General features: G+C 33.2%; 2 protein-coding genes and 1 long non-coding RNA gene across 5 annotated transcripts; 1 reads left to right on the top strand and 2 right to left on the bottom strand.

Annotated features, from left to right (window-relative positions):
• Positions 1–10579: 10579 nt before the first annotated feature.
• LOC146998511 (uncharacterized) lies at positions 10580–13920 on the bottom strand. The gene is made up of 2 exons (XR_015039487.1): positions 11822–13920; positions 10580–10800 (listed from the first exon to the last, which is right to left on the bottom strand). It is a non-coding gene; the product is annotated as an uncharacterized LOC146998511 (long non-coding RNA).
• A 113600-nt stretch (positions 13921–127520) lies between these two features.
• Positions 127521–549719, bottom strand: LOC118186200 (band 3 anion transport protein-like). 3 transcript variants are annotated; one of them, XM_035356272.2, is made up of 27 exons: positions 549406–549719; positions 477523–477593; positions 410046–410155; positions 278480–278568; positions 275537–275693; positions 270474–270697; positions 268699–268859; positions 266195–266355; positions 254521–254584; positions 245106–245233; positions 244359–244495; positions 244019–244202; positions 237202–237424; positions 236979–237096; positions 225785–225982; positions 220945–221049; positions 214658–214841; positions 208114–208311; positions 201409–201557; positions 182754–182948; positions 181821–182018; positions 181402–181491; positions 160447–160595; positions 155540–155787; positions 145308–145477; positions 145017–145184; positions 127521–136591 (listed from the first exon to the last, which is right to left on the bottom strand). In XM_035356272.2, the coding sequence occupies exons 4-27, from the start codon at positions 278549–278551 to the stop codon at positions 136514–136516; spliced, it is 3759 nt and encodes a 1252-aa protein (XP_035212163.1). In that variant the 5' UTR covers positions 278552–278568; positions 410046–410155; positions 477523–477593; positions 549406–549719; the 3' UTR covers positions 127521–136513. The 3 variants fall into 3 exon arrangements, with proteins under 3 accessions (XP_035212163.1, XP_085666993.1, XP_085666994.1); XM_085810867.1 differs by lacking the exon at positions 477523–477593; XM_085810868.1 differs by lacking the exons at positions 410046–410155; positions 477523–477593; positions 549406–549719 and adding an exon at positions 295695–295804.
• LOC146998510 (uncharacterized) lies at positions 349005–352344 on the top strand. Its single transcript, XM_085810195.1, has 3 exons — positions 349005–349340; positions 350040–350541; positions 351929–352344. The coding sequence occupies exons 1-3, from the start codon at positions 349185–349187 to the stop codon at positions 352342–352344; spliced, it is 1074 nt and encodes a 357-aa protein (XP_085666321.1). The 5' UTR covers positions 349005–349184.
• Positions 549720–551645: the final 1926 nt, after the last annotated feature.

Genomic DNA, 551645 nt, shown 5'->3' with positions numbered 1-551645 from the left:
TAAAAATACAGAGTAACTTAAAGATGACAACTATTAAAGTATGGCTAATGTCTAGTTTACAATAACAATGTTGAGTCGCCTACTACAAAATTAAGTGAATCAGACTGTATTTATTTTCCCCTTTACTTTTTTTGGCTGAAAAACAATTTATTATACACTCATGATTTTACTTAAATGTATTTCTTTTAATGGCAAACCCACTGAGGTAAGTATGCAGTAAGAAGTAAGAATGCTTAATTATGATATAAATCTAAATTCAGCAAACAATCTTTCCCTTACTTTAATGTTTTAAAATCTAGAATTAAAGGAAAAATGTATGTTGTTTAAATAATACAAGAGGATATGGAGGCATAAATTATAGGCTGTTTATTCTTTACATATTATGCTAATCAGGAATTGCAGCAAAACCCTGCTTAATTGAACAATACGCTCACAGGAATGGTGGAGGAAAATTGAACTGTCCAATATTTGTTTTGCCCACCACCAAGAAGTCTGGGTATACATAAACAGTATAGAGTGAAATAATGGTTTTTAGGAAATACATTTAAATATATTTGACAGAATATGTCAGTTTTAATTTGTACTATAATAAATAAGCATGAAGTTCTTATGCTATTAAATGTGTATTGTCACATGGAAATTTTCTATCTTGGCTCACGGAAGGGAAACATTTGACTTTTTGGAAGAAACTGAGTTTCGGTGCAGTAAATCTTATTGCTAAGTTTGAGATAAATTAAGTGCAATGCTAATTTATAGTGACTTACTATTGTAAATCATGACTGGCATACCAACACTGAAATATATATATATCGAGCCTATTAAGTTATTTCTGGTAGTCAAGAGTTTTTAAACATAAATGATGGAAACAAGGAATTCAGAGGGAAGAACAATAATGATAAAAGTTGTCAGTATGCATTTTAAACCAGGACAAATAAAATTATTTAGGATTATTATTATCAATTAAAACCATTTAGGGTTGTGAATTTAGTTACAGGTTTAAATATAAACCATGGCTTGTGGGTACCAAAGAATATATTATGAAAGTAATTTTTTCATAATATATTCTTTATTATCCATGAAGGGGGTTTCACCTTTGCCAGAGGTTCATTGTTGCCCACTTTGGGCTTTTATTATCGAGTTTCAAAATTTAAAATTAATTCATTGTGTAATGCAATTTCAACATGCACTGACTGAAAACTTTCTGAAAGTACCAACTCATCATCTTCAAACATATCAATCTCAGGATTTTCAACACAATACTGTAAGCATATATTATGTAAAATGGCCACCAGATATGACCATTTTACATATTTTGCTTTGTGAATACAATAGTGTTCCACCAGTAACGTACAGTACCCTAAATCTTGATTTGATCTCTATAGCTGCAGGAACTTTTCTGTGCTTCTCATTATCAAGATATTCCCGTGATAAAATGGGATTATAATCCACTATCTCCCAAAGATATGCAGGATGCGACAAAATACTATCTAGATTTTGTTCGAGTCCACTAAACTCCATATAAATGCATCATGAGTATTGCCTGGCCATTGTCCTACAGCATAGAGAACCCTCAGACCAGCATCCCATACCTAGAAAAACATAAATCCTAAGTCAAAAGAAAGTTTCATCTGAAATTTTAATACACAGATTTTTAACAATGAATATAGTTGATATATTAATCAGTCTTTTTAAAGAGTTTACTTTCCATTTTTAACAAAAATATGTCATTGTTTTTTCATTATTAAAAATATGCAATAAAATGTTAAAACAAACAAACAAAAAAAACATTATAGCTACCCTTTTTTCATTAAATTGTAGTAAATAGGTGATTCTAAAAGCTTTTGTATTATTTAATATCAATACTTCACTGTAATTATAGTATAGATAGCTTTTTGTTATTATTATTTGAATAATAATAATAAAACATTCTTGCAGTAATTTGAAATGACTATAATATTATACTTATTATCATATATTTCTTACCTTTTCACCATTAATGGAAAATTTATTTTTCCGGTTAATGAAGACAAAACAAAAATTAATATCACACCACACTCGCAACATCTGCGGTTTTCATTTGAATGTAACTCAAAATAATTCTTGGTAAGCTAGGTAGAACCACATTTGTGATTGCACTCCAGTTCTTTTACAGCTGGTCGAGAGAATTAACATCTACTGTATGTGGAAATAGCGAACAAAACAGTAAGAAATTGGAACAATTACCTGTGGACAACTTGTATTCATAGCATTTTAAAATGAGCTTTTGGTAAAATTTGACCACAAATAAAACAGTAGTAATGAACGAATGTTTTTTCAGGAAGTGGGTCCAATACTTTCACAGCAGGGTTATTTCATGTATTCTGCAGAGAGACTGTTGTATGGTTTGTTGTAACTGCTGGATACAAATGTCTGGCTCAGAATTCCACAGCAGTAATTAGCTCAACTTTCATGGTTGATGGTATAATATGGAGGTACCAAAAATTAGTATTATAACAGTAACTGCATATTTCTAAAACTCGGTTAACACATTTCATGCAGAAAGAAAATATTATCCAGGTTCATACTTAAATAAAGGTCACTGAAATGTGGTAAAAGCAATCTGCTTAAGAAAACAGATGCCTCTGTAGAGGACTTTCTATGGAAAACTGGCTTTCATTACTATTATACATGGGCAAAACCCATGTCATGTAATATAATAATCTATTAGTACAGTAAATACATTTAATTTCTTTGTATTTATTTATGTCATGCTGCTTTTCGTGTAATTTAGTATGATAACCTTATAAGTTTATTTAATTCTGCTCATGGTCTACGGAAGTAAGGTAAGTTACCTGTTGCGAGAATATCAAGTTATTAATATTTATATGAAAGTCTGCAATAACTTTTCATATCATAAGAGATTTACGAATGTGTATATAACTTACATGTGTAGTTATTATGCAAGATCTATAGAAAGTATCCAAAATTACCATGACAACATTAATCACACTGTACGAACAGACAAGACATTATAGATTAGGAGAAAATTAACTAATATTTTGGGGGATGAAGTACTATTTTACACATGGGAACTGTTTAAACAGCTGAGAAAAATTCATGCTTTTTTCCCTACAGTTACAGAATATATATATTATTTCATAAGAATAAAAATTAAAGTCAAATTTAAATAATTCTCATGCGCCATTGCTGCAAAGAATTAAATTTGAATTTAACAAATATTCTCTCTTCATATAAAGTTAATTTAAATTATGAAATTTTAATTGCATACATATCAAAGATTAATTATTGCTGCGAATTAATTTACTATATCATTGAAATTCTGAGAGCATATGTAAATTAAATGCACGTATCTAAAACCATGAAAAAATATAGAATATTCCAAAAAACTAATCCCTAATATATACGTATATATATATCTCAAAGACAGGCATATGCATAATTTGTTTAGAGAAACAGTTTCTCCGAGATTACGTTTTAGAGTAATTAAAACGATAAATTAATGGTGATATTATTACTGCATTCCGAAATTCGCAGTAATTAACGATTTCGATCATTACTACGAAAAAAAACGGGATGAAAAAGAAAGAATCCTGATACAATAACATTAAAAATTTGTGTGTTTACGTATAAAAATATATAATATTCTCAAATAGGTCATTTAAGCATAGTCTTTGATTCGGAAACATTTCCAGAAGTATTTCAGTTTTCATAATCTAAAGTAAAAACAAACCTGCTTTTGCAGAGAATATCCTTTGGCAGTTGCCTTCAGAAAAGGTTTCAATTCATTGAAGCAAACCCATTTTATCTGAATCAACTGATGAATTCACGCTCCGACATTTCAAAAGCATTACGACTGTCTCTTAAATGCCAAGGAATTTGATCAGCATTTCTCCAATACCTTAAACGTCTGAGCAAAATCACTTCAGCCATCTTGTTTACAGTCGCTGTTAAGAGTTTGCAGCAGGTCAGGAGCAGCCGCAAAATTCCTCTATGGTAGTGACGTATTTTCAGTAGGCGTGTCCGAAAAGCGTTGCACTTGAATCCGATTTTGCTATGCAAGTGCGATTACCATGACAAGCGTTGCACTTGAATTCGCCCCTTACTCCTGACCTGCCGCAAACTCTTAATAGCGACTGTAAACAAGATGGCTGAAGTGATTTTGCTCAGACGTTTAAGAAATCGGAGAAATGCTGATCGAATCCCTTGGCATTTAAGAGACAGTCGTAATGCTTTTGAAATGGTGGAGCGTGAATTCATCAGTTGATTCAGATTAAATCGGTTTGCTTCAATGAATTGAAACCTTTTCTGAAGGCAACTGCCAATGGATATTCTCTGCAAAAGCAGGTTTGTTTTTACTTCAGATTATGAAAACTGAAATACTTTTGGAAATATTTCCGAATCAAAGACTATGCTTAAATGACCTATTTGAGAATATTATATATTTTATACGTAAACACACAAATTTTTAATGTTATTGTATCAGGATTCTTTCTTTTTCATCCCGTTTTTTTTTCGTAGTAATGATCGAAATCGTTAATTACTGCGAATTTTGGAATGCAGTAATAATATCACCATTAATTTATTGTTTTAATTACTCTAAAACGTAATCTCGGAGAAATTGTTTTTCTAACAGAAATTATGCATATGCCTGTCTTTGAGATATATATATATATATGTATATATTTGGGATTAGTTTTTTGGAATATTATATATTTTTTCATGGTTTTAGATACGTGCATTTAATTTACATATGCTCTCAGAATTTCAGTGATATAGTAAATTAGTTTGCAGCAATAATTAATCTGATATGTATGCAATTAATTTAAATTAACTTTATATGAATAGAGAATATTTGTTAAATTCAAATTTCATTCTTTGCAGCAATGGCACATGAGAATTATTTAAATTTAACTTTACTTTTTATTCTTATGAAACAATATATATATATATATATATTCTGTAACTGTAGGGGGAAAAACCATGAATTTTTCTCAGCTGTTTAAACAGTTCCCATGTATAAAATAGTATTTCATCCCCCAAAATATTAGTTAATTTTCTCCTAATGTATAATGTCTTGCCTGTTCGTATAGTGTGATTAATGTCATGGTAATTTTGGATACTTTCTATAGATCTTGTATAATAACTACACATGTAAGTTATATACACATTCATAAATCTCTTATGATATGAAAAGTTATTGCAGACTTTCACATAACTATTAATAACTTGATATTCTCGATAACAGGTGACTTACCTTACTTCCGTAGACCATGATAAGAATTAAATAAACTTATAAGGTTATCATACTAAATTACACGAAAAGCAGCATGACATAAATAAATACAAAGAAATTAAATGTATTTACTGTACTAATAGATTATTATATTACATGACATGGGTTTTGCCCATGTATAATAGTAATGAAAGCCAGTTTTCCATAGAAAGTCCTCTACAGAGGCATCTGTTTTCTTAAGCAGATTGCTTTTACCACATTTCAGTGACCTTTATTTAAGTATGAACCTGGATAATATTTTCTTTCTGCATGAAATGTGTTAACCGAGTTTTAGAAATATGCAGTTACTGTGATAATACTAATTTTTGGTACCTCCATATTATACCATCAACCATGAAAGTTGAGCTAATTACTGCTGTGGAATTCTGAGCCAGACATTTGTATCCAGCAGTTACAACAAACCATACAACAGTCTCTCTGCAGAATACATGAAATAACCCTGCTGTGAAAGTATTGGACCCACTTCCTGAAAAAACATTCGTTCATTACTACTGTTTTATTTGTGGTCAAATTTTACCAAAAGCTCATTTTAAAATGCTATGAATACAAGTTGTCCACAGGTAATTGTTCCAATTTCTTACTGTTTTGTTCGCTATTTCCACATACAGTAGATGTTAATTCTTTCGACCAGCTGTAAAAAAACTGGAGTGCAATCACAAATGTGATTCTACCTAGCTTACCAAGAATTATTTTGGGTTACATACAAATGAAACCGCAGATGTTGCGAGTGTGGTGATATTAATTTTTGTTTTGTCTTCATTAACCGGAAAAATAAATTTTCCATTAATGGTGAAAAGGTAAGAAATATATAATAATAAGTATAGTATTATAGTCATTTCAAATTACTGCAAGAATGTTTCATTATTATTCAAATAATAATAACAAAAAGCTATCTATACTATAATTATAGTGAAGTATAGATATTAAATAATACAAAATATTAAATAAATTTTAGAATCACCTATTTACTATAATTACTACAATTTAATAAAAAAAAAAAGGTAGCTGTAATTTTTTTTTTGTGTGTGTGTGTGTGTGTGTGTTTGTTTTAACGTTTTATTGCATATTTTTTAATAATGAAAAAACAGTGACATATTTTTGTTAAAAATGGAAAGTAAACTCCTTAAAAAGACTGATTTATTAATATATCAACTATATTTAATGTTAAAAATCAGTATATTAAAATTTCAGATAAAACTTTCTTTTGACTTAGGATTTATGTTTTTCTAGGTATGGGATGCTGGTCTGAGGGTTCTCTATGCTATAGGACAATGGCCAGGCAATACTCATGATGCATTTATATGGAGTGGACTGAAACAAAATCTAGATAGTATTTTGTCGCATCGTGCATATCTTTGGGAGATAGTGGATTATATTCCCATTTTATCACGGGAATATCTGTATAATGAGAAGCACAGAAAAGTTCGTGCAGCTATAGAGATCAAATCAAGATTTAGGGTACTGCACGATACTGGTGGAACACTATTGTATTCACAAAGCAAAATATGTAAAATGGTCATATCTGGTGGCCATTTTACATAATATATGCTTAAGGTATTGTGTTGAAAATCCTGAGATTGATGTGTTTGAAGATGATGAGTTGGTACCTTCTGAAAGTTTTCAGTCAGTGCATGTTGAAATTGCATTGCACAATGAATTATCTTTAAATTTTGAAACTCGATAATAAAAACCCAAAGTGGGCAACAATGAACCTCTGGCAAAGGTGAAACCCCCTTCATGGATAATAAAGAATATAGGTACTATTCCGTTTTGAGGACCGTAAAAAAATTGCAGCGAAAATGTAAGCGCCAAATCTAGCAAACGCGCTCATTTAACAGCGTGCCAAATCTAGCGTACGCACTGATTTCAGATTGCGTAAGTTTATAAACTAGTTCTATATTTCTCAAGACGCCATTGAAATACTAGTTTAAGTTTTAAATCCTTTGTTGATATCCTATGGATTTAACAATTTGGGAATTGCCCATGACGAAAAGTCTGCAATAGAATTTTGGCTAAAGTGCAGAATCACCCACTGCTTCACGCGTTTTTTTAAGAATTGCACATACTCGGTATCCATGTACACATCGACCTATTTTCACTTTAAAAAAAATCCAAGAATTGCACAAAAATGACACTGCGCACACCCTTGACTTTATTTTCTTTCTTTATTTCTTGACTTAACCTATTTTCACTTAAAAAGTAAAAGAAAATTGACAAAAATCCAATTGTTTTTACCCTTGTAAAAAGCGGGAAACAAATAAGTGGGCGATTCTGCACTTTACCGATAATTTTTTTTCAAAGAAAAGACATCATTCATTATAGAAAATTATGTTTGAACAACCAACAAGATGAAATTATGCTTTAGCGATAACTCGGTAGCGAAATAGCGACGCAGGCATCCATTCAGTTATGTTTAGCAATTTTTATATAAATTAGAATCTGAAATAGTTATTTACTCTTATGCTTCTATTCAGTCATGTTTTTAGCCTTTTTTATATAAATTATAATAATAAAAAAGTATTATATGAAATTAACCTTTCATCTAAATTAAAACATCAATCTTAAATAGTTATTTACTATTATACTTCCTTTATTGCATTAGGGTTGCCGCATTTATTTTTGGCAGCACTGCCATCAACAACAGTTTGGCGATTTTTTACGGCCCTCAAAACCGAATAGTACCAGAATATATTATGAAAAAAATTACTTTCATAATATATTCTTGGGGACCCACAAGCCATGATTTATATTTAAACCTGTAACTAAATGCACAACCCTAAATGATTTTAATTTATAATAATAATCCTAAATAATTTTATTAGTCCTGGTTTCAAATGCATACTGACAACTTTTATCATTATTGTTCTTCCCTCTGAATTTCTTGTTTCCATCATTTATGTTTAAAAACTCTTGACTACCAGAAATAACTTAATAGGCTTGATATATACAGTCAAAAGTCGTTAATCCGGACTCGTCGGGACTTCGGCGATTCCGGATTATCGATTTTTCCGGATTATAGATCATCAGTTTAAATCTCATAAGATGGCATGCACAAATTCTAAAATTAAAAATATGAAACCGTATTTTAGGAAATAAAGAACAATTATGATCTAAAGGGTATCAAAATTTACAAAAAAAGAAACTTAATATTTATTTGTTTACTTTATTAAACATTTCTTTCAATGTAAGTTGTTTCGTTTTATGTGATAATACTTTCTCTTTAATTCTATAGACATAATTTCTTGTTTAGTTAAAAAGCTCCGCTGTTCAAGTCCCGTAATTGCTGTGCCGAGAATACCGACTAACTTGTCAATCGAAATTTTTTCGTTTTCACTAACCTCTCTGTCACCTTCTTCATGTCTTTATCCATTTTTTGCAGCAATTCCACTTTTTGTTGGACGGACATTGAGACATACTTTCGTTTTGTAGATCCTTTGAGAGCTCCAGAATCGGAAATTGACATAATCGAAAGACTTTTATAAAATTGCTCTTACAGTCTGCAAAAAATAATAAGCTGCATCCAATTCGAAGATTAAGGAATAACGCAAGCATCAACATTAACTGAAATAGATAATTGTATAATTTTAGCTTATACCGTCCGTTATGCGTTATACGTCCGTTAACGCGCACGTGAAAACGTATTCTGCACTTGCGCACACGCATATGCGCGCACTCATAAACGCCTATGCGCATGTGTCAACGCGGCGCATGCGCAGAAAGTTTTTAGCTTTGAGGTCCGGATTATAGATCATTCCGGATTATGGGTGTCCGAATTAACGACTTTTGACTGTATATATATTTTAGTGTTGAGTATGCCAGTCATGATTTACAATAGTAAGTCACTATAAATTAGCATTGCACTTAATTTATCTTAAACTTAGCAATAAGATTTACTGCACCAAATTCAGTTTCTTCCAAAAAGTCAAATGTTTCCCTTTCGTCCCCTTCCGTGGGACAAGATAGAAAATTTCCATGTGACAATACACATTTAATAGCATAAGAACTTCATGCTTATTTATTATAGTATAAATTAAAACTGACATATTCTGTCAAAGATATTTAAATGTATTTCCTAAAAACAATTATTTCACTCTATACTGTTTATGTCTTCTTGGGGGTGGGCAAAACAAATATTGGACAGTTCAATTTTCCTCCACCATTCCTGTGAGCGTATTCTTCGATTAAGCAGGGTTTTGCTCCAATTCCTGATTAGCATAATATGTAAAGAATAAACAGCCTATGATTTATGCCTCCATATCCTCTTGTATTATTTTGGAGAACATACATTTTTCTTTTAATTCTAGATTTTAAAACATTAAAGTAAGGGAAAGATTGTTTGCTGAATTTAGATTTATATCATCATTACGCATTCACTATAATAACTTACTGCATACTTACCTCAGTGGGTTTGCCATTAAAAGAAATACATTTAAGTAAGGTTTTTGGTTTATTAAATTACGGCAAAGCACTCGAGGGCTATCTGCCTTAAGAGAGGGATGCCTTCGTGGAGGACTCTTTAAGGGAAACAGGCTCGTATACACGTTACACATCGGGGAAACCACGAAAACACCCATGCAGCCAGCCCGTTCGCGGGATTTGAACCTCGGACCGAACTACCAGTGTTCAGCGACGTTACCGCTCGGCCGCTGGTGGGCCTACATTTAAGTAAAATCATGAGTGTATAATAAATTGTTTTTCAGCCAAAAAAAAAAGAGAAGGGGGAAAATAAATACAGTTTGATTCACTTAATTTTTAGTACGCGACTCAACATTGTTATTGTAAACTAGACATTAGCCATACTTTAATAGTTGTCATCTCTGTATTTTTAGAACTTCGACATTAGAATGTCAATTTTATCTGCCATTGTTATGGAGCTGTAGGATATCGAATGTTATTTCTTCAATGATAAAAAGAAATGAAATTTTTAATACCACATCTCATTCATATAACTTATTAACATAATTGAAAAACAATTTAATTCATTTCGTGTCATACCTGAAAATTAAAATTTGTAATACATTGACTAAAGATTCTTACAGGTCGTATTCTCATTTTCCTCCAGGAAAAAGATAATTGCTGTGTAAAATGCATAAATATTTTCACGAGACTTATAATAGTGGTATTAGAATTATTATAATGTTTATGTCATATAATGGATCTGTGAATTTCTTTTAAATAATTTTTATAATCACGAAATTTTATAAAATTAAGAAAGTAGTAAATTTTACAATTAAAATATGAATCTCACACTGCAGAAATACATACAAGAATGAAAACACTGTAATATTTGAAATGCATGATTTATTTTTTTAATAAATTAATAATTATATTTTGATTTTCTATGACAGCACACTGATTTGCAACTGATTGCTTATACAAGTCACATATTTCACACAGTACATTAATATATTCTTCTGCGTTTTAATTATTTCCTTTTCTGCAGCTGTAATATCATCTCTCTTCCTTTTTTCTCTTCGGTCTCCTGCTTCGAATAGTTGAGCTTCTATCTGAGAGAAAATTTTTAAATATTCATTCAAATTCAAATATTCTTAATTTTTATATTTCATAATGTAAAACACTTTTTATAATTAAATAAACAATGAAACTTCTCTAAAAAGGAACAATTCATAATATTGATTTCTTTAACTTTCAATTTTTTTCCCTTTATAATTTTTAAGACTGTTTATAGACCAAGAGGATTTAATGATTATTATTTTAAATTCTTAAAATCGTGTTGTTAATAAAAGACATACTCTGTATATAATGTTCGCAATAAAGAATTGAAATAACTCTTTTGTATGAGAAATATTAATTTACATCTGTTATAATTAATTTATACCAGCGGTTCTCAGCCAGTGGTATGCAAAGAAACAAAATATTTTTAACTATGAAATTCAAAAATCTCATAAAGAAAAGAATAGTTAATAGAAATTTCCGTTGATCGAAATTGACTTGAAGATTTGGAAAATGACACACTTGTTAACTTTTGGCTGAACCGAAAAAAAGAATTTAAAGGCATTTCAAATAAAGCTATCAAATTTGTATTGTCTTTTCGCACAACCTGTTTATGTGAAAAATGATTTTTTCCATGTTAAATTTGAAATATAAATACTCATCAAAATGAAAAGTGGATCCTAATTTACCATTAAATGAAATAAGAGCAGACATAAAGAAATTAAATATTAAAGTATTATAACTGAAATTTTGATAATCAAGTGAATAATTTAATTTTGATAATTAAGTAATCATCAGTTTTTAATCTAATAGTTTTTTATGTGTACATATTTAATACAAAGAGTGTGCAAATGGCAATATATATATATGTGTTTTTTATATTTCTATTGAGGAATTGAAAAACAATCATTGTAAAATTAGTGGTAGTCTTAATGTTTTTCAGTTTTTGCTTAGATGGTACACTACAGTCAAAAGGTTGAAAATCGCTGATTTATACCATTAAAGTTTTTCTGTTGGGAGGAAAAGGAAAAGAAGAATGCAGAAAACATTAGATTTTATGTAATAGATACAAACTTGTCATTCCTAAATGCCATTGCAGATTTCCTTGTGTTAAAGTTGTGGAATTTTCTAATGTAAAAAAGAAAAAAGCATAAAATAAGCACAATTTACTCAACAATCTTGACTGAAATATACATGCTTTCAGAGATAGCATAAAGCAAGAAAAGTTTACTCAACAATCTTGATTGAAATATACATGCTTTCAGAAATAATATACAAAGCATACTGCATAATCAAAGTTATGAGTTTATATACTATGAGATACTATACATGTTTATAATATACCACGTTCCTGTACACCTAACACCTCGTCCACAATTTTCTATACAATTCATTAAAGATAGTTCCTGAAACATAACTGACTTAAGAGAAACATGCATACTTCTAATTTATGCACAACAATTTGACAAACATTAATTTCAGGTAAAGAGCTACATGTATTATATCAAAGAAAGAATGAATAAGTGTAATTTGCTTTTATCCTACAAATACTTAAAAACATTTACATTAAAAAAATGAATTATACATAATGGTAGCAAATTTTTAATGAAAAACAAAACAAGAGTTGAAAACTTGATGCAGTTTTTGTTAATATTTTACTCTCTTAAAATTTATATAAATGTATAGAAACTTGAAATGCATACCGCATTTGGCTGGGAAACTTGTGGTATTGTACTGCACTTTAGGGAAAGGGAAAAAGTATACAATGAAGCAATCATAAGAATAAAAGATATTTGCATATTATTGAAACCAGCTTAATAAAAGTTACCAAATTTTCAAAAATGTGCCAAACTCTGACAACGATTATGTATCAAAATTTTTCAGGTAACATGCTCATGACAATTTTTCATTCAAGCAATGTCACCATTTTCATATGTGTTTCTTATGTTGTATTTCAAGTTCCAATGGATTTTAGATATGAATAGTTGTTTTAGATTAATTTCAGATTTAAAATACTGCTTGTGGAGCTTACCATCAAAAGACGAAGCTGTGTTAAAAGTTCTGCAGGAATAGAACATTTTAGTACAAAAATTTCTAATGGAAACAACTATGAGATGAATTTGGTACATAGACAAGGCATGCAGTATCAACTTTATGTAATTCTCTGATTTTTTTTTTTTTTTTTTTTTTTTTTTTTTTTTTTTTGTTTTTGTGAAAACTGATCACTTGGCACAAGCAGTGAAGAACAGTGCTAAAAATTTGTGGAAAATGTATTTTTTTTAAACTATCATATAATTTTTATTTAATAATTCAAATTAGTATTTTAAAATTTGTTAAATGTTTTTTTCTTTGATATGTTATAACGTTTTGCCAACTTAGATAAATATTGATAGTTTGGTTATGCTAAAAGCAAGCTGCAAAAACAATGTACTCCTCCAGATAAGTATTTTTCTCTTTTCATTTATAAAGACCACCAAACTGATCCAGGTATTTGTGTTAATACGTTAACTACCAAAAAATATTGAAGAATGCACAATGAAAGATGGCAAACAGTATGGTAAAAGATATAATTAATATATGAAATGAAAGAAATCTTATTAAAAGACGACTTTCATTATCAGCAGAGAAGCATGACACACTTACAGTAAAGAAATTAAGCTTTTGTTTCTGCACTTGTAGCTTTTAATAGCCAAAAATTGTTTTTTGAAATTTTATGAAATAAATAAATCTGAACATAACTGATATTAAATGAGAATGGGTCCAAACTTTCACTTAAGAAGCAGAAAGTGTACTGTAAATGCACAATATAATGAGCAGAACACAAAGCATAATTTATAAATTAACCTTTACTCTGGATGTATATATTACATTAATATCACATTAGAATTATCAGGGTTTCATATAATTTTTTATTTATTGTATTACATTGAAATACCTTTAATTTCATTTTTATATTTTCCCAACGATGTAAAATATAAATCTAAAAATTGCTCTTAACTGTTTCATCACATAATGAATGTCTAAGGGAAGGAATGCCTGCGTGGAAGACTAAGGAAAACTTAGTATTCATGTTATACATTGAAAAAATGAAGAAAACACTCATGCAGCCAGCTTTTTCACCTGGATTTAAAGAGAGACTGGGATAGCGGTGTTCAGCAGGCTTATCTGCTTGTAGATAGATGAGCTTGTTAATTACTATATAATTCAAGAACTAGTTACTTTTCATATGGTAAACATGCCTACTGTCACTGAAGAATCATGCATCTGCATTAAACAATAAAAATATAACACAAATTTGAAATTTAAATTAAACTTACTATTAGAAGAATTAAAACCAAATGCTGTAATTTGAAAATGGGAAAAAAATGTGGTTTATATTTGAAAAAGCAAGGATTTTTGTCTGAAAAGTAAAATATATTTTACACACACCTGTTGCTGTAGATTACTTTCGAGGGAATTTTCTATAGGATAAAGTAAATAAAGTTGTACACATTAAACACATGCTGTACACATTAAAAGAAATATATTTCTTTCGTTTTCAGGACTGGAACAATTCGTTACACCACACTACAACGCAGTTAACACTTGACCATAAGATCGGAGAAATCATGGAAACTGATGTTTTTTGTTTACATCGACACGCAGTCTCATTGGATATTGATGTAGTTTATCGGACAAGCTCTCCTGGCACGAGAGCAAACCAGCTCCCCATTGCAATTTTGACGTCATCAGTTACCAGAGCGGTAAAGCGTTGCACTTGAAATCAACTTTAGCAGACGATAGCAGGAACGCCTCTTGCGAGCTAACATTTGCAATTTATCAGAGCGTTGCACTTGAATTCGCCCCTTAATAGTGTAATAAAGTTAACCTTAAATCCTTTGTGAAGAAGTTCTTGAGTGATGGTTTGGGGATCTGTGGTAATGGGTAAGCCTCTTATTATGACTTTTAAAACTTTATCTTCGGGCAATAAGTATTGATGTTGAACTGCGGTGCTTAACCACCAGGGTGCCTGGACGCCATAGCCCAAACCCTCATCGAATAACATGATAAAAGTTTCGAATTAGTAGGTGTGGGCTTTAAGCTTTGTTTCTTCGACTATTTTGCGAATGAATCGATGTGAGTCAGAGTCTGCAGGCTGTATTTCAATGCGGCGTCCTTTTAAGGTGCCAGTTATTTCTTTTCCGGTTTGCTTGTTTAAGTTTTTTAAGAATTCATCCGCTTTTGGTACGTCATCTACGACAATAATTGGCACTTTATCAATTCTGCTTCTTTTGACGCTGGAGTTTGGTTTTCTATTTGCGGCAATGGTGTCACTTTTGTTTGGTTGGTCTTTTGGGGTGGTAGTGAGCTGAGTGACTGATTCATCTTCGTTGTCCAAATGCATGTCGTCTATTTGGTTCTCTAATTGTTTATATCGATTGCTGGTTTTGAGGGAAGGCTCCTCATCGGAGTCAGAATCCGTTTGCCTATGGCGCAATTTTCTTTTTCTTTGTTCTTTGAAACCACTAGTGGATTGAAGTATGTCGCAGAAGTTTTTGATCTCTTCAAATTGTTTAGCGAGCTTTTCGTTAGAGGTTTGTAATTCGTTTATTTTTGCATTGGCCATCTCGTTTTCCTGCATACGCAGTTGATTGATGGCTTTTACAAGGAGAAAGTTTAGTTCTTTTTGATCACTAGCGGACATAATCACATTTGGGTCGTTACGGATATCTTGGATATCTTCCACCAAGGATCTGGTAGTTTCGACGTCATTGGATAAACTAATTTTGTGACTTAATATTTGGAGAACGTTGGGTTCATCATTGAGATGTCTCATGTGAGGATTTTCTGAGTTTGGAGGTGAATTTTCCATGTTTATGTTATTATTAGTTACAGTTATGTTTGTTGTGTCACATTGATTAACCATGTGAGGCAAATAAGTTGGAAAAAGGCCTTACTAAAGGCCGTACCCGAAGGTACCCTTATTAGCACGGTGAATAAAGAAAATCAGAAGAAAGAATAAAATACGACCTGTTTTATCCAGCGAAGGGTGCAGCAGTGCAGTTAAGGCGACGCTTTTGCGAGGCGAAAGCCAAAGAAGAAACAACCCAGAGCCCGTGAGGCGAGGTTGATGAACTCGGTACAGTAGCGGGGCCAGTAGCAACGCAAGGAAACGGAGAGGGAAGCGATAAGATGTCTCGAACGCTATGTCTATCTCGAACGCTGTCCCACCTCGGAATGTGTCGGCTGATAGTATGGAGATAGAAATAGATGATGATGGTGGAGTTAGTCGTAATTATGACGCAATGATTCATATATAAAATTAATATTTTATACTACAAATCTATTATAAATTAGTTATAATATCATCAATCAGGTCCACTAAATTTCAATTTAGAAGCACATACCTAAACGTTAGTCAGACTTTCAATTGCAGAACACTGTTGAAACTTCAGTCATTCAAGACGTATAATTGAAACGCTAATGACTTGCAGATGATTAATCCAATTGTATCCGCACTCGTACCATTCAATTTCTCTCACTTTAGGCTTTGTAATGATATAAAATATATTCCTGAGATGATACCTTTTTACTCACTTAAAGTTGCACACTTTGAGAGCTCAAACTAATGCGCAGGACTACAAATAGTCCAAAACAGTGTATGAATATAGCGAACAGTTGATTGAATACGTAGAAAAAAATCGATTCACTATTTAAACAAGCTCTATTAATAAATCTAGTAGGGGGTATTCGCCATAAGTTAGAAGACTCGGAATTTGCGTTTGGTTTAAAGTGTTTCACAATATTATGCCCCATATTGTTGTGTAATACGGCCAGCTTCAGAAAATACTTAACTTACCCAGCATTCATTAGAAAACGAGTAAATGTTTTCCAACAGTTATTAAAGAAAGAATGGAAGAGAATGGACATAGTGAGAAAGAAGATATTGGAATCATATGAAACTTCAAGAGGAAAACAAAGAGAGAAAATATTCATACTGTAGAGTCATTAGGCGTTTTTTGAAGCAAGAGACATGAAAAATGAGCAATGCTCTCGCCAGGATTCGAACCTGGTCTCTCGAATACGAGGCGAGTGTGGTACAGTTACACCACGAAAATATGCAAAAAGGAGGGAGAAAATACATTATAATACAAATAGCACATCGATTCATTCGCAAAATAGTTGAAGAAACAAAACTTAAAGCCCACACCTACTTATTGCCCGAAGATAAAGTTTTAAAAGTCATAATAAGAGGCTTACTCATCACCCCAGATCCCCAAACCATCACTCAAGAACTTCTTGACAAAGGATTCAAGGTTAACTTTATTACACTATGAAGAAACAGAAAAGAAAATAAACTAATGCCGCTTTTCTTAGTGCATATACCAAAATCAGAAGAAAATAATGAAGTATTCAAAATCAAACGCATAGATTATATGAACGTATCAATAGAATCATTACGCAAGAAACCTGGCCCTCCACAATGCTATAGATGCCAGGGATTTTTTCACAGTTCCCTGCTCTGCACCAGAGACTGGGTATGCGTCCGTTGCGGAGGCAATCATAAACCTATAAAATGCACCCGTAGTCGCGACCAGCCAGCTATATGTTATCACTGCAAAGGTCCTCACCCAGCCAACTTCTCAATTTGCCCGGCCAGACCAAAAAACAAACAAGTTCAGTTCCAACCCAGTCCTCCACCAGCAACCAATCACTGGACTAACAGAAGACAAGACTTTCCTCCGCTGACATCAAACAGTAACGAAAATCTCGCTCAAACCTCCATTCAAAACGAAAATCCAACAGAAGAAACTAACTGCACCGCAGAAACCTCCCTGTCAGACCTTTTTGATTTCTCTTCGCTAAAAACAATCTGGACAATAGTGATACAAGGACTCAAAAACATTAAAACCAAGAAATCACCTCTTGATAAAATAATCGAGTAGTCGAAATCATTGAAAAAATAGGAAATCATCTTTAATTCTAATAAATTTAAGAATAGGTGCAACATAAAAATCCTCTCTTGGAACGCAAACGGTCTTTACCATACGAAAGATGAACTATCCAACCTCATTATAGAAATTGAACCTGACGTAATACTCATACAAGAGATTCACCTTAATTAAACCAGCACTCAAAGTACTTTATGCTAATTATAACACCTACCGTACGGATCGTGAGACAGGAAGAGGCGGTGGCATCATCACATTTGTTAAAAGGAGCATAAAACACTCTCAAATTCCTAATCCCAGCTTCACTTTCGAAAGTAACACAATAGAAATTGTAATAGAACATAAAAAATTCAAAATTTCGAATATATACATACCACCAAATAATAATCCCAGCGCACAAGAATTGAATCACCTTCTTAATTCTAATACTTCTACCATTGTCGGAGGGGACTTCAACGCCAAACACTCCTGCTGGAACCGAGGACCTGCTAACAAAAAAGGAAATGACATATTTAAACTCATTCAATCAAATAATTATAACATTCATGCTCCAGACGAGCCTACCCATTACGGGTACAATAGCGCCACCACAATTGACTTCTTCATCTCAAATAACATCACTAACAGATGCAATATCTCTGTAATTTCAGCCCTGCCTTCCGACCACAACCCCATTGTATTTGAAATCCCCATTAATAAATACCTCCCCTCACTTGACAGAAGTATAGGAGTTACAAATTGGATCAAATACTCTGAAATTCTGAATAACTCTATACAAGGTAACCCATGCATCAACAACAAAGAAGATTTAGGACACGAAGTCTCAAAATTTACCAACAGCATCAATTCTGCTTTAAAGAAAGCCACCAATACTTTTTATGTGAACAAGCCTTTCCTCCCCCTACCTCCCGACATAATAAATAGTATTAAAGAGAAAAACCGGATCCGTAAAAGATGGCAAACCACCAGGGATCCACAACTCAAACACGAACTAAACTCTATGCAAAAAGAAATCAACAGAAGAATCAAGAACTTCAAAAACCAAAAATGGACCAATTTCCTAAATAACCTAGCTATAGAGGACAATTCCCTATTTGACATTTCCCGCAAATTCAAGAAACCTTATAAACCTATTCCACCTATCCATGGACCTAGTGGAATTTCATATACAGAAGAAGATAAAGCTAAATCTTTTACGGACTATATGGAAGATACATTCACTCTTAATCCCACTCCGTAAGACAATAACCGTATTGAACGGGTCAACCAGGTGGTCAATAACTTCCTTAATACCCCGTACAACTTCGCTTTCTGACTACCCCAACAATCGTTGCCAACACCATCACTGCCTTACAAACGAAGAAAGCCCCAGGGCACGATGGTATCTCGACCAAAGCACTGAAGCATCTTCCGATCAACGCTCTTACCTGCCTAACTAAGATAATCAACAACATTATCAAATTCGCTCATTTTCCTAACTCATGGAAGCAAGCTATAATAATTGTTTTTGCTAAACCGCAACAAAATCCAACTCTCCCACAGAAGTATCGCCCTATCAGTTTACTTAGCCATCTGTCTAAAGTTACTGAGAAAATCTTACTTTTCCACATCCAAAAAATTCACCCTTCCATGAATTTTCTCCCAGAAAAACAATTTGGTTTTCGTAATCATCATAGCACTTGCCACCAACTTCTTAGAGTTATCAACATTATCACTGAAGGCTACAACTGCAAGCTTCCGACCGGTGCTATATTCCTCGATATCGCGAAAGCTTTTGACAGGGTATGGCATCGAGGCCTTATTTACAAACTAATCACTCTCAATTTTCCAGCTCATTTTATTCGCTTAATAGCCTCTTTTCTCATTCAGAATCAAAATCGGTACTACTTACTCTTCCACCAGAGTAATCAATGCTTGTGTCCCACAGGGGTCGGCAATTTCGCCGTACCATTTCAATCAGCGTTTATATTGCAAGCAATAATGGCCGACTAGCGGCCGAGTGGTAAAGTAGGTCACAGGTAGTTCTGTCCGGGATTTGAATCCCGGCGAAAGATGATCAGGTGCTTGGACCTTTTTTTTATCAGGTGCTTGGACCCATTTTAATATTTATACACAAGACATCCCTAAAGACCCTTCTGTTCATCTTGCACTCTTTGCCGATGACACCGCCATACTTACTAAAGCCTGCACAGTTATCGCCGTAAGAAACCAACTCCAAAGCTATCTCATAAAACTGGGAAAATGGCTTACCCTTTGGAGGATTAAAATTAACACTGATAAAACTAAGACAATAATTTTCCGTAAAGGAAACATGAAATACTATCCTCCACCCCCTGGAATATTTGACGAAGAAATAGACTGGATTAATGAAATCAAATACCTTGGAGTCACCCTTGACCAAAAACTTACCTTCAGAACCCACTTCTGGTCCGTAGTACAAAAATTTAAAATCACCACAGCTACTATGCGACCTCTTCTTGGTAGAAAAAGCAACTTATCTACTATAAACAAATTAATTCTATGTCGCTCCATACTGCGCCCAGCCCTCCTTTATGCAGCAGCGATCTGGGGACATGCAGCTAAAACCAATATTAAACAATTACAAATTCTACAAAATAAAATTCTACGAGAAATTATCAATGCTCCTTGGTATATTCCAAACATCTATATTCCCAGAGACCTTCGAATCGAACTTATTCAAGAGTATATTAAACGATTAGCGGTCAACTTCTTTTATTTAGTACAAACCCACAGTAAAAGCCTTATTAGCACTCTCAGACACTCCCCGCATTCGAGAGGAAAACATCGTTACCCATGTGACATCCTTCCCACATAAAAATCACAACCTTAATTGACTCATTCACGCTAAACTGACTCTGCGGTTTACCACCCGCGGCTACATCTTATAACGACACTGAACTTGCCACCCCCCTTTTTCGCCGCCGCTAGTGCGGAGCTCACTCTCTTTTTTCCGCCTCCCACACTCCTTTCACCCTACTCTTTCTCCCCCCACCCGATCCTTATCAGAAGTCGAGTAAAAAGATGTTTCTATATCTTGACACTCGAGAATAAAATACGATCTGTGTGTGTGTGTGTGTGTGTAATATAAATAGAACTGTACCAGGTAAAGATGTTATGTGATGTTATCACGAATCAAGTAAAAGAGAAATTTTGCTTTATTTCTCACTATTTTGCTGTTTCTCTCTTCGAAGCTACAAAATTCTGGGAGTACGGGAAAAAGTTTCCAACTCAGATGGTTGATCTAACAACTGATGCTTATGTTATGTTACAAAAGGATAGTCTGAAAGCTGAACTAGGAGTAATTTACAGAACATCAAATTTCAGAAATATGACTGGTGGCATTAGTCTCTACAATTTATTATAGAAAACAACTTACAGACTACGTTTTCGGAGTCCTACCAACTGTTGCTAATAATTTTTACTAATCATTTGCCAATGACCACTGCTCTCGCTGAAAGACGCTTCTCTTAAAGATATTTTTAAGAAGCGCAATGAGCAAGGACAGATTAAGAGGTCTACCCATGCTCTCAATTGAAAAAAAATATGCTAAATGACATACCTAAATTCAGTGAAAGCATTACTGATTTGTTTGCCTCAGAAAAAAAGGGGGACTGGTGAGTGGGTTTAATTTACAAAAATTTCACTTGTATTGTATTCTGTCTATTATTTTGTAATCAGCGTTTATATTGCAAGCAATATTGGCCAACTAGCGGCCGAGTGGTAAAGTCGGTCACAGGTAGTTCTGTCCGGGATTTGAATCCCGGCGAAAGATGATCAGGTGCTTGGACCTTTTCGTTGTTTTCTCCATGTATAATGTGTATACGAGCCAGTTCCTTTTAGAAAGTCCTCCATGAAAACATCTCTACTCTTAGACAGGTAGCCCTCGTGTGCTTTGCCGTAATCAACCAAACCAACCAAGCAATATTATGGTTTTATTAAATTCCATTGTAAAATAAAATGTTGCAATTTTTTACATGTGAGAACTTGTTTACGTCGTATTTGCATATTTAATGTCTGAAATTTGTTCTGTGAACCTCCATTAAAATAACCCACGAGCCGCCACTGCATGAACGCATCCTTTCTCTTAGGCAGATAGCCGCCGCATGCTTTGCTGTAATCAAATCAACCAAAATCTAACCATTAACCTCTTCACTCCCAATGTACCACATAAGACACGGCTCAGTTTTCTTCCTTGAGCCCGCTGTATCAAATATGATACTGGAGCGGAGCGGCATCGAGGCCCACCATTATCATATTAAATGCGATGATACGTAATGTTTTGTTTCAAATATCAAACGCACATAAATTACGTCAGAATGCTTCAGAAACTTATTGAATAAAATCTCTAGAATGTGTGCATTATAGCGATGATTATCATTTATTATTTTGTTCTACGAATGTAAAATGCGGCATGCTCACAACGCGAATTCACAATTTAGAAACGTTTCACACAATGCAAGTTGCTTGAAATTTTTGCAAGTAATTTGGCTATAGCACTGAAATTTAAGTTCTTTTGTTTCATTATAGTGCAGAAATAATTTAAATTTTGAATACAATCATTATTACTAATATTGCATTTTAACTTGTTAAGAATTCTTATTTTATTTTAAGTATTAAGAATTTCTGTTTATACTGTGAGAACAACATACGCAAGAGTCCTAATATTTAAATAAAAAGCAGCTTTTAAAATAATTATTTTTGCATGTTAGGCTTAACTGTAACATAGCGTTCAGTGCTCCAAGATCACGGCACTTCATTTGCTCGACGTTGCGAGTGACGAGGTTAATGAAATTCCACTCTGTTCTTTCTGTGCATTTTAAATTTGTTTATTTAGATTCTGACAAAGAGTTTAAGGATTATATGTCCAAGAGGAATGATAACTTCGTGGAAGATTAGAGTGCGTTTCTTTGCAATTTCTCTTGAAGAACTGCAGTTCCAGGATGTCAGTTATTGCCAGGAAACTGGTATAAAAGGGAAGTACAGTATAGAAAATGCAAGATTTCCCACTTACCTCAGTATTCTGATTCCGTCGGTGGATAAAGCTTTATAATGTCATACAAGAACGAGCAAAATGCTTCGTATACCGTTGAACGGTTGTGTGAGCTTCTTCACATATATTGTCACATATAGAAATCGTATTCCTCTTCCACATGTAGTTTTCCAGATAGGAATCAACTTCACCCTTTGAACTATTTCGGAGGGCACGTTTCACAGCTGAGCAAGTTGCTCCAGCTAAATTTGTATATGCCCCGTATCAAAATGTTTAGCTGCCAAACTGTAACTCACGCACATATCCTTCTTCCGAGACATTATTACCTGGTGTAAGAAAGGATAAGTCACTGGGCGTTGGTCTATGCAGGAATTCCAAAACCTCCTCATTACTCTTCGCTAGATTATTCCTTCCTGAAAAAGAAAATTAAACATTATTCCATTTAGCATTTCCTTTGCTATTTAGTGCACATATCTCGCAAACACCTATGCATTACTACCTTTCCTACGTAATACAGTGTGTGCATCTATGAAAGACTGAAGATATCGGATTTTATCCTAGATTACTCTTCAACTTAACTCTACAACAAGCCACCTCCATTCTACAATACCTGAGGAGCATCTCTTAAAGTTCTGTCGCAGCAAGCTTCCCTGCCACAATGTTCGTTCACTTTAACTGCAATGGACTCAACTGTCGCCTTACTGCCATGCGAAATAGCAACCTTTTCACAAATGCGCATGCTATTTTTCTTAGCGAATCTAGACTGGGAAAGAAAAAAAATCTCCCAGTCTAAACAAATTCATCTTCTATCGCAGAGACAGAGATACCTGTGCAGGCGGAGTCGCCATCCTTGTTCATCGAGATCTCCCTCAATGCGAAGTCTCCCTAGACCATCTTCTGCATGACTCCCGCACGGAAGCTATCGCTGTTAAAATCACCTTCAAAGAAAAACCCCTTCTCCTAATTGAAGTTTACAATTCCCCTCAGCATGCGCTCTCTGAAAACTTCCTTTGGTCTCTGAACACCATTTCCAGTGGCGTAACTAGAACTCTTGGACCCCTATGCAAAAATTTTTCCTGGACCCCCCTCAATAAATTTAATATGCTTAAAAATAAAAATTAAAATTAAAATTTTTAAAAAGTTAAAAAAAATCAAGGATTTCACGAGCCAGTGTTTTTATGATGAATTTTATTACATCTGGATTATTCGTTAAAAAAATAAAAGCACATCCTTAAGGAACCAGTTGAAAGGTACGTAACATGAAGAAAGAATAAAAAGGAAAATATTTTCCCTTGATCAACTGTGAAATTTGCTTTAGTCTGGGTATTTGATATCAGATGATTTTAATCAGTTATTTAAGACTTTTTGTGTGCGTGCGAGAGACAGACTTTTCTCTCCTTTCACTGAGATGCATACTGATAATAAATGAATAAGTCTATATAAAAAAAGGAACATGTCACGTAAAGTATAGCATTAAGGAAAGTAAGAAAGCTTAGTTTTATGGAGATTTTTATATAAAATCCAAGAGGTTTTACATACAAATATGTTTTGAATTTTTATATAAAATCTGCACCAATCTCAGTTTTTTTCGCTTAATTTAGCAAACTTAAATAACTGGTTATATTATAAAACATTAAAAACAATATATTCTGTGAAAATAGAAGAGAAACACGCAGAGTGAAACAAAATTAATAACACAATAACCTTAAGTTTGGTGTAGATTTATGTTAAGATCTCAAACAATTTCTGGGCAAGCAGGTTTAGGTCCCTCTTCGTCAGAAGTAAAGAAATCTACAGGACTGAAGAATAGTCATATTTTTCAATTGCGCCAAAATATGTGTAAATATTTATTTTTGAATGATTTTTTTTTACCAGGGTAACAGCTTCTATTTTATAATATTAGCTATAATTTTATAAAAGCTCCTTGCTTTCATTTCCGAAAACTCTCGAACATAGTCAGAAAGATCAATTTCTTTAGGTGTGTCTTGCTCTATAGAAATTAGAGCAAGATTTGTCAGCCCAGTCTCCGTCATAGAAGATCTTAACAAGTTTGTATGTATTTTAATTTTGAAAAATATCTCTCTCCACTTGCAACTGTTATAGGAAAGGACAGCAAAATTCGAAGTTCCACTCCAGTATATTTGGAAAACATTCAAGATTTTATACATATTCTAAAATGACAAGGGGCTCCGCTCCAGGAACGATGTATTTTGACAGATCTTCCAGTTCATCACAAAATTCCGAAGCGTTCAGATTACTCGAATGTTTATTTGTGAGTTTCAATTTCTAGTCTTTGCGTCTATTCAAAAGTTCTCTGAAAGATGTTTGAGGGTTCCTGCGTCGTACAGGAAACTGTACCGTAGTATGCTCCGTATTCCCGAGTAAGTTCAAATCTTTCTTCTACAGAACGAATAGCAATGTCTAAAGTGTAGAAATACAGTTCTACTTTAAATTCCTCTTCGAACACTTAGTTTGTTTTCATATGAAGCCTCGTACCCAAACAATCTACGTCGCCTTAGGGTATGATGGACTGGCTAAAGGAAGGGTAGATTTCTAACGTTTCTGCCATTTAATTTTCTTCGGAGATGAAATCTATTAAATTATTATTTAAATTATTATTATTACTTCTACAACTTTTTAAATATGTTTTCTCATTCTGCAGAGCTACGACAGCTGACTGCAAATTCGTCTTTATACTTTGCAGAATTTACTCGCGTGGTTTACATGAATGAGTATATCATGCCAAATAGCAACTGAGACGAGAAATTTTAAATTTTGTCTGCCAAGGATGACGCCGAATGCCATAAAAAACTAGAATAAATATTTTTAGCAAGCTATAATAGTACAGAATAAATTTCCTCCACAAATAAAAAAAATTAAAATGTAAACAATGATTTGTGTTAATTTTTATTTACTTTTTGTTTAAACCTTTAAAAAATTTTGCAGAATTTGTAAAAAAATAGCTCTTTCTGTAACGTTATTTTATTGGCAATAAAGCATTGAATAAGATGAAAATAAAAGAATAAGAGCAATTAACTTAAAAAATTTCCACTTAATTAACCAAACAGACAAAATATTCTGCTTCTGTGTTATGATTCGGGGAAGGGTGCGCCATATAAGTTATCCACGAAGTAAATAAATAATGAAAAGAAAATGATTATTAAGTCAGAAACGAGACAAGGGTAAAGCCAGTGAGAAACTTACTGCAAGTAAACGTCTACAGGGGCAAAATTAGTTCATACGAAATTTACAAAAAATTTTGAAAGCTTTCAGTTTTTACGTTACTCCCAAAGCGGCATTTTTTTAAAGTTTCGTGTGCTACTTATTAAATATCATGTTCTTCCCGCTTAAACCATTAAATTAAATTCAACAGCAATATCGCATGAGCATATTTTTAGAATTTCCGATACACAGTCTCGCGCACTAGCGATAATTTTTTTTTTTTTTTTTTTCGTACAAAATTTCCATTGCTCGCTTTGAAATCGTTGAGTTTCTTAATCAAAAACACGTTAAAGAGTTATAAAATATGAAATCGATAATAAAACAAATTTCAAATACCAAATTCGGGCTTCCAGATGCCCATATTTGATGCAAGATTACATGATTCAAAATTGGATGGCGCTAGGTACCGTTGTTTTACCCCAATGCGAGAAATATAGATACGTTTATGCAGATTTTTCATTATTTAATTTCTTTAAATATAACTCAGGGCTGTAATATTTAGTGGCAACAATTTGAAAAGTGAAACGATATTTATAGTGAACCAACGCAAAATGCCAAAACGAAATTAATAGCCTTTTTGGGCTAAAAATTTAGAACTTTTAGTGTGAAAAATCTAGCGCAAATGAAGCTAAGATTGATCAAATTTAAATTTTTAAAATTTATTGTTATACTATCAGGAGAGAGTAATATGCTTGTGAAAAAGATTATTGCAACCAGTATAAATATTTAACGAATAAAAATTAAGCAAAATAAATTAATTTTTTTAGTCCAAAAAAGGTGCAATTTGCTCTGTCGGACTATTATTTTCGTTTTCGTATTTTGCGTTGGTTCACTATAAATGTCCGATTAACTTTTCAAATTGTTGCCACCCAATATTATCGCCCTGTGTTATATTTAATGAAATTTAATAAGGAAGAATCTGCATAAACGTATCTATATTTCTTGTATTGGGATAAAACAACTGTACCTAGAGCCATCCAATTTTGAATAACGTACGTTTCCACCCGAATATGGGCATCTGAAAGCCCAAATTTGGAATTTGTTTTATTATCTATTTCATATTGTGTAAAACTTTAACGAATTTTTGATTAACAAACTCACCGATTTAAAAGTGAGCAGTGACAACACTCAAAGAGGAAAAAAAAAATCGCGCGGAACTGTGTATCGGAAATTCTAAAGATATGCTGATTTTAAAATTATTTTGCGACATTGCTGTTAAACTGAATTTTATGGTTTAAGTGTAAAAAACATGATATTTAATAAATAAAGGTAACACACAAAACGTTAAAAAAACGCACCTTTAAACGTAATTTAAAATCTGAAACCTTTCAGATTTTTTTCTGAATTAATGCTATATTAATTTTTTAACTCATTTTAATTTTTAAATGTTTTTATTATATTGATTTCCTGAACTAAAATCTGGAAGGATTAATGTAAAAATTCATTACAATAAGTTTCTGATTAACTAGCTTCTGTAATGTATGTAGTTTCTGTGTGATTAATCTTTGTCGGGATAATCCGAAAAAGCATACAAGTCTTCAGAGGTTAAAATTATGCACATTGATATTGTTACGAATTTGGCATTTAAAAAGCTAATGTTAGTTCAATTATAAATTAAATTGTTTTATTTCTCGCGCAGTTCAGCGCGTGACGAATATTAAAAGAAAGCTAAGCCAGAAAATTGAAAATACAAGAGCACGTGCATTAAATAAATAAATATCTCTTTTTGATTTCGAGAAAGTACTGGAAAATTCTAGCGCGTGATTTTAAAATCTTATAAAAGGAGGAAAACATCTCAGTTTGTAGTAGTTGCTTAGTTTGTTGTTGTTTAGAAAACTGCTCTTGTTGATTGTAGCGAATTCGCGGATTAGCGTTCTTTAGCTGTTTTGAATTACGTTCTATTGGACATTTGAGTAGTTAAAAGATAACTACTGTGAGATATTGTAATACTGCATGATAATTTGAGAAGATTTAAGCATTTTTGTTGTGATAATAATAAATTTTTGTTCATTTTTCATTGGACTTGTGCATTCATTTTATAACGAACCCGTACGCGCGCAACAATTTTTGGTGTCAGGAGTGGGGTTTGAATACCAATAACAAGAGCGATGGAAGAGCAATTAAGGCAGTTAATATCAGCCTTTGCCTCATTTAAAGAAGAAATTAAGGAAGAAATGAAATTGGGCCAAGATTCCGTTAAAGGAGAGATGAGATCCGTTAAAAAGGAAATGGAAGCTGGTCAAGTAACTTTTAAAGAAGATATAAAAGCTGTACAAGAAAAGATTGAAGCAGGTCAAGACGAAATGAAAAGAGAAATAACCTGCGTAATAGAAAGTAAATTTGAGGCTATTGAAGACAGAATAAGAGCTGTCGAAAATAAAGTCGGGCAAATTGAAGAAAAGGTTTCTTCTGTCAAAGATGAAATAGAAGATAGAGTGTCGGCTGTGGAGCGACGAGTCGAAGGAAGAGTTTCGGCCTTCCAACAACAAATTGAAGAAAGAGTTTCTGCCGTCCAAGGACATATTGAACAACAAATCGAAGACAGAGTTTTTGCCGTCCAAGGATATATTGAACAACAAATCGAAGACAGAATTTCTGCTGTGGTCGCCAAAGAAGTTGACACTTTAAAGAAATTCGTAGCGACGGCAGAAAGCACTTCCGATGGTTTAAAATTTCTACCCATGCCTGCTCGTCCCTCTCTGAAGCTATCGACATATGATGGGAAGACCTCCTGGCAGGTGTATAAGAAACAATTTTCTATCGTGGCAGATGCGAATGGATGGGATTCCCAAGCTAAGACCTGTCATCTCGCTGCTTCTTTAAGAGCCGACGTAGTGGATATCCTTCAGACTCTTCTCGAAAACAAAAGGTTAGATTTCGAAGCTCTGTCCGGCGCCTTGGAGCTGCGCTTTGGTGAAAAGTGTTTGAAAGTCTACAGCAGGCTTCAACTAAAATCCCGTCAGCAGAAGCCCACCGAAACACTTCAGGAGCTCGCCACGGATGTTGAAAGGCTGTCACATCACGCCTTTTCGGAGTGCCCGACAGAAACAAGAGAAATTCTGTCGCTGCAATATTTCATCGACGGCATCCGGGATACTGAAATACAGAAAGCTCTTCGAATGGCAGATGTAAAGGACATAAAAAGCGTTCTGTTGTACGCCATGAAGTTCGAAGCAGCCCAGCAAGCAACTAGTAGAGATCGCTACCCAGTTAGAGCTGTGCGAGTCCATGAGCCAGTGGATCAACTGATGGCTCGTTTAGAGGATTTAGCCAGACAAGTCGACGCTTTGATACGGAGTAGGAGCGATAAGAAAGTGGCTCTAAGGTGTTGGAGATGTGGTAGTGAAGGTCACCTAAGACGGAATTGCAGAACACCCCAGGGTACGGAATATAAAGCTGATGATTATATCAGACAAGTCAGTGGCTTTAGACGGAACAGAAGTGAAAAGAAACTAATTCTAAAGTGCTGGAACTGCGGAGTTGAAGGCCACATACGAAGAAACTGCAGAACACCCCGAGGTACGGAAAATAAGACCATTTCCCAGCAACGACGCAGTAAACAAATTAGTGACGATATCGAGGAACGGGGGTTGCCAGATAATGAAAAACCTTGTTTTAAAGCGCTTAAAATTTATACAGTCAGGGGCAACAGTAACGGAATGTCCATTAATGGGAATATCGATGGAGTTCCTTGCAATATGATCATTGACACAGGAGCTAATGTGACCATCATCAGGAAAGATTTAGCTGACTACCAGCTATTAGCTGACCACCAGACTACCAGCTATTCTCCATTTCAGATGCTCTTCGGTCGAGACCTTCGTCTGCCTTGTGACCGCCTGTTTCATCGCCGTATGGATGCGCCTTCATCGCCTGAGAAACACATCCAAGATGTCAAGGCCCGTTTTGAAGTGATGCACCGTTCCGCACAAAAGCGAGTGAACTTGGCGACGGAGAAAGTGAAGTCCAGATACAACACGAGAGCTACTGGACATAGATTCAAACAAGGAGACAAGGTGTGGTTCTGGAACCCGATTAAACGAAGAGAACTTGTAAGGATCTTAAGTTTTACTAACGTTTATTTTATTTTAAATCTTTAGTATCACTTCTTATTTTCTACTTCCGGCCAGAATTAAAAGCTTTAACTTATTTATGCAAATTTGTCTTGCGAACGCCAAGTACTTAAGTTGTGGCTTTTTGCAAAGCGAGAGAGAGGAAGGTGTTAGTAGAAGCAGGCCGCTTGCCTTAGCAGTTTTACTCGGTTGCTGGTTGCCTTCAAGGCCAGAGGTTTAATCCTCTTGATAATTTCAAACATATCGTAGTGTTAACAGTTCTCTGTACTACATACGGCCTTTCTGTTAATATACGGCCAATCTTCAAGTAGACCCTTGTTTATTAATCCAAAGTTAGTTTAGTTAGAATTTAGTTAATATTTTTATATTCTTACGTTCAGACCACAAGTGGTTGGTCTCTGTATTCCGAAGTCCGGAAGTCATTGTAAAGAGAGAAAAATAAAGGGTTTCGTATCCCCTTCCTGTGTACTTGTCTACTTCCCACATTTATTGAACATAGCTTTAGTAAGCTCCCTGTTCCGAGTCAGGTCATTGAATGTTCCCCAAGCAAGTAAGGAGGAACACTGAACCTGATAGTGGCACCTGACGAAGAAGAATAACCATGGCAGAGTTTCAAGAAGAACCTGTGCTGCCTGCAGAAGCGGCTTAGAATCCAGAAATGCCAGCTGCCGCCCTGGAAGGATTTGGTTACATCGTCCAGACCATGCGCGCTTCGATGAAACCAGAAGCAACATTTAATGGAAACTCACCGGTAACCAGTTTTTTGGAAAAATTGGAGGACCACTTCATGATGTATCCCGTGCACGAGTTCCAGAAAGTCACCTTAGCTACCAGCGCTTTGAGGGGTCAAGCGCTTAATTGGTTCAAATGTATAGGCAGAAGTCTCTTGGGTCAAGCGGGAAGTCCCACCTATACTTACGAAAATTTCAAGACTGCCCTAGTAAAAGCCTTCCCTGTCGTAAGGGATCGTGCAAAATTAGAAACGGAACTTTTCAGCATATACCAGAAACGAATTGAAAATCTCTCAAGCTTTATTTTAAGAAAAATTCACGTCTTCAAACTCTTGTATGGAAACCGTCCGGATCCTGAGATAATTCAAGTGATTTTGGCGAGGTTACTTCCCCAAGTAAAAGACTTTATTAAATTAAGGAATCCGACTACACTGGAAAAGTTATTTGAGCTAGCAATCCAGTTTGAAAGTAGAAGATCGGCGGACATTGAAAGAAGACGCCAATATGAGCAACGAAACCAATTTGGTGCGCCAAGACCACAGCAAAGTCCAGCACACGGCTACGGAAGCAAAGCGAATCAGTGGGCAAGGAAACCCGAGTATCCAAAAACAGCCAGCAAACGTCGACAGTTCAATAGCAATCCAGGAAAAAAGTCTGAAGGCCAGTAGAAAAAGAAGGAAAGCATGGAAAGGAAAAAACAAGATTTAAACTAAAACGGATTTCTGCTGACGGGAGGGTGCGGAAATCCGAAAGCCAAGAAAACCCCTCTTCCTTCAAGTTAAATACAGTAATGGTGAAAAATTTGACTCTTCCAAAGATTGAAGTGTTCGTGAATAACATCCCAGCCACCGCACTCCTGGATACAGGCGCGCAGTGTTCCTGTGTAGCAGAAGATTTTTTAGGAAGTATTTTCGGAAATACCGCATATATAATTCGGATAATACGACAGTGTTAGCTGCGCAGGGAGAAAGATGCAAGTGTATAGGTAAATTACCGCTATACGTTCGTATCAAGGACGAACAAGTGAAGATTATGTTTTTTATAGTAAAGAATCTGCAAGCACATATCATCTTAAGAATAGATTTTCTTTCAGAGGCAGAAGCAACACTGGATTTTAACGAAGCGTCCCTTAAGCTGACGATGAAACCAGTTCGAGAAGAGAAAACAGAACCACCAATGTTAAACCTTGACCACCTGCCTAAGGAAGAGCAACAAAAAATCCGACAAGTGGTAAGTGAATTTGCTTCGTTATTTAGTGATATTCCAGGATTTACTCAAGTTACTAACCATAGTATCGACACCGGAGATTCACTGCCAGTTCGCCACAATCCAAACCGGTATGATAAGAATAAAGAAAAAATTATAGAGTGGCACATTAGAGATATGTTACGTAAAAAGATCATAACGCCCATCTCAAGTAGTTATGCTAGCCCGGTGGTTTTATGTAAGAAAAACAATGACTATCCAGTAACACATCCAAAAAGGTGGCGTTTTGCGATTGACTATCGTAAATTAAACTCCATGACTAAATATCCGGTATATCCGTTACCTATTATTGAAGAAATTCTAAGGAACATAACGTCTACCAATACATGACGACTTTAGACTTAACGACTGGTTGTTTTCAAATAGGGGTAAGACCGGAAGACGTGCCTAAGACTGCTTTTATAACCAAGTCTGGCACTTATGCATTCCTGCGTATGCCGTTTGGCCTTTCAGGGGCACCGGCAACATTTCAGAGATGTATGGACATTGTGCTAAGGCCTGTTCTTGGAAAGTCCACATTTATCTATTTAGACGATATCATTATTACTAGTGATAATCTGCACAAACATGTACAGGATTTAAGACAGGTGTTTTCATTATTAAATGAGGCCGGTCTAAAAGTTAATGTCGAAAAGTGCAAATTTGCAGCCCCTGAATTAAAATAGTTATGTTACAAAATATCTCAAAAAGGAATCGAGACAGACGAATCAAAAATAATCGCTGTGCAAAAGTATCCGCCGCCAAATACGGCGAAGATGCTCTCTTATTTTCTAGGACTTTGTTCATATTATAGGTCCTTTATAAAAGATTTTGCAGCCCTTGCTGAACCATTGTTAAAATTAAAAAGGAAAAAGGCAAGATTCTCGGGGACGGCCGAAGCCAATAGTGCTTTCGAAAAATTAAAGCAAGCATTAACGCAAGCCCCGGTTTTGAAATTTCCTGAAAAGGATGAAAATTTAGAAATTTCAGCGGATGCTTCGGATTATGCGGTAGGAGCGGTACTTTCGCAAAATCAGCAGCCAGTGGCATTTTTTAGTCGAACTTTAAATCAAACACAAAGAAAGTATTCCGCGACCGAGAGAGAGGCACTTGCAGTTCTGTTAGCAGTGAAAAAAGTTCCGAGTCTATTTTGGAAGGGCGCCAATAACAGTGTATTCTGATCATGCGCGGTAACTAGATTGTACTCAGGGAAAAACTTATCCCCAAGGTTAATAAGATGGGCACTCAAATTACAAGAGTATAATCTGGTAATCAAGCACACCCCCGGAAAGGAAAATATCGTAACAGATGACCTATCCAGAATAAAAATAGATGAATGAGGTAATACTGTAAAGGTGGCAATGCTCACAGCATGTACAATAAATTCCCGAGAAACTGTAATAACCGAACTGGGTAAGCATCCTGAGTTTAGAAACATTTATGAGTATTTAAAGGATCCTGAAAATTTTAGCCTCCAAGATATTGTGGCGATAAGAAGCAGGGCGGCCCATTACGAACTAATAGATGGTCTATTATTTTATACAAAAACTACAAATTCCAACAACGAATTTCGACCTGTTATCCCAGCTAGTCTTAGATTAAATATCCTGCAGGAGTTACACGACATCCCATTAGCTTCTCATGCTGGTATTCGAAAAACTATCCGACGCGTACGCGAGGCAGTCTATTTTCCTGAACTGCAAAAGTTAACAAGGGCGTATGTCCAGTCCTGCCCAACATGTCAAGCAGTTAATTATATTAATTTCCGCCCGGCCGGGTTTCTAAATAGTATTAAATCCGAATTTCCAAATGAAATAATTGGCATCGATTTATTGGGCCCTTTCCCAAAAAGTCAGTTAAATAAAAGTCGGTATCTCCTTGTTATGGTTGATCATTTTAGTAAGTGGACCCAAATTGTTCCGTTAAAACGAGCCTCCGCGAAATTAGTTACTGATTCTATTTTAAATAAATATATTTTAAAATACGGGGCGCCCCTAAAAGTTATATCGGATAATGGTCCTCTAATTCAGAAGTCAAACAACAGAAATCAGCGTTAATTTACAAAATTTTCACAGGACTAGTTTCGATGGTTTTACCGAACCATCATCTTCAGCTGCAAAACCGCAAATGAACAAGATAGGAAATAATGTTTAGATAAGATAAGAAAGCCTGGACAAGAATAAGCAAGTGGCGCCATCTGTTGGCGAAACCAGAACTAAAACATAATTTCTCTAAAAGCCGAAGGCAAATTTGGATTGGAATTAGGATCGTTAACTAGAACAGAAAGATTTTTATGAATGTGAAATGCCTCTAGAAAATCCAGTTCTCCAATGGAAGATGTTTTTTGAATAATTTTGGCAGCAGAAAAATTGAAAGTGTGATTTTCGGACCAACAATGTTGAGCAACAGAAGACTTCTGTGTTTCCTTTTTTCTAACATATGCCTCATGTTCTTTGACGCGAAATTTCAAGGCTCTCTTAGTTTGGCCAATGTAAATTAAACCGCACTGGCAAGGAATCCTATAAATACCCCATGAATTCATATCCGGAATGGGGTCCTTGAGTATAGAATTTGGAATTTTATTGATGGGAGAGTAAACAAGCCGAAAGTTAAATTTCTGCAAAATATGTGCAACTTTATAGCTAATTGATGGAAAGAAGGGAATGACAACAGAATTTTTATAATCTCCTAAAATAAGAGTGTGGCTTTTAGTGTGTTGAGATGAGAATTTTTTAACTGCTTGATTAATAATGTTGGGTGAAAAGCCCCTGTCAATAGCTATTGCTTTTAAATAATTTAGTTCTTCATCAAGGGCTAGTTTGGAGGAGCAAACTTGAAGAGCACGGAAAACATAGGAATAAAATGAAGCTAACTTTTGTTTAGTCGGATGACATGATTTAAAGTGTGGTGGAAGGCAAACCGATGAAGGTTTACGGTAAACTGTAGTACTGAAGTTGGATGTGTTACGTGTGACCCGAATGTCGAGAAACGGAAGAGAATTGCAAGTCTCAAGTTCAAAAGTGAATTGAATAGCAGGATCAATAGAATTCATTGTTGAAAGAACTTTATTTAAATCATCTTTATTACCTTCAAACAGGGTAAAAGTATCGTCTACGTAGCGGAACCATGCCGGGAAGTTTAAAGTTTCAAACAATTTTGATTCATAATAATGCATGTAGATATCAGCCAGGATGGGACTGAGGGGGCTTCCCATGGCTAATCCCTCAGTTTGCTTGTAATATTTATTTTGGAAAACAAAATGTGTTTGTTTCAAACAGAGTTGAGTGAGAGAAATTAGCTCATCAATTTCGATGCAAGAGAAATGAAATTCGCGAAGTCTGGTTTCTAGACATCTTTATGCACCCTCCACTGGGACATTGGTGAATAATGATTTTACATCAAAAGAAACCATGAGTAAATTACGAGGAGAAATGTTTTTAACCTTTTTTACAAACTCTATTGAATTTTTTATGGTGTAAATGTTATTGTCTAATAGAGTGGAAAATCTAGAAACTAAATATTTAGCTAATGGATACGAGGCAGTACCTAAATTTGATACAATAGGGCGGAAAGGAATACCACTTTTATGAATTTTGGGAAGAGCAAATAATCTGGCACAATTCGCAACAGATGGGATAAGCGAATGTTTTAAGTTGCTTGAAATGATTTGCGAAGATTTGATCGAAGTTTTTATTTTGGATAAGTCCGAAGGTGAAGGATCTTTAGGGATCGGATTATATGGTCCTTCGTTTAAGAGTTTAGTGACACCATCGATGTAAGTGTTCTTATCCATGACGACTATCTGGCCACCTTTGTCGGCCTTTCAAATGACAATATCCGGGTTAGAATGAATCTCGCGCATTGTAGCTCTTTCTCTCGCAGTTAGATTTGGTTTCAAAGGTTTATTATTGAATTTCACATTATGAGCGATAAGATGCCTAATCATTTCTTTCTGTGAATCTGAAACTTTACTGAACTTGAAAGCTTTTTCGATAGGAGCCAAAATGTTTGGAATCGAGGGTTTACAGGTTTGTGAGAAGTTAAAATTATATTTTAGAATTCTCTCTTGTTCTTCTGAAAGACTAACATTAGAAATATTAACTATTGGCTTGATGTTTACAATGGGAAGATTTTTTGAACTACTTGAACTGGAAGACTGTAAAAGAAGTTTTTCGAATTTAACTGCAAGGGTGTTTTTATGACGGTTAACTGCATTCTCCGTTCTAGACCAAGACTTTTGTTCAAGGGCAGTGAATTTTGGATATGTTTTAGCGAGTTCCAGATGAAGCTTATAGAGTTCATGTTCAATTTTGGACAATTGTTGACGTGTATCCCTTATCACGGACCGAAGTAAGGCAAGTTTGCAATTTAACAGAATTCTTGAAACGCGACTCGAAGGTTTTTGATTAGATTTGATTTGAATAAAATTGGGGATCAATTTTTTACATTTACATTTAAGTAAAAAGTCAAGATGATTCAGGAATTTTTGCCGTTTCAGGCGTAATTTAGTGAAACGATTAACGGATGAAGGCATGATAAACAATGCAGAAAATCAAACTAAATTAACTGAGCAATAATAAAGTACACACAAAATAGCAGAAAAATCCCTCACTGAAATGAATAGAAAACAAAATGTTTGTAAGCAAAATGCATGAAATCAGACAAGCAAAGCACAATATCCAAATGTACAAAACATAAACATAACTTGAAAATTGCAAAAATGTACTCACCGAAACTCCTACAATCACAAAATGGCGGCCACACCACGTGCAAAAAAGAAAGCAAAATGTAAGCCTGTTTGGAGCTTCTATAATTAAGACACAATAACACGCCGAATAAATACTAATTCAGAAGTCAAACAACAAAAATCAGCGTTAATTTACAAAATTACCCACATTATTAATCAAGCAGTTAAAAAATTCTCATCTCAACACACTAAAAGCCACACTCTTATTTTAGGAGATTATAAAAATTCTGTTGTCATTCCCTTCTTTCCATCAATTAGCTATAAAGTTGCACATATTTTGCAGAAATTTAACTTTCGGGTTGTTTACTCTCCCATCAATAAAATTCCAACTTCTATACTCAAGGACCCCATTCCGGATATGAATTCATGGGGTATTTATAGGATTCCTTTGCCAGTGCGGTTTAATTTACATTGGCCAAAACTAAGAGAGCCTTGAAATTTCGCGTCAAAGAACATGAGGCATATGTTTAGAAAAAAGGAAACACAGAAGTCTTCTGTTGCTCAACATTGTTGGTCCGAAAATCACACTTTCAATTTTTCTGCTGCCAAAATTATTCAAAAAACATCTTCCATTGGAGAACTGGATTTTCTAGAGGCATTTCACATTCATAAAAATCTTTCTGTTCTAGTTAACGATCCTAATTCCAATCCAAATTTGCCTTCGGCTTTTAGAGAAATTATGTTTTTAGTTCTGGTTTCGCCAACAGATGGCGCCACTTGCTATATTCTTGTCAAGGCTTTCTTATCTTATCTAAACATTATTTCCTATCTTGTTCATTTGCGGTTTTGCAGCTGAAGATGATGGTTCGGTAAAACCATCGAAACTAGTCCTGTGAAAATTTTGTAAATTAACGCTGATTTTTTGTTGTTTGACTTCTGAATTAGTATTTATTCGGCGTGTTATTGTGTCTTAATTAATGGTCCTCTATTTGTAAGTAATATATTTGAAGACATGTGCCAAAAACTGGGCATACGTCATTTAAAAATAGTCCCGTATCGGCCGCAATCAAATATAGCGGAACGGGTCAATAGAAATATAGTGAAATTTATCCGTAGTTATGTTAAAAATTTTCATAAAAGGTGGGATAACTATATCAATGAATTAGCTTTCGCCCTTAGGACGCGCAAAACATGATACAACGGGCAAATCTCCTGCTGAGTTATTTTTAGGCAGAAAGATTATAACGCCGTTAGATAAATTATTTTATGTTCAACAAAGAGCCCCAGAATTTAAAATGGGTGATATAGAAAAATTAATTAAAGAAGCAAAAAAGAACACTGAAGTAGCACAGAGAAAGCAGAAACTTTATTACGATATGAAACGACGGGGAGTAACTTATAAAGTAGGAGATGAAGTATTAAAAATTAAGCATTCACTTTCTTCAGCACCAGAAGATAAAACCGCCAAATTTTTTCCACGATTTGAAGGACCATATGTCATAGAAAAAATAACTCAGGCTGTAGTGGTGTTAAAAGCCAGGAATGGTGAAACATGCTCCACAAACATTGACCAGATAAAACCATATTATGACCGTAATAAAATGCAAATATTTAAAGATCTTTTGCAGTATCCGGCACGGCAGGCACAAGCTCCAGAGGTGGAACAACGACAAGCACAAGGGCAAGCCATTAGGGGGCAGGAGCAATTGAAAAGAAAGTTTCCCCGTTGGAAAATTGAAGGGTAACAAGAAAAAGAAGCCGTTCCACCGACCAGAAAAGAGAGCGCACTACCACCCCCAGAATGAAGAAGGGAGAAGTACGACGAATGCAAAGAGAGCCAGGAGAAATAACGGCAACTATAACCCGGCTCCCAAACGGAAGATCTACCCATCGGACAGGACTCTACGCAGCAAATGTCGACGAATTGCGGAAGGAACACCAGCGGCGGAGGCAAAGATACAAGGAAAATTTGAACGGCCAGCAACGAGATCCAAGCAGGAACGAGAGAGAAGTGTCCCGGTTCCGCCAAGACCAGCTGCCATCAAACGGCCAAGACCACAGGCAGAGGCGAAAAAGAAGGTCTTCAAGGGTGACCGAACTGGAGGGAAAAGAAAGCTCATAGAGGAAGGTACTGAAGGGCGAGCCCGCACAAGAAGGAAGATAAACCAAACGCTAATCTTTGCTACCTTCCAGGACTGGGCAGAAAAAAGAATGTCCGAATATCACAAAGATAAGTAAAATTTTATGTTACTTTGCAACCTTAAGTTAATCTTTCATTCTTACTGCAAGTGGCAGGTTTCAAGACGTTTTACCTCATGTGAGGTCTACCTTTATCGCCAAAAAGGCGAGAAATGAGTTGTTACCTATTTTGGTATTGTGTTTTTCAATTACTCGCGAGTAAAACTAAAGTTAATGTATAATAGGAATGTGTAAATACTTGAATATTGTAAAAGTTATTGTATAAAATTCTATTTAAAAGATTCTGGCAAGAAAGAAGTTTTAGTCTGAAAGACTTTTGAAATGTAGTATTTCAATGTAGAAGAATTGGCACTTGCTTGGAAAAGAACAGAAGTTAACAATGTACTACTAATGTATGTTTTAAAATGCGTAAAATTAAAGGCATGTTAATATGTTCTTATATAAAATGTGAACTGTTATTTTAAACGTTAAGAAATACTGTGATATGTTAAAAGTGAAAGTAATGCCAAAAATTTTAAACTTATTCGTGTGACTGTAAAAAGAGAAAATTATTGTGAATATGTGTTAAAGGTTGAATGAATGTAGTTAGGCTCTCTGACGCTACACTTCAGAGTTAGCCACTTTCAGAATAGTACCTCAGGGTTTAGAGATGAATATAAGGTGTGTTATGAGGTCTTGTTATGTTGAATTTTAACACGTTAGTGTTTTGATTGCAGGCGATAGTGTTGAACACTTTACATAAACACATTCGTGTTTGGTGTTTTCTTTTACAACACATGTCAGAGAGCACGGGGAGAGATAATTAAATAAAGTCATGAATGAAATAAGAATGTTAAGAGAAATATAAATATTCATGTTACTTGCCATTTAATTGTGTAACATTTCATTAAACTAGTTTCCCTTCCAGATCTCTGGAAGGAACCACATTTCAACTAGAAACTCCTGTTTAGATGCAGTACAGATGAAAAGTAATTGTCCATGGAATTGATAATGTAAAAACGAATTTTTTTTTTTAAATTTCTAGTTTCTAGTGAGAAATGTTTGTAAAAGATTGGCCTCGCGTTAGATTCTAGAGCTAAAAGTTTTCAACAAGGTCGTTTTAGACCTCAGTTTCAAACTAATTAACTCTGGCGGGAAGTATGTAAGGATCTTAAGTTTTACTAACGTTTATTTTATTTTAAATCTTTACTATCACTTCTTATTTTCTACTTCCGGCCAGAATTAAAAGCTTTAACTTATTTATGCAAATTTGTCTTGCGAACGCCAAGTACTTAAGTTGTGGCTTTTTGCCAAGCGAGAGAGAGGAAGGAGTTAGTAGAAGCAGGCTGCTTGCCTTAGCAGTTTTACTCGGTTGCTGGTTGCCTTCAAGTCCAGAGGTTTAATCCTCTTGATAATTTTAAACACATCGTAGTGTTAACAGTTCTCTGTACTACATACGGCCTTTCTGTTAATATACGGCCAATCTTCAAGTAGACCCTTGTTTATTAATCGAAAGTTAGTTTAGTTAGAATTTAGTTAATATTTTTATATTCTTACGTTCAGACCACAAGTGGTTAGTCTCTGTATTCCGAAGTCCGGAAATCATTGTAAAGAGAGAAAAATAAAGGGTTTCGTATACCCTTCCTGTGTATCTTGTCTACTTCCCACATTTATTGAACATAGCTTTAGTAAGCTCCCTGTTCCGAGTCAGGTCATTGAATGTTCCCCAAGCAAGTAAGGAGGAACACTGAACCTGATAAACTCAGTTCTAAATTACAGTCACCTTCGGATGGTCCACATACAGTCCTGAAGAGACTGAATGACGTCATGATCCGTAAGTCTTCGAACTCTAAACCTAAAGTCGTTCATTACGACATGTTAGCTCACTACAATGGCCGTTGTACATAATGTAAATAATTGTAAATAGTGTAAGACCATGGTCCATTTTGTTTTTAAATGTGTCTTTGATTTGATTTGTATTTAGTATTTGATTTGCATTTAGAATTTGATTTGTATTTGATAGCATTTCATTTGTTTTATGTATTGCATTTATTGTTCATGTTGTTTATTGTTGTAATGTAATGCTTATGAATGCATTTATGCCACAGTTGCAAGTTTAGCTTCCTGTCCAGGGATTGTACTGCCCGGGACGTGCAGTCCTTGGGAAGGGGGCAGTGTTACGAATTTGGTATTTAAACAGCTAATGTTAGTTCAATTATAAATTAAATGGTTTTATTTCTCGCGCAGTGCAGCGCGTGACGAATATTAAAATAAAGCTAAGCCAGAAATTTGAAAATACAAGAGCGCGTGCATTAAATAAATAAATATCTCTTTTTGATTTCGAGAAAGTACTGGAAAATTCTAGCGCGTGATTTTAAAATCTTATAAAAGGAGGAAAACATCTCAGTTTGTAGTAGTTGCTTAGTTTGTTGTTGTTTAGAAAACTGCTCTTGTTGATTGTAGCGAATTCGCGGATTAGCGTTCTTTAGCTGTTTTGAATTACGTTCTATTGGACATTTGAGTAGTTAAAAGATAACTACTGTGAGATATTGTAATACTGCATGATAATTTGAGAAGATTTAAGCATTTTTGTTGTGATAATAATAAATTTTTGTTCATTTTTCATCGGACTTGTGCATTCATTTCATAACGAACCCGTACGCACGCAACAATATTTATTAAACCTGGGCGTAATTTAGGAACTAAAGGTGTCAGAGTCCTACTGTGAGCCATCAAGAACAGTGAATGAAAAATGATTATAAATTAAACAAATAAAACAAGGAATAATTAAAATCAAATAAAATGTAAAATTAAAAGGTATGCTTTAATTTTAAAACTAATGGTATATAAAAAAATAATATGCAAATCGTAAAACTTATATGAATATTGAAACAAATGAAAAGTAAGAAAATTAGTAAGATAGGATACGAAAGACAAAAGAAAGGAAGATATTGAATACACACATTTACATAATATACACACATATACAAGCAAAAACATATCTCGGGCAATTTGGAATTTATATTTTGTTGACTTTTACCCCTGTTATCGAATTTAATATTGCTTAATATTTAGAGTTTAGTTTTTCGCATCATTTTAAAAATCAAGGATAACGCAAATTTAGAGTATACAGAAATAAACACTTTAATTTAATGATAAAAGAATGGATTGGATTGGATTATTTAAATCAACCCGCAAACAGCACGTTTGCGGGATTCGAACCTTGGACCGAACTACCAGTGTTCAGCGTCTTTACCGCTCGGTCGTTGGTGGGAAATAAAAAGAATGAAAGGACATAAGAAAAATTTGTATTTTAAGCAGAATAATAGCTATAAAAACCGAAGATAATGGAATTACAGATATTTAAACATACATAAGCAACATATACATAAGCAAAAAAATTGACAATTAAAACTTTTATATAATAATCTTAATATTAATGTATTGCATTACTTTCCTGTCAATTACAATTTAAGCTGAAGTATAGTTTTCCTTTTTTCTAAGCAGTATAATTAAATTCTCAAATAAGAATGTTTCAAAAATATTTTAAATGTATGCAATAAAACACGAAAAGCATTAATATAATTAAAGTTTTCAATAATTTTAGACACTTATTTCGTTTGTTAAACGAATTGTTTATGTTTTGAATTATTGCAGTTCAGATTTGCCGATGAATTTGCAGTTCGAAGACATTAAACATTAGAAATGCATATCAAAAACTTAAAAAAAAAAAAAAAAAAAATCATGTTTGCATCATCTCTTAGACAATATACTCAGAATATGTGAACTATTTCATCTACAAACTTTTCTCCTGAAAAACAACTTCTGTTTCGAATTCATACATATCCTTACCAGAATATCTTTATTCAAGCCAAGAGTAATTCGTTTAACAGATGTTTTCTAAAATTAAGCCACAGGACAATAAATGATATTAATGCATATCAATCGACATAATGGACCTACTTTAACACTATTTAGTTTCTACGAATTATCATGAAAGACCTCAGATTTCCTGTTTTTACATTGATTATAAATTAAACCTTATTAATTTTCTTTTTATCTTCATAATTAATTTATTAATGACAAAAATATGAAAAATAAAATAGAAATCTCTATGAAAAGGTTTTCGTTTTCTTGTTATTAGAAGTTTAGTTTAGCATAATCGGAGATCACCCAATTTTTGAGTGTTGTTTAAATGGCAATTTGGTTTAAAGTACATTTGCTTTGCTCTTTATTTGTAATTGCTTTTGAATTTCGGATTTGCATATAATGGCTTTAAACCAATTTTTTTTAAGGTCAATTTGCATAATGAAAAGTTTTATGATTTTTTTTGAGTAGTCAATTTGGCACAATGTTATGTTTTATTCTTTTTTCCAAGTGTTTCGAAAGCGTGTAGAGAAAATTCTCGTACATTTCAGATTCTATTTTTCGGTTTTATATGAATTTTAATGTCTTAAATGAAAATTTAATTGATTCTTTTTACGGTTTTAGATCTCAAGTGAACTAGGACAACAAAATATGTTTTCAAAACGTATTAATCGACTATTATGAAGCTTTAAATTTTATTTTCTCCTGATGAGTTCTGAATTGGAGTTTCAGTAAAAGGAGAATAATTTTTATAATTTTGTATATTTTCCCTTTTGCATTTTTATTTTTCGAGTTTGTGCTACTATGAATTCTTATTTTAAATTTGTTTAGATATTGTGTTAAACCTCTTATACACGGTTACAGTTATTTATAGAGTCAAGGAATTGCCTTCCTTTGATTCCAATTTAATTTTAACTTTAGATGCTTTAAGTTTATTTTACTTCAATTCTGCAGCTATAGCGCAGGACAAGTTAAAAAAATTTGTTTTTTATTTTTGGCCTGTCATTATGTTTCTTAGTGTATGGAAACATATTTATTATTATATATTTCATATTTATCATAAAAATATTTCATGTTAATATAACAATACGTTATTAATATTAGAAGACATTTGCATTGTTAATGGTGATAAGTTTGGATTTTTAGATAAATGGATTTAAAGTTTAGTTAAATTGAATTTTTAGTAAGTTTGAAATTATAAGAATTTAGTTTATGTAATATTACAAATCAATAACTTACCTTTATAATGAAGAATTATATTTGAGATCCCTTTCAAATTTAATTTTAAAGAAAAACTACTTTATCCTCTCGATGTAGTGATGTAGGCTAGAGAAATGTCATTAGAATACGAGCAAGTTCAGTTTGCTGTTCTGAGTCATCAGCCAATTACAAGTATACTGATGATAGCATTTCACACTTCAACGCAGCTGTTTAGCAAAAAAAGGGACCCCACCTCCACCATAAATTTCCAGTGTCTTCCCAAGTTAAGTCACAGTAAAACTTTCATCTAAGATTTTACTGTAAAGATGTCCACTTTCCTTTCTAAAAAGCTGAAACATCTATTTTTTTTTTTTTTTTTTTACAGTCAAATTCTACTATTATTATTGTCATATTCCAATGACACATAATACATGACCTGCAATATCTTTTAGCATTTCCTCTGTACTATAAATGTATTTCAGTTAATGTATAACTATTAAATATTTAACAGTAAAAATTATGAATATTAGAATAATTTTAGGAAATTCTTCCACATGTTTAGGATGGAATAATAAACAAATTTTATTGACCTGTATCCAAAGAGCTTTGAAGATCACTGTGTAATATGTGAAATGGAAATTTTAAAATTAAACCTTCCAAGTTTCAAGTTCCCAGAAATGTTTCATAATTTGTAGTTAAATTTATTGACACTAACGTATATTTGAAGATGAGTACTCTGTCGCATAGATTCTAAAATTAGCATAAATAAATACTTGTTTAGGAAACAAGTACAGTAGTACCTCGCGATACGATGGGTTCACGATACGATGTGTTCAAGATACGAAGTGGAATATCGCAAATATTCGTGCTCGCGAAACGATACGTTTTTCGCGATGCGATCCCAATATCTCTTGCCGCTTGAAATTGTTTTGAAGTTGGGGCGCTACGGGCAAACCTCACGCGTCACTAAGCAAGCCTCAGCAAGCCTCAATACGTCACTATTCAAGCTGTTCTGGTATTGGTCGACGTGACGTCATCTCCCTTTCTCTATAAATCCTGTTCTCCTATTGGTCGGCATCACAGCATCGTAGGGGCTAGATATGAGCACACTGATAACCACGTGAGTAACTACTTCTCGTTCCTTAACCCCCCCGCCTCTAAAGTTCTTTAATGCACACGGCATTAACTCGAGGAACCTCCTTAGCGTTTCTTTAACAAGAAACATCACAGTCAGATAGGACTGATTTAACTTACTCTAATCTTTCAACTAAAATAAAACTGAAAAAGTTCTCTCTAAAACTGATAAAGATTCTTTAAACTTTAACTTCTCTCTTCCTCTAAGAAGGAACTTTCTTAGGCGCTTAACAGCGTCCTTTTTGGCTTTTAAAAACCGCAATGAATAGCGGTCAAAAAATGAAACTTCTCCCTCCCAGCTGATCACTGACAGAACCACTTTTTCGACCTGTAAACAGGTTCCCCCCTCCCCCCCACCTCGAAGAGCGCGCATCGGAATCCCCATGCGTGTCCTTCACCCGACGTATGCTAAGAAAACGATTATCAAGGTTCAAGGAAACTTCACCTTTTATTTTTCTAGTCAAAATTTTCTGGCTGCCCCTATCTAAATTATTCTGGCCCTTGTTCGGCGCAAAATTAAGACCTTCTGAGTTTTTTGCCTTTTTTTGACTCAGTGTGAAGGCACTTACTCCAGGTCATTCGGCTTGTCAAAATTTTTACCTTATTTGACAATACCCTCTTTCGGACGATTAAATTTCCTTTGAAGATGTGGAGGTAAAGGCGTAATTGCCTATGAACTCCGTAAATTGCACTTCCTTGATCCTTGACAGCATCGTAGGATACCTAGTCCACACAAAGCGTCGATGTGATATCGTTCTCTCCTTCTCGAGACCGCGTGGCGTTCGTACAGTTCATACGATATTCTTGTGATTGTGTGATCGTAATATTATTTTGTGATAAACTTTATTCGCCATGGGTCCTAAATGTGCTTCTAGTGCTGGTGGTGATAAGGGGAAAAGAAAGTCATCGATAACCATGGAAGTGAAGTTGGAAATTATAAAAAAATATGAAAGTGGTATGCGCATCATGGCTATTGCTAATGCATATGGACGAAACCAATCGACGATTAGTACCATTATAAAGAATAAAGAAGCCATTAAAGCCAGCAAGTCTGCAAAGGGCGTTACCACCTTCTCATACAATAGAACTGCCCTTAATGACGAGATGGAGACTATTCTTCTTATTTGGATAAAAGAGAAGGAAATTGCTGGTGATACGATAACGCAAGCTGCTATATGCCATAAAGCCACTGCGATCTTTGAAGACCTCGCAAAAGCCCAGAGAGACGAAGGAGGCGAAGGGACATCAACACAAGAGGCCCCAACGTTCAAAGCATCTCATGGGTGGTTTGAACGATTCAAGAAGAAATCGGGGATACATAACGTGGTCAGGCATGGGGAAGCTGCCAGCGCCGATGAAAAAGCAGCGCAAGAATTTATCGAGGCCTGCAAAAAGTTAATCCTCGATGAAGGCTACATCCCTCAACAAGTCTTCAACTGTGATGAAACGGGGCTTTTCTGGAAGAAAATGCCCCGTCGTACATACATCACAGAAGAAGAAAAGAAACTTCCTGGACACAAACCCATGAAAAATAGGCTTACTCTTGCCATATGTGCGAATTCCAGTGGGGATTTAAAAATAAAACCCCTACTGGTATACCACTCAGAAAATCCTCGTGCCTTCAAGGCACATAATGTGTCGAAGGATAAGCTCGCCGTCATTTGGAGGTCCAACGCCAAAGCCTGGGTCACGAGGCTTTTATTTGTTGAGTGGGTTAATTGCTGCTTCGGACCTGCAGTGAAAAAATATTTAGAGGAGAACGATCTTCCTCTAAAATGCCTCCTTGTGCTCGATAATGCCCCTGCTCATCCTCCTGGCCTGGAAGAACAGATACATCCCGACTTAGACTTCATCAAAGTGCTCTATCTACCACCGAACACCACTTCCATCCTCCAGCCTATGGACCAGCAAGTCATTGCTAATTTTAAGAAGCTTTACACGAAGCACCTTTTCAAACGATGCTTCGAAGTGACAGAGAGCACGCAACTCACACTCCGTGAGTTTTGGAATAGTCACTACGACATTGTCCATTGCTTAAAAATCATAGAAAAGGCATGGGGTGAGGTCTCAAGGCGCACCTTGAACTCAGCGTGGAGGAGCTCTGGGCAGCTGTGGTTGCAGAACGAGACTTTGAGGGTTTCGAAATCCCTACTGAAGAAGAAGCTGTGGATGATCCTGCTCCATTGGAGAAGATTATTTCTTTGTCAAAGTCTTTGGGGCCAGCAAAGACTTTGACAGATGTGTTTCTTTTCTTCTTCTGTGATGTATGTACGACGGGGCATTTTCTTCCAGAAAAGCCCCGTTTCATCACAGTTGAAGACTTGTTGAGGGATGTAGCCTTCATCGAGGATTAACTTTTTGAAGGCCTCGATAAATTCTTGCGCTGCTTTTTCATCGGCGCTGGCAGCTTCCCCATGCCTGACCACGTTATGTATCCCCGATTTCTTCTTGAATCGTTCAAACCACCCATGAGATGCTTTGAACGTTGGGGCCTCTTGTGTTGATGTCCCTTCGCCTCCTTCGTCTCTCTGGGCTTTTGCGAGGTCTTCAAAGATCGCAGTGGCTTTATGGCATATAGCAGCTTGCGTTATCGTATCACCAGCAATTTCCTTCTCTTTTATCCAAATAAGAAGAATAGTCTCCATCTCGTCATTAAGGGCAGTTCTATTGTATGAGAAGGTGGTAACGCCCTTTGCAGACTTGCTGGCTTTAATGGCTTCTTTATTCTTTATAATGGTACTAATCGTCGATTGTCAAAGTCTTTGTTGTCGATGAGGCTGACATTGACAACCTACTCGACGAGCACAAGGAGGAGCTCAACACTGACGACTTGAAGGCATTGGAGACGATGCAAATCAGCGATCTTCAAGAGGAACATCATTCGAGTGTTGAGGAGGAGGTGGAGGTGGCACTGGCATCTACGGAAATACGGGAAGCCATCGGTTGGTTTGAAAACTTAAACAGTTTTATTGAAACAAAGCACCCAGAAAAAATGCGTACAGCTCGCGCAATGGAAAATGTGAATGACATTTGTATGAGTCATTTTCGAAACATTTTGAGGAGTCGTCAGAAACAGGCTTCTTTAGATAGATATTTCTCGAAGATAAGTGCCCCAGAAAGTGAAGAAGCGAGTGTTTCTAGTAAGAAAACTAGAAAGGAAAGTGAAGACGATGATGTAGACGATGGTGTATCACCTCAAATTTAAGTTCAGTTAGTTAAAAAAAAAAAGGAAAGCAAAAAAAAAAAAAAAAAAAATTACAAAAGATAAAAAATTATAAAAAAAAATTGATTTTAAGTTTTCATTACTGTGTCTGTAATTTTACATAAGAAATTTAATTTTAAAAGAAATTTAATTTAATTTTAAGTTTTCATTACTGTGTCTAAGTTTTATAAACGCTGTGCGCAATTTATCAGTGTCGTAATAAAAACTATCCCTCGTTGACTGTACAGTACTTTACGGTAAGTGAAATTAATTTTTATTTTTATTTTTTATTTATTTATAAGGTTATTTTAATTTATAAATGTGGTATAAATGTTTATTGTGTGTATGTGGTACTTAATATACTATTTTGTGACTAATTATTATTACGTATAGACGATTTTGGTGTTTATATATGGGGCGTTGCGCGAACTAATTAAATTACATAAGATTACATTGTTCATTATACGATTTTTTTACGATACGATCCCGGTCCAGGAACGGATTAAGATCGTATCACGAGGTACCACTGTATAAAGTTTCTTCATAAATATTAAAAATAAAGTTGTATGAAACAAGTTTTGCCGCCCTTCTTAGAGAAATGCGAAAAACATCATTTAATGAATATATATATATATATATATATATATATATATATATTTTTTACCCCAGGTGGGTCAAAAAGCAAAAATCAGTTAGAAAAGCAAAAATCACGATATATTTTAGGAGCATTAATATTTTTGATTATTGTTATCTTTTTTATTTACGCCTTAAAACAATTATTTCTGGCTCAGAAATTAATTATCTCAGATTTCCAGTTTTTACATTGCTTATAAATTAAGCCGTATCATTTTTATCTTAAACATTAATTTATTAATGATAAAAATATGAAAAATACATATAATGTATGGGAACATATATTAACGGAACCTATTTATGTCTTAGAAAAGCTACGCAGTGGTGCCAAAATGAAAAAAGAATAATGCGAAAGGGGATTTTATGAGTGAAAATCGCATCATTTTCCACTAAAACGTTTTAACTAATTTTTTTAATTGCGAAAATTGTTGAAATATTGCAATAAAAGTGGGAGAATTCTTTTCCATTCGTCTGTGTAGTGAAAATTGTAATGTAATTCGTGTTCTTTCAGATGTTGAAATGCAACTTAAAACTATTAGGCCCAACGCTGCCATTGATATGCTTAATATTTTCAGTAATTAATTTATCGAAATTTACGAAGTAGTATATACTTTTAGTTGTATGATATCATTTTTATTATCATTATTATATTATTACTGATGATTTCACGAACTGCTCTGTGCAAAGTAAAAATAGAATAAAAATTAAAATAAATAAAAAGCAAAAGTGTAAATTTTAAAGTTTCATTTCAAATAACGGCCCACTAGCGGCCGAGCGGTAAAGTCGCTGAATACTGGTAGTTCGGTCCGAGGTTCGAATCCCGCAAACGGACTGGCTGCATGAGCGTTTTCGTGGTTTTCCCAATTTGTAATGTGTGTACGAGCCAGTTTCCCTTAGAAAGTCCTCCACAGAGGCATACCTTCCCTTAGGCAGATAGCCCTCGAGACTTTGCTACAATCAGACACACACACACTCTTTCATGTCAAATAACGATTAGAAAGTACTCCACGAAGGCGTTCTTCCCCTTGGGCAAATATTCCTCGAGTGCTTTATTATTATATAATAATTCAATTCAGTGCCGTTTAAATAACACACAAATTATTGCGCATTACTGAATTCTAGGCTTAAACCTTTCACGTTGTTAAAATGAATTGTAATTTATTATATTGTTGCGTGTGTACGGGTTCGTTATGAAATGAATGCACAAGTCCGATGAAAAATGAACAAAAATTTATTATTATCACAACAAAAATGCTTAAATTTTCTCAAATTATCATGCAGTATTACAATATCTCACAGTAGTTATCTTTTAACTACTCAAATGTCCAATAGAACGTAATTAAAAACAGCTAAAGAACGCTAATCCGCGAATTCGCTACAATCAACAAGAGCTGTTTTCTAAACAACAACAAACTAAGCAACTACTGAGATGTTTTCCTCCTTTTATAAGATTTTAAAATCACGCGCTAGAATTTTCCAGTACTTTCTCGAAATCAAAAAGAGATATTTATTTATTTAATGCACGCGCTCTTGTATTTTCCATTTTCCTGCTTATCTTTCTTTTAATATTCGTCACGCGCTGCACTGCGCGAGAAATAAAACCATTTAATTTATAATTGAACTAACATTAGCTTTTTAAATACCAAATTCGTAACACTGCCCCCTTCCCAAGGACTGCACGTCCCGGGCAGTACAATCCCTGGACAGGAAGCTAAACTTACAACTGTGGCATACATGCATTAATAAGCATTACATTACAATAATGAACAACATGAACAATAAATGCAATAAATAAAACAAATCAAATGCTATCAAATACAAATCAAATACTAAATGCAAATCAAATACTAAATACAAATCAAATCAAATACACATTTAAAAACAAAAAGGACCATGGTCTTACACTATTTACAATTATTTACATTACGTACTATGGCCATAGTAATGAGCTAACCTGTCGTAAGAGTTCGAAGACTCACGGATCCGAACCACGACGTCATTCGTGTTCAGCACTGTATATGGACCATCCGAAGGTGACTGTAATTTACGACTCAGTCCTTTTCGTTGAATCGGGTTCCACAACCACACCTTGTCTCCTTTGTTGGATCTATGTCTAGTAGCTCTTGTGTGGTATCTGGTCTTCATTTTCTCCGTCGCCAAGTTGACTCGCTTTCGTGCAGAACGGTGCACCCCCTCAAACCGTGCCTGGGCATCTTGGATGTGTTCCTCAGGCGTTGAAGGCGCATCCGTAGGGCGACTAAGCAGGCGGTCACAAGGCAGACGAAGGTCTCGACCGAAGAGCTTCTGGGATGGAGAATAGCTGGTAGTCTTGCGTTTCTTTTCGACCCTGGTATGATTTCGGCAGCTTCCCGAGCTCGATCTTTCGGACAAGGCGTCGACATTTCCAGGCGAGGATCCCTTTTGAGGATGGATAGTCATGCCATCAGTTGCTGAAAGCAGCTTATTGTTTTTGAAATCTAAGGGAAAATTGTATTTCCTTAAAAAGTCCAATCCGATTATGCATGGATCTGTAATATGCGCCACATATGCCGTGTGATGGTAGGCGGCACTTCCAAACGTGATGTTTACGTTTAACTTCCCAGTTATGTCGATCTTGTCACCAGACGCAGTCTGAAGGGTAACACAGGATGGCGTCCAAATAAGTTTATCTTTAAACTGTTCAGCTAAATCTTTCCTAATGATGGTAACATTAGCTCCTGTGTCAATGATCATATTGCAAGGAACTCCATCGATATTCCCATTGATGGACAGTCCGTTATTGTTGCCACTCACTATAGAGATCTTAAGCGCTTTAAAACAGGGTTTTTCATTATCTGGCAACCTCCGTTCCTTGATATGGTCATTAATTTGTTTCCTGCGTCGTTGCTCAGAAATTGTCTCAATTTTCGTACCCTGGGGTGTTCTGCAATTCTTTCGTACGTGGCCTTCAGCTCCACAGTTCCAGCACTTTGGTTTCTTGTCAGTCCTTTTCCTTCCCGTGGCATTTAATTGTCTGTTTAAATCGTATGCATTATTTTCCGTGCTCTGGGGAGTTCTGCAGTTCCTTCGTAGGTGGCCTTCAACACCGCAATTCCAGCACTTTAGGGACGGTTTCGTTTCACCACTATTCCGTCTTAAAGCATTCACTGGTCTTGTCAACTCATCCGTTTTATTATCCGTGCCCTGGGGTGTTCTGCAATGCCGTCGTAGGTGACCTTCAGAACCACATTTCCAACATCTTACAGCCACTTTGTTCTCACTGATACTCCGTATCAAAGCATCGACTTGTCTGGATAAATCATCTAAACGAGCCATCAATTGGTCCCCTGGGTCGTGGACTCGCACAGCTCTGACTGGGTAGCGATCTCTAAGAGTTGCATGCTGGGCTGCCTCCAATTTCACGGCGTACAACAGAGCACTTTTTACATCCTTTACATCTGCCATTCGTAGAGCCTTCTGTATTTCGGGATCCCGGATGCCATCGATGAAATATTGCAGGGACAGGATTTCCCTTGTTTCCTTGTTTGTTGGCACTCCGAAAAGGCGTGATGTGACAGCCTTTCAACATCCGTGGCGAGCTCCTGAAGTGATTCGGTGGGCTTCTGTTGACGGGATTTTAATTGAAATCTGCTGTAGTCTTTTAAACATTTCTCGCAATAGCGCAGCTCCAATGCGCCGGATAAAGCTTCGAAGTCAAGTCTTTGGTTTTCTGGAAGCGTCTGCAGGATATCCGCTGCGTCTGCTCTCAGAGAAGCGGCGAGATGACAGGCCTTAGTTTGGGAATCCCATCCATTCGCATCCGAAACGATACAAAATTGTGTTTTATACACTTGCCAGGATGTCTTCCCATCATATGTGGATAGCTTCAGAGATGGACGAGCAGGCATCGGTAAGAATTTAAAACCCTCAGAATTGCTTCTTTCGTTCGCTATGCTCTTCTTTAAAGTGTCAACTTCTTTCGCAACGGCTGAAACCCTATTATCAATTTGTTGCTCGACGGCAGAAACTCGCTCTTCTATATGGTCTTTTACAGAAGAAACTCTTTCTTCTATTTCTTCTTTCATCGAAGAAACTCTTTCTTCAATTTGAACTTTTACGGAAGAAACTTTTTCTTCAATTTGCCCAACTTTATTTTCAACCACATCTGTTCTGCCTTCCATAGCATCGAATTTGGTTTCTATTATGCAGGAAATTTCTCTTTTCATTTCGCATTGACTTTCTTCAATCTTTACTTGTACGGCTTTTATTTCGTCTTTAAAAGTTAATTGACTAGCTTGAATGGCCTTCATCTCTTCCTTAACCTATTCTTGTCCCGCTTCAATCCTTTCCTGATTAGATTTCATATCTTCTTTCAACGAGGCAAAGGTTGAGATCAACTGCCTTAATTGCTCTTCCATCGCTCTTGTTATTGGCATTCAAACATCACTCCTGACACCAAAAATTGTTGCGTGTGTACGGGTTCGTTATGAAATGAATGCACAAGTCCGATGAAAAATGAACAAAAATGTATTATTATCACAACAAAAATGCTTAAATTTTCTCAAATTATCATGTAGTATTACAATATCTCACAGTAGTTATCTTTTAACTACTCAAATGTCCAATAGAACGTAATTCAAAACAGCTAAAGAACGCTAATCCGCGAATTCGCTACAATCAACAAGAGCAGTTTTCTAAACAACAACAAAAACTAAGCAACTACTGCAAACTGAGATGTTTTCCTCCTTTTATAAGATTTTAAAATCACGTACTAGAATTTTCCAGTACTTTCTCGAAATCAAAAAGAGATATTTATTTATTTAATGCACGCGCTCTTGTATTTTCAATTTTCCTGCTTAGCTTTCTTTTAATATTCGTCACGCGCTGCACTGCGCGAGAAATAAAACCATTTAATTTATAATTGAACTAACATTAGCTTTTTAAATACCAAATTCGTAACAATATTTTTTCAAACGAAGGGAAATTAAAACATTTCTTTCAAAACAAATTTAATATCTTCAGAATTATCTTTTACAGATTAGTGTGAATTTTTGGTAGATGAGTAATTTACACGATAAGAAACACCACAGCTATTCTCTTTCCTAAAGCAAATCAATTTACGTGTTCTATGCCTTCAGATTTAATTCTCGTTTAGGAATTTTAAAGAATTCTTAACCTGCACTTTATCTGCAATGTGAGAACATTTTGTAAATTTTGATATGAAAAATAGGATAATATTGATTTACTCATTATTTCAAGTAAAAATATTCATCCATTCCATTTCCTCTCCCCATAAGTGAAAAAGAGGTCATGAAGTTCGATAAATTTAAGGAAAAAAAATTCACTGGAATATTTGCTGCTTAATGTTTAATCAACCAGAGTGAAACTTTGTGTTCTTTGTTGAAACACAACAAAACCCGTTGAATTGGGATCGCAAAGGGAGTTGTTAGCTTGTCGCATAAAACATGCCCCTTTTTTCCTTCACCTTGAATTCATTCAAAGATCCCTAAGAAACGGGAAATCTCTCTTTTCTAAATGTGGTGTCATAAATTCTTTGCTTTTCCTGGACGAGGACCAGGGCTAAAGGACTAGTTCATCAGCTTCTCGCGGCTGAAACCGAAAGAAGAAACTGATGACGTAGTTGGGTTCGCTTGGTCAGTTCTGTTCAGTTTCTTAAGCATTTGCTTGAGAATCAAAACGCTTTGAAAAATAGTTTAAAAACCAATATGAGCCGAGATTTTAACGCATGAAATTGCAATATACATGCATTTATATATGAACTAGAAATGTATTTACGTCATACCAAATTAAACTCTTAATATGCGTAAAACGTAAGTAAAACATGCATAAACATAACTATTTTTTAATTAACACAGATGCGTAAACATAACTAATCTTTTTAGGTCGACTGTACCCTAAATGTAGTAATTCTTTTTCATAATCATCTTTCTAAATATATGTTAATAGTAACCCACCGATAACACGTAAATTTCTACATTTACGAAGAATTCTTTTGGCGTTAAAATATAAGTTAGTCGCAAAGTAATTTGCATTATAGAAATATTAAATAAAAATATGCAAATACATTTTGAGAATACATGATGAAGACATTACACATCTATCTAATTAAACATTAGTTAATGCTAATAATAGATTTCATAACACATTAAAACGAAACAAATTTCACTTCTTCCATTTTTGTTTTTCAATTAGCGTTGATAATGAGTAGTAGAATTTTGTAAGCTTTTGCAATGTCTATTATGAAAGCATTATTATGGAATATCAGTATCAGTATTATTATTTAACGTCAGTTACTCAAAAAATAATGAAAATATTTTTAAATAGTATTTATATATTTTGGAATAATAGCATGTATTCTTACATTTTAAAAGTATATGCTCTGATACTAATTTATGTTTATGCAGAATTTCATGGTTTATTTTATATAGTAAAATTTAGCAGTCTAAATTAGTATATAATAATATATAATATTTTATATAGTAGTCCAAATAATTAACTGAAACGTGCATAAATTAGGTCACAAATTAAGTGAATAATAAACAAAGTAATGATTCAAATTATTATTTTTGGAAGGAATAATATGAATCAACTTACATGATTTTTTTTCTATATAGTTTGGTTCGATAATCCTCTATTACTCTTCATCCATTTATTTGCTTTCTGGTCAGCTTTTCTTGCCGATACAAGGGTTGCATTCCTATTCAAGTGCCTAAACCTTATAAATGTTCGTAAACGGCAAAATACACGAGTTGCACTCTTATTAACGGAGGGAAAACGTTTCTCAAGTTCAGAAATGAGATTCTGAATTACACCTCTACCTTTTCGAAAAGAACTGCTATGAAAAGAACGGAAAACATTTTCCATTTTCATCATCGTTTCCATCCAAACTGGTGATGGTACAGTTAATCCTCCTTTAGATAATAAAAATACCCAATTTGTGTCGTTAGGAATATCTACGAATGTGTTTGATATTTCACCCAAAGTAGGATCTTTATCTTTCACACGATATTCAGTATAACCTGCCACATAAGCGAGCGATTCTTGTTCATATGCAGATATATCTTTCGTTGAATCATAAATTTCGGTTTCCCAAGGAAGTGATGTACATTCATCACAGATGTCTTCGTAATTAATTAAATCATCTTCGTATAAGGAAGACTCAAACATTTGTGCTTTTTCATTTGAAGAAAAAGCTGTTTCTAACAGCTCTTTTGTCAAATATGCTTCGGCCCACCAGCGGCCGAGCGGTAAAGTCGCTGAACACTGGTAGTTCGGTCAGAGGTTCGAATCCCGCGAACGGGCTGGCTGCATGGGCGTTTTCGTGGTTTTCCCCGTGTGTAACGTGTATACGAGCCAGTTTCCCTTAGAAAGTCCTCCACGAAAGGCATCCCTACCCTTAGGCAGATAGCCCTAGTGTGCTTTGCCATAATTAAATACAACAGCACCACCACACCAAATATGCTTCAACTTTCTTCACATCTTCACAGTCATTAGCATTTGTCTTTAACGACAGTTTAGGCAATTTGTTTGCCAATAGCAAACTTTTCAGGCGAATTATTACGTCTGATGGAGACGGATTGTCATTAAAACGCCCTAGACCCCGAATCTGGCTGAACAAGCTTTCTAATACATCTTGAGTCAGTCTGGATGTTAAAATATAGTTCAGATTTATAGATTTTACGTCGTCAAATAAACCGAAAAGCGAATTTATCGATATGATAATACCTTTCTGAAAAGTAGCATTGTCTTCTTTCCGCATACTCTGAGATCAAAAATCATTTGCTTAATCTCATTTAATTTTTCTTTTTGTACTTCATAATAGCTTTCTAGGCCGAAAGCAGCTTTTAAAGGCTTATTGCTAGAGGGTAATGGTACACTACTATTCATAATGTCAAAAAAATCATCAACCATTGAAAAAAAATTACTTGTTGCAGCATTACCAGTCAAATGCATAATTGCGTTAGCCGTTGTGGAGGAAAATAATGCTTTTGCTGGTGCTACTTTCTGTCTCTCCTTCTCTTTTACAGATAAAAATTGAGGTTTCAGTTTATAGCACAGTTTAATTTCTCCGATATCTTTATTGAGTACTTCACATATAACGTCTTTGTTTATAATTTTACCATTTCCGAGCATAAAACCTTTATCAAGAAAATGGTTTCTCAAAAGCTTTATGCAATGCGGCATATCAGCGAAAACCCATATTTTGGTGCTGAACTTGGGAATGTAAAAGAAAGATTTATCTGTTGAAATTTGTAATTCTTTCCAAAGGGTCTCACTACCTCCCATGTCAGATACAATTGCTTTGACTCGAAGCCCAAACGATTCAAGTGCAATTAAAATGGAAGACAGAAGATTTTCCTTCATTTGACGATCAAAATCAAAATAAATGGGCTGTTTCCATTGCGAAATGAGTCCTCGAACCAATACAAATTGAGTCTTTTTAAAAGGAGCTAATATCTGATCTAATTTTGAATCATAACAGAGTCTTGAATCTATATGAATTTCATCGAAACTTAATACGCATAATCTTTCTTCGTCAGTTGCATTTTGGCAAGTTTTTTTATCAATAACAGTACATGATTTAAAATGCCAGGAATGCAACTGAATCTTGAGCACCATCTTTTCAGTGTAGTTGCACTTGGAAGCGGAATACTTGGAAGCGGTAATGGTACACTACTATTCATAATGTCAAAAAAATCATCAACCATTGAAAAAAAATTACTTGTTGCAGCATTACCAGTCAAATGCATAATTGCGTTAGCCGTTGTGGAGGAATACACATTTTTTCTTTCCAGAAGTCGTATGACTTGACGGATAACGATCTCATTACTATGCTTTTTGAAATGTCGTCTGGGGACCATTTTATTCGCTTTTTTTTTTTTTTTTTTTTTTTCATTAATGCATTTATTTGAGTTTCGGTAAATATGTTTTGAATATAAGTTTTCATTTTTCTTAGTTTTTCATTTTCTTGATTCACTTTTTTAATGTCTTTCCTCAGTTTCTGAACTTCTTCTAATATTAGTTTTCTATTCCTTTTAAATCTTTTTCTTTGCTGGGAGATAGTTTTTAAATGCTGCTTTCTCTCAGTCTGTAAAACAGAAACCTTATTCTCAAGAGCTGATAATTTTGTGATTAAATCATTCACATTTTTCAGGAAGTTGGAACAGTTACAACATTGCTAAGTAATATTATTTTCAGTGAGCTCCTCATAGCTATTATTGTTATCGTTTTGAAGTTCCAGACATGCCTTTTTAGGGCTTAAATACTGAATTTTTTCAAATGCACTTTGTAAATTTTTTCTTTTTTGTTGCCTTTGCTGCCTTGGTGTATTCTGATAAATAATTAATTCAGGAATACAAGCAGTTGGAATAGCAGTTGACTTCAGTATCTTTTTTGTCGGTAATCCTAGCAACCTATTTTTCATATCATCCTCATAATCAGATTCAGTGAAGTGATTGCTGCATATTCGAGCACTCTTTGTGTTAACAATATCCCCTCTCCGACACCTATGCAACCATTCTTTCGTTAAGTGAATATTTTTGTACGGAAATCTATGAAGTACCACGCTAGTTTCTTTCGTATTATGATTATGATACGTATTGCTACAGGTAGCAACGGCACACGATACCATTTTTTCAGTTATTTCTCATTACAAGAATTTCTAAATACAAAATCTCTTTAAAAGTATCATCACTTATAACTTTCAAGTATGAAAAAAAAAAAAAAAAAAAAAAAAACCCACCTTTTTCTGAAATAAACAGAGCTAAAGAAAGAGAATCCAAGAACTAAAGATTCAATCTTTCGCACTGATGCTCTGGTCAGTCGACGACGGGACGAACCCAGTGACGTCACATAACACCCGGTATACTCCGCAAGAGGGTTTCGTGTCGGCATCGTTCTTCTCAAAGGGATGACCCAGCCCTTCTCTTTTTTTAGCCCTGGGCGAGGACACCATTTCGACATGTGGGTGGGGCAAAGTCCTTTCATGCCACGACTACTCAACTAACGTCAATGATTTTGTGAGAAAGGAAAGTATACATTCTGGAATTAGCAATTGATACTTACGAATGATTTCCCCCTCCAGATTTTTAGTCTAAAAGATCTGATGTGGACACCACATGTACTTGTGTGTACACATTTGTACGGAATATTAAATTATACGCATTTTTTTCTTGAATTTCATTTAAATTGATTGGATTGAATTAAATCTACTTCGTCGACAGCGCATAAACAACAATAGAATAAATGCACTCTTTAAAATTCCCTATATTTTTTTACTATAACGACACTCTGAATGCACAAAATTTATATCATTTTGAATATTATCTTATCGTTGCCACATGTTCTATTCAAATACTATAATAAAGCTAGAACGATGTATGAAAGAAATTAAGCAAACAAAAGAGAAAAGAAACACATTTTCACAGACGATTTAGTATTTCTCATTCAATTAATTCAGTTCTCACTTCATGACAAGGCAAAAATACATAAAAACTCAAAATATCCGTATTAAAAATTACGAAGTAAATCTTAAACACTTATTTCCTCGAAAAAATTCCAGAAAGGATTAAGCATGATTTATTTCGCAATAATAAATGAAGGTGTTAGTTTTGTTGTTGCGAAGCTTAGTCTCTCTAGATTGGCAACAAATCTACAATTCTGCTGTTTCAAATGTAAACAAATATGTCCGCCATGTTATTTAAAACTTAAACCGCACTTAAACAGCTTTTAAATTGTTGATAATTGTACAAATATTGCTTCCAGAATTACGAAAGGCATAAAAACCTTAACCGGAAGATAAAAACAACATAATTCAAACATTTTTAAATCAAAAAATGTACAATTTACAAACATATAAGAGTAAAGAAACTGAGATCACTGTGCCGAGTAACAGAGTGGATATATATATAAATAAAGTATTTATATACGTTTGGTGCGGCCGATTGCAACCAAAATACGAGGTGCACATCTACATGTTATAACAGTCCTATATACAAAATTTCAACGTTCTGAGGCTACTCGTTTTCGAGTTATGTGAGATACGTACGCACGTACGTACATACGTTCGTACAGACGCCACGAAAAATTCTCTTCAGAATTAATTTTAAAGCAGTTTTATCATTTTTTTTGGAGGAAACGAGTATTTTATTCTGTCCTTACGTACAGATATCACGCAAAAACATCGTTAAATTGCATTCGATAGCGGTCAAAATGGATATTTTCGTTGAAATATGCTGCCTGAAACTTTTCGCGATTACAATACTTCCTTTTTACTTCGTACAAGGAAGTAAAAAGAAAAAAAATCGATCCGCCTTTAACTTTGCCATTTTGGAATGTTTCATATTTCTAAAACCAAAATTTTCCCGTCCCTATACCCTGCCTTCTGGTGCGACTGCACCGTCGTTTTTTACATTGTGAGAACCATGCATTCAAACATTCTAGGTAACGTTGTTTCGTCATAATGCGAGAAACATACATACATTTATGCAGATTCTTCCTTATTTAATTTTTTAAAAAATAGTACAGGGTGAAATTATTTGGTGGCAACAATTTGAAAAGTGATACGCCGTTTATAGTGAACCAACGCAATACATGTTATATTAAATTGTAAAAATCATTCACATTAATAAATTCAATTTCAAGCGTAATATTAGTCCTGATTTTTGACTTGGTTTTAATGGAAGTGCTAGTAACAGATTCAATATATGAACAAAATTAAACGCTTCGGAATGACATATTATGAAAATTTCGAACTGCAAATAATATACCACGTTTCCTCTTAATTTGCAAAGGTCATTCGAAATTAAGTACCAGAATCCTGTTTAGCTACTTCTTTATTTATACTTAGAAAATGTGTCTATTAATTATTCGATCATAATAACGAAGTATATAGAAATAAATTAATATACAAAATAATTACATTATAATAAATAGTTACAATTAATTTCCACTTCCACCCCCTGTTGAATTAGGATTGCAAAGGGAGAAACCTTTCCTTCAGAGAGTCGCCTATAAAAATTTTCAGGTAAGAAACTAAGAAATACAAAGGAACTTTTCCTATTTTCTGCTGACTCCTATGCCTGAACTAAGGTAGGTCACGAAGTTACTATTTCATAGTCGAATGATGGAATATTAACTTTTGCAAACACTGAATTTAACTGTTTCATGTGCTTCCAAGGGCCCCTTTTCTGCGTCTTACACGAAACTGCGTCACTGCACCATATAGGAAGAGGGCCCTTAAAAACTTAAAAGAAGACGAATTCTATTATATTAAAATAAGAATTCATAGTAGTACAAACTCTAATAATAAAAATGAAAAGCGAAAGGAAAAAAATAAAAAAATAAAAAAAAAAATACTTTTAAGTTTAAACATGTAAATGTAGTTCAGCAGGACATTTAAGGGCACCCTAAACCTTCTAAAACTTGTTAAGAATAGACTCTCTTGGGCCTTCGAAAACTTCAATATTTATAATCCTCATCTGTATGGCTTCAGATCAAATAGATCTGCTATCGACATCGTTCTACTCCTTACCCTCGACATCCAAGATGCCTTTCATCACAAAAAAGAGACTTCTGTTGTCTTCTTCGACCTCAAAAGTGCATTCGACTCTGTAAATCCAAAAGCACTCCTCTGCAAATTTCTTAAATTTGGATTTGGTACAATTATCAACGAATATATCAAATTCTTTCTTTCTCCCCGTGACTCCAGTATTAAACTCGGCTCCCGTCTTCCCAGCCCCTGCTCCATGGATCACAGCACCCCACAAGCAGGCGTACTCTCTCCTCTTCTCTTCAACCTCATGCTCAATGACCTCCCCTCCCTCATCAACAGCAACATCCGCATCGCCATATTTGCCGATGATATTGAGATTTGGTCCATCCTGGACAAGGATACTAACCTACAATACGCAATTGACCAAGTCTGTGACTATTGTACAGAATGGGGTTTCTCCCTAGCCCCAGAGAAATGCCGCCATCTATTCTTCTCCAAAAAACGATGTCCATGCCCCCTCACCCTCTTGATCTATGACCTCCCCATTTCTCTCACCTCTTCTCACAAATTCTTGGGAGTCACTCTTGACAACTCACTATCCTTTATACCACACATCAAACAACTAACCTCTAAAACTAAGTCTACATCTAACATTCTCAAATCCTGCACTGGCACTTCTATCGGCCCTAACCCACACTCGCAGCTCCTCCTTTATATCTCTGCTGTCCGCTCTATCTCCATTTACAACCTCCCCGTGCTATGTAATCTATCCACAAATAAGATCAAACCCCTGGAGATTGCCCACAAAATGACCATTAAGACAGCTCTCGGACTTCTCCGCTTCACCCCGTCCTCTGAGGTGTACATCGAATCTCAACAAAACCCCATATTCCTTGAAGCCCAACACCAACTCCTCCATCTTCTTCACAGAGTGTGCATCTGAGCCAACAATCATCCCTTAGCTCCTCTGCTACTTTCACCTACGCGTTCAGGCAATATAAGGGAATTCCTCAAAATTAAAACTCCAAATCTTTCTTTTCTTATAACCCTCTGCTTCTCCTACCAACCCCCAGCCCCCTGGGATTTCTCTCCAGTACCCACTCGATGCTATATTCCCTACCTTCCCTTAAAATCCTCCCTTCCTTCATCAGCTATTCAGTCCCTTTGCCTGGACACTCTAGCTAATCTTCCCCCTAATTCTATTTTCATTTTACCGATGGCTCCCTTTCACCAACCCAGAATGGTGCAGCATATGTTATCCCAAAATTGGGCATTCAGCAAAACTTCACCCTTCCGGACAAATGTACCATTATGGAGCTGGAACTCTTTGCCATACGTGAGGCACTCTCCTGGTTCTCTTCTTCTAATCATCCCCATAGTTTTATTCTCGCTGATAGCAAATCTGGCCTACTGGCCCTTCAAAACCTCCCTTCCACTTCCCTTCATACGCTTCTATCAGAAATTTACTCCCTTTATCAGACTTGCATCTCCTTAAATAAATCAGTTAAATTCAATGGATCCCCTCCCACATTGGCCTTGTCGGCAATGAAGAGGCGGATCGACTTGCTAAACTTCCCACAGGTACTCCTATTTCTCTTCCACCTTCCGCCCTCAAAACAAAAAAATCTCTTATCCTCTCTCTCAATACTGACTTCACCTCCTATGTACAAGACCATTCTGCCAACCCTTGACAAAAATACCATTCGACAAACGTTCTTCAACCGAGAAACTCTTCTCCTCGCTACCTCCAACACCCTACAACCAGCACCGACAAACCTCTGAAACAAGTAAGTACCCAAATTTATGCCTCTCTTCCTATTCTAAATTATATCTTCACTTCACCACGTCAGCTCATCACCTGCTCTACCTTCCTACTCTGAAATTGGTCATGCACATCTTCATTTCCGGTTCTTCTGCTCCTTCATTCTACTTCATTATTACCTCCATCTCTAAATCCTGCTCTCAAAATATTCCTCCTCAAGGCGCACTTATCTCTACATTCTTTCACATATACCTGACCTTACTCTTAGAAATCTCATCAATCACCTTACATGGGTAAGTATGCACGAATTATATGGATGAATGCTACATTCTCTGAATTTTCCTGACCTTACCTTCCTTCGCTTTCCTTTTACTCTATGGATATTTCAAGCTTTCCCGGTTTCTCTCTCCTCTGTTATAATAATTTACATTTTATATTTCTCTTCTCTCTAATGCCTCGAAAGGGGCCCCTCTATCTCCCCCTTTCCCTACTAAACAAAATCCTCTGTCCATTCCTTTCATCCATTTGGATTTAGACTCTTTCCCAAAGATTTCTGAAAATCCATGCATTAACTGTTATATATGTAACTGCAGCTGTATCTATTATTACCTTTAATACAGTCAAAAGTCGTTAATTCGGACACCCATAATCCGGAATGATCTATAATCCGGACCTCAAAGCTACAAACTTTCTGCGCATGCGTCGCGTTCACGCATGCGCACAGGCGTATACGAGAGCGCGTAAGACCCTTACGGCTGCGAATATGTTTGTGCGCGTGCGCGTTTAAATTGTAACGGAATTATACGCTAAGCTAAAGTTATCTAATTCAGTTAATGTTGCCGATTGCGTTGTTCCTTAATCTTCGCATTGGATCCGGCTTATTATTTTTTGCAGACTGTTAGAGCAATTTTATAAAAGTAAGCTTGAATTTTCGATTATGTCAAATAGAATTTCCGATATATATTTACTACAAAGCGAAAGTATGTTTTGAAATCCGAAATCTGTTTATCAATTTCACGCTGCTCTGCGGCAGAGGGGGGGGCAGAAACGTCATTATTAGATTATGATAGATTAGAAAGATTATGTCAAATAGAATTTCCGATATATATTTACTAATATGTAATTTGTATCTACAAAGCGAAAGTATGTTTTGAGATCCGAAATCTGTTTATCAATTTCACGCGGCGGATTGGAAGTTGATCTGTCAGCACTATCCTTGTCTTCAGGGCAGATGTTTTTATTTTATTTGGTTTATAATTCCATACTTAGTATTTCATTCTGTCTTTGATATGATTTAAATCAAGTTCCTCGTCATTATAATTCGCTTCCGATAGTGAAGAAAGTGACCCAGAGGTTATTGAAAACGAAAACATTTCGATTGACAAATTAGTCGGTATTCTCAACACAGCAATTATAGGACTTGAGCAGCGGAACTTTGTAACTAAACAAGAAATTATGTCTGTTTAATAGAATTAAAGAGAAAGTATTATCACATGAAGCGAAGCAACTTACATTGAAGGAAATGTTTAATAAAGTAAACAAATAAATATTAAGCTTTTTCTTTTTGTAAATTTTGATACCCTTTAGATCATAATTGTTCTTTATTTCATAAATTACGGTTTCATATTTTTAATTTTGTAATTTCTGCATGCCATCTTACCAGATTTAAACTGATGATCTATAATCCGGAAAAATCGATAATCCGGAATCGCCGAAGTCCCGACGAGTCCGGATTAACGACTTTTGACTGTAATAACTAAAATATAGAATAGTGGATGAGCAATGTAGAATAAACGATGTTTGTGTACATCTTGTTATCATCACTGAGCACATACCCAACATATATAAAATACAACACATGGCGCAGCCCATCGTTGATTAAAAAAGAAAATCTTTTTTGAAGAACCATGCAGCGTCGGTAAAGATATTCTAAACAAAAACATGATGGGAAGTTGTTTACAGTGAAATCGAAACTTATATCGCTGGTAAGTGCGTTGTTTATTTTTATTGGAAGTGGCTAAAAATACGTATATTAAAGTCCTAAATTAAATATGGAAACTATTTAAAGACCTAAATTAAATATGGATGGATTAAAGCCAACAAGTAATCTAATTTTCGAAGGTAATTTAAGAGAAAATTGGAAGAAATGGAAACAAAAATTCCAAATTTATATGTTAGCCTCTGGTGGTATTACTAAATCACCTGAAATTAAAGTAGCTATTTTATTGCACATTATTGGTGAAGAAGCACTTGAAAAGTTTAATACTTTTAATTTAAGTGAAGAAGATAAGAAGGATGTTGACAAAGTAATTGAAGCTTATAATGTTTGCGCGCTTCCAACCTGCACGCAACAATAGTGGTGACTGCTAAGAACTGGAAAGTAGACCAAAGTCTTGAGAAGGGTTTAAATCCCTTTTTATTCAACTTTAGAAATTAAAATGCGTGCTCTTGAGGCTCACAAACTACGCCGACCCGGCGGTAAAATAAAAATAAGAAACTAAGAAAAGAATAGTAACAAGTGACTACGAGGCTCTCTAAACGTAACTAACCTCACCGCGTTCTAAGATACCGCTGATAATTCAGCAAACTTCTGAATATTACGTTGAACGATTAACAAACTGCCGAGGCAAGCACACAGGCCGAAACGCGTGGTTCTTCAATTTGTAACTAGCCACCTCCACGCTCGTGAAGCAAGAAAGCACACCTTCGAACTCGTTTCCCTTCTATTTAACTCAGAATACTTCCGCTGACAATTTGAATCCTTGCGCGTTCTACTAAAATTTACATACACTGGCATTGGCAATTCCAGGGGAAAGTAAGGCTTAACAGGAAAGATAATTTAAACTTAAAATAAATGTTAGTTAAAATAAATATAAACCAACCCTACATTTGCCGCTGCCAGAATTTGGTAAACTTGGAAGCAGGTCCTAGAAACGATCTGTTGAAAAGTTTCCACAATTCTAAACTAAATTTTAAGAGCCTCGTTTACATAAAAAAAAATCTGTTATCTTACAAAAAGTAGAATAAATTTCTGTATATACTTATTTAACTCTCTCTTCTTACAGCAACCTTTCCTGGACTTCAGCAATCAATCTGTTCTATTCCTTCCTGCATCTGGAAGGAATAAGTATCAGTATCTTTCTAAATACATTATAATTTACACTTTCTTGACTCTGAATAAGTTTTGTTTTTGAACGATTTATTTTCCTTAGTTACTGCCTAATTCACATTCATTCAAGTATTCAAACATGAATTTAACTTTACCCTGGCTCTCCACCATGTGTGGTGTCAAACGGGAATATTCGTTTTTAGTATTGCAACACTTCCCCTAACCACAATGATTTGTTAGAATTCAACGACCAAATAGACACACCTTACTCGACATTCTACAACTCGATGAGCTACTTTAACATTCTTAAAATTCAAGTGTAGGTGGAGAACCCTACAAAACACATTCATTCTAACTTCCCCCTCATTCATCTTTAGACATGCAGGCTTTCGCTCTAAAGCATGATTTTATCTACAGTTTAATACTTAATTTGAATTCATTGCTTTTGAGCATTTACTTTTAGCATCTAAAATTTTATGCTTCTAGACTAAATTCTACTTTTACATAACTTTCAAGTATTTACGTATATTTACAAAATTCTAATACATATGATATTTTACAATTTACCATAAAATGAATAAGAGAAAAATAAATTTTTACTTTATTCATTCTTCGCCAAGCTGGCGGCACTGAAACTAAAGTTCTTATTAATACAAGAATACGAAGTTATTTTTATCTTCGGCCAAATTTTGGCTTTAACATAACAGAATTAGTCTTTCGACCAACAGAAACTGCTTGTTCTTAGATTTTATACTTAAAGAAAATAATACTTTTGCCTTAGCTAAATAAAGTAAAACAAAACTAAGTCTCAACCGAGACACATTGACTTCCGTCAAAACACAGAACTTCGTATTTACGCATAACATTTCGGAACATAAGAAAAAAAAAATTATAGAAGATTTTAACTTATCTTTGAGTTTTCGATGATTGGAACTCCGACATCCTCTTGTGGCAGAACTGCTCCCACGTTATAGGTTTCATCGACGTCAGTCTTCTCCTTAGTGTCCTCCGAGTGTCGTCCACGTTCGTCGTTCTTTTTCGTCCTCTGCATGCTGGCCTCTTGGAGTGGTAGTCGTGGGGTTGCTGTCCTTTCCGTTTTTCCCCTGGACGGCTGGTCTTGGCGTCCTCCGGTCTGGAGTCATGCTTGAATTTCTTCTGTTGGTGGTGGTCTTTTCGTTCCTTCTGCTGTCTTTTCGGTCTTGGGAACGGCGGCCTTGTTTGCACCTGACTCTCTGGCCCTGGAAGCGTTCTCCTCGATGTAGAATTTCTACTGCGATACGTTGTACGTGGAGTTTTCCTCTTTACCAAGGTTTCTTTACGCGGCCGCTTTGCTTTCTTGTATTTCTTAAATGCTGGAGTCTGAAAGTTTTCGTTTCTTCTTTTCGGTACCGTCGCATGGGTTGTAGATGGGCTAGGTTTCTCTTCAGTTCTCTGCTTCTTGGGTGGTGGAACGGGTGACGTTACTTCTGGACCGCCTACTTCTTTTACGCTTGAGTCCTGCTAGAAACTTTTAAGGATTTCAAAATCATTTTGATTATAATATTTTTTCACCTGGTCGGGACTTGCTTTACAGATTTCCCCTCTCTCGTTCTTAAGGTACAATACGACTCCCTTGATTTCCTGAATTACATAGGGGCCTTCAAATTTTGGAGCTAACTTTGCAGTAAAATTGTCTGGGGCACTTGATAAAGAAAATTTCTGCTTCAACACTTTATCCCCAACTTTAAAATCTGCTTCACGGCGTTTTCTATCATAATATAACTTTTGTCTATTTCTTGCCGTATCCGAGCTTTTAAACGCCTGGTCAATAAGTGTTTGCACGTCTTTCTGTTTAAACTCTTGCTCTCTTTGTTGCACAAAGAATAATAATTTATCTAATGGATTAATTAACTTTCGTCCTAAAAATAATTCTGCTGGGGTTTTTCCCGTAGTATCGTGATTTGCCAATCTTAAAGCATAAGCTAACTCATTTATGTAGCCATCCCAGCGCTTGTGATGTGTGCTAACATAACTTCGAATTATTTTTACAATGTTTTTATTAACTCTTTCTGCTATGTTTGCCTGTGGTCTATACGGAACCATTTTGATATGGCGTGTGCCAAGTCCAGTGCATATGTTTTCAAATATTTGACTAATGAATTGTTTACCGTTATCGCGAATGACTTTTATCGGTGCACCGTATTTTAAAATGTATCTGTGTAAGAATGCATCTGCGACTGTTTTGGCTGACGCGCGTTTAAGTGGAACAATTTCTGTCCATTTTGAAAAATGATCTACATTACTAAAAGAAAACGATTTTTATTTAACTCACTCTGGGGGAAATGACCAAGAAGATCTATGCCTAAAATTTCATTCGGAAATGTAGCGCGAATGCTATTTAAGTACCCGGCCGTGCTGTAATTAATATCATTTATTAACTGACATTGATTGCAGGACCTGACATACGCAGTTACTATTTTGTATATTTGCGGGAAATATACCGCCTCGCGTACCCTTTTTAAAGTCTTTCTGACCCCTAAATGACCCGCTGTTTTCGCGTCGTGTAATTCCTTCGAAATGCTTAATCGAAGCGAGGTTGGGATGACTGGTTTGTACTCGAGATTTTCGTTTGTTGTTTTCGTATAAAATAATAAATTATCTATTATTTCATAGTTTTCTGCTCTATTTCTTATCGCATCGATATCTGTGTGCTCAAAGCTGTCGGGGTCTTTCAAATATGCATAGATACTTCCAAACTCAGGATCAGCTTTCAATTCAGCAATAATTGTATCTCTAGAATCTAAAATTTTTGAAGTCAACACAGCGCATTTAAGTTCATTGCCTTCATCGTCCAGTTTTATACGAGAAATTGCGTCAGCTACATTGTTTTCCTTACCCGGTTTATATTTGATTATTAGATTATATTCTTGGAGTTTTAAAGCCCATCTTATTAACCTGGGGGTTAGGTTTTGCCCCGAGTAAAGTCTATCAACAGCCGCATGATCCGAAAAGACTGTTACTGGCGCTTTGCCGAAATAAACTCGAAATTTGTGTACAGCCATTAATACGGCTAATGTTTCTCTCTCTGTAGCTGTATAATTCCTTTGTGTATGATTCAACGTTTTACTAAAAAATGCCAAAGGATGGCCATTTTGCATAAGAACCGCACCCACAGCATAGTTCAACGCATCTGCTGCAATTTCCAGGTTTTCGTCCCCCTCCGGGAATTTCAAAACAGGGGCATTGATAAGCGCTTCGTTTAACCTTTCGAATGCGGTATTTGCTTCTGCTGTCCACGTGAATTTACTTTTCTTTCTTTTAATTACTAACAAGAGTTCAACAATATTAGCAAAATCTTTTATGAATGACCGATAATAAGAACATAACCCAAGGAAAGAAGAAAGTTTCTTGGCGGTGTTGGGAGGTGGGAAATTCTTGATTGCTTTTATTTTTTAATCTTGAATTTCTATACCCTTTTGCGAAATTTTATAACCCAGATATTTAAGTTCTTTAGTAGCGAAATTGCATTTTGAGGCGTTAATTGTAAGACCGGCCTCTTTTAATAATTTAAAAACTTCTTCTAGATCTTTAATAAGTTGTTCCAACGTACTACTCGTTATAATTATATCGTCTAGATAGATTAAAGTCGATTTTCCTAGGACAGGCTTTAGAACAATGTCCATAGCTCTCTGGAATGTTGATGGGGCCCCACACAACCCAAATGGCATGCGTAAAAATGCGTAAGTGCCCGATTTTGTTATAAACGCGGTTTTATGTATGTCTTCGGGTCTCATAGCTATTTGATAGTAGAAGACGTTAAGTCCAAAGTAGTCATGTATCTTGTAGATTTAATCTTTCTAATAATTTCCTCTATAACCGGCAAAGGGTAAACTGGGAATTTAGTAATACTATTCAGTTTTCTGTAATCGATAGCAAACCTCCAAGCCCTTTTATCCGAAGGAGGAAACTCGTTCTTTTTTCTATATAGTACGACTGGACTCGCGTACTCACTATTTATGGGCGTTATTATTTTGTTCTTTTAACATTTCCTGAATATGTTCTTCTATGATTAGCTCTTTCTGTTTATCATAGCGATAAAGTTTAGTCCTACAGGGTTTGTCGGCAGTTAACTGTATCTCATGCGTAACTATTTGACAGCTACCAGGCCGACTTTGCCGCCCAAGCGGTATAGTGGTTAGCGTTGCTGACTACCGTGCGGAAGGGTCCGGGTTCGAATCCCGGAGAAGGCATGGATGTTTGTATATGTTTAATAAAAATTTGTAAAAACGTTTGTTGTTAATTTCAATATTAACCCTCACGGATTGGAGGAAACGGCGTTCGCCAAAGTCCTCATCATCTTTCTTCTTGTCTAAAAAGCAAGATTGATACTGATACTGATACCAGGCCGACTCACGACTTGCTGGATGGCTTGACTTTCAAGGTCATTCAAATGGCTATGGTCGACTTGCGGTTGTTCCACTGGTTCCACCACCCTCCGGTCCGCGTATTTCCAAACCCTACCCCACTTTTCGAATTTTTGACGTCACGGAAATATCGACTAGTTTCACCTGGCAAGACGCCTACCCAACTTTTGACTACTACGCGCTTTCGAAAGAATTGTGCTGTTGAATGGTGTGTTTGGGTGCTAATTGTGAATGGTTATTGTTTATCGCCGTAGTGTATTTGAGGAAAGAGGAGAATAATTCGAAAAATCTGGAAAGTGATACTCAGCAATAAATGTGCTGCATTTCATCGCAAAATTTAGCGACGCCAGTAAAACAAACGAAAGTGTTCGAAAAACTTATCCACATCTGAAGCTACTATACAAAAATTGTATGTGTGCCAATACAGCAATTTAAATTTAAAAAAAAAAAAAAAACTGCAGAAAACTTCAGATCAAGGAATAAGAAAGAATTGCAGTGCCTCTATGTGCTTAAAAACTACGAAGCGTTCTGCAGACTTTCGTGCCAAAATGAAGGTTGACAAATAGATTAATACATTTTATTGTTTCTTTTAGTGTATATATTTCAAAATTATTAAAATAACTTGAACAGTTGTTTAATTGCTTAAAACAGCAATAAAGTTCATTTATAAAGATATACAAGGAACTTCATAATTCTTTGGTGAACAACTGAAATTTACTAAATTACCTAACTTTATAACATTAAATATCTTCGTAACTGTGTTATTATGCTCTGTTTTATAAAAGCTTAACTATTTCTAAAAGCTAACTACTAACTAAAAGCTTAGCTACTTACTATTCATGTGTTATACATTAAAATATTTTCTGATTTACTTACTAAATGCGTAATCAATTATCAGGATTACTAAATGTATTAAGAATTTCCATACATGCTTGTGCAGTGTGAATGCATGTTTGTGTAATGAACTTTGATTTTTATGAACGAAAAAGAAATACAATCTCCGAATAAGTACATTTTTGTTTTCCAGTTCCTGTGTTTAACTGTAAAAGTAAATTCACTTCAAGTATGTGTCTGTGCAATTTTGACGATGTAAATGCTGAAATGTATGTATAGTAAAAACTCAACAAAAAAATATCCGGAAAGCTCTTGAAATTTTGGATAGCCAAGCATATAAAAAATGAAATATTGTAATAAGTGAATGGAAGAATAAACTACTAGTCTAAAATCATAAAAACAGTTCATCTTATTTGTATCAACTTGACTATCAAAAGCCAATATTTAATATTATGCACGATTTTGAAAAAAATGTATGCTGCTGATCTTTGGAATATGATAACGGGTGATTTTTACAATGGTTGTTATGTGGATTAAGACTGCAAGTTGAGACTTTAAATATGAACAATAGTAATCTGAAAATTTGAAGTAGTAATTTCATATCCAACAATCTCTGCCAAATAACTTCTATGTTTTAAGTAATTAAAAAATTTATTTTTTTAACCACTTATTATTAATTTTATAAAGTACATTCTATAATTTAAATTTTATTTACTTTCATCTATTTTTAATGTTTGCCTTTATAAATTTCATACTATGTACTTTTTAAGGATTTCATAGTTGCTATTTAAACGTCCTTTACAATTTATTTAGTTATTCTATACATACATTTATATTTTATGTAAGAAAGGGATTTATGTGCAACAGATATACAGTGAAAATCATTTAACACAAAACTGCGGGGACTGAAATATTTTTCATGTTAAAGAATATTGAAAGGAAAAAAAAAAAAAAGCATATATGCAACAAAATTAAGCTTGTTAAAGTACATTTTATTTACATAGATATATATATATGCATGTATTTAATAAAAACCAATGAAACAAAAACATCCACAACAACTTAATGGAATTTAATACAAATTTTTCAAGTTTTTAAAAACAAAACATTTATTGAGTTTTGGGAAAATAATCTGATATTTTTCTTTGCATTGTCTTTTTTAGCATCAAATTGTTCAATGTCAAACATTTTGTTATTCATTTCACCATTGGAATGTGCCTCTAAATAACTGTCCATACTTTTTATGATATTCCTCATTTCGAATGACGTGGGAACAGGAACTGCATTAATTTTATTTTCGTCATCAGAATCTGCATCAATGATATCTTTTTAGCTTTGAACAAATTCCAAAATAACTTTGCCATAATTGGGGCTTACACACATTATCATAAACTACTGCAACGAATTCTTCTGATAGTACAGTAAGACAATTCATTAATACAGAAATATTCTCAAACATTTCATTAAGTGTTTGAGAAAACAGTGTCAGCTCAGTTTTAATAGCCTACTTCTTCATTTCTTTCGGCGCCGAAGAATCTGATACTTTTCAGAATTGTGTGTAATGAAAATAATTTTCGGTTGATCTTTACATTATGGTAACTTGGCATTTTTTTGGCGACCAACTCTCCTACAGCAACCCTCTATTTTTTTTTTCCCGCCGCCATTTTGTCTTCACGAAGTAAAGACATGTTTCTTTTCTTTTTATCTACTGAACACTTCTTCCAACAATCTACTAGCCGAATTACACTTATGCTAGAAATTTTATCTAACAAAACTGCTTAATCATGACAAATATTCACTGCAAAATTGGGAAAAAGTGCACAATACCATACTCCTTACGCGTTTTTCAAAATAACACATACACATAAACCATGTACACGCCGACTTATTTTTACTTAAAAAAACATCCCAGAATTGACAAAAATGGCATTGCGCACACTCTTCACTATATCCATTTACACTGCTTTTTTCTCATAAATTAGAAAAATTTCACGAAAATACATGACAATTTTCTCAATCTTTAAATCCGGTAAAAAGAACATATATGAAATTACCTGATCGCGAAAAAGTATTTACCCTTTCCAAATATGAACATTTCCACATATGAAATAAATAAAATATCCAAAAACTTTTACCTCTAAATCATCTATTACATTATACACGTCACCAACGAATTCATACTGCAAGCATTACAAATACTTAGTACAGTCAAAAGTCGTTAATTCGGACACCCATAATCCGGAATGATCTATAATCCGGACCTCAAAGCTACAAACTTTCTGCGCATGCGTCGCGTTCACGCATGCGCACAGGCGTTTACGAGAGCTCGTAAGACCCTTACGGCTGCGAATATGTTTGTGCGCATGCGCGTTTAAATTGTAACGGAGTTATACGCTAAGCTAAAGTTATCTAATTCAGTTAATGTTGCCGATTGCGTTGTTCCTTAATCTTCGCATTGGATCCGGCTAATTATTTTTTGCAGACTGTTAGAGCAGTTTTATAAAAGTAAGCTTGAATTTTCGATTATGTCAAATAGAATTTCCGATATATATTTACTACAAAGCGAAAGTATGTTTTGAAATCCGAAATCTGTTTATCAATTTCACGCTGCTCTGCGGCAGAGGGGGGGGCAGAAACGTCATTATTAGATTATGATAGATTAGAAAGATTATGTCAAATAGAATTTCCGATATATATTTACTAATATGTAATTTGTATCTACAAAGCGAAAGTATGTTTTGAGATCCGAAATCTGTTTATCAATTTCACGCGGCGGATTGGAAGTTGATCTGTCAGCACTATCCTTATCTTCAGGGCAGATGTTTTTATTTTATTTGGTTTATAATTCCATACTTAGTATTTCATTCTGTCTTTGATATGATTTAAATCAAGTTCCTCGTCATTATAATTCGCATCCGATAGTGAAGAAAGTGACCCAGAGGTTATTGAAAACGAAAACATTTCGATTGACAAATTAGTCGGTATTCTCAACACAGCAATTATAGGACTTTAGCAGCGAAACTTTGTAACTAAACAAGAAATTGTGTATGTTTAATAGAATTAAAGAGAAAGTATTATCACATGAAGCGAAGCAACTTACATTGAAGGAAATGTTTAATAAAGTAAACAAATATATATTAAGCTTTTTCTTTTTGTAAATTTTGATACCCTTTAGATCATAATTGTTCTTTATTTCATAAATTACGGTTTCATATTTTTAATTTTGTAATTTCTGCATGCCATCTTACCAGATTTAAACTGATGATCTATAATCCGGAAAAATCGATAATCCGGAATCGCCGAAATCCCGACGAGTCCGGATTAACGACTTTTGACTGTATCAAATATTTAAATTATTTCCATGCACGTTTACTTCAACTTAAACGTATACCAAATTCCTACAAACATAAAATTCACAAAATAACTATCATTTAATTAAAATATCACTAAACCATGTACACGCCGACTTATTTTTACTTAGAAAAACATTCCAGAATTGCACAAAAATGGCATTGCGCACACTCTTCACTATATCCATGTACACTGCTTTTTTCTCATAAATTAGAAAAATTTCACGAAAATACATGACAATTTTCTCAATCTTTAAACCCGGTAAAAAGAACATATATGAAATTACCTGATCGTGAAAAAGTAATGAACATTTCCACATATAAAATAAATAAAATATCCAAAAACTTTTACCTCTAAATCATCTATTAAATTATACACGTCACCAACGAATTCATACCGCAACCATTACAAATACTTAGTGTCAGATATTTAAATTATTTCCATGCATGTTTACTTCAACTAAAACGTATACGAAATTCCTACAAACATAAAATTCACAAAATAACTATCATTTAATTAAAATATAATTAAATTCAAAAACACTACTTAAAATATAAATGAGCACATACATTAAATTAATACATACATAAATACCCATTTCGAATTCACTTTAGTTACGGCCATGGGATCCAAAAATTCACGAACACTGTTTCACACAACACAGAATAAAGCCAAATACAAAATTTCCAGATTTTTTCCCGATTTCCCCCCTTTTCCGATTAAAGAACCATAATTTGTCCATTAATATCACATGACATATCCCATGATCTCTCATTTCCCTCACACAAAATAATGCGTAATCGGAACTGAGTACTGCTCACATTATTACCAAAGTGCCAGGTAGTAACCTTTATCGCCTCCAAAATGTCGCCAAACTACCAGTTACCATATTGTAAAGATCAACCTAATTTTCATTTATCCTTGGAGTCGCTGAATTCTATGCAGTGCAACATATGAGCCAAACTCACTAATTTTTACTCACACTGCCATGTACTCATCACTGAATTCCAATGCTAACTGATGAGAGATGAGATGTTTGTGTGGCGCTTGTAGACGTGGAAGGCGAAAGTACCGTAGATAAACAAAACTGGCTTGTGTCACAGACTGTTCCAAGGGTATTTCAAAGCCAAATTAGCCTCTTTTCTACGAAACATGTGAAACCACCTCTCTTTTATTTCACACCCCGCTTAAATCTCGCCAGCGATGCCAGTGTTTTCTGTATTTTGTTCATTTCCAGAAAGGATACCTTTCGTGTCAAGAGAAACAAAATGCATGAAAATACATAATAGTTTGTCGGGACCGTTGCATTATTTCGTGTTAACCGATATTTCGCGTTAAACGTATTCCACTGTATACAGATATGTTTGGACTATGTATATACAAATAATTTTTTAAAAGGAAAATTTATAATCCTTCCAAAAATTTTTGTGCATTATGCTGCTAAAAATTGATCAGGAAATATATAAAGAAAGAAATTTAGAACCAATTTTTCAGAAAGAATAAAAATTGAAATTCAAATTTGATAAAATCCTGTTTAGACTAGTAAAATCTTTTTAAATTGGAAGATATTTTTAATGATTTTACTTCCCCCCTCCCATTTTCCTTTGCTACTGCTGTTTGATAAGAGGTTCTAGAAAAGTTTTGTGTTTAAATTTTGAACTTTCAAAGATTTTCCACTGCAGGATTTTAATTTTTTCTACATTTTTAAGGGTATGTTTTCTTTCTTTCTTTTTAGATTAGAAAAATATTTTTAAATCGGAAGATATTTTCAATGATTTTCCTTCGCTTTGAGGAGGATTAGAATTTTTTGGTGAACTATTAAGATAAAAAATATATTGAAATGGTTCATCAGCTGATTCTGGATACAGAAAAGCAAGGATTTTGTTTTAGAAGGGGAAATGTAATTAAATTTGACATACCTCCTCTTGATGATATTATGTTAAAGTTGGTTGGATTCCTCACCTTTCTTGTTCTTTTATACTACTTTTTTGGTTTTTTTTGTGATGGTTTATTTTAACATGTTGACTGCCGTGGGGTCACCGGTGACCTGCACTCGACTTGGCTACAGCGCCGTGGGTGCCACTGGCAACGCGACCAATAGTAAAATACATAACTAGAATAAATATTGATACTGATAAATTTTTAAATAGTACCATTGTTACTATAATGGTTTGAAGAATAATAAATCGTAAAAATTAAATTATAAATCACAAAAATGGTCTACAGATGTTTGGAGGTCCCTGGTGACCCCCAGCATGAAGCACAATTACATAACATTATTTTCTGTAGATAATATTTCGACATAATATATATCGCATAATAAAAATTTCAAGTAGCCGTCATGGGCAAATCACGTAAAATGCACGCGACAGTCAACATGTTAATTTTTACATTTTAAAGTATTCTTGTTCTACATTTATAAGATTTTATGAAGATCATTTGAACTTCAATTTTTAAGTCTTTGTGAAAAGTTGGTTCCAAATTTCTTTATATACTATATATAAGAACTTCTACACTCCTAGAAAAAACTAATTTAGAAATTTATTTATTCCACATTTTCATTTTGAAACATTTTAGTACATGCTTTTCCTCAATATTTTAAAAGTTGATTTTTTGTTGAACTGAAATATGTAATATGGAAAAATTCTATCAGAAAACATAACTCAGAATCAAAACAGGAGATAAATAGAGATAATAATAATGTGGGGTATTCGATTCTCTTCCCCTAATAGTCATTTGAAACATGAAACATTTTAGCGTGTTTTTCCATTCAGCTGAAACAGTAAAAATATAGAAAAATTCCCATAGAAACATAATTCGGCTGAGAAACAAAACAGGCAAAATATTGGGTTGGCGTCAGGAAACTGATTGGTCTAAAACAGAGCTTCTTAAACGTTTTTTCAGTCGTGAGCCTTTTTTATCATAGATTTTTTTTCACGACCCCAAAATATTTATAAAAATTTTGTGGGACTCCATAAGCATTGCGAAAATCTGACACACGTGCGAGTGAAACTGTCAATTTTTTCACTTGTATTGTAAGATAGTATTGCAGTTTTAGGTCATATCTTTAATTTCTCATTTTAAGAAATAGAACAATGTGAAAATTTTAATTAATTAACTGACGAAATGACGTGCAAAGCAAGTAAAGCAAGCATCACGCATCAAAGCTTGCATCAAAGCAAGTAAAGCAAGCAAATTAATGACGTGCAAAGCAAGCATCACGTGCAAAGCAAGTAAAATGAACATTTATATTATAAACAGAATGCGTTGAAACATTTTTGTTTTTCTCTTTGTCTGTATTGTCTTATCTTTATCTATTTTCAGATACATTGTGTAAAAATATTGGGTAATTGTAAAATTATTATATTAAGTTTAAGAAATACCAAAACTACTAAAATTTTTTGCGACCCCCTGCTGTAGATGGGGGTTGCGATCTACAGTTTAAGAAAGTCTGGTCTAAAATAACATTACAATATTTGATTTTGTTGGAACATTGGATAACTGAGGCCACAGCCAGTGCAGGTATGCAAATTTTGGAATTTACAGAAATATCAAGTAGCAAAATTTTTTGAATTTAGGAGTGGATAAGTTTTTAGAATTTAGGACCCACAGAGATTGCATAGCACAACAAAATGTATTTGCTGAAGCTAGGACTCCAGTGCATGGTTATATTCTTATAAAGAGTTTATGCCCGAATGCAAAGATGCATTTTGAGTCATCATCGCTAGGTCACCAGCCTACACAGCATTGTGTGATACATCATTCAGGTAAATAAGAAATAAAATTGACTGCACTTTATTTTAAAAACCTAACTCATTTCTTGTAAGTATTGTGCAAGAGTATTGTAATTGTTGAATAAGAATAAAACACTTGCTTTCTGTTCATCTGAAATGGGATAGATATTCTAGCAGTTATTCCAGCAGAAGTTTGCAAGAACGGATCATTCTGTATTTAGTTAGATAATCAAAATATACAAGCTATGAACATAACATATTAAACCGTACTTCACTTTTCACATTGGACAGTCTATGTTTATCAATTTTCACATAAGTCGTACTTTCCCGTAAATTTGAAAATACTCTATTGTATGCTGTTCTGTTAAAGACAAGCCTGAAATCATTTTTTTTTTTTTTTTTTTTTTTTTTTTTTTTTTTTTTTTTCCAAAATGCAATTGATAACTTGTTTTTTTACAAAATTTTAACCTGGGAGTCATGAACATATTTGCGGGGGGGGGGGTCACCAAATTCAAAGAAATTTATTTGACAATAAAAGATATACGGAATTTGAAGAGAATTTTGGATGTTTTTTAACATTTGCCAGGAATTTTAAATTAAACATTTCCATATTTTAATTCTGATTTTATTGCTTTCCACTTGATTTATGTGTTATGTTTGATGATTTCCAAACAGCTCGAATCAAATTTCAAAGCAACTGCATACGCACAGCTAAGATTTAGTTTTTCTCGGCTATCTTAGTAGTGTCTTGCATGCAATTTGTAATTGTAATATGCATCATTTATTAACCATGTTTCTTATTTCTAATCAAATTTGTTGTCAAGTAAGCACATAACAATTCCTAACCATTGGAAAATTCAGTAGTGTCTCAAACGATAATAAAAGCAATTTTGTTTTCGTTGCAATTTTGTTCATGATGGTTAAATGGCCCAAAATCTCTTGTAAGAGAAATGAGATGGATGCACCAACATCAAATAAACTTCGAGAAAAACTATTAATGTAAATGCAAACAAAAATGTAACCATTGGCTCTCTTTCTACTTCTAAAAAAAAAAAAAAAAAAAAAAAAAAAAAAAAATTTGAGTAAATATCAAGTAGAGTTTATTTTATACTGTTTTACATGTTGCATTATCAATGGAAAAAGAATATCCATTGTGTGTTAAATGCAGTGAAAACTTGGCACATGGAAAGCATGAAACCTGCGAAATTAAAAATATATTTAGATAGAAACGGTACGTTTCCCGTTTTGCCGTCGCAAACAATAAAATCGCCAACAACGGTACTACTGATGCCAAACGGAATATCTCCGCTGCCAACATTTTACGCCTCATATTCAAAACAAGTCGCAGCCATTTCTTATCAGATTGTTTCTTTCAATATTGGCATACAACTACATAGAATTTTTACAAGATAATTAAAATTTATGCCCCAAGACCATTTGCGGTAATTAAGACAATTAGACTGCAATCACACCATTCACCCGAAGGCAAAAATATAGAAAAGGCAAAATCAAGTATTAAATTCATCAATTCTAATGAGAATGCAGTAGCGAAGTAAAGCACTGCGGTTTTACATAATTTTCTCAGTAAGCTATTTGTACGAATTGAAATAATTCTTGCATTTAAACTTTAAAAGATATTAAAATACTATAATAGTACCGTGTGCCTTCAAAATAAAAAATTCTTAGAACTAACGTTTGTTAACATTTTTTATGTGTATATTGTATGTTGTTGGCAACAAAGTCTGCTTGGCGAGATTTGCGCCAGTGAAACGGAAAAGTACCTCAGAAACTAACCATAAAGATTAAGTAAATAAATCTGAAGAATTTTTTTAAGGAATGAGCTAAGAGCATGAAAAATTAAAATGTATTTTTGAAAAAATATACAACAGTTCCTGAGAAGGATTTACAGGCATCTTAAAAGTTTCATATTTAATTGCAAAAAATTTAAAAACCTCATAGAATTGGAAAATCGCTCATTCTTCCTTCAGCAATTAAAATGTCATCATTTATGCATGCAGAAAAATATAGTAATGATTTAAAAAGAATAGCATTAAAAAAAGATACTGTTTCTCACCAAATTTTTGTCATATCAGACACTATATAATACAAAATCCAGTCTTTACTATAAAACTTGGTGAAACTACCGAAATTACTAAAATGTTTCAATTCATCGTTTATGTGAGATATGTTTTTGAAAACGACGCAGTAGAAAATTTTTTATGTTGTAACATTTGGGAAGGAAAAGCAACTGGAGAGAAAATATTTGAAATTATTAACAGACATTTTGAAACAAATAATCTTACCTAGACACACTGTGTCACAGTTTGTACTAATGTAAGCTTTTAAAACTAAGCCAATACTTTGGCAAGCAGAATTGAATTTAAGAATTAAAAAAAAAAAAAAAAAAAAAAAAAAAAAAAAAAACATGCTTTTTGACAATTTACTAAAGAAAATAATACAGATTTCTTGTTTAAAACAACATATGATAAAATTGACAGAAGTGTTTTTGAAAAATTTCCAAATAAGGAATTAGGTTGGATCTGTGATCAAATAAGGAATTAGGTTGGATTTTGCCTTTGGTATTTTTAATTCCAATGTATCTCTAAATGAAAATGAACAAATAATTGATATTTTAAGTGACGGAATACTGTGTGTTAAGTCTCTAACTTGCCAAAAATTTTAGTTGATTGGAAACTAATATGCTGATTTAAAAGGAATGAAAGTAAATTATTACGTTTCTTACATAAAATTGTACAATAAACCTTTAGCTTATATTTAAAACTTCTAAAATGCTTATGTTACATTTTTCTGTTATATAAGTATTGAAAGTGGATTTCTCACTGAAATAGAAATAATTTTGCTATTGAATTAACATGGAGAACTTTTTTATTGAAATATTTTTTCTCTGTGACATTAGTTGCATCTACTACAAAATAAAGATTACAGAACTGTTTTTAAAACATTTTGAATTCGTTGTCATATTGATCTATGAAGCATTAGATTAGTGAGTTTTTATTATATTATTGACAAATATAGTTTTTAAACAATCAAAAAATTTTCAGCAGAGATAATTATTTGTCAAATATGAATGTGTTTTCAAAGAGGAAATAAATAATAAGTGATAAAAAGGAAATTCAATTAGAACATTCACATCTCTAACAAAGTAATTTGCTTTGATTTAATCTTTATAATACAATTTATTTTAAAATGATAAGGCAAAATCCAGTGTGAAAGGTTATGCGAAGATTACGATGTACCTAGAGTATTCAGCATTTCGTATAATCCTATAGCCAGATAATAATAATATTAAAATAAATTTTATCTGAATGAAGTTTTCTTATTACAGAAACAGTAAAATTATGCAATTACATAAACGAATACACTCTCAAACAATATGCTTAATACTGTTTACAAGCGCAAGCCAAAGTTCTGTTTATGTTACTTCTCGCCCTTCAGCGCATGCTCAAGAATTACCATCCAGGCGAAAATTCAGTTTGGCCCTCGCGGCCCTTAAAAACTCCATACCTAAAATAAGTGGAATTTGCTGATTTTTTACTACAAAAATTAATACTTTAAGGCTTTCATTCTGTACCTGTCCCATATAGCACAAAAACATGCTCGCGGGATATGCGCACATCCTCAGGACATCCAGCGAACCTCCTCCCGAGTGCTTAATGTCACATCCCGGGATATCCTCAGGACATCCTAACCAAGTCCCATCGACGTTATTAGGATATGAACTCCTACTTACTACATCCTCAGGACATCCCACAAACCTCCTAAGCACATGCCATTATATCCTAAAAACATCTTATCTATGTCCCATCGACGGCATATGGGATGTTATTAGGATTTAAAGTCCTACTTACTACATCCTCAGGACATCCCGTAATATCCCAATTTCCTCCTAAACTCATCCTCCTGAGCGCTTAATGTCACATCCCAGTATATCCTTAGGACATCCTATCTACGTCCCACCGACAGCGTATGGGCTGTTATCAGGATTTGAAACACTAGTTACAATATCCCTTTAACCTCTTATATACATACTCTCAACTGCTTAGTGTCACATCCCAGTATATATACAGAGGAAAATTCCAGTGAAAGTATGTGAAAGTGTGATGATCTAAAAACCTTTTTTTTTTACACAGATAGTCTCAAATCGTTCTCCTATGGTTACTATGGAAAAATCAGAAATGTTGAAAATATTTATACAACTTATTTTGTTTTTAAATCTGAATTTGTGAATATATTAAAACTGAGCAAGGAAATTAAAATGAATTATTAATACAAAATATTAAAACTGAAAATTTTGCTTTTATTTTTAAGATATTAAAAATCTTTTGATCATTTTTAAACATCCAATAGCCCCCAAATTGAATTATTCATAATTAAATTATTTTACAAAATCAGTTTATAATTTCAGTTAATTTGTATTAAAAATTGAATAATAAAATTACCCATTTAATAATCTTTACATAAATGAATCATCTTTCTTTAAAATATGTAAGGAATTTATAGTGTTTTGATGACACTGTTGGGAAATTGTTAAAAGGAATAAATTGTATTTTTAAAACTAAATCAATTCCTAGCCTCAGAATAAATTAATGTTTTCATAACATGAAAATGCTGCAGGCTTTTTTATATATTTAATATTTAGTTGTTAAAAATTTGACATTATGTTAACAATTCTTTATATCATTCAAAAGGTAACTCAAGAAGCTCTTCTAAAATTCTATCTTTCTGCTCACACAATTAAAAAAAAAAAATCTGAAAGGCCTGATTTTAGCAGTCAAAGAGGCTAAAAGTTTATGAATGCATAGATTATCAATACAGATGGGGCAGTGGAAATAGCAAAACATTTTATAAGATACTGACACCAGAAAGTTATACATCTTCTATATATTTGAAAAATGTAGAAATATTAAAATGTTTTCAATTAGATATATCATGAATTAAATGCATTTTAAATCAATCAGATTAAAAATTAAAAAAAAAAGCATTGTTAAGAACTGTGTGTAATGCTTTTAAATAGCTTGGCTTCTTAGTCAATAATATATTAGATTTTAAAGGTAAATATGTTCAATTTTGCCAAATGGCAAGACTTGAATGAAAAGCGAAACAAGTTTACGACTGACGATATGAAGTCACATTTCAAAACTAATAGCCCTTTTAGATTAAAAAAAAAAAAGTTCTGAAAATAATTTGCAATGGTTCATTGGTATTATTTTACGCAAAATTCAGTAAAATGAAATTTACCCGTTGAAATCAGCACCAAATTAAACTGTAAATTCTAGCGCATGTTAAAGGTTGTCTCATCCAGAATTTTAATACTAACCATTCATTCCAGGGCAAAATAAAACAGTCATTGCCATTTATATGACAATCAATATCAAAAATTTAAATCTGCATTTTACGCAACATAGAAAAACTTCAAAAGATCTACTGTTTACCATGCAATTAAGGCATTTTATTCTGCTATCAACTCTACCAATTATTAATTCCATTAAGTATATTCAGTTTACTCTTTCTGCTCAATATATGCAATGTAAAATTTCCCATAAATTTATTAATTCATTTTATTTTGAGGTGAGCTTTTATTCAACTCTCAATGTCAACAAGAATGTTTAGTTCATTTTTTATTCGGTCTCAAAAGAAAAATCAAAATACGTGGATTTATGTACGTGTATTTATGAATCAAAATACATGAGAAATCACAGTGAGAAAAGCACTGCTACCTTAAACTGTGATTATATATAACAAATGCAGTGAATTATAGTTAAAAAATAGTGAAAATATTTATATTTCTGAACTATTTCATATATAACATTTTCAGTTTCGCATATGTGGCAATTTAAGAACTTTTTTGCGTATACCAATTTTTTGAAATATCTGCAAATTTTTGTATCTTCAAGGAAAGCTTATTCTTTCACCTTTAGTATATAAGTAATGGTAATTTACCAGATAAAATTACTTAATGGGGAATACAGAAAAATATCTAACCACTTACCTTTGTGACTTCATCTGCAAAGAGACTAAAAAAGTAGTTCAGCTAAATCTGCTATAATAAATATTTATAATAATGCTAAATTATGCAATATCTATTAATATGACAAATTTTTGTAAAGCTATTTATTTGGATGAAAAATAAACACATTCAGAAATTTATGGCACTATATTATGATTAACAGAGGAAAAACACTTTTCAAAATTCAAAATAGTTTTTATTAATCCAATTTATCACATTTTATTTGAATTCATGAAAAACAATCTTATATCCATGTATTCTTATGTATATAAGAACTCTTGATAAATTGGATCTCTGTCATTGCCTTTCACAGCACCTAAAATGAAAAAAACACTCACAATTACTATATGTGAATATAATTCATAATTAAATTTAAACAAATGACTATTAGAATGCAAATTAAAGGAAGCATTTAAAATATTTTAACATTTAGTACCTATAAACAGAGTAGCAATTATTTGATTTTTTGATTATAGTAAAATAAACATGGGGAATGGCTTTTAAAATTTTTTATGTCAGAAAATAAACTTAAACCACCAGCTGAACATATGAGCAGTTTTATCAATCAGCCACTGGTAGGTAACCTGGATACTGAATCAACATATAAAGTTGCCAAGATAAAGAGAGAAACAAAATTATGATAATCACATCTTACCTATTCATAAAACTATTTTAAATTTAATGTGTAGGCAAGTCCAAAAAGAGTGAGAATGAATTTATTTTGCAACACAAAGTCTTACAGGAGCAAAAAAAAACTTGTCTCATGAGATTGGCAAGTAAAAAATAATTAACTGCATCTGGTAACATTTATCTGACAACACATAAGTAAGTGTTAGCTACGTGCAGAAAATAAAATCTGATCAGGGGCGTAGCTAGAGGGGGGCAAGGAAGGGCATCTGTCCCTGGGTGTAGAATCCAAGGGGTGCCAAACTGATGTTAGAACATTTTAGAATTAAATGTTTTCCATCCTTGGTAAGCAGTAGGAGGCGCGAAATCTTCAGTTGTCCCTGAGCACTGAAAACCCTAGCTATGACCCTGAATCTGATCATGTTAATGCAATTTTAAACTTTTGAATTTAACAGCAGAAATTTACCAAAGAAGTACTTGTAACAGTAGTAAATGAAGATGTGGCTAATCTTTACTGTATGGTACACCTTGGTTCTGTCTGAAAAAAAAATCGCAAAGTGGTATTGGTTGTTTGAAATGTGGAAGCCCATTGCGTCAAATAAGCTTTTTGGTAACCCTAATGTTGATAATGTTGGCGAAAGTAGCCTTTGGGTTTTGTCAATAAAAAGGAGTTATTTCTGCAAATATTGCCAACGTGCTGTGATAAATTTAGTTTTGGGCTACTTTTTTTAATAGTAAACCTTTTGTACGGTCCCAGGTTTTTGGTTCTTACCATTCTTTTCAATTGCTGTGTTTGGTTGCACGGAAGTGGTATGGTCTTGTATTTTGAACATGCTATTTATTATTTTGGTGTGGGTACCATCGTTTGAGTATGTCTGAGGTGACTAAGAGACAAAAAATTTAATTGAATTGCTTACCTGGAGGATGGTGGTGGGAAGCCTAAACATATGCATGTGAAAAAAAAGGTACGTTAAAAAAATGACGTTTCATTTATTTTTTTTTGTCTTTGTGTGTTAATTTTTGTTAGAAGATTTGTTGTTTAATGTTAGGAAATATGTATTTTTGGTAACTTATTCCTCTCTGTTTGTGTATTTTTGGTTGTTTGTGTGTTAAGACAGTGGCAAATTTTTTCTGGTAACTATGATATTTTCTGATTTTCTTAAAGTGAAAATAGATCAATGTGTACATAGACAAAGTTAAGGCAGTGCACAATGCCCAGTTTGTGCAGTTCTCTGTTTTAATAGGTCGATGTGTACATGGACACAGAGTTTGTGTATGTCTTTGACTTCTTATTTTGGTTTTGTGTAGCGGCCACCTTGAAATTGGTGCCGATCCTCTCAGGTGATGATCTTGATATAAAAAAAAAGAAACGATTCGCCAAGGGTTACAGTAGAGTAAATTTTTACCAAAGACGTTCTACCATAATCACCATTTCAGTGGTTTAAACACTAGTGGAGCAGTATGCAGAGATGAAGATTTGAGTTTTGTTTACACAGCATGATGGTTTAGGCACTCCAGCCATTACAGTGAACAAAATTGTAATAAATATAGCCACAATAATTGTCTATAAATATTGATGTATAACACTGCATTAACTAATATATTTCTTATGCTAGTATATACAGAATCCTTAATCAAAGGGAAAATCAGAAGACTGTGCATGCATTTTCCTTTAACTGAAACATGGATTTGACCATACAAATCTCAGTCTTATGGGACATGCCACACTATGCAGATAGACAGTAAAAAGTGCTTGTGTTGTTTTTATTTGTTAGAGGTATGAAATAAATATACTTCTAGATTTTAATTTTTTCTTTTCTTGTTTTACATTTGGATTACCTATCAAAAAGTAAGGAATTTTGATATTATTACAATATCGGAGTTAAAATAACAATTATTGGACATGTTAAAGTAATGAAAATTTTAAATTAGGTTAAAAAGTAACCCTTAATGTGGCATATTTTTGAATTAAACTCTATCGACATTAAAAACAACAAAATGTCCCTCTTTATTAACTAATTTTAAATACGGAGCTATGAATGAATTTTTTCCCTTGCATGTTATAATAACTGAAACAAAATTACTCTGATACAGTCAAAATTCCTAAATGCAAGTACATAAAATTTACTTTAGCAATTTAAAGAGATGAGACACACTGAACACATGAATAAATTTCTATCAAAGAATAATTTATTAAATTTGGCCTGTTCCATAGTAAACTTTAACCATTAGATTACATTATTACACCATGTTATCAGTTTAAAAAGCAAATCATATGCCAGATCTTGGATGTAAAAGAAATGCACAAAATAATATACAGATTATTGAAAAATGGTGTATACCAATGTTTATAGATATGATTAAATGTAACAGAAAATTTACTGTCACAACCACATTTTTAAGTGAAATGTATTATTTTAACATTTTACAATATTTAAGGTATGGCATTAAATGCAACCTTATGTGCCTGGATATAAGTTAGTAAATTAAAAAAAAAATAATAATAATAATCAAAGAATGAATGTCATGAAAAATTTCAAAAACAAGCAGAATTTAATTTAGAAGACCTTTAGACACTTATGATAAATAAATTTGAGAATTCTTCACCCAAAATTAAATTATAATTAACTAAAACCGGTTTGACTGACCTTCTACAAAATCCTTCAGCTGCAATTTTTTCTAGCTTGAAAACCAAATTCTTCTCCACATGGTAATAACATCTTAACCAGTTGAAATTCCTGCAGAAAGTTTGATAACACAGTAATAGAATTAATACAAAAGTATAGAACATCATTTAAACTTAACATTATTACAAATTTTGGCGCTTTCTGACTAGCTGCAAAGCTGTGAAAATTGGCAAAATGGTTAGTTTATGGTTCATATCTACTGCTTTGTTCACAAGTAGTAATTCAAATAAGCACTTCATAAGAAACAAGAAATTTTAGGATGCACACACACAAAAATATATACATTGGGTCAATATTCACATATTTTTCATCCAATGGAATACTATTCAGAAATAAAGATTAAATATAAAGCACGTAAATACATGTGTGTGGTATGCATATTCATAGTTTGCTATTATCGTGTGCATACTCTTGCTGTTTTAGCATAAGTTGAAGCTGTGAGGGCAGATGATACGAAAGTATCAGAATTTTTCATGTATAAGAAAAGATTGCCCTGAAAATAGTATCTCAATTGTTTAGCACTGACATTTACATAGCGCATTAGAAATATATAGTAATATACGTATAATAAAAAGATAATTGCATATTATTAATTCATTTTTGGTTGATCTTTACAATATGGTAACTGGTAGTTTGGCGACATTTTGGAGGCGATAAAGGTTACTACCTGGGACTTTGGTAATAATGTGAGCAGTACTCAGTTCCGATTACGCATTATTTTGTGTGAGGGAAATGAGAGATCATGGGATATGTCATGTGATATTAATGGACGAATTACGGTTCTTTAATCGGAAAAGGGGGGAAATCTGGAAAAAATCTGGAAGTTTTGTATTTGGCTTTATTCTGTGTTGTGTGAAACAGTGTTCGTGAATTTTTGGATCCCATGGCGGTAACTAAAGTGAATTTGAAATGGGTATTTATGTATGTATTAATTTAATGTATGTGCTCATTTATATTTTAAGTAGTGTTTTTGAATTTAATTATATTTTAATTAAATGATAGTTATTTTGTGAATTTTATGTTTGTAGGAATTTGGTATACGTTTTAGTTGAAGTAAACGTGCATGGAAATAATTTAAATATCTGACACTAAGTATTTGTAATGGTTGCGGTATGAATTCGTTGGTGATGTGTATAATGTAATAGATGATTTAGAGGTAAAAGTTTTTGGATATTTTATTTATTTTATATGTGGAAATGTTCATATTTGGAAAGGGTAAATACTTTTTACCGATCAGGTAATTTCATATATGTTCTTTTTACCGGATTTAAAGATTGAGAAAATTGTCATGTATTTTCGTGAAATTTTTCTAATTTATGAGAAAAAAGCAGTGTACATGGATATAGTGAAGAGTGTGCGCAATGCCATTTTTGTGCAATTCTGGAATGTTTTTTTAAGTAAAAATAAGTCGGCGTGTACATGGTTTATGTGTATGTGTTATTTTGAAAAACGCGTAAGGAGTATGGTATTGTGCACTTTTTCCCAATTTTGCAATGAATATTTGTCATGATTAAACAGTTTTGTTAGATAAAATTTCTAGCATAAGTGTAATTCGGCTAGTAGATTGTTGGAAGAAGTGTTCAGTAGATAAAAAGAAAAGAAACATGTCTTTACTTCATGAAGACAAAATGGCGGCGGGAAAAAAAAATAGAGGGTTGCTGTAGGAGAGTTGGTCGCCAAATTTTCACCAAAAAAACGTAAAGTTACCATAATGTAAAGATCAACCTCATTTTTTTAAATGCCAAACTTTAACAATTCTTTCACATATAATTAAACAGAATTCTTTCACATGAACATCTAAAATCCATTCTTAACTAAAGAATAAATAATAAAACCATGTAAATTTCTTATCAAGCCCATCATTTCCGAAATATCTACTTCTGAAAGTTCCCAGCATTTCTCAATATATTATTAAATTACTAAATTAAGCATCAATGATCGTCATGTTCGCTAATGTGGCAATATCTTTCACACTTCTTTGTTACCACAAGTAACAAGTAGGCTTCAATAAATCTTTAACTGTTACATGCTACTTTTGTCTAAAATTTGTACAAATAATAAAATTAAATGAGCTCTTTATAATATGCTCAAAGAAATAATTTTGTATGAAAATTTGTATGTTATATATTGGCCTGATTAATGATTCAGGAAATAATTCGGGTTTTCAAAGTGCTTCCAATAATTCAAATTTCAGCTTGTGTCAAAATAAAATCTATAACACAAAGATAAGTAAATTTCCTTATGAACAATGCATTTTAACATTATTCAATCACTGGCAATCACACAGTACTGATTGCTTCAATAAACATTACTGTAACTGTGTTATTTAAAAGACTGTAATGTTTTAATTATTTCCTTAATTAAAACATTACAGTCTTTTCCTCCTTCTAACACCAAAAGAAAACCCAGATAAGAAATATAAAAATATCAGTAAAAATAAATTATATTATTGAATGACACTTTACATTAATTACACTTATGCATATATTATTTTATTATAAATTATTTCAAAATCAAAGAAGAGAAGGGGGAGAAACTTTAATATTGACATTTCTAAAATGATATAAACATTAATCATTTAGTACAGTTTGTTATTTCAGGCAAGAAGAATTCACTTTTCTGGATAGCATTTATTATTTCCATCTCACTTTCAATGAAACATTAAGAGAAATGCATATAATTTAAACACCAGTTTATTTTATTTATCAGACAGATTATGTCAACTCGAAAAAACCTATCAGTAAAATTCGGTAGTAATAATTCTGAATGTTAGGCAACTTGCAAGATTCAACAAAAATTATCAATACTTTTATTATAATGACAATACTACAGTAACATGAACATAAAATTAAACTGCATATAACTATAAAATAAGCCAGCATATAATAATGGTGCATTGGTTTCTAAAACAATGGGCTCAATGAAAAAATACATGTATTATGGTAGCTATTCATATTCGGTTGATCTTTACATTATGGTAACTTGGCGTTTTTTTTTTGGCGACCAACTCTCCTACAGCAACCCTCTATTTTTTTTTCCCGCCGCCATTTTGTCTTCACGAAGTAAAGACATGTTTCTTTTCTTTTTATCTACTGAACACTTCTTCCAACAATCTACTAGCTAAATTACACTTATGCTAGAAATTTTATCTAACAAAACTGCTTAATCATGACAAATATTCACTGCAAAATTGGGAAAAAGTGCACAATACCATACTCCTTACGCGTTTTTCAAAATAACACATACACATAAACCATGTACACGCCGACTTATTTTTACTTAAAAAAACATCCCAGAACTGCACAAAAATGGCATTGCGCACACTCTTCACTATATCCATGTACACTGCTTTTTTCTCATAAATTAGAAAAATTTCACGAAAATACATGACAATTTTCTCAATCTTTAAACCCGGTAAAAAGAACATATATGAAATTACCTGATCGCGAAAAAGTAATGAACATTTCCACATATAAAATAAATAAAATATCCAAAAACTTTTACCTCTAAATCATCTATTACATTATACACGTCACCAACGAATTCATACCGCAACCATTACAAATACTTATTGTCAGATATTTAAATTATTTCCATGCACGTTTACTTCAACTAAAACGTATACCAAATTCCTACAAACATAAAATTCACAAAATAACTATCATTTAATTAAAATATAATTAAATTCAAAAACACTACTTAAAATATAAATGAGCACATACATTAAATTAATACATACATAAATACCCATTTCGAATTCACTTTAGTTACGGCCATGGGATCCAAAAATTCACGAACACTGTTTCACACAACACAGAATAAAGCCAAATACAAAATTTCCAGATTTTTTCCCGATTTCCCCCCTTTTCCGATTAAAGAACCGTAATTCGTCCATTAATATCACATGACATATCCCATGATCTCTCATTTCCCTCACACAAAATAATGCGTAATCGGAACTGAGTACTGCTCACATTATTACCAAAGCGCCAGGTAGTAACCTTTATCGCCTCCAAAATGTCGCCAAAGTATCAGTTACCATATTGTAAAGATCAACCTCATAGGGTTGTCATAGTCTTCAGCTTTCCTAATATTCTCATGTTCACTTTACATAACTAAAGTATCTAAAATACAATAAAAATGCAAACAATATTTATGAGAAAATGTTAAAAGCAATCATAAACATTTGATTGAATGACCATATTTTGTCTTCCTGCAAGTCGAATCTTAAAATGATATGCAATTTGAAAAATGCTTAATCCTTTTATAAAATATTCAAAAAAGATTAAAAAAAGGTACTGTTCTGTTATCAGGACCGGGTTCAGAATTGTATTTATGTATGCTTGTATATTTGTGTGTCTACATATACACATCTATGCACATACTTACGAACACAGGTTCATACATTTCCGATTCTAGTCCCAATAACAGAACAGTACCCCCCAAAAAAAACTTGAATTACAAACTAGATTAAGATAATGTTTGAACCATACATATTTTGGACAAAACAATGCAAACTCTTATTTTTATACAATTGTTCAAACTATTTAACATAAATTTATTGCTGCAATAAAATAATAAGCAATCTGATCACACATTTATTTTGAAACTGAATGCATAAACTAGACTAAAAAAAATTCAGTCATAAACATTTGGATAGCAGGGCAAATTAGATATTTGAAAAGACAGCCAGCCATTGAGATACACGTAATTCACGACAGAATGGTAACAATTCATAAAGCTGTGAAACATTTAACTGTCAAAATGATCAGGGTTTTCATCCGCAGAGAACCCGTTGGCGCTTCGGGAAAGAACCAATTGGCGCCGTTGCATTTTTACTCGCCAAGCTCTCGTTTCATCGGCGATGAACCGAGCCGCAAACGTGATTTTTAGTGCATGTAAATTCCAAGGAGGTTAGAATAGAAGGAGGGAGGGTTCGCAGTTTCCTCCACTATCCGGGAATGAAACTCCCCCGAACAAGCGGCGTCCATGTTTGTGACTTCAAAACATTGCATTACGGCATTGACATGTACGTGTTTCTAAGCTGTTCCGTGCATTTATTTACCAGTAAAAATATGTTAAATTTATAATGAAATCCCTCGCTATTGTTGAATTTTTGTTTTAAAGTAATAAAGATGATATCCATAATTTACTATGTACAGCAAATTATTAAGAAATAGTTCGAAATCTAAATGCATGCGCATAACATTAAAGCCTTTAAAAAATGATGTTTCTGCATATTTCACGAATTTGCTTAGGTTAGAAAATAAATCTTAATAAAATAAAACAGATTTATGTGAATTCATTGATTTCAGTTTATGCGCATTTCATATTTATTAATCTCAAAGAAACTGCCTTTAATTAAGTTGAATTACAGAAATACACCTATATAAGTTTTTGGATACATCTTTCCACATGTTCAGTTGTGTAAATATTTTACTTAATTTTATCACTATACTGCCCAGAAATTTGTAAGTTTATACAAAAAATTTTTAACAACAGAACAGTTTATCTTAACTTAAAAAAATGAATAATAATTAATACATAAAGAAAATCATTGCTTTATTTAACACCTTTACAATTAATAAAAATAGTAACAACTGATTTCTTACTTTTCATGAAAGTTATAAAACGAATTAACTAAAACGTTCAAATTATACAATTTAAATCCTACCATATAGTGTAAGGATCTTAAGTTTTACTAACGTTAATTTTATTTTAAATCTTTACTATCACTTCTTATTTTCTACTTCCGGCCAGAATTAAAAGCTTTAACTTATTTATGCAAATTTGTCTGGCAAACGCCAAGTATTTAAGTTGTGGCTTTTTGCCAAGCGAGAGAGAGGAAGCAGTTAGTCGAAGCAGGCTGCTTACCTTAGAAGTTTTACTCAGTTGCTGGTTGCCTTCCAGGCCAGAGGTTTAATCCTCTTGATAATTTTAAAACGTATTGTAGTGTGAACAGTTCTCTGTACTACATACGGCTTCCTGTTAATATAAGGCCAATCTTCCACGTTTATTATTTTAAAGTTAAAGTAGAGTTTAGTTATATTTTTATATTCTTACGTTTAGACCACAAGTAGTGGGTCTTTGTATTCCGAAGTACGGAAATTATTGTAAATAGAGAAAAATAAAGGGTTTTGTATACCCTTCTTGTGTATCCTGTCTACTTCCCACAGTTATTGAACATAGCTTCAGTAAGCTCTCTGTTCCGAGTCAGGTCCTTGCATGTTCCCGAAGAAAGTAAGACGGAACATTGAACCTGATAATAGCATTGTGTCTTAAGGAACGAAGATACCAGCTATAAACAGAAACATTAAAATGTATTTAATATATTTTGATTATAGTTATATTAAATAACCTATTTTAAGTCCTTTTTTTTCACATCTGGAAAGAAAACTACATGACATTGTGATATTTTTGACATAGTTGTCATATTACATAAAAAAAAGAAAATTAATACTTACGTGTGAAAAATAATGCCCGGAATTTTTTTCGAGAATCTATTTGTGCATTAATATGCAATACAAGCTGACATGCTTCAAAAAGAGAAAAGAAAAAAATGTTGCAATGACAGACTTCCTTGCTCAAGTCATGGTGATAACAGGAAGATGGCCGCCAAGCTTCACCGTTTGAGCTGAACCTTCCCTCCTTCTATTCTAACCTCCTTGGTAAATTCAAGTTAGCAGACAAAACATTATATTAAGCATCAAGGTCCGTACAGTGAAAAGGTTCGCGCATAAGAGGAAAAACGCGTTGAATGGTCAACCACATCGTGACGTCACAGGGAGACCTCTGTTGCTTTCTCTTATACTACGAGGGTAGAAACTACGGTAGGCGCTTGAAACGAATTTGCGCTTATTTGACTATTCTTATTTGCTAGGTGTTTACATTAAAATGTTAAAGAAGGATATTAACTAAATCATAATTTAACATGTATAAATATCTAATAAACATTTTTTATCGACATACATACGACTTTTGAAATATATATTTAAAACTAAACGTATCGAATAAATACGCAAATCAATGAATGAACACTAACCTGAAAAATAAATTTGCATTGTACATACCCTTATTTCTTTGACATATTTTATACTTGAGCGTATAATTTTTAAGACAGCATATAAAGATATCTTATAAAAATAAACTTTGAATAATTTAAACTGAGGGCAAATTAAGTTCAGAACCCAAATTATGTGCTGTAAATTGCATAAGTTTAGTGGCTATATTTATTAAATTCTAAACATAATCTAAGCTAATTCAAATATCATACTGAATAAGGAACTGGCACATGAATTCGCAAATGCTATTGTAAAAAAACAAAATAGATTTTTGTAGTTGCAGATTTTTTTATGTCACAATTCGCTTTTTCAGAATCAAAAATATTTTTATTTATTTATTTTACATTATGAAGATGTATTATATATATACATATAATATTTTACACTAAGATATATGCATTTATATATATATATATATATATATATATACAAATATTATGAGATGAATGTTTAAAAAAATATATATATCAGATAATACGTAATACAAAATATATTTTTCTTTCCAAAAGTAACCAGGTATTTGCATCTAAAATTTAGTCTAGTTACGTAATTTGGATCAGTTCTGTTTAATAAAAAATATTTCTTTCAACAGATATGCTGGATACACCATTTTTTCCGCAGCTAAGCTTTGCTTGAAGAAAAATTTTAAGTATTCCTTACAATGGTTAGGCTAAAAAAATAGCGCACCTAAGATAACAAAACAAAAGATAGCTCGATTTATATTCAGTTAAAGAAATAATTTTTTGATATTACGAAATTATTTTCTTCAATTTATTTTTTCTTTTCCGCGTTATGTCACAGTTTTCGTCGACTGAATTTAGTCTTCTTTTTTGTGCTTTCGAATATTTTTTATTAACTAATTTTTGATTTAAAGTCCTTAATCGTATGAAAGTTCGAATTCTAGCAAAGGACTTAAGTAAGTTTTCATCTGTGTCGGAAAACTGCTGTTTAAGGGTTTTGACAAAGTCCTTTATAATATTTTCTCCCTTTCTTAAAGTGGAACCGTTGAAAATTAAAAATTGTTCTTCCATTTTATGGACCTGCGTTTTCCACTCTTCAGAGGGTTGAATTAGTCCTCCATGAGACAGATGTTGTATCCACGACGAAATACAATTTGGATCTTCTTTCAGTTTATACGCAGTAAAATGGGCAGAACATATCCTAGAAGAGTTTGCATTCCATTTATCTTCTCGACGGCAAAGATTTATCCACTTCCTTCTTAATGTAGGATCACTTGGAAATTTATGATAAACTATGCGCTCAGATAAATTTTTAGTTTTTTCTAAACTGTTGTTGCAAAGAGCAACGGCACATCGCATTCCAGGCATCTAGTAAAATTGAACAAAAGAAAGAATTTCAGAATCGTTTTTCTGCACTGTAAGCATTCCATAATATAATATAAAAATATTCAGTAAATATTTTAACCTTTTGATATAGAAAACTATGTTATATTACATTAATATATATATATGTAACTTTTTAAACATTTTTTAAATACTTTTTTATAAACTTTTTAAAATTCTTTTTTGCATTTAAAGAATTATTTGAAATTTATTAATTACGAATTTCACCTTTTGGTCTTTGTGAAAAGTAAATTTCTTACTTTATGTCTTTACTGATTTTTGAACAACTAATGCGCAGAAATACTAGACATGTGTATATATATATATTTTAAATTTGTAATTTCACATATATACACATTTTTGTAATCTTTATTCTGTAATTTAAGCTGTTTTGGCACAAATAGATATACAAAATTCGTCTATAAACAAGCTCTGAACTTAAGCTTGTTATTTTACAATTAGTACTGAAGATAAAATATTTGATAGTATAAAACAGAAGTGAATATTACGTAACATTAAAATAAAACAAAAGTACTGAAATTTTACTAACCTTGAAGAAAATATTCTCACTGACAGAGGACTTCACAGGAGTTCAGCATTCGAAAGCAATGACGGCGTTTCCCTTAGACTCGTATATCACGTAGGCCTCGTCTGGTCGCCCTGTGACGTCATACGTTGAGACTTGACGCATGCGCTCTATGCCTCAGTTTCCGAATGCGCGAACCTTTTCACTGTACGGACCTTGATTAAGCATATGGTAGTAAAAATTTACAGATAATAAGCATGTAGATGTAAAACTAATTGGTTAAACGTGATATACTAAATAAATTTGTATTAAATTCAAGTTAGCACAGAAAAGAATATATTAAGTATAAGACAATATATAAGCATTTATAACGGAAATAAAAATTCATTTGAAAAATATAAATTAGTATTAATGTACTGAAATTAACCGGTTAAACGTGATAAACGAAAAAAATTTGTCTTAAATTCCAGTAAATATAAAAAACAATACATTTCTTACACCAGCAGTGTTTGCTAATTTTGATGACCATGGTGATGCATCAAACTATTCTGTCATCTTAGATAATCGATGATATTTTTTATTTCAATTTAATCATCTATTTATGTCACACCAGCAATCCTCTGAAAGGTTATTGTTAAAATTTAAGCCAGAAAATTTATTTATTCTCATTTTAGATGACAATAACCAATAATAAAAATAAAAGCATTACTTAGTTATTTAAATTGCTGGTTTATAGAGCTGTTAATAATTAAGAACACAACGTGAACAGCCGTGTTACAAATTAGCATTCACCCCTCACGCCGTATTTTCTTCCTTTCATTCCGAACCGAGAACCGGCATCTATCTACGAAAATATTTCTATCCATTCATTATTAAAAAATTCAGAAAAAATAATAATATAAATCTGCAAATGCGAACAACGACAGTGATAATTCAACAAAATGAACCCAAGAGGAATGGTTGCAAACTTCGAACAAGCGAATATGATAAATGCGCTGGGTTACCAGGTTTGAACTATTATCGCCAAAGTTGGCGATGTTTACATTTACCGGGTTCTCTGCGGAAGTGCTTCCTAAATTCGAAAAGCAAAAATAGTAAACATACAAGTATTGCAACTGAACTTACCTTTCATGCAACAAAAAATATCCATACAAGTTAACCTCATGGCGCAGCCATTTTGGATTTCGTTTCAAATCAGACAGATGCTTACCGCATGTATTCGTTACTGAGTAACGGGTACATCGGTTGACTCGAAGTACCGATTCGGTACTCACAAATTCATTTCGTTATTCGTATCTGTTCGTTACTCGCATTTGTCGTACGATGCGGTTTCGTACGATGCGGTACGAATGATGCGGTTTCTGTTCGAATAGGAATGATACGGTTGCGTCACAATGCGCTCATATTTTTCATAGATAATTTTGAATTTTTTTGGGCATCGGGCAAACTCTTGTTTACATTATGTGTTTTAGTTGAAATACTATTTAGTTGTTGATATTTAAGAAAATGAGCAATTTTGATAGCGCGAAGCGTTATTTTGTATTTGCTTTTTACTATTGCTATTTATGTTTGTAATTTGAAAATTTAGATAATTCTTCTTTTTTTTTTTTTTTTTTTTTTTTTTTTCCTTGAGCGTGCCATAGTCAGATTTTATTGATTTGAAATATTTATATACTGCACTTAGGTATTGTTTATATAAGAATATGTAGGTTAATATAGGTTCTTTACTTCCTTGTATCAAATAAAATGGTAGTAATTATTGTAATTGAGAAAACTTTTGGGTATCATATTTTAACGGAAATATCCGTTTTTGACGATTACGGAATCCATGTGAATTATTTTTTGGGCTGACGCCTGTACGTACGAACACAATGAAAGACTCTCTCTCTCTTATCTTTTTTTTTTTTTTTTTTTTTTTTAAACTTATTGTTAAATGTAATCCCATTTACTAAGCTGATACTTATGACTAATGATTATGACTCTAAGTTGACACTTGAAAGGGATTTTTTTCGTGATGTGTAAGTACGTATGTATGCATTTTGCATAACTCAAAAACGGTTAATTATAGAACGTTGAAATTTTGTATATGGGTCCGTTATAACATCTAGATGTGCACCTCCCTTTTTATTGCAATCGGTAATACTACCAAACGTAAATATGTATATATATATATATATCAAATAAATTATAATTAAATGTAAAGTACATATATATATGTCCTTATAATTAAATGTAAAGTACACACACACACACACATATATATATATATAATAAAAGCCAAGTAAGGAGAAAATAAAAGCCTTGGCTTTTATTTTATTTAATTATCACTAAATAAGTTACTTGACTTATATTTTCGCAATCATTGGTTGTAGTCAGGACTTAATTTTTAAAATTAGAAGTGCTGGAGCTCTATGGAAGGCCATCAGGAAAGATGAATAAATAAATAAATAAATAAATAAAATAACTATTACAATAATAAAATAATTAGCAACTAGAATATTAAATGATTATTATTATAATTCAATAAAAATTTAAAGACAAATGAAAATTTAATTAATTCTTAAATTAATGATGAATAACTAAGTAATGAAATAAAATACCAGACATTGTCTTGTTTGGGGGCTGTGGCTAAAATTGCAATTTAAGAACTAAGCCGAGCATTAGCTAAATTTAGGCTTTTGATGAGCAAATAATGTACTGTTTACCAGAGTATAGATAGAAATTTGGTTATGTAGCCCATTCTTCTAAAACGACGTTTCGTAGCTGCCTTCCACCACCAATTCCCCCCCTTTTTTTTTTTTTTTTTTTTTTTTCAGTTTCGGTTAATTTGGTTACAGCAAAGCACACTAAGGCTATTGCCTACTGGGAGGGAGGCCTTCGTGTAGGATTTGTTAAAGGGAACTGACTCATATGCAAGTTACACACGGGAATAACAATGAAAACGCCCGTGCAGCTAGCCGTTAGCCGGGAATTGAACCCCGGACCGAACTATTAGTGCTCATCGACTTTACCGCTCGAGCTATGGTGGGCTCTTTTTTTCTTTTCATTCGCTGTTTGAAAAACGGGTGTTCACTTTACGATAAAGTAAGCACCTGTTTACTTCAATTAAAATGGGTTAGACGATATGACTCTTCCTACTTTAATCTCACTTAGCTTTTGATTTCTAATATTGATTCAATGTTTCCTGTAGACAAAGTATACTGATTAGAATAATAGATTTCAAACATGTTCAAAAGGTGTGTATCTGAATATAATTAGGTTTTTATAACATAGGGCACATTTTATTAGTTTCACATAGTTCTAAAGCAATTGAACCACAGCATCGCTGTTTTGAAAGAAAGTAAAAATGTGAGAAATGTATAATGAACATTAATATATACAGGCTTTATTAAAAGTAGTCAGCCTTTTAAAACGTGACCGTCTATGCTTTTAGAAGATTTTTGGAGCTCTGTGCATTTGCTCTGGCATCTTAAAAAAGTGATGTTCAATATCAACGTATGTTTATGTTCTCAAAAATACAGGTCTCTTTCAGAAAGCGACCTCTTAGAAGTCGTCAATAAATGATTCAGTATAGTTATTTTCTAATAGACCATACAATAAATTTATTTTAACGTCAATTTAAAAATGGCTGCTTGTACTAAGAGTTAAGAGCAATAAGACTCTAATTTTTCTTTCGCAATTAGCTGTCATGCCAGCTGAATTGTTTTCTGCATAACCTTTATTGTGTATAATTGAAATATTTAGCTATGCATTCAACAAATATACAACAAATGTAAGACATTATTAAAAAAATTAAAATTTGGAACATTAATGATAATTTTTTGTTATACATAAAATATTATTAATGAATGATGAATTTATATCATATTATATATAAATCAAAATTTAAACTCCTATTCCTTTATAATAAATTGAAGAAAAGCTATAAAGTGAATTAATTTTTAAAAACTAAACAAAAATTTAAAAAAAAATTTTTTTCGTACACCTAGAATCTAAAAATGACGAATACTGAATTTTACAACTCATGTGTGTATGGGTGTATTTAATTATGGCAAGGCACACTATGGCTATCTGCCTAAGGGGAGATGTCTTCGTGGAGGACTTTCTAAGGGAAACTGGCTCGTATACACGTTGCACATGAGGAAAACCACGAAAACACTCATGTAGCCGGACCGTTCGCGGGATTCGAACCTCGGACCGAACTACCAGTGTTCAGCGACTTTACCGCTCGGCCGCTGGTGGGCCGTTTTACGACTCATATAATAATAAATGCATATTCATATTGTAACAGAAATTTTGTTAGAAGTCTAGCATATGTATAGTTATTTGTGATCTTTTAAAACTGTCGTAACATGATGCACATTTATCATTATCGTGAACCAAAACAGTATGCTTTACATCCTTACAAATATACGTGATAGATTTTAATATTTATTTCTGCATATACTTACGTTTCCCAAAGACACGAAAGCAAGTCAAGCAGATTTTTGTTGTATTAAGCAGACTTAAGTTCTCTGTTAGCTAGTGTAACATAATTTCGGATGTTAGTGTAACATAATTTCGGATTCTATGAGCCTTCCAGAACTATTAGCAAAATAGTGGAAACGTCTTTAAATTATGTTTTTATAAGCAAACAAAAAATTATGTTTTTATAAGCAAACAGCAGATGTACACTGAGCAGTGATCAACTGATATATTTCTTAAATGATTTGGTTTAGTTGATTATGACAAAACACACTGGGGCTATGTGCCTAAAAGGAAAAATGCCTTCGTAGAGCACTTTCTTAGGAAAGCTGGCTCGTATGGTACGTGGTAAGCTGGCTTGTAAGCTGGTACGGGAAAAAAACCACGAAACGGTTATGAAGCCAACTCGTTTGCCTGAGATCGAACTCAGGTCGGAACTACCAGCGTTCAGCGATTTTACCGCTCGACCGCCGGTGGGCCATTTCTTAAATGAATAAAGGTTATACATTATGAAATAACACTGATTGAAATATTTAGTGCTTCACTATTATCTGTAATAAAGTAACATAAAACTTTCCTTACCTTTTATAGATTTCTAAATTTCTTTCAAGTTCTTATTCGTACTTAACCTATACATTTGCGAATGTTTTTATCGATTTTATTGTTAAGTGTAAAAAGCAAGTTGACATTTATAATATAGCATTCCTTGTCTCAACAAATAACAGTCTCAACAAGGAGTTTTTGGAGAGGGGATGAATCGGGGAAATTTCACCCTTTCGTCATTAGCGGTTCTGATGAAGGGAATGGGGGAAGCAGCAAACGAAATAACGAATAACAAACAAATAACGAAAGCTAATCTTTAATGCGGTCTCCCAGTTTCTGTATTTGTATTTGGGAAAGTTTTATGGTCATTATGAAAAAGTGAAAATTTGATATGGATTCCGCATGACTTCCTTCTATGACTATTTAAATTATGCTTATTTTTTCTGCACTTCATTTAAACTTATTTCCTCGAATTATTCTAACTCAATTAAGCAATACCTAAAGGCAAGTTACAAATGGCATCAAACATTGCAAATTTTGAAACTAAATTTCCCGGTCAATCTTTGTCCTACGGGACTCAAACTTCTTGTATTTTTATTTTTTCATAACAAGTATAAAACTTTGCCAGATATAAATATAGAAACCAAAAGACGACATTAAAAGTTAGATTTCATAATTTGTCCAAAATTAATTCTTTTTTAAATTTGACATTGACAAAATATGAATATTTTCGTCATTTAAAATATTTCTGTATTTTTTTTGCACCGTATTTAAACTTGCTTCCTCGAGTTATTGACATTAAATTACATTAATTCCATTATCTATCGGAAAATAATTATAGCAAATCATCTATTTACGACATCTCTATAAGAGGTCACCTTTTAAGAGATCTCTATTTTTGGGAACATAAACAAACATTGGTAGTGAACATCATCTTTTTAAGACCACCACATGTAAAATCCTCTAAAAGCATGAATGGTTGCATTTAATGAGGACCTATTACTTTTAATAAGGAATGTAACATTAATCTTAATTATACATGTTTTTGATGTGTGTGCCAAAATAGTGATAACGTACTTCTGTTGCTTTAGAAATGTGTGAAATTTAAAAAATGGATACTATACAACAAAAATGTTATTATATTCAGATACACACCTTTTGAACACGTCTGAAATTCATTATTCTGCTCAACATAATTTGTTTGCATAAAATATTAAATAATATTAAAAAATCAAAAGCTAAGTCGAAGTAGAAACAGTCATCTCTTCTAAACCATTTTAATTGAAGTAAACAGACGTTCGCCTTATCGTAAAGTAAACACCTATTTTTCAAACAGCGGATGAAACGGGAAAGAGGGAATTGGTGGGGGAAGGCAGCGAACGAAATAACACTTTTTCGAGCTGGGGATAAAATGAGATAGGACGAAACGATACTAAGCCAATAAGACAAGATCTGGTATTTTACTTTATTATTTAATTAGTCATCATAAATTAAAAAATTATTTTAATTTTTATTTGTTTTTACATTTTTATTAAATTGTACTTATAAGTATTTTATACAGTTGCTAATTATTATGTTACTTTAATTATTCATTATTTTAATCACTATTTTTTATTATTTTAATTATTAAGTTTTTAATAAGTAATTTTTTGTTATTTTAATTACTAATTAATGTTATTATTGTAATATTTATTTCCTTTCTTTCTTTATTTTTTATTTTATTTTTTCCTGTTTTCCTGACGGCCTTCTGACTTTAGAAACTAAGCCCTGACAGCAATAGAAAAATTAATAATGAATCCAGTGCACCAAAAAATAATAGCCAAAATAAAGTGAATTATTTGTACCCAAAAATGCGACGCAAAACTCCCTATCGCAGCACTACCCAGTTCCCGCGGGGTAGAATAGCTCACGTGATTCAATGCAATGCGACGTTTCAAAGCCCTTTTTAGGGCCGTAGACCGATAAAATAGGCTCAAGATACGGATACCGATCGATTTTACCGAAAGTAACGAGTAACGATACGATAGTAACGAGTACTGGTTCACCGAGTAACGAATACATACGGGTACACAATTTCTCGTTACTTCTACAGCACTATTACGGATTTGCGGAAGAATACGAGGAACTAGTAGTTTGCCGGATACAATGTGCAATGACGCGAAAGAATATAGTTCTGTAGAACTTCCTACATTATTCCGTAATAAACAGTACTATTTCCTAATTTTTTCTTTATCTAATTAATTAATTAATAGGGAAATAGTTAAATAATGCCGAATTCATTTTTAATGAAATGTAAAATTTTGCATGTATGGGACGACCACCTTCCATCCAATATTTCTGAGAATATAAACAAATTTTGGAATCTGAGAGTATCAGTAAATATATATATAGAATATCGCCTCTCAAACGACCACTTCTGAAAGTGACCAATAGTTCTGAGATTATAAATAAATATTGATATTAAGCATTATTTCTATAAGACGACCATCTCTTTATAAGACCAAAGTTTCTAGAATCTTGGATAGTCATCAGAGATGTATCTTTACTGCGAAATTATCGCACGACTGTAATTCAATATCATTAACAGATCGCGCGATTGAAAAACATTTTATGTCCTGTAATTAGAGGAAAAAATTTTCCTTATGAGGTATTTCTCCCGCTTTCCTAGCGTGCCTTCGTGGTGTAATAGTTCTGCACGCTGGGCCGGTATTTCAGACGTCCGTGGTTCGATTCACGGCAAAGGCGGTTGCTAATTTTTCATCTCTACGGCTTCCCAAAAAATCCTAATGTCTCTACAGTGGCGCCCGAACTAAAAAGGTGTTGGATGAGGTATATCCACACCCAGGATTTAGTGATTGGATCCCCTTAAAAAAAAGTCGGCCTTTAAAAAGAGAAGTAATATAAGGTATTTCTCCCGCTTTCCTAGCGTGTCTTCGGCCCACCAGCGGTCGAGCGGTAAAGTCGCTGAACCCCGGTAGTGCGATCCGAGGTTCGAATCCCGCGAACGGGCTGGCTGCATGGGTGTTTTCGTGGTTTTCCCCACGTGTAACGTGTATACGAGCCAGTTTCCCTTAGAAAGTCCTCCACGAAGACATCCCTCCCCTTAGGCAGATAGCCCTAGTGTGCTTTGCCATAATTAAATACACCACCACCACACCTAGCGTGTGTCTTCGTGGTGTAGTGGTTCTGCACACTGGGCCGGTATTCCAGATGTCCGTCCTTCGATTCCCGGCGAAGGCAGTTGCTAATTTTTCATGTTTCCTGCTTCCAAAAAAAATACCTAATATCTCTATACCCAAATTTAAAAAAAAAATTCGTTTCCGTAATTAAATATATCTATATCTAATTTTACCTATATTTGTAGTAGGGTTTGTAATCTGTAAGTAATTATACATGTAATTTATACATTTTTTATAAAAAAAATATATGTTATTTAGAATTTTGCAAATATTCTAGAAAATGCTAATCCATTGAAAAAAATCTTTTCCATGACTAAATAAATTTTTAAAAACGTCAGAAAAAATAGCAGTTAAAATTAATAACAAAATAACAAGAATAAATCATCAATCATATCAATATTTTTAATGTACAGCATTTAGAAACAACTTAGTAAAATACATATGAAAAATAAAATAATGTGCAAGTTTCAGATGTGCAATGTCAAAAAATTAAAACTGGTAAATTTGAGAACAAATATCCTCAAAATGTTTGACAACGAAAGTCCTCCGGACAATGCAGAATGAATGTCCTCAGGATGTGAAATTGGTGAACTCCTCAGGACATCTGAGAATCAACATCTTCAGGACATCCTGTCATATCCCGGGACATAGCGACTTAAATAAGACATCCTCAGGATGTTAAATTCCGATCTCCTCAGGACATCTGAGAATCAACATCCTTAGGACATCCTAAGTATGTCCCGGGATATTGCGACTTAAATAGGACATCCTGAGAATGTTTTGTGCTATGGGGGGTATCTTTAAAGATAGTTTTCCGGTACATTCACAAGTTTGTCCTTGTGCTGCTATGATTTCTGTGTTTTTATTTTTAAATAATCGTAACCTATTAAAGTTCTTAAAAAAAATATCACTCATAAAATTACCTTCCGCTCCTGTATCGGTGAGGGCTTCTACTGGTACATCGCCAACCAGGACTTGTATAATTGGTAACTGTGAATTCTTTACGATGACCGTATTTAAGTGTCTTCTTGAGGGTATTTTTAAAACTTCCGGGGTCTGGACCCTCGCTTTTACAGGCCCCTCTATTCTTTTAAAGCTTTCCTTTCAACTTCTGCCTCCTGTGTACGTCGACGTTTGTTTTCAAATTTCCTTTTTGGGCCTTGACCTTCGAGGTTCGATGAGTTAGCTTGATAGATCTTTTCCCCGCAAGAGCGGTTTGCATTTCTGGTCTGCTCATTTGAAGATTGCCTTCGGATACTTTGAGAATACGATGCCCCTCTAGCTTTTTCCGCTATTCTGCGATTTTGAAACTTCACCGCCAATTCGAAGAGCTCCTGCAATGTGCTTGGGTTTCTAATTTCGAAGTAGTCTTGAACAGCATGTAACAATCTTGGTAAGATTATTTCAATAATCTCCGCGTCGGGTTTCTTCTCATACAGCATATCCGTCAGCTTAATTTTTCGCAGAATAAAGTCCGTCGACTCTTCTATATCCCGTTGATAAAAACTATATAGTTCGGCTTCTAGCCTTGCTCGATCTTTCACTATGGGGAAGGCCTTTAATAACGATTTTTTGAAATTTTCAAATGTATATATATATGTCTGGCCTCCGAATTCCCCTAATAAAAATTTGCCTGTATTCTTCCACCATAGCGCGGCCTGTCCTCTTAGTGCAGATGTGGCGATGGCAACTTTTTGTCTTTCAGGCACAGGGTAGAGGTAGAAATGATTTTCTAGGCCTTCTAGAAATATCGCCACCTAATTTTTTCCGTCGAAATTTGCGTTTGACTTAATTGACGCTCTCATCGTCTGTACCAGGTATCCAAATCCTTCCAATTGGCTTGCCACTTCTTGTTGTTGTCCCGCAGCTTCCATCCAATTTTCGGCCATTTCAGTTCGACAAGTGTTCGGGTGCCAATATAATGTTGCGCGCTTCCAACCTGCACGCAACAATAGTGGTGACTGCTAAGAACTGGAAAGTAGACCAAAGTCTTGAGAAGGGTTTAAATCCCTTTTTATTCAACTTTAGAAATTACAAATGCGTGCTCTTGACACTCACAAACTATGCCGACCCGGCGGTAAAATAAAAATAAGAAACTAAGAAAAGAATAGTAACAAGTGACTACCTACGAGGCTCTCTAAACGTAACTAACCTCACCGCGTTCTAAGATACCGCTAATAATTCAGCAAACTTCTGAATATTACGTTGAACGATTAACAAACTGCCGAGGCAAGCACACAGGCCGAAACTCGGGGTTCTTCAATTTCTAACTAGCCACCTCCACGGTCGTGAAGCAAGAAAGCACACCTTCGAACTCGTTTCCCTTCTAGTTAACTCAGAATACTTCCGCTGACAATTTGAATCCTTGCACGTTCTACTAAAATTTACATACTCTGGCATTGGCAATTCCAGGGGAAAGTAAGGCTTGACAGGAAAGATAATTTAAACTTAAAATAAATGTTAGTTAAAATAAATACAAACCCTAGAAGCTTTCAAAAATTTTTGCATACCGAAAGCAAACGAAAGTGTTGATAGACATATATTTTTCTGTCGAACACAACATGTAGGTGAATCGTTTGATGATTTTTTAACCGATTTAAAGAAATTAAGTAGCAACTGTGGATTTGGAGAATTAAAAGATAGTTTAATAAGGGGTAGAATAGTAAGTGGAATTCTAAATAAAAATCTCAAAGATAGATTATTAAGGGAAGGTCAGTTAACATTGGAGAAATGTATTAAAATGTGTAAAGCTTCTGAATTGGCAGAACTTCAGCTGAAAACTTTAACTGAAGAAAATAAAATAGAAGCGATCAAAGGTAATAAATTTCCACCTTCCAGAGGAAAAAAGTCAGCCTTGTAAGAAAGACTATCATGTAAAACAGAAGCAACAAAGTACTAAATCTTCTTCAAACTATCAAGGAAATAAGTACAATAATCCAAAACCACGTAGAAAATGTGGAACTTTTCATAAGTTATACAATTGTCCTGCTTATAATAAGATTTGCTTGTACTGTAAAAAGAAAAATCACTTTTCTAAAATGTGCACTTATAAAAATGTTAATGTTGTATAGAATAATTTAGAGCATGAGTTACATAATAATCGTAATGAATATATTTTAGGATCAGTAGAAGATACAAATCCATTTTTTAAAAATAAAACCGAATGGTTTGAAAAACTAAAAGTAAACATATCTAAATATTTATTTGTTAAGTTGGATACTGGAGCTCAGTGTAATGTGCTACCATTGCTTAAATTTAAACAATTAAATTTAAAAGATAAATGTTTGACTAAATCAAAAGTCACTTTAAGTAATTACAATGGTACTACAATTGATGTAGTCGGAAAATGTAAATTATTATGTGAAACATCGAAAGGGAACAAGGATGAAATAGAATTTCAAGTCGTAGCATGTGATAAAACTGTTCCAGCTTTTTTAGGTTTACCTACATTGCAAAATTTAAACCTAATACAAAGGATTTATACAGTAAATCCTGATTCCAATGAAAAGTTACCGGAATCTTTAAAAGGATATCAAGATTTGTTTAAAGGAACTGGGAATTTAACTGGATATACATATCATATTAAATTAAAACCACGAGCTGTTGGTAAAATAGAACCCTGTAGGAAAATTCCACTTAGCTTATTAAATCAATTAAAAAGGGAATTAGCAAGAATGGAAAAAGATGGTATTATAAAGAAAGTTAACCAACCAACAGAATTTGTGAATTCATTAGTGGTAATAAGGAAAAATGATGGTAATTTAAGAGTGTGTTTAGATCCTCAGCACCTTAACCAAAATATGCTGAGAGAACATTATCACATACCAAGCTTTGAAGAAATTTCATCTCAAATGACAAATGCAAAGGTCTTTAGTATTTTAGATGCAAACAAAGCATTTTGCCAAATTAAACTGTCAGATTCAAGTTGTGAATTTACTACATTTAACACTCCGTTTGGTAGATATTGTTTTTTAAGGTTGCCATATGGACTGAGTTCATCACCAGAAGTTTTCCACAGAAGTTTTTCTGAAATTTTTAGTGATTTAGAAGGAATTCAAATATATATAAATGACTTATTAGTTTGGGGTAAAGATAAAAAAGAACATGATTTAAGATTAAAGAAGTTGTTGAACAGAGCCAGAGAAAAGAATGTTAAATTTAATTTAAATAAATGTAAATTTGGGCTGAATGAAGTGAAATATATGGGACATATATTTTCTAAAGATGGTTTAAAACCAGATGAAGACAAAATTAAGGCTATTCTAGATATAAAACCACCAAAAAATGTGAAAGAATTAGAAACTTTCCTAGGAATGACTACATATGTTTCTAGATTTATACCTAATGTATCAGAATTGACATCATGTTTAAGAGATTTGTTGAAAAAACACGTTATCTGGACCTTTATCCGTAGATGCATCTTAAGAAGGACTAGGAGCAGTCTTACTACAGAATAATTTACCAGTGGCATATGCATCTAAGGCATTAACAGATACACAGAAGAATTATGCTCAAATTGAAAAGGAAACTTTAGCTATTATTGTATTTGCGTTTGAGAAATTTCACCACTATATATTTGGAAAAATATTACTGTGGAAGAATTATGCTCAAATTGAAAAGGAAACTTTAGCTATTGTATTTGCGTGTGAGAAATTTCACCACTATATATTTGGAAAAATATTACTGTGGAAAGTGACCATAAACCACTGGAATCAATTTTCAAAAAGCCATTAAATAAATGCCCTGTAAGACTACAAAGAATGCGTATAAGATTACAACCATATCAGTTTGAGATAAAATATAAACCAGGAAAAGAACTTTTTATAGCGGATGCATTATCAAGATCATTCACTGATAAAGGATCTGATTTCTTTGAAGGAGACATAGAAGCTCACGTTGGATTAGTTGTGGAATGTATACCAATGTCTAATGGTAAAATGGAAGTTTTTCAATTGGAAACAGAAAAAGATGAAGAACTACAAGTTTTAAGAAAATTAATTAAAACTGGATGGCCAGATGAAAAATGTATGGTTCCAGAACTGGCAAAACCATATTTTAACTTCAGAGAAGAACTATCAGAAGCAAATGGATTAATATTTAAAAATTCCTGTGTTGTTGTCATGGTAATCGCACTTGCATTGCAAAATCGGATTCAAGTGCAACGCTTTTCGGACACGCCTACTGAAAATACGTCACTACCATAGAGGAATTTTGCGGCTGCTCCTGACCTGCTGCAAACTCTTAACAGCGACTGTAAACAAGATGGCTGAAGTGATTTTGCTCAGACGTTTAAGGTATTGGAGAAATGCTGATCAAATTCCTTGGCATTTAAGAGACAGTCGTAATGCTTTTGAAATGTCGGAGCGTGAATTCATCAGTTGATTCAGATTAAATCGGTTTGCTTCAATGAATTGAAACCTTTTCTGAAGGCAACTGCCAATGGATATTCTCTGCAAAAGCAGGTTTGTTTTTACTTTAGATTATGAAAACTGAAATAGTTCTGGAAATGTTTCCGAATCAAAGACTATGCTTAAATGACCTATTTGAGAATATTATATATTTTTATACGTAAACACACAAATTTTTAATGTTATTGTATCAGGATTCTTTCTTTTTCATCCCGTTTTTTTTTTCGTAGTAACGATCGAAATCGTTAATTACTGCGAATTTTGGAATGCAGTAATAATATCACCATTAATTTATTGTTTTAATTACTCTAAAACGTAATCTCGGAGAAACTGTTTCTCTAAACAAATTATGCATATGCCTGTCTTTGAGATATATATATACGTATATATTAGGGATTAGTTTTTTGGAATATTCTATATTTTTTCATGGTTTTAGATACGTGCATTTAATTTACATATGCTCTCAGAATTTCAATGATATAGTAAATTAATTCGCAGCGATAATTAATCTTTGATATTTATGCAATTAAAATTTCATAATTTAAATTAACTTTATATGAAGAGAGAATATTTGTTAAATTCAAATTTAATTCTTTGCAGCAATGGCGCATGAGAATTATTTAAATTTAACTTTACTTTTTATTCTTATGAAACAATATATATATATATATTCTGTAACTGTAGGGAAAAAAGCATGAATTTTTCTCAGCTGTTTCAACAGTTCCCATGTGTAAAATAGTATTTCATCCCCCAAAATATTAGCTAATTTTCTCCTAATGTATAATGTCTTGCCTGTTCGTACAGTGTGATTAATGTCATGGTAATTTTGGAAATGGTAATTTTCAAAAATGTGCCAAACTCTGGCAATGATTATGCATCAAAATTTTTCAGATAACATGCTCATGACAATTTTTCATTCAAGCAATGTCACCATTTTCATATGTGTTCCTTATGTTGTATTTCAAGTTCCAATGGTTTTAAAATACGAATAGTTGTTTTAGATTAATTTCAGATTTAAAATACTGCTTGTGGAGCTTACCATCAAAAGAAGAAGCTGTGTTAAAAGTTCTGCAGGAATAGAATATTTTAGTACAAAAATTTCTAATGGAAACAACTATGAGATGAATTTGGTACATAGACAAGGCATGCAGTATCAAGTTTATGTAATTCTCTGATTTTTTTTTTTTTTTTTTTAAGTGAAGAGATCACTTGGCTCAAGCCGTGAAGAACAGTGCTAAAAAATTAGATAAAAAATTTGTGGAAAATGTATTTTTTTAAACTATCATATAATTTTTATTTAATAATTCAAATTAGTATTTTAAAATTTGTTAAATGTTTTTTCCTTTGATATGTTATAACGTTTTGCCAACTTAGATAAATATTGATAGTTTGGTTATGCTAAAAGCAAGCTGCAAAAACAACGTACTTCTCCTGATAAGTATTTTTCTCTTTTCATTTATAAAGACCACCAAACTGATCCAGGTATTTGTGTTATTATGTAAGTACCAAAAAATATTGAAGAATGCACAATGAAAGATGGCAACCAGTATGATAAAAGATATAATTAATATATGAAATGAAAGAAATCTTATTAAAAGACGACTTTCATTATCAGCAGAGAAGCATGACACAGTTACAGTAAAGAAATTAAGCTTTTATTTCTGCACTTGTAGCTTTTAATAGCAAAAAATTATTTTTTGAAATTTTATGAAATAAATAAATCTGAACATAACTGATATCAAACGAGAATGGGTCCAAACTTTCACTTAAGAAGCAGAAGTGTACTGTAAATGCACAATATAATGAGCAGAACACAAAGCATAATTTATAAATTAACCTTTACTCTGGATGTATATATTACATTAATATCACATTAGAATTATCAGGGTTTCATATAATTTTTTATTTATTGTATTACATTGAAATACCTTTAATTTCATTTTTATATTTTCCCAACGATGTAAAATATAAATCTAAAAATTGCTCTTAACTGTTTCATCACATAATGAATGTCTAAGGGAAGGAATGCCTGCGTGGAAGACTAAGGAAAACTTAGTATTCATGTTATACATTGAAAAAATGAAGAGAACACTCATGCAGCTAGCTTTTTCACCTGGATTTTAAGAGAGACTGGGATAGCGGTGTTCAGCAGGCTTATCTGCTTGCACATAGATGGGCTTATTAATTACTATATAATTCAAGAACTAGTTAAATTTCATATGGTAAAACATGCCTACTGTCACTGAAGAATCATGCATCTGCATTGAACAATAAAAATATAACACAAATTTGAATTTTAAACTAAACTTACTATTAGAAGAATAAAAACCAAACGCTGTAATTTGAAAATGGAAAAAAATTGTGGTTTATATTTAAAAAAGCAAGTATTTTTGTCTGAAAATAAAATATATTTTACACACACCTGTTGCTCTAGATTACTTTGGAGGGAATCTATAGAATAAAGTAAATAAAGTTGTACACATTACATTACATGTCTGTATATTTCCTTCGTTTTCAGGACTGAAACACTTCGTTACACCACACTACAACGCAGTAAACACTTGACCATAAGCTCAGAGGAATCATGGGAACTGATGTTTTTTGTTTACATCGACACGCAGTCTCATTGGATATTGATGTAGTTTATCGGACAAGCTCTCCTGGCACGAGAGCAAACCAGCTCCCCATTGCAATTTTGACGTCATCAATTACCAGAGCGGTAAAGCGTTGCACTTGAATTCGACTTTAGCAGCCGATAGCAGGAACGCCTCTTGCGAGCTAACATTTGCAATTTATCAGAGCGTTGCACTTGAATTCGCCCCTAAACGTGTTTCAGAAGCAGTATTTAAGCTGCGTTTCAAAAGTTCGAAAAGAATAGTAGCGAAATCAGCTCCGAGTTTATGCTGCGTTTTTGAAATTAGCTCTCTAGTCCCTCTAGACACCTTTCAGGCTCGGCTTTGCAAATTGATATTTCTAGGCTCGGCTTTGCTGTGTGCAACCGATTTAGCTTTTAGTTAAGCTAAGGAGCCAGTTGTTAGATATCTCAATTTATTAGCGATTTGTTACATTCTTATTTTCTGTTAAATTTACGTTCGCCACAAGTGGTAGTGATCCGTGAGCACCAAGTTTTAATTTTAGTTGATATAAAAAGGTTGTTTAAAACCTTCTTTCGCAGTATTTATTCGTTACTTCGTCTACAATGTATGCTACCACCCATAGACTCCATATTAAAATTACTATATTTTACCTTCTGTATTTCATTTTTTGTATTAGGTAATGGCGATGTGTTGAGGGTGTAATTTTACAATACATCTTAATACCTGTACCTGATCAACTGCCTGGCAAACTGGATTGCGGATATCAGAACTTAAATCTTCTATAACTAACTTCAAGGTTCAACACGCATACAATCTAAGAGAAAAGACATTTTTATTAGGAATTCAATAACAGTTTCTAGCATTAGCAGACAACTCATCATGCGACATATCAATTACGTATGATACCGTTTTTTTATTCAGAGGGTATCCCTGAACAAAATCCACATCATCTATAGCAGCGATTCTGAACAGGTGGTACTCAAGAGAAAAATAGGATGGTACGCAAAGAAACAAAATAATTTTACCTATTAAATCTAAAAATTAAATACTCCAAAATCCTGTTTAGGTTTTTTATTTAACACTCGTAAATTTATGCAATCTGAGCTTTGTTCAAGATCCATAGCCGCTCATAAACTTTAGCAAACTTTCGAAAATAATCCGCTTTTATCTCCACAAATTTTCTTTTAGCCATTTGCATAACAAAATTTTGTCATAAATGATGCTTTTAAAAGGAGTAATAGAAATGGATGTTTTATTTAATAGGAAATAAAATTAAGTTCCTACGAAAGGATAATACTATTTCTTTAATTCTTTTAGGGTTTATCGGTTTAGCATGTCACCACTTTACGTTGGCAAAATTTCTGGCCTCATATTGCTTCTATTTTTAATTAGAGTCCCTTTTTTACGTCGATTTGCCGTTTCTAATAGCAGGCATTTGGTCTTCTTGCTGCTTTGTATACCTTACTTGTATTCTTTACTTAGAATGTCGTCGTTTCTTTTGAAGAACTCGTAATATGTTGTGCATTTAAATATTTGTAAAAAAATAACAAAACAAATCTAGATTTTCAAAATGGAATAATGGCTAGGATTGACTAAGCAGAAAAGTGATGATTCACAGGTGATGGATCCAGGATAATCTCTAGCCCTAAGAATATTGAAAAGAAAAGAAAAATTGTTTATAAGAAATATAATGAACGTTATTTATCATTTGAGTTCACCTGGAATGGTGATGAAATGGACCCTCAATATCAATGTGTTGTTTGCGATGAACAATTACCTAATTAAAGTATAAAACCGTCGTTTTTTAAAAGACATCTTGAATCTAAGCATGCCAGTTTAAAGGGTAAATCTGAAGAATATTTTAAGAGGAAATTATCGGAGTTCAAAAATAGTAAGTAATGAAAGTTTTTATTACTTCAAATGAAAAAGCTTTGGAAGCTAATTACCTAGTAAGCCTGAAGCTGTTCATTACGATAGCTTACTACAGCCATAGTACTTAGTCCCCATAGTACATGCCCTTTAAAGCTTTAAGTGCGCGATCTCTAGAAAGACATAACTCCGTATACAAATATTTATTATTATAACGCAGAAGTATGATGAATGTTAAGAGGACAAAGTTGAAGATTGTTGTTATTAAAAGAACTTATTACACTTTTAACCAAAATAAATTGTGTATATAATATAAATTGTGTACTAAGACCATTGTGCTATATGTATATAAATTTGTAAATTCTTGCATCTATTGATTTGGTATTTTATTAGTTATATATTATTTATTGAAATTTTATTTTAGAACAGCATTTAGAATTCTGTTTTTGATTTTTCCTGGTTATAAATATGGCTTCCTGTCCAAGGCGTGCAGTCCTTTCGAAGGGAATTAATGTTACGAATTTTGAATACACGTAAATAATTCTAGCCTAAAGTGTAAGCTTAAGAAAATTTATTAGTTACTTAAAGAAAGCCCGAAATGTACGATTCAGTTGGACGAATCAACTGATATTTACTGACTTATTTTGATATTACAAAAATAGTTCACTTATTAATATGCATCAGATACATTTGTAAAGTAAACACCGATGAACAGCTATTATTTTATCGACCTTTGGAAAAACATACATCAGTAGATGAGCTATATAGTAACATTGACAAATGTTTAAAAACTGAAGGTCTAGGGGGGAATGCATTGGAGTTTTCACACGCAGTGCAAAAGCATTGATGGGCGAGCGATAATAGTGGCTTTAAATCATTTGTTGAAGGTGTTGATAATGATCATGTAACTTTTACACACTGCCTGATTCATCGAAAGGTTTTTTGCAGGGAGAAAAAAAGTAGCATTTTTATTTGACGATGTGCTTCAGGATGCAGACAAAATAAACTTTATTAAAAAGTGTGCCCTTTAAGGCTTTAAGTGCGCGATTTCTAGAAAGACATAACTCCGTATACAAAAATTTATTATTATAACGCAGAAGTATGATTAATGTTAAGAGGACAAAGTTGAAGATTGTTGTTGTTAAAAGAACTTATTACACTTTTAACCAAACAAAATCTGATCTTGCGTTAAGACTTTAAGACCCTCAGTGGAAAAGAACAAATATTGTTAGAAAGCTGACAAAACATATTGCTTCGAAGTTACAAAGGCCAGACAAATTAATAAAAACTCAGCAACATTACAGACTGATCCTTGGGACGATAAGGACATGGGAAAAGCTCAAACGAAAGATCCTGAATCCTAATTTGATGTCATTAACGGGAAGCATCATCACCAAGAAATTCTGCTGACAAGAAATGGCAACATTATGTGCGACAGCAAAGAGGCAGTAGGCTTTGTAGAATTTATTATACTTGCAGGATAGAGTTCTCTATAGCCAATAGAGAGCCGAAAGTAGACACTTTCAGATGGTAACTAATATTATCAAGATACCGAGTCTCACAATTTCGCAGTAGGCCTACGGTCATTTTAAGCATTCAAAGAACATTACATGTGCGAATGCAGATGAGGGGAAAAGTAACGCAAATTCTGAGGTGCCTTTGAAGCTGAAAAAGGAATTTAACCTATCTATATAAGAAATGTTACAGCGCTTTTAAAATAGGAGAATTAATTGAGATCGCTTTGAACATTCTCACACCATCATTAGTTCAAATAACGGCCGTTAAGTCCTGTGTAATGGTTAGCAGTGCCGACTGCCATATCATTGTTGGGTTGAATTTCGGAGAAGGCATGAAGTCTATTCTTCTCATGCATTTCATGTCGGTATGAATCTTAAGCAATGTTCTACATAATGAGGCGGCTGTTATAAATTAGGCCTTTCCTAATCAATGCTTAATGAACAAGTGTTCCGGCGACTGGAAAAAATGAAAATAGACACAATAAGTGCATTCTATTGTCAATGGTTTATTATTTTAGTATGTGGCCTAAGCTTATGCCTTCCTGACCAAGAAGCTTTGAACAACCACAAAAGATCTCGTATAGGGCTCGATTGCCGGATTTAGAATGCTTCTTCTAATCATTCTGCTGAAGAAACGATTTTAATTTCCACCATATTTAAAACGTCGATTAAAATTCTTTGCATGTAAGACTCAGCTTACATCCTTGCACCCACATATGGACACATCACGGAGTATAATTTTTATACTCCGTGGGACATATGGTAGAGAGAGTGTGTGGCCCCCCTATTTCTTCGGCGCTTCGAGTTCTCCTCTTCACGCATGCGCGATAAGAATATCATCTCTGCGCGACTGGAAAAGAGAACTTTCGCGTGTACGCGTTTTACTCATCGCTGAGATTCCTGTTATTTATTGCCATGTACGTATTTTGATTAATTAAAGAATTTATTTTTCTAAATTGGGTTTTAGCCATTAATCAGACCCCAAATTGGTGACTACGTCATTAAGAAGAACACGTTTTTAATCGTTCGAACATGTCTCTTAACGACAGTACAATGGTTTCAACGCAAGCACCTGAAATCAAAGAATCTCAGTTAAAGTACCGCCGTTTTGGAAAGATAATCCAAGTATTTGGTTTCGCCAGATTGAAAGCCAATTCTTTAACAGTGGGATAACTATCGATATCACAAAATACCATATAGTGGTAGGCCACATCGAGACTGACATCTTAAGTCAGGTAAGTGATATAATTGATCCTCCTCCAGTTATTGATGCTTATGAAACTCTTAAAAAAAGATTAATGAAGTATTTTCTGATTCTGAAGAACAAAAATTAAAAAACTTCTGAGAAATATTGATTTCAGCGACAAACGCCCATCTGTTTTACTTCGAGAAATGCAAGAACTGGCGGGACCTCTCCTAGGAACTGAATTACTAAAATCATTGTGGCTTCAACGCCTTCCAGCCCAGATGCAAGCCATATTGGCCTCTTCTGATATCGAACTTAAAAAATTAGCAGCTATGGCTGACAAAATCTCTGACATCACAAGTCCTACTCAGCTTCATGCAATGCACGTGAAATCGAAAGTAACTAATTCTACTGATACAAGTGATGCTTTTGATAATTTACAGAAACAAATATCTGATTTAAATAAAAAAAAAGTAGATAAACTTTTTACATTGTATTCTCGTGTTTGATCTCATTTCCGTGGTCGTTCTAATTTTAGATCTAGATCCTTGTCCACGAATAAACAAACCGAAAACACATCCATGTGTTGGTACCACACCGAGTTTGGCGAAAACGTCGTTAAATGCAACAAACCTTGCACTTTTAAATCGGAAAATTAGACGGCCAAGCGTGTGTGGCAACGAATGCCATAGGCCAAAATAATTTTTGCCTCTCTGTATATGAAAAGTCTTTAAGAACACATATTTTGGTTGACACAGGAGCTGAATTGTCTGTTTTGCCTCCTACTCCACAAGATCGATGTAAACCAACATCATTGCTCAGTTTAATTGCAGCAAATGGTACCAAAATCGATGTATATGGAAAACGTTTAGTCAAGTTAGACATAGGTCTACGCCGAATTTTTCCATGGACTTTTACTATTGCTAATGTTTCGCGACCAATTTTGGGCGCAGACTTTTTAAGTAATTATGGTCTTATTGTTAATTTGAAATCCAAAAAAAATTAATTGAGAGCGTGACTAACGTTGAGTCAGATGGCAAGATATCACGGGATACTGTACCCAAAATTACAGTTTTACAACCGTTACATGTGTTTAATGATTTACTTAAAAATATGATTCTTTGTTTCAAGATGTTTTAAAACAGCCTTTGGATAACAATACTCTTGGAATTACGCACGTAATCGAAACTAAAGGTTCTCCAGTAGCAGCTAAGGCTAAGCGCCTAGCGCCTGACAAATTGGCTGCCTCAAAAACATAATTCACTTATTTAGTGCAAGAAGGCATTTGTAGCCCTTCTAAAAGCTCCTGGAGTAGTCCTCTCCACATGGTAAAAAAGTCGGATGGGTCTTGGCGGCCTTGTGGGGACTACCGTAAATCAAATTCAATCACTGTTTTAGATAATTATTCAATTAGACATCTACATGATTTTACATCTAAGCTGAGCAATAAAACTATTTTTTCAACATAGACCTCAAGAAGGCATACCACCAGGTACCAATGAATAAAGAGGACATACAAAAAACGCCAATAGTTACTCCTTTCGGATTATTTGAGTACTGCATGACATTTGGTTTACGTAATGCTGCGCAAACCATGCAAAGATTACTCGATCAAATTTTGTCATTTGAATTTCTGTTTCGTCTATATAGATGATATTTTGATTGCTTCATCATCCCTCGATGAACATATACTTCATATCGAAGAAGTTTTTAAGAGATTAAAAAGTCATAATTTGATTGTCAACCTAAATGCACATTTGCTGCAGAAAATGTTTTTGCATTTGCACATTTGCTGCAGAAAAAACGCGTAAAATTTTTAGGTCACATTATCGACAAAAATGGAATCATTCCTTTACCAGAAAAAATTAAAGTTATCCAAGATTTTCCCAAACCCAAAACTGTTAATGAACTCAGACGTTTTTTGGGAATTCTTAATTTCTATAAGAGATTTTTAAATCATGCTGTGAAGTTCAGCTTCCTTTAAATGGTATGCTCGGACGTTGTAAGAAAAATGACAAAACACCTTTAAATTGGTCAATAGACACTGAAACAGCCTTTGCGTCATGTAAACAGCTTCTGACATAGGCTACAAACTTAGATCACCCAGACTCAAAAAGAAAATTCCTCTCATGTGCGATGCATCAGACAAGCCATAGGCGCTTGCGTCCAACAACTCAATGCTCAAACATGGGAACGAACCATTTGGATTTTTCTCCAGAAAATTGAGCGATACGGAGCAAAAGTACAGTACGTACGACCAAGAGCTGTTAGCAATATTTGCCGCTATGAAATACTTTAGATATCTGCTTGAAGGTACGAACTTTCAAGTATTTACAGATCATAAGCCACTCACAAAAGCATTTTTTCAAAAGTATGCCAAGCTCTCACTTCGACAAATTAATCAACTTAATTTCATCGGCCAATTCACTACTGATATTCAACATGTGATTGGTGCAGAAAATGGACCAGCGATGCTCTTTCTCGCATCGAAATGGTTGCTAATGTCATTCTTATTAACTATGAATCTATGTCGAAAGCACAACAGAGTGACACTGTACTCCAATCCAGTGGCGTAGCGACAGGGGGGCAAGAGTATGATGCCCCGGGCGCCGCTCTCAGAGGGGCGCCAAATGGTCTCCAAACAATATTTTCTGGAAAATTTCAGTTTTTATTTTGATCGATGTCTGGAAAATATATTTAAAATTAATAATTATTGTAATCTAATTAATTATTTATTTTCTCGATTTGTCTGATAAAATGTTTTTAGTACATCAACCAAATATCTCCGCATACAAAATGTTCCTTCTGACCACTTTATTTCTCTAAAATAAAAGATACAGTTAAAAAAAAAAAAAAAAAAAACTTAATGCTCGTATAGCTCTCGCTTTTTGTTTTAAAACGATAACACGACATTGTTCCGAATTTCTCAAACATACCCAGTTTCCGAAAAACGATTCCATAATCTGGAAATGACGTTTTGGGAAACTCCTAAAGATTCCGCTAGAATGGATTGTGTTTGACTCTTCTGTAAACGACTGATGGCCTTCCTGGCTACCGATTAGTCATCTTGCTGAGACATCGTATATTCACTGCTCCAAAGCGTGTCAATTGTCTCCTTCTACAAAAGAAATGCTGCACGTCGCTATTTACTCCTTATCTAAAACGCACAGTTTTCATCGTCACAGACTAAGTTTGCACATTCCCAACTTCGTAAACGTTATAATTTTCCTTTATAATCTCTTCTATTTCCTTTTGTTAAAAAGGTTATCTATTATATGGTTATTTTATACCATATAATAATATCCCCTAATTGTTTTGAGCAGGGAATGTGACTGCAAAATGTTACTCCGCAGTAGAGAAGAAACTAAATCTAAAACGCTATTACAGATCTATGGAGAAAATGTTTTTCCAAACCTAAGAGACGAATTTCAAATATTCCTTACTATTTCATTATCAAATTCTAGCTATGAACGTTCGTTCAGAAAATTAAAATAAATTTTGACATATTTATAATCAACGATGGGACAAGATCCCCTAAGTCATCTAGCATTTTTAAATGTAGAAAGAGAAAAATTTGAAATGATCGACTATGATGAAGTAATTGATAAATTTGCTTCATCCAATGGCAAGAAAAATGCATACATAGTAATTAATTGTATTAATGTATTATTATATTATTATTAATAAATATATCTACTTATCTATAATATATATTAAACTTTTAATTATTTAAAATTGTACTTTTTTAAAAACAATTATAAAATAATGTAAAACAGATAATACCTTTTTAACTAATTCTAGATCATAGTATGTCTGATTTTTCCGCTGACACAGATATATTTCCGAATCCAATGCTAGTGTAGTTAGGTAGTGACTAGTCTTAATAATATTGCTACGAAATGGTGTGTGTATTTAATTATGGCAAAGCACACGAGGGCTGTCTGCCTAAGGGGAGGGATGCTTTCGTGGAGGACTTTCTAAGGGAAACTGGCTCGTATATACATTACACATGGGGAAAACCACGAAAACACCCATGCAGCCAGCCCGTTCGTGGGATTCGAACCTCGGACCGAACTACCAGTGTTCAGCGACTTTACCGCTCGGCCGCTGGTGGGCGCTACGAAATGAACAGGCGCGGTAAGATGGCTTCCCCGCAAAGAAGTTTAGGGTTGCCATAAAATAGCAAGGAAGACAGGGATGCCACATTTCTACGAAATGTATAGTTTAGGGTTGCCATTTGGCAACATTTGATGACAAAATCGGCGCTATGCCATGGACGGATGGAGAACCTTCTAGAACGAATTCTTACCGGTTTAGCTCAGAATGTTCTCGAACACAAGCCGAAACCTATATAAACCCTGGTGGTCCTCAGTCAGTTAGTTAGTGTGTCTCGTCAGTATCGAGTCAGTTAGTCCATGTGGAGTCCATCCAGTTGACAGTCGGTCAACGAGTGCCGAGTGGGTGGTCGAGTGCACCGAAAGAATCTTTAGTGTATCGCGGTTAGTGCATCGTCGAGAGTATTGTGCTCCGGGAACGTCTGAACCGAAGAGTCGGCAGCTGTGCCCTGTGTGTTGTCGAGTGCATCGCGAGCTGTAGCGTGGAGAGTCTCGAGAGTACGTGGAGTTCCGAGAACGACCGAGCAGAGTCGGGAGTTGAACTCTGGTGCTTTGCAGTGAAGCTGTCTTCAACGTTATTTCCTGACATTGTGAAAGCTATGTCGCTGATAGTTCCAGCGTGTTTACAGTAGATCTTCGACGACTCTAAAAGCGTTTTGGAGCTGTCCTTATTAATATTGTTAAATAAAGTGTGTTTCGATATTCCATCAGGTGCTGTCGTCGTTATTCACTCCAAATCCACACGAACCTCGTACGAACGTAAAGGACAACTGGTGTCAGAAGTAGTATTTGAGGGTGAATGCCAGTGACAAGACCAATGGAAGATCTATTAAGACAGCTCGTGACTACCTTTGCTGAATTCGGGGAAAAGATGGAAGCCGGACAGGAGGAGTTGAAAGCCGGATATGCTGAGATAAAAAGCTGGCTATGAAGAGATGACAACTAATATGAAAGCCGGTCGAGAAAAGTTGCGAGAGCAACTCCAACAGCTGAAAGTGGAGCTTACAGAAGAAACTGGAGCCATGAAAGACAATGTGGAAATGAGAGGAGAAGTGGCATCTGAAGAATCAAAGGATGAATAAATGAAGGAAGTAGGTAATGAACTGTCTGAGAAAGATCCAGAAATGAAGGAAGAAATATGTAATGAGATAAAAGACAGAGATCGAAAAGAATGAGAAATGAAAGACGGGAAAGAAGATTTTGATTCTCACTTGCCTGAAGTAGAGATAAAAGAAAGTGAAAATGCGACTCTCATGTTCGTAGAGACTGATAGTGAAGTTATAAAAACGCAGTCAGCAAGTGTTGAACCATCTTAAAGTGCATGTGATGAAGAGATTGGAGAAGCTGATGTGGAGCTTAAGGAGTGCGCTCAAGTATTGCAAGAAAATTCACCCATTTTCGCAAACTATGTGTACGTCTCATAATACAGATTGTGCAGACAAGGACTTGATTTTAAACCAGGATGCTTCAGTTTGTAAAGAACAGGGTTCCGTTCAATGACTGATGCAGAATTTGGAGCTGGTTCCCCGGAAATGGGGGAAAACGAGTATGTACCAGCTGCTAAAAATACCGAGGTGAACTGTATGCATGCTGCGAATGAACTACAGAGTAGCTAACAAACTGTTTCACATCTTCCTGTGGATGAAAAGTTTGAAAGGACTATATCTTCAGATTGTGATATGCAAAATGGAAATGCATCTGAGAACTGCAGGGAAAAAGGATTTGACCCGGGTATAACTTAATGAAAAGAGTGAGACTGAAATTCATTCTTAACTTTAAATTGTATAATTTAAAATTGTGATGTGTTTAATTTGGGTATGTAACTTGCACATAGTGTAAATATCTGGTTCTTTGATTATATTATTTATTTATACCTTATGTTTGTTTCATTACGTTTTGTTTGTATCGAATTAGGCTTCTGACCAAGGGTTGTATTGCTCGGGACGTACAGTTCTTGGGAGAGGGCAGTGTTACGAAATGTACAGGTGCGGTAAGATGGCTTCCCCGCAAAGCAGTTTAGGGTTGCCATAATATAGAAAGGAAGGCAGGGATGCCACATTTGGCGAAAAATCGGCGATATGCCATGGACAAATGGAGAACCTTCTGGAACGAATTCTTACCGGTTTAGCCCAGAATGTTCTCGAACACAGGCCGAAAGCTATATAAACCCTGGTAGTCTTCAGTCATTTAGTTAGTTTGTCTTGTCAGTATCGAGTCAGTTAGTCCGTGGAGTCAATCGAGTTGACAGTCGTTCAGTGAGTGCCGACTGGATGGTCGAATGCACCGAAAGAATCTTTTAGTGTATCACGGTTAGCGCATCGTCGAGAGAGTGTGTTGTGCTCCGGGAACGACTGAACCGTAGAGTCGGGAGCTGTAATCTGTGTGTCGTCAAGTGCATCGCGAGCTGTAGCGTAGAGAGTCTCGAGAGTACTACGTGGAGTTCCGAGAATGACAAAGCAAAGTCGGGAGCTGAACTCTAGTGCTTTGCAGTGAAGCTGTCTCCACCGTTATTGCCCGATATTGTGAAGGCTGTGTTTCTGATTGTTCCAGCGTGTTTATAGATCTTCGACAACTCTAAAAGTGTTTTGGAGCTGTCCTGATTAATACTAGTAAATAAAGTGTGTTTCGATATTCCATCAAGTGCTGTCGTCATTATTCAGTCCAAATCCACACGAACCTCGTACGAACATAAAGGAAGAAAATAACGAAACAATATATTTTAGAGTATTTTATGGCAGATTCAGCATTTTATTATTATTTGCATTATTTTCTGATTATGAATATACAGTCAAAAGTCGTTAATCCGGACTCGTCAGGACTTTGGCGATTCCGGATTATAGATCATCAGTTTAAATCTGGTAAGATGGCATGCAGAAATTACAAAATTAAAAATATGAAACCGTAATTTATGAAATAAAGAACAATTATGATCTAAAGGGTATCAAAATTTACAAAAAGAAAAAGCTTAATATTTATTTGTTTACTTTATTAAACATTTCCTTCAATGTAAGTTGCTTCGCTTCATGTGATAATACTTTCTCTTTAATTCTATTAAACAGACATAATTTCTTGTTTAGTTACAAAGTTCCGCTGCTCAAGTCCTATAATTGCTGTGTTGAGAATACCGACTAATTTGTCAATCGAAATGTTTTCGTTTTCAATAACCTCTGGGTCACTTTCTTCACTATCGGAAGCGAATTATAATGACGAGGAACTTGATTTAAATCATATCAAAGACAGAATGAAATACTAAGTATGGAATTATAAACCAAATAAAATAAAAACATCTGCCCTGAAGACAAGGATAGTGCTGACAGATCAACTTCCAATCCGCCGCGTGAAATTGATAAACAGATTTCGGATCTCAAAACATACTTTCGCTTTGTAGATACAAATTACATATTAGTAAATATATATCGGAAATTCTATTTGACATAATCTTTCTAATCTATCATAATCTAATAATGACGTTTCTGCCCCCCCCTCTGCCGCAGAGCAGCGTGAAATTGATAAACAGATTTCGGATTTCAAAACATACTTTCGCTTTGTAGTAAATATATATCGGAAATTCTATTTGACATAATCGAAAATTCAAGCTTACTTTTATAAAATTGCTCTAACAGTCTGCAAAAAATAATAAGCCGGATCCAATTCGAAGATTAAGGAACAACGCAATCGGCAACATTAACTGAATTAGATAAGTTTAGCTTAGCGTATAACTCCGTTACAATTTAAACGCGCATGCGCACAAACATATTCGCAGCCGTAAGGGTCTTACGCGCTCTGGTAAACGCCTGTGCGCATGCGTGAACGCGACGCATGCGCAGAAAGTTTGTAGCTTTGAGGTCCGGATTATAGATCATTCCGGATTATGGGTGTCCGAATTAACGACTTTTGACTGTATTTACATATATTACTGTGTTTTATTTGGGGGGCGCTAAAAAGGTATTTTGCCCCGGGCCCAGTTATGCTCGCTACGCCACTGCTCCAATCCTTTTTAGACAAAGAAAATCCAGTTCTGCAATAAAAGAAGTTAAAAATGCCTGAGAGTTCTATTGAACTGTATTGCAACATTTCACACGGTAAAATCCGTCCTTTTGTACCAGACAGTCATAGAAAACTTGTCTTTTCAGCTCTGCATAATCATTCCCATCCTGGACCTAAAGCAACACTGAAGTTAATTAGTGACCAATTTGTCTGGCCCGGAATGAAAAAGGATGTCACGAACTTCGATAAAACTTGCCTACAATGTCAAAAGGCTAAAGTGTCTCGTCATGTACACTCTCCTTTAATTACTTTTATAGTTCCAGATGAACGTTTTTCTCATATCAATATAGATTTGATTGGACCTCTTCCATAATCTCAAGGAATGTCTTACTGTCTGACATGCATCGACAGGTATACTCGCTGGCCTGAAGCGTATCCATTGAAAGATACACGGGCAGAGACCGTCGCCACTGCTCTTTATGTTGGCTGGATCTCAAGATTCGGTGTGCCTGCTCAGATCACCACTGATCGTGGTAGTCAATTTCGCAGTGAACTCTTTCGAGAACTAGCCAAGAACTTTGGTATTCGCCTTCTCACACCACCGCGTATCACCCACAAGCCAATGGCATCATTGAAATATGGCACAGATCACTCAAACAATCCATAATGTGTCACACATCCGTACATGACTATCGCATTGCCTTCAGTTCTTTTGGGACTTCGGACTGCTTTCAAAGAGGAACTTAACTGCTCTCCAGCCGAACTGGTGTATGGCCAAACTTTGCGTCTTCCGGGACAATTCTTTATGCCTCCTGACAGCAACATTCCGAGGAGTGACTTACTAAAAAAATTGAATGATAATCTAGAATATCTTCGCCCTACTGCTACTACCAATCACTCTAAAAAACAGATCTTTGTGTACAAATAGTTAGATAAATGTTCTCATGTTTTTCTACGTGTAGATACGGTAAAGCGCTCCTTGCATACATCTTACACGGGTCCGTACAATGTACTTCGACGTGGTGATAAAACTTTTACCATATCTAAACAAGGACATGATATTACTGTGTCTATCAACAAAGTAAAACCTGCTTATTTAGTCCCAGATGATGTATCTGAACCTCCTAGTTTACCTGATGTGGATAAGGCCTCATCACAGCAACCAACCCATCCAGTAAACAAACAGCCATATGAAACAAGTACTCCTGCGAAAGCAAATTATCAGACTCGTTCAGGATGTCATGTCCACTTCCCCAAACAATTTGTGGAAGACTAATTTTTTCCCTCTTTTTTTTCAGATTTTTAGCGGATTTTTTTTTTTTTACAGGAAGGGAGATGGTGTAGGGTACCCCTCCCCCACATTTCTTCGGAGCTTCGAGTTCTCCTCTTCCCGCATGCGCAATAAGAATATCATCTCTGCCTGACTGCAAAAGAGAACTTCCGTCTTCTGTTGTTACAAGTTCATGTACACGTTTTACTCATCGCTGAGATTCCTGTTATTTATAGCCATGTACGTATTTTGATTAATTAAAGAATTTATTTTTCTAAATTGGGTGTCTAGCCATTAATCAGACCCCAAAAGTGATTTAATTGAATCATCTCTCATTCCAGAGTCATTAAAAATGGTATCTAATTCTATCTTTGTTGCTATTTACTGCATTCATTCATAACTTCTCTCTGAATAATCTTCGTCAATTTACTATGCATACAGCATTAAAAGACATGTAACATAACATGAGTATAAAATGTAGTATATGAGAATAGAAAGATTTCATGATGCATAATGGATACTATATTCACAGTGAATTTACTAAAATAATGACAAACACCACAAATTAATTGTAATAATATATCACAGGTTTATTCATAGTCATATGAAAATCATACTTATTTTCACAAAAATATGTATACAACTTATTCAAAAAATGGGTATCTGAATTTACAACTTATTATACTTGTTGTAGTACCAACTTTCTCGAAACTTAGGAAAAAGGGGGAGGTACAGCATATTTTTAAATCTACAAATAAATGACATCTGTTTTGATTTTTTTTTTTTTTTAACTTTCAACATTAGGTAACAACAAGCATTTTACAGCTTCAATTCCATTACAGATGCAAAACACACTAGCACTCAAAATAGCCACTCCATTTTTTAATAACAAACTAGGTGGAGTTTTATACAAAATTTGTGGCAAGACCCTTATTTTTAAGCCAGCATGCCGTGCAATGAAAAAAATACCACATTAAAATGTCAAAATGTGTTGATATTAAAAAATCAAATTTCTTAACACATTCAAAAATTCATATTTTTTATTTACATTAAAATTTACTATAATACTTTATCAGATTTGACTTGATAATTTGACTTAAATAAAGATTTTTTAAACCTATATTTTAAAAAAATATAATCTTTTTTAATACAGCAAATTAATATGCCTTTACTTCCAAAGCAGATATTACATTATTACAGTAATAAATTTGAAAGCATTGTGGTTTGCTTCTTAAAATGAATAGTTCAAAATGTTAAATCTGATTCAGTATGATTCTGATAATCCTAAAAATAACACAATACTAAAACAAAATGCAAGTGAAACCGGCTATTATTTTCACTGCATGATATTTTAAAATAAAAGATCATAGATATAATATACACATAATACAAACTTACACACACACACACTATGGCTAATTTTACATCAAAATTATCAGCTGGACTACTATAATACTTTTCTCGTTTACATATAACTAAAATGAATATTATTTATAAAAAAAAAATTAACAATTAATTTGAAGATTAAATGAAAATATACAATTAATAAAATTAAATAATCCATTCTAAAAAAATAATGTGCATTATGACACTTAAGAAATAACATATACGAAATTTTAAAAAATGTGTCCAAATGCAATAAATAATACATAGTGAGATTGGAATATATGCATAATTTTTTATGCATTTAAAAGCTGTTATTTTTTTATATATCCAAGTTTTTTTTTAATATAAAAAGTTAAGTTCACTTAGATATTTACTATTATGAATAAAATAGATACATATATTTTCGAAATTTTACACACAATAATGAAATAACTTAAAGAAGATGAAAGTCAAATGCTTCATGGAATGTTTTGCATGAATATGAAGAAATTCGTAAGAAAACATGCTGTCCAAAATATTCACTAATGATTAAAGCATTTTTCATTTGGTGAGATCAGAAGATTCACATAACAGTATACAAGAAAATGATCAAATGTAATACCTACATTCTTTTCTTGTTCTATGCAAGCAAACAACATAAACATTTGAACAAGGAAAATAATAATGAAAATATTGAAATAAAAAATCCATAAACTCAATAATATTAATAATTCAGCACCTTTCAGATTTGAAAGTTTTCATGCATATTTTTCATGTAAAATTCATTAGATAATTTATATATGCATGGCACATAACAATGTAGCATTTTTGGTTCTTAAGGGCCAAAATTTACCGAAAAAGCTCAATATTTACTTGTTTGTTTTATTAAATATTGCTTTCAGTATAACTCTTATTTTGTGTTAATGCCACATAATAATATTTTTGTGTTTCTGTTCAATTTTATAGACATTTTTTGTATTAATTTTTTTCTTTAATTTTATAGATAGACATAATTTTTTGTTCAGTTACAAAATCCTGCAACAGCCGTGCTGAGAATTCCCACTAAACTGTCATCGAAATCTTTTTATTATCATAAACCTCTTTGTCACTTTCTTCACTATTGGTAGTGATACATTCTAGACATGGAGTATAAAACACATAATAAATTTCATTGTCCATTCACTGATTACTAATTGAGGCATTTTCATCACAATGGAAAACTTCATTTATTATCACTTCTCCACATTTCCCATTAACTGGAAAATTTCCGCTTCTATAATGATCAAAATAAATGTCAAAATAAGGCTATTGTTTTGCCTAATTTTGAAATCACATTTTCTTAAGCCAAAATTGCCCCAAGGACACTATAGAAGGCAAGTACCAAATAGGCTTTCACTTTACAGATGTTGATTCAATTCCAAAATTGGAAACGTTTTTCAACATTAAAGAAAATTTAAACTTTAATTTTGATAAAATAGCTGCAATACTAATAGCCTGCAAAAAATATTAAGCTGATTTGAATTAGAAAGTTAAGGAAAGGAGTAAAGTGCTATGATAAGTTCTCCAAAATTTAATTCTTTCTCTTCCCTGTTAGTATGCCAATAAAAGAAAACCTGCATGAGCAATAGCCCACTTAAAAAAATATGGCTTCATTTATTCTTTAGGTCAGACAGAAAGGTGTTCACTGGTACCTCCAAAACCATTCAAAAGCCAAATGTGTGGTCGTGGCTGACGTCAATGAATATCGGAATCTCTTAGGAAATGGAAGCAAAATGCAAAGTTACTAAACAACTGGTATCATCTGATGATCTCTCATATGTTGAAAGTAAATGAGCTAATTATTTTAATAGCTGGACTTTATTTACAATATTGAACTGATTGCCTTACTGACTTGCACATTTTCCTCAATTTTATGCTGCTGCTTACTAAACAATACAAAGTTCTTGACTGCTTCTTGAGATCACATGCCCACGACTCTCTCCAGAAGTTACACCCTCTGAACAATGATGCCTGCCTCCCTCTCCAGCCAAACTCCCTCTTGTGCTAACGAGATCACCTTTTGCACAATGTTGAGACTTTTCAGAGGCAAAATTGCCTCCCTTTTTCTTTTTGAGGTACTCAGAACCACCTACTTGGGGAACTTCAACCAGTCTGGCCCCTTCATGGGATCAATTAAGACAACCAAAATGAGCTTCTAAGAATTAGTAGCTGAATGCCAATTTTAATACAAGTATCCATCAATCAATGTATTGCCATTAAAGTGGCATACAAGAATTTGAACAAAATGGGAGAAAAATTATTTTAAGACACACCTATTTTTTTAAACTATAATATTCTCATTTCCTAGATTTTTTTTTTTAAAAAAAAAAAAAAAAAAAAAAAAAACTGCTGTTGGACTGAAGGTCCAAATATTAGATTGTTCCGAATATTGAATATCTGGATTTCGGGCTTTGTACAGAATAAAATATAAAATTATAGGAAAAAATTTGGACTATCTTGCAAACTTCAAGTTTTAATTTAGAAGAACACAAATCAGCATTATATTTTCAAAGTTTCACAGGACTAGTTTCCATAGTTTTACTGAACCATCATCCTCAGCTGCAAAATTGCAAATGAACTAGATAAGATAAGAAAGATTGGACAGGAGTTAAGCTACTGACAACATCTGTTGATGAAATGAGAACTAAAACATAATTTCCTTAAAGGCTGAAGGCAAAGATGGATTGGAATTAAAGTTAACTAGAACAGAAAGATTTTTTTAAATGTGAAATGCCTCTAGAAAATCTAACTAATGGAAGATGTTTTTTGAATAATTTTGGTTGCAGAAAACTTCAAGTTGCTAGAAAAAATTGATTTACAAGGATTAAGAAATGTAAATTTAGAAAACAAATATGTTTCTGAAGAAGTAAGGATCAACAAAATATTTTATTATGACATAGTGCAAGGGAAACCAATATTCATAAAACAAGAATTCTGAAATTAAAAACCCTTAGTGATTTTTAAATAGAAAATATCAAGAAGTATTGATCTGTAATACTTTACAGGCAAAATAAACAATGAGAAAACAGAGAAAATGAGATAGATTCTTGACAGTAAATTACAAATGAGAAGCAGTTTCTGAATAAATACCAAAACTGAATGTAGGTGCTATTCTTTTAATTAACATTAAACTTAATGTCAGTTGTTTTACTATACAGTCATGATTAGCACTGACAGTTTTTAAGAAACATCAATCAATCAACATCAATGTGTCCTATTTTGAGAAGACATCAATTTTTAAGAAATATCAATGTGACTTATTCAGGGAAGACAATACCTATTGTATTTTTTTCACAAAATTAGCATTATTCTACATGACAGTTTACAGTGAATTTGTTTACATGATTCAACTACAAATAACAAATAAAAAAGCTACATTTTGATACATAATAAATTGTCAATCCAAAAGCTGCCTCCAATATATATGAATCAAAGATTTAAAAGAGATTTGCTTACAGATTATATGATCTTAAATATTATAATAAATAAACTAAACTTATCACAAGATCAGGGCTAGCTCGAGTTTCTGTGAATATCAGTACTGAAAACCACTGACAACTCTAAGGCAACAATGTATATATCAGAGTAAAATCTTCTGGAATTATGATGCAACACTAAAAAATTCACCAATTTTAAAGTTTTCCTTCTGCAATTATGGATATTACCTTAGGGAAGTTTCAATGCAAGTAGTATATACAAAGACAATACAGGAGCAAAGTAATTTTTTTAGTGCTGCAATTAGACAACACATTTATAACTGCTTAACAAACTAATTGATTTAAAACCTTTAAATATCCTTCTTAATAATCCAAATCTTTTAATTTTTAATAATCAAGCTAATTAATATATCTTAAAATATATTTAATTTACATTATATCTTATTTAAATATTTGCACTATTACTGTAACTGATAAAGGATGTTCCTAAGACACATTGCATACTTGGGACTCAATTATTTATATTTTTAAACCTATATTTCCGGATATAATTTTTAAAATATTATTTTTGCATGGTATGAATTTAATGAAATTTTTTTAGATGTAGCATATTTAGTTAATTATGAAAATATATAAATGGTCTTATGATTATCTACCTTAAACCAGTCATAGTCAGATAATGGAATTAACTTCAGTTATTTATTTCAAGTTATGTTAATTCTGAGTGCTATGGAAAACTAATAATAATTAAACAACTCTCATATATTAAGCTCCATATTAAACTGAATTGATTTTCAATAAAAGATACAAAAGATGTTTTATATTTTAATTTAAAAAATAAAAGATTCAAATTTAAATAACTTGTGTAATTCAAAAGTAATATTCTTCCCCAAAAGATAACCAAAATAACACCAAACAAATTTCATTTATAATACAGTGCATAATGAAATATGAGAACATTACTAAAAGACAGTTTCTCTAATCTTCATTTCCTAATTATCAGTTTTTTATGAAGCTCTGATTATGAGAGCAAATAATACAGGAATTATATTCATGCATTTAAAAGAAAGAGAAAACTACAGTACTTTTTAACCTTTGTTAAGCAATTCTTATTAAAATAAATGAATTATACTTCTAGCCAACTAATAATTATTTCATGCTGTTACTACCTCATTTTGATCTATAAAGCAGCTGATATTAATGACTAGTTTTATTATTATTATTATTATTAATATTTCGCATTTTTGCATCATAAAATTGCTTAGCAAAATAAAAATTTGTTTGTTTCATAAAATTATAAAGACAAAAATTGCATAAATTTAATAGTACATGTTTTAAAATTATGGTTTATGTTAATATATTTTAAAGTGAAACATACATTTAGTTTTCCATAATTTTGCTAAAATAAATTTTACAATATTTTTTACAAATTTAAAGATTCTAGTTTTGAGGCTTCAAAGCTGACACATGCTGTTCATATTTTAAAATGTTATTGAATTTAACTTTAGTATGTTGGCAATTACTTCTGGAGTGTAAAAATTTAAAATGTGAAATATAAATTTCTTGATTAAACTGAATCAATAACACAGAGAATTTAGACTGATGCTGGCAAACAATACCTTTAAGGAAATACAGATTCCTTATTTATGTTAATATAATGACATTTAAAAAAGGAAAAAAAAAATTAAAATAATGCAGTTTAAGATTATGGAAAAGGAAATCAATTTCTGGAATTAAATAGTTTGCATAAAAATGCTAATAATACTTTATTTTTAAACAAAACTAAACATTGTTCTTAAAATGTTAACAAAATACAGCCCCCCTTTTTAAAAATAAAAATACACATTGCAAAAGCTTAGAAATCTGTTTTAGGATAATTAAAATATGCAGAGTTAAAAAAGAGGAAATATAATTCATGTAATTTTAATAAATATCTTAATTTGCCATTGCATTTTTCCCCCTCTTGAAAAAAAAAAAAAAATAAATAAATAAATAAAAAATAAAAATAAAAATAAAAAAAAAAAATAAACATATTTTTATACCAAACTTTCTATAAAATATTTAGAGAAATTTACAATAAGTCTTTCATACTTGGGAGCAACAATTCATTTATTCTTCTTCTCCCCCCTTTTTTTTAAAAAGAAAAATTTGCCATGAACTTCAAATGATAAACTTCACATAAAAATCAAATAATTGTAATTTCATGTATTTAACACTGCATAATTAATTAAATTTGAACTAGTATAAAATTGAATTATCACTTAAAACATTTAATAATAAAATGGGATTGAAATTGAGTGAAGATTTTATGAAAACATTTAGGCAATGTTGACACAATGCTCACAGAAAAGTGTTATAAAATAAAATAATATATATATATGAAAGAAAGTATATTATTATAGGTAGAAAGTACACAGAAATACATTATTTTGAGATAAGGCCGATAGACTTTAATTGTAATATAGCAATCTTATTTAATTGTGTTTAGTTTAATTTTTCACTCATTCTGTAAAACCAGAATTCAAAGCTAAAATGTTTGTTAACTTAATAACAATATTTACACAGTGCATTAGTTTGTTTTTAAAGCATGTGTATATATTTTTTATTTTCCTTAACTATCTAGAAATGATTTTCATGATCTTGAGATTGTGAAAATACTAAATTTCAAAGATCATAAAAATGATTTTTATATGATTAGAAAAAATATTGTTCCATTAGGTTGCCTATTAATTCATGAAATCTTATAAATGCCATACACTTGTGTTTTATACCTTTCAGGGGCGCAATGTTATGATTTTTTAAGTTATGAAAAAGTAAGCATAATGACATGCAATGGTCCTATAGACAACATAAATGAAATTTAAAAAAATTTTTTTCGTCCCCCTTTCTTTGCCTTGAAACCAGCGCCCATCTAGAGCATTTAAGACTAAACATTTGCTTATTTACTTTACTTTGCTGAAAAGTATCTGAACGTAATCTAAATTGCAGATTATACTAGTAAATTACTGAACAACTAATGAAGTAGGTAATATTTACATAAACACGCATTTTTAATTATAAATAAAAATTTTAAAACAGGAAACAAAAAAGTATGAGAGAAAAAGTAACTAATAATGCACTAAATTACTTTCATAAATATTTTTAAAAATTATGTTAAAAACTAAGAAAATTATATGTAAAAATAAAATAAATTAAGATGCACACAATTATTTTACTATGAACTAGAAGTATGAGAAAAACGACTGCTAAGAGAAGCATAATAAAGATGCAACTGTGAATGTTTTTCAGTGTGCTCTGTGTCTCTGTAAAAAATAAGAAATGTTTTTCTTCTCTCAAAAGCTCCATAAATCCTCATCTTTGAAGCCACTCAAATGAAGATATGGTGCAACTGTTTACAGCAGTGATCCGAAAGCAATAAACACAACTGCAAAAAATCTCGGGACTGCATCATCTGATCCTTTCTTCAATGTCTCAGAGGGGTGGTGGTTTCATACTGAAACCGCAATGAAAACATTTAAAATTAAAGGGGTTCCATTACGTTTTTTTTTGTGAACAAAGGACATTTCATTACTCATTGATGCCTGCTTATAAAATATATTGTGGAAAAATTAAAAATTTTTGGGTTTTTGTTTTTAAAATGGGTCAAAAAGAGTAGTGTGGAAAAGAAGCTATTTTTGAATGATTCGTATTAATTAATGGATGCCCAGAAAGGTTTGGTGCTGCCGTCTGTTATCAGCCTTAAGAAATAATTTAATTTTAGCAGCGGTTTTGAGAAAAAAAACCAAATTTTCTAAATTAAAAAAAAATGTTGAAAATGCGGTTTCAAGGCGAAACCACCGCCCCTGAAAGGGTTAAGATGGGTTTGTTAAGATGGCTGCTTGTTAAAAGGTGAATAACCTTAAAGACAGTTTCAAAAATGTAAAGACAAATGTGTGTTACATTAATATAACTCAAACTTTTTTGACATTAATTGCATTTCAATTTTATTTAAAAATAAAATATTAGGAAATGAGGAGTAAAAGTTTTCACAATATATTTACTTTAATACACTGACCCTCAGAGAAATATATGCCATTAATATTTTATTATTAAACAAATACTAGAAACTAATTACTGCATACATACTGATAATTAAAGCTAAAATAAAGCACAAAAAGTATTTATGCAAATCCTTTCTTAGAATAACCCAATCAAAATAATAACTATTTGAGTTTTGTAAATATTAATGTAAGTTAGAAATTACAATACTTTTTAATTCAATTACAAGATTTAGTCATGATTTTCAAGCTGTCTACTGTCTTATACAAAAGTTGCTTTGCATATGCTAATCGCTAACACAGTATAATGAATATAAAATACAGTACATATTCAATAATTATAAGAAATTATCAAGGCAAAACAATATCACAGAAGCTGTAAAAAGTATTTTTACATACTTTTATAGTTATATATTCTGAGATTCAAATATTCATGCTAAAGATACACTTAAATAAATATACTCCTTCTGGATTAAAAAATGCTTAAAAATTATTCATATTTCTTTCATGCATTTATATTTTACTTTTCATCAAATTCCCTATGTACTGTTGAAAAATTGGTACAGTCATATTAATAATGCGAAAATATACTGCTACATGTATAAAATAATAGAGCCATTCACAAAGATTAAAATAGGAAACTTTTTGTATTAATAATCACAGTTTGTAATACTAATTAATTAGGCTACAATTTGTTCATAAAAATCAGGTTCATCCTCAGTGTCTTGTGTATCATCTTCTGCACCTCCTTCGTCTAACTGTAAGGCCAAGAAAAAAAGAAAATATTATACATATACAATATATGTGACCTTTTAAAAATTCAGGTATGTGTGTATATATATATATCATAAATACAAAACAATTTTCTAAAATAATATAATCATGCCTTGTATTTTCGTGCATTAAGCTGCTAAAAAATTATCAGTAAAGACATAAAGCACGAAATTTAGAACCAATTTCACACAAAGACCAAAAATTGAAATTCGTAAGTAATAAATTGGAAAAAATCCTATAAATATATAAAAGAATTTAATAAATGTTAAAACTAAAATACTTCAAACATGCAAAACCCTAATTAAAAAAAATAATGAATTTTAAAGAATAGAAAAGAAGAGGAATTCAATCAACTTCAGTGCTACTTTGTCAGGAGGAAGAACATTGAAATGAATTAAAATCTCTCTTCCATAAAAAATCCTAGCTTTTCTGTATCCAGAATTAGCTGATGAATCATTCCAATGTATTTTAATTATGATAGTTCACCCCAAAATTCTAGCCCCTCCCCAAACCAAGGGAAAAAGTAAATTCATACCAAAATTTTACCTTGAAACAAAGATAACTCTATCCAAAGAATTGTAAACATAAAAATAATTTCATTATATATATAATATAATGAAAAATGCTATATTACAACATATTTAATGAGAATATAGCATCTTTCATTCAATTTTGGTAAGAACATAGCATTTTTCATAAGCCTAAATGAATATTTTTGTAGCATAGTAAACATATACGTAAAAACTAATTCAGAAGTCAAACAACAAAAATCAGCGTAATATTTGCAAAATTCTTAAATATACGTAATAATATGTCTTAAATATACATAAAACTTTAAAAATGTAAGTTCATGTAATATCTAATTTTGAAAGAAAATAATTAAATATTTGAGCAAGATGTTACTTACACTATTATACATATAAGAAGCCAATGTAGGCTTTATGCAGATTCTGACACTCGAAAGCTTATATCATCCCCCACAATATGCACAGGTTAACCTACCCCAACTAATTCCTTTTAGTGAGTGCTGATTAAAAGTTTCACTTAGGGGCTCAATATTACCTCTAGTGAAAGGTTACATTGCAGCACCTTTAAAAAAGCATCCCTGTTTTTATAGAGATAGTGTGACGTATACACGCCAGAGTATGCAAACAAAGCAAACGTAAACCACTGAATTTTTCTGTGGGGGCTGCATCTTTTCCTTCCTCTTTGATTAACCAGAATATTTTTCCTCCTCCTGTTATGAAACATTGTTGAGCTCCAGTAATTAATGAAATTACAGAAAACCAAACAAGAGGATCAATAAATTTCATTTGCCAGTCATTACCATGTTACTTTATTCAATCCATGCAGAAACAAGGCTCTTTACTCCTTTTTTCCTCTGCATCTCGCATGCTTCTGCAATTAAGGCTAAGAAGACAAGAAGAATTCTTGAGACTTCAGACTTTGTAATTATTAGTTGTTCCAGTTGGTTGTGTTAAAAGACACTCCTCAACTTAACCCAAAACGTTTTACTAAGAAAATCACTTACTTTAAGCCAATTATAAAATTGCTGCAAAACACAAGATTCAAAAGGCAATTTTCTGATTTGATTCAATTTATCTGTTTAAAATTATTTAATGTATCACCTGCGATGTAAAAATACTGCAAATGAAGAGAAGCAGAAGAAATCAGAAAATCTAATATACCACAAACAAGCAAAGAATACTAAATCTCACAAATCACAATCTGAGCAAACTACCTTGGCATGTACCTTCATTTCTGGGGCAGAAAGACAGCAGTTATTCAATGAGTTAAATGTAGATCTAGCATCAGAGAAACTAGATGATATTGATGTTTGTGAAGGACAGTCCAGATGGATTTGCCAAACTGAAGAATTAAGTGTAAGAAAATCCAGATGCAGAAAACTCTGCAACCTCAACTGTTTCTGTGCTCTTGCAAGATGTTTTCAATGGTTAGTTCTCAGCAAATTTTTCAAATTTAAGGATTTCCTAGTCTTAAAAGTGCCAAAAAAAAAAAGAAAAAGTGAGTGTTTTCAAATGGAACAGGCTTCTAAACAGTAAGTGGCATGCCTACTTCCTATAGATGGCCCCATATTTATTGCGGAGTGTTATAACTGCTTATTCAAAGAATAAATAAAGAATGCTACTTTAGAAATGAATAAAGTATTATAGTACTAGTAGTACTTTTTCACTCCTTTTTATATAAATTTTCAGTATTTTTCTTCCCTATTTTGACAGCCCCTTAATATTCTGTCCCTAACTATCACTTAATTAGCATAATATGTTTGCTTTTACCATATGAGACTTTCCAGTGTTTGGGGAAATTAACGGCTCTTAAAAAAGAAATTATAAAAATTTTGTAGGACTCGTAAAAAATTATATATCCAGTATACAGTCCAAAATCCAGAAGTCTAATATCCAGAACGATCTAAAATCGGACATCACAATCACCAACAACTCATTTTCTCTCTTTTTTTAATGTTTTACACTTGCACATTTGATATCTTTCCATAATAAAACATATGAAGAGTCTCAACTCTTAATTTCACTTTGGCTCTGACACCATCCTGGCCAATCATTGTTCATTACTCTTTGCTTTCATCAGAGCATGACTATCAACAACCATGCAGTTTTTTTTTTTTTTTTTTTTTTGAGAAATGACTCAGGCAGATTACATTAGCATTTAAAAAATTTATTATTAATAATTGAATACCAAAAAGCATGGAAACCTTTTAATTTGACATTATGCTTGGTGATGTTTATAGACTTCAACTAACTCTTTCTGGGAAATGTTGTACTGGCAAATTTTTCTCTGTATATAAAAAAAGGGGGGGTTGGGAAAGAGATTATGTAAATGACAATAATAGGCCAAGAAAGATTACATTTAGTGCTGTTTGAATCGAGAGTAACTGATTTGTTATTTAGATGAGCCCAAGACTAATGCCAGAGCTGGTGCAGCAGAATTTAGGGTACACAATATTAGAATTAGAGAAGCACTGAACAACAAAATTAAAGGATGGCAAAATCTTTGTGGATAAGCCTTAAGGATATGTAGGAATTTATTTATTCAATACTTAGATAATCCTTAAGCATGTGCAGGAAATAGTCGTAAGTATAATTAATAATTAATATAATTCAGGCTACATTGCAAATAGTGTATAACGGATGCTAGCTAATCTTTATGATGCTAGCCATAAATTTGAAGGTTTTTGAACTATTGCAAACAAAAAGCGAAATTTTCCACTAAATGGAATTTGTGAAGAAGTAATAATAAATGAAGATTATACAACAGAAGATTTTGATTGCAATGATAATGCCCTAATCCAAGGAGGTTAGACTAGAAGGAGGGAAGGTTCAACTCAAACCGTGAATCTTGGCGGCCACGTTACTACTGTCGTTGTGACTTGTGCAAGGAAGTCTGTCATTGCAACATTTTTTTTTTCTTTCTTTTTGAAGCATGTCATCTTGTGTTGCATATAGATGCACAAATCGATTTTCAAAAAAAGAAAAAAAGATTCCTAGGATTACTTTTCACGTGTCAGTATTGATTATTTTTTAATGTAATTTGATATGTTGAAAAATATCACAATATCTTGTTATTTTCCTTTCAGATGTTAAAAAAAGGACTTAATAATAATCAAAATATGTTAAATTAATTTTAATGTTTCTGCTTATAGCTGGTATCTTTATTCCTTAACATACAATGATATATGCTAGGATTTAAAATGTATAATTTGAACATTTTAGGTAATTTGTTTTATAATTTTAATGAACAGTAAGAAATCAATTGTTACTAATTTTATGAATCTTAAAGGTATTAAATAAAGTAATGCTTTTCTTTATTTATTATTACAGTCAAAAGTCGTTAATTTGGACACCTCTGGAATGATCTATAATCCGGAGCTCAAAGCTACAAACTTTCTGCCGGAGCTCAAAGCTACAAACTTTCTGCGCATGCATTGCGTTGACACATGCGCATAAGACCTTTATGGCTGCGAATATGTGTGTGCATATGCACATAATACATTAAATGCATGCACGTTTAATGTATAACGGACAGTATAAGCTAAGCTAAAATTATCTAATTCAGTTAATGTTGCAGATTGCGTTGTTCCTTAACCTTCGAATTGGATCTGGCTTATTATATTTTGCAGACTGTTAGAGCAATTTTATAAAAGTAAGCTTGAACTTTCGATTACGTCAAATAGAATTTCCGATGCTGGAGCTGCCAAAGGATCTATAAAGCGAGAGTATGTTTCAATGTCAATCAAACAAAACGTGGAATTGCTGCAAAAAATGGATAAAGGCATATCCTTTGATTCTCTAACCATTCCGAAATCTGTTTATCAATTTCACGCTGCTCTGCGCAGGGGAAGGGGGGACGTTGCGGCGCGCAATGAATTGGAAGTTGATTTGTCAGCACTATCCTTATCTTCAGGGCAGATGTTGTTATTTTATTTGGCTTATAATTCCTTACTAAATGTAGTATTTCATCTCGATGTACTCCGTCTTTGATATGATTTAAATCAAATTCCTCGTCATTATAATTCACTTTCGATAGCTAAGAAAGTGACACAGAGGTTATCGAAAACGAAAAAATTTCGATTGACAAATTAGTCGGTATTCTCGATACAGCAATTATAGGACTTGAACAGCGGAACTTCGTAACTGAAGAATAAATTATGTCTGTTTATAGAATTAAAGAGAAAGTATTAGCACATAAAACAAAGCAACTTAAACAACTTACATTGAAAGAAATGTTTAATAAAGAAAACAAATAAATATTAAGCTTTTTTTTTATTCTGATACCCTTTAGATCATAACTGTTCTTTATTTCATAAATTACGGTTTCATATTTTTAATTTTATAATTTCTGCATGCCATCTTACCAGATGTAAACTGATGATCTATATTCCAGAAAAATCGATAATCTGGAATCGCCGAAGTCCCAACGAATCCGGATTAACGACTTTTGACTGTATTCATTTTTAAGTTTTGTGAACTGTTATGAATATAATTTGTGCATTTGATCAAGATAAACTGTTCTGTTTTTAAAAATTGTTTGCATAAACTTACAAATTTCAAAAGCGATAAAAGTAAGTAAAATATTTACATAACTGAATATTGGAAAAGAAGTATCCAACAATTTATATAGGTATATTTTTGTAATTTAAGGCAATTTCTTTGAAATTCATAAATATGAAACATGCATAAACTGAAATTATTAAATTCACATAAATCTGTTTACTTTATTAATATTTATTTTCTTGTTGTTATAAGGTTGTTGGTTTTGAAAAGAATCTATTTAAAACTTTAATTTAAAAAAATGCAACCTGTGACGTGACTATTTTTTTAGATAATTATCTGTTATTAATTTGAGCTAATAATTGTAATCTATTAAAAACAGCTGTACTGCGGTATTGTGTGGACTGTTGTAATTTTAATAAAAATGGGCAAGATTTTTTTTGCTGTTGCATTTTTTATTCAATATCAGACAAAGACATTTTCCGTACAAAGACACGTAGAAATTTTCTGACCTGGAAAGCATTAGAAATAAGTTAGAATATAATTTAAATAAGATCTTTAATGGAACTTCTCCAAGTTCCATTAAAGTACTTGACTTGTACTTGGTTTAAATAAGATTTTTTTAATGGAACTTGGAGATGCAGTGCGCTAAGCAACCATCTCAATCCACCATATCTTAATTAGCTGTTGCTTTTAACATGCATCATGCAAATCTATTTGCTATTTATTTTTATCCTTATTAGTTTAGCATTTTAGATTTTCGGATTCCATGAAGTTATTTCATTTAATGTAGCTGAATCAAAATTCACAATTTTTTCAAATTTCCACAAAAACAATCTCCCCCCCCCCCAAAATAATTCTAAAATTGATAAATGTATAAAAGTTGCTATGTGTTTTTTAATTGAAATTAAGAATTATTAAAATTTTTAAAGTATGCCAATAAATGCTTTTAAAAAAAAAAAGAAATACTATTTGCATCAAGTACCAGTCTCCTGAAATTAGCTATTTCAACAACTGCTATAGCCAATAAAAATATGTGAATTTCTGTTTTAGTGTATTACAACTTAAATCTGAAGTTATTTAAGCATAATAAAATGTAATAAATTTCTTTTCTATTTCTTAAACTTTGTATATGAAATGATTCTTTAATAAATTATGATATTATTATGAATAAATCAAAAATATCACTTATTGAAGGAAACAATACACCCAAGAGGTTGCTAATAAAACTGAAAGAAATTCTTGAACTATGCAGAAACATCATTTTTAAAGGCTTTAATGTTATACACATGTATTTGGATTTCGAACTAATTCTTAATAATTTTTTATACATAGTAAAATATGAATATCATCTGTATTACTTTAAAACAAAAATTTAACAATAGCGAAGCATTTCATTAGAAATTTAACATACTTTTACTGGAAAATACATGCACGGAACAGCTTAGAAACACATACGTTTCACTGGCACATAATGCAATGTTTTGACAGAACAAAAATAAACGCTGCTTATCAGAAACTGCGAACTCTCCCTCCTTCTATTCTAACCGCCTTGCCCCAATAATCCAATCAACAAATGGACAGACAATGAAATCTGTAACATGGTTTCAAGTCCAGAAGATACTGATAGCAAAGAAAGTGACAGAAAGGTTGTTGAGAATGAAAAAATTTGACAGACAACTCAGTGGGAATTCTCAATGCAGCAATTACAGGCCTTGAAAAATGGAACTTTGTAACTGAACAAGAAATTCTATATGTTAATTGATTAAAGCAAAGCAGTTTGAGGGCTATATGCCAATATTAAGGCAAAGCAACTCGAGGGCTATCTGCATCTATGTATAGAATTAAAGAGAAAGTATTATAACAAAAATATTATGCAAATTAAACAACTTAAATTGAAAGAAATGTTTGATAAAACAAACAAATAAATATTGAGCTATTTTCTAAATTTTGATTCCCTTAAAGTTATAAATTCTTCATTATTTCATACTTTTAATTTTATAATTTCTACATGTCATCTTACTGGATTTAAATTGATCATCTAATATCCCAAAAGTTCCCAAATCTGAAATCGTTGAAGTCCCGATGAGTCTGGATCACAGACTTTGAACTGTATGTATGTGTGTATGTGTGTTGTGTGCATATTTTTTTAAATTTTGATATTATGAATATTTACAGATTATTTCCATCCATTTTTAGCTAAGACATCAATTGATTTTATACAACCTCTCAATCCTACATATTTTAACCCCCTTCCTGGTAAGTTATATCCATTTCCTATGAACTGTCATATTCTATTTACTTTTAAATGATCAATGAATATATTTATGTAGTTCTTATGCTTATTTTTTGAAAATTACTTTCTAAAAATTCACGTACTTTCACAACACTATATTCATATTCATCACATATCCATGCAGCTAATCATAACATAACTGGAATAGAAAACAGAATAAACTTCCAGAGTTCCTTGGGTTTAGCCACTTGGTCAAATTTTGCATAACAGTTTGCCTTTACTTCAAAAGCATGCAGAAAAATTTGCATTCTAGGTGTAGAAAACTAGCATTTTGTTGAAGCAAAATAATTAATACATTAACATATTTTATTGCCCTTTCTTTTTCACCTTTCTTTTCTCCTATTGAAATAACCTTCCTTATTTCCAGTTCAGATAAAAAAGTCAAGTACTTTTAAGATTTACTGGCAATTTTTAGAGACATATAAAGATATAAAAAAACAGGCATATGAGACAGAAAAATATCTTTCATTGGTATATAAGGCATATAAATGTCTTGCAATACTCTAAATTACTAACGGAGAAATGGAGAAAATTTACATTTTTGTCAGTCAGAAATAATAAAAAAAGCTTTCATTTACTACTTATAATCAAGACACAAAGAAATAATTTCTTAACTACTAGGTGCAAACATACTTTCTAATCAAAAACCAAAAAATGGATAAAAATGTGTGGGATGTTTTTAGTAGTTTACAGAAAAACTCAAGAAACCATTATTAAAATAATAATAATAAAAAATGAATTAAGGGGGTAAATGCATACACATTTTCATAACAAATTCTAACACAGTTTCACATATAAAATTTTACATTTACTTAAAATAAAAACACAGTATTTTACAAATGAACAAGTAAAACATCATAGCTAAAACTTTTAATGTATATACTGAATTACTACAGAGGTAGGTACAAAAACATTTCCAGGAATTTTCAAATTATCTTGAGAACTTTATGTTAGCATAAGAATTTCATTTTGTACAAAAGCTACAATGAACTTTACACATTTTAATAAAACTTAAAAAAGTCAGGTAAATCATGAAGTTAAGTACTTAAACATGACTAACTTCTTATTAATTAAAAATTAACTTACAGCTTTTATTTCTTCCTTAGTAAAAAGGCGTTTGATCTGTGAATGAACAAATACCATGGATAGCAAGCCAAATGGAAATGCAGGAGCAATATACGTTTTGATTATCCATAATACAGCAATGCAAAGTACCTGAACTGCTGTGTACAGATGCATTTTGCTTGTTCGTACCTAGTAGTAGTAAAAAATAAAATTTTAAGAAATTAAGGTAAGATCATAAGACTGAAAAACGTAACAAGTAACTTCTTATTAATTTTATTTTTCCAATTAATGTCACCAATTATAGATTTTTACCTTACGAACAAAAGCCAAATCTGGATGGTGTTTTGTAGGCATAAATATGAGAAGAAATCTCTCATAAAGTTGAATTCCACTAAGAGCTGAAATTCCCATGTATAAAAATACTCCAAAGAGCACAGCAACAGGCACTTGCCGAAGAACTGGAGCCATTAGAACGGAAAGTCCTTTATTAAAAAATGAAAATGTATATTAAAAAAATTAAACAATCTGAAAAATAAAACAGAAATATGAATAATGGCAACAATTTAGTTACAAAGAAGTAAAGTGTGCATCTGCAGAATGTCTGAAAACTAAAAGAAAGAATTTCTATTATCATACAACACAGAAGCAAAATACAGAATTATACAGACAAACAAAAGCAGTTAACAGAAAAGGTGGAAAAAGATATTTGTCACAAATTATCGCAAAATTAGCCATTATTAACTTTACACAAATAATTTATACAGCAAAATAATTTATACAGCAACATAAATACCCAAATACAATAAAACTCCCGAATTCTTCAATTTAACATAGATTAACTTATTGTTGCTTTATGCATATCAGTGATATACCTAGAATTTAATTTTTTCAGGAAGCAATCACCATTATAAAGTCAAAATTACCACTATAAACAAAAGCAGTTAACAGGAAAGGTGGAAAGAAATATATGTTACAAATTAACGCAAAATTTATGATTACGATTTAGAAATAATTTACATAACTACATAAAGAAACAGCCAAATATAACAAAAACCCTGAATTCTTCCGTTTCACATAGATTACCATATTCTTGATTTATGTACCTAGAATTTAATATTATAATGTCATTATAATGTCAAAATTATCACTGTGCAATACTTTAAATTCACAATTTTGCCATTTAAAAACTAAAGTTAAAAATCATATATTTATAGTTATACCAGGTTATTTAAGTACAATATACAACATCCATTTAATTGCATTTATATTACAATGTTATTGAGATGAAAGTTTAATAAAACACAAATCAACAATACATCAGGTCAAAAATATTTCTAGAAGCATATATGACAACCATTTAATTCCAATTATATTACAATGTTATTAAGACTTACATTCATTACCAGGTCAAAGATATTCCTAGAAGCATATTTTTAATTCAACCAAATCACATGTTATTACTAATTCCATTTATCTTTTTTTTTTTTTTTTTTTTTTTAAATTTTTCCCTCTTTTACAGGCACATTTATATATATATATGTAAAATATAAAAATATGATGGCTTTGCTCTACGCAAACAGGCAACCTCTAATTAACTTTCGCTAATTTCCGGATCTTTCCCCTACACCAGTACTTTCGAGAACATTCTGGCATGTTATGTAACTGCTAGTATAAATACAGAGTTCAAGCCATTTTTCATCAGACTGCTTTCTCCTCCTGATGCTACTCTTCCCATCCTTTCTCTTTCTTCGAGTAGTATGACGCAATCATTATTAAATATGTAATTTGGAGAATTTCGTCTAAAAGAATAATGATCTGCCATTTGCATTGAATAAAGATATGGAGCTATAAAAAATTTAATAAATTCTTAAATAAATTTAATTTAAATCCTTCTGTTTCATTTCTGCTGTACCCATTCTGCCAAACAATGCACAGACTAAAATGCCAAGCTTCATCATTCCTGTGCCTACCACAATATTATATGTATATAAATAAAACAAAACTGAACCATTTAAATGCATTTCATATGTATTATTCCATGAATACTTTTTAAGGTGCTTTAACATGGGAAATGATCTTTCCTCAGCACATGTTGTAACTATTAAGATTACTTAAAATTTTCGAAGCCTTGTAAATATTCAGAAAAATCTCTTTTCTGCAGGCCTCTAAAGATTCTACTACCGGATGTATTATTTTGCTTTTGATCGATTTTTTTTTTTTTTTTGCCGAAGTTGATTTTCAGCATTTAAAATTCTAATATTACAATCCCACATATCAAAAAAGTATGTATTAAAAAGTATTTTGAGTTTTCTTTCATATTCATTGCGGGAACACAATTTACTCTTAAGCAGAATTAAAATATTGAAATGAATTAATACAGTACAAAGTCCGAAATCCGGATTCGTCAGGACTTCGGCGATTCTGGATAATAGATCATCAGTTTAAATCTAGTAAGATGGCATGTAGAAATTATAAAATTAAAAATATGAAATTGCAATTTATGAAATAATGAAGCATTTCTGATCTAAAGAGTATCAAAATTTACAAAAAAAAAAAAAAAAAAAAAAAAAAAAAAAAAAAAGCTTAATATTTATTTGTTTTCTTTTTTAAACATTTCTTTCAATGTAAGCTGTTCAGTGTTTTAAGTTTTTTGTGCTTCATTTTTTGTGCTAATACTTTTTCTTTAATTCTGTAGACAGACTCCTTGTTCAGTTACATTGACGAAGTCCTGTAACTGCTATTTCGAGAATTCTGACTAACTTGTTAATTGAAATTTTCTCGTTTTCAGTAACTTCTCTGTCATTTTCGTCACTATCGGTTGCGATATTTTCAGGATCTAGAACCATACTACAGATTTCTCCATTTATTAATTGATTGATGATTGAGAAGCATTGTCATCACAATGAAAAACTTCTTTTATATCATCTTCATTTATTACCGCTTCGCCACACTTCTTTACAAAATCTGTTAACTGGAAAATTTCACCTTTGTTTTGCGATATTAGAAAACCTTTAAAATTAGCGGCTGTCATCATTAAATTTAGCTATCCTTCACTATACGTATTTGGCTATGCATCATGAGCTCGGCAACTAACAACAAGTTGTTCCGTTAAATTTTATCTTGCTTCTATCGCACACTGAGACAATTAAGCCTGAATTGTACAAGTTTAGTTATTTATTATACTTATGCCTATTTCTTGCACATGCCTAAAGCTTATCAGAGTTTTGAATAAATAAATTCCCACATATACTTAAGCTTTATTGAGGGCTGGCGATAGATATCTTACCACCTGATGCAGTCTCTGTGGGTCCTAAATTCTGTGACTCGGCACGGTAACATGAGCCCTGGTACTGGTTCTGGGTTTATGGGAATAACAAATCAGTTATTCTTAATTCAAACAGACCTAAATGTAACCTTTGGGTCTATGAGTATCAACAAAATCTATTTTTAGCATATGAAAAGAAAGTTTTGGTAAATTTTTCTTCGTCAACATTTTTTAGCGCATTTATGAAATGAAATCTGTAATCATCGCCAAGCGTACTGTCAACATAAAAGGTTACCACACTCCTTTATTATTCAAATACTAGCATAAAAAATTGTTTAGGCATCGCTACATGAGTCATTATTCAAGTTGTCATGTTTTGATAAACACGTGGTAATGAAAGGAAAAGTATAATAAATAATGATTCAGCAGGTTGGCGTCAGATCAATGATGTAGATATGTGGAATGTTTCAATCTGAGGATATGTGCCAAGCAAATATGCAGCAACAAAGCCAATTTACTGATCACACAAATTTTATGCTAAAATGATTGTTTCTTCAGTAACAAGGTATTTTATTTAGTATTAAAGTGAAATTAAGAATCGGGACTTTCCAGATGTTTTATTATGCGCGAAGGGGAAATTAAATATGCATGCGTAAAGCCTATGAGAAAAAATCTGTTGGTGGTTTTGAGGTCTGGATTTTAGATCATTCCTGATAATGGACGTCCGGATTTCAAACTTTGTACTGTATTTCTTTATATTTAATTAATTTTTTTTCAATCGAAGAACTTATTAAATGTTGATATTCAAAATAGGATTTGGTGTATTGAGTTACAATATTAAAATGATATATTTGCTTGCTTGCCAAATGCAGAAAAGAAATTTCAAATTCCTCATTTATTTGCTCTAGCACTGTGGCCAACCCTGAAAACCTTTTTTGAATTGTCAGAAATATTTGTAGTTTTCTTAGAAACATTGTCACATAACTGAATTTCTGCAATGAAAGCTTCTGAATTTCACTACAAAATCCTATTTAATGGCAACATACAATACAATGCCCAAGATCCAGACTCGTTGAAACTTCTATGATTATGAATTTGAGATTTTTTCAGACATTAGATCAACAGTTTAAATCTAGTAAGAGGATATGTAGAAATTATAAAATTAAAAGTATGAAGTAGTTAGTTATGAAGCAGTGAAACATTAACACATTTATGACCTTAAAAGAATCAAAATAAATAAATAAAATAAATAATAAAATAAAAAAAAATAAAAGGAGGAGGCTCAGTATTTATTTGTTTGCTTTATTAAATATTTTTTTCAATGTAAGTTGTTTAATTTGTTTTGCTTTTTATGCTAACACTTTTACTTTAATTCTATACATAGACATAACTTGTTAAAAAGTTTAAATTGTTCATGCCCTGTAATTGCCACCTTGGGAATCCCCACTAAATTATTCTCAGCAAACTCTCTATCACTTCTTCATTATCAATACTTTCTGGAACACAGATTTCGCCACCTGTTTGTTGATTGAAGACTGGGGCATTGCCATCGGAATGAAAAACTTCTGTTACATCATTTTCATTCAGGTTTTCACATTTCTTCACAAATTCCATTCATTGAAAAATTTCATTTTTAGTTTGTGATATTTGAAAAACCTTCAAATTCATGGCAAACATCATCATAAAGCTTGGCTAGTATTTACTATACACTATTGGTGATGTGTCATGAAATGGTAACTAAAAATATTTTGCTCCACTAAATTTTGTTTGTTTCTATTGCACACTGATGAAATTAAGTCTGAATTATATTAGTTTAGTTACTTATTATACCTACGACTATTTCCTGCACAGCTTAAGTGAGTTTCAAATAAATAAATTACCACATATATTTAAAGACTTATCCAAGGACGGTATTCAAAATTTACCACCTGGTGCAATCCTTATATTCTGTGTGCCAGGCACCTCCCTAAATTCTAAACATTTTACCACCCTAAATTTTGCATTCCAGTGCTTTCTCTAAATTCTAAAGATTTTACTATCCCTTAATTTTATCACTTGGTGCTTCTCTAAATTCTAAAAATTTTGCCTCCCCTCAATTCTTTCGATGAGAGCAGCCGCACCAGCTTTGGCAATGGTCCAGTACTTATCTGAATAACAAATCAATTATTCTCAATTCAAACAGCACTAAATATTATCTTTTTGCCTATAATTATCATTTACAAAATCTACTTCTTGTCTACGCAGAAATTTATGTTAAATTTCTCCTCTTCAACACTTTCCAGCATAGAAGTCTGCAATCATCTCCAACACTTTTCAGCATAGACAGAAGTCAGTAATTATCTCCAAGTGTTATGTCCACATAAAAGGTTACCATGCTCTTTGGCATTCAGTTACTAATATTGAAAATAAAGATAAAAAATAGACATTGCTGTGTGAGTCATTTCTCAAGCTGCAGTGTGTTGATAGTCACATCGTGATCAAACCAAAAATAAATAATGATTCAGGAATCGGGACTCTCCACATATTTTATTAAGAAAAAGTATCAATGTGTTAGCATAAAGCATCAAAAAGGGGGAGGAAAGAATGCTAGTAATCTGAAGGTCTGGATTTTAGATCATGCCAGATATTGGATGTCTGGAACTGGACTTTGTATTGTATATGAAAGTATTTTTCCATTGAGAATAATGCATAATACATACACACACACACACAACAACAACAACAACAACAACAACAAAAAACACCATTTGAATGAACTCAAGACTGCATTAGCCCCATAATTAGATTCTTTATCATGATAATTCTCTATTATTTCTGGTGCATAAATTAAAGGTTTTAGTAATTCCACCAAAATAATAACAGCTTCAGGTCTCTGTATCCAAAGATGAGGACAAAGTTTTTTCAGAGATTTTCTTTTTGTGCACAAATTTGATTTTCTTTCCCAAAAAATAGAATTACCTTTTTGGAGTGCTCATAAAAGAAAAACATTTTTCTCTCCCTCCCATGCAGCTGTGAATATCTTTAATGTGACATGCATCAGAAATTGAAAAATTAAGGTAATGGGAAGCAAAATTAACATACAGTGTTAAAGAAAATCTCTCTCTCAATTTTAGCTTGTATGACTTTGAATATTCCAGATATGGCTGCACCAGCATTATAGCTCTGATTTCTCATGTACTTCAAATTAAAATTTATTAATGTTCAAATTACCAGCTCTACTCTTATATGAGCCCTAATATCACCAAATGTGGCGATCTGTGTCCTGCACTGGTTTTTGGCGCGATTGCGTGTTTTATGGCAACTCTGTTGACGTTGAAAAATCTTTTGCTGGAGTAGTTTAATTGCTCGTTGGTTCATGTCGTGCGTGTTTTGAAATGGCACATGTTGCAATGATAGATGTGAAGGCAAAATTTCAGTCGAATATTTTAGACTGCGTGGAAAGTAAATTTAGTATTAAAAGGTATGATGTTGGAGTTGATAACAAGTCTTTTGTTCATGGGTGTGTTTATGAGGATTGAAGTGTAATTTTGGAATTTCTGTGGGAGTTTTAAAACGGAATCCGAAATGCGGAGCTGCTATGAGAACTCGGACGAAGAAGGGCATTTCTGATAGTTCTTGTGTGGATTTGCAATCAAATGGTTGCTGGTAAAACATGTGGCTGTCAGCGGAGTTTAAGATTTGGATTGTGGTTTTCGTGTAGTATGTTAACTTTGGAGGAAATTTTTATCGTTACTTTCGAAATTTTCAATCTCAGAAAGACATGTGATATAGCAAAATCATGGGACTTTTGTTCAGAGACATTGTGTAACTGGCAAAATTTTATTCAGGAATGTATTATGGTAAGTGCATTTTATTTTACTGTTTTTATTTTGTGGAATGTTATGTTCATTGCTTTTTTACTATGAATTTCAGTTGTTATTTTTTTTTTAATTGTTTGTAATTTAGTTTAGTTTATTTGGTTGATTTGTGTACGATGACTAGATTGTGCAATTCGTAGATTTTTTTTTAAGTTTAAACAGAATGCTGTGTACATGGTATTTTTTAAAATTTATTGTTATGTTAATTTATTGAAGCAAGGTGAGCGTAGTTCGTATATTCCTTCACTGCCTAGAATGTGCAATTCCTAGATGTTTTTTAAGTTAAAATGTATCGCTGTATACATGGATTCTTGTCAAATATTTTTGGTTAGAAACTTTACGTTTTTGCTATCTCAATTTTTTGTTTTTGTTTCGGATTTTTAGCTTAAATTGTGTGTTAAAAACGCGATTTTTGCATTTGCAAAAACCGCGTTTTTTGAGATATTTTAGGCTTAAAATTTAAAATGTAGACAAAAAATTTAGGTAGTAATATGGCAGCATGGAGTTTCTCGCCAAAAATGTTTGGTGAGAAATTTGGCGACCTTAGGGCGCATATAAGAATAGTTCCAAATTACCTATAATATTATTAGCCAAATCGTTTTTGAATGCCAATACAAGTTCTGAATTGTAAGGCATTTTCAGTTTTAACAGTTTTTCTTTCAAGTTTTTCCACATATCATACACAAATGGATATGAAGAAATGTTTGTAGCTTCATCAGTGTAACTGAAAAATATTTGTTCGTATTTGCTTTTCAATTGTTTTTTCCAAAGTAATTTGATTCCAAGCATTTATGATTTGGTCTTAATTGGTTTTATTTGATTATGGCAGAGCACTCAATGGCTATTGCTGGAGGGGGAAGGAATGCCTCCATGAAGGATTTTCTAAGGGAACTGTTTCATATTATACAAGGGGAAGGCCACAAAAAATGCCCATGCAACCAGCCTGTTCAAAGAGATTCGAACTCTGGACCAAACTGCCAGCATTCAGCGACTTTACTGCTCAGCTGCTGGTAGGCTGCAAGCATTCATGTTTTATTTTGTATTATTATTATTTTCATTTTGTACTTTTGTATGTATATATATGTTGCATTATTGCTGCAAGATATTAAGCGATTTTCAATATATCACCTGCATTTATTCAAAATCTGAGGAGATGTTAAAAGTTTTCTTCAATCCGATAGGATTCAAAACAATCACCATTTGTAATCATTTGCCCAGAATCAAAATGATCTATCTTTCAATGGAAATACAATTATACTACAGAAGAACACTGTTTTTATTACAGGAATAAGATTTTGATTTTCTTTAGTTTAATGAGTGCTGGTGATATCAATTGCATAAACTATGGACTGTCTGTGTCCAAGAACAATATTTTTTAAAATATCAGCAGACAATAAGGAATACTTTTGATATTTTTTTCTTTGTGGTCCTGAAATGTTTCATTAAATTTCCTCAAGTTGTGAAAATTGCTCCCTTATTGTCCTAATAGATGTCTTAAAGCTTGTCCTAAAGCTTGGTCTCAATATACCTTACTGAATACTATGCAATATTTTACAATACACTCTGTCTTTAATTTTAGAACAAGCCAACCAAGAGCATTCAGATAATAACATATACAGAAATTTTACACTTACAAACTGCCATTACTTGGAACCATTTGCTTTGCTATTAGAGCCCAAATATTTTCAAGAAATCAGTTTCCCCCCCCATAAGATTTACAAAATTTGATGCATCATATTTTTCATCTTAGAGAAGGATTTTTAAGTTTTGCTAAAAAGTTCCTAGAGAAATCTCAAGTATTTATAGAAACAGAGCAGTATGAATAATTTTCACTTTCAGCTTTCAATTGAGTTTTACATTCTCAAGTTGTCACTCGTCATTGCTTAGCATGTGATACTTCTTTGCTTGTATTTCATTTTTCAATTCTGCTTCATGACAGTTTTTTAATTAATTTAAGAGAGAATCCAGTCGTTTCTTACTCATTTTGAAATTAGTGGATCAATCTTAATTTCCTGCATATTCCACTGTGTTGAAGTTCATCAATTATAAATCTAATAACGATTAAAATTACTGAATCATGTTACTACAAGCTACAAGTTGAGAACACTTTGAGACTGGAGTCTGAAGAAAAACAAAATGAAATAAATGCATCTGTTTTAGAAAACTATACTATGACATTCATAAATATTATAAAATGAATGGAAGGGAAGAAAGGTAAGAAAACAGACAACATAATTTAGGATAGTATAGTGTCAGGGTTATTTTGGCAAGTAATACCTCATATGGGGCTTGAAACTCAATTCATACATTAGAAATGGGACTCCAGCTGTCTCTGCATGATTCCCCAATATACTTTAAATTTGGATCATTTCATCAACACATCTCACCACTTCCTGCAGCGTGCTTTTAACAAATGTGAACAGCAATTTCCTCAGCTGCATTTAATCATTTTGCAACATTCAACAGCTTGACCATAACAATATATGTTCATTCACAGTTTAATGCATAACAGGACTCAGCATTAAAAAAATAGACAAATGTGATCTTTCCCACTAAGAAAAAAGTAGGATATGGCAATCTAAAAAGATCTCTCTTTGAGTAAAGAAATGCCATCTTTAATTTTTTAAGAATTTCTGATGCAAGAAAAGTTTTTAGGGATGTATATAGCCATTTGCCTACCCCTGCATACAGCACTGATGTGTGTTAAGTAGTAGTTAAGTTAATAATTTTTTTCATAATTTGCTTTGTCTATTTATTTATCTGTTTATGTGCATGTCTCAAATATCAGAAAAGATAGTTTCTAACACATAAATTTATGAAAAATAGTTGTTTTCAGACAATTTCAATAATTATTAAAACTGATGTTTGATATGATTCATATAAAAAATTTCACTAATTATTAAACCTTATGTTTGATATGATTTATATCAAAGTTGCAGGTACTGACAAGTAAGTTAAACATCGAATTTCACACAATTATAAAAGAGAGTTAAAAGAAAATTCAGAATGACTTTTTCATTTAATGTTATTTATTCATTCATAATAGTATTTAGTAATTAAACATTTCTATAAACAAAGATGTTACATGAACTAAGTTTTAGAGGATAACAAGGCATACAACTCTATCAAAAGATTCCAGAAATGCATTTATTGTTTTTATGGGTTCTGGCAATACTGTTGAAAGCCATTACTTTGAAGTAATTTATACATTAATGAAAGAGGGCATACAGCAGCACTTTGGATGCTCGTATGCCCCCTCCCCAAAAAATCTGAAGAATAAACATGTGGAATCTTAGTATCTGATAAAGCAATCTGAAAGAATAATGAAACTAGATTTTTAGTTATTAACTTAAACCATAGTTTTTTTCTAAACTAAAACTGATAGTTTTATGTTAATGACAAACAACTTAAGAAAAACTTACCAACAAGTACCGAGACCAAAAAATTGGTTAACCTCTGCTCTTTAACTTCAATGATATGAGGTGTTTCACCAGGAGCATGTGTCTTGCTCCAGACTATTAAACTTGAAACATGAGAAATTGATCTCACAGTGGCAGCGCATTGCCAAGGACCTCCAATAAAGGCACTTATCATTTCCATGTAGCCAATTAGAAACATATCAAGATGGAAACCTGAACCTTTCTTTAATTTCTTTTTGCCGATAATTAATCTATGAATATAAAAAAATCAATTTCAGGATTAAACGATCATGAAAACTACTTAATTCCATTAAAAAATACCATTGCTGTTATGATAATATTTTTCAAAGTTTCATTTCATTGTTTCACTTGAATTACATTTCAAACTTTTGTATCGGTGACAAATAGACAGCATTTCATGAAATCACTGAATATTAAAAAGAATACATACATTTCATGTATTATTTTTTGCTAACATATTTATTTGATATATGACAAAGAGACATGCTCAGTTCAGATATGTACAGATTAGTGGACAAAACAGCCTTAAAAAATAATTGTGTCAACATTGCCATGTATATCAAAATGATGGCAATAATGTTTGTTATTACTGTAAGACATTATTAATTTGGATCTAAAAGACATTTGAATTCCTTTTTTGAATGTTCAATTGTATTTTAGAAGATTTCAAAGAATTTAAAAAAAAAAAAAAAATCCAATATGGTTTTTAGATTACACGTTGCTTCCAAAAATTAAAATATAAAAATTACTGAATACTTTTTCCTCAACAAACAACAACTATGGGGGCATCTGGAAGTTCTGTAGTTTTTCAAATCAAACTGTATTTTCTTCTACTTATTTTGTTACTGCTAATATGGAGTGCTAATATGAAGCAAATATTTAAATAAATCTTTTCTGCTCATCTTGTGCAATTCTGGATGAATTGCAGCTAATTTTTGTTTCAGTGCAGTGTTAAGAACAGGGAATCCAGAAGACCATTTTCATAATATTATGCTTTTTTATTTAAAAAAAAAAAAAAAAAAAAAAAACCTGATGTGTACACCGCATGACTTCCTTGTATGGAATATTAAATTATACACATTTTTTCTTGCATTTCATTTAAACTTATTGGATTGGATTAAATCTACTTCGTCAACAGCACATAAACCACAATAGAATAAATGCATTCTTTAAAATTCACTCTAGAATTTGTTTACCATAGCAACACTCTGGCGCTAGATTCACTTAACGGTATTATATTTCGTTCATATTATAACTCATAATGCACAAAATTTATATCACTTAAAGAATACAATTATCTAATCGTTGCCACATGTTCTATTCAAATACTATAATAAAGCTAAAATGATGTATAAAAGAAATTAAGCAAACAAAACAAAAAAGGAACAGTTTTTCACAGATGATTGAATATTTCTCATTCAATTAATTCAGTTCTCACTTCTCAAGAAGCAAAAAATACATAAAAACTCAAAATATCTATATTAAAAATTACAAAGTAAATCTTAAACACTTATTTCCTCGAAAAAATTCCACAAAGGATTAAGCATGATTTAATTGGCAATAATAAATGAAGGCATTATTTTTGTTGTTGTGAAGCTTAGTCTCTCTAGATTAGCAACAAATCTACAATTCTGCTGTTTCAAATGTAAACAAATATGTCCGCCATGTTATTTAAAACTTAAACCGCACATAAACAGCTTTTAAATTGTTGATAATTGTACAAATATTGCTTCCAGAATTACGAAAGGCATAAAAACCTTAACCACAAGATAAAAACAACATAATTCAATCATTTTTAAAGCAAAAAATGTACAATTTACAAACACATAAGAGTAAAGAAACTGAGATCACTGAGCCAGGTAACAAAGTGGATATATATATAAATGGTATATTTATATACGTTTGTTGCGGCCGATTGCAATTAAAATACGAGGTGCACATCTACATGTTATAGCAGTTCTATATGCAAAATAACAACGTTCTGAGGCTACTCGTTTTTGAGTTATGCGAGATACTTACGTACATACGTTTGTACAGATGCCACGAAAAATTCTCTTCAGAATTCATTTTAAAACAGTTTTATAATTTTTTTTGAGGAAACGAGGCCTAATCTTTGGAATATGGTAACAGGCAGTTTGGCGACATTTTGGTACGCGATAAAGTTTACTACCTAGGACTTTGGCAATAATGTGTGAAGTACCCAATTCCAATTACGGATTATTTTGTCTGAGAGAAATGAGAGGTCATGAGATATGTCATGTGACATTTATGGACGAATCACAGTTCTTTAATCGGAAAAGGGGAGGGGGGAAATTTGCAAAAATATCTGCAGTACTTTATAGCATTTTGTATTTAGCTTCATTCTATGTTGTGTGAAACAGTGTTGCTTAATATTTGGATCCCATGGCCCTATGTAAAGTAAATTCGAAATTTTTATTGCGTTTATGTGATAATTTAAAAGAATTGCTTGAATAGTGTATGAGTGTAGGATTAATTGCTGATAAGTATGAATGTCCAACATGTGGGAATGAAATGAGATTGTGTGAAAGGAAGGATATTACAGATAAGTTTGAATGGCGGTGCAAGAAATCTGGTGAAAATGAACATTTTGTGATCCGCCATGCACTCAAGATTCTGTAGAAGATTAGGTAAGTTAGTATTTTTAATCATTTGATGATATTATTTTTATGCATTGTTCTAAATATAAGGAATAAATAAATTAATATGTTATTATTGGAAAATTTTTATTAGCAATAAATTAGTTTAAAGTAATTAAGATTTTAAACTAATTTTTATTAATTTAATGTATGTGTTTATTTATATTTTAACTAGTGTTTTTTAATTTTATTATATTTTAATTAAATGATAGTGATTTTTGTGAATTATGTGTTTGTAGCATTTTGGAATACATCTCAGTAGAAGTAAACGTGCATGGAAATAAGTTAAATATTTGACACTAAGTATTTGCAATTATTTTTAATGTTTGCCTTATAAAATCGGAGGTGACGTTTATAATGGATAATTTAGAGGGAAAAGTTTTTGGATATTTTATTTATTTTATACGTGCAAATGTTCATCCTTGGAAAGGGTATATACTTTTTTGTGATCAGGTAATTTCATATATGTCCTTTTTACCGACTTTAAAGATTCACAAAATTTTCCTGCATTTTCGTGCAAATTTTTCTAATTTATGAGAAAAAAGCAGAAAAAAGCAAGTCAAGAGTGTGTGCAATGCCATTTTTGTGCAATTTTGGGATGTTTTTTCAAGTGAAAATAGGTCGTCGTGTACATGGTTACCGTGTATGTGCAATTCTTAAAAATGCGGCAAGGAGTTTGCGATTTTGCACTTAATATTCGTCATGATTAAGCACTTTTGTTCCATAAAATTTCTAGCATAAGCGTAATTCAGCTAGCAGATTGTTCAAAAAAATGTTGAGTAAATAAAAAAAAAGAAACATGTCTTTACTTTGTGAAGACAAAATGACGCCGGGGAAAAAAAAAAAAAAAAAAAAAAAACCAAAAAACTAGGAGGTTGCCAAATTTTTGCCAAAAATCGCTAAGTTACCATAATCCAAAGATTAACCAAAACAAGTCTTTTATTCTGTCCTTACGTACAGATATCATTCAAAAACATCGTTAAATTGCATTCCATAGCGGTCAAAAATGGATATTTTCATTGAAATATGCTGTCTGAAACTTTTCACGATTACAATACTTCCTTTTTACTTCGTACAAGGAAGTAAAAAGGAAAAAAATGCTCATCAGACTACTCATAAAATTTATGCTGTGTATGGTAAAAGTGCTCTACCTGATGATGCACTGGGTATATAAACTGCCATGATATATCAATACTACATACTCTAACAAAGCCAAAAAAAACTTGCTCAAGTTTTGGCATATGATTATTTGCTGAAAAAAATAAAGCTCCTATATGGAAACAGATCATTACTGGAGATGAGAAGTGGCAATTATGCAATAAGATTACAAGAAAAAGATCATGAGATAAGAAAAAGGAACCTCGATTAGTAGCATTGAGGGGACATCCATGGATTTTAATCTCTTCGGGTCACTTCAGTATTCTTTGAATGGCCTAGAGTTAATTTTTTGGAAGACTGTCTAACAGCACGAAAATACTGTTTTATTAATAAATACAATTTTTTATAAATATTTTAAAAAGGAAATTTTCATGCTGCTGGCAAGATGAAAAAAAAGTAAAAGAACAAAATGGTGCTTAAGCGATAGTGCTTCATTTGTATTTATCATAGGGGGAAAAAAAAGAGAACTTTCTGGATAACCCAATACAAACAGTGCATTCTGAGTCCTATACAATTTAAATGGTCTCAGATTTGGATCTACAGAGTATGAAAGTTTCAAATTCAATACCAGATAATCACGGAAATTTTTTTATTTTGAAAAGACTTAAATTTGTAATACTGAGACCACATATATATATCCACATTTGTATGCAAATACAAGATTTGAGCAATAAAGCTTACTAAATTTTCATGAAAGGACCACTGCGATTAAATATAAAATCCTCATTACTGATAATACTTATATATGAATATGCAAGATTATCCTAATTTAATCTATTGCTTTTCCATTTTCATTTTTAATAATTCATCTATCACATCTTTAGTAAATAAAGATCACAAGCAAATCCAGTTTCTTAACATTATCATTAAATTCATTAATACTTTACTATAATGTATGAAGGTATTTGGGCATAAAAAATAGGAAGCAGCATTATATAATTTTGAAAGAAATAAGTTATTCACAAAGTTATATATCTCAGGAATATTGCAGTCCTGCTTTTTTTGACATATTTTATATTAAAAATTAATATATGAATATAAAACTACTTTAACAAACAACAGATGTCTACTTACTCGCATATCTGGGTTTCTATAAATAACAGAATAAATATCAAAAGACCACCAACAGAAGCAACTGCTGCTTCTCCAACAGAAACAGGCACTGGATAAACAAACCAACTCCTTTCTGTACTAGGTGATAAGCCTTCTGGGACACTCAGTTTCTAAGAAAGAAATGGAGAATTTTATTTACATGATGAATATAATTAACCCCTCACATGCCAAGGCACAGAAATTTAAAGAATAAACAGGAAAAGCTGATAGGTTAAAACCATCACCTCAAGTTACACTTGATTACACTTGATCTGGTAATGCCAAATTAGTCCTATAAAAGAGGTGAAGCGAATAGTCACTATATCTCAGAACAGAGACAGAGAATTAAACTAACCTTTTTATTTAAACAGGATTTCAAACATAAGGGCTCACTCTTGTGCTACGATTTCCCCAACTTATGGTGATGCAACATAAAAAAGGAACAGTTTAAATTAAATCAAATGCTGGAAAGTTGTCAAAGAAGACTACGCAATTAAATACTAGTATTAGAAGCTGGCTCACTAACTCTATTGCAGGCCCAGAATTAAAGTGTTGGCAGTTAGAAGATGCAAAGATGAGTAATTACAAATACCAAAGCTGGCAGGAAACTAATAACACAGCCAGAAACACTCTCTGTCTTAAAATCTCAAAACCTCAATTTAATTATACTGGCTACTCATTTACATTCTAGTGAGGAATGTGGTGTGGTGTATTTAATGATGGCAAAGCACACTAGGGCTATCTGCCTAAAGAGAGGGATGCCTTCGTGGAGGACTTTCTAAGGGAAACTGGCTCGTATACACGTTACACATGAGGAAAACCATGAAAACACATATGCAGCCAGCCTGTTCGTGGGATTCGAATCTCGGACCGAACTACCAGTGTTCAGCTACTTTACCGCTAGGCCGCTGGTGGGCTTGAGGAATGTGGAAAGGAGAAGTTATAGTAAAAACTGAATTGTAAATAACTGATTAATTAAAACATTATTCCCTACAAGTTAGACATGACTTTGAAAGAGGTCATTATCTTTTTACAATAATTTGTAATTTTCAGAATGTGATATCCCCATGTAAATTTTGACATTGTCTTCTTTTTGTAAGTAAAATTGACAAAAATACATACTGCAAATATACAATGCTGTATAAAACAATAAATAACTACTGCTAAAGTGTCTAGTAAGCATGTTTTGAAGTCAAGCATTTCTTGCTCACTTCAGGGAAAAAAAAATTATTAATCGTACCCACAAAATATCCTCCAATAGAAATTTTTCTTGAAATTTAATGAGAATAAATTATTATACATTAAAAAACTTCAGAGAAAATATTTACAAAAACAGTTTTTTTAAAAACATAATTTGTTAAATGATGCAACCTTTTAAATGTAAATAGTATATGTAGGTAATCTTTCCGAATAAATTATTTCATATTTTAGTATTTTTTTTTTTTAAATAATGAGAAAATTTAGAAAATTTGCAAGAAACTGAAGTGGTTTATTAACTGAAGAAACTGAAGTGGTTTTCACCATAAGTAGACTATTATAAATCACCCAATGAAAAAAATCAGTAAAATTTAATGTTAACTCATGTAAATAATTTAGAGGACAGATAAAATAGAAGATAATTAGAAAGAATCAACTGATTTCTAATTTGCATAATTTTCAAAATTAACAACAGAGTATGATAAGTAATACATAAATGAAAAAAAGTCCAATTTATAAATGGCTTCTTTTATACATATAATGAAAAGGCAATAGTATGAAAATTCCTGCCAAACTCATTATAGCATGCCAGTGGTAACTGTTTTCTAGAGCAGTGGAAATGCCTACTTTAAATTTGTTACAGCTTTTAATATTAGGTGACACATATATACATATCATTCACATAGCCTCAAAAGAAGTCACAGAGTGTGGTTAAGCAACAAATAAACACAAATGGCAAAAATCTTTCTACTGTTTAAATGAATTTGTCATTCTTTATCAAAAGGAACATTTTAAACAACAAACCAGTTCCCTCTTTCAGTATTAAAACTTAAGGCATTTGACATTTACCTTAATATCACGCTTACCATTTATTTCATTAAATTTTAAAGATATAAAAGTTTGAAATTGGATAATTCTTTCAGAATTACTCTGTACATTAATGATTACTAAGATACATGGATAAGTTAAAATGATACAAAATATAAAATATATTTGATAACATTAACCTTAAAGATAGTTTAAATTTTGTGAAATCTATTGTAAAAATATCTATTTCACTTTTTTATTAAATTTAATAATTCCATTTGTAAGTGAAATACATGATTAAAATCAAACACAAGTTATATCTGCTGTCAAATGGAATTCTGCATAAAATATTTGAGTTCAGAACAAAACTTCACTGAGCTTGAAAGTATCACAGGCATGAGAAATGGAGAGAAATATTTCAGCAGATTATTGCTTTAATTATATTAAATAAGATACACTATAATTAATATGTAGTAATTTACAAGCATTTAAAACAAAATTTCAATGAATGTTTTTCCTTTTTTCTTCTACTAAAGTACCTTTAATTGCTATAGATAATTTGTAACAGATTATATCTATTTAATTTTAGGGAAAAAATTAAGTATAAAATTCTTAATATAATCAGAGATGTAAGAAATTACTATTACAGAAATAGGTAAGAATACAGACCCCTCTTTTTTGGTAAGTACTAGTGATACAGTTTGCTCTATATACCATGTGATACAGCTATGATAATAACCTTCTGAAGCAATAGCAGATACAACTGAATTACCTTTTTCTCAAAGCATATTACTCACAATATCGTGTGGGCATGAGTATATCACAGAATTTCTAGAAAATTAAGAGGCAGCAAGACTTTATTTGCAGGTTCATAATGCTTCATACATAAACTGGTGATATTATGAGGCAGTTAGATTGTCATAAACATTAAAAAAAGGAATTAATTGCTGCAAAAATTACTTTTCCAAATCATTCTATTTTTGGTTTATAAGATGAACTGCATTTAGATAGTACCTCTCACCTACGTACTGTTGAACAGCATTTGAAGTTAAATATCTGATTGACAATAATTCATTATTCATCAAAAATCATTAGATGCCATTACAATGAAAAACAAATTTCTTTGATGATAAATAAGTGACATGAAATATCAAAAGTGGTATTACAGTCAAAAGTCGTTAATCCGGACTCGTCGGGACTTCGGCGATTCCGGATTATCGATTTTTCCGGATTATAGATCATCAGTTTAAATCTCGTAAGATGGCATGCACAAATTCTAAAATTAAAAATATGAAACCGTATTTTAGGAAATAAAGAACAATTATGATCTAAAGGGTATCAAAATTTACAAAAAAAGAACCTTAATATTTATTTGTTTACTTTATTAAACATTTCTTTCAATGTAAGTTGTTTCGTTTTATGTGATAATACTTTCTCTTTAATTCTATAGACATAATTTCTTGTTTAGTTAAAAAGCTCCGCTGTTCAAGTCCCGTAATTGCTGTGCCGAGAATACCGACTAACTTGTCAATCGAAATTTTTTCGTTTTCACTAACCTCTCTGTCACCTTCTTCATGTCTTTATCCATTTTTTGCAGCAATTCCACTTTTTGTTGGACGGACATTGAGGCATACTTTCGTTTTGTAGATCCTTTGGGAGCTCCAGAATCGGAAATTGACATAATCGAAAGACTTTTATAAAATTGCTCTTACAGTCTGCAAAAAATAATAAGCTGCATCCAATTCGAAGATTAAGGAATAACGCAAGCATCAACATTAACTGAAATAGATAATTGTATAATTTTAGCTTATACCGTCCGTTATGCGTTATACGTCCGTTAACGCGCACGCGAAAACGTATTCTGCACTTGCGCACACGCACATGCGCGCGCACGTAAAGGTCTTACGCACACGCGTAAACGCCTATGCGCATGTGTCAACGCGGCGCATGCGCAGAAAGTTTTTAGCTTTGAGGTCCGGATTATAGATCATTCCGGATTATGGGTGTCCGAATTAACGACTTTTGACTGTATTACAAGCAATTTTATGATCCTTAATTATTTTTAGTTCAACACTTGAATTTTCCAACTGAAGATAATACAAAGGAACTGATCTGAAATTACTTCCACTATACCATTACATATGAATAGACAGTAATATCTATTTTCAATGGAGCCCATTCCATGTGGATCTTTATGGCAATGAAATTGCAGACAAACTAGCAAAGGAGGGCTGTGGCCTTTTAACTCCATCCTCTTCCACCCTTACTTATCTGGAATTATATCCCTGAAAACATCACAAATCATGGTGGAGTGGTTGATGCCCCCCACTTATCTTTGGTACCTGGGCAACAAGCCTTGGTTGGACTCTAAGTCTTGGGTGTGGCAAGAGCTCCTGAACTGCGCTCTTACGTATTGCCAGTGGTAATATTATGAGCCTCTCTTTCAAGGAGGGCACGAAAATCTTTGCCACATGCATCAAGTGCCAAAAACATCAGGCATCTGCCAAGCATATATTAATTAACTTGGGCCTCTCTAGGGAGGATATTTACTCCAATCCCCTCCTTGTGTTTGACTTTCATAGAGTCAATGGTCTTTTGGACCTTGTCTCATTTCACCAGAAATCGAAGAAAAAACAACAGCAACAACAACAGACAATATAGGATGCAGTACTAATATGATTCATGTCAATTAAAACTCCAGACTTACACCAAGTACCTGCTGTATATCATCATCCTTTGTTCTAACTTACAAAATCTAATGACTAAAAATAATTTAAACTTAAATGACTGCATAAAGAATAATACATATCCTTATGCCATACAAATCACTGACTTGGCTGTATATAAATGTTTTAAAATATTTCATGTTTCTTTAATATACTTGGATTTAAATGAAAAATCAAAGAAATACTTGCTGCAATAAGTAAAAACCAGCCTTTATAGAATGAAACTTTGAGTATCATGAGATATTAACATTTTTTAATTTTATGCTGCATGAATTTTCCATGCATTCAATTCAGATAAGTCCATATTTATATAGACACAAACTCCAATCTACAAAAAAATTTGTCAGTAGTCAATGCTTGAATGACATTTTCGCAACGTTATAAATGTGCATATATGCACATGTAAAGCATATTTTTTTTTTTTAATTTACTGTTAAATTTAACTTAAAGTTCTTAAACATAAAAAATAATCAAAAATACTTTTTGTAAATTACATGCATATTTAACCAAAATTTTCTTTTTAGAGCAGAAATATCATTAAATTTACTAACATATTACAGAAACCAATATTTAAATCATAAATAATTGTAGAGGAAATTAGACTTTACACACCATACACATCCAAAGTAGATATTTTATATAAATTATTAAGTTAACTTTTGATAGTACTATTAATTTTAACTTTATTATTTATTTGTCCATCTCAACTGATAGTAATAAGAATGGTTTTAGTAACTTTGTTTTATTCAATAATGGTGTATTTTGTAATAGGGTCTTACACATCTTTGTTTTGTATACATATACATCATAAAGTTTTGGGGATTCTGATTTTTATAGAGAAATTTAAAAATAAATAAATTTCTGATAGATAAGAAATATAAATATAATAATCAACAAAAATACTTATAATTCAGGTAAAACTTATGAATGTACAGATTTATAAGTAGCTCAAGTTTGCAAGCTTAAGTTTTGAATTAGATTTATCTTTTTCTGTAACACGATTCTTCATTTGTGTGCATGTTTACCATTTTAATAAGAATGGCTTCAAGAGTTTTGTTACCAAAATTTGATTGAAATTCAAACCATATTTTTAAAATTTAATAAAAAATTCTTTTACATGCTGCATTTAAATGAGGTGTTTTTTCTATGCCAGAACCTAAAAACATTGCATTTAAAACTTCTTCAAATGGTCCAAAATTGATATTGAAAGACTGGTCAGTTAAAAATAAAAATTAAATTAAATAGCACTTGGCTTTTATAGCATCCATTTCATCATCTTTTATGAAGAAATTTCATATTTTTCTCAATTTTACAGCACCAATTTTCTTCATGCCTTTAAAAAAATAAATGTCATTTGCAATCACTTTTCATGATGTTAGCAACTGAAAATTCTTTGTTCTTGGGCAAAATGCATGATTTAAAGAAACTTTGGATGTTTAATGCATTGAAACTCTCGATAACGATACTCGTTCTTAAATTTCTGGCTACACATTCAATTTGATAATCTCAGCCTCTTATTCGGAGGCAAGCTCAACTTAAAGAACTTCCAAATTAATTGCAACTCACATGTATGCTACTGATACACTGATACATTTGTATATGCTAGTTTCAGCAAGCTAATCTCAGTCGCTATCACTAGCACCTTAAAGATACCCCGATTTAAGGAGACCTCATGTGCAAAACTACATTGCTGGTCACTTTACATTCACGTGTCACCATTTTTATATCGGTTGATTACTAAACTTAATTTATGTTATCCCCATAGCATCCTTTCCAAATACCTGCAGAATCTTACGAATTGTTTCGCTTTGAGAATCATTAGGCCTTAGACAAAATTTTATGCAGTACCTTTGCTCAACTCATTTGATAATCTTGAGAGAAATAAAAAAATTCGATGAACAGGTATAACAGCACCTTACTTTTGGCAGTGCAGGCAGTGGCTAGCCCACTTAACATGGAGAAAAAAAATTTAAGCATGCATACAAAGCTGCCTTCTCTCTTCTCATGCAGAGGCATCATCCTAGCATTCCTACCCTGTGCAGGAAAATTCAAGGCCAGATACTCTTTAGACAAACCTCATTATGAAACATTTTGCAATACTGAAGACAGATATTGAGGCATAAAGAAAGAGCTTGAAGTCATATCTGAAGTTTAACACTCATTTCTATTCTCGCTGACAAACTTTTTTAAGCCAACACAGATAATGTAGCACACCAACATGCTTGTTCTTGAAGAAAAACGTTGATACAGTTACAAATTTGAAATATAGTTTTGCAGAGAGACAAAATAGTAGGCTATGTAGCAAGAGAAGCAACGAAAGTTGGGCTCAACACAATTTGAGTTTCAATTACAATAAATTAGCATTGGTTTCCTTTATCCTGTTGGTTAAGACAAACTAGCTAGAAAAAGAAGCAGAAAGAAAAATGTGGTGTTCCAAGATTGTAAAAAGGTTAGCTTTAAATAAGTTCTTGGCCCATAGATGGCGCCACTGTTTTTATATTCTATAACTGTGCACTCCAATAAAACTTCACTTGTGTTCCAAACTCCCAACAGGTATGTTGTGTATTATTTATTCTCATGCATGCAAATAACCACTCTCTGCTATATTGAGTTTCTAATAGGTTATGGGCCCAGACCAGATTAAGAAATGAGGATAAATAATCTAATGACTAGTTAAGTTAGTTTGTTTATTTAATTCTATTTGTAAATTTTTTAGAATTACTTTTAACCCACGAGCACACGCACCGATCCGACGAACACGAGAACATGCGCCGGGTATGTCATATCCGAATAAAAAGTTTGTAATTACAAAATTTGCCGAATAAAATTAATCGGTTTTTAAAAGAAATTAAAATGTAAAACCAAGTTAATACTTCATTTTAGACAAAATATGAAAGAATAAGGAGAGGTAAAATTATTTACTTACAATTTTTTGAACATTGTTTACAAAATGAGGTCATATGTTCCATACATATACTTTTGCTACAATTTTCACAAATGAATCTGGTCTTTCTATCTTTTTTCTTGGGGCACTCTGTACACCTCTTGTAATTTTAAGTTTTTTTTTTTTGGAGGGGGGAGGGTTCATTGTTAACATGTTCATCGATGGTCAGTGTTTGTCTAGAATCAGGAACTATAGATGCTCGTCGTCGTTCATTTTGAACACTTTCTATTAGCTGCATCCCTAAGGCTTTGAGAAAAGTACGCCTGGTACGGTATTCCGTTGGTGGTTCCTTCTTTGTTAGCAAAATTATTCTTGCATTAATGGCAGCCACGTTTAACACTGAAAAGAAAATCACCATAGGCCATCGACATGCTACTCTTGCTGTAGAATATGCAGCTGCCATCTCATCTACAACATCAACTGCTCTTTTTGTCATGTTATAGAATGTAATGATTTCAGGCTTTTTAGATTCCCCAGTAGATTCATCGATTTGATAGCCGGAATGCATTGTGGATAACAGGATCACACTCTTATTTTTTTTTGGCACATAAGATACAAGTGTTGCTTCTTTCTGAAAACCGAAAATTGAAGAATATACCTCTATTTTCTTTGCCAAAAACTCAGGTGGCATTTCTCTCTTATTTTTACGCATTGTACCTACTATCGTAATCTTCTTCTTTAGGAGATTTTGAGATAATTCATATCCCATATACCAATTATAAACTGTTAAATTTCGACCAGACTTGTATAAGGACCTTATTAAACATTTGACAACTTCGCTTGCACCATTTTCAACTTGAATGGCCCATATGGTTGTTTACCAGCATAAACTTCCATACTCCAGGTATAAAATACCATTGCGTCAACAAGAGCAAATATTTTTATGCCATACATTGCTGGCTTGTTGGGCATATATTGTTTGAAGGAACAACAACCTCTGAATGATTCCAACTTCTCATCAATGGTCACATACTCTCCTACAGTATAAGCCTTTTGGCAATTTGTGACAAAATTTCCAAAAAATTCTCTGATCGGAGCTAATTTATCAACGTTTCTTCTAATGGGACGATCTCTAATGTCATCAAAACAGAGGCATTGTAAAAGAAAGAGGAATCGGTTCACTGACATTGTTTCCCGAAATATGTCCATTCCTGTTCCGTCTGTTGCCCACAAATCTCTTACGTTCACATGGGATGATTTATAAACTCCACATAAATACAGCAATCCAATTAAAGATTTCCAACTAATTTGTTACTTCGCATCCCAAGTTTCACGAGTGAAATTTCCACGTACTGAATCAATAAAAATATTTGTATTGTCGACTACATGTTTTAACATATCTTCATCGATAAGCAGTGACCAGAAATCTAAAGGTGTTGAGACGTCTTTAGAATACTTCATATTTCCAGGGAGTTAAGTTATAATATTTTTGGCGCCAATTATAACATTAGTCTGGAATTTATTTTTGTTCCATTTTACCCCATTTTTTCCAACATAAAACTCATTGCTACATTCCAAAGTTTCATTTTCTGTTTCTGTATCTGAATCACTACTCTCTATGGATGAATCATGATTACTATTATATTCTTCATAATCAACATCTTCATTGTCTTCACTAAATGAATCCTCATCAGAAGAAACGGTTTCAAGAAGATTTCTCAATCTTTTCATCTCTTCATCGTAAGGAATATACGGCGCCATGCTTACAACTCAAGAAAAACCTGTAGTAAAAGCTTGAAAACGAGAAGTGCGAAGTGACTCGCTGAGAAATGCGAGTACACGCGCAGGTATGACATGCCCGAACAATGGTGTTCCTAAAAAACTGTTGCACCTGTCACCTCAGGAATTTTCCCCATTTAAGTATGTGACCTTGAACTCAGCTACACCAAGTTTCGTCCTTTTATGAAAGAATGGGTGAGAAATATACAAAAAGAAAAATGCACATGGGTATGACATACCCGTTGCGTGTGCTCGCGGGTTAACCAAAATTGGCCACATGGTTATGTTAGGGTTAGCGAAAGCACATGGTTGCAGAAGCTTAACTAGTACAAATAATTTTGACTGTTAATTATTTGGGCAAATGTTTCATTGAGAATAAAATTAATTCAATAGAAAATTTATTTGAATTTATCTCAAATTATAATTTTTTGCCTCTTGTTGATTAAAGTTAAAAAAAAAAAGAAAAATGCCAGGGAGAGAAAGTTAATTTAGTCACAAACAAGGGGATGTTTCCATAACCGGCACTTGGCGAAATTGCGGATTTGTTTACATCGGAAGTGAGCGTACGTGCGCCAGAATATGGTAACCCTGATAATTGTTGCAACCCACACAGGGAATTTTCCTGAAGGAGGAAAAGGGAAATTTTCTGTTTACTTTTCGAACATTACGGTAAGAGAAAATAAAGTTTGAAAATCGCAAATCATTATTAGTTCATATTTTCGCAAAACGTTTATGGGGTTTTGGGAGTTAAAAAATAAAGTTTGGAAGGAGGAAAAGGGAAATTTTCTGTTTTTATTTTTCGAACATTACGAAATTTCCCACAAACAATTGAGTGGAAGGAAAAATTACATGGATTGGAAATTTTCCATGAAAATGCATCTTATTAAATTAGATTTATGGGCTTATGTAGAGGGTACAAAAGAAGATCCAGTAAAGGATACCAAAGCTCTGTCATATATAGTTGAAGGGGTAAGTGAAATTATTTTCAATGATATAAGGGATTTAACAAGTGCAAAGGAAGCTTGGAAAGTATTAGCTGAAACATATGAGGATAAGGGAATCACAAGAAAGGTTTCAATAATTAAAACATTAGTGAATACCCGTTATACTGATTGTAAAGATATGTCTGACTATTTACATAGGGCCATTTCAGCTTATCAGCAATTAAAATCTACTGGTGTTAAACCTGATGAAGAATTAATTGCAGGAATAATTTAGCTAATTTACCTGATAGGTTTGAACCTCTTATAATGGCTTTGAAAAATTGTGGTGAGGCAATAACAGTTGACAATGTTAAAAATCGCTTGTTAGCCGAAGATTCAAAACTCCTAGTCAATGAAAGTAAGGAATATGCATTTGTTAATAAAAATATTGGAGGCAAAAGGTACTTTAAAGGAAAATGTTTTAAATGCAATTTGTTTGGCCACAAAAGCTCTGATTGTCAGAAGTCACCTCTCAAAAAGGGGTAGATATAATGAAAACAAGTTTAACAAAAAGTCCAATGTTGGATTAAAACATAAAAAACGGGAAGAAGCTTATGTAGTGGAAATTAGTGTAGCTAATTCTAATCCAGATCCCAATATTTGGTACATGGATTCTTGTGCTTCTTACCACATGACTCCACATAAAGAATTATTAGATGATTATCAGGATGCTAGTATTCATCAAATAAAAACAGGTAGTTCAGTAATAGAAGTAGAGGTAAAATAACTTTCCTCTTATCTAGAAATAAAAAAAAAGGGAGTCTGTAACTTTTAGTAATGTTTTACACGTTCCAAAGTTAACAGCTAATTTGCTGTCCATTAAGTATTTAAATAAAATATTTGGAATGGTTAGTACTATTACAAGTGAAAGATGTTTTGTGTATGATGGTAAACATTTAGTTGCTACTGGAACAGGTATGGGAGATAATTTGTATTCTCTTGATTTATGTAATGAGTGGGCTTTAATTACTGCTAAAAATATTTCAAATGAATTATTACATAAAAGAGTGGGCCATTTAAGTGAAGGAGGAATGAACAGATTAAAAGATATGGTTGAAGGTTTTACATTTAACGGAAAATTGTTAAATTGTGTGTCATGCATTAAAGGCAAAATGCATAGACAACCATTTCTCAAGGGAAAAGCTAAGCGTGCAAAAGAGTTATTAGGCACAGTGACCTATGTGGGCCTATGAATGTTACATCAATTGGTGGTTCTCGCTACTTTATTAGTTTTATTGATGATTTATCGCGAATGACTTTTGTTTATTTTTTGAAAAATTAATCTGAAGTTTTTGAAAAATTCAAAATATTTCAAACATTTGTTGAAAGGCAAACTGGCAAATCAATCAAAATCTTACACTCAGATAATGGTACTGAGTATGTAAACAATGAGATGGATAACTATTTAGCATTAAATGGAATTCAGCATCAAAAATCTATTCCAGTTACACCAGAGCAAATGGGTGTAGCTGAACGTAGTAACAGAACTCTTGTAGAGCGAGCACGATCAATGTTGGTGGATGCTCACCTTGATCAAAATTATTGGACTGAAGCAAATTATTTGACTGCAAATCACTGTAAAAATATATCTCCAACTATTGCAATTGCAGGTATGACCCCTTATGAAAAATGGTATGGGGATAAGCCAGATTTAGAATACTTGAGAGTATTTGGATGTCGTGCATTTGCTCACATTCCAAAACAAAAACGTAAAAAGTGGGATATAAAAGCAAAGGAATTAATGCTTGTTGGGTACTGTCAGGACATAAAAGGCTATCGATTAATAGATCCCAAAACTTATGAAATAATAAATGCACGAGATGTACAATTTTTGGAAAATGAAATGTACTACAAAAAGGCAAGTAATATGCCAAAATTCTCATGATGAATCCTCATTCAGTGGGAGCGTGATTACGACATTTTCAGATACTGAGAATGCAATAGCTGATGATCAGAACGGTGAATTGGAAAGGGTGGTTAATGATAATACTCAGTCTGATCATGAATTAGTTAATGCTAGTATTAAATCTAATCACGATGTACATAATACTGCTCAAAATGATAGCCATGATAACAGTAGTGTAGTTGATGAGCTACGTATGTTGACTAGAAACGTAAAACTTAGATTCCCAAATAGTTATCAGGACTTTGACACACACGGGATGCCATAAATGCCAATGCCAAATTTAGATCGAATGTGCTTTGTTAAAGCTTTGGCAGCAGCAACAAATGGTGTGTATTCTGAACCGAAAATCATTGATGAAGCATTAAGGGGCAATGATGCAAACCATTGGAAGGATTCTATATGTGAGACTATATAGGCCATATTAAAAATAAAACATGGGAAATAACAGATAAACCTTATGACAATGTTCTTATGATAAGAACATTGTAGATTGTAAATGGGTTTTCAAAATTAAATGTAATTCAGTAGGCAAGACTGAAAGATATAAAACACGTTTAGTTGCTAAGGGCTATTCTCAGATTGAGGGAATAGATTATACTGAAACATTTGCACCAGTTGTCCGATACGTAACATTAAGAGTTTCATTAGCTTACGCAGCTATATATGATTGGGAAATTGACCAAATGGATGCTGTAATGGCTTTTGTACAGGGAACTCTAAATGAAGATATTTATATGAAAATTCCAGAAGGTTTCAGTGAATTTTACAAGCAAAACTTAAAGGGAAAGGTCCTAAAATTAAACAAAGCATTAGATGGTTTAAAGCAGAGTGGTAGACTATGGTACGAACTGTTAGAAAAGGGTTTAATAGAAATGGGACTGAGGCAAAGTTCTTTTGATAGTTGTGTCTATATTAAAATAAATGAAAATAAAGATCTTGTTATTGTTACTATTTATGTTGATGACTTACTCATTTTTAGTAATAACATAGAACTTAAAAATTGGGTAAAACAACAACTTAAAGAAAAATTTGAAACGAAAGACTTGGGACCAGCAAATTATTGCTTAGGAATTAAAATTGAACGAGATAGAACTAAAGGGTCCATTAGCCTTAGTCAAACTCAGTATGTAGAGAGTATGCTTTGCAAATATAATATGCATGAATCTCATAGTGTAAAAACACCCTTAGACCAAAATCAAGTGTTATCTAAACTGTAGATACCAACTAGTAAGGAACAAAAGCTACCTGTTCCTTATCAGGCTGCCATTGGGAGTCTTCTTTATGCAGCTCAAGCAACAGGGCCAGATATAACTTATGCTGTGAATTTCCTTAGCCAGTTCTCCAATAATCCAGCAAGGGTTCACTGGAATGCTGTCAAGCGCATCATGCGGTATCTTCGAGCCACTACAGATGCTACATTGTCTTTTTCAAAGGACTGCAGTGCTGATGTCCTTGGTTACAGCGACTCAAATTATGGAGGTGATGCTGGGGATTGACGATCAACCACTGGATATGTTTTCCTCATCGGAGGTGGTGCAGCGTCATGGTGTAGTAAGCGTCAACCTACCATTGCAACTAGTACAACAGAAGCCGAATATATGGCTCTTTCTGCAGCTACTAAAGAAGCCATATGGCTCAACAAAATTGTTAAAGAACTTGGGATTATTACTGAAAAGCCAATATTATTATACTACGATAACAACAGTGCTATTAATCTCAGCAAAAATAGTGTGTATCATGGTATATCAAAGCATATTGATATACAACATCATTTCGTGCGAGAAGCTGTGAAACTTCAGCACATTGACATACAATATAAGACTACTAATGATATGATTGCAGACTTTTTGACAAAAAATGTAAACAGTGCAAAACATGAAATGTGTGCAAAAATGATGGGTTTAAAATGAAAACCAATGTAATTTAATGTTTTATTATATGTATGTGTGCTGATGTAATTTCTCATTGTATTTAATTAGCATGATATTTAAACCTAAAGTGGGAGTGTAAAAAGGTTAGCTTTAAATATGTTCTTGGCCCATAGATGGCGCCACTGTTTTTTAATTCTTCTATAACTATGCACTCCAATAAAACTTCACTTGTGTTCCAAACTCCCAACAGGTATGTTGTGTATTATTTATTCTCATGCATGCAAGTAACCACTCTCTGCTATATTGAGTTTCTAATAAAGATGAAAGTTGGATTCAAAGTAATTCAAGTCTCACTAAAATGAGTTAACTTCAGTTTGTTTTATGCTGTATGGTTAATACTCAAGCTTCTAAAATTATAATTCCCTGAAGCCTTATTTAAGTTATCTACATTATGAGCTCGATATACGAATTGTATGACAACTATTGATTTTGGAATGTCACAGTTTATACAGATTATTATAAGCAGTTACTATTTTTAGGATAGAAAAAAGGATATCCTCAATTAAAGTGGAGAGTTAAGAGAAAATTAGGACTTTGATTTTACACGAATTAAAAGAGAGAGTTAAGGGATTAGTTAAGTATTACGTTAGGATTAATTAAGTATGAAATTACCATATTTGATGGCATATAAGATGCACCCTTATTTAGAAGGCCACACACAAGGAAAACAAGTTTCAATAGTCCACGCGACAGCGCGGTACCACAATAACTTCAAATGTGGTTTCTTTTAGTTCTCACGTTTTGTAAAAGCCAAATAAACAATCACTGAATGCAATTACCAAACATATTATTATTAAGGAAAATTGACAAACGGCAAGCTATTTTGAACATGATATGTAAATTTCAATAATGAAAACGGCAAGCAATCAAACATAAATTCAAGGAAACAACAAAAACACAAATTCAAGGAAAACGTTGCCTATCATGAAATTAGACTTTAATCATTTTCAAAACCATAAAAATCCTTTTCACTATCATCATCATCGAAAACGAGAATATCGTCATCACTACTGCTTCCGTCATCGCTAGTTTCACCTTCTTCGTATAATGTTTCGTCTTCTGTTCCGTCAAGAGTATTACTGATTCCGCACTTCTTAAAGGACTTAACAATTACTTCAGCCTTTATGTCCTCCCAAGATCTGTTTACCCACTCGCACACTTGTGAAACAGAGAGCCACTTCATTCTAGCTGAGGGTGTGAGGGCATGATGTGGCTCTCCTATCCGCTTGTTCCATCGTTCTCGCACTTTTTCCTTAAATGGCTTATTCACCGATACATCTAAAGGCTGCAATTGGCTAGTCAGTCCACCAGGAATGACAGCTACCTGGGTTTTTAATTCTCTCGCTTTATTCTTTATGGTTTTAGTTCTATGGGTGCTAAACTGATCCAAAACCAAAAGAGAGGGTTTTCTTAAGAGTCCACCAGGTTGCCTTGCCCATATGTTCTGTAACCACAGTTTCTTTCCAGCTTCGTCCATCCAGCTTTTCAGATGAACATAAATACACCCATTGGAAGTTTTTCTTTTGAATATGAAAAATGGCAGTAGTTTTGTGCCATCAGCACAACATGTTAGAACTGCCGTATATCGGGTTTTTTCATTACCTGTGGTTTTTATGGTTATTAATTTTAAACCTTTAATACTCACAGTCTTGTTGGATGGTACATCAAATGTGAGTGGAATTTCATCCATATTTCCTATTTGACCGAGCTCAAAAGAAGTTTTCTTGCATGCATTTATAACAAACGTATGAAATCCTAGTATTTTTTCTTCATAATTTGCTGACATTTTCTGTGCAATAGTTGTTTTTGTGTGCATTGATAAGCCTTGTCTTTTCATGAACCTGTAGCACCAGCCTTCAGACCCTGAAAAGTTCTAATTCCCATGTTTTTCTGCAAATCCTTTGGCCTCATTGATTATCATTTTAGTTTAAACACTTATCCCAGATTTCCTCTTATCTATCACCCACATTTTTACGGCATTTTTCAAGTTCAGGGCCAAGATGGAGCTGGGCATCGAAGGTTACGTTTTTGTTTTTTAGCAGTCTTCAGTTGATCTTCCTGCAGTCGCCAAGTACGTATCATTTTTTTGGTAGGTGGTGGACTGAAATGCCTTGCTGCTGCTCTGTTTTCATGCATGTTGGCGTAGTTTAACACTCCTATTTTATACTGAATTGTATAGCTTAATCTCTTGTTTCCTGTAGTCATATTTTCCAGGGTATTTTTTTTTTTTTAAGCAAACAGTTTTAAGCACCGATACTGACACATTTATACAGAGTAGCACCGATACTGACACGTGTGTTGGCTGAGTCAAAGAAAGTCTATGTAAAGAAGGAAGGGCTCCACAGAAGTAATGTGACCGTCAAATCTGTTCGAACTTTGGCCCTTTTTGGCAACAGATATTTCAGGCATGCGCAAAATAATTATGGCAGATGTAGAAAATGTTATGTGTAGCTAGACCTATATCCGGGCTAAAAATAGCATTCAGTATTGAAAGTTAACCTGCGTCCTTCACATATAAGACGCAGGTAACTTTTTTGAGACCAAATTTAGGAAAAAAAGTGCGTCTTATATTCCATCAAATATGGTACATTCTTCTTCTTCTACTTCTTCAATGGCCAGACAGCCCAGGATGGGCCCTTGCCTTCCTCAGAATCGAATTCCAAGCTCTTCTTCCTTGGTCATGGACGTCCAAGCTCTTCTTCCTTGGTCATGGACGTCCAATTAGTTATTTTTAAAATTCTTACGTCTGTTTCCAAACAGACTTAAACTTAGAGCCACCTAAGTTTAGGTCTGCCTCTTTTTCGGCTGCCAAATAGTCTGGCCAAGAAGATCTTTTTAGTTACACGAATTTCATCCATTCTGCATAGGTGTCCTGCCCATTTAATTCTCTGAATCCTTATATATTTTACTATATCTAGTTCTTTAAAAGATTTATAGAGATCAGAGTTAGTTCTCAAGATATTGTTACATTTTATGCCACCAAAAATACTTCTCAAAATTTTTCTTTCAAAGACAGAAATGATACTTTTAGCCTTTTCTGCCATTGTCCAGGTCTCAGCAGAGTGTGCAAGAATGGATCTGATTAAGCTTTTGTAAATTAGATTCTTCATTTTTCTGCTAGTGAAGATAGACTTTAAGTATTTTTTTAGACCAAAAAAACATTGGTTAGCATCTGTAACTCTACTACGGATCTCATTCATTGAGAGTATTAACTTCTGTTCCTAAATGTTTAAATTTGCTAACAGTTTCAAATTTGTAATTCCCAATTTCAAAATAGGGGCTGCTGTTATTACCACATGGCATGTACTTAGTTTTATTTTGGTTGATTGCCGGATGCATTTTACTGGTTGCAGCCTCTAGAGATGTAAAAGCCTCTCTAAATAACTCGGGAGTGCATGCGACTATGTTTAAATTACATCCTCCCCTTCAAAAAGAGGAAGAATTAGCAATAGCAAAGCCTTTTTACAGAACAGCATTTACAGCAGTAAAAATAAAGAGAAATATAGTAGGGAAAATACAAATCATGAAATTTTGAAGTAATAATTATAAAATAATTTAGAACATAAATTTCAAATATTATATTTTTGAAAATAAGAAAATTTTTTAAAAGTCCTATTGATATTACAGTTCTCAGTGCAACTTGAAAAAATTTGTTTTTGCAAAGTTTAATGATTATGGTTCCTCATGGAAGATGCTTAACATTTTTCACAGAGTATTGAAGATAAAGCGTTTTTACATATCTCTTACTACGAGAATATAATTAATCAAAATTTGTTACGTAATCTTGATATATTAAAATAAATCACAAATTATTAAAACAAATCACAAAGATTTACAATATTCTAGTTATTTATATTTATAATTTATCTTTCAATATTATAAATATTTTTATATTTTACTGATATTATTATAGTTACACTATTATTACATTTCACTTTCAACTCCTAATTTTATACCAACTAAAGGTTCTATAATTCTCTAGAAACAAGTACAGTACAAAGTCCGAAATCCAAACGTCCTAAATCCAAAAATATAAAATCCGGACCTCAAAACCACTAACAAAATTTTTCTTGTAGGCTTTACACATGCACATTTGATTTCCCCCTCCGCGCATAATAAAAAATCTGGAGAGTCCCGATTCTTAATTTCACTTTGACACTAAATAAAATACCTTGTTATTGAAGAAACAATCATTTTAGCATAAATTTGTACAATCAGTAATTTGGCTCTGTTGCTGCATATTTGCTTGGCGGCATCTGAAACCGAAAATTTCTATATAGATACATTGTTGATCTGACGCCAACCTGGTGAATAATTTTTTTATTATACTTTCTTTTCATCATTGCATGTTTATCAAAACATGACAACTTGAGTAATGACTCATGCCTTGAGTCATGCCTAAACAATTTTTTTTATGTTAGTAATTGAATAATAACATAACCTTTTATGTTGACATTATGCTTGGTGATGATTACAGATTTAAGTTAAATGGGTTAAAAAATGATTACGAGGAAAAATTTACCAAAAATTTCTTTCCATATGCTGAAAATAGATTTTGTTGATGGTACTCATAGACCCAAAGATTACATTTAGGGTTATTTGAATTAATAACTGATTTGTTATTCACATAAACCCAGAACCCGCACCAGGGCTCGTATGGCCAAGCCGAGTCCCAGAATTTCGAACCAACAGAAACTGCATAAAAAATTTAGCGCCGTCCCTCAATAAGGAATTTATTTATCTGATAAGCCTTAAGCACATGCAAGAAATAGACATAAGTATTTATTTATCTGATAAGCCTTAAGCATGTGCAAGAAATAGACATAAGTATAATAAATAACTAATACAATTCAGGTTTTATTGTCTCAGTGCGTGATAAAAGCAAGATAAAATTTAACGGAACAACTTGTCGCCAAGCTCATGATGCAAGGATAGCTAAATTTGATGATGACAGCCTCTAATTTTAAAGGTTTTTTGGACATGTCAATCGAGAAATCTGTAGTATGGTTCTAGATCCAGAAAATACCGCTACCGATAGTTAAGAAACTGACAGAGAAGTTACTGAAAACAAGAAAATTTGGATTGAAAAGTTAGTCGAAATTCTCGAAACAGCAGTTACAGGACTTCAACAATGTAACTAAACAAGAGATTATCTCTGCCTACAGAATTAAAGAGAAAGTATTAGCACAAAAAACGAAGTAACTTAAAACAGCTTACATTGAAAGGAATGTTTAATAATGTAAGCAAATAAATATTAAGCTTTTTTTTTTTTTTTTTGTAAATTTTGATACCCTTTAGATCATAAATACTTCATTATTTCATAAATCGTGATTTCATATTTTTAATTTTATAATTTCTACATGCCATCTTACTAGATTTAAACTGATGATCCATTATTGGGAAAAATACCAAATCCTGAATTGGCAAAGTCCCGATGAGTCCGGATTTCGGACTTTGTACTGTATTTCCGTTTCAGTCTGGGTAAATCCCCACTGACCGATTGTTGCAATACTTCGCTGGTAGTTAAAGGGATGCTAAAGACTTACATAAAAAGGGTCCCGTTCTTTGTAAAAAGTAACTGGCCCTTCAAGAACTGCATAAAACATTCCATGATAAGTATAACAAAAAAATTCTACAAAATTTACATTTATCCTTAAAAAAGTTAGCCTTCAACTTTTCTTGCACGAGAGGGTAAATGAACAATTAATCAGAGATAGATAGTACTCCTCCGATTCTGAACTAGTACTCTCAAGAACATACTTCAACAATTCCTTAAATAAATTTTAACTTCATAAATCAAGTATATTTTGTAATTCAATGTAACAAAATACATTACCACAATACTTAATAGTTTCTATATTAATACTCAAAATGTTTTTATAACATCTTCCTTTACTAACACCAAAAATTATTTCATTCAAGTTTCATATTTATCTCATTCTCAAAATAATTCCAAATTCTTAACAATAATTCAGAATTATAATAAACATTACATTTAATCTTAATAAACTTTCCTAACTAAAATATTTGAAATTTTTTAAAATTCATTACTAAATTTACTCAACATAATTTTTTTAATTAAATTTCTGATATCATAAAATTTTTATTTTATGAAACAGTGCTTGCTATATTTATAAAATCCAATATAGTAAGAAAAATTATCAATTTGAAATTCATCTGCAATGCAAAACATTTTTAACTCGGCATCTGAATTGAAGACACAGAAGAATTAAAATTTTTAAAACTCCATAGCTTTATTCACTCAAAATGGCAGATCATTAGTCTTTCAGTTTCTCCAAAAACTACATATCCAATAATGATTTAAATTAAAACAAGGTTAAGCTTTTGACATCACAACTATTCTAACAAAGGAAAGAAGGAGGAACAGAGCAGCACAAGGTCTTATTGCGACGATGGCAGAGAGCAGTCTCATGAAAAATGACGCGAATTCTCCATTTATAGCAGCGATTACTTAACACACCAGAATGTTCTTGAAAGTGCTGGTCTACGGGCAAGATCCCGAAATTGCGGAAAGTTAATTAAAGTTTGCCTGTTAACGTAGAGCAAAGCCATCGTACTTTTTATATTATACATATGGATGATTTATTAATTTATAAAATTATTTTGCATACCTCACACATATTTAATACAGCAATATTAAAGCACGAATAAGTAATAGATGAATACCATGTGAATAAAGTTACAAAAATAAACTGAAATATACCTGCGTGTAAGTATTTGGGACCAAATAGTCAACAAGAACCATTATCACAATTCCTATGGGAACACCAAAATCCCCAAGAGCTCGCCTTGCCTACAAAAATAGAATTTATGCTTAAAAATTTATCAAGAATCTTAAAAAGTAATTACATATATAAGCTTACATACTAATTGAAACATAATTATGTCTATTTATAAAAATTATAACTTGATTATCTATATTACATAAGGAGTCAGAATATGTATGTTTAACACATACATCATATCAATACTCAGCAATTAAAATTTTTTACAAAATGCCGATAATTCCATTTCAATTTGATAAATATTTCTTTCCATTAACAATATTTTAATTACCATATACTTTTTTATTCCCTGATTACATTTACATAGAAAAAGTGAGAGTTAACATAAGGTACTTACACTTCTGCCAAGAAATTTGCTATTTCGGAAATGACGAAGAAATAATGCTATATAAAAAGTACCAATCATCAGTATGGCTGACAGTAATGCAGTATTAGGCTGTGGTGTATCTGGCACCAACACAGATGTTTCATTATCTGTTACATTAACTGAACTTACATTACAGTAGTACTGTTGCAGAGGGTTCTCTAGAAAAATCTGCAAATATAAAATACGCACACAAATTGGAAAACTGCTAGAGATTAGAAAACTAGATTACAAATATTTCTATTGCTCAAATTTTTAAAGTATCTTTATGCAGCACTATTTTCTGTTCACAGACTTATCACAATTCCTACAACTCAAATAATGGTTACTTTAATTTTAAATGTTTGATAAAAAATTAATTAGATAAACTATTTTACACAAAAATAATAAATTTTTCATGAATTTTTTTATGAGCATTGATATTAAATTTTGTTCAACCATGTATCTTAATAATTTATAGCATCCCTTCAAAACTGGTTTTTTTCCAACAATTATTTAAATTTAAATTCTTCCTTTCCCTCTAGGTTTAAGATACATATAATTTCATATAATACTGATATAAAAATTTGTTATAAATATTTTTTTGTGTTATGTGCATTGCTTTGACTGATTCATTTATATTTTCTAAATATCAGAGTAAAAAATATAGAATTTGTAGCATTCATTTAATTGATATGAATTCTTATTATTTCAAATTCAATAACATCCTAAAAAATTTTATATGTCTTTCATTCTGCATAGCATAACATAATTTATTTAATATTATTTTAGAGCTTGATAAAATATCATTCAGAAAGAAATTCAGTATTTCCAATTTAAATGCTCAATCTTTTATTCAAAATTAACTGAACTTAAAACATAATTTAATTCAAACTTAAAGAAATCTAAAAATCTAAAAATTCTTACTTTATACAATTTTGTAAAACTTTCCACAATAAATAATAAAGATATGATTGTAGCAAAAATTTCCTGTACAAATCTGGAGAAAAATTTCACTAATGCTGATCCTTCAGCTGCAACTACAATTGTTGCAATTACAGCAGTCCATATACCAATCCAAGTTCGCATTACAAGGAAGTCACATGTATAATGCTCTCGTAACTGAAATTAAGGTATAAAAGATATAAAAATCGCACTACTGTTAATCTTTTATTAATCACAATATGTTATAATATGTTATAATACTATATAAAATATGTTATAATACTATGCATGATACTTATCAATTTTAGCAAAACTTTAATTATTCAATCAACTGAATTTCTAGTCACTGATGATTATAACACAAATGAATTACACAATAATTGTCTGCATCAGTTATTACCAAATTAATTTATAAATATTTATAAAAACAAAAAGTTTAGTTAAAAAATTCCAATCTAAATTTAAGAGAATATAGCTACTTTTTTACTTTTTCACTGCAATAATGTTTGCAACAAATGATAGTTTTTCTCCGTAGAGAAACATAAAAGTTTTTGTAAGTAATGATGGAATTCCTCTTCAAAACAATTTTTGTTTTATCAAAAACGTCAATTAAAAACTGTACCCACGGGATTGACCAAACACAAAAATTTCTAAAATTTTTAATTTTGAAACCTCTATTTAAAGATGCTGCCTTTCAATGTACTTGATCACACCAAAGAATACATTTCACAATTATTCCTACATTTTACAATTATAATATATATCAGCTATGTTAAAAATGCCCTAATTAAAAAATTTACAGTTGCCAATTAAAAAAAAATTGAATTATACTATAGCATAACTATACGGGGTATTTCAAAACTTATCGCTCAGATTTTATAATTAATTAAAAACTGTACTCACGGGATTGACCAAACACAAAAATTACTAACATTTTTAATTTTGAAACCTCTATTTAAAGATGCTGCCTTTCAATGTACTTGATCACACCAAAGAATACATTTCACAATTATAATATATATCAGCTATGTTAAAAATGCCTTAATTAAAAAATTTACAGTCGCCAATTAAAAAAAAATTGAATTATACTATAGCATAGCTATATGGGGTATTTCAAAACTTATCGCTCAGATTTCGTGGGAAGGTAGGGAAGACATCAGGAAATCGATTTCACATAGGAAAGTATATTCACAAACATCATCTACATGAACAAAATGGACAAGTAAAGTTAACACAAGGAAACAGTACAGTTAGTGGTAACAATGTGACCTTTATTCTAACAAAGTAAAGGTTCACACAGTAGGTGCTCGAAATTGTGACCATTTATATGAGCACAGGATTCATAGCACCACTGCACTGACTGCAGAACTATTTAAAAAACACCTGGCATAGCATGGACAGTTCCTGGAGCGGCCACTATTCGTGCAACAAGGTCCATTTTACTGTCGAGGGGAATCTCGTACACATGTTCTTTCATCCCCCCACACAAAAAGAAATCCATCGATGATAAATCAGGTGACCTGGGTGGCCAAGTGGTCAGTCCTCTGCCGATCCATCGAATGTTTGGTTCAGGTAATCACGCACATCAGTTGCGCTATGGGCTGAAGGGCAGATATACACAGAAACAGCACCCAGAAAAGTCAGTAACACTGCCTCAAAAAAGACTAGGTATTTCCTGCCATCCAATTGGGGTGGTAGCAAGTAAGGTCCCAACAAACAATCACCAATGATTCCAGTCTACAAATTTATGGCAAAACAATGTTGCGCAGAGTGATTTCTCGTACCATGCGAGTCGTCGCAAGCCCACACATGTGAATTGTACTTATTGAACACACCTTTCACGCATGAATGAAACTTTCTCTGTAAAAAGGACAGAAGCTGGAAAACTGGGGTCCATGGCACCTTTCTGCATAAACCATTGTGAAAATTCCACATGCTCTGGATAATCGTTAGGATGCAGTAACTGCACCCTTTGCCGATGGTAAGGATGCACATATTCCTCATACAGTATCCACCACACTGCTGAGTGAGAGACCCCCAAGCTGCAGAGCAATAGCTCATGTTGTGGTACTTGGATCATCTTTGATGGAGTATAGGACCTTGCTCTGTGGCACTAACAGTCCGTGTCAGTCGTCTTCTCCCCGTATTCTGCCTGTTGCTGTGCAGTGAATTATATTTGTACAGATTGCGATGCACACATGCAAATATTTGACGCTGCAGTATTCTTCTGTTGAGGTATTGGTCTTTGTAAACTTGACTAGCTCAGCGATCGCTTTCACTAGCTGCCCCATATGCAAAATGTATATCCACAAGCTCTTGATGTGTAAAATGATTCATCTTATCACTAGAAAGCCAGCTCGTACATTGATGACAGTGGGAGTGGTTGGGCGAGATGTACACCAGTTAGGTACAAACAGTGCCCTCGCTTACATTTGCGGACACACTTTCTGATGTAAAATCAGTTCCCTGATGCCTTCCCTACCTCCCCACAAAATTTGAACAATAAGTTTTGAAACACCCTGTATAATATAAATGAATTACAAATGATGGGACTATAGATGGAATGGAATAGAATGCAAGAGATACTTTCAAAAATATGAAACTGTTTTATTTAATATTCTCTGAAATAAATGGATGGGAGAGGAGACTTATACAGATGTTAAATGAAAGATTATGATGAGAAATTTTATAGGTAAACAGTAAGCCAAAAATAAAAAGGAAAAATTTATAAAGATGGTGCTAATTACATTATTCATAGCTGAAATAAGATGCAGGCTCCTTTACATGCATAGCAAAACAGTCTTACTTCAGAAGACAGGTGTTATGTATGCATGTTTCAGTTTGGAATGCTAGTATCAATACTGGTAGATATTTCTTGTCTACTGTATATAAGGTAAATTATTTTATAAGTTCTTGATTTTCAAAATATGAATTATTTATTTCAAATTTACTATTTATTTTACATACTATTTATTTATTGCTACTTATTTAACATGCACACACACAGGCACACATATATATACATTTGCTATTTTAATTTCCTTTTTTCTTTTTAAAAAGAAGTAGGAGCATATATTTCTAAAACTTAAAAAAAAAAAAAAAAAAAAAAACTGCTCTTCTCCCTGTAAAGCACAGACTTCCCCTTTAAGGCAAATGTTACTTTTCCTAGTCTATTTTATTATTCTATAGCTGCCCCATATTTTTTTTTTTTTCTTTTCTGAAGGGGTATTTTGGTGGCTGTAGTACAATACTAGACAGAATATACATTGTATATTGTAGAGGTATTGAAATCCCCATTTATTAAACTCAGCCGCTTAAAAAACTCAAATTTGGTTGAAATAGAAGAAATTTTAATAAGAGGCGGGTGCTGTACATTATAATGAACACTAGTGTATGCAGAAGGGAGGCCATATGCACCCTTCAAAATTTTATCTTGCTTCAAAGATAGGTAAAAATTAAAGGTGGCATTATTTCGTTAATTTTCTAATTAAAGGAGATGTTTTTTGGACTGTCTTATCCTCTAGTTTCTGTTTTATCAGAAGAGAGCATATAAGCTAGTTTTGTTGATTATTCACTAAACAGCGGTTAACATGCTCTGTAGTCGTAAAGTTACTGAATGTTAGAAGATGGTTGAATGTTGTTAAAGAAGCTATTATCCACATTTGTTAAAAACATGTTTCTAGAAGTGATGAGATGTGTCAATCAAATAATCCAAATTTATGGCATGTAGGAGGACCATGGACAGCCTACTAACCTGTGAATCGAGCCTGAATCCCCATGATTCTCATTTGCTGAAATGCCTCATAAAAACAAAAAATAAATAGGTAACTGAAATCCTTTAGGACTCTAGGCCCAGTTGCTTCAGTAGTGTTTCAACTTCTCTCCTCCCAGATACTGTTGAAGAGTAAATGTCACTATACTATACATTATATAAATTGTATTAGCTATTTCCTGATATTAATTTTTCAACATTTCTGAATATTAGGTGGTAATTGGCTAAAATGAGCAAATTTGTTTCATCTTCTCTTCAGATTTTGACTCCAAACTCGAGCTATTTTTTAAGTATAGCATTAGTGAAAATTAACACAATTCAATAATAATCATTATTAATAGTAGGATGGATTTTCCTGACACAGTAATATAGTAATAGGAAATCTGTGCCAATCCACTAATTTCAAAATGAATAAGAAGATACAGTATTCTCTCTTAAATTATTTAAAGAATTGTAATGAATGTGAACTGAAAGATGAAGTGCAAGCAAAAAAGCATTGCATCTTAGGCGAAGAAGAGCAACAGCTCAAGAATTTCAGGACTCAACCAAAAAATAAAAGTGGCACTCATCTGTGAAGTTCGACTTCTGCAAGTACATAAGTAACCTAATACAGTTGCAGACATATAATTTTTAAAATTTAAATTCAATTTTTAAATTGCAAAACTGTAAACAAGGTTTTAACATTATGATGTCATTATGACATTATGATTATTTATGAACATTATTATTTATTAAAGAAAGTAAAGGTTTAAAAAATCTACGTCATCTATTTGTCATAAGAATATGTTTCAATTTGTTTTAAGCAACAGTCAGAGAGTAACAGAAATGCAAAAGATTGTGAAACTTCATAGATTTATCTCTGAATAAAATGGTGAAGTTGGCTTCACAATGAGAGCCAAAGAGTTCTGAAAGTGTAAAAGATTGTGAAATTCATTGGTTTATCTCGTAATTAAATGATGAATTTGGCTCCACAGCTCAGAAATATCTTCAACAGATAAGACACGTATGTGAAGCATTCAATTAGTTTTAAACGTAACCCATTGGGTAAGTTAAACCTCTCACACTACTTTCTCATTTTTCTATATAGTACAACTTAACTTCAGTGCATACTAACCCATTAAGCACCGTATTCAAACAGGAAAACAAATTCCTGTTATAGTTTTTAAACTATTCCTGAATAACATTTTTCATATCATTGTCACTATAACATGAACCACACTAATTCTGTTTCAGGCCTTGAACACTTTATTGTGTTTATTATAATATTTTACCTTTATGCCCTTTTTCCCCAGGCCGTTTATTGTAGTGGCTGAGATTTGCATTCTGACCACCTCAACTCTTGGGGCATAATATACATATACTGAGTCCTCAATTGCCATCCTTCTGAATGGGTAGCTTATGTTAACATAGTTTCACTATAGCTTATGCAGTTTGTTGAGATAGCTAAAAGTTTCCCCTCATGATATGGGTTGAGGTCAGTTGGGCTTTGGGCCTTAATAGTATCTATGTCTTTGTGGAATCCACTTCTGGGCACTCCCCACTTCCCCTGCCTTATGAGGGCAGTATATAGTGTCATAGTTAGGATGGTGGGATGGAAATAATATATTATTATGTATTTTCTGATTATCTGCATCCTTGCTGAAAAGTATTCACAAGGCACAGCAGTATGTCACCAATAAAGTCACTTAACACAGCTATGTGGGTAGCACGTAAACGGTTTGTCCAGTGTGCAGTGTTGATGTTGCGTGATGCTATGTTTGTTCATTTTTTTAAAACAAAAACAGATTGTCGTGTATGTGGAGAAAAATATAGTCCAAAAATGGAGAATTTTCTGAAAAAAGCAAATGTTTTGTTGCCAACGTTTCTTGCCTTCTAAAATTTTTTGCTTGATACTTTTGTATGAAATTCCTAGTGTACTGCCATTTTAAGAAATAGCTGTTGCCTTTCGTGCATTAGCTTGGTAAAAACTTAGCAACAAATGATATAACAAATGCTCTCCAAGGTTGATAATGAGTTCATGACTTTTTGGTAGGTGTTCAGATAATCAGAAGTATTATTATTATTACCTTCACGCTTGTTGAAACTAAATCAACATTTTAGCATAATCCAAAAGAAGTGGTCCCTCTTTATCTCAAACAAAAATTTCTATGGAAGATTTCTGGATTCTAAAATCTTTAGATCAAAGTTTCTATACTATGTGCTCTTACTTAATTTCTGGATCTCTCAGTATTGATGCCCTGTTTCATCTCCTATCACTAGCGCTGAATAAAAACTTTTACTTGTGTTTATCATGAAGAACAGTTCTCGAGAACATTCAACACAGTACTTCTTCATTTCTACCATAAACCTTCTGGGTAGACATCTAACACAGACTTCCAACATCTCCGGCTTTATATTAGGATTTTTTTTATTCCTACAGTGATGCTCACTTCCACAGCAATCTGAGAAACTGTTACTTATCTATTTTTTATCCCATATTCCTTTACGTTAACATCCATTCTTCAGCGGTCACATCCACACTGCAGTCTGCTCTGGAATCATCTTTGAATGATGTTATTCCCAATCTAAACATGGCAGCCACGTTTTGACTATGATATAAGAAGATGTCTTATTGCTATAGCCTGCAATTATATATTCACTAATATTCATAGCTGTTATGCTTTCTTTTGCTAAAAACTAAACCACTGAATGATACTGGATATTTTCAAACAATCTCTCAAAAATTAGACAACAACACCTGCTCTGTATGTTTTCCTTTTTACACTTTTATCTCAATTAACCACATTTCATTACCCCAGAAGTATTACATAATGTTTAGGTTTAGAAGTTATTGAACAGCCCTTAACTTATGAAAGTCGATTGCACATCAATATCTTTCATCATCCCTTTCTTGGAGCTTATGGATAAATTCTGATAAAAGAACAACTGAGTTAGATTTTACATACTATGCAACAAAATACATTTAATATCTTAAAAGCAGTATTATATTCAAATTTAGTGGTAAGAAAATACTTATACCAAGGTTAATGAATAAATTTATTAAACTCTAAACAAAGTAAATAATAATTACTTAGCATTTCATAACAATAGTTTATTATTAGCTTTCTATAAATTAGGCTTATTGATAAAATTATGCCATATTTTAACAAAAACATTTGTTGGCAGTCTCTAACCCCATAGTTATACAAGCAAGATTCCTTTCCCTCTGTTAGTTTGGTACATTTATATTTACCGTATTGGCAACACCAAGTTCTCTCTTCTCTGTGTGCGACCTATGGATGGCGATGTAATGTTGTGCACGTGTTGTTAAGTTTCAATAAAAAATGTGAAAAGATACGTTTCTTATTTTTCGACTTGCTTCTTCATATGACATCGATTTATTTAACATGGTAGCAGTTCTCGTGGTTTGTGAATATGAATGAAGAATTTAGTAGTTATAATTTGTTTTAAAAATTACCAGTACTAGCGTAAAAATGGCATGTACAAGAAGCAGCGATATCGGCATACCACTATTTGATGGTTTGGACTATTTTAATTGGAAAGTGCGTATGATGAAATTTCTTCAATTTAAAAAGTGTAAAGATGTGGTTCAGCGAAAAGTCAGTGAAAATGATGACGTGGAAAAATGAGAAGAAAAGGATATCCAAGCTACAAATTACATTTACGGCGCCATAACAAACAAGCAATTGGAATATATTCACGAGTGTGAGACTGCATTTGATATAATTACGAAATTTGATGCAATGTATTTAAAAACTTTAACATCTCTACAAATTGTTTGTCAAAATAACTTAGAATGTGTTAAACTGAAAAATTATCCTGATGTAAATATATTTTTCGATGATTTTGAGAAGTATGTGAACGAACTGAAACATGCCGGTGCCACTGTGACGGAACAAGAAAAATTGAACTATATGCTAAGAGCATTACCTTCAAATTACAGTCACATTGGTGACTTAGTAGATGTATTACCAGAGAAGGACAGAACAGTCGATTACCTAAAGAGCAAAATCAAATCAAAATTACTTGAAGAGAAAAATGATTATGAAGATTGTGCACCAGCAGAAAAATCAAATGCGTTCAAAATTGAAACAAACAAATCGGGCCCACAAGGGAATGTCTGTTATAATTGTGGAAAACCTGGTCACATTAAAAAGAATTGTTGGCATGTCCATCAAAGGAACTATCGTTGTAATGGCTCCACTAATTATCGCGGTCGAAGTTCTTCAAACAATCGAGGACGTAGTCATGCTTTTAGTGGACATCGTGAACGTGGAGCATACTCTAACAAGAGAATAAACACTCATCAAGGCAATAGTTTTCACACCACTGTTATTGAAAGTAACATGACAAGTTCCAGTGCAAATACTGTGACGAATAAAAATGAAATCGATTGGTTACTGGATAGCGGATGCACAGACCACATTATAAACAGTGATGAATATTTCAGAGAGCAAGTCACTTTGAAGGATCCTATTCAAGTGAAAGTCGGTGACGGAAGGATTTTGAAAGTACAAAGGTTGGCAATATAATAGTTTCTTTTCCTGTATATAACTCTGAATCTATTGTAACATTGAAGAATGTATTTTATGTAAAAGAAATGAAAGCAAATTTATTAAGTTATTCGAAGATTACTGATAATCATAAAATAGTTTCAAAAGAAAAGTTTTCTAAAATATATGATGTCAATGGTTCATTAGTAGCAGTAGCAAAGAAAGAAGAAAGATTATATAAAGTAAAGAGTTATGTTAAAAATAGTAAAATATTTGCAAATTTGACCAACAATAAGTTAACGTTAAAAGAAAAATTGCACCGTTCATTTGGACATGTAAATTTTAAATATCTGGATATTATGTGCAAAGATCAGCTAATCAGAAGATCAGAAGGAATCCCTAAAGAAATAGAAACCGAACATATGAAGTGTGCCATATGTATTGAAAATAAAATGCACAATTTACCATTCAAGAATAATAGAAGAAAAGCAGAAGATATTCTGGAGATTATACATACAGATGTAAATGGACCTCACAGAACAATTGGGTGTAATGGTGAGAAATACTTTGTGAGTTTTATTGATGATTATAGCAAGTTGGCAAAAATTTATTGTATCAAATCTAAGGATCAAGTCTCTGATTGCTTAATTGAATATGTAAATGAAATTCAAAATTTAATAGGGAAGACTATCAAAGAACTAAGATGTGATAATGGTAGTGAATATATGAATAGCAAGATATACAAATTTGCAAGAGAAAAAGGTTTCAAGATAAAGTCATGCCCACCATATGTACACGAATTAAATGGTACTGCTGAGCGTTACAACAGAACTATAATGGATGTGGCAAGATGTCTTTTAGCCGAAGCAAAAGTTGACAGACATTACTGGCCTGAAGTAATTAAAGCTGCTGCTTATTTGAAAAACAGGACATTAACAAATACTGTTGTAAAGAAGACACCATATGAAATATTTTTCAATAGGAAACCATCTGCTAATGAATTGAAATTATATGGAAGTAGAGGGTATGTAAGAATACCAGAAAAAAAGAGAAAGTCTAAGTGGGATAAAAAGGCTGAATTTGGAATTTTACTTGGGTATACAGAAGTTGGATATAGAGTTTTGATCAATAACAGAATAATAGTTGCCAGACATGTTGATATTATTGAAGAAGACATAATGTGTGTAGGTTGTGATGATGAAGATAAGAATGATGATACAAATAAGAAGAATGAACCTCAAGAAGTGTCATGTGAATCGAGTAATGATAACTCCAAGGACAGTGTGATAAATGAAGATGAAACAAAAACTGGAATGAGACCAAGAAGGCAAATCAAACCACCAGTTCGATTTCATGAAGAATTCGGGTACTACTGTGTTAATGCAAATTTTTGTGATGCTACAGTTCCAGGTAACTTTGAGGAGGCGACAACATGCAGTGAGGCTGGACATTGGAAAGAGGCAATGGACAGTGAAATGAACAGTCTTGTTAAAAATAACACTTGGACACTAGTGACTAAACCAGAGGATAAAGCAATTCTAGATGTGAAGTGGGTATTCAAAAGAAAACCAGGTAATGTTTTTAAAGCTAGATTAGTGGTTCGAGGTTTTCAGCAAAAAGATAGTATTGAGGACACTTACTCCCCTGTCATCAAGATGCAAACCTTAAAATTGTTACTTTCATATTCCTGTCAGTATAATTCAAATATTCATCAAATGGATGTTGAGACTGCCTTTTTAAATGGTTATGTTGTGTCTGAGGTTTATGTTAAACAGCCACAAGGCTATAATGATAATTCGAATAGAGTGTATAAATTAAAGAAAACACTATATGGGTTGAAAGAAAGCCCTCGTGCTTGGTATGAGTGCTTTAACAAGTATATTGAGAGTCTAGGATTTCATAGAAGTAAATATGATTATTGTCTTTATGTAAAATCTGAAAATGATGTATTTGTATATATTCTTTTATTTGTTGATGATTTGTTGATATGTTGCAGAGATACTCGGGTAATTAATGATATTAAGGAACAACTTCATAAAAAATTTAAAATGAAGGATTTAAATAAAGTAAAAAGCTACATTGGAATTGATATTGAATATGATAATTAGAAAATTAATATCTTAACACTGAGTCAGGAAAATTATATTGAATATTTAGCTAAACTGTATGGTATTAAAAATTCAAAGCTTTATGATACACCAATGGAGACTAATCTTAAACTAAAATCAAAATGTCAAATATAGAAATCTAATAGGAGCATTCTTGTATATTAGTCATGGTACTAGACCAGACATATCTTTCAGCGTAAATTATTTAAGTAGATTTCAAAATTGTTATGATGAGACACATTTCAAATATGCTTTGAGAGTTTTAAAGTATTTGTACTTAACAAAACATCTAAAATTAACCTATAGTAAAAATCTTAAAACTGATATTATGAATTGTTATGTTGATGCTGATTGGGCAGGTGATATTGTTGACAGAAAGTCAACTACTGGGTTTGTTATTGAATTATTTGGTAATCCAATTTACTGGAAATCCAAAAAGCAAAATTGTGTGATAAAATCTTCCACTTTTGCCGAATATATTGCTCTATCTGAGGCTGTGACAGAAATTAATTTCTTGAAAAATGTTGTGAATGATGTTTTTGCTGATATAACTCACCCCATTAAAATTTATGAAGATAATTCAGGAGCTTTGGCCATTGCTAATTATGGGAACTTCACTAAAAATTCAAAACACATAGAAGTTCAATATCACTATGTTCACAAAAATGTTCAAAATGGAGTAATTGAAATTGTAAAGATTGATTCAGAATCAAATATTGCAGATATCTTTACCAAGTCTTTAGGAAAGATTAAATTTATGAAATTTAGGGAAGGTTTGAAATTGAAATAAATTTTGTGTACTGTTTATTTAAGTGATGTTTATTTAAATATATTTGCTTGAAATGAAATAGATTTTGGTAATGTCCTTATGTAAACTAAATTGTGTTTTTTTAACATTTAAGTTAATGAAAGAAACTTTTTTAAAAATAATTTGTGTTAAGTGTTGAATGTTATTGTTTATATCTATGCTTAATTGTAAATGGTAAAGATGAAAAGATTGCTTATATCTATGTTTGTTTGTAATTAGTAAATATAAATGTAAGGAGGCGTGTTAGTTTGGTACATTTATATTTACTGTATTGTGTGCGACCTATGGATGGCGATGTAATGTTGTGCACGTGTTGTTAAGTTTCAATAAAAAATGTGAAAAGATACGTTTCTTATTTTTCGACTTGCTTCTTCATATGACATCGATTTATTTAACACCCTCAAAGGGTTAAAGGTACATAAAATGCAACAGAAGTTTGGCACTAACGTCAAATGAAAAGGCTCAGTGCAATGCATGAACAATGTATTTAAGCATAAACATGTCCTCTTTCTAAGGATAATTACTCTATAAAACAATTTTGAACTAATGTATGAACAAATAAACAAAATGAAACAAATGCTTAGCCAATTAATGAAAAAAGATACTCAATTTATATAATAACAGTAAACAATGCTGACAAAAGCTCCATCTTTTTTAAAGCTTTTTCAGTGAACTGCATAGTTTTTTATAAGTAGCAAATTTAGATATAAAATCTCTAAAGTTAGACTGTTTATAAGCTACTAAATTTATTCATTACTTTAATTATAATTGCTGGAATTGCAGTTAAAATGTTTTCCTTTAACAGTTTACTTTATATGTTAAAAATGGTTAACTTTACTTTATTAAGGCACAAAAAATTGGATCTCATAAAGCACTGTTTTCTGAAATATAATAATAAAGTATTTTGTTTTTAATGCAAGTACTATTAAAGCACAAAAGATTATTGCAAACCGAAGCATTTGCATTTTTGCCTGTAACCAATAAAAAGGAAAAAAGAAGATTAGAAAACCTTTTTTAAGGAACTAAGTAAGTTTTGACCCCGCCCAGCTCCAAATCTATCTTGATAAGATTACTTCTAATGAAAATAAAATTGGCCTGGTGTCCATGGCCTTTTGTTATGGGTGTGGCGTTCCGACAGATACTTCAACTTCTATTCATGAGATGGCGCCACGTGTAAGATCCAGTTCTTAATCGGAGCAGCAAAGCGACATCTTTACTCACTCAGACTTCTCGTCGGACAACGGTACGTGAAGGTAGCATGAACTGTGTTCTGAGCTCTGCGTTGATTTCTTCAATGTAATTTAAATTGTAATTTAGTATTTAATATATTCTTTTGTTATAGGAGATTGTCTACTCTTATTTTCTTTAATTATATCATGCATTAAGCACACACGACCACCAAAAGTGGTGACCTTTTGACTGAGCACGCTACTGAGAATGGATTTTCAACGACCCTAAGCCACGTGCATCCAAGGCATTCTGAAGAACTGACTAAAAATAACAACGAATATGGACATTAAACGTATGCTACAACGTACCCCTTCAATTATTTCTAGAAGTATTGATATATATTGCTTGTGTTTTTTCAAAGTCGTGCATATCATCACAAGGAGCTTCAGCAAATCATCAATGTGATCTGTTCTGTTCCGCTGACTTCGCCAGTCGTGCAATAATTCTTCGATCATTCAACTTTTGTGACAAATGTGATACAATAGTGATTTTCGCTAAATGTGCTACATCAGTAATTTTTCTGCAACGTGCTACGGCAAAATTCTTCCCTCAGTGTTCGAAAGTAGCGAATTTTTTTCCCATGCGCTACAGGAGTGATTTCATTTTTCCTTCGAAAGTGCCTTTCATTGTGAAGTGGTGATATCGTGCGTGCGCAATACAAAATGAACGCATCATTTTTTTTTTTTCTCAAATAAGGGTTTCTTTTCAAATGCATTTCGGTAAAATATTATTTGTGTGTGTAATTGCTGACCCTGTATTATTTGTGTGTGTATCGTTACGTAAATTTTTTATACATGGTTAAAATATTTATTGTTATCATGGTAAAATATCAATAGTGTATCTTCATGCTACAATATTTGTGCTGTTAAGTGTTTATTAATTAAAGTGAAAATTATCTATCAGTATGCCCGACGATATTCCACCAGAGCCACAAATGACACGCGTTGCGGTGAAGCCACCGCCTTTCTGGAAAAATAATCCTTCATTGTGGTTCGCTCAGATCGAAGCACAATTTTCTATCGCTCGCATTAGTGAGGATTCTACAAAATTCAACCACGTAGTTGCAGCAATTGAGTCTGATATTCTGAATTCAGTGCATGACTTAATTCTCAAACCACCTGATTGTGATAAATACTCCAAACTGAAACAGCGGCTTATTGAAATCTATTCAGAAAGTGAATCTTCAAAAATACGTACTTTACTACAAGGACTTGAACTTGGAGATCAGCGACCTTCATACTTGCTGTCACGAATGTGTGATCTGGCAGGAAGCCATTTTAGTGACGACTTGTTGAAGTCACTATGGCTTTCGCGTCTCCCTAATAACATACAAATAATTCTTGCTGCTTCCAATGAAGATCTAACCTGTTTAGCAGCAATGGCTGACAAAATTAATGAACTTGTTACTCCAGCTTATGTCAGTGCTGCTAATGCTGCACCTTCCAGTTCATCCCTCGAACAACAAGTGGCTGAATTGACCAAACAAGTATCTGAACTCTCTACAAGTCTTCATGCTTCACGGAGATACAATCAATCAAATCAGGGCCCACGTAATAAATTTCATGCCCGAAGCAGGAGTCAATCTCGTCATAATACTCGAACGCAGTACAAAGAACCCACAAGTGGCATATGTTTTTATCATATGAATTTCGGCTCTCAAGCTCGCAAGTGTGCCCCTCCATGCACTTTTGTACAAGCGGGAAACTAAATGGGCGGTCTTCTGCTGGCCAACAGAATGTCCGCCACATCGACAGAATAGTACTGGCTGATCGTTCAACTCAGTTATGTTTCCTAGTAGATACTGGAGCTGACATATCAGTGCTCCCGAGAACTAAAACAAATGCTCACCAACTTAATAAACTTGTACTGTATGCAGCCAATGGTACCCAAATTGCAACCTACGGCACCAAACTATTGACACTTGATTTAAACTTGCGCCGGACTTTCAACTGGCCTTTTATTATTGCGGATGTAACTCAAGCAATTATTGGTGTCGACTTCTTGACACATTTCCACCTTCTAGTAGATGTCAAGAATAATTGCTACAACTCAGCTGACATCACAGGGCCAAGCTTCTCACGTATCAAACGTACCTACCAACATTAGTGTTTTATCGGGCAGCACACGGTTTCATCGGTTATTAGCAGAATTCCCTGACATTTTAAACCCATCCAAATCAGGGCAGCATACTCATCAGCCAGAAGTGTATCATCACATTGAAACACATGGCCCACCTGTATTTTCCAAGCCTCGTCGTCTTTCTCCAGAGATGCTAAAAGCTGCTCGCAAAGAATTTGAATTCATGCTAGCACAGGGAACCATTTGCCCATCTAAAAGTCCATGGGCCAGTCCACTTCACATGGTTAAAAAGTCTAATGGTGACTGGCGGCCGTGTGGAGATTATCGTCGACTTAATGCCGTCACAGTCCCTGACAGATATCCAGTCCCACATATCCAAGACTGTACCCATCTTTTTCATGGAACAAACATATTTTCTACCCTCGATCTTGCCAGAGCATATCATCAGATCCCAGTGCATGCTGAAGATGTGCCCAAGACCGCAGTGACTACACCATTTGGTCTCTTTGAGTACTTATATATGCCATTTGGCCTTCGCAATGCTGGCCAAACATTTCAGCGTTTCATACACCAAGTACTGTCTGGCCTCGATTTCTGCATTCCATATTTTGATGATATCCTGGTTGCATCTACAGATGCGGAAGAACATTTTCAACATCTGCGTCAGATTTTCACTCGCCTTAAAGATCATGGACTAAAACTAAATCCATCCAAATGTGTACTTGGTCAACCCTTAGTTTCCTTTCTTGGATGTCTTATCACCCAGAACAGAGTCAAACCTTTACCGGAAAGAGTCAAAGCAATTAACGACCTACCAGCCTAAAACCATCTCTGAACTGAAGCGTTTTCTAGCAATGTTAAATTTCTACCGACGCTTTCTGCCAAATGCCGCAAAAATACAAGCCTGCCTACATGAGTTTCTGAAGAGTAGCAAAAAAAACGATCAACGAGCTGTCCCTTGGACTGAATCTGCATCTGCAGCATTCGTGCAATGCAAACACGATCTGGCAAATGCAGCCACACTTTCTTATCACTCACCTAGTGATCAGCTCTCTATAATGGTAGATGCATCTGACACGGCCATAGGAGCAGTGCTTCAAGCCCATACCACTAAAGGACTTTCCCCAATGGCATTCTTTTCCAGAAAACTTACTACTGCAGAAAGGAAATACAGCACATATGACAGAGAACCACTTGTTGTGTACTGTGCTGTTAAATACTTCCGGCACAACTTGGAAGGACACGACTTCATCATTTTCACCGATCATCGACCATTAACCTTCGCTTTTAGAAAAAACTCTGACTCATGTTCTCCTCGTCAGCTTCGACATCTGGATTTCATCGCCCAGTTTAGTACAGATATCAGATATGTCTCTGGTACTGATAATTGTGTCGCTGATGCCTTGTCTCGGGTAAACAATATCAACCTCACTACCCCAGATTTCTCTGAAATTACAAAAGCTCAATTGCATGATGAGGAACTCAAAAACCTAATCTCAAATCCACAAACCTCCCTTCAGTTACAACCACTGCACATTGACCCAACGCTTAAAATTTACTGTGACATAGAGAACAATAGAATACCTCCCTATATTCCTATCAATTTTAGACGTGAAGTGTTTAATGCCTTGCACAATTTGGCACATCCTGGAATCCGTGCCACCAAAAAGCTGATCGCAGACAGATTTGTCTGGCCAGCAATGAATCAAGACATCACAGAATGGACTCGTTCATGTATTAGATGTCAACGGTGTAAAGTATCCCGTCACACTCACAGCCCCATTCAACAATTTAACCTTCCAGCAAGACGCTTTGATCATGTGCACTTGGACTTGGTTGGCCCATTGCCTCCTTCAAATGGTTACACTTACCTCCTCACTTGTATTGATCGGTACACAAGATGGCCTGAAGCCATTCCTATTGAAAATATATCCGCTGAAACTGTAGCTCGAGCATTCATCTCCCAGTGGCTTTCAAGATTTGGCATGCCTACCACCATCACTACTGACCAAGGCCGACAATTTCAATGTCACTTGTTCGCATCCCTCACCTCTCTTCTTGGCATTCGCCATATTCGCACAACACCATACCATCCATCTGGAAATGGGATGGTGGAACGCTTTCACTGATCTCTCAAACAAGGTCTGAAGTGCCACAGTAGCACACACTGGACAGAAGCCTTAGCCCTAGTCTTGCTTGGTCTTCGCACAGCATTCAAAGAAGACATTAGTAGCACTTGTGCTGAAATGTTATATGGTGCAACCCTCCGTCTGCCAGGTGAATTCTTTCACCCAGAATCTACTCCAGTAATCGACCCTCCAACATTCCTTCAACGTTTACGTGAGACCATGAGCAATATCTCACCAACCCCAGCATCTTCGCATAACCAGCCAAGCTATTTTGTACATGCTGCGCTTGAGACATCTTCGCACGTATTCGTGCGCAACGATGCAATTAAGCCAACTTTAACACCTTCATATGATGGTCCATTCAAAGTTGTCAAACGAACACCGAAACATTTCACCATCATCTGCAATGGTAAACAATCAGTGATTGGAATCGATCCTCTCAAACCAGCATTTCTAATGCAAGATCCAACAACTTCCTCATCAACATCACTCCCGGAAGAAAGCTTACATCCCGTTAAAGAGCAACCTAAAACTACCAGATCTGGAAGAAAGGTTAAATTTAACCCAAAGTACTTATAACGTACCGATGGTACTTGGGGGGGGGGGGAGTACTGTGGCGTTCCGACAGATACTTCAACTTCTATTCATGAGATGGTGCCACGTGTAAGATCCAGTTCTTAATCGGAGCAGCAAAGCGACATCTTTACTCACTCAGACTTCTCGTCGGACAACGGTACGCGAAGGTAGCATGAACTGTGTTCCGAGCTCTGCGTTGATCTCTTCAATGTAATTTAAATTGTAATTTAGTATTTAATATATTCTTTTGTTATAGGAGATTGTCTACTCTTATTTTCTTTAATTATATCATGCATTAAGCACACACGACCACCAAATGGGACAACAAGCAAGATGACCACCATGGGTGCAGAAGACTCTAGTCTACTGTGGAAACAGTCAAAGAAAGAAATTTAGTCATATTCTGTATTGTTACTTAAATAAAGAAAACATGAATATTAGCCATGTTCAGTATTGATTTAAACTATGTTCCCAGAAATACTGATTATTTTCAAAGTTAGTAATTGAAGAGGTTTCATTATTTTAAAAGTTACCACGCTTTAATATTTAATAATCTTGCATGAAAACAACAGGTTAAAAAAAACCACTAATTTTACTTATTCTCTCTTAACCACTTTAATGACCGAATTTATATTAAAACTTATGCGAAAAATCCCTGAATTTTTTATAACATTTTTATTATCTACAGATATAGCTCACTAGATGTAGCTTTGTGTGGGGAAAATTTTTGAGGGAAAAAACAAGATATTTATTATGGTTAATAAAAGTACCCGAGTTAACTCGGGCTTCAATGAAGCAGCAGGGGGGGGGAATCCTGCCAAAAATAAAACAAAACTGTAGTCAACGTAATAATAGGTAATAAGAGCTAAAGTAAAAATTAAGTAAATACATTTTATGATCCATAAATGTCATTGGTTATACAGTCTGAAATATGGTGTAACATATAGCGGCACAGTCTGCAACAGCATGATAATCTGGTAATCAAACAAACTGAATTTAATAACAAACAAACTGATTTTACGGTTCATTTATAATGCGACCATGTCGCCAACTGCAGCTCAGGGTTGTGATTGGAGGGGGAAAAAATCACAAAAGCCGCTTGGGCTTGGACCTTTCCCACAGCTAAGAAAACATGTGTATGGCAGAGTGTAGATGAACCATACACAAAAGCCAGTTGGACCCCTCCCACAGCTAAGAAAACATGTGCAAGGCAGAGTGTCGATTGCCATGCGATATAATGGGCGATGGCATCTCAGCACCCTAGTTAACTCCTTCATAGGAAAATCGAAACGGCATCTATCTTGGCCGCAGTCCTTAAGCAGTTAAATTCTATATAACAATTTGTAGATAGATCCTTTACAATATATTTTAAAATAAAATTAACTTTCTTTACAGAAACTAATTTAGCATAATTGTTAAAAAATGAAATTGAATGTCTTAACCTGGAATAGCACTTCATCAAACAATAATAAAGGACCCGTAGTTCCAATGATGATCAGAGGCTGCCCAGCCAGAAGAGAAAATAAAATGCCACAAATAGCTGTTCCTATCAATGTTTCAGGAACTCCTATTTTCAAATCTGTTTTGTCAGCTGTAAATGTAATAAAAATATGAATTTAAATTAGAATGATCATATTAAAAATGCTTGATAAAAAAATTACAATGTAGTTAAAGGGAGTAACCTCTTTTTTCAATAATTCAGTAATTAGTTATATGGACACAGCCATATTAAAAATCAGCAGACAAGAGCTGAAATGTATCTTTTTTAAAATTTAAATAAATACCAAATTTTGAATCTACAGCAGCTTAGTTTGCCATTAGTATACCATAAAGGTGCATCATAAAAATTCAAGAAAGGTTTCTAGATGAAGTATTTATTTATTTATTTATTATTGTTTTCCCTTGTTCTTCAAATACTAGTTGATTGCAAGCATCAGGTAAAAATAAGAACCTTTGCTATTTTAAATATGTAAAACTGTAGTTCCTTCATAACAAAGATGATGCCCAGCAATGCATCATAGCTATAACCCCAGTTATGTGGTTTTAAGTGTGTGCATTGATACAGTAGCAACATAATTTTCCAGCCAAACAAATGAAAGTATCAATTTAGTTTTCACAGTACGCTCAGTTTAGCACCTCAGCAGTAAATGTAATCTATCATGTTTTAGAGGCATTGGAATATAACACACTGAATGATCAGATGGCCAAATATTGATTTGCAACTTTCGAAATACTGAATCTTATTAGAAGATGAACAGTACACTGTCAGATTAGTGAGAATAAAAAAGCATTTAAGGACACAGTAGAATGAACTGAGCTGCACCAAAATTACACTTATTTCTTGCATACAGCTAACCCAGCAGCTGTGGAGGGGTAAAGTCACTGAACACTGGTACTTGGATTCAATTCCAGGTGAACGCACTGGCTCAGTGAACATTTCCATGGCTTTTCCCATGTGTAATATGGGTATGAAACAATTTCTTTTTCTGAAGTTTCAAGAAGTTGACAAAGTTTTTCAGGCTTTTCAAAAAGTCAGCAAGAATCAGTGTATAGAAAAGTGTGTTACTTTTTCCAGAATAATGCTCCCTCATTTGTGGTAAGAGCTACCAAAGACACCATTATAAAAGTGATGAGTTCTTCTTTCCAAGGTGAGAAGGCATAGGTTGAACCCCCATGCCTGATTCGACAGGGTGAGGAAACTCTTAGTGTTATTAAGTTGACGGAAAGAGGAAGCCTGTTGGCTTAAATGAGAAAAATTTATTAATCTGACTCTATATCTCTCACCTATGGATTGAAGATTTTATTTCTGAAGGTGTGTTGGTGAATAGGAACAAACAGCAGATTGGGCTTTATGTGACAGCAGTCTAATTTCCAGACTTTGATCATGCTGCTAATTATAAAACTACATTTCCAAAAAATATTTGACTGAATATACATTTTATTTTGTAATATTAACGAAGTATAAACAGAAGTTCGGACATAATTGTAACAAAAAGATACAAGAAAAGGTGATCAAGAAATATTTTAACCACTACATATGAAAACAAAAACACCTACTGCTGAATACTCATTAAAATACCAGTTACTCATACTATTTTAAGTAAATTAGGATTCTAAATGATAAAATGATATGGGTGACTTCTATTGATGAAAAACGCAGTATAAATTTTATTTATAAAGAGTTATTTATTAATACAGATGCATATCTCTTGCCTTAACCTTTGCTTTCTACATTTTAGATAATGTTAAAGGTATATTATAAAACACTGATTATAATATATAATAAAACAAAAATGAAATGGAAATACTGAAGCTTTTTCAGTATGCTTAAATAAAGGTATAAAACAAATTACACATAGCATATTATAAATTAAATAACAAATAAAACTTCATTATTAATATCTAATTTTTTACAACGCTCTCTTACTTGGTTAGCTTATTCATTATGCCATAACTTTCTATAATGTTCAGTAAATCTAGTTCATAAATTATCAACATTAATGACAAATTATACTACATATATTTATCATAGCTAATCTGCCATAGGAGTTTAGAGCCGAGCTGATATTTTTTTTATTAAAAATAACACATTAATAGCATAATTAAAAAGATAACACATTAATGGCAAAAAGTATGGTACAATTAATGAATGAAATAGTCTAAAAAATGCTTTTCTTAAAAGAAAAATAATTAATTTGTAGTATTTTTTTATAGTTATCATATGAGTTTTATGGTTATCATATGTGAATTTGGTTATCATACAAGTTCAAATAATGTTATATAAATTGTATAAACTTATTCAATGCTTAACTCCATGTTTTAGTTTCATTTAGTTTAATTATTCTGTTTTAAAGTCTATGTAAAATGTATGCCTTTATTTTGTATCTAAAATGTAAATACTCATTGTCATCTTGCATGGAGGCCGTTTTGGTTTTAGAAATCTTTCCGACTTCTGCGAATAAAGGTAATTTGTATGCCACTGATAAGGCCACACCCAATCTGCATAAACAATAATTCATGATCTCTAGCTCACATATGGCACAAACTAGCTCACATCCTAGTGCCATCTATTCACATACTCGAGGGCAAGAGACTGCTGTGTAATGGTGACCTGTTATAAATGTTCTAGGACCTTTATGCCAAGTATTCCAATTTGTTAAGATTTACAAAGACGCCCCATTATAAAAGTGCCAGCAGCACAGTCAATTTAATTCAGCTTTTCATGAATGAACTTATGAAGTTCAGTATTTAATTTGAAAAAAGCAGCCTTTATAACAATATTTTTATGCCAGAGCATCCTTGTGAAGATTTCTGTGTTGTTGAAGTGTCCCTTCAAAAAGGTGTCAGCAACTTTTTAAATAAGTGCCATTTTTAAGAGCTCTCCATGATTAGACACGAAAATTCGGCACAATTATTCTACAGAATGAACCGAAATGTATGATGATGAATTTGTAACAAGTTGATGACAAATTTTGTTACAAGGATGAGTTTAACATGTTTACTCCTTAAATTAATTATACTTTTTGATTTTTAATATTATTAAATCTCTTCCCCCCATGTCTCTACTGTATACAGTCTCGTATTCTTAGGTAACAGCAAATGTATGAGAACTTTTAGACTGAAGGTGAATTATCGCTATGTCTTGTAAGTACAGTCAAAAGTCGTTAATCCGGACTCATCAGGACTTCGGCAATTCCGGATTATTGATTTTTCCAGATTATAGATCATCAGTTTAAATCTGGTAAGATGGCATGCAGAAATATTAAAATTAAAAATATGAAACCGTTATTTATGAAATAAAGAACAATTATGATTTAAAGGGTATCAAAATTTACAAAAAAAAAAAAAAAAAAAAAAAGCTTAATATTTATTTGTTTACTTTATTAAACATTTCTTTCAATGTAAGTTGTTTAAGTTGCTTCGTTTTCTATGTGATAATACTTTTTCTTTAATTCTATAAACAGACATAATTTCTTGTTCAGTTACAAAGTTCCACTGTTCAAGTCCTATAATTGCTGTGTCGAGAATACCGACTAATTTGTCAATTGAAATTTTTTCACTTTTAATAACCTCTGTGTCACTTTCTTCGCTATCGGAAGCGAATTATAATGACAAGGAATTTGATTTAAATCATATTAAAGACGGAGTACATCTAGATGAAATACTACATTTAGTAAGGAATTATAAGCCAAATAAAATAACAACATCTGCCTGAAGATAAGGATAGTGCTGACAGATCAACTTCCAATTCATTGTGTGCCGCGGCATCGCCACCCCGCTGAGCAGCGTGAAATTGATAAACAGATTTCGGAATGGTTAGATAAGCAAAGGATATGCCTTTATACACTTTTTGTTTAATGGACTTCGAAACATACTTTCACTTTGTAGATCCTTTACATATTAGTAAATATATATCAGAAATTCTATTTGACATAACTGAAAGTTCAAGCTTACTTTTACAAAATTGCTCTAACAATCTGCAAAAAATAATAAGCCGGATCCAATTCGAAGATTAAGGAACAACGCAATCTGCAACATTAACTGAATTAGATAATTTTAGCTTAGCTTATACCGTCCGTTATACATTAAACATGCATTCGTAAACATATTTTGCGCATGCGCACACACCTATTCGCAACCGTAAAGGTCTTACGTGCATGCATCAATGCGACGCATGTGCAGAAAGTTTGTAGCTTTGAGGTCCGGATTATGGGTGTCCGAATTAACGACTTTTGACTGTATCACAGAGATAGGGAAAGGGTGTTAAAGGACCCTTGCATTTGACTCAATAGATGTTAACAGATGGCATCAGGGATGATCACAGAAGCCAACAATTATGGCTTAAATCAAAGATAACGATTAACTAAAATTAAGAAAAGTAAGTTAGCCTATGGCTGCACAATTAGAATAATGCACAAGCTGGTTCTGACCTAAGGTCGACATAACAAGCGTAATGGTGAGAATAATGCAATGCCATAGAATACTACTCACAAGAAAATCAAACTAGCAATGTGGACTTCAGCAGGCAGAATATATTCTGATTCTACCCTCTAAAACTTTTCTTTAAATATTCTCTTCTTTTTATCTCATTTGAATATCATGCAAGCTAGAAATTTACTTTTTGGCAGGAAAATGGAAATGAGAGAGATAGGAAAGCAGCTTTAACATGAAATAACTGGTTAAGAAATTAAATGAGACCTTACAACTATTTTGTAATGCATAGATTCTAAGGTTATGATTAATGTTCTATTGTCTTCCAAATAGTTTGAACAGCAGGTAACAGGGCAACACCATGGCTACCTTTGCTTCAGGATTTTCCAAAATTTCCAATTTCCCCACCTGTCTTTGGCTTGTATTTCCTGATTTCCTAAGTCAAGTTAGAAGGATAGCAATTTTTATCGCAAAACTGTTTATATGATCTTAGATCATATGATGAGTAAAGGTCATTTATGTAAATAGTGATTATTTCTCTAAACAAGTAACTTAATTAGTGCTTCACATAGCCAGTGGCCTTTTATTTACTAAGGTTCATAACTGCAAAGAATTCTGCAGTTAAATGGTAATATGTATTTAGCTGATATTATTTTTAATGACACATTTTTACATACTGGAATACACTTTATGTTATTTTTAAGAACTGGTTCCAATGATTCATTTTGCCTTTCACATATCAAATGGATATAATATGTAAGATTAAAAAAATTTCAATTTAGCAAAATTATTTTTAATTATTAGTTGGTTGCATAAAACAATTTCAGTTAATAATACTGTAGAAGTAAAGAAATCCACGAAGCTTGGGACCAGAGGTTGTGCGGATTTTAGGATTTCGCAGATTTCAGGACAGAGATAAATCATAATATTCGAACTAAAAGTGCAAAATAAATAAGGTGTATTAGATACATTTAATTAAATTATTATATACATTATTGTAATAATTTATTATATGCATTAAATTATTATTATTATATATAAATTGATTATATTATTCATTGCATTATATGTACACATCATCGAGGTTTGCCGATTTCGCCTCATGCAAAGATTTCCAGTTTCAGATTCCGGTGTTGGAATCCCCGTTGCTGTAAAATTCAACAGCTTTTCTTTATTTTTCCGTATATCATACACAATCGTGTTGCAATTCCATACCATTCTGCTATAAATCTAAGAGTAGCACCTGCTTCCATCTTTTGCAGAATTTGCACTTTTGCGTTACTGTCAATGCAACGTGTTTACGTTTTTCAATGTTGCAAGCAGTAAAATCATGAGTGCATTTCTTATCTGTCATTGTATTAAAAAGGGCTGAAATTTAAAATATTTTTAATTTATCCACAAAATATCAGGATAAAAAAAAAAGGCAGCACTAAACAATCTCGTGAAATAACAAAGCTCGGAAAATACAACAACGTGAATCGTGAACTTGAACGAAGAGTTGAGTGAATCATCCGCTTATTTACCTTGATGCAGAGATTAGAAGGAAAAAACTTTTATCTTATTTTTTTAAACTTTTTTATGTCAATAATTTGGTATTTACATTATGACTCATTATTATTTAGTAATTATGAGGTATTTATTTGGTAAGTATTTTTTCTTTGATATTTTGTACTCAATGTTGCTGTTTCTGGAACCTATAAAATGAATGTTTATATTTTGAGAGGCAACGTCGATTTTCGGTATTTGACTGTAGTTGCAGCTTACATATAATTTTATTCATTTTTCAACATTTTTTTTTTTTTTTTTTTTTATTTTATTTAGTTAGCAGTAGTGTAAGTGGTATGATAATTTTAGCTGCTGATTATTATTTCAATTTTATTTATCAGGTTATTTAAAACAGGAACCAAACAACAAGTCTCTTACTAAAGAACTAAATGCTACACCTTTGTTGTGCTATGAGTTGTGCAACTATATAATTTTGTCTCATTTTACAGCTGTAAAAATATTTTTTCACAGCTGTTTTTCTCATTTACTTATGTTTACTCATCTTCTACTTTGAATTATATATTTTTCTGGTTTTAATGCCACTTTAACTTTTTAAAATTTTATATAATCTTTCAATACTTCCTTTATTAAATGCATAACATCAACATATTTCAATGTTTTTAGTTAATGTTTAATCAATAATTAAAGAAAAAAAGAACAAAAATACTTACCCAATAAACCTCCAAAGGCTATGGCACCAGATATTGCAGCAAAGTATATGAAAATCACAGATGCAACACTTTGCATATTCAACCCATCGATAATATCACTTTTAAACCATATAAAACGATGCCGAATGTCTTTAATAAATCCACCAAATATTCTTCCTGTCCGCCTTAAGGGATCATAAATAGGCTTTTCAGGTAGTTCTGTTATAAATAAAAGGAATATAACATTCATTAAAAAATGCACATATAAATCATTACAAAGTTGCCAAATACAAAATGTTAAAGAAAGAAGAGTCTTAATGCTCTAGAAACTAATAAAAATTATAAAAAGTTCCCATAAGAAAATACTCAGTTAAAAATGTTACCTTTGATTACTATTTATTTTAGCTGAATTTATTATACTGAAAGGATTTGAATGACACTTATTTAAAGAAACTAAACACAGACTGAGTTAAAACTTCTCTTGGTACAGTTCAGAGCATTGAATTTAGTTCAATCAACCAGAATTTTACTGGGATAACACAAAACACAAAATCAGCACAGGTTTTGTTTGAGATTTATTATACAATTGGTAAAATGCAATTAGAAAGATTTTTATGTCTAAAATTTCTGTTATGAAAATGAAGAAAATTTTGCAAATTTATAAAGCATAATGAAAAGAAATTTTATCTGGAGGAGTTTTGGTTGAATACATAGATTTATTTATTGTATGCAATTTATTATTAAAATAAAATCAGTTTGAATATATCAGACATACTTATTTATTATAAGCAATTTATTATCAGAATATAAGTAAACTTCATGCTAAAAATCTCAAAAATATAGAATGCATTTTTAAAAGACTTCTTGCTACAAATATTGTTATTATGTTCTTATGTTTCATGGAGCATTCACATTCTTCAACTCCCACTTTAAAATTTTGCCAATCACTATAGCCTTTAGTAAAAAATATCTTAACAGAAGTAAAAAGTTTACATGCATAACGATAAACTAATTTAATATCCTTACTATTTATCAAACATTCTCTCGAATCTTTCTCACCATTTGCTTTTGAAGAATAATTTTTGTAACAATATTGTAATTTTCACCCCAGCTTCAGATGAAGTTATTTTAGATATATTTACTAAATAGTAGTATATGTTTGAAAGGCAGCTTGTTTTTTAATTATGAAATCCTGGACAATGAAATTAAAATGTGTTGACCATATATTACAATTCAAGAAGTTTTTAATATATATGTATTAATTTTATAAAATTTATATGGGGAACCAGAAAGTGCTGTATTTTTCATTTCACCCAGCCGGCTTAGTGATTAATCATGCTGACTGCCCTATCAATGGGTCTGGGCTCAAATATGAGAGAAAGCACGGACTGTTTGTAAGCATATACTGTCTGTGTAGTAAGTGAGCATTCAGAAGCAAACGGCATGCCGAAAGTCCCCTCCAGAAGTTGGTGGTAAAGAAAGAGGGTAAGGGGCCTTCTGTTCTCCCCTTCTCCTCCCTCAATTTTGGGGAGGAAGCTTTACAGCTAGCAAGGCTTGGAGATGCTTAATATGCACATATGAGAATACTCAGGTGCCAACCAGTAACCAGAGCTGGTGCAACTACTGCAGCTCCACAGGGCAGTAGAATTTAGGGGTGACAAAATTTTTAGAATTTTGGGAAGCAGCAAAATACAGGGGCAGCAAAATTTTTAGAATTTAGAAAGGCAGCAGATGTAGTTTTTAGCACCTGGAGCAGCAGGTGGCAGAATGAATAGTGCTGGCTTAGCCAATACCTGTAGTTTTTTTTATCTAATAATAATATATTTTTTAATTTGGAGTCAATGATGTAATCACCTTCACTATTAATACTTTTTTGTAGCCCAGAGGACAAATACATTGTCTTCTACATTTCTTTCTTTCTTTTTTTTTTTCTGCTCAAGAAATGTTGCAATGATCAAAATAAATAGTAATCAGTAGGTCAGGTATATTAAGTACATGAAGTAACATCTCCCACCCAAATCTTTCATTTTATCTAGTGTCTTTCTTAGATCATCATGTTGCAAAACGATACTTTATCTGTGAACAAAGGCTGGATACTTTTCAGTCAAAGCCTGATTTATCAATCTAGTTATTCACAACAAAGTCTACAATTATGTTTTGGTCTGGTTTTGGCACTCGCAAAATTGGTTATGCCCAGAGTATTCCACCAAACAAGCAAATGTACCTTTCTACAGCATAAGCCTGTCTTTGGGGTAGCTAAAATAGGGTTTGACTAAGAGAGAACCATAATTCCTATGTTTGGGATTGCCATAAAGGACCGATTTCACATTTCTAATCACTACATGATTGAGAAATATGTACAGCAATAAATTTACCAGGTGATTAAATGCTTAGCTTTGCTCTCTTCTGATAATGTGTGTGGAACATAAACACCTTAACCTGTCTGTTTCAAGTGTTATCAACCACTCAAATATTCTTAAATGGTTGACTAAGATGTGATAAGCTTATCCAGTAAGTTTTTGATCATTTGATAAGCATTTGCAAAGCGTTTTTGAATGGCTGACAAATGGGTGATAAGCTTATCCAATAAGTCTCTGACTGTTTGACAAGAATTTGCTTCCATTTCTACCTGCAAAGCATCATTCATTAAAAAGAGGCATTGTCTTTCTTGAACAAGGCAGTCACAAATATCAAAATCAACTGAGCTGACCCTAGCAGACGACCTTAGGCATTTATAAACATTTAAAAGATCTATCAGAAATAATTTTTGTAGCTTTTATTACATTACTACTTTTCTGAAGCTCAAATAACACACAATGCTATGCAATTATTTTGGTTTTTATCTTCGACATTTCAAACAGAGAATTTATAAAAATGAAATTGATCTGTAAAACAAAAGAAAAGTTGCACTCATTTTCAAAAATATCTTGAACAGCTTCAGCAAATGCAATAAACATATTAATATTAAACAAATGTTTTTATGTAAAAATATGGCATTACTTTCCGGTTCCCTTACATTATTTTTCCAGCACTGAAATCAGGCTACTCTGAAATGTGCGTTATTTGTCCACTGATTAATCTAGTACTGCAGATGGGCATACCTTGCTGAAATATGGCTCCCAAAAGATGTAACAGCTCTGGCAATAAAACATATTACAGGATATCATCCAAGTATTTCAAAGGATTACAAAAGATAACTAAGAGTTACCCTATATTATAAACAATGGCTTGTTTCTCAAAGCAAGAAGTATGGTAAATAAATATAGGCCAGTCTACAATGAAATGAGGGGTATAGACCAGGCCTATTTTATATATGAATTTTCTACTTCTGAGCCAAACAAAAAAACTCAGATTTATCATTGAATCTAGCATAGCTTCAAGCCAATACATTCTAAGCTTTGTGGCTCCAACACCAAAGCAAATACTGATGTGCATGATCAGAAGTTAGTAAAATTGCAGGAAGTGCTAACAATATCTGATTTTTGCAGCTTGTCACAGCCATATTTTGTGACACCACATGTCCAGAACATATGGGAAAGTGGATCCAAATGGAAGATAGCAAAGCAAATTTCTAAGACTGCATGATTCTCCTGAAAACTCTTACTCCAGAATCAATCACTGTTTTTATGATGATTATGGATACCAGCTAGAATTACCAGTAATATTATCTTTAAAATTATATCAAAGCTCTGACCCTTGTGCTAGGCAATTAATTCATTGGTATGAGCAACTCATTTCTCTGAAGCATTTATGACACCTCTGTTACGTTTGCTCAAGGGTTTAACTCTCCCTAGGTGGATCTTAAGGGTATTTTTGTTTTCCAACACAAACCTTACCAAATAAGCAGATTGAATGACCCATTGAGTAGATGTAAGTACTATTACCCCAATGCTATATACAGTAAGAATGTTAAGTCTTTAAATACAAAAGTTAGATAAGATATCTCTTACACTATAAAGATATTAGTTTAGATGCACTGGTTTAAAATTAACATTAGCAGATATGCTAAAACTCAAAATTTTGCATTTAAAGAAATGTAAAATTATATGACCCTTAAAGCTCCTTTTTCTACAAATGAAAATATTTTACAACATATAATTTTATAATTTTTGTCAGGGTCATATTTTTCATATTAAGCATTATATGCTTTATTCATAAACTTTGATTCAAGATAAGGAACAACTTACTAATTTGAAGTTTCTGATAAAATGCTGGTATAAAAATGAAAATTTCATAAGTTTTTTAAACAAAAGGTGTAACATGATTGAAATCCAGCTTCATTTTATTTATTTCTTACACTGGAAACACGAGTCTACAGCAAACCACTCAACAGAAATTTAGACATGCAATCTCTTCAAATACGCAGTATGATGAGCAAAATCCTCCCAGCATAAGCAAAATTTTATTTCATCAAAAAATAAAGGTATATATAAGATCAAATTTAAAAAGAAAATTCAGATAATAATTTATAGAAGTCTAATGACAATCAGTATTCGTGTATTATCTGGATCATGAATAATAACCCAATAATCAGTGCATTGACAGAAAAATAGAGCAGTGTTTGGTGGAATACAAATAAATGGTATGTGACAGGAAAGTCAGTTCTGAAACTTTAGCAAACCTATAGTAAACAGACACAGTTACGTTTGCAAAAATTCAAAGAATAAAATGGGCCAGCCACTTAATATGATTGAAAGATTATCAAAATTTAAAGTTGTTTTCAGTCTAACTCAAAAGTTGGGAAAATTACTTGAGAAAATGTTGGGAAAATTACTTGAGAAAATATTTAATGTCATGAAAATAATAATAATAAACTGGAGGCGAGTTCAAAGAACACATATGGAATAGACTTTTAGAAAAATCCTAGGTTTTATGTCAATAAAGAGAAAAACTTAAAAATAGACTATTGTACATAATAATTCCAAATTTTGGCTAGAAAAACATTCTATATGATTAAAATAACAAAAAATTTAAAACAAATAAATATAAATTATATAAAGATTTTCCGTTAGGCATTTATTTAGAAAGGGAAGAAAAAAGCAGAATAAGGGCAATATTTTCCTTACACCAATACATACTACATACACAAGACATGCCACTTATTAAACTCGTTAATAAACTCAGTAGCTTATTACATTTTAAATAACTGCCACTTATTAAACTCAGACTTGCAAAAGACTGATTCTTCAGTACCAGAATATCCTGTATGTACCTACCAAAGTTTTCATAATTCCTTCACTGTATTCTTACTATTGTGTACCATGTCATTATTGTTCAGGTATGCAGTCTTTCAATAAAATGGGTTTGACAAAAATATTCCTGCCTTCCAGGCCCTGTATCTGCAAGACACTATTTTAAGAATTCTTTATCGACACTGGACTTCAGAGGGGCAGGATTTCCATTACCTTAAAGTTAACAAAAACAGTCCTATAGAGAAACTGCAAATGAGTGAAGGTTCCTTCTTGAATATTAGTTGATAGCAAGAGAAAGTGCCACTTCTGAATCGCTTTTATTGTTTCTGTATTTAAAATCGACCCTTTAGGACACACAAACAGAGAGTCAAAAAAGCTCATAAAAGATTTCTAAACATTACTGTTCATTAACAGCCAAGGAAAATGGAAAGGAACTATGCTTCACTTGTTGAAATGCTAAGTGAAAAGACTTAAGCCACAAATTCTAACATTTATCCTTTGAATTTAAAGTATTATTCAATCTTTCAATGTCATTACAGAAGAAAACGTTCAGTAAATGATGAACAAAATTGAATTTTGTGAAAATGCAAGCACTTTGAAAGAGGTAAGTAAGTTGATATATCTCCTAGAAGCCATTCAAAGTATAGTCAATACAGGTTAATCTTTTAAAATCAGCTGAAAATCTGTTTTAGAAAACATGGCTTTTATGTAGAAGAAGCTTCAAAGAAATTGCAAACTATAGCTAATGTTTCAGATACTAATGAGGGAAGTTATGAGGCTTCTATTTTAGAATTTGTGTCAATTTACAACAATACTGAGACAATGTGTATAAAAATTGACTATGAGAGTGTTAACAGAACTGCAGAAAATGATAGAAAAAATGATGAGACGTTATCAACCATTAATTCTAGAAAAGCACTGCAAATTTCTTGAATTGAAATGTGCTGATCACACAAAAGCTACTAGCAGTTTTACAAAACTGAGAATATAATCAAAAAAATTGTTACTGAACAATATGAAACAAAAACACCTAGTATAGTTGTTTGAAAGACAAAAAATTTCATCAGTAATTATAGAAACATTTTTAGAATGAAAATAGTTGAATTTTAATGTTAATTTTTAACTATTATTTTAAAATTATTTAAAAAATTAATTGTTAGTTATTATTTTACTTGAAAAATGTAAAACTAATATCACAGCTTGCAATACATAAAGCACCATTTACTAAATTCAGTCACTTAATAATGAACTCAAATGTATTTGGAACAGAAGTGATTTTAATAAATGACAGGTACTGTACACACACACACACATGTGCCAGCAAGCAGGCAGGCAGGCAGCTACAGACATTATATTTTACAAACAGAAATTACCTTTTTTTACATCTTCAATTTTACGGACTTTCACTAAACTTTTTCTTCGAATCTCATCAATTGGTAAAAGTGATTGTCTTTCCCATTTTCCAGGAGGTACCACAGTACTCAGGTCTAGAAAGCTATTGATTGCATGAATCAAGTCTTTCTTATTAGCAGCTTTGTAGGCCGAAACATGGAAATCCTGTTAATTAATTACTCATCAATGAAATGCAATGATGAAAATATTAATGATTGGCATAGTTTATTAAATAAATAATTACCATCTGCAATAACATAAAGCTGCTAAAATGAATTTTATTAGATCTATAATCACTGAATTTAAACTAGTAGATATTTGCCCTATTCATTTTGAGGCAGTGTGTTTGCATGTTTGACATTTACATGCAGTGTCCATGTCCGCTGCATTGTACCCATATGCACTCGCTAGAGTGCACTGAACTTTTCACCAAGAGATTATCTTGCACTTTCCTGCTTGCTCATGGTCGACATTTGGCGTCAACTTATCACTATTAATTAAATTTTGTATTTTATCGTCTTTTAATTTTAAATAAAGTTAATATTATGTTCTATCAAAGTTTACAACCTTCCTTTAATGAACCTTCTGACAAGTTTGGAGTCTTGCGGCATAAACCATCGCTACATATGGTGACCCAGGAAGAATGCTGCAGTTATGAGTGCCCGGAGTGAAGTGCTCGAGGAAGCTGAGTACTGAGATTCCATGGCAGTGATATCTGTGCAAACGATGCTTTTGTGGAGCTCCAAATCAGGAATATTTCAGGGAAAGTACCTATTACTTACTATATCAGTTCAGATATTGGATAATTTTTTCACAGCTTTATGTTGTGTTTTGAGGTGTAGGTAAGACTGGTTCACAGAAGTTGATTTTTTCTTACATATTAATGTGTCAGTATTTTTTTAAGTAGTGAATATTTTATATTTTTGCTGATATGCATTTTTATTTCAGTGTGTATCTTTAATAAGTATGGATGTATGATAATTTTTCTATTTTTTTAAAATTATGTTTTAGTATTTATATTAAAAATACTTAGTTGTAAGGAGTTGGCAATGTCATGTAATGAAAATTCCACTGATGAAATTGCAGCTGAAGGTCCAGTGGTTACACATATGTTGTAGTTTCGGTAAAATTATTGCCTTTTTGGAAAAAAAAATCCTGCTGTAGGGTTTGTCAGATTGAATCACAGTTCTTCTTTCCTGATACGTAAATCCTGCACTGATTCTGAGTGTGAAGCATCAAGAATTCATACTTCGTTGCAAGGTTTAGAGCCTGGTGACCAATGCCTTTCTCAGTTATTGACTTAATGTGCACGTTGGCAGGTGATACCGTAGGTGAACCTTTACAAAATCTTTGTGGCTTGCAAGGCTTCCTAACAGTGAAGAGTCTATTTTAACTGCTTTTGGTGAAGATGATTTGAGTAAATTGGCTATGGTTGCTGATAAGTTTACTGAGCTTGTATCTCATTCTTATGTCGAAACAACTATTGTGAGAGCTAAGCCAAGTGAATTTGCTACTGTTTGTTTGGAATTCCAGGTAACAGAGCTGACTAAACAATTTACTGAGTTAACCTCTACCTTGAGATGTCCTTCTTGCAGTGCTTAGGGCAGCGTAAGCTTTGCAAGTCATACAAACATATAAATCATTATAAAGAGCAAACAAATTAGCTTTGCTTTTATCATGTAAATTTTAGGGCAAAGAAGTGTCAATCTCCATGTTTCTTTCACGAAAAGGGAAACAAATAAGGGGATTGTCTTTTGGCCAAAATAGCAATACTTTTGGCCAACCCTTCTTCAAAATATTCAATTGCCCCCTCAATATATAATTGATACTGGTATGGATGTGTTGGTATTAACAAAAAACTATGCTCGCTCTGTGTTCTAAGCCTTCCCAGAATTTAGTTTCATTTGCCATCAATGGAACTAAAATTCCAACATTAACTGGCACTAAATGCCTTACTTTGAATTTAAACTTACGTTGTACTCTTAGTTGGTTATTTGTGACAGATGTAAATCAGTCAATTATAGGTGCAGATTACCTTAAGAATTACAGATTACTTATTGATGTTGGTAGTAATTGCCTTATTGAGTCTAAAACTAATTTGTCATCACATGATAAATTGTTTGGGGATTTTTTTTTTGATTCGGGCATATCTGTAATTCATGGCGATTCTAAACTTGATAGATTACTAGCTGAGTATCTTGAATTCACTAAGCCTTCTAATGTAACCACAAAAATCCAAATTCAACAGTTTTCCATTGCATTTAGACTAAAGGTCCTTCTGTGTTCTCTAAGTCTCCTCATTTCTTGCTGGATTTATTCCAAGTGGCAAGACAAGAGTTTGAACTCCTTATATCACAAGGAATCATTTGGCCGTTCAAAATGCGCCAGCCCTCTTCAGATGATCCGTAAAGCTAATGGTGACTGGCACCCTTGCAGTGTTTATCGTTGCCTGAATGCTATGACTATTACTGACCAGTACCCTGTATTGCATATTCAGGATTGTACACAGATATTTTTTAGAAAAATTATTTTCTCCTCACTCGATTTGGCTAGGCATACTATCAAATTCCAGTTAATCCAGAGGACATGCCTAAAATAGCTGTGTCCACCCCATTTGGATTACTTGAGTTTCTTAAAATGCCATTTGGTTTATGAAATGTAGGACACACATTCCAAAGATTTATTCATCAAGTACTTTCTGGTATAGATTTTTGCATTCCTTACTTCAATGATCTACTTCTGGCTTCAGCGGATGAAAACGAGCATGAAAACGACCTTTCTAATTCTTGATACACTGAAGAAATATGGGTCAAAACTGAATGCTGTTAAATGTGTTCTTGAAAAGTCAGTATCATTTCTTGTTATTTAATTACCCCTTCTGGTATTCAGCCACTTCCTAAAAAACTGCAATAATTTCTAACTTTCCTAAACTTATATGTAACAATATCTGAACTAAAAAGATTTTTGGTAATGTTGAATTTTTATCGATGATTTTTGCCTAAGGCCGCAACTACTCAAGCACTGAAAGATTCTAAGAAAAACGATAAACCTCTTATTCTCTGGATAGCGGAAACAACTATAGCCTTTGAAAAATGTAAAACTGATCTAAGAAATGCAGTGACGCTTGGTTACCATATCCCTGGTCAGCGGTTGTCATTAATGGTTGACACTTCAAATGGGGCTATTGAAGCTGTTTTGCATTCACTATGTGATAAACATCTTCAACCACTACCTTTTTCCTTTCAAAAACTAACTCCAGCTGAAACTAAGTACAGCCCATATGACACAAAATTACTCACTATCTATCGAGAGACAACATTTTACAGTATACGGATATCATTGCCCTCTCATATTTTTATTTAGGAAAAATTCAAATTTTGCATCTCCCAGGCAGATAAGACACATGAATTATAATGCCCAATTCAGAACTGACATACAAAACAAACATTCCTGGATCAGAAAATATTGTGGGAGATGCATTGTCACGAATTACTGCTATCAGTAAGGTGGATATAACAAGTTTTTCAAAGACTGATGACTCTCAACAGAATGATTCCAAACTGAGTCAATTGCTGTCTATAGAAAGTAGCTCATTAAAATTGCAATAAAATAAAATTAAAATTGCAATCGAAGCTTTTCCCCGATTTAAATATATACTGCAACTTTAATGGTGACAGGAATCGTCCAGTTGTTCCTAACCAATTGTGAAAGATAGTATCTGATTCTCTTCATAGACTTCCTCCTCCAGGATCGACAAACTTGTTTTGTATGGCCTTCTGTGTCAAGGGATTGTGTTGCTTGGAACCGTACTTGAATCAACTGCCAGAGGTCAAAAGTCATACGGCATGCTCACAACTCATTGCAGTCCTTTGCTGTAGCTAGTCAATGTTTCAAACATCTGCATTTGGATACAGTTGGGCCCTCACAATCTTCAGAAGGATACACTTACCTTTTGACTCTTATCGACCGATTTTCCCAATGGTCAGAAGCAATACCTATGAAGGATATTTCTGCAGGAACTATCACTCAAGTGTTTTTTACCCATTAGATTGTTAGGTTTGAAGCTCCTCCTACCATAAGTACCAATCAAGACTGACAATTTGAGTTACAAATGTTCTCTACTCTCAATAAAATTCTTGGTGTTTACCGAATTTAGAGGTCTCCATACAACCTTGCAGCTAATGGACTAATTGAGAGATTCCATAGTTCATTAAAACAAATGTTAATGTGCCATAATAATGTCCAATGGACAATGAGCCTTCCAACTGCACTTGGTTTGAGCAACATACAAAGAAGATCTGGGAGAAAACATCCTCAGAAATGATTTATGGAATGAATATTCATCTCCCTCCACTATTTTTGCAACCTATCCAAGTTTCTAAAGACAATTAGAGAGACAGCATCAGCCCAAGTTAATAGTAAGTATTTCATGCACCTAGCTTTAGAATTGTGCACTCACACATATGTGAGTCACGATGCAGTAAAACCACAGACTCACCTGTATGATGGACTATTTAAAGTAATAAAAAGAACTAATGAAAATTTTGTCCTTCTTATTAAAGGTAAAGAATCTGTGATTAGCACTGATCACTTTAAACCAGCATTTTAGTTTCAGATACTGTAGCATCCGTTCCTGTTCCTGAGCAGACTCCTACAGTAAAACCGAATGACACTATAATTCCAGTGCAGAATACTCATTCCAGTAGAAGAGTCACATTTCCTAGGTATCTCTGAGCCCTCATGCCTTTGGCATGTATTGGAGGGAGTACTGTGGTGGAGTATTTGCATTGACATTTGCATGCAGTATCCATGTTTGCTGTACTGTACCAGCACACACTCTCTATATAGCAAGTATAAAGACTTAAACTTTTCACTGAGAGGTTCTCTTTCACCTGTACTTCACTGTTCCTGCTTGTTCTTGGTCGACATTTGTCATCAGCTTACAACCAAGTACTAGTTTCATATTTTACCTTTTAATTTTAAAGAAATTTCATAGTCTACCAAAGTTTTTGACCTTCCTTTAATGAACCTTCTGACAAGTGTGGAGTCTTGTGGCATAAACCATCGCCACAATCTTTTATAACATCAATCTTCAGTATAATTAAGGAAAAAAACAACAAAATAGAAGCATAAAGACAACATAAGTTAAGCTAATAAAATCTGAGAAAATTTTAATGTCATTTACACTAAAAATATAATAAAAATGAAGAATTCAAATACTTTGTTGAATACTTTACTGAATAATAACTAAATATTTTAGAAATATTCTGTTCAGGGATGAGGAATCTGCAGTGCTATTTCTAATGTACTTGTCTTAAATGTACAATATACTATTTATTTCATAACAAACTGAATATTTTGAGGCAAATTTAATCATTCATTTTTCATAAACTACTATTAGTCTTGCATTAAAGAACTTTTTAAAGTATATAATTCTTGTAAAACTATAACATTTTTAAATATATAATTTTATTAAATAGAGTATTATTTGAAGAAAACATTTTTTTTAAAGAGAAAGTAAATCTCCACTGCTTTCTACAATAATTTTTGAGCATTTTGTAACAACAGAATTTACATGATACAGAACTTGGAATATGAAATATTAATTTTTAATGCAATACATGAATGCAACAGCAGCAATAATAAAAATCTATTACAACAAAAGTAAAGTGAGTTTGACTCATTGTTTGTTTATTTAACTGAATATGGCAAAGCATATGAGAACTACTTGACTAGGGAAAGGGAATGCTTTTGCGGAGGTCTTGACAAAGGAAACTAATTAACATTATACAGAGGAAAAATAAAAAATATATCTATGCAGTCAGCTTGATCACCAGGATTTTACAATAGAGCAAACTATCAGTGTCAGAAGTTTGCCTTATTATTAAAGAACATGCGTTGTTATCAAAGTTACACAATGAATGTTGTGCACCATGGCTTTCAGAGTTTAGTAATAGAAGACATATTTCAGCCTTAATATTTTTAGATGTAATACTATCATTAAAATATAAAAATTTGTAGAAGGAGCTTAATTTGAGGTGACAAAAATAAAACAATTCTTACATCGAACATTGTGTTATCATTTTTATACAATTTTCATGTAACAAAAAAATCTGAATCAACAACTACTTAACACACACAATACACTACAATAACTAAATCAATTCTGATTAAAAAATTAAAAATAAAATTAGAATATTTTATCATCATCTCTCTCAACAATTTTCCTCACCATAAAGTGAAAGACAAAAATATAATAAAAATTTACCTGATTATTCATAAGAGAACCAAGAGCTCGACCAACTTCATGATAATCTAGAGATGAAGTTGGGGGTCCCAAGAGCACAAAAATAAAACGAACATTGATCGGAACCTGAAAATTACAAAGAATATTACCATATATGAAATGGAATAGAAAAAAAAAAAAAAAAACTAATTAAACATGGCAGTTAGCATGTTAACAAAACCATCCTAAATGATGGTCAAATTATGAGATTTTATTTAAATTAATTAGTTACTTTACATTTCTATCATTCATGGAAAATGATTACTAATAATATAGGTTACTAATAAAAATATTAAATTCATTACAGGTATAAATTTCATTAGGAGACATTCAAATTTTAACTGCTATCTTCAGATGAGTGGCAGAATACTTTTAAATGCGATGCAATACGTAGTGTTTGAAAACGTATTAGAATTTTATATAGAAGTGTACCAAGATTTCACTTTAGGAAGGCCAAAGCACTGAAAGGCTCACAGATGATGACATAAAATTTTGGGTAAAATTATGTAACTATGCATTGGATAGAGAAATATATTTATAAAAAATAAAAACTTTGCACATATCAATTCATATAATAATTATACTTGTATTATTGTAATATTTAAAGACATAAACTTTTGAAGTATTTGTATTAAATAAACTGTTTGGGTATGAAGTAAATAATATAAATTACTTAACTAAAACTAATTGTGATAATGGTTTTCAATGATTAAACATGTGGCACCTTGAATGATGGTCAAATGCTATGAAGGGTGAGACCAGGGATAAATAGAAGGGCTAGGTCATTCCTTTGCTCGACTCCTTGCCGACGCGAACCTGATGGAGAGGGTTAACTGAAAGTAATCTGACGTGTCTGTGTTGCACCTGCTTTGATTCCGCATGTTTAAAACTGTAGTTTCATTCAGTTGCGAGACGAGTTTCTGGAGGTCACATATCCCAAATTAATTTTAATCATAAATATTTGTTTTCTAATAATGCAAATATTTAATAATTTGTGTATATATATATAGTTTTAGTCAGTTTTCCTTTTAAATTCTATATTGAAAGTATCCTTTATGTAATATGGCTTCTTGTGCTGTAGCAACCTGCCGTAACACTTATAGAAATATGAAAGGAAGAGATATTGTATTTCATGCTTTCCCAAAGGACAATTTGCTTTTTACGAAAGAATGGATACATAAATGTCGAAGACAGGATTCTATTAATGTGAAAAACGCAAGAATTTGCAGCTAACATTTTCTGTGTAGTGATTATGAAGATGACATGAGAAATCACTTGCTTGGATTGCCGCAACAGAACTGTTGAAATGCAATACTGTGCCGAAAGTAAATTTATCCTGTGCAGTAAACAAAATAACACCAAGAAATTGGAGACATTTTAAAGGAAAACTAATGCAGAGTGCTTTTGAAAGACTACACAAATTAAGCCCAAAGAAAATTTATTTTGAGGCCGATAACGAAATTGAAGCTGACAACAATAAATCAAATGTGAATGATTTTGAAATAAAACTCACAAGCGGCAATGCATTAAGTGACAATATCCCTGAATGACCTAAGTGTAAAGATAAAGAAGAATGTATTGATAATTTGAAGAACAAAATAATATATTTAGAAAATTGTAATAAAATATTGAAAAATAGAGAAAACAAAAACTTTAGAATGTTTGCTCAGTGACAAAGAAGGTGAACGACATCTAGAAAGAAATTTGTATTGGAAATTCAAAAATTAAAATCCCAAACAGCGAAATTTATAAAAAACAGCACATATCCGAGAATTTGGATAAACGTCTAAAGCATAGTTTTACAAAGATGCAGATTAATGCATTGCTAGAAAAGAAGGAAAAAAATCAGGTGGACTAGTGAAGATATTTCACGTTGCATTGTCATAACAGCTCTGTAGAATACGTTTCTAAAATAGAAATGCATACGTTTTTTCCCAAAGAAAAGCAACCCAAAAGACAAAAAAGTAGATTGCTTTGAATGTGGTAACCAATAAATAATATTTCAACAACTTGTAGTTGCATTGTGACTGTACAAGTAAGCTTATATACAGTCAAAAGTCGTTAATTCAGACACCCATAATCCGGAATGATCAATAATCTGGACCTCAAAGCTACAAACTTTCTACGCATGCGTCACATTGACGCAAGACCTTTACAGCTGCGAATATGCGTGTGCGCATGCACATAATATGTTTACACATGTGCGTTTAATGTATAACGGACGGTATAATCTAAGCTAAAATTATCTAATTCAGTTAATGTTGCAGATTGCGTTGTTCCTTAATCTTCGAATTGGATCCAGCTTATTATTTTTTGAAGACTGTTAGAGCAATTTTATAAAAGTAAGCTTGAACTTTCGATTATGTCAAATAGAATTTACGATATATATTTACTAGTATGTAAAGGATCTACAAAGCGAAAGTATGTTTCGAAGTCAATTAAACAAAAAGTGGAATTGCTGCAAAAAATGGATAAAGGCATATCCTTCGTTTCTCTAACCATTCCAAAATCTGTTTATCAATTTCACGTCGCAGCGTGCAATGAATTAGAAGTTGATCTGTCAGCACTATTCTTATCTTCAGGGCAGATGTTTTTATTTTATTTGGCTCATAATTCCTTACTAAATGTAGTATTTCATCTCGATGTACTCCATCTTTGATATGATTTAAATCAAATTCCTCGTCATTATAATTCACTTCCGATAGTGAGGAAAGTGACACAGAGGTTATTGAAAACGAAAAAGTTTCGATTGACAAATTAGTCGGTATTCTCGACACAGCAATTATAGGACTTGAACAGCAGAACTTTGTAACTGAAGAAGAAATTATGTCTGTTTATAGAATTAAAGAGAAAGTATTATCACATAAAACGAAGCAACTTAAACAACTTACATTGAAAGAAATGTTTAATAAAGTAAACAAATAAATATTAATTTTTTTTTTGTAAATTTTGATACTCTTTAGATCATAATTGTTCTTTATTTCATAAATTACGGTTTCATATTTTTAATTTTATAATTTCTGTATTCCATCTTACCAGATTTAAACTGATGATCTATAATCTGGAAAAATCGATAATCCGGAATCGTCAAAGTCCCGACGAGTCTGGATTAACGACTTTTGACTGTAATATGTTTTGATTTGAAATATTTCTAGATGACATTTTAGAAGTTAATAGTGTTAAGCATATTTCAAATGAGAACTAATTTTGTTAAGTTTTTGTTAAAGTTATTTTTATTTTATCCTGTGTTATTATTGATTCGATTTTGTGCTACCTTAGCATTCTAGATAAAATATAATAATATAACATTAAAGTAATTGACATAAGAAAACCTGCCTCCTTAACCCCCACTTTTAAAAAATTAAATATTTTTTTTTAGGTACTGTGAGTAAAGTTGTTTTGTCTAAATTAAGACAACAATTTTAATGCATTTATTTAAATGTAATATTGATGTAAGCCTAAGTTACAAAATTATTAAAAAATATGTTATTATATTGAATCGGGAGAAAAGTATGCCAATGTAAAATTTACAATCAGGCTGAAACTCAAACTTAGATTAGTAGAAATTTTGAAAACTATGCCAAATTTAAGGTTGTTTTTTGATTAATTTTAAATAGCCGTTATTATAGTTATCTCAAAAGCAGTAGTACAGTTCTCTTAGTTAACATGCAGATAAAGAAATGATTAGAAATAAACAGGCATTTATAGGAAAAAAAAATCCCTGCAAATTAAAAAAAAGGAACTTTATGCTAAGAATAGCGCATTTTATCTGCTATTTTAAAAATGAGTAAGCACTATTAAATTTTTTAATGTTTAGTGTAAAATGCATACTGCAGTAATATTGTCTCTTCTAAATTATAGCTATCTTTCACACACAGTTCATTTTAAACGCTGGTTCTTCAGATTTAAAACGCTAATTTCTATGTTGTCAGTTGCATCTCCGCGCTCAGTGTCATCATGGCTACGTCATCACTTCCCACTGCCTGTTTCAGGGGGAAAAGCTCTATGAGCTAGCCCTTCTCTTTTAAGTCCTCGGTGAAACTATTATTATTTATGTTCAAAAAGTATTATAGTTCATGCACATTTTACTGCATTTACTCTAACATCCTTCTTTGACATCAGAAATAAATAGTCTTTGATTGCTTTAATAAATGCCTCACTGTTTCTCAAGCTACTAAAATACTTTAGGTTTTAAAACTGACTACTATGGAATAACATTAAAATTCAATCATTACTTTAAAATGCAGCTTTGTTTAATCTTTCCTTTCTACCAAGTAATTAGTTTCTAGAATCGTAATATAATATAATGACAGAAGTCATGAAATTTCTAAATATTTGAAAGGAATTATAAAAGTGCTGAAAGTAAGTTTATGAAAACTAATAACTTTATTCTTGTTTCAAGCAGCAAGAGGGCGGGGGGAACATTTTTGCTGCTAGCATAAATACGTGCTACAATGGCAGCCAAGAACTATTCAGTTGAACCCAAAATTTTTTTTATAGTTGAAATGTAAATACTATAAAAAGCTATAACAAACTGGGAAATCAAAATCTGAGAATGCATCTGTGTTTCTACAAATCTGGACTTTGCCTTGATTTCACATCTTCAATCACATCACAATTTAATTCAAAAAAAAGTTTCTAAATAATGCATTACATAAATTTATAATTCTGTTTTACTAATATGAAACAATACTGACTATCAGACTAATACTACAAGATCTTTAACCGTCACTGTATGCCACAGAAAATGATTCCATATGAATAATTAATTATTAAATCACATTTACTTAGAAGCTAGATGCAAATTAATTTTCATACATACTTCTAGAAAATATGGTATTTGTTGCCCTTCTGCTAAACGCATAAATACACTTGCAGGTTCATTAAGCTCATCCAGTTTTCCAACCAAAACTGCAACACCTTCAGCCTTTTCTGGTATTCTACGAAGAATCCCTTGGTCCACAAATTTATCATATGAAACACTTTTCCTTTTAGAAGAGGGTGTTATTTCCACATTATTCTGTTAACAAAAAGAAAAGGATTTTTGACACATTTATTTACATGTATAACATTAACAATTATAATCAAACTTTAGCACTTCAATAAGCACCTCAGTAAGAACTTAAATACTGTATAATATGAATCCATAATTTTAAAATTAAGTAAGATAATCAGTAAATATATATATTTAAATGGTGCTTAATGTAAACTACTGTGCATATGAAAACTTTTTAATATCAATAAAATAATTATCACTATTAATTAAAATTGAATACAGGCTATGTATAAAATAAAGTTGCTTACAATGGTTAGGAAATTCTTACAATCTGATAGGAAATTCTCCCACTATTAATTTTTCAGCAAAAACAAAGCCTAAAAATACCAATCAAAGAAATTTGTGAAAAGTTATTCATTTAAAAAAGATGGGCATTATAAATTGCAAAATATTAATTTATAAGCTATTTAAGACTTTTTGAATGCGTGCACGTGAGTGCGAGAGAACAGATTTTTCTACCCTTTCACTGAGATACATACTGATAATAAATGAATAGGTTCATATCAAAAAAAAAAAAAGAAGAAGAAGAACATGTCGATGTAAAGTATAGCTCTAAGAAAAAAGGAAGAAGGCCTAGATTTATGGAGATTTTTATATAAAATCCAATAGGTTTACATACAAATATGTTTTGAGTTTTTATATAAAATCTGTGCCAATAAGTTTTTTCGCTTAATTTAGCAAACTGATTAATAACTGGTTATGCTATAAACTGACAGACAAAATAATATTCATTATTCAATTCATTATTTCAAGTAAAAATATTCATCCATTCCATTTCCTCCCCCCATGAGTGAAGAAGTAATGAATTTTGATCAACTTAATTAAAAATAAATTACGCTAGAAATTAAGTGAAATATTTGGCCACTTGCAATCTTAGCCTCTCACATAAAACTTCTCCCTTTTTTCTGACCTTGAATTCATTCAAACACACTTAAAGCCAAACAGGAAATTGCTCCTTTCTAAATCTGGTGTCATAAATATTTTGTGCTTCCTGGATGAGGATGGCATTTTGACATGTGGGTGGAGCAATGTCCTTTCATGCCTCAACTGCTCGACTTTCGTCAATGATTTTGTGTCCTTAAAAATGGTAAGCATAAATTCTGGAGTTAGCAAATGATACTTACTTGAGAGTTTCATCACAAAACTTGGAAAGACGCAAAGGCTTTAAATTATTTACTGTAAAACAGAGAATGTTTGAAAAGGTCTCTGCAGGCTGATTTTATTACATATTTATTCCTCAAAGAAGAATGGTCCAAGGATGAATGTCAACGTGAATAAACACCAGACAGTGACCTTTGGAGACTGAGGGGAAATTTCAGTGTGGATCCACATATTTTACTTAGCCCAAATACGGCAATTCTGTATGTTAACTGTCCCATTGAGGTAGAAATGAGCCTCATCGCTCCACAGAATATTCCAAGGCCATGACAGATCAACAGTCATTCTGTTGAGAAAAGTGATTGCGGATGAGAGACGTTGTGGCTTGTCCCTATCAAGCAGCTCCTGGATATGGCAGATCTTGCATGGAAAATAGTGCATTATGTTTCTGAGTACTTTTCAGATGGTGCTGTCTCTCTGTCGAGAAAATGCGCACATATTACTGCCCCCAAACTCTGATGTCTGTGAATCTGCCTCAACAGCTGTCTTGATGGCATCAACAAGTACCGGTATAACATGTTTACGACCTCTTCCAGCTTGAACTCCTAATTTCCTCGTCTCTTCAGATCTCTTAGTCGTGGCCCAGATACTTTTAGTAGACATTAGTCCACGCCGTAGATTCTTTCTATGACGAAATTCACGAGCTGCAGCAGAAGCATTTCTCTTATTTTCATAAAACAGCTTCACCACTAACACACGTTCAGCTAAAAAGACTGTCATTAGTACAGCAGGAAACATCGACTCAAACATGACAATGTCTGCAAACATTTTATGCTCTAATTTGTTTTGCATAAAGCTTCCTCTTCTTCCCAAGCATTACAAATCTCAACATTTTTCTTCTGCAACTGACAGCTTTTTGCGGTTTTGCATTTTATTACTCTTAATTCTTGTTCTGCATAGTTAATATTGTTTCTATATTCAGTTTTGGCCGTTTATTGTGTTAAATTTCATGTTTTCCCGAAAAGGTGCCCTGGAACAAAAAAATTTTTTTTCGAAATTCCATGAGCACATCTTGTGTATAGCCCATATACAAAATTTCGTTGCATTCTGTTCACATGTTTGCACTATAGGATGCCTTATATAGAATAAGTTTAATTATAACCAGCCGGTATATATATATATGCATAAAACAAATCTTTTGAAAACAAAATATAAACATGCCTAGTATTTTCACACATTAAGCTGCAGAAAAATTATCATTAAAGACATAAATTAAGAAATTTAGAACTAATATTTCACAAAGACCAGAAATTGAAATTCATAATTAATAAATTTCAAATAATTACCTAAATGCATATATATAAGATAAAAAATATGAAAGCAAACTTCTAAATTTAATTCACTATAACCTCTTTTATTTTCTATTTCATTTGGGAACTTCATCTATTTGTCCTGAAAATAGCACTGTAAATCTAAACTGCGTCATTCAAATTAATCATGCGATCTTACATAACCCCTAATGCAGATGCCTCTTGACCAATCACCAAATTGCAAACCAAAACTTTTCATGTGCTTCCATCTTGTATAACTACAAACGTCAGCTTTGCTCTTTACTGCGCTAAGATGTAATTTCGCTGGCTTGCTTTCTATCTCAACAATATCAAAAAAGTAAATCTTCTGTGGAAAGGCATAACTAGAGTGCCAAGTGAATGTGGTCACAAATATCAATTGCAAATAAAAATGGAATTAAAATCGCCTCGACTGCCAAGTGTTATTTACGAAGCATACTATGCAATAAAAATTCATCTTCAATATGGATCTATGCATGCATCGACACTGCTCCGGGTTTTCCTTGTGCTCTTATTATTTGATATATATATAAAACAGAACCATATTTCAAGTTTAAACACGTAAGTGTAATTCAGGAGCACATTCAAGGGCCCCATAAGCCTTCAGGCGCCTATGCAACGACATTCTTTGCATGTTGCACACCCTTATTTACGCCACTGGTATGCTGCATGACCACATTAGTCCACATAGTCCTCTTTAATGACTGGTTTGAAAATTCAGTTATTAAAGAAGTCTGACATTATTTAGAATAGGAAAATCTGAGCTTAACCATTCGCATAATTCTTGTTAATGTTCCAGGACATGGTACTAAAGTACTCACAACATTGTATCCAAATCTACAGGTTTTATTCCTTTCACCAAGCATCACTTTCTTAATCCAACCAATGGATCAATAAATCATAAAACATTCAAAGCCTATTATGTAAGGCAAGTTCACACCTCTGCAAATAAAATGCTACATGAAGAAAAGACACTAATGGCATTTGGGAAGCAATTTAACACAATGATTAAACTCGCATAGGAATAAGTGAATTCATCAACAATGAGCGAATGCTGGCATTAGCAATAGCCAGAAACTGTCAAAAATTTTGAAAGATTTTTGATTAATTGAAAATGAAGCCAACAAAATTATACACATTAGAAAAGCAGCAGGCGGCAACGACAACAATAATAAAGGATTTTATTTTATAATATGGATTGATCCAAAATGAAGGAAAAAGAGCACACTTTATGAGAGGCATTGAAAAAATTTGCACTCCTTACCAGAAAATGGTTAATGAGTTGCATCAGACATTGTCTCAAGCAAAAATCACCCGCTATTTAAAAAAAAAGAAGTGTATGACGAGTCTACATATTAACCAGTAATATAAATTTTCTCAATTAAAATTTGTTGCTTTTTTAAATTACAATAATATTTAGGTTTGTAGCCGGGCAGATGGTATGGTGGTTGGGGAGGCTGGACTGCAATACCAAGGGGCCTGGGTCTGGGTCCCGGAGAAGGCATGGTTGTAACTGTCTGTCCCCTTAATAGGAGGCGATGGTGACCCACCTATTAGGTGCCTCCGTAATAAAGAGACCACCACATCTGGCCTTGTATAGATTAATAGACTGGGTTACACTGTAACTGTTCACAATCTGCCATTAGAAAAAAAAATATTTAGGTTTGTATTGTATAAATTATACATACTTTTTTAACTTGCACTGTATCTAACTCATTTTTTCCACAGACAGTCAACTTTGCAGAATGCAATTTTTCCGTACATGCAATGAGTTAATGACCAATAAACTCTCATATTTAGCAAGAGTTTACTATAGTCCCAAATAGATTTTCCTCTTCCTGATCCCAGTACCAGCAATGGCACATAAAATCCAAAAAGTAGGGATAAAAAATTTCATCTGATGGTCTTGTTTGCAAAACTCCCACTTAATCTATCTCCACAAACCCTTGATAGTGTTGGTATGAGCATGCTCAAAGCTTTGATTGGCAATCATAGGCTTTCCAACGATAGGAGAAAACCATGGTTAAAGACAAGATTTTCTGAGAAATGACCTCCAATAAAGACTCTTTTGTGTGACCTTCCCCAACCACAAAACCACTCACTATTTTAATGACACCTAACAGACACTTTTCATTCCTCTTTCTACTCCCATTATACTTCCTTTTACCAGATTTTCTCTCATCAGTCTTCTCAACCATAGCAGGAATGTCAGTCATTTCATTCTTTTTCACACATGTCCATAGATACATCTCTACAAAAATTTCTCCAATCAGCTACAGTTTTAACTCACCTCATTCATAAGCAGATTCATTATATACCCACAAACAGAAAAAAATAAAATATCAGTTATACTCTTCTTGCTTTTTTCTAACCAAGTACTTCTTAAAATGGTTAAGTATAGGCACTTTTCTCATGACAAACCCGGTCATAGCTATCTAATCAATCCTTACGCTTGACCAGATGCATATTTTTTGTACAAACTGGCTAGTCATGACAAATACTAATTAATTCTTCATTCATACACCAATCAATAACAACTTTTTCATCCTTTCACTTTAAAAATCATGGGGAAAAATGAGTATTTATTTCACTAGACTTGAGAACCTATGCTCTGAACCAACAGTCTGTAGTAACCTTGAGGAACTTCTCTCTCTCTTTACTAGCCGCATCCAAATCGCAGCAAAACATCACATCCCTAAAGGAAAGCGTAAGGACGATTGGATTCCATTTTGGAAGGATTATAACATCGAGGCACTTATAAAGGAAAGAGACCAAACCAGTAAAGAACTCCAAAGCAACAACAGTGAGAAGATAAGATGTAAACTTATAGAAGTAAGTCAAAAGGTGGAAAAAGCCATCTTGGCTAGCAAACAAGAGAAGTGGGCAGAGATGTGCGAAAAACTTGACCCAAGAAAAGGAACGTCCCAATATTGGAACTTGATTAGGGCTCTAAACAACTCAAGCAGTCCAGCAGCCAATATACAGGTGGAACCTCAGTCGAATGTGATCTCCACAAACAGCTCGAATGCCAGAACAAACAAAGAAATAGCAAACTTATTTGCTAAGCACTATGAAGCTTCTAGCAAACTGCAGTATACGATACGAGACAAAAAAAGTTAATATAAAATACCTATCTGTCATTAAAAGAAGCAGGAAAGCGACCGACAACAACATCTTCACATCTGACTTTGATCCTGAGGAACTGGAATCTGCAATAAATAGCCTGGATCAAAAGAAATTCCCCCGGACCAGACCTCATTTTCGGACAAATGATCACACATTTTGGTGAAAATGCCAAAAGAGACTTGCTGAATAACTTTAATATCTCATGGCGCTCTGGTAAGTTACCCAAATCCTGGAAGAACTCTGTAATTATTCCCATCCTAAAACCTGGAAAATCTGCTAGTAACTGCGCTAATTAATTAGAGACCTATCTCGCTCACCTGCATTCCGTGCCAACTTATGGAGCGCATTATTCACTCTAGGCTGATGAATTGGATTACAGAGAACAACATTTTGTACTCATATCAGACTGCATATAGAGGCAATCACAGCACCGTCAATCACCTTTTCTACCTTTGCCAATCGATTATTGATGGCTTTCAAAACAAACCCCATAAGAAAACCACCATGGTTCTTCTTGATCTTTCTGCTGCTTTCGACAGAGTCTGGAGGCAGAAACTGATCAACCTTTTACATGATACAGGCATTACATCTAATGCTTTAATCTGGATTAATGGTTTTCTAAGGAAAACAAGCTTTAAAGTCAGGGTTAATAGCAGTTTCTCCACCACTAACGATACCCGAGTGGGAGTTCCTCAGGGCTCCGTACTTAGCCCTCTTCTTTTTCTTCTATACATGAATACGATTGACCCCCACATCAGTAAAGAAATCAAAGTTGCCTGTCATGCCAATGATGTTGCAGTCTGGCACACCCACTCAAATCTCACAAAAGTCTCACAAAAGGCTCTAAATACCTGTATGAAAGGCATTGAAATCTGGTCAAAAGATCTTAAAATTAATCCACATAAAACAAACTTTTGTGCCTTCTCAACAGATAGAAAAAATAGAAGCTCGTTTCGTCCTATTATAAAGCTATTAGGTTCTGAAATTAAACAAATTTCTAACCCCAAGTATCTGGGACTGATTCTAGATGCATAGTTGAGATTCTCTAAACACCTTGATCATGTTTCAATAAAGGCAATGAAAAAGCTAAACATCTTAAAAGACTTTGTGGTGCTTCTTGGGGATCAAGACCAAAAACCCTCAAGAATACTTACACTTCCATAGTCAGGCCTGTTCTCGAATACGCAGCACCCATATGGGCATCGGCAAGGCCTACTGCTAAAGGAAAGATCAACGCTGTTCAACATATGGCCTCTAAAATCATCAGAGCTGTTTTATCAACGAATAACATCAAAATTGAAAAGGAATGTGGCCTCGCCGCCTTAAAGAGCAGAAGAAAATTAACAACAATTAAATTTACCAATAAAATATAAACTCTTGCTGAACATCATATCTCAAGTAGAACCATCAGGGCATAGAGTGACAATTGCAGGCTTAAGAGATCCTCCAACATGACCAAGATATCAGAAATGACATCAACCTCAAATACGAGATTCTCAAAATTTCCAAAGAGCCTTACAACATTCTGTGCCCTCTCCCCCATACAAAAATTTATTTAAATTTCTTACAGCCTTGTACCAAGAAAGATCCCACTGCAATAATAAAAGAAAAGCGTGACCATACCATTGAGGAACTCATGATCTTAACTCAAGATCTGACGATCGCCTACACAGACGGCTCTTCCGACTCCAATCTGAACAGAGGAGGAGCAGGAGTCTTTTTCATTGAACCAGACGGAGTGCAGAAATGCCACACTATTCCTGTTGGGAAAATCGCCTCCAACTATACATGTGAGCTCATCGCCATCAAAAGTGCTCTGGAGATCCATCTCTCTAAAGAAGACCAGAGTTCCAAGGGTATCATCATCATCTCTGACTGCAGATCAGCATTGCAAGCGATCCAGAAGGGCAAATGTCAACTCAGTCATCAGATCAGCATTGCAAGCGATCCAGAAGGGCAAATGTCAACTCAGTCATCAGATCATTGAGCTCACAAACAAAATCATTGCTGCCCAAAGATCCTGCATCTTACAATGGATACCGACTCATGTAAACATTTTTGGTAATGAGAAGGCCGATGAGCTTGCAAAGGCATCCTGTAACCCTCGTTGATGCCAATGCAGTTGCCAGCCAAAGACTAATCGGTCAAGTTAAAGGAAACTCCATCCCGGAATTGAACTGTGACAGAGCCATATAGACTATCATAACCAGACTTAGGACAAATCACTTAAAAGGGATGAGGATTTCTGCAGGCGGACAGAGGCATAGTTACACCAACATTTGTCCTCATTGCCCAGATGACATCCCACTGTCTCGCCATCACATCTTCAGCTGCCCAGCAATCCAGGTCAGACTGTTTAACATCGGCATTGAAGACCCAGTGGACCTACTTTATACTGATAGAGCTGCCGAGGTTGTAAAAGCTGTCTTTGACAGCTTTGAAGCTATATAATTGCACTTTGTCATAGACACGACATCATCTCACTAGACACTTCTTGTGGAAGTGATGAGATAATTCTCATTTCAGAGCAAGCCATAGTCAGCTAACAAAACCCAATGGTTGTTAATTAACAGTTGTTAAATTTCAAATAATTCAAAATAGTCACATAAACCACTGCTAAACTAAGAAGATCCAATAAGATTAAACTTGAAAAATATTGAGTTTTCATGAAAGTTTCCTGACACTGCAAATACCGTCTGCCCAAACAGTTCATGCTCGTATCTTGAATCATATTTTGCCAAAAGTTTTTGGCATTTAAAAGAAAGAAACTTACTTTAGAACACTTTATTGTGAAATTTGTAAAAAAAGTATCATTAGATGTCTGAAATGGAATTATCACACTACCAGATTAGAACGATCATTAACTTCCAGTTCTGTTACAAAAAGCTAACTACAGAATGTCACCAAATCATGTGTACAGCTTTAGGTGCTAAAGTTGTATCATATGACACTGGGAAGGTTTGGCACCGATAAGTTCAAAAACAAGGACTGTGACATTCATAAAGCAGAGTGCTCTGGCTGTCCTGCTGATGTTGATGCTAAAGACTTACATTTTAGTGCCATATCCATTAGTTGTGCTATACATCACAAAAACTTGACATAGAAGTTCAGTCACTTGGGGCCGCATGAGCTGACTCAAGTAGATAAGGACAGACATGTTCGGGCCTGCCCTAATCTGCTCGAATATCAATGCAAGGTAAAAATTCTGGACTGGATCATCGCTCATAATGATAAGCAAGTTTACTTCAACAACACAGGCAGAAAAGAGGGTTTGTCTGTGCCTGGTGAGTCTGTCGACAGTGTCACAAAGCACAATTTGACTAACAAAAAGATCATGCTTTGTATCTGGTGGGATATCCATGATATTATCCACAAAGAGTATCTGGAAAAGGGTAAAATCCTTGACAGTAAGGTGTACAGCAAGGAGCTAGTCTATGCTGATACTGCTATCAAGGAAAAGTGTCGAACTGAGTTCCGGCGCAAAAAGGTAATCTTCCATCAAGATAATGAAAGATCATATGTGTCTGTATTCACTGGCTGGACTCTGTATGAACTCGAATGTGATCTTTCACCACACTCACCACATCACTCCTTCGGACTTCTACCTTTTTTTTTACACCTGCAGCTACAGATGGAGGACAAAATAATGCGAACACCTGTGAAAAAATATGTCACATTTCCCACCTGTAGTACAGCCACGCCACCTGCAACAGAAGTCTGCCACCTGGTGAGCGTAAAGAGGAAGGTATCAGTCTCTCAACAGCAGTCACCTGCGGTGCATGTTTCGATCGATCTGTCTGTGAGAAGTTGAAATGTCAGACCTGTCAGAGTTCCAAAGGGGAAAGATAGTTGGAATGCGCTTAAGTGGAGCATCAATTACGGAAAAAACAAACCTTGTGGGGTGTGCAAGGAGTAAGGTATCAGCCGTTATGACAGAGTACACGAAAGAGGGTAAGACGACATCTTCAAAGCACAGCAGTGGTCAAAAGTCAAAGCTGGATGATAGGGTTAAATGGGTCTTGAAGCGCATAATAGCCCGAAAGCACAAGCAATTATCATCCGAGATAATATCCGAAATGAAAAGTCATCTCCAAGACCCCCAGTCATCTCCAGGACCCCATTTCAACAAAAACTGTCAATTTATGGCAGAGTGGCAATTTGTAAACCCTTGGTGACAGCAACTAATGCTTTCAAGCAATGCCAATGGTGCGGAGATCACAAAGGCTCGTCCCCACATTAGTGACAACAGGTAATATGGTCAGGAATTGTCATTCACCCTATTTCAGACGAACGGACACGTTTATGTCTGGAGAACAAACACCCAAAGAAGCATTCCATCCTGACTGCCTCTTACTGACTGTGAAGCATGGGGGGGGCGCCATTATGGTATGGGGTGCGATATCTTTGGCCACTTGTTATTCTGCATGGGAGGATCACATCCAACCACTATCTAAGCATTCTAGAGGATCATGTCCATACTTTTGTCCAGACTGTATTCCCTGGGGAGTGACCGTTATTTCAAAATGACAACGCCCAACGCCCTCATCCACACTGGCTAGGTGTATTCAAGAATGGTTCAAAGAGCATGTCGATGCAATTGAACATCTTGCTTGGCAACCTCAGTCTCCGGACTTGAATATTATTGAACATTTATGGCCATACTTGGAGTCCAAACTTCGTTCCCGATTTCCACCTCCATCTGACTTTCCGAATTAGAGACCGCTCTGCAGGAGGAATGGCTTAATATTCCTTCAAATATTGTCCATGACCTTTATATATCTATCTCACGTCGCATTCAATCTGTACCTCAGTCAAAGGGTGGTCCAACGTCCTGTTAATAAAGATTTTCCATTATTTCACAGGTGTTTGTATTATTTTGTCCTCCATCTGTATATCTTGCTGGTACTATCTTCCATTTTGCACGGGACATCCGAAATGAAGTTGATCTGTTTTTAGACGCGTGGCCACCAAGTTTCTGGGTCAAAGACTTTGAAAAACTACCAAAACATTCGCAGAAAATCATAGATATGGGTGGTGATTACTACCCGCACTAAAGGTACTGCTTTCATGTTTTCTCCCCTAACTTTTTTAAGAACGTATTTTGGAAGAAAACTTTTGTTACAATCAGATATATTAGTCACATAACAACAACAACAACAAAAAAGTTTGCCATAACACTGAGGTACCAATCCAAGGGATACCTTTTTTACACGAGGACTAACCAAATAAGAAAGAGTAAAATATTTTGAGTTTTAGGTTTAAACTAATTTTAAAGAAAATTATAATAGATTTAAATGTTAAATATTTGATAAGTAACACATATTGCCCAGATTCTGCTCAGCACAGCACTATAATATGTGCAATATAAGGTGAATAATAATACTTACAATATTGTTACTGTTGGGCATAAGTATTGTTGTTTCTAATGGAGTCCTATCTTGGTTATTTAAAGCATTTGTTACACTTTCTTGCTTACTTCTTATAGATTTTAAAAATGATGGGGACCTATTCAGACAAAGAAGAATGTTGAACTATTAATTATTTATTAAATAAACTTAGCAAAAAATTGTTAAAAGAAGACTAAAAAATAACAGAAAACTATTATTATACCTGCTCTTATCATGACCAAGCAAATTTAGATTTCCATAACCAGAACTATTTCGCCGCAAGTAAGGTACTGCTTTTTCATTTACATGTCTGTGTCTCATCATTAGTGTCCTTAGTACAACATCCTTCTGCTCAGGCTTTATTTGGTCTGTTTGCACCATGCAATCTGCAATTCGCTTAGCTATGCCAACCATGTCTTTTTCTTCTACATCAACTAATACAGCACCTAAATAATGAAATACAAGAAACTTGGATTCCAACATTCCTGCCATTTAAAGATGAGTTTTAAAATTCTCTCTAAAAGAATTGTAGGCTGCTGTGAGAGTGACACCTGGTCATCTTCATGCTCTTGGAGTTTCAAAGGTATGGGTAGGCCATTTTTATCAAATATTAACAAATTAATTGTAGCAATGCTAGATATCATGCATTTGCTGCAAGGGTGACCTTGTGCTTACTTACAGCATTAAAATTATATCCTATAATACAGTGCAAAGTCTTTAATCCACACTCGTTGGGACTTCGGCGATTTCCGGATTAGGGGTTTCATCAATTTAAATCTGGTAAGATGGCATGCAGAAATTATAAAATTAAAAATATGAAACCGTAATTTATGAAATAATTATGATCTAAAGGGTATCAAAATTTACAAAACAAAAAAAAACAAAAAACAAAAAAAAAACAAAAAGGTTAATATTTACTTGTTTACTTTATTAAACATTTCTTTCAATGTAAGTTGTTTAAGTTGCTTCGTTTTATGTGCTAATACTTTCTCTTTAATTCTATAAACAAACATAATTTCTTGTTCAGTTACAAAGTTCTGCTGTTCAAGTTCTGTAATTGTTGTGCCGAGAATACCGACTAACTTGTCAATCGAAATTTTTTCATTTTCACTAACCTCTTGGTCACTTTCTTCATGCCTTTATCCAATTTCTGCAGCAATTCCACTTTTTGTTTGATAGACATCTAAAAATGCTTTCGCTTTGTAGATCCTTTGGAAGCTCCAGAATTGGAAACTCGTTTTGACATAATCGAAAGTTCAAGCTTACTTTTTATAACATTGCTCTAACAGTCTGCAAAAAATAATAAGCCGGATCCAATTAGAAGATTAAGGAACAATGCAATCTGCAACATTAACTGAAATAGATAATTAGATAATTTTAGCCTAGCTTATACCTTTCGTTATACATTAAACGCATATGCGCAGAAAGTTTGTAGCTTTGAGGTCCGGATTATAGATCATTCCAGATTATGGACGTCTGGATTAAAGACTTTGTACTGTATAATATCAAGTATCAGGTATCTACAGACTACAACTGCCATCGAGTTAGGGCATGGTTCCTTGATCTTCCTTAATCTGCTTTCATTTTATTTTTGTAGCAGTTAAATATGGGTTTTTTCTCCGCAATGTATTGGAAGCTCTTTCAAACGAGTGAGACAGACTTCTTCAACAGACAAGTATTCTTTCTGTACCTGTAGTGTAAACCAACAGCACATTGGCTGAGCACTCTAGAAAAGGAACAATAGATGAATTTCCATTTCCATTTTTTTCTTAAAATTAACTTTGTACAGTATAGTTCTTCTATAGGTCGTGAAATCAAAGCAACAGTGGACATGGAAACAGAAATACTAGAACGTTTAAAAGTTACTAACTGAACTTGTTGATAGATATGCAAGTATGTTTACAAGTTATTATCTGAGTTATTGAGTGAGTTAAAAGTTACTAATTATATCAGTTTGTTTAAAAGTTATTCAATGACTTTGCACATGGCTAGATTCCTGCTCCATAAGAAGATTACAAACCTTAGTAAGAAAATTGTTGAATTCCTCTGTCTCAAAAGAACTGAGCTGGCATGTCCCACTGCTACTGACAAGGTCCAAAATAATATCACAGCATAAAAAATTTCAACTACCCTGTTAATACAGGTTGCTGGTTCATATTAGTTTGGAATTATCAGGGAATGTATGGACAACTATTGCAGATATGAATGGCTCTTGGGAAATATTTTAGAACTTGTCACAATAAAACATAAATACAGGTAATTACCCTAATGTTAAATGCTAAATTAAAATTCTGAGAGAAAAAATACACTACAAAGCAGAAATAACTAGCAGTAACAGAAATTAAAACACCATTGAAGGAAGTTGAGTGTTACTCAAAGTCTAAACACCCACTAAAAATAAAAATAGTAATTAAAAATATTAATTCTTTATTATCTACTTTAATTATTTTATTACTACAGCTATTAAAATAATTAAAGTAGAAAAGAAATAAAATAAAATCGTATACAATAAGTACATAGATATGAAACTTACAGTACAGTTATTGCGAGATAGAAAAAATAAAAGAGTTTTCTCGGAAATATGTCTTATCTTGAGTTGGGGTTCTTACCAAGTTATATAAGTTAATTCACAAAGTACAATTAAAGGTATCTCCCCGGCCGTCTGCTCCCCCCACACACCCTAGTACATGCAGGTTATGGTGGTTATCGATCATTTTTTGTCCAAAGAATCAATATAATGAAGGAAGAAATGTAGAAAAGCACTGTGCTATTCCTAAATTTTCAGTCAGATGTTTTGGGACTGATATGGGGCAAATATTCAAACACATTTCAATATCAAAGCCTTAAACACAAGTCAATATCAAAGCCTTAAAATTTTACAAGACAGGAAAAGCAACAACGACAACAACAACAATAACAAATATTATTTCACTCTTTAATCATATTTATGCCCCCATGGAAAATTAACCAAAAGTTTATAAAATCTTCTATCTTAAATGTCCGATCAGGAAATTTTTTTAATCCTGCACCTCGCCAATCCTGTAGCTGAACATCCTACTGCTGTTGTAGCAATTAAAGTGAAATCTCAGAAAGTTTGAAGCAATCCAATAACATCCACTGTCCTACTAATTCAACTATGGACTGCCGAACCTATCAAGGGCACAGATGGTCTTTTAGCAGCCACTGTCAATCACTTTCCCTGCTTTAATGGAGAGAAATGAATCATTTCTGTCAATGGGGATCATATACTTTCTGCTGAGACAAACTTTCAAGAAGTTAAGAATTAATATTATTTAATTAAATTTCAGAGATCAGACTGCATCAAAACCTCATTAGCTTAATCTTCATTTATTGCTACATATTTGAAAGCAGATTTCAAATTATGTTCAATTAAGCAAATGCTAGACACTTCTCCAGTTTCACAATCAGGGGTCCTCTATTCGCAAAGTCCTTCTTTAGCACATGGAAGCCAGTTTAATATAAATAATTGATTATTGATTATTATGATACACAAAATCTTAATTAGTATCACTTTGATCGCAATGACAACAGTATGTTGATATAAAAATCCTTGAACAAAACTAAGCCCAAATGTGAATTATTAGCCAAAATATGGGATAAGTACAAAGATTTGATCTATTAAAAGAGGGCTGCTTAAAAAAAAAAAAAAAAAAAAAAAGGCAGCTTTCCTTTACTCAATCTTTGGAATCTTCGGGACAAACTGCTTCTAAAGTTTGTCCCGATTTTCAAAAATGCATTTTCTTAAAATTTCCAGAAATTAGCTATGTTAGCTAACTTGCCAAATGTCACTATCAGGAATGATTTTGCTCATATCTCGTGTTCTAGTTAAGCTATTTTAACAATTTAAATGTTCTTAGCTTCAGAACTAAAAACACAGAAAGTTTTACAATTCCATACAACAGATAAAACTTATATACAAAACATGTGGCCACAAATTCAATTGCATTCAGAATAAACCTAAAACTGTCACCTTAAATGGATAAATTAAACAAATAAATATATAAAAATAGCAAGCGGGTCAAATGTTTTAAAATATTTGCCAGAATTTACAAGAATACACACATACATATTCACATTGTTACGAAATGTACAGACATGGTGAGATAGCTTCTCCAGCAGTGCAGTTTTAGTGTTGCCATAAAATGGCAAGGGAAGGCAGGGTTGCCACATTTGGCAAAAAATCACCCATTTGGCGACAAAATCGGTGATATGCCATGGATGGATGGAGAACCTTCTGGAACAAATTCTTACCGGTTTAATCCAGAATGTTCTCGAACACAAGCCGAAAGATATATAAACCCTGCTGGTGCGCAGTCAGTTAGTGAGTGCCTCGTTTATCAAGCTGATAGTCAGTCATTGAGCAAGTGCCTCGTAGAGTGCGAGCTAGTCGGTCTCATCTAGTTAGTATGTGTTAAGACAATCGAGTTGACCACCGGGCAGCGAGTGCCGAGTGGGTCGCCAAGTGCACCAAAGGAGTCTCTTAGTGCATCATTGAGAGAGCGTGTTGAGCTCCAGTAATGACTGAACCGAAGTGTCGGGAGCTGTGCTCTGTGTGTCATCGAGTGCATCATGAGTTGTAGCGTGGAGAATCTCGAGAGTACATGGAGTTCCGAGAACGACCGAGCTCAGTCAGGAACTGTACTCTGGTGCTTTCCAGTAAAGCTGTCTCCACCGTGATAGCCTGATAATCTGAAGGCTGTGTCGCTGATTGTTCCAGCGTGTTTATAGCAGATCTTCGACTGCAAAAGTGTTTTGGAGCTGTCCTGATTAATATTGTTAAATAAAGTATGTTTCGATATTCTATCAAGTGCTGTCATCGTTATTCACTCCAAATCCAGACAAACTCTGTATGAATGTGAAGGAAGAAAATAACGTAACAACTGGTGTCAGAGAAAAGAAAAACATAACAATATGTACACATTGCACATCTACATTACATAAAAATTATATTTAATAAACAAGGAAACTTTCTGTTCATCTCACTAAATTTTTATAATACCTAAATTTAACTTTTGTTTTTTAGTATTTTGGCTCATGTAATTTCAAATAGTTTCCAGTGTATTATTTGGCATGACCTTTTTTGTTACAGATTGAATCTACTAATCTGAAGTTGAATATTCCTCCCTTCCAGGACATTGAAATTTCTGCTTTAGGAATAAATTCTTCAGTAGTTTAGAATACAGTCAAAAGCCTTTAATCTGGACTCATCGGGGCTTCAGCTATTCCGGGTTATCGATTTTTCTGGATTATAGATCATCAGTTTAAATCTGGTAAGATGGCATGCAGAAATTATAAAATTAAAAATATGAAACCGTAATTTATGAAATAAAAACAATTATGAGCTAAAGGGTATCAAAATTTACAAAAAAAGAGCTTATTATTTATTTGTTTACTTTATTAAACATTTCTTTCAATGTAAGTTGTTTAAGTTGCTTCGTTTTATGTGATAATACTTTCTCTTTAATTCTATAAACAGACATAATTTCTTTTCAGTTACAAAGTTCCGCCGTTCAAGTGCTATAATTGCTGTGTCGAGAATACCGACTAATTTGTCAATCGAAATTTTTTCGTTTTCAATAACCTCTGTGTCACTTTCTTCACTATTGGAAGCGAATTATAATGAAGACGAATTTGATTTAAATCATATCAAAGACAGATGAAATACTACATTTAATAAGGAATTATAAGCTAAATAAAATAAAAACATCTGCCCTGAACATAAAGATAGTGCTGACAGATCAAATTCCAATTCATTGCGCGCCACGACGTGCCCCCCCTCACCGCAGAGCAGCCTGAAATTGATAAACAGATTTCGGAATGGTTAGAGAAACAAAGGATATGCCTTTATCCACTCTTTGCAGCAATTCCACTTTTTGTTTGATGGACATCGAAACATACTTTCGCTTTATAGATCCTTTGGCAGCTCCAGCATCGGAAATTCTATTTGACTTAATCGAAAGTTCAAGCTTACTTTTATAAAATTGCTCTAACAGTCTGCAAAATATAATAAGCCTGATCCAATTCGAAGGTTAAGGAACAACGCAATCTGTAACATTAACTGAAATAGATAATTAGATAATTTTAGCTTAGCTTATACCGTCCATTATACATTAAACGTGCATGCATAAACGTATTATGTGCATGTGCACACGCATATGTGCATGCATAAAAGTATTACGCGCATGCGTAAACGCCTATGCGCATGAACGCATGCGCAGAAAGTTTGTAGCTTTGAGGTCCGGATTATGGGTGTCCGGATTAACGACTTTTGACTGTATTTATTAATTGAATTTCACTGTAATAATGCTAAAGTGCTTATTTGAGCTGAGTTCTTTAAAACTTCATGGATAGAGTTGCCAAAATTGCTAGCAGAATTTATGTTGCACTCGAGTATTTTTTTATATATCAAAAGTAAATATTTGAATCAAATACATATTTTTTTTATTTGAAGTGAACAGCAGGAATAATTCTTCCACATAATTTTTTTTTATATATCTAGAGAACATTTATAATGATGCAGCTTACGTTTAGGATTAATGAAAGTTAACAGCCTCTCATATTTAATTTCAACAGAATTTCTATTGTATACCCCTGGAAAAGTGATCTATTAATAAACAAAATTTGAGATGAAAATTTGTTTAATCTACTTTCTTGAAAAAAATTCTAAAAAAAATTCTATCTGCTAATCTGCATAACTCGGGAAAAAATTGTATAACTTTATTTAATGCCATTTTATGACAATCTTTCTGGATTTCAAAAATAATATTTATTATAACAGAATGCTCACATTTAGATTTATCATATAAGATCTTTAATTTTTAATATCAATACAATGATACTTTCATGTATTTCAGACTCAGCAATCATATGCTGAAAACTGTAGCATAATACTTTGGCAAGTTATTCTGTACTAAACACATCAACACAATAGTGTTTATCATTAGAACAACCAATCTATTATAAAGACTGATTTTACCTTTTAGGAGAAACAATATGCATTAATTTCGAATTTCACTTACCAGCCTCTAAATATTTGCGAAGATTCAACAAACTACGAAAGACCAAAGGAGGAACATGAGGCTTGCCCCATCGGTCAGAGCCTAATTCAACATCTTCTTCATATTTAATCCATCTAGCAGTTTGTCTCCATTCTAAATCATCACTGTACTCATGCTCTTGCAATTCTTGAAGCTCTACAAAAAGCTGTAGAGAAATGTTGCATAAAATATTAGTAGCTAATCGTTTCTAAAATGCAACAATGTGAAAAGTATTAAAAATATTTTAGATTATTTTCATGCATATTTCACTACAAAATTTCATAAGATACAATTAAAATAAGACAGCAGAAAAGATACGAACCTCATGAGGTTCATGGTCATACTCTTTTTTGTATGGTGAAACTAAATCATCTTTCTTTGTTTTAAAAAATGATGCCACAGAATTTTTATCTTGAATTTTGTGGCGTCGAATTCCTTTTGGATCTTCAAATCGATGACCTAGATAATAAATTGAAATAATAAATACTTTGTTTTTCACTTAGATGCTAACATATCTTTTCTTTAAAAAACACAATTCAAATACCTTTGTGAGCTATCAAACCCCCCCCCTCCCAAAAAAAAATTACATTTACTAATAGAAACTGTATAATACAAAATAGAAAGGGGTGGGTATATATTTATATAAAAACAACCAGTAAAAAAGAAATATGAACTGAAAACTTCAGCTTACAGTCTAACATTTTGAAGGCAATGTTTCAATCAGTTAATATATATAAAACATATGATTAACCCCTTCCAGTGTCATCTGATCCCAGTTTGGGCAACCCAATCATGCCAAATTAGGAGTGTTTTTATTTTGTGAAGACTAAAATGAGTTCGTTTTCTTTTATCAAATGCTTAAGTACCATAAATATCAGCTGCACACATACACATGGATTATAGTTAAAACACATGTATATGTAAAGTAATTTAATAATAATTTCAATCTTCTATTTCTTTCTCATGAATATTAACAAACACTGTAAATAAGCAAAAGAAGTGGAGTAATAATTTTCAAACAATTTCAATAAATTTATTAAAGTTAAGATTTATGAATAAATTTCCTTACTAGCCATGCAATCAATATCAGCAGAATGGAGAGTTTCTGCTTCTTCTGGTTCTAAGACAGTGTTGTAACATTTTGCATCGATGTTAAAACCATGATGCTTTCTTTTCACAGAATGCCTCCTAGGGTGTCTGTAAATCACAAAAATTTTAATAAAATCTCTTGAAAAAGAATACTGTGCAAAATGAAAATTCCTAATATTCCTTAATATAATACATTAAAAATGTTATTAGAGGTTAACATTTAGAATAAAGAGGTTAACATTTAGAATAATGAACGTTCCGATAAAAGAAATCCTAGAAACATTTAGGAATAAAAATTAAAAACTTACTATCTTGATGCCTAGTAAATAGCAGCATGACCCAATAAAAAAGTATGACAATGAGTTCTCAGGAGATGTGATTTTAAAAAAAATAAAAAATCAACATATGATTTTGATGCAACAGAAATTTATTAAATTCTACACCAATAAGCATATGTTTTTCATCCAAATAATTTCATCTTAACAATTTATCATGTTTCTCTACCATATAAACATTTATATCTTCCATTACATTAAAATAAAAACTATAACAAAATGTATTCTTTCACTTAGATCATTGCATAAAGTAAATTTTGTGAAAAATTATTTTAATTTCCTGTGTCATGATAATGCATTGTGATACTTTCTATTCTTCTATTTCTGTGGTATTTTTTTTTTTTTTTTCCTTAGGAGAGTTAATAAGAATTTTTATCACATCGCATTAATCATTAAATTACAATGCATTTATTGGATGAGAATTAAATAAAATCTAGTAAATCCAGAGAATATAATCTCTTAATGTGGCACCGATGTTGTGAGCAAACGAAAAATATAAATAAGCATAGCCAAAAATGTGTCATAAAATGATGGAAAACAGAAAAGCAGCCAGAGTTGGATGGATTAATGTGTATAAAGCAACATATGAGAGATAAATATAGAAAAAAAAATTGACAAACTTTACAATTAAACAGAATGATGGGGATGAATTTGATATTTCAAGAATTAAAGAATCATGCAGCACATTAAAAATAAAAATTAAATGAGTGAAACATCAGAACATTTTGGTAATCACAAGTCAATCTCTTTATGCTGAGACATCAACTCTATTAAATGTTGCCAGAGCTTCAGGCCATTGTCTGACATAATGTTGTCATCAATTATCCTAGATATCCATCTGGATCCCTGAATATGATATTTCAACTCAGATCCATAAATCTAGATGCATTTCAGACCCACTTTAACAACATTTCAAAAAGAATCCTCATTCAAGAACAGCATCATTAATAATAGTAATAATACACAGAAAAATTACAGAATAAAAAGATTTCAGTGTATCTTACTCATTATTTTACTACTTCCTTTCATGCTAAAAATACACTTGACTTCTGATAATCTGAGATGCCTTAATCTGCAAATGTCTGTAATCCGTATTTAATTTTGAATCCAAACAAATATAATTTTCAGAAAATTCAGCATGATAAACTTTAAGACAATTTTTTATAAGTACCTAAAAATAAATTTTTGAATAAAAATACACTATATTTATAATCTATTTGGATTGAAATGAGAATTTGTTTTATCACTGAAATTATTTAACATTTTCTATGCATATGTCAGCACTCTCTTGTTATAACAGACATGGTTCATGAACTGTATCACAGCAAATTTTTAGCTTCAGATAAATCCCTATTATTAGGCACATATTTTGCTCTCTGGGTGTTCCATAAGCTCTCAACAGAGAAAAGATTGAATAACCTTTGAACAGAGAAGGATTCCCAATTTAGATTTTCAGGATTTACACATAAGAATAAAGGAAGTTAAAACACCAATTTGTCAAAATGTTTGCCATTTGAAAAGACTGAAGAATGATGTCTCAGTTAAAAGTTCTTAAAGACTCATTTGACTAGATCTACTGAAGCTGACCCTAGCATATTTAACCCTTAGCATTTTTGTACTTATTTTATTTACATTGGCATATTTTTGCAGCGAGAGTACAAGAAGAAGAAGTCTTATTTTGTGTGGAAGGAATTACATGTTATCTTTGGTTTTATTTATTTTATAAATAAGTATTTCTCTTTTGCAAACAAAATATAAATTTTGCAATTCACCATTGTGTGATATCTTCAAAAACAATACCCCACATGTGCATTCTGGGTTTACTTGGGCAAGTGCTACAGTACTCATTAGCCACACAATGCAGTCTCTCTTTCTACCTTTCCTGATTATATCTTGTCTTAGAGCTGATGTAGAAACTCTTGCTCTATCTTGACAAAAATCTCCTATGAGCCAATCGACTAAAATTTTACGATATCATAAATGCAGTGCTTTCTCATTTTTATTGTACTGTACAGTTTTATAGAATATGTATGAATTTATTATTGACTAATTTATTATTAGCCCAAAGGGGTAATTTGCCCAAAAGAACTATTAATTTTGTTTTGGCATTTTGTGTTGGTTCACTATAAATGGAAAAACACTTTAATGCTTCCCACCAAATATGATTGCCCTGTATTATATTTAAAGAAATTAAATAACAAAGAATCTGCATAAATGTATGTATGTTTCTCGCACTGTGATAAAACAATGCTACCTAGAGCCATCAAATTTTGAACAATGAACATCTCCACCCGAATATAGGCATCTGAAAGCCCAAATTTGTTTTATTATCTATTTCATCTTTTGTCAAACATTAAAGAATTTTTGATTAAAAACTCAACGATTTCAAAGCAACACTGTACAAAAAAAACATTTTTATCTCCAGAGTGCGACGCTGCGTATCAGAAATTCTAAAGATATGCTCTTTTAAATATTTTGTGATATTGTTGTTGAATTTAATTTTATGGGTTTAGTGCGAAGAACATGATATTTAATAAGTAAAGGTAACACACAAAACGTTAAGAAATGCCCCTTTGGGCATAATATAAAATTTGAAAGCTTTCAGAATTTTTTCTTTTTTGTTTCTTCAAAAAATGTTTACATGTGGATTTGACAAGTCATTGAAAGACAAAATCAGATCTTTAAGGGGTGAGGTGGGATGACTTTAGCTAAACAGCGTGCATTTTTGCCTACCTCTCATGTGACAAATTCAAGATTTACCCACAAAACGTTAAATAAGTCCCTTTGGGCATAATATAAAATCTGAAAGCCTTCCAATTTTTTTTAATTTATTATTCTCCAGAAAAAGTTTCCACCTCAGTGATTTCCTCAAAAAGCAATAATTACAGGCACATTGATAAGTCCAATCAGCACTATCCACTGACATTGTGTATCCAACAACTATACTTGGCTTCTTCTGTACCACATCGTATAAATCTTATAGTGGTTATCATTCCAGCATTATAGCAACTGCTCAATAATGACACTATTCTTTCATCTCTCCAAGGTAAGACCATTTTATGCCCTGTGTTGTACTCGACAGCCCTTTTTTCATTGAATTCAGTTTTCTTCAGAGGTACTGGAACATCTTTCCTGTTTGTTTTGATGGTACAGGTCATGTGGCATTTAATTTTTTAAATTCTTCAGCTAGTGTTATACTACTGTAATACCTGTCAATGTACATTTGATATCCTTCTGCAGTAAGTACTTGATTTAATAATTGCTGGCACAGATGTAGGGTAATTCTGGTGCAGATCAGAAAATCTGGCCTTGGCAGATTTCCAGAAGTGATGTTACCATAATATGGAAGGACGCTATACAGATATCCCATTTCTGAATCTGTCAAAATGTATAAGCAAATATCTGATTTGGTCGGTTCATTGGGATTATAAGTAAAAAAAACATATTTTTCCCTTAAATTTTTATGGACTTGTTAATGCACATTTTTTTTGTTCAGGTACAAAATGTTCTGAAAATTTTGAATTTATATCTTCCAAAAATTACTTGCACATTGTATATGAGTTCTAATATCATTTTTCACTGGATCAGATGCTTTCAAATGCAGCATCCAGAATACTTGGTTGAATCTTTTCCTTGTAAATATGTTGCTAAAGAAAAAGATCCCCTTATTCTCCTCAACTGAACAGTATCATTTCTCCTATTACATTTATCGCAGATTCACGTGTTCTCAAATGCAACATCCAGAATACCTAGTTGATCCTTTTCCTCAGAAACATGTTGCTAAAGAAAGAGATCCTTTTATCTCCTTAATCAAGCAGTATTCTTGCATATTTGCCAAGAGGTACTGTACCCATACTGATGATAGCTCTGATTAAAAGCCTAAAATTCATCCTTTTCCACATCATGCCATGTTTGCCAAATGAAGTTACTAGATACTTCTTTCAAGTTTAGGACATTTTCTGCATAATTGTTGGCTACTTTTATAATTTCATTTACTAATTAATCCATTAAAAAACAATTTAAACATTGTATCAGCTGTACAATATTTGAAGGAACTTACAGTCCAGTGACTTTTGATGATATATTAATATATATTATTTTTGGAATAACTAATTCTTCTGCAACATCATGCCATTCATTTAAGTTTCTAAAGAATCTTCGACTTTCAGTATTCCCATTCTTTGTCTGTTTGGTGGTATAATTTTGCTACCACTACATGAAATATCAGAATCATTATCAATATTATCTTCTAAATTATCTTTTAACCTTCCAGCACGCACGCTATGCACAAAGTTTATGACAAATTCGATTTTTAATGCACACTTTTCGCATATCACAGCTGAGACATCTGAATGTCATTTCTATTCCTCCTTTCAACCCTTCCCCACATCATGGAATGTGCCAACAGGAAGCCATACAATTTCTTTTGTTTTTTTTACTGGGCTTTTGCACTACGTGGCAGCTTCATTGTAAAAGTTATGGCGTGCACATGGTCACGAGTAAAAATTCGGAAAATTTTTTTGTCAAATATTTTGTAATTTTGTGTTAGTAACTGAAGTGTATTATTTTAATTTGTATAAATTCGACTCTATAATTCTTATATTCGTGGCAAAGGATTATGCGCAACCAGCTGATTTTACTCGCATTCTTCAAGAATTATCTGATGAAGAAAAAGAAGACAATGAAACCTTTGGATGTGAGAATAATAGCAATCTGAGTGAGAAAAATATAGAGATAAATAATATCAGCACTGAATCTGAACAATAAATTTTGGATGATGGTAGTAATAATGATATAGAAAAAAGAAATGATTATGATATATTTTTTGTTAGTAAGGATAAATCTTCTAAGAGGCAAAAACAGAAGTATGCAAACTGCTCAAAGACGAATAAGATGAATATCGTAAGCGTTACCTGGCCTAAAACACCATGCCAAGGATATAAAGGATGAAATGGGAACATTTTTGAAAATAGTTGATATAAATATGCTTGATGAAATTTTGGAATGAACAAATAAATATATAAGTTTACTAAAAGGCAAAATACTCAAGAGATAGAGACTGCACTGTTACTCGAATGGAAATGATGGCCTTCTTTGGATGGCTATATATGACAGGAATAAAAAAAGGACATCATGTAAATGCAAAAGACTTGTTCTCAAGTGATGGCATTGGAATTGAAATAACAAGAGCTGTGATGAGCTGTAAGAGATTTTTATTTTTGACAAGTCGTCTTCGATTCGATGATAAATCGACAGGACAGATGAATATTAAAACTAGCTTCGGTTTTAAAATATAATTATTAAAAAATAAATTTTTTAATTTCTATAATAAAATACATCATTGCTTTTCCACCTGACTAATATAAGCATTTAAAAATAATTTACTATCATTTGAACTTGACATCATCTGCATTTTTCAATAATAAGGTTAATATTTTATGTTTTAACAAATTTATTATCAATATTCACTCATTTCTGTCATTTTTCGGGCCAAAACCAGTAAAATAACAGATGTCATAAAAAATACAATGCGCACATGCTCATGTAAAACTGCTAAGCGCGCACGCTGGAAGGGTAATACTTGAATATCAAGTACATCTTCACCATCATTCAGCTCTGAATTTTCATCATAACATTGGTTGCCTCCATGTTTTTAACCATAAAAAAGGTCATTATTTAACCTTGGCCTTGATTTATTTAACCTTGATTTATTTAACCTTAATAGTAACATAGCATCTTAAGCATTACGAAGCCACTGGAGTTCCTGAAAAATATCTTTATACTGCAGCCAACGGAGCACTAAGGATTAACCTTCTAAGTAGCATGACGGCTTTTATCTGGTCATGAAATCTTTTGTCACTTGGTATACATTATAATTTAAAGTATTTATCTTATTGCCTTTAATCATGTAAATATCATCTCAATGAATGGAAGTTTATGAAAGACTCTGACTCGACTCCCTCATATATATATATATATATATATATAATGTAGACATTACACATGGATTACAGCTTATTTTTTAATATAAAAGAAGTAATAGATGCTACAGAAAAAAATGCATAGCAAATTATTTATATTAATTAGCATTTATTATGAAATGGAAAAACTGGCATTAGTTATTTCTAAGAAACAGTATAGCTTCGGCAAGAGCTTCTTTGTTGGAGGGCCATAGATCCAATTTGATAAACTTCAGAGATGAAAAAAGTCTTTCCATACTAACTTGAGTAGGAGGAAGACCTGTTACTGTTAGAGCTATTTCTTTTGACTTTTCAGGATAGATTTTTATAAGTTCTAAAAGAGGTGTCTTGCAAGCGCAATCATTTTTCTCTATTTCTTCAAAGGCCGTGTAGAAATCTTGTTTGTATTTTTTCATTTTTATATCTAAAGGCACTTGGTTCTTTATTTTCATTCGCTTTACCTTAGCCTTTTCTATATTATCCAAAAATATTTCTCAAAATCTAATTCATCACTGGAAGAGGATGTTAGAGACTCAATTGCAATGTCTGCAGTTTGACTGTCCTGATTCAAATTCTCCATTTGTTCTGAGAATAATTTCATTCTTAATGAAAGTTCATAGATGGCTTTCTTTGCCTTTTTAATTTGTTCGTCATCAAGAAAATTCGGTGTTTCAGATCTACATATATTGAATTCAGCAAGATCTCATTGTCTAGCGAACTAGTTTCTCTTTTCTTCATTGAAGAAATGATTCCTTCCGCAATAAACCCTCCACTTCAGAAAGAACAAAGATCCCATTCTTCCATTCTCACCTCCTGTCAGTTCTTCAGTTTGCAGCTTTTTTGTGGCTATATACAGTGTAGAAAAAAAGAGTTTCCAATTCTGCAAGATCATTTCTGTTATTGAAACATCAGGGTTATCTACATCTTCTATAAAATTTCTTAATTCTAAAAACCTCTTTATCACCAACTATGTACTTCTTTATCATGTTGCTTGATCAATAATTGCTCTTTTTCCTGCTCGCTTCCTAAGAATGGCATCAATTTTGGGAGCTCTTGCTGTTTACCTAAATTTACCAAGGAGATTTGTAACTAAATGAAGTAACTAAATGAGTAAGTTTAATCACTAATAGCAAATATCACATCCATCCTCCTCCCTTATATTTATCTATTAATGTATACAGTCCATAAATAAAAATAATAACTCAGCTTGTCATTAACTTTTTCAATTCATTTTAATTTCATTTCAAATTCAAACTGTCCTACAAAAACTGGAGTTGGAGTTCGCCTGCTTTTAGAGACTCCAGCTCTGACTTCTTTTACCCTAAAATCTGCCCGACTCTGATTCCATGACTCCGACTCCACAGCCCTGCAAACAACTCTGAGTGGCGTGGCTTATCGAGCAGCTTTGAAAAGCAATGCCACTTAGAATTTTTTTTTTTTTTTGGGGGGGGGGGTCGACATCTCTAACCTTTATTTTAAATGATATGAGAATCTCAAGTAAATAAAATGACAAGTAAAGCAATAATTTTTACAGATATGAACTTTTTAAAGTTCATTCTAGCATATTGGTATAATGAATCAGTTACAACTAATTCTTCATTTGATTCACTTATTATTAATTAAGTTACTGAACAGGATAACGCAGAAGAGAAGGTACAAATTCATGGATGAAATGAAAAGTAAGTACCTATGTTTTTATCATCGTCGTGTAGAATGAGAAACAGAATACATGATTTGTGTTCTATGGATATATGTACTTCCACTATTCAATAAAGGAAATAGAAATTCAAAATTTATAGAGATATTTTAAGCTCAGGAAATTTCTATTATGAAAATGATTAATTTTAAGTGAACTTGTTGGAAACATATACTAACCAAATAAAACAGCAGATGCCCTTCATTGAAACATATTTTTAAATTTGCCTTAAATAAACATTTGCAGGTAAAGAGCTTTAAAAAAATTTTAAAAAAATGTTTTTCTAAATTTGGAAAAGAAAAAAAGGGAAAACTGCTACTTTTCTTATATATTTTATAGCAGTCTTAGCTAAAAAGAAGAATTGCTACATTTCCACCTAGGCAAGAAACAAACAGTTTTTGAACTGAACATGTACACACAGTTTGCATTTCTTCAGCTAGTGAAAATTTTCTTTTTCAAAACATAAAAAAAAAGTTTTTGTTTTTAAATATTTAGTATGCTATTTGCAATCTTCCATCAATGGAAAAGTATGCTGCAGTCCTTTTTTTACATTTTACTCTCCCAAAGTAGTGGTAAATGTATGTTGAAAAGAAAAAAAAAAAAAAATTAGATACATAATGTCAACAGTTGCAAAAGGAACACATCTTCAAATGGCAAATTAATTTACTTGATCAAAAATTTCTCACAGTATTGTGGTTTACTGTGAATACACTGCCTGAGACTCTACATCTTCTGTCTTTTAGTTGATAGTCTAAATAATGGTCATCCTTTCCTAGTGTACACATTGAAAGACCCTGGAAAAGTCACTCTGACCCTTTAAAATTCTAAATAAATTGTGACCAAACTCATGACATCTCTCTAGTTGAAAGAGCAAATTCCTTAGCTTGGATAGTTCAGTTTCATGGTTACTTACTGTTCTTCAGTGAACTGAATCAGAAACATGTAAATGAGATGCACAATGCAACAGTTTCTTCCATTCATTGACAATGAGGGGAAAAAAAAAAAAAAAAAAAAAAAAGGTTACATTTTGAACAGATTACATAGACTTCATTACAGGTGTTAAGGAAATAAAAATCAGGATAACATTTGTTTATGCAAATTCGTAAATTTTCAAATATTACGCTAATTCTTGCTGCCTTAACTTCCAATAAATGTTATATACCATATTTTTTAAACTCACATTATGTAGGCCATTTAATTTGCATATATTTCAGTTATTGAAACAATATGTAAATATTTTTACCTGAATACTTCTAACAATATTAATGTGAATCATGCAATTATTAAACTATTTTATATACTAGTTTTTATGAAATAGCCGAACATATAAGTCAGATTTTCAATTTTGGTTGGAAAAAAAAAAAAAAAGCGAATAGTTTGAAAAACATCATCACACATACTTACTTGACATGATTAATTTTTGAATTTTCAGTTGAAGCCTTCCTAATTTCTTCACGAGATTCTTCCCCTAAAAGGCATGAATAAAGAAGGGAAAAAATGATAAATGTCTGAATTAAAAATATGTCTGTATGCTCTTTATTGAAAACTTGTAAAAAGATTGCATTTTCCCAAATGCCATACAAGTTCCAACATTGTGTTAAACTACTGTTAAACTTACATCTGCAATGCTTTCAATTCAAGTAGCTTTTGATACAAAAATAGCTTAGCCTTTACCAAATCCTTTAAAAAAGTGCTTTATTAAGGTAATGATAAAATAAAAATATTCCATAGATCAAAGGATGAAATGTAATTTTTACATAGGTAGCAGACAATTTTTTTACAGGAATAAACATTCCGTTTAAATGCTCCAAGTTAATTAAATACATATGATGGAGTCATGATTTACATGCTAATATTTATATCTTAACAAATTTAATGTCTTTCGTTTTTGCAGCTGTAATTTCCAAGTGATGCACAGCTATTTGCAGTGCAATATGCAAAGATATACAGTGCACAGCAAAAGTTATCAATTCAAATTGAGTTCTTACTTACATGCATGCTCAGCCTAACATTTCAAACAACAAAATATGTTATAATAAAATGAATCATAGACATATTAGTTAAATGCGTAAACTCCGATTAAAGATTATGCACTATCAGTTTGAAACATGTTCACCATTTGCATCTTTATGTCTCCAAAATAAATTATATGCAAGACTTATGGTCTATGCATATAGGACAAATCAGTCTTTGAGCTTAACAGGAATTCAAGGATTGCATAATAAAAAGGAGGTAAAAACAGAAAATCCAAAAGAAAGATTTTACTGTTACACTAGAGAGCTTGTTAAGGCTTTTTATGCTCTCGTTAAGCTCACATTTTATTTGCCTGCTCTTGGACTCATTCCTGTTGACACAACATTTTTTGTCAACATCACTTTGTTCACACTTACACCAGATAATATTCAGCAACAAAATCCCAAAAATTTTTAAAAACTATATATCTTTAGAATTCCTTATATAATGTTAAGTGTTGGCATAAACTTTTCACCTGAAATGAGCTATTACTCATGAGCCTCACTTTCGCATCAAATTACTTTTGTTGTCCGTTACACTTTTCAAACATCTAAATTCTGACATAGCCAATCACCCTGTAAAATATTTTCTCTCTCTTTCCAGCATGCCTTCATGGTGTAACAATAACATGTTTAGTGCATATTTGAGAGGTCAGCTTCGAGTACCGGCAAGGGCAATGTTCATTTTTCACATCTCCTATTTTAAAATAGCCTAATGAGTCTACAGTGGCGTCTGAACTAAAAGGTAGTGGACAATAATTCATCACCACCAGGATTTGGCAATTGGGGGCCCTCTAATCCCCAATTGCCATTTAAACGGAGGAATATGTAAGGTATTTTCTCCCTTCTTCCAGCATGCCTTTGTGATGTAATGGCAACACACTCAGCCCATATTCGGGAGGTCCAAGTTCGAGTCCAGGCGAGGGCATTACTAATTTTAACGTCTCCCACAAAACAAACAAACAAACAAACAAACAAAAAACTAATGACTCTAGAACCCCAAATACTAGTTATTATATGAAAGAATACATCCATTATGCTTTTAATAAATATAGCTAATGTCATTTCGCGGGCCTATCCGGTGGTTAATAAAACAGATAAAGATCTGTGTTTACAGCTTTTAAATTGCTTAGTTTGTTAATTAGGCAATATTAAGTAGTTTAAATCTAAAGGAAAACTGAAATATGCTTCACTTGGAAACAAAATGCCTAGTGGGAGTTATAATAAATATTTTATACCATATATCTTTATCATTTTTGAAAGCATTAAATGTTGCCATACTTTTTTATATTTGTTACAATATTTCTTTAAAAAAACTACATGGTAACAGCACATAATCACAGCATCCTTACTTTGCTACCATACTTTGTTTTTATATTCGCTACATTGTTTCTTTAAAAATGATAGATAACATTTGGTGGCAACATCCTTTTATTTGTGCTGTCATATTTTTTATATTTGCTATATTTTTCTTTAAAATTAATACACAGCAATAACATTTGAAGGCAGCATTTGAAAAATGATTGCTAAAAAATTTTACACCTTCACTGTAGAGAAGAAGGAAGCTGACACATTTGTAAGATTTGAAAATTGACAAAAACCAATGGTTGAAGTAATTAATTTCCTAACTTTAGAAACAAATAAAAAATGCAGAATAAATACCCTGACACAAGGCAAGAAGGCATAATTTTTATTTATTACTTTATTAATTTATTTATTAATTACGTTTTTAGACCGTAACATGTGGTTTTCAGAATTCAGGACCAAACATTAATACTAAAAGCTACAAAATCTGGAATATGTAACTTGAACAATATAAAAAATTAGGAACAATAGCTTGAAAGAAACAGAACTATTAAAATGGTGTGGAAAAAAGACAGAAAACTGCAACACTTAGTTTAGTCAAGAATGCAACTTGAAACCCACACAAAATTATAATATACAATCATGAATTTAGGAAAATGTTATTCACAATAGCAGATTTTTTATAAATATTACATGTATTTCCTTTTTACTTTAAACATAGGATTAAGAACTCGTTTTATAGTTTATATACTTTCTTAGGTCTAAGTAATTTTCATAAAATCTTACCAAGTAGCCAACCATTTGAGAACTTTGTAATAACTTTCTTTATAATTTACATTTTACTTCTTTACTTTTATTTGTTATGTTTTACTTCTTTTTATAAATTAAATACAAAATTTATATAACATACGGGGAAATTAAAAAATGTTCAGATACTCACAAATGACAAGAAAATATAAAACAATCATTGCAATTTTCTGAAGTCTGCATTATTCTCTTACACTACTGCCATATGCTGAAATGATTTTTAAGGCAATGAGAACAGTAACCTTGCCTAATATAATACTTGTTATGTAATGCCGTCAATAAACTTCGGAAGATATCCACAAGACTGTGTTATGAATAACTTTATTGAATGAACACAAGACTTTGAATGTATTAATGTTTTAATGACGTGAGTTTTATGTATCCTTTTTTTTGTGGATGGCATCAGTTTTCGGTGTTGCCACGCACGTTCTGATCCATGTTTGCTTAGTGATAGAAGTGTTCTATGAATTTAATGCTGATATGAATTGAATTATTATATTGTATTTTTGTGTTCTGTTTATTGAATAATATCCTAGTTCCTGCTTTACTTCAAAGAAAACTATGAAAATGCTGATGTCGAGTATTAATAAAAGTGTTTATTCGTCAAGAAGCATGTGCAGAATTCAAGTAGATAAGATTTATTTCTTTTTCTATAAATATTGAAATTGCAAACAGATATTCTAATAGTTGACTAACTGCGTCTAATTATTATTAAGGTTTATATATGTATATTAAGAACCTGTGCAGAACAACCGTTGACGGGTAGTCTCGGCGTAGTTCTGATTTTATGATATTTTCGTTACAAGTGGCGTCCGCGACAGGACGCAGTGAGGTTTTTGTTAGAATTATTTTGTTGAATGGTATTTTGTGAAGTAAAGCTGGTTTCATTCATCGTTTTATTATGAATCCTTTAACTGCAAAACGCGGAGGATTGCGTTCTTTCTTTACCAAGACTGTTAATGTTTTGAAAAGCGAAATTGGTAAGGATGATTTTTCAGCAGGTATAATTAAAGATAAATTTACAAAGTTGCAAATGTTACAAAAAGATATCGAGGAAATTAATGAGCAGATTTTGAATTCTATAATTTCGACTGATGTAACGCCTGAAAAAGTTAACGATGAAATGGAAAGCTGGGATATTTACAAGGATGAATTTATTACCATTTCTCGCTTAGTTAGTGAGAAGTTAGGTGTCTTAGAACAGATAAATTTAGAAACTAGGTCACAAGGTAGTGTTTCTAGTAATTTACCTTGTAATACTAGATCATTAAAGCTCCCGAAAATAGAGCTTAAGAAGTTCGATGGAGAATTATTCAACTGGCTGCCGTTTTGGTCTCAGTTCGAAAAAATACACGAGGACCCTGATTTGCACGAAAGTGACAAATTTCAGTATCTTGTGCAAAGCATGAAACAAGGTGCGTGCGCTAGATTTTATTGACAGTTACCCAATGTCTGCGAAAAATTATTCAAAAGCTATTAGTGCTCTTAAGGAACATTTTGGGAATCATAATTTATTAATTGAGGTATACGTGAGAGAGCTTGTAAAGTTGATTGTAACGAATGTTAAGACAGGCAGTAGTAAAAAATTACCATTGCTGCAATTATTTGATAAGATTGAAGCACAACTAAGAGCTCTTGAATCCTTAGATATTAAAACGGAAAACAATGCTTGTTGGTTATATCCCATGGTAGAATCATGCCTCTCAGAGGAAGTCCTCAGAGCCTGGCAAAGAAGCCATCTTTTTGGAGAAGTAAAGGAAAGTCAGAATATTTCTCGCCTAACTAATTTGATGAAATTTTTAAGATGCGAAGTGGAAAGGGAGGAAAGACTTAAGTTAGCGCGGAGTGTATTTGAAATTTTTGGGCAAAAAGACAAGTATTGCAAAAAATCGAAAAGCAAATTTAAATCGAAACAGTTAACGAATGTCCCTACGGCGGCAGGTTTCCTTATGACGAAAGATAATAACTGTATTTGTTGCGATAAACTACATGATAGTAAGGACTGTTTTGAAGCACGCTCTCTGTCATTAGATGAAAAAAAGAATAAAATTAGGCTTAGAAGGTGTTGCTTAAAGTGCCTTTTGCCTGGACATGTTGCTAAGTCCTGTAAACAGTTTGTACGTTGTTATGCGTGTGGTAAGGCTCACAAAATTTCTCTCTGCCCAGATCTGTAGATACAGGAAAGGCAGGAAAAGGCAACAGAGCCAGACACCATTCAGGCAACTAGGGCAGGAAAGATGTGTTCTATGGAGGTAGCTCTTATGACAATTATAGTCAATGTGTTAGGAAAATCAGGCACAAGAGAAGTACGAGCACTTCTCAATTGCGGATCACAAAAATCATACATTTTGAAGTCTACGGTACAGAAATTAGGACTAATTCCCATTGCCGAGGAAACTGTAGCTCACACACTTTTTGGAGGGGTTAAAATTGAACCGAACATACATAAAAAGTATCGGATCAAGCTACGCTCTCTCAATCCTTATATGAGAAAAGAAATGGAATTTGTGTTTTTGAATCAGAAAGCTATATGTGGAAATATAGCACGCATACCTAAGGGCCTTATTTTAAAAGAACTTAAGTGTAAAAAGATATGGCTTTCAGACATAGGAACAGGTTGCCCGAAGATAGAGATGCTAATTGGCAGTGACATTTACGGTTCAATTCTTACAGGGAAAGTAAAACAGCTTGAGGTTTGACTGCAATTGACACTACCTTAGGATGGACTGTTTGTGGTCGACTTAAGGAGCATTCCGAACCACAAAGTAGTGGTATATCTACTTTGAATGTAAGTCTGACGTTTCGGGACCTAAACGTATCCGATCTTTGGAACTTAAGAGACTATAGGAATTTCAGATTCCAGCAGTAATTCTACAAAGAACGCAGAAGAAGATATTGCTTGGGAACAGTTTTTAGGCTCCTTAGGTAAAAATGAAGAGGGGAGATACTGTGTTGGTCTACCCTGGTTAGAACATAGCATAGATTTACCATCCAACTGCGATATTGCGGGAAAAAAGGCTTCTCAGCACAACACAAAGACTTAAATCTTTGAATATATTTGAAGAGTACGATAAGGTTTTTAGAGAATGGCTTGGTGAAAGCGTGATAGAGGAAGTTCCGGTGTGCGATCTTAAGTCTAAGGAACATTATCTGCTGCATCATCCTGTTATTAAACCGGATAGTCTTACCACCTAGGTACAGCCAGTATTTGATGCATCACGTAAATCTAAATGAGCACCTTCTCTTAATGACTGTTTGGTAAAGGGACCAAATTTGATCGAAGAAATACCTGCCTTGTTATTAAGATTCAGAGAGAAATGCATAGGAGTTACGGCTGATATAAGACACGCATTCTTACAAATTGAACTTAAAAAAGAGGATAGAGATTTTTTAAGATTCCTTTGGTGGAAAAAGGATGGTCTCATAAAGGTGTATCGTCACACAAGGGTAGTTTTTGGTGTTAGATCCAGCCCATATCTTTTAGGTGCTGTCATTTCTTTCCATTTGTCTCGAGTGTCTACGGAGCGAAATCATGTAGCAGAAAAGTTTCGAAATTCTTTTTATGTTGATAATTGTGTCACGTCTCTTGACACAGAGGAAGAGTTGATGGATTTTATGGATAAATCAATTGACATTTTGGCAGAAGCTAAGATGGACCTACGGATGTGGACATTTGGTCCTATAAACGACGTTAATAAAATTTCGAGGAATGATAATTTGGAATCTCTTTCTAAGAATCAGATTTCAGTCTTGGGTATTCTATGGGATAGAACGGATGATAGCCTTTCTATTCATATTAAGCCTGTGCAAAATCTAGACAACCTGTCAGAAAGAGAGATTTTGTCATTAACACAGGGGATTTTTGATCCGCTAGGGTTCTTAGCTCCTGTATTATTACCGGCTAAGTTATTGATTCAAGAAGTTTGGTCTATTAAAGGAGATTGGGATTCTCCACTGTCAGAAGAGGTCAAACAAAAATTTTTGAAATGGTACTGTGAATTACAGATCTTATCAGATTCGAAAATATCCTGCAGAGCAGGATATGGAAACAAACACACTTGGACTTTGCATGTTTTTTGTGACTCGAGCTAGAGAGCTTACGCGACCGTGATTTTCTTATGTTGCAAAAACAATGGTGACACATGCGTAAATTTTCTGATCACAAAATCTCGTGTTGCACCTTTAAAAAAGATGACAATACCACGTCTTGAGCTTTTAGTCTGTGTTTTAGGAGTACGTCTAGCAAAGTGTGTTGTAGAGGCATTATCCTTAGACGAAATTGAAAAACATTACTGGTCTGATTCCACCACAGCTCTGTCATGGATCAAGCGCAACGATCAATGGGGAACATTTGTAGGAAATCGTGTCAGAGAGATTTGTGCACTTTCAGAGGAAAATCAGTGGTCTTACGTGCCAAGCCAGTTAAATCCAGCTGATATACCATCTCGTGGTTGTACCCCTCATCAAATTCTAAAGAATTCATGGTGGGAGGGTCCCAACTGGTTAAAGAATCCGAAGGATAGTTGGCCACGACTTGAAATTAAACCCAATGAGGCATTAATTTCTTCCGAAATCAGAAAGAAAACTGAAGTATTAAACGTTAGTGTGAGTACTGATACATGTAAGTGGTATGAAAAATATTCTAAATTTTGAGCAACTGTAAGAATTTTAGCATGGGTTCTAAGATTTATTAGACACTGTCAGGCAAAATCTGTAAATAGAGCAAAATTCTTGTCTGCAGCCGAGTTAAAAGATTAAAAAAACACTTTGAGTCTACTAGTTCAGCGCAAAAGTTTTTCTCAGACTGGAGATGTAATAAATGGTCTTTCAGTCATCAGAGATGAAATAGCACTGATAAGAGTGAAAACAAAGATTCTCGCAAGAGATGATGAATTTGGATTTAAATATCCAATGCTACTTCAGTCAAAGCATCATATTGTGCAAAGTCTAGTGCTCGAATACCATAAAAAGAATTCTCATGCCGGTGTTCAAATGCTCGTGTCAATGATTAGAGAAGAATATTGGATTATTTCAGCTAGACAAACAATTAGATCAATAATCAAGAAATGCATTATCTGCAAGAGATTCACAACAAAGTCACCTTCAACCATACCTATTCATTTACCTTTAGACAGAGTACGAGATGCTCAAACTTTCGAAGTCACAGGAATTGACTTGTGTGGTCCCCTTATTCTTAGGAAAAGGACTAAAGCCTGGGTGGTGCTGTTTACATGCACAGTCTACAGAACAATAAATTTGAAGATCGTGACATCCTTAAGTGCAGATTGCTGTGCACTCGTGTTGAGAAGATTGTTCGCTCAACGAGGCCGTCCGACAGTTATCTATAGTGACAACAGCACGAACTTTATCGGTGTCTCTTGTGCATTGAGCCAAACTGAGTGGCAAAAGATAGCTGCTTTTGAAACTCTAAATCCAATTAACTGGAAATTCATTCCCCCAACCACAGCATGGTGGGGCGGTTGGTGGGAGAGACTAATTTGCATAGTGAAAAATCTACTTGTTCGAGTTTTTGGTAAGTCATCTGTTACATATGAGGAACTGCTCACAGTTCTTTGTGACGCAGAAGCCACCGTTAACAACCGCCTGCTAACATACATCTCCAACGATGCACATGAGTTAAGGCCTCTAACACCATCCAACTTTCTCCAAGATGTAAAAGAGATTAGAACAGCTGATCTTGATCATTTGGATAGGAACAAACTGGTAAAGAGAGAACATTATTGCCAAGAGCTGCATGAACAATTCAGACGACGATTCCAGAAAGAATACTTAGGTCAGTTGGTGCAAAAAGCTGGCACATCTGACAAAATTTTCAAAGTTGGAGAAGTGGTCCTTGTTGGTTCTGAAAACCAGAAGAGACTTAATTGGCCACTTGCAGTGATTGAAGAACTGTATCCAGGCAGAGACGGCCATGTGAGAGTCATCAGAACTCCACTTAATCATCTCGTTCGTCCAGTCCAAAAGATTTACCCTCTAGAAGTTAATTCTTCTGGGGATCCCATTATACCAGATCAACATCCAACTAATGACCCACCAGCAACATCACAGAATGACATTCCAATTCAGAAGGATGTTTCAGCAACTCCTCGGACGTCAAGAAGCGGCAGAGTAATCAAGACACCTAAGAGACTGGGCTATTGAACTTTCAAACTTTGTTGATTTACCTCGAATGTGGCAAATCAAGGTAGGAGGATGTTACGTAATGCCGTCAATAAACTTCGGAAGATATCCATAAGACTGTTTTATGAATAACTTTATTCAATGAACACGAGACTTTTAATGTATTAATGTTTTAATGATGCGAGTTTTATGTAGCCTTTTTTTGTGGATGGCATCAGTTTTCGGCGTTGCCATGCACGTTCTGATACGTGTTTGCTTAGTGATAGAAGTGTTCTGTGAATTTAATGCTGATATTAATTGAATTATTATATTGTATTTTTGTGTTCTGTTTATTGAATAATGTCCTAGTTCCTGTTTTACTTCAAAGAAAACTATGAAAATGCTTATATTGAGTATTAATAAAAGTGTTTATTCGTCAAGAAGCATGTGCAGAATTCAAGTAGATAAGATTTATTTCTTTTTCTATAAATATTGAAATTGTAAACAGATATTCTAATAGTAGACTCACTGTGTCTAATTATTATTAAGGTTTATATACGTATATTAAGAACCTGTGCAGAACAACCTTTGACGGGTAGTCTCGGCGTACTTCTGATTTTTTGGTATTTTCGTTACAATACTGCTTTTAATGGGTAGAAACTGTTAAGATTGCATCCAATGATAAAAAGCCATGAAAGAAAACAAAAACAAAATATTTCTTAATTAAGTGAATACAATGGGAAAGGTAAAATTGCTACTATTTTCTCTCTCTCACTCTCTTTTTTCTATTATTATTCAGAAACTGTAATTTCACAGTTTTTGTAGTTATGTGAGCAAGTACATTTTTACTACTCTAAAAATATCAGATTTTGGGTGTCGCTTTAAAGCAGTTTTCAAGCACTATAAATACTTGCATGTTTGGGCACTTCATGGCTTCAGTTTCACAAATGAAATTTGACCACTTTTAGACACAAAAGACATAATCGGTGCTTATTCAGCTTTTTCCTTCCATTATTGATATTTCAGTAAGCAAGCAAACTATTGATTGTTGTTTCATCAATGGTTCAAAGCATACTCCCATTTGGCCATCTATAATGATTTCTGAAACAGTTTGACTTTTGACAATGTTATTATTTTTAGCACAAATTTACATCATAGATTGACTCCTTCCTATTTATCAGTCAGACCATGGTGCATCCACACAGAAAATTACTTTCTGAAACTCAACAAATCATAAAAAATTAAATTCCTAAATTTGATCTAATCTATCAGATATCCTATACACACACATAGTTGATTTAGCATTCATGATACTTTTTGAAAACTAATGGCCTTCATGAAAACTCCCTTCTGGGAATAATTCTCCGATTTAAAATAAATACGTCATCTAAATAATATAGCATATGAAAAGATTTTATCTTCTGAACATGATGCTACATTTTTATAGTATTCCTCTGCATTTAAACGACCAAAAATAGGTAAATGTAAAGCATCGAAATCTTTCCCATTCAGGGAGATGACGTTTATGGGATTATGAATGCCTTTGACACTTCTCATGGACATTGGGTTACAAACAAGTTTTTATACATAAAACAATCCACTTAAGGTGTAAGCTTAAAGGATATGATAATGTTAAGCATTTAATTTTTATACAGGGCCGTTCCTAGCAGGGGTGCAGCGCATAAAAGTACACGGGCGGCCAGACTCTCGCGATACCCTGCCTATATTTTATTCATTGTAAGTACTTGTCATATATAAGTATGTTTTATACAATTTGTCATACGCAAGTATTTAGTGAGTATGAAATAAAAAATTTATTAATCATTGAGCTTTTTTTAAATTTTGGGGTGGCAATCTTAGGAAAGTACACAGGCAGCCAATGGTCTAGAAACGACCCTGTTCTTATAAAATTTAAGTATCTCAAAGCCATTCCCTTATTAAAGAAATTATGTAAGTGAAAATACTTATATGGGAGTTCAGCTTATTACTCAAAAATTCATTATTTATAAAAGATTTACAATGAAAAGCTGATTTCATTTAAACTCAATAAAAAACGCTGGCTCACACTAAATTTCCCAATATGAATAAACTATTTAAATCTTAATTTCAAAGAGATTTAAAAGAACTTCATTATGAAAATGTATGGTTAATTAATTTATGAAATAAAAGAATATTGAAATGTGAGTTAGAATATGGAATATTAAAAAAATTCAGAAAAATGATAAAATGAAAATAAATGTAATTTAGTAAAAATACAGTCAAATGTGAAATAATACATTTAAAAGTAATTAAAAGGAAAAATACATATTGTATTATACTAAACATGAAAATACACACTTAAGAAGTTTTTTAATTTATGCTAGCATGAGCTAATATGATTATACATTCATGAATTTACTCATATTTTTGAAGTTTAAACAACTAAAGAGAAAAGAGTCGCATGAAGAAAATCCATTTTCATAAAAAGTATCAAATTTTTTACAAGCCTTTTTATTCACCAGTTTGTATTACTAAAAGAATACAAATAAAAGTTTTATAATATAATAAATAACAATTATAATATAATAAATAATAATCTTATAATATAATAAAAGGGATTTTAATTCACCTTTTATGTCTTTTAAATACACTTGGCATACATATATCAAAATATTACATTTGCAAGTAATTATAAATTCAAAATATGTGAGGCAGAGTATTAGCAAATTATCAGAAATTAAACAGTAGCCAATAATTCGACTAATAATAATAGCAATAAAAATAACTACTATTTAAATCCATTGAAAAAATAAAAATTTTGAGAGAATAAAAAAAAATTCCCAAAATATATTTACCAAGCATGAATTTCACTTTTGGTTTCATAACATCAAGGGAAACAGGCACAGGTAGGGGTGATTCACCAACAGGCTTATCCAGAGCCGTATCTGTGAAACTAGTGGGCAAGACATTTTCTTCTATAGATGTCTTCGAGCTGCTGGGCAAATTAATAGATGGGCTGGAAGGTAAGATGTTTGTCTTCACTGACAGACGCTGCATAACAAAAGAGAAAATCTAACGCTTGTGTGAACTTAAGATAAATTCTGAACACTCAATATTTATTAGTTTGCTTAAATTTAAGCATAAATGATGTGCAACTTAAATTTTTATAAGCCATGTTTCATTTGTAAAGACAGCACAGAAGTAGTATGTGATGACACTGCAGAAAGATCAAAGATTAATGGTTTATTTATGAATGAATGCAAGCATGTATCATCTGATGAAACATGAATAATGAAAAGATTATTTATTTAATTACTCTAGTATGTATGAAGAATTAAAAATTAGTGACAACATTTTAATCTTGCTAGTTATATTTTAAATATTCTTAGAATTTCTTAGATGTTAGATTAAAAATTATTACTATAAAATGTATATTATACATACATATAGTATATATGTACATACACACACATGTACTACATATATTTTGTCATACACTGCATAAAGACAGGTAAAGAAAGGAATTTTAAATTAATGTTTTCTGAGTAAAAACATGAGATTTGAAAAGTTAGGTCTGGGACAGAAAAATTTTTCAGCTAATTTAAATACCTTAAAGTTCCAAAATATATAGTGACAATATACAGGTCTTAGTTATATAATAAATCTAGGCTTAGTCAAGTAAACATAAAAAAATCCGACATGTAAAATATGCCATTTTTAAATATAAAAAATTAGAACGTTCAAAACTCCCACACTTATATTTAAAACAATTTCATAAAAAGAGATTCTTAAAGAGAAAAGACCACACATTTTTAGCAAGAAAATTTAGAGTTTGATTTAAACTGATTTTATGCCATACACAACAGAATATTCATTATATATGATAAAGCATAATCTTGAGACAACTAAAAAATTTTATATTTCACCCTTTTATAAATTTATGAAACAATTTTCCCCCATATGTTGTTTTCTTCCTTTCAAAATATTTTAACACCAGCCATTTTTTTAACTACTTTTTTCTAAACTTCTTTGGAAAATAACTTAGATTTCTGACTTCTGTAGAATAAATTTCTCTTTTTTTTTTCAAAGACTTTTTAATGTTTTATTATTATCATTATTATTTTCTTTAGAATGCAAAACACTAAAAAAGTCTTTTTAGCAGTAACAGATGTATATAGGGTTACTTTCTGAAATTAATTAAAGTTCTTAAATCTTATTAAAGACTGTCAAGTAAGTTACTACTCCACATGTGAAATTAACTGCTTCAACCCAAGAGAATTTAAACATCTCTTTTTTTTTTTTTTTTTTTTTTTTACTAAAAGTTTTAAACTGAAGAAAATGCATGACTTATAATTTAATTCTCTGCAATCCTTGGTTATTTGTTACCAAAAAGGTGAATTTGCAATAGAGACTACAAAGCAAACAGCCTAACATACATTGGCTCAATTAGTAAGTGCATGATTTGACTGTGACTAGCAAAATGGCTGAAGCCAGACAACTAATTCACAGAGTTGGGAAGAAAAGATTACTACATTCTATATAGAGCATCGTGGCCAAAGCTCTCTGTCTAAAACTTTCAAGAACTACATCATAACACAGTTTACGTCTTGGTGAAAGCTAATGAAAAGCTAAAGAGATAATTAAATTCCAAATTGTAAGAAAATGGTTTAATTAACTTAAAATGATATTTTAGAAGACTTCAAAAGTTTAAAAATCCATAAAATGTTTAGAAAATATTTTAGCAGATTTCAGAAACTCTCTGGCTGTTAGAATAATTTATCCATAATTACTGTTTCATAGAATAATTTTATAATACACCAATTTAGTGTGATACCATATATGAAATTATACACTTGTTGATAGTTAATATAGTAAACTAATACTGACAATGAGGTGAGATTACTAATTAACATACACTTAACTAATTAACTTAACAGCATAAAGGGATGGAGGGGCTAATATTTTCTAAAGTAGAATAATGTTAAATTGCACATACTTATGGCCATTCTTTAAAAAACTTAAGGCCTACCTTCGCTTAAAATTATGAATAACTTTTAATTACCGATTATTCTTTTAAAATTTCTTTTCTGGAAATATTCCATTTAATATATTCTTTCTCGTTCTTTATAACAATACTTTTTCTTTTAAGAGAGAAAGATTATGTGAGTAAGTAACTAGTTCCATAGCTACAAAATTTATCAGCATCTTTTTCAAAATCACACCATGTTGTAAGAAATGAATATGTACACTTAATACATGATGCACAATTTAGAATAAAAGGAATTTACTGAAAGACTTTTATGGCATATATCCCTTAATAATTAGCAATAGTATTACACATAGATAAACTAAACCACACCTTAAACCATCAGATGTTCTGCCTTGCTTTAAAAATCCTCGAAGAACTGATTTCAAAGGGACTTTCTCAGAAGTTCTACTCTTTGAAGGATCTATTGTATTTTCCAAAGATGAAGAACTGCCAACATAAAATTGGACTTTTTCATCTCCATCTGAATGTATCTACAGAAATTGATAAAGGAAATTTCTAAATTGTCTTAAGTTTCTAAAACAATTTGAATGAAATGTATACTGACCACAGATTATGAGAAACTGGATAATTCAGTCAGTTTATATCTTAATGCAGAAAGTAAAACTAAAAAATATAATAATAATTACAGATAAAAACTGGTTTAATTAATTCAAGCAACTTTTTTAAGTTAATACCTTTTTTCCATATTTCTAACAAAAAAAAAAAAAAAAAACCTTCGTTTAGTAAAATTTTTATTATTATTGAATAGATTTTCAAAATTTTCCATATTTTAGTTTTGAAAGGAAAATCAGTCAATTAAATTCAAGATTTCGCAAAAATCAATAAATTTTTCTTGAAAATCAGTAATCTAATTTGAATTTGCATTAAGTCTTCTTTAAACACAAGTGAATGTTATTATTTTCAATGATCCATGCCCCTCTTATCTGATAAATTATGATTTTCCATACATGAAAAAGCTATCCCTCCCTCAAAGTATGAAACTAAAATTCAGTATTTGAATATGAAAATTTCATTCTTTAAATTTATTGTTTTAAATACAGTACAGTAAATTAGTCATAAATATATGTAATGATTTGTGCATGGTACCGAAGGCCTTTTTATTCACATTCAACACATTTACACATTTTTTTCATCATGAAAATCTTTACAAAATTTTTTCAGTGGATTTTCATATAGGATATTAACATGATAAATGTTTTTCTAAGGAAGAATAACAAACTAAAAAGGTGCAATGTCTCACAGCCACTACCTTCCACAAACTACCACCTTTGAAAGTGATAAGCACTTTAGATAGTAAAAATAAGCATTAGTACTGAACAACACTTCGCTTAGGAAACCATTTTCAGAAAGTCACTTGGAATCATGCTGATCTTATCAGAGAGGCTTCAGTGTATTTTATTTATTTAGAATTTGCTGGTTTTATATATTTAGAATTTAGAAGTTTGCTGGGTCGACGTAAAGAATTCAGTGAAGCTACTGGCTAGGATCTGTACCTAGACAGTCTCGGCCATGGGGTATAAAATTTATAAACTTGGTGGTTCTGAAGGCCCTGGGAAAGGTCACTTATTGGCCGGCCTCAGGGTCTGGCATGTCCTGAGTGGTGTAGAACCATAGCCAGAGGGCTAGTTCTTCTCCGTTTGCTGGGTAACGGCCCACTGCAACAGGCTTGCCCATACGACTGGCAGGAGCAATTGACAACCAGTGCTGCCTGGTGTCATATCCAGGTGGTGCGCTGCTCCCCTGGAAGGGTAATAGTGAAGGCTGAAGCTCCACGAAGTGCCCAAATGGGGAGTAGACCCGTAGTGTGATTTAGTTAATGGGGCGGGGAAGCCAATAACCTTGTTGTTCTACATCAGTAATTACTCTTAAGTTCTTCAAAACACTGTAAGAAGTTAATAAAACCTAATACGAATTCAAAAAAAGGATTCCTAAACCAGTTTCCAGAAGAATCTATGTGCATTATTTCTAAATATTTCTGCAGATGTTTTTTAATTATCAGTAATATAAATAATTACACATCAAATTTTTTAAAACAAACATTAGGTACCTTATAAAATGATGTAATTAAAAAAAAAAAGCTTTACTTGTGCAGGCCTGGATATTTCTGCATTTTGAATATTAGAACCTGGAATAAGAGGTTCATTTTCAGAAGCTGCTTCTTTATCTTGTGAAGGAGTGGAAACAGGTTGCTCACTGATACTTGACCTTGGCTGTATTTCTACAGATTCATTTCTGTGAGGTGTTTTCTTATGTTTATGGTATAATTTACGAAGTGGCTGATGATACTGAAAACTCTCTCTGCGATGCACTAAACAATTAGAGAATCCCAGATAATAAAAGTGTGATTATTTTATGATTAGAATAAAAAATACACATCAAGAATATAAAGACAATGTAACTTCAGCAAATACACATTTATATATTTTATTGAAATATGTGTACATGATACATAACTAAAGGTTTGTTAATGAAATACTTATTATCCATTCCTTACAGAACTGTGAAAAATAAGCTATTAAACAATTTACAGGTTAGGTGAAAATCAAAACTCTAGATAGACACAGCTGTCCATTAAAATTGCTACACCAAGAAAGAAAGCAAACACTGCATCTTGTTTATTGTATATATATATATATTATAATGGGAGGAAGAACAGATTAAATTTATAGGTGGTTTGGGGTAAACTGCTTGGATTACAGACACCTTATGCCATGCGGCTTCAATTCTGTGCCAAAGTTCATCAATCATAATAGCTGGCGCGAATGATGCCATGTCAGTTTCTTGGCAACCTATGACCAGATTTTCTCAATGAGTGAGGGATCTAGAGAGCATCAAACACCATTTGTATTAATTAAGGTCAAGACAGCATGGCAACATGCAGTCATACGTTACCTTGTTGAAAGATGGTGACATACAGGCCACGAAGATAGGACACAGCCTTATACAATTTAAAACATCAGATGTAACAGCAGCTGCTCATATTACCTGCTATACAAACAAGAGGTGACTGGGATGTGCTATCAATGGCACTGCAGACCAGTATGTCAGGTCTGGGCCCATATGACAATGACAAATGCAAGCAAATAGCGTACATTCTTGTTGGTGCCTCCTCACACGGATATATAAATCATGATTCTATATGCAAAACTGGGATCATGATGCTATATGCAGAATTGGGATTATGATATGGTGCTAGTCTTGTGTCAGGATTATCATTCATCAAAACCACTGTAGGCATGCCTGCTTCTGCAGCATCAAGGAAAGACACAACAAAGGTTTCTGTGCTGACAATTTATGGTGCTCATTTGTCACTGCACTGTCTATCCAGACACTTGCTGGCCTGCAAATGAGCCAAGTCCTTGACTCAGGGTATGTGATGTGGCTGCAAAAACATGTCTGTTCTCTCAGGTGTTAGTGATACAGGGCTACTGAGATCCTGCATGGCATTCAGTATGGCCTTCCTAAACATATCAGTTTTATATTTCCTTAACCATGCTGGGATCCTGAACAACACAAATAGCAATGTCACAGAACAATAACCCAGAGTACCAATGGGCCAAATCTTCAGCAGTCAAATTCTGATATGTGCTAGTAGGAGTTTCTACATGGCTTTGCTCATACAAGGGTTGGACAAAAATACGGAAATACCTCGTAAAATGTATACCTGAATTGAAATGTTTATTCTTGCAAAAGCTATTGGTGGTGCTGATGTGTTTGCTCCCTAATGCCACCTGTACAACATCCTCAATACTTTGCAAATATCATTCGTAATCGAGACATTGTTCTGTGCAGTTGTGAGTGCATCATGTCAGAGCTAAATCAATTTCAACGCAGGCAAATTGCTGGGGCTTGTATGGTGGGTTCTTCTGTAACCAAGGTAGTTGAAGTGTTTGGTGTTTCAAGAGGCACAGTATCTAAGATTTGTAACTCGTACAGGAAAACCAGAAAAACTGCAGAGCTAAATTACAGAGCAGATGAAAATATGTTTTGAGTGATCATTGAGATGGAAAATCAGCCACAAAAGTGACTGCTGAACTGAAAGTCACACAAGCAAACTTTGTTGGCACCAAAACAATATGAAGGGAGGTTCACAAGCAAGGCATTTTTGGTTTGGGGGCAATTCAAAAACCACTCATCATTGATTACAATGCCTGCAAGAGGAGAAAGTGATGCCAAAGCCATAAAACCTATACTGTAGAGCAATTGAAGACTATCATTTGATCGGATGAGTCTTGCTTCAAACTGTTTCTCACTTTTGGGTGAGTTTATGTCTGACAAATGCCTTCCAAAGTATATCATAGAGACTGTCTGTGCCAAGAGTGAAACATGGCAGGTGTTCGATCATGATTTGGGCACCCATATCATGGTATTCCATGGGATCCATCATTACTGTGCAAGGTCACACTATTGCCAAATACACTCATGTCCATAAATTAAGGATAATTCGGAGTCACGCGGAAATCAAACTCTAAAATAAATATATCACCTGTAAAATCACTACACACATCTTTGAGAATCATATGCAAATTTCCGGAAGTAACCAGATAACACCGATGGTACGTCACAATGACGAGAGTGTAAGAGAGTGATATATAAGGAATACAGGCAAAGAAGTAAAATTGTTCGCAGGCGCTTTATAAGCATTTCAGTGCAATAACCGAATAGTTATGACACAAAGGACGCATTTGGAAGATTTTTTACATGGTAGAATTATCGGCCGTCTGGAATGTGGGCGTACCCAACTGGAAGTATCAGACGAACTTGGAATTGCCCAGAGTGTCATCTCCAGGCTTTGGCAACGATTCCAAGATGATGGTAATGTGAGTAGACATCACAGCACAGGTCACCCCAGAATTACAACGCCGAATGAGGACCGGTATTTGGCAGTTACTGCCAAAGAAACAGGCGGAGCACAGCCTCAGACCTGTCTCGTCAGCTTTCTTCAGCCACTGGTACGACAATTTCAAGGCAGACCGTGTACAGACGCTTGGGGCAGATTGGTCTATATGCTCGTAGAGCTGTCAGATGCGTTCCACTTACTGCAACTCACTGTCGCCTGCGGTTAGCCTGAAGTAGAGAGCATGCATTGTGAATACCGCAACAGTGGGCTTGTGTAATGTTTTCCGACGAGTGCAGGTTTAGCTTGCACTCTGATTCTCGCCGGACTTTCGTATGGAGAGCTCCAGGTACCCGTTGCCACCAAGAAAACATCATTGAACGACGCCGTTACGGTGGTGCAGGAGTGCTCGTTTGAGGTGGAATTATTCTGGGTTCCAGAACTGACTTGCATGTTCAAATTGGAACTATGACAAGCCAAATCTATCGGGACGTCATTCTGGAACAACATGTATGTTTGTTTCGGGGCGCCATGGGCACACAATTTGTGTTTATGGATGACAACGCCCGTCCTCACCGTGCAAACATCGTAAGCGATTGCCTTCAATCGGAGGATATCACCCGTATGGGCTGGCCAGCATTCTCACCGGACTTGAATCCAGTAGAGCACATGTGGGATATGCTTGGCCGACGAGTTACAGCCCGTCAACCTCCTCCTACATGTCTACCGAAACTTCGGAGAGCATTGCTTTTTGAGTGGTGTAATATCTACCAAGATCAGATCGATAATTTGATACTCAGCAAGCCTAGGCATTGTACGGGCTGTATTGCATCATCTGGGAGACATACAATGTATTAACAATCATACCAACCATCTAATATTGGTTTTTTGTAAATAGATTTTTTTTTTTTTTTTTTTTTTTTTTTTTTTTTTTTTTTTTTGTAATTCGCTCCAGGGTGAAAAAAATCGCTAATTTTTTTAATTGTATCAAACATATAGCATCTTTTTTTGCTCTTTACCTTTTGTTCTTTACTAATAAGTCAAATTTGTGTTGCTTCTAACTCTTCCTTTGCCTGATTTTGCATTATCCTTAATTTATGGACATGAGTGTATTTGTGACCAATTTGGATGATCATGTCATTTGTGTAGCGATCATGTTATTCCTTATGTAAGAAGCAGAAACTTCTACTAGCACATATCAGAATTTGATAACATAGCTCCTGCTCACTCAGCTCACATCTTCTAGGCCTGATTTACTGAGCATGAGGGTTAACTTTTACATCTACCATGGTCACCACAATCACCAGATATCAATATCATTTAGCTTTTGAGGGCTATTTTGGAGAGAAATCTGCATAAGCATTATCCACTGCCATCATCGTTAACTGAACTTGCCAATGTTTTACAGGAAGAATGGTAAAAGATTCCCTTGTAAAGCATAAAAAGATGTCTATTTATCCATTTCGATATGACTGCAAGCTGTTTCGAATGCCAACAGTTTTCCTACACTGTATTAGTAACAGCAATACGTTTTTATTCAGTGTTTCCATATTTTGTCCAACCCCTGAACTTGCCTAGAGAACATGCACTGGAATGCATGTTCACTAGGCAGGTTCAGTGGTTTATGCTGTGTATTTGCACTTAAGGTTATCTTTCTAAAATAATTTATAAAGATAACCTTTTTTTAAATTTATGCCATGTGTAGCAAACACACAAACTAGTGCATGTAGTACCTTTCATGCAAATTCATGGTATTTTTAAACAAATTTTAATGGTCAACAGTATGAAATATGATTTATTTGCCATACATTATGAATGTTGCACAGAATGCCTTATTCACCTCAATACTTGATACAATGCAAAGAATTTAATGAATTTTGTAGAAAAATTAAATCTGCATATGAAATGAGCCCCAAATTCTATTTCGAGGAGCATAAACATTATTCTGAGTCTCTGTTGCTATGAATGATGACCACATTCCATATTAAGGTACTTCATTTGATTTTGAGAGTCTCTTTCTCATCAATATTTTGCACGCTTTTATAACAAATTTATTCTGAAAAAAAAAAATAATTGACATACACTGGGTTTGAGAATGTCAGCTTATTAAAGGTTTTTACCATATTTCATTTAAATTAAATACACATTTTTTCCAGAAATTACTGCTATTCTTTCTTGTGAAAAAACTTAATGCATGAAAATTAATGTATATTATTACTTATTTGTTGCACGTCCTTATTTTATAAAGATAACCTTAAGAGCATTCAAATACTTTATAAATAATATGAAAGTAAAATTAATAATACAAACATTCATAATCATTTTCATCAAACCGCCGCTTTTCTTCAACTTCTGTTGTGCCTATTAAGTCAGCCAAAGAGAAATGATCTTTTGCAGGATGGAAAATCTCTTCCATTTCCTCATCCAAATCTTCATCTTTCCACTCATATTTTTCTTTCTGACTTTTCTAAAATGATATATATATATAGAGAGAGTCCCTATTTTTTTCCAAAGTTAAATTGGTTGAACAATACCAGATACAAATATCATAACTATTTAGAAATTATACATGATTCATATTTTTAAGAATGCAGCAATGGCTTCATATTTAGAAGCAAATAAATAAGTTGTAAGGAAAGATTGATACAATGCTGAAATTAGGGTCTGTATGTGTTTACTTAATTTCAAATTAAGATGATACATATCATTAAAATCGAGCAGTATGCTGCAAAAACAACTAATTAACGAAGATATAATAATAAATCAAAAGTAAATAATGAAAGATAGGCTATATGTAATATATTGTAGAGTCTAATTTGTTTAGGGAGCATAAAATGTAGACCCTACTGAAGACAAGATATGTCTTGAAAACATATAACTACCGATAAAGGTTACAACCTTTTTATTTGAACTTTACTGAACAAAACATGCACATACTAAGTGCTCCCAAGCTAATCACCATTTATGGCAAAGTAACTTAAGAATGAATCAAATTTCAAATACCACCATTTATGGCAAAGTAACTTAAACACAAAACAGTATGTACTATCAGAACGAATCAAATTTCAAATACAAGGCTTTCTCCTACTTCAGTCTAAACCAGATTTATCGGCTGTACACAGCAAAGCCAAGTCTAAAATATCAAATAATCTAAGAAAAAGTGGCTACCACAAATATTCAACTACAGAGCTACTTGCAAGCACGCGGCATAAACTCGTTCTCAGCATAAACCTGCTTTCCTTGTAGCTAACTTTTCTACTACTAACTCTTCAATTCTATAACTTTTTCTGAACTCACTGAGATTTTGTATATACCTCATTTAAATTTGCCTTCTGGTAGGAAATTGAAATCAAAAAAGGAAAGGAAAGTTTCTTAAAAAAATTATTGGTTAGTACAAAATAAGGTATTTACAATATGTATATATGTGAAAAATGTAAAATTACTAGTAAATTCAAAATCCATATTCAGATACAGAAAAGCAGAACAAACACGAAATTAGTTAAAATAGTGTAAAGAATCATTGAATAAAACTGATATAGCTCATAAATTTGTTAAAATTACATAATTGTGCGATAAAATTAAAAACGCGAGTAGTTTCAAAAAACATACTCGGGTATAGCAAAGCAGGGGGTGGTGGAAAAAATTCAATCAAATCAGTGGAAATAACCACTTCAAAAATTTGCAAAATGCGCGAAAATTTTCTTTTTTTTAAAAAAAATTGAAAACTAAATGATTTTACATTTTCTGTCACATCTGCATCACAGGATTGTTCTCTCGAAAAATGTAAAAGGAAAAAAAATAAGCCCGCTTCTGAGATAACTAATGAACAATTCATAAAATTTATTAATGTTTAGAAAAATTTTTACTAGGAAAAATAAATTAAATTGCATATCTAATATTTAACCCAGACACGCAAAAAAATACTACTTGACTGAAATTTAAAAAAAGGTACAGTCAAAACTGAAAATGGTCAGGGATTATAAAGCGCAAAAAGAATGTACCAGGGGAAAAAATGGGTGAAATTTATTTTAACCCTTACCCTTGTTGATACTTTAAGTAATACAGCATATGTGGATGAATATGGTGTGAACCTTAGTGCGATTTTAAAAATCGCACCAAAAGTGTGAGTTATAGTACACTTTCATAGAAAAAAAAATTAATACTTTGACAAAATAATTGTAAAGAAAAACCTTTTTACTAACAAGGCACCAGCTTACTACTTCGTTACTTACAAGGTTTTTATCCGAATTACTATTTTGTTTCCTTGTCGTTTCAGATCCCAAATGTCCACGTTTTATAATGATGTCAACTAAACCTAGGCACCTGAAGCAAGGCCGGTATTACGCGTACCGATGTGTTGCGACGACAGCTTCCAATGATCATGCTATATTCCAAATCCCTCAACTCTACCAATGTCTTCACTATTTAAAGCAAATGCATGACTTCCGATCACTCCTTTATTAAACAGGAAAGCCCCAGACAGTTACTCTCTTAATAAAGTGATGTCGGAGAAGACAGTTAAATTTAAGGGTCTATGAGATAAATTCCCTATGTACAAGCCAAGCAAAGAAGAATGACCTTTTAATTGTTACTACAATTTGATGGCATCTTGGACAGTGATAACAACCCCATCCACTTCTGTGGAGATGCTGTAAGATCTCACTCTTTTTAATATCATAAATACCACTAGAACTTACTAAGAAACCTGGCGACTTCTCGCAAAGGTGTAAAAGAATACCAGCACAAAAGAAGGGTAAAATATCCCTTTATTATTCGTCAAACTGTTAACATAAAATGCACGCACTCCATGCTTACAGAAACACCGACGACTTGCGGTGGAACTTAAAAATAGTTCACAATAAATTCAAAGATAAAGAGTAGTGCTAGACTAACAATTTAATGTAAGGCTAACGAGGCTGACTCACAACCTACCTGGTGATGTACTTATTAAATGGTCAAAAAGGCTTATCAGAAACTCAGCATAACAACAGCAAAGACAAACTAGTAATGTGCACTGGCTAGTGAAATTACGCTCTAAATAAACTACAAAATTCATCGGTTTAAATACTCACTTCACTTAACTTTAAATTTGCATCCTGGCGAGGAACTGCAAACGGAAAATGAGAGGTTCAGGAAAGATACCAAACTTAAAATAATTCGTTATGCAAACTAAAACACTACATCGTGTCCGGATACTTTTGGTCATATTGTAAATTCTTAAATTATAAAAATAATTTACAAAACACAACTTACTTTCGATTTTTCTGCAGTGCTTGATTTTCGCCGGTTTTTGCTTTTATCATAGCTGGATTTCCTCCTATCCATTGTACTGAGCTTTCAATCTAATAAAAATAAATAAACATAAAAATTTTATTATTTTTGTGAAATTTACACATAAAAGGATCTAGTAAATCTGAATTCAAAAACGATCTCTACTTTTTAAATTAAGTTTCTCTATGAATTCCATATAGCTGTTAGATTCCAAAACTTATTTCTATTAAGAAAATAAGAGTTTTTAAAATGCAATTTGTTATTAATATCTGACAGCTTCTTGATGATTATCTTCTAGGTTAATGCTATTTAAAGAGTTTCTCTTAAATTTTCATGATATATTACACTTTTGAGGAAGAGTCATTATAGTAGCTTAGCGTCCAGGTGGCAGCCATGTGTTAAATCTACAAAAATAATTCCTCTAAAGACAAAAAGATAAATTACCATTCTCTACATTTTGTACAAGCATGTAGTACGACTACATTAACTAAAAAAAAATTAAGTAAGTACACGTTTACACGAGGGTCACTCTAAAATTGAGATAGAGCTAAATGATTCAAGTTAAACTTACAAAATTTTATTGTGTTCAAAGTACTTTCCTCCGACATTAACGCCCTTTTGGAGGGAAATTATTCAAAGATTCTATTTCAATTTTTCAACGATTTCAAACTATTCACCTCTTGGAACCGATGAAAAATGCGTTTTTATAGTTTCATCATTATCATTTTCTGAATGAAAACGACGGCCATGTAAATTTTGTTTTAGATTGGATGTTTTATCATACTGATGTGCTTTTGTTCATGGTGAAACAAGAGTTCCTTTATTTTCGTTGTAGTCATATTATGTAAACTTGATGTCTTTGATCAGCCTTGTACTGAAGTAGAAAATGGCGTCCAGTACTTTTTTCATTGTTTGTTGTCGTCTCATCATAGCTGATTAGGGGAAATCTTTAGTCTTTATTTTCCTGGCGTCTCGCGCGTTCTCGGTGTTTTTATGACGTTCTGACTTGCCCCACATTTTCGTATTCTATTAATTTATGGAGAACCCATCGACAAACTAATTTTTTTCACATGAAGTTCTTCATCAATAATTTTCCGTATCCCTGCGAATCCATGTTAATTTCCCTCTGTATCATTTGGTATGTACAGCGACTATCATTCATTAAACTTTCCGTGTGGCCGAGACATTTTCTAGGACTGCAGCCGACAAAGGTTTTCCAGTGCGTTCTTCATCTAGGAGAGAATTTCGACCTTTACGAAATTTTGTAAACCACCCGAATACAGTGCCATTTGACGGAGCTTGATTTCCATATGCTAATTTTAAAAGTATAGTTCTTGGTTTAGTCCCACCTTATAACCATAAAAAATTATAAAGAGATAATTATTGCCACAAAGTATCGTCCGTGTACACAAAGGGTTCAAATTTACATATCTAACAAATAACGATTTTTAGGGCATATTGTTAGCCACTGTCTCAAAAGGTTCAGAGTTACCTACGTATAGCAACAAAAAGAATCGGGGTATCAAAGTTAAAGGATGGCATTCATTAGACAAATCATAATGCCCGTACGAAAGATCTGACTTTCCTTAATTTTTAAGTCATTTTACTGATTATTTAGTTACTGACAATTTTATTTTGGTTAAAAAATCTTGAGTTTTCGAAATTTTAATCTCTTATTTTGATATACATATAGATATGTATATATATATATTTTTAAATTAGGTTCTTTGCCATCTGTCGTCTTCGTTAAATATTCAGTTATTGGTTCAATCACCTTCACTTATTTCAACTCAAGCTTAGGAAAAGATTGTTTGAATTTTCTTCTTATGATTTACGCAAAGATTTAATTAAGAAATTTACTATGGTTTTTTTGCTTTTCAATTCCTTGCATTAATTCTTCAACTGATTTTTTAAGTGCTATGACAGCCAGATCTCTTTAGGTTGAGATTCCTATTTCTTTATTTTTTCTTACTGTTCTTATTTACTGTATGCGTGTATAAATATTCACATTTTTTAGGTATTGACCCCTAAAATCCTTTCTCTGACTACTTTGATAGGAGAATTCAGTACCGCGTGGCCCACGGAAAAGTAGCCCGCCTTCAATACCACAGCCACTTTCTTTGGAGGACGCCGTAGTCCTCTGTCTGCTGAATGCAAGGCTAAAGATAAAGCAGCATTTCAGCTTGAGTTTTTATTTCTGTGCAGTTCGCGTCAAGAAAATATGTTGACTATCTTCTCATATTGTCGCCGGAAGCGAGCTGCTTTTCTATGGCCACAGATTATAAGCATTCTATAGAATACGGTAATAAATTTTCTACCAAAGTTGGTAAAAACTATTCATACACGAGGATAATTAAGGAAAGAAATCTACATTCTGTAAAGAATACATTAAATGAAGCCTTTAATTTGCGACTTATCAACATGTATAATTTTCACACAGTATTTTAAATTTACAGTACACAGTATTTTAAATTTCGGATGGACACGAGGATCACACACGCGTGATTGGGAATCTGCAAAGCAAAGTTTAATGGAAACAATTTACTTACAAGGCTTATTTATTATAAATACACAGAACCTCATAAAAAAGCATAAATCTGTTAAGTAATAACAAGCATAATAGTTATGAAATTAAGATTCCAGTTATTATTCTAATTTGAAACAATTCTAGCATCAAAATCGAAAATGTTTTTATGCGATATACAATGCGTTTCATGAAACAATGTTGGAAATAATCAATGATTTCCAAAGAATAACTAAATAAACGAAAATTAAAATTGCAAAAAATTCCTCTTGCGAAATTTGATAGATCTGTCAGTTAACTATGCATAAAAACCTTTCACAGAACAACACAATGCATATAGATACGTTCCCTGTAAGCTAGCTTTCGCTGCATGCTTGATTCACACAACGGAAAACTCATTATACAGGTTCCTAGAAAGCTTTCGAAAGTTCACCGAGTTTTATTTTCAAATTTGGAAATCGAAATTTATGCCAGAATGCTTTTCACACCGGAATCATAAAATCGTCGGTACAATCTTAGACATATAATTGTCAACTAAATTAAGCTTATTTATAACGTTAAATAAATCTTATTTAAAAGAACCACTCATTTCATATCAGCGATTTTTTTAGCTCTTCATTTCTGAAAATATCCAACACATCTCAGGCCAAGCTATCAACCGATACATGAGACTTTAATGCAAATTGTTCACTTTGCATATGTTTACTAGTTCACACATTTCGCATTAAGTAAACATTAAAATTTTGGGTTTTATGAGGGGAAAAAACACCTGTCTATAACGACATAATAATTCAGTTATCATTTTCGAACTAATGAACCAGATGGAATTAGAAAAATACATAATACGAAAATTAATAAGACTGCATTTTAAATACAGTTTCTCTTACAAAAATGCAACTCATAAAAAACCAGAATATTTCGTAAACGACCATTTCTAGTTTTGAGAACTATGAATACCACACTCTATAGTTATATCTTTTCATCTAATTTTTACATACATACGCCAACAGCACATCTCTCTAAGTAAACATTAAACACATTGCTTTATAAAATGAAGTAAAGGGGAAAATTTGAACTCTCCAGTATTCAAGAAAAGAACATGATCTGAGCAGTTTCAAAAACACTTTTTTGGAATACCGTTATCAGCAGGAGTACACCATACGCAGATTTCATTATATAAGGATAAATTTTACTAAAGTTTTTAATTTTTTGTAACTTTTCAAAAACTTCTGCTAACGAAAGTTCATACATTTTCAAGAAGCATTTAAAAATACATCAAATTTTGAAATAGCTTAATCCGTCAACGATCGAGTTTAGTTAAGCGAAGTTCGGTTAAACAGGGTTTTGCTATCAATACACAGTGGTATGCAATGCGTTTAACAACGAATTCATTATTGATGTTCATTGATGACTAAAGAACTGAACATTCGGTTATTTATATTCTTCTGTTTAACTGAAATTTACAATGGAAATCATTTTACAGCAAGGATGTTTGGCGTTGGTGAAAGCTCCATACGTGAGTGGAAGAAAAATGTAGCCACAATAATTGAAATGGCAAAGAATAGATAGGTTTTGCTTAAAGAAGTGAAGAAATGGCCTATCCTAGAAGAAAATGTTGCGAACTGGGCCTTAAAAAACCGGCAGAACGGATTAACTGTTACACGAATAAGTTAACCCATTCCATACATGAGTGATAGAAAAATGAAGCCACAGGTAACTGAAATGGCAAAGAATAGATAAGTTTTGCGTAAAGAAGTGAAGAAATAGCCTAGCCTAGAAGAAAATGTTGCGAACTGGGTCCTAAGAAACCGGCAAAACGGATTAACTGTTACAAGAAACAATTAATCCATTCCATACGTGAGTGGAAGAAAGTTAATCGATTCCATACGTGAGTGAAAGCTCCATACGTGAGTGATAGAAAAATGATGCCACAAATAATTGAAATGGCAAAAAACAAATAAGTTTTGCGTAAAGAAGTGAAGAAATGGCCTAGCCTAGAAGAAAATTTTGCGAACTGGGTTCTAAAAAATCGGCAGAATGGATTAACTGTTACAAAAAACAGCGTACTTTTATTTGCTTTAAAGCAACTTTGAGTTGGTGTAGTCGATTTATGTTACAGAATAATTTAGTTCTACAAGAAAAAAACAAAAGTTTCGCAAAGGCTTCCGAAAGATTTGGACGACGAATTGATACGTTTTCAGTAAATATGTTACTGAACTACGAAGGGCAAAAAATTATTTACTCTAACGTACTAAAAATGTGGATGAAACTCTAGTAATGTTTAATATGATAGGAAATAAAACCATTGATGCAAAGGGGGAGGGGAAAGTTCAACTAAAAAAAAAAAAAAAAAAAAAAAAACTCTCACCTCACTTAGTGTTGTTTTCCTTAGCGGACGATGTAAAATTAAAACCCACAGTTATTTTTAAAACAAAGACGAAGCCGAAATGTAATAATTCCCTAAATGGTGTTTTCATTCATCTTCACGAGAAAGGATGGATGCACAAAAAGATGTAAAATTTTGGATAAAAAAAGTTTGGCCAGAAAGCCTTATTTTTCAAAAACTTCTGCGTATGAGAGTTCACGCGTTTTCAAGAAGCATTTAAAAATACTTCAAATTTTTAAATAGCTTAATCCGTCAACGATCAAGTTTAGGTTAAGCGAAGTTCGGTTAAATGGGGTTTTACTATATATAAACATTGGTATGCATGATGGTTAACAATGAATATTTGTTCATTAAAAACTAATGAACTAAACGTTTAGTCATTGCTATTCTTCCATTTAACTGAAATCTATATCAAATCTTAGAAAACATTCACTTTCCATAAGTAAGATTACTACAGTGAAGGTAGTTATGCTCTCACAAATCATAAATGCAGTTAGTTATTAACACAGAATTTTAATTCAGAAGTCAAACAACCAGTGTTATATTTTCGAAATTCGAAATACATTTCGAAAATATAACGCTGATTTTTGTTGTTTGACTTCTGAATTAGTATTTGTTCAGCGTGTTATTGTATTTTAATTACAGAATTTTAATTTCCTACGTTTCACAACAACTATACGTTTATGTAGTTGAGTATAATTTGAAAAATATGCTATAAAATACAAATTCAATGCAGCATAACAATCCTTTTTCCTCATTAATATCATATACTTGTATTCTGTTTCCAAGCAAAAGGTTTATGCAACGTAAGACCTAGGAAACAATAAGTTCCTAAATTCAAATAATTCTTCTCCAAGATTAATTAGAAGATTTTGCAAATTGAATTATTTAACCTAATAAAGTAAGCAAATTCAATAATTTAACCTAATAAAGTAAACTGCTCAGAATTCTCTGAAATTTTCTGTATATTCGGGATGATAACAGACCAAACGAAAAAGTTAAAACTATACTTTTCTAATCGCTGGTACTTTGCAATTTTTCTCAAAATAAATTCCGAGAAGAATTAATCTGAGATACAGAATAATAAAGAAATTGTCATGAATAAGTGCTTCTAAAATTACTCACTTTAAAGAAAGATATCTTTAACTGCCTATCGCTTTTGACTTCAGGAAAAAAATAAATGTGAAAGTCAACATTATTCGCAAGTTAATGAGTGACAACATTTCCGAACCATGAATCACATATGCAGATCGGATGCTGAAGTGTGAGATAATACGTGCTCTCTCACACGCAGCAATGTCAGAATTTTTGGAATGGTAATAAGGGAAAGATGAATCATCACTCAATTGATGGGAGTTTTATTATCACAACAATTGAGTTGAAAATTTAAACGCAAGGATGATAAAGATAGTTCTAAAAGAATCGCGAGTTATTAATAACTATAATATTGATGAATCCAGAAAGTACTTTCTTTTAGCATTTCTAGAAACACAGTATCATTGATGTAAAACACTTTTTCGTTAGAAATGCAATACAGATAATTAATTGATCAGTTTAAGCATTCTATAGTCTAAGAGTAGAAATGGTTTCGAGGAGAACTTTCTAAGGAAAATTGAGTCGTATTTACATTACACATACGGAAAACTACACAAACACATATGTAGTCGGATTTAAGTTTCGGATGAAATCCCAGTTCAGCAGGCTAATAACTTACCTGCGGACCATTAATGCTTAATTGAAGTTCTAATTCTCGGTCGAAGTCGTATGATACTACTCTTTATAAGAAATCCGCATAACAGAGCATCTAACCAATTTTGAAAATTACGAGTTCAAGCCGACGTTATTATTTATTATTACCTACTTTTTTTTAAATAAGAGAGAAAAAGTTTCAAATTTATTTTAACTGAAAAAGCTAGTACTCAATAAATTCATCCGAGTCTAGTATCTCCAATATATATGAATGTTAGCATTAGAAGATTGAGGTTTATTCGTTTGTTTTTTAAATTTTGCTTAAAGATCTCGATATTTGTAAATGCGAGATACTTAAATACGATGACACAATAAGAGTTGCCGATTAGAAGGTGGTTTCATCTCGATAAACCGAAGCAGATGGACTTGAGTTAGTAAACGTTATATGCCATAAACAAAGTTTCGGAACCAATCAAGATAAAATCGCTGGGTAGCCTACGATCCTACAATTTTAATTCACACAGATTTCTGGTATGCGACTTCCAAGATTAGCTTTCATTAAGCTATGACTTACTCGGCAAGATTAGAATTTAAAACACAAAGTTATATAAAATCACAACATTTAGCGGACAGGGCAATATCATTGATTCGCGTATCAAAGGCAAAAACATTCAAAATGCACTCCACATATATATTCGAAAATACAAATTTTATAATTGCTTCAAAGGACAAGTTACGAAATTTAGCAACGTACATGCACAAAGGGATTAAAGACGTAAAAAGCTGAAACAGAAAGTTATTTTTTCTCTCAAAAAATACATTTATTTTCAAAAACTAATTCCCTGAAAAGAAAAGAAAAATATTTACCAGTGGATTGCCCTGAATAAAAGTTATTGACAGAATGCTGTACCACAGCATAAGCGATGATATATATATTTAAAAACTTACTTGATTTATTCGAAAACTTCATAGATTTTGTAAAATTACATAAGAAAATATCATTCAGACATTACAGCCGTAATTTAGGGGAAGTTATCGAATTAAATTCCCACAGTGAAATACGCCCAGTGAGATTTTATTATTGTGTATAAACAATAATAAAAATAAAAGCTGAAAGAATATGTATAATTGAAAGTTAAAAGAAATCATTTGCTACCAAACAAATGGAAACATTTACGCATATACGAGCTTGTGATGTAAATCATGGCAACAAAACAGTTACTCAAAATATACACATTAAAATAGTTTTGACAGCTAAAATTGTTTTCTTATTTATCATGCGTATGCGCGCGTTAATGTAACTGTAAGCATCAGTTCAGCTTTTAAATGTAAGAATCACAAATAATGGTGAATACAACAAGATTTATTGAAACAACGTCTCACAGTGTAGGAATCATGTCATATCTTGAATCTAATTCAAAGCCGAAGAGTTTTTATCTTTCGTGTACGCAAAAGGCAGCTGTCACATATGTATCTCTAACATAATATATGTAACCGTAATTGTAGTATAGAATACTAATGTTCAACGTATCTCATACAATCCTTACAATCCACTTAATAACATGTCAATGCTAGGGTAAACTTCTTCGGTGTAAGAACTCGAATAAACTTCTGCAATGTTTACTCGCGCAGTGTAATGTTATTTCTATGTTATTAATTGGATAATAAGGATTATACGAGATCAGGTTAACATACAACAGTTATGGTTACATATATTATGTTACAGATACATATGGGGTGACACCTTCCTTTTTAACAATAATAAAAGATAATACATACTCTTTCATATAATAAAGGTTTTTTAACAATCCTACGAAATCGAGTAAAATAGTTATATCCATTTGCAGAATTTGACGACACACCTCTTTCAAAATTTGGTGACATATCACTTCTGTTACGTCGTAGAATTATTAGGCTTATTATTTCAGAACAGGAGATGTGGAAAATGTGCAAGACCCTCGCCGGATCTTTTGATTACTAGCCGGGCGTGTTTTCCAATTATACCACAAAAGCATGCAGTAAAGAGGAGGTACACCTTAGATACCTCAATCTTAAAAGAAAACTGGTCAGGAGGGAACTCAGTCGCCAAATCCTGAGAGTGACAAATAATCGTCAGCCACCTTTCAGTTCGGGTGCCACCTGTAGAATTATTATGTTTATTATTTCGGAGAAGGAGACACGGGGAATGTAACATGCTCTCTTCGGGATTCCAACTTAACGTCTCAACAGCTAGCTGGACGTGCTTTCCAATTACACCAGGAGGGCACACGGTATAGGAGGGAGAAAATCGTTACAACGTGCAGGAAAATTTATAGGGACATCTAAATTTGGAGTTCTCCTATAATCTTAGGTTCATTCCCATCTTCACATTCGTTGCGTTCATTCTAATCATTTTGCACTGTGAAATCCTTCTGACTAGAATTCCTCAGAAAATGTCTCTTCTATTCCTTTCTGCTTCTTCATTCTGTTTTTATAATCCTGTGGTCTTTCTGCTTCTCCTATATTTTTTTTCATTTTCTTTTAGCGCTTCCCTTTTCTCATTTATATACATATGATATCCTACCTTCTGCGGTTTTAATGGTCTTGCATTCCTATCATAAACACTTTTTTCTAATGCTTGTCTTTCCAGTAAATGTTGCTTTTCTTCTTCATGTTGATTAGTTTGGATGAAATTCTCTTTAAATCAAACAATAATTCTTAGGGTGACTTAATTTCAACTGAAATAGGAAATTGAGGATATTCCAGTAATACTAAATATGGATCTTTGTTTCTAACATTCGCTTGACTATTCGATTATGTGTTTCAACCATTTCATTTGACTGTTGATAACTTAAATTTGATGTTCTGATTTCAAAATTCCATTTCTTGAAAATTCTTTAAAATAAAGCTGTAGACCATTTATCTGTACATATTTCCTTTGGAATAACCCCGTCTCGCAAACAAATAATTTAAACTGTTTAATCACCCTTACATTTGATAAATCTTCGAAGTCCAATGTGAACATATTTGCTGAAATAGTCTATAATTTTTAGATAAGCTCAGCCTTGAAAATAAAAGAGATTAGTTTACAGTATTTATCCAATTTTCCTTCCACATTTCTGGGCAATAAAATATTTTTATAATACCTCAGTTGCAAGTCTTAAAGAATATTAATAATTCTTTGTTGCTGTCCACTCCCTTAACTCTCATAATATGTAAACTACATGGAAATTCGAAATCAACAGTTGTCTGACTTCATCAAAACAAGCCCATGAAATTCATCGTGAGAAGGAGTACAAGATTATGTCCGTCGTTAACAAGAGCCTCGAGCACCATATAGGTGATAGTACGATTTTCCCAGTTCCACCCCAATTTTAAGAGCGAGCATCCCGGGGAATGGGCACGAGGGTCTTTCACCCCTTTTCCCCTACCACAAATCACACGAGAGGACTTTCGGCTCGCCATATAATTAGAGTGCCCCCACTATACATTTACAAATATCCCTGTCTTCCCCGGGATTCGAACTCGGGCCCTTTGATATGGTAGTCAAGAGTCACTAACCACTATCACTTTGGGAGCAGAAATTAAGAGTAATATTTAACCATTACAATAAATGGTGTTTTAATTTGAAGACAGCGTTAACTGTAGTGAGAATATCATTTTTGATTTAACCGATACTTCAGAAAAGCTAAAAGTCATCTCATATTTGAGAAAATATTTCGGAAACAAAATTTCTTTCTAATGTAATTAATTAACAAAAAAGTGTGAAAATATTTCACTCAAGTTAAAACTATTCTGAAAACAGGAACATTAACAGAAGTTAATTCCGTTTAGAATCAAATAATGTTTATGGTTAGAACTCGGAAATATCGCAGAAAAAGAAAATATATAACATTTATACTCACATTTATGATGTAATTGTAGAATGCTTGCCGTCGAACGTGTTAAAACCCATAGGTTCTAATCTGAGTGTTTTGATAAACAAGGGGGTGTTAACTGCGTCAAACCAGTTGAGTGGGAAGAACCGGTCAGGGGCTCTCCTTCCATGTTTGAGCTCTCTTTTAAACATTTTTGAGGGGGAATCAATTTAAGCGCAGTAAAAATGTTACTTTACAAATAATAATTGCCCAAACTACCTCCCCCTCAATCAGTAGCGATTTTCCTATCTGAAGAATTTCTATTCTTAACATTTTTGAAAATTTATAACGTAATTCTGATTTAAATAATGATCAGTAAGAATGTGAATGTGATACTGGAAGATAAAGCCTTATTCAATTTGAACTCAACAGTTCAATAAGAGATTTGGGTTATCTAAAGATTCTGCTAAAATCTAACTCTATATTGAAAGGAAAATGGGTATTACCACAAAGGACATCGATTTTTTTTTCATATATATGTACAGAGAAAAGGAGTTGAATCGCTACCTTTCCAAAGATGGCGATTTTGTTTATTGATGATTCAATACAAAAATTTCCCATTTAATACAAAGTAGATGACTAGACATGTTTCTCCGACTCTTCTAAAAGGCATTTAAGGGGTCTACTTTTGCAGCATGGGAGTAAGTTATCTGAACCTACTTGTTAATCGACATCGCTAAAATATTAGGCGATATCTGCACTAATTCCCACACAGGTAAATGAAAATGAAGACTATAAGACTTGATTAGGACAATTATGCATGCTTCTGAGATTACAGGGAGAGAATATTATATTACATCATGCTTTCTTTGTGAATAGGATTAAAAAGCAAAAAAGGCAATAATGGGCGAAAATACAAAGGCCGAAAACAAGATATCTAAAAATAGGCAGTAGTAATATTTTTTTAACATTATCGACCGATTGGCCAACCAGTTCTCACCCCCCCCAGGGGAAAAAAAAACTTTTGCTACCACATTACATAAAACTGAACCTTTATTTAAAGTACAATGTGTAGAGTCATTATTATTATTATTATTATTATTATTATTATTATTGAAGCGGCAGACAAGAAAAATGTGCAATGCCCTCGCCGGGACTCGAACCTGGACCTCTCGAATACGCGCCGAGTATGCAACCGTTACACGACAAAGGCATGCTAGAAGGAGGAAGAAGGAAGTGGTTGTCTTGAAGGCTACAATAATCAATGATGTTCGGTACAGTTATTTAATTGCGCTGTCAAAAATACTGAAAATTAACAGAGATGATCGGCTTGTAATAACGTTTCATTAAATTATGAAAATATGAAGAGTACTAAAATCCCTGCAGGAAGTTTTCTAAGCTAACAGAACCAACCTAACAGAATCCAAATTAAAAGAAGGTATTTTTGTCTGTCCATTACGCATATGTAAGACGACTGCTGTGAAATAAAGTGTGTATGGTGACTAAGGGTGAAGGAAGTACAGAATTTCTCTTCAAAAAAGTGAGACTACTACGTTTCGGGAGAAGTAGCAGGGCTTTGCACATCCACTTGGACTTACTCCCAGGATATCGAAGAGCAACAAGGAGAAAAAGGAAAGAATGTTTACATCAGAAACATTAACAAGATGGAAAAGAGTCATCAAGGCCATGCAGCATTAATCCTATAGGATTACTGGCGGATGCAGTATCATGAAAATTTGGAAACAGCGACAAAGCAAGATGCACAGCTTAGATGGTTCCAAAAAGGGAACTATTAAACCAATTAATATAACCTCAATAATAACAAAATTTATAGAAAGAAGATAATTTCATACACATAAAAGTAAAAATATGTATGTATATATGATAGATAAAGGGTTCTATACCGTTTAGCGTATTTATACCAAATTTCGATGGAACATTCTAAGAAACTCTCTCATAATAAAAACTATGTTTTTCAGATTTCTTATTAAGAGCAGCTAATGTGAAGAGTTTTTAAAGTAATTGATGAATAACAACAAAGGATTAAAAAAAAACATATTTTGATTTTATTACAAAAAAGCGGGGAGGGGGATAAAATAAAAAATAAAGAAAGACGGTTGCCAAAAAGGGTTTGCTAAGGTTTTATGGCTTTGCAAAACTTTTTTAGTCTTTTTATTATTAAAATTTTTTGTGTTTATTTTATTTATTAAATATCATGTTCTTGGCGCTACATAAAATTAGATTCAACAGCAAAATCACAAAATATTTAAAAACTGCATATCTTTTCCGAGCTGGAGATAAAAATATTTTATTCCGTACAGTGTTGTCACTGACTGATTTGAAATCGTTTAGTTTGTTAATCAAAAATTCGTTAAATTTTACAAAATATGAAACAGATAATACAAAAAATTCGAAATTCGAAAACATGGGCCCAGGTGCCCATGTTTGGATGGAGGGCTAAGTTATTCAAAGCTTGGATGGCTCAGGGTATCGTCTTTTTTTCCACAAAGCAAGAAATATACATACATTCATGCAGATTTTTCATTATTTCATTTCTTTAAATATTATAAATTTTTTATAATTACGCTTGATATTAATACGAAGGCATTTATATATATAGAAATTCGCAGAACATTCTAGGAATTTTTAGAATATTTCAAACCGGTGGATAGCATTATATTTAGTTTGGTGTTTCTCTAGTAAATTTGGTGGATATTGTCGTAATTTCTTTTTTTTTTTTTATTTAGTGGACGGCTGTTTTTCAACTACTTAAAAAATACTATACAATCCTATAAACCAAGCATAACTGGGAGAAGTCGGATAGCACAGTTATTTTATAATTGATAGTAAAACAAGTTTCATACAGTAATTTCACCATTATTGTATTCTCCAACAAAACTAAGGTTTTATTTTATTTATTTATTTACAATTATTTTTTTTTAAAAAAAGCACTTTAAAATTCCATAGAATCTATAAATTTTAAAGGATTTTAAAAATTGATAGCGGTTTAGCATGAAAAATTAGCAATAATAAAACGACTTTATTTTGAAGCGTATAACATTAAAAATTAAAGAAAAAATTCTTACTTTATTAATCCTTTACAACAATTACTTTCACAAAGTTTATAGTTTAAAATCCAACGAAAAATATTTCTCACTAAAATGAAGCAATTAAGAGCCCCAAAATCACTTTTAAAGTTAGATTAGTTAGGTTCAAAAGACTGAAGGGAATTTCTTCAGACAGGAAGCACGTGAATTTTAATGTTTTAAGTTATAGATGAGTGTTTGTATTCAACGGGAAACTTTTGGCATACATTCTGACGGAGAAAAATCCCACATGCCCACTTCGGCCTCTTTTGACACTCAATTTTGTTGTTAGGGTTCCAAGATGAACTAGCATAAGGATCTCTACTAAGCCACTGCCACTATAACTTCACGAAAAAACTGTTTAGGTTTAATATTTATCCAGCTATTATCCATTTCGCGATTATATGCACACAATTTAGAAACTGCTAATGAATCCTTTCTCGAATAGAAAAATTTACATTGCATAAATCAATTAGGCTCCTTAGGAGTGAAATTAACTATACCTTCGCCCAGAATCGAACCAAAGATTTTCTAGTCGCTATCTGGATTACGCTACTAGTGCACCATGACGGCACTAACTAGAGGAACGACATTAATCGTTAAAACATGAACATTTTGAACAGCATATACTTTTCCTAGAAGAAGCAGAACACCACATTTTCATAATTTGAACTACTCACCCAGATAACTGACGTCAGTTATTAATCAATGCCTCCACCACGCTTAAAGTTTTTCTCAGCGAAAAGACGAAACAGCGCAAAAATGACACAAACTGTAAAAAATGCCAGACATTTCGAGCGTTAAACTCCTCATAATGCAGCCACATATAAATACTATATATAAATGGATATAAAATCTCTGCGATAATATTTTATGTGCTCGAATCATAATTTTATGAATATACTCAGCAAACTTCAGTTGTAAAATAGAATGTTAAAAAGATTTCATTCCTAACAGATATACACTAAATGATCCAAGCACAGTTTACCCAGCCAAAACAATAGTTTTCATTTGAAATTTTTTTATGGCTAAACGCCTTTCTCAAAAATAATAATTCAGAATACGTAAGCATTTATACAGACAGCCAAAGCGTTTTAAAGGCGTTGTGTTCAACAAAGAAAACATCTTTACTTATTTAAATAGAAGTAATTCAAGAAATAATGAATATGGAAGTGAATAATCGTCCCATCAGCCTAAACTGGATACGGAGACATACAGGTATAATAGGGAATGAAGCTGCTAATACAACAGCTAAGGCATCCTCATTAAAAAGTGTGATTGATGTCCATCTTCCTTACTGTATATTTAACAATCATGAATAAAATTTCTTAATAACTTTAGTAAAATGCCATAGGAGACAGGAAGAGATAAATGCAAAACGATTAACTCACGAATCTATCACTAAAACGAATAAAAACAAGTTTAATGCAAATAGCAACAAATCAGGGAAAGTTTCCAGCGATTCTTAAGAAGATATGTAAAGTGTGGACGCGGAACGTCAGCATATCTATCAACTGCCAGCCATTATGTTTGGCAACATCCATTACTTTCAATTATTAAAACAAAGTGCCTACCAGGATTTGCAACAAAAATTCCAGCGAAAGATTTATTCTAAGGCCCATATCACACGGCGTTTGTTTCACACGAACAACTGTTTGGGACAATTTTTCTGCCTGGTTTACTATTGAAAGAAAGACGTGCGACTTTTTTCTTCCTTTCGAAAAAAGTTGCAAGTTGTTCGTTTTCAACCAATCAGCTATCAGCGCCGAATGCTGTTAGCTTGTTTGTAATGGAGAACCAGTTTTCCCTGTGTTAACCCCAAAGCGACCTGTGGTGATTGGCTGTTGTGACAAAGCAGAAAAATTGTTCCAAACAGTTGTTCTTTCGAAACAAACCGACGTGTGATAGCAGCCTAAAATACAAAGCGTGTGTTTGCACTTCAACAAATTATGAAATATGTTATTGAAAACGAACCACGGTGCTTATAAATAATTAATCATTAAAAAGTATTTAAGAGCACGTAAAATGTCCTGTTTACATATATATAGACTATAGAGGAAGAGAAAATCATATTAAGTCTTCTTTTCATCTTTATATCTTGCATATGTTTTTGTTCCTTACTCTATTTGTAACATGTCTTGTTTAAGGGCAAGAGAGTAAGAGAAAATTATATCATCTTTCCACCTGTATATCTTGCATATGTTTTTCTTCCTTATTCTATCATTGTATTATATTGCATATTTAGCAAAGGACCAGTGGGTCCCGTTAGGAGGTTAAACAAATTTCAGTCGAGGGTAGATAGTTCGTTTGCCCTACTGAGCGGATGGCTGATCAATTGTTTCGGCGATTTCGGCATGAAATTCAAAATTGTCTCCCCGTTTCGCTCATAGAACGAGACGGGAGTTCAAAAATATAGATATATAAATCCCTAACAGATTCTTCGTCCAAAAAGATAAAGCGGCAAAGAACGACTAATTACAATGAGTTTCCCTCCGCTTTAAAGAGCAAATATTTATCTTATTTGAGAAAATGGTGAAAGGGACAGCCACTAATTTGAAGATCGAATAAATGCGATGATTTCCAGATGGCCCACCCTACTATTCACGCCTATATGAAAACTCCAGACGACATGAAATGTTTACGAAGATGTTGGTTGCAACAAGCTTAGCGTTCTTAAATTCTAATGTTACAAGCGTGAAAGGAGCTTAACAATTATAATGTTTGTTTAATGCATAGAAGACCTTAATGTTATTTAACACAGTATATTGCGAAATGTTGCATTTGCAACGTAGTGTGTTAAACACGCCTAAGTTCATACAGAATCCATCGTAAGGAGTATACAATCACTACGAAATACTTTTTATATATACGGTATTCATGGCTGCTATGTAAGCCTGCCCCCAAAAAGAAAACAATGAGTAAGTTAAAGATGCTACGTATAATTTATAGTTATCAAACTTGAATAATAATAGAAGATTTAGAACATGAAGAATTTTTTTATATCAGAACTCAAATGAAATATTCCACCCGTTGCTTCTACTATGAATTATTTTTGAGTTTGTGATCTTAACTTTAGCGTCCGGAATGCACCCATCCGCGTAATTACGAACACCCACCCACAACTTTTGACTTCCTTCTGAAAACTTCTTTCAGTAACTACCTCCACATACTTGCAGACTTCGTGTTTTGTTAGCGAATTTTTCAAACAGTCGCAAATCTTTTTCTCAAAAGAAGGAGAACGAACGAGGAGGGGGGAATATATCTTCTTCATATAACTTCTGCATGTAAGTGAAGCGAGGTAATATTTACATTGCATTACTAAAACACTTTTTCATGAAGGTAAAAAATATAAGAAAATTAGGTAACCACCATGGAGAAACTGAAAATAATTCGATTTGAAATTAAATAAAATACGTGACAAAAAAATAGTTTTGCTTTACGGATATGATGAAATTTACTTCACTAGGCTCAGACGGTAACCTATGAATACTAAAATTTACACTGATCATCAGATGAAATAACATAAACACGTACCGAGAATAGATTGCAAAGCACAAACCTTACAAATACACGCTAAAAAGAGAAAAAGAATTTAATAAGAACATTTAATACAACACACAATCCGTCTCTCACGCAAATAAATAAATAAAAAGAAGAAAAAGAGATCAGAACTTACTATGCTTCCGTGTAAATACTGCCTGGGGAAAATAATGATTCGGGAATTCAAACGTATAATTTCATTCGCATTTCCAAGTAACCACAAAACACAGCCGCACTCCACGAAAAGGTAACCGAAAACGCGTAAAATGAAGGTCGCTGAGGCAGCGCGTATGTAAAATCCCGCGATCATCGTCATTGGCTGAGAGAAAACACGTGTTGGAAGAAAATAAACAAAAAGGGAAAATGAGAGGAATTGAAAGAGAATGCTAAACAAAAAGACATGCGTTAATTTCTCATCTGGATTATATCGTGAACGCCGTAACACACATTTCACTAACAGAATTTCAAGGTTTCATTAATCTGAATTTGCCTTTTATTCCTTCGCTTTTGTACTTCCTTCAACAAGTTTCATTAACTTCTTGATGTATAAACAAAAAGAATTCTTGCTTGCAAATGTATAACTTGACATACATTGATGCAAATAAATGTTAAACACTGTCAAATTTGATTCAATACTTTTTAAAATGAAATTTGAATATCTATTAGTGTACACGAGAACTTCGAAAGCACACTTTTAAAAAATATGACATTTTATATAGAAGTTCATTATCGTAACGTTAAAAAAAAAAGCTTAAAATAAATGGTTCACTTATACACAAGCAAAGGTCGACTTAAGGGGAATTGGAACCCCAAAATTTTCAAAAAATTGTGATTTCGGATTTTTGCATTTTCAAACTCTCTACACTTTTATCTTTCTAAAAATACCATTCTTTAATCTCTATGAAAATTAGAACTGTAAAAAAATCTAGTTTTAATTTGACATCTACTGCTTTGATGAATGAGGATTTTTACATAAAAACGCGTTTTTCTCGAAACGTGATTTTTTTTTATACTCAATGTACCTTTTCTCAGGAACTACTGCTCACAGGTATCTAAACTTTTTATGGCATATTTATTAGGTTCCCGAATATTTACTGAAATGAGCTTTTTGTAATAAACTTAGAAAAAAAATGCCTAACAAAATATCATGTAATTTACTCTAAAATTCAAAATGTTTCAAAAGCCCATTTCAGTATAATCAGATAGGTAGGTATACTACTTTAATTACAGAAAAAAATTTCAAGCTTGTATCTACAGCAGATTTTGAGAAAAGGTATATCGAAAATGGCCAATTTAACATTGTCGGTATAGGGTTTTCTGATACCCCTTAAGAGTTTATCTGAATATTATAGAACATGCCCATGACTTTTTTACTTTAATGCCTTTTTTACTTTAATTTACACGATTAATTAACATTGCATTACAATTATTAATTTTCATGATATTTTAATTCACTATTTACTCTGCAGTGTTATTAGGTCTTTCTAATGCTGGACATGTGAAAAATGTGCAATGTCTTCGCCGAGATTCGAACTCTGGACCTCCCAAACACGCGTCGAGTGTGCTTCCAGTTACACCACGAAGGCATGAGGAAAGGAGGGAGAAAATACCTTATATACTCTCTCTTTTAAAGGGCAACTGGGGATTAGGGGACCCATACGCCATATCCTGGTGGTGATGAATTATCGTTGACCACCTTTTAGTTCGGGCGTCACTGCAGAGTCATTAGGATTTTTTTGATGCTGGAGACGTGAAAAATGTGCAATGCGCTCACCGTTGTTCGAACTCCTGGATCTCTCGAATATACGTCGAGTCCCAGTTACATCACGAAGGCATGCCGAAAGGAGGGAGAAAATACCTTATAATTTACCTATCAATGACTTAACTTATTAATATTTCATTTAATTATTCATGATCTATTCCTTTATCTATTACTTTACTTATGTTTTGTTCGTGACGGCATTCTACAGAGCCTGAGCACTTCTAATTCTAGAAATGCTCTACAGCGGCGCCCGAAATAAAAGGGTGATGGATGATGATTCTCCATCTCAGGGATTTGGCGATTGGGTCCCCTATCCCAGTTGTTCTTTAAAAGGGGGAGTATATAAGGTATTTCTCCCGCCTTCTTAGAGTGCCTTTATGGTGTAGTGGTCCCGGCGAAGGCGTTGCTTATTCTTCATCGCTCCTGCTTCGAAATAACCTAATGTCTCTACAACCTTACCTGAAAACATTTCGAATTCAGGCCTAAATCTAGTGAAATAAAAATTTTTACTATGTGCATTGCATTATTTTATATGGTGTGCAAAATATATAATACACAGGGTTGGGGCTACGCTTTTGTATCCCGGTGCAAACTCTGCGACACATAAATTCTGCCGATTGGTATGGCCGCTTTGATACACCGACTCTGGTGCCGTATTAATAATATATATGTATACCGTAACCAATTTTAGAATACACGTAATTCTTTCCCTCCTTAATATAATTTTTTAAAACTTTGGGTTTAGCAGCATGAATTTTATGAAAATTCAAGGCATACCGCTGGAGGAAGAACGTAAGAACAGCTACATGTAACGCTATTGTTTACGTACCTCGTATTAGAATGGCGCCGACATGGATGACGCAGTTTCGACTTTAAACATACTTAATAAATTCAGTCGACTCTTGGAGTATTTATATCAAACTGAAGATATTTATTGATATAATATTCACACGTAAACATTTAGTAATAATTCAGGAGTACAGATAAGCATAAAATAAGAATTACAACAGTTACAGGTCAGCTACGCTTTTAGCGACCGAATTCTACGAACGACAAATCTCAAAAGCATGTTGCCAACGCAGGGCAACGAAAAGGTAGAAATTAATTCGACAGGCGTGGAAGTGAACATACTCCCACCCTATCGGGTTTAGTCCTGATACACAGGCAACGGTGAAAGTTTATTAATTCCTCTTTTGAAAACACCAGTTTTAGTTTTGACAGTGGCTACGCAAGCTAAGCCGTCCTTGCCCGGATGGACATCGATGATCCGTCCTATAGGCCAAGCTAGCGGTGGAGATCCATCTTCGATGATAAGAACCACCGTGTCGATTTTTAGATTGGGTCTGTTGTACTGCCACTTGGATCTCTGCTGAAGCGAAGTCAAGTATTCCTTTTTCCATCGCTTCCAGAATCCCAGACGTAGATTCTGTACAAGTTCCCACCTAGAACTCCTTGTGCGTAAAGTCTGATGGGTCTCTGGAAAGTATCACCTGTAAGTTAAAGTATCACCTGTAATGAAATGAGAAGGGGTTAAAACATTAATACAGTCAATATCAGTATCGTTCACGTAAGTAAGTGGACGTGAGTTCAAAATAGCCTCGATCTGGGTAAGTAGCGTTGACAACTCTTCGTAGGTTAAAAGAGTCTCTTTCAATACTCTTCTCAGATGAAATTTCGCTGAGCGAATGCCGGCTTCCCATATTCATCCGAAGTGGGGCGAAGCAGGCGGTATAAAATGCTATTCAATAGATGACTTAGTTAAAATTTTTACTATGTGCATTGCATTATTTTATATGGTGTTCTTAGTTCTCGGGAAACCGATTCCGTTGCATACAAGGAAGACCAAATCTGATTTAGTTCTTGTAGTTTTCGGCATGCTCCCACAAAATTGGTACCGTTGTCACTGTAAATGTGCCGTGGTGCACCGCGACGTGAAATGAAACGTCTAAGTGCAGCGATAAACGAGCCTGCCGTCAGGTCACTGACTGTTTCCATATGCACAGCTTTAGTCGACAAGCAAACAAACAGAGCTATATAGCCTTTCGTTGTTTTAGAGCCACGACCCTTATATGGTATATCATTGAATTCTCTTTTAGGGGTAGGTCCGAAATTACAAAGAGATATTTTTGAGATTTTGATTAATTTTCGATTTCCTAAAATTGTTTTCACTGCCGATGTGGAGAAGATGTATCGTCAGGTGATGGTAGCCCCTGAAGATCAGAATTATCAATTGATACTTTGGCGATACAATTCCAGTGATAAAATGCGCACGTACAAGTTGACAACAGTTACAGGTCAGCTACGCTTTTAGCGACCGAATTCTACGAACGACAAATCTCATATGAGTGTTGCCAACGCAGGGCAACGAAAAGGTAGAAATTAATTCGACAGGCGTGGAAGTGAACAGCTATATATGTAATTTTTCCCATGCAGAAATATAAGAGAGCCCCTAAATAATCTATAATTTTTATAATAAACATAAATCAGTAAGCAGGAAGAACCCTGGTGATTTCTAAAATACTACAGAATAAAAGGAAAATAACTGTATTTGGTAGTAACAGAATTAGATTTCTGCAGAGATATTAAAAAAAAGGTGCTAGCCTCAATTTAATTTAAATACGCGGTATTAATTCTAGATGTTGATTTTTCGCGTTTTCAAATTAATGCCATTAAACACAGCTCTTTCTTATTCACATTATCTTGTTTCTGATAGCTGCACTGAATAGAAGAACCGTGAACACAGGTTCCATATTCTGACAAATTTATCGTTACTGAAAGAATGGGTGTAAGAGTACTAGAATACTCCACAAGTTCACGGGCCTCTGACCTTGGATGCCAAACAAACAACAAATGTCCCTATGATGTAACTAATTTCGCTTCCTGAAAATTTATCTCATTTTGCTCACAAGATTATTAAAATTATTATATAAAATTACGTAAACGAGATTAGTATTAAGATTTAGGTTAAAACTTTAAGTTCTCTCAGCAGCAAAAATTTCAAAATTCGGGGAGGGGAAAATCCTAAACACTTGTAGTTTTCATGTTTTTATTCAAGCTATTAAACTCTTATAATAATTTAGGAGTTCTTAAATTTTTTTTCAATTATTTAAGTTTTATTTTTCAATTAGCCACACATAGGCCGAGCTGACTCTCAATCACTAGCACTTTAATCCGGATTAAGTTTTAAGACCTCTAGCAATTAGGATAAACGTCAGGATGAGCTTGAAAAATGAGGAACTGAATCAAGTTACGACAAAACCCTTCATCAGTTCATGAAAACAATATGTAGGACGCCCAAGTTCAGTTTTTAGAATGAAATTAATAAGCATTAAAGAGAGTTTTAATTTGCAGTCCAGTACCGGAAAACAATGGCGTTGGCTAATCGACTGTGTAGAACACAAATATTTAAAAGCTTTCCAAATTTAATTTTAATATTTTTAACAGAATAGATGAATTCAAATGTTCTCAAAGAGCATAGATCTTCAACAATCTTAGTCTTACGCGGTCCTCGATCCCCAGAATGACTCCAAATCAGAGAAATATAAAAATACACTATCTTATAAAAATAGGTCGACTTCAACTAATAAATAATATATAAACAGTGCTTTCATGGAATAAAAGAAATTAAATTTAAAACGCAAAGCCTCCAATACTATTTCAGGACAATCAGCAATAAAGTAAATATCTATAAATTTCTTACAACGGCATCACTTAATACGATACTGCGTGAATTATGAAACATCACGCCAGACTATTTTCCTGTTGCGGCATGAAAAGCAACGTATTTGCAAAACTCCCCAGAGCTTTGATTTTGCTTGCAAAAGTTTCCTCGAGGAGCTTTTTGTTTACGTCTAATTTAGCTTTCCATTCGTCATTACATTACCGGAAATTTTACGCTCGAGAACATCACTGAGATTTAATAACATTTTATTGCAACATCGCGGAGAAAAATAATTAAACATATCAAACAACACGTTTTTGAGCTTCCGCCGGCATGAACACTATTTATGCCACGGGATAAATAGAGTCCTGATTTATGCCACCAAGCATCAATGCATGAAATAGCAATTAGAGTAATCGTTTGGGATTTATCACGTAAATTTATTTCAGGTGAGCATGTAATGTTTAGGCATATATTTTTTCTTTAATTAAGTGTGCAAACTTTGAAAAATGAAGATAATAAAATGCAATATAAATTTTATGATTAATAAATGTTTCATTTTATAGTAATACACACTTTATGCATTTTACCTTTATTGTTTTTATTTATTAAATCAATTTTATAGCATTACATTTGCATTATATTTATGCATAATAATGTTTTTATAACATCTTCAAATGAATCCTCATAAAGTTATCCTCAATATCTTAATGCTAGAAGTTTAAAAAAATAAATTCAGAAGGAATTAAATACACAATCAAATTGGAGAAAATTATTGGTCTTATTATAAGCACTGAAAACTAAAGCGCATTACTGCAGTCTTAATTTGAAAACCTATACTCTGTAGCTGTTACTGTGGGCTAAATCGAAAATTGACTAAAATTCATTACAGACTGTCACCAGTTTTGAGACATGAAAAAATTCATGATGGCCAATGCTTACAGTCGGCTGAAAAAATCCAATCGATTATCTGCAGATGGCTACAGAATCAGAAAACGGATTATGGCGAACAAAAAAACACTAAAATTGGTGTCACGAATGGTCTCCAGAGTTATAAATTCTTATATTTTAGCTATCTGTTTAATTTTGTTAATCTATGGAATTTTTTGAGGAAAATATTAGTATGAATTACTTTTCGACCTTATAGCTGTAGTGAACAAAAAAAAAAAAAAAAAAAAAAAAAGAGAGAGAGAGAGTGGTTTTTTTTTTTTTTTTTTTTTTTTTTTTTTTTTCCCTCTCTCTCTCTCTATACAGATCAAGTGATAACACCTCATAAAATAACGGCAGAAAGTGAGTTCTGAAAACATTCTAATAGCAAAATCGGTTAACATTAGCTGAACATTTAATAGTGATCAGAATGGCATAGATCATCATAGGAAAAGCGTAACACCGATTTACTACAGCAGTAGTCTCTCTATATATAGCTACTAGCAAAGTCCATGACTCACATTTGATGCTCCATAAAGCTACGAGAAGTCCCAGATTTGTTGATGCCAAAGATGTGGGTGAACTGCACACATAGTGTCGGAAACCGTAGGAAAACTATGTAGTTGTAAATGTTTTTTAATATTAAAGTCACAAGGAATAATATCTAAAAAAGAGAACGGCATACGCTTTTTAACATTATTTTGCAGCTGGTACGAAAGACCACCAGCAAAAGGTATTATAGAAGGTAATGTGGGTTGAGCAGAGAGAAAAAGACGTCGTTTTCCTTAGGCAGCTTCAGACCACCAGCAAAAGGTATTATAGAAGGTAATGTGGGTTGAGCAGAGAGAAAAAGACGTCGTTTTCCTTAGGCAGCTTCACTCAAGTTCCGTCACACGAAATGTCCATACTACGCAGCATTTACATTTGGCTACGAAGCCGCTTCATGGAGGTGTGCCCCATGTTTATGCAAGTCGATAGCAGCCCCTCCACACCACATACACACACAAAATAAAAATTTCATTTTTACAACGGCCAAACGAAATATATATATATACATATGTATAAAAAAACACCCCGAAAGCTTTCTCATTTTATATTACGCTCAAATGGGTGTTTCATTTACAGACATGTACACGTTTCGAGAACATGTGGGCTAACTCTACACTAAACTAAAATTATTTAAAAACAGCATATCTTTATTTTTTCCGATAGACAGTCTCTCGGGCTGGAGATAAGAATGTTTTATTCCCTACATTGTTGCCACTGCTCGCTTTGAATTCGTTCAGTTTTTTTAAATCTAAAATTTGTTAAAGTTTTACAAAATATGAAATAGATAATAAAAGAAATTCCAAATTTGGACTTCCAGGTGCCCATTTCCGGGTGTAGGACTATGTTATTAAAAATTTGATGACTCTAGGCACCGTTGTTTTTTCACAATGCGAGAAACATATAGATTCATGTAGATACTTCATTATTTAGTTTCTTTAAATACGTATAGGGGATAATATTTGGTGGCAACAATTTGAAAAGTGATTCAAAGCAAAATGCCGTTTCGAGACTAACAGCCCTTTTGGGCTAAAAAAACTATTCATAGCGGTTCCGCGGCATAAGGGAGCGTGCACAAACTGTAGATCATCTACTCGTTTGAAATTGATGCCCCTTATGCCTATTTGGTACGCGCGCATTTTTAAGCTAGTTCGATTTTCGTTTCAATTCCTGATAACTTAACCGAGCAGTAAGAGATGAAATAAATCTTCGGCACCTTTATGGAAACAAAGGTTTTGAAACCGGTGCTTGTACCCTTATGAAAAACGCTGAATTGTTCGGGTATTTAAAAAAATTCAAAATGACAAATTGCTATACATATATGTGGACATTCGATCTTACAACGTATCCACCTTTCTCCTTCCTGCACCTGGCAACCGCATCAGCAGCTAGATGATTCTCGAAGCTGTGTGATAAGTTGACTACTCCACATCTGCGCGTGAGAGATGCTGCGACAGCAACGTGGTGAACGGATCCTAAATCAATTACGTAGTAGCTAGAGACTTTGAAATTTCCCCATTTGGTGTGAGGATTACCACTATTGTGATGCCACCCTCTGCTATGGAGCTAAATTTTTATCTTACTTCTTTTCATCTTTCTATGTTTCTTTTTTTTTTTTTCATTAAAATACTAAATCTTAACATTGGTGCCATTCTTAAAGTAAAGTAGAAAGACACCCCCATAGGGGCTCGGCCCCGCGAACTCTTTCGACCCCTTGTGATGGACTACTGTGGAATAATATCGCAAGATTCCAGTTGTTGTGATTCGTCAGCACGTAAGTACATCTAATTTTATTTGATGAAGTAATACTAATGAGGAAGTAATATTCTTTCAAGTAATTATGAATATTTCATGACGCCTTTTTATGAAGTTTAGGTAAAATCCTAGTATACGGTGCAGCCTTGGCGCGACTTAGAAAATTATCGCCAACACCAAAAATGTTCCAAAGAACGTCTATATATATATATACTATACACTATATGCTATGTGTGTATATACATAGTATATATACTGTATAAATAGTATATACTATGTTTAACTATATATTTTCTTTGAATGACCCGTTAACTACTCATCGTATATGTCCCGTTTTTACTGCTCAACATAAAGTCGCCAAAAGTAGCCAAATCCCGTGTGCACCGGATATTAGGATTAAACCGAAGTTTATTTGAAGAAGCGAAAATCATTTGATTTTGATGAAAATTCATTTTATTTTTGAATGATTATTACCTTGAAGAATTAACACTTCCGTTTTCGAATTTGATGTTGATGATAATTAATTAAACAGTGTTGATGAAGTTTAATTGAGATTTTGATGGAAATACATTACTGACTATTTACAGAATTGTGATGTATTAAAAAAGTTATATTAAAGAATTACTTTCGTTTTTGAATTTGATGCATAAATTTCTTATTTCTTGTGATGCCTATATTTTTTTTCCAAGAACTGTACAATATTATTTGAAGCTATTAATTTTTATATCATATCTGAACGTGAAATTCTATTTTCCATTCTTAACATTGTCTTATATGAAGATTTGTTTGACGATATATTTTACCATTTGTTTGAATCATATGTTCACAATTTCATTTATGATTTTTGAGTGTTTTAACATCATAGTTATTGTGTAATATACTAAGAAGAATTAATATTATTTTGAAGAATATGAAAAATTAAGAGTATATTTTGGTATACTAATTTCTGAAACCAGATAAATAATATTTGATGAAATCGAAACATACATATTTTGTGGAATTTCATATTTGGTTACAACAAAACTGATAACTAATGGCTATACTTAACGATTATCCCAACATTGCACAGTCATTAAAAACCTCCAGTACCAAGCATATCAAGCTTTTACATCGTTTAGTTTTTGGCTCAGATGGTGATCGGCAGAATCGTGCTAGGTTACGCAATTTTTCTGGTTTTCCCAAACCATTTAACTTTGAAGATACGAAACAAAAAATTATCACAGAATTTTCTCTCGCGGAATTAATTGCTATATGTAGCGTACTGCATTTAGAATTTTCCATCGATATTGAAAACTGTGCTAACAATATTCTTACGAACCTAGCTGATCTCTCATTATTAAAATCAGATTCCCCGACCACAGCGACCTTGAAGAAGAAGTTTTGGTGCAAAGTTCACCCTCGACGCGTAGCGTCGCCCAAACAGCCATTAATGACACTCCAGATGAATCTTTATGTAAACAAATGGAGGCAAAAATCTCTCTTGAAAGTGCGCCTGCAAATTTATTGGTATCAACTAACCCGCAAACAGACTGTTCCGTTTCAATGTTTTGGCTTAAAGGACATTGTTGATTTGATCAAACCTTTTTCCTCTCGGAATAATTACAGCGTTGAAACTTTTATTTCTGACATAGAAGATATTTTTAATCTCTATGAGATCACGAGTCCTGTACACCAAGTAATTTTTGTTAAAAAATGTCTTGCAGGTCCAGCTTTAATAAGATCAATTCGTGGAATTACTAATTGGGAACAATTAAAACACCATTTATTAGATGAATTTTCGGAAAAAATTAATAGACAATAAATAATGGACATAAAATAATGGAATCTCGTCACATGAAAATATCTGAAACCTTACAAGAATATTTTTTAGCTATGAGAGACCTCGCACACAAAGGTTCTATGGATGATTTTTCTTTGATTGATTATGTTATCAATGGTATTCCTGATTCATCAAACAACAAAATAATTTTATACGGTTGTAAATCCATTCCTGAATTTAAAGAAAAACTGAAGATTTATGAAAAACTCTTTAACAATTCAAAACAGTTGAAGCAAAATACTCCAAAGAAATTTACAAATTTCTTTTCCCAGTGCTAAAATTCATGCTAAACATACCTCAGACACTCAACCAGTATGTTATTCTTGTGGTTTAAAAGGCTACAAAAGCAATTCTTGTCCTAATAAATCTAATGGCAAATTATGTTATGGCTGACAAAATTGTGGTCACGTTCATTCCAACTGTCCCAAACGTTTTAGTAGTTCCATCACGGAATCTGCTCCTAATTCTTCTACATCTGATAGTACTGTAAATGCTCTTTCTACTCAAAATTTTTCTAAAAATCCTATGTGTTTACGTACCTCGTATTAGAATGACGCCGACATGGATGACGCAGTTTCGACTTTAAACATACTTAATAAATTCAATCACTCACGTCTATTTAAACCAAACTGAATACATTTAATAATAAAACATTCACACGTAAACATATAGTAATAATTCAGGAGTACAGATAAGCATAAAATAAGAATTACAACAGTTACAGGCCAACTACGCTTTTAGCGACCGAATCCTACGAACGACAAATCTCCAAAACGTGTTGCCAACGCAGGGTAACGAAAAGGTAGAAATTAATTCGACAGGCGTGGAAGTGAACATACTCCCACCGTATCAGGTTTAGTCCTTGAAAACACCAGTTTTAGTTTTGACAGTGGCTACGCGAGCTAAGCCGTCCTTGCCCGGATGGACATCGATGATCCGTCCTATAGGCCAAGCTACCGGTGGAGATCCATCTTCGATGATCTGGGTCTCTGGAAAGGAAGTTAAAGTATCACCTGTAATGAAATGAGAAGGGGTTAAAACATTAATACAGTCAATATCAGTATCGTTCACGTAAGTAAGTGGACGTGAATTCAAAATAGCCTCGATCTGGGTAAGTAGCGTTGACAACTCTTCGTAGGTTAAAAGAGTCTCTTTCAATACTTTTCTCAGATGAAATTTCGCTGAGCGAATGCCGGCTTCCCATATTCCTCCGAAATGGGGCGAAGCAGGTGGTATAAAATGCCATTCAATAGATGACTTAGTTAGTTCTCGGGAAACCAATTACGTTGCATACAAGGAAGAAGACCAAATCTGATTTAGTTCTTGTAGTTTTCGGCATGCTCCCACAAAATTGGTACCGTTGTCACTGTAAATGTGGCGTGGTGCACCGCGACGTGAAATGAAACGTCTAAGTGCAGTGATAAACGAGTCTGCCGTCAGGTCACTGACTGCTTCTATATGCACAGCTTTAGTCGACAAGCAAACAGAGCTATATAGCCTTTCGTTGTTTTAGAGCCACGACCCTTATTAAATTTCATGGTAATAGGACCAGCGTAATCCACACCAGATGCGGAAAAAGGTCGTTGCAAAGTCACACGATGTTCAGGTAAGTCACCCATCAATTGCGGATTTGAAGCAGCTTTAAATCGATGACATATTAAGCAATGCTTGACACAACTGCGTATCAGTTTCTTTCCTCCAATTATCCAGTAAGATTGTCTGATGATGTGTGATAATAAAGGACCAGCATGAAGGTTAGTAATATGAAGTTCTTTCACTAGTAATTCGCTAAATTTATGTCGAGAAGGAAGTATGACAGGATGTTTGATGTTAAATGCTAAAGATGAATTTCGAAGACGTCCTCCCACTCGTAAGAGACCATCTGGATACAAAGAACGTAGTTGGCTCTTCTTGGGTAAAGGTTTCTCTTCTTAATACATTGCAAATCATCTTTGAAATAATGATTCTGAATCCAACGAATAATGAAATTTTCTGCTACTCGAATCTCTAGCAATGTTAGCGACATAAGGCAGCTGGAGTCAATGACAGTACGTGAAATGTTCTGAGTAACATGATGCTTCTTGCAATTAGTAATAAATCTTTGGCAGTAAGCCAGAATACCAACAATTTTACAACGCGAAGAGTAATGCTCGAACAAATTAGCTAATAAATCATTCGATTCATTTATATGAGAAATAAAAATAGGATCAGATGTTTGTTCGGCCTTTACTTCAGCATCATCTTCAGATTTTAATTCATATTTAGGCCATTTTTCCTCTTCCTGACGCAACCACGGTGGACCATTCCACGACAAAGTACAATTTGGTAGGAGTTGAGGTTCAATACCACGAGAAGCAATGTCTGCAGGATTCATTTTAGAGGAAACATGATTCCAATGTTTAATAGGTATCACTTTTATGATTTGAGATGTTCTGTTTGCCACAAAAGTTTTCCACTTACGTGGATGAGCTGATAGCCAAGACAGAACTACCTTGGAATCCGTCCACGCAAAGATTTCAAAATCAAACTTCTTTAAAATGTTCAATAGAGATCGCATTAATCTGGTCAACAAATACGCAGCACAGAGTTCTAATCGAGGAATGGATACTTGCTTTATAGGCGCGACTTTAGTCTTTGATACCAAAAGATTAACCTTAACCGTACCATTGCACTTTTGGCGACAGTAAATGGCTGCTGCATAAGCCTGCGAAGATGCATCAGAAAATCCATGTAGTTGGATAACACTGTCCGTTGTAAGTATGACACATCTCGGAATTTCACAATTATTGATTTGACTGAATGTCTCTTGAAATTTAAACCAATCATCTGAGATATGCTGGGGAACAACTGAATCCCAGTCGCCTTTAACTAACCATAGTTTTTGATAGAATATTTTAATCAATATAGTGCAAGGAGATAAGAGACCTAAAGGATCGAAAATGCGAGCAGATTCTGCTAATATGCGTCTTTTTGTTATAGGTGCGTTGATGTGCAGTGTAGCTTTAAAACTGAAGGTATCAGTAGTTGAATTCCAAAACAGGTCCTAAGACTTTCGATCTCGAATTAGGAGATATCTCAAAATCAGAATTCAATGAACGATGTTCCTTAAATTCAGTTAAGAATTCTACAGAATTTGAATTCCACTTCCTCAAATCAAAACCACTTGCATGTAAAATTGAAGATATTTTCTTGCAGACAAATACTGCATCATCAACTGTATTTGCACCCGACAATAAGTCGTCTATATACATATCCTCTTGCAATATACGAGATACATGTGATTCCTCTTTAGACTCCAAAGCTACCTGCTTCAGACATCGAGTTGCTAAAAATGAAACAGAGGAAAGACTATAAGTAACTGTTTTCAACTTGCACGTGCGTATTTTATCACTGGAATTGTATCGCCAAAGTATCAATTGATAATTCTGATCTTCAGGGGCTACCATCACCTGACGATACATCTTCTCCACATCGGCTGTGAAAACAATTTTAGGAAATCGAAAATTAATCAAAATCTCAAAAATATCTCTTTGTAATTTCGGACCTACCCCTAAAATAGAATTCAACGATATACCATTTTCAGATTTACAGGATGCATCAAAAATTACTCTTAATTTTGTCGTTGTGCTAGAAGGTTTAATTACCGCATGATGAGGAAGATAAAACTTTTCTATATCCGATCTGTTAGATAAATCATCATTAATCACAGTCATATGTCCTAACTGTTCATATTCACGTATGAAATCTTTATACTGTCTTTCAAATTCCGGATTATCTTTGAATTTTCATTCCATGGAACGCAACCTAGAAATTGCTGCCGGTTTTGAATCACCCAACTTCAAATGCGATTTATAAAAGGGAAGTTTTACAACAAATCGCCCATCTGAATTAACAGTATGAGTGTTTTGAAAATGTGATTCACAAAATTGTTCCTCAGGTGTCAGAAATTCCTTCTTCCCAACATCGACAATATCCTCCATTTCCCAGAAACGCTTAAGTTCGTAATCAATATTTATATTATCTTCTAACTTTATGAAGTGTGCATTTGCTGTTTTGGGGCCTTCCATATTATTTCCGACCTTCCCAGCAATCACCCAACCGAAAATTGTATTTTGAGCTACAGGCTCATTTTTCGAACCATATATTTGGCCACATCTTAAAACGGGGAAAAAATAATCAGTTCCTAAAATAAAATCAATTTCTTTGGGTTGAGCAAAATTCGGATCCGCTAACGGAATAGATTTAATGTATTCTATATGCTTTACATTAATAACTTGTTCCGACAATGGCAAAGTTAACCTATCCAAAATGTATGCGTTAACATCAATTACTTGATTATTTAACTAAAATTTGACCGAACTTTAAAATCAACAGAACCACGAGTTTTGGAAGCTGGCACTTCGCCAATTCCACGCAAAAGTAATCTTTGATTTGTTCTTTTTAATCCTAATCTTCGAACAGCTCGTTCAGAAATAAACGAACTTTCACTTCCGGAATCCAATAATAATTTAATTTCGATAGTTTCGCCACTGGATGAAAATGCGAGTGCGAGAACTGTAGGCAAAATCGCCGAGTTACAATTTTGAATCGTATCACTCACAACTACCTGACCTTGACCCTCGCATGATTCATTCGAAATTCTCTCTGGAGTGCTTTCGTTTTCATTTGGCGCTTTTAAAAGCTGTACATTGTTAGCTTTAATATCTTCATGCAACAAACTATTATGCGTTTTTGAATTACACAAATTACACTTTAACTGTGAATTACAGTTTTTGATTAGATGTGAATTTAAACATAAAAAACACAATCCTCGTTTTTTCACAAAGTTCTTTCTAGCAGTAACATCCAAATTTTTAAATTTAACGCATTTATATAACGCATGAAGTCCGTTACATTTCGAACATTTAGTATTACTAAATTTAGAATTCTGTAATGTTTTAGAACTAACATTACTACTTTTATCAACAACTTTAGCTTCCGCTTCTTTATTTATGATAATTTCGAGAAAAGAACACCTTAAATTTAAAAATTCAAAAAATGATTTCAATGTAGGAAAATCATCTTCCGCTGTTTTCTGCGCCCATAGCTTTCGAGTTTCTGAATCTACCTTTTGAAGCAACATAAATATTAACCATGGATCCCTAGAAGTTGCTTCATCACCAAGAGCTTTTAAACCTCTGATAACTTCATCGGAAGTATCAGCTAATTGCCGTAAGTTAACATTATAAACCTGCGAAATACATTTTTGATCCATAAATGTTTTAATTAACGATTGTACAATTTGTTCTTTTTATCGTACCTAGCGAGCAATTTTGCCCATGCTCCTTCATAAGAATTATTTGATAACGGAATATGTTTAATTATAGAAGCTGGTTCATCAGCAAGTGATCCGATTAAATACTGAAATTTCTGTATATTCGATAAAGAAGTATTATGCACTGTTGCAACAAACAAATCTTTAAAATTCATCCAGTCATTAAAGTTACCCGAAAAAATAGGAATATTCAACTTAGGTAACTTAAAGTTACTAATATTAGAATTTCCTGTAACATTTGGCACATTAGCCACATTTAATACATCTAATAAATTTTGATACTGAAGTTTCAAACTAAAATACTTCGATTCAAAATCTTCAATTTCTGACTGTTCTTCTGGTAATTGGGAATCAAATTTATCAAAATCTGAATAAATCCTTTCTAAGCGCTCCAGATGCAAAATTACTTCATTTTTAGATAAATCGGAAGAAATAGTATTCTGAAGCCTTGTGAAGGCTGCTTTTGCCCTACCACGCAATCTAATGACAGTAGCTTGATCCATAATAAGTAATCGAAGTATTCAAGTTCAAAATCAAAATCAATACAAAATAGATATAAAACTTCAAGAATCAAATTTAGATGTAAATCGAACTAAAAAATAATCACTTATCTGTATTTGAACTGCTGACGAATTCTTGATCTGATCTCGTCAGCGTGCCTCCAAAATGATGTTTACGTACCTCGTATTAGAATGGCGCCGACATGGATGACGCGGTTTCGACTTTAAACATACTTAATAAATTCAGTCACTCACGTCTATTTAAACCAAACTGAATACATTTAATAATAAAACATTCACACATAAACATATAGTAATAATTCAGGAGTACAGATAAGCATAAAATAAGAATTACAACAGTTACAGGCCAGCTATGCTTTTAGCGACCGAATCCTACGAACGACAAATCTCCAAAGCGTGTTGCCAATGCAGGGCAACGAAAAGGTAGAAATTAATTCGACAGGCGTGGAAGTGAACACTATGCATGTTGATATTCAACTTAAAGGAACTCAGTTAACTGCTATGACACTAGATCACAATCAACGCTAATTATCGAGCAATCATACCGCAAAATTCTCCACCATTACATCCTTCCAGAATTACATTTTCAGGCATTGGCCGAGACACAGTTCAAAGTATTGGATTCTTTCAGGACTACATTCAAATTGAAAACACTATTTTACCTGCTAAAATCCATGTAGTAAAAAACTATATGATTCCTCTTGATGCCATTATTGGAATAGACTTTTTGCAACAAACTCGATTTACATTTGATAAAGATGGTATTCATTTATGCAACAATAATAATGATCAAATTTTTGTTAATGTTGCTAATGTTACTCATGATCACACATTTCCACCTGATCTTTCACACATCTCAAAATCGGAAATTCTCGAAGAAGTTCAACATATCATTATTCCTCACAAACCAAACGAAGTTAACACTGCTATGGAAGATTTTCAGAAAATAACAGAAAATGAAATTCAGTTGAAGAAAACAGTTAAGGAAAATGATAATGATGATGCACATGACGATGACGACACTTTGGATTTGGATGATTACGATGACAAAGATGATGCTGATACCAATCATGGAGCTCATGACGATGATGTTGATGAAGATGGTGATGACGCAGACGACGACATGGATCAATATCATGATATTGATGATGACGACAATCATAACGCTAATGGTGCTGCTGATGATGATGATGGCACTCCTGAAGCTGATGAAGATGGTGATAATGATGTTGATCAAGATGACGTTGCTGTTGTTGATGAAGATCATGTCAATGAAGATGATGTTGATGACAACGAAGATGTTGATGACAGTCATGAAGCTAATAATGAAGATGATGCCGATAATGATCCAAACGTTCAGAATACTGAAGAAACTGTGAAAAATAAACTGAATCAATTTGAACAAGCATGTGCTGATCAAGCAAACGAGAAAACACTTGCTAAAAGTGCAGAAATTCCCAAAGAACAGAAAAATAATCTAAGGAAACACCTTGTCTCTGGCATTCTACTTGAAGTTTTTGAGGCAATAAAGAATGCTGAAATACTTGGACGAAAAATTACTGTTTCATACACTTTATTCGCTTCACACCCAAAGATACGCAAGAAGAGAGCCTGGAAGTAAACGAAGAAAATTTAAACGAACTTCAAAGAAAATGAAATTGATGCCACAGCATGATGATGAAAAGGCTGCATTATGCATTGAAGCTCAACAGAACCTCCTCCGTTTACAGCAAGCACATATACAGCAGTATAAGAAACGTCGCAAACCTGCCTGCAAATATAAACTTGGACACCAAATGCCAATCCAGCCTGAACTGAATCTTCGACTTGAACTGACACTTGGACTTAAACTTCGTCCCAAATTCTTCGGTCCTTATGAGATCACGAAAAGGTAAAGGGCAAAAGTGGCAGTAAAATGACAGATTCGAGGAAAGAAAACATAAATGGAGGTCGCCCTGGATCTGAATATGCTTCGAAGAGTAATATCAAGGACTTGGAGTTGCTATTTAAATAGTGAATCAATTAGTAGGTGCTCTGCTCCAAGGCTTATTTTTAATTCTTGGCCATGCTGATAGGGCGATTAATAAACAATTGCATCTGAAGACCTTATTTCTGTTACTGGTTGCTCGAAAATACCGGGAAACGACTACCGATGAGTTGGTTTTAAACCTTCAAGGCTGCTACAGGAACTTAATCAGCCGTTCTACTGCTGCGCGAAAGCTTTAATCAGCTGGTCTTTATGCGAGAAAACTGATGATTCGTGTCCCACTCATTTCATCTTCCAAAGACGACCGCTTAAAATGGTGTTTTCATCATGTCCAATTAAGGAGACCATATACTGTTTACTGATCAGTCCAGAGAGCCTGAGATGTGATTCTAGAAGCGGTTAGATCTGGAGGGTGTGAAGAACACGCAGCTTGCCCGCCCTTATTTTTTTGGAAAAAAAAAAAAAAAACGTTTTTATGGCTTGAGGTGGAATTACCAAATACGGTCACATCGAGGTGCGTATATTCGACGAAGGATCTGTAATCGGTCACAAATAGGTGGGTGAGGGTCTTCGAATCTCATGGCAGGCTGTTTGAAGATGCCACTGGAAAATACGTTTTGATAATGAATGCCAATATTCAAAGCCGTCAGAACTGTCTACAGCTCTTACTCTTGATTAAGTTGTCACTTCCTTGGTGATAGCTGAAGCTCTCCGGTCGATTTGCTGTTAGACAGAAGAAACTCTTTCTCCGATTTGTTATTCAGCACCATAGATTCTTTTTTCAATTTCTCCAACTTTATTTTTCAATTGTGTCTATTCTGCTTTTTACAGGCTCGAATTTGATTTCCATCATGGCAGTAATTTCTCTACATTTCCTCTACACCTGCTTCAATCTTTTTTTAAACTGACTTTACAGCCTCTTCCATCTTTTCGTAAGAAGCTTTCTTCTCTCCTTTTGACAGACTTGGCAGCCTTTTCACCTTTTCCTGAACTGATTTGACGGCAACTTTCATCTCCTCTTGGCCCACCCTCATCTCTTCTTCAATAGACTTGGCGGCCGCTTCCATCTTTTTCCTGAACTGACTTGATGGCGATTTTCATCTCCTTTAGGCTCGCTTTCATCTCTTCTTGGCCCACTTTTATCTCTTTTTTAACGGATTTGGCAGCTTCTTCCATCCTTTTCCTGAACTGACTTGACGGCGTTTTTTGTCTCTTCTTTTCCTTGAACTGACTTGACGGTAATTTTCATCTCTTCTCGGCTGCTTTCATCTCATCTTTGCCAGCTTTTATCTTTCTTTAACGGACTTGGCAACTCCTTCCAACTTTTCCTGAACTGACTTGACGGCGACTTCTATCTCTTTTTAAAGGACTTGACGGCTGCTTCTATCTTTTTCCTAAATTGACTTGAGGGAGGTTTTCATCTCTTCTTGGCTGCATTCATCTGTTCTCAGCATTTTTCATCTCTCTTTTAACAGATTTGACAGCCCCTTCAATTTTTTCTTGGAATGCAGCAAAGGCTCTTAACAGCTCTTCTTGTTGTTCCTCTATGGCTTTTGTCACAGCCATTCAACCCCACGCCTGACACCAAAACTTTTTATGTGCGTATAGACTCGTAATGGATTCAATGCATACAGAACCAATGTTAGCATGATAAAATTTATTTCTCCAAAACCACTTTAAAGTTCTGGAATGTATTACACAAAAGTACTCTTACAGCTCTTCTAAGTACGACAGAGCATAATCAGTCGTTACCACTTCAAAGTCCTAAGAACACTGAACTCAAGACAATACGCAAAGCATGCATTAGCTCGCACTCTGATCTTTCAATTCTCCGAGCTACAGTCTGAAGTAAACTAAGCTGGAAATTGATGCTCAGTGCGGTCGAACTCAGTTTCCACTGTCCGCCAAGAAACCTTCAACTCCTCGGACCACCTTAAACCGCGAGAAGGCGCACACATCTGCAGCCACAGAAGGGTCAAGCATAGCTAGCCCAGCGCCACCCTGCCAATCTCGCCAGATTAGCGTGATAGCCACTTACCTCAATGGTAAATAGACCCCCTGCAAACCTACACCCCGCGACGCCTCGCTCTCCTATGTCATGTTACACTACACAAGAGACACAACAACTCAAACATAATTTCAAACACTAAATCAACAGCATAAATACAAAATTCGTAAAAATATGATGAAAGAGAAACAAACTTAATAACTGCACATATAAATAACAATAATCAACCCTTACTATGATTTAAAAACTAGAATTATTATTCAGTTCCTTTGATACACCTGAAAATTTCGTGACTTACTTATTTTTTATTGCATTGCATTATAATATAGCAAGCCACCTGATATACTTTACCTAATATGATTAGAAAAGTTTTTGGTTTTTTGAAGTTCGTGACACAGGAGTTTGACTGCATTACTAAATGAACGCAACACTCAAAAATTTGTTTTAAAATAATAATTAGCAGTTATTAACGCTTAAAAACGATTATAACTTAAATAGCTTTTCGAAAGAGACAATGGGGGGCACATTAATCATTTCTTTAGAAACGAAGAAGAGAAATTAGATAAATCTTGAAAGTAAAAGCTTTATGCATTTACGCAAGTAATTTACGAATGTAATGAAAAAAAAACTGAAGTTGAAGAGTTTAGCAATATAAATAGGAAAGAAAGAATTCATGATACAAATGAAATAGCTCAATATATATGCTGAAATTAAGCTTAATTATTATTTCAGTAGCTACATCAGAAAATGTTTCACAATAACTTTGGAAACTTTATTAGAAAAACTAACAGATGAAAAAAAAAGTAGCATATTTATCTGAAGTGGACAAACCGTATTGCGAGTCTAAACGCATGCTCACGAAAACTCTCAACTATGAAAAATAGCAAACATACTTATTTTAACCAATGTGAGGGAAAAAGTTAAAATAAATGAAAGGGCTGAAAAAAGCAGCGCTATTAAATTAAATCTACATAACACATTTAAAAACAATTTCTCAATATAAGCAGACTAAATAAAGTCACCAATATCTATATTCAATAGGATTTCTCATCCTACACAACCACGTGTCGGAAAAACAAAAAGAAAACATCAATCTCTTCAGTTCTTCCATTACGCTTCTGTCGTATTATAAATTCATGTTTTTCCATTTTCTTTGCATTTTTTACCTTAATGCAGTCAAGTCATACAGCTAAACTAATGCTTTAGACAGCTTATAAAAACAGTTTTCCTTCGCATATCGTTCTAAGAGATAAATCATGTACCATCTGCTTAATGCCTGCAGTAGGACTAGGTGTAAGAGATTCTACAAAATACATCTGTATTCAGAGTTTTAAAAATGCTAATGATGAGAAAGATGATGAAAAGAGAGCCACAGAAGCAGATGAAGTAAATGTGCGTTATTTATTATTTCTGTTTTATACTTAAGTTATTATAAATAAAACGCATTTTAGAACTATGCCTTTGATTTTATGCGTGTTGCATGCAGAAATTAGAAACGAAATACACTTTACATCAGTTCTGGAAAATAAAACTTTTTCATTTTAAAAGGGAAAAGGGAATAAGATTGTTCCCTCCTTCTCTTCAGCACGTTGATTTTGTGCTAAGGTTCTTAAAACATTTACAGTCTTCTGACTTCTTTATCCATTACTCTAGGAGCGTCGTAACAACTGCGATATGTCTTTTTAATTGGTTATGAAACAGTGGCGTAGGTATAGGTAGACAAAATTAAGGAATGTCTAAGAAGAGCCCACGCGTTTTATGGGCCTATAATTAATAATTTGTTGCTAAATCCATCTTCGATATTTTATATGTTCAGATTTAATTTTCAATTTCGTGAATAAATTATGTTATTAATTATAAAAGAATTTTATATCTTCTTTTCGAATAATATAAAAATTAGAATTAAAATGAATGCTACAGCCGCTTCTCTTATTTCTTGCTAATTCCAGTGCCTACGTAATGAATTCTTTTGTTTAGACGTACTGGCCCTTGCAGTATAGTAGCACTGTTATCAAATGCGCAATCTATCCCAAACTATAGTAGCTAGCCTCTTTCGTTTTTGATAATCACTTCGATTTTACTGTCTTTATGTGAGCATAAGAATGCATTAAAAGGCATAGAAAATTGCTATCACAAATCAAATAATCTAGATTTTGGTTACATCGCACATGTGCATTTGATGAAAAGGACAACCAGAACAGCTAAGCTCCTGCGTCCTAGAGTAGTACGCAAACTCTTATGAACTGCTTTATTAGTTATTGGTTGAAAAACATTTGAGGGTAAAAAATATTAAAATAACATAACAATTGATAGAATATTATATACATAATTAGTTAAATAAATTTAAAAAAAACGCTGATGTGTACACCACATGACTTCTTTGTATGGAATATTAAATTATACTCACTTTCTCCTGCAATTCATTTAAACATATAGAATTAAATTAAATCTACTTCCTTGGTAGCGCATAAACTACAATAGAATAAATGCACTCTTTTCGAAATTCACTATATTTATTTACCATAGCGACATTCTGGCGCTAGGTTCACTTAACAGTTTTACATTTCATTAATTTTATAACTCAGAATGCACAAAAATTATATCATCTGAAGAATCGTTACCATTTGTTCTATTCAAATACCATCATGAATCTAAAACGATGCATAAAAGAAATTAAACAAATAAAAAAGAAACTTTTCACAGATGATTCAGCGTCGCTTACTTAATGAGCATGCGCTACTCGTAAACATTCTCCTCTGTGGAGACAGACTGGCGACAAAATTTGCTGCTAATACAAAACACGTATTTCATCGAATTTCTCATACAATAGATATATTTCTCATAGAATTAATTCAGTTCTCACTTCGCGGCAAGGCAAAAATACATAAAATCTCAAAATATTTCCATTAAATATAGAAAGAAATAGAAAAACATAAAAGAGCAATTCCAGAATGAATTAAGCAATATGCAATAATAAAAGAAGACATTACTTTGTAGTTGCGAAGCTCAATTTCTCTAGATTGGCAAAAAATCCACTATTCTGCTAAGTTTCAAATGTAAACAAATATGGCTGCTATGCTAAACAAAAATTATGCTAGCCGCACTTAAAAAACTTTTTAAATCGTTGATAACTCCGCAATTATTGCATGCAAGTTAATTAAAGGCATAAAAACCTTAACAGAACCTTAACATAAGAACAACATAATTCAATCATTTTTTTAAAGCAAAACATGCACAATTTACAAACATATAAGAATAACGAAACTGAGCTCACTGAGCCGAGTAATAGAATGGATATATATATATTCATACACTTTTGGTGCGGCTGATTGCAACCAAAATGAGAGGTGCACATCTTCATGTTATAGCAGTCCCATATACAAAATTTCATCGTTCTGAGGCTACTCGTTTTTGAGTTATTCGAGATACGTACATACATACGTACGTACAGACGCCACGAAAAAATCTCTTCAGATCTGATTTTAAATCAGTTTTATAAGTTTTTTGGGAGAAAAGGACTTCTTTATTCTGTCCTTACGTATAAATGTGACGCAAAAGCATCGTTAAATTGCATTCGGTAATGGTCATGATGGATATTTTGGTTGAAATATGATATCCAAAATTATTCGCGATTACAATACTTCCTTTTTACTTCGCAGAAGGAAGTGAAAAGTGTAAAGCGATAGGATTTGTTAGCAAATTGCATAGCCGAATCAGAAATATCTTTAAATAAATGAAACCCGAGTCATTGGTCTGGTGGGATTACCTCGCTAAATGCAGTAAAAGTACATTTATGGTGATAATTTTGAAAGTTCTAACTGAAATCCAATCTAAATGCATTAATAAGGAGGAACGGGAAAAATCGCTGCAGAAAAAAACAAAATGAGATATTTTGATTTTATTATTATATGTATATTTATGCATAACTGAAATAAATTAGGTTTAAAAATATTACAGAAAACTAATATACATCTAGATAAAGCTACGCAATGTACAAATAAATACAAAGAAACTACGAAATTAAATTGAACTTATTTTAGTAGAACCGAAACAAATGATCGAAAAATTGGAGATTACTTTAAAATTTTCATATAAAATAAAATGTCATTTTTATGAGTTTTCGACACATCGTAAATTTCAATCCCGTGAAGAATATTTTAAAGCGTTTTAAATATACTTTACTGCGTTTTAAACATTATTTTAATGCAAATAAATTATCAATTTTGTTAGTATGACAAATGCGAGAGATCAATTTGGTTTGTTGGAAACTCGTTATACAATCCATGCTAATGAAATTGAATTAATACAGAAATGTGACAATTTAATAGATATTTATTCGGAAATATTGTCACCATAATTTAGTTTACAATTTGTAAATATATTACATCGTGTAAAGATAACTTTAATGAAAATATGATCATTCAAGAATTTACGAACTTAATGTTAAAAAAATACCGCTCATTGGAAAACGACTTCTGTCAAAATGTATACAGTTTTCTTACTTTTTAACTACCCCTGCAAGTGTCGCTACAGTAGAAAGATCGTTTTCAGAGTTAAAAGTCATTAAAGATTACAGAAGAAATATTACTGGACAAACACGTTTACACTATACTTCGCTTCTTAACATCGAGTATGAAGGGGCCAGTTAAATGGACCTGAAAATTATAACAGATTATTTTGCCTCAACAAAAGGACGCCAACGACCATTTTGATTACTCATTTCATGCATTCATTTATTATTGCGAATGTAACTTGATATTTTTCTTTTTATTTAGTTATGTTTATTAAAATTGTTTCTAGGTTATTTTTGTCAATACATTTTGCTTATTACTAAAATAATATTGAATTGCTTAAATACACTAAACATAATTGAATTACTCGACTAAAATGGATTTTCAGTTCATTTTGCCTGTTCATTCTGTTTCATCTATGCTAATACAACATTTAATATGTAAGTACAGAGTGTTTCCGAATTCGATCGACAAATTCAGAGGGGTGATAGTAGGCATCAAAAAGATGAAAAATTACCATAGAACACGCGGTCGCAAACCACATTTAGGGGGTCAATCGCAAAAATAGACCTCGAGACAACAGTCAGCCTGACGAAAAGAGTGGCCAAACAAATGCAAGGATTAGGAGCACTGCGGCCGAGAAGAAAAAACTTTTTCGAATGCAAATTTTCAATGCGTATGGGAAATGTAAAAACAGCAGTTGAGGGAAATAAACCTTCTCTTATGCAAATTTCCTATGCCTATTGGAAAAATAAAAGCAAACCTTCTCTTATGCAAATTTCCTACGCGTATAGGAAAAATAAAAGCAAACCTTCTCTTATGCAAATTTTCTATGCGTATTGGAAAAATAAAAGCAAACCCGTGAATGCAAATTTCCTATGCGTATGAGGAAAATAAAAGCAGCGAGAATGTTTTCATTAACGGGCATTGCAGAATCCGCAGGTGTTAAACTTCATTCGGAAACATGTCAAATTACACGAACAAGGAATATGTGGATATGCGTTTGATTTATAGCCAAATACCGATTTACAGGTGGCAGAGGACGTTTACAGTGCAGAGGATGTACCAAGAGCAATATCCGAGAAGGCGTTGTCTGCACCATACCACCTTCACGAACATCGATCGATGGCTGAAGAAGATGGGGTCTTTCCAAATAACGAGGTGTAATGTAGGGCACAAACGCAGTGTACGCACACCTGAAACAGAAAACAGAGTACTGCAAGAGTTTGCCATTTTCCCGTCGACCAGTACACAATCGGTTGCAGCTGAACTGGGTGTTCGTCATAAAATTGTGTAGAAGGTTTCTGCGTGCAGAAAGCATGCACCCCTCCTATGTGCAGAAGGTACAACTCCCAGGCGACACTGACTACTCCCTTAGGGTAGAGTTACAATGCTGGACACTTAATTGCTACACAAAATGATACACAGTTTCCCGCCACTAATTTTATTCTCAGATGAAGTCTGCTTTACGAAAGATAGATAGCGTGTGGTCAACATGCACAATGCGCATTATACGGTCGTCCGAAAATCCCCACAGCATTGTCTCGTCGGAAATTCAACACATGTTTGGGATTAACATCTGGGCGGTATTCTCGAAAATCATCTATTGGGACCGTACCTTCTACCTGAACGTCTCAATGTCGCAAATTATCTTGTTTTCCTAAAGCACAGAATACCGGCCACTGTGCGCCAAAACATGTGGTTCACGCATGATGGTGCACCGGCACATTTTGCGATTGCGATGCGTAACCATCTCGTTGCTACATATCCAAGCTCCCTAGACCTCAATTCCTTGGATTTCTTCTTCTGAGACCCCTTGAAAAATCGGTTGTTTATCAGACGTCTGCGGATACTGTGGAGCATCTGACAGCAGAGACCATCGCTCTTCAGCAGACATCGCCAACACACCGGCTATGTTAGAACTAACCCGGCAATCCTTCGCCCGTTAGTGTCAGCTGTGCAATGACCTTCACGGCTGCAGCTTCGAATATTCCTATACAACTGTCTCGTCATCTTCTTTCTGACGCTGAACTGTGATGCATAGTACTCCTGATTCACGTCAAATAAATGTTTTCCTACTTATTACTGGTCCCTTTTTTTCCCATTCGACGTCACACACTTCATAGCTATCTGTGTGATTTCGTCTCACTAAACGTGGATTACGATCCCCTGTTCTATAGCAATTTTTCATCCTCTTGATTGATTTCATACTCTTGATCTACTATCATTCTTCTGAATCCTCAGTCGATTTCGGAAACAAACATACATATATATATTCAATCAATCAGTCAATTTATTTATGTATGTATGTATATATAGAGGGAGAGAGAGATACTTATTTTAAGTTTTGCCTAAGGGCTAAAAATTTCTAGTTATGCCACTGTCCTGAAGTATACTGACTCTGAAAAAAAAAATTAAGCTCAAAAATTCCATCACTGTAAAATTCAGAAATATACTGAAACTTTAAAAAATAAATAAATAAAATAAAATAAAAAACTGACAGATAAGAATTCGATGATTTTTTAGGTAGTGTTTCATTCTACGCAGGAACACATTCCTCGTGTTTATATAAAGTAAAAACCATCACACTGGAAAATGTAAACAGCAATACTTTGTGCGAAAGTATGAAAAGTTACGGTTAGTACAGGATTTTTATTATAGGTAATAAAATTAATTATTAACGTATTAAAGTTAATTATTCATATAGTACATGCTTAAATAAATACTACTTTTAACAGAAAATGTAAATAAATACCGATTGATTATAAGTTTTACTCTTATATGGCATTTAAGGTCATGTAAATTAATGGGATGAGTAATATTTCATTATTCCACTACACTGCAACACCACAAAATTTCAGTGCCATACAAATATTAATATCAAACCAAAATTGATCAAGGGCAACTGTACTTTAGTAATTTAGTACTTTAATGCTCTCTCTTGTTAGTAAATTTTGTTCCCATGAATTCATTTCAATAGCCATAAATGAAGCGTTAAATCCTAAATATTAAGTTATAATTGAACAAGAGAATTAAGACTGATTTATTTCTATTCCTCCTGATTCGAGTATCTTATCTTCGTAGCTGTAAAATAATACCACACTCTGAGGGAAGACTTCGTTTTCCCTTCCTCTGGACGGAAAATCCTTTTATCAAAGGAGCACGAAATAGGAAACTCATTTTTACTGTTTTCTTTTCTCGTATCACTCTGAAAAATATTAGATTCATGAGGATACTGATGATAAAACATTTTTAAACGCGCAGAAACAAAAGAGAACATGCAAATAAAATATTCCACAAGCCTTTAAATGAAAAAACGCTGCGGAAAAAAGCACAACAAAAAAGACGAAGTGCACAACAAAATGCTTGACAGCAATTCACAATATTCTTTAAATGAAATAATAAATATATAACTATGGTTATATAAAAAACAAAAAGTAATTTGCTTGAAGAAATAAAACAGTTCTGCAATGCATTAAAATATATTACTGCATTGAAGCGTCGCACTGTGTTTTGGCTCAGAGATAATCTATTTCCATATTTACACAAAGAACTGTCTTCATAAACGTGCGCACAATGAAAAGACTACCAGACAGCAAAACTAAGGGTCGTAAATTCCATCTTTTTTTAATGTGTGTTGGTTTTATAGAAATTAGAGACCCTAAAAGCCAAAACTACACCAGATTTTCTCCATCTTGTACAAATTCTTCTCAACCTGCCTTGGGTTTTATATGCTATGCATGCTGAATGAAATTAATGGTGAAAATGAACTTTATGAAACATATTATACTGCCTTTAAATATGTTTATTCATAAAAACTACAAATTTATGTAACTTACTTCTTAATTTTAGGTTAGGTTATTTCAATATGGCAAAGTCACGAGGGATACCTGCGTAAAAGAAGGCATGCCTTCGTAGACGACTTTCTGAGAGAAATCAGCTCATATTCACGTTAAATATTTTTAACTTTGCTTGGCCTTTCCCAAATGTAAGATACCTTTGCATGGTATCTTACATTTTTCACAACAAGTTCGATCCTTCAGTAATCCACAATCCATTAAAAAATCCTCTAAAACGTTCATACTCTCTTGTTAATTCATACATAAAATATCTGTTTGGAATGCCTTGCTTTCCATGTTTGAAAACTTCCACCTTAAATTTTCCTTTACAATCTCTCGATACTTAATTACAACATCACTAACAGCAGGTTTAGAGCAATCCATAACTAAATGCAAAAATCTGATCTCCAAAACAGTATTCTCCACGATATCTGAGCGTTAAACAATCGCCGAAAATATTGTTACGAATTTTGTGTAGAATAGTTAATTTTAGTACAATTCTAATTAAAAAAACGTTGTATATCCCAGTGCAATGCAGCGCGAGATAAATTTTAAGAGAAGCTATGCCGGAAAAGTAAGAATACATTGGCACGTGCATTTAACTACACTGGTCATCATAAATTAAGGAAAAATCACAAAAATCACGATTACTAAAAAAGTTACATGTAGAATTTTATGAAACTTACCCACAACATACAACACATAGTAAGATATCAAATAACATAAAAATAAATTACCAGACAATTATGGTAGTATAGAAATTAGCGCATGTATGAAATGAACAAATCGAAAGTGCCAGTTTGCTATAGGAAAAGTACCTTCAATATGGAATATGGTTGCCTCTAGAAGCAATACAGCACATACAGCGATGCGTGATGCTTTCAATTATGCGGTCTATCAGTTCCACAGGAAGCGAGAGCCATTGCTCTTGCAAAGCAGTTGCAAGCCTCCAGGGTCTGAGGGGCGGATTGAGAGTAGTTAGACGTCTCTCTAAAGCATCCCAAAAGTGCTCGATAGGATTCAAGCCCGGGGATCGAGTTGGCCACTCCATGCGCATAATTGTTTCCTGTTGAAGACAATCATTTATGATGCGAGCCCTATGTGATCTTGCGTTATCGTCCTGTAAGTGGAAAGCATCACCTATTGCCCCGGCACATGGGCGCACATAAGCATCAAGGATGTCATCTCTATAAACCAAAGCATTCACAATTTCCGTTGGAAAGACACCCAAAGAGATGCCACCCCAAACGCAGACACTGCTTCTTCCATATGCATCTCTTTAACGGATGTTTGACGGATGATAACGGGTTCCAGGTTCTCTCGATATCAAATAACGCCTACTATTGCTTTCTAGACTAAGCCTAGACTCATCCGTAAAGAGAACAGCCCTCCACTGATCAGGCGTCCAGTAGACATGTTGCCGTGCCTACTGCAAACGGTCCGTCCTATGGCGTGACGTGAGCGGCACGCAAATGGCTGGTCGCCTTGCATACAGACCACCTTCCTGAAGCCTTCTACGCACAGTTGAAGTTGACGCGAACATTCCGGTGGTTGCAGCAAGGGAGGATCTAAGAAGAGTCGGAGTAGTGGTTACACATAATGTCAAATATCGGTCATCGGCGCTCGTGGTAGCAGTTGGCCGTCCTTGGCTGAACTTCCTAGATGCCGAATCTATGGTTTCAAATCGCCTCCAAACTCTATGAACCACAGAAGGATTAACATTTAGCCATTTGGCCACTTCTGTTTGACTTTATCCTGCCTCTAGTCTCCCAATGGCTCTCCATCGTAGTTCTGCAGGCAAATGATGCCTGGAGATCATTGTTACGAATTGGCAATCTCAGATTTCTGATGTCACTATCACAGTGAAATATGTGGCCTTGCTCTCAAATATGGACTTTTATTCTCCTCGCAGATGACGTATTCCGAGTGCAGCGCCACTAATTTTCATATTGCAGTTTTATTCAGCTACTCTTACTTGGCAACATATTCAAATTTTACACGGTTTGGCTTATTTTTGAGGGACTTATCCCTATTTTGTGATTTTTCCTTCAGTGTAGGAAAAACAGGAAAACTAACCATGTAGCCAGCCCATTCATCTGGGACAGAACCCCAGATCATTACTTTACATTATTAGGTATCATACTTTATATGTCTATATAAATCCCCTCTCTTTTCTCGTCACTAATGCAGTGAAATTGGAAAAAGTAGTATTCAAAAATGGTTGAATTTTATGAATTACTGACATAAAATTAATCTTAATTAGACATATTAATTAGATTGCAGAAAAAATTAGTATTTAATAATTAAGATTTGAAAAATAGATATAAAAAATAGCTTTTATTTTCTCTAAGTTTTCTGGAGTGCTAAGAGCGAAGTCCCCTCTACACCGTACGACGTGAAAAGTTTATGTTTTATTTCATCAGTCGAGTGCTGGGAATTGCAAATCAAAGACAGCAGTGACAGCTGGTCAAAAAGTGCCCCGAAGTATTTCAAATCAAAATCAGTTACTGTGCTTTGCAAATAGGTAGATGATGAAGAAAGAATGCAGATGAAGGTGAAAGTTATAAAAGAGTAAACAGCAAGCGGCATATCAAGGTAAGAAACAGGGGACAAAGCCGTATTCGTTGTTGTGACGACGAGTTAATAGCAATTACCTAATCAAAATCATATTTGCAGGATACGAGTATGTTTCTGCAGGATGAAGAGAATGATGTTGCAGTGCAATAATGCGGCTCTGATGATGCTGGACAGACATGTTGCGGATATAGTGGTTGATTTGCTCCAGTTTAAGGTCACAATGACTCACAAAATTTCTCATGTACCACAGTGCTTCACTATTCCGCGCACAATCTTATTTTGTAGAGCCTGAAGTTTACGAAGGTGCATTTTTGCCACATAACCAATGCCATATGAGAAGTACAGGACGTAAAATGGATTTGTAGAGGATGAATTTATTTTTTATAGAAGGACTGCTATTTCTTCCGAGCAGAGACGCATATTACCGAGGGTATGGTTGAATTTGTCAGCAATTCTTCTGAAGTGGTATTTGAACATAAGATGGCAGTCAAGACTTATTCCGAAGTATATGATGACAATGCTCCATTCAATAATTTGTTAAACAGGGGCTGTGACTGTCCTGAAGAGAACAACTTTAGTCTTCTGAATATTAACTTTAGTCTTCTGAATATTAAGTTGCCATTTTCTTATCCAAATTTTAAGTTGTCGAGATGATTCTGAACGTGAATGCAGATAAATCTGATATTTGCTGTTTGGTTGAACACTGCTGTTTCATCATCAAAAATAATGATTTGAATTTTGGGATCATGCGGCAAATCATGAGAAATAAAATGGGGCTCAACAGACTGCCCTGAGGAACACCCAAATTGATATCTCAGGTAGTGCAGAAAGTGATTTTAATTTTGACTTTGAATTTCCAATTATGCAGAAAGGAGAGATTTTCAGATGAATACGTTTATAAATTATTTTATAAATTTCATATAGTTTGTACAGTACAACGCGCAATTTTTTTTTTTCAGAAACTCTAATATCTTTTGGTATTTCCTTTTTGTATTTTTCATATTTTCAATGTCTCCTGGAGTCCAAGACGATTCTTAAATGCTCGAAATGTGATGCCTGTATTTGACAATAGATGGCGCTAAATAGCGGCACACGCTTCTCCATTCTTATGTGACAGAGACGAATTTAATGTAGTACAGAAAAGACGTATTTGAACTGGACGCTACACAGAAGCTATCGCCTTTTACATATTGTAATTCTTGAAGTTATGGACTGTGAAATAATGCCATTAATCTCTGCTCTGTAAATAGTCATGTAAATGTTAGATTTTCATATAGTATAAAGAAGTCGTAATTTCTGCCCACAGTAATATGTAGAAAACAATAAATTTTCATGGCCTTCAGTTTCGCGTAAACGGTACTCATTTCTCGCGTGTTACGTATGTGATGCACCCAATGAAAAATAAATGAAAATTTATAAAAAAGTGTTCTTCAATAAATTTGAAATGTTTGATCTGATTTGTAAATCTCAGAGAAGATACGTTATTTCAAGAATAACGAAGTATCTGACTTACTGAGCTTTAATGAAAAAAGTAAAGCAGTATCATAAAGTCACATTTTTGAAAGAAATAAATTAGCTACGGTACAGCTGCTTGATTGAAGTATCAAATCAGTAAGCATTCAATCGCGCAAGGGCATTGAAAAAAGAAATTCAAAATTTATTTGCATACTTTAAATTAAGAAAAGTTATTTTAGTTTTCAGTGCAGAAAAACAAATTACGATTTAAAAACTGAAGAAAAAATTAAATTAGAATGTTACTTTTTTCTCTTCGATAATTCCTTCATATTACGTTAAATATGTGACGTTCTTTTTAAATGCATATTAGCAACGCTATGTTGATTTAATATTAGTATTCTCCCCGTTTTCACTGCAGAAATCGATGTCCTGGACATCATAACTGATAACTATTTTTCATCACTATTATTTGCTTTTACCGTTCCCATTTTAACTTGCCCCCCTTAACAATAATATACGGATATATTAGAGACTAAAGAATTTCTGCGCAAATGATTCGTACATTTTAAGCTATTTTGCATTTATATATTTATTTGTGCATTAGTTTAAAGTAAATTTATATTTGTTTATCGTATAGTTTGTGCAATTTTTTAATTGGAAATATTTATGACATTTTAATATTTTTAAATGCGTTATTAATTTATAGCATTTGTTATTCTGTGCAAACAATCTTTGGAATTATGAAAATAATATACAAAAAATTAGACAGAAGGATGGTGAAGTCTACTTGCCCTAACCTAAAACTTTTGTCTTCACGTTGGCAACATTTTGGAACTTTAAATAAAACATACTTTCGCGAAACCGAATTTTTCAGGATGGTCTAGTAGAGCGTGCTTTTTCACTTTACTTTGGTCGTAAGTATAAATCCTGACGCTAGCAGGCTCTACGTTAATTGATATATTAGAGCGCTAACTGAATTAAACACGAATTGAGTAAACTAAAAGCACCATTTGCTAGCAATGGTGCTTTTAGTTTACGCAATTCGTGTTTAATTCAGTTGTCAGGACTTATAAGTCTTTTGATTTGCTTTGAAAATACGAGTATGTTGTGTCCTGAATAGGAACAGGGAGCTCACTCAAGCTATGTTCAAATATGTGTAGAATACACAACACCAGCAGGAAGGGTTGACTTTACCCTTTATTCTCTATAAGATTACAGGTGCTCCCCGCACTTCGGGATACAGAGACCAACTACTTGTGGTCTGAACGTAAAAATATAAAACTACCAACTAACATTTTAAATAAGAGGAAACTTTGAATTAGTTTACAAATGCCTAACACTAAGACTGGCCTTTTAAAAGATTACGTAGGTAGTATGCAAACTGCCGAAACTACAATACATTTTAAATATCAAGAGAACTAAACCTCTGGCCTTAAAGGCAAGCAGCAGCTGATTGAAAAACTCGCGTGTAATGCAGTGGCAAGGCAGCTAGCTCACTTTCCCTTTCTCTCTCTCTTGGCAAAAAGCCACAACTTAAATACTTGAGCGTTAGCAAGTACAATTTGCATAAACAAGTTAACACATTTAATTCCGACCGGAAGTGGAAAATAAGAAGTGATAGTAAAGGTTTAAAATAAAATAAACGTTAGTAAAACTTAAGATCCTTACACAGTAAGCAATATATTTTCTTATCTTAGTGAAACAAAGCTCTATACCTCAAGCCATTTCTAATTATTTTCCTTCACCTATAGCAACTGTTATACCTTAAAGCTGCAATACAGGTTCGGGTCTTTCTATTTATCTGGTGTGTTTATTTAGATCTTAACAAAATATTTGCATATAACAGGTAATATTTATTTACTTAGCTGATAACAGAAAAGTAAACGACGGCTATCTGTCTAAGAATAAAAATAGTTTTATAAATAGAACTCTCAAAAGAATACATTCAAAGGAATACGAAAACTCTCACACGGCTAATCAGTTTGCCAAGATTTTGAACCTATTCACTGAACATTCAGGAGGCTTATCCACTTGGCCACTAGACGGAGCTTCTCATGTTGACTCGCCCACCAGCGGCCGAGCGGTATCGTCGCTAAACACTGTTAGTTGGGTCCGAGGTTCGAATCCCGCGAACGGGCTGGCTGCATGGGTGTTTTCGTGGTTTTCCCCATGTGTAACGTGTATACGAGCCAGTTTCCCTTAAAAAGTCCTCCACGAAGGCATCCCTCCCTTAAGGCAGATAGCCCTCGAGTGCTTTGCCATAATCTAATAAACCAAACTAAACCAAACCCATGTTGACTCTATGCTCTGTTATCCCATTCACCGAGGAAAGGTGGGAACTTAGCATACCCTATCACTTCAAATGCATGAATGTAAAATATATCCAGCTTTAAAAACTGCGTTAATTTATAAATACAGTTAGAGATATTAGTACACCTTACAAGAAAGAAGTAAATGCATGCATCTGTAGAGTTAATTTTTCAGCTATTACGAACTCTATTGGAAACTAGTTGAGTTCATTATTACCTATTACACTAAGTAGAAAGCAATCATATTATTCCACATCAGTTTGCTTTCAAGAAAAAGCATTCAACTGTGAACCAACTGTATAGAGTGGTAGAATAAATTTAAATTGAATTACAGTAGAAAATGCATACAAGAACGATCTTTCTAGACGACATAAGGAGTTCGATGGTATTTAGCTGAATGAACTTACGTATATAAGAATTATTCTGGGAATCCGGTAGCACATTACCTTCATACTCTATTCTTATCTTACAAATAGCTACATTATCGTCTGCGTCAAAAATATATATTTTAGAAGCCGAAATATTAACACTGGCGTTTCATAGGGATCGTTGCTTGGCCCTACATTTTTCAACATTTAACCAAATGATATACTACACACACACACGACACAACACTTGCTATGTATGTAGATGATACGGCGATCCGCACACAAAGTGCACAGCTATCAAGCAGCTACAATCTCATATACTACATGCACTCGAGTTCTGGCTTAAAAATGAAAAATTAAGATAGACATTGAAAAGACAAGCATGGTCACTTACAAAAGGGACATACATCTCACCATATATGATGCTGCTATTTCCTGGGCCCAACAAGTAAAGTGCCTCGGTATTATGGCTACCACCTAACATGCATGCCCTACACAAAACACATAACTTCCAAGTTTCGATCTAGTAAAATTACATTTAACCACTTAATTGCTCGAAACAGCGTTTTAGATACTATTCATAAATTACTCATTTATAAGACCATGTTGCGTCTCATTATCACTTACATTTGCTTCGTCAGGGTTATTTGTGTACAAGTTCATTATTAAAAATCCTTCAACTACAAAATATAATGTATGTAAGAAATAAAACATTTCATGAAGAATACAGCATTCCTTTGATCATTAATTATGCAAAAATCTCAAAAAATATTATAACAATATTGGGAAAACTGAATATCCCACAATTTCAGTTCTCAACAACAGCAATAGGAAGTGACCGAAGACAATACTGAGAAATCTAAATTAATATGACATTACTCTATTTTTTTTCATTGAAAGTAGTTAATGTGTAGAGACATTAGGTAGTTTTGAAAGCATGAAAGATGGAAAATGAGTGATGCACTCGCCGGGTCTCGAACCACGGACCTCTCGAATACGCGTCCAGCGTGCTGACCACTACACCACAAAAGCATGATAAGAAGGCCTGAAAAATAACTTATATAATCCAACCCAATCGCCAAATCCTGGTGGTGAAGAATCATCTACCACCTATTTTAGTTCGGGCGCCACTCTAGAGATATTAGGTTATTTCGAAGCAAGAGAGATGAAAAATGAGCAATGCCCTTGGCGGGATTCGAACCACGGAACTCTCAAATACGCGCCGAGTGTGCTGACCATTACACCACGAAGGCATGCTAAGAAGGCGGGAGAAATATCTTATAAACGAATGTAAATAAAAATAAATCCTTTTAAATAAATGTAGCTTTCCATGAAGTAAATAGCATAAGCCAGGTATTTTTCGGAGAAAGAAAGATGGAACGTATCTAAAAAGGTTTGCTGAATGTAATATCAAAAGACTAATAAGTCCTTCAAAAACTTACTACAGCTATTTAATTAGAGATGCGTTTTCACTTTTCGATGCACCTTTAATGTGAGAGAAATATTACATCATCAAGATTTTGTGGATGCAAAAAAAAGTCACTGAGAAAAAACAAGATCACCAAATTACCGAACACAACGTCTTTACAGCTGCTCTAACTTAACAAAAGCAGATCTTTCTACATTGCACTGGCTAGGCTTGCAATTGCAATTTAAAGTTAATATGAAGCAACTAGAAGAAAAGTGAACAGATTCGTATTAATGTTACACTCGAGGAAAACCCAAAAAACCTCAAGCAACCAGACTATTCACTTAACGAGAACTGAGCTATAACAGCGTTCAGAAGTTTCTACACTTGAACCACTGACGTATTTAAAAAAAAATATTATTAACTAAAATCTCAAAATAGCACCACAAGACAAAGTTTGAAGATATCACTCGAGCAAAACTGAAAAGTTGGGGAGAATAACACTGTTTAGTATTAATAGGGCATATTAAGAGCATTCAGAACAGCTAAACACTTTTATTTTTCAATTTCTTAATAATTTGTTTACGTCCAGGTCGTTGATAACATTAGGCAGTTAAGAATTAAATAAAAATTTGTGCAATCGATTCTTATTCGTTTTCTTCATACGCGAATATAAAATTTGTTAAATTTAATTATTTTATTCTGCTAACTCAGAAAAACATTAATTATCCACCAAAATATTTAATGAATAGCATCGATTAGAGTATTTAATGAATGATATCAGGAAAGTTGGAAAAAAGATACATTTTTCCGGAACAACGTATTCTAAAAATCATTTATCTCATACAAAATCCATTGTACCTTCAAAAAATACGTCCAGATAATCTTTCGTTGACATTATACTACACAAAACTGGAAAACTGCTGTTTCCAAGCGTCACCGTTAGTTAAGTTCTTCAAAACAACTCGCGACTTCTTTACACAAAAGCTTCACAAGCATTTGTCCTTGAGACTACTACCACACTTCAAAACGATGTAACAGGCCTGCGTGGAAAGTTTTATCAACCTGAAACATATTATGAAATTGGCATTTTCTCGAGAACAATTTACAATATTTATAACTTTATTGAAGCTGTTATTTAAAACAATAGATTTGGTCAATATATTCTGCCGATGAACGATACAATGAAAGGTATTTAAATTATCTGGATTTTTCAATTTTTTTTCCAGTATTGCAGCAAAAAAAATCTCGCCTCTCTCCGTTACATGCAACGTAATCTGGGCACGCATTTGAGAATTACATTGATTCAGTTCGTTTCATGTCATTTTTCTTGGAAGATGTTGCTGCTATCAATACCGTGAACACTAAAAATGGTTACAAAGCGACTGACTACATTTGCGTGGCCACGAAAATTCATTCTTTTAAATTAAGGGTAATTCTCACTACTGATCGTTCCAGACTCTTTTTGAAAGATGTGCATATATACATCTATTAAGTATCAGTGGAAATTTCTTCTTATTCTAATCTTTAAAGACTCTATCATAGTAAGTGCATCAACCAATTTTGTACGTATTTATCTCTATTAGTAATTTTTGTGTCACATATAGTTGTCATAAATTTAAATGCTATTCCTGTTAAATATCGTCTCATATGGCCTTTCGTATTTTAATATCGCATCCAAGGAAAATCTTTTCTCGTCTTAACGTAATCTCGATTACCGACGTAGATTCATGAACGAACTGCGATCTAATTTAAGTACATTATTACTATGTATCATTCTTACAAAAGACACAAATGCGAACAGAATGATTAGTCATCAAAAAGGAATAATTTATTTCTAGATAAATACGGTGTTGGTGTATTTAATTATGGCAAAGCACACTAGGACTATCTGCCTAAGGGGAGGGATGCCTTCGTGGAGGATTTTCTAAGGGAAACTGGCTCGTATACACGTTACACATGGGAAAATCCACGAAAACACCCATGCAACCAGCCCGTTCGCGGGATTCGAACCTCGGACCGAACTACCAGCGTTCAGCGACTTTACCGCTCGGCCGCTGGTTAGATAAATACAGAAAATGTAGTTTTTAAAAACGAAAATGGGTACGAATGTATAAACCACGATTTAAAGCATCAGCATTACATTACTATTAAATTATTAATTCTGTTATTTTTATTAGAATTTTTTTCAAGCGAACTAAATGCTTAGGTGAACTATGTCACGTGTTCAGGCGGCTGGGCAGTTGCCCCATCCTGTACAAAACTGCGTCAAAGCGAACTAAATATTTTTTTTAGAGAATTTTTAACATTTTGATAAATATAACTGAATAAATACATAGACATACTATGTTTGTCTTAATTTTTATATGATAATGTCATAATCAATTTGAAGCAGACTTTCGAAATGAGAAATCAATTTATCAGAAACCAGGACATGAAAAAGCTACTTTCATTATTTAAATAGTTCCAATAGCTCTGTTTTAAGCACTATTTTTATTTGACCTTACATACATATATGTGTGCGTGTGTATGTGCGATTTTTAATACAATTAAAATAGCAATAAAATGCAATAATATTTAAGAAATAAACTCTTTATTTATTTACATATATTTAACTGCGCAATCTAAATGGATCATAAAATGTAACAAAATTTTAAGGAAGGAAGAAATATGACGCACATGAAACCGGCAACGAATACTCAAGAAGGAAGATTTTAATAACAACAAATTTGAAATAATATTCTTGACGACCTTGGTAAGTTTAAGCACTTTACTTCGTTATTTAACTAAATTAAAACAAAGTAGAATTGGGTCTTTTGGACGTATTTACACGCTGCAAAATAAAGAGTAATACCGAGGCAATAACATGTATACATAATGCCAGTCTTGAATACTAATCATATACGCCTAAACATTTAAAGCTATTTCTTAGGTTCTTCTCTATACTGATCGATTCAACTCACTTGCAAATAAAATCACTTTCCTGTTTAATACTTAATATTTGACACTGAAGCTTTTAAAATTTGCATTCTAACTGTATGTCTTAAAATAGATGTTTTTCTGTAAAAAATTCAGGAAACGTTAAATATGAGGATTTGGTCAAAAACTGAGAAAAGAAATTGTTAATGTTAAAGAAAAATAATTTTTAGCTTAATGTACACTTAAAAGCAAATAATGGGGAAAAAAAGACTTTTTTAACGTTTTTTATGAAAGCAATTCTTTTATTCGCTTAAGGAATTTTAAACAAACCTCGTATAAATATTCTTTCTAGAAATAAAGTCATGATAAAAAATAGTTATAAGCGTTTCCCATACGGGCCAGATAGTTTGCATTTCAGCAGATTTCTCGTATTATATCTCCCTTAAATTACAGATAAATTACAGATCCGGTACACAGTTTTATATAAATATATAGCAGCGATTATTATCTCAAAAATAAAGAAATAGCACGCGGTATAATTTTAAATAATTCTTAATACTGTTATGAAATGCTTAAATACATATATTTTCAAACTGTTCCACTAGCGAAGCAAAAAAATAAACTTTTTTAACTTATTAAGAACTGATTATGCTTTGCAAGATCAATTCAAACAGTTTACTCTCCTTTTGGTTTCTCAAAATGATAATAATTTCTAAACTAAATTTGCGTGTTTTTCCAAGGAGGAGGGTAAATATACATATAGACTATGGCTTTTCACTTAAGTACCAGATTAGAAGTTGCTGTATGCATCAACAAATATTGGAGATGAGGAACAGTCAGAAAGAAGAAAAATGGTTCATTAAATTTGAACAAGTTTCGTAAGCTGACCAGTTATGCAATAAATCATTTTTAAAAATTTTACACAATAGTCATCAAACCCAAAAGCTTCATATATAGTTTTATGTAATAAGCATACATAACATTTCAATCTGTGCAGCATCCAAGATATTGCTGTTTAAGGAAGCTCTTCGTTCTGAAATAATATCACTCATATAATTAAATGAATATTCAATAGCGGTTCCACGGAAGCAAATTAAAATAGATTTAATCAGTTTTCTCAATATTGAGCATTTTTGTTTGCTGTCTTCTTTTAATCGGAATACTTTTTTCGGCCCAAAACTTTACAATATTAGTTTTTTTCTGCTTTTGTATAAAACAAGCTGCAAAAATAACTTTTATATATATATATATAAGACAAATTTAGTTTGCTCAGAGTCATTTATATAGTCTTACTGAATTTTATATAGTAAAAGTTTTAAATTTATGTAATAGCTGAATGATATATTTGTTCTAAAACAAAATTTGGAAACAATTTTCATTTTAAAGATTTCTGATTACAAAGTCTACATTTCACAATTCTGACATAAGTATTTTTATAATTCTAATTAAATTTGAAATCGTACAAATTTTTTTACTAATCATTTTCTATTGTTTCAATTTAAATCATGGTGAGTATGCATAAATACTATTTAACTATGTAATTATGAATTAAAATTTGCAAGTATGCATTAAGTATATTTTATAATTCCTTTTTAATAAAGAAAATAATGTGCAGTTAAATGATTTGAAGGTAATTATATCTTTAAGACCTTCTGAAACTATTCTTCTCCTATCTGTGCGCATAATTTCTCCTAAACCGTTGATCAAAATTTCAAGTAACTTTTAACAACTTATGTGAGTACAAAATAACCAACTATTATACTTACTGCACAAAACTCTTAGGAATTACCTTTAATTTTATGTTAAAAATAACCGATTTTGGAGAAAATAAAATTTGATTATTTTAAAAATAGGTCATTTAAATTAGACATTATTTTTCTAATTTGTACGGGAAAAATCAGCAAAAATTAGTGATTGGTTTATCCATAATATGGTTTATGTAATTACGGCAAAGCCTCGATGGCTATCTGCCTCAGGGAAGGGATGCCTTCCTGGAAGACTTTCTAAGGGAAATTGGCTCAGATACACGTTACACATGGGGTAAACCACGAAAACGCCCATACAGCCCGTCGTTCGCGAAATTCGAACCTCAGACCGAACTACCAGTGTTCAGCGACTTTACCGCGCGGCCACTAGTGGGCTATCCCTAATATGGCGCGCAACACATGCTACACTTTTAGATCGACAACGGAAGTAATGTATTTTAACTTTATTTAAAGTATTTTAATGCCTTTAACATAAAATAAAAGAGCAAATACAATATCAAGGAACTAATGAAAATTAATATATAACTAATTTGATGACGACATTGAAATAATTTTAAATTTATCGATCATAAAGCATTTACTTATAAGATACTGAGCTTTAAAATGAGGTTTTTTTTTTTTTTTTTTTTTTTTTTTGTATATTTTGACATTTTACAGGTATTTGACTCCTTAAGCTTAAATAAATTCTGCCACTTTCAGACCTTAAGATAGTTTTAACTTAAATAAATAAATTTATATAAATATATTTATTTATATAAATAAATTAATTTATTAATATAAATATATTTATTCATATAAATAAATTAATTTATTAAATAAATTTATAACGCATTCTTACATAATTTGAGCATTTCAAACGTAATCAAAACGCGTGGCTATTGAATTGTCCAAACACACATTACAAATAATTTTGTTTAGAATGAAACCTGAAACTAAATTCATCGTTAAGTTTTTCAGATCGTTAAGTTCTTCCGAATCCCTTTAGACGCTTTTTTTTTTTGCGTGACATCTATACGTACGGAGAGAATAAAGGACTATTTTTTTCTAAAATGGATTGTAAAATGGATTTAAAATATATTCAGAAGGAATTCTTTTTTTCGTAGCGTCTGTACGCATGTATGTATCTCGCATAGCTCAAAAACGATTAACTGTAGAACGTTGAAATTTTGTATGCGGGACTGATATAACACGTAGTTGTGCACTTCCCTTTTTTGTTGCAGTCGGCCGCAACAAACGTTATGTATACCAACTCTCTTACCCGGCTCACTGAGCTCTCTGTTTTTAGCCTTGTATGTTAGTACATCGTGCATTTTTTCCTTTAGAAGTGATTGAATAAAGTTATTATCTCCCGGTTAAGATTTTTATTGCTTTAGTTAATCTGCATGCAATAGTTGTAGAATTATCAACAATTAAAAAAGTTTAGGTAGCGCTAGGCCTAACTAGGCCGCCATTTATTTGCATTTGAAACCATTTTTAGAATAGTGAATAAGTCTGCTGGTGCACCGTTTTAAGTGTCTTTTTGCCCAGTGGAGCAAACGTTAACTTTCAATTTTGTGCACTGAAAATCATTCCTGTCCGTTGACCGAATTGCTTGTTTTTGCGTAACTCTAATTTTAATTATAAAAATTGTTGTTTTAACTGTATTTGTTGTTTTAGGTTTTTCCGCATTTTTCAATTTTTTAAGAACACGTTTTGACTTTATATGTATTTTTGCCTTGCCACAAAATTAGAATTTAACTGACTGAAGGAGAAATACATCTCTAACGAAATTCGGGAAAATAAGTTTAAATGAAGTGCAGCAAAAAATATGCATATGTTAATAGGCCGTACAAAAGTCATGTGGTGTCCACCATTAGATATTTTTAGAAAGTATTTTGATTAACGGTAAAATCAAAAGAAAGAACTAATATAGAACATTATACATTTAGTAATAATAATGATGATAATTTATATATAATATTACCTCATCAAAATCTTACAGTGTATGACAGTTCGCCTTGTCATACACTGTACGTTTTTGAAGATTGGTTTGGTTGGTTTCCTTAATTATGGCAAAGCACTTGAGAGCTATCTGCCTAAGAGAAGGGATGCTTACGTGGAGGACGTTTTAACGGAAACTGATTCATAGACATGTTACACATGGGCAAAACCACGAGATTCGAATCCCCGGACCAAACTAACAGTGTTCAACGACTAACAGTGTTCCGCTCGGCCGCTAGTGGACTCTACAAATTTTTGATGGTGGTAAAGTTAAAATAAAAGGAGAGGGAGGCTCAGATATGTTTTTAGAACCAAAAAATATTTTAGTTCTAGAGGGTTTGCTAAGGAAAACATGCAAGTCCTGAAATTGACTACGCTTTATATAGAAATAAAAGTTAAAAATAGTATATAATTTTGTCACTAATATCACCTAGTACGGTAGAAGCTATAGATAGCCCTCCATACAAGAGTAGAATGTTGTTATAACTGTAAATAACTTCTTTTATACTCAAACTTCTGAAGGATCGATTGTAAAACACTAGTAAAATTAAGTTCGAAATTATTTAAAATACTTTAAATAATTTTTTGAATGAAAATTGTCCAGATACAGCTCTCCAATCTAGGTTTTAGTCAAGCTGAATGGCATTATTAATTAAAATAAATTTAGCATGGCATTAAAAATTTATCAATAAGTAAGAATATAAAGCAATGATTTCATTACATTCTGATTAACTGGTGCGAAAACTTTATTTCGGATTAGTGAGTGGACTAATTTTTCACCAACTCATTTGCATGGTTTAAACCGAATGCCACATATCGGAATATTCCTCTACGAAGGTGGTACTGAAATAACTTTCTCCTCTTCTGGTGAATTCCAGTCGGAAACTTTCCCACATGAAAATCAAGTTATTTCAGATAATAATGCATTGTTCCCTAAAATATAACAATTTTACAGAAGTTATGCATGAGGAAATCTCGAAAATGCCAAGCAAAGACAATTACCATAACTGTCGGCAGATGAGTAAAGAGAGTACAGCAGTACGCTCAACTTTTTTTTTTTTTTTTTTTTTATAAATCTTCAAAATCTAACTGCCTTTACCTTGAGGCAGGACCGGTCCTGTTTGGACGATTCCGGACAGTTATCGGTGCAAATGTAGCGGAAAATTACGTATTTTTATAAGACACGGTTCACTTATTTACTCAACTTTTCACGGTAGACCACGCAACAGCCTTCAAACATACAAAGTAAAAGCAGCGCTGTCCTACTAACCACAATAAGTGAATGCTATGAAAGGGAAAATTTCACCAGCTGATAGAAAGCATGTGTATAAATTGTAGTTTTAGAAAAATAGTATTAAAATACTTTTTAACAGAGAGGAATGTTGATATATTAATTATATTTTCGATTTTACTAAATAAAAAATCTGATGTGGACACCGTATGACTTCCTTCTACAACCTATTAAATTATACGTATATTTTGGTGCACTCCATTTAAACTTCTTTCCTCGAATAGTTCTAATTTAATAAATCAATCTCTCAAGGCTAATTGAAAACGAATAAAAAATTGCAAAATTTTGAAATTAAATATCCCGGTCAGTTTCGACATTTAAAATGCTTCTGTAATTGAAATATATGACTGAGACCAACGATTGCGAAACTAAAGGCTGCCGGGTAAAGGGATAAGTGTATATATATATGTAATAATAAAATTCCATAGTCAAGAATACACTTAAATTTCTAACTGTATGTTCTTGTCATTTTTAATGGCGACGGTCTCTTATTTGAAAGTACGTGGAATTAAATCCACAGCCCCGTAGTCAAGTTGTTTTTCCTGCCTTTTCTGCACGTACAGTTATAGAATGTTCTGGAGATAGTTAAAGCGAATTGGAATGGCTAACGAGGCTGATGTCATTTCTTTGAAGCTCCGCCTTTCCAGAGTCTATAAAAGGAATCGCAAAGGAATATCGGGGTCTTTTCTTTAATGTAACGATGCAGTAAACTTCATACAAAAAGTTATTAGTAATTTTTTTTTATTTACTCCGGAGATATGGTTTTTTGTAACTGCTATTTCTCCTGACCAATAATAAATGGATCCTGTTTTTTAAACTTACCGTCTGATAATTTAACCTATGACTACATCTATGATTTTTCACCAATCTATTTATTCCGGAAAAAAGCTGGTACATCACATATATATGCTTTTAAGCAGAATAAATGGAAAAGTATATATATATCTATATAGTGGTATTTTCAGATACGAGTGTAATTCGTTCCGTCATCGAGCTCATAAGTTACAATTCTAGTATCTCAAATCAATTTTCCCCATAGAAATTCATTCAAATGTGATTAATTCGTGCCAGCCCCTCCCCCAAAAAATCATTCCAGTATTTTTGTTAAATCTTTCTAACATAAAAAAGATATATTTATAATGAATAAATAATGTATATAAACAAAATAAAACCTAATAAAAGACAATTTTAAGAAATAAACATATACCATACGTATCAGATCAGCATAAGACATACGTATTTAAATCCTCCCCCTCATTTTCGCTTTATTTTCTTCTTCACTTCTTCTCCCCCCCCCACACCGCTTTCGTCACTTTCATCCGAAGGGTGCTTTGATAAAAACTTGTTTAAAAAAGCTTTGTTTCTTTCTCGCTTTTAAAATGTTTCTGAAATGAGTTAGGCAAGCGTCATTAAATAGCGTCGCTGCACGACCAGTTGCAACCTTTTCAGGGTGATTCTTTTGAAACATAATAATTAAGAGAAGTCCGAAACTTTTCCCCACATTGCCAACACTTCCTTTATCCTCTTCCATATACATCTTTTACGCCTTCTTCTGACTCCTTTTTAAAACCTTACGCGTCTTAAAAGCTCTGGGGTTTTTTAAGTGATGCAGTCGCCACTCGCATCTGCACACAGTGCGAGAGTCAACCTATTTTTTATGGGCTTGTTACCTGGCATCTTCTTTTCTTCTACCGTTACGTAAGTTTTACTCGGCATCTTTCCCCTACATTCAGCCCTGTCTCGTCGCAGTTGAACCAATTGTTGGGGAACACATCCTCTGGCTTCAACCAATTCAGCAAAGGTTTTTATAAATTGCTGAGCAGTCTTACAATCACAGCTCGCTGCCTCAACATGCCTGACAAGTGAATGCCAGTACTTTTTCGGAAATTTTCGAACCACCCCCTGACTGACTTTGAATTGTTCCTGAGAAGTTTCCTATGCTGAAGTACCCGGGCTCTGCTGCAGCAAATCTGTGCAAATGACTAGTGTCTTGTCGCAAATTATAGTCTCTGTCACAGTTTTTCCAGCGAGCTTCTTCTATGTCAACCACAATAAGAGCACATTCTCCACCTTTTTAAATACAGAGCTGCGAAGCCTTGAAATAATTTTGACGCCCTTAGCTGGAGTTATAACTTTATCGAGTTCTTTTGCTTCAGAATAGTATATATCGTAGAAGTTGTAAGATCGTACTGCATTGTCAAGTCTTTTACGCTTTGCTCATTTTTGTCAACTATCTCACATTTTAAATCCATAGATATTACCTTTTTTTTTTTTTTTTTTTTTTTTTTTTTTTTTTTTTTTAACTCAGCACTATCATTTACACTAATCTTCTTGGGACTTATGGTTGTACGACAAATAAATTAGCTAAATAACTGCTTGTGCCAATAAAAAACACAGAATTAAAACAACACGACAGAAATGCTTCTGCGGCGAGGTGAATTGCAATGGTGGGTGAGTCCGAGCGGTGGTGAAGTCACTATCAGTTTGCGCGCGCAAGACTCGCAATATGATTGGTATTCTAGATCTGCGAGTCTTAAGAAAGCCAACTGCTGTGGTAGTGCACTCGTATCTCAAAGTACCACTGTATATACATATACATGTATGTTTGGTACTGCCGATTGCAATAAAAACGCGAGGTACACAGCTAGATGTTACAGCAGTCCCACATACAAAATTTCAACTTTCTATGACTAATAGTTTTTGAGGTCTGTGAGATGTATATACGTATGTACGTACAGACGTCAAGAAAAAAATCCCCTTTGAATCCATTTTACATCCCGCTTTGAAAAACAAGTCCTTATTCTACCCATACATATAGATATCATGCAAAAAACCATACAAATGGATACTGGAACGGTCAAAATAGACATTTCTGGTAAAATATGATAGCCGAAACTTTTTGTGATTACAGTACTTCTCTTTTACTTCGTACAAGGAAGTAAAAATGAAAATATTTAACATAAAGTAGAAAAATCTATGAACTGAAAGTTTTGAAACACGAATTTTAAATTTTAATGACAGTTAAGACTTTTATAATAATACAGCATCTGTAAACAAATGAAAACGCATTCTGCTTAGGTTACAACTAAGAAACAAGAGAGATCCCCTCCAAAGAATGATAATTAAGAATAAATAATTTTGAAAGTATAATAATTAAGAGAAGTACGAAGTTTAAGATTTTGGGGTAGTATGCTTATTCCTGTGTATACACGTATAAATTATTTTAGACTATTACTATCATTTACGCATTCGAAGAACACTGAAACATGTCCATTAAAAGTATTAAACGCGATCTTTATCACCTTAGAGTAGGTATTCACATAGTACACACAGAGTTTTAAGAAATAATACGTCGGGAAAAAAAAGGGTGTGAATTTGAATGTTGCAACAACGTGAATTTAAATGATACATGCATTGATAAACGACTCTTGAAATTAAATTATTCAGGAAACTTACGACCATCATATCATGAAACATGGTCTTTCGAGTGTTACAATCACAATTAAAATACAGAAGTGTTCATAGTATTTTAAAAAAAGGGAAAAAAGAAAGAACGAAAGCTTGTAATACTCAATTTTTAAATTCAATGTGCACATTTCGCTGTTTCTAAAAAAGCAAAAGCCTAATTCAGAAGTCAAACAACAAAAATCAGCGTTATATTTCTAAAATTTTCACAGAACTAGTTTCGATGGTTTTACCGAACCACCATCCTCAGCTAAACTAGTCCTGTGAAAATTTTGAAAATATAACGCTGATTTTTCTTTTACTTCTGAATTAGTATTTATTCGGCGTGTTATGGTGTCTTAAGCAAAAGCCTGTTGGAAAAATGGTATGCAAATGAATATTATATTTGAAGAATGTATGCCAAATGCCGATATATGAACACAGACTTTTCATTTTTCTTTAACTGCTATAATACAAGTTGATAGCAAATACAATCGAAACTTGATTACTTGCCATTCGTTAAGCAAACAATTTATCCATCATCAGCTGTTGAGAAGGTCGGAGTACAAAACAAGGTAGAAGATGGACCAATGTACAACAGAATGTTCAGATGATTTAGACACTAACAAACTGATTTAGCAAAATTTTTATTGATCAAGCGCATTTTCCGCTAGACATTCCCCTCTCCCTTCATCCGTTGTCCCTCTTCATGCTAAAGTAGTGAATATTTAATGTTGCATATAGACTTTCCAAAGGTCGGAGTACAAAACAAGGTAGAAGATGGACCAATGTACAACAGAATGTTCAGATGATTTAGACACTAACAAACTGATTTAGCAAAATTTTTATTGATCAGGCGTATTTTCCGCTGGAGATTCCCCTCTCCCTTCATCCGTTGTCCCTCTTCATGCTAAAGTAGTGAATATTTAATGTTGCATATAAACTTTCCAAAACACTTTTTAAAGAACATTCCACATTCCTAACTATTCGAATAACAATATTCTAGACAAATTTAGTTAGAAACAATATTATTCGACTTTGTTACATTTCCTGATTTCTCACCTTGAGCAAAATTTTTAGAAGTTAGTGTGAGACAAAACGATTTCGGCGATTGAAGAAAGGAATATTTCTTTCACGCAAAATCATATTTTGTTAAACAACTAACATTCTTAGTTGAATAATTATTATTTCAAACAATTAAAGTCTCAGCTTATTCAGTTGCTTGTACGTTACAGTGAAACCAAACACACTCCTAAGATTCAAACGACTTCTATAAATATAACCGTCTTAAAGAATACGACTATCTATGATATTTAATAATTATGCTTATTTTCCACATTTACAAAAGGGAAGTTTCACTATATTGATTGCAGAAAATAAACCCCATATTGCTGCAGTTATTCCTAATAAATAGAGTTAGTTATTCATGCTAGATTTTTGTTCTGATTATAGACTGCATTACGCCAACTTACATCTTTCATATTTGTATAACTATTTAATTTTTCACCTTTCTAAATGCACGATTTCCTTCAATAATTTACAAAATATCCAAATCACTATAGAAAACTAAATAATCAAACTAACTACAGAAAAACTTACTTCCTAAATTGCAAATAAATTTCTAAAAATATCAGAACACTCGAAGCAAAAACATTTTGCTAAAATTCTAACTACATCGATTTTTTTTTAAATTATTGGAAACCAAACATATTTCATTCTCCAAAGGTTAATATGCAACAATCAGGAAAAGGATACAAAAGAACTCTCGAGAAAATAAATAAATAGCTCAACAGCAATCAAATGTCGAAAGTAATTTCCGGCAGTTAAATGCCATGAGAATATACAGTGCGCAATAAACGAGAAAACAAAGAACAAGGTTGACTGTCATGATGTAATAAGGGAGATGGTTCTCATAATAAGATGTGATATATCTTTTTGACATGAGAATAAGAAGCCACGTCGGGAAGCTACTTCAGCTGATGCACAGTAAGTTGTCATTAATCTGATATAAAAAAAATATCGGCATTTGTTATAAGCTGAATAATTCGGACTTTATGAAAGAAAATGTAAATAATATGAACGCTTCGTAATGGTGTAAATAAAAGTTGTCGGCAGTTAAATATTTTATAAAGAAACTGATATTTCGTTTTACAACACAGCAGTAAACTAATATTACTCAACAGTTGAATTAGGAAAAAATTAAAATGACAATATTGATGCTCAGTAAATACAAGAATTTACACACCAATATGTATGCTAGTAAATTCAGAGTTTATCTGCCATTAAGTTCAACTGAAAAGTTTCAAAATACTTTAAAAGACAAAATAAAGATTTTCCTTCAAGAGAACAAAATAATTCTAAAGACAGATCTCTCGAAATGCATTAAATGTGGGTTGCTTAACTGATTTTAGCGAAGCGTGCAGAGAGCTACCTTTTTAAGAAGAATACCTTCGGATGGCTTTCTAGGGGAAACTAGCGTGTATTCGTTCTATAAACATGAATGAAAAATGGGTTCACGGAAACGTTATCGAACAAAGCTATGGAACACAGCTGATTACCAGAGTTTAACGGTTTTCACCAACAGTACTCCACGAAATGCAGTGGGTCTTCGATTCAGTTGGTAGTATTCTTCGATGCAGTACGTCTAATGTTCGATTTTCAAATGAATAACATCTATTTATTATTATTAATATTGATAGATTTATAACAATTTATCTTACAAAATTTTATCTTAGTTGTTTATTTAAGAGAATTTTAGATCTTTGAGAAAATTATATGAAACGTAACGCCCTGAAATTCTAAAGTTATGAAAAAAATCCCGAAATTTTGGAAAAAAAAAAAAAATAAATAAACTCGTGGTTCAGAAAATGGGTACTACTAGGCTGATACAAAAGCTACTAATACTTAATTACCTTTGATAATAATTTGTACTCCAGCAAATCGTTGACCAGTTCAGTTTTGCAAGGCCTCTCCTTATTATACATAAAAATGAAGCCCTAACAGGTCCTCAAAAAACCTTACACAACGTTTAAGAACACAATCTCTGATAAGAAGAAACGGTAGAGAGAATTTTTAATAGCTGATAATTATTTCTTTAATATTATATCCAAAAGCAATATTTAAACAATTCTAAATATCGATTGAGTGATAATTCTGAATGCTATTACATGTTACTAGTAAAACAAAAATATATATAAAAAATAAATAAACTTGGAATCAGTATAAATACTTTATGCTCTTAAATTTGATTTGAAATGAATTTTTATGATTGTATACAGCTTATTATGTGACAGTATTTGTATATACAGTCTACGTATTTATTTCTACACAGGAGTTGTACAGTTAATGCATAATTAAACACTCCTTAAATTGCATTCATAAATTTTGTTGAAAAAATGCAAATCTGTAGACCAGTTAATCAATCTTGTAGCGTTCTAGAATGAGCTGATTCATTAAAATAATATATGAAGAAATGCATACGTCGATGACAGACAGATGAATAGTTAAGTTTAGAGGAATATGGGGAAGTACCCGCGGCTGTTTGCCAAAGGAAAGAATGAATTCGTGAAGACGTTCTAAAAGAAACTGGCTCTTATTAACGCGAATCAGTCTCGTTGTCGTTCATAAGTATGTGACTATTACACGCCCTGTGCATTCCTGCAAGGAAAACAGGGTTCATTCTCTTTACGTAAGGGTATCAACATCTTCATTACCGATTCTGCCTCTTTCAAGAAAGGCTGAGACAAGTAGCCGAGGGTTGAAATAAAAAAATCCCCCTCGTGGACGTAAGCCTCTCTAAGTATCAGTTTTACAGAGAAAGATTATAAAATTTAATTGATTGGTAAGTTAATTAAATAGAAAATGGAAAGAATGCATATTGAAGAACACCCAATTTAACTTAGTTGCTTAAAAATCGGCAGTTAGCACGAGCAGAGAATGAAACGAAAATATTACATTTCTAATAAAGAAAAAATTCAAAAATTTGATAATACTGCAGAAGCTGTCGGTAAACAAATAGCACGATAAACTTTATACTGTTGTAAAACATCTGTTAATGGCATACTGAGAAAACAAAGCAAGAGACATGCATATACACTGTAAAATGAGTACTTTCTTAAGCTTTTTCAACTGCAGTTTCAAGGATACTAAGAAAATGAGATTTCTATTCATTCAGCAATGAACGGAAGATTGCCTTAGAAATAAATATTTTTTATACTTTGTTTTAACGTCAGCAGGATAAAGAACATCATTGTTTGAATAGCGCCCTTCAACATTTGTTTCGTCAAAATATTTTACTCTTTTACTTATTCGTTGATTACTCACTTGTTCTTCTGTTACCAGAACGTGACTGGAAAATTAACTTTATTTGGAAAGAAGGTGGAAACCAAATGTTAAAAAACCTATGGGCACATATTCAGTATTTTACAATTTCGTTTTTATGATGTCCTTTTGCCTGACAAAAGTTAAAGAAAGAAATAGAAACAAACAAAATAACTAAAATTTTTAACTAATTTCTCCTTATACTGATATACTATGTGCCTTAATAAGAACGTGATTAAATTCAAATAAATCAAAGAATCAAATGAAGATATTCAAATAATTAGATTTATGAAAATTAATAAAGATTTTAATTGCATATAAAATGACATTAAAAAATTTTTCTTGTTCTACACTTTGAAAATTATTCTAGTCACTAAGCCACTTTTATTGTTAAAAATTTATATAAAATAGATTTGCTATTAATTGAAATTTTTACGAGAAAGAATAAACTATAAAAAATAGCTTTTTATTCATACATACAAGGTGTTTAAAGATTTGGAAACGAAAGCAAGTGAACCCTACTAACCTTGTAACCATGGTTAATGAGAATACACAACTGAAAACAGGAATAAAACAGAAGGCAGTTACCATTCCGATTAATAAATTAATGTGCAATTTCTTTTTTCTGTTCGTTTCCCTTAACGTCACGCCATTCGAGTGGTATGGTATAGTTAGTGAATGCAGTTATGTTCACGTCGGGTAAAGGGTAAAATCAAACAAACTAATGTCTTCACAGGAGTACTGCAAATGGGTATGAGGGTGCAAGAAGTCTTATATACTTTTCTCAGACGAATCTATATCCATGTTGTGAGATTTTTGATAATCATCTAACTGTCACGATGATAGTTTAGATTTCTGACCCAAAAAGTGTGCGACTATAGTTCTTCTACAAATGAAATGTCAAAACTTCCCACGACCAACACCTCCTTATAGAAGGAAGCCGGGACACTGAAGCGAGGGGAAGCTCTGACGTCACAGGTAGTCGTCTCTGACTCACCTCGCTCCTTCAAACAAAATCAAAGCCCCGTAGTTGAGCCAAGAGCGACGAACGTGGAGCGGTTATTTGCGTTAGCGACAGAGTTTTTATATTGTCTCGTGCTTTTTTTATATATTGTCTCGTGCTTTTATAATTTCATACGATGCCTCATAAATGTGCTGTAGCCACATGTCGTGGTAATTATAAAAACGGACCAAAAGTGGCTGTATTCAAGTTTCCAAATGAGACTGAACTCCGGATGAAATGGATAAGGAGTCTACGAAGAAAAGATGGCTTTCAACCTACTAAACATACCAGAGTAAGTTCAATTTTACTGCATTTTTTATGTTTTGTATCTTTACATTTTTTATTACTTTTATTGATAGGTATGTGATGTTTATGCTTACGATATTAGATTTTGATCTGTGGGTAAGAAGTTTTATGTTTGAAAGATTTTAATCTTGCCTGTTTTAATCATTTCAAAAAAATATTTTCCTTCAAAGTTTTATGAATGAAATAAAGTTCCATATAACAGGAATAATTCTAAATTTAGTAGTTACATAAATGCCAATAATTTGTAAATGCTTTCTAGTATACTGTGCAGGCAGATTTTGTAGTTATTCCAAATTTATCATAATTTATATGACAAGGAACTACTAAGTAATCATAATAGGTTTCATTTTAAAATTTTTGTAATGATATATGAAAGTTTGGTATGATGTATTCAAGGTAATTATTTGTATTTGGTAACCAGTGTTTGTTGTAAACAATTATCTCAAATATATAATTTTCTTTAAATGTAAATAAAGCTGTAATCATTATGATGAGCATTCCAGATTTTACAAATTACTTAAATTATACACGTAATTGAAATGATATTACTGGTTTTTTAATTCGTATTTATGTATCAAATTATTTATTTAAATCATAGGGCTTATTGACTTCTGTTACTAAATATTAACATGCATCTAACTTTTGTACTCACAACAAGTTGATTTTTGAATATTTTCTTTTATAGGTATGTGAATTACATTTTCGATCAGATGAAATAATAAGAGAAATCGAAATGTATGATGAGAAATCAGCGAAGTTAATTAAAGCCCCAATTTCTAGGCCACGTTTGAAAAAAGGATGCATACCTTCTCAGTTCCCTGATGGCCCATCCTACATGTCATCAAATTCTGTATCGAGAATGTCACCAGAAAAGAAGAAAGCTCGTTTAGAAGAGAAATACCTGGAGAAAGCGATAGAAGAAAGTTTGAAAATGAAAGAACGGTATGATAATGAACGATCATTTGAAAGTTTAATTGAATTCAATAATTGCCTAGAACATCAGATTTTAGAAACATTTTGGACAACTGTACATACTGAAAATTCAACTATGTTACTTGATATTTTAAGTGACCCAGCTCCAGAAATTCAGAAATCGGTAGTAATAAATGAGGATTTAACAGTATGTGTTTATATTAAAAACATCGCTATAAAATCTATTGGTAAATTTGTTTTCCCTCTAAAAATTAGTAATGTAAATTACTAAAGGAAGTTGAAAGTCTGTCTCATAACTTACAAAATGAAGAATATATTAAGAATTCTATACAAATTGTGGATGATATGCTTTCAGAATTGAAAAGAGTGTTACCTGAAAAAGAAACTGAACTGAACTTCCTTTCAGAGCAAGTAAATAAACTAAATGTAAAGAAAGAGAAGTATCAATATACTCCAGATTTACTTATTTTTTGCAGTTTGTTAAACTCGATCTCACCGCATGCATACAAGTTTTTACGACATTCAGGTTACATTTCTATTCCCCATCCACGTACTATTCGTAGAATTTGTTCAATGTTTTCTCTTAATCCTATTACTGAGCAATTTAATGATGACTTTTTAGGATATGTTAAACAAAGATGCAAGGATTTAGAAGAAAATGATAAAACTGTAATTATTATGATGGATGAAGTGCATTTAAATTCATGTTTCGATTTTAAAGGAGGAAATTTGTGTGGCATGGCCTACAACTGTGAAAAAGCTGCTACAAGTGCTTATGTTTTTATGATACGTAGCTTATTATCACCTTTCAAGGATGTGGCACATATATTACCAGTTAAATCATTAAATGCTGAGGATCTGTATCAATATCTTAAGAAAATTATAATTGGTTTAGAAAATATAGGTTATAGAATTGTGGCAGTTGTCTCTGACAATAATTCAATAAATAAAAAAGCCATGTCATTATTTTGTATGCCTCCAAAAATTAGTATTGTGTATAAAAACCCTGCAGACTTATCTCGGCCACTATTTTTTGTTATTGACTCAGTGCACATCTTGAAGTGTGTCAGGAACAACTGGATAAATCAAAAAACTTCTGGGCAATGTTTATTTTATCCAAATTTTGAAAATTTTTCCAAGGTCGAAACAGCGGCATTTGCATGCATAAAAAGTCTCCATTCATTAGAGGCAGGCAGAATTGTAAAATATAGTTATGGTTTGACTCTGAAAGCTCTGTATCCAACCAATTTGGAAAGACAAAATGTCAAGCTAGCATTACAAATATTTGACAATCGTCTTGCAGAGGCAATAATGGTTATTGGTAAAGAAAATAGTATTTTAAATTACGAAACAACAGCTGAATTTATTAAAATTATATCTACATGGTGGTCAATAGTCAATGTCAAAAGTATCTTTAAAGGATACCATAAGATGAATGAGTATCAAAAGCCGTTAACTGTGCAAAATGATGATGTTAGATGTATTTATTTAAATAAGTTACTTGAGTGGTTAGATCAGTGGAAACTTTTAGGCTGTTCTAGTGGTGGACTAAGGAAACACATTTTGCATTAACACATACTAGCTATTCGTTGCTCGAAAGGTATTGCATTGAGGAGCTAAAATTTACTTACTTTTTACCAGGAAAAGTTCAGACAGATCTCCTAGAGAATAGATTCGGAAAATATAGACAGCTGGCTGGTTCACAACATAATATTTCTATAAGGCAAGTATATGAAACTGAAGCAAAATTAAGATTACAAAGTCTTCTGCCAACTGTTATTAAATCATCAAAGTATGGAGGAATTCCTATTTATCTAAATTGTAAAAACCTGTGTATTGAATCTCTGGAGCAAGAAAATATTGGATGCACTTTCTCAGGAAGAATAACTATTACAAATGAAGATATACAAAATGTTCAAAATGACATACCAATTTTAATGTATATAGCTGGTTACTGTAGTTATAAAGTTGTGAAACTATTAAGCTGTGATATTTGTAAAGGCAATCTAACTATTGATAAAGAATTAATTGTAAAAATGAAGGACAGTCTTGGATAAAAAGATTTGATAGAGGACTTCTATATCCTCATCCTGATGTACTAAATTCAGTAATATATAATTATGTTGTTATTCAAAAACTTGTATCTGAAGAATTTGAGAATGAATTTTTATTTTCTGCAAATCAGAGGGATATAGCATGTAACTTAACTCTAGACATACTGATAGAAAATGACATTTTTTTTAAATCTAGATGATTGCCCTAAAGCTCATGAGTCACAGAAAGTGTTAAAGCAGATTCTTTGGTCATCAACGAACACATTTTTAAATAATTATTGCAAATTAAAGAATAATACACTAAACCAGAAAAGCATTGCAAAAGAGCGCAAATTGAAAACTTTAAAGCATAAATAAAAATATAATGGGTGTTTAGCAATTAAACATTTAAAAAATGTAGGTTTTAATTCAAATGATGCTGTATTTCATAGACTAGTAAGTTTAGTAACTTTAATGCATGTAACAAGACACAAAAAATTAATTGCAAAGCCTAGTGCTGTTAGTTCAGATTTATTTCTGTTGAAAAAATATTTTCGCATCTAACAGTTACTGTTACACATTATTGTGAATTCCTTATTATTTTTTTTCTACTCATGTATGCTGTCTGTTTAACCTTGAGATCACTTGAAAAGTAATAGTAACGAAAAATTCATTTCTATGCATCTATGTAAATAAGTGTCTGGGTTGTATTTTAAGTGGTCCTTATTATTAATGTGGATATCAAATTAGTGTTAACATATGGTGTTGATTTTTCCGATAATAATCCTATGTGCTGTATCTGACTTCGAATCTAAAATTTTCTGAAGAACACAAAAACCTTGTCTAAAACTTAAAGCTTTATTTAACTGGAACTTCAACACTGATGAAAACTTAACATCACAAACAAAAACTTAACATCTTGGGTGGAAAAACTTCAAAGTGCTTTAAAGTAACAGCTATGCCGGCACGGTGAAGAACACTTTCCCTTAAAAGACAGAATCCATCTAGCCCTTTCGGCGTATATCTCCATTCCGCTGAATTCAGACATCCGCTCCTACGTGTTTTGGACTTACACGGCCACGCTGGAACTGGAATAGGACTGGATCAGGACCGGAACAGGACTGGAACAAGACGGGAACCGGAACAGGACTGGATCCGCAACAAGACGGGAACCGGAATCTCTCATCCCCTGGCTTCTCCCCGGGCAGGTCTATACTGGCTCGAACTAAAAGGAACTGCGGTGCCACTAAGGAAAGCACCTCCTTTTATTGCCGGCGGTTGCCGTTACTACAGGCGACTTATGCAAATATTTAACATCCTTCCACCTAAGGGGAAAAAAAAAAAAAAAAAAAAAAAAAAAAAAGAAGAAAAAAAGTGAACTTTCACATCAAAGTAAAACAATGCCAAAGAGCCTTAATATGCCAGTCTGTCCGGCGGAGTTACAGTTCTACCAGATCGTGTAACAGGCCTGACAGATTTATCATCCATGTTGAGTTCAAGTTCAGACAAAGAATCTTGTTTTTCATTCTGCAGCTTCACGAGTACATCATTTTGTGCTACCTCTAAAGGATACAGAGTTCGAACTGCTCTAAGCAAAATTCCATTTCGGGTCTTTACTCTTGCAAGTCGATTTATTCCATCAGGTCCTGGAAGTAGTTCTATGACACGACCAAGTTGCCAAAAAAGTCTTTTGTCACTACTACCGATCAAAACAATATCATCTAATTTAATAGTAACTTTCCTTTCAGCTCTTTTATGCGAAACCTTGAGTATTCCCAAATATTCTTTACGAAATCTATTTTTAAATGCTTCTCGTACAGTTTGAATATACTGAAATCTTTTTTGTAAATTACTTGATTTAATACCGTATTTTATATCCCGCAAACTACTAGTTCTAATTTCTTTTAAAAAGTCGGCAGGAGTTAAAACTTTAAATTCAGGATCGGAAGGAATTACTGTCAACGGTCGGTCATTAAGAATCGCTTCACAGTCACACAGTATCGTGTACATTTCTTCATAATTTAAACAAGCATGTTTAAGAACTTTTTTAAGGACTTGCTTCATCATTCCGATCAGACGTTCCCACCAACCACCCCACCATGGAGCACCAGGGGGAATAAATTTCCATGTTATCCGCTCATTGGCTTCCTGCCGATTAATTTGTTCAAAATCTATTAATTTAAATGCATTTGAAGCTCCTACAAAATTAGTTCCATTATCACTGTACACAGTTGTGGGTTTACCTCTTCGTGACACGAACCGATGAAAAGCCTGAAGAAACACTTCTGTAGATAGAGAAGTCAGCAACTCCAAATGGACCGCTCTATAAACGGCGCATGTAAAAACGCAAATCCATGCCTTTTCTTTGTTTCTCAACAATAAAGGACCACAAAGGTCTATACCCGTTACTTGAAATACTGCTGAATCATTTACTCGCTCTATTGGCGGAGGGGCTGATATGTGGTCAACAGGTGCAGCAGAATATCTCTTGCAAGAAATGCATTTACTCAAAACAGAACGCACCGTTCTTCTGCCAGATAACAACCAAAACCTTTCCCTTAAGGTATTCAGTATATATTGTACACCTGCATGTCCTTTCTTTCTATGTTCTTCCATAATTAAATTCCTAACTAATGGATGTTCTCCTGGTAATATTATAGGTGTTCTAAACTCTAACGTGTCATCTCTTCAAAACGCACCAGTTTTAATTCTTAGAATTCCCGCATGGCAAAATGGACCAAGAGTTCGCAAGCGCGCGTCCTCCATATCCCGAAACGACTCCGACCGAATCAAGCGAATAACAACCTTTTCTGCAAAATCAATTTCATCAACAGTGAGTTCACCTTTCTTTTTTGCTTATTTCTGCAATTAAAGAAAAATCGTTGAATCCAACTAACAACTCTAACTGTTTTTCGATAGCTAGAAAATCGCTCACTCAAACTAAACCTTTCAGTAGACACTAGAGATGAAACCACTGCTTTTTTTTCTCGCTGGCTATTTCCGCTTCATCAGTTATAAATTCGGCACTCGGCCAATTTTCTTGCGATTTTAAAAGCCAGCTCGGACCCTCCCACCATTTTGACCGGGAGAGTTGGCGAACTGAACACCCTCTACTTGGAAGATCTGCAGGGTTAAGGTGACCAGGTATATGTCTCCAATCCTCCACACGTGTCAAAAGCCTTATTTCCTGTACTCTATTTTCTACAAATGTCCCCCATTGTTCTTCCCTTTTTATCCATGCAAGGACAGTAGTTGAATCTGTCCAGAAAAATATACTTCTGGCCTCAAAGTCTTTTAGAACGTCTGCAGCAAGACGAGATGCAATAGCTGCTGCTAGCAATTCTAATCTTACAATAGTAGTTTCCTTTTTACCACAAGGGGAAACTCTAGACCTAGCCTGAAGCAACTGGACTTTAACTGATTCAGGTTCTTCTACACGAATAAAAACTACTGCCGCATACGCTGCTTGACTGGCGTCACAAAAAACATGGATTGAGCACTGTTTTGGCTGATATCGTATCCACCTTGGAATTTTAATGTTTTTCAAAAGAGAAACGTCTTTTACCCATTTCAAAAATTTACTTTTAATTTCGGTGTTAATTTCTTCGTCCCATTTTACTTTTGTTTCCCACGTACGCTGTAATAACATCTTAGGTAATATAAGACTGGACATGTTATACCGATGGGATCAAATACTTTATGGGCTATTGCCAAAATACTTCTTTTCGTAACTTTCTCGAAACAAAGATTTTGTAAATTAGCAACATTTATTTGAAGAGTATCGCCTTGTCTTTCCCATAACAAACCTAATACATTCGCAATAGTTTCTGTTTCTAAACTACAGTCGGTATATTCCCAACCCCGCAATTCAAATTTTCGTTCTGCCATAACATCTGAAGATACTTTCATGAAGCGCTGTAATTCATCTTCACTTCCGACACTTGTTACACAGTTATCAACATAGAAACTATTCATTAATTTAACAATAATGTTGGAAGAATACTTTACATCTGCATCATTCTTCTCCAAAATTGAATTTAAGTGATATTGAATAACAGCTCCAAGTAAAAATGGACCAAATACGACTCGACAATGACGAAAATGCTTCAAGCCATCTTCACCCTTTATCCAAAGAAATCGGAGGAAGTTTGTCACTAAAATTCAGGCCAATTTGTAGAAAGGCCTTACGAATATCAGAAATCACCCCTATTTTTTCTTGGCGAAATCTATTTAAGATTGTAGGAATAAATGAAATAAGGTTTAATCCCTTTTCAAGACAATCGTTGAGACTCGGAAAACCCTTTACTTTAGACGAAGCGTCAAATACTGGCCGTAACTTCGTAGTACTATGTTCCTTAACAACGTGTCTATGTGGCAAATAATGATGGGGTAAATCTAATTCATTTACGGGTACTTCCTCTATTATGCCCTCTTTGAGCCATTCTTGGAATATATTTTCATACTCTTGGCGAAGATTATCGATTTCAAGCTGCCTAATCGTACCGTGCAACCTTTTAAGCGATAACTCAAAATTATCCGACAGGGGAGGGTGCCCTTCCAACCAAGGCAAAGACACTACAAAGCGGTCATCTTCTATTTTTACAGTATCAAGAAAATGTTGCCTGGTAGCCTCATACAATTCCAATTTACTCTTTTGTTCGGATGGGTCCGTAATACCAAGCGAGTCGAGGGCCCATAAATCAGAAATACAAGCCTCTTTATTCAACATTGATGTAACTAAGAACGTTGAACCTTCACTATTCAACTCCCCAGTTTTTCCCATAACCGTCCATCCTAACTTTGTCTCAATAGCTACAAGACCGTTTGAAATTTGTTTACGATTCCCCGTTAATAATCGTCCTGCAACATCGGCTCCTATTAAAATTTCTATAGGTCCTTCTAAACGATCTGTTAAACTTATTCCACAGTCAGCAAGCTCTTTAAGCCCTATTCCTTGTCCAATAGAAGGTATACTATTACAAATAACAGGCTGACTTAACGCATCAAAATTACAACTGTACGAGCCAGACGTACTAGATAAATGAATTTTGTAAACTTTATGTTCACACAAACTGGTCGTTGTACCGCCAAATAATGCGTGGCTAAGGTATTCCTTTACCGTATACCTATAACCCATATCTTGAGCTGCGCTTTGCAGAATATACGACCTTTGAGAACCAGTATCAATTATAGCTCGAGCCGAACGAGATTTTTTATCCCCTTTAATTATTACTCTTATTGTTTGCAGCAAAACTTTAGGAGACCTAGAAGAAATGTTGGCGAGTGTTTCAGCCTGATTTGGAGGCTGTTCCGTTGCCCTTGTCTCACTCATTTGTGAATGGCCCTTACATAGAAAAATATGATGCCTTTTGCCGCATGTAAAACAAACTGTTTTTAATCTACACCTCCTGACAGAATGTCCAGATTTCAGACACAGATAACAAGAGCGTGTCCTTTGGACCAAAACTTCTCTTTCTGACAACGATAAGTTACGCGCCTGAAAACATTCCGCAGAACCATGATTTATACTGGAACAAAATATGCAGCCTTTTCTAGCTTCATTAGAAGAAGTAAACAGTTCAGCTGCCGTAGGTTTTAAGCGAGGTTCTCTTATCTTTAAACCGGAATTCCCTTTCTTATTACCGTGAGCCAATCGATCGAAAACATTGAAAGATTTAGCTGCTAAAGAAATTCTTTCCTCACTTTCAACTTCACCGCGCAAGAAACATAAAAGGCGCTCAAGGTCAGATTCCCTTTCTCTTAACTCGGCGTTTTCGCCGGTTAAACTTTCTGATCCTTTACGCGAAAACCTAAGTCTCTCCCACGTTTTTAAGACTTCATTCGGCAATGCTGATTCTACCAATGGATATAATATCGCACAATATTTGCCTCTATTTATTCCCAATATCTCCAAGGCTCTTACATTAGATTCCAGTTCATCGTATAGTTTCCGCAAAGAGCGTGTACCTTGTTTTTGAATAACAAGGGTTAGCAAATCACGAATATAAATCTCCGTTAGTAATTCTTTGTTACCAAAACGCGTCTGCAATGCTTCGATTGCGCTCTTGTAACTATCGCCAGTTGGCGGAAAGCTTTTAACTATTTCCTCTGCAGGAGAATTCTTCTCCATAGCCTGTGCTAAATAAGCAAATTTATCATTATTATCTAATGTAGGATCTTTATCAATCTTTTGGAATTGCCCCCAAAATCCTAGCCATTTCTTCACGTTGCCGTCAAACATAGGCAATTTAATCTTCGGATAATGTAACATTTTATTCTGAACAAAGGACGGATCAATTAAAGTTACATTCGGGGTTCCAGAAGTAAGATCTTTTACTTTACTTTCCAGAAGTCTCCACCTATCAAAATAGAATTCAGATTCATCTATTTCCTTAATAAGTAAAGTCTCATCTGTAATTTCTTTAAACATTAATTCTCGTATTTTCATTTCAGTATCAAACAAAACTTTAGCTTTCTCGGCAATAACTTTTATTTTAATTAATTTTTCTTCCTGATTAAATTTAGTTTCTTCATTGTCAAATTCATTACAAGCTTTACTGAATAGTCTTCTATATTGAGTTCTTGCTAATTTTAAAGCTTCCATGATTCAAAAAATAAAAAAGTCGCTTACCTTGCAGATAATATCCTGTCGCGGACGCCAAATGTTGATTTTTCCGATAATAATCCTATGTGCTGTATCTGACTTCGAATCTAAAATTTTCTGAAGAACACAAAAACCTTGTCTAAAACTTAAAGGTTTATTTAACTGGAACTTCAACACTGATGAAAACTTAACATCACAAACAAAAACTTAAAATCTTGGGTGGAAAAACTTCAAAGTGCTTTAAAGTAACAGCTATGCCGGCACGGTGAAGAACACTTTCCCTTAAAAGACAGAATAAATCTAGCCCTTTCGGCGTATATCTCCATTCCGCTGAATTCAGACATCCGCTCCTACGTGTTTTGGACTTACACGGACACACTGGAACTGGAATAGGACTGGATCAGGACCGGAACAGGACTGGAACAAGACGGGAACCGGAACAGGACTTCATCCGCAACAAGATGGGAACCGGAACAGGGCGGGAACCGGAATCTCTCATCCCCTGGCTTCTCCCCGGGCAGGTCTATACTGGCTCGAACTAAAAGGAACTGCGGTGCCACTAAGGAAAGCACCTCCTTTTATTGCCGGCGGTTGCCGTTACTACAGGCGACTTATGCAAATATTTAACATATGGTAAGATTCTTTATCATTATAATTGACTTGAAATATTGAAAAATTCATTTCCTTGCCCTTAATTTGTTGTGTAAAAAAGTGTCTGCGTTATGTTTTTATGTGGCCACTACTTTTATCATTTGGGTATAATTTTGGTGTTAACATGATAAAATACTTTATCAAAGTAACAGTTATATGTTTCAAAATGCTTACAAAATGTTATGTATATAATAACTGCCACTGTTATACTGGTAATGGGTCATTATACTTTTGTTGATATGGACAGATATTGACTGTTTTACATTCAGATGACTTGAAATATTGAAGAAGGCATGTCCTTTTTTTAATTTCTCATCGCGTAAAAAAGTGTCTCGGTTTGTGTTTTAGTGCGGCCACTACTTTTATCATTTGGATATAAGTTTGGTGTTAACATATGGTAAAATGCTTTCTCCTGATAAAAGTGATATGTTTCAGCATGGGTACAAAATGATATGTATATAATAACTGCCACTGTTATACTGGTAATGGGTCATTATACTTTTGTTGATATGGACAGATACTGACTGTTTAACATTCAGATGACTTGAAATATTGAAGAAGGCATTTCCTTGCCTTTAAATTGTCATTGCGTAAAAAGGTGTCTCGGTTTGTGTTTTAGCGCAGCCACTACTTTTATCATTTGGGTATAAGTTTGGTGTTGACATATGGTAAAATGCTTTCTCCTGATAAAAGTTATGTTTCAGCATGCTTACCGAATGATATGTATATAATAACTGCCACTGTTATACTGGTAATGGGTCATTATACTTTTGTTGATATGGACAGATATTGACTGTTTTACATTCAGATGACTTGAAATATTGAAGAAGGCATGTCCTTTTTTTAATTTCTCATCGCGTAAAAAAGTGTCTCGGTTTGTGTTTTAGTGCGGCCACTACTTTTATCATTTGGATATAAGTTTGGTGTTAACATATGGTAAAATGCTTTCTCCTGATAAAAGTGATATGTTTCAGCATGGGTACAAAATGATATGTATATAATAACTGCCACTGTTATACTGGTAATGGGTCATTATACTTTTGTTGATATGGACAGATACTAACTGTTTAACATTCAGATGACTTGAAATATTGAAGAAGGCATTTCCTTGCCTTTAAATTGTCATTGCGTAAAAAGGTGTCTCGGTTTGTGTTTTAGCGCAGCCACTACTTTTATCATTTGGGTATAAGTTTGGTGTTAACATATGGTAAAATGCTTTCTCCTGATAAAAGTGATATGTTTCAGCATGGGTACAAAATGATATGTATATAATAACTGCCACTGTTATACTGGTAATGGGTCATTATACTTTTGTTGATATGGACAGATACTAACTGTTTAACATTCAGATGACTTGAAATATTGAAGAAGGCATTTCCTTGCCTTTAAATTGTCATTGCGTAAAAAGGTGTCTCGGTTTGTGTTTTAGCGCAGCCACTACTTTTATCATTTGGGTATAAGTTTGGTGTTGACATATGGTAAAATGCTTTCTCCTGATAAAAGTTATGTTTCAGCATGCTTACCGAATGATATGTATATAATAACTGCCACTGTTATACTGGTAATGGGTCATTATAATTTTGTTGATATGAACATATACTGACTGTTTTATATTTAGATGACTTGAAATATTGAAGAAGGCATGTCCTTTTTTTAATTTGTCATCGCGTAAAAAAGTATCTCGGTTTGTGTTTTAGTGCGGCCACTACTTTTATCATTTGGGTATAAGTTTGGTGTTGACATATGATAAAATGCTTTCTCCTGATAAAAGTGATATGTTTCAGCATGGGTACAAAATGATATGTATATAATAACTGCCACTGTTATACTGGTAATGGGTCATTATACTTTTGTTGATATGGACAGATACTGACTGTTTAACATTCAGATGACTTGAAATATTGAAGAAGGCATTTCCTTGCCTTTAAATTGTCATTGCGTAAAAAGGTGTCTCGGTTTGTGTTTTAGCGCAGCCACTACTTTTATCATTTGGGTATAAGTTTGGTGTTGACATATGGTAAAATGCTTTCTCCTGATAAAAGTGATGTTTCAGCATGCTTACCGAATGATATGTATATAATAACTGCCACTGTTATACTGGTAATGGGTCATTATAATTTTGTTGATATGAACATATACTGACTGTTTTATATTTAGATGACTTGAAATATTGAAGAAGGCATGTCCTTTTTTTAATTTGTCATCGCGTAAAAAAGTATCTCGGTTTGTGTTTTAGTGCGGCCACTACTTTTATCATTTGGGTATAAGTTTGGTGTTGACATATGGTAAAATGCTTTCTCCTGATAAAAGTGATGTTTCAGCATGCTTACCGAATGATATGTATATAATAACTGCCACTGTTATACTGGTAATGGGTCATAATAATTTTGTTGATATGAACATATACTGACTGTTTTATATTTAGATGACTTGAAATATTGAAGAAGGCATGTCCTTTTTACTTCCTTGTACGAAGTAAAAAGGAAGTATTGTAATCGCGAAAAGTTTCAGGCAGCATATTTCACCGAAAATATCCATTTTGACCGCTATCGAATGCAATTTAACGATGTTTTTGCACCATATCTGTACGTAAGGACAGAATAAAATACTCTTTTCCTTCAAAAAAATTATAAAACTGCTTAAAAAAACTGAAATTAAAATTAATTCTGAAGAGAATTTTTCGTGGCTTCTGTACGAACGTATGTACGTACGTTCGTGCGTACGTACATATCTCACATAACTCAAAAGCGAGTAGCCTCAGAACGTTGAAATTTTGTATATAGGACTGCTATAACATGTATATGTGCACCTCGTATTTTGGTTGCAATCGGCCACACCAAACGTATATAAATATATTTATATATATATCCACTCTATGACTTGAAATATTGAAGAAGGAATTTCCTTGCCTTTAATTTGTCATCGCATAAAAATGTGTGTGGGTTATGTTTTAAGTGGCCACTACTCTTATCATTTTGATATAATTTTTGTGTTAACATATGGTAAAATGTTTTATCGAGGTAACAGTTATATGTTTCCAGCATGATTAGAAAATTGTATGTTTATAATAGCTGCTGCTATTATACTGGGAATGGGTCATTATAATTTTGTTCATATGGACATGCACTGACTGTTTTATATTCAGAGCACTTGAAAGATGATAATATTGAAAAATTCATTTTCGTGCTGTTGAGTGTTTGCTGCATAAAATGGTATCTGGGTTGTATTTAAATGGCTACCACTTAATGTTTAGTAAGTGGTTATCATTTGGTGTTAACATACTGTAAAATGCTTTCTCATGATAAAAGTTGTGTTTCAGCATGCTTACAAGATGACAAGTTTATGGTAACTGCTGCTTTTATACTGAGAATGGGTCATTATAATTTATATTTTTTATATGGGCACGTACTGACTGTTTTACACTTAAAAATATTGAAAAATTCATTTCCTTGTCTTTAATTTGTTGTTGTGTAAAAAAGGGTCTATGTTGTGTCTTTAAGTGGACATTACTTATATCATTTGAGTATAATTTTCATGTTACCATATGATAAATTACTTTATCAAGATAACAGTTATGTGTTTCAGCATGGCGACAGAATAACAGGTTTGTAATAACTCATACTATTATTCTGGGAATTGGCTGAATAAAGGGTGTCTCTGATTAGGAGCACTCATTTCACAAACCTGTGATTTTCATGTGCATTTTGAAATTACCGGTGTCCCATAATTAAGACTGGTGGCTTTCTGGACAAATCATTTTGATATATTCTTTGCTTAAATTAAACAAGCCTGATAGCGAGTAACTTAGAAGATCACGATTTTAGCTTGGAAAAATTACAACAAAATTGTGTTGCATGTAGTGACCAGATACTTTCAAATTGGATACTGGTGCATAGGTAAAACATTTTTATTATTTTCTATATTTGAAACATTAACTGATAATCACTTCCTTTACACAACATCAATAAATGTTTTTACATATACTGGTGATGCTGACATCCATTTGCTGTTGAATGTATCTTTATATGCTTCATAAATAATAATAGCCATCGTATAAAATTTAATATCATTTGTGCACCTGAAGTGTTTTAAATGGTAATGGACGGTCTTCTCAAGTGTTTGCCCGATATTTATCCATATTATGGCAGTATCGTAATACATTTTGAAACTATTAATTGGCTGCTGTAAAAAGTTAATAACGGTGTTTGTAATTGCCAGACAAAATGGGTTGAAATTTAACGAATAGAAACTTGAACTTGCAGTATCAAAATTTAAATAGTCACATAGTCTCATCTTATTGTTTCTGATGAGACCCAATTAATATAGAAGCAGTTTTGAAATTTTCACACCTGTTAATAAATAAGAATTGATGAGATTTCTTAGTATGGCAATATGCTTAATGAGATTTCTGCTTCAATTTTTACAAGAAAGTTTGAATAATTTATTGATAAAAAGAGATCAGCTGGTTTTAACTTATTTGTATGTTATAACTTAGGTGTTGTGTTGTTATGCTGACTGCTTGCATAAAATTGTAAATAAATTTTTTTTATTTTTCACTTGTGAATCTTTATTTTCAAGTTCAGCTATATAACTAACACAATACAGTTACAACTAATATTATTGGTTCTACAGATTTAAGCAATAATTTTAAATTGCACATTGAATTATTTGCTAAGCAAACCTCTGATATACTAATTTATTTGAAACTTGCAAGACACATAGCATATTATAGACAAAATTTAGTGCATTTTTATACCATTTTCTTTTAAAGACAAATTACTGATTGGAAGAAAAATGAAATGATAAGTAATAGTTTGTATGCAGATAATTTGGGTTTTTTTCATAAATATTAGAAAAATATAAAGCAATATTAAATTATGAGGGAAAAGTCAGAAATTCCTTTTTTGAGTTAGTATGGCTGATTTTTAACTTTTTAAATGCTGCTGTGAAACCTACAAGGAAGTATAATTCATTAAAGTCAAGAAATAAGAAACAAAAAATTCTTAATATGTCAAATTTTATTGTGTTAAATTTTGAAGTAATTAAATTATTCATTATATATAATTGAATCTCTGAATAAAATCCCACCCAAGTATCTATATCAAATAGTGAAATCAACGTTAAGTACGGCACTAGCGCGCAGCCTGTTTTGTTTCGTTGCTCTCTCGGGGTTTCGACATAGACGACTACGCGTGACGTCACAATCCAGTGTCCCGGCTTCCTTCTATAAGGAGGTGTTGCCACGACCCCATTTTCTTCCCATCTTCTCTCATTTACGCCTATTATCAAAAGCAGACATCCTGTTATGTAAATCGGAAAGTATGATCATGAAATAACATGTTTAAATATGATTTTATGGTCACAGCTTTACGTTCCTAATAACGCAGTAACTGCACTGTAACAATTAAGTTATGTAATATATCAAGATCTCCTTTAATATAAACAACGAACACTACGCGGTATTGTGCCTGTAAATACGATAAAAAAAAAATAAATTGAAGCATAAAGAATTACTCGCATTATTATCTACTTAGATCTATTCATTAACGTAATTATCTACCAAAATCTATTTATTACAAGACATTTTATGACCTGGATTTTACGACCTGCAGTTACGTAGTACACATGGCTGAATATAGAGGCCCGGAAACAGGCGGATGACTTAATACCCGGGGAAAGAAGAAAAACCCAAGAAATATTTCGTTTAAGAATGGGAGTGGAAGCCGTTAGACAGAAGCCGTAAATGTTTACACTTAGGGCCCCTTCTCGGCTCTGTTTACAACAGCAACTATTGTAGGATAAGGAATCTGATCGGGTATATTTATTTGCCCATAAAAATCAGATATATGGACCTTCCAATTATTACCTGTTGCTATAGGAAAGAGGAATTATTAGTTTACAGAGTTTCAGCAATTAAGTTGTGTAAACTTCGATTTGTAAAGAACAATTTAGGACGTTTGCGTCAGACAGAGAATGAAATAATGGAAAAGATTCATGTTAGTTTCATTCGCTATCATTAAATATCAAAGTGATGGCAATAAAAAAGAAGTAAAATTGCTTAAAAAATTTTTTATTTAGTGTCTCTATTGTCTCTGTTACGGCCAAGATTCGGCAGTGAGTAATTTTATACCATTTTCCATAGGTTTTTAAAGTCAGCTTTTCATATTACTTCTGTAAAATTTATAACTTTCAGAAGTGCAATAGTCAAACTCGTGAGGAAGTCATTCATAAAAATCAAATAATATTGCTAATAAAGACTGCAATTTCGATGTTTTTATACTGCTCCTGATGGATCTTTCTTTACCCAATGTTCATCGTGCATTAGCACATAGACAAGATTCACAACAATCCTATATGAAGGTACATATTCTTTGGTTGCGTATCGGGCGGTATAATTCAGAGGATTGCAACAACAATTAATAACTTCGAAGTCATAATTCTTCCAGTTATAATAAAATTTCATTACAATATTCTCTTTTTAATGCAAGTGGTACTTGAATTTTTATGAGCAATTGAGCTCTTGATGAAACAAAGCGCGTCAATGATGGTTTGTGTAGGTTTTTTTTGGAGAAAAAACAGCAAAATTTTTATGACATTTTATCTGTATTACGATCAGTACTAATTATAATTACCAAGAAAGTAAATATCTGATGAAAAAAAAAGGTACTCATATTTCTACTTTCTCTTTAGATATGAAAATATGAAAAAAGATAACGGATGCAGAGGAAATTTACACTTAAAATAACTGCTTTAAAATGAATGTTTTAAAGTTAAGTTGTCGAGTAAAAACTGAAAAGTGCACTGCTATTATTATTAAACATCTTGATGTGATGTTTACTGTTTTCAATAAACAAATTTAGTATCTTGTAAAAAAAAAAAAAAAAAAAAAAAACTGACGCTGGAAGGAAATATTTACTTTGTTGTTGCAAGCCTCTTGCGCAAGTAATCAGTAAAATAACGTATTGATCATGAATTATGATTTGAATAATTAAGCCTTTTCTTTACTAAATACCCAAATCTCCACGTTGTGTTAATTTATGGTGCAATGATATCGAATCATTTACTTTTTTTTTTAATTTTCCGCAGTTCATTTTAAATATGATTTGATGTTCTTTACGTTTACTTTCCTGGCGGTTAATTCTTAAATTAGTAAAAGTGATCGTAACTGCATAGCTTTAAACTATTTCAGGTGTTAAAATAAAATTTGCGTAGCGAGATTAGATTATATTTTTTTCTTTTTAATCTTAAGATTTTAAAAAAAACTTGAAATATATTTTGACCTTTTGAAACTTTATGGGTGCTAGACGGACTGCACCTCTTTTCCGTATACTTTTTTTTATGTAGTAAATTTGTACGCTAGTTTTAATTATTATACAACCTACGCAAACTCAGTGAATACCTGCTTTCAGAAATTTTCTTAACACGCATAGAAATTTCGAAATTTCTTACCTCACTGACAGTTTTATTGATAATCTATGTCAATAAAAGAAAACTGGGGAAAAACTTTCAGCTTCGAAATTCGACATATAGATTCTCCAAGGAGGATTCAGGCACACATCAAAACATCTTTTCAGAATTATATTTAGATGATTTTATATAATATTAAAGCGATTTTTTAAGGACGCTTCGTACATATCCTTGCTTAACGATCGAATTAATCATTGCAGCATTTCAGTCTCTGCACCACCGAATAGATCGGAAAATAATATTTCAAACTATGCTTATGTGTATGACGTAATTTAACGTATTTCTACAATTTTTTTTTTCGAAAAGTGTTTCAAATATCGATTATTACACCTCGATATATTTTAATTCCGATAGAGGAAGAACTATGTCTCATATGGTCTCAAAAAGCTTACAAAATCGATCAGTTAGGCTCTTTTAAAACCAGAATTGCCCAAAGTATTAATTAGACAATATTTTTACATTTTTTAAGCATATTACATTACGATTTCTTGTACCAATTAAGTGCGGTGAAAATCTTTTACTAATTTTTGGTGCCTAGAAGGATTTCTCTGTGTTCGAATACAGTGGTTTTCTTTCTTTTCCATTACTGATTTCTTCCCTCCCCCCCTTTTATAGAGGTGGTGTTTTTTTTTTTTTTTTTTTAAATAAAATACGTGTCATCTGGAAATAATTTTGTATTCCACTATGCAAGGAATGGGTACGCTTCTAGACAGTTAATAAGACACAGCTTTTATATTTTCTCCTTTCCAAACGTATTTGTATATACATATAAGTTCTATCAGAAAGGACTATTTAAAAAAAATAATTGAAGAAATCAATACAAAATTAGTAGTTATTTTGTACGTAATAAAGCAGTGGCAAGAGAAAAACTCGAGTATATGAAAGAAGTAATTCAAAACACATTCAAAAACATAAAAAGCTTCAGTAAAGTTAACTTATGATTGCTCCTAAAAGAATTAGTGTGTTATTTTAATTTAAGAAAGAAAGGCTAAACAGATTTTTCAGAATAGTATCTCTATGTTTAATTTATATAATACAGTTATATGCGATCAAAACTTGTAGATTATAACAGGTTTTTAGAACCAGGAACAGTAGGATTCGAACTCTGGAGCTTCTGCCAGACGTGCTACCACCTACACCCCGAAGCCAGAAGGCATACAGATAAGATGGCGAAAACCTCTTATGCTCTCCTTTACTCAAAGAGCAACTGGTGAGAACAGGTCCAGATGCCATATCCATATAGTAATGAATTATTGCCTGCCATATTTTAGTCCAGAGCTGATGTACAGCTATTTAAGAATTCTGAAGTACGAAACGAGAAATAATCAGGTCACCGGGATTTGAATAATGGATCTTCCGATTGTCAGCAGGACATGTTACCATTTACACCACTAAAGCACGCTGCTAGGAAGACGGAAATTGTTTACAATTGAATTGTTACAATGATACTGAGAAAACTTGAATGAAAAACTTATAACTAATATGTTACATTATCTATCCTTCGCAATGATCTGAAAATGAAATCGCAGTTTTTCTCTAAAGCTAATTGTAGATGATTAAACACAACAACATTCCTATTTTCGTTTACTCGACAAGCGGTTTGAAAACTCCCAGCTGTTCAATTAAACGAAGCAGCTTGTCTTCATATACATACTAGAGGGAAAAAAAAAAAAAAAAAAAACATTCAGAGAAAAACAAATATATTTTACATCCTCGCTTTCTTTACACCATATTTGAGGATACACCTCAGCTAAACTCTACAGTTGTAGGATTTCCAATTGTTTAAATATGATAACAGAGATATTACCGCGGTTATCAGTAAAACGAATACGCAACCATTCAGGAACATTGTTTCTTACTTAACAGCAGCAAAAATATTTGTCCACTACAATCTACACTCAACAGATGTAATGTAATTTTCCATGATGTCGACAAAAATAGACTAGCTGCAGAAAAACGCTACAAGGAATAAATGCCATTCTCTTTTGCATGTCTGAATGTAGTTTTGCTACTATAAGAAAAATACACTGCAATAAACATAACTTTTTGGTTACGGTTTGTTGTCGTGCTTCAAACATTTTTAGGTAAACTGGATTAGTTTCGTATTCATGGGGTGTTCGTTTTTCAGTTACTAAATTTGTTAAATCAGAAACAAATTAAATAAAGTTACAAATTTTAAAATTTTACAAACCCTAGTTTTTGTTTGCAGTTATTTGTTACTTATCCTCCACATCCTAAGATAGCAATTCAGATCAGATTCATGAATTATCACAGCCAAGAAGAAGAAAACTCATGTAGTTACTTAAGATCTCGATTACATCATAGATGAATTACGACTTTTTGCCTAGCTGTATCCAACTTTTGATGGAGAACAGCATCACTGAACGAATACAAAGATCTAGGCTTTTCACTCTACCACCAATCTCTCAAGGGGACTTTCGCCTCGATCGCATTTTAAGTGGCCCCCATCCGCAAGGCATTATACTTTTACAAGCATTCATGTCTTTGTCGGCATTCGAAGTCGCGCCGAACGATGTACCAGACGGCACGGCTTATTACAATATCGATCACAGCGGCTGTTAGACCTAAAAGATTGTAGTTGACTACAAATAAGCCATAAAAAGTATCAAATTTCTCAAAAATCTAAACAGATTGATAGGTGGAAGCATAACTGGGACACGGATGAGTCATGTGAGGCACTTGCCTCAGGTGAACAACAGGAAGAGCAGACAATCTGGTTACGAAATTTAGAAAGAAGGAATTATTAACACAGCAAGAGGCCATTCAAAATATAATTAAAGTAATAGAGCTTCGTTGGCTCTAATTTTGATAATTTAAAAGGATTACATTCTTGATATTGCTTTCATTCTCGATGCTATACATTAGTTGATTATGTGATTCTTATTATTATCTTATTTCGCGCCTATCTTTTCGGTTAGTATGGTTTCGCTCAATTTATGTTTGACGCAGTTTAGTGTCAACATAATAAACAGCAAAATTATTTAAATATGAATTCACTGATTTACTTTTAAAACTTTTAAGCAATTAAGCCTCAATATACACTTTTCAACGCAAGGTTTCCATTAATTATAAGAAAGGAATTAAGATAGTTTTTTATGATAAATAATTTAGCTTAATTAAAAAATGTTTAATGATAATAATTTATTCTTAGATTTATTCTTCTGGTTTCATGGTAGTGCACATCGTGTATTAAACTTTATCGTTGGAGCTAATGTTTGATACTGACTTGCATTTATGGTAATGGAACTACATAGACCGAGCTTGACCAGAAAATGCCCTGCCGCCGGCAATAGTGATTTTCTACCGTCTTCCATAAAACTAAACTGTATTTTTAACTGCAGTTTACCCTCTAAGAAATCCCATTTAAGTTTAGAATGGTTCAGTTTCGCTATATTCCGTCAAGCTTTCCAAAGTCCTCGAATAGAAGGTGAGACGGTTGTTTCAGCAGATCTAACACACAAACATCTACTGAATGGCACTAAGAGATTAAAGAATGTTGTTTGAAAATGAAATATATCATATTACCAGCTTCTCGCTCCATATTTCGCATAAAGCTGACTGTTGCATTTTTCAATGCACAGTTTGTCATCAAATAGAATATATAGTTCGAATTTTTACTCTATTATGTTTACATCTAAATTCCCTCAGAACTATACAGTTGGTTTCGTTTATTTTTATTCATGGAACAGCCACAATGACTGAAACGGATAACTTAGTTTAATTTTCTGTCAAGACTGGATTTTAAAAAGATAAAATAAGACATGACATATCTTTTCCCGAGTTTTCTTGACTTGTAAATGTCAAAGAAATTTTAAAAAAAAAAAAAAAAAAAAAAAAAAAATTTCATATTTTGAATTTTGTTGTGAAGGAAGTAACACAAACCATTCTGGCTAATTTAAGATATATGATATTATTAGAGATTGCAAAACAATGATTTTTGCTAATGTTAAAGAGGTTCCCTCCCCTCTCAAAAATATCCCTAATATCGGTAGCAATAAGCATTGTTCTGAAAAGGTAACTATAGTCAAAATTAAAAAATAAAGCTTTTTCTTTATTAACTTCTCATCAAAATAGAAATTTAAAAATAAAGTTATAAAAAAAAAGGGTCTGTAATACCTGGTAATAACTAAGGCTCTAAGAAAATAATTGTAATCAAAGACTTAATCGTTCCACCAGAGGCCGCTGCACACCGACCGTTCGAACCCGGTTCAAATTCCCGCAAGTGTGCGACTGAATGGGCACTTTCATGAATTTTTCCCGCTTGCCTTGAATACGAACCAATTTTTCCTTAGAACGTCCTCCATGAAAACATCCCTTTCATTACGCAAATAACCTTCGCATGGTTTGGCATACTAAATTAAACTAACTAACATAATAGAATGATTATAGCTTTCTTTACAGAAAAAAGGTAGAAACTATTCTTCAGATAACTGACAATTTAGCTTTAATATGAATAACTACATCAACAGGATTTCAAATGAATTGGAAAAGAAAGATTAATTAATAAATTAGACTGCCAATAATCAATGGATAAAATAATCAATGGATAAAATAAATTTTTCAAAAACTACTTTTCATAGTAGAAATAAAAGAAATGATAGCTATTTTAATCTCGCAAATTATATACAAACGTGAAAATAAAGCGGGTTAGCTTTCAATTTTTAAACTCTAACTGGTTAAAATTTAATGATACTGGATTTATATATTTGAAAAGAAACAGTTTATAATTTAACACTTAACTATGCAATTGCTTCCAAAAACTTAATCTGAAATACGATGATCTAGTTTTAAAAATTACGCAATTGCAATAAATTTGGTCCGCAAAGTAAATTAGACTTCTTTCTATGATTCATAAATACAAAGTAGATCAAATGCATGCGCATTGTAAAACTGCATTAATAAATATTTTTAAGCTTGTCAGTTATTATTATTATTAAAAGTATTATTATTATTAAGAGTTTGTAAGTTGTTGTTATTATTATTAAGAGTTTGCCTGTTAAGATTAAACAAGCTTCAGCAAATTTAAGCTAAAGGTTAAAGAAAAAAAAAAAAAAAAAACTTTCGAATACCGCTGTTTTTTTCTGAATTAAGTAAAAACGTTATTGTCGACTTTGCTTCGTTAAAAGCAAGAATAATTAAATTACAGAAAAGCTAAAAAATTAATGCTATAAGTTTCATATTATTTCAGTGTTATATGCTATTTATCAAAAAAGTATTTTTTTTTTTACATTTTCATTTAAGAATTATAAATTATTACATGTATTATTCTTTTGAATTTATAAAGATATTTATAAAGAATTTTATAAAATTGACAACTACTATAAGAATTACGGTTCAGTTATGTTGTAGGAATTATTATATTTTGATTTAATAAAGTTACTTTCGTTCATTCTAAAAATGTAAAAAAGTAGCTAATTTGACTGCATATACCAAGTGCGCATATACCTCTTCGTTTATGGTGAAGAAATAAACAGGCACGGCTCTGGGCAATAATAGCAGGCTCAATTCAGTTTTTCAATACACATGCATAGAATTTCGTTTATCGCAATTACAAATAAGATCAAATAGATTCAATATTAACATATCTTTATGCTCTCAAATAATTGTGATACATATTTTATTCATTTAATGCACCACTTTTATTTACTTTTCTCATTCTTATCCGAAAGCAAAATCTATGCACTTCGCCAATATCTGATATCATCTGATTGCCAAGACATAAATGTATAACCATTAGGAAAAACAAATAATATGTAATTTATATCTTTCCCTTAAAAAGGTTTTTATCAAAAAAGGCTGAGATAAGCCAAGGTCACGGTATATTCAGTGCTGCATCAAAAGCAGGATTAGAAAAAGTTTAGAGGATGTAAAAATAACATACTTCCTTGTCACAGACATGGTTCACAGGTTTCGCAAAAAAAAAATTCCGAGGGGAAAAATACTAAGGTTTTCAAATAACTGTGAAGATAGTATAATGAAAACTTCATTATTTGCACACTTAAAACATATGACTTATATGAATGGGGTCGTTTCATAACTGCGTGAATAATGAAATTTATTGTATGATCGAAAAATATTGTTTAGTATAGAATGCAGAAAAATATGAAAATGAGTAATGAAATTAAGCATACATATATACATTATGGAGCGTTCAAAAAGTAAGTTATTGAAAAAATATCAATAGTAATTACAAACAGTGATTTTTTATATCATTTAATTGCTTAACACTTTTCCCAAATCGGAAGGAGACAGCTTTTTCTGACAGTGCTTACTGATAGGAAGTCTGATAACTGGGATATGTGTTTCTGGCCGAAAAACCTAATAATAATTTTTTTAGGTAATATTTTGGCATTTGTGAATATTAACTTTTTTATTTCTCTACAAAGAGGAAAAAAAAACATTTTCACTCTAGAGAATTAACGTTGATCATGAAAACAAAGAATTTTGCATAAATCATTGATTAGATTGCTCTTGGGCATTGATCACAATGCCACAGTTTATCAGAAGCGGTACACAGTATAATACTGTCCACTCCAGCATCATGTCCACTCCATATAATTCCACCTTCACTGTATTTATTAACAATGAATTAATAAACTAAATAATAATGAATTTGAAGAAAAGAAAATGCATACTCAGTTTCTCCAAATATACTTTATCGTGGTATCAAAATACATTTCACCTGTGTAGGAAAAGTCTACATTTATCAAATGTCTACTCCAAGTGATTTGACATTATTTACAGCAAAAAAAATGCTAGACTATCTTTAAATTAACCTTTAAAACTGATGAACAGAAAAAGTATTTGAATAATAATCTCAGATAAAACACCTTTATGAAAATAAAAAATATGAACATTTAAATCTGAGATTACATCTTAAAAATGGAAAGTTATGTTGTTTCAAAAATGTAACAACAGAAAAGAATTGTTTTTCTTGAAATAACAAAGTAAAGAGCAGAAGCTTAACTGCATGTGCTACGCCATAATTTACGATCATTTTCGAAAAGAAGACAGTGATCCCTCATGCTGTGAAGCAAAGTAAAAAGGAAAATAACTTTGGGAAACCCTTCCTCATACATCACTGAGAAACAATTTCAGTATGAATATATATTTAACAATTATTCAAATTATTTCCAAGAGAAGAAAAAATAACACATACCTTTCTAATTCCATTAAATCAAGGAAGAATAAATATGATTAAAGGGAGAAGCAAGGCAAAGAAAGAGTTTCCCAAAGTGACTCAGAATCATAATTTAACACGAGATATTCCAGTTCTCATTATGAATAAGTATTGCGGCCGTTTCGCGTAGTCAGTCACCGGCGCAAGATTTGAAACAAGCTGAAAAAAATGAAAGAATTAGGATTATTTATCTATGTCAGACAGAGATTTCGGCCCACAAATCTTTGTTAACGGTCAGAAACATTCGATTCCGAGCACAATGCAATTCGAACTGAGCAACTAGGTTTCTTATGTCAAGACCTTCACTTTTGTACACGTGTCAACCTGGTAATCGGTCAGCTGTTTTTTTTTTTTTTTTTTATTTTTTATCTCATTACAAACTGGCCATGAGAAACATTATGTATTCTTATTTACGGCAATCGTTAACAATCTACTTAACTGTTTTATGGATTTAAAAAATGCGGTATTCCAATTAATGGCTTTTTAATCGGATATTGCAAGAGTGAAGAATATATTACTGGGACAGTTTGTAATGCTAACCGAATAAACGAAGTTACATATTGATCGATTGCGCGTGTAAATTTTGTTATTTCTTTTTAATACATTTATTTCAGAATTACTTTTAACTGCTATGCAGAGGAATAAGTATCTTTACGTTCACAACATTTTGAAACATTGTTAATCTCTATTAAAAACCTATTAACGGTTGATAACACGATGAAGGAAGCCGAGTGTGTCAATGCATGAATGACTCACTGTTCCCATGCACGGTCTAATTATTATAGAGTGCAATCAGAGGAGGAAGACGTGATTTTTCTAATTAGTCTCTATTCTCTATTAAAACAACTGAGGTCATTATACCATTACATCCCCTATATAAACACTCCAGAATTAAAACTCGATCATAAAAATAATTTGCTGTTATGCTAAGTCATACCGATAATTAATATACAAAAAATATTTAGTAAACAGTTTTTATTATTTTTGTAATAAACGATATTTCTTTGCTAAAAAACTCGCTGAACTTAGAAGAGAAGAATATCGCAATTTTTTTAACACATATCATAATACATTTCTTTTCTCTTGTACAGTTTTTGTTCAGTGCAATAAGTATCATACTGAGTTCGTTTTACAATTTAGTTATAAAATATTAGGTAGATCCGCGTTATTGAACCCCGTTCAGTACTCTGTGTGGGATAACCGTGATTCTATTGGCTAAGTCTTTTAAAATTTTGCTAATATACTAATTCTGCTCGTGCGAAGTTAGCTTATTCTAGTGTTAGTAACGATATGTATGACAAAATATAAAGGATAACATTGCTATGTAGGTGCTTTGTGTTTTCGAAGCCTTTTAGTGTTATTCAGAAGGTTACTAACAATGCCTTAAAACAATTAGTAATCATACAACGGCAAGAAATCCTTTAATTCATATTTAATATATAAAAACTTACGAATTGAAGCTCACCTCGCTTTCACGAACTCAAGCTTACTTTCATGAATTTCAACAAAAATTGTTATCGAATATTATGAGAGATTATTCTGTACGAACCAATTATGCCAGAACAGAAATAAAATGTATGTAATAATAGAAATTTAATGTGACTGACGCAGAAGACAGGCCGAATGCCAAGTGCCTTTTTCTTCCAATAAATCTTGGACTTGCAGATGATCATCTTTATTCAAACATAATTCACATATTGCAGCAACTGGCACTGAAGTGGGTCACGCACTGCTCGCTAAGTTTAAACAAATATTTCACATTTTCACATTTTTATGGGTTTCCCTGGCTTATTATTTTTCTATAAAACCAATTTTGTGCATACATGTTTGAATTTTGTAAATAGCACCAACAGAACCAGATATATAGTATATTAAAATGTAATAGGCTTTGGCGATATTTGAAATTACTTCTTTTGAAATGCATTCTGAATGTTTCAAGAAAAGGATTCCTATCTATTTAGAATGAATTCTAGAGCGTTTCTGTAATCACTTCCCAATCGATCCCTCAGGCGAAAGTTAAAAATAAAATAAAATAAAAATGAAGGGAAAAAAAAAAAAAAAAAAAAGCTCAGGAATCGACCGGTCAATCTGTTTAGTCAATAAGTGTGAGTAAACAGATTGACTGGTCTGAACTGCAGTTGATTTCAGCCTACGCTCAAGAAACGACTCTGCAATTCTTTGCCTCTTTTTAATTTCAAAGCTGTGAATTTTCAATCACGGTGATGATAGCTGCATTATTTTACAGAGCAAAGTAATATATATGATCGGTTGATACAGTTCTTTATTTTACAGTAATTTTTTATGAATTTTTGCTATATACGTTTATAGTTACGCCATTAATTGCACAGTAAAAAAACTCCAAATCTTAGGTAACCTTATGAGACTTCCAAATAACTTTTCGTTTAGTCTGACATTTAGCTAGACGCAGCACTACAAAGCTAAATGTTTAAACAAAAATATATATTAAAGCATCGACCTAAAGGTGAAACAAACCGAAAAAAATAACAGGAGCAAAACTCTCCCAACTTTTGAGATTTGATAAACAGCTTTTAACTTATGTTAAATTAAACGTACAATACAAAATGAATATAGTCTAGTCTAAATCTTAGCTCTCCCAGACTAATAGCTGACAAAGAAATCACGGCATGCAAAACTTTATCGGCAAGCTGAATGCAACAGCAGGCATCTAAAGTAACGTCCAGCCTAATCTTGAGAAACGACACATACACTTGAGTGAAAAATTCAGAGAATTTGCAAATTATGTCTATTTTTAAGAAAAATATTGAACTAAAGGCCGCCGAAGAATTATGCAAATATTCTAAGCCGAATACGTAAACGTCTACGGAGCTTTGATTGTGGAGGGGGTATAGGCACACGAGGAATTTTTCAGTGATTTGTATGCTTGTACTCCTTCATTGATACATGTCGTGTTTCTCGTAAAAGTTGGGTAAATTCTATAAGGCATCCGATAAAATGAGTAGCCACGAAGATATGGATGAAGAAATGATATGGAGAATTGTCGGTAGACTGAAGACAAGCCAATCACAGGTGGCTACAGAGCTTAATGTAATGCCCAGTGTCATATGCAATTAGAAGAAACAGTTTCAGGACACTGGATCCATATGGAGATCTGAACAAGATCGATCAAGATCCATAAGACGAGGATCGTTATTTGGCATTTTCAGCGCGGAGACACAGATACAGCTTCACAGCTCTTAGATGAGCTGTATGCTTCCACTAGAACCCGAGTTTCACAGTCTACAGTGCTGCGCTGGTGCAAACAACATGCTCCTTAGACCAGATTTCAGCGTCGAGATTCAGCTTGGACACTGATTCTCGGCGAACCTGTATCCGGAGACAACCTAGAACAAGATATTATGTTCGGCGGCCGCAAACCCTTTGTATGTGCCTGACAAAGGCTCTCTGACTGCTATGAGGCACAGAGAGATCTTGGAGTTCTATATTGACTTTTCAGGAGCGCAGAAGCCTACACAGATAGTTCATCTCGGCATTCTCTCCGAGACCATCCCCGAGTTAAAAACTGCCTTGTTGCAGGAGTGGGATCGACTGCCACAGGGACTCCTGACAGACGAGGAATATAGGCCCACGGGCAAATTTTCGGTGAATTGTTTGCTTGTACTCCTTCCCGACATCCGCTGTGTTTCTCGTAAAAGTTGGATAAATTTTATAAGGCATCAGATAAAATGAGTAGTAACGAAGATATGGATGAAGGAATGATATGGAGAATTGACAGGAGACTGAAGAAAGGCTCATCACAAGCGCAGGTGGCTACAGAACTTGAAGTAATGCTCAGTGTCATATGCAATTAGAAGAAACAGTTTCAAAACACTGGATCCGTATCGAAATCTGAACAAGATCGATCAAGATCCATAAGCCGAAGATCGTTATTTGGATATGGAGAGGAGTTAACCCTGTCCAGTATGCCGTCACGCTGCGCGACCTGTATGAGAGAGGACCATACCCTATATTAAACATATTCTCAGTTCGATATTACAGCGTGGATTTTGGACATACCTGCATTATGAGCTTTGCTAATAATCAAGAGGGCATAAAATGACTTAAAACGGTACAACTATTTCTACATTATAAATGTATATTCATACCAAATTTCATTAAAATATGTACATTATTTTTTTCCTTTGTATTACTTAAAATATGTACATTAGTTTTTCATTCGTATTCATTGGTATTAGTTTTTCATTCGTATTCATTGGTGTTTTTCATTCATATTTATTAAAATATGTACATTAGTTTTAGAAATTCGACATAATGTGCAAATTCTCTTAATTTTGGAACGAGTGTACATATATAATATATTCTGTAGCCAACGTTTCGTTGACACACATATAGGCACGACGAAAGGCACACAAGTAGGATCATAGGATCCTGCCGGATATTTGAATCGGTAACATAAATTTTGCATATACTTGATGTTAGAAAACAGCTGTGCAACAGGATTACACATAACGGAGAAAAAGACCACTAATTATTAGAACGTATATCCTTCATGCATCATCATTGTGGATGCGATAAGCGTCCCACAATTTTATGTAACTCAGTTTGATGACGTGTGTAACTAACATGATCACATTTCAAGAAAATGGACGACATAGGAAACAGAATGGCACGTGCAAGCAGATCGAGAGGACACAGAGGAAACAACTACGCATTTTACCACTAGGGTATTTATAGAGCTGGTTTCTTTGCTTAAATTTTGGCCTGCAATTGGATGAAAAATATCCGCAATGCTACTACGTAATGATGCAATTACATAATGGTGAAATCTTTAGATGACGCACTCTAGATTCATATATTAGTAGTTTTGAGAGCGGACTTGAACGTAGTCAAATTAAAAATGAGCAGTTACAAAAGGCCATTGCTAAATCAGTTATTAGTTTTCTTTCATATTTATACATCTCTCTCAAATTAAAGTTATTCGCTTTTTCTCATATTTTATCTCTCTCTCTCTCACACACACAGATATTTATCTTTATCCGTCTAAATATGTACTATATATTTCTGTCTAAATGTGTATATATATATATATATATTAGTTATTCAAACAAACTAATATATATATATATATAAATATATTAGTTATTTAAAAAGATAGAGAGATAAATATCGATAAATATTTAATTTATATCATACCGTGCTCCCCCTCAAACAAAAGCCTAATTATAAAGCAAGTCCTAGCATAACTTTTTCAAAGTGATCGTAATTTAAGCCCTACTCCAAAAATAAGACCTAGTTAAATAAGACCTAGTCAGACATATTACGGAATGACTGATTGAAGTGCAGACTCTAGTTAAGATCATTAGTCGGACATATTACCGAATGACTGATCGAAGTGCAGACTCAACACACATGTATACTTATTAACAAAGTTATGACTATTTAAAATCTTCATAACTGAATATGTCACGCGTTATAAAGGAAGTATTTAATACACTTGTATGAAATAAAGAAATGTTTTCTGAATTTTGTGCCTGCAATTTTTCGTCGGTTTTCTGTATTCTATCAGTTTTAACGGATTTTGTTGCCAGTCCTGTCTCGTAAATATTTAATTAACACTTGATTTAATAATATATTTTAAAGGAATTTAATTTATAAATAAACTCAGCGTAGAAAAGTTAGCTTATCAAATATAAGAAAGGCATTCTGAAGGACTTTCGAGATATTTTACAACTTTCTGCAGATTAAAGTTAGATCTCTGAATAGTCCGAAAATGATGATCAAAACACAGTAACTTCCAAACAACTGAGAGACAAAAATAATATTCGTATAAACTGGATTCGGTCTACAATCAATATTTTAAGTTGGAAAACATCATCCATAAATAGATTATTAAAAGAAAAGCAACAGTTTTGACTGTTCGCAAGGCGGATATTGAAACATTTTCTCTTACAATAAGTACTACAATTAGATATGAAACCAGAATAATTCAAATTATTATAATATTAGATGGCTAGTTTCCTTCAGTGAATGAACTATCCCTAATAAGACCGATAGCCCTGTGCGAGCGAAAATGAAACTTCGTGAAAACTAGCCTGCAAGATGTCATGAGTAAAAAATTCGTGGGATTAAATTACTGACAGCTGTGTTGCTACTGCGCTACGAGTTGACTACCGGAACAAGAAGTGCTCACTTAAGGTGAGCTCTAATGTAGACATGAGAGATTAGGATCAATGATTCTACTGGAAATGGAGTCGCAAAAACTTGAGGCCAGAATTTGAGGTTTGGTGCTTTATGACGATGTTCCAGAAGAAGGTGACATAATTGTACTTGAAAAAAACCGTAAATTTTGGTACGTAAATAAAATCAACAAACGTACATTCTTGAATAAATAAAGACTGCCATTGTATCTTGGATAAACAGTCAGTGAGATGATTAATAAATTAAGACAATTTTTAAATACGTAAATGTTAATTGTCGTGCATGAGGGAGAAAAAGAGATATTCCCTGAAAATAAATCCTAACGCATCTTTATGAGCAGAAATTTAATATAAATCTTAGTCTTACTTTCAGATAAACATGGTACAAGTGAGTCGATCAAAATATCTAACAATCCAAATTCAGCATTTTTTTTAAAATTAATCCCATCATTTTCTTTAAAAAAGCTTTTACGTTATAGCGTTGAAATAAAATTCTTTACGTTTCCAAAAGAAAAATATTACCGTTTGTAATATAATATTTTTCATCTGGGAAAAACGGAAAAACATCATGAAATATTTTTTTAATTAATTACATTCGATATCGCAGCATGCAAGGTCAGTGAGATGAATAATAAATTCGAACTAAGATGCATCTTTCACAAAAAAGAAATCACTGCATTTCCAATTCATCTAAATACCATCATCTAATCGGTATTATGTACTACATATTACTACAAAAGAAGTGAAGAAGGTATTACGCAGTAATATGTACTAGATAAAAAATTCTTCACTTCTTTTGAAGATAAATGTTATTACAAAAGGATAAATAGCTAAATACAGCTTAAGCAGGAACATACCATTCCCTGGCCACCAACGAGTTGTTTAATATACACATAACTTAAGTGAGAACAACATGTTCAATTTGGCGAAAAACAACTGCCCGCTCAGAACATAAAATTTCAGCGAGTAGTAAACAGAAAAAATTTCGAAATCATAAATAACTAAAAATTATATTAATACATGCGCTTTAAAGCTTTATGCATTAATGGAATTTTCCCAAGATTATTTCCATTGTTACACTAATCTCGTCAAATATCAGATTCTGAAATTCAGTTGTTTCCTTACTTTTTCAAACAGCTGCTGCATTCAGAGATATGAATAACTTAATACTTACAATGTTTTATGGCTTATAAACCGACGTACAACATTATCGTAAAAAAGTACCCGTCGTGTGTAATTCAAGTCACAAATAATGTATTGTAAAGATGTCTATGTATGTAAAGATGTCTCAAGCTGAACAATGAATTTCTTCATTGCTATATTAATAGACATCGATATGCAATATTCATCATATATCCCTAGAAGTAAATTCTAGAATATGTAATTAGATGCTGAAATCGGAAAACTGTTTACAAATACACCAAACGCAGTGGAACCGACCATATTGCAGACTAAGTACTTTATCCGTACTGAACCGTCACCATCTATCTCGATGGTGACGACTGAACAGGCGTAAAGTTATTTCGCAGGAGAAGAATTCAAAAAGTCTTCAAGAAATATAATACAATTACACAATTTGAGCATTTGCAGAGATATGGGAAATATCCTCATGAGAACAAAAGACCCGCGACACTTCGGTTTAATTGCTTAACACTTCGTAGCTCTCATCGTGCCTAGAAAGGTACAACAATTCTTTTCTCCCTCTTTCGTAAGTTTTTCTTGCATTTTTCTCAGTTTTGAAATAAGTGACGTGTTAAAAATGCATACAATTCAGTTTATTTTCCTCTTCATAACTCAATATATACACAGCGTAAATTGTCATGTGAATATAAGACAATTACCAATGACAAAATATAGCTATGTAATTTAAGATTTTTTAACGTATTATTGCAATAAAAGTAGTAAGATCATCTCGCAAACATCATCATAGACAGTTTAGTAAAATTTATATCGATTTTTATAGAGAAGAATGTAAGCTGAAAATATATTTATTATAAACCTATAAGATTAAAAGTGATTGAAGAAAAAGACAGAACTTTTCATAACTTAAGAAAATGTTGACTGAATGTAATGTACATGAAGATGTAACATAAAAACTACAGATAAGCGAGAAATTGTATAGATAAACTGAGATGGGACCAGTAAGTAAAATTTAAGCATTTAGAGACAGCATATTCAACTAGAAATGAGAAAATATTCAGATTGCCAAATATGATGAATTATTTAAAGATAAAACTGCCCACATTTGAATGTAATGTCAAAAATTAGTTAAATTTTGGGAGTCAGTTAAAAATACTGATAGAGATTCCAATTTAGGTGAACCAGGTCAAATCTGCCTTTTAACTGCAATCTACAGAAAATGGTTCGCAAGCAAAAAGTAAAGGGCGTGAACTAGTAATAGAGATATACAGAGTGACTCACTTGACTTCTGGCAAGCGTATTTAAAAACCAAGTATCATATAAAAATGCAAATCTCAGCAGTTTCAGAATATCACCAAAATACTAATAACGCTTTCTTAACCAAGTGCTACAGCTGCTTTGAAGCGATCGTGTTAGACATGACCATTTAGTTTTCACAGCGATCCTCCTAATTAATTGGATCTTTCCTATTTCGACTTTTTCCTTTGAAGATACTTTTAAGACGCGGAGGCGTTAGAAAAAGGATTCGATGCAACAGCTTGTGATGATGATTTTGTCAGAAATGAACCAACTCTTCGTTGTCTGACTTACATTATATTTGAAATGGGAGCCAATAATTTTGAATAGTTCTGTATGTTAGAGATTTACTAGTATTAGTTTCACAAATACGTGACACAATGAGAAATATGTCGCAATGGTAATCCAATTAGTAGAATCATCACCACACATTACTTTATAAATATGGAAACGTTTCGGCCCACTTATCATAGACAAAAAAAGAAAAACAATAATCGAAGATGATAAACTCATGTTATGTGAGGATGAAATTGAAAGAGAAAATATTCCGGAACGTTGACTGTGAAATCCAAATATTGTAATGGTAAATATAATAATTGTAATTTTATATTAAAAGAAAGTTTACTCATGCAAAGTGTAGAAGATCTACGTGTGCCTTCTTCATAGTAGACAAACCAATATATTTTTATCCACTTTTCCTAAATCATGGGATGCAACAGTGGTAAAAAAAAATAACTGAAAAAGATAAATAGCATCGGAACATTTCCCATTGCTATTTTCTGTGATAGAAGTGATAGGACGTGGAATACAGAAATTTAAATTTAAGTCAAAGTGATATGGGGGTAAATGCTTCACACAAATCTGCTTGTGCTTTCTAACCGTTAAAGGATAATTTTAATTGTAAGAAAGCAGAATGTAAAAGATTTGATTCACATTACATTGGAGCCTCTTATAAACATCATAAAGGAAAATGGAAAACCACATACTCTTTGAGCAATTACACATATTAAAGAGCATGGCTTTAGAAATAAAAAAACCAGTTGGCAAAGAAAACATTTCGTTCAGTGCTGCGATTAAATCGTACAGAACTGAAATTGACTTATAAGCAATATAAAACATTTTCGAAATTTACAAATCACAAAATGCGTATTATCACAGAACGAATTGAATCATTAGAAAAATACCGCTTGAATTTTTAATTTAAATAACAAAATTAAAATATATTACAATAATTTCACTGCAAGCAGGTGAGAACACGTGTAATATAAATTTTCACTAAAATTCATTGCTTCTTCCTTCTCCTGATCTTAATAACAAAAGTGCGCGCATTGTAATACTTCTTTGGCGATATGAAGCATCTTCAATGATGGAACACAGCAATAACTTTTATTTAACACTGAAAAAAATGGCGACATACAAACAAGAACAGAAAAACATAGTCTAACATTTAAAAATAAATTACATTCTTCGTGCAAGAGTCGCACGTGGCACTCGAGTCTGGTTTCAAATATTGCCATTCACAAATACTGCTCATGCACTCATAGAATGTTCATCTAATTAAATTATTTAAACTACAAGATTTTAATATTATTTAAAGCTGTTACAACCTCTTCCCCAACGGAGAGACTTTTACCGAAGGGAAAAGTTCTGTAAAATTCGAAAGTTTATAAGCTCGGCTTGTTCAATTGCTTAAAGAGAAAAGATAACTTCTCTCATAAGTTTCCAAATTTTCAGGCAGAAAATTTTAAGTTTTAAACAAATACTTTTACACCACATTTAAATAGGAAGAAAATGGACAATGTTCAAATTAGTCTTCTTTTTTTTTTTTTTTTTCTTGACGGCGCCTAGATCTCTTCCATGGTGGACCCATGGACGTTACTTCCTACCTCCATGGGTGGACCAGTTCCTCGGCTATAATTTACAGCAAAGCCTTTCCTCAGTTCATCTGTGCCTTTCGGATAATATTCAATTGTCATTTGCTTTCGACAATTGTTTTCTTCGTCTATTAGTAGCGGCTTTGATATTAAATCAAAAGCCGAAAGATGATGATAACGCTGCAGTGCAAAATGATTCTCAATATTAATTTCTTTATCGTTTTTCAAATTTTCGTGAAACTCTTGCACGTTTAATTCCGATGATTTAACTTCTTCTTCAAACATATCTCTGGATGCCTTATTTTCTTCCTTCATCGGTTCTAAGATCTTCTCTTCAGCTATTTTTCTTTTCCTTTGAGCTCTAGTAGAGACGGCATTAACCTGGTGAGGATGACTATCAGGTTCCTTTCTTTGTTTATTCAACAGTGCAAAAGTTCGATTGCCTAATAAATACCTTCCTTTGTCGAGTTCATTTCTAATAATGGCAGCCTTAGTTATTACTCGCCCAAGATCACAATTTAGTTCGATCTCAGCCAATGGTAAACAGCCAATGGTAAATGGCTGTTGCAACCACACATTTTCCCCTGTCAGCATTTCCGGCGTGATGTATTTGCGACAAACTATATCAATATTAGCACCTGAATCCCTTAATATAGGAATTTTATGACCAATTTACGTAACCCATACTAGTATAAGGTAATAGAAATTTATCCTCTGGTTTTACACTAATTCTGTTAAGATTAGCAGGAGATCCAGTACTATTCTCAAGTTTTGGACATTGGGGTCTTAAATGTTGATAGGACCCACACTGATAGCATTGTGGCGTCTTTCGTTTTTCATATTTATCATCTGGACGTGGACTTCTAGGTCTATGAAACCAGCTTTGCGAATTAAATCCTGATGACAATTTTTTTTTTTTTTTTTTTTTCAGTTTTATTTTTATTATCTGAACTCAATTTACCTTGAGTTAGTGCATTGTATCTTTCTGCCGATCCACTACAGGCCTTTTTTGAAAGTTTCTGCAAACGTTTTCATAGGCATCAAGTTTTTCAGCTAATTTTTTAGATGAAATCATCTCTACCCACTCATCAAGAAAATGATCTCGAATTTCAGACAAGATTTTAATATTATTTAAAACTGTTACAGCATTAAAAGTGAAACTAATTGAAAAAACGTTTTCATCACATATACTAGAACTGAATTTGAAGTATTACAAGAAACTGAGCTAATTTGCACAATATAAAAAACTTCTGATGATATGTTGACAATATTTATCGCTATCATAAAAATTTGAAAAATAAAATTTTATTCGAGAGTTAACGCACACATATTCAAACAGTATATCGTTTCTCTTACATAATAAAGTGTCTAGTCATATGGACATGTCTAGTTTTACGGTACGTTCTTTTTTTTGGGGGGGGGCGGCGTAAATAAGCAATATCAAAAACAATACAAATTTTAAAAATGGAAATAAGCAGTATTAAAAATGTAAATTTAAAAACGTAAATTTTCGAAACTCCTTTTTTATTAACAATTAATAAAGGAAGACGAGAATTTGAAAGAAACTTTAAATGAAATTGCTGATGTAGAAAGAAAAGGAGAAAAAAAAAAAAAACAGATTAACTGACAGTAAATGCATCAATATTCATTTTAATTCAACAAACATATGCAACTGATCAGAAAAGATCTGAGAAATTTTGAAGTTCCTAAACACATCTTATTTACTGCATAAGTATAAAACTCGACTTCCTATTATTATACGAAAAATAGAAAACGTATCATTTTAATTTCTTATGTATGTAACAATATGTTAATAATTTGATAATTCAATATATAAGTAATTAATCCCACTATCACTTTCATATTAACTGAATGATGTTACTATAATAAACCGTACTGAATAAGTTATGATTAGAAGATACTAGATTGCATTGATCACTACATCATGTATTCAAGTTATAATTTTAACTCATGAGAAATTACATACCTCACCTTGAATAACACCTAATTATATCCCCTTCCTTACTAAAGTTATTTCAAAGCGCTGTAAGCTCTATTTTGAGTACGCTGCTTTCTTTTTGCTATGCCATTTCCGAATATCGAAATAAACGTTCATTTACTAAGAAATGTCATCAGCACGATTCATTTACTAGGCCCCCTCAAATAAATAAAATTGGCAGATGATAAGTATATGACAGAGAAATACCACTACAGAACTTGCTTATTAAATGCTACTTATAGTATAAAATTATATATTTTTTGCACTCATAGGATGTTATAATCAGAAAGAAACTTCTAAAATTTTCTCCGAGTTAGCAAAGGCAAATTAAAAATAAATTACACAAAAATTAAAATATAGACCGGAATTCTTTTATCCTATTGAGAAAAATAACAAAGGAAAATATCAGGTCATGAACCTTGGAGGAGGGATAAATCTTTTACATGCACGCTAATAAATTAATTTCGAATGACAGAACTAAGCACGCTATTCCCGATAATAAGGAAGCATGTATGACGTCGTTTTAAGCAAGTACACTGACGTAGCCGCAGTTATGTTTTAGGGATATTTTGAATCCTTAAGTGAATATCAAATAACAGGTAATCGCAGTTTATTTCTCACAAATTTCATAAAATAATCTATCATTTACAACTAATGTAAAACGGTCTCATGTAGGGCACATACCCTGCATTTCTAAAGATTAGAAATTAATTAAGAGAGAGGAAAGAATTTGAATGTAACACGGCTTCGCTTATATAAACTTTATACACGATTATTTCTACAGAAAACATCAACAAATGGTCTTAATACCAAATATAAATTAAAAATAAGAAAATTCTATTACGAATTGCGTATATATTTATATATAGATAATTTTGGTGAAATTATATGTGAAACTGCAGTATCTTTTGTGTAATGCAACATGAAATGCTTGAAAAAGCTAAGCTCTGCCAGATAAATAAGGTTACAGGGGCAAGTCTATTTAACACTGAGGTAAATGGCTATCTCGCTAAACTGGTGAGATATCGCCAAGCTGGCGATGGTCTTGCAGACTAATTTCCGCCAATAAATGTGGCGACGAATTGCTAAACGTCACCAAACTTAGCGAACATTTAGCGACATTTCAGTCCGGTCCATGTATAACTGTAAATGGTACTGTCATTAAATAACTGTAATTGATCCCTATATGTAACCATAATCGTATTTGACATTGATATGTAACTTTGACCTATATGCCTTCTATTAATTTCGAGAAATGTAATCAATGGAGATTTTTTGGCGGTTGGGGGATAACTTGAGTGAGAAAGGAGACAGCATTATGTCTCAGTTTTTTTAGTTCAGAGCTGACTTAAAAGTATTGAGATCTCCAAGGGATCTTTGTCTTTCAGATGCGCTTTGCACTTCGTTGTGTTTAACTTTGTTAGTAGTTTGAAGTGTAACTACTGGTCGTGCTCTGTAATACTGAGAAGAGCTACACGAGCGCTTTTGTGAAAAGTTCCAGAACTGTAACGTGTTTCTTTAGAGAAAATAAATTTTCTCAACCTATTATCGGTTCTGTGTGCATTCATGCGAACCGTACGCACAAAACAAAACATTTTCTTTTGACATAATAATTAACAATAAATTATTCAAATATAAGAGTCTGCTTTTTTAAATGTTATGCTCCATACGAAAAGAGGCTTAAATTTTTCAGAAGAACATTTTAAGGGAAGAAATGTCGAATTCGAAACTATATTCTGTGTATTGATATTATCCATGAAAAATTACAGTAACATCAACAATGAACACAAATATTAAGAAGGCATTCCAAAAATGTGCAAAATTCTAACTGTTAAGTAAATAAATTTCATACTCTTTGAAGGTCATGTAAAAGAAGCAAAAATAAATTGTTAAGTATTTTTAGAGTTTTAACATTACTTGAACGTGCGCACTTTAGAATTAGGCGGCCAAACGTTCCGTATTTCAGTGCACTGTACGGCTTCAGGATACAACTCGAAAAATGCATTTTGTAAATATTCTCGGATTTTGCAAATATATTTGACATAGTTAATTTCCAGCCGTGCTTTATATTTGGATAGGAAACTAAATTATCAGAAAAATTTTAAATTATCAAGGCTTGTATTTTGAAAATATCGTGAAATGTAACCGCGCGGAGGGAAGCTTAACCTCTCACAGAAAATATTTTGACAAAAAATACTTGTCCGATTACAAATTATTCAATAAAATACTAAGTTTAGGAAGGTATGAAATATCCGAAAAATTAAAGAGTTATTCAAATATAAAACTGAAGTTCAGAGAAATAGAACGAGAATTTTACTATAACCGGAATTCCGTTTCTTTCATATCTCTAATATTAGAAACTGAACGTTGCTTACTGGGAATAATTGCAGCAACACAATGCTCGATAGCAAATACAACAGAACATTTTATAACCACAAATCTCTAAAAGCGATTAGCGCTTTGGAGAATATAAGTAAATACTGGTATCAAACATCACTGAAAGTTACACTCTTAAACGCAACCATTTTAAAAGAAAAACGGAGGCCCACTAGCGGCTGCTGAACACTGGTAGTTCGGTTCAGTGTTCGAGTCCCGGCGAACGGGCTGGCTGCATACGCGTTTTCGTGGTTTTCCCCATGTATAACGTGGATACGAGCTAATTTCCCTTAAAAAGACCTCCACTGGGTATTCCCCTTTCCGTGCACTGCCTAACGGCGGAGCACGTAATAAGCAAAAAAGTCCATCAATTGTTTGAAATAAGATTATGCTTAATTTAAAACAAAATAAAAAAATTGAAAGGTTTCAGATTTTAAATTACGTTCAAAGGGACATTTTTTTAACATTTCGTGTGTTACCTTTGTTATTAAATATCTTGTTCTTCGCACTTACACCATAAAATTCAATTCAAGAGCAATATCGCAAATTACTTTTAAAATGAGCATATCTTTAGTATTTCCGACACACAGTCTCGCGCACTGGAGATAAAAATGTTTTTTTCTGTACAACGTTGCCATTGCTCACTTTTAAATCGTTAAGTCTGTTAATCAAAAATTCATTAAAGTTTTACAAAATATGAAATCGATAATAAAACAAATTCCAAATTTCAAATTTGGGCTCCCAATGCCCATATTCGCAGGAGGATTACGTTATTCAAAATTTGATGGCTCTAGGTACCGCTGTTTTATCACAATGCGAGAAACATACATTTGGAAACGATAGCAGCCCGCCTCTTTATATGAGTCTATAATTATATGAAAAAGCATCGGCAAGTAATAGCTATGAAATCGAATCATTTTTCTTCACCGCCTTCAAAATTATTATTTTCAGACACTTAATATTATTTTATTAAAGAATAGAACAGCAGTTAAAATACAAATGGTCTAAAATAAGGCATACGACTTCCCTGACGCTCATTTTAGTTTCCGGATGACAATGACAACTTTTTTTTTTTTTTTTAAGTAAGCACACTATCATGTATCATTAGAAATATTACGTAACGGAAAATGTCTCTATGTCGTCTTCGATGCAGGATGTCTGCGAGGTTCATTCTAATATGCAATATCCTGTGAATGGCAAATGGTTTTCCCCGCGATGACAGAAATACAGACAAATGATGTTCCGAACTCGCACAATTTACAAGGCATAAGCATATAATAGGTAACAAAATGGCATTTAGTATAACATTCTTATAATAAAAATTTAGGCATAAGTAATTCTATCTTACGTACACTACTTAAACGAGTAGGTCTGAAGTGAATAAAAATATTGTCTATATTAGCGTATATAAACTTGCTTTTCTGCAACCTCTCGCAAGACAAGACATCTAATGAAGACGTATTTATGGAATCTGCTTTCTTATTATTTGCTACTCATTGAATATATTTCGTCGATATCTCTAGAATTACTATGATTAAATGGAATTTTTAATATCAAGTACTATTAAGCGATTTTGTTGAAGTAATTTTCTGAAACACAGACACACAAGATAAAAAATATGTAAGGCAAAATTCTAACTTTAATTTGTTAATAGTCTTTTAATTATCCATTTTAATTTGGCTGTTTTCCCCTTCCTATCCCCAGACCAGTAACTGCTTAAAATAAATCTCTCTAAATTACATTATTTCAAAATTAATCCATGTTCATATGATTCTTATGTAACGAATGATGCTGCAAGCATTTACATAAATGCTTCTGCAAATAATATTTCAGTTTGGAACCGCAAATTTTTAAAAGATAATAGAAAATTTTGAAACTGCAACTCAAATCACTCTGAACCATCATCAAAACTTTTCATCTTAAACACTGTGCACTCCTGCTCTTGCTTACCTCTAACTTTCATCAATCAAATTGTCATAAAATATAAAAAGGCACAATTAATGATCAAAATCCTACACGATAAGTAAAAACGCTTAGTGAACATAATAAAATATTCATTGTGCGGAGAATATCATGGAGGTAAGAATAAACAGAGACACCCTCCTCCCACTACGTTTGACGCAGTGCTGCCGAGCTTTGGTAACTAAAGGGAGTGTGGTTTGTTTACATTCAGAGCATGCTGACAGCGGTTTGGTGGTATTTTCACACAGTATACAGTTCCGCAAAAATCAAAAAGCGAGCCTCTTCCCATAAAAGATACATTTACTACTGCTGGAATGGTAATAGAATTTGTATAATTCCGTGGCATTTCTGCACAAATCTCATCTTCCTTATCTTTCTATAGAGTGATTTTGACTATGAATTTGTTTTACAAACTTCTAAGTTTCTAGACTACAAAAATTTAGATTTTAGGGAAATGTTTATTTTATATGCGTAAAGAATGATAATTACCATAAGGTACATTCAAAATGTCAAAATATCGCAAAAATATAACACATCTTAAAGCTAAGTTTCCTTATAACTACCTGGTTTAAGCTTGTGCGAAAATTTTACTTCTTTTGGTGCCCTTGACAGTGTATCTGCTATTTTTATTTCATGTTCGAAAAAATTATCAAATTGTTTTAAATAAAATACAGATTTTGTCATCCACACAGTATCGTAATATGCACTTTTTAAAATTTTCAGAGAAGAGGCATAATATTTGCTCATTTAAACTCATCATTTTGTTTTTATATATTTTAAAAATAATCACTTTAGGCTTATAATATTATAGAGTCATTAGTTTTTTTTTTTTTCCCTTTTTAAAGCAGGAGACATGAAAAATGTGCAGTGCCCTCGACGGGACTCGAACCTGGTCCTCTCGAATACGCGCCGAGTGTGCTACCGTTACACCACCAAGGCATGCCGCCGAGAAGGAGCGGGAAATACCTTCTATAGTCCCCATTTTAAAGGGCGACTAGGGATTAGGGGACTCAGTTGCCAAATCCTGGTGGTGAAGAATCATTATCCAACACCTTTTAAGTTTGAGCGTCATTAGGGTTTTTTTTAAAGCAAGAGACATGAAAAATGTACAATTCGTCGGGACTCGAACCTGCATCTCTCGAATACGCGCCGAGTGTGCTACTGTTACACCATGAAGGCATGCTGGTAGGAGGCAGAAAATACCTTATAATATATCTTAACTTCATGAAATTACCTTAAATTCAGTAATTCTTGTTAAACTTAATAAATATATAGACATACATGCTAATAACTGAACTTTTCCTTCATTTGTAACCATATTTATGTACATTGTATACAGACAGAAATATCTGCCAATACGGCGGAGGTTTTATGTGCTATCAAGATGATGTGACATGTGAACATGCCACTTCATCATGATAGCTTATTAAGAATTTAAGAACAGGGTGATCCACGGAGGTGAAAACCTTTGTATATTTCTTTTAAGGAGATTCTATCAAGAATGGTATTTGTAAATTTAGATCAATTAGTTGTTTTAACTGCTTCAAAAATTATTTAATTTTGTTATGCAGAGTAAGGTAATCAAGATTCCAATTTGATGAGATTAATGTTTAAATGTGAAATGGATAGTTGTTATTTGCTATATTATCAGGGAGCTATTAAATTGGGTAAAATTGCTGAGAGTTATTGAATGCTCTGCCAAAATATATTTACTAAAAAATTTGAATTTGATACTGAATGAATACTAAAACATGTTTTAAGTCAAAAGTTTGCAACTTGATTGCTAAATGTAGATGTAAAACCATGCATGTTAAAATGTTTGCAATTCGGCACATAGGCTAGGTTAAATTTTTAAATATGGTAAGGCATGCAACAGCTACCTGCCTAACGGCAGAGATGCCTTCGTGGAAGACTTTCTATGGAATTTTGAACGTGTCGTAAAAATAATGCACATAATTTTCATTCAATTTATATTTAAACATATTTCTTAGGTAGAAATTCTGATATATACAAAATTATTGTAAATTACTTTACTCGAAAAATACAGTGATTGCACAGAAAATAAAGATTTGCAGATGGCCGAAAATGAAAAATATTAAATATATATGAGTATTTACGCATATCCTTGTAAAAAACATACACCTTAAGTTCTCCAATTTGCTTGAGTCAAATATTGAAACTAATTTCTAATATTTTTCTATTGATCAGATTTTCATGATTTTTTAACATATACATATTTGAATGATTATATTCAATATGCTTAATTTCTCTTTGGAATTCCAATTTAAGACAGCCACTGTTTGCAGTCCCACAACTGCATTTTTAGTGACATATGATCAAGAATATTATGATAGCTAAAAACTTATTTTTACTTTATAGTGCACTTTAATTAAAAACGCAAAATGTTAAAAGGTTTTTTTTATACATAACTGCTTTATTAACAATAAATTCATTATAACATATACAGTCAAAAGTCGTTAATTCGGACACCCATAATCCGGAATGATCTATAATCCGGACCTCAAAGCTACAAACTTTCTGCGCATGCTTCGCGTTCACGCATGCGCACAGGCGATTACGAGAGCGCGTAAGACCCTTACGGCTGCGAATATGTTTGTGCGCATGCGCGTTTAATGTTTAACGGAGTTATACGCTAAGCTAAAGTTATCTAATTCAGTTAATGTTGCAGATTGCGTTGTTCCTTAATCTTCGAATTGGATCCGGCTTGTTATTTTTTGCAGACTGTTAGAGCAATTTTATAAAAGTAAGCTTGAACTTTCGATTATGTCAAATAGAATTTCCGATATATATTTACTACAAAGCGAAAGTATGTTTTGAAATCCGAAATCTGTTTATCAATTTCACGCTGCTCTGCGGCAGAGGTGGGGGCAGAAACGTCATTATTATATTATGATAGATTAGAAAGATTATGTCAAATAGAATTTCCGATATATATTTACTAATATGTAATTTGTATCTACAAAGCGAAAGTATGTTTTGAAATCCGAAATCTGTTTATGAATTTCACGCCGCGGATTGGAAGTTGATCTGTCAACACTATCCTTATCTTCAGAGCAGATGTTTTTATTTTATTTGGATTATAATTCCGTACTAAGTTTAGTATTTCGTCTCGATGTACTCCGTCTTTGATATGATTTAAATCAAGTTCCTCGTCATTATAATTCGCTTCCGATAGTGAAGAAAGTGACCCAGAGGTTATTGAAAACGAAAACATTCGGTATTCTCAACACAGCAATTATAGGACTTGAACAGCGGAACTTTGTAACTAAACAAGAAATTATGTCTGTTTAATAGAATTAAAGAGAAAGTATTATCACATGAAACGAAGCAACTTACATTGAAGGAAATGTTTAATAAAGTAAACAAATAAATATTAAGCTTTTTCTTTTTGTAAATTTTGATACCCTTTAGATCATAATTGTTCTTTATTTCATAAATTACGGTTTCATATTTTTAATTTTGTAATTTTTGCATGCCATCTTACCAGATTTAAACTGATGATCTATAATCCGGAAAAATCGATAATCCGGAATCGCCGAAGTCCCGACGAGTCCGGATTAACGACTTTTGACTGTATTACATCAAATTCATAAATAGATTCAAGACAGAATTTCTCTCCTATATCAGTTGCCCACTGCATTAAATATTTTCCAGAAAAATTTTGTAAGCAGCGTTAAAATAAAATAAAATAAATAAACATAGATTCCTATTTCAGCGATTAATATTTTCGTTTTTATCAAAGTAGCGCTTGTTATTATACTTGCACACAGCTCTTTTTAGTTTGGCAAAAACATAAATTATGAAATTTTGCGCTTAGAGATGTATAATGATGCCATATACTTATGCTGTTATGTTTTTGCTCATAATGGTTATGGAAACTTTTATTCTACAAGGATCGTATGAAACGTTAGCCTTTTTATAAGAGAAATCTCAACCACAGTGTTGAACATTTCATAAAACTTTGCACCTTATTTGTAGAAGCTCTGTAATTAGAAGTCCCTAGAAATAAATATTTAAAAGAATCTTTTTTAAAAATATTTGATGTGGACACCACATGACTTCCTTTCACGGCCTTTTAAATTCTATACATTTTTTGCTGCATTTTATTTAAACTTATTTCTTCGAATTTTATTAGAGATATATTTCTAATTCAATTAATTCAGTTCCCACTTCAGGGCAAGGCAAAAATACATAAAAAAATCAAAACAACTTCATTAAAAATTTAAAAAAAAAAAAAAAGAGAGAGAGAGAGAGTACCAAATTTAGTTAAAAATAGTTAAAAAAAAACATTTTAAGCATAAGCAATTCGGCTAGCGGGCAAGGTGACAGATTTTTCGGTGCACAAAATATAAAGTTTACTTTTGGTTCAACTCGGCAAAAAGACACTGAAGTTGGTGCTCAGACTTAATTCACTGTTCTACTAAAAGTGTCAAATGTAAACAAATGACAGCCTCGTTAGGCTTAGTACCACTTAAACAACTTTCAAACTGTTAATAATTCTACAACTATTGCATGCATATTAGCTAAAGGAATAAAAAGCTTAATCGGAACATACGAACAATATAAGCTAATTCAATCATTTTTAAAGCAAAAAAAAATGCACCATTAACGACCATATAAGATTAAAAAAACTGAACTCACCGAGCCAGGTAAAAGAGTGGGTGTATATATATATCCGTTTGCTGTTTCCGAATGCAACCACAAAAGGAAACGGGAGTTTCATAACTACATGTTATAGCAGTCCCATATACAAAATTTCAACAGCCTGAGGCTAGTAGTTTTTGAGTTATGCGATATACATACATACGTACGTACGTATATACATGCGTCCCGAAAATATCTCTTGCGAAACCATTTTACAATCCATTTTGGAACAAAATAGTCCTTTATTCTGTTCTTATATACACATGTCACACAAAAACACCATTCAAATAGATTCGAGAGGGGTCAAAATGGATATTTTCGTTGAAATATGATAACCGAATTTTTTCGCAATTAGGATACTTTCCTTTGCTTCATTTACAAGGAAGCAAAAAGGTGCTCCTGTTTTGAAGCATTAGAAGTGATATTAGCCTTAAAACATACTTTTTATCTGAATTACTTTTTATATTGTTGCCACCAAATATTATCGCCCTCTAATTTTTAAGAAAATTAAATAAAGAAAAATATGCATGTACATTCCTCGCGCTGTGGAAAAGCGACGGCTCCTACAGCCACCAAATTTTGAATACACGTAGTCCTCCATCCGAACAAGTGCGCTTGAAAGCCAGATTTTTTTTAATTTCATATTTTGTAAAAATTTAGTGAGTTTTTGATTTACAAACTCAGTGATTTGAAAGCGAGCAGTGGTAACACAGTTCGAAATCAAACATTTTTATCTTCAGCGCACGAGATCGCTGCCATTCAGAAAAATGTAAGGTTTTTCAGTTTTAAACAACAAACTCGACTATTTGAAAGCAGCTTCCACTACCGGAAGTAAGGCACTTTTATCTTCCCAAGCGCCAGGTTGTTGTAATTCAGCAAAGCTTAAGATATTTAACTTTCAAATTTAATATGGAAGGTTACTGAGTGACAAACTAAGCGATTTAAAAGCAATAAATACATTTGTTAAAACTTTTTTTCTACTTTTTAATATGATTGAATTAAATAAGAATCCAATCCAATCTTAAGATGTCTAATTAGAAATATTAAATACTTTTACGAAATTATAGTAGCTAGACTCGCTGAAATCATACATATTTTTTTCTTTTTCTTATGATAACTATTTTAGGCTGCGCAAGCGGATAGCTTTTAATACAGCAAATATTAAAAAAAAGTATGTCAACTTTAATATTACATAGGGAATTCTGAAGATATGCTATTTTAAATATGTTGTGATTTTGCTATTGAATTTTATGTGGCGTAAGAGCGAAGAACGTGATGTTTAACAAGTAATATTCAACATGCAAAATGTTTTGTAAGCATTTACTACGTGTTATAAAACTAACAAACATAGTGATGGCTAATTGAATTTTTTGGACTTTATTAACAAAAAAAGTAAAGAGAACTTACTTACGTCTTATTGTTTGCATGACAACTTTTAGAATGGCGAAAATAATAGTGATGTCAGATGCATAAAACATAATAAAACAATAAAACAATGATGCCACTGAAACTGCACATAATATCAATTAAATGCTCGATTCTCAACACTAAGAAAACTGAAGACTGATCAGAGGAAATACTGACAAAAACAGAAAATATGTGCCAATACTTATCGCGAATTCTAAATCAGCGTTCTTAAAACGTCAGTCGAGACTCCAAATGGGATCATAAAGCGAAATATTGGAATCGCAAAAAAGCAATTCAGTCACATAAATTTAATTAATTACATTGAAATTTATGAGAGTGCAACACCTGCCGTATAAAGCTCAAAAGGAATTTGTTGAGTTATCGAGTGACTCAAAACTTCCAAAAAAGTTCTATAAAAAGTCCTTGACTCGGAACTGAATTTCTCACAATTTCCGAAACGCCATTAAATGTCGTTTTTCCATTCAGTAACACACACTTAATGTGAAACGACTTTTTTCAGCTTTAAAATGCTTATTAAATACGAATTTTATTCAACGCTGAAACAAACTGATGGTACTCATGTCTAGCAGTGTCAGATATTGGCCTCAAGATTTAATTTGTTATGCATCAAAAAACAAGCACAAACATCTTACTGAAACGAGATTTATTATTCATTAGTTAAACGTGATTGATTTTACATTAATTTTTGTATACTCGAAACAAATCCTAACACTACTTCTTTATATATATATTGTTTACCAAAGAAGTAAATTATTTATGCGAAAAAAATTATTTTTATATTTTTATTCTATATTTAACAGCCGAGGTCGCGAAAAAGTTTCGATGATAGAAAGGGGTCATGAATGAAAAAAAGCGTTGTTCTAGACATATGCTGCTTTTAAAAATTTTGTGATTTTGCTTTTGAACTGTTCGTAATGTAAGCGAAAAAAAAAGATCCTTAATAATAAAGCTAAAAATACAAAACAAAACAAAAAAAAGTTTTAGTACGAGTGAATCCAAGTGCAGATTGGTAACCTGCGATGATAAGCAACAACATAAAAGACTAACACAAGCCCTCTGGTGCGACGTTAAAATCTGATATCCTTTCAGATTTCCTTCCTTCCTTTCTTTCTCACCCCCTCTTTATCTCCCCCTTTCTTTCTCAGGTAGGAAAGGAAGGAGGGGCCATCCGGCGCTAGAAGTGAAGCACTGCTTTGACGCTTGGGTCACTAGATGGGGTGTTCTTTGTTTACATTCAGAAGCTCGCTTGACACGGTTCTGATAGTATTTCGACAGACGACAGTTTCATACAAATCGAAAAACGGGACAATTCCGCATAAAAGAAACATTCCTAGTATTATGGATAATAACAATTTGTATAGTTGAGCAACATTTACGCAAAAATCACATCTTGGTTATTTTTCGATAACTAACAACAGCGATTTTGATTATGAATTTATTTTATAAAATTCTAAGCTGTTGAACTACAAAAATATAGATTTTAAGATAAATGTTATGCCTAAAGAATGAAAAATACCTTACGGTACATTTAAAATTGTATACGTCTTTCGATACCCTTGATAGAGTATTCGCTACTTTTATTTTATTTTCCAAATCCCAAAATGTTTTAAATAAAACAAATTTTTTTCACATCCATATATTATTGTAACATGTACCTTTTAAAATTTTTTAGAGGAGAGGCTTTACTGCTTCACATTTTAAGCTCATCGTTTTAATTTTATATATCTTATTTGTAATTAGGCACATAGGTCAGATTAAGTTTTTATTAAATAGAGTAACACATGCAAGGGCTATCTGCCTAAAGAGAGAGATGCCATAGCGGAGGAATTTTGAAGAAAAACTGACCTTTGAGTGGGTATTAAAAATAATGCATATAATTTTCATTCAAATTATATTCATATATTTTTTTTTTTATGTAAAACTTTCGGGTGTATGCTAAATTAGTGTAAATTACTTTACACGAAAAATATAGTGAATGCACAGAAATTAAAGATTTGCACATGCCGGAAATGAAAAATAGGAAATATGTATGGGTATTTATGCATGTGCTTGCAAAAAGCATGTATCTGCCTTTGACAAAATACATAAATATTCATTAAATTATTTATAAATGTATTTGAAATGAAGAATTTATTCACTTATAAACAACTGTAAAAGTACAGTGAAGAAATCTAATTATTAAATGTATCTAATTTATAATGATTATAAATGTTATCTGAACATATAATAACCTTAATATTGAATTGTAAACATAAATTGAAATCCTGCTGACAAATACGTTATAAAACTATTTAAGCAAGAATTGTTCGTATTGTAAAGCAGTCTGTTAAAAGGTATTGTAAAGCAAATGCTATGCGCACTTAAGAACGTAATAAAGAGTTTTGGAATATGTATTGTTGAAATGAAGGGTAAAAAAAAATCTGATAAGTATAATTAAAAAAATTATTCCCCTTACATTTTATAATAACTAAGTTACAAGTTTTAAATAATAATTAAAAAAAAATTATTTTATTCCCTTTCAGAAATGTTCAGAGAAAGTTAAGTACTATTTAAAGTATTTCCCTAATTCCTAATAATTCTCTAATTTAAAATGAACCGAATAGAGCATTAATTATAAATTGACTTACATTTTTCGATTTAAAAGATGCCTCAGAAGCCAAAAGATCATGTCATATTTAAGAAAGTATTTTAGGAAGAAGCTCTATAAATAGAAAAGAAATAATGCATAATTTTAATATTAATAATACAATAAACTTTGATCTTAATTTTTGTACCTTAACCGAATAAAATCGAATTACCTTATTTTTTTCTAATGTAATTAACGAAAACTTGTGAAAATATTTCATTCAAATTAAACCATTCTGAGAAAACTGTCCTGTGAAAAGTATAGCATTTAATTCCGTTCAGAATGAAATGTTGTTTAAAAATATGCTGTTTTCATATACTTAGGACTCTGAAATGTTGTAGAAAAAGAAAATATATACATTTATATGTATATTTACGACGTAATTACAAAATATTTACATCCGAACGCATCAAATCCCATTGAACTCAATGGTAAATGACTCAATGTTTTGGTCACCACGTAGGGATCGCCGGTGCTTCAGAGCAGAGTACGGGAGAAACTTGCTTAGGGCTACTCCATCTAACTTCCTACCTCCATGTTCTTTCTTTTCTTTTTGGGGGAAGGGGGGTAAACGCAACCATCTAGATGCGTTTTCTAGTTTTTGCCAAGAGAAAGATGTATGAAAACAAATACAAATGTCGCATGATATAGTACCACTTTAGACTTCTACAAATAAAGTTTAATTTATATGTTCCGGATAAAAAGCACATAAAGAAATAAATCTTTATCTTTAGTTCTCTAATTTGCATATCTCACTCCACCGATACTCCTTTAAGTCACTTTTAGCAGTGACATTCGTCGAATAATTCATTATGATCATCCAAATGCTGACCTAAAATATAAAACACTTTCGCAGTCTGCGTTAAAGGTCGACAGCATTTAAAACAGATACGCCCATCATAATTATCTGCATATTATTAACCTTCACATTACTAACAAGCGTAAGTAAGAAAAGTCAGCAGGAAAAGGTGACCGAAAAAGAAGAAGCAAAGAAAGATGTTGGCGGTTCGCAAGAGGCGTTTTTCTGATTCGTAACAGGAAGTCCTCTGACGGTGTGTGTTTGGCCAAAAGTGAATCGGAAATAAAGCATCGGTGATAGAATAAACATATTACTTTCCAACTAAGACTATAATCTTCCTCTGAATTAACGATTAACTATGCAACAAAAGTACCTGTTTTAAAAACATTTCTCCTTTTATCTAACAAAAAATTCTGTACATCAAATATTACTTAACTATATAACATTTAGAAAATATTCATAGCTACAATTAAAAATAGGAATATCAATAGAAAAGTGTATAAGCTTCAATAGTTTAACTCATACAAAACCCAATAAATAACCCGATCCCGCAGTTAACAAAGTATTACAAGTTTGAGCCCTGATAAATGCAATTTTTTCCTCTTTTAATATGGCCTAAATGACTAAGAATATATTTCTGTGCTTTCGGAAGAGAGATATTCCTATTCCATTCTTCAAAAACATTGTGCACGGTACTAAAATTTTGAAGTTTATACCGGGAGAAAATCAGCCGACGCAGAAATCAGTTGGGACGCCTTTAAATGCTTATCTGTCCCCAAAATAGATAAAATCACAAACCAAGATTTACAACTTGGTCGAGCTATAGTTCGACCGTCTAAGCGCAACCATGGTTAGCATTCTGCCAAAACATACAGATTCATCCAAAAGGAGTGGTATTACTTGCTGCGACGGGAAAGATCTTTTCTTCTCCGGAAAGAGCTATACTGGAGGGAAAGAGAGTCCCCATCCTTTCACCTTATTTTGAGAATAATTCGGTCCGAATGGCGCATGCGTGTTTGCGCTCATGGTCGAGGATGAGGCGGTCGAACTATAAAAAGATAATGTTCAGCAGATTTTGCTGAGACACGTGGCTCAAAGCAGAACAATTTGCAGAATCTTATATGAAAACCATTGAGCGGCATATAAATACAAATACATTGTGAGCCTTGATGAGGCATGGATTTATCTAAACAACATAACAAGTCTATTTATTATGAAAAACGAAATGAAAAAAATAAAAGATACCTGATTACCTCACCTAAGAAACCTGATTCCGTGAAGGCAAAGAAAAGTGTAAGTAAGGAGCTTAAAATTGTCGCAAGATTCTCTTACAGCGAGAAATCAATAATAAGAAGCGTGAAAAATAATGTTTAAAATCACCTCAACAAATTATTAAGAGAAAGTTTTATTTCTTATATTTACAGAAGAAACTTCAATTCTTTATCCCAACGACTTTCAAAGAGTTAAACGTCGTCAAGACAAAGTAGTATGGCAGGAAGTCATATTTCAAAAAGTATCACTGCATTCCTTGAGAATGACTGAGAAAATGTATGTATTGCACTGAAAATGTATGTATTGCACTGAAAATGCACAAAATGTATGTATTGCATGCATACATTTTCAGTGGATTTCTGCGAAGTCCCTTGACGTTTCACCTATTTCACCTATGGACTATTGTGGCTTTGGTCTCTTGAAAAGAGCTCTTTCCAAAGCTTCCAGTAAAAAAGCTTTACGTTTATATACACGCGAAGAAAGTTGTTCTAAAAATTTTAAAGTTTGTTCCTGCCATACTACTTAAAGACTAGACTGTTGAAAATTCAGACAGGTGAACTTGAAGAATATGGAACGTTAATGTTACATTCTGAAATTAGATGGTTTAGTAACGGAAAAGTTTTTTAAGCGCTTCTTTCAGAGATAAAACAGTTCCTTAAGATCCAGAAACGAAACTTATGAAGAACTTAATGATCATAGCTGGTTATCTGATGTAGCCTTTCTTACAGTCATAACAACCAAAATAATAAACTAAATCTTCAGAGCAAATAAAGGACTATTATTGAGTTAATAAAAAGTATGCACGCATTTAAATCAAAATTAAATTTGTAAATATCCCACATAAAGAAACGTAGTTTTTTCCCTCTTTATAAATTTATAGAACTACATCACGAAATATAAGAAAATTGAAACAATTAAATATTCTGAAAATCGTGTCGATCTTAAGAAAAATTTCCTAATCAGATTTTCCGATTTTTGTAAAATTCAGCCAATTCTTCGTTCACTTCAAATGCATTCATCATTTCGAAAGTATATTTCACCAGTACTTTCGAAATATCGCAACAGATTGCAGATACATTAAATAAAAAATCTAGTCATGTAGAAATGGAAATAATTGATTTTTAGTCCAAATCACTTAAAGGTATTTCTCCCGCCTTCTTAGCGTGCCTTCGTGGTGTAGTGGCTGCACGCTGGGCGCATATTCCAGAGGTCCGTGGTTCAATTACCGGCGAAGGCGTTGCTTATTTTTCAAGTCTCTTGCTTCCGAAAAATAGCTAATGTCTTTACACAACAACTAAACAAATTTTCCTTTTTTCAAAGGTTAAATTGTTTTGGATCAACTTATTTCTGCGAAAGTGATTTTTCAACAATGAACTTGTTAAAAATCAAAGCTCAGATCCTAGAAATGTAGATCTGAACTTTGATTTTTAACAAACTGCATGAATTTAACCATAACATTATAGTTATTAGAATGCAATAAACTCGCACGTGACATGCAGCATAAGGTTTCACATTAAAATATGCTTTTCCTGTTTTTAATTCGCTTCTTACTGAATTTGTAATAACTAGTAATAAACAAAATACCTATGTACTCTTTTTATTTAACATAATATACCACATATTTTTACAGTTTATGCGTTACATACATATAATTGAAATATTAAAAAAGGAACATATCATTGTGGCTTGCCAAAATTTTTAAAATTCTAAATTAGCTTGCGTCGAGTTAAAGGTTGGGCACCACTGCTATAGAGCCTACATAGAATTTTTTGAAGGCAGGAAATTAGGGAAAGGTCAGCTATGCTCTCGCTGAGATTCGAACTTGGAATTCCCAATTTTGCTAGCCAAAGGTATTTCCAGCTACACCACGAACGCACGAGGGAGAAGAGGGAAAATTCCTTATACAGTTACAGATTTGAAGTTATACATCAAATTATATTTATCATAATACAATCAAAAGCCTTTAATCCGGACTCGTCGGGACTTCGGCGACTCCGGATTATCGATTTTTCCGGATTATAGATCATCAGTTTAAATCTGGTAAGATGGCATGCAGAAATATTAAAATTAAAAATATGAAACCGTAATTTATGAAATAAAGAGCAATTATGATATAAGAGGTATCAAAATTTAGGAAAAAAAAGCTTAATATTTATTTGTTTACACTTTATTAAACATTTTTTTCAACGCGCGCATGCGTAAAGCATACATTACGCATAGTCAAAATTAGAAAATTGCAACGAGAAAACTATTTGAAGTGTATTCGTGATATTTATAATGACGAGGAATTTTATTTAAATCATATCAAAGACGGAGTGCCTCGAGATGAAATACTACATTTAGTAAGGAATTATAAGCCGAATAAAATAAAAACATCTGCCCTGAAGATAAGGATAGTGCTGACAGATCAACTTCCAGTTCATTGCGAGCCGCGACGTCCCCCCCCCCACCCGCGCACAGCAACGTGAAATTGATAAACAGATTTCGGAATGGTTAGAGAAACAAAGGAGCCTTTATCCATTTTTTGTAGCAATTCCACTTTTTGTTTGATGGACATCGAAACATGCTTTTCCTTTGTAGAGCCAGCATCGGCAATTCTATTTGACATAATCGAAAGTTCCAACTTACTTTTATAAAATTGCTCTAACAGTCTGCAAAAAATAATAAGCCGGTTCCAGTTCGAAGATTAAGGAACAACGTAATCTGCAACATTAACTGAAATAGATAATTAGATAACTTTAACTTAGCTTATACCGTCCGTTATACATTAAACGCGCATGTAGAAACGTATTATGCGCATGCGTACACGCATATGCACATGCGTAAACGTATTACGCGCATGCGTGAACGCATTATGCGTTGAGGCATGCGCAGAAAGTTTGTAGCTTTGAGGTCCGGATTATGGGTGTCCGGATTAACGACTTTTGACTGTATAAAGTAAGCTACTATTTAATAAACGTCACTTATTTTTCACTTTCATTTATATTTTGCGTCCGAGGAGGAACAATGAAAATACTTTTATATCTCTGAAGGCAAACTTCAAGATAACAAGAAAATTAAATTCAAAATATACATACTTCACAAGAATATGAAATGCAAAATAAACTTATCAGAAAAGAACATAAAAATGCAAAATAGACCTGCGTGCAATGCAAAACAAGTTTCCTGATTAAAATTGCAAGTCTGCATTGTATGAAACTGTAAAAGACCAGATTTTTACGATTTCTTCTGGCAACAGACAAAGAAGTTAGCTCTTTATTAGTTTCTAGAGAAGAAATAATACATTTTGTACATAAATTTAGGATACGTAAATTCAGTTTTTGACATGCAAAGAAACGAAATTTTCATCGCTCACCAGGTTCTTTTTATGATTTTATTATATAATTTTTAAATTTGAAAACGAATATGAGCTGAAGCAAAATTATTCTTGTTTTAGTATGCGCTAAAATATGGCAAAATAAATGATGAAAATTACAAAGGATTGTAGAATTACAATGCATTAAAGAGAAAAAGTAAATCACGAAAATGTATAATAAACAGGTAAGTACTGACGGCACCGAAACGTTTTACAGAACAGCCCTCTTCCCATGAAGAAATGTCTGATTATATGTGTTGTCTAACTTAACACCCAAGTTTATATTTTCCGTGTAAAGGCTAATTTAGACTGCAACTTTTTCAGAATCAATTTATAAACCACTTATTGCAGATTATTGCTTATCCTAGAAAATATTCCTCTTGAGACATTTAATGCAGATAAAATGAATTAAAATTAAATTAAGAAATTCACGTAAATAGTAGATGCTCTTTGATGATAATTTGAATACATATTTAATATAATTTAAAAAAATTAAGTTACTAAATTTATGCTTATTGTCAGAGCAACTAATGCTAAAAAACATATTTCATTAAAAGTACTTCAATATCTGGACACTTTTACTTATTTTGTATGAAACGTTTCAAAACTTTTCATATTAAATATTTAACAATTTTTACTGCAAAACGGTTACGCCCCACTTACGCGGTTTATTTTTGATGTATTGCTTTAGTCCCGTTCTACCCTTGAATTCGATTTTGAATTCATACTGACACGTTCTTTATCTTATTTCATGTTCACGCTGACATATTCTTCTTTTTAAGTTCGTACGAGGTGCATCTAAATCAATGGCCTAATTTTATATAGTCCACCATAACCAGGCTTGCCACAGGGTAAATTTTTGTTGTTGTCGTCGACATGAAGATTTTGTCTCCAAGTTCGAAACTGATTCCGAGACATACTGTCTGCAGTCAAGAGGAATCTTGTTGAGTCACTCCAATAATAGCTGTATGCAGACATAAACACAAAGCCAATCATGAAATGAACTCCTACAAATACTCTCCGTTTCACCTTTATTTCTGTTTATTGAATCTACTTTTTTTGCAGATGAATTTTTTTTAGTTTGATTGACCAAATTATCAAATATACTGTTCATCACACAAAAAAAGTTTAAATATTCATATGGTAAATAATTCAAGCTCTATAGCTGAAAATTCTCTTTGAAATGTAGAATTAATTTTTTCATTTTTAATTCAAACAGTTTCTTTTTTGAATTACACATTTTCTTTTTTTTTTCCCTTACCTTTTGTCTCACTAGCTGGCTCAAGATTTGTTTATCATTATTTAATTTCATAATTTCTAGTTATCATCTTCCAAATAATTTTTATAGTCAACATCTATCGCATTTTCTGGTTCTTCTTTTAATCCGATCTCAATTAATTTATTCCCAACATTGAAACACATCAGTTAACTGACTATGAACTAGATTTCGGATTTCACCATCCTTAGATAAATCATCAGCAGCATTTTCACTAATTACCTAATCGGAATCTTTGAATTCAACATCTGAAGAATTTGTATTCATCAACAAATAAACTACTTGAAAAATTGATAAAGAATTTTGACTTACACTTTAACATTTTGAAAAAAAAAAATCACATAAAACCATGAACCCAATATTTACTCATAAATGTATCTTAAACGTAACTGCGGCAGAACACTGGAAACAATAGTAAAAATCAAAAATAAGCGACAGAACCAAGAAATGTTGAGTTGTACTGATACCATTTAGAATCATAACTTTTCAATCAATAAAAATACCAAAATTTTGAAAGAAAGATTAATTAAAAAATTTTAAATCACTTAAATAAACATCAGAAAATAAAATAAAAAAATGTATTTGATTTCGTTAATTCACTTCATTTGCTCCAAAAATGAAACTTATTTCGTCATCCTTATCCAGAAAAAGAAAAATTTAAACAAGCATAATTTTATTCATTGACAGGGATAATGCAACCATCCACTGGTAGAAAATGAAAATATACTGCGGTGGGAATATGTGTATAGATTTATAAGTCTTCATTTGCAATAAATGAGAATTTTAGTTTGGGTGGGAAAAAAAAAATCGTAAATGTTTTGATTCCAATTGGCATCACTGGAACTGTTAACATCACTGTCACTGTGTTAAGTGATTCTTTCGTGAAAAGGGAGATTATTTCTCCTGGTACACTGATTTTCAGAACCTTCTTTATTAATCATGTCTTCATTTCATCCACGAGTTTATGCTTTCAAGCATGACATAAATGATATTGGAAAAATAACATATCATAGATATTATGAAAATTCGTATAAATATAAACACTTCTTAAAATCTTTTGTATAATAGTTCAAAATGCACCTCTTCCCACATCCAACTTTTATCAAAATTATTCCATATCGAAAAATGAAGAAGCGTTTAATATCAAATTTTATAGGACTAACTTATGCGCTTCGAAGGGACTAAAGCTCACAGACGGTACTCCCCGTTTTCGAAATTTTTCAGCTGTAGCAGTAAATGATTATCACTCATAAAGAATATGTAAAAAAATAATCAAATTTTATTTACCTAAACATATACAGAAATTATACTGAAAATTTCATTTTGCTCAAAAAATTGTACAGGTGTTACCATCAAATAGGTGTTAATACAACCTACTAAAAGTTCTTAAGGTTAGTATTCAGTATATTTTTTTATAGCTACAAAAAAAGTGGAAAAACGCAATTACACGTTACAAGGACACAATATAAAACACTGCTTAAATATATAATTGCACTGCACGTCTCGCAAGTTGAACACCATCTCATTTGTTACTGATTTGTACGATAAGCTGACCATGTGGCCATGTTTCGATTGACCATGTGACCATATCTATGCTTAGTTACAGTACTATCTGCGATCAAACTAACACATACTAAAACATATCAAGCTTCATACGCAGTTTAACTGTTTTCAAATTCGACGAAGAAAATAGCTATCTTCTTTAACCATGAAAGCAATTTTTCAATCTTAGAAGCTCTTTAACTGATACGAGATGCACAAAAGATCCGACGCTTTAAAACACCTACCAGGCATTTCAGAAAAATAGTTTTAAATTGGAAGATGTAAGTACATGATAGGAATGAAACTGGAACAAATGGCTTTTTTGCTCGAAAAATACACTTGAAATAAGCTATAGTCAAATCAAAATGAAGCACATAATTTCATTCGCTTGAATACAAAAATTTTATTAACTGATATTTTTTGGTCGATGACAAAAGTTTAAATAGTCTATGTCTACCTAATAAATTCTGAGAACAAAATGGCTTCATAAAATGAAGTCACAATACATTTCAGTGTCAGATACTTTGAACATATAGCTAACTCTGAAGTTATAAATGCTCACACATAACGACACTGATAATATTTCAAATTAATTCAAATTTCAAATTAAATTGTAAATGTTTTCGGAAGGGTTTGCAATTCAAACATCCGCACAGACTAACTCGAGACTAACTATCTCGCGCTCGCACTCTAGACGAGGCAGTAATTGACTGCGGACCAGCAGGGTTTATATAGCTTTTGGCTTGTGTTCGAGAATATTCTAGGCTAAACTGGTAAGAATTCATTCCAGAAGGTTCTCCATCCGTCCATGGCATACGGCCAATTTTGTCGCCAAATGGGCGATTTCTCGCCAAATGTGGCAACCCTGCCCTCTTTGCTATTTTATGGCAACCCTAAAACTGCTTTGCGGGGAAGCCATCTTAGCGCACCTGGACATTTCGTAACAATATGCTAGGGTAAAAGTTTTAATGACTTTTATATTAAGAGAGTCCCTTAATTACAAAATTACAGAAACAATAAAAAATTTATTTTCAGTTGAAAAAATTAGAAAATAGCTTATTATCTGTATTCGTAACTCACAAACTGCTAGCTCAAGGTAACTTTAAACAGTGCGGTAAATGCGCCAAGCGATTCAGCTACTTCTTAGACCTAGCTCAAAAGTTGCAAAATCAATAACAATAGAAAAATGGAAATATAATCAAAAGCAAACAGACGAAAAATTATGCTTTTCTTGTTCGTCAGATTTCTCGCAACATAAGAATATAGTAATCTCCTTAAAGACGGAAAAATATTTTAGCAAAATAGTTAATTCTAACAACTGAGTTAGTTAAAAACGTGCATCGCTCTATAAGGTTAAAATAGCAAATCATTTGCATCGAGGTGAAACAATATTCTGTTTGTAAAGAAATCAATCGGAAATTATGATTCGAAAGAAATATAGCTTCATAAATTAATTAAATTTCTTTATATAATAACAAAAACTCTCAATTATTCGCGGCAGGTTATTCTGTAAGCTAAATACTAGGACTAGACGCCATTGTTTTTCTAATTTCATTGGCTGTCGACAAATATGTCTCCAGCAACAATATACTCTTGTCATGCCCTATGAACATGAATCCGGTGCAGGTGCCACAGACATGTATCAGAGATATATGTTTCTCTGCACAGATGGGCTGGCGCAGGCGCCACCGACTTGTAGAGATACTTGCTCGGAAATATGTCTCCTCATGTAAACGGGACTTAACGAAGATTTTCACTGAGTGCAAACTAAACGCCATAAAAGGGAATATTGATTCAGATTAATTAGCAACTTAGATTAGTTTTTATACTTACCTAATTTGATCACAAAGAATAAAAATTAGGGATTAAAATATTCAGAATTAATAAGTCTTATTTTTCCTGTGTGATCTTTCATTTAAAGCTATAAAGATTTCATATATGAAAAAAATAAATATCAAATGAATGAATCCATACATATTTACTTTAGATTAAGAGAAATGGGAAAAAAATGCTTACCGAATTTTGAAAACTACGACAGCTTTCCTTTGCAGTATGGCATGGAAGCTGAATCAATCACACAGAATTCTTTCAGCTGAGAATGTAGCAATAGGTACCTCAGAAATATTCTGCAAAAGTTTAACAGATTTTTAAATATAAAAAATTTAGTTGCGTTAAATTGACTGCAATTCAAAATTTTATGAAAAAGAATGAAAATAATTATGGGCCATGTTAAGTCCCTCTGAAGCCAGATGGCGCTGCCATCGTTACTGTTTACAAAAAGAATGTTAATTACTTGGGAGTTGGCTTCAATGGCGAAGCAGAGAGTGATTGTGGGAGCCTGAGCGTCTTTAAAAAATTAGTATAATAAAGATAAAGATATGTTACAAAGTAGTTTGTAAATTAGTTTAATTGAGAGTTACAGTCCATTTAGAAATAAATCGCTGGACCATTTGAGTGGTCCAGTAGAGCCGGAGAGATATCAGCTAAATAAATAATCTAGTGTAAAACAGTGAGTTTGCCATTTTCTTTCAGTGGAATTTGTGTTTGTGGATTATAGCCAGTTGCTGAAAGAAAGGGGTAAGTAAAAACCCTTTAAACTCTATTCATTATTAACTGTTGCATTTAGTAAATTCTGAATTAAGTTTGTGTGATAATTTGTTATTGATAAGTGTAGCGAAAATGGCTACGAAACTGAAAGATGTTCTCACTAAAAAGAGAACACAAAAAACTATCTTATCGAAGTTGCAAAAGAAACTTTGTGAGCCAGATTTAAGTGTTAGTGATTTAGAATTGTTAAAAACTAAATTTAACAATCTGCAAAATGAATTCGATAATATTTTTGATTCTATTATCAATTTAAGTAGTAAAGAAAATATCGAAAAAATCTTCAGTGAGCAAGATGAAATCAATAGTAGTATTATTGATATAGAATTTGAAATAAATAATAGATTGTCGAACGTTGTTAAAGAAAAAAAAGTAGAAAATGCAGTAATTTCTGAAAATACTGTTGTGCGTTTACCTAAGATTTCGTTACCGACATTTTCAGGAGAAATGCATTCTTGGCTTTCCTTTAAGGACATTTTTAAAGCGAGTATTGATCAAAACCCAAATTTATCAGATGCTGTAAAATTGCAATATTTGAAATCAGCACTGAAAGGAGATGCTTTTAGAATTATCCAAACGATAGCTATAACGGATAATAATTATAAGTTAGCGTGGTCTCTCCTTGAAGAAAGATACTCGAATCCTAGAGAACAAGTGTATGCTCATCTTAAAAGATTTATGAGTATTCCCGTTATTCAAAACGAGTCAGCTTCTGCGATTCTAAATTTAATTGATGTTACAAGTGAAGTTGTAAGATCGTTAGAATATTTAGAACAAAAGTTAGATGGGGTTTCATCCGCTATATTTGCCTTTATTCTTAGCCAGAAACTTGATCAGAATACTAAGTTATGGTGAGAAAGGAATTTAAAGAAAGAAAAAATACCGAACATTACAGAGTTATTAGAATTTCTAAAGGATCACGCGAGGACATTAAACGCTTCTAGAATTCCAGTAATGTCTAAATCAAAAGCTTCAGTAAGTCAATCAAAGGTTTCTTCAATGGTTTCATGTGTGACTGAAAAACGTGCTTTAATTTGTAAACTGTGTAATGTGGAACATAAATTATTTAAATGCCCTAAATTTCAAAAATTCAGCTTAAAGGATAGAGTCGAGTATGTTAAAAAGCACAACTTATGTTTATGCTGTTTTGGAAATCATGGAGTGAGAAATTGCCGTTCAAATTACTCTTGCAGGCTATGCAAAAAAAACACAATTCGTTACTGTGTTATGAGCGAGAAAAAGTTTCGATTTCCCAAAATAGAGAGAGTTGCGAAATCGCCTCTCTGTCGGATCAAAAGTCAGATGCCAGTTCGTCTACGGAAGTAGCGAAACTGAACGCTCACGCAAAGCCATTTATAAATAAGGATAGCGAGTGTTTTATGACAGCTAATGTAAATAAAAATTTTAATGCCGTTAATAGAGTCCTACTATCGACAGCGATTGTTTATATTAAGGGAAATGAAGGAGAAATATTTCCAGCCAGGACATTGCTTGACAGTGGAAGTATGATTCATCTTTGTTCATCGGAATTAGCTGAGAAGCTTCATTTGCAAAGAGAAAATGTAAACGTATCAGTAGGATGTTTATCTGGGATTTCAACAACGGTGAAATCAAAAATAAGTGCGGTTATTTTAAATAGAGGAAACACATACAGTCGTAAACTAGATTTTTTCGTAATTCCGAAAATTACTCATTTGATGCCTTCTAGACAAATTGATGTCTGTAATATTGAGATTCCACAAGGAGTTACGTTAGCTGATCCAGACTTTCACAAACCGGGTAAAATTCAGTTGCTTTTAGGATCTGAAATATTTTTCGATTTGATAAGATCCGGGCAAATTTATGTACCAAATACAAATTTAGTGTTACAAAACTCAGCATTTGGGTATTTGGTAAGCGGTAGCATTGAAGATTTACCACATGAGAAACAATTAATGCATTGTGGGTTAATTTATGACAATGTCGAAGCACAGTTGAAGAAGTTCTTTGATTTGGAATCAATTGGTATCAGAGATGATTCCAATTCTTACGATGAAGAAAAAGCATTAGAGATATTCAACAAAACTGTTAGTTTCAAAGATGGTCGTTATATTGTTAGTCTGCCTTGGAAGAAACGTTGGGAACATTTAGGCGACAATTTTGGTGTCGCAGAAAAAAGAATAAAAATCCTGATGAGAAAAATGCAGCATGATAATACATTATACCTGAAATATAGAGAAACTTTAGAAGAGTACCTAAATCAAGGGATAATAGAAAGAGTATTAGATTCTACGAAACCAGTAAACAAGCCAGTTTTTTACATGCCGCATCAGGCAGTTTATAGAGAAGAAAGCATTACAACAAAAATGCGTATTGTATTTGATGCGAGCTCACATGAAATAGGTAGTCTGTCCCTGAATGATTGTTTGTGGCCAGGTATTAATCTGAATCAAAATATATTTCACTTGCTGATATATTTTAGACTTAATAGAGTTGCAATCTTAGGAGATATCGAAAAGGCATTTTTACAGATCGTGTTAGCTGAGAAAGATCGAGATGCAGTTAGATTTTTATTTGTTAAGAATATTGATACACCTTTGCAGAATACCGACGATCAGCTAGAAGTGTATAGATTTAAGCGTGTGCTCTTTGGTGTTAATTCCAGTCCTTTTTTGTTAGCGGCAACTATAAAGCTGCATATCCAAAAGTACAGAAATGTGTATCCCTATACCTTTCAAATTCTTGATACATGTATGTATGTTGATGAACTTGTTACAGGAGCAGATGATGTATCAGAAGCCTTAAAAACTTCAAGGGAAGCAAAGGAAATTATGCGTGGAGCTGGGATGAATCTACGCAAATGGGTGACGAATGATTATCATTTAGCTAAAAAATGGGAAGAAGAAAATTTTGATATTCATCCCCTAAGCTCAAATGAAAAGATAGAGACTTCTTGTTTGACGAAAATTTCGAGGAGAAAGAAAAGTACCAAACGCTTCATCCTCCAAACAGCTGGAAAAATATATGATCCTCTTGGACTCATCACACCATTCACTGTTAGAATAAAGCTTTTACTACAAAAGCTATGGTTACGTAAATTACCATGGGATGAAGAGCTTCCTTCTGATTTGAACGACGAGTGGTCTGAGTGGTGTAGCGAGCTTTCAGAACTTAGTAACATTAGTGTTCCAAGATTTGCTTTGGATTCATGTGATGAAAATATAGAGATCCATGTTTTTTCTGACGCAAGTCAAAAGTTGTATGGTGCAGCCGTTTACGTAAAGGTACAGAATCAAGAAAAAAATTTCTGTGAATTTGCTGGCTTCCAAGAGCAGAGTTTCACTTGTCAAAAAAGTTTCCTTCCCTCGACTTGAATTGCTGGGTGCAGTGATTGCTGCAAGATTGGGAACGGAAGTTAAAAAAGTTTTAGATCGTAAAGGTTCATCTAATATCTTTTTTTGGAGTGATTCTAAAGTTACACTGTATTGGATCAAAGGATCAAGCAGAAGATGGAAGTCTTTCGTTGAAAATCGCGTCGACGAAATTCAGAAGTTGACTAATCCAGATTCATGGTTTTATTGTTCAACCAAAGACAATCCAGCCGATCTTCTAACGCGTGGAGTTAGTGCCTCTTCTCTAGTGAACAATTCTAAGTGGTGGACTTGTGCAGAAATTTTTACAGAGCCGCATCTTCCCTACAAGTGCTTACAACCAATAGTTCCAGAGGTTGAGAACCTAACACCAAATGAAAGGGAGTCCTTTGTGCAAGAAAGCAAAAGTTCTAGTGACATTAATGACATTTCTGAGAGAACTATGTTGATCGACATGAACTCTAACGTTTTAGACGAACTCTTGAATATTTGTAACAATTATTATAGAATAATTAATGTTCTTTCTTATATTTTTAGGTTTATTTGTAATTGCAGGAAAGGTGAATCAAGAAAGGTAGGCCCTCTTCAACTAGAGGAGGTAAGAATAGCTGAGGAAATGCTTATTAAGCATGAGCAGAAGGTTCTATTTTGTAAAAAAGACATAACAGGTAACTTAAAAAATTTACATCCCTTTGTGGATCGTAAAGGAATAATTCGCGTTGGTGGCCGTCTTGAAAAAGCTTCTTTACCATTTTCTCAGAAATATCCTGCAATCCTACCAAAAAATTCTAAGCTAAGTAAGATTTATTTTTCTAGTGTGCACAGAAGATTATTGCATGCTGGCCCCCAAGGATTATTGAATGCAGTACGTTTAAAATTTTGGCCATTAGGTGGTAGAGATTTGGCGCGAAAAACAGTACATCTTTGTGTGACGTGCTTTAAATGCAAACCGATTTTGTCTTCACAGATTATGGGCAATTTGCCATACGAGAGAGTTAATAGATCACCCCCATTTAGTGTTTCAGGTTTGGATCTATGCAGTCCCTTTTATGTGACTTACAAGCATCAGAGAAAGGGCGTGCTAAATAAAATTTACATTTGTGTATGTATATGTTTTGTGACACGAGCTGTTCATCTTGAGATTTAACTGCTAGTGCTTTAATTGTCAGATTTAACTGCTAGTGCTTTAATTGCCACTCTTAAACGTTTCATGGCCAGACGTGGCAAATGTGCGAAAATATTCACTGATAATGCCCCTAATTTTGTAGGAGCAAATTCTCTGTTGAAGAAATTTTACAATGTAATTAATTTTTCTGATAAAACTTTGGCCACATATTTCACGTCCGAAAGAATAGACTGGAACTTTATACCTCCCAAGTCCCCTCATTTCGGACGGCTATGGGAAGCCGGTGTAAAGTCCGTAAAGTATCATTTAAAGAGAACGAGAGGAAATTTGCGTTTTACATATGAGGAGTTTGAAACTATAATTGTGCAGGTAGAGGGAATACTAAATTCGAGACCTCTTACACCTATTTCCAATGATTTTGATTGTTATGACGTTTTGACCCCAGGTCATTTTTTAATAGGGAGATCAATACACACGATTCCGGAGCCAATGATAATAGACGTAAATGAAAATCGGTTAAGCCGGTGGCAGAGAACAACGAAGGTAGTTCAAATTATTTGGAAGAAATGGTCAAATGACTATTTAGGAACTCTGCAGCAGAGAAACAAGTGGATGATAGAGAAGGACAATATTTCTGTTGGTACTATGGTACTTGTCAAGGAGGATTATCTGCCAATTTGCAAATGGATATTAGGTCGGGTTATTAAAGTCTATCATGGATCTGACAATAAAGTAAGAACGGTTAAAATCAAAAATCAAAACAAAATCAGGAGAATTAAAAAGAGCGATAACAAAGATCGCCGTTCTTCCGATAGAAAACTGAAATGATATTTTTGCATGTGTATTGTATTGTTATAGTATTGTAATAGCTGTAGTTATAGTAATAGTATATTATGTTGTTTATAAGTATATTAACTTTGTTAAGAATGTTTGTATAATTTCTTGAAATTTTGTAATTTCAATCCGGGGGAGTGTTAAGTCCCTCTGAAGCCAGATGGCGCTGCCATCGTTACTGTTTACAAAAAGAATGTTAATTACTTGGGAGTTGGCTTCAATGGCGAAGCAGAGAGTGATTGTGGGAGCCTGAGCGTCTCTCAAAAATTAGTATAATAAAGATAAAGATATGTTACAAAGTAGTTTGTAAATTAGTTTAATTGAGAGTTACAGTCCATTTAGAAATCGCCGGATCAGGCCATTGCGCACGAGTTTCAATGCAATACATTGAAAAAAGTGATGCGGACACCCACATGGCATCCTTGCACAGCCTATTAAATTGTACACAATATTTCCTCCACTTCATTTAAACTTATTTTCTCGAATTTCATTGCAGATATATTTTCATTCAATCAATTCTGCCCTCACTCGGCGGCAAGACAAAAATACATAAAAACTCAAAACATCTTCATTAAAAATTGTTAAATACAAAAAAAATCTAAAATACCAAATAAAGTTAAAAACAATTTTTTTTTACAATTAAAATTCAAAGTTTTAATATTGAGATTAAGAGAGCCAAAATAAGCAATACATCCAACGGGCAGAAAGATACAAACAATGCACAAAAATTTTAATTTAACTTTCGGTCTCACTGGGGAGAGAACACTGAAACTGCTGTACCGACTTCATTCACTACACTACTAAGAGTTTCAAATCTAAACAAATGCGCACCACGTTAGGTTTAGCTACACATACACTTTTAAATTGTTGATAATTTTAGAGCTATTGCATCCAGATTAATTAAAGGCATAAAAAAACATTAACGGGAACATAAGAACAACATAACTCAATCCCTTATAAAGCAAAAAATCGCAGTTTACCTACATATAAGAATTAAAATATATAGCTCACCGAGACGAGTAAGAAGGTGGGTATACATATACAAACAGAGACGTATCGCGCAGCCGATTGCAATAAAAAAGGAAGACTAGACGTTACAACTAGACGTTATAGCAGTTCCATATACAAAATTTCAACGTACTAAGACTGATCGTTTTTGAGTTATGTGAGATACATATGTATATACGGACGTCACGAAAAAAATCCCTTCTGAATCTATTTCATTTCTTACAAACTTTTCTCGGAAGTAGAGGGAAGAGGTCCACTTTAAATAAAATAAAATAAAATAAATAAATAAATAAATAAAACATAAAACTTCAACGACATTCTTCATTACTCGATGGGTGAGGGAAGGGGTAAAAAAAAGAAAGAAAGAGGGAAACTAAGGTGAACATATCTTCTGTATCTAACATACATCTACGTACAATCATCAACCATTAATGGATTCCTCAATATTCATTGAGGAATCCATTAATCACTCCACTCTCCTCTTATCACCAAGTGTCAAAACGTTTCTAACCTGATTTTTTTTTTTTTTTTTTTTTTAATTTAAGCAGTATATTTTAAATGCTAGATAAATTTGGGAACTGAAAATCTTTCTTTATTTTAATTATGCTATAAAAGTATATTATGAGCCAAACGGCGTTAGCCCAGAGGGGCTATTAATTTCAAATCGGCATTTTGCGTCGATTCACTTTTCAGACTATTGCCATCAAATATTATCGCCGTGTATTGTATTTAAAGAAACTAAATCATGAAGAATCTGCATGAATGCGTATGTTTCTCGCATTGTGAAAAAACAACGAATTTTGAAAAACGTAGTCCTCCAACCGATTATGGGCACTTGGAAATCCAAACTTTAAATTTCGAATTTGTTAAATTTGTGATTAACAAACTCAACGATTTCAACGCGAGCAATGGCAACACTGTACGGGAAAAAAACATTTTTATCTCCAGTGCGCGAGACTCTGCATCGAAAATTCTAAATATAAGTTACTTTGCTGTTTTTAAATATTTTGTGATATTGCTGCTGAATTGAATTTTACGGTTTAAGTACGAAGAACATGATATTTAATAAATAAAGTTAACACACAAAACGTTAAAAACGCCCTTTTGGATGTAATATAAAATCTGAAAGCTTTCAGATTTTTTTTTTTTTAATTTATTACATCTAATACATATTATGTATTATTTATATATATTTTATTATATTATTTATATATATTATTGAATACAATAAAGAAAATGTTTCTGTTGATTTCACTACGCTTTTCTGATGCCTAAATTTAAATGTTTTAACCGCTTTTTATTCACCTTTTTCCTCTTGGGAGAGATGGAATTTCGCAATGGCGTAAAACAATTGATCTACATGTTCAAAAGCTTTATGATGATCTCAGTAGCTGAGCTTTCAGTTATACTGAAGAAACAAGCTAACTAGAGGTCTTTTCTCTTGAGATTAGCTCTGATGATCGAAATTATTTCACTTTGAATTGATACGGCAAAGCATATAAGGGCTATCTACCTAAGAGAATGGATGCCTTCATGGAAAAGTTTTAAATTGACTTCGTATGTACGAAAAATTGACTCGTGTTTATGTTACACATGAGAAAAAACACGACAGCATCAATTAGGCAGTATTTGAACGTGGTTTGAATTAACAGGGTTCAGGAATCTCAGCCACTTGGCCAAAGATGGATCTTTAATAATACAAATTACACAGAAAAATTTAACATGAATTATCTTACTAACAGTAAAAATGATTTCTACAATGTTTAAAAATTTTATTAAAATAAGCATGAATAAGATTTGCAAGACTATAACGCATCACTAAAAAATCATCTAAAAGAACCTTATTTACAATGTAACACAAGTCTATTATAAAAATTTCTGACATCCATCCATATTTCATTTATTTTATTTACAAAAGGCATTAATGAACAATAAAATAACGGCAAAATTCGTGGTTTTATTAGAAGAGAGGCTGAAACACCTTTAAAACAAAACTCAGAGAAACAATGTAATTCGACTTTTAATTATCAGAATGTGGAGAACCTATCAATAGATACGAAAGAATTTTAGCTTCAGGATCTGGAAAATCATAAAAATGCTCAGGATTGCCTTTACGTACATAAGAATAATGACATTCCACGATCAAGCTGATTTTTTACAAAATGAGCAAAAGGTCAATCAAATCTAACTACACTATTTGATCAATTTGTTTCCAAAATGCAAATACTGGCACGATGTCGTCCAAAGGCGCGGTAGTCGTTTTGCACAAAAATGTAATTCTTCTCAGACTTCTCCAATTCAGGGTTTGATCAAATCAAAACGAAGTTATGGCGATGAAATAATATTACCATTTAAAAACTCTCTGACATGTAAAACTAAATGTCTTAGAAGTAGGGCAGACAATAATGGTGGTGGTACGATGGTCGTTTATATCAAGAATAAAGACATATTATCTCATCATAAAATAAATAAATAAACAAAACATCAAAATTTCTGAAACAGTTGCAAAAATGCCAGAGCAATGTTGCAAAGAAACAACTCTTTCTCATTATCAGTTTTTGTCCTTGACGCCTCAATAGGAAGATGATTCTAGTCAGCTCAGTTTAGGATTTTTCAGTTGTTACAGCGACTTTTCCATTACAGCAAATTGTATGAGAAAGGTTTGATGACAAGCAGTTAAAATTCACTTTAACCCGTGAATTCCCAAAGCATTTCAATCTGCAGGAACATTAAATATTTCAGTAATGTAACCGTTATTGGTGCACACAATGTTATATTATGTATGGGGTGGAATACGATGAACTGATGTACAGTAGAATCCCGATTATCCGCGCTGCCCGCTCTCTTCGTCTTAATCTTACTGACACGTACACTTCCACCCACTCGCCATTGTTAGTTTAAGCCTGATAGTGTTTGCGAACCGGTCGAGTTAATTTCTTATCTTTTATTGTGTTCAGTGCTTGTGCTTTTTGGTTTTGTGTTTTTCGTTACGAGATTTAAAATGTCAGTAAAACGAAAGAAGGTTGTGTTGACGATTGCGCAAAAACTAGAATTAATTTCCAAAGTAGCAAACGGCGCTACAAGGCAGCAGATGGAATTGAATTACGGAATCGCGGAAACAACAGTGCGTGACATTCTAAAGCAAAAAGACAAACTGGTGAACTTTGCATCAATGTCGGACAGTGCTTCCGAAATAAAAACGCGAAAAACTATGAAGGGTTCTACCTTTGATGAGCTAGACACGGAATTGACAGAGTGGTTAGCTCAAGTTCGAAAAGGGGGTACTCCTGTAAATGGTCCTATCATTGAGGCGAACGCAAAAACCTTTTCTGAGTTGTTAGGCCTGAAAGAAAATTTTGATGCGTCTTCTGGCTGGTTGACTCGTTTTAGGCAGCGAAATGGAATTCGAGAAATTGGACTTCACGGGGAGAATATATTAAGCGTAATAAGCTAAAATATTAAGTGTTAGTTAAACATTTCCTGCTGTTTATTTTACGTTTTATTGTACATAAAAGGATTTTTCAAAGTTTGAATGACTGTTTTCTTATTTGCTATACCCGTTTTTAGCTTTTTTCGGATTATCTGCGTTTTTTGTTATCCGCGGCGGCCGCGCCACCCGATTCCGCGGATAATCGGGAATGTACTGTATTCATTTATCTGCAAGAATTTAAAAAATCTATGTCAGCTTCATCGAGACATACAAAATCTTCGAGATTTGACAGAATCTTTGACAGCATCAAGATGAATATTACAATCAAACTTATTTTTCTACAGTTGAATGAACATCGAATTTATCTGGTTGATGAAGTTATTGAAATCGATCCAATGGTTGCTTCCATGGTTGGTTTTCGCTGTACTTAACGTATCTTCCAGAAACGCACCCCTTCCCTAGCAAATATCCCTTGCAGTGATTTGCCATGTTCGAATAAATTGAACTTTTGAAAGAGCTAAATATTGTGTTCACTTATAGAAGAATGAAACTCACTTCCGCAAAATTTAATTACCATCTTACTGAAGGCTTACCGAGGGCTGATCCTATAATCACTAAACATTGGTAGTTCGAGCCGGGGTGAGATCGCTTCGAACAGGATGGCTGCGAAAACGTTTTCGCTGCTTTTCCCATACGTAATTAGAACATGAGCCAGCTTCTCTTGAAACATTCTTTACGAAAGCTTCCCTTTCGCACAGGCCTCATATGCTTTGCCATTATTCAAAATAAATCAATCCACCGTATTGAAAGTATTAAATCGTATATATACGAGGTAAGGGAGATGGCATATCCTAGTAAATTTAAAAAGATAGCATTTATTCTCGAGATACTCACTTTTCTTAAGAACTTAGTTGTCACATGTTATTTCAATTTTACATGTTTCATTGTATTGTTTTGTATCGCATGCAATCAATCATACTCGTTTTTCTTGTTTGCATTTACGTGTTATGTTACTATGTAACACACCAAATAAATTATTAAACTTTATTCGGCAGTATTTGAGAAATCAGTGTTTTTATGCATTTAAAAATAACCTGAAACATTAGTGTAAAGGTTTGAGCAATCTACTGCAGTTGGGTGATTATTTAATTTATGGCAAAGGATCTGTTGTTTATTTTAAGGAACAGCTTTTAGGATAGAATTTTCTAATGCATATAATTCATATTAAACTTACACATTGACTAAATTTCAATAAGCATCACGCAGCAAGATCGCTTCAAAAGGACTGAAAGAGAAGAAATTTTGCCACTATCCCATTCTTCGATTTCTTCTCAGGTCTAGACATTTTCATAATATGTATCAGTTCTTGAATATAGCCATAACTTGACTGAAAGGAGGAACTGATTGCTTGTCTGATTTAATTTACAATTAAGTGAAACGAAGGCACCATTCATTTCATGCTCAATATTTGGCAAGAACTTGGTTGGTTTTGGTACTATAGCTGTAAGTTTCTCCCATATATTTAGAATTAAATTTCGTTGTTGCAATGCCTGCATGGAGGATAAGGTGAAAACATGTTTCTATTGATAAGATGTATCTCCGATGTTTATGAAATATGTATTTTACAAATTAGCTGTAAAAAGACTAGGTCTGTTGTTGTATTTTAATTAGACGTATAAAGCCTCAATCGCCCGACCGGTATAATGGTTAGTGTCGCTGACTGCTGTGCCGAAAGGCCGGGGTTCGAACCCGGAGATGGCATGGATGTTTGTAAATGTATAATGTTCGTGTAGCATGGGGGCACTCTAAACATGCGGCGAGCCGAAAGTCCTCCCGAGAGGTTGGAGGTAGGAGAAGAGGGATGGGAAACCCGGCCCCCGTTGTGATTTCCATCAAAAGTGGGTGCAGAACTAAACTAAGTCGCACTATCACCTGCATAGGTGCTCAAGGCTGTTGTCAACGAAACGCGTAATCTTGTGCTCCATGCCACGAGGAATTTCGTGGGCTTGGGCTGACTATGGGTCAGACAAATGAGCATCAGGCAACAACAACAATAATAAAGCCTCAAAACCGGTGATATTTATTTTAATTAACAACTAAAAATCAGCGTTTTTAGTATTCAGACGTCTAATGCAGTGTTGCAGTTATTGTTATTGGATTACTCTCAGAATATCATCGTGTGTTTAATTTTATTCCGCTTTCGTTACCATAATATATATATATTCATTAACACGTTGAGCGCCACGCGTATTTCTTAGGCAATCCCGTTCAGGCCACGCGCGCCGCTTAAAAGCGCTGGTATTGCAGAGCAAGTGATTTTTATAGCAGTAGAAGATAGTTTACGTTTGGAACGTGATTCATTCAACACGTTATGCGCCAAATCTGTTTTGTTTTCTTTGTTTGTTTTGTTTAGCCAACTAGATAACATTTTATCGAAATAGATTCGTGGCCGGTGTTCCCTTTACAACAAACCAGTTCATTGCAGTTTTTGGCCCCGTGCAGACAAAAATTTTCTTTAAACCTAAGCGTCAAAATGTCAGTTCGAGAGTGTGAAACCGATAGCAGCAGTAAAATTACTCTTGCTAGAAAACTACCCAGAGAGAATGTATTTTTATCATCTTCTGACGACGAGGAGGAGATTGTTGGAGAATGGCATGACCCGAAAATGGCGGCCTAAACGGAAAGTCTAGTGTCAGCCACAAATGGCTGACGTTGCGCTCAACGTGTTAACATTAAAAGACTGAACATTGAAATATACACATATAACCGAAAACTTGAAAATATTTAGGACTACATTAAAAAGTATTCTGAATAAATTTGAACTTCTGATCTTCCGGAAAAGATTTTAAAAACAAACGATATTAAAAATGAACATACAGGATCATTAATATGCGAAAGAAGTGCGAAAAATACAATGAAAATACTTTTTGTGCCTTAAAGAAATAAATGAAAAAAAGAACTTTTTAAAGGAGGTAGAGTTTTCTCATCACAATAGAAGTTCAAAGCCTAAAATAAAGTCACAGATATGAATTGCTAAGACTACAAGGGCTTATAATGTTTGAAATCTAATTAAGTTTATAAGTAGTTGATTTTATTTAACTGAATGTAAAATACATTACATGTTAACACTATTCAGAATAAATATTAATCTTTATCAGAATTTGAAACAAAAGATATATTTTTAGGTTTTTTTTAAACCATACAATATAATGATATAAATGGTATAATACAATATAATACAATGATATAATAACTTATATTACTGCGTTAGTATCCAATGAAGAAAATTAGCATACATTAATCTTCTACTGAATTAGAAATTTTACATTAATTTTGATACTTTTTTTAATTTCCTGCATTAAAAACCTTTGAAGAACTTTACATTAATTTTAAGAGGCTGTTATTCAATGAAACCTCCCTAAGAGTACCTCTGGCTAACTAACTTTCTACAGGACTTGAACTGTGGCAGAGATGGTCACTTAACCCTTTGAGTACTGAATTATTTGAAGATTTTTATGCCACGGGACGAATTTCATTTGTCGCTATATGGATTAATATGTAAAAGTAATACATTTTATTTAGAATATACTTATGTCGGTGATATAATCAATCACCGCAAACATCAACGCCTGTTTCTTAAATTCAGATGACGAGTCAGACTCGTCCACCGTAACTTCGCCCAAGTAAACATATGATGAGTCTCACTCGTCAAATGTACCCAAAGGGTTAAGAAGAGAACATGACTATCAATGACGCTCAGTTATAATCTTTAAATCACAGAAATACTGGTCACTTTTAGATGCGATTATCTTTGGATAACGTCGCCATAACAAGTTTCACTTCCATACTGCTAACATAAAATACTTATATATGCTATAGCTAAAATTTAAATGCAACAAAAAAATTTACTAGGATAAAAATGCTATGGTTATTTCCCGGTACCTTATTTCAGAGGGTTTAGTAAGAGAAAAGCTAATCGAAATCAAATGAAACATGTTCATAATCAAACCATGAACAAATTGCTTTCATCGAACACATTAAGTATCACTAAACACTCTTTTGGTTAGGAAAATTCAACTGAGCATGCAATTTTTGATTATGAACAAAGCTAAAATAAAACATACCGAAAGAACAGGCGTCTTCTCAAACTTCTGTAAATGTTTTGGGTATAAATTCCAGCTCGCACACACCTTCAACTAAACACACTTTTTTTTTTTTTTTTTTTTTTTTTTTTTTAAGAAATACCACAACTTTTCGTTGAGTTGAAAACAATACCCTCAATAAATCACCTGTTACGGAAACAAAACAAAATCTGAAAGCTTTTGATGCAATTTGACTGGCGGATAATTTTGATTTTCTTTTATTTTTATGAAAGAATAAAAATAAATTGTAAAGAGAATTTATGTCAGCAATTTTCGCGTCCGAGTTAAGAAAGTTGCAAGTCTCAGTAGCACGAAATGCCATTGCAACAAAACAACAGAATTGTGCTGAAGTACTTGAAGTGACAGTATGGTGAAAATTTAAAGAACATGAGAACGATAAAAGCAAAGTCGTGATAATTATATATATATATATATATATATATATATATAAAATATGGTACGGCAAATTCCAAACACGTAAAATGCAGCAGCTCAACAAAATACATGAAACAATATCTAGATAATAAATAGGCCATGTATAAACCAAAACCATTCACTGTAAAAACGTACAAACTGAAATATGATCAATATCATTGCTGAAAACCTTGAAACATGAAAAAACGGGAAGTTCTCCGTTTTCGCAAGGTTTTCGTACTCCGCGGTGCCATACTAAAAAAAACTGACTTAAATTCAATTTATAATGTAAGGTATAGCTTATTGGATTATTTATCATACAATTCTGATGTAAAATATATAAATAATCAATTAATCATCCTAAATTTTATGCTCTTGGTTAATTTCATTTTGTGATTTTTCTCAAACTTTTTTACGGAGAAATTCCTGAATACGTCAGAAGAGCATATATTTATTAAAGTACTTTTAAATCCAATGAAAATAAAATTCATTATTATTGCACACATACTACTGTGCGGATAAACTTAGTAACGTACCATAAACTGATGTAAAGCAAAATTAAATGCAAATATTAATTGACTAAACATTGGTTAAATGCTCATAAAAAATTCTACAAATGTGTACAGCTGATTTAGACTATTCAGATCGAATAAACTCAATTAAGAAATTTAGGCTGAAAATCACTTGAGGTCGGAGAATGGAATTTGCACCGTTTAAAATTTAATTAAACAATGAATTTAATTTACGACTAGAAATATTTTTATTAGTAAAAGCTAAAAATTAAAAACCAGGAGATTCGGTGATTCATCGGGAAGCCGGGAGAAAAGAAAAAATACTTGGCCGAATTGGCAGGTAGAATATACTTATTTCATAGCTGTCAATACTCCTGGTGCTGCTGCCGTTTATTAAACTCAGCTTATCGACTTATAAAAGTCTTAACAAAAGCAACCTTCTAGAAGTAGTTAATAAGTACCCGAGCTATGATACCCCGATGGTAACAAAAAGGAAAATTAACTTTTCTAAATTAAAGCGTATAAAACAAATAAAAGAATTAAAAAGAAATACACTCTTAGGGAAAAAAAAAAAAAAACACGACGCACCACAACGCACCGAGAAGATATAAAGCAAATTGGATACAAATTGAAATGCATACAGGTTTCGACGGAAAATGCAAAATTTTACATTTTGACTGCCAATGAATGAACGGTTGTCACTACAGTGCATCTGATCTGCGCAACTGGCAGGATATTTAAGAGGAGAAATTGCAATTCCAGGTCATCAATGCGACTATGTGAACTATTCCCAAGTCTTCAACTACGAAATACTCAATGAAGACCCCAACATAAGATCACTTGCTGCTCACACCTTCATGGGATGAGACTTATGCTTCTTCCTCTTGCTCCTCCATTGGAGGCGGTAATTTCTTTCATTTTATCTGATAAAGACAGTGCTGTACTCCAAGTTGTTTGGATTGCTAGTGTGATGTTGTAACAGTCGTTGTGTATTGATTTTCTGTTGTATGGGTTGAATTTGTGTAGTTTTATAGTAGTAGTGAACTTTTGTTGTTGTTGTATAGCATTTTGAACCATGTTTTGCATTTGTCGTTTCTCTGAATTGTGAAGGATCCTTTCGGATTTTCTTCATCTTGTCAAGTTTCGTTCACCTGCTAGATGCCTTTGGCATTTTTCCTTTTGGTACCCCTCTCACTTCTCCTTTCTCCGTTTTCTCATCCGAAATGTTTTCCATTTCCTGAATTCATTATGGCATGTGCCCTTGGGCTTAATTTAAGGAACCGGCAACGTTGCACCTGCAATAGCTCGGTAATATAGAACTGTCTAAGTCTTCCAGGTCATAAATTCTTCACGAATTTCATTCAGTGTACTCTGGTAGACAGTAACTATGCCTCGCATACAAGTGCGCGAACGATATGCGCAGACGTCAGAATTTGATAGAGATCGTGTAGTTGGACTCAAAAAAGCGGTTGGTCTTATCAGCGAATAGCTCGACATTTGAGCAGGAGCGATGCCCCTATTAGACGATGTTGGCAGGAATGGGTGAGCCATGGCCGCACACAGCGTCAAGAAGGAAGCGGTAGGCCTCGAGAAACGGCAGAACGTGAAGACCGAGCAATCGTCAGAGCAGCACTCACTGCCCCAGATGCATCATTATCATCGATTGTACGTGCAACTAGTGCTTCAGTGACCGCAAGGACCATTCATAGACGGCTCACAGAAAGGGGGCTGAGGTCACAGCGCCCCTTGCGCCGACTACCATTGACCTCTGTACAACATCAAGCCCGCTTGCAGTGGTGTCGGGCTCATTCGCACTGGAATGTCACTGACTGGAGTAGAATAGTCTTCAGTGATGAGTCCCGCTTTGAACTGAGCCCTGATGACCAGCGAAGGCGAGTCTGGAGACGTTCCCCCCGGACAGCGGTGTGATACCAACCTGAGTGTCTTCCGGCAGACCGGCCGACAACCAGGAGTGATGGTCTGGGGTGCCATTTCATTTCATAGTAAGACCCCTTTGGTTGTTATCCTTCGCAACCTTACAGCACAGCGGTACGTCGACGAAGTTCTGAGGCCCGCTGTGTTGCCCTTCATGTCACGCCACCCTGGGCTCACATTTCAGCAAGATAATGCTCGCCCTCACACTGCACATGTTTCTACTGCTTGCCGAACATTACCTTGGCCAGCAAGATCGCCGAATCTCTCTCCTATTGAGAAACAATCTTAACTGGAATAACTTCTTAAATTTTTATATGAAATAATTACAGACGCTATGACCAGTTTGGAACTGCATTGCTGACTAAAACTGGAAACAGACAAAATACGAACTTTTAGCTTGCCTTTCCTTTACGAATCCGATCATTTTTTCTTATGATAATTCACAATTAACATAAATGTTTCTTATTCTGAACAATGAAGACCATAAATAACACGATATCCATCTCTTTTCGCATCTGAAGGATACTGTGTTATTTATGGTCTTCATTATGCGAAATTAATGAATGTGAATTATACGAAATTATGATTGTGTTATTATTTGAAATCTAAATAACTCACTTTATTTAGAGAAAGCCCACGAAAATTACCAAAAGATTGTCTCTCAAATTCGAAAATATAAAGTGGTCAAAACAGAGGAATATACATCCGCTATGTAGATTCAGTTACAAATGATAAGAGGCAAAGTAAGATATCATCGAAGAGCTTGACACATTTGTAATTCTATGACTGCACTATGAGTTTATAAAAAAAATAAAATAAATAAACGAAATATAACAAAGCGTCTAAATGATAAGAACAATTAAGCAAGCTACAATGTTAAATTATTTCTAGAAAATTACTAATGTAAACATTCACAAGTAGCTACAAATTAAATAATATAAACTTATTTTCCAAAATAAATATTTTATCTCGTTAAGTTGGCTTTATACATGTAGAAAAACTCAGATCAATAAGTAATATATATACCCTTTAATCCAAGGAAGAAATTTTAGACCACATTAAAAAAATATCATATGCAAGAATTAAATTGGGAATTTTAAGTAGTATATTTTGAAGCATAAATATGTATGGTTAATATTTATCCAACACTCATAAGATTTACCCAAGACTAAACCGTAATACTTAACTATTCGCTTAAATATTTGCTACACACATTACACGGCATTCTTTAATACAAAGATACCTGAGTAACCCGTTTCTGCTAACCCATTCACTCTCGGTGTTTACAAACATTTCAGCCGTACCCATGCGAATGAAGAGAAAGTCGTAAGGGAAAAAAAAACACGATAAAAAGATCACTTACGCGTCCCCAACCGGTTTAGAAAAGAATTTTTCCCATCCCACTCTCTTCGCTTGAATGTGCTCAGGAACCCAGGATACCAGTTCTTCCCTTCGAAGCACGGGAAACATCCTGCAGGCCATCTGCATTTTAGAATAATGAAAAAATCAGCTGCTGAATTCAGATAGAACAATATCCGACCTTAGCACTGAATATAGCAGTAGAATCTCGATTATCCAAATACAGATTATGACGATAATCATTATTCGAACTTGCTCGAATCTTGTTTGTACACTACGAAGGTTTCGGAAACTGTTCAAAGAAAATGCATCAGTAATGAACAAAATTCTTCGAATCTTAAGATACAATTCTTCTAATCCTAAATAGTGTAGTTAGACTTTTCTTAATTATTAGTATTATTGCATTTATCTATACTACCTTGCCTTTGCACTTTTTATTCCAAATTCGTCTCCTTCATTCATACTGCTTCAAGTTTTCGCTCGGACGAAAAATGTCTTATAAGTCTTAATTATGGCGGTTTCAGTCACAAAATAATTTAGTTATCTTAAATAGGTACAAAAAGCATTTGTGTTTGGTTGCAGATTGTAGTGTTAGAAAAGTCAACTTTCTCCAATATCACTTTTTTGTTCACTTTATTGAAATGCACAATTGCAATTTAATACTAAAATAAAATACTTAAAAGTTTGAAAAAAAAATTATTTGATTCAAATAAATTCGCAACATCCAAAATTAAATGATAGGCTTAAAATAGCCATTAAAAATCCATTATTTAAATTCTTCTCAAGTGAGATAAGTGAAATTCTGCTATATTTTATGGCAAAAATTTTTCGTTTAACACTGAAGAACCGCACTAGTTTATTAAAACAATTTTACACCGTAAATACACTAGAGGGACTTGAAATTTGAAACTTTTAGATACTCTAACATCCTGAAGTAGATTTCTCTTCTGATTAAAATATTGTTGCGTTTTTCTTTTCTGACACCAGTTGTTAGGTTATTTTCTTCCTTCACGTTCTTGCGGGGTTCGTGTGGATTTGGAGTGAATAACGACGACGAAGTATTGAGGAAGTATCGAAACACACTTTATTTAGCCAATATTAATCAGGACAGCTCCAAAATCACGTTACAGTCGTCGAAGAACTACTATAAACACGCTGGAACAATCAGCGACACAGCCTTCAGGTTATCAGGCTATCACGGTGAAGATAGCTTCACTGCAAAGCCCTAGAGTACAGCTCCCGATTCTACTTGGTCGTACTCGGAACTCCACATACTCTCGAGACCATCCAGGCTACAACTCGCGATGCACTCGACGACACACAGAGCACAGCTCCCGACTCTTCGGTTCAGTCGTTCCCGGAGCTCAATACGCTCTCTCGACGATGCACTAACCGCGATACACTAAGAGACTCCTTCGGGGCACTCGACGACCCATTCGGCACTCGCTGCCCGGCTGTCAATTCGATGGACTCCGCAGGGACTGACTAACTCGCACTCTAGACGAGGCACACTCCCCCGCAGCACTCTTAATGAGGCACTTGTCCTCTCGATGAAGCACACTCTGACTGCGGACAAACAGGGCTGATATAATTTTCGGCTTGTGTTCGGGAACGTTCTGGGCTTAAACGGTAAGAATTCGTTCCAGAAGGTTCTCCATCCGTCCATGGAATATCGGCAATTTTGTCGCCAAATGGGCGATTTCTAGCCAAATCTGGAAACCCTGCCTTCCCTTGCATTTTATGGCAACACTAAAACTGCTTTGCGGGGAAGCCATCCCACCGCGCCTGTACATTTCGGAACAATATTCATATACATAAAATTTTTAAATGAAAGTCGTACGTTCCAAATTAAGAGTATTTTCATATTTGGTCGATTATCTTCGAAACTGATCGACAGATTTTAATGAAACGTGGTAGGAAAACCTTGTAGGTAGTTTGATTTCACACAAAAAATATACCATATAATATTCATGGCACACACGCGCTATTCTACCTAACTCTCATTCGCATAGAAAAAAAAGAGGTTTAAAACAAGAGGTTTTTCAAGATCGAAGAAAATGGATGGCATGGTCTCCCTCTAACAGTCATAACAGCTCTCAAGAACGTGACTAAAGGCTGGAAATGTGACAGTTTATGAATCCCTACGACAATCGGTCCCACTCCTGCAGCAACGCTATATTTGGGATAAGGAAGACGAGACCCACCTGTCCTCCCAGTAGCGTCCCAGACATATGCTTTGCGGTTTAAATTTGGCGACATGGTAAGCCAAGCATCCAGTAATTAATCTCACTTTTCAGGAAATCGTCTGTTAGATGAACTCCACGTGGACGAGCGTTGTCATCCATAAAAATGAGCTCAAAGCCAACTGTACTCTTGTAAAGGCGAACACAAGGCTGTAAGATCTCTTCCTTATACTACTTCCCAGCAATCATAGAAGGTATGTCAAGGAAATGAAAGTCTGTGTCGCAATCCAGCATGATGCCTGCCCAGATTATCAAGCCGCTGTCATGCTGGTCTTCTCATAGGATGGAAGGACAGGTAGCGAGTCCATTGTTTCCTCCAGATGAAGGTATATTGTTGCTTAACAAGTAAATCATAGGTTCGAAAATCTGAGCCGACACTTTTTAAAAACACCAACATTTATTTTCACGCCATTTCTAATTCTACAAAATCTTAAATGCAACTAACTATCAAACAGAAAGCAGACGTAGACGTAATGATGCATCTGGGCACGTGATCCTCGTGACAGACGAATTCTTTAGGGTTGCCACAGAAAGGCAGTGTGTCGCCACAATTCTCCCACCTTTTGAGTGGATGGCTACACACTCAAAACATAAAACTTACAACAATATAAATGATGGTTATACAACAGAGAAAATTACTTAATACTTAAATCATATTACTTGAAAACAAAATTAATACTGAGGAATAATACAACAATAATAGCACAACAAAATAAATCATAATAACTCAAAGACATGAATTACATTATTCGTGATTTTACAACTCTACCACTACTGGTGGTGAAAGGAACTTGCTCATTTTGAGTATTATCTACTATATTATCCAGCTCCAATCTAAACAATCTCTGTATTGGTCTCAAGAACTCTGAATTATTGCTTTTTACAAGAGCAACTGTTATGTTGCCATCTCGACCACGGGGCACCCGAATAACGCGTGCTAAATTCCAATATGCACGGTTTTTATTTTGATCCTCCAGCAAGACAATTTCTCCTATAGAAAGAGGTTTATTTTTGTAATTTCTGGTAGACTGCTGTCTTAACTGCCCTAGATACTCAGAGCGAAATCTCACTCTTAACAATTCTCTCATTCTCTGGAGATACTTCGCTCTTCTACTCAATTTTCCTTTGTCCACATTGTCAATATCAGGTACACCCGACTGTAGAGTTTCATGCAGAAATTTTTCTGGAGTTAAAGGCAAGGGATCCTCAATATCGTCAGACACGTACGTAAGTGGTCTTGAGTTGACAATTTTTTCACAATCGCACAAGACAGTGAGTAACTTTTCATAACCAAGAGAAGCACGACCTAAAATTTTTCTTAATATTTGTTTTACAATTTATATTAAACGCTCCCACCATCCACCCCACCAAGCGGCGGATGGAGGATTAAATTTCCATTGTATTCTCTTTTCAGCAGCCTTAGAGCAGACGCAGTCCCAGCCAATGGTTTGCAGAACTCTCTCTGCACCCACAAAATTTGTCCCATTATCGGAATATATGGTGGTAGGGCGTCCACGACGTGCGATAAAACGCCTTAAAGCCTGAAAAAATGATTCAGTTGTTAATGAGGTAACCAGTTCCATATGGATAGCACGATAAACCGCACATGTGAAGAGCACAATATATGATTTTCGTCCATCCTTTAAATGCAAGGGTCCTGCAAGATCACATCCTACGATTTCAAAAATTGCTGAACCTTTCAAAAATTGCTGAACCACGAACCCTATTATTTGGTAAAACGCCCGGGACTGTCTCACCTCTTTTAGCCTTAAATCTCTGACATGTTATGCATTTTCTTATACAGTTCCTTATAGTTTTACGTGATTTTAAGATCCAGTATGTTTATCTTAAATGCGACATCAATAATGTAGTACCTGCATGTAACAAATCTTTATGTGCACTTAATATCAATAATTTGACTACTGGATGTTCAGAAGGTAATATGATGGGGAACTTAAAGCTGCTAGAGTCGTCACGATAAGCAACATTAGACTTAGCTCTTATTAGACCCTAACTATCGACAAATGGTCTGAGTCGTCTTAGCTTATCATCTGTTTCACCATTAAACGACTCTTTTTGTATTAATTGCATTAAAGCTATTTCTCCCCTTTCTATTTCAGATACAGTCAAATCCTTAGAATGGTTGTTATTATTATTCTTACGTGCATTATTATAAAATCTGAATATCTATGATAACATTCTTACAATTTTCTTAAATGATGAGAAATACTTATACTATCATCCAATACAATTATCATTCTTTACCAACGTAACAATAACTGTCTTACGTATTTCTGAATTAACTAAATCCTCATCTGGTTCATCATTAGATTTAGGCCAATTTGCCTCATTTTCCCGTAACCAATCAGGTCCCTCCCACCATTTTCGTTCTATTAATTGTTCTGCATGAAAACCTCTAGAAAGTAGGTCAGCAGGATTGAGACTACCAGGAACATGTCGCCATACAGTGGGGAAGGTCAAAGACCTGATTTCCTGTACACGATTAAAAACGAATGCTCCCCAACGTTGATTTCGCCGTATCCAACTTAAAGCCGTCGAGGAGTCAGTCCAACAGTGAATACGAACTTCATGTAGGCCCATATCATTAATAACTGAAGACAATAACCTAGAACTAATATTACAAGCAAGAAGTTCTAATTGAGGAATCGTAATAGGTTTCAAAGGCGCTACTCTCGATCTTGCGTGTACCAAACTAACCCTTACCTTTTTGCCACTCTGTACTCTTTAAAAAACGTATGCACCATACGCACTTTTACTACTGTCACAAAAGAGATGTATACTCACAGCTTCGTTAATAGATCTGAGACCTATCCATCTAGGTATTTGGATACTGGATAGCAAGTACAACTTTTTACGCCAAAACCTAAACTTTTTGGTTAATTCATCGGGAAGAACATCGTCTCATTTAAGCCTTAAATTCCAAGTTTCCTGCAAAATTAGTTTTGGAATCAACATTGCAGGAGCCGTATGCCCTATAACGTCAAACACCTGATGAGTTACTGCTAAAACTAGTCTTTTAGTAACTGGATCATCCAATTTTATACGTTGACTTATTTTGCAAGATAAGGTATCTGTAACTGTATGCCATACAAGGCCCAAAACAGACACATCTCCTTCCGTGGAGGAATCTTCCTCTGGCACAACACTTCTTATATTGGATTTCCAGAATCTTAAATTAAAATGACCCGAAGCCATAATTATTCATTTACAAACTTTTTTATTTCTATTTCTGAATCCATACTAGCCACACAGTTATCTACGTTAAAGGATGTTTTCAAAATCTCCGCTGTATGACTTAAGCTTTCGGGAACTACACTCAAATGATATTGTATTGTAGCGGCCAATAAATACGGACTACACGTAATACCAAAAACTACCCTTCTATGCCGATACAGGTCAACTTGTTCTTGATTATCCCTACTAAACCAAATAAATCTCAAAAAGTCTGGATCTTTTTCCCTTACAGATATTTGCAAGAACGCTTTTTCTATATCTGAAGTGACACCAACGTAATTCTTGCGAAACCGATTAAGAATCGAAGGTATAATTTCAATTATATTTGGTCCAGTAGATAAACAATCGTTCAATGATGGGTAACCAGGCGAATGAGAACTTGCATTAAACACTGGTCTTATACTCGTGCTACTATTTTCTTTAACAACTGCTCTATGAGGTAAATAATGTACACCCTTATACTTATTCTTCTCCGGTACTTTTTCCATTATTCCGAGTGCTAACCAGTTCTGGAAAATGTCTCCGTAAGCGTCAAAATTTCCCGTCTTCATTAATTTTCGTTTAGTACTTACAAGACATTTTTATAACTTTGTTTTCGGGTAAAAGCGAGCTATCCGCCACCCAAGGTAATGCTACTTCGTACCTTCCCTCTGAATTTACCGTAAGAGTCTCTTCAAAATATCTTTGCGTATCCTCCTGTAACTGAGTTTTGTTTTTACTTACGGAAGGTTCACTAATACCCAAAACATCTAACTTCCAGAGATCACTAATACATTGACCCTTCAGGGCCGGATTAAGGGTGTCGTAGGCCCTAGGCACTCCAGCAGCGTAGGCCCCGAAATAATAAACATTTTTTAACTGAAATTGTCCGCTAATATTAAGTAATAATTTTGTTGTAGATATAAATCCGAAAATGTGATGATGCGGTAAAATAACATTATTTTATTTTGGGATTTTAATGTTTTTATTTTTCATAGAGCCATTTTCAATAGCCATAATTCCAGAATTGAGTTTATCTGCAACAATGCAACTTTTATATCTACCAAATTCCATGCAGAATTCCAGGGTTTTAGTACATGAACATGACAAGACATTAGCCGCCGGGAAAACCTCTCGGACGGGCACATGCGTTTGACACAGTTGGCCACGTTTCCATGCCCACTACCAAACGCTTGCGCGCGATCGAGAGGTTTTCCCTGCTGCTAAGGTCTTTTGTTTTAGTAGCTCAGTTGTGTAATAAGTTAATATGTAAACACTACGATAGAGCGTGTATGCCTGTGCTTGTATTTAATCACGCTCAACCCCAAGTCAATCTTTAGTTTAAAAACTGGAAGTTAAATTTATTATAAGTAAGGTAAGTAAAGGAAAGTTGTTTTTATACTCTACTTATTTCAACCTAGTTTTTGATTCTGGAATATTGCTTCATTCCATTATAAATAATAGAATTTTCATTTTATCACTTCTTATTAGTATAATAGTCCGCCGTAGAATGCAGCACAATGCAAGGAACTTTGAGTAGGCCTACTATGGGGTGGTTTGGCCATACTATTGTAAAAAATCTCCAGTAGTAGTCGTAGAAATAGTACAGTCCAAATCACCTTTGGAATAGCTTAATTTTAATCCATACTCGTAAATCCGGGTTTCGTTTTTACAAGTTTAAAATGCATTACTTAACAAATTTAAAATAACTTTTTAGCTTTCTGATAGCATAATAAAAGCGACGGGCGCAAACTAAAATGTATATTTAAAGGTGACGAGAAGAAGGAGAAAACAAGTTTAAATTTTAGTTTGTGCGTGCCCATCGCTTTTATTATGGTATATCAGAAAGTTAAAAAATTATTTTAAACTTTTAAGCACAATTTATAAAAGCTTTTTTTAAATATTTTTTTTTAGCGAAAAATGTCTGATGGATATAAAAGAAAACACCAAAGTGGACATGAAAAACGCAAAAAGAAAGAGAAAGTGAGTGAGTCGCTTAGTAAAAGTTTCCCAAATGTTAATATTGCATTGCGCATATATCTTTCGATATTGGGTTCGAATGCAGAAGGAGAAAGATCATTCTCTAAGTTGAAGCTTATAAAAAATTTTATGCGTTCAACTATGGGTCAAGAGAGAACTTCGTCACTGGGCCTTCTGTGTATTGAAAGTGATGTCGCTCGCGGCATTAATTTTGAAGATATAATACACGAATTCGCTGTGTCAAAATCCCGAAAAAAGGAGTTATTTTAGGATCTACTTAGTAAACCAAACGTTTTGTATTCGTATTTTTTGTGTATTTGTATTTACATATATTATTTTGACCTTCACTATATAATAATATAAAAATGTTTATAAGTTTTTGGGGTATTTTTATTTCAATATATTTTTTTTCAAAGCCCTAAGACCTTTGGCCTTCGTAGGCCCTAGGCATGTGCCTACTGTGCCTAATTGGTAATCTGGCCCTGTGACCCTTTACTAACAGAGAAGAAATTAGGAGGGATGCAGTATTTATCGTGGTTGGCTCAGTGCTAGTAAATTTACCCATAACAGTCCAGCCTAACTGCGTATGCACCGCGCTGACGCCACACGTAAGGCGTACGCGCTGACGCCACTTTTAATTTTTCCAGTTAGCAACTTACCAGCAAAATTTGCACCAATTAGTAATTTTATCTCTTTATCGACATTACATAGACCATTTTCTAAATCACTTAATTTGATACCATGTGACTTAAATTTGCATAACGACGAACCAGATGGGAGTTGTTTAATTTCAGAACAAACTTTGTTTTGGCCAAGTACCTCTAATTTACACTTATATTTACTATATATATTGCTTACTTCAATAACATAGTTTTTATACACATTTTCTGAAGTCTCAACTCCACCAAAAAGAAATTGCTTAATTTTTGATTCACCCATACACTTACAATTTAACCTTTGAGCAACATCATTACATAAATATGATTTCATAGAACCACTATCATAAATTGCTCGTACAAACATTTCTTTAGAACCATTCTGAATTTTTACAATTAACGTTTGAAGATAAACATCTGATACCTTAACATAGTTATTAAGAATGTCTGTTTTGTTTTCGTCATTCCCTAACTTTGTGGCACTTTTTGCTTTGTTAGAACGCATATCAGGGCACATAATCACAAAATGTCGATTTTTACATAAGGTACACCTATGTTTAGCTGTACACTGATTTACTCTATGGTTTTTCTTAAGGCACACAAAACAAACATTCTTTTTCTTAATGATATCTTTCTTACATTCTAAACTCATTAGAGATGCATCCTTACAACTTTCAGACAAGTGGGATTTTTCACAAAAAATACAAATATCAGACTTTTTATACTTTTGAAAATTTTCATTACACTTACTACTATTACTACTATTTGCATTAATTAGTTCACATGCAGTTGGAACAACAGGTTTTGTGTCAAAAAACTTATTTTTCTTATTACTTACTTTATCAGAACCCAAAACATCACGGGTAAGTTTAAATCTAAATTCAGTTTCTACTTCCCTTTTTAGAAAATCAATTAATGACTCCAAATCACTCTTACCTGTTGTTTCAGGTGACATACCTGGCTGTCTTTCCCAATTTGTATTAAATCCGCAGGAAGTGCTGATTCCACTAAAGGAAATAAAACAACTGCAAATTTATCTTTAGTTAAACCGAGTGTTTCCAATGCGCGTAGTTGAGTTTGCAACTTGTCATAAAGAGTTAATAAGTCTATCTTTTCATTGTCATTGATTACCAGTTTTAATAGCTCTCTAACATAAATTTGAATTAAGATATTTTCATTTCCAAATCGCTCTTTGAGATACTCCACGGCTTTTTCGTAATTTTCTTCCGTAGCAGGAAAACTTTTCACTATTGCTCTTGGCACAGTCTCAGGTTTTGTAGATTGCAGTAGATAATGAAACTTGTCTCTCTTGTCGATGCGAGTATCTTCATGTATTTTACTAAACCTCGTCCAAAACGTCAACCACTTTTCGGGAGTCTCCATCGAACTTCACCAGTTCGATCTCCGGCAGTTTCTGTTTTGCGGCCGTAACTATTCCTGATGAAGAACCGCTATTCGTTGAACCAGTAGAAGGCTGTGAACACTTATCCTTTTACCTGTTGGCTTTTACTTTCAACGTAGATAATTTATCGTAATACTCTTGAGCTGCACTAAATTCTCTTTCGTATTCTTCTTGAGTACAACCTTTTTTCTGTAGAAGTTCCAAAAAAGAGTCATCCGTATTTCGTAAAGTTTTATACTTCTCTGAAATTTGATCTAAATAAATTTCTAAATCGTCCAAATCCGGAGAATCTGATCGTATCAGTTCTTCTAACTTATCAGCTGTTTTCGTAAATACACTCCAAATTGCTTTCCGCTTCTGTTTTAGTGTTTCTAAATCATCCGTGTTTGCACCTAGGAACTTCTCTTATTTTCGTAAATTATCAAGTGTCGAAATCGATAATGTCACCCTGTGACATTCATCCTGGCAGTCTCGCCAAATTTGTTGCTTAACAAGTAAATCATAGGTTCGAAAATCTGAGCCGACACTTTTTAAAAACACCAACATTTATTTTCACGCCATTTCTAATTCTACAAAATCTTAAATGCAACTAACTATCAAACAGAAAAGCAGACGTAGACGTAATGATGCATCTGGGCACGTGATCCTCGTGACAGACGAATTCTTTAGGGTTGCCACAGAAAGGCAGTGTGTCGCCACATATATCAAAAATTAATGGGCAGAATGAATCGCGATTCTTTCTCCCTCACTGATGCTTTACCCAAAGTCGAGGCCATGTGAACTATACTAAATGGGCTATCTTATTCGCAGAATTAAGCGAGACGCAAAAATCAGGTCTTCGTGCAAATGTAGACCTTAAAGCCCAAAGTTTGCCTTTACAGAGTGCATTGCCTCTGCAAAGGCAAACTTTGCAGAGTGCATTTAGTTTTATGTTATGTTTTATGTTATGCACCTTGCAGAGTGCATTTAGTTTTATGCACGAGCTGCTCGCCCACACTGGGTTAATTTGGTGGATGATCTTCTTGAAAGTGAGGATATTAACGGGATGATTAGGACAGCCGGATCTTTAGACTTAAACCTTATTGAACATGTCTGGGACATTCCGGGATGGGCAGGTACAGGTAAAAGTATGGGGGACACCAGAGATGTACCATAGATCAACTGGTAATGCCTTCACATACTAACTCTTAAAAAATAAAAAAATAAAAAAAGGGGCGGAATTGCAAGTTTTTTTAAAATTTACATAGACTAAAGCTTTCCAAATCGTCTAGAGTTTGCCTATTATGGTACATCGTGCAATCCCATCGTACGGGTTCACAAAATAAATTGAACATCTGATTTGGTGCAACAAAAATAGGAGATAAACATAATTAGTAAACAGATAAACATAATGAGATAATTATAATTATTACTGGCAACAAAATGTTATAATGAATTGTAATAATAATGCTAAAGAGGTGGGTGTCCATGGATTATTTCAGATATAAAGGTTTAAAGCAGTTTATAAAGTTCATGAGTGGACTCATTTTGTCCATAATCACAGCATGTAAAAGTTCACTAAATTTATGCAGTATGTGGACTTACACTTGACAGAGATCTAGGCCGTAGGAAGAGAGTCGTTGCATAATTTTCTGAAACATTGGATACTGATGTTTATCTTTAATTAGAAACCTTTGGAATGCCAGAAAATCAGTTCGTGGGGATTTTATGTGAATATTCTCAGTTAAGGGGCATAAGAAAATTTTCGGGGTGGGCAGTTAAAACTCGACTTGATCCTCAAAGAACCGCCCCCAGAGGAAGATTACACTGAAAGATTATACTGTTGCTCAAGAAGTACCTCCATCTGCGACAAAAGCTCATATACTGCATCATCTCCATTATGAAGTAACGTTGTGAGAGCTGTATGATTGTTACAGCGGATCACACCCCCTACTTTTCCGTATTTAAACTTTCTACGTTTATATGAAGAATTGATTAGATTTTCGGTTAAACTGGACAACCGAAAGTGGTACTTTATATATAGGAAGCCCATAAGTATCTTTAATGAACAACCGGAAGTGGTACTTTTCTTGAAGTCCATAATCGTTCCGATAAAAAATTATATTAAAATATAATCCCCAACATCTCAATTTTAGTATTTAAGACTTTAATACCAATGGAAACAGCGTATTAGATTCGCCTAAAATTGGTAAACTAGAAGTGATATTTTACTTTAAGCTCTAAACATAATTTTTCTAAAAAAAATATATTATGAGATAATCCAAGGCTTCTCAGATTTTGCGTTTAAAACGTATGTTATTAAGAACAACATATTACATTTATTAGCATTCATTGCATTTTTGGAATTATGATAAATGCAACGAAAATAATCTTATTATGAAGACGAGTTCTCGTTAAGAGGCAATAAAATGTACACTGACGGGAAAAAATCCCAACACCAAGAAAAACATTATTGTAGAGCAATGAAATTTCAGCAATACATTTGTCTAGGTAACATATTTAATTGATTAAATTTTCAAAATCACAAGTGAATGCAAGCTCGAGAGGAGACATTTCAGATGTGAATTACTGGAACAGTAATAACAGCCAGAATTTTAAATATAAGCATGTCAACGTGAATACATTGTGTCATACAGGTGCAGGATGTCAGTTTGTGGGATGGAGTTACATGCCTGTTGTAATTGGTCGGTCAATATAGGAACGGATAATGCTTACTGTGGATGACGCTGGAGTTGTCATCCAATGATGTTCTATACGTGCTCAATTGGAAAAAGATCTTGTGATGTAGCAGTCCAAGGCAACATGCTGACACTCTACAGAGCATGTTGTGTTACAACGGTATGATGGCGAGCTGTATCCTTGGAAAATACCCCCCGAACGCTGTTCACGAATGGCAACAGAACAGGTTGAATGACCAGGTTGATGCACAAATTTGGAGTCACGGTGCGTGGGAAAACTGCGAGATTGTTCCTGCTGTCATAAGAAATTGCTCCCCTGACCATAACTCCAGGTGCCAGTGTGCCTAGGCCGTAGACAAATTGGTTGCAGACTCTCACCTCACCCCCTTCTAACCAACATATGCTCATTAGTGGCACCTAGACAGAACCGGATTTTTCATCATCTCCACTCCATCCTCCAGTGAGCTTCAGCTCGACACCACTGATTTGGAGTCAGTGAAATGCACGCTATAGGACGTCTGGCAATATCTCCTAACAGCGCTAGTTATATCTCCTGCGTTAACCATGGATATTATTTTTTATTTTATTTCTGAATAAATATTACATACAAAGTATAAATTTTTACCCTCAATTTTTGGCCAAGAAATTTATAAACATCTTGTTTGTTCATTTTTTCAATATATTAAATTCCGAGAAATATTAATCGTACTGTTTATTAACAACAAAAATATTGAATCTTTCAATAAACTCCATCCCAAATAACCAAGTATCTATATAAAATAGTGAAAGCTATGTTATACGGCACGAGGGCACAGCGTATTTTGTTTCGTTGCCCTCACGGAGTATCGAATGAGACGACTACTCGTGACGTCACAATTCAGCGTCCTGGCTTTCCTCTGCTAGAAGGTGTTGGTCTGGCTCGGAGCTGTACTTCAGGTAACCGATTTCAACTGTTGTGACTGTAGTGCCAACTGCAGTTCGAATTTCTGCTGCACATGTTGTACGTCGCTCTACGCCGAATGCGGCGGTCTTCCCTCTCAGTAGTACCATGTGGCCACCCGGAACCTGGTCTTCTTGAGCGAACACCTTTTCTCGACCACTGCTGCCAGCAATAATGCGCAGTGGATACATTCCTGCCAAATCTTTCTCCAGTATCGCGGAAAGAAAATCCATTCTCGTGGCTGTATTACACTACCTCGTTCAAACCCACTGAGCTGCTGAATAATGGCTTCTTCGTCTTCTCAAAGGTATTCTTGACTAACATAAACTCACTAAGTTAAATCTCAACGATAAATAACGTTCAACTTTTCGGCGCGTATTTAAAGCAAACTCGATTTGCACGTTCACATTGGCGCTACTAGCGCCACAGTTATGCGCCTAGCGCGAAATCTGTACGGACGTCACCTTTCAGATGCATAAACATGCCTACCAAATTTCATTTATCTAGCTCAACTCCTTCTTGTGAGAAGACTAAGGTAGGACTGTTATTCTCCTTCCATTAATATACCGCAATAGCCTGTAACTGAATTTTTTCAAAATTTGATATCAGGACTTAGTATATTCTCCGACCATTCTAGCGTCTCCCACAGCAGATAATATTTTGCTTATTTTGTTAAAATTCAATAACTTGACCCTTAATTACCTTAGCGATCTGTTCCAAAGATGCTTTTAACTGTCTGATAGTTTTCTTTCTGTTTATTGCATTTATGTTTATTTCAGCTTATTTTTTGCATTTGGGTATGTTTAATTACATGCACTGTTAACATTATATGTTCAAGGTATTTTAATACCAAGTGTAAATTTTGCTTACTTTTGTAAAAATCAATAACTTTGACCTCATACGCCCTAGAACAACCATCTGAAAAGGTTTTTTGCATAGAATTTAATGCTTGTTTAATTTATTTAAATGTTTTTTATGTATCAGTGTTATTCCATGTTCTGATTATTTACTGCCTACTGTATTGTAAATTTTCTAAGTTCGTACTCTGTCGGCCATCTTGCTAACATACCCTGTTTTATTTTCTTGCAAAAGCAGCACAGGGTCCGTCCTTACGGTTTGACAATTGTTTAATTTTGTATTAATTTTTAGCTTTTAGTTATTTCAGATTGCTTAATCAACCTTTTTAACTAACATTTATTGGTTATAAGTGCCTCTAGTGTGTTTTTCGATAATTATTATCTGGTTCTGTTTATTAATTTGTATTAATTATTACATTTAATTTGTTTGATCTTGTGTTTTATCATTTGAATGCAGTATAATATGGAACCCTCTTAAGATCCTTATTTGCATTATAATGTGCTAAAATATTATATTGCAATTGCATTAATTATAATATTTATCGGATTCTTCTGAAAGTGTATTCACCATACGGCTGTTCACACGTTTCTAAAAGGTCATTCTGTTAAATATAAATAATGCCGCTACAGTGAGCTCATATTACGTGCCACAACTATTACCTTTCAGTGACAGTTTTAGAGTGCAACATTAAATTTATCTTAGATCATCACCCCAAGTTCAACTCACCACTATTAGCGATTTAGTCTCAGCACACCAAATAGTGCACATAGTATTACACGGAATATCATGTCTCGTGCTTCAGTTATTCCAGCTGATAGTGATTCCACCTCTACATCGCATACCATAATAGACGCCTCAGCAGTACTTACGTCGGACCTGCCCCACGAGGAGAAAGTCACCATTCTATACAAGGATATCAGGCAGGTAGCGACTGCGACAAATCGAGGCGCCAAATTCCTTCTGTCAACAGATCTTCGAGCGCGCCTACTAGAGTCACTGGCTGCACTCCAAACGCTGGTCCTAGAGGGTCCGGAATTCACGGTTAATCCTGCAAAAGTTGACACAGGAGTAAACACTTCAACAGTGTTCTGTTGCGAAATTTCTCATACACGGCAACTAGCATCAACTGCTCAGCAGCCACACGATCCCCATACTCCAACACCACCACCAACAATCACATATCCGACTTGCGGGGATTGCCGGAAAACTAAAAAACCGTGCCTGTACATACGCCCAAAGACAGACATTACAGACAGAGAGCTTAAAGAACAGCTCTACGCCAAATTGCCGCTCTTCAATTTAAAAGTTGGCGTTAAAAGAGTACCAAAGAGCAATAAAGGCGGCTTTGAAGTAGTCTGCAAATCCAAAGAAGATGTCGCAGCCCTTGAACAGCAGATCAAGCAGACAGAAATCCCGGCGGACATCAGCAGGCCAAAAATGCGTAAGCCCAGGTTCGCGGTACATGACCTGCCCGAAACAGCAAATACCGAAGACGTACTTGCAGAAATTAGCGGTGCCTCAAATATGCCCAGCCCCACCTTCAGGACTCTCCAACGACTCCAAGAGCGCCGCAAGGGCAGGGTCAAGTGGATATTTGAATGTGAGCCCGCAAGCTTTGAGGGTATCATGCGTCAGAGAAAAATCTTCCTTGGCTGGCAGGCCCACCGAATCACTGAGCATATTGGCATCAAGCGACGCTAAAGATGCCAGCAGTTCGGACACACACAGGCCGACTGCAAAAGCCGCAAGCAATTCTGCTCCTTCTGTGCAGGCAATCACGGAGTTAGAGAATGCAACGCTCAGAAGCCACAATGTATCAACTGTAGAGAAGCTAACTACCGCTATGGGGACAGATACAACATTCACCACCCAGCGTACCACTCACACTGCCCGCAATACCAGCGAAACGTGCAGAACATCCGTAACAATACGGAATACTAACAATCAAACAATGGAAAATACTACAAGCAGACAGAATTAGCAATCCCCAAATGCACAGCACAACAATACACAGTTGGACATCAACGGTACGCAATAGCGCAGACAGGACGCAATACAATGTTTGCAGATAAATCTGCAACGCGCTCGTGCAGCAACGGCACAGGCAGCCATATACACCTCCACAAAACAGATCGACTTCCTACTAGAACAAGAACCTTATTGTTTACATGGCAAAGCTGTGGGCTACCCCCTACAGTGGACTGTTTTCCAAAAGGAAGATGCCAACGAGCCGCCAAGAGCCATTATAGTAAATTGCAACCTTTTGTGGACCCCCACTGTAATCATTGCGGAAAGGGACATAGTGGCCATCCTGCTAGAGGTGCACAATCCGACAGCAATCCTAGTCTCCGTGTACTCTCCGCCAAAGGCAGATATCGAAAACAGTATCTTGCAAATGCAACAACTGATGCGAGAGCAAAAAATAGACAACGTGTTGATTGCGGGAGACTTTAACTGTCATAGTACAACATGGAGATATGCTACCACAGAGCCAAAGGGACGTACCCTGGAGGATTTTATTTCAAGCAACAACCTAATCTTGCATAACCAGCAAGATGCGTCACCGACTTTTGATCGCGTCAACTCAAGAGGGTGGCCAGACCTTACAGTCTCGACCCTTCAAATGGCACAACTAATACAAGATTGGATGGTCGTGGAAGGCGTAAGCCTTTCCGACCACAATTACATACGATTGACCATTGCCAGAGCCACAGAAACAACTATCATCAGGAGGTACAACCTACCAGGTCGCAAGGTCAGGTCATTCATTACAGCTATCAAATCACGCCCGGCACCCTTTAGCAATCGAATTGAGCAAGCAACCACTAGAGAGGAACTACATGTACTCACGAAAGAACTGATGTCAACCATTAGGACGACTTGTGACGACATCGTACCAGTACGAACAATACGACAGGTCACCACATTAAACTGGTGGAATAGCCAATTACGCGCGCAACAGCGAAAGTGTCGTGCCTTAAGACGACGGCTAAAAAGTGAGCGACGACTGAGCATCACCTCTAACACACTCACTATATATCAGAAGGAAAGGGCCCAATACAAAAAAATGATCATTACCGCCAAACTGGACAGCTGGAGAAAATTCTGTACAGAAACTACAAATACCTACGGCATACATCACAAGATAGTGGCGGGAAAGCTGTTCGAACAGGCCTCCTTTCATCTCCTGCCCATACCTAACACCAATGAACACCTCACTGAAGCTACATTGACAGAAGTGCTCAACACGGTCTTTACGAAGGACGATCCTACAGATGACACAACGACACAAGCAACCATGCGTAACCACACCCTGGGTACAGATGCCATGAACGATGCTCTTTTCACAAATCAAGAAATCCTACATGTCCTGCGACAGCTACCGCAAAAGAAAGCACCGGGGCCAGACGGAATAAACTATCGAATAGTTAAGATCGCAATACGGTCGCACGTCAACCTCTTCCGTACCCTTTTCAACAAACTGCTTTCCACTGGCACATTTTCCAGGTGCTTCAAAATTGGCCAAGTTATTCTTTTCTTCAAAAAGAATAAAGACCCAAAAAGAGCGGACTCCTATCGTCCAATATGCCTACTATCAGCGCTTGGCAAGACATTTGAAAAGTTACTCATGAACAGACTGCGACACCACCTGCATACTACCAAATACTTAAGCGGAAGCCAATACGGATTTAGAGCAGGAAGATCAACAATCCACGCACTCATGGAAGTCAAAGAGAGCATTTTAGAGTACAAATTTACTGGCCACCCCACAGCATTCATATCATTAGACCTAAAGAGTGCCTTTGACACTCTGTGGTGGCCGGCCATACAACATGCCCTGAGAGAGGCGAAATGTCCACGGAATATTTACCACACCCTGGAGAGTTACCTTTCAGAGCGAAAATTGATTCTACCGCATAACAGCGGTGTCATCCAGCAAGACCAAACCCAAGGATGTCCGCAAGGTTCCTGCGCAGGGCCGTTACTATGGAACGTAACGTACAACATCATACTCACACAGCCATGGCCGGAACACACAAAAATAATTGCATACGCGGATGATACAGCTCTAATTGTGAAAGGAAACACCAGGGAACAACTGCAAGCAAATTCCCAGGAATCCTGCAACCTCTTCCAGGAGCGATGCACAGCAATAAAACTCCAAATAGCTGAGACAAAATCTCAAATACTGCTGATTCCTAAAAAAGGGGGCACACTCGCACGCCAACCAAGAATAACGCTCACCGGCCAAAGACTTCACATTAAGCGAGAACTAAGGTACCTGGGCATAACTTTTGATGATAAACTAAACTGGATTCCTCACGTGCTGGAGCTTAGGAAACGAACAGCACAGATTGCCCTCAAGCTCAAGTTGATGAATGGTTACAGATGGGGACTTAACCCCCATTTACTCAAGACCCTGTATATGACAGTCACTGAGAAAATAGTAACATATGGAGCTGCAATATGGGCCTCTCCGATGCAAGGACGCAAAATAAAATATCTACAGAGTATACAAAGGCCGTTCCTGCTCAACATTACTAAAGCTTTTAGAACATCTCCAACGAATTCACTCAATGTCCTGGCCGGACAGCCCCCTTTTTACATAAATGTGGAGAAAGAGGCAGCCTACCAGTTGGTGAAGCAGCTTAGCCGCCCTGCGGTGCTTGGTGACCATACTTTTACGGCAGACAACCTAGAACGGGAGTCCAATCGCCTCCACACACACCCGTCGACGCAAGGCCAAGGCGTGCACATTAATATTAAGCAAAACACAAGACAATGATATCGTACGGACAATGATATCGTATTCTACACAGATGGCTCAAAAACTGACGAGAATGTTGGCTGTGCATTCATCGCATTTCGGCAACAGCAACCAATACGCCAATGGAAAGGACACTTGGAATCCAGAAACAGTGTTTTTCAAAGTGAAGCCACAGCCATTTATCACGCAATAAACACTATTACCCAACATCGACATCAAAACAGTTTTATAATAACAGACAGTCTGTCAACATTATATGCTATATTAAATCCTGTGCACGGCTCCCCCATAATTGCAGCAATTCAAGAACAACTCTCTTTTCACAAGACCTTAAAAATCAACCTAGAATGGACAAAAGCGCATATTGGCAACCTTGGGAATGAGGCCGCAGATCGGCTCGCAAAAGAAGCAGCCCAAAATAATGATGCAGAGACACTGCAAATTCCATGGCCCACCTCATATCTAAAAAAGAGCTTGAAACAGGCCGCAATCACACTGTGGCAAGAGGCATGGAACAACGATGAGACAGGACGACGTGCGCATGCGCATCTGCCAAAGGTTGATCCAGAACGTCTTATAATGAATCCACAACTGGTCTACTATATTACCGGGCATGGCCCGTTCCCAGTCTACTTTGAAAGATTCGGCAAGACGACTACCTCCTTATGTTGCTGCGGTGAACTGGGAACGCCAGAACATTATGTCGAAAAATGCTCACTAACGGAGGATTTACACATCCCATTCCCAGAGACAAACAGATTAGCCTTCAGCAGGTTCATAATTAAGCAGCGACATCTCAAACGCAGCATTACAAAAATTATTGACAAGCTTATGGGCTTAGGAACAGACCTATGCCAAGTGTAAACCATTTAAGAGTACTTAGTGCATCATGCAACATTCCCATACCCAGCTAAAGGGAGCTCACTGGCAGCATTATATAATTGTAACTGCACATATGAATGGCTCTTATTATGTATGTTCTTATTATGTAACTTATTATGTATGCAGCAGCAGTAGTATACAAGTACTTTGTCATCATAAAACGCAGTAATGGCAGCATCTGTAATCGCAGTCAGCAGCATCATATGTACACATGAAATACCAATTGTATGCTTCATGTACTCCTATATTCTGCCACCAATGCACTGTTATTTTCGTATTTTTGTAACACCTGCCTGCAATTTCACTATACATGTTAAATTTGTAATGCGTATTTTTCCCCGGTATTTAATTCAGTAATCATGTATATAACTCACTATCTCGTATCAGTATAATCTCACCCTCTCTATGTTTCAATATCACCGCACTATGCATCTCAAGTTTGTAATTTATATACGCCATTATTACATACTCCTATATCTTGTCACCAAGTGAACTGTTTTGTTTATGTATTCTTGTAGCGTCTGTCTGCATATCTTGCTACGTATTTAACATTATAATACGTATTTCTCTCCCATATTTAATTCAGTAATCCTGTATATAATTTATTATCTTATTTCTTATTTCAGCATAATGTCACCCTTTCTATGTATCAATTACCGTACTATGTATTTCAAATCTGTAATTCATATATCCTCCTTGTATAACTCAGTAATCCGGTATCTAATTCAGCATCTTGCATCAGTATAAACTCACAAGGTACTTCATGTCACATTTTATTCAGTAACAGTATGTTTCATGTTTCAGTATGTTCAGTTTCCCATGTTTCTCTGTCTTTCAAATATCAGTATAACATAAGTATTAGTATCAGTATCTTGTTTCAGTATATCCTCATTATGTTACCCATGTTTCAGCAAGTACCATGTACAGTATGTAAAGTATTTCATATTTCACTACATATTTAATGCATTAGTATAATCTCACAATGTACTTCATGCTTCTAACTCGCATATCCCTCATGTTTATAATACAATGTCCTGTATGAGTATAATCTCATAATGCACCTCGTGTTTCAGAATACTCAGCTACATAGTGCTTTACTATGTACCTCAAGCACCAGTATAACCTTTCTATACAGCTCAATATTGAAATATGTATATCTCTCCTGGATATAATTCAGTATTCCGTATATAACTCAGTACTTTGTAGCAGTACATTATGTATTTCACGACTTAGAATGTACAATTATAGTATGTTATATGTTTCAGTATGTTCAGCATTTCCTGTTCCAACATGCTTTTCAAGTCTCAGTACAATCTCACTATGCATTCTACATGTTTGTCATACGAATATCTCTCTTGTATATAATGCAGCAATCCTGTATATAATTCAGTATCTTATATCAGTATAATCTTACCATGCATTTCACGTTTCGGTATGCTCAGTAATAGTATGTTTTCTGTCTCAGTACGTACAGTATTTCATGTTTCATCAGGTATTTCGTGTAATTAGCGTAATCAGTATTATCTCGCTATGTATTTCATGTTTCAGTATGCTCAGTCATAGTATGCTCATGTTCAGTATGTACAGTATTTAATGTTTCACCATGTATTTTAAGTCTCAGAAATATCTGTATAACCTCATCATGTATATCATATCTTAGTATGTTCAGATACAGTAAGTGTCATAATTCAATATGTATCATACTTCCTGTTTCAATATGTATTTTGAGCATTAGCATAATCTTACTATGCATTACACGATTCTATACCATATTGTACTCCAATATATAATTTAGTAATCTGGTATATAATTCAGCAACTTGTGCATACTAATGTCTGATAATTCAGCTTGCAGCAGTAGTGATGACCCTTGTTTAGCCATGTCATTTTCTACAATATATGTAAAATAATTTCCCAGTGGCCGCAAGGGTATAGCTGATGCAATTGTGGCCTGCATCAGGCGCTGGGTTTCGGTGGTCGGTGCGAGGCGTTTCTGTGGCCTCAGTGACCTTGGCACGTTTCACTAGACACAGGTAGACGTGGCGCTATACCAATTAACCCTAATGGTAGAGGTGCCCACGTCCTCCGTCGCATGTCGCATGTGACGGGATTTTTTTCTGTCGGAGTATTACCCTCAATCCTCAATTTTGTGTCGAATCATTTTTCATATAAATGGATGCTGCAACCAAATTTTAGCGCTATGCATAATGTTGAAAGAAATAATACAGCAAATATACTTAATAGAAAATCTAAAAAGAAATGTATAACACTTAACACTCTATCGGGAATTCTAAAGACGTGCCGATTTTAAAACTTGTGATTGTTAAGTCATTGATTTGTGAATCCAAAACACAATATCACCAGAAGATATACTACAATTGATATGATAATTTCAAGTTACGAATAGATGTGTGCATGAGCACGTATATTATCATTGTCCACTGTATGGGAAATAAAATAATAAAGTAGTAAGCAAATGATCTCCCACCAAATCCATCTTAAGATATGGCAGTGGCGAAATAGCAACGATATTAACAATAAATTATCACTTCCAACACTAGCAACGATAAATTATCACTTCCGGTTGATCGTTTGTAAATAAAATCTAACTTCATTATAAATCTTATGGCTCAATGTTAATTATAAGCACTACTCTTTTTTCATTACTCTGTTCCCCCATACAACGGACAATGATAACTATATGCACTCATTCATGTAGACATCAATTCTCGTGCTTTTATTTTAAAATAACGCATCGATCGTAGCATACATATCCTCTGGTCATATGCTGTTTCGGATTCACAAATTAATGATTTAACAACCACAGCAATTTTGAAAGCAGCATATCTTTATAATTCCAACAAAATGTTAAGTATTGCCATATGTGTCTTTTATATTCGTTATATTATTCCTTAAAAAACAATACATAGCAATAACATATGGTGGCAGCATCCTTTTATTTGAAAAGTGATTCGACCCAAAAGTGAAGCGAATCCAGATTTGACTACTGAGGCTAATACATTTAATTGCTTCAAAACGAGATCTTATCTTTATAAAGAGCTTATTCTCGTTGCATTTAGCGCAATATGAATGTATCTTTTCCCCTAACGAATATATTTAATTTATTCATACATAACATTTAATGTTAACAATAGGTATAATCATTACATATTCTGAATCTTACAGTTTCAAAATCAAAAGAATGTAAATACTGAGATAAGAAAATACTAGATTCATTGTAACACATCCAGTTATTCTGAACTCTGTAAAAAAATTATACATTTGAATTATCTTAATCCACAAGTGTTAATAAATGGTTAATATTCGAGACACTTGAATTCCCTTAATCCACAGGTGTTAGCAAATGTTTAATATTCCAGGCTAATTGTAGCTTGAGTCATTTTCTCGATATAAAGCGCGATGATATGCCATTAATCCGAATATCAGTGCGTATACGTTTCGCAAAAATGAAATATTGACGATTAAATGCATATAAAATGAATGTTCTACGACATTTTCTACTAAAATGATAGCAGCATTTATACGCCATACATTTATAACTGCGAAACAAATGCAGAATAAAACGTAAACATCAACATGTGCTCATATGCGCAATTTCAAAGATTTCAGCGTCACAACAGGAATAGCTCATTGGTCCATTTCTGAAATCCCTCCTTTATTATCGATATTGACGTGCACTTGTGAATAATGCTTACGGTTGTTTATTAAAGACTTTTAATGGGCTTCCTGGAAAATACCATTTCCGGTTATCCAGTTTCAGCTAAAATTTAAAAAACTCTTTATTTAATGTAAAAAGCTTAAATATGGAAAATGAAAATTTTTGCAAATTTATGTTGTGGAGACATTAGGACTTTTTTGGAAGCAGGAGACTTGAAAAATGAGCAATGCCCTCGCCGGGAATCGAACCACGGACCTCTCGAATACGCGCCGAGCATGCAGACTACTACACTAGAAGGCACACTAAGAAATACCTTATATGCTCCCCCTTTTAAAGGGCGAGTGGGGATTAGGAGATCCAATCGCCAAATCCTGGTGGTGGAGAATCGTCATCCACCACCTTTTTTAGTTAGGGCATCACTGTAGAGACATTAGGATTTTTTTGAAAGCAGGAGACTTGAAAAATGAGCAACGAAGGGAATCGAACTACGGGCCTCTCGAATACGCGTAGAGCGTGCAGACCACTACACTACGAAGGCACGCTAAGAAGGCGTGAGAAATACCTTATAAGAGTTAAAGTGGAGAAAAAAATCGTCACACACATACACACAGATAGATATAATTCTAATATTAGTAGAAACATGTTGTAGGGACCCTAATTCGTGCTTATTCAGAGAAAATGTAAAATGATAGTTTAAGCAAGTAAACTATCACTTGCGGCTGATCGTTTGCTATTCCACCAATTCCAAGTCTTGACATAGAACTGGCGGGAGATCATGTGCTGGTCACATAAGATTTCTTTTAACATAAAATAATATAAATTGAAAATTATCAGAATACTGAAAAGTATATTACTATATGAATAAAACTTAAAATATATTTTGGAAGGAATGCAGTCTGTATATTATTATAAAAATCATCACTATTAGATTTCTCATTTTGAATACAGATGACAGAGTACAGAAGAATTATAGTTAGAAATTTTGTATTTGATATAGTAACGTATTTAATTTATCACATTAATGGTACAAAATAATACTTGTAGACAAAACTATTAACAAAAAATTTAATATTAACTTCGAACCCGTTGTTTTGCATATCGTTATAAAAATTGATACAAAGGGAATCTTACAAATCGAATAAGCATTAGCATTTAGATACTTCCTAAATAACAGTAGCAAAATGCAAATTCTTTTAATTCAATAACTAATCTGTTTACCCAACTACTTCAATTCTTTCCTTTTCCCTTGCTATTAGCAGATAGTTATATTTATAACCATTTGACGAAATAAGAATCAATTTTCCTTAGATATTCTTTAATGAAAGACATTACCTTCCGTTCGGTAGACAGCCTCCATGTACATTGCAGTATTCAAATAAACAAACTACTCTAAGAAGGCAGAATAAAGGTGAAATTTTATTACTTCGATATAATTAGATATAAGTAAATAAAAAAAAGATTACTGAACATTAAGATACACATGTAAGATTAAATGATTATACGGAAATCATTTACAAATTGGAATATAGCATGTTAAGTGAACTCAAAAGCTCAGAGTTAAATAAAAAGTGCAATGATGTTTTCGACTAATTTGTTTAAATTACGTAGTTCGTCTGAACATCCAATCCCATTCGTTTTTACTCCAATAGTAATCGCATAAAATATTAAAATGGTTTGCATTACCTAAAAAGTTTAGTATGTACTAATATTCATAATAACAGGCAGAATTGATTCTGTAATGAATTAGGATAACAAATTAATTGAAAAATTCGATATCGAGCTTTCACCAATAGGTAATTTCGAATTTTATTTTAAAGAAACGGACTGAAATTAAAATTAGGATACACAAGCAATTGGTTACCGCTTATAATTTCTTCCACCAATTGAATGACAGTGTTAATGCCTACAACCAGTCTTCCCATTTATTAGACGCAGGAAACAGTCATGGAGTGGTTATGGCAGCTTCGTGCGTATTCCGCTATATATTTTTATTCGTTGATATACATATTTTAACTTACAATTATTTTCTAAACAAAATCGAGAAATCAAGTTAAATTAAAACTAGCTATTTAATTGCCTTTTAATTATTTTTATTTTAATTGTTGTATATAGTTTATTTTAGGTTTACATGCATAATTCGTGCAGGGAAGTTTCCTGTAGGCAAGAGTTTCTAAATTACTTGGTTTTCTAAAAAATTTGGTTTCCTACTCTTAATTGACTTTTAATTAATTTATTACTTTTAGCTGTAGTCATTTACTTGATTTTTTCTCAAAATTCCACTGTTTAAATTGCCTTTTAGTAATTTACAACATTTGGTTTTACTTGTGGTTTTGAATTTTACTTTTACCCTTGCCTACATGGATGACGAAACACAAATTGAGTAATTGAAGAGTTAGGTATGGGGCAACTTCCCCTTGATAAGTCTGTCTTCTGCCTGCTCAACAATTATTCACTTATGCAATTTTTTGGAAAAATTAATTTAATTTTTTGGAATAATATATTTTTTCATGGTTTTAGATAAGTGCAATTAATTTACATATGCTCTTAGAATTTAAATGATATTGTAAATTTGTTCGCAGCAATAACAATTATTTTTATTTCTTTGCAATTAAAATTTCTTGATTAAATTTTTAATTTATATTTACTTTATACGAATAGAGAATATTTGTTAAATTGCAATCCAAACCAGCTATATATTTTCGGATATATATATATATATATATATTTCCTTTATGCGGAAATCAAACATGAAAACCGCAAGAGAGAGAAAAATAAAACGTTTTCCCTCAATGCACATTTCAAGGTCTTCAAAACATCAACACATAACCAGAGTTTTCTGTCTGGCTGGAAGACAGCTGCGTTTGTAATAAGAATCTTTTTTTTTTTTTTTTTTTTTTTTTAATCCCGGTACTGCACCCCATACAAAACGCGGAGAAACCGGAAAATTCTTCCACGAATCATGTTACACATCAATTAACCTCTCGTGAACTCATAATAAAGTAAGTGGTACAAAATAATAAACGCAATTTATTTCTCTTTCACTATATGCTTACTGAAACAGCTAGTAAAGTGCACAACCTATTAATGAGCGCTACGCGAAGAACAAATTATTTTATTTTGAAGAATCCACGCTATCAAGTAAGTAAAATGAGTGGTTCATAACTATAATTATTAAATACGCATTTTTAAAATTTCATTTATTAGTAGCATTTATCAAATTATCCAACCAAATTTTTCACCTTAGCATTGCCTTCATTAAAAACAAAAAACAAAACAAAACAAAAAAAAAAAAAAAAAAAAAAAAAAACGCGAACTTTTGCAAATATTTAAAAGGAATCACTACCTAAACATTACGTAATACTGTATAAAATGATGACCTAGGGAAGAACAACATAACAATACAGTGCAACAATATTTCATCACATAAATTGTTACTTCATAGTCTTAACAAGGTAACTTCAGCACAGATTTTTAATGCTTAAATTTAATCAAAGTACGGATATGTTAACAAATTAAATCTACAATTCCTTAGCCATTTACTAAATCTACTTATTGTCAGGACTTTCAAGCATGGGAAACAAAAAATCTGAAAGCTTTCATATTTTATATTACGCCCAAAAGGGCGTTCTTTTTAACATTTTGTGCGTTAACTGAATTTACTAAATATCATGTTCTTCGCACTTAAACCACGTGAAATTCAATTCAACAGTAATACCACAAAATATTTAAAAACACCATATCTTTAGAATTTCCGATAGACAGACTTGCAAGTTGAAAATATTTTTCCCCCCTCCCCCGTACAGTTCTCATTGCTCGCTTTGAAATCGTTGAGTTTGTTAATCAGAAAATCGTTTTACAAAAAATGAAATAGATGATAAAACAAAACTGAAGTTTTACAAAAAAATGAAACAGATGATAAAACAAAACTGAAATTCAAAATTTCGGGCTTCCGGGCGCCCATGTTCGTGTGGAGGATTGATTACATTACTCAAAATTTGATGGCTCTACCTACATGTACATTATATAGCTGAAGTAATATATGTTTTGCACTTTGTTAGTGATAACTAACCTGCTGGTGTAATTTGGAAGGCAAATAAAAAATCTTATTCAGCACGAAATGGCAGTAGAGCCTCATTTTCACAGCAACTAATTTTCTGCAGCGTAAAAATAATTCCAGCTCTTTTATATGCTAAAACCTAATTCTCCGGAGATAAAATTTAGGATGACTAAATACAAAATTTGTATTCTGATTTTCTCTGAAACAGGAAATTCAGTCAAAAAGAAATAGCTCGTTCATTTGGGGAAATGGCGAATTTGATTAACATAGTAAAGCAGATCAAAAAATAATGTAACTACATTAAAAGTAAATTCTCAATAAACATAGGTTCCATTCCTTGAAAACACAAAATTGATTTTATTGACTCACATTCACTGTGACGATGCGCAATCAATAAAAAACGTTTTAAAAACTTCCGGAAGTACCGCTTGATATCACGGTTGGATAGTTTGCCTTGTTGATACCAAAAACAGGCTTTTTAGTAAATGACCGCTTGCGCAATGATATCATTATAGCTGTACTTGGCGTTAAAGATTGCTGAGGATTATTTTACAAAATTTTAAGAGATCACATCGTCAAACAAGCATTACTCAGAATTTTATCAATATGAAGCAAATTACCTGAAACGATAATTCCAAATTATTCGATGCATAACAGAATAGCAACAATTCGATATTCAGGTATTTCAATAAACTGCGTGATTCACTTCTGCAGATTTGTCCTAACCTGTCTACTCTACAGATATAGAAATCCATTTGTAAAAAATAAATAAATAAATAAATATCTAGTTGTAACGAAAGTTTTCCGCCAAAACCCGTTCTTAATAAAGTTAGGGAAAAAAAAAAAAAAACATTTAAGCAGTAACCTTTAGTGCGGATAGTAATCACCACACAAATTTATGATTTTCTGCCAACGTTTTAATAGTTTTGCAAAACCTTCGGCCCGGAAACTTGGTGATCGCGAGTCCAAACACAGATCAACCTCATTTAGGACGTTTAGTGCAGAGTGGAAGATATCACCAGCTAGATGTAGCTGCAAGTGTGAAGAAAGTTAGAAGTCCGAAGGAACGATAACGGGGCTATATGGTGGGTGTGGCAAAAGATCCCATTCGAGTCTGTACAGAGTCCTGCCGGTGAATGCAGACACATGTGGTCTGCCGTTATCTTGATGGAACACTTTTTCGCCGTAATTTAGTTCGATATTTTTCCTTGATAGCAGTATTAACACGGACTAGCCACTCGCTGTACACCTTATTGTCGAGGGTTTTACCTTTTTCCAGATAATCTTTGCGGTTAATAATAGGGCAATTCCAGCAGATACAAAGTATGATTTTTCTGTTAGTCAAATTGCGCTTTGCGACGCTGACGACGGGCTTATCGGGCGCAAACTAACCCCCTTTTTTCGGCCTGTGTTGTTGAAGTAAATATACTTTTCATCACAAATGACGATCGGGAGCAGAATTTTGTCCTTGCGTTGATATTCGAGCAGATCGTGGCCCCGAACACGCCTGCCCTTATCCGCTTGAGTCAGCTCATGCGGCAACCAGCGATGCATAGCGCGACTAATGGACATGGCATTAATGTCTACTCCGTGTTTCCCAACGTGGGGCCCACGCACTATAAGGGGCAATGCGACTGTGAAGGGAGGCAATTTGAAAATGGACTCATCCATAGTTTAAGGGGCCAAATTTCGTTCTAAATATGTTTCATGAAGTCAAAATTTTTCGAAATTTCATTTTTTATTCCCCAAAATAAAGAAAAATGTAAGTGATGCATACGTAAAAAAGTTTTTAAATTGAGGTGCATTTTAAATATTTTATAAAGAATTCTCGCTGTAAACATGGACATTTAAATGCTTTTAAAGGCATTTAAATAACTGACACATTATGTTTTCCACACGTTTCTCGCACATTTCAGCCAATGAATTTATTTTATTTTTTACTGTAGAAATGGCAACCGGTATATTACTCTTTCCTTGAATGGCAACAGCAGCTGCTTCCAGCATTGTTTATATTGATCTTATAGTTATTTCTTTCAGCCCTTAGTGAAATGAAGCAAGAAAAAAACGTTCGACGTTATTCGGAGGCATATTTAAAATTTGGTTTCATACCCGGTCCATTAAACGGTCAACTTTTGTATTTTATGCCAATAATGCCTGACCAACGAATCAATTTAACTAGGTCGTTTTGAGGCACATTTGAAGGCGAAACATAATGCTGATATTAATTCAGATTTAAATTACTTTCACACTTTAAGGAAAAATTTTGAAAAAAGAGTAATATTAAAGTCGCTATTTACTGCTCATAATGCAACTGTTAATCGAGCTCTTGAGGCTATTTATCAAATTTCATTACTCATCGCTTAATCTGGGAAAAGCCGTACTATAGGGTAGAATTGAATCAAACCATCAATATCAGCATTTAAAACTGTTCTAAAAAAAGATGGTAATGCCGTTAAAGTATGCCACTAAATAACAATACTGTTTGCAGAAGAAAGATTAAATGAGTGAGGATATTGAAATACAACTTGTTGAAAAGCTGAAAACAAGAAAATTTTCGGTGCAAATGGATGAACCAACTGTGAGAGACAGTGAAGCCGTACTTGTAACTTATGTAAGAAGATATATTCATAAAGGGGATTTTGCCGAAGAAATGTTCTGTAAATCAATTATAAGCACCACTACCTCCAAAGATATTTACAGTAAGCTAAAAAATTACTTAGATATAAAAAATATACTAATAAAAAATTTGATACATCTTGTACTGCAGATGGTGCTCCTAATATGATGGTTGAAAAATAAAATAAAGCAGGGAATAAGAAAAAGGGTTGCTTAAAATTGATAAAAGATGAGAATCCAGAAATGCTTCTTGTGCATTGTGTTATTCATAGAGAAAACCTGGTAGCTAAAAACAATTCGCCTGTTCTAAATGAAGTGCTAAATTCAGTTATAAAGTGTATCAATGCTATTAAAGCTAGGGCCAAATGTGAACGTCTTTTCAAGTTATTTTATGGAGAACAAAATGAAGACTATACGAGACTTGTACTTCACACTGAAGTAAGAAGGCTATCGAAAGGGAACTGCTTGGAAAGATTTATGGAACTATTTGATACTCTTAGTTATTTTTTAAGCAACAAACCTGAAATGAAAAATCCGTTAACGGATGATAACAAGGCAATTGTGAGTTATTTAGCCGATATCTTTCAAAAATTAAATACAGTAGAAGTACGATAATCCGGCACGTTCGGGACCGGCTCGGTGCCGGACAACCGAAAATTCCGGTCTATCGGGCGGTAATTATAAGAACAATTAGGTTAATAATTAAACTAAAAATACAGTATGCAAATACATACAACAAAGTTTATTTTACATTTCATATAATGTATGTACACGTACTATAAAACATATTTCACTTAGATTTAAAAAAGTCACGAATGTCTTTTTGTTTTCTTGACTTTTGGCGTTTAGTATAAAATTTATTTCTAATGATATGGAAATCAATAATTTCTGAAGCACTGTAGCTAGTACTAGCCCCGGCAAAAGAGATAAACTTATTTAGTGATTCTGCAGCTTCTGCCCAGCTGATTTTTTCCTTTTCTTCCGTTTCGGCATCTGAGTCATTTTCTTCAAGATTTTGAGTAGGCTGAGGGTTTACTACAATGTTGATAATGTCCTCATCGGTTAGTTCTTGTTCAACAGGCTCATTCTCGTCGATTAAAAGCCACTCCTCTACCTCATCTTCAGGCAGGTTTTTCAAGGGATTGTCAGTACTTCTAACGACATCCAAAACTTTGGTCAGAGCGTCTTGATGGTTTTCTTCCTCATCAGTCTGTAGAAGTAGGTCAGATGCAGGGTTTGCAGCTGGCCAAAGTTTTCTCCAGCATTTTTGGAGTGTTGTATTTTTTACCTGGTTCCAAGACGCAATAGCATAGACGGCATCTTTTACTGTAAACATTTTTTGAAAATCAGTCACGTCACAGTCGGCATTTAACAGGCCTTGAATAAAAGACCTTCCATAAAAGCATTTAAAATTTTGAATAACCCCTTGGTCCATGGGTTGAATCAAAGATGTTACGTTAGGTGGGAGCAGAGTAGCAACAATATTTCCAGAAAATAACTCATCTACTGGCGGATGGGCTTCGCAATTGTCCAAAAGAAGGATGGCTTTAGTATCTTCTGGTAGACCAAGGCTTTTGAAGGATTCCTTGACCTCAGGCACAAAGTGGTGAAAAAACCAGTCTTTAAAGAGGGCGGCAGTTATCCACGCATTTGATTGAGCATCGTATTGGACAGGCAAGTGTGTAACATTCTTAAAAGCCCTGGGTTTTGCAGATTTACCTATCACAAAAGGGGTCACTCGGTGGTTTCCAGACACATTAGCACATAGCAAAACGGTTAATCTGTCTTTGTTTTTTTTTAAACCCTTGGCTGCTTTTTCTCCTCCCCCAGCTAGTGTAGATGTTGGTAAACATCGCCACAATAGCCCTGTTTCATCAGCATTGTAAATCTGTTCAAGTGTTAATCATTATCAGCCACGATTTTCTCAAACTCGTCTTTGTATTTTTCTGCAGAGTTTTGGTTTGCTGAAAGGGTTTCTCCAGTTACATCAAGTCTTCGAATTCCATGCCGAAACTTAAAGTTTCTGAGCCAACCATCAGAATAATTGCATTCACTTTCAGCAACTCCTAAATCTTGGCCGAATTTCTTTGCCTTTTCAACAATCATTGGCCCTGTTACCGGCTTTCCTTCAGAACGTACTGCACTAAACCATTTGAACAATACACTATCTAGCTGTTCCAGTTTTGGTTTTTTTAATGTTTGTCTAGAAGCCAATTTTTCAGTTGTTACCGATTGAGAAGCAAACTTCATTAGTTCATCTTTTTGTTTTTTAATGTCATAAATAGTTGATGAGCCAATATTAAACTGATTCATTAAAACATTTCTATTCTCGCCTTTTTCTAGCCGTTTGATGATTTCTAGTTTCTGATTGAGAGTCAGTGTTATGTGTTTTCGTTTCTCTCCTTTTGAACTCGAAGGCTTAGGTTTTGAAAACATGGTCACTGTACAGTTAGAACGAAAATCACTTTTTTTATAAACAGTTTCAAAAGTTACGTTTACTGCGATGTGAAAGGACACAAAACAACAACGCACAAAAAAATGGTGAAGACGCTTCGTGATTGATTAACGGAGCTGCACTGCACCTGAATTTGTTGTGACAGCTGAGACTAGCCGGCCGCTAATTGTTTCCGAACAATACCGAGCGCTTCCGGATGATCTCGAACTACCCCGAAAAGCTCTCGAGCGGTTTTATTTGCTTTAAAGACACACTTTTGGAGAAAACCAAAATTTTTACAATTTTCCGGAGCGATGCCGGACTATCGGGCATTCCGGACTGTTGGACTAATGGACTAATGGACTTCTACTGTATATTAAATAAACAACTTCAAGGAGCAAATAAAACTTATGTCGATGCAAAAGGAAAATATTCGGTTTCATTATCTTTGTTGAATTATGTCAGGCATATACCACAGAAATTTTGAAAAGTCTCATTGGCTCCCAAAATGTTACGTGACTACCGCTATACTTGTTATTGTCAATCATATGAAAATTTTATCAGCTGATTTAAAAGATTTTATACCTTAAAACAAATTGATTTTCCAACTTGGATAATGCAGCCAATGCTAGTGGATTTGGCTGATATTTCAAATATGCAGTGAAAAGAAGAACTCGCAGAAATGCAAAATGAGGAGTCAATTAAAACTTTATTTAATTGCCATAAATAATTTGTTGCTAGAAAAAAAAAATAAATAAAATAAAATAAAAAAGACAGAAAGAAAGAAATCGGTTGGATATAATGAAACCGGGAGACTTGAGACTCAAGTTATCTAAATTGGAACCTGACATAAAATTTCTTTGTAGCAAGTATCAAGCGCAAAGAACTCACTTAATTTAAATAATAAAAATTACTAATACTTAAAATGAAAAACTTTCACTAAAATGAGTTTTTTCTTGAATTTCAGTTCTCCACGTTTTTAAAGTTCACTTACTGTGTTTACTCACAAAATTTCGTAGTCATCATTTCTTCCTAAAAGCCATCATTCAAGTTTCTTTCGTGAACATTTCAATTTTTAAATATTAAAAATTATGTATATGCTAGGGGGAGCTTAAAAATTTTGGAGAGGATTAGGTGGGGCATAGCACAAAAAAGGTTGGGAAACACTGGTCTAACTCTTTAGAGAGCTCTCAAGTGGTTGCATACTAATCTTCTTCCGCAAGTTCTCGCAGGCGGGCTTCAGCAACATCAGTAGGCCGATCAGAACGCTATGCTTATTGAATTTCATAGACCTTGTTTTTGAACTTTCAGTGCCAAACCTTCACAGTATCATATGATACAACATTAGTACCTAAAGCTATACACAGGATTTGGTGACATTCTGTAGCTGACTTCTTGAAACAGAACTGGAAGTAAGTAATGGTTCTAGTCTGGTAACATGATAGCTGCATTTCAGACACCTTTTACTTAACGATAACGATATTTTTTTTACAAATTTCACAATGTATTTAATAATAACGATACTTTTTTACAAATTTCCAAAAACAGTGTGCTAAAACAAATCTCTTTCTTTCAAATGCCAAAAATCGTTTGACAAAATATGATTAAACACGCTAACGCGAACTGATTGTACAGACGATATTTGCGGTGGCGGGAAACTTTCGTTAAAACCCGATGTTATTCTTTCATTCGTATAGTAAAATTCTGATTAACTACTTTAAATCGGCGTCTCTTAAACTGTGGGTCGCGACGTGCAGCAGGGGGTCGCCAAAAATTTAGCAGTTTTGATATTTCTTTAACTTATTATAATAATTTTACAATTACCAAATAATTTTACACAATGTATCTGAAAATAAATAAAGATAAGACAATACATACAAAGAAAAAATGAAAACCTTTTGATGCATTCTTTTTATACTAGAAGCGTTCATTTTACTTGCTTATCACGTGAAGCTATCATTTCGTCTGTTACTTATTTAAAATTTTCACATTGTCCTATGTCTTAAAATTAGAAACTAAAATTAATGACCTAAAACTGCAATAGTATATTAAAGTGCAAGTGAAAAAATTGACAGTTTTACACATGCATGTGTCGAATTTGCGCAATGCTTATGAGGTCCCACAAAATTTTCGTAAATATTATGCGCCCTGGGGGTCGCGAAAAAATCTGAGTGATAAAAAAGGGTCGCGACTGAAAAAAAGTTTAAGAAATACTGTTTTAAATTATTTATTACTTTAGAGTTGTTATCCTTTTTATTTAGAATTAGAACTTCAAAACAGAGCGAGTTGCGCATTTTTATGTCTTCTCTAATTCTGCCTCTGCATATTCAGCCTCTGCCTATGAACTGAATTAATTGAATGACAGATATGGTTCTCATTCAATTAATTCAGTTCTCACTTCGCGACAAGGCAAAAAAATATATATATAAAAACTAAAAATATCTATATTAAAAACTGAAAGATACAGAAAAACATAAAACACCAAATACAGTTAAAACAATTCAAAAATATGTTTTTACAATTAAAACTACAGTTTCTACCTAAAAACAAGCAATTCGGCCAGCAGACAAGGAGGCAAATTTTTGGTGCGCAAAACTGAAAGTTTACTTTTGGTCTCACTCGGAAAAAAAAAAAAAAAAAAAAAAAAGGGTGCGTAGAAATTGATTGAATTTGTTGTAGACGCTATGCTAAGTCAATATATAGGAAAATTTACTAACTTAAATGATAGTTCCAGGATGGATTACGCATAATTTAATTCGCAATAATAAAAGAAGGCATTACTTTGTTGTTGCGAAGCTTAGTTTCTCTAGATTGGCAGCAAATCCACTATTCTACTAAGTTTCCAATGTAAACAAATATAGCTGATAGGGTAAAAAAATTAGGTTTAGCCTTGCTTAAAAAACTTTTAAATTTTTGATAATTCTAAAACTATAACATGAGGTTAACTAAAGGCATAAAATCCTTAACCGAAAGATAAGAAGAACATAATTCAATCATTTTGAGAGCAATATATGAAAATTTATTATTGCTTTGCAGCTTTAGCGCAAATCATAGGCTTTTTAATTTACTATAAATTTTCATATATATAATTATAAATTTTCATATATATATATAAAGAAAGAAATTTAGAATTAATATTTCATAAAGACCAAAAACTGAAATTCATAATTAATAAATTTGAAGTAAAGGCAAGGATTTTTGTAGAAGAGAGATTTTAATTGATTTCAATGTTCCTTCCCCCTGACGAAATAGCATTGAAGTTGATTGAATTCCTCTTTTGTTTTTGTTCATTTTTCTTTAAATTTCATTATTTTTTTTTTTAATTTTTTTAAATGGTTAATTTCATTATTTTTTTTTTAATTTTGCTTGTTTGAAATGTTTTGGTTTTAACATTTTAAAATTCTTTGTTGCAATTATTTGAAATTTATTAATGATGAATTTGAATTTTTGGTCTTTGTGAAAAAAAAAGGCGTAGAAACTGACTGAAAGTTTTGAATTTCTTACTTTATGTCTTTAATAATAATTTTTCTGCAGCTTAATGCGCGAAAATATTAGGCATGTTTACATTTTGTTTTCAAAAGAATTTTTTGTATTTACATATGTAATCAGTATCCCAATTCAAAAAAATGTCCTCACAGAAATAAAAAGAAAAACGAATATAACAGATAACAGAAGAGTAACTCAATCAACTTCATGATGGGAAAGGAACATTGAATTCAATTGAAATCTCTTTTCTACAAAAATCTTTTTTTTATATTATTATTTATTTTATTTTATTTTATTTTATTTTTTTATCCAGAATTAGCCGATGAAGAATTTCAGTACATTTTAATTATAATACTTCACCCAAAAATTACATTTTTTTTTTTGGTGCGGCCGATTGCAACCAAAATAGGAGGTGCACATACATCTACGCGTAATAAGAGTACTGTATACAAAATTTCAACGATCTGAGACAACTCGTTTTTGAGTTATGCGAGATACATACATACATACGTACGTACAGACGCCACGAAAAAATCTCTCAAGAATCCATTTTAAATCAGTTTTATAATTCGTTTGGAGAAAAAGAGTCCTTTATTCTGTCCTTACGTACAGATGTCAAGCAAAAACATTGTTAAATTACATTCGATAGCAGTAAAAATGGATATTTTCGTTGAAACATGATACCCGAAATTTTTCGCGAATACAATAGTTCCTTTTTACTTGATACAGGGAAGTACAAAGTTTCCATATTTTGTCAAAAGGTTTAGCTTAGGTGATTAAAAGCTGCATATTCTATATTCTGTTCCTTCCTTTGATTCTTTACAGATATTTATTAGCTATTTTTAACTGATATCATTCTTTTTGAATACACAAAAATAACTGCATGTTTGCAGTCTTATTTGTTAAAACTTTTTGATTCTTCTAAAACTAAATTGTTTAAATGTGGAAAGAATATTAGAACTCATTTCAAAGACAGCTCTTTTGTATTCCAGCAGAACCTTCCATTTCTGTCTGCAATCAAGAAATATCGCAAGTGAGTTAATTAAAATCAAGCACTATTAATAAATGGCAGCAGAAAAATCAAAAGTCCGTATAAACTGTGAAACAAAATTGAAAAGACTGAAATGAACCGACAGTTCTATCTTTGCAACAACAACCAGACGAAAAACCTTTTCTGTATCACGCCACATTTAGTAACAGAATGAATTATCAAACAATGTTTTCAGTTTAAAAAGTCTGTAAACTTAGTCTCAACAACTGCAGACACTTAAAAAGTGCTTCATTTTAATGGCAACTTTAGAATGTACTCATTTTCTTTCCTCTGTCTGTCTAACTTTCCTAATCACTCGTTCTTAGAAAATCACATGCTAGCTCACAATGGTGCTTCTAATACTACTCTTATTATTTTCTCGACTGAAGCGAAAAAACAGAAATATAACTATTAGTAAGCACTATAAATGCTCATAACTAACCATATAATAACCTGTAATTTCAGACTTAGTAAACGATTAAATTTTCTTCAGTAGCCAGCCACTATTACCCTGGAGAGAAAAACGTTAAGTTTCCTTCCTGAAAGAATAAGTCTTATAAAATCAATATCAAAAGAAGAAAAAAAGTCGCACTTGACAGCCTTTTAGATAACCCAGATGAATAGGTAAATAGATGATTAATAAAACAGCAAAACTGATCATTTCAATATATTTTACAACTTGAACACACACATATTAATCGATAAAGGGTGTGGCTGAGTAAATGAAATTTTAAACTGTATTTAGAATTCCATTTTCTTTCTTCACTCTGAATTATTTAACGTGAAAGATCTTAATGTGTTTATTTTGTTTCATATTACCTCTCCATATGAATTTAACAACACACTGAAAACAGTCATTTGTTCCATTATTCACGGTATTTCATATTACTGTAAAAAAGTCAGATTTTATCAAGCTAATATTTTTTTATCCAAAAATTCTATTTTTTTCAAATTTATTTACACACTAATATTATTCAATAATAAATTAACGCTATGTTTAACAGTGTTTAACGAGTCACTATTATTAGTGATATCTGTTGTTTAAAAATAGTGGACTGTAAATTGACTTGATATTGCTTCAGTATAGAACCCAAAAAACCTCAGAGTCATAACGTTGACCGAAACTTCTTTATTGACTTTCAAACACTAAGTTAGTTGAGGAACGGCGAAGACCACACAAACTACGACTTCAGTGGCGGCTTACCAACACAAACTCAGAAGAACCTCTGCTTAGTTGAAACTCCAGTAATTCACAGCCACCTCAAAGCTCTAAACGCGAGCTTTAAAAACCTAACAAATTTGCGTCTGCGCCGCTCCTCGGTACAAAGAAAGAAATACAATTTGCATAACATCGAACAATATCCTTTTATAATTTCAAGTGAAAATGAGCAGAAATTTAGAATATTTTGCAAAGTCGTTAATTTACGAATGCAGTTTGACGGATTTACAAAGGGAGAAGCCAATCTCACCTGAATTTCTGGAAGAGGGGCGGTCCCTCATCTTAAGATACAAAATAATTTTTCACGATGGCGCCTTGCACGGATCCTTAAATCTACTTGAATATAATACCAAATTACTGATAAAATTTTATAAAAATTAACTAAATTTAACGAACATCACACGCGTATTATCAGTTCCCTTGCATATCACCCAAACTAAGTGGCAACTAGTGAAAAACTATTTATTGCCTTTTATAGCATGAAACATTCTTTTAGCACGGGATAAAAGAAAATGAATTTATTCTAATTGCATATCAAATTATTTTATTTTTATTTAAAAAAATTAAAGTAGAATTTTTATTTATAATAACCATCTATATAAATTTTATACCATCATAATATCATAGCTTAAAAGAGACAGCAAATTCAGTCGAATAAATTCGGCATTAGTTGCATGATTCACATTTTTCATGCTTCTACCTAAATGCATAACAAAATGGACTACATATAAAAAATCGGACTATCAACATCGTAAACGAGGCTTTAATCTTAGCTCGAGTCTCAGAAATTGTAGCTCTCAGGGTAAATATTGAAAACGAAACAGACAAAATTTAATATTACTTTGTTCAACTTTCAAAATAATTATTATTTAAAACAACAATTAAGATTTTCTGCTTTTTTGAACTCAACTTGTAGAGTCATTAGGTAATTTTTGGAAGAAGAAGAGGTGAAAAATATGCAACCGCCTTCACCGGGAATCAAACCACGGACCTCTGGAATACCGGCCCAGCGTGCCACCACGAAGGCACGCTAGGGAAGTGGGAGAAATACCTTATATACTCCCCTTTTAAAGGGAGACTAGGGTTTTAGGGGACCTAGTCGCCAAATTCTGGGTGCAGAGAATCATCATTTACAACCCTTTTAGTTCCGGCGCCACTTGTACAGTCATTAGGTAATTTTGGGAAGCATAAGAGGTGAAAAATATGCAACCGCCTTCGCCGGGAACCACGGAACTCTGGAATACCGGCACAGCGAGCTGCCGTTACACCACGAAGGCACGCTAGGGAAGTGGGAGAAATACCTTATAAACTACTATGTATCAATCAGCAAACCTAACGTTGAGAAAAAGAAAAAAAAAAAAAAAAGAGAGATGGCTATTAATTCCAAACTAATATATGTATAGGATGAATAATGAAACTGAAGTACTTGAGGAATATTATTCCAAGTTTTCAAGCCAGCGTACAAATTTCCGACTGGAAAATCTGCATTATTTAATCATTAGCAATTAGCTTGCGAAATTTAAATATTCAGCATCAACAGAGGTGCTGATTTCATAGACTGAGAATTACTGGACAGAAATCGAAATGAGTCCATGTCCGATTGCTAGTGCTCATCTGGCTGGCATATTTGTTATTTTAAGACAGCAATCCCTTTTGATATACCAACGCCGCAATATTCAGGAACGTATATATGTACTTAGGAAAGCGAAGAATTTCGAGTAATTGCAAAATATGAGGAAGTTATCTGAAAATGATGTTAGTCTATTAAAAAGAACTGAGACCAAAAAGCATGAAATAGCAACTACCCAAAGTATGGTAAAACTTTATCTTTTAAACTCACCCATTCCTATAAAAGCTGCCGGCCGAAAGCTACATAGGATTAATATTCGTGGTCACTCAACTATAGCAAAGCCACTGATAACCAGCGTCCATGCTAAACAATGGTTTCAGTGACGTCAAGAGCGCAAACTTTTAGATAGTATACAGCATAAAATATGTATTATTCATGGAAAAGACCACCTTTACCATTTTTCTTTTTCTGGAAGAGGTTATATATAAATAGTTCATTCGAAGTCACATGATCCAGATTGTCTCGTACTCATAGTGAAGCGTGAAATGGTAACGATTTGGGCAGCAATATCGTGGAAATCCCTGGTAACACTGAATTATTCTTGCCAGCTGCATCGCTGAAGGAGTACTGATAAACCAAGGTATATCCAACTGTTTAAATTTCCCATCCCGGAGAATGCGCTGGGTATTAGGATGATAAGTCAATCATAATGCAAAACTCATGATAGGGCGGTTTGAAGAACACGAAAATGAGCTTGGACATCATTCACAATCCCTAATCTTAATAACATTCAGTCTGTCATAATTATTCCAGAAAAACAGAGCTGGAAAACGTTTTCTACTCCATCATATAAAGCGAAATAACCACTCTCTTATAAAATTGGTTATTTCGATCTTTTGTAAGAAGAATCGCAGTAGTACTTTTTCTCTAAAAGGAAGTCTAACAACATATTAATTAAGTATTAAACTAGAGATGCAAGTGTTTCGTTTTCATCGTTCAGTCCTTCATGATTCAAGAAGCAGAGGGAGTTAATATAGTTCTTATTCATTGAACTAATAGTTTGCTGGCAGGTAACGAGGTACTTCTAAATTTAAAAAAAAATCCGAATTATTTTCTAAGCATTGTCAAAAGCAAGTTAAATTGCAACCAGTGTTCTGTGTGAGTTTTTATTTTTTGCGCACATATCTAGTTAAAACAAATAGTTATATGTAAAAACATTTCCCGTATTCAATCTTCTTCTGATAGTATACAGTTTTATAGTCTCTGGGTTTCAGTTGTCAACAGCTCTATCATGCACCCTAGCATAGGAAATGCAATGTATGGCACGACATGAAGCGCTACATATATGGGAAGACGTCGTCTTGAGGGTCACCAACTGTTTTGTAAGTTAGCTATTGCTTTGTGTATCTTTAATGATACAATACAGATGTCTGCGGCTATTGTTGATGCATTAAACTGCGCACATGAATGCATGAATAAGATAATATTGTCATCTCAGACTAAATCCGCACATGGTTACAGTTCTACTTGGCCGGTCTTTCCGAGACTGAATACATCTGGTCTATAGTATTAGAAAAATTAGCATAACAAAGACCATCAGCGACTACAACCGATGAAACCTCTGATAAAGAATTAGTTGCCTGGATTGCAGTATCTCAAAATGCCACACAGAGTATCTTTGACTCTACCTCTCATTGTATAGCACTGTTATTGTTGTTCACGGTAACCAATTCGGTACTGATCATAACACATTTTTCTTTTCCAATGTAAATAAAATTTAATTAATTCGACATTGTATCATAAGGCATTTGTAAAATAATCTTAATTTCTTATCTTTTATTCTGTTTATGCTGCTATAAATGATAAGCATTGTATTTACAAGCAGCGTTTTGTATCGTATTTGCAAGTTTTGCTGGATGAATTCATTTTCGCGCTCCATGCGGAAGACATTTCTACCCCTAATTAATAATATAGTAGCAGCATCAGGAAAATACTTATTTAAATTAATTTTTGACACATTTCCATCCAGTTAAGCCAATGTCACGTCACAAATGCAGGTTTCCAGTTATCGGGATTTCAATAATATGCTCTCATTATTTAACAGAGTCTTTCAATACGCTAAACATTTCTAAAATGTAAGGAATTAGTCCCGTTTTTGAAACATGTTTAAGCTTTATTGTGATTTGAAGGTAGCGATTGAATCGGAAAACTCTCTTTGCAATTAAGCAGCTGACTAACTAAAAAAAGAGTAATTCTAGGAAGCAAAATTTACATTTCACTCATTAGTACTCTGCTTTCTCTTAAGTCGTTATAATATCTGAAATACCTAAATATACATTTATTGATCCTCTGAAGGACCTAATATCAGAGTTTTACTCGGAAGGAAATGAAAATGAAACAAATTCAGATTTGTAATACCTAACTTGAGACTTATTTACGTATGCAACACACGTATATACATATAAAATCAAGGAATAATGGTGTGGTATTAATTATGGCAAAGCACACTAGGGCTATCTGCCTAAGGGGAGGGATGCCTTCGTGGAGGACTTTCTAAGGGAAACTGGCTCGTATACACGTCACACATGGGAAAAACCACGAAAACACCTATGCAGCCAGCCCGTTCGCGGGATTCGAACCTCGGACCGAACTACCAGTGTTCAGCGACTTTACCGCTCGGCCGCTGGTGGGCCAAAGAATAATGATTAAACCAATATAGTGGGCTAACAATCTAACAGGAAGTGCGTACATTAAAATTGAAACAAAAAAAAAGCAATAAATCAACATAATAAAAATAATACAAACTGTTTAAAATTCTTTGGTCTTTTTCAAGGAACAGCGGAAGAATTTTCAACAGAGCTACGTTTTTGAATTATGTCTGGATGATTAGAAATTCTTGAAAAAATTCAAATGAAAGTTCCAAATAAAAATTTTAAAACATTAATTTAAAATAACAATTTAGAGTAATTAAAAAATTTTTGCTGAAAAAGAATGCAATAAAGCATAGAGTAAAAATATTTTTTTTAATTTAATTAATCATCAAGAAATAATATAAGTCATGGCCCTAAAGCAAATAATCCTGTAAAAATAAACAGCATAAAATAACAATCTTCGAACTTCAAAACCGTAAAAACTGATTTGGTAAATTAAAAGCAAGGGGCTAAATAAATATTTTAAATAAATTTCGAGCTACAGAAAATATAAAACTGCTAAAAAAATGTTGAAAATCAAAAGTAAATATATTTTAAAATAAAAATCTTAAGGAACTTATTTACTTAAAAAGGAAATTTACTTAAGAGGAAAATTTAAAGATAATTTATGCACAGAAAAAGTTTGCAAATTGAGGAAAAACCCAAACAAAAGAATGGGAGGCTTATAGCCTAACATAGGAACTATTATAAATGACGACATACTTAACATTGAGAAAATGAATATATTAAATGTTAAACTGAATCGATTAATTCAATTAAAAAATAACTTGAATGGAATATGAAAACAAAAAAGTAAAACCAAATAAAGTTATTCAAAACCTCTAGAATGAATTTTTCTAGAGTGAATTCTTCAGGACAGATTTTCCAGAATGCTGCTGTGAACTGTGGAATCGAGTTGAGTAGTAGGAGGGTAGTTTGAAGAAATGAAATAATAAAAAACAAGAACTATGTTGAGTTGTACAGATGTAGCCTATAATATTGAAAAATGAAAATGTTGGAGGCTTGTAAAGGCAGTGCTTAAATTCTGAAATTTAATTACATAAAAATTGGTTTAAAAATGAAAAATGAAATGTTTTAAATGGGGACAATACATTGTAAAAAATTAGGAATGAATGAAAAAAGAAATTCAAATTAATTAAATAAAATATTTTTTTAATTAAAATACAAAGAATTTACAAATTTAAATTATAAAAACATTTAATGAGGAAAATTAATCTGTATTTTGGTATACATATGAAATTTTAAAAAAATTAATTACTTAAATTAATATAAATACTTTAAATGTATATAAAAAAAAAGATTTTCAAAAGAATGAATTTTATTAAGTCTGTGTAAAAAAGAGTCGTAAAGATTTTTAAAAAAATTTTTAATTGCGTGTAAGACAGGAATTTTAATAAAAGTATAATGGATTTAAAACGAAAAGTAATATGTAATGGGAAGTAGGAAAAGTGAAAAGAGAAACAGTTGAGCAACAGTAACTTGAAGGTGAGTTCAACTATTTGGCATATAAATAAAACTAGAATGAAAATTTTCATTTGTTTGTAACAAAAATACAGGGACTATTTATATACTTTTTACATGGATATTTACAATTTCTATGCATCCAGTAAATACCTCCAAATTTGATTTAAGTATTTCTTATTGTAAGTAACAATAAAATTGAAACGATTTAATATCTGATTTTTGGTGAAGTAAGTTAATAAAATTAAAAGGAACTTAATTATTAATGGTCATTTTTAGATATTGAATTTCTCGATTAATGTCTTCAACAGCAGTGCAAATATTTTTAATTCTCAGCATATGGTTGATAATGATGTTAGCAATTACTTTTTCAGAAATATTGGAATTCCAATGTACAAGTTTAATGATCTTTTATCAAAAAGTTTAATTTATTTACAACTGAGAAAAACAGTCATAGATTACAATATAGTGTTTTGAGTTTAAAAATGTAAAGCGATTCTTGTAATTTTTTTTTTTTTTTTTTTGGCAGGAGTAACAATGTCTAAAATTTCAGTTCTGACATTTTCAAAACTGTGGTGTTTAAAATGATGAAGTTCGGCAATCTAATATGATATTAGAGATATTATTATTTGTTTTTATTATATATATATATATAATTCCCAGATAAAGGCAGGGATCATATTACATGGACAAGCAGGGGACAAGAGAAAAAAATGAAGTAACGAAAATTAAAATTTGGCTGCCGGATTCAAACATCAATTCATTTAATTTAATGTAGAATTTTTTAAACTGGACGAAAAAGCGAATGTTATAAGTGATACTGCACCATTCGTCTATCTAAACCATTCATTTATCCAGCATTCGTACCAGCCCCCCCCGGGAATTTTTACTTCCGAAATGAGCTGAAACGCTGTAGTGTACATACATATCCTTTCCCCAGAAAACGCACTGAAGAGCATACAATCCAGGAAATTTTGAATAATTCTGTCAGGGGGCCCCCTGGCCGATATGCTAACTGCCCCAGTGGATTCTCTGCCACGCTGTCGGCTGAAAGACAGAAAGCTTACCAGATTGTTACCCATCATTTAATTTACAACAACAAGTCTAACAACTGCACTTCTTCTTCATACGAATAAATTTTTAATGATTCATAGACACTCCTAAAAAAAAAGCAGCAATAAAAAAATATTTTTATTCTCCATATTTCTGATATTATTGAAAATATGAGTGGAAATTCATACTTTGATATGTCAACTGAAAGTAGTAATTAGAGTAATCAAAAATTCTTTGCGATCCGTATCTAGTATTCCGATCAGAAAGCACGAGAAATTCCATTCTTTAAAATTAATGACAACATCACTTTTGTGGTAGTTTACTTCATGTCTTATTTAACTGCAGAAATAATTAATCGAACCCTGCTATAGCGAAAGGAACCGAAAGTCTAGTTCATTATATCTGGGGCTTCACTATACCCGATCCGATAAGAAATAAGAAGGAATATCTCGCAAATAATGTAATGAATCAAAAGAAAAGGTAAGGGGTTAATTACACTTATTATTGCGCGCAATTACTAAATTTGTTTCGCCTTTTCTCCTTCCCCTCCAATTTTACCATAAGTTAATAATTTTAGGTGCTAATATTCTTCGCATAAAAGTCATGATTTAGATCTCTCTCTCTTCAATTACGCAACTTTCTCTAAAGTATATATTTATAATTAGCGTGTGTCTAAATAATGGCACATTCTGGCTTCTTTGAACAGTGAACTATTTCAGCAATGTTTCTTCAACATCATTATGCTTGGCCTTTCTCAGCTACTTTTTCTCGTATCCAACTTTATGTCTAAGAGCAAAAATTATAAAGTCTCGTTTTTCCCACATAGTCTGGATTCCCGGCAGATATCGGTTTGATTACATTAACTATCCATTTGCCTATAATACTCACTTTACCTTCAATTCAAAAAAGCGCTGTACGTTTATTGTTCGATAAACGCTACCAGTACAGAGTGATTTCAATCTTCGGAAACCAGCTATGAAAACTGCTACATATGGGCTAAAAACGTTTAGTAATCTATACGCTATTAAAGCGCATTAAGGAATGGGCCGATTTTTCACTTATGATTTTCAACAATTCGGAAAACCATGGTACAGTTCCCGCTGTAGGGCCATAGTTGCATATATCATGTTGCGAACCGAATTTAATGTTATTTAAGTAGAACTATATTTACATATATTTTCAATTAATACATGCTTTCCTACGTCATCACGTTAGTTCACTAGCTAGCAACTCATTGTATTGGTGTTTCTTTATAAGTATAACATATTAACAATTCCAGCATTAACATGCATTTACATATCAGGCATGCATCAGTGTCAAATACTTACAAAGCTTAGTTGCATTAGCAATATATATATTAATTCCCAAGCAGAAACTCTTAGTATCGCAATATCTGTACAATTGCACTAGTAATGTTTGCTTTAACTTACTTATTTGCATTTATCCATCCATTTTAGTAATGCTTGAGTATATACATGTGCTTATATGCAAATTTATAGTGTCTGTAACAGAAAATGGAGTATTGGTGTTAGGATTCTGCGCATCAAAGTATTTATTATAATTAATTATAACTTACTTCAATAACTAGCTCTGGTGCACACATCAACATATTTGGGACAACGTAATGTCCTTTTAAAAGTGTGTGTATACACGTGTATTTCTGTGTATATCTATAGTGTCTGTGACAGAAATTTAATTAAATGTAAAGTTTCTCATATGAACGATTAATCGGTTTGCACACAGTAATAATACTAATAGCAGGGAAACAGCAGCATTAATTTCACAGCCAACTTGTAGCTCCTATTCTCCTTCAAAATGTTTCTCCCTTTACAACTTACCTTCCAATTTTTGATTCTTTCGTTCGTTTACTCTTGCAAAGACAGAGTTCAAGGAACATGAACTAAGGTGACAAGAAGTAGTTATAATCATCCACAGAAATTAAACAGGCCAAACAAGCACATTTCCTAAGCGGACTGGCTGTCTTACCAGCGAAATATCCAAGGAGGTTAGAATAGAAGGAGGGAAGGTTCATTTCAAACGGTGAAGCTTGGCGGCCATGTTACTGTTATCGCTGTGACTTGTGCAAGGAAGTCTGTAATTGTAACATTTTTTTTTTTTCCTTTTCTTTTTGAAGCATGTCAGCTTATATTGCATATGAATGCACAAATAGATTTTCGAAAAATATTCCTGGGATTACTGTTCACTCGTAAGCATTAATTTTCTTTTCTTTTCTTATGTAATTTCATAAATATGTTAAAAAGTATCACAATGTCATGTTGTTTTCTTTCCAGATGTGACAAAAGGACTTAATAATAATCGAAACATGTTAAATACAATACATTTTAATGTTTTTGCTTACAGCTGGTATCTTCGTTCCTTAACATACAATGATATATGCTAGGATTATATGCTTGCTGTATAATTTGAACGCTTAGATAATTCGTTTTATAATTTTCATGAAATGTAAGAAATCAATTGTTACTATTTTTATGAATTGTAAAGGTGTTAAATAAAGCAACGCTTTTCTTTATGTATTAATTATTATTCATTCTTAAGTTTTGTGAATTGTTACGAATATAATTTGTGCATTTGATCAAGATAAACTGTTCTGTTGTTAAAATGTTTTTGCATAAGCTTACAAATTTCTGGGCAGTATAGCGATAAACGTAAGTAAAATATTTACACAATTGAACATGTGAAAAGATATATCCAAAAATTTATATAGGTATATTTCTGTAATTCAGCTTAATTCAAGGTAATTTCTTTGAGATTCATAAATATGAAACGCGCATAAACTGAAATCATTGAATTCACATAAATCTGTTTTATTTTATTAATATTTATTTTCTTGTTGATATAAGGTTGTTGATTGTGAAAAGAATCTATTTAAAACTTTCATTAAAAAAAAAAAAAAAAAAGCAACATGTTACCATTTTTTTAGATAATTATCTGCTATTAATTTCAGGTAAAAATGATTCTTTAATAAATTATAATAATATTGCGAATAAATCAGAAATATCACTTCTTAAAGAAACAATTGGAAAGTATACCAGAGAAGTTGCTATTAAAACCTAAACAAATTCTTGAAATTATGCAGAAACATAATTTTTAAAGGCTTTAATGTTATGCACATGCATTTAGATTTCGAAATATTTCTTAATGATTTAGTAAATTACAGATATCATCTTTATAACTTTAAAACAAAAAACTAACAATAGCGAAGTATTTCATTATAAATTTAACATATTTTTACTGGAAAATTCATGCATAGAACAGCTCACAAACACGTACGTTTCACTACCGTATTGCAATGTTTTGAAGTAACAAACATGGACGCCGCTTGTTCCGTGGAGTTTCATTCCCCGATAGTGGAGGAAACTGCGAACCCTCCCTCCTTCTATTCTAACCATGGAGATTACTTCCTACCTCCATGATTCTAACCTCCTTGGAAATATCGTATTGCATCGTCGAGTGTGTTGAGCTCCGAGAGCGATCAACCGGGTCGGAAAGCTGTACTTAAGTGCTTTGCCGTGAAGCTGAGAATTGAGTAAAAGAATGTGAAGTTTCACCCTTCTGGAAAATATGAAAGTGAAAATAATTTCATTACTAATCTGCCCTATCCAATGTCCAATTAGAAATCATTCATTTCTCCCAAGATATGTATGTTTGAAAAGCAAGCAAAGGCACAATAAAGAAGATCCTAAGTCTTGCAAAAGATTTAAAGAATGGAAACCTCTAACCAATTCAGAAGAAAGAATTTCGCCAGCTTTTAAATACAGAAACAAAATAAATCTATAAGAATAAAAAATATCCATTTCCTTACCGATGAATTAACTGTACAGCTCAGCTCAAAGTCAAAAGAAAGTAAGTATGCAGAGAGTATGTGATGATGTCCTATGAAAAAAAACAGACCTACAATATTAGAGTTTTCAAATTAACGATTTATTTCGACTACAGCAAAATAGAACTTAATAACAAAATGAAAAGTAATTAAAAAATACAACTTTCAATGATTTTTTGCACTGTTGCAGGACTTTTGCCTATGATTTTAGCGATTTGTCTTTGGGACTTGTTTTCCTTATAGAGCTTTGTTATTGCATCCTTTAGATCTTTTGATAATTCTTTTCCACGTGGAGCCATTGGTGAATTGTTGATGTACTTAGAGCTCAAACTTACAAGCTTTGTAGCAGAACTTCTAAACTTATCACTGAAATACGAAAAATCACTCGAGAAGTTTCATTCAGCCTATTTAAGTCAAAAATTCAGAGTGCATATATACTTTTGTGATTTAAATTTCTACTGGTAGTTAAAAAATTACTCTTAAAAGTTTTTAAAATATAATGATTTGGTTTATTTTTCATTACTTTATGACTTGAATCAGAAGCTATAAACAACACTCTCCAAAATAATATTTTTCTTATATTTATTTGAGAACTAGAGCTTTTTTCACTTAAGCTATGAGTTGCATACTTACTTTTGTGACTCAGTGTATTTACTACTTTCGCTTGTCTCGAATAATAAAATTTTCCAAATTTTCACCATAGCATCAGTCTCAAACATAGCTCAATCAAAGAACCTGAATCCATTCAAGTTCTTTGACTCAGTGTCATTTTAAGCCTGGACAATTTTTAAGTGATAATAGTTATTTAGATAAAAACTGCAGAAATTCTAGAAAAAAATTATGAAAAATGTTTCAGTCAAAGATACTAAAAGTTTGTTGTATCCGATTTTCATACATTGGAAGTTCGCTATAGCCGTATAAAATACCACTAGGTGTTTAGAAAATTGGACGGGATCAAAACGTTCGTTTGCTATATCATACGTTATAAACCGGGTTAGCTACAGCGGGATTTAACTGTATACATTGCAAATAACATTTTCCCTTCCATACCCCCCTAGAAGTGGTCTTCTAATTTCAAATTCAATATTACGCGACTCGACAACATAAATGCTTTAATATTTTACTGTGCTAAGTATACACTGGGTGAGCACTTCTTTTACTCTGCTTGTATACAATATAAAAAGTCAAAAATATTTATTTCTACTTTCTACATGTCGTCACTCTCTTCCAAATGAGAGAATAAAAATTCAAACAGTAACAAAACTCATCTTTACTGTACTCCATGCAATGCTTTTTAAGTTGTGGAATATTCAGTGGTGGCTAGAATTTCTCTCATGATCTAACAATAGATCGACACCCTTAGAAAGAACCCCACTGCATTATTCTATTGTGCTGATTCGTTCCTAGAAACCGGCATTTTATTTCATATGTGTGTATGTGTGTTGTCTTCAAAAAAGGAAAAAGACAGAGAGCATGAAAGCTTCATCGCAACTGCTAAGAAAAAAAAAAAAAACTTATTCTAATCCCATTTCCTGTTTTTATTTCTTAAAAGCAAGCCACTCTTACGCACGCGTTGTGCAGGTGTCACGATGGTGAAATACAAAGGAGGGGAAGAGAAAAATTCGTTACTACAAAACACCTGCGCATAAGAAAAACGGAGTTGCCGAATTTAGATGAATGAGTAATACTGCTAGAAAAGGGGTTTAATGTATTAGCCGTGGTGACAATTAATCAACTGGGAATAATTAAAAATACTGAGATCTGGAAAAAAAAATAAAAAAGTTATTAGATAATACAATCGACTTTTGGGAAGACGGAAATGCACCTCAGAGGGAAAAACACATAAAATCAATATACGTAATAATTTATTATTTGTAGCCCTGGATAGTCTAGTGATTATTGGATTGGATTGGATTATTAAATTATGGCAAAGCACACGAGGGTTATCTTTCTAAAGGGAGGGATGCCTTCGTAGAGGACTTTCTAAGGGAAACTGGCTCGTATACACATTAACCATGGGGAAACGCCTATGCAGCCAGCCCGTTCGCGGGATTCGAACCTCGGACCGAACTACCAGTGTTCAGCGTCTTTACCGCTCGGCTGCTGGTGGGCCTAGCGATTGTGAAGGTTGACTAGTATTCCATAATGGTTTAGGATAGAATCCCGTGCAAGACTTCACTGTTTATGTGTGCCCATCTTCCCCTCTTCTCGCGGATGAAATATCGGTAGTCCAGGATAAAATGCATCAAACGAATTGATGATAAGTCGGCTGAATGATCGATGGCTACGGGCATTCTCGATGAATAAATTAAGTGGCGAGTAGCTGGTCATTTGGTTAACACAAATTATTTTTAGCATCTGTTTGCTTACTTATTTTAGTAATAACACGATGATAAGCAAAAAATGTGAAATGAAAGTTTTAAAGCTGTGAAAAATCTCGCACGAAAGAAAGAAGATTTTTCACAAAACTTAAAATATTATTTTTCTTTTTCAAAATACAATTATTAATAACTGACGATGTTGATGCAACTCTTGATTAAAACTCATATGTTATCACACGCACAGTTGAACGAGACATTCTTTAATTTAAATTAATAACAGGGTATGCAGTCCAAATAGTGTCGAATACAACAAGCAAATAAGCTTTACAAAATTTTAAAAAAAATCCTGCTCTTAACTAAATTTAATTATTCAAATTTGAAATCAAAATCCAAATAAAATAAATAAAACGTAGCTGAAAACAAAAGGATGGAAAATTGTATCTTATACACTTGTCAGGAGGTTTTCCAATCATATGTTGAAAGCTTCAGAGACCGACGAGCAAGCATGGATAAAAATTTAAAACCTTCAAAATTGCTTCCTTCTGTCGCTATGTAGTTTTTTAAGGTGTCAACGTTGTTGCCGATAGCAGCAGAAACCCTTTCATCACTTTGTTGTTGGACGGCAGAAACTCTTTCTTGAATTTCTCCAACTTTGTCTTCAACTGTATCTATTCTTCCTTCCATAGCCTCTAACTGGTTTTCTATTATAACTGGCAAGTAATTTCTCTTTTCATTTCCTCTTGACATACCTTTGTTTCTCTTTTAACAGCTTTCTCTTCTTTAACGAATTCTTGGCGGGCGTTCACCTCCTCTTTAAAGAATCTTAACCAACTTCCATCTCCTCTTTAGATGAAGCAAAAGCTGCAATCAGCTGTCTTAACTGTTCTTCCATCGCTCTTGTGATTGGCATTCAAACCCCACTGACAAAGAAAAGGGTTACGTGCGTACGGGTTCGTAATGGATTGAATGTACAAGTCGAAAAAAAGTTAATAAAATTTATTTTTATCCTAAGAAATAAAACAAAATGCTGAAATTTTCTCAGAGATATTCGTACAATATCACACAGTAATTATATTTTAACTACTAAAACGTTTAATAGAACTCAATTCAAAGCAGAGAAAGCTAATCTGATCTCACCGTGAATTCGCTACAATCAAGAACAAGAATTAAATAAACAATTGAATTTACATGTTTTGATCCGGCTTTTATAAGCTTTTTAATCGTGCACGAGAATATTCTGGTATTTTCTCGATTTCATAAGAGTTCAATTACGAGATATATATTTATTAAAATGTTAAATGCGCGTGCTCCTGTATTTTAAATTTTCCGGCGTAGTTTTCTCTACAAATAAGTCTCTTATACGGGAAAATAAAACAATTTGAATTACAAATTCTACTAAAAATAGCAAACTAAATACAAAAACCGTAACACTACAAATAATCTTCTTTTAATTACCATTTTTGATTGAAATGTAGTAAATATAAAAGGTTCAGCATGTGTGCGTCATATATTTCAAGGTTTTTGAATTTTTTCCTCCCCTCTAATGGAATTTAAGAATATTCAAACATGATACCTTTGAAACAGGTATATTAATTTCATAACTGCAAAATATTGAGCATTCATAGAGTAGTGATGCCATTTAGAAGCAAAAGCAAACAGTAGAAACTTACTATTGCAGCTTTTGGCATTTTTAGAAGGTTAAAAAACTGACAAACATTAAAAGGTTAACGGTCTCCGTATTTACAAAATCTAAAATCTTTCTCAGCGAAGTTACAAGCTACAGGTTGGCAATTAAAAACTAGCTCAAATTTCAACAAGCTACGTCATGAGATTCTAATGCTTTTTGCTAAGAGCCAAGCGTGTTGGGCATACAGCCAAAGTCAATCCAAACATTCCCACATTTACGAAATCTTTTCTCTAACTTTATACTAAACTGCTTGCCATTCAAATCTACATAATTCTCTGGAATGAACAAGTCGTGACGAAATGAGGTACATAAAAAAGACTGAAATTAAACTTAAATTTGTTATTGAAACTCCACTGTAATGACACACAGTTATCAGATATGGCAGATTAAATGTAACCATTAAATTTGACATCTACTTAAAAAAAAAATTTTTTTAAAAATAAAAAAACTGCTAAGCATTCTATTATTTGCATCTTAAACAGAAGATAAATAACTTTATTAGTTGTTTCAGAAAATTTTGAATAAATATCAGCTGAACGAACAGTAATACAGGATTTGAGCTTTCAAATTTTTTTTACAGGTTATAAAATATTCATATCATGCACTTTGACAGCTCCAATATTTTGCATTAACATTTGACTAATTTTATCCATAAATAAATATCACATCACATGGAAATGTGCATATTCTCTATGCCACATTTTTTCTTTATTTTTCTTTGTTTATTTATTTTAATCTGCATGGAAATGCTTCAAAAACCAATAAGGAGAATTGCTCTGTCTTGAAATGCAATCCAAGCATATAATTCCAAGGAAGGCAGTGAAATGTATGCAGAAACTAAAATAAAGTGATACAATCAACTGAAAACAAACTTTCCGGGCTCCTTCAAATCTGCCACTTCAAAAAAGTTGTTGCTTTATTGCTTGCTTACAAACACTATGCTAAGTACATCTATGAATTGCGCAGTTGCTTCTTCTTAAACTGTGGTGTGGTGCGGTTGTCTAGCGCATCATACTTTACGGTGCCTCAGTTTCGAGAAACAGACTGACTATGGACATGAAAAATAATCTCATTCCGCTGCAACGTCCCCATCTGGCTACTCGTATGCATGGCGTATTGCACTACTTCGTCAGCACAATCCTTCCCAATTTGCAGTCTTTTGATCTGGTAGCAGAAAGAGAAGCGACCACAGCCGGCATTACAAAGCTAAGGTAGACTTAAAACCTTCAGAATCACATTTACACAAATTAACAACAAACAAACATAAAAAGCAATTAACTCTCTGCCATTCTGCCTTCTTAAATCAAGATCGCAAGATATACCTGGACCCATTGCCGCATAGATCAACCTCTGAAGCAGTTTATACTGAGGGTCAAAAATTGGTTTGAAAAAGGTAAGCGTCTTCTGTATTCTCCGTGGCAGATTACGATTTTCTCTACATTCTCTGTCCTTATAGTGTTTTATGCTCAGTTCGCGGCACTACAAATGGCCGTTCGATACCTCCATTACTTCAAGCGAAATTTTCACGTTTTCAGTGCCTCAACCTATGATTTGATGGCACTATCAGGAAAGCTGAATCAGAGATCCTTAGTGCAGAAAATTCGAAACCTGTTGCAGGACATTCCATTGATCGCAGACCAGACTGATCCCACTGATCGCCTACGTACGCCCCACAAAAGCATCACAACAGGCAAACAACTTGCCGAACCTGGACATATAGCGAAACAAGCTGTTAATAACTTTCAAGCTGATAAATTGGCTAACATTACTCCCGATCCCATTTCTTAACGAATAGCAGCGAAACATAATTTTGATATCTTTCAAAAACATTGAAACTTGGCCACAACAGGTTGCCAGACGAATTATTTTCCCCCAAAATAAGAACTGCACTACGCATGCGCAGTCCATCGCTGACAAAATTCTTCCTACGAATCGATCCTTTTCCTTCATATCTAACCACTTCAGACTAATGTCAACATGGCAGCGAAGAATCTCTTGAGCACTACGTGGCTTAATTACCCCAGAGTGACAAAGTTCCATTTAAAACATCCATGAATATTTTCGTCATTTAAAACACTTCTATGACTGGAAGTATATGAGTACGACCAAGGATTGAGAAAATAAAGCCCGGCTAAGGGAATGGGTATACGTATATACACACTTTTGGTACTGCCGATTGCAATAAAAAAGGCTAACCATTTTTGAGCTATGCGAGATGCATACTTAGATGTATACATACAGGCGACACGAAAATATCCATTTTACAATCCTCTTTGGAACAAAGAGTCCTTTATTTTGTCCATACATACTGATGTCACGCCAAAAAAAAATAATCAAAATGGATTCAAGAACAGTCAAAATGGGTACTTCCGCTGAATCCTGAAATTTTTCCCGATTAAAATGCTTTCTTTACTTCGTACAAGACGGTAAAAATGCAAATAACGAAGGGAGAGACAGGAAATCGAAAGAGTTGAAACTGCTTTTCTAGAAAGCTTGCAGGCAATATAACTAAAAAGCGTTTTTCTTTCTAGAACATTTTTCACTAATTCCCTAAATGCTAGGAGAGAATTTTGCATCAATTGACAGATGGATAATAAGTTCGAAAAGATACATCTAATATTATTCATTAACACTGCACAACAAGAAGAAAGAAGCAGATCATCATGCCGCTGATAACTGGATAGAAGATGTTTTACTCAAGTTGCTAAATGAATACACGGCACATGAAATTTATAATACAGACGAAATTAGACTGTGTGACAGAACCCACACTAATATTTAAACGTGACACAGCAGCTGGTTTAAGAAATTGAAGGAAAGTGTTACTATGTTATTAACGTGAAATTTGGATCTAACAATTTAGAACAGTGCTCCGCAACCGGTGTGCCGCGGCACACTGGTGTGCCATGAGTAGGATATAGGTGTGCCGCAATCAAATACATGTATTTGACATTTTGCAATTTTTTATAATGTATTTAATACACAATGACATTTTTTTTTCCTTAATAATGTCTATTTTAAATGTTTTTATATATTTCACTGTTGTGTGGTTGTGTGTGTCATTGTAAGTGTGTCAGTATTTGAATTTTTTCGGCACTTCCTTGATAACTTGGAACTCTTTGGTGTGCCACGAAATTCCAGAAAGATTTTTTGTGCGTCGCAGGTGAGAAAAGGTTGCGGAGCACTGATTTAGAAAACAGCACTGGTTACTGAAGCAGAAAACATTGATGTTTGAAAAAAATCAAAAATTTATTTCCAACGTATCATAGTGACAAGAACACATAAAAAAACAGAGAGAAATTTTGCTAATTTGCTCTTGAAATGAAACACCGAATTGAAATATCAAAAACTAACTTTATTAATTAAATAACTTTGATCTCTTTCTGAACATGCCCCTTCTTCTAACACACACCTTTGATCACTTTCTGAAAAGCATTAGTTCCGCTTCCTACAAATACAGCTGCTAACATATAGGGCAGCGGTTCTCAAGCTTTTGGACTTTTGGCTTACCATCTAAACAAAAACTGAAAAACATTAGTACCACGACGACGTTTTACAATGATTTTTTTTTTCAATTTCTCAATAGAAATATTAAAATATATATATATTGCGATTTGCACAAGCTATTGTCTATTTGTATTAAATATGCACACATAAAAACTATTAGATTAAAAATTGGTTACCATTTTAACTATCAAAATTTAAGTTATAATTCTTTAATTCTAAAATTTAGTGCGAAATTTGGGTCAAGAATCTCTTGAGTACTACGTTGCTTAATTACCCCAGAGTGACAAAGTTCCATTTAAAACATCCGTGAAACTGAAAAACATTAATACATTAGTAGATTAGTAGTTAAACAAACATTAGTAGTTAAAAACTGAAAAACATTAGTACCACCACTACGTTTTACAATGATTTTTTTTTTTTCAATTTCTCAACAGAAGTATTAAAATATATATATGTAATATTAAAAGCACAAAGGAAAAAGACGGAACACTGTAGATGCGTGCTTAGATCCATATTGAAGAAGAATTTTGATTGCGTAGTATTTAAAGAACTTGGCAGTCGAGGCAGTTTTAATTCCATTTTTATTTCCAATTGATATTTGTGGCCACAATCACTTGGCACTCTAGTCGTGCCTTTCCACAGAAGATTTACATTTTTGATATTGTTGGGATAGAAAGCAAGCCAGCGAAATTTCATCTTAGCACAGTAGAGAGCAAAAGCTGAAGTGCGTAGTTATGAAAGATGGAAGCACGCGAAGAGAAAAGTTTTGGTTTACAATTCGGTGATTGGTTGTCAAGAGGCATCTGGTATTAACGGTTACGTAAGATCGCATGATTAATTTGAATGACGCAATGCAGATAAGTTATTACGATTTTAGAATAGAGAGGAAGAATTAATGTTTATAGTTATATTATAATTCTGATTCATACATTTATATCGTACATATATATTGCGATTTGCACAAGCTATTGGCTATTTGTATTAAATATGCACACATAAAAACTATTAGATTAAAAATTGGTTACCATTTTAACCATCAAAATTTAAGTTATAATACTTTAATTCTAAAATTTAGTGCGTAATTTGGGTCTGTTTAAGAGAGATGAATTTATGTCTGGTCTTATTTCATTTCGCCTTAGCCGTAAATTAGGATTCAATGTTAATTTTAGTCTGTGTTTATATTTCAAATATAACATGGAAAAAAAATCCTTGTTCACACAAACAGGTTGTGCAAAAAGGCAATACAAATTTTATAGCTTTATTTAAAATGCCTTTAAATGCTTCTTCCTCTTTTTTTTTTTTTTTTTTTTTTTTTTTTTTTCCCGGTTCAGCCAAAAGTTAACAAGTGTGTCATTTTTTGAAGTCTTCAGTTAGAGTTCGATCACAAGAAATTTCTATCAATTGTTCTTTTCTTTACGAGATTTTTGAATTTAATAGTTAAAAATATTTTGTTCCTTTGCGTACCACCGGTTGAGAATCGCTGATATAGGAAACTATAATTAAGGTATTGTAAAAGCTTTCAAATGTCATTACGTAAAAGATGTTCAGAAAATGATGAATAGAACTGAATTTTGTGAAAATGTCTTCGAAGAAAACATCTCTGATAAAGGCCATGCATATTACAGTCAATGCAGGGGGTTAATCTCAAAAATTCAATTTAAAGCTGTTTCCTAAAATTTGGGTTTTATGTAGAAAATGCTTTAGAGGTACTGCAAGCTAAAGCTAATGTTTGAGACCTCAGTAACGGACGTTATGAAGTGGCGCTGTTGAGCGAGCCTCTCGGCAATTTTCATCCATTAGGAACTGAAATCAACTAGTGACTGAAATAAACTTGACAATACAGTCACTAGCGAACGGAATCAGAAATGAGCACCGCTTACCATATTTGTAATTAATCTCCTTCTATCAATTTAAATAGTAATAAAAAATTTTCTCTTAGAAACACTTCCTATTGTTTCCTAAACGAACGCTTTCTGTTTTTCTGAATGAATGGCTTCTGTCTACAAAGATCGCCCCGTTAGCGGCCTACCATAAAGAAGAATAAAGAACTTCACATTTCAGTAATATTAACTGATCTTCTAAAATTTTATTGGCGCTCCCAGGTAGGCGTTTGAGGGACTTCATTTATTGCACTATTATATGATGATTTATGAACTCTAGTAATGGAGGGTTTAAAGAAATTGCGTACTTCTTTAAGAAGTGGCTTATTTTTAATGTCACAATTTCAAACCGGAAGCTGAAGTAATGCATTTAATAACAGTTTACAGTTTTTTTAATTGTATACTCTATCAATACTGAGCGTAATTTGTAATATTTCAGATGCTTGTACAAAATACTACAAATGTAAAAGAATTTTAAAGTTATCCCAGAGTTCTACCCTACAGTTTTTTTGTTAAAAATTAATACTGAACAGTGGGAAGCGTTAGTTCTTTATTTTCAGTCACGATCAAAAAGGGCAAAATGTTTTTAGGATATGTACTAGAGATAATAGGCGTTATAAACAGTCAGTTTCAAACAGAAGATTTCAGATTGCACTTACTACATTCGGTGGCTTCATTTGAGATAAAAATATTCTTAGTTTATTCATAGAAAATAAAGTCATGAACGCCGTGCAAGCTGGTTCAGATTGCAAGCAATGCAATAAATCGCGTATGAAATCACGTATAACCTATGAGAAATAGTATATTTCTAATGCCTTTGTATGGCCTTATTAAATTAAACATAATGGTCCCGCGGTTATTTAAATCACTTGAAATTAAGATACAAGCGGAAATTTTCAAAGGATAATGTTACAACAAACAGTATGATTTTATTGAAGGATAATAATTAACCACGATATAAATGGATGCTACGTCGTACATAAGAGGTAATAAAGGGATCAGAAGGAAAGCTTCGATTAGTTTTAGTAAAAACATCTGAAGGCAATTTGAAAAGTTATATCAGCCAAATTTGTTTTTTTTTTAGCACAAAGGAGAGTTAGCTCAGAAGGGCTATTAATTTCGTTTAGGCATTTTGCGTCGATTCACTGTAAATGTCCGTATCACTTTTCAAACTGCTGCCACCAAATATTATCGCCCTGTGTTATATTTAAAGAAATTAAATAACGAAGAATCTGCGTAAACGTATGTATGTTTCTCACATTGCTATAAAACAACGGTACCTAGAGCCGTCAAATTTTGAATAACGTAATCCTCCGAATTTTTGATCTAAGAAACTCAACGATTTCATAGCAACACTTATGGTTTACGTGCGAAGAACATGATATTTAATAAATAAAGGTAACACACAAAACGTTAAAAAAACGCCCCTTTGGGCGTAATGCATAATCTGAAAGCTTTCGTTTTTTTTTTTTTTTTTTTTTTTTTTTTTTCCCGGGAAGAGATTTAATTCACGAGCTTGTAAAACTGCTTTAAAAATAACATAAGATGATAAAACAAAATTACTATGGCAGAAATCGTGCTAGTTTTTTCTGTTATAAAATAGAGCATAGGGCTCGAGACTACAAATGTTTGAGGTAGCATTGTACATTTATTTAATAAAAAAGGGGAAAAGAAACATAAACATCACAAAGAAAATACTTCAGAAGTGAAACAGAATGTGTTTAGTGATGCAGCATTAAGTAATAAAACATGTACGCATGAGGTCCTCTTACGTTATGTCGTAAGGTTCCTTTATGTTAATTAACCAGTTATTTTATGTCTTGGATCTTCTTCCTTCCGTTTTCTGGCCAGAATGCAAATTAGTTCGCGTGTATTTAAGACGAGGTTTTTACATTGTAAGACTGAGCACGTTCTACCTCTCGAGGCTACGTTACTAAGATTGCCAAACAAAATAAGATTTTTAGTTTTCAGCCTTGCATTATAATTGCCATAGTGAATATCCTCGCCGGTTAAGTTTTAAACCAAATTTGTGTTAACTGCTCTGTGTGGCCTTTGGCTACTAGTTTATTTGAATTTAAATTTTACGCTTACTATTATTTTAAGTTATCTCTCCACAAGTGGTTGGTTGATTTGTAAACACAAAGTGTGCCTTCTGTTCTTATTTTAAATAAAGGTTCTTTTACAGCTGTCTCAAGTTTCAGTTGTTACTTTACACTTAACGATAATATGCTTAACATTTACTAACAGTTTGGTCACTACTAACTGACTGCAAAATCACCAGACCAATGTTACAAATATTATATGTGAACACAAACAGAGGGAAAATATTTCGTGCATTCATCGATTCGTGCTCACAACGATCTTATTAAGCAAAATATAGCAAGGGAAATGCGATACCAGAAATTTTAAGGAGGGAAATTATATTCATAATTTATTTGGTGACAAATAACATTCCGAGAAACATTTTAGATACAGGATATTTTTAAACAGTCTAAATGATGATTATCACTGAAATTTTGAAGTCCTTGAGCAGTAAGAAATTTGTTTCGACATTCCTATTTCGGAACTAGAATCTTATGTTAAAGAACTTTCTGACAATCATACTGTTACGACAGACGCATTAACCCTTTAGAAGATAAATCGTTAGAAATCGATCTCTTAATAGGAGCTGACATAGCGGATAAGCTCTTTAATGGAAAAATCGCCCATTTGTCATGCGGGCTGGTGGCTGTTGGGACACTATTAGAATAGACTTATGGAAAAGATACCCTATCCAGACACAGATGCTACTTCTGCTGTGATAGTGACAAAGTATGCTTGTAAACGATGCCACTCTATCAGAACTGTGGAGACTTAATGTTATCGGAATAAGAGACGTAGCCACAAAGAAGACTAGAAAAGAGAATTGCAAGCAAAAATGCAGTTTCAAAATTCTGGATTTCTGAAATAAGAGGGCATTATGAAGTCGCATTTGCATGGGACGAAAATCATTTACAAATACTCTTCAGTAAGGATTTAGCTTTGAAGCGTTTAAAATCTACCACTCAGGAACTTAATCACAAAATTTGTTTTCCTCATACGACAAAATTTTTAACGACTGGTGTAATTTAGGAGTAATAGAAGAAGATATAAAAAAAAAATGTAGCTATTGACTACGGATACTGATTGCCGCAAAGACCGGTGATTGAAGAACATAGCTCAACGCCAATTCGACCGGTAATCGGTATTTGGAGTGCAGTCAAAATTTGATAGAACTAATTTCTTCTCCTGAGTTTCGAGAAGGCAGGTACGCTACTAAAGCAGATATTAAGGAGGCGTTTTTACAAATCAGTCTAAAGTCGTGTTTCCTAACGTGTGGCCCACGCCCCACAAGGGGACAATGCGACTGTTAAGGGGGGCAATTCGAAAATGGACTCATCCAGGGTTTAAGGCGACAAAGGACGTTCTAAATATGTTTCATAAAGTCAAAATTTTTCGAAATTTAATTTTTTATTCCCCAAAATAAAGAAAAATGTAAGTGATGTATACTTTTGAAGGCACATTTGAAGGCAAAACATAATGCTGATATTAATTCAGATTCGAATTAATTTCACAATTTAAGGAAAATTTTTGAAAATAGAGTAATATTAAAGTGTCTATTTACTGCTCCTAATGCAACTGTTAATCGTGCTCTGGAGGCTATTTATCAACTTTCATTACTCATCGCTTAATCTGGGAAAAGACATACTATAGGGAAGAATTTAATCAAACCATCAATATCAGCATTTAAAACTGTTCTAGAAAAAGATGACAAAGACGTTAAAGCTATGCCACTAAATAACAATAATGTTTGAAATGAGTGAGGATATTGAAATACAACTTGTTGGAAAGCTGAAAACAAGAAAATTTTCGGTGCAAATGGATGAACCAACTGTAAGAGACAGTGAGGCCGTACTTGTAACTTATGTAAGATATATTCATAAAGAGGATTTTGCCGAAGAAATGTTCTGTAAATCATTAATAAGCACCACTACCTCCAAAGATATTTATAGTAAGCTAAAAAATTACTTAGATATAAAAAATATACTAATAAAAAATTTAATACATCTTGTACTGCACATGGTGCTCCTAATATGATGGTTGAAAAATAAAATAAAGCAGGGAATAAGAAAAAGGATTGCTTAAAATTGATAAAAGATGAGAATCCAGAAATGCTTCTTGTGCATTGTGTTATTCATAGAGAAAACCTGGTAGCTAAAAACAATTCGCCTGTTCTAAATGAAGTGCTAAATTCAGTTATAAAGTGTATCAATGCTATTAAAGCTAGGGCCAAATGTGAACGTCTTTTCAAGTTATTTTATGGAGAACAAAATGAAGACTATACGAGACTTGTACTTCACACTGAAGTAAGAAGGCTATCGAAAAGGAACTGCTTGGAAAGATTTATGGAACTATTTGATACTCTTAGTTATTTTTTAAGCAACAAACCTAAAATGAAAAATCCGTTAACGGATGATAACAAGGCAATTGTGAGTTATTTAGCCGATATCTTTCAAAAATTAAATATATTAAATAAACAACTTCAAGGAGCAAATAAAACTTATGTCGATGCAAAAGGAAAATATTCGGTTTCATTATCTTTGTTGAATTATGTCAGGCATATACCACAGAAATTTTGAAAAGTCTCATTGGCTCCCAAAATGTTACGTGACTACCGCTATACTTGTTATTGTCAATCATATGAAAATTTTATCAGCTGATTTAAAAGATTTTGTAACTTAAAACAAATTGATTTTCCAAATTGGATGATGCAGCCAATGCTAGTGGATTTGGCTGATATTTTAAATACGCAGTAAGAAGAAGAACTCGCAGAAATGCAAAATGATGAGTCAATTAAAACGTTATTTAATATTAAAGGAGCGATGACATAGCTTTGTGAGGAAACCAGAATCAGATATCCAAATGCAACAAAATTTGCAACAGAACTATTGTTACCATCTTCATATTTTTCTGAATGCAGATTTAGTGCCATAAATGATTTGCTGCTAAAAAAAAAAAAAAAAAAAAAAAAAAAAAAAAAAAAAAAAACTAGAAAAGAAATCGGTTGGATATAATGAAACCGGGAGACTTGAGACTCAAGTTATCTAAATTGGAACCTGACATAAAATTTATTTGCAGCGAGTATCAAGCGCAAGGAACTCAATTTAAATAATAAAAATTATTAATACTTAAAATGAAAAACTTTCACTAAAATGAGTTTTTTCTTGAATTTTAGTTCTCCACCTTTTTAAAGTTCACTTACTGTGCTTGCTCACAAAATTTCGTACTCATTTCTTCCTAAAAGCTATCATTCACGTTTCTTTCGTGAATATTTCAATTTTTAAATATTAAAAATTATGTATAGCTAGGGGAGCGTAAAAATTTTAGAGAGGATTGGGTGGGGCATAGCACAAAAAAGGTTGGGAAACACTGGTCTAAAGGCTCAAGACAGAGACCGGCTTCGACCTTTTTTTGGGGGAGGGGGGAGAAACGAAGAGGAAGAAAATAAATCGAAGATATTTCGTCATATTAAAGTAGTGTTTGGGGTCAAGAGTAGTTCTTTTTTAATAGCAGCTGTTTTAGAATTCCATCTACAAAATTACATGGAAGATTTTCATTATGATCTGGAGATGTTAGCTAAAATTCCACATAACTTCTATATAGATAACGTTGTTGCACTGGAGATAACTCAAGAAACTTTTTCATCCGTATTGCGCCTGTTACTGAAATATCAAAGAGAATTTAACTTTGAATCTAAATTGGTTGGACGATTTCAAAATGAATAGAATAACGAAGAGAACAACTCTCAGGGTAATCCACAAGGTGTTTTATGCTGTTGAACTTGTGAATTACGGTCAAGTGTACTCTAGCCTAACTTGTATGGAAAACAGAATTTCTTGGGATACTGATGTCGATGAGACCACGAAAAAAAATTTTCTGAGCCGTTTTCTCTTATAAGACCTCTCCATGCTACGACGGATACATTCTAGCAAAGAGAATAAAAAGTTCCGTACCATTTACACTTTCTGTGATGTCAGCAGCAATATACATGCTGCCGCAGTTTTCTTGAGAACTGAAACTCTTTTTGGAATTGCAATTCATTTGTTGGCATCGAAATCTAGAAGAGCTCTGTTAAGCCCAACATGATTCCTCGTCTGGAATGAATAACTGTCACGATAGGAATTACTCGTTGAACCAATCTAACGAGTGTTTGATGACTTCTTAAATAAGCCCCATAAATTCAATAAAGAAATATATTTAACAGCAAGGATTCAGGACATAAGTTAACATTTCCTCTATGTAAATATGGATGAGATTAATCTCACAGTTTAATAATTTAAAAATATCCTTCACCGAATTATACTTTTTTTTAATTGTAATTTTATAAAATAATTTCGTCGGTATACTGCAAGTAAAAAGTTGAAATTTTGAAACCTACGAGAGCTCCCAAGATTTTAGAATGGGTAGTGAAAAGCAATCTATACAGAAAATTTAACAAACTATACAGTTGCTAAATAATGTAGAGCATATGTAATAAAGTCAAATTTCAAGCGGACTGCATTCACGAAAACATATTTATCGAATAATGAAAGAACAGCAGAAACTAAAAGAAAATCACCACAGCAACAAACGATCTTTTTCTACTCTCGCGATATAACTCGAGTTAATTAGCATCTGCTTGTGGTTGCCATCTAGTTTTGATAATGTGGCCTAAACAGATGTTATAATAAATAAGCGAAAACTCGATTAACTAATATTTATGTTCTCAATATTTATTAATAATTTATGTTCGTAATATTTAGTTAGTAATTATATGTTTGTAATGTTTATGCTATCATATTAATCAAATAAACCAGTACACTTACTAATATTTACACTGAACCGTTTTTCCGATCTCTCCGTTTCATTATTTCCAGCCGAGCGGTAACGTCGCTGAACACTGGTAGTTCGGTCCGAGGTTCGAATCCCGTGAACGGGCTGGCTGCATTGGGTGTTTTCGTGGTTTTCCCCATGTGTGACGTGTATACGAGCCAGTTTCCCTTAAAAAGTCCTCCACGAAGGCATCCCTCCCTTAAGGCAGATAGCCCTCGAGTGCTTTGCCATGATCTAATAAACCAAACCATTATTTCCAGAGACTTCAATGATAGTATATTTTTTTTTAATTCTAGGGACTATCAGAAACTCTTTTGGGGCTTACTAATGATAATCAAAATCTCGATTTATTGATTTAAATTTGACACTGATTTTTCGTTTAATTCATAAGAGAAAAATTCCCGAAATCTTCATTAAAGAACAAGATATTAACTAATAATAATATAACTAAATATTTACATCATGCTTAACGTTCTTCTAAGCACGCTTTCCACATCTTAAGAAAAACGAGAAAAGTATTGTGTTTCTCTATATTATGGTGGAATTCAAAGCTTAATTTCGTGATCAATAATAGCCGATGTGTGATATGTTCGTTTTGTTGCTGTAACAGAGCTTACGATTTCTGATATTCTTCAAATATTTAATTGAACAGTTTCAGCGTTGGGTAGGGAGTTAGTGATGCAAATATTCGATGGCACATCCATATTTCTATAATTAAAATCAAAATTTTATAATCTTAGATAAAACTAAAATAGATGGGAAAAACTTTTGATGGCACTATACTCATTAGATTCATAAAGAAAGCCAAGAAAGTTATTAGTACATTCATTTAAATTTTATAAACAATGCAAATAAGTTTGCTTATTTATTAGAATTATTATTTTTTTTACTGCCATTTTCTCGTCTTAAATAATCTGTCTAATAGTAACAGCATATTTTACAAACCTGTCTCAGTGGAGAATCCTGAAACAAGTTATCGGTCCCCTCCAAAAATGGACCATTGTCGAGGTGCGGAGAATTAGGTAAGCTACTACTTCCTAGTCGCGTTTCTTTGTCGTTGCTATGACAATAATGCGAAAGTTCCCTTTCTTATTTGTAGCAGATTCGTGTTATCTGATAAATCGATAGGTATCGTCTTTATTGAGTATATTTTTTGCTGTTCCAAACGAAATAACCGAATGTTTTGTTTAACAGCCTCTACAATTTCCAAAACTTTTACGAATACTCACTAATATACAATATATTATGAATTATTTACTGAACTCAATCGTATTCGGAAAACATTTGGGAGTATGGTATAAATGTAACTACAATTTGAAATTATTTATGCCTACCCCCCCTGGCAGAACTGTTTTTATTAAATCATTCACCCTATTTTCTGAAATTTTGCAATTGGAAGTACCAGTATTTAAAATGCAAAGGTTGTTGTTACCTTTTGAGAACATTTTTATTTATTTGACGCTATTTATCAAATCCGAATATTGCTCAACATACTTTTCTCATTTTAATTTTTAAATGTTTATTCACTTCATTCTTCATAATATTCAAGTATCTGCTTCGAATTTTGCACGATATAATTAAGTACGAAAGTATGCAGTAACTATATTTAGAATCTTAAGGTAAATATTAAAACATTAATTCCCCAGCATAAATACAATAGTGTTCAAAATTAAGAGAACAAAGCTACTTCACCGAAAATACTAAACCAAACCAAACGACAAGGTGTAGGCTTTTCTAACATATCCCACTTATACCTACAATACTCTATGGGATTCAGCTCCGGTGATTTAGCAGGCAGCGCCAAGTGTTGAATGGTTTCACTCTTCAGATAACTCCGAACCACTCGAGCTCTATTCCGGTAGTCAATATCGTCCGTAAATATCGCTTAGGTACGCAATGCAACGATAAGAGGACGCACAAGAGGGTGCAGAAATTTATCGCGATATCGGATGGCTGTGATGGAGCCACCAAGAATCAAGCAAAGGTCGGTGCGGCCGTCTGTTGCAATCCCAATCCATACAAGTTAGCTTCCTCCTCAATAAGGGTCTCTTTCGACGATGTTTGGCGCCCGATAGCGTGTCCCTGGCTCTCGCCATATCATTACTCTTCGAGAATCGTTCTGGATGAAATCAAGATTTATCCGTAAAGAGCACGTAACTCCATTATTCTAGTGTCCAAAAGCAATGTTCACGGGCCTAATTCAACCGCGCTCTAACATGCTATGCGGACAAAGGAACCCAAACCGCAGGTCGTTGGGCGTACAGTCCACTTTCATGTAGTCGATGCAACACAGTTTGACGTAATATGGGACATCTTGCAGCAGCAGAGAGATGCGACGACAGCTGTCGTGCTCTTATATCTCTACGGCGCGTTTCATATAGCAACAGGAAGAGACCGTCTGCCGCAGTGGTATAACCTCCGACGTCCAGATCCACATCTTCTACAGGGGTCTTGATCCCTTTGGTAACGATTCCACAGCCCATTGATGACACTATGATCTTTCAATGGCGGATTGTCTTGCACCAGTTTGCAATGTCCCGAAAATCATCCAATGCGATTCGTCGTGCAAAAGGTGTCTTCGGCTCATGCTTTCCACTTTGGCTATCTAAGATTGCATGGAACTATTATTGCTTGCAAATTGACGCATAGGTCTGGCATGCCTCTTTTTAAGGCATTGCGTTGATGGCATTGTGACTGCGGGATTCCGTTTTATGCTAAATTTGGTTGCCTATTTGCATTCGGCAATGCAACCTCATATGCAAACTCTATGTTTTTCCGCTTTTTATGTACATCCTTACCTTTTCCTTTAGCGTTGGTTGTTTATTTTTTAGCACGAGTGTATATTACAAAATCTGCAGAAGAATTCATTCATGCTTCGACGTACGTTTGCACCTTCATACAGACTGACTTGCTTTGTTAGCATAAACTAGTTCCATACTCCTAACAGAATTGGAGCGCACTATCGCTTGGTCTGAAGTTAAATAACTACAGAGACTTGAATTTGAAATAACCTTTTTATTAAATCAGAATGAACATAAAATGCAAGTCTCATGCTCAACGTCAGCCACCACTTATAGCGATGTAACATAAATTAACATCAAATTTAATTTAAAATATAGGTTAGTAGTCAAAGACTATACAAGTAAATTTAAATCGAAGTTGGCTTCAAAACTTCAACCGGCGTAGCAATTAAATGTCAGCAGCGATAACGCAAAGCCGAAGATTTACAATCTTATCAGAGTTGGCGAAACCTAGTAATGTGGCCAAAAAGGCAAAAACACAAAAACAATAAAAAAATCAAAATCCTCAGCTTAAATACTCTCTTACTGATTTACATTTCTGGCCAGAAAACGGAAAAGAAGAAGCGATAGTAAAAGCTGAAATTATAAATAACTGGTTAATGTAAAATAATAGTAACCGTACACCGTGTACAATAATCATTTGCTTTTTATCATTATGTGGTACTCATTATGGCAAAACATTTCAAGATTATTTGCCTTAGAAGGTGTTCTTTTGTAGAGAACTTTTTAAAGTAAATTGTCTCGTATTCATGTTCTACACTAGAAAAATCCCAAACAACCAGCCCAGTCACGGGAAACGAACTCAGGGTGAACTACCAATTTTTAATAATCTTATTCACTCAGCTCCTGCAGGCCGTTAAAAATATTTGAATTTGCTGAAGTGATTTGAGGTATAAAAATTTTCTGTTGATTGTCCGTGTTCTTTTTCCATTTTATTGGATCAACACTAGAAGATCTACAGCCAAGAAGTACATTTTATACTTGTCAAAATTCTGTATAAAAAAAAGTTTTTTTTTTTTTTTTTTTTTTTTTTTTTTTTTTAAATCCTCAAAAAAGAGAATAGTCCTGTAGTTAATGGCCAATTGATACTCCTTACTCATAATTTCTTAATGAATGCTGTTTCTGCAATTAATCCTAATTAATCTGTGTGCTAATAATTAAAAAATCAAACTTGCTTTGAAATTATTAAATATGAATTTTAGTTATAGAAGCAAAAAATGCCTCTCAGATGAATTCATAAGAAAGAATACACAGAAAGTAAATAAAATAATGCCATAAAAATATTAAACTTTGCCATCCATTGTTTGGTGTGATTGGACATAAAATAACTGACAGAAATAACTGTGGACTACAAAGGCATGAATTCGAAAATAAAACTTCCGGCGAATGGTCTCGCTATACTGCTTTTTTATATTTTTCTATATTTTTCTCATGTGTTATATGAAATATAATATAAGTATCTCCACAAAGGTCTCTCCTCATCGGCAGATAATCCTTATGTTCTTTGCTCTAATCAAGCAACCAAACAAATAGTTGTAAAAAATGTTACTTTCGAGCTCAGAAACAGTATTTTCTTAAGTGAAACTTGTATTCTTGATCACAGATCTACAGATCTGAGATTTCCGTATCGGAAAGGGAAACGTATATCTACAAAATGTGTGAAAATATTAGGATAAAAACAGGAAGTAGGAAATGAAGGCAAATGGTCATTAATAGGTTACTGTGAAATTTCGCAGCTGATAAACAAATATTTGAGAAGGAATGGAATAGAGAAATAAGTAGAAATTTATCCTTTTGTCTCTGATGTTTGGCATTTGCTAGTGCCTTTAATCGAACGAAACTGTTTGTGCTGTTTCTGTGATATAACGTTTCAAGTCTAGTCGATGGTATCAAAAATGTACAAATTATGTTATGACATGGAAAATAAACTGCCATATATCTGCTTTAAATAAACGATCGGAGGCTAATGCAGGATTTGAGACAGACAATTCGGTTGGGGTAAAAAAGTATTTCATAAATTTAGCTACTGATTAGTATCCATCATTTATTATGATTTCTGCCCGTCTTTCGGGCAACTTTTCAATCTCTTGTTAAAAATTCTTTCAGTTTTGCCATTAGACGTTCTTTGTTACATTTCAAACCTCCTGCTTAATGTGTGAACGTTTTCTCAAAAAAGAAAATGGTGCAGTGGCATAAATAGATTATAGTTAGAGGGCACAATATCTGGGCTCTGAGGTGGATGAATAAGAATTTCCCGTTTTAGCATTTATGGGATCAGTTATGCAATAAATGATTTACCGTTATCCTGGGCAGAAAGGTATATATATATATATATATTTGCTAGTGCCTTTATATATATATATATATATATATTCGAAAAAATATTATATATAAAATTTATTCGAAAAAAAATTTGGGAGTCAAAATTTACTTTGGATTCTAAGAGTCCTATATATATATGTAATGATATTTTTAAATCAATTGATTATATTAAATTCTAATAATATTGCTTAATAATGTGTTGGCGATTCTCTACCTAAATTGCATCCCTGTTCCTAAATTTTGGCGAAATCCTTTCTTTAGTATAAAATATATTAACCTGTTGGCGCCCGCCAAATCGCCAAACTCATAAATCTGTCATATTACATCCTTAAGTCCTTAAGAACGCTCCTGATGAGAAGATAGCGTCACCTCGTGATTTCAATTAATATCGCTGATTGGATGAGCCTCGTGACGCACACATATGTATAAATAGGGCTTCTGCTCAAGGTACAAAAAACAACGCTTGTGAGATGGATGCTCAAATAAACCTACCACTTTATATTCCAAAATTTGTCTCATTCCTGTTGCCCCGGCTGCACAAAACAAATAATGTATGAGAAATTACATTTCATATATATACACGACTCTTACAGACAAAGAGTGCTTGTTGCTAATAAATTGCCTGCACTTTTTTAATTTTACACGAAGCTTTAAATCTAGGTAAATATTTGATACTGCAGGACGTAGAGTTTCTCCAACATTTTGCACAGTTGACCGATTTTTTGATTTTATAAATATTAATGTTGATAATGCCGCTTCGCATAAATACGTAGTACGAAGTGTTAGATGCACCACTCTCAACCCTTTGGTTCCCCAAAAAAGAGTAGTCAATAAAAAGTTTATTTGCTTGTCGCATGGTTAACAAATTGGTAACGATTAATATAAACAATAAAATTTTTATTTTTCTTAATTATTCTAGAAATTATGGTGGTTGATTATACACATGTCCTGTAAATTTCTTGTTTCTATGTTGCTTCATTTTCAAATTAGCCACACACACACACACACACACACACACACACACAAAAAAAAAAAAAAAAAAAAAAAAAAAAAAAATTGCTGTTCTTTAACTTTTGGAGGGCAGTGTATTTACCGATTCGAGCTTTAAGACATTCAGTTACTTGACGAATGGGAGGGAAAGAATTAACGATATCTCTTGCTTGCGACCCTTCAACAGTGTGTTGAAATAAATATTGCATTGTATCTTCAGGTGGAATATCTGGATCATAGTAATTTTCTTAAATTGACCCCAGAAACCCAGTCATTCCTTAACATCATCACTGAATTTTTTAATTCAATGTTAAGCAATTTAAGCTTCATTTGAGGCATTAAGAATACTGCTATTTCCCGAATAAATACTGCCCATTATTTTTCATACCTTAACTCTTATCCATAAATATTTTTTACAGTATATTGTACTTCTCTAGTTTTCTCTATCAAAATCACTTTGACATTTGGAGTCATCAGACAAATTTATAATTTCTTTTTCTACCATTTTTCTCCTAATTGCGTCATCAGGATTTCGATTTTTTCTATATCACATCTTGTTTTCCAAAAAAAAAAACTTACAATTTATTAAATATTCTTAACGTACTCCTTTAAGACACATCGTAAAGGAGTACGTTATTTCTTTAGACCCTCCTTTATTAGAGTTAATAAATGATCATACAATCATATAATAATGTAATAAATAAATCTCCCAAGCACCCACATGGAGGCGCCAATTAAATTTTAGAAAATCAGTAACAATATCGAAAGATAAAACTTTTCTTTACTTTTATTTATGATGGGCCGCTAATAAAGGACACTTCGTAGATACTCGAACAACAGAAGGCACTCATTCAGGCAATAACAGGAAGCGTTCTTAACAGAACAACATATTTTATTTCTATTTACAAAGGAATTTAAATGATAGATAGAGATTAATTACAATACGGTAAACAGTACTCATTTCTGCTTCCGTTCGCTAGTGACTGTACTTCTGTCTGGTTTATTTCAGTCCCCAGTTCATTTCACTTCCTAATGGATGAAAATTGCGGAGAGGTTCGCTCCGAATATAATCAATAAATATTTAACATGGTTTAAAGCTGTTTTCAGTAAAATTAGACAATAAATGAGAATAGATAATAATATTCATTATATTTGTACTATTTATAACATAAATTATAATTAAAGACATCAATTGCATTCCGTAGCTACATCAATCCTTTGAAGCGCACTACCACGGATAATCAAATTAAAGCTAACAACAACGGTACCTGCTATAGTTTTATTTAGCATGTCAAAATTAGTAAAAGGAAATCCTTTCAAAACAATTTGAATATCATTTACAGGAAATTTTTGTATTTGCTTATTAAAGCATAATACACATTTTATTAATTGGTTCCTCCCCCGTCTACAAGACCATATAAAACGACTATTTTTTTTTTTTTTTTTTTTTTTTTAATCCTTGCAGAAACCATACACCTCCAGTGCTGAAATTATTTTCATAAAATTATTTGTATAAATTACTTGTGTTATTGTTATTTTCATAAACATTATTTGTATATATGGAAGCATACGTCTAAATACTTGAAAGTATACAGGAAGTACACTGCCCCCAAGAAAATGGAACAGTTCTATATCTCCCGATCTACTGGGCCGATTGACGAAATTCAACTTGTGTTTTTCATGTCTCGAAATCGCAACTTAATGATATGTATTAGATTTCCATGTAGCATTGATCTAATATACGTATTTTGACACAAAATCAGACCTTTTTCTGAAATAACGTATTACTTGTTTTCCATACTTCGACTCTATGACTCAAATTATGCCAAACTGCCGAGTTTTGTTAAATTCGCACGAGTAGTTTTTAAAAAATTAGCTCTCAAAATTTTAGCTCCTGCATGTTAATTGAATGTTGTATATAATTATCTATCTCTTCTTTTACTAAATTTATTTGATTCTTCCTTTCACATTTTTAAATTTGGGTTCATCCCAAATAAAATTCACCCGTTTCTTATGATTTATTTTTAAAATTTATATTTTAAAATAATGTTTATAAATTTTTCAAAAAAAAATTTAATTATAACCTATAAAATTTTTACCATCACCTTAAAGCAGATGTATTTCTAAGCATACCAGCAAAAAATTACGAGTTTTTATTCAAAATTCCCTAGGATATATGTGAATTTACATACTGACGCGTTTTAAAATCTGGCATATTTGTTATAAATGATAATAACGCCAAATGTGGTGTACGCACTTTGTTAAAATTATTTGAAAGCATGAACGATGAGTATTTTTCCGCACGTCTACAATTGAAAAAATCTGATGTGTACACCACATGACTTCCTTGTACGGAATATTAAATTATACACATTTTTTCTTGCATTTCATTTAAACTTATTGGATTGAATTAAATCTACTTCGCCGAAAGCGCATAAACCACAATAGAATAAATGCATTCTTTAAAATTCTCTCTAGTATTTGTTTACCATAGCGACACTCTGGCGCTAGATTCATTTAACAGTATTAATAATTATATAACAGTTAACATATATAATAATTATATAACGGAAACTAAGTTAACTGTCATATAAACCAATAATTATATAACAGTTAACTTATATATTTCGTTCATATTATAACTCATAATGCACAAAATTTATATCATTTAAAGAATAGAATTATCTAATCGTTGCCACATGTTCTATTCAAATACTATAATAAAGCTAGAATGATGTATAAAAGAAATTAAGCAAACAAAACAAAAAAGAAACAGTTTTTCACAGACGATTGAGTATTTCTCATTTAATTAATTCAGTTCTCACTTCGCGAGAAGGCAAAAATACATAAAAACTCAAAATATCTCTATTAAAAGTTACGAAGTAAATCTTAAACACTTATTTCCTCGAAAAAATTCCAGAAAGAATTAAGCATGATTTAATTGGCAATAATAAATGAATGCGTTATCTTTGTTGTTGCGAATCTAAGTTTCTCTAGATTGACAACAAATTCACTAGTCTCCTGTTTCAAATGTAAACATCAATGGCCGCCATAAAAAAAAAGGCTTAGCGGCACTTAGACAACTTTAAAATTGTTGATAATTCTAAAAATATTGCATACAGATTTACTAAAGGCATAAAAACCTTAACCGGAAGATAAAAACAACATAATACAATCATTTTTAAAGCAAAAAAATGTACAATTTACAAACATATAAGAGTAAAGAAACTGAGATCACTGAGCCGGGTAACAAAGTGGATATATACGAGGGTTGGAACTTTAATAGTGGCAACTATTTATTTACAAGGAATACAAAAGTGATTTATGTCATCATGTTTTACAGTCCTTCAATATAGTCGCCAGTATTGTGTACAACCCATTTCCAACGATGTGGAAGTCGCAGAATACCTGTAGCAGCGCCTGTTTTGTTGATAGTTTGGATGGACCGGTCTACTGCCGCAAGAATCTCAGGAACAGTTTGGGAGCGAGTGCCACGAAGTGGTTCCTTCATCTTAGGAATTAAGTCATAGTCACAAGGGCTTAGATCTGGGGAGTATGGTGGGTGGTAAAGCACTTCCCAGCCCCCATGGCTTGATCAAATCAGTCACAGCTTGCGCTGCATGCGGCCGAGCATTGTCATGCAAAATGAGAGGAGCGTTCTGCAGAAAGAGTCGCCGTTTTTTTCTCAAAGCTGGTCGCAGATTGTGCTCCAAAAATGAGCAGTAATACTGCGCAGTGATGGTCTGCTGTGGGGGAACGGTATGCATTAGGATGACACCATCACAGTCGTACACGAGAATCACCATAACTTTCACATTGCTGGGGTTCTGACGAAATTTCGAACGTCGTGGTGACCCGTGATGACGCCATTCGTTTGATTGGCGTTTCAGTTCTGGCTGGTACGATCGGGCCCAAGTCTCATCCAGCGTAATGATACGGCGTAAAAAAGCATCTCCTTCGCGCTCATAGCACTCCAGGTATAATAATTTTGTGCATCTCCAAATCAGATGATGGTGGTTCAGTGGGTTTACTAATTTTAACACTTTTACATTTTAAACAATATTTTAATTACTATATACAGAGCGTATTCTTAGGCCGCCGCCTTCAACATGAACAAACTTTATTCTCTTACAACTAAGCGAGCAACAGCGCCCTCTAGCCTTTTTCTTCAAATTACACAACACTCCCCACCTGAACTCGGTGGAGAGTTCATCTTTCAATAATATATTCTAGAATATACAATTAATATTTCGACAATAATCCTGGAGAAATGGTTAAATATAACAAACATGCATACATAATTATAAGCACATAAAATTTTACAAAACATTAAACGATACCTATCAGCAAGGTCAGGAGAATCAAACCTAAAAATACAAAATACAAACATTAGTTAAGTTCCATATTATATAACAATTGTATAGGCCTTTTTAAGGTACCAGTAGATGTTTTAATTATGCAAGATCTTATTTCACCATCTCTGCCTGGCATTAATTCCAAAATTTGCCCTATTGTCCAGAGATTTCTGGGATGTTAATTGATTAGCAGGGCAGAGATAGTAATCGTCTACCAACCAAAATTGAGAGGGCGTTAGTGTAGAAGGTTCATTGGGATCGGTAAACACGTAGGTAATTGGTCTACAATTAATCATTGCCTGGATTTCAAGCTCTTTCACAGTAAGGGATGCTCGACCAATAATTTTGCATAAGCTGGATTTTATGGTTCGTACCATACGCTCCCAAAACCCTCCCCACCATGGACCCCTCTCAGTAATAAATTTCCAATTTATGCCTGTAGCAGAAAATAATTCTTTCACAGATGAGTCACTCAAAGTTTTAAAAATATGTTTTAGTTCTTTATCAGCTCTTTTAAAGTCTTGGCATTATCGGAGTACACGGTGGTACACAGTCCTCGGCGAGCTAAAAATCTTCGGAAAGCTAGCAAAAAACTTTCAGTGCTGAGATCAGTTACTATCTCTATATGTAAGGCACGAGTGACCGCACATGTTAACAACAGCATGTAAACTTTACCTTGCCTGTCTTTCATAAAAAATGGAACGGCGAAGTCCAACCCGGTCGCAGCAAATGAAGGCGCCTCTTGGATTCTGTCTGGAGGAAGTGGAGCGATATCCTGTACCCCAGGACGAGCACTATATCGTTTGCATATCACACATTTGCTGATGATAGTCTTAACACGCTGTCTTCCCTTAATGATCCAATATTTGTCTCTGATCTGAGTTAGTGTCGAATTAACTCCAGCATGGAATACCCTTTCATGCGAGTCCATGATGATCAACTCGGTAAACTTGCATTTTGAGGGTAATAGAATAGGATGTTTTAAATTCTCGTGACAGTCTGCAAATTGAATGCGACCTTTCAACCGAAGAATTCCCTCCTCATCAAGCCTTGGATTAAGGGAGTAGATGGAAGAATCGAGAATTGATTTTTTATTTGATAACTTAATTATTTCCGCTTGATACGATTCTCGTTGCGTAATTTTTACCCAATAATGTTCAGCTGCTTTAATCTCAAAAGCACTTAAAGGTCCATTCCCTGTAGACCTTTTCCGAAGCCTCCCAATAAATCTAAATACATAGGCAGTAATTCGAAGTAATTTTCCTAAAGAACTGAATTTTTCTATATGCAAAATTGGGGATTCATTGTTAATTACAGGTGCAGTCAAAATAATACTTTTTCTTAACTCCAACGATTCTGAATTTGGTTGTAATTTCTTTTGTTGCGGAAAACTTTCAGTAGGAAAACGTAACCAGTGTGGCCCATGCCACCACAGATCATTCTTAATTAGTGACTGAGCACTAATTCCTCGAGTTAGTAAATCGGAAGGATTTTGTTTTCCTTCGCAGTGGTTCCACAATTTTTTGTTGCATATACTCTGTATTTCTGTAACACGATTGGCGATAAATGGTTTCCAATTATTTGGCGAACCTTTAATCCAAGTAATGGCGATTTCGGAATCACTCCAAAAATAAACATCCTCAATTAAATCACCAAACAATTTTTTCAAATATTTATACATTCGAGCAGCTACGAATGCTGCCATTAACTCTAAACGAGGAAGAGTGATTGCTCTTAAAGGTGCAACCCTGCATTTTGACATGATAAAGGAAGTTTTAATTTTAGAATCACTCGTACAATATCTGAAATATGCGATGGCCCCATATGCTTTAGGACTAGCGTCCGAAAATAGGTGAAGGCTTATATTCATTGGATCATCATCAAAGAAATTTCGCTGTATCGATATTTCAGTTAAATCATTAAGTTCCTCCCGCCAAATGTTGAATTTGTCCTTAATCTTTGCAGGAAGGACCTCATCCCAGTCAGAACCGGAACACCAGATTTCTTGCATAATTATTTTCGCCCGAATAACAAAGGGTGCAATAAATCCAAATGGATCGTATATTTGGGCGATGCTTTGCAAAAGTTTCCTTTTTGTAGCAAAATCGTTTCCAGTAGAAAAGTCAATTAAATTTTTTAAATTTAACTTTATATTGTCTTCAATGGAATTCCAAATCATGCCTAAGAAATTCGATTCACTAGTTAATTTGTTGTCTGATTCCTTAATCCCATCTGAGACCCATAAATCGTTTAATGCTTTAGAATTAGTTCTTAATTTTCTGAAATTCATCCCAGCATCCTTAAATACATTAACCGCATCTACAGATAACCGATATGCATCTTCAACCGTTCCTGCTTCAAAATATAGGTCATCGACATAGACAGAAGAATTTAACATTTGGAAACTGTCCGGCATTTTATCTTTATATTTTCGAATGTGATATTTTATAGTGGCGGCCAAAATGAAAGGAGATATAGTCAAGCCGAAAGCTACGCGACACATTTGCATAATCTTAAAGGAGTCATTATTTTCATTAAACCAAAGAAATTTTAGAAACTTTCTATCACCTTCAGCAATTCCTATCATCAAAAAGACTTTTTCAACGTCTTCACAAAACGCTATCTTAAACTTACGAAAATTTAACATAATGTCTAGTATATTTGGATTTAGATTAGGTCCCGATTCAAGGCAGTCATTTAACGAATTCGTGTCCTCTGTCCTTGAGCTAGCATCGTACACAATTCTTACCTTAGTAGTTTCACTAGGTCGTATCACTGCTCGGTGAGGCATAAAATATCCCAAATTTGTATCATTATTTGGACATTCCTCCACAATTCCTTCTAATATCTGGTTCTCAATTATATTTTTATATTCCTGAAAAATCTCCGGAGTTTTACTTAGTTTATTGTGAAGGTTTGCGAATCGTTTCTTAGCTACCTCAAAATTATTTCCTAGATTATTCGGACTGTATTTCCAGATTAAATTTGCCTCATATCTTCCGTTTTTAAACTGCAAATTTCTTTCAAACTGGTCTACTATTTCGCAGTCAATATCGGAATAATCATCAGAATCATTAATTCCCATATGTTCTAATTCCCAAAAACCTTTTAAATCTTTCAACACAACAGTGTTTGTCATTACCGCTAAATTTTCAGAACAATTTTTGTTTGTTTTATTTTTCTCGATTTCTGCGGCAACCCAACCAAACACAGAACTGACTGCGTGCAACCCTTCAGATATTTTAATTCTTTCAGAATAAACTACATTCCAGAATTCATCCCCTCCAATTAATATCTCAACATCTATGTTATTTTTTCTTGCGCAATCGGCGATCTGCAACCCCATATGCTCCATGAAGTCTGCAATTTGTTTACTAGGCACACTGATGGACGCCGAGGAAATAACATCCGAGATCAAACATTCAATTTTTATTTTATTATTTTGTTTCCAATTCTGAATTTCGATCTCAACGACCGGATAGGAATGATTCATTGCCTTCGTCGCACCAAATGAATAAACAGAAAGTCTTTCATAACGGATTGGAGTAAGTTTTAAATGGTCGGCCAATTTTTTTCGTTATAAAGGATCTGTGACTGCCTTGATCAAGAATTAATCTAGTTAATTTTGATTTATACTTAGAACAAGCATAAACTGTACAAGTTTGTAATAATATTTCCCTGGCATTACAGTCATTATTATTATCACATTGAGGAACAGAAGCAATCAATTTTAAGTTTTGAACTTTATTTCTTTCCTCAGAATTCAAAGTCAGAGATTCAGTTTCATTTTTGGAATAACCTTGTTCCAACTTTTTGTTTACAAGGGATTTATTAGTACAAATCGATTCATTGTGATACATACCGCCACATTTATTACATTTAGTTTTATTTCTGCACCTTTTTGAAGTATGGAATTTTTTAAAACAAGAAAAGCAGCGGTTTTCGGATCTTAGTTTCTTTAATTTATCAGAAACATTCACTTCGCATTTAAATGACTCGTGCAAATTATCACAAAAGATGCATTTTCGGTTAACTGCAGTATGAAATGCAGCCGTGGGTGTATTTTTTACATATTTTCTAGTTTCATATTTTGATTGATCGACTCGCGGAGGCACAGGATTTTTCCTTTCGCTTAATACTAGATTTGAAGCTTCCCTGCATTCTATTTCCGTTTTAATAAATTGTGTTAATTCCGAAACTTCAACTTTATCTTTCGATCGTCTTTGCCGATTAAATTCCAAAACTAAATCGTCCGGAATTAATTTTAATAATATTGGAATTAATAAATGTCCATATGAGCCAGAAGTTACTTCTAAAGTTTCCAAATTACGAATCGAAACTTCTAATTCGTCATATAATTTACGTAAAGCCTTTACGTTAGCAGAATTTTTAACAGCTTCTAAATTGAGAATTTTATTCATGAATGAATTAATGATCAGGTCTTTTCGACCATATCTGTCCTTTAGTAATGCTACACAACTATCATAATTACTTTCCGTTAACTCAAAGCCTGACACAACATTCGAAGCTTGTCCCGTTAAGAATGTTTTTAAGTATACAAAATTTTGTATTTTTGAAAGCGTTTCGTTTTTATGTATCGAATTTTCGAAACTATTCCAAAATTCATTCCATTGTTTGGGGTCTCCCCAAAATTTATCAATCATTAATTTTGGTAATTTCAGCGCACTATTCCCACTAGAACTGAAACTTACATGCAAAATACCATTACCACTAGACTGGTTTAAATCAGAACTTAGGGGATTCCTCGCTGGCGGTACTGCGGTAACCGCACCTAGAAACTGCTTAATTTGACTACAAGCAATTATACATTTGTCACTGTATTCTTCGCTTATACTATAATCTTCTTCAATTAAGTTAACATCAATTAACTCTTGTATTTCATCATCAAGCGTTCTTAAATTATTTTTCTTTTCGGTTAATAATTCAAACAATTCTCGTAATTCTTTAATCGAATTTTCCTCTCCTTCAATTTTTAATTTATCTTCAATCACTTTAATTAACCTAGTAACAGACGATCTCAATGTGGAACGTTTACGTTTCAATCTAACTTTTCTTCCATTTTATTTAATTTAAATACACCCACGACAGCAATAATAAATACTTACTAATGTACTACAAATAATCACTAAATAATTAATTTAAGATTTCCCTACCTTTATTTGGAATTCCATTGTCACTTGAATATGAAATATCCATTGAAATCGAAACACTTGGATCGAACACCTAAAATCTTCACAAAGCCTTAATTCCTTACGCCGATGCACCATCTAATAATTTTGTGCATCTCCAAATCAGATGATGGTGGTTCAGTGGGTTTACTAATTTTAACACTTTTACATTTTAAACAATATTTTAATTACTATATACAGAGCGTATTCTTAGGCCGCCGCCTTCAACATGAACAAACTTTATTCTCTTACAACTAAGCGAGCAACAGCGCCCTCTAGCCTTTTTCTTCAAATTACACAACACCAGGTGGGTTCGGGCAGCATCGTATCGTAGCCATTTCTGCATTTCCGTCAATTGATGTGGAACCCATCGTGAAGCAATTTTTCTCATGGACAGGCGTTCCTTCAGAATGTGCAGCACAGTCGTATGCGCTAATCCTGTTTGTCCGGCCAGCTGACGAATCGTTTGGCGGCGATCACTGTCCATTAGTACGGCAACAGCTTGCAGTTCTGCATCGCTGACACTCGGTCGACCTGGCCGCAGCATGTCTGCCATGTTTTGGCGTCCTTCACTAAATGCTTTCACCCATCTTGCTACGGTTCTGTAAGGCAATGCAGATTCCCCGCAAGCCTCTTGAAGCCCTTGATGACACTGTCGTGCTGTACGACCTCTGGCACATTCAATTTTTATCCAACATCGTTGTTCTTGTTTTGAAAACATCCTGACAGCACTTACTTTAGACCGCGAGCTAATACAAGGATTCGTTCTTCGCGTCACTCCGCATGCGCGTGACGTAGGCAGGACGAGTCTTTTTGCTGAGAGGTAAGTATGTGGTTCACCTGTGGTATACGCGATATTCTTTGGTTTTGTTGCATAGCGTTTTTTCAGCTGTGTTGCCACTATTAAAGTTCCAACCCTCGTATATAAATATATTTATATACGTTTGGTGTGGCCGATTGCAACCAAAATACGAGGTGCACATCTACATGTTATAGCAGTCCTATATACAAAATTTCAACGTTCTGAGGCTACTCGTTTTTGAGTTATGTGAGATACGTACGTACGCACGTACGTACATACGTTCGTACAGACGCCACGGAAAAATTCTTTTCAGAATTAATTTTAAAGCAGTTTTATAATTTTTTTGAAGGAAAAGAGTATTTTATTCTGTCCTTACGTACAGATATCACGCAAAAACATCGTTAAATTGCATTCGACAGCGGTCAAAATGCATATTTTCGTTGAAATATGCTGCCTGAAACTTTTCGCGATTACAATACTTCCTTTTTACTTCGTATAAGGAAGTAAGAAGGGCAGAAAAACAGGTTGCTATAAATTAAGAAGTTCGCCAAGTGAATTATTCTTGGCGCCAACTGAAAAAAAAATGGGCCAAGATAATTTTTTTAATTTCTCCATAAATTTCACACCATATTTTACAAAAATTTTATATTTAGCATAATTTGAGTTCTAGAACCGCAATATGGAAAAACTTTGGCATGTCATTTCAGAAAAAAGTCCGATTTTGTGTCAAAATACCTATATTAGAGCAATGCTATATATTAGATTTATATATAGCATTTCGTATTTTTCTAATTTCACAATCCATGATTTCTCAGATTACTGAAAAACTGTTATTAAAGCTTCCAAAATTTGTTTGGACGCTTTAAAAAAATTCATTTCCAAAAATCATAGGACATCATAATTAAATATTCAGCATAAAGAATAAATATAATCCTAAGTTTATTCTAAGCCAAATCCATATAAATGGATTCCACAGAAATGGATTCGACCATGAACGGAATTTGTATTTATTGGATTGTGAAAAAGTATACTAATATAACGAAGGGTTGAGAAGTCGTTGAACACTTTCTAAGAAAACTCGCTTGCATTTGCGTTACCGTGGGAAAACCGCAGTATAGACGGAATTCGAAAAAAATATTTTATTGTAAGACGGATTTCATCTCTAAAACCTTTATTTATTTGCTGTATGCTTGTGTTAAGTAATCGACAGTGTATCCCCAATCAATGAGGTCAACCTCAAATAAATCTGTAATGCATAGAAGTTGAACCGAAATACACTTTTACGTTTAAATTTGATGAACCAACATTAAACAGTTTCTCTCTTTTATAGGTATTGAAATGAAAAGTACTTTATACTAGTAATTTATAAGTCGAGAAACTAGAACGTTAAGAAATATGAATATTGACTTATAAACAATTTTCTTTTTCGTAAACTACTGTGTGCATGCGAGAAATTCCTTTGTTTGGAACACGAAGCTTATCTGGGGGAGGAGGACTGTAATAATGTATCACTTCTTACAGTAATATCTGAAATTACATTGCAAAAATTGCCGCCCTATTTGAATACGAATTTTTCCTGCCTTTCAAATTGCAAGTTGACATACCAGTTATAGTATTAATATCTCTGATGTTTTTTCAGTAAATGCTCAAGGTGAATGTCACCAAACCGATGTTTCAGCACAATCTCTCATTGTATTCCTAGCGTAAAAGTGCAGTAAATACAGTAACTGCTCGTTCTCAACGAACTCCGTCTTTTAAGCCAAGAAATTTATAGACTAATAAAACTAACTTCTAAATACAATGGAAATTACAAATATTTATACGGGTTTCTTGCACAGCTATCACATTTTATGCTTCAATTAATTACCCTATTATTTTTTCATACAGACAGAAGAAATGTATCGATCATGAAAAACTCCTTTCATGATGATAACTTTCTGCTTCTGTGTTTAAGCATCCTTACATTAATTCAAAAGCACTGCAGCAGAGGAAAAATAGAACATATATAAGCTCTTAAATATGATAATATCAGTTAACTATATAAAAGGAAGATTTTTCAACTAAACAGTTCATTTTTCAACTAATAATTACTGTTTAGATTAATGAATGTTTGCTGAATCTCGATAAACTCAAATTTATTCTGTTAGTGACAAATGTTTGCGCTCTTCATTAAAATTAAGAATACTAGCGATATGTTAAGTGGGAAAACACCTTATCAAAAGCTCTTAAAAACAGGAAATGTGCATCGAGAGAAATTAGTCATTAAACATTCTGTCATGCTTACAAACATCTTGCTCACCAAACAAAAATCTTGATATTTCAGAGAATATTTTTTAAAAAATTAAATAACAACAACAACAACAACAACAAAAAAAAAAAAAAAAAAAAAAAAAAAAAAAAAAAAAAAAAAAAAATTGAAAGCTTTCAGATTTTATATTACACCCAAAGAAAAGTTTTTCTTATTTATACATACATACACGTTTCCAAAGCATTTGGGCTAATGCTCCTTTGAGTTAAAAATATTTTAAAACATCATATGATTAGAATTTCCGGTAGTCAGTCTCTCGCGCTGGAGATTTTTTTTTTTTTTCCTTTGGTGTGTGTACAATGTTGCCACTTTTCGCTTTGAAATCGTTGAGTTTGTTTCGTTAAGTTTTACAAACAATGAAATACACAATAAAACAAATTCGGACTTCCAGGTGCCCATATACGGGCGCAGCACAATGCGAGAACACACATACAATCATGCAGATTTTTTATTATTTAATTTCTTTAAATATAATACAGAGCGATTATACTTGTATTGGTGGCCCCCAATCCGATATGTGAAACGGTCATTTATAGTGAACCAACGCAAAGTGCCGTTTATAGACTAATAGCCCTTATGGGCTAATGCCCTTTTGGGCTAAAAACAATGAAAGCAAGTCCTAACCATTACTTAAGGGCTTGATTAACCTCTCTGATCAAGATAATTCACAACCAAGTTAAAATTGACTGCTAATGCATTTTAAAATTTCTCTATATTTTTTTTATTTGCTATTATGAGACTAAACTATATACTGTTGCGTACGGGTTCGTAATGGATTAAATGCATACAACTCGGATGATAGATTGATAAAATTTATTTTATCAAAAGAAACACTTCAGAGATCTGGAACTTTCACACAAAAGCAGCCGTACGACTCTTCACAATATCACTGACTACAATCAGTACTTCAAACTACTATGAATGTTAAACACAACTCAATGCAAAGCGTACATAAAGAGTGAAGCTAAACCGGAAATAGTACTCGGAACTCAGGCTGAGCTAACATCTAACAATAACAACAACTGCAGATGCTGTCCACGGCCTTATATAGTTTTTACCAGCCGCCGAAATATTTGTATTTCTGCTTCTCGAAATTACTGGAAGGCAATATGAGGGTCGAATTACAGTTACAGCTGATACAGTGATCAATTACATTTATTCAATTGTAATACCTATTCCAATGCTACAAAAAATGATCCAAATGTCGCCAAGTTTGTCGACTTTTGGCAATTTCTCGCCACTATGGTGAGAAAAATTAGTTATCAAAACCGTTGCCAGCTTGGCGATATCTCGCCAAATTACTGAGACACCAATTTATTCAATGTTAAATAGACTTGCCCCTGTATTGGTACTTTTCCGGCATAGCTCATCTCTCTAGATTTTTCATGCTACACTATGCAAAACATATACAAAAATTTTACTTATAAAAATTCTACTAAAATTACCTATCTATGTACAAAATCCGTAACACTGCCCCCTCCCAAGGACTACAAGTCCCGGTCTGTACAATCCCTGGACAGGAATACATACTTAAAACAATAATAAAACAATAATTCAATAAATGACATAAAACAAACCAAATGCTAACCAATAAACAAATGCGTAAATTTACAAATTCATATACAAATACGACCATGGTCTTAGTACACTATTTTCATTATATACACTATGAGGAGTACGTACTATGGCATTGTAAGGGGGGATAGCTTGTTTTAATGAAAGACTTTGGCTTAGAATTCGATGACTTCCGAATCTGAACTACGATGTTGTTCAGCCTGTTTACAACTGTGTAAGGACCATCTCAACGTGGCTGTAGTTTAGGAGAGAGTCCTTTCCATCGAATCGGATTCCACAACCATAACTTGTCACCTCGGTTGAATCGATGTCCTGTAGCTCTTGCGTCGTATCGGATCTTCATCTCCGGTGCCAAGTTGACTTGCTCTCGTGCAAAATTCTGCATCACTTCAAACCGCGTTTGGAGATTTTGGATGCACTGCGCATCCGAAGGGCGACCAAGGCGCATTGAAGGCGCATCCGAAGGGCAACCAAACAAGAGATCACTAGGCAGACGAAGATTCACGACCGAAGAGCATTTGGGATGTGGAATAGTCGTTAGTCTCACGAACGGCACTGCGATAGGCCAGTCCTGTTGGTTTCTGAAGACCACCAGTGAGAGGTTATTAAGGATGATTCGGTTAACCTTTCTACCAAGCCGTCTGACTGGGGGTATAAAAGTGTCGTTTGGGTTTTATTGATGTCGAGTAGCTTGCAGAGTTTTTTAATTGCAAACGATACAAAATTTCTTCCTTGAACTATTCCTCGGGTCTTTCGGCCAGCACAGCCATCGCATGAGTGGCACCACTTCTGCACGTCAGCCCTTACATTACTCCAGCAGAAGTGCTCTTGAACTCTATGGAAAGTCTTCGTTATTCCGAGGAGGCCTCCTGTAGGATTTCTATGTAATTCTTTAAGGATGTTCGGAATCCGGGATCTTGGAAGTATCAGCTGCCATCAGAAAGCCTTTCTATCATCCGATTCGAACTTCCGAGACAAGATACCCAGTACTATTTTGTCGTAAGACTATAGATCGAAATGTCTTGCCAAGTAGGTTTCCTGTTTGAAGACACCATTAATTACACTGTGGGTTTAATGTCGCTGTCCTCAAAATGGTGTTTCCTGACTTCTTCGTCACTCCATGGGTCTCGGTCAGACAATGTTGAATTCGTAACTTGACGTACGACCGGATTAAGCATCTCGTACTTCCCCCCTTCGACCCTGCAATAGTATCGGCATCTTTCTGGACAGGGTCTAGATAGGGCATTGGCGTTTCTATGTGATGATCCATTTCGACGATGGACAGTGATGTCATATTCCTGGAGTCTCTGTCATCCACCTGACTATTTGAACCCCCTCCCCGGAATTTTAAAAATTTAAGAGCCAGGTCAACGATGTATGATCTGAGCGAAGCAGGAATTTTCTACTGTAAAGATAATGATGGAAATATTCAACGGCGTTAACTATGGCGAGCAACTCTTTCCTGATGACACAGTAATTCCTCTCCGGTTTAGACAGACATTTAACTCCAGTACGTGACGATACGTACTTGACCATTTATTTCCTGGACAGCATCGATATTCTAATTGCTCACATCTCTGTCCAGAATAAATGGTTTGTCGAGCTGAGGATACGTCAAGATTAGAGCAGACGTTAAAGCATTATTCGGGTTGTTAAATGCATCCTCACATTTTGTTGTCCACAAAACCTTTTGCTTGCTCTCTCTCAGCTTATGAAAGGGTCTTGCGATGGAAGAAAACTCTTTCAGAAATCTCCTATAATAGCTGTAAAGGCCCAGGAAATTTCTCAGTTGATGGGTATTTTCGGGAAGTCTCCAGTCTTTAACTGCTGACATTTTTTCTTACCTTCGACAGAGATGACATGTTAAGTCACTTACTGCCTGAATAGTTTACGTTTAGCAAGACTCGACTTTAAATTGGTTTCTGTCTATTTCTGAAGCACCGTTCAAAGATTTTCTACACGTTTTTCAAAACTCTTCGCGACGATGATGATATCATTCAAGTATATCAGACCCAAAATTCTTAAAAGACATTTTATAAAAAGATGAAAAACTTTTAGAGAGAGCATTTCCAAATGAGACTTCCCTGCATATGGAAATGCTCTTTCTAAACGTTTTTCATATAAATTTGTTAATATGAAAAACGATAAATTTGTTAATACAGCGATGTGATAATTAAGGCCCAAATCAGACGATTTAATTTTAAAATCTGGAAAATATAATCCTTCTTCAGAAATTTTCATTTATATTACAAGCAACAGCATTTCATAATGCTGTAAACAAGTTTCCAGATCATGACAAATGCTTCCATATAGACTAAAAGTATAATTAAATAGGATAATACTACTAATAATAAAATAATCGATTTAAGAAAACTAATATATTATTTTCGAGTATAATATATCGTATTTTCCTCCTTTTTTTTTAGTGTTTTATATTTTAACGAATTTTATCATCCGAAAATCCAGAAAAATTAAATCCGTTTAATTTAATTTCTGAAAGACGCGATTAGTAAGAACATAACAAATGAAAAGTAGTCACGGACAGATTACAAGTAGCTATTTAACATTATTTCTTTAAATATAGCCGCCCACCAACGGCCGAGCAGTAAAGTCGCTGAACAATGGTAGTTCGGTCCGAGGTTCGAATCCCACGAACGGGCTGGCTGCATGGGTGTCTGCATAGTTTTCCCCATGTGTAACGCGTATACGAGCCAGTTTCCCGTAGAAAGTCCTCCACGAAGGCATCCTCAATAGACAGCCCTCGACGCTTGGCCGTAATCACATTAACCAACCAACTCACCAACTTTTAAAAAGAGACTAAATTCCAATAAAAATACATAATATATTAACATTACAATTTCCAATACGATACCATTTCTACTTTCCTATAGCTTGAACTTCGCCTGTTCTTACAGTTGTCTCTACTGTTCCGAAGGCCTCAAACCATCCATAAATAATTAGAGAAAGTGAATGCACAGCCGACTCAGCAAAATCGTAGACTGAATATCAGTTTCGTGCTCACTTCTCCGTGACGGGTCGGTTCTTATATTGGATTGGATTATTTATTTATGGCAAAGCACACGAGGGCTATCTGCCTAAAGGGAGGAATGCCTTCGTGGAGGACTTTCTAAGGGAAACTGGCTCGTATACACGTTACACATGGGGAAAACCACGAAAACGCGCATGCAGCCAGCCCGTTCGCGGGATTCGAACCTCGGACCGAACTACCAGTGTTCAGCGTCTTTACCGCTCGGCCGCTGGTGGGCCCGGTTCTTATATTAGGCTGGCATAAAGTTCAACAGTTAGAAAGGAAAGATATGGCGTGACTTTCGCAGGCAATCTGCGAGGGTTTGTATTAGTAAGTAAGGCAAAAATAATCACTACGCGGACGAATCCAATTTAAAATTTAGTTGAGCTCATTCTCTGAACTCATAAAAGAAAGAGAAAATTACGCGAATAATTTCAGAACCTGGCGTTATAAAAGATAAGAGGGAAAGGAAATATGGTATTCCACTACATACAGGTCGAAGACGCTTAAAAGCTTTAAAAGCCTCTTTCAAGTAAGAATGATATGTGTTTGGAATAGTGAAAAGGATCTTAAAAAAAAAAAAAAAAAAAAAAAAAAAACGAATAAACGAATTAGACATTTCTTAAAATTGCACTTTTATGAAAGCAATATTTCCAATTCATTCTCTTATCAGTTACTTCTCTTGTTTCATTAGGAAGTTCAACATGATACTAATATTTATTCTTTTTTAAGCGATATCAAAAAGTTACACTCAAAAAAAAAAAAAAAAAAAAAAAAAAAAACTAATTAGGAAACACATATGGTTTTCGCCTTGCGGCTACAGAAAAATAATGTTTCCTATGAGAATAAACTTAATATAGTAGCGAAACAAGTCCGAAAAAGTGAATTATATTAACGACGCAATATTTCAAAATGCCTCATGCAATCCACAGAACAAGAGTTTTAATGTGAATAAGTGGAACGACGGCTTACGATACAAGGCGTAATTTCCTTTTGACGATAAACAGGGCTCACACTTTTTTTTTCACTTCCTTCTTCTGTAGCTGAAAATACCTCCTATACACGAAAAGTTCGAATAAGAAATTTGAGCGGAAATGACACTTTTGATTATGGCATTTTCGGATTTGTTCTTTTGCTTATCCGTGTGTTAGGCAATGCCAGTGGACACGCGCAAAATATATTCTTGCAAAGAAAGAAAATATAAAAATGATATTCAGAAAAATTCTTAAATTTTAATTACAAAATTTACTTAAAAAATTTTTGGAGCTCTGTGAATTTCATGAAAGACTTATTTAACCACAATAACATACTGTTGGCGCAAAATTAATGGGACAAACAAATAACACTTGCTATGATTGTTGTTTGCATAATTATGTGTATCTGTGTATTGACATTTGTATTACAGCTCAGAGATATCTCATTCGTCCCCTCTTTCTTCCTCTGGAATGTTTTAAAGATAGTAGTTTATGTCACTAAATGAGAGAGAGTTCGGAAGCTGAGTAAAAAGCTGACAATTTCTGCGTTTGGTACAAGGGTGGAAAAATAAAGTAAAGACTAGAAAAATGCATCAAGATGGACGGTATTTTTTTAACCACTGTTATAAATGTTAGATTGTTCGGAAACAATATTCGTCTTTTTTAAAATTAAAATAAAATCATCAATCATTGTAATCAGAGCATTTTTCTCAATAACAATTGGTATACTTCCAAGCAATTTTGCTTCCATTTGCAAAGAACTGATATTTTTCTACAAAACGCTTTTCAAGTGAGGGTTGATATTCTTATCTAAAACAAAGATTTTATTTGACAAAAGCATGAGGCGAATGACAGATGTCAGTTTGAATAGGTAACACATCCCATCAAGCTCCAGTAGTTTTTGACGAGTGACAATTTTTATTTCTTTGTATGAAGTAAAGGAAGTACTGCAATCAAGAAAAATTCCGGGTATCATATTTCAACGAAAATATTCATTTTGAGCGCTAGTGAATGCAATTTAACGATTCTTTTGCGTGACATCCGTACGTAAGGGCAGAATAAAGCACTCTTTTTCACCAAACGAATTATTAAGCTGATTTAAAACGGATTCAGAAGAGATTTTCTCGTGGTATCTGTACGTATGTACGTATGAATGTTCGTACCTCGCATAACTCAAAAATGAATAGCCTCAGATAGTTGAAATTTTGTATATAGAACTGCTATAACATATAGCTGTGCACCTCCCTTTTTGGTTGCAATCGGCAGCACCAAAATTATATATAACAGTTTGGGCGTTTTAAGAATTCAGTTAGTTTATGTTAAGAAGGTCTACTTAAGAATTCAGTAAGTTTGCATTTTTTTTTTTAATTATTATTATTATTTTCTTTTTCTTTTTTTATTTTATTTTATTTTATTTTTTTAAATAGGTTTTTAGGTTTTAGCTGTTTAAAGCTCAGATTAGATTTTATTATTTATAGAAATCTTTATGAAAAGTTTTTAGTTTTCTTGGTATTAAAAGTTTAATTTAGCATAATCGGGGACCATTCAATTTTTGAGTGTTGTTTAAATGACAATTTGGTTTAATGTATATTTGTTTTGCCCTTTATTTGTAATTGCTTTTGAATTTCGATTTTGCATATAATGGTTTAAGAGCAATTTGTTTTTCGAATGGTTAATTTGCGTTTATGTTTTTTTTTCTTTTTTTAATAGTCAATTTGGCACACAATGTTATGTTTTATTCTTTTTCCTAAGCGTTTTGAAAGCGTGTAGGGAAAATTCTGGTACATTTGAGATTCGATTTTTCGGTTTTATATAAATTTTAATGTCTTTATTGAAAATTTAATTCAATTTTTTTCGTTTTTTGATCTTAAATGAACCAAGAGAACGAAACATATTAATCGACGATCTGAAGCTTTATTCATTTTTTCCTGATGAGTTCTGAGTTGGAGTTTCAGTAAAAGGAGATTAATGTTTATAATTTGCATATTTTTATAATGCTGTATATTTTTCCTTTCGCATTTATATTTTCCGAGTTTGTTCTGCCATGAATTCTTATTTTAATTTCGATTTGTTTAGACATTGTCTTTAACATCTTATACCTGGTTACAATTCTTAATATTGTTGATAATTTGCCTTACTTTGATTCCAATTTAATATTTACTTTAGATGCTTTTAAATATATATATATATAGATAACTTTATCATAACGAAGACTGACAAAGCCAGAAACAATTTTAGTGTTATTTAACAACAATTTTACTTCAACCTTCTGCATAAAGAGTTAAATAACACCTGCACTTACCAAAAAATCACTACCAGTACTAAGATTCTTCTCAATAAATTTAACGCACTACATAAAAGGCTCAAAATACATCGCCAAAAATATAACAACAGGTTTGCCAACCTCTATGCCTTAACCAAATTTCATAAGACTCCAATAAAATTCAGGTTCATAGCTAATAGTACCAAAAGTTATCTCAAAGAAATAGATTATCTTTTTGCACAAAAACTTCGTATGATACGTGACCTAATTAATAACTATGATTTTAAGGATCTGCATTGCAACTAGATGATCTCTAGTAACGAACTAGTTCTTAAAACTGTGAATTCACTTAAAATAGACCATATCCAATGCTACGACTTTGAAAACCTCTATACTTCTCTACCACTTGAAGAAATTTTTACAAGTTTACTAGCGCTTCCAGATTTATTTCCGCAAATTTCTACCATTATCAGCAACGAAAAATGGCAACTTTTCCACTCCAGCGTGCTCTTCAATAATTTTATTCAATTTAACAATAGCATCTTTAAACAAGTACAGGGAATCCCAATGGGAGGTAATTTTTCAAGCTCTGTCTGTGAATTATTCCTTTTTACAAAAGAATTGACCTTTGTCCGTTCACTCAGTACAGAAGAACGTATGTTTTATCAACACATCTATAGATATATTGATGATGTCATTGCATTTAATAACTACAACAAAATAGAAGTAGCTAATATCTACTCTACATGCTTAACACTAAATAAAACAAATACAGAACAGCATAATGTAGTCTACCTTGATTTAAATATTATTGATTACAATTTTATAAAAGTTTACGACAAAAGAAGAGAATTTAATTTTTCCACACTAAAATTAACTAACTGGAATTCAAATATTTCCAAAGGAGTCATACTTAACACAATTTATTCACAACTACTCAGAATAAAAAGAATCTGCAATACTGCAAAACACTTACAAGCAGTGGCGTAAATAAGGGTATGCAAGGAATGCCGTCACATAGGGGCCCGAAGGCTTAAAGGGCCTTTAAATGTCCTGCTGAACTGCATTTACATGTTTAAACTTAAAAGACGGATTCCATTACATATATATAGAAAATTTAATTCATTTTCCCTAGATGAGTTCGAAATTAGAATTTCAATAAAAGAAGATTAATTATTATTTTTATATGTTTTATCTTGTATTTTTTCTGTTTTGTTTTCATTTTTATTTTTAGAATTTGTACTACTATAAATTCTTGTTTTAATTTTGATATGTTTTGATTTTGTGTTAAACTCCTTTTACATGATTGTTAATATTAATATAGTTGAGGAATAGCCTTAATTTGACTCCAATTTACTTTTAACTTTAAAATCTTTAAGTATATGTAGATAATAGAATTCGTTTTCTTTTAAGCCCTTACCTATATGGTGCAGTGACGCAATTATCTGTATGACGCAGATAGGAAGCCCTTGGAAGCACCTGAAACAGCTAAATTCAAGTGTTTGCAAAAGTTAAAATTCTAGCATTCGACTATGAAATAATAACTTCATGACCTACCCCAGTTTAGGGATAGCAGTGAGCGGAAAATAGGAAAAGTTCCTTTGTATTCCTTAGTCTCAAACCTGAAAATTATTAAAGGCGACCCTCTAAAGGAAAGGTTTCTCCTTTTGCAATCCCAAATCAAAAAGCGGTAAAAGTGGAAATTAATTGTAACTATTTATTATAAAGTACTTATTTTATATATTAATTTGTTTCTGCATAATTCGCATTATGATCGAATAATCAGTAGACATATTTTCTAAGTATAAATCAAAGAAGTAACTAGGCAGGATTCTGGTATTTTGGAATGAAATTTGCAAGTTCAGAGAAATCGTGGTATATTATTTGCAGTTCGTAATTTTCATAATATGTCATTCCGGTAGCGTTTAATTTTGTTCATATATTGAATCTCTTACTAGCTTTTCCATTAAACGCAAGTCCAAAAATAAGTCCTAATATTCAATTTGAAATTGAATTTATTAATGTGAATGATTTTTACAATTTAATATAACATGTATTTCGTTGGTTCGCTATAAACGGGGTATCATTTTTCAAATTGTTGCCACCAAATAATTTCACCCTGTATTATTTTTAAAGAAATTAAATAAGGAAGAATCTGCATGTTTGAATTTATAATTCTCACAATGTAAAAAACGAAGGTACTTGCAACCTGTGCAGTCGCACCAAGAGGCAAGGTAAGGGAGAGAAACATTTTGGATTTAGAAGCACGATTGACATTACAAAATGGAAAAGTTAAAGGCGGATCAATTTTTTTCTCTGTTTTTTTACACTAATAAGCTGGAGGGGAGGGAATCATTCGTAAGTATTAATTGCTAACTCCAGAATACATTCTTTTCTTTCTTACGGACACAAAATCATAGACGTAAGTTGAGCAGTTGTGGCATGAAAGGACTTTGCCCCACCCCCATATCGAAATGCCGTTCTAGTCCAGGAAACGCGAAGAATTTATGTCGCCACATTTGGAAAGGAGAGATTTCCCGTTCGGCTTAGGGATCTTTGAATAAATTCAAGGTCCGAAAAAAAGGGAGTGGAGTTTTACGACAGGCTACGAACACACAGATGCTCAAACATTTAAGCGGCCAAATATTTCAGTTAATTTTCGGCGTAAATTTAATGAAATTTACTTTTTCACTCATGGGGGTAGGAAATGGAATCGATAAATATTTTTACTTGAAATAATGAGTAAATAAATATTTATCCAATTTTTCATATCAAAATTTTCAAAATATTCTCACATTGCAGGTAAAATGCAGGTTAGGAATTCTTTAAAATCCCTAATCGAGAATTAAATCTGAAAGCACAGAACTCGTTTGAGGATTTTACTTGATTTGCTTCAGAAAAGAGAAGAGCTGTAGTGTTTCTTAACCTGTAAATTACCCATAAAATTACCTACCAAAAATTCACACTTATCTGTAAAAGATAATTCTGAAGACATTAAATTTGTTTTGAAAGTAGTATATTAATCTCTCTTCGTTTGAAAAAATATAATAAATTACAATTTTTTTAACAACGTGAAACATTTAAGCGTATAATTGAGTAATGCGCAATAATTTGTACGTTATTTAAACGGAATTGAATTACTATATAATAATAAAGCATTCGAGGACTATTTGCCTAAGGGAAAGAACGCCTTCATGGGGTACTTTCTAATCGTTATTTGAAATGAAATTTTACAATTTACTTTACTTTTGCTTTTAATTTACTTTCCACAGCATTCAGTACGTGAAATCATCAATAACAGTATAATAATGATAATAAAAATGGCATCACACAACTAAAAATAAGTATATACTACTTCGTAAATTTCGATAAATTAATTACTGAAAATAATAAACATATCAATGGCAGCGTTGCCCTAATAGTTTTAAGTTGAATTTTAACATCTGAAAGAACGCGAATTACATTGCTATTTTCACTACACAAACGAATGGAATATTTCAGAAAAGAATGCTCCCCCGTTATTGTAATATTTCAATAATTTTTGCAAATTAAAAAATTTAATTAACACGTTCTAATAGTAAGTGATGCGATTTTCACTCATAAAATCCCTTTGTACATTATTCTCTTTCATTTCGGCATCACTGCATACCTTTTCTAAGACATAAATAGCTTCCGTTAATATATGTTCCCATACATTATATTTATTTTTTATATTTTTGTCATTAATAAATGAATGATTAAGATAAAAAATTGATACTGCTTAATTTATAAGCAATGTAAAAACTGGAAAGCTGAGGTCATTGATTTCTGAGACATAAATAGCTTTCTAAAACGCAAATAAAACAGATAACAATAATCATAAATATTAATGCTCCTAAAATATAACCTAACTGATTTTTGCCTTCTGATCACCAGGGGTACAACAAAGCTATTTTCATTAAATGAAGTTTTGCACATTTCTCTACGAAGTACTCAAAACTCATTTCATACAATTTTATTTTTACTAATTAATACTTGTTTCCTAAACGAGTATTTATGTACACTACTTTTAGAATCCATGCGACAGAGTGTCAGTATTCATCTTCAAATATACGTTAGTGTCAATAAGCTTAACTCTAAATTATTAAACATTTCTGGGTCCATTCATGTATCATTGGAATATGACAATTATAATAGTACAATTTGACTGAAGGGAAGAAGAAAAAAAAAAAAAAATGTTTCAGCGTTTTTAGAGGGAAATGGACAATGGACATCTTTACAGTAAAGTCTTGGATGAAAGTTTTACTGTGACTCAACTTGGGAAGACACTGGAAATTTATAGCAAAGGCGGGGTCCCTTTCTTCGTTAAACAGCTGCATTGAAATGTGAAACGCGACCCCTCAAGTATACTTGTAAATTGGCTGATGACTCAGTACAGTAAACTGAACTTAAACTTGCTCTTATTCTAATGGCATTTCTCTAGTCTATGGCGAGAACAAACAGAAGTTTTTCTTTAAAATTAAATTTCAAAGTGATCTCAAATATAATTCTTCATTATGAAGTTTATGATAAATATGAAATATAAATATAATCTATGTTTCCATACATCATCATAACAGGCCATAACAGGCCAAATAACAGGCCATAACAGGCCAAAATGAAGCATCATAACAGGCCAAAATTAAAAACAAAATTTTTTAAACACGTCCTGCGCTATAGTGCAGGATCGATCAACCAATCAATCGGCTCGACAATTGAAAATCAATCGACTTGAATGGAGCTCACCAATATCTAAAAAGCGTTTCTATTAATATGCAAGATATGCACTGGAAATACAACTTTTATTATTTATAAATACTTTCAGAATAGAAATCCAAAATTTGAAATCCGTTAAGGATTTAGCTAAATTAGCAATGGTAAAATATTATGACATCACAAGCAGTTATTCGGGAGTATATGCAATTCACTTATATTGTATTTATCATTATCTGTAACCACAGCCACGAGTGAGAGGTCATTTTCAATACTGAAACTAATAAAAACATATTTAAGAAACGGTATGACACAAGATCGGTTGTCAAACCTTTCACTATTGAGCGTTTAAACTGAGATGGCTAAGAAAATGGACGTTTAAGTATTGATAAATAATTTTGTGGAAATAGGTTAGGAAACGCAAATTTTAAAAGAAGGATTTTTTTCTTTATGATGAATTTTGGCCACCAATATTATCATTACACTGATTGAGGGAGGAAAAAATTAGAGAAGAAGAGCAGTACGGACTGAGGAAAATTAAAAGGAAACAGTAAAAAACTTTAGCATTCATATTTTTTTATAAAAATCATGTATTCAAGTAGCTTAGTGTACCAAAAGATTTCTTTTTAAAAAGCCAGAAAAAAAAACTTTACCATACATATTTTCTACAAAAATTGTATGCTCAAATATTCTTTATGAAAATTATTCTTTATGAAGTTTATGATAAATGTGTTTTATATTTAACAAATGTATCATTTACATTGTAAAATTTCTTATTTATTACTTGTATATTATTGCATAAATCATGTTCGTAAGCTGAGTAAATCACAGAGTATACATTAATGCAATAGCTTTTCTGTACGTTTATCAATTATCTTGTCTGTCGGTTTATAATATAACTAATTATTTATAAGTTTGCTAACTTAAGCGAAAAAACTTAAGATATACGCAGATTTTATATAAAAATTTAAAACATTAGTATGTAAAACTTCTTGGACTTTATACAAAAATCTCCGCAAATCTAGGCTTTCTTATTTTTCTTAATGCTATACGTCGACATGTTCCTTTTATTTATATAGACTTATTCGTTTATTATCAGTATGCATCTCAGTGAAAGGAGAGAAAAATCTGTCTCTCGCAATCATACAAAAAGTCTCAAGTAACTGAATTAAAATCATCCGACTTCAAATACCCAGAATAAAGCATATTTACATTTCAACAGTTGGTCAAGGAAAATTATTTTCTTTTTTATTCTTTCTTCATGTTACGTACCTTTCAAATGGTTCCCTAAGAACGTGCTTATACTTTTTAACAATTAATCCAGATGTGATAAAGAGGCCCACCAGCGGCCGAGCGGTAAAATCGCTGAACACTGGTAGTTCGGTCCGAGGTTCGAATCCCGCGAACAGGCTGGCTGCAAGGGCGTTTTCGTGGTTTTCCCCATGTATAACGTGTATACAAGCCAGTTTTCCTTAGAAAGTCCTCCACGAAGGCATCCTTCCCCTTAGGCAGACAGCCATAGTGCTTGGCCGTATTTTCAATACACACAAGATGTGATAAAAATCATCATGAAAACATTGGCTCCTGGAATCCTTAACTCTTTTTTTTTTGTTTTTTTTTTGTTTTGTTTTGTTTTTAAGCACATTAAATTTACTGGGAAAGGGGCCCAGGAAAAGTTTTTGCATAGGGGCCGAAGAGTTCTATTTACGCCACTGCTTACAAGAAGAAATACTATACTTCGTAACTATTTTGAAAAGTAACCTAATTCCTCATAAAATAATTAAAAATACCTTAAAAAAAGCTGGCATTAGCCTTACCTATTTTTAGATTTTTTGAATTAGATAATGATATTTTATGCCTAAAGCTCAAGGGACGGTATAAGGTGGATGGCTGATTCAGAGAATCTAATGTAAAAAATGTACAGATAATTCTTGTTTATACATTATCTTTCCTCCAAAAAATTTTGGCACATTACTTTTAATACTTTTAATACTATTGTTTAAATAGTTTTAAATTTCTTTAATGGCCAATTTTACCACTTTTATTAACAAATCGGGCCTTTTCGTTTTTCATAGTAGCTTGATCGCCCGCTAGCTTGAAGAATTACGACTTTACAAAATGACTGTTTTTTCCTTTTACTCTTGCTTTAGTAGCCAAGTTTAGTAGTTTTAGCTGAATTAGCCATTTTCACTTTCAGTAACAATTTTTTCTTCCAACGACATGACTGACGCCATTTTTAAATCTTTTCGCGTTTTTCCGAGCTTTCCGACTCCCTTCGAAAATTAGAGACGAGTTACAGCTAACGGACAGTCTTTTCGTATTGGCTGATGCCCAAAGGACATCGCTTCCCCCCCTACTTACGTCACACGACTGAAGTACACAGAAGGGAATTACGTTCCTCTTCAACTTAGTTTTAAGAGGGAGAGCTCTGCATTGCCACAGGTCAGTTTTTTCTGTTTCTTTTGTTACAATTTTTTCTTGGTCTTAGCAAGACCCACTGTGTTCGTACTCATCTTAATTTTTATTTAAATTTAATTACAGGTTTCTAAAATCTATAAAAGAATAAATCTTTAAGCTTGCAGGCCCAGCCCGTATGTTTTTATATATTTAGGAGTAATAGCAGACCGCTATTTATTTTTATTTTTATTTTTGTCTTGATTTTAGATGTAATCGGAATTGTTTTTACATATTTTAACACCTTAATGTGTCATTTTGTGCGGACGCGTCGGGAAATTGGAACAGAGAATTGAGACTAATAAATTTTCCAAGACACTTTGTCTAAATTAAAAATTTTGTAGCGAAAAAGTTTCAATTGTCTGTTTCGGCGAAACGCGTAATGGAGTTAGCTTGATTCGACGTTCAAATTAGATATTTCCCTTGAAAAGCCAGTTTTGAAGTCGAGTTCAGCTAATTTACCATTTTCCGCTTTCTATTTTTATCTGATTTTGTTTGTTTTATGTTTTACTTGTTACTTGGTTTGATTTTCATATGTATTAATTTTTCAAATGGCACATCCATAGGTATTTTACTGTATTTTTTGCCATTACTAGTTTCCAACACTGAGCATTTTACTATGTTTTTTTTTTTTTTCCTTTCTCGTGTAGCATATTTCTCACCCTTCAATGACATTGTTTTTTAAAAACGTGTTGAACTTTTTGGAGCCACAGCTTCTGGTAACTTTTAGGCGAGCTCACTACTATTTATATATATATATATCCACTCTGTTACTCAGCTCCGTGAGCCCATATTTTTTTTTTTTTTTAAATTCTTATATGTTGGTAAATTGTGCATTTTTTGCTTTAAAAATGATAGAATTATGTTGTTTTTATCTTTCGCTTAAGTTTTTTATGCCTTTAGTTAATCTGCATGCAATAATTGTACAATTATCAACAATTTAAAAGTTTTTGAATGCGGCTAAGCCTAATTTTTCTTATCACAACAGCCATATTTGTTTACATTTGAAACTTAGCAGAATACTGAATTAATTCTTTCTGCACCTTCAGTGTCTTTTTGCCGAGTGGGACCAAAAGGAAACTTTTATAGTTTTGTGCACCGAAAAATCTGCCTTCTTGCCTGCTGGTGGAATGGCTTGTTTTTGCGCAGAAACTATCATTTTGATTGTAAATCTCTTTTTGAATTGTTTAGACTCTATTTGGTGTTTTATGTTTTTCTATATCACTCAATTTTTAATGAAGGTATTTTGAGTTTTTATATATTTTTGCCTTGCCGCGAAGTGTGATTAGATAATTCTTCAGATAATATAATTTTTGTGCATTCTGAATTATAAAATGAATAAGATATAACCCTGTTAAGTGAACCTAGCGCCAGTGTCTCTATGTTAAGTAAATAAATATAGTGAATTTTAATGAGTGCATTTATTCTATTGTGGTTTATGCGCTATCGATGAAGTAGATTAATTTAGTTCAATAAGTTTAAATGAAATGCAGGTAAAAAATGTGTATAATTTAATATTCCGTGCAAGTCATGTGGTGTACACATCAGATTTTTATATATATATATATATATATATATATATATATAGCAGCCATGTTTGTTTACATTTGAAACTCAGCAGAATAGTGAAGTCTTTTTGCTAAGTGCGACGAAAAGGAAACTTTTAGTTTTGTGCATCCTTCTTGCCTGCAGGTAGAATTGCTTGCTTTTTGCGTAGAAACTGTAATTTTAATTTCAAAAATTGTTTTTTGAATTGTTTTAACTGTATTTGGTGTTTTATGTTTTCTATAGCTTTCAATTTTTAAAGAAGATATTTTTAGTTTTTATAAATTTTTGCATTGCCGCGAAGTGAGAACTGAATTAATTAAATGAGAAGTATATCTTTAGTGAAATTCGAGGAAATATGTTTAAATGAAATGCAGGAAAAAATGCGTATATTTTAATACAAGGAATTCATGTGGTGTACACATCAGATTTTTTATAGGTTTTACATTGTCATCATTGATGCACACTACTTTTACGATTTACAAAATGTGCACATTTCTCTTGAAAAACATCTTTCAGTTTTGCTAGTTCTTAACAATACACTGGAATTCATCGTTTGGTTCTTCGGTAAAATCTCAAAATAAATATTTCTCCTATAACCCAACCTAACCGGTAACATGATCTTCTTTTGATAAATATCATCTGCTGAGCTGGCTCCATCAGGCTTGAGACATGATCTTTTGTAGTCAATGTTATTATAAAGAATCGTTTTCCTCACCTGTGCAACTATTTCAAAAACGGATAATCTTTGATTATTTTTCAAAAGCTAGTCAGTATACTGATACACTGTGTAAAAAAATTTCGTTAAGTTCATGATATTTATCAAAAGAAGATTCAGACATTCAGCACTTTTTGTAACACAGCGTAAATGTTTTGTATCGATTTAGATTCTCACCATGCTTACGTATAGTTAGTTATGTATCAAATACCTTCAATCAGCGCTTTTAAATTTATATTATCAATGACAACTGATTCACCAGAACGTTTTGCTGGTGTAACGTAGCAGCCTCCTCGTGGTGCACCCTGGTTTAACACTCAATCTGCTACAGCTTTCGCACGCTAACACTCAATCTGCTACAGCTTTCGCGCGCTCTCTGACTTCTTTTTGATGACGAGTTCAAAAAATAATACAAATTGTCCTTTTAAAAAGCACATACGACTGAGAATTCTTCAGTGGAATTTCTCGGGAAAAATGAACACAACTCCAGAGTACCTTAGGGTTACATGACATTCATGTTTTTATGATAGTCTAAGCTAACCTTGTATATAGTGCATTTAACTAAATATAATTCCCCTGGTTTTTACTTGAAACTATTACCTAAAACTAGGCGGAATGCTAGTAGTATTTTAGTCGGCATTAAGAACATTTTAACTTCTACGTTTGAAATCATTAGTGAACTCTCGTCGGATAGTGGAGCTGAGATGGTCAATGTTTGTATTTACTAGAAACATTTAACTGTTAGACCCCACTATGCAATTCTCAGTTAAATTTTTATAACAATCAATTTTCTAATAAAACAATTTTACATGGAGATTTCAATGCACATAATTTACCTGGAATTATGGAGACATAAAGCGTGCAGGAAGAGCTATGGAGGACCTCTTGGATTCCAATAATCTCGAACTCATCTATAGAAATTCTGACACTCCTACTTACCTCCAATATAATGGAAGTAGTGCTAACTCTGATTTAACTTCAAGGAACTTAGGAATAATCCATTCAACGGACTCTCTTCGCTGTGCGTAGTCAGTAAGCTTCAGTTCTTGAGTCAGTTGAATTTTGTAAGCATGAAGATGCAACTCTTTCGTGAGACTACGCTGTAGAGAGCTTCTCGAAATGGCCAATTCTGAGCAATACTCTCACGAAATGCTTCGATGTTTTGTGTTGAACGACTTGGGCGGTCGATGGGAATAGGTAAGTACCAAATATTTAATATTTCTAATTCAAGGAAGGCTTCAAGGAACTTAGCAGATAAGACGAACAGAGAAATAATTTATGATCCTGGCTCTAGCCATCGCATTATCGTTACTCCATTCCGAGTTATGGGGTAAACCTCTAAACAATAGCACTATTTTAAGAATAGGTGGAATTTTAGGAAGGCCGATTGGAAGGCTTACTGGGATGAACTGGATGTTCTTTTTAATAGACCCGTACTAAGGCTGAAAATTCTAAAAACCCGAAAGATGTCAGAAATTAGGAAAAGATTTTTGCAGTTCTCCGAAAAAAATCAATTTAGCAAAGCGCAAATGTTTTACTCTTTTTATAAATAGAATTCACTACCGTAAAAACGGAGGTAAGGTTTTTTAATTTGTAAATAAACTGAAACGTGATGACCCACTCACTCTCCTTAAGTGTGCCAATCATTTTTTAAGGAAAGGCTTTGAAATTGGACAAGAATATTTCTAATACTTTTACGAATTTTCATGTTACTAATTAGCGCCTAAGTGATGAACTTAAGAGAGATCAAAAGCTGATGAAGAAATTGGTCAGGGACTTCTACAGGACTATGGGGACTCGATGAGAGATTTTTAACAGAGACTTTGACTTTTGGGAACTAAAAGAAGCTATTGATTTCCTAAAGATAAGAAAAAGTCCAAGCCCAGATAATATACATCCACAGAGTTTCTTGAACATCTAGGATATAATGCTTAAATGATCCTTCTATCTATTTTTAATCATAGTTGGAACTCTTATGTACCCATCATGTGGAAAAAAGTCATTATTATTCCAATTTTGAAAAAGGATAAACCTGCAGATATTAAAAGCTATCGACTTGTTACATTGACTAGTATTTTATCCAAGATTATAGAAAAGATAACAGTCTCTAGACTAACTTGGTTTCTGGAGAGTAACAATCTTTTGTCTCCTAAACAAGTTGGATTCAGACAATATCATTCCACTGTCCAACAGGTCTCTTATGTTAGGTCAAACCATTAAGGATTCTTTAGACAAACGCTTGTCTGTCTTGGCAACATTTACAAACTTTGAATCAGTTTATGATAAAGCATCGAGACTATTCAAACATTACAGAACTTGGGAATAAATGGCAATATGTTTTTATGGATTAAGAATTTTTTATCACAGCATTTTTCTGATGTTTGATGTGGCTGGGACATTTCTAGATTTAAACAACCTGAAATTGACCTTCTGCAGGGAACAGTCAGCAGCCTAATCCTTTTTAATGCTTTATTAATAATTTACCGAATACTCTGGCACCGTGATAAGATTCTGCCCTTTTTGTAGATAATTTGATTATCCGGAGTAGTGCTTTTAAAAAGAAGCAGGATGGTTTAAATGAGATTCTAACAGTGCTCTGAAAAAGCTAAATGTAATGAAAGAGATAAAAATGGTATGAGAGTAAACCAGAATAAGAGCACTTGCCAGTTCTTCACTCTGAACAGGCGTTACCCCGAATTTGGCATATAAGGGTGTAGATGTTCAAAATAATGGTTCTTGTAAATATCTGAGTTACATCCTTGATTCTCGCTTAAAATGGAGGAAATATGCGGAACATTTGAAAAATAAAGCCGTGAGAAGACTCTCTGTCTTAAAACGTCTGGCTGGTTCAAGGTGCGACTGTGACAGAGAGACACTGAGGACTATTTACAAATTATATGTTCAACCAACTACTTTTCTTGCAGTGCAGCTTTTAACCGCTTTGGAACCTGCTCATGATTTTATTACAAGAAAAGCGATCGTAACTATAGCAAAAACTTGTGCGTTTGCCCGACAACTCTTTTTGGAAGAACTAATAATAATGAAATTTCCAGGAATCTTTCAAACTCAAACTGGCTTTATCCGGGCTGCTCAGAGAGAATATGATGCTTTGAAACTGAGTCGAGATTATCTAATTTTATCTCCTCTCCTTACCCTAAAATATCCCAGGTTACCAGTTTGCTTTTGGACTTGTTAGAGCAAAATCACAAAATATTTAAAAGCAGCATTTCTAAAGAATTCTCGATAGTGCTAAAAGATTGCCAAACACTTTTTTTATATTCGCTATATTATTTCATTCAAAACCAGCGGCTCGAGCGACCAACAGCCTAAAACATTTCTCACAAAAAAGGATATAATGATTTTAATGACTCCATCTAGTGCCATTTCATAAAAATATTTGGTACTGACTTATTATCCCGTCGACAGTTGGTGGAAATTTCGGCAAAGGTCGCCATACGCCGATTATTACTGCTGATCTCTAAAGGTTATCCATAATTGGTGCTAAATCGCGCTACTTGGACGGTCGATGGGAATAGGTAAGTACCAAATATTTAATATTTCTAATTAGACATGTCATGATTTGAATCAAGGAGAATAAAAGGTAGAAAAATAGTTTAAGAAGTTTTGACTTCTTTAAAATCACTTTGTTTGCTGCTCAGTAACAGACAGATAAAATTTGAAAGTTAAATATCTTACACTTTAGAATGGCAACACGCTGGTACGTGAAGATATTCATATTTATTCTATATGAGGCAGTACAACACACTGCTTTCAATCAGCCGAATTTATGGGTTTAAATTGGAAGTAAATATCTTGCATTTTGCCTAATGGCAACAGTATGGCATACTGGAGATAAAAATGCTTTAATCGAACATTATTGCCACTCCTTGCTTTCCAATCGCTTAGTTGTGGGAAACATACATACAGATTCTTCATTATTCATACAATGCAAACGCTATTTTGTTATGCTTTTCGCGGTGCCTATATCTTTGAAATGGTGACATTAAAAAAATTATTGGCTTAAAAATGAGCAAAAATAAGATAATGTTAAACTTTCATGGATGGAAAAATTCAACATTTATTTGTCTTCGATCTTAAACAAAAAGACATTTCGTGAAATGTGTTGGTGAAGTTAGGTAATCAGCATGTTCCCTAGCTCTGTTAGTTAATGTTCCATTGACCGCTTCAATTACATAAGGTTTTCATTTTTCATTGATGTTTAAAACGAATATAAACTAAAAGGTGTACCAGCATTAACGCAAGATTTGAATGTTGCGCTATTTGTACGACAGTGTTACCAACGAAAAAAAAAAAAAGAACAGCGCAACAGCTGACAGTTTACGGTTATTAAAAATGGAGCTCTATACGAAAGAACAATGCGTTTTCCTTGTTGAGTAATATTTAAAAATAATTAAGGTTTGGCAGCTACAGTTCATAATATTCATACAAAATATGGACGGAAGAGTGATTTAATTCCATCAACTGAAACGAGATTAATTAAAAAATTTGGAAAGACTGGATCAATTGGTGATCTGTACAATCAGACTGGATCAATTGTTTAAGCACTATGGTCATCCTTCAACAAGTCGTTCAACACAAAACATCGAAGCATTTCGTGAGAGTATTGCTCAGAATTGGCCATTTCGAGAAGCTCTCTACAGCGTATTCTCACGAAAGAGTTGCATCTTCATGCTTACAAAATTCAACTGACTCAAGAACTGAAGCTTACTGACTACGCACAGCGAAGAGAGTCCGTTGAATGGATTATGGAACAAGTAAATGCTGATTTTTCGAACAAAATCATTTTCAGAAATGAGGCTTATTTTCATTTTAATGACTTGCTTAACCCGCCAAAATTTTCGCATTTGGGGGTCATTTTTGATTGATTGTTGAGAAACTAATGCATCCACAAAGTGTCACTATTTGATGCGGATTTGGGGCTGGAGGTATCATCGGACTATATATATCTTCAAAGATGCAGCTCGTCAGGCAATAACACTTAATAGTGCTCGTAGTCGCGACATGATCCAAATTTTTGCGGCTAGATTGCAAGATATGGACGTGGATGGAGTGCGATTCCAAGAAGACGATGCCACATGCCGTACATCCCGAAAACAATTCAATTACTGCATGCGTCATTTCTTGGTCGTACAATTTTCCGTATCAGAACTGGCCGCCCAGATGATGCGATTTAACGCCGTTATATTTCTTTCTGTCGAAGGTTTATGCGGACAAGGCCGCGACAACGCACGCTTTGAAGGAGGAAACTGGGCCCTGTATCAATTAAATTCAGCCACATTAATGCAAAACGGTCATGGAAAATTTCAACAACAGAGTGCTTGTGCCAGCCATTTATCCGATTTGCTATTCCATAAACCTATACTGTATACTTTATGAATCAATAAAAATAAATATTTTATTGTGTTTTTGTGATGCATATGTCTTTGATGGCGACTATTAAAAAAAAGTAACTGCTTTGAAACCAAGCAAAAATAAGGTAATCTGAAACTTCCATGGCTGGAAAAATTTAAGATTTACTTAGCTTCGGTCCCAATTACAAAGACCTATTACATTTCGTGGTTGGTGAAAACCGTTACACTCTGGTAATCAGTTATTTTCAGTAGCTTTGTTTGTTAACATTCGCGCGAATGCTTCGATTACATTAGGTTTCCATATTTCATTCATGTTTAAAAACGAATACACGCTAGATTCCTCTAGAAAGTAATCCGAAGGTATCCTTCCTAAGGTAACAGCTTGTGTGCATGTTTCGCTAAAATCAGTTAAACAATCCGCATTTAATGCATTTTGAGAGATAGCAATCTGTCATAAATTATTTTGTTTTCTTGAAGGAAAACAGTTATTTTGTCTTAACAAAATGCTTTGAGACTTCATTTGAGCTTAATGACAGATAAACACTGAATTTAATAACAAACACATTGGTGCACAAATTCTTGCATTTACTAAGCATAATATAATGATTGCCCCTCCCCAGTTCAACTGTTGATTAGTATTGCACTTCACTGCTATGTTATAAAACTGAGAATCAGTATTTATAGAATATTTAACTGTCGACAACTTTCATTTACACCATTTCGAAGCGTTCATATTACTCAGTTTTTTTTTTTTTTTTTTCCCCTTAACCTAAAGTCGGAATTATTCAGCTTACAACAAATGCCGATATTTTTTACTGCACTTTAATGACAACTCAGTATATCAGATGAAGTAGTTTCCCGATGTGGCTTCTTATTCTCATGTCAAATATTATTATGAGAACCATCCCCCTTATTACATCATGACAGCCAACGTTGTTCTCTGTTTTTTCGTTTGTTGTGCACTGTATATTCTCATGGCATTTAACTGCCGGAAATTACTTTTGATATTTGATTTCTGTGAGGTATTCTTGCTGTCATTACTTATTTTCTCGCAAATTCTATTGCATAATTTTCGTGACTGACAAACATTTTCGGATGGAGATTGAAATATGTTTGATTTGAAATAATTTTAAAATTTTCCAATATAGGCCGAATGTAGTACCTTTTGAGAATGAAATCTGTTTGATTTGCTATAATTTTTTAAAAAATTCGATGTAGTTCGAATTTTAGCGGAACGTTTCTGCTTCCAGAGTTCTTATATTTTTAGAGATTTATTTACAACTTATAAAGCAAATTTTTCTGGAAGCAGCTTAATTATTTACCTTACTGTAGTGCTTTAATTACGAGCACTACAGTATTTACAGATTATTCGAGAAACTCGTACATTTAGAAAGCTGAAAATTTAAAGAGTTGCACGAATATGAAAGATATAACCGGACGTAATGCAGCGAGATTTTTTTCCGCAATCAGAAAAATTATCTTTGTTTCAAATCTCTAGCATTGACAACTGAACTTTATTTATTGATAATAATTGCAGAAAAATGGTGCTTATTTTAATAATAAATACAGTGGAACCTTTCAATGTGCCCACTTCTAAAAGTTGACATTCTGAGAACATTAATAAAGTATCGGTATTAAACATCATAGATAGTCATATTCTTTAATGCGGTTATGTTTACAGAAGATAGAAGTCGTCTGATATCGAGGAAGTCTGTTTAGGTGTTTTTTTCCCTGAAAAAAATACCCTTTTCTCGATTCACTGAAATGGTTTTATCCCACATCGGCTTCGGAATAACCTTGTCACTTCACTTAGGTCAGAAAAAGAAAACGTAACAAAGTCGAATAATATTGCTTGTAACTAAATTTTTCTAGAATATTGTTATTCTCGTCGGTAGGAATGTAGAATGTTCTAAAAAAAAAGTTTTGCTTATATATATGCAACATTCAATTTTCAAGACTTTAGCATGAACAAAGATAATGGGTAATTGGGGGGCAGGGAGGATCTCTAGCACAAATACGCCTATAAATAAAAATATTGTTCAAGTGTCTAAATCATCTGAACATTCTGTTAAACACTGGTGCACAAAACCCTAAGGACAGCTCCGGTTTTCACCTTATTTCTTTCCTTGGATCTTCTAATAGTTGATGATGGATAAACATTGTTTAAAGAGTGGCAAATAAAACTAAGGAGGGAAAGATTAGTCAACCATAAAGCAGTGGTTAGGTTAGGTTATCTGAATATGGCAAAGCACGAAGGCTATTTGCCTACAGGAGGGATAGAGGACTTTTTCAGAGAAACTAGCTCGTATTCACGGCTAAAACTGCAAAAACTAACAACAGCCAACCCGTTTTGCATGGGTTTGAAACCAAGCCAGGTCGAGCAACCAGTATTCAGGGGTCTTAACCCGCGAGCACACGCGGCGGGTATGTCATACCCATGTGCATTTTTCGTTTAGTATATTTCTCACCCATTCTTTCATAAAAGGACGAAACTTGGTGTAGGTGGGTTCAAGGTCACATACTTAAATGGGGGAAATTCCTGAGGTGGCAAGTGCAACGGTTTTTTAGGACCAGCATTGTTCGGGCATGTCATACCCGCGCGTGTACTGGCGTTTCTCAGTGAGTCACTTCGCATTTCTCGTTTTCAAGCTTTTAGTATAAGTTTTTCTTGAGCTGTAAGCATGGCACCGTATATTCCTTACGATGAAGAGATGAAAAGATTGAAAAATCTCCTTGAAACAGTTTCTTCTGATGAGGATTCATTTAGTGAAGAAGAGGAAGATGTTGATGACGAAGAATATAATTAGTAATCATGATTCATCCATATAGAGTAGTGATTCAGATACAGAAACAGAAAATGAAATTCTGGAATGTAGCAATGAGTTTTATGTTGGAAAAAATTGAGTAAAATGGAACAAAAATAAATTCCGGAATAATGTTAGAATTGGCGCCAAAAATATTATAACTAAACTCCCTGGGAATACAAAGTATTCTAAAGTCGTCTCAACACCTTCACGTATTTTCCAATTCCTTGTTATTGCTTATCGATGAAGATATGTCTAAAACATGTAGTTGACAATACAAATATTTATGTTGATTCAATACGAGAAAATTTCACTCGTGAACGGGATGAGTACTTTTCTCAAAGCCTTAGGGATGCAGCTAATAGAAAATGTTCAAAATGAACGACCACGAGCATCTGTGGTTCCTGATTCTGGACGAACACTGACCACCGATGAACATGCTAACAATGGACCGCCCTCCAAAAAACCTAAAATGACTTACAAGAGGTGTACAGAGTGCTCCAAGAAAAAAGATAGACTAGATTCATTTGTGAAAATTGTAGCAAAAGTATATGTATGGAACATGTGACTTCATTTTGTACACAATGTTCAAAAAATTGTAAGTAAATAATTTTTCCTCTCCTTATTGTTTCCTGTTTTGTCTAAAATGAAGTATTAACTTGGTTTTATATTTTAATTTCTTTTAAAAAACCGATTATTTTTTTTCGGAATTATTTTATTTACAATTTTTTTAACATTTTTATTTACAATTTTTTTATTCGGGTATGACATACCCGGCGCGTGTTTTCGTGTTCATCAGATCGGTGCGTGTGCTCGCGGGTTAATCACACTGGTGTGCCCATAAGGCTGTGGCACTTATTTATATGAGTTTATCACATAAAATTATGCGACCTCGTGGTAAAGTAAAAATTAACCGCAGTTGAGCAGTAGCTTCAGGTAGCTCACTTTCTAAGGGCAGCTGACGTACATTCATGGTAAGGTAAAATGAAAAAAACGTAACCAAAATATCCAAAAACTTTGGACAGATTCCGCTAGGGGGCGTTCCTAAGGTTAAAATCTATAAGACGATTAAAATATTTTTCTTAGCTATATTTCTCTAACAACTGATGTTGAATTTAATTACAGATGACGCATTTGTTACATTATGCTTCGCATTAATTACAAGTTTAAATGTGATTTCGTTATTTCTTTAAATTTGTAACGGATGTCTATATTCATATTTTTAATCGTCATTTGAAATAACTGCAAGATTATACAAGTATTTTACATATTTTTATAATCTTGATTTTAACAAACATACAAAACATACATTTTTTTCTTTTTAAGATTTTTTAAGATATTTAAATATGAGATAAGGAAAACAAGTTTTCTTAAAATCAGATTAAAACTTTTTTTAATAAATTTAGGGTCAAATATTGCCATGCATAAAATAAGAAAATTTAAAATCAATTATACAAAGGAAACTAAAGGAAAGATCATTTGTAATGCTTAATTTTAAAAAATTTAAAATGCAATAATATATGTTTCTACGTTTTTAAAAATGAGGCTGCCTAACACTTAAAGATCCATTATCCTTTGCAATAGGAGTGGTTAGTGGCAGGCAAAATGATATTCTTTAGCGCACCATGCGAGCAGGGTCTTGAAGAGCTTTTGCAGTGTTCCTATTGTTTGCAGGACGCAAATGAGATGCCGGAGGAAAATACACTCCTTCGGTATTTTTTTTAAACTATATTTAAAAAAAAATTATATATATACTCTAAAAACGAGACCTGTTCCTATTGGTCATCCAGTGACTGGTACGTGTACTGTTTCACTTTCAAATATAAATGAGAGGTAAAATATTCTTTCTTTAAGCTCTCTTTCCTCATTAGTCTTTACAGCTTAGCAAAATTCATATGTCACTGTTTAATTTTTAAATTATTTAAGCTAGTACTTGAGATGATATGACAATATTCTTCAGCAGATGCACTTACTTTCTAGCATATTTAGTGTTTTCAATTTGAGTTGATTGCTAGTACAGTCATGCTATATACAATGTAAGATGTCGGTAGACAAAAAAAAAAAAAGAGATGACAATGTTGTTGCAAAGGATTTCATGACGGGCCAAATTAAGAAATTAGATGGGCTGGTTTTCGTCCACATCTGCTCCATACTCAAGATTGAAACTCGGGTTGTGACAGAGGAATTGCAGTAGTACAGTAGTACGGAACCATAATTCATCAAAACTTATTATTTAAAATGGCTACTACCCAAAGCTACTTTGAACTGTAATAGAAAAAAAAATTATTTCATTATTCTCTGCTTTTCTTTACTAAAAACGCAAAACAGCAAAATCATCGTATCATACGCATTAAATGAAATTCAATTAAGCAAGCCATTGAAGGAACTGCCACTGACAGACGAAAAATGAACGCTTGCATTTCTTTTCTTAGAGAGATGTTCTTTCATTGTACCTCTCAATTGCTTTTTGTGATTAAATACCGTTTAAAATATCTGAAGTCTAGCGCAAATGAACAGTTAGTCGAACATGTTTGAAATAATTATATAGCTTATAGTTCAATTTATTCAATGTACTTCAAGCTCTTATTCACCCAGTAAAATTTCTTTATTCATCAGTTGAGGTTCCTTTACTTTCCATCTAATGGCAACAAATATTGCTTGCCTTCATAATAGTATATTATATCCAAACTTCCGTCGCAATATGTTACATCGAAACTTTCATAATATGTTATATCGAAACTTCCGTAATATGTTGTATCGAAACAGACTATATCTACGCAACTTATTATAAAACTTTTCCAGGTTTTTCAATGCACGATAATGCTCACAGTTTACGAAGCAGATAATTCTACTCATCGTCCACTCTCAGGCAATTTTTCTGTTTTTAAAAAGAAAAAAAAAAAAAACGAAGCTAACTAACAAAGTCTATACTGAAGGTCAAAGAGAAACTGTCAAGGCCAAGGTGAGTGTTGTTCAAGGCCAAGGACGAGCGCTTACAGAAAAAATAAAAGAAACTGATATTTCTCAATCAAACAACTTTCAAAAATGATAAACACTTTTTAAAAAAAATCACCTAAACATAAATGTAATACGAATTTAACATTAAATATAGAGGAAATGTTTTGAATCTCTTTCGCTGCTGAAAAGGAAATTGTAAGGCGATTGATTTTCAATTCTTACGTTAATACCTGGGTAAGCATGTTTCGAATGGCCAGATTTTTTTTTTTTTTTTTGATGCCATTCCACCATACATTAATGCATTTTATTTCAAAAATTTCCTTAACAATTTTAGAAATCTTATTTCATTAGTATGTCATAACACAAAATAATAAATTAAAGAGGTTCTAAAAACTTATGATATTCAAAATATAAGGTATATAACCTTATTACTATTTGTTGATAAAAGTTTGAAGACTGTATAACAAAAGATTTTACTTTCATTATTGTCATTATGCAAGTATATATGGCATATGCATTAGAGAATATTCATGTGATAAGGATTAATTTGAAATGATGCAGTTCAGAAAGATTAAATAAAAGCATTTTACTCCTTTTAGAATAGAAAGATGAACTAAGTAAATTAAAAAAGAAGACTTAAGAGCTATTAAAAATTTAACTTAGAATTTTATCTTATACATTTAAATTCTTTAGTTTAAAGCATAAATGCAAAGCTGAGTTCGTCTCTGAGAAGCCCTTCAAGTTCAGTTTGACACATCAGCTTGAAGGGAAAGAGCTATGTAAATGTTTTGTTTTAAACTCTAGGTACACATTATATGAAAATTAAATGGCAAATTGCAATTCGGTAAAAAATTACCTGAAAGGTAAGAATTTTTAGTACTATTCCATTTTGAAGATTGTAAAAAATTTGCAGCGAAAATGTATGCGCAAAAAAGCCAAATCTAGCAAACGCGCCCATTTAACTGCGTGCCAAATCTACCGTACGCGCTGATTTCAGATTGCGTAAGTTTATATAGTTCTATATTTCTTAAGACGCCATTGAAATACTAGTTTTTGATATCCTATGGATTTAACAATTTAGGAATTACCCATGACAAAAAGTCTGCGATAGAATTTTGGATAAAGTGGCAGAATCACTCACTGCTTGACGCGTTTTTAAGAATTGCACATACTCGGTATCCATGTACACATCGACTTATTTTCACTTTAAAAAAATCCCAGAACTGCACAAAAATGGCACTGTACCCTTGACTTTATCTATGTACACACCGACCTATTGTCACTTAAAAAGTAAAAGAAAATTGACAAAAATCCAATTGTTTTTACCCTTGTAAAAAGCAGCAAACAAATAAATAGGCGATTCTGCACTTTACCGAGAATGTTTTCAAAGAAAAGGCATCATTCATTATAGAAAATTATGTTTGAACAACCAACGAGATGACATTATGCTTTTGCGATAACTCGGTAGTGAAATAGCGATGCAGACATCCATTCAGTTATGTTTAGCATTTTTTATATGCTAAATTATAATAATGATCTGAATAGTTATTTACTCTTATGCTTCCATTCAGTCATGTTTAGCCTTTTATATACTAGTATATAAATTATAATAATAAAAAAGTATTATATGAAATTAACCTTTCATCTAAATTAAAACATCAATCTTAGATAGTTATTTACTGCCGCAATTATTTTTGACAGCACTGGCATCAACAATAGTTTGGCGATTTTTTATGGCCCTCAAAACCGAATAGTACCGAATTAGTAATTGTTTGCAATAAAATAATAAGCAAAAAAATTTCAATTGAAACCCTAACATTATTATTTAAAGATATAAAACTAGAGAACTTGCAGCCACATGTTAATGATTCAGAACTGCACATACACAGTATCATCCATGTACACGTCGACCTATTTTCACTTAAAAAAACATCCCAGAATTGCACAAAAATGGCATTGCGCACACTCTTGACTTTATCCATGTACACTGGCTAAAGTTTTAGCTAGTAACCTTTATCACCTTACCAAAATGTCGCCAAACTACCTGTTACCATATTCTAAAGATTAGCCCAGCTCATATTAACTAAATTCTTACAATTACATATTTTAGTCCCCATTTTTATAAACCTCCATTCATTAAAATTATATTTACATTATTAAAGAAAGCAAGAAAACAAAATATTTGGAATTATAATCTAATATATATATGTATATCAAGTGATTAAAAAAATCTCATGACCAGATAAAGATAGTCATGGCACTCATGAGGTTAATGCATTTTATTTTGCATATACAAATATATCTGTATCTCAATAATGCTCTTATTCATATACATTTTTCTAAAAGTAGAAAGTACAATTTGTATGCATGTAATTTGTAAATAGAGTAATTTGCATGCACCTAGCTACAAAGTCATACAATCATTATCTAATAAAGAAAGAGCAGAAAATATATGATATATTATCAGCAGATTAGCTAATACGAGGGTCAGTCAAAAAGTTAGTTACACTGTCTAAGAAAACAAAACAGGAGCAAAATTTTACAATAACTTTATTTAAATCTTAAAGTTCCGTTCACAATCTACTTTTCAACATAATTACCTCCGTTATTTAAGCATCTGTAGAGGCATGGTACAAGTTTTTCGATGCCTTCTGCAAAGAAATCCCGTCCAATGTCCGATAACCATTGTTAGGCTGCAGCTTTCACTTCATCCAAATGGTACCGTTGCTTTGAAAGTTCTTGTTTTATGGGTCCAAACACATGCAAGTCAAGAAGCAAAAAGGTATGGGCTAGGAGGGTGATTCCACACTTCCCACCTAAACTTTTTCAGAAGGTCACATGTTTGTTTTGCTGCATGCGGTCTTGCATTGTCATGCAGGAGCACAGTACCATTTGACAGTTTACCTGGCCCTCGATTTTTAAACGATTGTCACAATCGTTTTAGTGTTTCACAATAAGAAAATGCATTAATTGTGGAACCCTTCGGCATGAGCTCTGTACGCACCATGCCTTCTCTGTTGAAAAACAGCATCATCATCACCTTTCCTGCAGATGGAACAGTTTGACACTTTGTTTGTGTCGGAGAACTGCAATGTTTCCACTCGAGCGAGCTGCGTTTCGTTTCAGGTGAGAAGTGGTGAATCTAAGTTTCATTTCCAGTCACAATTTTGTTCAAAAACTCATTTCCTTCCATTTGGTAACGTTGCAGAAATGCAAATGCACTCTCAAAATGCTTTCCTTTTATGTTCCTCCGTCAACAGATCTGGCACCCATCGAGCACAAACATTATGAAATTTAAAGAATATTCCAAACTTTAATAACTATCCACATAAAAAATCTTCAGGAAATCATACTTGTAACAATTTTTCTATCAAACAATACCACCATTTCCATACGAACTTCTTTTTGCTTTTTCCTATCTTCAAATAATTTTTATAAGCAAATTGTGATATTTTTCTGCCTTATACTCAGTTTTTAAACATGTGCTTGTGAAATTTGTTGGCAGTGTAAGAAACTGCAGCAAAATTTCTGCAGGAATACAGATTTTTACCACAAAATTTCTAACTGGAACAATGAAGAGTTAGTTGTTATGTTTGATATATAGCCAGTGTTCCTAAGTGTCTGCAATACTCTATTTTTTTTTAAGCAAAAACAGACTGCTATGTAATTGAGGAATAAATCAGCATACAAAATTTGAGAAAGATTTTGTGAAGAATGCAATTGTTTGACTTGTAATCATGTAAACTTCACTGCATCTTGTAATCCTTATTTAATAATTAAAATTTGCATTTCAAATTGCTAAAGTATGTTTTCTTTTCATATTGACAATGTCTGCTGGCTTATGATAAATATTGATAGTTTAGGTATCTTTCTAAAAAAAAATTCATGAAAACCATATCTTGACTTACACAAGATAAATAACTTTTACCTTTTCATCTACACAGACAACTGCACAAGGTGACTGCTTGAATATGCAAGTACCATAAATATAAGAACCTTGTTTCTTTATTAATAAGTAAAGACATAAAAACCATAAAATAAATTACTATAGTGAACTTGAACAAAAATACAAATGGTTCAAAAGATCAAATTAATTTCAATTTTCTTCTTTCAAAGGAAAATCACATCAAACCCTGTAATTTTTTAAATCACATTTTAAATATAGGCTGTGCATATAAATCAAAAAATAAAAAAGATATATCACTATTTGAATATTACGTTTGCCTTTGTACCTAGGAATATACCTAAATTTCCAATCAAACCTCTGAGGTGCATGATCTCTTTTACCTGGTGTCATGAGATTTGTTGTCACATAACACATATTACTGCATTATTTAAAATATTTTTTCCCTCATTTCTTTTCAACAAACTAAATAACATCCTAATGAATGGAAGGTTCTAAAAACAGAGTGAAAAAAGTAATTCTACTAATTTAGTAAATAAATACTATTTAATTACAGCTGTTTATGTACAGAACCAAAGAGTTAAGTAACTTCTTTTAGATAAAGGGAATAAAAATACCTAGATCCAAAGAGTTAAGTAACTTCTTTTAGACAAAGGGAATAAAAATACCTGTTTTTAGCAGGAGCATATTAAACAGTAAAACTATTTTTCATATTACATATTTGACACAATTTTTCTGCCATCATTGGTTCCAAGAATTATTAACCTACATAAGACAATATCTGAAGACATATTCCCAAGCTTTTCCTAAAACATTCAAGCATAGAAAACTTCAAAAGACTGCTATAAAGCTATGACACATTTTGAATACAGAATATCATCAAAACATATAATTTGTAGACAAAAGTGAGCATTCTTTTCCTTTACTATCTTTAAAATACAGTAACATCCTGGGTTGAAAAAAAGTATTATAATAATAATGAATAAGAAGCTCCTTTCCCCCTGCCATTATTTATAAATTAGCAATGATAATGCTGGCAGAAAATGTTCTTATACATGAAATGCCCATTATTTAAATTATAATTAATGACTTTTTCTAATAGCCAACCAAAATTATTTTTATTGTTTTAAAACTATTAAAACTGGTTTCTAAGTTTTTTTCACTTGAAATGAATTTTTAAAATAACTAAACTTGAAGTTTTTCCTTGCACACAACAAAATACACATAGCATTTACATATGGCATTTATTCTCACAATTGGCTGGATCAAACCTTTTTTTTTTTTTTTTTTTTCTTTAATTCAGTGGCATCTATTAGGGGGTCTCATGCATTACACAAAGGGCGCTGTCTCATTCATTACACAAAATCTATTCTATCTGGAAAAATTCCCAAATGGTAAAAATGAGAAACAAATAATTCAAGTTTTAAGAAACCAGTTTTATGACCAGTGTCGCTGAAAAGAAAATAATCCCTCTATGCTTGCTGGAATTTGCAGGCTGCCTGCACTATATATATATAACATAAAATTTATGTTGTATGATCTTAAATTCACTTAGTTCGAAAACAAGTTTTTCTAATACTTGTGAAATAGCTGCAAAGTAAGATAATTTATTTACTAAAGAAATATTGATTATATTATCTCCTAATATAAATTCAGTAGAAGTATCAAAAAAGAGTGAACTCATATGTAGGAAGTTTAATTCCTAAGATTGTGTTTAAAAGTAACTTGAATGCAAATTATTAAAAATCTTTTCAGGGGAGTTGAATTAAATGATGAATAACAAAATTTCAAACTTTGAAAAAGAAATTAAATTAAAAGCAAGTAATTATTGCTATTGATGGGAAATTAGTTGACTTTTCAAGGGGAACAAACCAATTCCCGTTCAATGAACAATAATTAATAAATACGAAGGTGTTTCATGTATTACGCAAGTAAGAATGCTGATGCCAAACTGGCAAATTAAGTTAGGTCAAATAGTTCCGTGAAGTGATGGGATTTAGAACCAAAGTAGAGTACCAAAGAACTCATTCTGAATTAAGCATCCTCGTTAATACAAATTTTGCGTGAAAAGCAATTTACATAGTAAAATTTATAAAATACTTGAGTAAATATCCCCCGACTTTTCAAAGTTTGAAATTTTGTTATTCATGATTTAATTCAAGTCCCCTTAAAACATTTTTAATAATTTACATTCAAGTTACTTTAAAACACAATTTTGGGAATTAAACTTCCTACATATGGGTTCACTCTTTTTTGATACTTCTACTGAATTTATATTAGGAGATAACATAATCAATATTTCAGTAAATAACATAAAATTTATATATTATAATCTGAAAATTTTCAGTAGTCACATCAAATTATTTAGAACATGTTAATGCTAGCACTAATATAATGCGACAGATTTCAGTAATCACAACAAACTCTTTAAAACACATTAAGAGCAAATACTTCTACCAGAACTCTCTTTTAATATAGATTAAGTCTTAACTTCCAAAATAAAATATTTATCATCCATTGAAAAAGAATATTATTATTGTTACTTCTATGTTACGATCTTCAGCAAGTCTTATTACTGTTCCAGAAATTTTCAATGAAAGATTTAGTTAAAATACCTTTTGAAAAATGTAATTCAATAATAAAGCATGCCGAAATCCTTAACTCATATGCATGAATATACAGATTTCAAGCCTTAAAATAATGAAGCAATAAGAAAATTACAAAATTCAAAATGATAGCGAAAAGGCATTATCTATTCTTAGCAAAGATCTTTCACTATGTCAATAAAATCTGTATACGTTAAGTTTATATTTCTGTTTAAACCATAAACTAATATGTAATTAATGAGCTCAAAATGTTGAATGCAAATTTGAATATTTAATTTATATCCAATGAAAACTAGAAATAATAATCCTTATTTATGCTAGGAATTTGACATTTATGGTTAGTAATTAAAAAATGACTGAAATTTGAATGTGAAAATTAAAATTAAATGTGTGTAAAAAATTTATACAAAGTCATAACTATACAGAAAATGTCATTCAGTGCCTTTTTTAACTCTAAAACAATTCAAGTTTTAAATGTTTTTACTTTATCATTATTATTTAATCTACTTTTAAATATTTTGACATATTAGAATTGTCTCTAATTAAAAAACAAAAAATTTAATTATTAATCTTAAAATTTTCACATTGCAGTGACAAGAAATAAAAAAATGAAAGAAATAAATATTAAAAAATCAGACAATTATATGCAAATTGCAAGAAAGGTACTATGCTGGAAATTTAATATAGACTGTAATAAAGTGTAAACTTTAATATGCTGTGAATTTTTTCTAATAATTTTTCAGCTATCAATACATTTATTATTCAATCAAAACTCATTTCTTCATCATTACATTTGTTCTTCAATCAGTATATTCCATAATTTTATCATTTCATTATTTTTTCATTACATTTCATCATTTTATCTTCATAGCGTTTATTCTTCAATCAAAAGAAGACACCTGTATCTTGATAAAATAAATAGTTAAATTGATATTAAAAAGCAGTTAGAAATATAACGAACTACATCAAGGATAAAAATGTAAGCATATAAAATATTTTACAGTCAATTAAATTTTAATTAATTGACCATGACTATTTATTTAGGTTACTTGGATGTGGCAATGCAGGTGAGGGCCACCTGCTAAAAATGAAGGATGACTTCCTGGAGGATTTGTTAATTAAAATTAGCTAAAATTCACTTATTTATCTTAGTATTACTTATTTACCTTTTACTTACTTGCCTTTGTAATTAGTATGTTTCACTTATTTACCTTTGTAATTAGTTTTTTCAATTATATACCTAATTAATTTACATTAGTTTTGAAACCCATTTTTAAACAGAAAACATTATCCTGACAAATATCTATTGTACATTTCTGAAGACTAAACTATTTACTCTTTTTTTATTTTTAAATTCACATTCACTTTACATTTGAAGTTTTTCATAGTTATGCAATGTGTTTTGTTAATACAAGATACTATTTAAGAAAGCTATTAATTTGAAACAGAAAGATTAAGAATAAATTCTAGAACTTTCAAAAGTAATAAAACGTATTTCAAATAATAAACATCGTAACTAAATTTAACAATTACGCAAATTAAAGAATATAATATTAGAGCAATTCCCTTAAATATATACTTTAAATTTCCATACAAGTATATAAATGATAGAATTGCGATTAGTCTAAAAAAATATAATTAATAAAATAATCATACAAACATCAGACATACTGGAAGCATGATTATTTATGTTAATCGAACTGTTCAGTACCATGGAATGTTTCACATTAAAAAAATGATCATAGAAATTATTCTTTGAAATGATGACAGAAATTCTTCAACGAGGGGGGGGGGGAAAGAGCGTTACAATCATATCTACTTTAGCGCTTCCTTATCACGAAAACAAATATACACATAAAATCCAGTGTAAACATACTTACAGCGGATGCTTTTGATGTCGAAAATTTGAAGTTTATTGCTATCAGAATATTTCAACACAACAGCAACGTATTCAGCCTTTAATAACCCTTTAAACGCATAACACAAAAATAAATAACAGCCGATATGATTGTTTCAGAATCCGTCTTTAAATTCCAATTACGGAACATATCAACAACAGCACATGTTTTTAACAACCGGCAAACTGCAAACACATTTGCTCTTAAATTATATGCTCGCCGCATAGATAATGAACTAGAGATGCAACTAAAGGATTAAAGCATTACATCCATCCAGTGATTGTCACCAGGACTTAAAAGAGAAGGGCTAGCTCATAGATCTTTTCCCCGTGAAACAGGCAGTGGGAGTGATGACGTAGCCATGATGACACTGAGCGCGGAGATGCAACTGACAACATAGAAATTAGCTTTTTAAATCTGAAGAACCAGCGTTCAAAATGAACTGTGTGTGAAAGATAGCTATAATTTAGAAGATACAATGTTACTGCAGCATGCATTTTACACTGAACATTAAAAAATTTAATAGTACTTACTCAACTTTAAAATAACAGATAAAATGCGCTACTCTTAGAAATAAGTTCCTTTTTTTTAATTTGCAGGGTTTATTTTTCTTTAAGTGCCTGTTTATTTCTAATCATTTCTTTATCTGCATGTAAACTAAGAGAATTCTACTACTGCTTTTAAGATAACTATAATAACAGCTATTTCAAATTAATCAGAAAACAACCTTAAATTGGCATAGTTTTCAAAATTTCTGCTAATCTAAGTTTGAGTTTCAGCCTAATTGTAAATTTTACCTTGGCATATTTTTCTCCCGATTCAATATAATAACATATATATTTTTTAATAATTTTGTAACTTAGGCTTACATCAATATTACATTCAAATAAATGCATTAAGATTGTTATCTTAATTTAGACAAAACAATTTTACTCACAGTAAATTATTTAATTTTTCAAAAGTATGGGTTAAGGAGGCAGGTTTTTCTTATGCCAATTGCTTTAAAGTTATACTATTATATTTTATCTAGAATGCTAAGCTAGCACAAAATCGAATCAATAATAACACAGGATACAATAAAAATAACTTTAACAATAACTTAACAAAATTAGTTCTCATTTGAAATATACTTTGCGCTATTAACTTCTAAAATGTCATCTAGAAATATTTGAAATCAAAACATATTATATATGCTTACTTGTACAGTCACAGTGCAACTACAAGTTGTTGAAATGTTATTTATTGGCTACCACATTCGAAGCAATCTACTTTTTTGCCTTTTGGATTGCTTTACTTTGGGAAAAAACATATGCATTTCTATTTAAGAAAAGTATTCTACAGAGCTCTTATGACTATGCAACGTGAAATATCTTCACTAATCCACCTGATTTTTTCCTTCTTTTCTAGCAATGCGTTAATCTGCGTCTTTGTAAAACTATGCTTTAGACGTTTTTCCAAATTCTCCGATCTGTGCTATTTTTTTCCCTAAAGTTCGCTGTTTGGGATTTTAATTTCTGAATTTCCGATACAAATTTCTTTCTAGATGTCGTCCACCTTCTTTGTCGCTGAGCAAATATTCTAAAAATTTACTTTTCTCTATTTTTCAATATTTTATTACAATTTTCTAAGGATATTATTTTGTTCTTCAAATTATCAATACATTCTTGTTTATCTTTACACTTAGGTCGTTCAGGGATATTCACATAGCGCATTGCCACTTGTAGAGTTTTATTTCAAAATCATCCACATTTGATTTATTATTGTCAGCTTCAATTTCGTTTTCGGACTCAAGATGAATTTTCTTTCGGCTTAATTCGTCTTTCAAAAGCATTCTGCATTAGTTTTCTTTTCAAATGCCTCCGATTTCTTGGTGTTATTTTGTTTACTGCACAAGATAACTTTACTTTCGGCACAGTATTGCATTTCAACAGTTTCTTTCGCGGCAATCCAAATAAGTGATTTCTCATGTCATCTTCGTAATCACTGCACAGAAAATGTTCGCCGCAAATTCTTTCGTTTTTCACATTAATAGAATCCTGTCTTCGACATTTATGTATCCATTATTTCGACAAAAGCAAATTGTCCTTTGGGAAAGCATAAAATACAATATCTCTTCCTTTCGTATTTCTATAAGTGTTACGGCACGTTGCTACAGCACAAGAAGCCATATTGCATAAAGGATACTTTAAATATAGAATTTAAAAGGAAAACTGACTAAAACT

Source organism: Stegodyphus dumicola, chromosome 2, assembly GCF_044657685.1.
Source record: "Stegodyphus dumicola isolate Sdum_Otavi_A_Nest chromosome 2, ASM4465768v1".
Classification (NCBI taxonomy): Eukaryota; Metazoa; Arthropoda; class Arachnida; order Araneae; family Eresidae; genus Stegodyphus; species Stegodyphus dumicola.
Note: the sequence above shows the minus strand (reverse complement) of the source record. Positions and strands in the feature narration are given on the sequence as shown.

Excerpts from the sequence above, each read along its gene's own strand:
- LOC146998510 (XM_085810195.1), top strand. The coding sequence starts at position 349,185 with ATGCCTCATAAATGTGCTGTAGCCACATGTCGTGGTAATTATAAAAAC. Across the intron at positions 349,341-350,039 it reads AACCTACTAAACATACCAGA|GTATGTGAATTACATTTTCG; the intron begins GTAAGTTCAATT and ends TTTCTTTTATAG. Across the intron at positions 350,542-351,928 it reads TGTTTTCCCTCTAAAAATTA|GAAAAGTTCAGACAGATCTC; the intron begins GTAATGTAAATT and ends ACTTTTTACCAG.
- LOC118186200 (XM_035356272.2), bottom strand. The coding sequence starts at position 278,551 with ATGGATAGGAGGAAATCCAGCTATGATAAAAGCAAAAACCGGCGAAAA. Across the intron at positions 266,356-268,698 it reads AGAACATCTGATGGTTTAAG|CCCATCTATTAATTTGCCCA; the intron begins GTGTGGTTTAGT and ends CTTACCTTCCAG. Across the intron at positions 244,203-244,358 it reads ATGACCATGAACCTCATGAG|CTTTTTGTAGAGCTTCAAGA; the intron begins GTTCGTATCTTT and ends ATTTCTCTACAG.